This window comes from Scyliorhinus torazame, chromosome 6 (assembly GCF_047496885.1).
Source record: "Scyliorhinus torazame isolate Kashiwa2021f chromosome 6, sScyTor2.1, whole genome shotgun sequence".
NCBI lineage: Eukaryota > Metazoa > Chordata > Chondrichthyes > Carcharhiniformes > Scyliorhinidae > Scyliorhinus > Scyliorhinus torazame.
In genome coordinates, this window is record NC_092712.1 from 250149923 (window position 1) to 250679754 (window position 529832).

The window sequence follows — 529832 nt, forward strand, 5'->3', positions numbered from 1 at the left end:
ACAGAGAGAGGAGTCTTGTGTTTAATAATAAACTGTCTTTTGAACTAACATACTGGTTGTGTGGTGGTTTGATGATAAAGTGGCAACAATATTTATGAGGGTGAGTGGTGAAGTGCCATAATGGTGAGTGGGGTTATTGCTGGGGGTGTGGGGGAGGTGGGGGGGGCTGATGGGGAGGTGCGGCTGGAGGTGGGATCCCAGTAAACCTAGCAATCCCAGGAACGTGGAGGTCTTGTCAAATTTCTCTTTAGCATTTTTAAATTTCTGTTTCTGACCAGCAGCCAACCAGAGTTGATTAACTTTCATCCAATTTCTAATAGTTTCTAAAGTTGCTACTAAAGTCACAATAAATATAATTAAAACAAACTTTTACTACCAAATCCTACTACAAAAAGACTCTTCCGTATTAATTTTCATTTTTTAGAAAAGGTAAAATCAATGGGTAAAAAAAAATTAATTTACAGAAAATCAGTAAAAGGAACTGGTTCTCATTTTGAGCTTCCCTAAAAGTCAATAAACTGAGCAACACTTAAATATCTCAAAAATCTGAGTCAACCTTTGATAATCTCCATCTTAGTGTTTCGCAAGTATGGTAACTGCATCACTGTATCTTCTCCCATGTCCAAGTAGAAATGGGAAATTGATGTTTACTGCATATTAAATAGTGTAGAGCAATGTCTAAAGTAAGATCGGCCTCTTTCAAGAAATGCAGATGACACAGCCTTCACATCATGACACTACCATATCTGCTGAAAAATGCAATATGTTGGTGCTAAAAATGCAACTTGAGTTATGCTAAGAAATCAAGGAGGAATTTGCTTTTCCTTCTCCAATACAAAAAGGTATGCATGAATTTATTAGTAGAAATCGGTTAAAAAAATATTTTAATAGCGCCAAGGAATCACTGAATGCAATGGAGCTCTCTAGAATGGGGTGAATGGGGAAAAGAAAAAAATAATCTGTTCATCAATGCTTCTGCAAGTTCAGACGACCCCGACCTCTTAAAAAAAGAGCTAAAAATGTCAATGGAGAATTTTGAACTTAAGACTAAATTAAACCTAATTGGCTTTGACATGCTTTAATATTGTTGCACAACACAATACTAAAAATCAGGAAATGTTAGCACAAAGAATTTTCATACTGCCTGAATCTGACAGAATTTAAATACAAAATCAATTTAGCTTGAATATTTGATGGAAACAGATAAATCCCTGGCATTTGGAGCTCAGGATTGGGCCATCCACCAGGCCAACACTGAGGGAATGCACAAGGATGAATAGTTCAATATTGTTCTCAGAGGTGTTGTTGAATTCAATTCTTAAGCAAAGTGTTTTTTTTTTGCAGAGTCTTTTATTTCAGGATTTTGCCTAATAGAACACTGGGAAGGTCTACAGAAGGAGCATTGGAAAGGAGGGAATCTTGGAGCAGTGGTGTAACAGGCATCTGATTTACCAGTCACAGATATCCTTACAAAGATCCTTTCCTCCTACTAAGCTCATCCTCCATTTCCCCTTCCTTCTCTTGAGATACACATTAAGGCTTGGCGGCAAAGGGCTGCACTCTCATGAGAAGCAAGTTTTGTAGGATGCAGCAGGCCACTAGAATCTAGTGACATGCCTTGTTGAGTATTGAAGGTGTTATATACCAGGTGTGACTGGCTAAGGAGCAATTGCTCAGGCGTAGGTATGTCTGAAGTACAATTAGTATATTGGATAAACATAACTATATACAGAGATATATGACTAGATGTTATTCAGTCAAAGCCATGAGCCTCTCAACTCTCGGTCATGTGTCTCTTACATCATCAGATGGGTGATACTATTTGTTCAGTCCCACAACTTGACCCTTTCAATTCTAAACACCGTAATACTACATCTCTCTGCAAGTTTTTGTTTGTATATAGTTTACATTAAAATTTACATCATCCTTGAATGTTTCCCAGGTCTCTGACTTCATAGATTCAGTCTCCTAGGAGGTTTCATGACTGGTCATTTTCTTGTCAGACTTGGAAGATCGGTCATCTCTCTTTGAACTTCTTCTCTTTGACTTGGCCAGTCTTTGGTAAGAGTCGCAGTACCTGGTTCTTCATCACTTTGTGACTCAACATGTGGTTCTTCCAAATGTATGATGGATGGTTGTCTTTGAGGAATGGAGATAAGCTTTCCCCTGTTCCTTCATATAGTAGCTTCTTAAGTATGTACTAAAAAGAACATCCAATGGTTGTCATCCATTTGGGCAATTATCTGGACTTTGTTCATAGAACATAGAACGATACAGCGCAGTACAGGCCCTTCGGCCCACGATGTTGCACCGAAACAAAAGCCATATCATCCATATGCTAATCCAATAAAATTTTAAATGCCCTCAATATTGGCGAGTTCACTACTGTTGCAGGTAGGGCATTCCTACTCTTTGCGTAAAGAACCTACCTCTGACCTCTGTCCTATATCTATTACCCCTCAGTTTAAAGCTATGTCCCCTCGTGCCAGCCATTTCCATCCGCAGGAGAAGGCTCTCACTGTCCACCCTATCCAACCCCCTGATCATTTTGTATGCCTCTATTAAGTCTCCTCTTAACCTTCTTCTCTCCAACGAAAACAACCTCAAGTCCATCAGCCTTTCCTCATAAGATTTTCCCTCCATACCAGGCAACATCCTGGTAAATCTCCTCTGCACCCGCTCCAAAGCCTCCACATCCTTCCTATAATGCGGTGACCAGAACTGTACGCAATACTCCAAATGCAGCCGTACCAGAGTTTTGTACAGCTGCAACATGACCTCCTGACCCCGGAACTCAATCCCTCTACCAATAAAGGCCAACACTCCATAGGCCTTCTTCACAACCCTATCAACCTGGGTGGCAACTTTCAGGGATCTATGTACAGGGACACCTAGATCGCTCTGCTCATCCACACTTTCAAGAACTTTACCATTAGCCAAATATTCCGCATTCCTGTTATTCTTTCCAAAGTGAATCACCTCACACTTCTCTACATTAAACTCCATTTGCCACCTCTCAGCCCAGCTCTGCAGCTTATCTATATCCCTCTGTAACCTGCTACATCCTTCCACACTATCGACAACACCACCGACTTTAGTATCGTCTGCAAATTTACTCACCCACCCTTCTGCGCCTTCCTCTAGGTCATTGATAAAAATGACAAACAGCAACGGCCCCAGAACAGATCCTTGTGGTACGCCACTTGTAACTGAACTCCATTCTGAACATTTCCCATCAACCACCACCCTCTGTCTTCTTTCAGCTAGCCAATTTCTGATCCACATCTCTAAATCACCCTCAATCCCCAGCCTCCGTAATTTCTGCAATAGCCTACCGTGGGGAACCTTATCAAATGCTTTACTGAAATCCATATACACCACATCAACTGCTCTACCCTCGTCTACCTGTTCAGTCACCTTCTCAAAGAACTCAATAAGGTTTGTGAGGCAAGACCTACCCTTCACAAAGCCATGCTGACTATCCCTGATCATATTATTCCTATCTAGATGATTATAAATCTTGTCTCTTATAATCCCCTCCAAGACTTTACCCACTACAGACGTGAGGCTCACCGGTCTATAGTTGCCGGGGTTGTCTCTGCTCCCCTTTTTGAACAAAGGGACCACATTTGCTATCCTCCAGTCCTCTGGCACTATTCCTGTAGCCAATGATGACATAAAAATCAAAGCCAAAGGTCCAGCAATCTCTTCCCTGGCCTCACAGAGAATCCTAGGATAAATCCCATCAGGCCCCGGGGACTTATCTATTTTCAGCCTGTCCAGAATTGCCAACACCTCTTCCCTACGTACCTCAATGCCATCTATTCTAATAGCCTGGGTCTCAGCATTCTCCTCCACAACATTATCTTTTTCCTGAGTGAATACTGACAAAAAATATTCATTTAGTATCTCGCCTATCTCTTCAGACTCCACACACAACTTCCCATCCCTGTCCTTGACTGGTCATAGAATCATAGAATTTACAGTGCAGAAGGAGGCCATTCGGCCCATCGAGTCTGCACCGGCTCTTGGAGAAGAGCACCCTACCCAAGGTCAACACCTCCACACCCTATCCCCATAACCCAGCAACCCCACCCAACACTAAGGGCAATTTTGGACATTAAGGGCAATTTATCATGGCCAATCCACCTAACCTGCACATCTTTGGACTGTGGGAGGAAACCGGAGCACCCGGAGGAAACCCACGCACACACGGGGAGGACGTGCAGACTCCGCACAGACAGTGACCCAAGCCGGAATCGAACCTGGGACCCTGGAGCTGTGAAGCAATTGTGCTATCCACTATGCTACCGTGCTGCCCACTGGTCCTACTCTTACCCTAGTCATTCGCTTATTACTGACATACCTATAGAAAGCTTTTGGGTTTTCCTTGATCCTACCTGCCAAATACTTTTCATGTCCCCTCCTTGCTCGTCTTAGCTCTCTCTTTAGATCCTTCCTCGCTACATTGTAACTATCCATCACCCCAACTGAAACTTCACACCTCAACTTCACATAGGCCTCCTTCTTCCTCTTAACAAGAGATTCCACTTCTTTGGTAAACCACGGTTCCCTCGCTCTACGCCTTCCTCCCTGCCTGACCGGTACGTACTTATCAAGAACACGCAGTAGCTGATCCTTGAACAAGCTCCACTTATCCAGTGTGCCCAACACTTGCAGTCTACTTCTCCAACCTATCCCCCCCAAGTCATGTCTAATGGCATCATAATTGCCCTTCCCCCAGCTATTAGGATTAGGAGAGCTAAGAGAGGGCATGAACAATCTTTGGCGGGTAGGATCAAGGAAAACCCCAAGGCCTTTTACACATATGTGAGAAATATGAGAATGACTAGAGCGAGGGTAGGTCCGATCAAGGACAGTAGCGGGAGATTGTGTATTGAGTCTGAAGAGATAGGAGAGGTCTTGAATGAGTATTTTTCTTCTGTGTTTACAAATGAGAGGGGCGATATTGTTGGAGAGGACAGTGTGAAACAGATTGGTAAGCTCGAGGAAATACTTGTCAGGAAGGAAGATGTGTTGGGCATTTTGAAAAACTTGAGGATAGACAAGTCCCCCGGGCCTGACGGGATATATCCAAGGATTCTATGGGAAGCAAGAGATGAAATTGCAGAGCCGTTGGCAATGATCTTTTCGTCCTCACTGTCAACAGGGGTTGTACCAGGGGATTGGAGAGTGGCGAATGTCGTGCCCCTGTTCAAAAAAGGAACTCGGGATAACCCTGGGAATTACAGGCCAGTTAGTCTTACTTTGGTGGTAGGCAAAGTAATGGAAACGGTACTGAAGGATAGGATTTCTGAGCATCTGGAAAGACACTGCTTGATTAGGGATAGTCAGCACGGATTTGTGAGGGGTAGGTCTTGCCTTACAAATCTTATTGAATTCTTTGAGGAGGTGACCAAGCATGTGGATGAAGGTAAAGCAGTGGATGTAGTGTACATGGATTTTAGTAAGGCATTTGATAAAGTTCCCCATGGTAGGCTTATGCAGAAAGTAAGGAGGCATGGGATAGTGGGAAATTTGGCCAGTTGGATAACGAACTGGCTAACCGATAGAAGTCAGAGAGTGGTGGTGGATGGCAAATATTCAGCCTGGATCCCAGTTACCAGTGGCGTACCGCAGGGATCAGTTCTGGGTCCTCTGCTGTTTGTGATTTTCATTAATGACTTGGATGAGGGAGTTGAAGGGTGGGTCAGTAAATTTGCAGACGATACGAAGATTGGTGGAGTTGTGGATAGTAAGGAGGGCTGTTGTCGGCTGCAAAGAGACATAGATAGGATGCAGAGCTGGGCTGAGAAGTGGCAGATGGAGTTTAACCCTGAAAAGTGTGAGGTTGTCCATTTTGGAAGGACAAATATGAATGCGGAATGTAGGGTTAACGGTAGAGTTCTTGGCAATGTGGAGGAGCAGAGAGACCTTGGGGTCTATGTTCATACATCTTTGAAAGTTGCCACTCAAGTGGATAGAGCTGTGAAGAAGGCCTATGGTGTGCTCGCGTTCATTAACAGAGGGATTGAATTTAAGAGCTGTGAGGTGATGATGCAGCTGTACAAAACTTTGGTAAGGCCACATTTGGAGTACTGTGTACAGTTCTGGTCGCCTCATTTTAGGAAGGATGTGGAAGCTCTGGAAAAGGTGCAAAGAAGATTTACCAGGATGTTGCCTGGAATGGAGAGTAGGTCTTACGAGGAAAGGTTGAGGGTGCTAGGCCTTTTCTCATTAGAGCGGAGAAGGATGAGGGGCGACTTGATAGAGGTTTATAAGATGATCAGGGGAATAGATAGAGTAGACAGTCAGAAACTTTTTCCCCGGGTGGAACACACCATTACAAGAGGACATAAATTTAAGGTGAAAGGTGGAAGATATAGGAGGGATATCAGAGGTAGGTTCTTTACCCAGAGAGTAGTGGGGGCATGGAATGCACTGCCTGTGGAAGTAGTTGAGTCGGAAACATTAGGGACCTTCAAGCAGCTATTGGATAGGTACATGGATGACGGTAAAATGATATAGTGTAGATTTATTTGTTCTTAAGGGCAGCACGGTAGCATTGTGGATAGCGCAATTGCTTCACAGCTCCATGGTCCCAGGTTCGATTCCGGCTTGGGTCATTGTCTGTGCGGAGTCTGCACGTCCTCCCCGTGTCTGCGTGAGTTTCCTCCGGGTGCTCCGGTTTCCTCCCACCGTCCAAAGATGTGCGGGTTAGGTGAATTGGCCAATGATAAATTGCCCTTAATGTCCAAATTGCCCTTGGTGTTGGGTGGAGGTGTTGAGTTTGGGTATGATGCTCTTTCCAAGAGCCGGTGCAGACTCAAAGGGCCGAATGGCCTCCTTCTGCACTGTAAATTCAATGATAATCTATGATTAATCTAGGACAAAGGTTCGGCACAACATCGTGGGCCGAAGGGCCTGTTCTGTGCTGTATTTTCTATGTTCTATGTTCTATGTTCTATAACTCTTGCCCTGCGGTGTATACTTATCCCTTTCCATCATTAACGTAAACGTCACCGAATTGTGGTCACTGTCCCCAAAGTGCTCTCCTACCTACAAATCCAACACCTGGCCTGGTACATTACCCAAAACCAAATCCAACGTGGCCTCGCCTCTTGTTGGCCTGTCAACATATTGTGTCAGGAAACCCTCCTGCACACACTGTACAAAAAATGACCCATCTAATGTACTCGAACTATATCTTTTCCAGTCAATATTTGGAAAGTTAACGTCTCCCATAATAACTACCCTGTTACTTTCGCTCTTATCCAGGATCATCCTCGCCATCCTTTCCTCTACATCCCTTGAACTATTTGGAGGCCTATAGAAAACTCCCAACAGGGTGACCTCTCCTTTCCTGTTTCTAACCTCAGCCCATACTACCTCGGAAAATGAGTCCCCATCTAGCATCCTCTCCGCCACCGTAATACTGTTCTTGACTAGCAGCGCCACACCTCCCCCTCTTTTGCCTCCTTCCCTGAACTTACTAAAACAACTAAACCCCGGAACCTGCAACATCCATTCCTGTCCCTGCTCTATCCTTGTCTCCGAAATGGCCACAACATCGAAGTCCCAGGTACCAACCCATGCTGCCAGTTCCCCTACCTTATTTCGTATACTCCGATTCTTCTATGTTCGATTCTTTTCTTTCTCTCTTTGCTGTGTCATGATAAGGAGATATTCAGAACTTGGGCGCAGAAATGGGCCCAAGATATAGCAGGCAATTTAGGGGTTAAACAGATGGAGGGAAAAGACTGCAAGAAGTAGATTCAGAGTGATACACCCACAGCCTGAGTTACCTTGTCCCATTAGTGAGAATACACAGGATGCCCCGGTTCAGCCACGATGATCCGCTCAAGATCCATTATCATTTGGGAGAACCTAGTTTGAAGAGCCACCAGCCCATCACAGAGTCTGATGACCTATTTGTCCATCAATGGAGGGTTAGTTGCATATAAATGGTATAACTCTGTTCTTTTGTATAAAAGGGAGTGAGCAATCAGCCAAGTTAATGGTAATAGGTTCAAGTCTGGAAACCCGAGAGAACCTTTGTTTGAGGAGCTGGGTGGAGTTTAGAGAGAGAGGAAGAGAAAGAATGCCATTCTGAACAGTTATGGGGCAAAGACTGTGGAAATTGACCAAGAGAGGCCATGAAAGTTTCCAGCCAAGCAGGCTTTGGAAAAAGGTTCTGAACAAATATCCCTAACAGAAGAAAAGTGCTTCATTAAAAATAAGTTTTGCCTTGGCCTGTCTGTGTAAGTGGCATGAGAGTGGCATGGTCATTATGAGTGATGTATAATGGGAACTAGTGTGTTAAGGTTTAGAAACCGTATGTAATCTGTTATTACTGGTACTGAAGTAAAAGTTTAAATATTGCTTTCTTATTTTTGTTTTAATAAAGTTTGTTTATAAAATACCCAAGCTTTATTCCTAATATTATCACTCCTGAAGCGAATCAATCTTTCCACACCATATTGAAACATAGAAAAAGTTATGGCATCTGGTCCAGTCTTTAACTACTGTTGAGAGCTGACAAGGCATCTGTAACAAATTGGGGGCTCGTGGCCAGGATTTTAATGTATAATTCCTTGTTTAGCTTGGAGTCATTGAACTTAAAGACAGTGAGTGCATGTGGAATGATTGCATTCTTTCCAAGTTTGAAATATTGAATAGGGGGCAACAGGAAATAGCCTTTACAGTTGCAAAAAATGGGAGTGGAGGAAATCACTCGGGTGAATTTAAAAGGGGAATAGAAAGCAGCACTGTTGAGTTTGGCAGAGAAAATGCAATAAGCCCTGCCAAAAGACACAAAGAGAGCAGAGATAATACAAACAATAGCTCAATATTCAAACTTACCAGCAACACAGTCTACCCCATTAGAATTAGCTCAAATCCAATTAAAAATGAAAGAATTGGAAATACAGCTAAAACTGAGAGAAATACAGATGGCAAATGAAGCCAAAGAAAAAGAGAGGTGGTTCAAAGGGAAATGGAAAGGGAAAGATTAGCCAAGGAGTGAGGGAGATTGGCCATGGCAGAAGAACAGGAAAGAAAGAATTTGAACTTTGGAAACTGGCACTGCAAGGAGAGCAACAACTTAAAGTGTTGGATGCAAAAGCAGGAGCTGAGAAAGTTTTAGGTGAAGAAGAAATACCCCCTAGTCAAAGATTTAGTCGGGACATGTTTAAATATATTGAAGTCTTGCCAAGATTTGATGAGAACGATGTTGAAACATACTTTATGTCCTTTGAGAAAGTAGCTAAACAATTGAATTGGCCAAAAACCATCTGGGTGGTATTAGTTCAAACAAAATTGGTAGGTAGAACTAGTAATGTGTTTGCCTCACTATCAGAGGAGGTGCCTGACAATTATGATGTGGTGAAAACGTCATATTAAGAGCCTACAAACTAGTGCCAGAAGTCTACAGACCAAACTTTAGAAATATAAAGGGTGGCACGGTGGCACAGTGGTTAGCATTGCTGTGTATGGCACTGAGGATCCGATTTGATCCCGTCCCAGGGTCACTGTCTGTGTGGAGTTTGCACATTCTCCCCATGTCTGCGTGGGTTTCACCCCCACAACCCAAAGATGTGTGCATGGTAGGTAAATTGCCCCTTAATTGGAAAAAAAACTAATTGAGTACTTTAAATATATCTTTTTAAAGTATGAAAAAAATAAATCTGAGAAAAGAACCAGGTCAGGTCATGGAACCATAGAAAAGTTATAGTATATAAGGAGGCCATTTGGCCCATCTTGTCCATGCCAGCCCAAGGACACTCAGGTGCCCTTTCCAGTCCCAACTTCTTGCACCCGGTCCATAGCTCTGTAACTGGTTTAGCTCAGCTGGCCGGACAGCTTGTTTGTGATGCAGAGCAAGGCCTACATCGCAGGTATAATTCCCATACTAGTTGAAGTTATAAGGCGGCATGGTAGCACAGTGGTTAGCACTGTCGCTTCACAGTGACAGGGACCTAGGTTTGATTACCGACTTGGGTCATTGTCTGCGGGAATCTGCATGTTCTCCCCATGTCTGCGTGGGTTTCCTCCGGGTGCTCCGGTTTCCTTCCACAAGTCCCGAAAAAATGTGCTTGTTAGGTGAATTGGACATTCTGAATTCTCCCTCAGTGCACCCGAACAGGTGCCTTAGTGTAGTGACTAAGGGATTTTCACAGCAACTTCATTGTAGTGTTAATTTAAGCCTACTTGTGACACTAATAAAGATTATTATTATTGGAGCACTTAACGTGCAGACCCAGGTTTAGTTTTAAAGAGTTTAAGACCTCTGCCTCCACCACCAACTCAGGCAGCAAATTCGAGACTCCTACTACCCTCTGCGTAAAAATGTTATTCCTCATGTACACCTTCTAACACTTATCTTGAATCTATGATCCCTGGTTCTAGAATTCTCCACCAAGGGAAACAATTTCATCCCGTCCACTTTATCTCTTCCCCTCATAATTTTGTAGATCTCAATTAAGTCACCCGCCTGCCTTCTTTGTTCCAAGAAAAATAATGCCAACCTATCCAATCTCCCCTCATAGCCACACAGAGTGTACAAACTGTTTAGAGGTTGATGGATGAGCAGACAGCAGAACTTTTAAAGGATTTAATTTGTGAGGATAAAGTGTGTACAAGGTGTGAATAGGTAAGGAGATTAAGATCTTACAGGATACAGGAGCAAGTCAGTCTTTAACGGTGAGAGATGAGGAGATATATGGGGCGGGATTCTCTCACCCCGGGGCCGGGCCGGAAAATCGGCGGGACGGGCGCGAGTCGCGCCACACCACCCTGACGTCGGTCCGCCGATTCTCTGGAGAGCGGAGAATCGGCGCCGGGGCGGTCGGCACAGCGCCGGTCGGGGGCTGCTCTATGCGGCCCGTCCCGGCTATTCTCCACCCAGGATGGGCTGAGCGGCCACGGAAAAAAAGGCGAGCCCCGCCAGCGCCGTTCACACCTGCTCTTACCCGGCGGGAACTCGGTGTGCATGCATCGGGGACGGCTTGGTGGGGGGGGGGGGGGGGGATGGGGGTCTGACCCAAGGGGGGGCCTCCGCTGTGGCCTGTCCCGCGATCATGACCCACCGATCGGCAGGCCAACCTCTCAGGCTGGGGGCCTCTCTTGTTCCTCGCCGGCCCCTGTAGCCCTCTGCCATGTTGCGTCGGGGCAGGCACGGAGAAGGGAGCCACTGTGCATGCGCGGCAATCACGTCGGTCCCACTGCGCATGCGCAGACCTGTAGCACCGATCTGACGCCGGGGATCGCTCCAGTGCCGTGCCCTGTAGGGGTCAGAATCGCTGCTCCTGAGGCCATGTTGACGCCGTCGAGAAACGGGACGGCGTTTACGACGGCGTCAACACATAGCCTCAAGATCAGAGAATTGCGCCCATGGTTTGTCGAAAAAGGTGGTAATATGTGAAATTGGTGGTGATAGCAGTAGTGTGCCACTATGTAAGGTGACATTAGAGAGTCCAGTGAAAATTGGTGAAATTGAAGTGGGGATAACAGAAGAAATATCATTGCCAGAGTTACAATTTATCCTGGGAAATGATATAGCTGGATCACAGATGGGAGCACAGCCTGTTGTAGTTGAAAAGCCAGTGGAAAATCAAATAATAAAGGTATTGCAAGAAGTATATCAGGGAGTGTTTCTTGATTGTGTAGTATCCCGATCACAAAGCCACAGGCTGAAATAGGAGGAAGAGAACTTGAGGTGTGTCGATATGGAGGATAAGATTGAATTGTCAGGAACCATGTATGATCGGATGGGTAGTACAGCACCAGTGCAGGTAGTGGATGAAGCGGACATCTGTAGTTCAAACAAGTTGCCTTTTTACAACAAAAAGATTCGGAGACAAAGAAGTTACACCAGAAAACATATACAGAAATGGAAAAGTCCGTAACTTCTCTCAATCACTTGCCTCTCTCTCTTGATTAGATTATTTGGGGTTATCTCTCTCATTGTGCTCCCTAGGTTCTCTATCCTCTGTTGAGTTCACTCTGGGTCCTTTTGACAGCTCTGTCCATCTTTCTTTACCTCTGGAATAATAAATCCTTGTGCCTTTCGGTCAAAAACTCTTCCTGAATTGCTGCCTCTTGAAATAATTGTTTCAGTTGGATAGGAAGCTGTGAGGAAGCCACTTGATCATTTCGGTTCCTCTCAAATTTCAGTAGCCCTTGTGTAACAGTGAGGTCAGTGTCTTCCAACGTGGCAGATGGGCATTGCATGGTTTGGTTCTGTCTCTAGTTCTGGACATGTTTGTAGCATTCTTGACTGTACCTTTTGATGGATGGCTAGGTGGTGATGCAATTACAAAGGTTTCACCACTGTTGGATAAATGTGGTATTGTAACAATATATTCTATCACTTGAATTTTGTTTTCCACATTCTCAACAGAACTACAAAATGATGAAAGATCATAGCCATAATCACATACTTGTTAATCTGATTGCTTCACGACACATTCAGTGAGATCTTTTCTGTTTTATTTTTTATTTTTATTTTTTTATATAAGGCGGGAACCGGAAGTTCGACCCGGAACCGGAAGTTCGGCCCACGGACTTCTGGGAAGGTACCCCCCCCCCCCCCCCCCCCCCCACCAATAACTTCTGGTGGCGAGGAAACCCGAGACACTACACGTGTAGTGTCTCCCACCCGCCCTCCTCCTCTAACCTAATAATAAGACCCATTGGTGTGAGGTAAGTGCCATATTATATTATTTTTTAAAAATGTATTTATTAACCAGATCTTGGTTGGAAGTTAGAGGGATGGCAGGGAAGGGAGTGCAATGTTCCTCCTGCAGGATGTTTGAGGTGAGGGATGCCGCTAGTGTCCCTGCTGATTTTACCTGCAGAAAGTGCAGCCAGCTCCAGCTCCTCCAAGACCGAGTTAGGGAACTGGAGCTGGAGTTGGATGAACTTCGGATCATTCGGGAGGCAGAGGGGGTCATAGATAGCAGCTTCAGGGAATTAGTTACACCAAAGATTGGAGATAGATGGGTAACTGTAAGAGGGACTGGGAAGAAGCAGTAAGTGCAGGGACCCCCTGCGGTCGTTCACCTGAGTAACAAGTATACCGCTTTGGATACTTGTGGGGGGGGGGACTTACCAGGGGTAAGCCATGGGGTATGGGCCTCTGGCACGGAGTCTGTCCCTGTTGCTCAGAAGGGAAGGGGGGAGAGGAGCAGAGCATTAGTAATTGGGGACTCTATAGTCAGGGCCACAGATAGGAGATTTTGTGGGAGCGAGAGAGACTCACGTTTGGTATGTTGCCTCCCAGGTGCAAGGGTACGTGATGTCTCGGGTCGTGTTTTCCGGGTCCTTAAGGGGAGGGGGAGCAGCCCCAAGTCGTGGTCCACATTGGCACTAACGACATAGGTAGGAAAGGGGACAAGGATGTCAGGCAGGCTTTCAGGGAGCTAGGATGGAAGCTCAGAACGAGAACAAACAGAGTTGTTATCTCTGGGTTGTTGCCCGTGCCACGTGATAATGAGATGAGGAATAGGTAGAGAGAGCAATTAAACACGTGGCTACAGGGATGGTGCAGGCGGGAGGGATTCAGATTTCTGGATAACTGGGGCTCTTTCTGGGGAAGGTGGGACCTCTACAGACAGGATGGTCTACATCTGAACCTGAGGGGCACAAATATCCTGGGGGGGAGATTTGTTAGTACTCTTTGGGGGGGGTTTAAACTAATGCAGCAGGGGCATGGGAACCTGGATTGTAGTTTTAGGGTATGGGAGATTGAGAGTATAGAGGTCAGGAGCATATATTTGACTTCGCAGGAGGGGGCCAGTGTTCAGGTAGGTGGTTTGAAGTGTGTCTACTTCAATGCCAGGAGTATACGAAATAAGGTAGGGGAACTGGCAGCATGGGTTGGTACCTGGGACTTCGATGTTGTGGCCATTTCGGAGACATGGATAGAGCAGGGACAGGAATGGTTGTTGCAGGTTCCGGGGTTTAGGTGTTTTAGTAAGCTCAGAGAAGGAGGCAAAAGAGGGGGAGGTGTGGCGCTGCTAGTCAAGAACAGTATTACGGTGGCGGAGAGGATGCTAGATGGTGACTCTTCTTCCGAGGTAGTATGGGCTGAGGTTAGAAACAGGAAAGGAGAGGTCACCCTGTTGGGAGTTTTCTATAGGCCTCCAAATAGTTCTAGGGATGTAGAGGAAAGGATGGCGAAGATGATTCTGGATAAGAGCGAAAGTAACAGGGTAGTTATTATGGGAGACTTTAACTTTCCAAATATTGACTGGAAAAGATATAGTTCAAGTACATTAGATGGGTCGTTTTTTGTACAATGTGTGCAGGAGGGTTTCCTGACACAATATGTTGACAGGCCAACAAGAGGCGAGGCCACATTGGATTTGGTTTTGGGTAATGAACCAGGCCAGGTGTTAGATTTGGAGGTAGGTGAGCACTTTGGGGACAGTGACCACAATTCGATGACATTTACGTTAGTGATGGAAAGGGATAAGTATACCCCGCGGGGCAAGAGTTATAGCTGGGTGTAGGGCAGTTATGATGCCATTAGACATGACTTGGGAGGGGTAGGTTGGAGCAGTAAGCTGCAAGTGTTGGGCACACTGGATATGTGGAGCTTGTTCAAGGAACAGCTACTGCGTGTTCTTGGTAAGTACGTACCGGTCAGGCAGGGAGGAAGGCGTCGAGCGAGGGAACCGTGGTTTACCAAAGAAGTGGAATCTCTTGTTAAGAGGAAGAAGGAGGCCTATGTGAAGATGAGGTGTGAAGTTTCAGTTGGGGCGCTTGATAGTTACAAGGTAGCGAGGAAGGATCGAAAGAGAGAGCTAAGACGAGCAAGGAGGGGACATGAGAAGTATTTGGCAGGTAGGATCAAGGAAAACCCAAAAGTTTTCTATAGGTATGTCAGGAATAAAAGAATGACTAGGGTAAGAGTAGGGCCAGTCAAGGACAGGGATGGGAAGTTGTGTGTGGAGTCTAAAGAGATAGGCGAGATACTAAATGAATATTTTTCGTCAGTATTCACTCAGGAAAAAGAGAATGTTGTGGAGGAGAATGCTGAGACCCAGGCTATTAAAATAGATGGCATTGAGGTACGTAGGGAAGAGGTGTTGGCAATTCTGGACAGGCTGAAAATAGATAAGTCCCCGGAGCCTGATGGGATTTATCCTAGGATTCTCTGGGAAGCCAGGGAAGAGATTGCTGGGCCTTTGACTTTGATTTTTATGTCATCATTGGCTACAGGAATAGTGCCAGAGGACTGGAGGATAGCAAATGTGGTCCCTTTGTTCAAGAAGGGGAGTAGAGACAACCCCGGCAACTATAGACCGGTGAGCCTTACGTCTGTTGTGGGTAAAGTCTTGGAGGGGATTATAAGAGACAAGATTTATAATCATCTAGATAGGAATAATGTGATTAGGGATAGTCAGCATGGCTTTGTGAAGGGTAGGTCATGCCTCACAAACCATATCGAGTTCTTTGAGAAGGTGACTGAACAGGTAGACGAGGGTAGAGCAGTTGATGTGGTGTATATGGATTTCAGTAAAGCGTTTGATAAGGTTCCCCACAGTAGGCTATTGCAGTAAATACGGAGGCTTGGGATTGAGGGTGATTTAGAGATGTGGATCAGAAATTGGCTTGCTGAAAGAAGACAGAGGGTGGTGGTTGATGGGAAATGTTCAGAATGGAGTTCAGTTACGAGTGGCGTACCACAAGGATCTGTTCTGGAGCCGTTGCTGTTTGTCATTTTTATCAATGACCTAGAGGAGGGCGCAGAAGGGTGGGTGAGTAAATTTGCAGACGACACTAAAGTCGGTGGTGTTGTCGACAGTGTGGAAGGATGTTGCAGGTTACAGAGGGACATAGATAAGCTGCAGAGCTGGGCTGATTGGTGGCAAATGGAGTTTAATGTAGAGAAGTGTGGGGTGATTCACTTTGGAAGGAATAACAGGAATGTGGAATATTTGGCTAATGGTAAAATTCTTGGAAGTGTGGATGAGCAGAGGGATCTCGGTGTCCATGTACATAGATCCCTGAAAGTTGCCACCTAGGTTGATAGGGTTGTGAAGAAGGCCTATGGAGTGTTGGCCTTTATTGGTAGAGGGATTGAGTTCCGGAGTCATGAGGTCATGTTGCAGCTGTACAAAACTCTTGTACGGCCGCATTTGGAGTATCGCGTACAATTCTGGTCACCTCATTATCGGAAGGACGTGGAAGCTTTGGAACGGGTGCAGAGGAGATTTACCAGGATGTTGCCTGGTATGGAGGGAAAATCTTATGAGGAAAGGCTGATGGACTTGAGGTTGTTTTCGTTAGAGAGAAGAAGGTTAAGAGGAGACTTAATAGAGGCATACAAAATGATCAGGGGGTTAGATAGGGTGGACAGTGAGAGCCTTCTTCCACAGATGGAAATGGCTAGCACGAGGGGAAATAGCCTTAAACTGAGGGGTAATAGATATAGGACAGAGGTCAGAGGTAGGTTCTTTACGCAAAGAGTGGTGAGGCCGTGGAATGCCCTACCTGCAACAGTAGTGAACTCTCCAACATTGAGGGCATTTAAAAGTTTATTGGATAAGCATATGGGTGATAATGGCATAGTGTAGGTTAGATGGCTTTTGTTTTTTGACTTCACATGTCGGTGTAGCATCGTGGGCCGAAGGACCTGTACTGCGCTGTATCGTTCTATGTTCTATGTTCTAAATATACTCTCTCCCTACTGGACATCTTCCTGGAAAAGATCTGGATTATCAGCCTCTATGAAGAATGACAATAAAATGAGTGCTGAAGTACCAATCCAGATCTTCAATGCAGTTGGACAGTTTGAGGGGCTCAGATTTGTTGTCATCCTTGAATGTCTGCTTATTGACATCCTCTGCTGTCATCATGAAATTGAGATCTACACAGGCCTTTCAGCTGAGAAGAGATGATCTCTGATTGCGAAGGATATATAATGACTGGGATTTGCTAGTCCCACCATGAAGGATGCAGTGAGCCACCCAAAAGTCCTTTTGCAGGAGCGTTGCCTGAAATATACCCTTGAACATGTAGGTTGATCCTTTTGATTCATATAATTGGGACTGAGTTAGTTTCAGGCATTGCGTTATTAGTTATGATTCTTTGTCTGATAAGACTGTTACATTTGCTCCTGTATCCAGTTTGAAATTAATGATATGTCCAGTCAAATATCTCCATTCCAAAATGTGTACCCGGGATATTTGACCTCACCCAGAAAACATTTTTGGTCCCCTTCTTTTGAGATTCCTCAATTTCATTTCCAGCCTTGCATGTGACAACATTATCCTCTGTGTTCAGAAGTTTTAGTTCTGCACATCTTTCCAATGTTTCCGAACCTATTGCAGGGAAAGGATTCTGCAGAGCTTGCAGGGCCACAAGCAGTGGGTCCTTGTCCTGATTCGTGATTGCAGGCAGCTCAGTGAAATGTAGCCAGTGGTCAACACTGAAAGCATTACTCAGCTGGATTCTGAAAAAGGTTCTATACACCTGAAGAATAACTTCTTTTTTGTAATCCATCCCCTTTGAAGTAGAGGCCAATATTTTCTTGACACTTGTGATCACCTTTTGCACATCCACTAGCTTTAATTTTTATTAAATTCATTCTTGGGAAGTGGATGTCGCTGGGCTGGGCCAGCATTTGTTGCCCATCCCTAATTGCCCTTGAACTGAGTGGCTTGCTAGGCTAGGCCAATTAGGAGGAGGGGGGCAGTTAAGAGTCAAGTGCATCACTGTGTGGGTCTGGAGTCACATGTAGGCCAGACTGGGTAAGGATGGCAGATTTCTTTCCCTAAAGGATATTAGTGAACCGGCTGAGTTTTTACGACTGTCGGCAATGGTTTCACAGTTATCATTAGACTTTTAATTCCAGATTTTTATTGAATTCAAATTTCACCATCTGCCATGGTGGGATTCGAACCCAGGACCCCAGAGCATTACCCTGGGTTTCTGGATTACTAGTCCAGTGACAATAATACTACGTCACCACCTTCCCTAAATGATTTGTATACATGGGGACAAAATTGTTTTGCTCCTTTACAGTTCATACCTTCTCACCATTTAGCAAATACCTCAATTAATAGTTCATAAACTCAAAATAGATGTCCTGACACTTGTCCATATTAAACCCCATCTAGCATAGTTGTGTCCATTCACTTAATCTGTCTAAATCCCTTTGCAATTTCCTGCTCCCATTTGCACTACTCACTATCCGTCCTAAATTAATGGCATCAGCACATTTGGATTTACCACTCTCTATTCTTCCATCCAACTCATTGATAAATAAAACAAAAATTTGAGACGACGGAACAAATCCCTGGGGAACACCACTTTCCACTGTCAATCTGAGCACATACTCTTTATACCACTCTCTCTGACCTTTACCTTCCAGCCTATTTCCAACCCAAGACAAAAGGTTACCTCCAATTACATGCGCCATTAATGTTTTATGTGAAAACTTAACAAATGCTTTCTCCAAGTTCATATAGATTACATTGCGATGGATAACATAATATAATAAAAAGTAATCAGCATGAATTCCAAAAGGAAAAGGTCATGCTTGACCAACGTTATTGAATTCTGTAAAGAAATAACAGAAAGGAAGATAAGGCTAATGTGGGAGCCATAATATGTTTGTATTTCCAAAAAGCCTTTGATGAGATATCGCTCAGTAGGTCAGGGGATAGGTAGAAAACAGGCTACAAGACAGAAACCAGATTGAATGGTTGAACCTGACGAATGTGATATAAAATAGTTACTTTAGAGTTACTAGTTAATGTAATGTAGAAATAAGCCACTTTGATTCTTGCAGTTAGGGACAAAGGAATTTGAGACCGCATGGAAAAAGCAGGAAGAGGTGGGTCTATGAGAGTGATGCTGCATTGATAGGGGCCAGAGAAAGGGATTGGAAGTGAGCCAATCAGAATAGATCGAACAGGTCAGGAGGGACATAGGCTGACCTATGTCCGTCGAGTATGTGAAACTTGATACCATTTGAATTGATTTTGCAGAGATCCCTTTGTCTTTTAGTTCAGTCGTTTTCTGGGATGTAAGAAGCTGGATGTCTCTTACATTTCTGTAAGATGATTCAAGCTTGCAAGCTAAATAAATAACTTCTGTTTACGTGCGAATCCGTCTCAACTTTTATTGAGGCCAGACTGACAGAGAAAGAAATTTGGGAATCAACATTTGGTGCCGAAAACCGGGATTTCTCTGGGCGATCCTGATCCAACTGCGAAATCAGAATTAGACTGATTATGAACAGGAAGATGGGGAACAAAGGGCCCTCAATGTAGAACTGGAAAACGACCGCGCATTGATTGTTCCCCTCTTCTTATCGTCTGATTAGTCTGGTCACTCGCGGTTGGCACAGAAAGACCGCCTCGACGAAATCACAGGTCAGTCTGGGGATTAGCACTTTAATTGATGGGATTTCATATTGTTGTTTCGGCTTGGGTTAGGGTTTTGGGCTGATGGGACTTTAATAATGAAGGTTCAGTCTATTATCAGGGTTCAGAGGCTGATGGGACTTAAATAATGAAGGTTCAGTCTATTATCAGGGTTCAGAGGCTGATGGGACTTAAATAATGAAGGTTCAGTCTATTATCAGGGTTCAGAGGCTGATGTGACTTAATTAATGAAGGTTCAGTCCAGTATAACTGTTTTTAAATCTGAAGATGGTTCAACTCTATGTGTGAGTGTTTTAAATCTTTAGTTGATTAAGCTAAAATTGTCTCCTTGGACTGTAAAGTTCCGAGGTCTAGTTGAGATTGTGAGGAATGCTGCATATTGGTTGAAGCAGAAGTCTCTCAAAGGGTTAACAGCAGCAGGCGGAGTTGAAAACAGACAGTGCTTCTCACTCAGGCCTTGAGATAACAGCACCAGTCTGCAGTGTAATCGGATACCTTTCCTTTGAGTCAGTGAATACCAGCAAAGTTACGTTTTGAATTAATTAAAGGAAACCAGTGGGTTTCTCCACCTCTTTGATAAAAGTTATTATTTTCGAAAGCAATTGATTGAAATTGCCAGAATCTTAAATTTTACTTACTTGAAATAAGGTTTATCTCATTTTATCTGGAGATTAATAGAAACTTAAAGAAGATCATGGACACTATTTTAAAAAGTGTCAATCTGGAGATGATAATTGATTTTGCTAATACTTATGATAGTTGATTTTGCTAATACTTATGATAGTTGATTTTGCTAATACTTATGTGTATGTAACAGAAAAAAAACTTGTTAAAAGAAAAATTGTTAAGATAAAGAAATAATTAAGTTGTAAATGTTATACAAGTTTGTGTTAAGCAAATTGTAAATTTAGTTCTGAGTTGAGATCAGAGCTAAGCTTGCAAGTTGCAGTAATTCAATTTGAATTTTCAAACATTTTTAAGTTTAAAAAAAAAGAGAGCAAATAGAGAAAAGAAGGACACAGATCTTGAATGCGTTGAATAGCACATTTCAAAGGCCCATAAATCTTTCTGTTATCTTAGACCTAAAACCTAGGAAGATTGACGAGCCATAGGAATTTCTGGGGCGTTTTAATGAAATCTACCGGGGGCAGTCAGGCGATTTGCTGTATCAAAATGGTCAGAATTCCCCTCAATACTGTGCTATGTTAATGCATTGCCTACCACCTTCTGTGGTTACTGCTGTGAAATGTAATAACATGAATTGGACAGAGAACGACCCTTCCCAGATGGCAAGGGCAGTCAGATTTTACTGGAAGGAGGGTGTAGGCCAAGAAGGAGGCTCAGTTACAAAGGTTAAGACTGAGTATGTAATGAAAAAGGATGATCTGCGATCCCAACAAGCGGCAGAAATGGTAGTTTACCAGCAGGAGCTCCAATATAGTGACTTTGGGTGGGTGGATCAGCGAAGAGGAGGATGAGACAACAGTGCTATATTTCTATCACCCCCCAGTGGTGGACGTTAGACATTGAACAGTCACTGCATCACGTTACCCTGGCCTATGACAGAACTGGACGAAACAGGGAGTTGGAGGACAAATACCGGCCATTACTTGAGACCGAATGGCCAGTCAAGGTTACAGCCACAGTCACGGGAAAAGAAGGTACAGCCGATTTTGTTACAATATCACCACATTTATGGCCACAGTCAGCTTCGGTAAGCCCTCATATTACACGTCAGGTCCATGACCAGTACCATGCCAGGGATATGGGGCGAATGGTCAGCATCTTACCGCAGCTCGTCAGAATAGGTATGAGATATACCTTTGAACAATCCACGTCTGACATTTAAATACTGTACCACTATCAATCCAGCCTGTTTTCTTAGTGGTCCCCCTGTCCATGAAGACGCACCTGGCCACGACTGTTTAGCCTTGATTCAGGAAACTACCACAATAAGGGGCGATTTGAGTGACATTTCGTCAGAACAACCTGACATGATTATGTGTGGTCAAATATCCCACCGGGGTTTAGTTAATGACCTACTGCAGGCCCTCCTTCTGCCAGCGCAGATTTCCGTTATTAAATGCGCTGCCCACACGAATGGTACAACCCCAGTTGACGTTGGTAATGAACGAGCAGATCGTGCAGCGCGCACAGCCGCACAAATTCAGCAAGTGAAGTGCCTAAAATGTTAAGTCAGACTAAACGATCTACTATGAATGTGTCTGCTTCTGACAAGCCAATGCCAGACGTCATAAGGTTACAGGAGGACGCTCCTGAGAGTGATAAACAAATGTGGAAACGGTTAGGTTGTACATATGATTCTGTTTCCTCTTTATGGACCACGCCTGCACATCAGACTTGTATGTCTGATGTACTGGCTTTATGGGTCATCGAATGTGTACACTTTGCAACTCATTGTGGGGCTCGAGGGACTAGTGATTTGTTGCTGGACACTTGGTGGCACCCTAAAATGCAGGGGTTGGCCCAGAGTATCAGTAATCGGTGTTTGATTTGTCAGCAATATAACACCGGAAAAGGTATCCCTTGTGGGAAGGGGCAAACCCCGTTGCCCAGTGGTCCCTTTGAGACGCTCCAAATGGATTACATTGAGTTGGAAAGGTGTCAATGTTACAAATATGTTTTGGTCATTGTGGATGTGTTCAGCAGATGGGTCGAGGCGTATCCGACTATCTATAGTAAAGCTGCTACTGTGGTTAAAGTCTTGATGAGGGAAATCATTCCCCGGTACGGTATACCAGCTCAGTTAAGTTCTGATAATGGGCCTCATTTTATTGGACAAATTAACAAGGAGTTTTGCTCCCAGTTGGGCATACGCCAGCAGTTACACTGTGCTTACAGACCGCAGGCAGCCGGGGTGGTTGAGAGACACAATCAGACCCTCAAAACTAAATTGGCTAAATTAAGAGCAGACACGGGACTGACATGGCTTAAGTTGCTCCCCGTTGCCCTCTTCCAGCTGCGGGTTACACCTGCGGGACCAGCCCGGCTCTCTCCCGCCGAGATTCTTTATGGCAGGCCTCTTAGAACTCCTTGGAGCCTGCAGGTTCCCAGACGGGTTCAGTTTCATCAGATGACTGAAGAAATGACCACCTATGTTCTAGCCCTTACGCAAGTGCTCAAGGAACTCCATGGCCCAGTCCGTGCAGCTCACCAGCCATTGCCCCAGTACCTAGCTCACTTTCAGTCCAGCCCGGTAGTTATGTCATGGTCAAAAATTGGACTAGGAAGGGGTCGGAGCCGCGATGGGACGGGCCCTTCCAAGTTCTCCTTACCACCCCCACAGCAGTTAAAGTGGAGGGGCGAAGTGCTTGGGTCCACCTACATCACTGTAAATTGAGTCCATCTCCACTACTGTAAAAGGTCGGATACTAACCTGCCTCCCTTCTCCAGTGCTATTTTACAGGTGTGGAGCATGATGGAGTGGCTACGCATCGTCTGTCTGATATTTGGCCTCACTTCGCTTGGCGTGTTATTGGCGATGGACATGGAAAAGGGGAATATTATGTATCTGTGTAGCCCCAACCAATCTACAAGGATACATCACCTATGCAAAGGTGATGTCCTTCACTGCCCCCATATACGAGGACATGGTATCGACTCATGGAAGGTCATCAAAGTTAAGGAGAATGCGGGAGTCATGAAGCAGCTGCACCGGTCCCGGCGATGGTTATATGGACATTGCCTTGTTTTTGGAATACATGTAAATTTGATTTTGGATGTGTTAAAAGTGGTACAATAAAGGTAACATCAGGCTGTCAGAAGAGTGTAGGAAGAGACCATGAGAAAGAGAAAGGGACTAGAGAGAGGACGGGGCGTATGAGAAGGGAAGTACAGCTAGAACGTAGGTTACCGGGAGATGCACTTAAGTTAATTAAAGGCAAACTGAGGAAAACCCGGGTAGTATGAATCTCTTCTACCAGATTTACCACCGTCTGTATGGCCAGGGACGGGTTGTCTGCTACCCAAACCCCGCAGCGGTGTCTAGGTTATTTTCTGTTTCACCGCTTTGGGGCACTCCCCAAACGGTGGTTCATTGTCAGCGTTCCGAGCCATTGCCCGAGCACGTCACTCTTCCTTACGATCCGGATTCAGCACCACCGGCTATTTGCCTTCCCCTCCCTCGGGATAATTCCCATTCACAGTACGATAGGCTGCGACGGTGGAGGGCGTACATACCTAGCCACTTCACTCCCAATAGGGATTCCCGGTCGTACGAGAATTGCTTCAGCAGTGAAGGATATGGCTGTTTGCTGGTAGAGGTGGACACAAATATAACATGTCTGTTTCCCACCTGTACGGACAGGAGGTGCCATATCACCCAGGCGTCTGGCCAATGCGTTTGTTATAACACCACTTGCGTTCCATTGAACGCTGGCCTCCAGCTCCTTTGTGGCTGGGCGAATGTCTCTCATATCACTGTTGGGAATAGGGCTTTCTGCATTGCTGGGCGGCCCGAATGGGCATTTCAAAATTGGATAAACTGGGCTACTGGGAGGTCCTTATGCAACCGATATGCTGATTGTGATGCTAGTCTCCACACGGAACAAGGATACTACTTTTTATTTAATGGTACGGCGACCAGCGTTTTGTCACCCCATTTCCCCGCCGAATTGCTATAGGGACTTTAGTCCCTACCACAGTCCCCTGCCCTTCAGCGTGGAACCTGCATAATCAGTTAGCACGCCGGGCAGTCTCTGCTGAATTTTGCGAGAACTGGAAAAAACCTCAGGTTCTTGCACCCAACCGGGGCCACTCAGCCGGGTGGGGCATTCTGAGCGTATTGACACTGGGAGGTGTGGGGGGTTCCTTGGCTGTTAGTGATCGGAATTATTTTATTTGCGGCCTTACCATCTTGGGAAATGAAACCTTGGGAGCCCTCGGGGCAATAACTAAGGAGTTGTCTCAGCTACGGTTGTTTGCAATGCAGAACCGGTATGCTCTTGACTATCTTCTGGCCCGTGAGGGTGGGGTATGCGCCATAGTACAGGGCAAGTGTATCATGGGAGTTCAAGACTTGACCGCTAACATTACTAAATTTATGGATCGCATACGGGATCACTTGGACGGGATGCAGGATCCTGACTCTTGGGGTAACTGGGGATCTGGAGGATGGAAGGACTGGTTGATAAATATGGCCATGTATCTAGTGGTAGCTATCGGCTACATCTTTGTGGGCCTGGCCATCCTTAAATGTGTGATGGGTAGAATGCGGGGTGCACTAGATCAGATCACCGCCCCAATCACCGAGAAAAAAAATTTAACTGTTAAAATCCATGAGGGTGAAGCAGATGAAGGGGGGCTAAGACAGGAATTGGAAATGCAGCGACGGATCTTTTTAGATGAGGAACCGTAGCTATAGATTGGATAGTTCGGTTATCATGGAATGATAAAAGGAGGGAATGACGAATGTGATATAAAATAGTTACTTTAGAGTTACTAGTTAATGTAATGTAGAAATAAGCCACTTTGATTCTTGCAGTTAGGGACAAAGGAATTTGAGACCGCATGGAAAAAGCAGGAAGAGGTGGGTCTATGAGAGTGATGCTGCATTGATAGGGGCCAGAGAAAGGGATTGGAAGTGAGCCAATCAGAATAGATCGAACAGGTCAGGAGGGACATAGGCTGACCTATGTCCGTCGAGTATGTGAAACTTGATACCATTTGAATTGATTTTGCAGAGATCCCTTTGTCTTTTAGTTCAGTCGTTTTCTGGGATGTAAGAAGCTGGATGTCTCTTACATTTCTGTAAGATGATTCAAGCTTGCAAGCTAAATAAATAACTTCTGTTTACGTGCGAATCCGTCTCAACTTTTATTGAGGCCAGACTGACAGAGAAAGAAATTTGGGAATCAACAAACCTAAATGGTTTTCTACAAGGATTCACCTGGGACCACTGCTGTTCTGAATTTCCAAAAATGATTTTGTTCATGAATTGGCAAATCCAATTGCAAAATTTGCAAATTGGACAGTGTAATAAATGTGGAGCAGAACTGTGACAAAACATACCAATTAATAGAATCATAGAATCTATGGCACGGAAACAGGCTCTTCGGCCCAAACTGATCCATTCTGACCAAAAATACATTTGCAGAATGGCTATGTAAGTGACATATAATGTTGGTACATTTTGGTAGAAAACATAAGGTGATCCTTGAAAAATGAATGAAATATGGGTTGGAAAAGCAGAGGAATCTAAATGTTCATTTACACAAATCATTATCAGTAGTGATGTAGGTTATCAAACAAACAAACAAAGCTTCAATGGTGCCCGTGGACATTGCATGCTCCCTCTCCAGAGACACCCGGAGGTGAATGAAGCTGCAAAACAGGGCAGACAGTCTTGTTGGACGACCACCTCGGTCACTCGCTGCATGGACCTGTTTATGACAAGTTTTGCCAGGCCCAGGAGCAGGTTCTCGAAGAGGCCCTCCTCCCATCTCCTCCCCAGGTGTGCTTGGCACTCCAACTATTTTGATTGAAACAATTAAACAACATTTAAAACCTGAGCAGCCTCTTAAACAGATACTGCCCTAAACAAAAACAACGGACAAATGAAGCTTAAAACATCAAACCAAAATGTAATTAGAAGAGTCAATAAAGCACACCAGACCCTGCGGGGTCAAGTGAGGAGGGAAGGCCTCGCTGGTACCCGTGGACACTGCATGCTCCCTCTCCAGGGACACCGACCCCAAATGAAGCCACGGAAAAAGGGCAGACCAGACCAACAGAGCCGGCTATGGGCCGGCCAGGGCGGGCACAAGCAAATAAAGAAAAATAGAACAAGACCCCAAAGGAACACCTAAAACAAGGGAGGAGAGGAAGGGCAGTACCAATCGACAGGGGAGGGGTAGGAAGGGGGAGGGAGAACTATAGATATGTAAATACATGACAATCACCTTTTGTTAACTATGCATTTCAATAAAAATATTTCAAGATAACAAAAAAAGGGGGAGAGGTGGGTGGATTTATAGAATTGGGCTATTTCCAATGTTGGGTTTTTGTAAATTGTATCTGGTCTACTCAGATTTGTTTATTTTGTATTGTATAAAATGAAAAACTTTAATAAAAACATTTTCATAAAAAAGGAAAAGGGACAGTCGGGTCGGATGACCCCCTCAGTCGTCCGCTGCCTGGATCTGTTTATGGCCAGTTTGGAATGGAAGGAGAGACTCAAGAAAATTACAATCACCAGAGAAATAGTATTTAAAAGGAGTGGCCTGTGAGCTAGTTGATGCACTTGTTTTAATTTTCCAAAATTCACTAGATTCAGAAGGTTCCATTAGATTTGATTTGATTAGATTAGATTTGAGGTCTACAAGATTATTAGGGTCATGGATAGAGTGGATGGGCAGGCACTCTTTCCAGGGTGGAGGGGTCAGTCACTAGGGGGCATGGTTTAAAGTTTAGAGGAGATGTGTGAGGCAGGTTTTTTACACAGAGGTCTTGTTGCACGTGGGCATGGACTGATTCAGTGTCTGAGGAGTGTGTTCTCAGGAGAACAATTTCAAATTCTTCAGCCTCACTGCATAAATTAACTCTCTCATCCCTGGGATCATCCTGATGAATTTCTTCTGTACTCTCCCCCAGACCTAGATATCCTTCTTAAAGTGTAATTGTACTCCGGCTCATTTAGGAAGGTTTAGCAGGACTTCTTTGGTTTCCATGTGTCTCTCAGCTCTTGATCCTCTCTAAATAGATCCATTTAGATTCTAATATTATTTTATGTTGTTCCACCCAATGTGCATCACTTCACACCTATCCAGATTAATTTACATCAGCAGTCTGAGGATTGTGTTACATCCTTGGAACCACTCTCACTTTTACTTACCTTTAATCATGTCAGTGTTCTTAGAACATAGAACATAGAACAATACAGCGCAGTACAGGCCCGTCGGCCCACGATGTTGCACCGAAAAAGCCATCTAACCTACACTATACCATTATCATCCATATGTTTATCCAATAAACTTTTAAATGCCCTCAATGTTGGCGAGTTCACTACTGTAGCAGGTAGGGCATTCCACGGCCTCACTACTCTTTGCGTAAAGAACCTACCCCTGACCTCTGTCCTATATCTATTACCCCTCAGTTTAAGGCTATGTCCCCTCGTGCTAGCCATTTCCATCCGCGGGAGAAGGCTCTCACTGTCCACCCTATCTAACCCTCTGATCATTTTGTATGCCTCTATTAAGTCTCCTCTTAACCTTCTTCTCTCCAACGAAAACAACCTCAAGTCCATCAGCCTTTCCTCATAAGATTTTCCCTCCATACCAGGCAACATCCTGGTAAATCTCCTCTGCACCCGTTCCAAAGCCTCCACGTCCTTCCTATAATGCGGTGACCAGAACTGTACGCAATACTCCAAATGCGGCCGTACCAGAGTTCTGTACAGCTGCAACATGACCTCCTGACTCCGGAACTCAATCCCTCTACCAATAAAGGCCAACACTCCATAGGCCTTCTTCACCACCCTATCAACCTGGGTGGCAACTTTCAGGGATCTATGTACATGGACACCTAGATCCCTCTGCTCATCCATACTTCCAAGAACTTTTCCATTAGCCAAATATTCCACATTCCTGTTTTTCCTTCCACAGTGAATCACCTTTCTTGCACCTGGAATAGCGGAACATAACAGTGATTTCAAAAATGAAATTTGTTGAAAGGCTTCGATGACATCAAAAACCGAAAAGGAAGTGTGGAAGAATGCGCCTTTTTACAGCGTGTTTCCTAACTTCAATTATGCCAAACAATCAATTTAGTGCAGGAGTCTGTTTACACAGCAAGATCCAACAAACAACAATGTTATACATAGCCAGACAATCTGTTTTACGGCTCTTGGTTCAGGGATACATATATTGCTGAAGACATTCTCTTCTTCAAATAGTGCCGTAGAATCTGTTTCATCCTTGAGAGGTAGAAATAGAAATCGATTATCGCCTTCTTCTGAGACTAAGAAACACTAAATGCTATTGTATTCAGTAGCATGTGGGATTATTTAATGGCGGTTATACTGATTTTTTGTTGTTCGGTGTGATTGGAGCAGGATGGTATTCGTACTAAAGGAATTAGTAGCACTACAAGTTATCAACTAAAAATTGCTGTTGATTCCTTCAAAGTTGAATATTCACTGTTCCTATGTATGAGATGATGTAAATCATGAAAGGAAGATCGGTCAAATTAAACAGCAGAGTAAAAAGCACAATTAGCTAGAAAATAGTTAAATACATTCAAAAGTTTGGAAGTTAATGGGCGGATTTCGTGAACTTTCACGGCAGCAAAACTGAACCATGGAGGGGCTATCACCGGCACTACGTGGAACACAATCAATTCCAAAGAGAAACATTGCGGGATTCGCCAGGTCCCTAATTGACACTCAGGAGGCTGAGACGCTGCAGTCGCATATATACATTACACTCCCCACACACACTCATCCCAGCCAACAAGATGGCACTGGTTGCGCTGGAAAGTGTCCATCCCACTGATAGATCGACTGGGGCCAAAGGACTTGAGGGGATACCCATACAACCAGTGGTCCTAAGTTCACAGTGGGAAGTCAGCAGCGTGCGCAGCTCCATGGCTGCCTTGCAGGCCGCGGCAATGGTGCTCCATGCCAGTCCATCCCGATCCCACAGCCCATCTCCTGGCCACCCCCCGCTACTCTCCACTACTTCCCCCAACCCTGACAGAAGCCCCCCAGCCAGCAAACTACGGCGATGTTGGACACTTTCCACACCTCTCTCCCTGAGCAGCCACGGCGCCTGTTTCATGATTTTAAAAGCACAAGTGAACCTCGCCGTTGGAAATTGCCCCCAGTAAAAGTGGCGCATTGCGGACGCCCCAGAAAATACCGCGTCAGGCCTGCTAATGATATGCCAATGGCGTTTACTGTACATGCGTTCTGGAATGCATTGACACCACTGTCGAGGCGACGGAGAATTGAGATTTGCCGTGAAATAATATAATAATAATAATAGCTTATTGTCACAAGTAGGCTTCAATGAAGTTACTGTGAAAAGTCCCTAGTCGCCACATTCCGGCGCCTGTTCGGGGAGGCTGGTACGGGAATTGAACCCGCGCTGCTGGCCTTGATCTGCATCACAAGTCAGCTGTTTAGCCCCCTGTGCTAAACCAACCCTAGAACCGGAGCCCACCACGATTTCGGTGTCAAAACCGATTCTCCAACTAATCGCGTTCCTGAGTACGGCGTCGGCAATCCTGCCCAATAGCTTTTAAAATAAGGATTGAATGGCCATTTGAGAGTTAGGATATAAAAATCATTGAATAGTTTCCCCCTTTCTTCTGTTAGTGAAATTTTCCCATGGCATTGCAGCTTCCAAACCTTTGAGAAGAATGTTTCTTCGATCTCCATGCTTTAAAATAGTTCACATTTTAAATTCACTGTGAACCACTTTAAGTGCATTTTATCCTGCCCTGGGGCTTGTGTGCAGTCTTATGATATTATGTACACAAGGAGGCAAAAGAGTGATGATAAAAAAAATCCTAAAACAAATAAACAAAAGACATGCTTGTACCAAGCCCTCCAGGAGCTCCTTTAGTGTTTTCACTCTGTGTTCAGTGCAAGAAATAAGGGAGCAGTACAATAAAGGGAAGAACTTAACAACTGGGTTTCATCGAAGGCACCATTGAGTCTGTTCATGGTTAGAATGAATGTTCTGCTTGTCTGAAAATCATCAATTTATTTTGTACTTTTGTCATAAAATCAGCCATAAACTTTATAGAATTAACATTATCACCAATGTGAACTTGCATTCAACCTGGCACTACCTCTGTTATCTTCAGGTGTGATCGATAGTTTTTCAGCTGCATGGAATAATTCAATCTTTGTGTTTATTGAATCTTAACCTATATTTCTTTGTGGAAACAGGGGACTTGAAATTCTTCAAGTTCTGCTAACTTCCACTTGAATGCTGACCAAAAAACTAACAACAACACTAACTGCTTACAGTTTATATCAAGCTATCAACGCAATAATAAATCCCCATGCACTTCACAGGAAGGTGACCAAACAAAATCGGAAACCAAGTCACGGAAATGAGATATTCCTCAGGGGACAAAAAGCTCAATCAAAGATGCAGCTTTTAAGGTGAGACTTAAAACTTAAAAGATAGAGAGACGGGCTTGGGGAGGGAATGCCAGAGTCTTGTCTCTTTCCTGGTTGTTTCTGTCTGACCTGTAAATGGAAAATGACAGAAGAGGGTGTAGCTAGGGTTGGGGACTCACTGTGCCAATTATTCCCACTTTGCAGAATCAGCTTTGACCCAGAATATCACTGGAGACCAGGGCAACCAGCCAGCTGAGGTGTTTGGACACCAAAAGAAGCCTCATGGCCCCTCTGGTAAGGCCCAGACAAACCAAGAAGAATTTCTAAAACTAACTTTTGAACCTATTGTTCCTGGGACAAAGAAGGTTTAAGGCTGGGGTGGGGTGGTGGCTGAGGTTGGGAAACCCTCTACCTGCAAGGCTGGAAATCCTAGCAGTCATGGACAGGGAGGCATTGGAACCATGACCATCTGCTCCATGCAAATGACCCTGGTGGGTGTCAATAGCAGAGAGTACACCAGCATTATAGTTTGAGAAACTTTGGAATCAACATGTTAGGAGATTAAAACAGGTCACACCGATAACATCTGTCATGAATAACTATTTCTCCAAGATGGAGGCAATTTCAATTACAGTCTGGCATGCATATTTCAGTGAGAATGATCCCAAGAACCACTTGTGACCCCAGTTGTTGGAATTTAATTCCAATTGCCACTTCGGTTACAGACAGTAAGTTTAATGGGATGACTCCATAAATCACGAAAGCTGGCAACTGCATCTAGCTAAACAAACATTCCAAGTAATCGATTGCCCTTGAGCTGATATTCAAATCAGCAGCAAACAAATGGCATTGCCTGTTCATGTACGTGCAAAGTTTGATCCTAAATCCAAATCATTAATATAAATGATGAATAAATATAACCCTAGCATTGATCCTTGTGGAATATGACTTTCTACCCTCTCCAGATTTTCTCCCATTGCACCGTGAGAGGGTGGTGAAACACAGCCTTTTCCTCATTGATCACAATGCCGAGATTTCACTCTGTAACGTCCGCTCCACCCCTCATTAATCATGAGTACAGGTGTCACACCAGGTGACTGGCAGGCAGTCTCTGATTCACCCGCCCTGCCATCGGCTCACTGCTTCCTCACCTGGGCAGCATATTCAAATGGCACCTCCGCAGAGCTTTATTCAATGGCTCTGAAGTGGAGATGGTCGATAGCTTTAAGATCCTGGGGGTCACCATCACCAACAGTCTGTCCTGATCCACTCACGTTGATGCAACTGTCAAGAAAGCCCAACAACATCTCTCCTTCCTACGGAAGCTAAAAAAATTTGACATGTCAGCATCGACTCTCACAAACGTCTGCATATGTACCATACAGAGCATCCTATTCAGCTGCAGTACAGTTTGGTATGGGAACTGCTTGGTCCAAGATCGCAAGAAACTGCAGAGTATGGTGAATTCAGCCCAACGCTGAGTCTACACCTCCTGCTGCCTCAGAAAGGCAGACAGCATTGTCAGAGACAGGCTTTGCCCTCTTCCAGGCCGTTCCATCAGGCAGAAGGTACAGAAGTCTGAAGACACGCACATCCAGATATAGGAACAGCTTCTTCCCCACAGCTACCAGACTCCTCAACGACTCCCCCTTGGACTGATCTGTTTGTTCCGTACGAACACTATTCACGATGCCCTATGCTGCTCTTATTTGGCCCTTGTTTCGCACTGTAACCAATCACAGGCCCAGGTAGGTGCACCTGCCCCACAAACGGACACCAAAGCAGGCCAGGACCCTCCCTGTCTCCACCCTCCAGACGACAGCCGCCAAGGTCATCACAGGCAACAGGTCGCAGCAATCAGCAGACTAACTCCACCTCGTCTGTGGGTGTCAGGGAAGCACCATGACATAATGGCAGGTTTTGGAAAGGTAAATAGATTTAGGAGCACAAGAGTGGCATGAATGTTCACAATATGTAGATAATGTACAAATATGTAAATAGAATCACATCTCTTGTGTGATGTTCCTTCTTATGTTGAGCTATGATGCTGTCAGCCAAACGTAATACCATAGCCCCAACTCCACTAATCGCAGATGTCACTATCATGGGCTTCTTTTCTATGTAGTGTGTGGCCCTTTTCCAGATCAATCTCCATATCATGATGCCTACACCTTAATGTTAAGTGTGCTTGTGTGCCCCCTCATTCAAGGTCATGTCATGTTTATTCTTGGCAAGATTGAGGCAGAGGTTGTAATGACTTAGGTCAGTCCTTTGAGATTGGCCAATTAGAATACGAGTTCCCTGATTAGTGGCCCAATCAGGGAACTCCTTTCTATGTATAATGCAGGGAGTGTCAGATCCTCTGCGCTGCTGGTGTAGACAGCAGACTGAATGGACATGGTTGTTCAGCTGTTGGGTTTGTAAATAAAAGGAATTCTGGAGATGGGACTTCTGCCACAGTGGCGATGAGGAAAACGGAACAACCTGAAGAAACCTGCTCGTCAGCAGCTGCTGATATTGAGGGTCAGCCACTGACAGGCCAAATGCCTTTATTCGGGAAGTTGGACTCTTTCGACCCTGCAGTGGAAGACTGGGCCCAATATGCAGAGCAGGTGAAGTATTTCTTTAGAGCAAACGATATAATTCCAGATGAAAAGCAACGGGTCCTTCTGCTGACTGCGTGTGGACCAGCAGCCTTTGCCATTATGCGCAGTCTCATGTTTCCGGAGGCAGCAGTCACGAAAACTTTCCAGGAATTGTCAGACTGAAAGAGGACTAAGACCCTAAGCCACCTCTGATCCTGCGAAGGTCCCGGTTTTACTCAGCATTCCGAGACCGTTTGGTATGTGGAATAAATAATTTAGCAATACACAAATGTCTGTTAGCAGAGGCCGAGCTGGATTGCAAACAAGCATTGCAGCTGGCTTTGTCCTTAGAAAAAGCGGCAAGCGGAGCGCATGAGTTACAATGTACTCCGATGGAGGTAGACGCCCATACCAGTGAAACTGAGTAAGGGACTATCGCTGGGGGATAGACAACTGCATAGCCACCCTCAGGAACGACTCGGATACTAAGTTAACCAGGCCCACTCGCAGAAGCCCCCCCAAGCAAGGGAAAATTAGGTCCAGACAGACGGCAGCCCCTGCAGCCTTTCGCCCGGCAAAATATTGTAGTTGTTGCCAGTGATCGGAGCCAGAAAGGAGAAATAGAAGACCAAAACCATCATCTTGGAGAAGGTCACATAGGCTGGGGTACAGGAGAATGCATACCCTAGAAGCCCCACCTACCTCCGACGAGGAACAACTAAATTGTGTAACGATGGTGAAATCAAAACCCATTAAATTATCCATAAGGTTGAATGGACGTCCCACACTGATGGAAGTCAACACTGGAGCAGCCGTATCAGTGATAGGGGAAACAGTATTCAATAAAATATGCACTGGATTCCAACCCTTTTTCCTAACCAGGGCCTCGGCAAAACTGAGGACATACACAGGAGAACCACTGAGAGTGTTGGGCACAACGCATGTAACTGTAGTTTCTGGAGTGCAACTGGTTAGAATGCCATTAATGGTAGTGAAAGGTGTGGGGCCAAGCCTATTGAGACAAAACTGGCTAAAAGAGTTCCAGCTGGATTGGGTAAACATTTTCCAGCTGGAAAATGGTCACCTGAGCGAACTCCTGTGCAAATACCCAAAAGTTTTCCGAGAAGGGCTCGGAACAATAAAGGGAGCAAAGGCGACATTGCATGTAGATCCAGAGGCAGTCCCAAAATTCTACAAGCCCGGCCAGTACCCTTCGCATTAAGGCAGAAAGTCGATATGGAAATAAAATGATTAGAGCGTGAGGGAATAATAAAACCAGTCCAGTTTACAGAGTGGGCTGCTCCCGTGGTGCCTATCCTTAAGCCGGACGGCTCGGTTCGCCTTTGTGGAGATTTCAAACAAACAATTAAGCGCTACTTACAACTGGACAAATACCCAATTCCCCGGATTGAGGATTTGTATGCAAAGCTGGCAGGAGGACTCTATTCTCAAAGCTGGATATGAGCCACGCATATCTACAGCTGAAGCTGGATGAAGAGTCCCAAAAATTCTCAACGATAAACACCCTGAAGGGCCTTTTTCAGTATACAAGATTACCCTTCGGGGTATCGTCAGCTTGTGCGATATTCCAGAGGACAATGGAGGATATATTGCAAGGGCTACCACAAGTCTCCATTTACCTGGACGACGTTTTACAGGAAAAACAAAGGCAGAACACCTGCAAAACCGGAGGAAGTCCTTAGGAGGTTTTCAGCAGCAGGCGTGCGCCTAAAGAGGGAGAAATGTGTTTTCCTAGCACCTCAAGTAACTTATCTGGGGTACAAAGTTGACAAATCAGGGCTACACCCTTTGGAGGATCGGGTGAGGGTGATTAAAGATGCCCCGGCCCCCACCACGATCCAGGAGTTAAGGTCTTTTTTAGGACTGGTGACATATTATGGAAAGTTCATACATAACAGAGCTTCCATCTTGGACCCCCTACACCAATTACTAAAAAAGGGGCAAGCCTGGGAGTGGTCCACGCGCCAAGACAGGGCTTTCAAGAAGATAAAAGAACAGCTTTCCTCGGAGAACATCTTGGCACACTACGACCCCAGGAAAGAGTTGGTGCTCACGTGCGACGCGTCTCCATATGGCGTTGGTGCAGTTTTGGCACACAGAGGGCAAAACGGACAGAAACAACCTATAGCGTTTGCTTCCAGGATGCTGGCAGCAGAAGTATGCCCAAATTGAAAAGGAAGGACTGGCTGTGATCCTCACGATGAAGAAATTTCACCAGTATTTGTACGGGTGGAAATTCACTATAATTACAGACCACAAGCCATTGCTGGGGTTGTTGAAAGAAGACAAAGCAATACCACCAATAGCTTCGGCCCGGATCCAACGCTGGGCCCTACTACTGGCGGAGTACCAGTATCAACCGGAGCATCGGCCAGGAACCCGGGTGGCAAACGCTGATGCGCTAAGCAGGCTGCCATTACCGGACACCCCGCCATTAGTACCCAAATTAGAGGAAACGGTAATGATGTTACATTTCCTGGACACCCTTCCAATGGCCGCATCAAATATTCGGTTATGGACCCAAAGGGACCCAGTTTTATCAAAAATAAAACACATGGTGTTAACTGGGGAGGTGGAAAGACCGATCCAGGCGGAATTCCACCCTTACTGGAGCAGAACAGAGCAGATGTTATGTTATGACATGGTTGTTCAGCTGTTGGGATTATAAATAAAAGGAATTCTAGTGGCGGGACTTCTGCCTCCGTGGACTTATTACAGAGGTGTTCTCCTATCTCATCTGCATTCTTCAAAGGTGTTCACATGTGGAGAATGGCTGGATATTGTGCAACTCCAAGTGCTCTCAGTCTCTCAGCAGGGTTTTCATATGATTAATCCATACTATAAATCATGCTGTGAATCCATATCCAGTATGTGTGTGCTGCTGTCAGTCAACCGTGTTTTCCACTTTCAGAGCGTCTGCTAAGCTCACCAATATGTGGGGGCACCTTGCCATCTCAAGGTGAGGAAACTCAGCCCCTCTTAGCCACGTTATTGTCCTGGCACTCAAACGTCTCACCTTGAACTTCTCTCACTCTGTACCTTTGTCTATTACAGAGACAGGGCTCTCATCACAAACCAGGAATACAGCATTGTGTGTCACCTCACTGAGCGCTCACCAAGGTCACTGTTGCTAATTCCAAATGGTGATTTCTGGTGGGCAATACAAGCTTTGGGCATCCCCTGGAAATACACATCGTTACTTTAGACATTCTGGGAAGCAATGGGATAGGAATGTGCTTACGGTGACGTGTGTTCTTTATTAGCAATGCTGTGTGCCTTGAGGGCTTCATGGTGTGTGTATTTTGTACACACACACCATGGCTGGCCACGAGGGCACAATGTCTGTGTTAAAGAGGAGGCATTTCAATGTGTGGCAGACAGATATTTGACATCGTCATGGGGTCCATATCAATATTAAGCTGAGGATAAATGGTTACACAGTGGTTAGCACTGCTGTCTCATGCCGCCAAGGACCCAGGTTCGATTCCAACCTTGGGTGACTGTCTGTGTGGAGTTTGTACATTCTCTGTCTGCGTGGGTTTCCTCCGGGTGCTGCAATCTCTAGAAAACAAGCGAGGCGAACTTAAAGCCAGACTCACTTTTGAAATAGAACTGAGGGACTGCTGTGTGCTCTGTTTCACAGAGACATGGCTCACTCCAGCTTCACCGGACTGTGCCCTACAACCAGAGGGCTTCTCAATCCACCGAATGGACCATATGGTGGCCTCAGGCAAGCCAAGGGAAAGTGGGGTCTGCCTCCTAATCAACACCTCCTGGTGCCGAGATGTAGCAACACTGGCGGGTTTTTGCTCCCCAGACCTCAAATACCTGACGCTAAAATGCCGCCCCTACTACCTTCCGCGGGAGTTCAGCTCCGTTATCCTGACGGCAGTTTACATCCCACCCCATGCGAATGTGAAAATCGCACTGGATGAAATATTCACCACCACAAATAGCCTTGAAACGAAGCATCCCGAGGCCTTGTTTATTGTAGCTGGGGACTTCAATCAGGCCAAGCACAAGAGTGTACTACCAAGTGACCACCAACACGTCACCTGTTCCATCAGAGGCCCAAACATCCTGGACCACTGCTACACAAATATCAAACATGCCTACCACTCTATCACCCACCCACACTTTGGCAAATCTGACCACAAGGCTATGCTCCTGCTCCCTGCTTATAAGCAAAAACTGAAGTGGGAGAATCCGTCAAAGATGCCAAAAGAGAGTACCGGACCAAGCTCAAGTCCCAGGATAGCCAGCGGATCCCCGTCGTCTATGGCAAGGTCTGCAAGACATAGCGGGCTACAAGATGAAGGCATGTAAAATCACCGGCTCAAATGCACCCCTCCCTGATGAGCTCAACGCATTCTATGCCCGTTTTGAGCAAGAGGTCAGCGAGAGCAAGCCCTCCACCCCAAAAGCCTCGGATGAACTTGTATCTGAGATCATCATTGCAGACATCAGAGTAGCCTTCTCGAAAGTCAACCCTCGGAAAGCCACTGGCCCGGATGGGGTACCCGGACGGGCATTCAGGTCTTGCGCGGATCAGCTGGCGGGGGTATAAAAGGAAATAAGGGAATCAAAGAAAGGGCATGAAAAAATATTAGCAAATAAAGTTAAAGAAAACCCAAAGATATTTTACCAACATCTTAATGTTAAAAGGAGCAGCACGTTAGCACAGGGCAGCACGAGTGGTTAGCACTGTGGTATCACAGCGCCAGGGTCCCAGGTTCGATTCCCCGCTGGGTCACTGTGTGGAGTCTGCACATTCTCCCCGTGTCTGCATGGGTTTCCTCCGGGTGCTCCGGTTTCCTCCCACAGTCAAAGTCGTGCAGGTTAGGTCGATTGGCCATGATAAATTGCCCTCAGTGGGTGGAGGTGAGGGCTTAAGTGGGTTGGTGCAGACTCAATGGGCCGAATGGCCTCCTTTTGCACTGTATTTTCTATGTTCTACGTTCTAAAAGGTTAGTTAAGGAAAAAGTGGAACCTATCAGAGATAAAGAGGGGAACGTGTGTGTAGATGCAAAGGCTGTGGGAAGGGTTTTTAATGAATATTTTGTCTCCGTGTTTACAAAGGAAATGGATGATGCAGATATAGTAGCCCAGGAGGAAAACTGTGAGATACTGGATGGGATAATCATAAAGAAAGAGGAGGTGCTTGAAGGATTGAAATCCTTGAAAGTTGAAAAGTCGCCAGGGCCAGATGGATTGTGTTATGGGCCAGGGTTTAGAAAACTCCAACATATATCATGGAGATCACCTGACCCACGACTTTTACTAGATTGTGGTATGGGAAGCACACAGCCCACTCTACAGGTGTGGTGCAGCAGAAATCTAAAAGTATTTTTTGAAGCAAAACAATGTTTATTCTATAAACTCAGTTAACATTTTTAAATCATACAGTGAACATCTTAGCAACCATCAATTCAAATACAACCCTCAAAGAATACAACACTTTAAGAGATCCTTAAACTTTCCTTTTAACATTCATAAGACAAAAACCCTTGCTACAAAAGCACATCAGGTTTAAATTCTGTACTGAGAGTAGTTATCACTCTGAATTCACCAAATGATCTAGAGAAATTCTTTAGATGGCAGAGAGATCAAAATTACACCTTCTTTGGCTGGCTTCAGCTCCAATACCCAAACGAAAACTAAAAAACACAGGCAGACCCAAAGCGAAACTCAAAAGCAGAACCAGAGTTCAGCTCCACCCACACTCTGACATCACTTCAGACACTTGAGCAGACAAACATTTCTTAAAGTGACATTCCCATGACAATTGTTTCTGAGGCTACGGAAGAAGGTCAGGGAGGAGATAGCAGATGCTCTGAGGATGATATTCCAATCTTCACTAGACACAGGGGAGGTACTGGAGGACTGGAGAAATGTAAACATGATACCATTGGTGAAAAGGGGATCAAAGGAAATGTCAAACATTTATAGCCCAGTAGTCTTACTGTAGTCCTGGGCAAATTAGTAGAATCAATCCTGAGAGATAGGATTAACTGTCACATGGAAAGGCATGGACTAGTCAGGGTTATTCAGCATGGATTTATTAAAGGAAGGTCTTGCCTCACAAATTTGATTGAATTCTTTGAGGAAGTGACAAGAAGGATTGATGAATGTAGTATAGCGGATGTTGTGCATATGGATTTTAGCAAGGCGTTTGACAAAGTACCACAAGACAAATTGGTCAAGAAAATGAAAGCCCATGGGGTAGAGGGCAATGTGGCAAACTGGATAAAAAGTTGGCTTAGTAACAAGAAACAATGTTTGCCCTTGCAATTGGAAAGTGGTGTTCCACAGGGCTCAGTGTTGGGACCCTCAGTTTTTATGTTATGTATTGACGATTTGGACGTAAACGTGGGGAGCATGATTGTGAAATTTGCAGATGACACAAAGATTGGCCGAGTGGTGGACAGTGTAGAGGACAGCTATAATCACCAAAATGTTACAGATGGGTTGGTGGAGTGGGTGATGAAGTGGCAGATGGAATTTAACACAGAGAAGTGTGAGGCCATGCATTTAAGGAGGCCAAACAGTTGTAGGGAGTACACAATAAATGGGAATATGCTCAGAGGGGTAGCTAGAGTGAGCGATCTTGGCGTACAGGTACACAGGTCCCTAAAGGCAGCAGTTCAAGTAGACACAGTTGTTAAGAAAACATAGGTGTCGGATCGGAGAATCCCGCCCCATAAGTATTGACGCCGTGTAAAAACTGGAGTGTTTTACGACGGCGTTAACGGGCCGCTGTCAGTAGCGATTCTGGCCTGCAAAAGGGGCTAGCATGGGCACCGCGAGAAGCGGGGGGAGAGCGGCCCCAGACCGGCGTTGGATAGGCGCGACGTGTCAATGATGCTGGCCCACGTCACTTAAGGTGCGCGAGCGGCGCTCAGTCCCGAGACCCGCAAGATAGCCGCCGCCCGCCATGCCGCCCCGAAGTTCAGGGACCACGACCTGGACACGCTGCTGGACGCGGTGGAGGAGAGGAGGGCAGCCCTGTGCGCCAGACATGGACACCACCACCCACACAGCCCCGTCCGGCGTTTGTGGAGGGAGGTGGGCAATGCCATCAGCGCCACGTACCGATGAACAGTGCCGGAAGAAGATGCACGAACTTACGAGGGCAGCCAGGGTGAGTACACAGTGACGTGCTCCTGGCACCACTCCTGCATACCACCCACTCATGTGAAAGCCCCCCCCTGTCCCCCAGAGGGATGGCGCAACCCCCGAACTGACCCACATGGGCTGCACCCACCCATGCCAGGTGCTTTGGTCGGGTGCCCCGTGCTGCCATGCCATCGTTTACCCAACATCTGTGCTGCCGTCGGATCGCCTAACACATGTTTGTTTCCCCCACCCAGGATAAGACTGCCCACAACCACAGGGAGCGGTAGAGAACCGGAGAGGGTGCACCCGTACTGCACCCCCTCACCGTCCATGAGCAGAGAGCATTGGACCTCGTAGGCGGAGCCGACGACCAGGATGTTGCCGCCTGTCAGGTCGGAGGCGAACCAGCAAGTGAGACACCCCCCCCGCCTGACTCCCCATGCCCCATTCCAGTCCCACACCCCATGCCCCACTGCACCCCCCATGCCCCACTGCACCCCCCACACCCCTTGAGCCACTTCATCCCATGCCCCACTGCACCCCCCACACCCCACTGCACCCCCCACACCCCTTGACCCACTTCATCCCATGGCCCACTGCACCCCCTCATCTCATGGCCCACTGCACCCCATTCATCTCATGGCCCACTGCACCCCATTCATCTCATGGCCCACTGCACCCCCTCACCCCATGGCCCACTGCACCCCCTCACCTCATGACCCGCTGCACACCCTCACCCCATGGCCCACTGCACCCCCCTCACCCCATGGCCCACTGCGCCCCACTGCACCTCCTCCCCGCCAGCCGCCTGTCTAACGATACATGCTGTCTTGTGTCTTACCAGACCAGCCGCCGGTGATCCCGGCCCATCTGGCGTTGCCGGCCCACGCCCGGTGCCAGGCCCAGTGGCCCACAGGGATGCAGGCCATGGCAGGGAGGCCAGATGCCATGAAAGCCCGTCCACTGACCCAGAGGATGGACACCCAGGACACCGAAAGCCAGGACACGGACACCCAGGACCCAGATGCACACGACACCGAGGACACTGACACACAGAAGACTGACACACAGAGCACGCCAACCCAGGACACCGACACACAGAGGACTGACAACCAGGACATTGACTCACTGAAGACTGACACACACAGCATGGCAACCCAGAGGACTGACAGACTGACAGACAGTGACATGCAGACGGGGGTGACTCAGGGCCCATCGGGCCAGAGGTCGACACAGGAGACCCTGGACTTTGGCTCCGACAATGACCTTGACTTCTTGGCACTGCTGTCACCCACACCCTCCACCATTGCAGAGACTATCACCTCGGTTGGGCACTTTAGTGACGAGGCTTTTGGGACACTGACTGGTGTGCACCACACAGCCGTACCAGTACAGCAGGTGGAGGTAGGAGCAGCCGAGGGACCGGACGGTCGGAGGGCAGCCAGCCCCAACAACAAGCTGCCGCCCAGACGGTTCCCGGATTCCTGGACGTACCTGACCCACCCCTAGACCCGATGCAGTTAGACACCCAGGGATGAGACAACGGAATGACAGCCGGCTTCCAGTTGAAGACGCAGGTGGAGGAGTCCATCTGCGTCCAGGGGTTGGTGCCGGTCATGGCTGCCACCCAGGCCGACACCGCGCGGGTCTGCGGTGGAGGCAATGGGGGCAACAGCTTCATGTGCACGCGTCATCCGTGGCCCAGGACAGGACTGTCCCCTCACAGGAAACCATGTGCCAGAGCCAGCTGGACATTTCAGCCACGCTCTGCAGTCTGGCCGAGTCTCAGTAGGTCATCGCTGAGAGCATCGGCGGCATTGCCAAGATGATGGCCCAGTCTCAGCAGGCCATCGCTGAGGGCATAGGCGGCCTGGCCCAGAAGCTGGGTGGCGTCGCACAGGCCCAGAGGGAGGTGCCGCAGTCCCAGACAGGAATGGCGCACTCCCTGAGCTCCATCGCTGCTAACGTTCAGACCCTGGTCGATACCACAGCGGGCCTCCAGGACTGGCAGCGCCTGGTGTCCGTGGTGCCTCGGGACTTGTCTCCGCTCGCACCCCTGTCCCATTGAGAGGCCCAGGGGTCACCGGGCACCCCGAGAGAGGGGGAGGGGCTGGGGCCCGTGCCGATGACTACTGCAGGGGAGGTCCCGGAACACTGCATCACCTTGGACTACTCCCAGTTCCGTCCCTGGTGCATCTGGTGGACAGCGGGCAGCACAGGGTGGCACCAAGCCATCCAGGACGCCCGAGGAGCAGAATGGCCCATCCAAGCTGGGCCGCCCCAGGAAACGAGCGCCAACGGGGAGCCAAGTCGCAGGGCAGGAGTCTCAGCAGACCGCCTGCACTTCTGCTGCACCATCTGCAGAAGCACAGAGATGTAGTAGTAGGGCCCGTAAGGCCAGGAAGTTAGACACCTAGTAAGTTGGCACAGGTGCAGGGCACAGTTTAGTTATAGGGACTAGGGCACGTGTATGTAACCTTTCTAATTAAACTCACTGTTACACACAAGCTGCCTCTGTGCTATGTCCGATGCCTGCGGGGTCGGGTAGGGGACTGAGTGCCATTGTGGTCGAGGGGTGAATGAACTAATGAACTTGAGCTCCGGTGGGTGTATTGTGAGTCCCACGTCACCCCCCCCCCCCCCCCCCCCCCCCCCCCGGGACGTCCACGCCACCCATCCCCCAGGGATTCGACAGGGCCATGTGATGGAGTGTCCAGCCCGCATACAGGGACCACCCAGGTGGGGGGTGTAAATGTGCCCATGAATCAGACATTGTCTGACGATTTCGAGCTGACAGCTCATCGCAGAGCGGGCTGTCATCATCCTCCATGGCATAGAGCACACCCGCTTCCACAAGCTGGACAGTTCACCGTGTGAGCCCAGCCGGTTGTGCCACAGGTGGATGTGGAATGGAGGGGTGTGGTGCATGAGGTCGTGTGGGAGGTAAGGGTGGTGTGTGGTGTGGGTGGTGCGTCTCATGGGTATTGTGGGAAGTGGGGGTGCGGGGTGGTGAGGTGGTGCCATACAGTGAGGTCAGTGCCCGTGCTCAGCGAGCTACGACCACCTAGTTGGTGAAACGTGCGGCGATCAATGCCTCCCGTGCTCGCTGGCCAAGCTGGTGGCGTCATGCAGCCTCCCGTCCATATCCAGCCCCCATGTCCCATCGATTGCCCCCCCTCCCCATCCGCCTCATCTGGAGAGCTGTGCCCTTCCCCGGGCTCCCCCTTGGCCTCCTCCTTCTCCTCCTCCTCCTCCAGCACATCACCCCTCTGCTGGGCTATATTGTGCAGGACGCAGCAGACCACAACGATGCGGCCGACCCGCTCCAACGGATACTGGAGGGCCCCTCCAGAGCGGTCCAAGCACCTGAAGCTCACCTTCAGCAGCCCAAAGCACCTCTCTATCACACCCCTGGTTGCTGCATGGGCCTCATTGTAGTAGGTCTCCACATCGGTCTGTGGCCTCCGTGTAGGCATTATCAGCCATGACCTCAATGGGTAACACTTGTTGCCCAGCAACCAGCCCTTCAGCTGGGCGGGGTGTCCCTCGAACATGGCGGGGATGAACGATTTAACAAGGATAAACGCGTCATGTACACTGCCCGGGTACCAGGCGCAGACGTGCAGGATCTTCAGCTGGTGGTCGCAGACCACCTGAATGTCCATGGAGTAGGTCACCTTCCTGTTCATGAACATGTCCCTGTTCTCCGCTGGTAGCTGCATGACGACGTGAACCCCATCGATTGCCCCGTGTACTATGGGTATCCTGGCCACGGCTGCGAATCCCACTGCCCGGGCATTCTGGTGGGCGCGGTCCACAGGGAACTGAATGTAGTGGGCCGCGATGTCGTACAGGGCGTCAGTCACTGCACGGATGCACCGGTGCACCGATGCCTGGGAGATGCCGGACAGGTCCCACTCGGTGACTGGAACGACCCGTGGCATAAAAGTTCAGGGCCACCGTAACCTTGACGTCCACTGGGATAGCATGTCCTCCCCCAGTTCCACGCGGTGCCAGGTGTGCCATCAGGTGGCAGATATGGGCGACGGTCTCCCGGCTCATCCGGAGTCTCCTCCTGCATGCCCAATCCGACAGGCCCTCGAACGACACAAGGCCTCATCGGGCTCATCCAGCGCCGTGGCACCACCTCCTCCGCCTCCCCCCCCCCCCCCCCCCCCATCAACATCGGTATCCTCATCCTGTGCATCGCCCCGTCGTTGTCATCCTCCTCCTCCTGCGCCTGTCGGCCGGGCGGCCCTGCATCCTGAGCAGGTGCCACCTGGCCCTCTGCAGCCCGTCCCTCTGCTGCAGCCGCCGCCTCTCTGAGCCAACTGCGCCAACGCTGCCACAGGGCTGCATGCAGGGCAGCGACCAACATCGCTGGCTGGTGCCCAAACATTATGATCTGCAGGGGGTTGGGGGGTAGACAACATGGCGCATGGCCCCTCTCCATAACCATATGCCATGGGCTTCATGGCCGCCCTGGTTGGCCAATTGCGCACGCTTGCGCCACACACACGCATGCACACCCACCCCTGGCCGCACCCTCTGTGCCCCGACTCCTGTTGCCCGTCCCTCCTGATAGTACTGGATGGCAGTGCCCTCACTGGGTGATGCCATGGGTGCGGCCCTTGTCCTACCGCCGGTGGGTACCACCGGCTGGGTGGCCCGCACCCCGGAGTGGGGGGGGGGGGCAGGCACCCATCCGCACGGCCGGGGGCTTGCGCTCAGCCAGTGCCCAGGGTCGGTGCCCAGCAGCCTGGCCGCCGTAATGGCACCGCTTCCATGGCGGGCTGTTCCCGGCCGGCGGGGCTGTCCTCCCCATGCCCCCCCCGAACCTGGATGCCCTCCCCCCTCGTCTCCCAGCCACGGCCGTGCCTGTCCTGCCACCCGTACGTCCCCCCACTCAGACGGTAGTGAGAGTCTGGAATTCACTGCCCATGTTATTGATGGAGGCAGGACACCTAACCTCTTTTAAAAAGTACCTGGATCTGCACCTTAAGCTGTAAACTACAGGGCTAGGGGGCCAGGTACAGGAAGGTGGGATTAGAAAAGGCACCTGGGTGTTCTTGGGCTGGCATTGATAAGAAGGGCCGAATAGCGGCCTTCTGTGCTGTAACTTTACTGGATTCTATGGTACTATGAAGCAACTGAAGATGTTTGGGTCTAGGACACTACCATGGGGATCTCCTTCAGTGATGTCCTAGAGCTGAGATGATTGACCTCCGACCACCACAACCATCTCCCTTTGTGCCAAGTATGACTCCAAGCAGTGGAGAGTTTCTCCCGTGATTCCCATTAATTCCAATTTAGCTAGAGCTCCTTGATGCCATACTCAGTCAAATGCTGCCTTGATGTCAAGGGCAGTTACTCTCACCTCACCTCTGACAATCAGCTCTTTTGTCCATGTTTGAACCAAGGCTGTAATGAGGTCAGGAACTGAGTGACCCTGGCGGAACCCAAACTGAGCATCCGTGAGCAGGTTATTGCTGAGTAAGTGCCGCTTGATAGCACTGTTGATGACTCCTTCCATCACTTTCTGATGGAGCGAAGTCTGAAAGGGCGGTAATTGGCTGGGTTGTATTTTCCTGTTTCTTGTCTATAGGATGCAACTGGGAAATTTTCTACATTGCCGGGTAGATGCTAGTGTTGTAGCTGTACTGGAACAGCTTGGCTAGAGGTGCGTCAAGTTCTGGAGCACATTTCTTCAGTACTATTGCAGAAATATTGTCAGGGCCCGTAGCCTTTGCAATGACAAGTGCCTTCAGCCATTTCTTGATATCACATGGAGTGAATCGTATTGGCTGAAGATTAACATCTGTGATGCTGGGGACATCCAGAGCAGACCGAAATGGATCATTCACTCGACACATCTGACTGAAGATTGTTGCGAATGCCTCAGCCTTGTCTTTTGCACATACGTGCAACTAACCTTTAATCACTATTCCCTGCAATCTATTTGCTTTCCATCCAGCTATTTATCATTTCCCTCCGCATGTCCCAACCTTTATCATCAGCATACCTTTGAAAGGGCTTTTGAAAATCTAAGTAAATGGTATCTACTGCTTGCCTCAACTACTTGTCTGCTCCTCTCTGTAATCTCTTCAAATAATTCTGCCAGGTTCGATCATTATGACCCAACAATTCAGCTCCTAATTCCCCTTAATCGATTCACCTGATCTTCACAACTGCCCTGTTGGTTAGCGAGCTGACTGATAGTCACACTTTTTACCTTCTGCACCTGTACTTTCCTCTCATGTGTGATAATTTACTGCAAACTCCATACAAGTATTCCTCCTCCTCTTCCTCTTTCTCCTCCTCCTTTCCTGATGTGTTGGACTATCTCTAGCTCAGATTCCAGCTCAATGATTGAGTCTGAGTGTCTCAAGGCAAATGTTTCTTATAGAATTGATTGTCTGTCACATCTCACTGTCCACAAACTTCGAACTACTACCATCCTGTCCACTGCTGTATTTGAATTAGTTAATTCATTAGTTAACTATCTATAATTTATTTCTGGAACTAATTTATCCCTTCACTTCTATTTAAACTTAGATTGATGTTATATGTATTAGTAATTAGTTACTGTGATTAATTATTCCATTTATCAGTTACCGGTGGCCAGAATTTTTCATTACTCAAGCGGATGTGGGCCCGGCCTGGAAGTGCATCAAGTTGCGGGAGAAGAAATCGGGCACGTCCATCCCAACGTCATTGTGCACTCGTGGGTCCCAACATCATTATATACTCACGGGTCCCAACATTATTGCACACTCACAGGTCCTCACGTCATTGTGCACTGCATTTATACACTCAACTCTCATTAAAAATAAAGATATTAATCCTTTCTGAATTGCCATATCCTATAACTTCGTAACTAGTTGGCTACTCTAAGGTCTTTTATCCCTTAGATTCCTTTGCTGATACCAGATGGGAACTAATCTATTTCAAACTATATTTCAAGTTATTATAGGATCCCAAATCTACAAGGAAGAATGTTAACTCACTTACCACTCAATGTCCTTTAAGGGTCTGGATCTGTTGAGTCTTTTGGGTAAACCACTGTTTCAGGTTTAGATTTAAAATAAACTACTATTTCAGGTTTAGATTTAAAATAAAATGTATTTTTATTTGCTTTCACAAAAATTAACAAATTACTTTTATTACGTGCCAGGGTTTAGAGAATCCCAAAGTGTATCATGAAGTTCACCTGATCCAGAACGGTTAATAGATTTTGGTTATGGGGAGCACAAGGGCGCACTTTAGATATGTGATGCAACCGAGATCTAAAGATCTTTTAAAACAAAACAGTGTTTATTCTATGAATCCAGTTAACATTCTTAAACACACAGTAAACATCTTAGCAACTATAAACTCAAATACTTCCCCCAAAGAATACAGTACTCTATAAGTAATTCTTAATCTTTCCTAGCAACATCCATAAGACAAATACCTTCTTTAACAAAGACAGCAGGTTTAAATTCTCTACTGAGGGCAATTATCACTTTTAAATTAGCAAGTGATCTGAAGACATTCTTTTCATGCAGAGAGAGATCAAAATTACACCTTGTTTGGCTGGATGCAGCTCCAACTCTGAAAACGAAACCAAACACACACTGTAGCTGCCAGCTCAAAAACAAAAGTAAAAGCAGACAGACAGCCCAGCTCCACCCATATTCTGACATCACTGCAGCTATTTGATAAACACCCATTTCTTAAAGGTATTCTCGCATGACACTTTGTTTTTAAAGATCTCTTTCAGACTTCAAGAGCTTTCTTTAACAATTCTTCTTCTGTCTTGCTAGCTTGTGGTTGTTCTTATTCTTCGGCCTTCCAGCGTCTTCTGTTTCCCATAGGCCGGTGAGCTGACTCAAATTGAATATAAGAATAAATTTGAACCGAATGGGACTGACCTGCCACTGGCGTTTCGAGACTTTATACTTCTGAATTTGCCTCTCCAGCGAATGTCAATTACAAAGGATTGTCTCATTTTTTTATCTCGCATCTGGCTTAAGACTGCCATACATTTAAAACAATTGTAGCAATTTTTTCCAAAAACAGACATGTCCTGTTCTCAAGATTGCCATTTTTACAAAACCTAATTTGTAATGAGTCATGGGTCGCAACATTATTGTGCACTCCTCGGTCCCAATGTCATTGCTTCTTAAATTAATTGTCAGCTATATCCTGTCCATTTCAGACACTCGCAGTTTTCTCAAAACTGCTGTTTTTCTCAAACTTTTAACCTCTTCTGTGCTTGCTAGCTTCCTTTATCTATATTTTTATATGTTTCTTTTACTCTGTTTATTTTGTTCCAAATTACATTCTCCTTTCCCATTTTCATTTACAGCACTCGTGGGTCCCAACATCATTGCACACTCGTGGGTCCCAACATCATTGCACACTTGCGGGGCCCAACATCATTGCACACTGGTGGGTCCCAACATCATTGCACACTCATAGGTCCCAACATCACTACACACTCGTGGGTCCCAACATCATTGTACACTCGTGGGTCCCAACATCATTGCACACTCGTGGATCCCAACATCATTACACACTCGTGGGTCCCAACATGATTGCACACTCGCGGGTCCCAACATCATTACACACCCGCGGGTCCCAACATCATTACACACCCGCGGGTCCCAACATCATTACACACTCGTGGGTCCCAACATCATTGCACACTCGTGGGTCCCAACATCATTGCACACTCGTGGGTCCCAACATCACTACACACTCGTGGGTCCCAACATCATTACACACTCGCAGGTCCCAACATCATTACACACTCGCGGCTCCCAACATCATTACACACTCATGGGTCCCAACATCATTACACACTCGCGGGTCCCAAAATCATTGCACACTCGTGGGTCCCAACATCATTACACAGTCGTGGGTCCCAACATCATTGCACACGCGTGGGTCCCAACATCATTGCACACTCGTGGGTCCCAACATCATTGCACATTCGTGGGTCCCAACATCATTGCACACTCATGGGTCCCAACATCATTGCACACTCGTGGGTCCCAACGTCATTGCACACTCGTGGGTCCCAACATCATTGCACACCCGTGGGTCCCAATGTCATTACACACTCGTGGGTCCCAATGTCATTGCACACTCATCGGTACCATCGTCATTGTGATCTTATGAGTCCCAATGTCATTGCACACTTTGGGGGCCCAGCGCCATTGCACACTTGCGGGCCCCAACGTCATTGCACAGTCACAGGTCCCAACATCATTACACACTCGTGGGTCCCAACATCATTGCACACTATTAGGTCCCAATGTCATTGCACACTCATAGGTACCAACGTTGTAATTAAGTAATTAAACATAATTACTCAATTATAATTTAGAGGGGTATCTAAGCCAGAGATCGGAGAGTACTATATGTAGCTTTCAGATTTATATTAGAAATCTAGTGCTAGGAAACAGATAGTTAACAGTAACTTTAAAAACAATTAAAAAACATTTTTTTTTTAACTTTTAATTTTAATTTACTAATTAATTGACGCAACGTCAGTTAGAGGGGTGCAGTACTCTGACTGTGAGATGTGGCAGGTCCGGGAGGCTTCCAGCGTCCCGGATGGCTTCATCTGCAGAAAGTACACCCAACTGGAGCTCCTCACAGACCGCATGGTTCGGTTGGAGCAGCAATTGGATGCACTTAGGAGCATGCAGGTGGCGGAAAGCGTCATAGATCGCAGTTATATAAATGTGGTCACACCCAAGGTGCAGGCAGAGAAATGGGTGACCACGAGAAAGGGCAGGCAATCAGTGCAGGAATCCCCTGTGGTTGTCCCCCTCTTGAACAGGTATACCCCTTTGGATACTGTCGGGGGGATAGCCTATCAGGGGAAAACAGCAGCAGCCAGAGCAGTGGCAACACGGCTGGCTCTGATGTTCAGAAGGGAAGGTCAAAGTACAGTGAGCAATAGTAATAGAGGGCTCTATAGTCAGGGGCACAGATAGGCGCTTCTGTGGATGTGAAAGAGACTCCAGGATGGTATGTTGCCTCCCTGGTGCCAGGGTCCAGGATGTCTCCGAACGGGTAGAGGGCATCCTGAAGGGGGAGGGCAAACAGGCAGAGGTCGTTATACATATTGGTACTAACAACATAGGCAGGAAGGGGCATGAGGTCCTGCAGCAGGAGTTCAGGGAGCTAGGCAGAAAGTTAAAAGACAGGACCTCTAGGGTTATAATCTCAGGATTACTCCCTGTGCCACGTGCCAGTGAGGCTAGAAATAGGAAGATAGAGCAGCTAAGCACGTGGCTAAACAGCTGGTGTAGGAGGGAGGGTTTCCGTTATCTGGACCACTGGGAGCTCTTCCGGGGCAGGTGTGACCTATATAAGAAGGACGGGTTGCATCTAAACTGGAGAGGCATAAATACACTGGCCGCAAGGTTTGCTAGTGTCACACGGGAGGGTTTAAACTAGTATGGCAGGGGGGTGGGCACGGGAGCAATAGGTCAGAAGGTCAGAGCATTGAGGGAGAACTAGGGAATAGGGACAGTGTGGCTCTGAGGCAGAGCAGACAGGGAGAAGTTGCTGAACGCAGCGGGTCTGGTGGCCTGAAGTGCATATGTTTTAATGCAAGAAGTATTACGGGTAAGGCAGATGAACTTAGAGCTTGGATTAGTACTTCGAACTATGATGTTGTTGCCATTACAGAGACCTGGTTGAGGGAAGGGCAGGATTGGCAGCTAAACGTTCCAGGATTTAGATGTTTCAGGCGGGATAGAGGGGGATGTAAAAGGGGTGGCGGTGTTGCGCTACTGGTTAGGGAGAATATCACAGCTGTACTACGGGAGGACACCTCAGAGGGCAGTGAGGCTATATGGGTAGAGATCAGGAATAAGAAGGGTGCAGTCACAATGTTGGGGGTTTACTACAGGCCTCCCAACAGCCAGCGGGAGATAGAGGAGCAGATAGGTAGACAGATTTTGGAAAAGAGTAAAAACAACAGGGTTGTGGTGATGGGAGACTTCAACTTCCCCAATATTGACTGGGACTCATTTAGTGCCAGGGGCTTAGACGGGGCCGAGTTTGTAAGGAGCATCCAGGGGGGCTTCTCAAAACAATATGTAGACAGTCCAACTAGGGAAGGGGCGGTACTAGACCTGGTATTGGGGAATGAGCCCAGCCAGGTGGTAGAAGTTTCAGTAGGGGAGCATTTCGGGAACAGTGACCACAATTCAGTAAGTTTTAAAGTGCTGGTGGACAAGGATAAGAGTGGTCCTAGGATGAATGTGCTAAATTGGGGGAATGCTAATTATAACAATATTAGGCTGGATCTGAAGAACATAGATTGGGGGCGGATGTTTGAGGGCAAATCAACATCTGACATGTGGGAGGCTTTCAAGTGTCAGTTGAAAGGAATTCAGGACCGGCATGTTCATGTGAGGAAGAAAGATAAATACAGCAATTTTCGGGAACCTTGGATAACTATAGATATTGTAGGCCTCGTCAAAAAGAAAAAGGAGGCATTCGTCAGGGCTAAAAGGCTGGGAACAGACAAAGCCTGTGTGGAATATAAGGAAAGTAGGAAGGAACTTAAGCAAGGAGTCAGGAGGGCTAGAAGGGGTCACGAAAAGTCATTGGCAAATAGGGTTAAGGAAAATCCCAAGGCTTTTTACACGTACATAAAAAGCAAGAGGGTAGCCAGGGGAAGGGTTGGCCCACTGAAGGATAGGCAAGGGAATCTATGTGTGGAGCCAGAGGAAATGGGGGAGATACTAAATGAATACTTTGCATCAGTATTCACCAAAGAGAAGGAATTGGTTGATGTTGAGTCTGGAGAAGGGTGTGTCGATAGCCTGGGTCACATTGAGATCCAAAAAGACGAGGTGTTGGGTGTCTTAAAAAATATTAAGGTAGATAAGTCCCCAGAGCCTGATAGGATCTACCCCAGAATACTGAAGGAGGCTGGAGAGGAAATTGCTGAGGCCTTGACAGAAACCTTTGGATCCTCACTGTCTTCAGGTGATGTCCCGGAGGACTGGAGAATAGCCAATGTTGTTCCTCTGTTTAAGAAGGGTAGCAAGGATAATCCAGGGAACTACAGGCCGGTGAGCCTTACTTCAGTGGTAGGGAAATTACTGGAGAGAATTCTTCGAGACAGGATCTACTCCAATTTGGAAGAAAATGGACGTGTTAGTGAGAGGCAGCATGGTTTTGTGAAGGGGAGGTCGTGTCTCACTAACTTGATAGAGTTTTTCGAGGAAGTCACAAAGATGATTGATGCAGGTAGGGCAGTGGATGTTGTCTATATGGACTTCAGTAAGGCCTTTGACAAGGTCCCTCATGGTAGACTAGTACAAAAGGTGAAGACACACGGGATCAGGGGTGAGCTGGCAAGGTGGCTACAGAACTGGCTAGGTCATAGAAGGCAGAGAGTAGCAATGGAAGGATGCTTTTCTAATTGGGGGGCTGTGACCAGTGGTGTTCCACAGGGATCAGTGCTGGGACCTTTGCTGTTTGTAGTATATATAAATGATTTGGAGGAAAATGTAACTGGTCTGATTAGTAAGTTTTCAGATGACACAAAGGTTGGTGGAATTGCGGATAGCGATGAGGACTGTCAGAGGATACAGCAGGATTTAGATTGTTTGGAGACTTGGGCGGAGAGATGGCAGATGGAGTTTAATCTGGACAAATGTGAGGTTATGCATTTTGGAAGGTCTAATGCAGGTAGGGAATATACAGTGAATGGTAGAACCCTCAAGAGTATTGAAAGTCAAAGAGATCTAGGAGTACAGGTCCACAGGTCATTGAAAGGGGCAACACAGGTGGAGAAGGTAGTCAAGAAGGCATACGGCATGCTTGCCTTCATTGGCCGGGGCATTGAGTATGAGAATTGGCAAGTCATGTTGCAGCTGTATAGAACCTTAGTTAGGCCACACTTGGAGTATAGTATTCAGTTCTGGTTGACACACTACCAGAAGGATGTGGAGGCTTTAGAGAGGGTGCAGAAGAGATTTACCAGAATGTTGCCTGGTATGGAGGGCATTAGCTATGAGGAGCGGTTGAATAAACTCGGTTTGTTCTCACTGGAACGAAGGAGATTGAGGGTCGACCTGATTGAGGTCTACAAAATTATGAGGGGCATAGACAGAGTGGATAGTCAGAGGCTTTTCCCCGGGGTAGAGGGGTCAATTACTAGGGGGCATAGGTTTAAGGTGAGAGGGGCAAGGTTTAGAGTAGATGTACGAGGCAAGTTTTTTACACAGAGGGTAGTGGGTGCCTGGAACTCACTACCGGAGGAAGTGGTGGAAGCAGGGACGATAGTGACATTTAAGGGGAATATTGACAAATACATGAATAGGATGGGAATAGAGGGATACGGACCCAGGAAGTGTAGAAGATTGTAGTTTAGTCGGGCAGCATGGTCGGCACGGGCTTGGAGGGCCCAAGGGCCTGTTCCTCTGCTGTACATTTCTTTGTTCTTTGTTCTTTGTCATTGCACACTCGTGGGTCTCAACATCATTGCACACTCGTGGGTCCCAACATCATTGCACACTCGTGGGTCCCAACATCATTGCACACTCGTGGGTCCCAATGTCATTGCACACTCATGGTTCCCAACATCATTGCAAACTCGCGGGTCCCATCATCGTTGCACACTCACGGGTCCAACGTCATTGCACACTCGTGAGTCCCAACGTCATTGCACACTCGTGGGTCTCTACGACATTGTGCACTCGCAAGTCCCAACGTCATTGTGCACTCCCGGGTCCCAATGGCATGTGCACTTGTGGATTCCAACATCATTGCACACTCGCAGGTCCCAACGTCATTGCACACTCCTGGGTCCCAACATCATTGCACACTCGCTGGTCCCAACGTCATTGTGCACTCACGCATCCCAGTGTCTTTCCACACTCATGGGTCGCAACATTATTGTGCACTCCTGGGTCCCAATGTCATTGTGCACTTGTGGGTCCCAACATCATTGCACACTCCTGGGTCCCAATGTCATTGTGCACTCGTGGGTCCCAACATTATTGCACACTTGCGGGTCCCAACATCATTGCACACTCCTGGATCCCAATGTCATTGTGCACTCGCGGGTCCCAACATCATTGCACACTCCAGCAATATTTCAGTCGGCAGTTACACGCAAGAGTAGAAGTGCACCAACCGACAATCAGACAGGCAATTTAGCCCAGTAAGGGGCTAATCAAACCCAATTTTATGTGGTCTGTCTGCTTTTATGGATTTTGGTATTCAAATTGGCCAGGCGGACTTTAGGGTTTAGCTGTAACCTCCGTCCATGGTGGGATGAACTGTGTGGACTGAAATAAAATTTTAAAAGGCGTCTGAAGACTGAGGATTGTGCTGGAATGTGCTGTCTGCACACTCTTTGTAGGATTTCCCCATTGAGATTCACTTTGCTCGTGCTGTTGGGGAGGGTTTAAACTCATGTGGCAGGGGGATGGGAACCGATGCAGGAAGTTGGAGGGAAGTAAAATAGGGACAGAAACAAAAGGCAGTAAGGGGGAAAGTGTAAGGCAGAGAACCCATAGCCAAAAATCAAAAAGGGCGAAGTACAAGGTACAGTGACTGAGGAGAGCTCAGTGAATAGGTCCAGTAACACTGAAAGGAATAAAACGGGAAGTAAAGATATAAATGGAAAGCGGCGCAGCAGGTTATTACATGAAGAAGGGTGCTTTTCTGATTGGAGGGCTGTGACTAGTGGTGTTCCACAGGGATCGGTGATGGGACCTTTGCTGTTCGTAGTATATATAAATGATTTGGAGGAAAATGTAACTGGTCTGATTAGTAAGTTTGCAGACGACACAAAGGTTGGTGGAATTGCGGATAGCGCTGAGGACTGTCAGAGGATACAGCAGGATTTAGATCGTTTGGAGACTTGGACGGAGAGATGGCAGATGGAGTTTAATCCGGACAAATGTGAGGTAATGCATTTTGGAAGGTCTAATGCAGGTATGGAATATACAGTGAATGGTAGAACCCTCAAGAGTATTGACAGTCAGAGAGATCTAGGTGTACAGGTCCACAGGTCACTGAAAGGGGCAACGCAGGTGGAGAAGGTAGTCAAAAAGGCATACGGCATGCTTGCCTTCATTGGCCGGGCATTGAGTATAAGAATTGCTAAGTCATGTTGCAGCTGTATAGAACCTTAGTTAGGCCACACTTGGAGTATAGTGTTCAATTCTGGTCGCCACACTACCAGAAGGATGTGGAGGCTTTAGAGAGGGTGCAGAAGAGATTTACCAGGATGTTGCCTGGTATGGAGGGCATTAGCTATGAGGAGCGGTTGAATAAACTCGGTTTGTTCTCACTGGAACGACGGAGGTTGAGGGGCGACCTGATGGAGGTCTACAAAATTATGAGGGACATAGACAGAGTGGATAATCAGAGGCTTTTTCCCAGGGTAGAGGGGTCAATTACTAGGGGGCATAGTTTTAAGGCGCGAGGTGTTGTGGAAGCAGGGACGATATTGACATTGAAGGGGCAACTTGACAAATACATGAATAGGATGGGAATAGAGGGATACGGACCCAGGAAGTGTAGAAGATTTTAGTTTAGACCGGCAGCATGGTCGGCACAGGCTTGGAGGGCCGAAGGGCCTGTTCCTGTGCTGTACTTTTCTTTGTTCTTTGTTCTTTGAAGATAATGGGTTCTCCGATAAGGAAAATTAGGAGAAAAGTTTAAAGGAAAATAACTTCAGAAAGGTTACTGATCGAGGTGTTAAGTTTCAAAACGGAGGTATAAAAGCCCGAAATGGTACAGCAGTCGATTAACTAGGTTGGTCAAGGCACCCTAGAGGAGGAGTTTATAGAATGTATCCGCGATAGTTTCCCTGAACAGTATGTAATGGAACCTACGAGGGAACAAGCGGTCCTAGATCTGGTCCTGCGTAATGAGACAGGATTGATTATTGATCTCATAGTTAGGGATCTTCTCGGAAGGAGCGATCACAATATGGTAGAATTTAAAATACAGATGGAGGGTGGGAAGGTAAAATCAATCACTAGTGTTTTGTGCTTAAACAATGGAGATTACAATGAGATGAGAGAAGAGCTGGCTAAGGTTGTTGTGTTGTGTGTTCCGCTATACAAACGAACCAACACGGTTGTAGATGGTACAACTCTGTTTTATTACTCTTGATAACAACATCTGTTAACTCATGGCTGTGGTTCGTACTTTACCCGTTAACCTGTGGACCCAGCCCTAACACTATCTTAGAGAGGCACTCAGCACATGGTGTATGTCTGAGTGGCACGCTGTGAGCTCTGTGCTATGAGCTATCTCCTGCTGGAATGAGCGGGAACTGTGGTGTTCCCTGTTTTATAGTGTGTCTGCTCTCACTGGTGATTGGCTGTGATGTTGAGTGTGTGTTGATTGGTCTGTTGATCTGTCCATCAGTGTGTGTGTGATTGCACCATGATATGTTTATATGAATATCATGACAAAGGTAAACTGGGAGCAAAGACTTTATGGTGAAACAGTTGAGGAACAGTGGAGAACCTTCCAAGTGATTTTTCACAGTGCTCAGCAAACGTTTCTACCAACAAAAAGTAAGAATGGTAGAAAGAGGGAAAATCGACTGTAGATATCTAAGGAAATAAGGGAGAGTATCAAATTGAAGGAAAAAGCATATAAAGTGGCAGGGATTAGTGGGAGACTAGAGGACTGGGAAATCTTTAGGGGGCAACAGAAAGCTACTAAAAAAACTATAAAAAAGAGTAAGATAGATTATGAGAGTAAACTTGCTCAGAATATAAAAACAGATAGTAAAAGTTTCTACAAATATATAAAACAAAAAAGAGAGGCTGAGGTAAATATTGGTCCTTTAGAGGACGAGAAGGGAGATTTAATAATGGGAGATGAGGAAATGGCTGAGGAACTGAACAGGTTTTTTGGGTCGGTCTTCACAGTGGGAGACACAAATAACATGCCAGTGACTGATGGAAATGAGGCTATGACAGGTGAGGACCTTGAGACGAATGTTATCACTAAGGAGATAGTGATGGGCAAGCTAATGGGGATAAAGGTAGACAAGTCTCCTGGCCCTAATGGAATGCATCTCAGAGTGCTAAAAGAGATGGCCAAAAAGAGATGGCTAGGGAAATTGCAAATGCACTAGTGATAATTTACCAAAATTCACTAGACTCTGGGGTGGTCCCTGCGGATGGGAAATTAGCAAACGTAACACCACTGTTTAAAAAAGGAGGTAGGCAGGAAGTGGTTATTATAGGCCAGTTAGCTTAACTTCGGTAGTAGGGAAGATCCTGGAATCTATCATCAAGGAAGAAATAGCGAGTCATCTGGATGGAAATTGTCCCATTGGACAGACGCAGCATAGGTTCAAAGAACAAAGAACAAAGAACAAAGAAATGTACAGCACAGGAACAGGCCCTTCGGCCCTCCAAGCCCGTGCCGACCATACTGCCCGACTAAACTACAATCTTCTACACTTCCTGGGTCCGTATCCTTCTATTCCCATCCTATTCATATATTTGTCAAGATGCCCCTTAAATGTCCCTATCGTCCCTGCCTCCACTACCTCCTCCGGTAGTGAGTTCCAGGCACCCACTACCCTCTGCGTAAAAAACTTGCCTCGTACATCTACTCTAAACTTTGCCCCTCTCACCTTAAACCTATGCCCCCTAGTAATTGACCCCTCTACCCTGGGGAAAAGCCTCTGACTATCCACTCTGTCTATGCCCCTCATAATTTTGTATACCTCTATCAGGTCGCCCCTCAACCTCCTTCGTTCCAGTGAGAACAAACCGAGTTTATTCAATCGCTCCTCATAGCTTATGCCCTCCATACCAGGCAACATTCTGGTAAATCTCTTCTGCACCCTCTCTAAAGCCTCCACATCCTTCTGGTAGTGTGGCGACCAGAATTGAACACTATACTCCAAGTGTGGCCTAACTAAGGTTCTATACAGCTGCAACATGACTTGCCAATTCTTATACTCAATGCCCCGGCCAATGAAGGCAAGCATGCCGTATGCCTTCTTGACTACCTTCTCCACCTGTGTAGCCCCTTTCAGTGATCTGTGGACCTGTACTCCTAGATCTCTTTGACTTTCAATACTCTTGAGGGTTCTACCATTCACTGTATATTCCCTACCTGCATTAGCCCTTCCAAAATGCATTACCTCACATTTGTCCAGGTTAAACTCCATCTGCCATCTCTCCGCCCAAGTCTCCAGACAATCTAAATCCTGCTGTATCCTCAGACAGTCCTCATCGCTATCCGCAATTCCACCAACCTTTGTGTCGTCTGCAAACTTACTAATCATAAAGGACAGGATGTGCCTAACTAATTTCGTGGAATTTTTTGAGGACATTACCAGTGCGGTGGACAATGGGAAGCCAATGGATGTAGTATAACTGGATTTCCAGAAAGCTTTTGACAAGGTGCCACACAAAAGTTTGCTGCATAAGATAAAGATGCATGGCGTTAAGGGTAAAGTAGTAGCATGGATAGAGGATTGGTTAATTAATAGAAAGCAAAGAACGGGGATTAATGGGTCTTTCTCTGGTTGGCAATCAGTAGCTAGTGGTGTCCCTTTGGGATCAGTGTTGGGCCCACAACTGTTCACAATTTACATAGATGATTTGGAGTTGGGGACCAAGTGCAATATGTCCAAGTTTGCAGATAACACTAAGATGAGTGGTAAAGCAAAAAGTGCAGAGGATACTGGAAGTCTGCAGAGGGATTTGGATAGTATAAGTGAATGGACTAGGGTCTGGCAGATGGAATACAATGTTGACAGATGTGAGGTTATCCATTTTGGTAGGAATAACAGCAAAAGGGATTATTATTTAAATGATAAAATATTAAAACATGCTGCTGTGTCGAGGGACCTGGGTGTGCTAGTGCATGAGTCGCAAAAAGTTGGTTTACAGGTGCAACAGGTGATTAAGAAGGCGAATGGTGTTTTTTCCTTCATTGCTCGAGGGATGGAGTTTAAGACTAGGGAGGTTATGCTGCAACTGTATAAGGTGTTAGTGAGGCCACACCTGGAGTATTGTGTTCAGTTTTGGTCTCCTTTCCTGAGAAAGGACATATGGGGGCTGGAGGGTGTGCAGAGGAGATTCACTAGGTTAATCCCAGAGCTGAAGGGGTTGGATTACGAGGAGAGGTTGAGTAGACTGGGACTGTACTCGTTGGAAGGATGCAGGGGGATCTTATAGAAACATATAAAATTATGAAGGTAATCATATAGGATAGATGCGGGCAGGTTGTTTCCACTGGCGGGTGAAAGCAGAATAGAGGGCATAGCCTCAAAATAAGGGGAAGTAGATTTAGGACTGAGTTTAGGAGATACTTCTTCTCACAAAGGATTGTGAATCTATGGAATTCGCTGCCCAGTGAAACAGTTGAGGCTCCTTCATTAAATGTTTTCAAGATAAAGATAGATAGTTTTTTGAAGAATAAAGGAATAAAGGGTTACGGTGTTCAGGCGGGAAAGTGGAGCTGAGTCCACAAAAGATCAGCCATGAGCTCCTTGAATGGCGGAGCAGTCTTGAAGGGCTTGATGGTCTATCCCTGCTCCTTGTTCTTATGTTCTTATGTTACAGGTTTCCAGATCCCTGAGACAGCTCCTCAGCGACTGTCTCCCTGAGGGAGCATGTTGATATTGCCAGTCAGCACATTCCTTTTTCTCAGTGTCTGCCCTCTTTCCGGCCTCCCCAGGCATGCTCAGCCTTTCCCAGTGTGCCTTTCACACTGGCTGCTCACTCATTGGCCAGTCTGAATGAAATTACGTTCCGGGGCCAATCGTGACCTGCCAGGTGCACACTACCGCTGGCCAGTAAATTCATGCCTGTATCTTTAAATGCAGAACGAAGAACAGAAAATGCTGGAAAGACTCAGTGGGCCTGGCAGCCATTCATTTTTTGCCTCATTGGACACCTTAACAAGAAACATTTTCTTTTTAAATGCTGTAATATTTTACCGTCAGGTACCTATTTCCACCTAATCAACTGTTAATGTTTTCTGGCGAACTTAGTCCATACTTCGAAGCTAAATGTAACAACATTATGATCTACAATGTATTGTAAATTGGGAGCCAGTCAGCAGGACACTAGTATAATACAGCCTTGGAGGGGCAGGGCAACTTCCTAATTTCCAATCGTGCACCTGAAATATCTGTCTAAGTTGCACATAAGGCCAGGATTCTCCGACCCAGCGCCGAGTCGGAGAATCCGGGGGGGGGCGCGAGCCCTGACGCCGGCTGGCCCATTCTCCGGTGCTGATTCTCGAGCGCCCGCGTGATTCCCGCCGCGTCGGTCGGGGGCCGTTGAAAGCGCCTCCCCCGGCGATTCTCCAGGCCCCGATGGGTCGACTGGCTGACAAGTTTGGCCGAGTCCCGCTGGCGTGGGTTACTCAGGTCCCACACGGCGGGACCTGGAAGGTGAGTGTGCGGGGGCTGTCCTGGAGGAGGGGCGGGGGGGGGGGGGTGGTCCCCCTCAGAAGCCTGGCCCGCGATCGGGGCCTACTAATTGGCGGGCGGGCTAGTTCCGTGGGGGTCTACTTTACTCTGCGCCGGGCCCCTGTAGGGCTCCGCCATATTGCCCAGGGACCAGAGTGGAGAAGGGAAACCCAGCGCATGCGCGGAAATACGCTGCCTTTTCGCGCATACGCGAAATTGCGCGAGCCGTTCCGCGCTGGCTGGTGCTGCGAGAACCACTCCGGCGCCAACCTAGCCCCCTTGGAAGGGGAGCATTCCCCATTATCGGGGACCATTGAGGCCCGAGTGCTTGGCGCCGCTTTTCACGCCGGCGTGGGGACATAGCCCCATTATTAGAGAATCCCGCCAAAACAATGGTGAACACTGGTAGCCTCATTGATATTTCGAAAACAAAATCTGTTCCAATGGAGTATGAAACACACTATGATCTGTTGCCATTTGTTTCCATGTAGCAATTTCATTTTTTGTGGTCTTGATTCTCTGAGAGTGCTAATCTCTGCTTTTTAAATTTTTGCCTCTTCGGTTGGGAAATTGGACTAGATTGACGCTACAGAAAGTAGCTCGGGTATAAAATTCATGTTCTGGTGGAAAATGAGTTGGGTATTTTATTTAATGTTTTGAGTAAAACGTATGCCTCACTCTTTTTTAAACTATGAACTCTTGATTCACCTATTGCTCCAAATTTGGATCTGCCACAGAGAACCGTGCTGGAAGTCACTTCATTGAGTGATCGAGTCCTTTCCCTTTACATCTGCCAATGTGTGACAGAACCCAGGAGTGTGACAATGATTTTGATTCAGGTCAGATCTCCGTTCCTTAAGTACATTAGCTGCTTTAATCTCTCCAAAGCCAGGCTGAGTTACCACTAAGCTGTTTGCTTCAGATTATAAACTACATTATTCCAGAGAATCCTAAACAAACAACATACTCGAGATGTTGAAAGTCACCTACTACAAAATAAAGAACACACATACACTAATCCACTCGTGGCCAGGGACCATTCTTGTCATGGGAAGGTAGATTTGCTGTACTGTCATGCTGCTGCCAGTGCAGAAGTTAATTCTCCCTTATAGTCTTCCTGCTGTTTTCAAACCTTTCACAACCTTTCTGCTACATTCACTTGTTTCCGATACCTATCTTGACTTTGACAATAATTAAAGGTCATGGTAGTTTGGCCACACTAAAGATGGTTCCTGAATTACCAGACGTTTCTCACCAAATGGCCAGCATTTGGAAATCTTCAAGCAAACATTTGGAACACCTGTTGAATGCTGCTTGATTGACAATTCAGCATGGAGCAGTATGAAGCAGCTAATCATATTTAATAAGATTCAGCATAGAAAATTAGGTGCAGTACAAAAACATGCTACTGATGGCACAGTAGCACAGTGGTTAGCACTGTTGCTTATCAGCACCAGGGTCCCAAGTTCGATTCCCCGGTGGGTCACTGTCTGTGCGGAGTCTGCACGCTCTCCCCATGACTGCGTGGGTTTCCTCCAGGTGATCCGGTTTCCTCCCACAAGTCCCGAAAGATGTGCTTGTTAGATAATTTGAACATTCTGAATTCTCAGTGTACCCGAACAGGCGCCGGAATCTGACGATTAGGGGATTTTCACAGTGGCTTCATTGTAATGTTAATGTAAGCCTGCTTGTGACAATAAAAAAAAAGATTATTGTACCTGGAGGTGGCCTGCTGAAATTCCCGCCAGGAGACCTTTTTTTTAAATTCATTTACGGGACATGGGCTTTTCTGATTAGGTCAGCATTTATTGCCCATCCCTAGTTGCCCTTCAGAAAGTGATAGTTAGTTCCCATCTTGAATTGCTGCAGTCCCAGAGGTGTGGGTACACGCACTGTGCTGTTAGGGAGGGAGTTCAGGATGTTATCCCAGCGACAGTGAAGGAACGGTGATATATTTCCAAGTCAGGGTGAGTGACTTGGAGGGGAACCTCCAGGTGGTGGGGTTCCCAGGTATCTGCTGCTCTTGTCCTTCTAGATGGTAGTGGGTTTGGAACGTGCTGCCTAAGAAAACTTGGTGAGTTACTGCAGTGCATTTTGTAGATAGTACACATACCTGCCACTGTGCATCAGTGGTGGAGGGTTTGAATGTTTGTGGAGGGGGAGCAATCAAGCGGGCTGCTTTATCCTGGATGGTGTCAAACCTCTTGAGTGTTGCTGGAGCTACACTCGTCCAGGCAAGTGGAGAGTATTCCATTGCGCTCCTGACTTGTGCCTTGTAGATGATAGACAGGCTTTGGGGGGGTCAGGAGGTGAATTACTCGCCGCAGGATTCCTCGCCTTTGACCTGCCCTGGTAGCCACAGTATTAAAATGGCTAGTCCAGTTCAGTTTACGATCAATTGTAACCCCCACCCAGGATGTTGATTGTGGGGGATTCAGCGATGGTAATGTCACTAAATGTCAAGGGATGGTGGATAGATTCTCTCTTGTAGGAGATAGGCGTTGCCTGGCTCTTGTTTTTTCCAGTACCCAATTATTTTTTTTGCAATTAAGGGGCAATTTAGCGTGGCCAATCCACCTAACCTGCAATCCACCTAATATTTGGGTTGTGGGGGTGAAACCCATGCAGACACGGGGAGAATGTGTAAACTCCACGCGGACAGTGACCCGGGGCCGGGTTCGAACTTGGGTCCTCAGCGCCATAGGCAGCAGTGCTAACCACTGCGCCACCGTGCTGCCCTGCATGGCACTTGTGTGGCACGAATGTAACTTGCCACTTGTCAGCCCAAGCCTGTATATTGTCCAGGTCTTGCTGCATTTGGACATGGACTGTTTCATTATCTGTGGAGTGGCGAATGGTGCTGAACATTGTGCAGTTGTCCGGAAACATCCTCACCTCTGACCTTATGATGGAAGGGAGGTCATTAATGAAGCAGCTGAAGATGGTTGGGCCGAGGGCACTACCCTGAGGAACTCTTTCAGTGATGTCCTGGAGTTGAGATGATTGACCTCCAACCACCACAACCATCTTTGTTTGTACCAGTTATGATTCCAACCAATGGAGACTTTTCCCCCTGATTCCCATTTATTCCAGTTTAGCTAGAGCTCCTTGATGCCATACTCGGCCAAATGCTGCCTTGATGTCAAATGCAGTCACTCTCACCTCACCTCGGGCATTCAGCTCTTTTGTCCATGTTTGAACCAAGGCTGTAATGAGTCAGGGGCTGAGTGACCCTGGCGGAACCCAAACGGAGTGTCTGTGAGCAGGTTATTGCTGAGTAAGTGCCACTTGATCGCACTTTTGATGATTCCTTCCATCACTTTGCTGATGATGGAGAGTAGACTGATAGGGTGGTAATTGGCTGGGTTGAATTTGTCCTGCTTCTTGTATACAGGACACACCTGGGCAACTTTGCACATTGCCGGGTAGATGACAGTGTTGTAGTTGTACTGGAACAGCTTGGCTAGGGGTGCAGCGAGTTCTGGAGCACAAGTCTTCAGTGCTATTGCCGGAATATTATCAGGACCTATAGCCTTTGCAGTATCCAGTGCCTCCAACCATTTCTTGATATCACGTGGAGTGAATCATATTGACTGAAGACTGACATCTGTGATGCTGGGGACTTACCGAGGAGACTGAGATGGATCATCCACTTGGCACTTCTGGCTGGAGGTTTTTGCGAATGCCTCAGCTTTGTCTTTTGCACATATGTGCTGGCCTCCTCCATCATTGAGGATGGGGATATCTGTGGAGCCTCCTCCTCCTGTGAGTTATTTAATTGTGAACCACCATTCCCGGCTGGATGTGGCAGGACTACAGAGCTTTGATCTGATGTGTTTGTTGTGCAATCACTTAGCTCTGTTTATTACTTGCTGCCACTGCAAGTCCAGGTGGCTCTTGTATATGCTGCCTGTCAGAGGACAGCCCTGTCCTGGGCCTCAGCCACAGCTTGCACAGATTGCCCTGGGCCTTGGAAATCTTGATCCATGGCCGAAACCTTTACCCCCAAGGCCTCCACTGTGGACGCCACCCTTGCGGTGTTGGCCTGGGTGGCACGCATAGTTGGCACCACCTCCTGCTGCTGCTCGCAGTTGAACTCCTCCAACTGCACCTGCAGATGCTGGATGCTTGCCGACAACCCCTCATGTAGTCCCTGGGTCTACAACTGCATCTCCACAACTGATGGGACTGTCCATTCCAGAAGCCCAAATCCAGTCTGGCCGGCAACTAGTCCTTGCAGTCGGACCACCCTCCGACCGTCCGCCCCGCAGAAGTTTCTACCTCTACCTGTTGTACTGCTGCACGTGTGTGTGCACCAGATAGTGTCCCAGGGGCTTCTTCACTAAAGTGCCCAACCGAGGTGGGTGTCTCTGGGATGTTGGAGGGTGTTGGAGACAGCTGTGACGGAAAGTCAGGGTCTTCCCCAGATTGGAGCTCCAAGATTTCACAGGATGTGGGTTGAGGTCTCCCATCCGTGTCCATGACCTCGTCGTCGCTGCTCTCCACTTGTGGTTGTGGGCGGAGGTCACCAGAAGGGCCCATGCCATCACTAGCAGCTCGTGCAAGACGCAAGACAAGATGAATGATTGGGTCACGGGCTGGGGGGGTAATGAGGTGGTGGAGAGGGGGGGGGGTGAGGGGGAAGGGAGGTGGTAGTGGAACGGGGGGGGTGGGAGTAGCGTTGGGTGTGTGGTGGTGTGGTGTATGGGGAGGGGGAGTGGTGAGGGGGAAGGGGAGGTGGTAGTGGAGCAGGGGTGTGGGAGTGGTGTTGGGTGTGTGGTGTATGGGGAGGGGGGTGGTGAGGGGGAAGGGGATGTGGTAGTGGAGCAGGGGTGTTGGAGTGGTGGTGGGTGTGGGGTGGGGTGGCTGTGGGTGGAAGGGTGGTGCTGGGGGGATGGCACACATGCCATGGGGAATCGTAACTCAGCAGGGATGCATATCCTTTCCCGATGCCGACCTCTACCTTGGAGGCTGCCCTTTCTCCGGGCCCACCGACCACGGCCAATATCCTCTGTTCCGCTGCAGTGAGGACGCAAAGAGGGCAGTCCCCATCCAGTCTTCTCCCTCAGCAATTCTGAGCAGCCTTCTACTGGGCAGGAGGAGGGGGGGAAGGGGTGGGGGACAGAAAATGTTAGACAGTCCAATGATGCAGGTAACCCAGGGGATGGGCAGCTGAGGCTTCAGTGGCCAGGGCACCCAGCCATGGCGGGAAGTATGCATGCCAGCATGTGGTGCAGGGTGGGTGTTCGTCCGCCCCCAGCGTGAAACTGGGGTTGGCACTAGGGGCACAGTGCTACCGACTCACCCTGGCCGCCCTGAGGAAGTCGTGCAGCTTTTTTTAGCACTGCAGGCCGGTCCAGATGGTGTTGCCCACGGCACTCACACCCTCTGCCACCTGCGTCTGGGCACAGTGAACGGCGGCGGCTGACAGCCTCCTTCCCACCCCGGGGTATAGAGTCGCCCACCTCTCCTCCACGGCGTCCAATGGGGTCTCCAGTTCCACGCCGGTGAATCCCGGAGCCGCACGTCTTGCTGCCATCTTGTTGGCCGAGTTGGTGTGTGGCTGCAGCTTGTCAGCCTCCTGAGTGTCAATCCCGGGCCTGACAAATCCAGCATCATTTCTATTTATTGTGACATGGATGTTTTTGGAATGGAGCAGTCAGACTGTTCCCATGTATGACCATAAATTTCCCATTCTTTATTCGAACTAGAGAAACGGTTGCAGTCTCTGCGGCACAATCGAGCAGCGCATTGGGCTGTTAGAGTGGTGTTTGGGCACCCCCAGGAACGGCGGAATTTTCTATTTCCCCACTTTAATGCTACATCCCTCGCAATTTGGTTTGTATCCTTCAGTCGAATTCCAATAATTGGCGAATATTGTCACCTCTGTTGTTGACTCGTGAGTTCCCATCACACCACTTGATGGTATTCATGACAAATAAAGGATACCAACATCCACCCAGATAGAAATGTGCCATGATTGATACTGAAGCTGAAAAAAGGTCATTGAAACTATTTCTGCAGACACACTTCAAATAGAGCAACAGCATTGGATACCTGCAGACATTCACAAGGCAGATTCATTTTCAGCTGCGTTCTCAGTTTATCTACACCTGTTGACACTTGATTCAATGATGGCCTGCCTGCACATGTGTATGTGTCCAACAAAGTGGCGATTTCCATCTTCTAGCCATAGGATGTCTGTTGGGGATATTTACGATAACCGGAATGACTTGTGAAGAAGTATCACAAAAAGGGTACGTCGTGTTGAAATGTATTTACAAAATTCAGTGGAACGTGTGATTATTCCTCCCAAAAAAACAAGTTGAACCTGACAAATAATTGAGAGATATCATAAGAGCAGCGTGAGAGCACAGTGGTTAGCACAGTTGCTTCACAGTTCCAGGGTCCCAGGCTCGATTCCCGGCTTGGGTCCCTGTCTGTGCGGAGTCTGCACTTTCTCCCGGTGTCTGCGTGGGTTTACTTCGGGTGCTCCAGTTTCCTTCCGCAAGTTCTGAAAGATGTACTTGTAAGGCGAATTGGACATTATGAATTCTCCCTCTGTGTACCCGAATAGGCACCGGAATGTGGCGACTAGGGGCTTTTGACGGTAACTTCATTGCAGTGTTCATTTAAGCCTATTTGTGACAATAAAGTTTATTATTATTAAACATGGTAGGCAGGATTCCAACCGGTGAGGGACAATCCCAACTGATTGTCAGCAGTTCGGCCCCGACTGCTGGCGGTACCTTGTGTCACCTGACAGAATTAAGAATGAAAGTATTGCATGAAGTTGCAGAACAAATCAGGACATCCTTGATCATCGATAAATCATTGCAGCTGTATAGAACCTTAGTTAGGCCACACTTGGAGTATAGTGTTCAATTCTGGTCGCCATACTACCAGAAGGATGTGAAGGATTTAGAGAGGGTGCAGAAGAAATTTACTAGGATGTTGCCTGGTATGGACGGCATTAGCTGTGAGGAGAGGTTGAATAAACTCAGTTGTGAGACTTCCGGGTGCGACTATGCAGAGCTAGGTCGCATATTCGGCAGCTCCCGCTTGGAACGGACGTTTGGGCTCTTTTACAGGGCCCCCACGGCATTTGTTTGACATTTCCTGGTGTGGGAAGAAGACTGCAGCATTCCCCTGACAGTGTCCCCCAGGAGTGTTGTGTCTTTTGGCTACCAGACCCGGCAGAAACAGTGAAAGATTTGACTTGAGCTGCAGCAGTAGACAAGGGCCTGTTCCAGCATGCAGGCGGGGGAAGGGCAAGCTTAAAGCTGCAATCTGGCTTGACTCCATCAAAGGTGAATTCTAGCAGCAGAGGGAACAACTGTGAAAAGATCTACCAGGGCCATTGAAGAAGCAGGGACGAGGCTTCTGGTGGCGGCCATGGAGGAGTAGGTCGCGCATTCGGCAGCTCCCGTCTGGAGCCGACTCTCAGACCTTGGGCGAAATTCTCCTACCCGCCCCGCCACATTTCTGCCCCGACCGGCCGGCGGGAGTCTCCGTAACACCGGCCGGTCAATGGGGTTTCCCATTGTGGGGCAGCCCCACGCCGTCGGGAAACCCCCGGGCGCCGGCAAAACGGAGACTCCCGCCGGCGGAGAATGACGCCCCTTTTTCAGGAGTTTCCATAGACTTTTTGGGGCAGACTGGTGAAGCAAACACTGCCAACTTCTATGAAATGGACCAGAAGTTTAACGACCAAAGGAGCGGCACTGGAGCAACGGGAGAAGCGAGGGAAAGAAAACAAAATGGCGGCAGCCAGGGACAAAGGGGAGCTGCAGGAGGAGCAGCGCGAGGAGATGCGCAAAGAGATGTTGGCGCCTATGCTTTCGGCAATTGAAGGACTCGGGATCACGCAGAAGGCCCACGAAGCTAAGTACCAGGAGGTACAGAAAAGAGTCAGTCAGAACGAGGACGAGCTCGTGGGCCTGGCGGTGAGAGTGGAGCAGAACGAGGCGCTACACAAGAGGTGCGCGGGAAGACTCGAAGACCTGGAGAACAGGTCGAGGAGAAAGAATCTGCGAATCCTGGGTCTCCCTGAGGGAGTGGAGGGGGCTGATGCCGGGGCATACGCGAGCACAATGCTCGAGGCGATGATGGGCCGAAGGCCCCTTCGAGGCCGCTGGAGTTGGACGGGGCACATCGATGCTGGCGAAGAAGCCCCAGGCAAATGAGCCGCCAAGGGCGATGGTGGTGAGGTTCCACCGGTTCACGGACAGAGAGTGGGTCCTGAGATGGGCCAAGAAGGAGCGGAGCAGTAAGTGGGACAATGCAGATATGCGAATATACCCGGACTGGAGCACAGAGGTTGCAGAGTGGAGAGCGGGTTTCAACCGGGCCAAAGCGGCGTTGTACCGGAAAGAAGTGAAATTCGGAATGCTGCAGCCAGCGCGACTGTGGGTCACATACAAGGGCCAACACTATTCAAAACGCCTGAAGAGGCATGGACCTTTGTACAAGCCGAAAAGTTGGACTCTAACTGAGGGTTTGTGAGGGTGGGGGGGATGTTTTGGGGTTTGATGTGTGATGGTTGTTGTATATAGGGGGTCAATCACGCGCAGGAAATGTTACATGGGCTGGGGGAGAGAGACAAGGCCGCGACGGAGCGGCGCCAGAGGGGGCGGAGCGGGCTTTGGAAAGCATGGGTTTTTTTCCCCTGCGCGGGAAGAAAGGCGGGAAGGGGAACGAAGGAATGCATATGGATTGGGAGACTCCCACGCGGGGAGGTCAATGGGATGGCGGGGGAAGCCGGGGTCAGCAGGCGTCAGCTGACTTACGGGAGTGACATGGGGGGAGCAAAAAAGCTAGACAGGGGTCTAGCGAGGGGGGGGGGGGGAAGGGTTGCTGCTGCACTGGCCGAAAGGGAATGGGACACAGAAGAGGTGGTCGGGATGGGGGTCCCCCCTCTGGGGGACTGGAGGGTGAGGGAGGCGTGGACACGGGACTGGCCCAGAAAAGGAGATGGCTAGTCGGCGGTGCGTGGTGGGGGGGGGGGGGTGAGAGCCCCTCCAATCCGGCTGATAACGTGGAATGTGAGGGGCCTGAATGGGCCGGTGAAGAGGGCTCGAGTGTTCGCGCACTTAAAGGGACTGAAGGCGGACGTGGCCATGCTCCAAGAGACACACCTGAAGGTGGCGGACCAGGTCAGGCTAAGAAAGGGATGGGTAGGACAGGTATTCCACTCGGGGCTGGACGCGAAGAATAGAGGGGTGGCAATATTGGTGGGAAAGCGGGTGTCATTTGAGGCCAAGACTATTGTAGCGGACAATGGAGGGCGATATGTAATGGTGAGCGGTAGGCTGAAAGAGACGTGGGTGGTGTTGATAAACGTATACGCCCCGAACTGGGATGATGCAGGACTCATGAAGCGCATGTTGGGGCGCATTCCGGACCTGGAGATAGGAGGCCTGATAATGAAGGGGACTTCAATACAGTGTTGGATCCAGCACTGGACTGCTCCAAATCAAGGACTGGAAAGAGGCCGGCGGCGGCCAAGGTACTTAGGGGGTTTATGGATCAGATGGGGGGAGTGGACCCATGGCGGTTTGCAAGGCCGCAGGCCAGGGAATTTTCTTTCTTCTCCCATGTACACAAAGCCTACTCCCGGATAGATTTCTTTGTTCTGGGTAGGGCGCTCGTCCCGAGGGTGGAGGGGACGGAGTATTCGGCTATAGCCGTTTCAGACAATGCCCCGCATTGGGTGGAACTGGAGCTGGGAGAGGAGCGGGACCAACGCCCATTGTGGCGGCTGGATGTGGGACTGCTGGCGGACGAGGTGGTGTGTAGGAAGGTGATGGGGTGTATCGAAAGGTACTTGGAGGCCAACGACAACGGGGAGGTGCGGGTGGGGGTGGTATGGGAGGCGTTGAAGGTGGTGATCAGGGGAGAGCTAATTTCCATTAGGGCTCACAGGGAGAAGACAGAGGGTATGGAAAGGGAGAGGTTAGTGGGGGAGATTTTGAGGGTGGACAGGAGATACGCAGAGGCCCCGGAGGAAAGATTACTTGGGGAAAGACGACGGCTCCAGACGGAGTTTGACCTGTTGACCACAGGGAAGGCGGAGGCACAGTGGAGGAAAGCACAGGCGGTGACCTACGAGTATGGGGAAAAGGCTAGTTGGATGCTGGCATACCAGCTCCGTAAGAGGATGGCAGCGAGGGAAATAGGGGGAGTCAAAGATGGAAGGGGAGCCACGGTTCGGAGTGCGACGAAAATAAACGAGGTATTCAAGGCCTTTTATGAAGAGCTGTACAGATCCCAGCCCCCAGCGGGGGAAGAGGGGATGAGACGATTCCTCGATCAGCTGAGATTCCCGAGGGTGGAGGAGCAAGAGGTGGCTGGTTTGGGGGCACCAATTGGGTTGGAGGAGCTGAGCAAGGGTTTGGGGAGCATGCAGGCGGGGAAGGCCCCGGGACCGGACGGATTTCCGGTGGAGTTCTACAGGAAGTATGCAGACCTGTTGGCCCCGCTACTGGTGAGGACCTTTAATGAGGCAAGAGAGGAGGGGACCCTGCCCCCGACAATGTCGGAAGCGACAATTTCTTTGATCCTAAAGCGGGACAAGGACCCACTGCAATGTGGATCGTACAGGCCGATCTCGCTCCTCAATGTGGATGCAAAGTTGCTGGCAAAAGTGCTGGCCACGAGGATCGAGGACTGTGTTTCGGGGGTAATCCACGAGGACCAGACGGGATTTGTAAAGGGCAGGCAACTAAACACCAATGTGCGGCGGCTCTTAAACGTGATAATGATGCCGTCGGAGGAGGGAGAGGCGGAGATAGTGGCAGCTATGGACGCGGAGAAGGCCTTTGACCGAGTAAAGTGGGAGTACCTCTGGGAGGTGCTGCGTAGGTTTGGGTTCGGGGTAGGGTTTATCAATTGGGTTAAGCTCCTTTACAGAGCCCCGATGGCGAGTGTAGTGATTAACCGGCGAAGGTCGGAGTACTTTCGCCTGTACCGAGGGACGAGGCAGGGGTGCCCCCTGGCCCCCCTGTTGTTCGCATTGGCGATCGAACCATTGGCCATGTCATTGAGGGAGTCTAATAAATGGAGGGGGGTGGTCCGAGGGGGAGAAGAGCATCGGGTGTCGCTATATGCGGATGACCTGTTGCTGTACGTGGCGGATCCAATGGAGGGGATGGTGGAGGTCATGCAGACTCTAAGGGAGTTTGGGGAGTTTTCGGGCTATCAGCTCAATGTAGGGAAGAGTGAGCTCTTTGTATTACAGGCGGGGGAACCAAGAAAGAGGGATAGGGGACCTACCGCTGAGGAGGGCGGAGGGGAGCTTTCGGTATCTGGGGATCCAGATAGCCAGGAGTTGGGGGACCCTACATAAACTGAATCTGATGAGGTTGGTGGAGCAAATGGAGGAGGATTTCAAAAAATGGGACATGTTACCGCTCTCGCTGGCGGGTAGAGTGCAGTCGGTCAAAATGGTGGTCCTTCCGAGGTTTCTGTTTGTGTTTCAGTGCCTTCCCATCGTGATCACTAAGGCCTTTGTTAAGAGAGTAGGCAGGAGTATTATGGGGTTTGTGTGGGTGAATAAGACCCCGAGAGTAAGGAGAGGGTTCCTGGATCGCAGTAGGGACCGAGGAGGGTTGGCGGTGCCAAACCTGGGGAGCTACTACTGGGCAGCAAATGTGGCGATGATCCGCAAGTGGGTTATGGAGGGAGAGGGGGCGGCATGGAAGAGGATGGAGATGGCGTCCTGTAAAGGAACGAGCCTGGGGGCGTTGGTGACGGCACCGCTGCTGCTCTCGCCGACAAAGTATACCAGGAGCCCGGTGGTGGCGGCAACGCTAAGGATCTGGGGTCAGTGGAGACGGCACCGGGGTGCAATGGATGTATCGGTGTGGTCCCCGATCAGGGGTAACCACTGGTTTGTCCCGGGGAAGATGGACGGGGGGTTCCAGAGCTGGCATCGGGCGGGGATTGGAAGAATGGGGGACCTGTTCATCGACGGGACGTTTGCGAGCCTCGGGGCACTGGAGGAGAAGTTTGAGTTACCCCCGGGAAATGCCTTTAGATATATGCAGGTGAGGGCTTTTGTGAGGCGACAGGTGAGGGAATTCCCGTTGCTCCTGGCACAAGAAGTTCAAGATAGGGTGATCTCGGGTGTATGGATCGGGGAGGGCAAGGCGTCGGAAATACACCAGGAGTTGAAAGAAGAGGGGGAAGCGCTGGTAGAAGAGTTGAAGGGTAAATGGGAGGAGGAGCTGGGGGAGGAGATCGAGGAAGGTCTGTGGGCTGATGCTCTAGGTAGGGTTAATTCCTCCTCCTCGTGTGCCAGGCTCAGCCTGATACAATTTAAGGTGGTACACAGAGCGCACTTGACGGGGGCGAGGTTGAGTAGGTTCTTTGGGGTAGAGGACAGATGTGGAAGGTGCTCAGGGAGCCCGCCGAACCATGTCCATATGTCTTGGTCATGCCCGGCACTGGAGGGGTTCTGGAGAGGAGTGGCGGGAGCAATATCTCAGGTGGTGAAAGTCCGGGTCAAGCCAAGCTGAGGGGCGAGCAATATTTGGAGTAGTGGACGAACCGGGAGTGCAGGAGGCGAAAGAGGCCGGCATTCTGGCCTTTGCGTCCCTAGTAGCCCGGCGAAGGATCTTGCTAATGTGGAAGGAGGCGAAGCCCCCCAGCCTGGAGGCCTGGATAAATGATATGGCTGGGTTCATAAAGTTGGAGAGGATTAAGTTTGCCTTGAGAGGGTCTGCGCAGGGGTTCTGCAGGCGGTGGCAACCGTTCCTAGACTATCTCGCGGAGCGTTAGAGGAAGGTCGGTCAGCAGCAGCAGCAACCTTGGAGGGGGGGTGGTGGAGGGGACGTCCTGGGAGGGGGGGAGGGGGGGAAAGGGGGGACTGCCTGGGAGGGGGGATGAGCAAGAGATAACATGAAGGGTTGGGGAAGCTGGCACGTACGGGTGAGGGCCAGTGTACAAAGCTGTGTAAATATAACATTTTGCCATGTATATATCTTGCTCTGCGCGATTTCTCTCTTTTTTTTGTTACGGGGGGGGGGGGGGGGTTATTGTTTGTAAGGGAGAAAAATTGTGTTAAAAAACTTGAATAAATATATATATTTTTTTAAAAGAATAAACTCGGTTGTTCTCACTGGAACGACGAAGGTTGAGGGGCGACCTGATAGAAGTCTACAAAATTATGAGGGGCATAGACAGAGTGGATAGTCAGAGACTTTTTCCCAGGGTAGAGAGGTCAATTACTAGGGGGCATAGGTTTATGGTGCGAGGGGCAAGGTTTAGAGTAGATGTACGAGGCAAGTTTTTTACACAGAGGGTAGTGGGTGCCTGGAACTCGCTACCGGAGGAGGTGGTGGAAGCAGGGACAATAGTGACGTTTAAAGGGCATTTTGACAAATACATGAATAGGATGGGAATAGAGGGATACGGACCCCGGAAGTGTAGAAGATTTTAGTTTAGACGGGCAGCATGGTCGGCACAGGCTTGGAGGGCCGAAGGGCCTGTTCCTGTGCTGTACATAGAACATAGAACATAGAACATAGAACAATACAGCGCAGTACAGGCCCTTCGGCCCACGATGTTGCACCGAAACAAAAGCCATCCAACCTACACTATGCCATTATCATCCATATGTTTATCCAATAAACTTTTAAATGCCCTCAATGTTGGCGAGTTCACCACTGTAACAGGTAGGGCATTCCACGGCCTCACTACTCTTTGCGTAAAGAACCTACCTCTGACCTCTGTCCTATATCTATTACCCCTCAGTTTAAAGTTATGTCCCCTCGTGCCAGCCATATCCATCCGTGGGAGAAGGCTCTCACTGTCCACCCTATCCAACCCCCTGATCATTTTGTATGCCTCTATTAAGTCTCCTCTTAACCTTCTTCTCTCCAACGAAAACAACCTCAAGTCCATCAGCCTTTCCTCATAAGATTTTCCCTCCATACCAGGCAACATCCTGGTAAATCTCCTCTGCACCCGCTCCAAAGCCTCCACGTCCTTCCTATAATGCGGTGACCAGAACTGTAATACTCCAAATGCGGCCGTACCAGAGTTCTGTACAGCTGCAACATGACCTCCCGACTCCGGAACTCAATCCCTCTACCAATAAAGGCCAACACTCCATAGGCCTTCTTCACAACCCTATCAACCTGGGTGGCAACTTTCAGGGATCTATGTACATGGACACCTAGATCCCTCTGCTCATCCACACTTTCAAGAACTTTACCATTAGCCAAATATTCCGCATTCTTGTTATTCCTTCCAAAGTGAATCACCTCACACTTCTCTACATTAAACTCCATTTGCCACCTCTCGGCCCAGCTCTGCAGCTTATCTATATCCCTCTGTAATCTGCTACATCCTTCCACACTATCGACAACACCACCGACTTTAGTATCGTCTGCAAATTTACTCACCCACCCTTCTGCGCCTTCCTCTAGGTCATTGATAAAAATGACAAACAGCAACGGCCCCAGAACAGATCCTTGTGGTACTCCACTTGTAACTGAACTCCATTCTGAACATTTCCCATCAACCACCACCCTCTGTCTTCTTTCAGCTAGCCAATTTCTGATCCACATCTCTAAATCACCCTCAATCCCCAGCCTCCGTATTTTTTGCAATAGCCTACCGTGGGGAACCTTATCAAACGCTTTGCTGAAATCCATATACACCACATCAACTGCTCTACCCTCGTCTACCTGTTCAGTCACCTTCTCAAAGAACTCAATAAGGTTTGTGAGGCATGACCTACCCTTCACAAAGCCATGCTGACTATCCCTGATCATATTATTCCTATCTAGATGATTATAAATCTTGTCTCTTATAATCCCCTCCAAGACTTTACCCACTACAGACGTGAGGCTCACCGGCCTATAGTTGCCGGGGTTGTCTCTGCTCCCCTTTTTGAACAAAGGGACCACATTTGCTGTCCTCCAGTCCTCTGGCACTATTCCTGTAGCCAATGATGACATAAAAATCAAAGCCAAAGGTCCAGCAATCTCTTCCCTGGCCTCCCATAGAATCCTAGGATAAATCCCATCAGGTCCCGGGGACTTATCTATTTTCAGCCTGTCCAGAATTGCCAACACCTCTTCCCTACGTACCTCAATGCCATCTATTCTATTAGCCTGGGGCTCAGCATTCTCCTCCACAACATTATCTTTTTCCTGAGTGAATACTGACGAAAAATATTCATTTAGTATCTCGCCTATCTCTTCAGACTCCACACACAATTTCCCATCCCTGTCCTTGACTGGTCCTACTCTTTCCCTAGTCATTCGCTTATTCCTGACATACCTATAGAAAGCTTTTGGGTTTTCCTTGATCCTTCCTGCCAAATACTTCTCATGTCCCCTCCTTGCTCGTCTTAGCTCTCTCTTTAACTTTTCTTTGTTCTTCGTCTTCATTCTTCGATTAGAAACGTGAGCAGTGTACTTGGGCTTGTGGCACAACGGTAACCCGTTTGACTCCAGAAATATGAGCAGTGCCAATGGACATGTTATTTTAGCACTTCCCAGCTGTCATAGAAACTATTGCGACAAGTTGCAAATGCTTTCTGCTGGCTATACCTCTCTCTCTGCCCAAGCCACAAATCATGTTCCATATTATGTTTACAATCGAAAATAGCAATTAAAAACAAGCGTGGAATAAATACAAGACAAACAAAAAGTTCAAGGTGAGTTGTCAACAATTTGGTAAATGGCAGCAATAGATGCTGGATGAGGTGAGTGGCACGAAGCCTGAAATTCTATGGAAGGATTGGCAGGAAATGAAACAAAACTTGATAGTTGGCTACAAGACACAAAACCTGATTGGAGTGAGATCGTGAGGACCAAGCAGGCTCACCTGCTGCATTAAAGGTAAGCGAACATGGGGTGGGTCCCAAAGTTCAGCCAGTTGGCAAAAGTAAGTATCGGGAAAAAAGTTTGTAAAACACTGGGTTACAGGATATCTAAGGTCACATCTATAGGCCATATGACCATAAGACATAGGAGCAGAATTAGGCCACTCGGCCCAACGAGTCTGCTCTGCCATTCAATCATGGCTGATAAGTTTCTCATCCCCATTCTCCTGCCTTCTCGCCAAAACCCCTGATCCCCTTATTAATCAAGAACCTATCTTTCTCTGTCTTAAAGACAGCCACTGATTTGGCCTCTACAGCCTTCTCCGGCAAAGAGTTCCACAGATTCATCACCCTCTGGCTGAAGGAATTCCTCCGCATCTCTGTTTTAAACAATCATCCCTTTAGTCTGAGATTATGTCCTCTGGTTCTAGTTTTTCCTACAAGTGGAAACATCCTCAGCAAGTCCAATCTATCCAGGCCTCACAGTATCCTGTAAGTTTCAATAAGGCCCCCCCCCCTCATCCTTCTAAACTCCAACGAGTACAGACCCAGAGTCCTCAACCGTTTCTCATATGACAAGCTCTTCATTCCAGGGTTCATTCTTGCGAACCTCCTTTGGACCCTTTCCAAGGCCAGCACATCCTTCCTTAGATACAGGGCCCAAAACTGCTCACAATACTCCAAATGGGATCTGACCAGAGCCTTATACAACCTCAGAAGTACATCCCTGGTCTTGTATTCTAGCCCTCTCGACATGAATGCTAACATTGCATTTGCCTTCCTAACTGCCGACTGAACCTGCACGTTAACCTTCAGACAATCTTGAACAAGGACTCCCAGGTTAGTGTAATTGTTAGCACACTCGAAGTTATTCAGCAAGTGTTGTCCAATTGTGGAAACACAGCTCATTTTAGACATGTGTTCCTATCTTGCAAGCACCTGCTGGTTGAGTACAGGCGGCCTACCGCCAAGGGGACATGATGTTTGATACGATCTACGAGTCATTGGGACGTACAGCGTACATACCTGGCACCACACTGGCAAATTCATACACCATATTACTCATTTGTACGGGAGGAAGAGAAATGTTTAAGCTTGGCAGCAGCATCCTGTTGGTGGGCAATACTACTTGTGTTGAATTTAAACAAAATCTTGGGAGATAACTATTTCCTGATACATCATCCATGATCGTGCCCCAACCAATCGAGTACGCTTGCTAACCAATCAGCACCTTTTCCCATGAAGTGTAAGTTTGTTGTTCACTTTGATATTCTTGCGATTCTGCACAATGAGTGCAAGACAAAATGCTCCGATAGCATTTCTCTTTTTTCAGCTTGGGTTCTGTGTTGCCAAACAATTATTTATCATGAGAAAATTAAGACCAGTAAGACGTTGTGGAAAAACTGATCAGAGGAATGAGTTCTGAAAATTAAATATCAAGGCATTAAGAGAACTACTTAAAGGTAAGCGAACATGGTGTGGGTCCCAAAGTTCGGCCAGTTGACAAAAGTAAGTATCGGGAAAAAAGTTTGTAAAACACTGGGTTACAGGATATCTAAGGTCACATCTATAGGCCATATGACCATAAGACATAGGAGCAGAATTAGGCCACTGTCTTCTTAAGACAGTGTCAAGAATCCTTTACATCCTCTGAGCAGGCAAGTGGGGCCTCAGTTAAGTTTTTTCCTGAAAAGTTGAATCAAAAACAACCCAGTACGGGGCTGCAGCCTTTCATCCCCATGTCCCAGTCACTGGCTGTGAGTTTATTAAATTCAGTTTTACAGGGTGTGGGTTTCGCTGACTCGGCCAGCAGATGTTGTCCATCCCTAGTTCCCTTCAGAAGGTGGTGGTGGTGAGCTGCCTTCTTGAACCAAGAAGTGTAGGTACGCCCACTGTGCTGTTAGGGATGGATTTTGAGCCAGCAAGAGTGAAGGCACGGCGATATATTTCCAAGTCAGGGTGGTGAATGACTTGGAGGGGAACTTCTAGGTGGTGGGTTTCCCATGTATCTGCTGCTAGACGGTCCTTCTAGATGGTAGCAGCCATGGATTTGGAAGGTGCCGTCTATGGAACCTTGGTGAGTTCCTGCAGTGCATCTCATAGATGGTACACACGGCTGCTACTGTGCATTGGTGGGGGAGGGAAAGGGTGCCAATCATGTGGGTTGCTTTGTACTGGATGGTGTCGAGCTTCTTGAGTGTTGTTGGCTCTGCACTCATCCAGGCAAGTGGAGAGTATTCCATTACACTCCTGACTTGTGCCTTGCAGATGCTGGGCAAGCTTTGGAGGATCAGGAGGTTAGTTATGCGGTACAGAATTACTCGCCTCTGACCTGCTCTTGTAGCCACAGTATTTATATAGCTAGGCCAGTCAGTTTCTGGTCAATGGTAACCCCCAGGATGTTGATGGTGGGGGAGTCTGTGATGGTAATGCCACTGAGTGTCAAGGGGCAATGGTTTGATCCTCTCTTGTAAGAGATTGTGTCTGGTCTAGAGGGTGTTAGCTATGTGGAGAGACTGAATAGACTCAGACTGTTTTCATTGGAAAGACGGAGGTTGAGGGGGACTTGATAGAGGTCTATCAAGATTATGAACGGCGTGGACAGAGTGTATGGGCAATCACTCTTTCAGCAAACATCCCCACTTCTTACCTTATTTTTGTGAGGGCCACGAAGAATCCAGCACGAGTTGTAGGATAGAAAGAAATAACATTTATTTATAACAACATATATATATAACAGCAGCAGTAAATCCCTTGCTGCTCACTCCTCTCTAGCTGGTTCCAAACTGGCCAGCTCTATTTATGCAGGGAGTCTGCTAATGATTTGTCCGCCCCCCTCAGTGGGGAAGCTCATACTCCCTCAGGATTGTGGGGTTGCCATTTCTCCCCAGCCAGTGGTAAGCAGGTAGATTATAGCATCCCTCCCCCCCAAAGTCCAAGGAATGCACCGAACATCCTGGCGAAGGAGGGCGTCGGACTCGTTTTGCCGCAGGCCGGACACCATTTGCACGAGGCGCTGGATTGGGTGGCGTGTAATGCGACGGAGAACGGTGCTTCCGTAATGAACGGCATAACGGTTGTACACCCACGGCCCGTGGGCCCGAGGATTCCCCCCCTGATGCGTCCTGTGTCTCCATCTCGGAGTCGGAGTTCGCTGCCTCCGTCATCTTGGCGTCTCTATCTCCACGCGGTTCTGCAACGACCTGCGCAGACTTTGACTGCGGCACCAGAGGAAGATTGTGAGGAATAGTCTCCATTGTGTCTGGTTTCTGTGGCTCCGGGGTAGGGAATCTTTGGAAGAAATGTTCTTCTGGACCGAACGTGGTCTACATGCCTGCGCTGGAGACGACCCTGGTAAGAGATAGGGCCCGTTTGGCGAAAGATAACGCCAGGGACCCACTGGGCACCCCAGCAAAATTTCGAACGAACACTGGGCCACCGGGCGCAAACTGCCGAATCTACCGATGGCGAGAAAGGCCATGTCCGTGCCGTTCTTGAGTGCAGCGCACTTTTGCGGCAATATCCGGGAAAACCATGCTAAGGCGGGTGCGATGTCTCTGACCCATTAGGAATTCCACGGGAGCTATCCCAGTCACCGCATGTGGAGTGGTCCTGTATGAAAACAAAAAACGAGCCAGTCTCGTGTCCATAGACTCGGAAAACTGCTCTTTAGGCCCCATTTGAATGTCTGCACTGCGTACTCCACTTCCATTGGAAGCCGGGTGGTATGGAGCGGTGCGGATATGGTGTATGCTGTTCATCTTCATGAACCTCGCAAACTCCTCACTTGTGAACGGAGTGCCGTTGTCCGTGACCAGCACCTCGGGGAGACCATGCGTACTGATGCACTGTGCACTGTCAATTACGATGAGACGAGAGTAGAGGGCAATCAAAGCTTTATTAAGCAGAGATGTGTTGCCTCCTGCAGCTGCTACCAGAAATGGTAGCAGCTCGGTGTGCGCACACATTTATACTCTGCCTATTGGGCGGAACCAGCAGGCAGGGATCAACCCCATACCTGTAGTACAGGAGCCTTACCGTATTACCTCTAGTACAAGTATTATACAAAAAGTGGTGACTACCACATTCACCCGCTGTTAAAAAAGAGTCCAGCGGGGGTGGTGGAAAACTATTTACAGGTATGTGAGCATTTAAAGTTTACAGTCTGGTGGAAGTTTACAAATTTAGCTGGTTGGGTGCCTTGATCCTCCGCTGTGAGCGCCGCAGTCCCGGTGGTGATGCAGGCACCGGCTTGGTCGCCTGTGACAACGGGGGCATGTTGGCCTCATCTTCATCCCCGGGTGGAACCAGTGGGAGGACGGATCATCCTGGGGTGGGGGCTGTAGTGAGGTGCGCTGGGGGAGGGTGGGTGGCACCGGGGCAATCGGAGGGGGGATGTCGGGTGGTGTGGGGCCGTGGGTGGGGATCCAGCTGGTGCCAGGTCCCGGAGGGAGACTGTGTCCTGGCGGCCGTCGAGGTATGCTACGTAGGCGTACTGTGGGTTCGCATGCAGCAGCTCTACCCTTTCGACCAACGGGTCCGCCTTGTGGAGCCGCACGTGTTTGCGGAGGAAGACGGGTCCTGGAGCTGCCAGCCACGTTGGGAGCGAAACCCTGGAGGTGGACTTCCTGGGAAAGGCAAGGAGACGTTCATGGGGGGTTTCATTAGTTGCAGTGCAGAGTAATGATCGAATGGAGTGGAGCGTGTCGGGGAGGACTTCCTGCCAGCGGGAGACTGGGAGATTTTTAGACCCCACGACCAGCAGGACGGCCTTCCACACCGTCCCATTCTCCCTCTCCACCTGCCCGTTTCCCCGGGGGTTGTAGCTGGTCGTCCTGCTCGAGGCAATGCCCTTGCTGAGCAGGAACTGACGCAGCTCATCACTCATAAAGGAGGATCCCCGGTCGTTGTGGACGTAAGTGGGGAAACCGAACAGGGTGAAGATGCTTTTGAGTGCTTTAATGACCATGGCAGACGTCATATCGAGGCATGGGATGGCTAAGGGGAATCTGGAGTATTCATCGACCATGTTCAGGAAGTACGTGTTTCGGTCGGTGGAGGGGAGGGGCCCTTTGAAGTCCATGCTGAGGCGTTCAAAGGGGCGGGAGGCCTCCACCAGGTGCACTCGATCTGGCCGGTAGAAGTGCGGTTTGCACTCCGCGCAGACCTGGCAGTCTCTGGTGACAGCCCTGACCTCCGCAATGGAGTAGGGCAGTTTGCGGGCCTTTATGAAGTGAAAGATCCCTGGGTGTCAGAGGCCATCGTGTAGGGCCCGGAGTCGGTCCACTTGTGCACTGGCACATGTACCTCGTGATAGGGCATCGGGGGGTTCATTGAGCTTACCGGGACGATACAAAATCTCGTAATTGTAGGTGGAGAGCTCAATCCTCCACCTTAAGATTCTATCATTTTTCATCTTGCCCCGCTGTGTATTATTAATGATCTATAATTATTAGTGATCTATAATGCAGGAGCTTGCCTAGTCAATAACTGATTATCTCCTCCCTCTATTCCAGCTACAAACACAAAAAGGTGAAGGATGTCCTCCAACACGCACCTCAACCAAAGACTCCACTCCAACTCAGCTGAGGATGCAGAATAACCACCTGATGAAGATGCACCGCTGCATTCACCTGCACCCTCCACTGTACACTAACACTCGTCACTGGCTGCAATCCTGAAAAATACCCCTTTATCCCCACTCTTTGCCTTCTGCCAGTCAACCAATCCTCTATCCCATGCTAGGATCTTACCGTTAACACCATGGGCACTTAACTTATTTAACAGTCTCCTCCTTGTCAAAGGCCTTCTAGAAATCCACATAAATTACGTCCACTGGTTCTCCTTTGTCTAACTTCCTTGTTACCTCCTCAAAGAACTCTAACAGATTTGTCAGACAAGACATCCCCTTGACGAAGCCTGAGGGCAATTTTCAGCCATCTGTCGTCCTTCAGGATGCTCGCATTCGGATGCCAAGTCAAGGGCTAGAAGACTGGATTAGTGCCTTGATCTTAGGCATGGGGAATTACCATTGATTTCTCAATTGTAGTCATTGACAGATCCAAGTAAGAATGAAGAATTGCATGCTGTAGGCAACGCTGCCTTATTGATAGCCAGGATTCGTATGAGGAGGAAAAGGGCCCACCAACAATTGGCACAGCTCAGGGAAGACTATTGCCCTGAGGATCAAAAGTCAGCGGGGCCGAAGGAAGGCCCAGATGTTGCCGAGGAAGGGCCAAACCCACATAGACGTTTGGTGCGAAGAAGGGTTTACAGAAGAGGTGAATCAACACAGTGCTGCAGGTGCCTTTGCTTGACTCGGTATGTGACAGTTGACATTTACCACATTCTCCTTGAGGAACTCGTCACATGGATCTTTATTATTGTCACAAGTAAGCTTACATTAACATTGCAATGAAATTACTGTGAAAATCCACTAGCTGCCACATTCCGGCGCTTGTTCGGGTACACAGAGGGAGAATTCAGAATGTCCAATTCACCTAACAGCACGTCTTTCGGAACTTGTGGGAGGAAACCGGAGCACCCGGAGGAAACCCACGCAGACACGGGGAGAACATGCAGACTCTGCACAGGCAGTGACCCAATCGGGAATCGAACCTGGGACCCTGGTACTGTGAAGCAACAATGCTAACCACTGTGCTACCATGCTGCCCAGTAGGACATCTGTAGGGCATCCAATGCCAGTTGTTCTGAAGTAACTGTTGCACTGAGCATTTTGTCAGCATTCTTCCAGGGCCCTACCTAGGACCTTTGCGGAATCTCACAGTCAGTGAAACACGAATGAAACAGGAAAGTGACTGATGCCCTTTTCAGTAAAGTTCACTTTACATACAATTCAGCATGATGAAGCCAGCCAGGCAGTCAGGGATTCGCTGTGGTCTCAGGCACCATCAACTGAACAGATGTGGCCTTGAGACCTCCTGGCAGTAGCCGGTGAGATTCATTAATAGGAAAGGATTTCACCCTCTGAAAGTTTAACTCATTTGTGATCACAGAAAACAGATCCAACATGGTTGTGCAAGGTACCCAGGGAGCCCACACAACTCTTGCATTTGAGTTATTCCCAGGTTCTAGAGACATTTAAGGGACCTCAGTGTTGAGAGGGTTGGTCCTTCGGTGATAAGAGATACCCCCAGAAGTCATGGTTAACGACATCCATTTGTCGGCCACAGAGTGTATCTGAGGAGAGATACAATGCTACACATTCTGCCACAAGGTACTTAATAGAGCACACTATTGTCCTCTTAAAGATGTGTTTCTAATGTTTTGACAGGCCGAGCAGGACTCTCCAATATTCACAGCAATGTCATACATCATTGTTGTTAGGCTATGCAGGGCAGAGAAAAGGGGGGATGTGTTGTCAGGGGGACACATAGAAAAGCTAGACATCTCCTTGTATGAGGAGGACTAGGGGTGGTTTAGTACAGTGGGCTAAACAGCTGGCTTGTAATGCAGAACAAGACCAGCAGTGCGGGTTCAATTTCCGTACTGGCCTCCCCGAACAGGCGCCGGAATATGGCGACTAGGGGCTTTTCACAGTTACTTCATTGAAGCCTACTTGTGACAATAAGTGATTATTATTATTACTTGGAAAGGGGTGACTCTGAGCAAGGTGAGGATTCAGATGAGCCACGAGGATGCCATTGCACAGGCACGTCATGGCAGATGTGCCCGTGGTAACCTCATATCTATAAGATTTCAAGAGTAATAAGCTGTAGGCAAGTACTCATGATTGAAATTCTCTTTGGCTTCAATTCAGGAGACACAACAAAACCTTAATTCCCTGCATCCGAAAGGTCATCATTCTCACAATGATCTCATAAGCAATATAAACCTTCATCCCTAACAATGGGGTCATCCTTGGAAGGTGAAGTAGCGAAGGGAACATGTAGTCACTGTGGAATGTGATTAGCAGTCCACTAGCACACCTCATTAAACAACTACACAAAGTTCAGTCATTCCAATAATGGCATCAACAATTCGGTGGGCACGGCAGCCTCCAAGTGGCTGAAACACCATTGTACACATAGACGCACTCATACCAGTATGACAGCAGCTTAGCAAGAAGGTGCTAACAGGAAAAATATTTTCAATGGTTAGCACTTGACTGTCTCAAGATGGAGAAACCGCCAATCGTCCGCTCTCATAGATGAATAATGCAAAGGCCTTATCTTGCTACTGAGCCCCAATATGCCTTTAGACATCAGGACACAGTGACCTGTTACTCTACATCATGCACCCAAAACTCTGAGTTATGTTTGCATTGTCCTTACAGAGAGAGGCTCAGCAGGACCATTGTTTGATTATTGCCAAACACTTATGACCCTGCATTTGCTGAAAGCCAGCCAAGTCTATGTCCTGCTTTGTCTTGGCATTTGGGAGAGACGTGGCACAGTCAGTATTGATACAGCAGTCAATGGTAACGTCTTCCCTTCATTGTCCTGCTGAGCACTCGGGATATGTGCCCAGGTATTACATTTATAGTGCTACAGTCCTTGACATTGTCCATCTCACAAAAGCCAATCTTTCTTTCTACCCGAGCCAATGAGTGCACAGTCCTGCAATGAACTCCAGATTGAGTTGCATACTGTGACTTTACAGAAGGATCCTGTGAAGCACCACTCGGCAGCTGTTCAGGAGCAAAGTATGATCCTCACAGTAAGTAGAGGCGCAATCAGGAGCAGTACACAGCTCTATCCTTCTCCTCTAGCAGACATTTCAAATGTCACCGAGTGAAACCTACTTCCATAGTTCAGTGTGAACTAGTAAAAGAGTGTAAAAAGAGAGTAAAAGAGTGAGGCAAAGAGGAGGCGAGAGAAAGAGTGAGAATGAGGGAGGAGCTGGAAGATAAAAACGGTGAGAGAAAGAGTGAGTCATGCCTGGAGAGAGTGGGAACTCAGAGAGGAATAATTTTCAGTCTTAAACACAGATTTGGAAACACACTGTAAGGAGATATGAAAGCCAATGGTACTCAATGATGATTATATTTTTCCCAAAAATCACCGTCATAAAATAAACACTAATGAAAAGTACACTTGGGAGAGAAGAATCTAATGTTCATCATAACAAATATTTGTTACATCCACAACCTACAGACATTAGTGCAGCGGGATTAGGATAACCTGTAACCCAGGAGGAGAAATTCTCCTGAGGCCAGATAATGTCTGAGACACAAGGGTCACAAGGGTGACTATCTATGTGGAGCTTGAATAGTCTCTTCGTGTCTGCATGAGTTTCTTCCGGGTGCTCCGGTTTCCTTCCATTGTCCAAAGATGTGCAGGTTAGGTGGATTGGCCATGCTAAATTGCCCCTAAGTGTCCAAAGGTTAGGTGAGGTTACAGGGATGGGGCGGGGATTGGGTCTGTTTAGGGTGGTCTTTCGAATGGTTGGTGCACACCCGTGGGCCGAATGGCTTCCTTCTGCACTGTAGGGATTTTATGATTCTATACATGTGTATTGGCCCAGCAATATTGTTATGTATGAAGTGCCTTTGTTAATGTTGCAGATGTGGAGCTAAAGGTTGTGCATTTTATGCATGATTCGAGCAGGGAACTAACAATCCGCTGTCGAGTGCCCCATCAGCCCATAACTCACCCATACCAACCATCACAGCTTCCGAAGTCAGATCGGCCTTCCTGGAAGTGAACCCTCGGAAGACGACGGGCCCGGACGGGATCCCTGGTCGTGCACTCAGAGCCTGCGTGGACCAGCTAGCAGAGGTGTTCGCGGACATCTTTAACCTCTCCCTACTCCACTCCGAGGTCCCCACCTGCTTCAGGAAGACCACCATTATACCGGTGCCAAAGAAGAACCAGGCAACGTGCCTCAATGACTACCGTCCGGTGGCCCTGACGTCAGTCGGAATGAAGTGCTACGAGAGGTTGATCATAGAACATAGAACATTACAGCGCAGTACAGGCCCTTCGGCCCTCGATGTTGCGCCGACCTGTGAAACCATCTAAGGCCCATCTACACTATTCCCTTATCATCCATATGTCTATCCAATGACCATTTGAATGTCTTTAGTGTTGGCGAGTCCACTACTGTTGCAGGCAGCGCATTCCACACCCTTACTACTCTCTGAGTAAAGAACCTACCTCTGACATCTGTCCTATACCTATATCCCCTCAATTTAAAGCTATGTCCCCTCGTGCTAGACATCACCATCCGAGGAAAAAGGCTCTCACTGTCCACCCAATCCAATCCTCTGGTCATCTTGTATGCCTCAATGAAGTCACCTCTTAACCTTCTTCTCTCTAACAAAAACAGCCTCAAGTCCCTCAGTCTTTCCTCATAAGATCTTTCCTCCATACCAGGCAACATTCTAGTAAATCTCCTCTGCACCCTTTCCAATGCTTCCACATCCTTCCTATAATGCAGCGACCAGAATTGCACACAATACTCCAAATGCGGCCGCACCAGAGTTTTGTACAGCTGCAACATGACCTCATAGCTCCGAAACTCAATCCCTCCACCAATAAAAGCTAACACACCATACGCCTTCTTAACAACCCTCTCAACCTGGGTGGCAACTTTCAGGGATCTATGTTGCAAGGGATTCCGTGATCAGATTGAACTAAAGTATCTGACTTTAAAGAGACATGCCGAGGCGTAGAGAAATGGATGGATCGTGCAGAGATCTTGTTCTTGTTGTTGTTCAAAGAGACTGTCAATTGTGAAACATTTCAGTTGGAAGAAGAACGGGGGAAGAAAATGGACTATATTATTATAACTGTTTGCGTGTGCTGTTTTTTTAAATGAAAAAGTATATTTACTGTGTGCATTTCTTAAAGGATAGTGAAAATGTGAAAAATGAAACCATCTTGAAGTTGGTGGTTTATTTTTTTTTCTTGGGGGAGGTGTCATGTGGGTGTACCTTTAAGAAATGGGTGTTTATTACTACAGTGATGTCAGAGAGTGGGTGGAGCTGGGCTGTCTGTCAGCTTGTTACTTTCGTTTTAGGCTGTTTGCTGCAGGGTGTGTTTTTAGATTCGAGAGCTGGATAGCTGCAGTCACAGCCAGAAGGTGTATGAGTCTCTCTCTCTAATCGAAAGATTGTAAAATGATCCTTTGATGATTTAAAACTAATAACTGCTCTCAGTAGTGACTTTAACCTGATGTGCTTCTGTTTAAAGTACGAAGTCTTACAACACCAGGTTAAAGTCCAACAGGTTTGTTTCGATGTCACTAGCTTTCGGAGCGCTGCTCCTTCCTCAGGTGAATGAAGCGGTCTGTTCCAGAAACACATATATAGACAAATTCAAAGATGCCAAACAATGCTTGGAATGCGAGCATTAGAACATAGAAAATACAGCACAGAACAGGCCCTTCGGCCCACGATGTTGTGCCGAACCTTTGTCCTAGATTAATCATAGATTATCATTGAATTTACAGTGCAGAAGGAGGCCATTCGGGCCTTTGAGTCTGCACCAGCTCTTGGAAAGAGCACCCTACCAAAACTCAACACCTCCACCCAACACCAAGGGCAATTTGGACATTAAGGGCAATTTATCATTGGCCAATTCACCTAACCCGCACATCTTTGGACTGTGGGAGGAAACCGGAGCACCCGGAGGAAACCCACGCAGACACGGGGAGGACGTGCAGACTCCGCACAGACAATGACCCAAGCCGGAATCGAACCTGGGACCATGGATCTGTGAAGCAATTGTGCTATCCACAATGCTACCGTGCTGCCCTGAAGAACAAATAAATCTACACTATATCATTTTCCCGTAATCCATGTACCTATCCAACAGCTGCTTGAAGGTCCCTAATGTTTCCGACTCAACTACTTCCACAGGCAGTGCATTCCATGCCCCCACTACTCTCTGGGTAAAGAACCTACCTCTGATATCCCTCCTATATCTTCCACCTTTCACCTTAAATTTATGTCCCCTTGTAATGGTGTGTTCCACCTGGGGAAAAAGTCTCTGACTGTCTACTCTATCTATTCCCCTGATCATCTTATAAACCTCTATCAAGTCGCCCCTCATCCTTCTCCGCTCTAATGAGAAAAGGCCTAGCACCCTCAACCTTTCCTCGTAAGACCTACTCTCCATTCCAGGCAACATCCTGGTAAATCTTCTTTGCACCTTTTCCAGAGCTTCCACATCCTTCCTAAAATGAGGCGACCAGAACTGTACACAGTACTCCAAATGTGGCCTTACCAAAGTTTTGTACAGCTGCATCATCACCTCACGGCTCTTAAATTCAATCCCTCTGTTAATGAACGCGAGCACACCATAGGCCTTCTTCACAGCTCTATCCACTTGAGTGGCAACTTTCAAAGATGTATGAACATAGACCCCAAGGTCTCTCTGCTCCTCCACAATGCCAAGAACTCTACCGTTAACCCTGTATTCCGCATTCATATTTGTCCTTCCAAAATGGACAACCTCACACTTTTCAGGGTTAAACTCCATCTGCCACTTCTCAGCCCAGCTCTGCATCCTATCTATGTCTCTTTGCAGCCGACAACAGCCCTCCTTACTATCCACAACTCCACCAATCTTCGTATCGTCTGCAAATTTACTGACCCACCCTTCAACTCCCTCATCCAAGTCATTAATGAAAATCACAAACAGCAGAGGACCCAGAACTGATCCCTGCGGTACACCACTGCTAACGGGGATCCAGGCTGAATATTTGCCATCCACCACCACTCTCTGACTTCTATCGGTTAGCCAGTTCGTTATCCAACTGGCCAAATTTCCCACTATCCCATGCCTCCTTACTTTGTGCAGAAGCCTACCATGGGGAACTTTATCAAATGCCTTACTAAAATCCATGTACACTACATCCATTGCTTTACCTTCATCCACATGCTTGGTCACCTCCTCAAAGAATTCAATAAGATTTGTAAGGCAAGATCTACCCCTCACAAATCCGTGCTGACTATCCCGAATCAAGCAGTGTCTTTCCAGATGCTCAGAAATCCTATCCTTCAGTACCCTTTCCATTACTTTGCCTACCACCGAAGTAAGACTAACTGGCCTGTAATTCCCAGGGTTATCCCTAGTTCCTTTTTTGAACAGGGGCACGACATTCGCCACTCTCCAATCCCCTGGTACCACCCCTGTTGACAGTGAGGACGAAAAGATAATTGCCAACGGCTCTGCAATTTCATCTCTTGCTTCCCATAGAATCCTTGGATATATCCCGTCAGGCCCGGGGGACTTGTCTATCCTCAAGTTTTTCAAAATGCCCAACACATCTTCCTTCCTAACAAGTATTTCCTCGAGCTTACCAATCTGTTTCACACTGTCCTCTCCAACAATATCGCCCCTCTCATTTGTAAATACAGAGGAAAAGTACTCATTCAAGACCTCTCCTATCTCTTCAGATTCAATACACAATCTCCCGCTACTATCCTTGATCGGACCTACCCTCGCTCTAGTCATTCTCATATTTCTCACATATGTGTAAAAGGCCTTGGGGTTTTCCTTGATCCTACCCGCCAAAGATTGTTCATGCCCTCTCTTAGCTCTCCTAATCCCTTTCTTCAGTTCCCTCCTGGCTGTCTTGTATCCCTCCAATGCCCTGTCTGAACCTTGTTTCTTCAGCCTTACATAAGTCACCTTTTTTCTCTTAACAAGACATTCAACCTCTCTTGTCAACCATGGTTCCCTCACTCGACCATCTCTTCCCTGCCTGACAGGGACATACATATCAAGGACACGTAGCACCTGTTCCTTGAACAAGTTCCACATTTCACTTGTATCCTTCCCTGCCAGCCTATGTTCCCAACTTATGCACTTCAATTCTTGTCTGACAACATCGTATTTACCCTTCCCCCAATTGTAAACCTTGCCCTGTTGCACGTACCTATCCCTCTCCATTACTAAAGTGAAAGTCACAGAATTGTGGTCACTATCTCCAAAATGCTCCCCCACTAACAAATCTATCACTTGCCCTGGCTCATTACCCAGTACTAAATCCAATATTGCCCCTCCTCTGGTCGGACAATCTACATACTGTGTTAGAAAAGCTTCCTGGACACACTGCACAAACACCACCCCATCCAAACTATTTGATCTAAAGAGTTTCCACTCAATATTTGGGAAGTTAAAGTCGCCCATGACTACTACCCTATGACTTCTGCACCTTTCCAAAATCTGTTTCCCAATCTGTTCCTCCACATCTCTGCTACTATTGGGGGGCCTATAGAAAACTCCTAACAAGGTGACTGCTCCTTTCCTATTTCTGACTTCAACCCATACTACCTCAATAGGGTGATACTCCTCGAACTGCCTTTCTGCAGCTGTTATACTATCTCTAATTAATAATGCCACCCCCCCACCTCTTTTACCACCCTCCCTAATCTTATTGAAACATCTATAACCAGGGACCTCCAACAACCATTTCTGCCCCTCTTCTATCCAAGTTTCCGTGATGGCCACCACATCGTAGTCCCAAGTACCGATCCATGCCTTAAGTTCACCCACCTTATTCCTGATGCTTCTTGCGTTGAAGTATACACACTTCAACCCATCTCCGTGCCTGCAAGTACTCTCCTTTGTCAGTGTTCCCTTCCCCACTACCTCATTACATGCTTTGGCGTCCTGAATATCGGCTACCTTAGTTGCTGGACTACAAATCAGGTTCCCATTCCCCTGCCAAATTAGTTTAAACCCTCCCGAAGAGTACTAGCAAACCTCCCTCCCAGGATATTGGTGCCCCTCTGGTTCAGATGCAACCCGTCCTGCTTGTACAGGTCCCACCTTCCCCAGAATGCGCTCCAATTATCCAAATACCTGAAGCCCTCCCTCCTACACCATTCCTGCAGCCACGTGTTCAACTGCACTCTCTCCCTATTCCTAGCCTCGCTATCACGTGGCACCGGCAACAAACCAGAGATGACAACTCTGTCTGTCCTGGCTTTTAACTTCCAGTCTAACTCCCTAAACTTGTTTATTACCTCCACACCCCTTTTCCTACCTATGTCGTTGGTACCAATGTGCACCACGACTTCTGGCTGCTCACCCTCCCCCTTAAGGATCCTGAAGACACGATCCGAGACATCCCTGGCCCTGGCACCCGGGAGGCAACATACCTTCCGGGAGTCTCGCTCGCGACCACAGAATCTCCTATCTATTCCCCTAACCATTGAATCTCCTACAACTATTGCTTTTCTATTCTCCCCCCTTCCCTTCTGAGCCCCAGAGCCAGACTCTGTGCCAGAGACCTGGCCGCTAGGGCCTTCCCCCGGTAGGTCATCCCCCCCAACAGCATCCAAAACGGTATACTTGTTTTGAAGGGGAACGGCCACGAGGGATCCCTGCACTGTCTGCCTGTTTGTTTTTTTCCCCCTGACTGTAACCCAGCTATTCTTGTCCTGTACCTTGGGTGTGGTTACCTCCCTGTAACTCTTCTCAATCACCCCCTCTGCCTCCCGGATGATCCGAAGTTCATCCAGCTTCAGCTCCAGTTCCCTAACACGGTCTTTGAGGAGCTGAAGTTGGGTGCACTTCCCGCAGGTATAGTCAGTGGGGACACCGGTGGTATCCCTCACCACCCACATCCTACAGGAGGAGCATGTAACTGGCCTAGCCTCCATCCCCTCTTACCTGACAGAATATAGCTGCTGTGTGGACTAACTAGATCTCCGCCCTCCGACTCTGCTCCCAGTCAGCTACACTTCCTGTAAACTCCTGGCTCTCTTCTCACTCTTTGCGGAAATGTCGGAAACAAAATGAAAGGAGCACCAAAGTCCCTCCTCACCTAACTCCCTCGGTCACCAAACTCTCACTATCGCACTCAAATGCACCAAATTCAGCACTCCCTCGGTCACCAAACTCTCACTATCGCACTCAAATGCACCAAATTCAGCACTCCCTCGGTCACCAAACTCTCACTATCGCACTCAAATGCACCAAATTCAGCACTCCCTCGGTCACCAAACTCTCACTATCGCACTCAAATGCACCAAATTCAGCACTCCCTCGGTCACCAAACTCTCACTATCGCACTCAAATGCACCAAATTCAGCACTCAGTGCAAACAAAGTCTGCACTGTAGGGGATCACTTTTATACTATGAATCTAGCCTCTGAAAAACTGGCCTAATCCAATTAACTAATTAACAAGCTCCAGCTGCAAGTGCCTAGAAGTAGAAGCCTGTTTAAAGCTGATTGAAAATTCACCTTCTTCTAAACCAAACAGCAACTTTTAAGTTAATTAACTAAATAAAAGAAAGACTAAACTTTAGATAAAAATGAAGCCTTATACTCCCTCGGTCACCAAACTCTCACTATCGCACTCAAAAAGCACCAAATTCAGCACTCAGTGCAAAAAATCACATTAGCAGGTGATTAAATCTTTACAGATCCAGAGATGGGGTAACCCCAGGTTAAAGAGGTGTGAATTGTACCAAACCAGGACAGTTGGTAGGATTTCGCAGGCCAGATGGTGGGGGATGAATGTAATGCGACATGAATCCCAGGTCCCGGTTGAGGCCGCACTCATGTGTGCGGAACTTGGCTATAAGTTTCTGCTCGGCGATTCAGCGTTGTCGCGGGTCCTGAAGGCCGCCTTGGAGAACGCTTACCCGGAGATCAGAGGCTGAATGCCCTTGACTGCTGAAGTGTTCCCCGACTGGAAGGGAACATTCCTGCCTGGTGATGGTTGCGCGATGTCCGTTCATTCATTGTCGCAGCGTCTGCATGGTCTCGCCAATGTACCACGCTTCGGGACATCCTTTCCTGCAGCGTATGAGGTAGACAACGTTGGCCGAGTTGCACGAGTATGTACCGCGTACCTGGTGGGTGGTGTTCTCACGTGTAATAGTGGTATCCATGTCGATGATCTGGCACGTCTTGCAGAGATTGCCATGACAGGGTTGTGTGGTGTCGTGGTCACTGTTCTGAAGACTGGGTAGTTTGCTGCAAACAATGGTTCATTTGAGGTTGCGCGGTTGTTTGAAGGCAAGTAGTGGGGGTGTGGGGATGACCTTGGCAAGATGTTCATCGTCATCAATGACGTGTTGAAGGCTGTGAAGAAGATGACGTAGTTTCTCCGCTCCGGGGAAGTACTGGACGACGAAGGGTATTCTGTTGGTTGTGTCCCATGTTTGTCTTCTGAGGAGGTCGGTCCGGTTTTTCGCTGTGGCGCGTTGGAACTGTCGATCGATGAGTCGAGTGCCATATCCCGTTCGTACGAGGGCATCTTTCAACGTCTGTAGATGTCTGTTACGCTCCTCCTCGTCTGAGCAGATCCTGTGTATACGGAGCGCTTGTCCATAGGGGATGGCTTCTTTAATGTGTTTAGGGTGGAAGCTGGAGAAGTGGAGCATCATGAGGTTATCCGTAGGTTTGCGGTAAAGCGAAGTGCTGAGGTGACCGTCCCTGATGGAGACGAGTGTGTCCAAGAATGCAACTGATTTTGGAGAGTAGTCCATGGTGAGTCTGATGGTTGGATGGAACTTATTAATGTCATCGTGTAGTCGTTTCAGTGATTCTTCGCCGTGGGTCCAAAGGAAAAAAATGTCATCGATGTATCTGGTGTATAACATCGGTTGAAGGTCCTGTGCGGTGAGTAGGTCCTGTTCAAAGTTGTGCATGAAGATGTTGGCGTATTGGGGTGCGGATTTGGTCCCCATGGCTGTTCCGTGCGTCTGGATTAAGAACTTGTTGTCGAAGGTGAAGACGTTGTGATCCAGAATGAAGCGGATGAGTTGCAGAATTGCGTCTGGAGATTGGCAGTTGTCGGTGTTGAGTACTGAGGCTGTTGCAGCAATGCCGTCGTCATGGGGGATGCTGGTGTAGAGTGCCGAGACGTCTATTGTGACGAGGAATGTTTCTGGTTCAACTGGTCCATGGGTGCTGAGTTTCTGTAGGAAGTCCGTCGTGTCGCGACAGAAGCTGGGTGTACCTTGTACGATGGGTTTCAAGATGCCCTCGATGTAGCCAGAGAGGTTCTCACACAGGGTCCCATTGCCTGAAACGATAGGGCGGCCTGGTGTGTTGGCCTTATGTATTTTCGGGAGGCAGTAGAGATCTCCAATGCGGGGAGTACGTGGGATGAGAGCACGTAGGGTGCTCTGAAGATCTGGATCCAAGGTCTTGATCAGTCTGTTAAGTTGGCGGATGTGTTCCTTGGTCGGATCTGCGGGTAACTGTCTGTAGTGTTCTTGGTTGTTCAGTTGTCGGTATACTTCTTTGCAGTAGTCCGTTCTGTTCAGTACGACAGTGGCCCCCCCCTTTGTCTGCTGGTTTGATGATGATGCTGTGGTTGGTCTTGAGAGCGCGGATGGCATTGCGTTGTGCTTGGGTGACGTTCGGGGCTGTCTTGTGAATGCGACTGATGAATCTGGCATTGACGCGACTCCTGACGGCTTGAGCATACATGTCGAGTCTAAGGCAGCGGCCTTCCGGAGGGGTCCAATTCGACTCTTTCCTCTTCGGTTGCCGCACCGCAGATCTCTCGGTCTGCTGTTCCGGTTCATTGGTAGTCTGCTTGGGTTCGCTGTTGGCCTCTTGGGGTCTGTGGAAGAATTCCCGGAGCCTCATTCGCCTGATGAATTCCTCCATGTCTGCCGCGAGACTGATGGGGTCCATTTTGGTGGTGGTGCAGAAATTGAGCCCTCTGCTGAGGACTTCGATTTCATCTGGTTGAAGGGTGTAGTCTGACAAGTTGACAATAGATTTCCCTGTATTGTTTTCTACTGTGACACCGGGGGTGGCTTGGTTGCTGCCGGTGGTGATGCCAAGTTTCTCAAGCTTTCTGTTCTTGGTGTGCATATAGGTGGCATAGTATTGTTGTCTCATCTGTTTGGCGGTGTTCCGCAGCTGGTCTGCTGCATCCTGAGCGCAAGTTGAGAATATGGCCTCTATCTTGGTTTCCAGGTTGCGTCGTCTGGAAAACTTCTGTTTAAAGGTTTTTTAAGTCTTCTGGATGTTAAAAGGACAGCTTATGGATGATTTAGTGTTGTATTCTTTGGGGGTTGTATTTGAATTAATGGTTGCTAAGATATTCACTGTATGTTTTAAAAAGGTTAACTTGAGTTCATAGAATAAACATTGTTTTGTTTTAAAAAATACTTTTCCATTTATGCTGTACCACACCTGTACAGTGGGCCGTGTGCTCCCCATACCACAATCTATTAAAAGTTGTGGGTCAGGTGAACTCCATGATACACTTTGGGGTTCTCTAAACCTGGCCCATAACATACTCGATAAATAAATAGATAACCCTTAATAAATTCCCAAATAACATCCAGAAGACAAAAGAATTCCACAGGCTCACCACTCTTTGTGTGAAGAAATGTCTCCTTATCTCTGTCCAAAATGGTTTACCCTGAATCCTCAGGCTGTGACCCCTGGTTCTGGACACACCCATCATTGGTAACATCTTCCCTGCATCTACCCTGTCTAGTCGTGTTAGAATTTTATAAGTCACGGAGATCCCCCCTCATTCTTCTGAACTCCAGCGAGAACAATCCCAGCCTAGTCAATCTCTCCTCATATGACACTCCCGCCATCCCTGGAATCAGTCTAGTAAACCTTCGCTGCACTCCCTCGAGACCAAGAACATCCTTCATCAGAGAAGGAGACCAAAACAGCACACAGTACTCCAAGTGTGGCCTCACCAAGGCCCTGTACAATTGTAGCAACACATCCCTGCTTCTGTACTTCTAGACGCCGATGTTCCTCTGGTTCCGCTGGTCTTTTCTGCTAGTGGTTCCCTGGGGCTTCCACCTCACCTCGTGGGTCCGCTGGTCCGTCCGGCCGTTTCTCGTACCCCTTTCTGCCGCTTCTGCCTTTTCGCTGGCTTTTTAAGCTGCCGTTCGCCGGCATCTTCTTCGCCACTGTGTTGTTATTCGTCCCGTCTAGGTTTGGGAGAGTTTTGGTTGGCTTTTTTGGCCAGTAATCTCAGAAAATTCACTATTTTGGGTTTGTTTGGGAAGAGAGTCACCTGATGTGCATTTGCTCAGCACATCACTGCCACCGGAAGTCATAAATAATCACCTTTAATCATAAAATTATTTTTATAATTACTTAAAAGAAACAATAACAACAGCAATGTCTGCATAAAAGGAAGAGCAAAAAAAACTGTAAAAAAAACTTCTACCTACCTTTAAAACACTTGTTAAATATGTTGCCTGTTGTTTTCAATACAAATCTGCTGTTTGAATGCCTGCCCTCAATAGGTGTCCCCAACCTGGCCTCATCATGGGGGGTGGCTCCATTCTTCCTGCATCGCGCTGGAGCCTATGCAGACCTGCACACTGGGGTCTACGCAGGCCTGCGTGCTGGAGGCTGCGCAGAACTGCATGCTGGAGGCTGCAGAATAGAGAGGAAGGTTCAGTGCAATATCCTAAAACAAGTAAATGCGCATTTTTTCTCAGCTGGTTACAGGCCGATATCTTGGAGAGGGCACCAAATGAATCTTTGTGGGTAGAGCTTAGGAATCAAAAAGGGACAGCCACATTGCTAGATGTTTAATATAGACCCCCAGGGGCAGCACGTTGGTGCAGTGGGTTAGTCCTGTTGCCTCACGGCGCTGAGGTCCCAGGTTCGATCCCGGCTCTGGGTCACTGTCCGTATGGAGTTTGCACATTCTCCCCGTGTTTGTGTGGGCTTCGCCCCCATAACCCAAAAGATGTGCAGGGTAGGTGAATTGGCCACTCTAAATTGCCCCTTAATTGGAAAAAATGAATTGGGTACTCTAAATGTATTTTAAAAAATTAAAAATAAAATAATAATTATAGACCCCCAGATAGTTAACGGGAAATTGAGGAGCAAATACGTGCACAATTTGCAGAGGTGTGTAAAAATATTAATAGGATAATTATATTCGGTGATTTCAACTTTCCCAACATTAATTGGGATAGTCATGGTGTTAAGGACTTAGATGGAGTGGATTTCTTAAAATGTATACAGGTGAACTTTTTAGGTCAGTATGTAAAGGGTCCAACAGAGCAGTGCTGGATCTAATTCAGGGGAATGAAGCCGTGCAGGTGGTGGATGTGTTGGTGGGGGAGAATTTTAATGATAGCGACCACAACATGGTTCAATTTAAATTTGTTATGGCGAAGAAATAGACAAATTGCAAAAAAAGTTTTTGTATTGGAGAAGAGTGACTCTTAGTAATTAAGTCATGATCTGGCCAAAGAAAGCTAGGAACAGCTACTTGGGGGGAAATATACAGAAGTGCAGTGGGGGGCATTCAAAAAGGAAATGGGGAGGGTACAGGCCCAAGATGTCCCTTCTAGGGTGATAGGAAGGAGTAACAAGTCCAGAGAACCATGGGTGACCAGAGATATTCAGGATATGATGAGAAGGAAAAGAGATGCTTTTAGCAAGTGCATGGGGAGTAAATCAGCAGAGGCATTAGTGGAGTGCAGAGAGTGCAGGTGGATTCAAAATTGGCTTAGTTGTTGGAGACAGAGGGTGATGATAGAAGGCTGCTTTAGTGGCTCGAAGCCAGTGTCCAATGGCATACCACAGGGATCTGAGCTGGGCCCCCTTTTATTCGTCATTTATATAACCAACATAGATAACTACGTGGGGGGTAGTTTGCCGATGACACAAAGATTGGCCAGTTGTTAACAGTGTGGTTGAGCGTATTGGGTTACAGGAGGATATAGACGGGATGGTTAAATGGACAGAAAAGTGGCAGATGGAATTTAACCCCCGAACAGTGTGAGGTGTTACACTTTGGAAAGAATAATTTGACAAGGAAGTATTCAATAAATGGCCTGATACTGGGAGGTTCTGAGGAACAAATGGACCTTGCTTGGGGTGTTTTTCCATAGATCTCTGAAAGCAGAAGGCCAGGTTAATAGGGTGGTGAAAAAGGCATATGGGACACGTCTTTATCAATCAAAGCATATATTACAAAAGCAGGGAGGTCATGTTGGAGTTATATAGAACTTTGCTGAAGCCACAGCTGGAGTACTGTCTGCATTTCTGGTCACCACATTATAGGAAGAATGCGATTGTACTGGAGGGGATGCAGAGGAGATTCACCAGGATGTTGCCTGGGATGGAACATTTAAGTCATGAAGAGAGGTTGGGTAGACTTGGGTTGTTTTCGTTGGAGCAGAAAAGACTGAGGAGCGACCTGATCAAAGTGTACAAGATTATGAGGGGCATGGACAGAGTGGATAGGGAACACCTGTTCCCCTTAGTTGAAGGGTCAGTTACAAGATGAGGGGCAGATGGTTTAGGGAGTATTTGAGGAAAAACCTTTTTACCCAGAGGATGAAGACGTTCTGGAATGCACTGACTGGGAGGGTGGTAGAGGCGGGATGTCTCACATCTTTTTAAAAGTACCTGGATGAGCACTTTGCACTTCGTAACATTCAAGGCTATGGGCCAAGTGCTAGCAACTGGGATTAGGTAGGTAAGTCATGCATTGTTTACGTGATGGTGCTGACTCGATGGGCTGAAGGGCCTCTTCTGCACTGTGTGATTCTGTGACCCAATCTCTGCAGCTCTCTGCAGTAAAGAATTCTACAGATTCTCTGCCCTCTGAGAGAAGAAATTCCTTCTCATTTCTGTCTTAAATGGAGCACCCTTTACTCTGAGATTATGCTGTCTGGTCCTAGGCTCTCCCACAAGGGGAAACAACCTCTCAACATCTACCCTGTCAAGCTCCTGAGAATCCTATATGTCGCAATAAGGTCGCCTCTCAGTTGCCTAAACTTCTTAACTTCTAAGTTTAAAACTAATGGACTGTGAATCAAGCAAATCGACCTTTGCACCTAAATTCCCAAAATGCAGGATGCAGTAAGGAGAGCTCAATCTTAAAACTGACCCCATAATTCTCCTGCATTGTCAGACCTGTTCAACTAATTCTGGGAAACACCACGCACTGTTAAAAGTAATCCTATGTTAATTTAAATATTTAGCAAGTGCAGGTATTGTATTTCAAACTAAATATTCATAATCTTATGTTTATGAACTCTTAGATAATCTTCTTAGATCATTAATCTCTGCATGCTTTTAATTACTACCGACTTCTTTCTGCATTTATAATTCACAGATTTCTTTTCAGCAAAGCACTTGTTGGATTTGACAAGCCCAACCCTTTCTGCTTCACCTGTTCCTTCCACATTCCACCAAACATAGATCGTTTAAATGGATCCTGACGTGGCCTTTCAACCAATATCTCACTTCCTACTTTTGTTCCCTGATGACTAAATGCACATGATCACTTTCCATTTTGTTTCACGTCTCCTAATAAGCTACACCTGTTCTTAATAGTTTCAATAATATCACACTGCTCATCTCTTTTTTGATAAGATGGTATATCTGCAAAGACTGTTTATGACTGCTGTGGCCTCGCTTGATGGGAATGCTGGTTGTGAATCAGGCAGTGAAGTCACAGATTTGGCTTAAAGCGTGAGGTACCCTCAATAACGACGCTTAGAGTGTAAACGGTAAAGAATGCTTTATTAGACTAAGAACTATGCTAGAGCTGAGACATGTGCTGACTGCTGCACAGCCCATGAGGCAGCCCTTTATATATGGCTCACAGATGGGCGGAGCCAGAGGCGGAGTCCCCAGGGTTCCAAGCCCGGTCTTAAAGGGGACATCACCTTACATGATGATAAGGCAGTAACCGTTCATCACATTCACCCCCTGTTTAAAAAGAGTCCGGCGGGGGTGAAGTGCCATCATAGGTCCATCCTTCTCAGTGGCTGAATCGTCCTCATCGACCTCCTCAATTCGGGCGGTGGTGCGGCGGGCATGGACGTCCCGGTTGAGGGCATATCCGGGAGCACAGCGGTCGGAGCTTTGGTCCGGGTCGGGGCAGGGGTACTAGGCAGGGCTGGGGGTAGCGGTGCCGGCGCCGGTGGGGTATGTAAAGGGGGGACGCAGTAGTTGCTCACCAACAGAGGGTAGGGCCGGAAGGGGGGGTGTTGTAGGGAGCGCCGGATCCTGCAAGGGAGCTGTGCGGGAAGGGGCGCCTGGGGTGGGGGATCCAGCGGGTGCCAGATCCCGGAGGGAAACCGTATCTTGCCTGCCGTCGGGGTACTCAACGTAGGCGTAACTGGGTTTGGCGTGGAGCAGTCGGATCTTTTCGACCAGGGGGTCCGTTTTATGGCTCCTCGCGTGCCTCCGGAGAAGAACAGGTCCCGGAGCCATCAGCCAAGGTGGAAGCGAGACCCCGGAGGTAGACTTCCTGGGGAAGACAAACAATTGGCTGTGAGGGGTCTCATTCGTGGCCGTGCAGAGGAGTGACCTAATGGAGTGTAGGGCATCGGGTAGGACCTCCTGCCAGCGGGTGGTTGGGAGACTTCTCGACCGCAGGGCCAGAAGGACAGCCTTCCACACTGTCGCGTTCTCCCTCTCCACCTGCCCGTTTCCCCGTGGGTTATAACTTGTCATTCTACTCAAGGCGATGCCTTTGCTGAGCAGATACTGGCGCAGTTCATCGCTCATGAATAGTGTACCCCGGTTGCTGTGGATATCAGCGAGGAAACCGAACAGTGTGAAGTTGCTGTGCAGTGCCTTAATCACAGTGGCTGAGGTCATGTCGAGGCAGGGAATGGCGAATGGGAAACGGGAGAACTCATCGATCACGGTGAGGAAATAGGCATAACGATTGGTGGACGGGAGGGGCCCCTTGATGTCCACACTCAGTCGCTCAAAGGGACCCGAGGCCTTCACGAGCCGAACCTTGTCTGGCTGGTAGAAGTGCGGTTTGCACTCCGCACAGACTTGGCAGGCCCTGACCATGGCCTTGACCTCCTTGGTTGAGTAAGGTAGGTTGCGGGACTTGATAAAATGGACGAGCCGGGTAACCCCCGGGTGGCAGAGGTCATTGTGGATGGCTTGCAGGCGGTCCTCCTGTGCGTTGGCGCATGTGCCGCGGGACAGGGCATCTGGGGGCTCGTTGAGCTCCCCTGGACGATACTTGATATTGTACATGTAGGTGGAGAGTTCGATCCTCCACCTCAAAATTTTATCGTTTTTTATTTTGCCCCGTTGCGTGTTATCGAACATATAGGCAACTGACCGTTGGTCGGTGACGAGGGTAAACCTCCTACCAGTGAGGTATTGTCTCCAGCACCACACAGCCTCCACAATGGCTTGTGCCTCCTTTTCGACTGCAGAGTATCGAACCTCGGAGGCGGTGAGGGTTCGGGAGAAGAACGCCACTGGTCTGCCTTCCTGATTGGAGCCAGGGCAATGTCTGATGCATCGCTCTCTACCTGGAAAGGGATGGTTTCGTCCACTGCATGCATAGCGGCCTTGATGGTGTCGGCCTTGATGCGGTCGAAGGCCAATTGAGCCTCAGCCGAGAGGGGACAAATGGTGGTCTTTATGAGTGGGCGGGCTTTGTCCGCATACTTGGGGACCCACTGGGCATAATAAGAGAAAAGCCCCAAGCACCGTTTGAGAGCCTTGAGGCTGCAGGGGAGAGGGAGTTCCTTAAGGGGGCATGCGGTCGGGGTCGGGACCTAGGACCCCGTCTTCCACGACATAGCCGAGGATGGTTAGCCGGGTGGTGTGGAAAACGCATTTGTCCTCGTTATAGGTCAGGTTAAGGGCCCTGAGGAAGTGGAAGAGCCGGCCGGCTGCTTCAAAGGCAGTATAGGGGCGGTCTTTTGGTCGGATGGGGAGCTGATGGTAGGCGGATTTGAGATCGACCGTGGAAAAGACTCGGTATTGGGCGATCCGATTTACCATTTCCGCGATGCGAGGAAGGGGATGCGATGCGATCAAGCTGCATGAATCGGTTTATGGTCTGGCTATAATCCACGACCATCCGTTTCTTCTCCCCGGAACGGACTACCACCACTTGCGCTCTCCAAGGGCTGTTGCTCGCCTCGATGACCCCCTCTCCCAGTAAGCGCTGGACCTCTGACTTGGTAAAAGCCATATCTTGGGCACTGTAACGCCGGCTCCTGGTGGCGATGGGCTTACAGTCGGGAGTGAGGTTCGCGAATAGCGAGGGGGGTGCGACTTTCAGTGTCGCAAGGCAGCATACCGTGAGGGGGGGGCAAGGGTCCGCCTAACTTCAGTATCAGGCTTCGGTGGCTGCACTGGAAATCCAGTCCGAGCAGCAGGGGGGCACAGAGGTGAGGGAAGATATAAAATTTGAAACGGGTGTATTTGGCGCCCTGGATTGAGAGATCCGCAATACAGTACCCCTTGATTTGTACCGAGTGGGACCAGGATGCGAGGGCTATGGTTTGGGATGCGGGATGGGTGCGTAGGGAGCAGCGCCTTACCGTTTCAGGGTGGATAAAGCTCTCCGTGCTCCCGGAGTCGAAGAGGCATGCAGTGTCGCGCCTGTTGACCTGGACCTGCATCATAGAGGTCTGCAGGTGTTTTGACCGAATTTGGTCGAGGGTGATCACACCCACTTGCGGGTAGTCGGAGTCCTCAGCCGAGTCGGACTCGTAAAATGGCCGCCGCCGTCGGTCGCACGTGTTGGGTCAAGAAGATGGCCGCCGACAAGATGGCCGCTCCCATGATTCGCACGAGGCTGATGACGCGTCAGAAGGGGGCGTGTCAGGTCGGTGCACAGCAGCATTGCGAGGCCTGCGGGCCTAAGAGCCTGATTCTCGGGCCGGCTGTTCTTTTTTTTCTGGCCCCTGGGTCTGGCCAGGCAGACCCCCCGCAAAATGCCCTCTCTTCCCGCAGTCGCTGCAGATCGTGGAGCAGGCTGGGCAGCGTTGGCGTGGGTGCTGGCCCTGCCCGCAGAAGTAGCACGGTGTGCCCCCATGGTGAGCAGGTCGCCGCGTGGCGCAGGCCTGTAATACGGCTGAGTCTGAGGAAGTCCGGGGAGGGGGGTCGCAGAGTCCGCGGGGTACGTACCCAAGTTATGTTGGGCCACCTCCAGTGAGGAGGCGAGCGTTAGCGTGTCCTGGAGGTCTTTTGCCCCGTTTTCGAGCTGCCGCTGCCGGGTGTAGGTCGAGCGGATGCCGGACACAAAAGTGTCTCTGATGTGCAGGTTCATATGGACTTCTCCTGTCACATCCTGATGGTCACAGTCCCTGGCAAGCGCGGTGAGTTTCTCGATGAATTCGTCTAGCGATTACCCCGAGCGCTGCCGGCAGGTAGAGAGCAGATGCCGGGCGTGCACCTCGTTGATGGGTTTGACCATCCGCTTGCGGAGTAACTCGACCGCCTCTTCATAAGTCGTCGCCTTTTCGAGCGTGGCGGAGATTCTGTGACTCACCCGGGCGTGGAGTAGACGCAGCTTGCGTGGCCCCAGGATGGGAGTCTCTGCGGAGTCCAGGTAGGCCTCGAAGCACTGCAGCCAGTATTTTAAAATGTCCTTCGCCTCCGGTGTCCGTGCTTCCAGACTGAGCTTCTCTGGTTTTAGGCCTGCGTCCATCCTGAATCTAGTTTAGTCTAAGAAAATTGAGGTACCCTCAATAACAACGCTTAGAGTGTAAACGGTAAAGAATGCTTTATTAGACTAAGAACTATGCTAGAGCTGAGACATGTGCTGACTGCTGCACAGCCCATGAGGCAACCCTTTATATATGGCTCACAGATGGGCGGAGCCAGAGGCAGAGTCCCCAGGGCTCCAAGCCCAGTCTTAAAGGGGACATCACCTTACATGATGATAAGGCAGTAACCGTTCATCACAAAGTATTTCTGATTATTAGTCAATCTAGAACATCACAGATTGGGTGAGCTAACCTCCTTGCTGGGTTCTACGATAAGTTGCTCCTGTCAAGCAAGTCTGTGTCAGTAGCCTAGTCGGAAAAGTTACCCTAATAACCAGAATGCTTGTTGATTCTCACTTGATCCCTTCTCAGCTTATCCTTCTGTTTTCCTCAGTACCTCCCTTTCCCTCTAAACAATCAATTTCACATACATTGATAGTACAGTGCTGCCACCCAAAACACACTCTATATTTCTTCTGATTTTTATTTCCATTGATTTCAAGTTGAAGGATATGTAAATTGAGCTGTTGGTTTGCAATTACCCATTTTACACGGTCACAAATTCAAAATCTAACCTGATATCTCCACAGCTTCTAAGATATGACTGCCTCTTAAGGTCCTTCTATACCTAAAAACATCTGCCAATCCATATTTATTTATTTAGCTGTTCCTTAAGGCTGTAACTGGTTTTGGCTTCCATTAATACACCTGATAGATTCGAACTTGCTTGGTCGGTTTTCCAAATGGATTAACAACCTGTGCGGGATTCTCCATTGGGTGACGGCGGAATTAAGAAACACAATTGGGCGGAGAATCGGTTTTGACACTGAAATCATAGTTTTACACCAAATTGCAATTCTCCGGTGCCTCGACAGCGGCGTCAATGCGTTCCACTCTGCACATACAGTAAACGCCGTTGGCATATAAATAGCAGGCCTGACCCGGTATTCTCCGAGGCCTCCGCGAAGCAATGCCTCCACCGGAGCGAATTCCCGATGGCGGGTTTCACTTGTGCTTTTAAAAATCGTGTATCAGGCACCGTGGCTGCTGAGGGAGAGAGAGAGGGTACGGAACGTGTCCAACATTGCCTTTGAGTGCTGACAGTTCTGCCACTGGCAGGGGGTTTCTGCCAGAGCCAGGGGAGTAGCAGGGTGTGGCTAGAAGGTGGGCTGTGAGCCGGGGTGGATGGGCATGGAATACCATTGTATCAGCCGGCAGGGCAGCCATGCAGCTGTGCATGCCACTGACTTCCCACTGTGAACTTAATGCCACAGGTCATATGGGTGTCCCGCAGGGCACCCCCATAGGTGGCCTCTGGCCTCAGCCGACCCATGAACGGGTTGGGCACGTTCCAGCACATCCAGTGCCATCTTGCTGGCTGGGATGAGTGGGAGGCACGGTAGTGCAGTGGTTAGACCTGTTGCTTTATAGTGCCAGGGACCCGGGTTTGATTCCCAGCTTGGGTCACTGGCGGTGCGGAGTCAGCACGTTCTCCCCATGTCTGCGTGGGTTCCCTCAGGGTGCTCTGGTTTTCTCCCACAGTCCAAACATGTGTGGGTTCGGTGGATTGGCCATGCTAAATTGCCCCGTAGTGTCCAAAGGTTCGGTGGGGTTACTGGGTTAGGTGGATAGGGTGGAGGTATGGGCTTGAGTAAGGTGTTTGTCGTGTTGGGTGTTCTGATGTACAAACGATGCAACACGGCTGGAGATGGTGTAACTCAATTTTATTAACTACTTAACTGTAACAGCACACTGCTAACTTGGGTACGCGTATTACCAGCTAATCTGTTGTCCCTGTCCTATCACTATCTGGGTGAGGCACTCAGCACATTGTGAATGTCTGAGTGGCAGGCTCTGAGCTCGGTGCTCTGAGCTGGCAGCTGCTGGAATGAGCGGGAACTGTAGTGTCCCCTGTTTTTATAGTGCGTGTGCTCTCACTGGTGATTGGCTGCGATTGTGTGTGTGTTGGTTGGTCCAACTGCATGTCCATCAGTGTGTGTTTGATTGCACCATGATATGCTGATCTAAATATCGTGACAGTGCTCTTTCCAAGGACCGCTGTAGACTTGACGTGCCGAATAGCCTCCTCCTGCACTGTAAATTCTATGATTCTATGATGAGTGTGTGTGGGGAGTATAATGTGTATGTGTGGTTGCAGCTTGTCAGCCTCCCGAGTGTCAATCACGGACCCGACGAATCCCGCACGATTTTTCATTGGAATCGATTGTGTCCCATAGGGCGCCGGTGCTAGCCCCTTCATGGTCGCTGAATCAGTCCAGGTGCAGCATCAGTTTTGCTGTCGTGAATGTCCACGAATCCTGCCCCGGCGTCAACACTTAGTTTCAGGAACGGAGAATCCCGCCCCTTGTCTCTCCTCCTGTTAGCATGGTGGCTCAAAAAGAAAATATCAATCCCAGAACATGTGGCTGTGGTTGGCTGGGCCCTTCTTGCACCGTTCATATTTATCCTCCACCTCCGGGAACAATTTGTTCATTCAGGTTCTGGTCAGGTGAGCTCTGTGCACCACTTTGAACTGCATGAGGCTGAGCCTTACACAGGATGAGGTGGAGTTGGCCTTGCTCAGTGCTTCGCTCCAGAGTCCCCACCCTACCTCTATCCCCAGTTCGTCCCCCCATTTTCATCTGGCTTTGTCCAGTGGCAGTCTCGCTCTGTCCAGTAGCTGTCCGTAGATTTTCTAGCAGTTACCCCCTTTCTTACTGTCCGTGTTATCAGGGCCTCTCGTAATGTGGTTCCCGGCCCTGGAGTATCCGACTGTCTCCTTGCAGAGAAAGCGCTTTACCTGGAGATGTCTGAGTTCCTGTCCTTTTGGTAGTTCCATGCCCTCCGTCAGTTTGCTCAGTGTCGCTAGTCTGTCTCATATGTAAAAGCCCCTGACTTTTAGCATCCCCGTCCTGTCTCCATTTTTTTAAGTGGTGTAGAGCATGGCTGGTGGGAACTTGTGGTTTCCGCGGGTGGGGGCTATGGGGGACATCTCAGTCAGACCAAAATGTTGCCTCATCTGGTTCCATGTCGTTAGTGTAGCTCCCGCCATTGGACAGAATGTGTTTCGTCGAGGGGTGGGAGCGCTGCCGTGGCAGGAAGCTCCTCCATCCGCACCCATTGCGTGATGGATTCGCAGATCCATCCCCTCACGCTCTCTCCCGTTCTTCGAGGCAATGTCCAAGGTTGTGGGGTGAGAGTGCAGTCGTGCCTGAGATTGGCAATCTTCGGAAATCAGAACAGCCAGAGCTACACATGGGGAAGAAGACCTAGCTTTCGCTTCTCTAATCGCACAGCGGAGAATCCTGCTCGGCTAGCGATCAGAACGACCACCCACAGCTGCAGATTAGCTGGCAGACTTGATGGAATGTCTCCATTTGGAGAAGATCAAGTACACCATCTCAGGGTGGGAAGAAGGCTTCTTCAGAGCATGGGGGCAGTTCGTCGGCCTGTTCCAAGATCTGTTCGAAGCCAACAGCGAGTAGGGAAAAAGCGAGAGACGGGAGAAAATAGACAGGGACACACAACTCTAAGGGGAGGGGGGAGAGGAAGAGAGGAGGAAACTCAGGGGAAGTGTGGGGAGAGGGGATGGGTGGAAGCCCCCCCCCTCAAACCCACAATGCCAGCAACATAAAGCATAAAGGGTAGGGGGGAAAAGGGGAGAATAGGAGACAGAGCACCCTGAACGAAAGAGGGGGATGAGAAGGAAGGGCCAGCGAGAGGAGAGGGTGGAAGGGGGGGGGGAGGAAAAATGGGACACAAGAATGATTGAATGTATATAAGAACTGCACGTTCTGTAAATGGTGAATGTAACGAGTTCTGGGAAAATTGAAAATACCAATTAAAATATTCAACAAAAAAAAGAAAATAGCAGCTTACATTTATATTCATTCACTCATGTGTGCTCTGACCAAAGGGAGGTCCTTGGTTCATTGTTTTGCTTCATCTGGAGTAGCTGTTTTTTTCAGTGGAGGTTGTCAATTAGGGATAGGGTCAGGAGACAGGGCCCACATCTCCCTTGGTGGGAACACGAATTGAACCTGTGCTGGTGCCGTTATTCTGAATCACATGCTAACCAGCTGCCTTGTATTTGCATCATTCCTTTCAAATTCTTGGAACATTCCAAATTGTTTTACATCTAAATAATTATTTTTGAAGTCTGGCCACTGTGGACTTTTAGCTAAATGGGGCTGCCAATTAATGCACAACCAAATTTCATGAACAGCTGCACAATAAATGATCTGTTAAATGAATGAATCTAGAACCAGAGGCCACAGACTAGATTTACACTCCCAAGCCAAATGTGCCAAGAGAAGAGAATTTCCAGCTCTGTGAACCTCACCTTTGGAAATAGTGGCCTACTAGTGTTCTGTATTGGAGTGAATGTGTTGTTGGGGGAGTGATGGGGGTATCAAAGTAGTCGGGGGTAATAGTTAAGGCAGAAATATGGGCAATAAAGGGAAGGGACAAAGTGGCATAGTGGTTAGCACTGTTGCCTCAAAGAGGCAGGTGCTCGGGTTCGATTTGGGCCTTGGGTGACTGTGTGGAGTTTACACATTCTTCCCGTGTCTGTGTGTGTTTCCTCCAGGTGCTCCGGTTTCCTCCCATAATCCAAAGATGTGCAGGTTTGGTGGATTGGCTATATTAAATTGCCGCTGGGTGGGATTACGGGGTAGGATGGGGGATTGGTCCTGGATAGTACGATCGGGCCTAGGTAGAGTGCTCTTTCAGAGGGTCTATATAGACTTGATGGGCCAAATGGCATCCTTCTGCACGGTAAGGATTCTATGATTCTATGAATATGGGCGCGATTCAACTAAATGAGAAAAAGTCCCATTGCGAGCGCATTTAGCCTTGTGTTTCCTGGTGCTCACAGTGCCGAAAAACACGTGACTATACACCATGACTTGCATTGTATAAGGGGCCTCAGTGGGGAAGATGCAGCCAAGGCCGCACATAGCCCCATTTTGTATGGGGAGCTCCGCCATTTTTAAATGGCATCCGGATATCCGAGGCCCGCGAAGCTACCCCTGGCCCTTCCACCAGCCGGAGTGCACTATGGAAGTGTCCTCAGCCATCCCCGTCCCCCTCCACCCCCCACATAGGGAACCTAAGCCCGATCACAAACAAAAATGCCAGCCTGGCAATGCCAACCTGGAAGTCCCGTTCCAGCTGGCACTGTTGGCACCCAGTTGGCATTGACAGAGTGCCAGGCAGGCACTGCCAGGGTGCACAGGTGGCACCAGCAGTCCCAGGGCACCATCCTACCCAAAGTGCACGCCTCTGGGGGCCGACGATCCCCTGGGAGACCCCCACAAGTGCCATTCCGTTTGGTCATCATTTGTGGAGATCATTGCCAAACAGTGCTCGCCCAAGTTCTCCAAGGCGAAGTGGATATATCCCAAAGCCCCAGGTACCTCGGGAATCTGCACATGAGAGTGTGTCTAGCTATCGCAGTCTAATATCAGATTTTCCAAAAAGTGGATCTTGCAAGGCGTTGCGAGCGGATAGATCCCGGGAGCGGTGTCTCCCAGCTATTATCGGCCATGCTGCACTGCGGGGAGCTGCTTTTCAGGCGCTCCCTGAATGGATCGTGGAATCATGGGTGCGAGCCGGGGAGGATGGATGCGAGGTTTAGGACATGGGACGAGAGGGGAATTAAGAAAATGAAGGATTTGTTTCTTGGGGAAAGATTCGCGAGCTTATAATAATAATAATCTTTATTGTCACAAGTAGGTTTACATTAACACTACAATGAAGTTACTATGAAAAGCCCCTAGTCACCACACTCCGGCGACTGTTCGGGTACACAGAGGGAGAATTCAGAATGTCCAAATTACCTAACAGCACGTCTTTCGAGACGCGTGGGAAGAAACTGGAGCACCCGGAGGAAACCCACGCAGACACAGGGAGAACGTGCAGACTCCGCACAGACAGTGACCCAAGCCGGGATATCGAACCTGGAACCCTGGCACTGTGAAGCAACAGTGCTAACCACTGTGCTACCATGCTGTCCATACCATGCTTGGAGGAGCTGGGAGAGAAGTATGGGTTGGCACAGGGGGAAGGGTTTAGGTACCTGCAGGTTTGAGATTTTGCAAGAGAGGTTTTCCCGACCTTCCCGACAGTACGCAGGCCTCCTCATTGCTGGAGGCGGTGCTGTCAGCGGGGGGTGGAGAGGGGGTGGTATCGGCGATCTATGGGAGGATCCTGGACAAGGACAGGGTGTCTATTGAGGGGATTAAGGTGATGTGGGAGGTGGAGCTGGCAGGGGGGCGATGGAAGAGGGGTTGTAATGTGAGGGCGAATGCCTCAACTTCGTGCATGAGGTTTGGGCTGATACAGTTGAAGGTCGTGTATAGGGCACACCTCACAAAATCAAAGATGAGCCGACTGTTTAAGGGAGTGGAGGATGTCTGTGAGTAATATGGGAGCGGCCCAGCAAACCACATACACATGTTTTGGTCCTTCCCGAAGCTGGAAAGGTTTTGGTTGAAGGTATTTAGCACTATCTCGGGGTTTCGCATACGGATGTGGAGCCTGGTCTCCTAGAAGCCATTTTCAGGGTGTCGGACCGGCTCGAGTTGCAGGCGGGTGCGGGGACAGACATTTTAGCCTTCGCCTCACTGATCGCTTGTAGGCGGGTCCTGTTGGGGTGGAGGTCAGCTTCTCCATCCAGTACCTCGGTGTGGCGGGGGGACCTGCTGGGGTTTTTGACCCAGAGAAGGTGAAGTTGAGGCTGAGGGGTGTGAAGGAGGGGTTCTACAATTCTTGGGGTTTGTTTATTGTGCACTTTCGGGAGTTGGTTACCATTAAATGTTGAGGGGGGGAGAGGAATGGGAGCTGGGCGGGGGGGACTGCTTTCCTTTTCATTTTATGTTTTATGGTGTTGGGGGTGTTTTGTTTCTGTTGCTTTTTTGTATGGCAAATGATGAAAATATGGCAAATAAAAATATTTTTTAAAAAGGGGGTCAGAAGAGGACTTTGAGGTACAGTGGAGGCCGTTCATGGCAAAATTGGAGGAGCTGTTCATCGCAATGGGGAGGGGGGGACTAAAAGGAGAAAAATGTACACTTTGTTTTGATTGGTTGTAGAATTGATGTTATTGATTGTGTTTGGAATAAAATACCTTTAAAATTCTTAAGACTTTAAAATTCTTTAAAATATTTTAAATAAAATTTTATGAATTCCAGTCGAGGCAGGGAGAGCTTTTCAATTCAGGCCCATAAACTGAGTCCACAATTTAGGGCAGTTTTATGCTCCCTCATGTCTTCGCCTCTTCCCTCCTGTTGAGGACACAAGAGGACTTTTTTCTCAGGTGCACAGGATCACATATCAAAAATTGGAGTGTGTGGGATTGTAAACCTTGTAAAGAAAATGCATAACCTTCTGATTTTTAATGCACTGCAGTTCTCCAGTGCCGATAGACCCTCTAATCTCTGTCAGAGAAATCAGGCTACCCTGGTACTAACTGATTTAATACTTCCAAACCGCCACTGACATGATTCTCAAAGAAAAAAGAAAAGTTCAGCACAGGAACAGGATCTTCGGCCCTCCAGGCCTGCGCCGACCATGTTGCACGTTTAACCTAAAACCTTCTACACTTCCGGGATCCGTATCCCTCTATTCCCATCCTATTCATGTATTTGCCAAGACACCCCTTAAACGTCACTATCGTACCTGCTTCCACCACCTCCTCTGGCAGCGAGTTCCAGGCACCAACTACCTTCTGTGTAAAAAGCTTCCCTCGCACATCTCCTCTAACTTTGCCCCTCTCGCCTTAAAATTATGTCCCCCAATAATTGACTCTTCCACCCTGGGTAAAAGCTTCTGACTATTCACTCTGTCTATGCCCCTCATAATTTTGTAGCTTCTATCAGGTCACCTCTCAACCTCCATCGTTCCAGTGACAAAAAACGAGTTTACCCAATCTCTCCTCATGGATAATCCCTCCATACCAGGCAACATCCTGGTGAATCTCTTCTGTACCCCCTTCAAAGCCTCCATATCTTTGTGATAGTGTGGCGACCAGAATTAAACACAGTGGGTGGGATTCTCCTGCAACTGGCTGGATGGCCCGAGGCTGGCACCAAGAGCGGTGCGAACCACTACGGCGTCGGGCTGCCCGGAAGTTGCGGAATCCTCCGCACTTCCGGGGGCTAGGCAGGCGCCGGAGGGGTTGGCGTCGTGCCAACTGCCGGCAAAGGGCTGGCACGAGGCCAGCGTGTTCCTGCGCATGCGCATGGGAGTTCTTCTCCGCGTCGGCCATGGCGGAGCTCCACAGAGGCCGGCGCAGAAGGAAGGAGTGGGGCGCCCGCCCGGAGCTGATGCCCCCCCCCCCCCCCCCCGTGAATCCCGCTAGACGGCCGCCAAGCCAGGTCCCGCCGGGATGGACCATGTCCATTTCACGCCGGCGGAACTGGCTAGGAAACGACAGCTGCTCGGCCCATCATGGCCCAGAGAGTTGCCGGGGGGGGCCGCTGCCAACGACCTCCGTCCAGTGCGGCGTAAACCCTCTTCCCCACCCGCAAACCGGCGCCGGAGAATATGGCAGCCGGCTTCGGAGCGGCGGGGCAGGATTCACGCCGCCCCCCACCCCCCCCCTGGGGATTCTCCAACCCAGCGATGGGTCGGAGAATCCCACCCTATATTCCAAATGCGGCTCAACTAAGGTTCTATACAGCTGCAGCATGACTTGCCAATTTTTATACTCAATGCCCCGGCTGATGAACGCAAGTATGCCATTTGTCTCCTTGACTACCTTCTCCATCTGCATTGCCACTTTCAGTGACCTGTGGATCTGTACACCCAGGTCCCTCTGCCTATCAATACTCTTAAGGGTTCTGTCATATACTGTTTATTTTATATACTGTATAATTTCCACCTGCATTACCTCACATTTGTCTGAATTAAACTCCATCAGCCAGCTCTCCGCCGAAGTCTCCAACCGATCTTAGTGGAGTTTGCGCTGGCTGGGCAAAAGGGAGTACTAGGCAACTCCCGAACTCAGCCCTCAGAAGAGTGAAGCACAAGAAAGGCTTAGAATACACAGGGCCAAGTAGAGTCATTCCTATTTCAGAGACTTAAAAAATTTTGGTTGTGTACTGAGGCCTTTGGTCTAAGATCTTTGCTGATGATTCCCAAAGGCTCAGGTTTTCTCTACTCTTTGAAGTAAAGGTAAAGTCACGATAGTCCAAGATGACCATAGGCTGCTTTTCCCTTTGAGGGTGAGAGCTGATGGGTGATGATTTAATCTGAGGATCACCACACCTCAGGCGAGGGGCAAGGTTGAGAATACAGGCTTTCATGATACATGCTGTGCGTGTTGGATGCTTTTGTATGTACCGTCACCCCCTTATTGCCCACACTAAGAATAAATCGGTGTAGGAGGGCTGTCTAATCTAATAGTTAAACTGTCAAACTGCAAAATCTAATTATTCAAACAAGTTGTTGACCACAACAATCTGTCACTGTCGGTAGAAGGCAGACTATAGCAGGCAGGCTGTTTTTCAGCAGCTTTAGTAAAAGGGCGGGAAGGAAAGTGGTTACATCCTTGTGGGCATACCTGCCTTCAAAACCCAACACCATACCCTCCGCCCACACCCCTGCCTAATGTCCCCAATCCTTCTCCATCCAAAATCCCAGACTTGGCCACCAAATCCTCTTCATCTTCGGGACTCACAGACCCAGCAGTGCACAATACTCAAGTCAGGGTGTACTGGGACTGTTAAAGCTGCTGGCCAACCAGATTCTACTGTATATTATCCAAAATGTAGCAAAGGTACAGTAAAACACAAAATGTGCTCAATGTGAACAAATAGGTAAGAATGAAACTTGGGTTAGAGAAGTTATAACGGCAAGAAAGAAAGTTGGGAAGTACTGACGGAAGCTCATTTCAGCTGAGCTGGGAAAAGTCTGCAAATCACCTGTGTTTGATTGAGTTAACTTCAAAGGTGACCTATTAGCACAGTTAATTCTAATTGTAAGCTGAATCACAATTTATAGCTTAAACATAGCCCAGACCTGAAGAATTCTCATGTGAGTTCATTTAGAAGATCAATTAGGCAGCAGGTAATTCTTCAGAATTACAAGAGATTATCTTTCATTAGACACGTTTGGGATCTGAATGCTGTCTCCATTTCTGTTAAAAGAGCTGTCTTAGTGAATGGACATGACCTGAGGGTGTCATCAGACATATATTCTCTTTTCAGTCTGAGACAACACTTCTTTGTGAACCTAGTTGTCCATCCCACAGTTATTAGCACTAATCAAATGGTTGCTTATGTGAGAGTAAGAAATTAATTGAGTTAATCTTACATTTTTTCCTTTAAATCAGTCTAGCATTTTCAAGAGTAAGAACATGTATTCCCCACGTAAATCATATTGTATTCATTTCCTAGCCATTTTTTACGTTTAAAATTTAAAATGCATAATTCTTCTTTTCTAATTTAGTGTGGCCAATCCACCTACCCTGCACATCTTTGGGTTGTGGGGTGAGGCCCACGCAGACATGGCGAGAATGTGCAAACTCCACACGGACAATGACCCGGGACTGGGATCGAACCCAGGTCCTCGGCACCGTGAGGCAGCAGTGTTAACCATTGCACCACCTTGCTGCCCTCTTTGCCATTTTTAAGTTTTGTAAATTATTGCCACGGTTTGAATTCTATTGTTCACCATGATCATCCATCTACAATAAAACACAATGACCTATATACACATACACATGCACACATGGATGATAAGTATAGCCAAGTGCACATTTTGAGCATTTATGGATGCATGCACATACATATCATGTCTTACCTCTGAAACCATTTCTCAAACTCACTATCCAAACCTCTTAATCACTTTATCTCCCTCATTATCTTAATAAACCTTTTCAAATCAGTTGCGGTCGTACATGTTAATCCTCTCACAAAGGATGAATGCTCACTCTCTGAAGTGCCGTGGCATATTTTCTGATGTTAGAGATGTTGATAAATGTAAATTTTTGCTTTAGTCAGCATTCAGAGAAGAGGGAAAATAAGACCTGAAAGGAACAATCAACACAAATACAAAATAAGGTCACTCTGAGCAGATTTACCAGTTTATACCACCACTCACATCATTCAGCCATGGGCAAACAGGCTTGTTAAATTGGCCAGTGAAACAGAGTCACAAGAGCCAAGTTCCCTTCGACACTCAGTCACTAAATAATAGGTTTGTACTGATCTTCCCTCGAACAAACAAAGATTAGCATTGGAACTGATGACATAAATAACCAGTCATGCGTATCACTGAGATACCAAACAAATTCTTATCTCCAAACAATGCAATGAAAGGGCAGTCCACTTACATGAAAATGTTTTGGAATTGATCATAAATGTGATTGACTATACCCTGGTTATTAAATTAATTTTGGAGCCAAAGATGGCTTTTGATCAGGAGTTGGTTTGTTTTAACTAGGAAGGGATTCAGCCAGGTGTCGCAGATCTTTTTTTTTAAACTTAGCGTACCCAATTCTTTTTTCCAATTAAGGGGCAAATTAGCATGGAAGACCCTCCCTACCGCTGTCTTCGGGCACCTCTGCCACCATCCCTGACCTGTTTCCTGAGTTATTTTCGGGGCCAGGCGGCAGACGTGGATCTATGCCACCGCCTCCCACTGGCCCGGGACCACGGAAGAAGCCTGAGGAGATACTGCCTGTTGATGATCCCGGTGGCAGGATCAAGGCAGGCTCTGAGTTGGTTGGTGGGCCCGTGTCGCCCACCGCACTTAGTGTGGTGGAGGATTCGGGCCCGGAGGGCGACTGTCTGAAGGCTGTCAGCCGCCCAGTGTCGGGAGCGGAGGGTGCACATGAGGCTCTCTGCAGTGGGGTGCAGGTCTCACTCGTGCCTGACTCGCCCCTCACCCCCTCCGGGGGACTCCTGTCCCCTCACCCCCTCCGGGGCACATCATAATTGAAGGTTCTTTTGTTTTTCTGTCTCCGTAGATAGTTCAGGCAGTGCCCTATTGGGCCCCCCCTCCACCAACACCCTGACTCCCTCTCTCCCCACCACCCCCCTTCCTTTCCCTTCTGTTGGTACAGAGGCGAGGGTATCTGGCCTCTCCAGCGCAAAGTTTAGTGCTTGTACCATTTGTTTTATGTAGAGATATGTTGTGAACTGTTTTAATAATCAGAGTATCCACCCCCCCCTCCCCGTACATTGGTACTGAGGGGAGGGTACCCTGTTTCTCCAACACAAAATTAATGTTTGTACCGTTTGGCCTTGTATACATTTTTTACTGTTTTAATAAAATGATATGGCCATTTCAAGTGGCCATTTCACCTACCCTGCACATCGTTTTGGGTTATGGGGATGAGACCCATGCAGACAGGGGGAGAATGTTCAAACTCCACACAGATCGAACCCGGGTCTTTGGCGCCATGAGGCAGCAGTGCTAACCACTGCACTACCGTGCTGCCCCCAGGTGTCACAGATTTTCGATCCGTATAAATACCATTGGGGATAGGATATATATCAAGCCCACATATACCTATACTGAGACACATTAAATTCCTTATATTAAATTTAAACATCAAGGTATAGGGCCACCACCAAATCTGAAAAGAGTAACAGACCATATAATCCATCAAGTGGTCAGTGGGGGACACCGAGTTTGATTTTTGAATGCTTATAGATTTGAGGAAAGACAGGGGAGGTGAAAGGTTCCACAGTGTGAAATCACAGGAACAACTGAGGTCACAGATGAGACTGCAATCAGTCTTACGTTCAACATAGGAGAACGGAAGAGTCTGTAGCGGAGTATGAAGGATGAAGAATCCTCCTCCCACCAGCCGGCCAATGGGGTTTCCCATTGTGGGCACCCCATGCCGTCAGGAAATCCGCAGGCGTGAGTGCGCTGCCAGTGCAAGGGAGGATCCCGCCGATGGAGAATCCAGCCCCATGAGTAATATTATCAAAGTCAAAGGAAAGCATTTTCATCAGGAAAGCAGCATTTTAGATTAAATCATCACTTACTGTCAAATCTCTTAGAATTTCTTAAAGGTTTTTCTGACCAAGATTTTCTGTTGAAAGCACAATGATGAAACAACCAGAGTCACCTGAAATCTTCGACTTTCGAGTTCACATCATGAGAAATTTAAGAAATTAGGAGCGGACAAGTTTGATCTGTGGAAGCCTTATGTCAGAACCTAAAGACTTCCACATTCTATAACGTAATTTATAGAATTTCACTGTGGCCACAATGAAAATATGGTTTTCACAGTTTAACAGTAGGTCAATATCAATAATTCTAAATGAATTCAAACCAAAATTGAAGTTGAAGCCATGATCATATTGAATGTGGAGCAGGCTCAACAGATCTTATGGTCTTCTCCTGCTCCTTGGCCAGAATTTTCCGGCCATTGGGATTCTCTGTTCCCGTCGGCAACGCACTCCCTCCCAAGAGTTTTCCGTTGATTTGCTTCAATTCTAAATCCCGTTGACAAGTGACAGGAGTAGGTAATCGTGCCACCAGCCAATGGCACACTGCCGAGAAGTAGGCAGCTGAGGAAACAGAGCAACCAGCCCAATTATGTTCTTATGTTCTGGTTCCTGTCTCTTGGCTGAGTTTCTTTGAGTAGTTATGTCAAGCTTCATTTGTAGTTTGATACACTATTGTAATGATTTAGGTATTATCTTCAAACTGATATTCTGACCAGTATTCAGCATGGGTAGACCGCATGTCATTGAGAACTCTCTGTCGTACAATAATTTCGTCAAATATGGGTACATCCATGTTGTTTTCAGTTTGTCAGCTAGTTGGAAGATTATGATGGTGGTGGTAAGGTCAAACCTGCTGCACTTGGAAAGAAGGAGCTGGCAGCTGGAGTTAACTCTCCCAATGTCATTATTTCTCACTTCTTATATGCATTGCAGTCGTTGTCAATTGAAATCAGTGAAGTTGAAAAGTTTGTCATGCTGTGTTACTCTGATGATCCTGCTGAAATTGTCACTGAATGTTTCTTTGATATCCTTGTGTGTCATTGTGGGTACACCAGTGTTGTATAATGGTTTCCAGGAAGACTTGTTTGAAGTAATATGAGTCGTTTGTTGGTACTCCTGGTAAGTGAGTCAAGTTTAGATGTCAATTACCAATCCAAGAAAATGTGTAGCTTTTTCCTGCTTCCTCAAGATGAGATTCCTCTGCCAACCTTGTTTCACTTGAAGAGGTTACAATAATATTGTACCTGCTGAGCATTCTGGATAAAGGGCTGTTCTGTGCATAAGTCTTGTACTTGGAGACAGGAGAAGTAGCTGGGGTATTAAACAACTACTTTGCATCTGCCTTTACAAAGGCTGCGGTGAGAGAGGAGGTAATTGGTGCACTCATCAATTTACAATTGAGAGGGAGGAAGTGTTAGAAAGGCTATCTTTACTTCAAATAGATAAGGCACCAGGACCAGATGAGATATTTCCATGAATGCTGAAGGCAGTGAGAGTGGAAACTGTAGCCGCAGTAGTGATGATCGTTCAATCTTCCTTGGACACAGGGGTGGTTCCAGAGGACTGGGGAATTGTGAATATTACACCTTTGATCAAAAAGGGGTACAAGGATAATGTTGGCAACTACAGACCAGTCAGTTTGACTTCAGTGGTAGGGAAACTTTAAGGTAGAGTGGCCATAAGCTTTGGGCCTGTTGTACTGCAATCGTTTCACTGAACCTGCACTTTTGAGTTCACCCATATCTGTGACTTTCCTGCTTGCTTTGAGAGTTAAGTATGACTAGGTAAACTAAATTAAAAGGAACTAAGTAGTGAATTAGATTCATTTTTCATGTCATTATGAAAGGATAGTTGTAGATTTGGCAGCACAACCTTTTACTGCTTTGATTCTGTAGTTATAACTGCAATAGAATTCCAGCATACCTCTCTCACTCTTGAAGCAAACAGGGAAACCATTGCTCTGAGAACCATGGAAGATTTGCATGAATATGGGTGAACTGAAAAGTGCAGGTTCAGCAATGTGCAACCGGCCAAAAGCTTCAACGACCTTGACTGCAGTAAAACCTCATCCTATATTTATTGGGCTGTAAAGGCCTGCATTGATAAATATTTGGCAGTGAAATTAGGGCTAAAACGTTCTTTGGATGATAAATTAGACTGCAACTGCAGATAATTCCATCTCCCTCTGTGAGCATTGTTTCCATAGCATGTCAATTGATTCTTGACAGATTTATAAATGCAATAAAAAGAGAAATCTAGATATTTCATTCATTAAGTGCAGACCAGGAAACTACTCTACAATCCTGGCGCAAAGCTAAACTAATGAAGTTCAAAATTACATTAAAAAATGAAAAGTAATCGCAGTGCTTCAAATTGTACTTTTGGAATAAATACTATTTCCATTATGACAGATTAACTTTGATATTCTGGTTCCAAAGGGTACACAGACTGGCTTGAACTGGGCTGGTTTAGCTCACTGGGCTAATCGCTGGCTTTTAAAGCAGACTAAGGCAGGCCAGCAGCACGGTTCAATTCCCGTACCAGCCTCCCTGAACAGGCGCCGGAATGTGGCGACTAGGGGCTTTTCACATTAACTTCATTGAAGCCTACTCGTGACAATAAGCGATTTTCATTTCAAGTGTAGCCATCTGGCATGGCCACTTACAACTAAGTACAGAGACACTCACAAAACCTAGTGGGCAAAATGGACAAGCCAAGACTCAGGCAGGCTCAGAGCCTAAAAATGTATATTTACAACCAAGAAGTACAGATGGTATCGAAACTTCGAACAATTAGTATTTTGATGGGCTGATGGCCCATCTCCACCAGAACAAAGGACTGGTACTCAAGAGACCGGTACAGTCCCAGACATTTCGGCACCGCTCCCTGTTCAGGGGACACGTAAACAACGGGGTCAGTGACCGCTTGTGACACGCCCAGCCATCCAGATCCCCACCCACGTTTTGGTTAGGAGTCGAAAGGAGTGATCAGGGATCACCCAATTAGTGGGGTCCAAACTGAAGGACCGCCCAAAAGAGCGCGAAAACCCCCAAGTATAAGAAGAAAATTTGCCATATGTTCGTCCTCTCTTGGACCTGGTGCCCCGGTCATGGCCATCTCCAATTGCAAGCCCAAGTTCAATGCTCGCTACCAGATGGATGAGCCTTGCTGAGCAGCAGTTACTCCTACGGACTCGATAGATCCAGAATCGAACTGCGGCCACTGTCCCTCTGACGTAATCGGGGTGCCCGAAGTTAAGTACAGGTTGTCTTAGTCGATAGGTGTAGTTAACTAGTAGTGTTTATCTTGCATGACTAATTGTGTGTAAATAAAGTACCCTTGACCTTGAACTAACTAACTGGTGTTTGGTTCTTTGATCGATAGCCGGTTGAACCTTGTGGTGGTATCATTTGATATCTGGCGATTCTGAGCATTAGAATACAGATAACATAGAAAGGAGGGCAAACTCACTGATTGCCATAATTGGAACAGAGCCATAGGAAAAGACAGACTAAAGGAATAGGCACAACAGTTATTGGTGACATCTGATGGGATTCGACTGTGTCACTCCGAGAGAACCCACAAAAGTGTTTGAATTTCCGGTAGACAGAAGTAATTGTAGGGATGGCCATGAAAGCAATGGAACGCCTTATGCATCCACAAGAGCCCGAGGTCGCAGCGACCAATAGATCAGAATAGTGTCCCGTATGGCAAGAAGAGCTTAGGAGATAACTAAAGGGGAAAGGAATGGTCGGAATTTTGCGCAAATGAGAAAACAGGTCCTGGCAGCATAGGACAGACTTGGTGGGACAGCCTGACCGAGATTCACAAGAGATGTTTAAGCAAGGTTTGTAAGCCGATAGCAATCGTGACCTGTCTGGCACAATTCGAGGCACAGAGGAGGTCGTGAGGATGCTCCGTAAGCAGGTTGAGGAGAAGGAGAGAAGTAGAGAGGGAGATATTAGTGAAAGTGAGAGGTTAAATGTGCTGCTCCGGGAGCAGTTAGCGGTGAAGGACAGGGAAATGGACGATGTCAAGAGGGCACATCAATCCTGTCTCGCCCACCTTAGCAGTTTCCAGATTCAGTCTGATAAGGCCTACCAGGACACGTAACGTGCTGTAATGGTAACGTGCTGTAATGGTAATGTGCTGTAATGGTAAGCAAAGAAACAGAGAACCAGGTACAACAGTTGAGGAAACAGAACAATGATTTGAAGGCAGCCCTCCAAGCACTCCACAGTTCCACCACGGAATAGAGGCAGAGTTGGGTGGATCATGCCAAGTGCAGGCAGCAAATTGCAAAGTTGCAATCCGTGCTTTCTGTTCAAACTGGGTTTAGAGACACCTTTGGCCCACAGCTAGATCAGGAAGACGGCCCCGATTGGCAGGAACTCAGTGAAACGGCCCAATGGTACGTAAGTGAGACCGAGAATCAAAACAGAGCCCCCAGGCCCGTAAAGAAAAGCACCCGCATCACCGACTGCTCAGGCAGCACCCAACCCAATGATTGTGCCCATAGAATCAGCTCTGTAGGAGAGTACTGGTTTGATCCACAAACCATTACCACAGACAAAGCGGTTAGAGAGGTCCTGAAAAGACATAAAGCAGTGTTTGCCCAGCACAAGCACAAGTGCGGCAAAAACCCAGGAGTGGTTAACATTACAGGTCCCGATCCGAAGCCCCAGAAACAGTACGGCTTCCCCCAGCAAGCCGAGGGAGAGATAGCCAAAGTAATCCAAAGTTTATTAAATCAAGGAGTGATTCGACCCGTAGCGTCGACGAATAATGCCCCGATTTGGCCTGTAAGGAAACCTGATGGTTCATGGCGACTGACCATCAACTACAGAGAATTAAACAAAGTGACCCACCTAGCAGCCCCCACCATTGCCATGAGTCCCAAGACCATGTTGAGACAGGGACTCCAGTCAAAATATTTCACAGTATTGGATATTGGCAATGGCTTTTGGTCCATACCACTGGGCAAAGCATGCCAGTAAAAATTTGCGTTCGCTTTCCAGGGACAGCAGTACACGTGGACGTGCCTTCCACAAGGCTTCCACAACTCCCCCTCCATTTTTCACAGACAATTGGCAAACGGCTTATCTAAATTTTCCTGCTCTGAATGCCTTGTTCAGCATATGGATGACTTGTTCCCACAGACGGACACCAAGGAAGAGCACATTTTGCTTCTTTCTGAATTATTAGGACTACTTACAGCAATTGGATGCAAAATTAACCCCAAGAAAGCTCAAATCCTCCAGGAAAAAGTCACATATTTAGGTACCGTCATCACGCATGGGAAGCGTGAAATAGAACACAAACGCATAGATTCCATTGTAAACTTGCCCTTGCCCCAAAACGTCACTACAGCCCCAGAGACACCGACCAGGATATGTTCAGCCCCTTCGAGACAATTTATTTGCCCAAACCAGAACCTGACCCACCCCCCTTGCCTAGACCGCCCTACGGAACATGACACATTGGCACCGTGATAATTCCTGTCGTCTGACACGGAATGACGAAATGGACCCCACATCAGCTCACGCCGCGTTAGCACGAAAACTCCACACTCGTGTTTGGCACCCGGGAGATGGTGATGACTCCGAGTCTGACTCCCACCATGGTAACCCCTTTGAAACCCTTTTCAGAATGGAACTTTGAGGTGTCCAGATGATGAGAGTCAGGAACCGATTGAGATTTGCGGTGTCCTATACTCTGATGGAACCTGCCCGCTTTTATGTTTAGTTTGTTTTAAATGTTGTTCGTTCTCTCTTGTACGATTTTGTGTGTCGTCCTCACGGACGCTTTCTTGATACAGTCATAACTATTCTTCTGAAGCCACGTGGCAGTTAGCGAAACAAGTTTGTTGGAGCCGGCATATTTACAAATTCTTACCGCTCTTGGAAGGTCACTCAGTCAGTGGAGTAACGGCACTTATCCCCGCCCTGCCTGAGGACCCCCTATACATTTGGTCAGCCAAGCTCGGGTAGTGGAGTAACGGCACTGGTCACCGCCCTACCCGGGGATTCCACCCATTCTTGGCCTGCCGCGGATCATACGCACCACCCCTTTCGGAGAATTGTTTTCGAAACTCTCTTCCTATTATTTTTCATTCCTGTGGTTTAAAGAATGCTATTTGCCACAACTTTTCCCCTTTCTGGCGACCCTTCGGTTGCTATCCCCCACATACTATTTACATGTCAGAATCACTTGGTTGGAAAACAAGTTCGCAGAGGACGGAGAAATTGTCCACCCACTCAGCCCATCAAACACAGGCTGCGAGAGTGCTCGCACTGTGACAGAATTTTTTCAGATGTCTTGTCTCCACAAATGGTTGTTTTATAAAAAAAATGAGGGAGTCACATATGGTGACGATTCTAATGGGACATTGACATTAAGGAGAAACAGACAGACAAACGAGATATTAAACAACACAATTATAACAGATACTATGCTTGTTCCCCTCGGAAGATAAAAAGATACTCAAAGACGGAGAAAAGCCCGAATAAGATGAAGACGAACCTGATGATCTACGTCATGAACGTCGCTGGAACAATACTTTTGCGTGCGTTACCTACCGCCACATTCCTCACCACACAGGCCCTGAACATGACTACCCAACACAACACAGCCAGCCCGGACACTACACGACACATTGACCCAGCCACCGATACCCCCACATGGTGTGAGAATCTCGTTAAGTGGTATTACCTGTCCTACACAGTGGAAGCCTTACTAGTGATAGCCATATTGTACAGTGTCATCCAGACAATCAGATTGCGGAAATGGAGAAGGAGAGCCTCCTGCCCTCCAGTATACACATTTAGAGCTCCCTTCCTCGGACTTCAGCAAACCCCGCACTCTTTCTGAACCTTTCTCTTTAATAAATTCCGCGGTTGTTGTTTTTGGTAATAAAGTTATTTTTCTGTATGTGAATGTTAGTGATAAGAAGGAATGTGATTATTTGTGTTGTAAGATAAGTTCTTTGATTGTTAAATAGCAGCACGAGTGTCGTCTAGTTAGAGACAGTTAGAGGTTCCCCTTTTTTTAATGGAATGTTAAATGGCCCCTTAGGAGTTTTTAGATATGTGTTGTATTAGGGAAAATCTAGGTAAATGTTTTGACCCATAGGACAGAGTAGGATAGAACCTGTCCTTGATTGAGGATAGCCGGCATTTCAGAGAACAGGAGAAGACCCAGTATTGTGATCCTTCGCGCTTCGCATTGAGGACCAAGAGGACGTAGTGTAGCCTTCTGGGATTGCCACTTACAACTAGATACAGAGAAACTCGCAAAGCCTAGTGGGTAAAATGGACAAGTCAAGACTCAGGCAGGCTCTGAGCCTAAAAATGTATATTTGCAAGCAAGAAGTCCAGACGGTATCGAAACTCAGAACAATTAGCATTTTGATGGGCCGATTATAGCATTGGATGGCCCATCTCCACAGAACAAAGGACTGGTACTCGAGAGACCGGTACAGTCCCAGACATTTTGGCGCCACTCCCTGTTCAGGGGACACGTAAACAACGGGGTCAGTGACCGCTTGGGACACGCCCAGCCATCCAGATCCCCACCCACTTATTGGTTAGGAATCGAACAGAGTGATCAGGGGTCACCAAATTAGTGGGGTCCAAACTGAAGGACCGCCCAAAAGAGCACGAAAACCCCAAAGGTTAAGAAGAAAAGTTCACCATATGTTCGCTCTCTCTTGGACCTGGTGCCCCGGTCACGGCCATCTCCAATTGCAGCAACACCAGAAGCAAGCCCAAGTTCAACACTCGCTACCAGTTGGATGAGCCTTGCTGAGCAGCAGTTACTCCTACGGATTCGATAGATCCAGAATCGAACAGCGGCCACTGTCCCTCTGACCTAATCGGGTGCCTGAAGTTAAGTACAGGTTGTCATAGTCGATAGGTGTAGTTTAACTAGTAGTGTTTATGTTGCATAACTAATTGTGTGTAAATAAAGTACCCTTGACTTTGAACTAACTAACTGGTGTTTGGCTCTTTGATTGATAGCCGGTGGAACCTTGTGGTGGTATCATTTGATACCTGGCGATTCTGAGCATTAGAATATAGATATCAAAGAAAGGAGGGCAAACTCACTGATTGCCATAATTGGAACAGAGCCATAGGAAAAGACAGACTAAAGGAAAAGGCACAACAGAAGGCCTCACCAAAGTTTCTGCCCTGGCCAGCCCTGACTACTCTTTAAATAGGCTCCCTGCACAAGCAGAACAGATCCAAATGGTAAGGTCTTATGCTGGAGTGATTACAAAGGTCTGTTACTTTACTGGACAGGTTTTTGCAGTGGGTGTCTGGAGTTGTTACGAGGTTGGCCATGGGAAACCTGGCACCCTTCAGACCTGATCCTTTGGAAGTACTGGTGAAGGAGCGTAGTGAATGAAAGTGTTTAATTTGTTGGTCAGATGAATTTAGAAGAAAAAGAGAAAGAAGTTGATGATAAGGTAAAGTTTGTGCACTGAGGTATACATGCTGACTTATCCTTCACTTCCAAGTAATGCCCCAATACAACTGACATCCATTTGCTAACAATCCTCTGGGAAAGTAGAGATTATAATACAACTTGGTGTTTTAGAAGCACGCATGGTACATAGACAAGGGTAAATAATATTTCCTGGCACAGAACTTCCACAAGCCATCCAGGAAAAATAATACGCAAATTATTGAGGAACATCTGGCCCAGGAGCTTTTACCATTTCATATTCACAAACTAACATGTTCACCAATGTGCTATATATAGGTCAAGGCTGCACACAAACATGGGAATGAACAAGAACATGAGAACAGATATCCTGAAGCTGCTTGGCCAGGAATGAGATATGGGAAACACGGTAGCATAGTGATTAGCACTGTTGCTTTACAGCGCCAGGGACCCGGGTTTGATTCCCAGCTTGGGTCACTGTCTGTGCGGAATCTGCACTTTCACCCCGTGTCTGCGTGGGTGTCCTCCGGGTGCTCCGGTTTCCTCCCACAAGTCCTGAAAGACGCGCTGTTCGGTGAATTGGACATTCTGAATTCTCCCTCTGTGTATTCGAACAGATGCCAGAGTGTGGCGACGAGGAGTTTTTCACAGTAACTTCATTGCAGTGTTATGTAAGCCTCCTTGTGACAATAATAAAGATTTTTAAAAGAAGACATCAGTTGCACCATGTGATTAAAATACTGTGGGGGCATTGGACAGGACAAGAGTTGAAAAGATGGTGGCACCATCTTACAAATATCCTTTGTTTGCTATGATCTGCTATGGTAAAGTGATGGTTATTTTACTGACCTAGTAATCCAGAAAGCTCGACTAATGATCTGGAGAGGTGTATTCAAATAGCAGCTTGACAGCTGGAGAACTGAAATTCAATTAATTAAATAAAGCTGGTCTTAGTGATTACGACCATGAAATTCTTCTTGAGTTCGCTACCCAAAGGTAGGTCCTTGCTGCTGAACCATAGAAAAGTGACATGATTTTTTAAAATTTCAGATAGAGTGAGGAGACAGGCCCAAGATCTACCTCAGCCAGAACAAGGATTGAACCCTATGCTGTTGGCATCAAGCCACCTAGCCACCTGAGCTAACTGACCCCATCATGAAACTGCTGGATTGAAACTTTGCTGTCTTTATCTGGTCTGGTTTATAAGACCATAAGACATAGGAGCAGAATTAGGTCATTCGGCTCATCGAGTCTGCTCTGCCATTCGATCATGGCTGATATTTTTTTCATCCCCATCCTCCAGCCTTCTACCAGAACCCCTGATCCCCTTATTAATCCATCTTATCCATCTCCGTCTTTAAAAACTCAGTGACTTGACCTCCACAGCCTTCCGTGTGTGATTCCAGTGGTTGCCTCTTGGCTGCCCCCTGAAATGGCCTAACAAGCCATCCAGGTGTATCATATTATTAATATGAAGTCAAATAAGAAAAAAACAGGTTGCAACCAGACATCAACTTGACACCGGAAAAGACATAGTCACACGCTGGCTATGTCATCTTCAGTAACATCTGAGGACTTGTGTCCATGTTGGGAGAGCTGTCCCACAGACCAAGCAACAGCCTGACAGCCACACTCACAGGACCATACCTTACATCCAATGTCCAAGACTCCTCCATCAGCATCCCCGAATATGGCCTGTCCCTCTGACAGAATAGATCCACCGGAGGTTGTCGCCCAGGAGTATATTATTGGGAGAGAGTAACCCCATGAATTTGCATGCCACATGTCAAACATAAGCAAGGAAGCCTCCCGCTGATTACCAGCCACCACATTCCCTCTGTTGATGAATGAGTATCCCTTCATATTGAATATCCCTTGGAAGAGGCATTGAGGGTATCAAGGGTACTAATTGTACTCTGGATTGGGAACAAAGAACAAAGAACAAAGAACAAAGAAATGTACAGCACAGGAACAGGCCCTTCGGCCCTCCAAGCCCGTGCCGACCATACTGCCCGACTAAACTACAATCTTCTACACTTCCTGGGTCCGTATCCTTCTATTCCCGTCCTATTCATATATTTGTCAAGATGCCCCTTAAATGTCCCTATCGTCCCTGCCTCCACTACCTCCTCCGGTAGTGAGTTCCAGGCACCCACTACCCTCTGCGTAAAAAACTTGCCTCGTACATCTACTCTAAACTTTGCCCCTCTCACCTTAAACCTATGCCCCCTAGTAATTGACCCCTCTACCCTGGGGAAAAGCCTCTGACTATCCACTCTGTCTATGCCCCTCATAATTTTGTATACCTCTATCAGGTCGCCCCTCAACCTCCTTCGTTCCAGTGAGAACAAACCGAGTTTATTCAATCGCTCCTCATAGCTTATGCCCTCCATACCAGGCAACATTCTGGTAAATCTCTTCTGCACCCTCTCTAAAGCCTCCACATCCTTCTGGTAGTGTGGCGACCAGAATTGAACACTATACTCCAAGTGTGGCCTAACTAAGGTTCTATACAGCTGCAACATGACTTGCCAATTCTTATACTCAATACCCCGGCCAATGAAGGCAAGCATGCCGTATGCCTTCTTGACTACCTTCTCCACCTGTGTAGCCCCTTTCAGTGATCTGTGGACCTGTACTCCTAGATCTCTTTGACTTTCAATACTCTTGAGGGTTCTACCATTCACCGTATATTCCCTACCTGCATTAGCCCTTCCAAAATGCATTACCTCACATTTGTCCAGGTTAAACTCCATCTGCCATCTCTCCGCCCAAGTCTCCAGACAATCTAAATCCTGCTGTATCCTCAGACAGTCCTCATCGCTATCCGCAATTCCACCAACCTTTGTGTCGTCTGCAAACTTACTAATCAGACCAGTTACATTTTCCTCCAAATCATTTATATATACTACAAAGAGCAAAGGTCCCAGCACTGATCCCTGTGGAACACCACTGGTCACAGCCCTCCAATTAGAAAAGCATCCCTCCATTGCTACCCTCTGCCTTCTATGGCCTAGCCAGTTCTGTATCCACCTTGCCAGCTCACCCCTGATCCCGTGTGACTTCACCTTTTGTACTAGTCTACCATGGGGGACCTTGTCAAAGGCCTTACTGAAGTCCATATAGACAACATCTACTGCCCTACCTGCATCAATCATCTTAGTGACCTCCTCGAAAAACTCTATCAAGTTAGTGAGACACGACCTCCCCTTCACAAAACCGTGCTGCCTCTCACTAATACGTCCATTTGCTTCCAAATGGGAGTAGATCCTGTCTCGAAGAATTCTCTCCAGTAATTTCCCTACCACTGAAGTAAGGCTCACCGGCCTGTAGTTCCCGGGATTATCCCTGCCACCCTTCTTAAACAGAGGAACAACATTGGCTATTCTCCAGTCCTCCGGGACATCCCCTGAAGACAGCGAGGATCCAAAGATTTCTGTCAAGGCCTCAGCAATTTCCTCTCCAGCCTCCTTCAGTATTCTGGGGTAGATCCCATCCGGCCCTGGGGACTTATCTACCTTAATATTTTTTAAGACACCCAACACCTCGTCTTTTTGGATCACAATGTGACCCAGGCTATCTACACCCCCTTCTCCAGACTCAACATCTACCAATTTCTTCTCTTTGGTGAATACTGATGCAAAGTATTCATTTAGTACCTCGCCTTAGAACTTCAATGTTCATCAGTAAGTGTGTCAACTGAGTCCTGGAGAACGTATTTGCCAGACTGGGCCAGTGGCAGGTGATGAAGGAAGCAATATGAAGGCAAAACCTACTAGATCTCACCCTCATCAATATATATGCTGTAAATGCAGCTATCTCTGACAGTATTGGTTGGAGTGTGCACTGCACAACTCTTTTGGAAACAAAGTTCCATTTTCACAATAGGGGTGCCCTCCATCATGTTGTGTGGTGATCTTTGAGTTGGTCATTGGTCAGGGACTGGAGGGTTTATGAGTCAGGCACGTATGAGGGTGCAGGATGCAGTGATGCAGGAACTACAGCCCTTTACAAAAGTTATAGGATATTTGCTCTGTGGTTGAGAACAAGGATTGCTGGGTAGATAGGCTGGCATGGTAGCACAGTGGTTAGCATTGTTGCTTCACAGGGCCAGGGTCTCAGGTTCGATTCTCGGGTTGAGTCACTGTCTGTGCGGAATCTGCACGTTCTCCCTGTGTCTGCGTGGGTTTCCTCCGGGTGCTCTGGTTTCCTCCCACAAGTCCCGAAAGACGTGCTGTTAGATAATTTGGACATTCTGAATTCTCTCTCCGTGTACCCGAACAGGGGCCAGAATGTGGCGATTATGGGCTTTTCACAGTAACTTCATTGCATTGTAAGGCTACTTGTGACAATCAAGATTTTTTTTTTAAAGTGAAAGGGACCCTGGTTCAATTCCAGCCTTGGGTGACGTGTGGAGTTTGCACTTTCCCCCTGTGTCTGTGTGGGTTTCCTCCGGATGCTCCGGTTTCCTCCCACAGTCCAAAAAGTGCATGTTAGGTAGGGTTATGAGATCTGGATAAGGTGCTCTTTCAGATGAACAGTGGGGTTCGGTGGGCTGAATGGCCTTCTTCTGCACTGTAGGAATTCTATGGGTAACCTTACCATTGCAACGTGGCCCAGGCAGCCAATCAAGTGCTGGGGGGAGGGGATGGAAGTGAAAGGAATGCAGAAGTGATGGGACAGTGTGGGTACTGTTCTTGCACTAGTGATCAAGAATTCTGAAATCTGTGCCCAATGCCAGGATTAAAACCTGCACACATTCTCGGAGTGGGAAGCAAGATGTATCCCAGTTGTTGTGGGTCCATGTAGGAACCAGCAACCTAGGTTGAACTAAGAATAGTGTTCTTCTGAGAGAATTTGGGGAGTTAGGGTCCAGTTTAAACACAGAGCCTTAAAGGTAATAATCTCTGGACTGTTACCTGAGTTATGCGCCAGTTGGTATATGGTCAAGCCAATTAGAGAACTAAGTGCATGGCTACAAGAATAGTATGGGAAGGAGCTGCAATTCATGGGGTACTGGCAGACCAATTAGGGAAAGAGGGAACTGTTCCATTGGGATGGCCCCACTTTAACCAGGCTGGAATCAGTGTCCTGCTGAATTGTATAACTAAGGCTGTGATCGAGCTTTACATTAAAAGTGTCAAAGGACTCAGATGAAGGATGATTGAGAAATCTGAAGAGAAACCTTGAGGTATTGGGGCAATGTAACGATTTGGGTAAAGACAAGCAGAGTGGAACAGTCAGTTGAGAGTTAAACAGTAATAGTCCATCAGCGAATAAAGTCCATCCAAAGAATTGTCGTAAAAATATTACAGGCTCTTTGAATGTGTGAAACATTAAAAATAAGAACCAGAGGCACAAGTGGGATAAATGGTTTAGATCTAATTGTCATTATAGAGCCATGGTCACAAGATGACCAAGGATGGGAAAGAAACATTCCAGGATACAAACAGAATGCAAAAGGTGGAGGGGTAACCCTGGTAGTGAAGGATGTCATAAACTCAGCAGTGAGAAAGAATCTTGGCTTAGTGGATCAGGAAGTAGAATTACTGTGGGCAGAGATAAGGAATAACAGGGTCAGAAAATGTTGATGGAAGCAATTTAACGGCCCCCTGACAGTAATTATACAATAGGACACTGCATTAAGCAACAAATAAATGGAGCTTGTAAAAAGGCTAGTCCTGGGATACTTTAATCTTCATTTAAAGTGGACAAGTCAAATTGGTGAAAATAGCCTGGAAGATGAATTTGTGGCATGCTTTCAAAACGGGTTTCTAGAACTAATATATTTGGAACCAACTGGGGATGAAGTTATTTCAGAATCAGTTTTGAGACAGGTTTAATTAGTCATTTTACCATAAAGTATTATCTGGGAAAAATTGATCATGCAATTGAATCCCTTATGAAGTTTTAAAATAATTCTAAACTTACAGAAGTCAGTAAAATAGTTGTGTGGGTGTTCAGGGGTGGGGGTGGGGGAAGGGATGGGAGAGAAAGCTGGATAAGGTTGAATGGGTAAATAATCAGAAAAACAAGGCAAGAAATAAACAGTGGGAAGGTTTAAAGGAATAATTAAAAATGGTCGATAAAGATGTGTTGCGTTACAAAATAAAAACTCAGCAAGAAGGACCTGGTCAAGGCAAGTATTGAATCAAAAGAAGAAGCTTATAATGTTGCAAAGTAATTTTAGGCTTGAGGATTGGCAGTGTTTTAGTAACATGAAATGGGGGTGACCAAAAAGCTTATAAAATGGGGAAAAGTAGAATATGAATGTAAACATGGCAGCACATTGGTTAGCACTGTTGATTCACAGTATCAGGGACCCAGGTTTGATTCCCAGCTTGGGTCACTGTTTGTGCGGGGTCTGCATGTTCTCCCTGTGTCTGCGTGGGTTTCCTCCGGGTGCGACGGTTTCCTCCCACAAGTCCCGAAAAAATTACCTAATTACTGTTAGGTAATTTGGACATTCTGAATTCTCCCTCTGTGTACCCAAACAGGCGCCGGAATTCGGCGACTAGGAGATTTTCACAGTAACTTCATTGCAGTGTTAATGTAAGCCTACTTGTGACAATAAAGATTATTATTATCATTATAAACTCATCAGGAGTATTAAAAAAAATAAGAGCTTTTATAAGTATATAAAAAGAGGAGAGTAGCTAAAGTAAACATTGGTTTCTTAGGGATAGTGACAGGTGAAATGATCTTGGGGAATGAGGGAATGGCAGATTTGTTGAACAAATATTTTATGTTAGTCTTCACAAACCAAAAATAGAGAGTAACCAAAGAGTCCAAGAATAAGGAAGTCTTACTACAATTATATAGGGCAATTATAAGACCACACATTGACTGTGCGTAGGTTTGCTATACATACCTAAGGAAGGGAATACTTTTGCTGGAGACAATACAGCAAAGGTTCACCAGATTGATTCCTGAGATGAGAGCGTTGTCCCATGATGAAAGGCTGATTGAAATGAGCATATATTCTCTGGAGTTTATCTGAATAGGAGATGATTACATTGGAACATACAAGATTCTGAAGGGAAAATAGGAGAAAATAGTGCAAATATTGGAAATTTGAAATAAAGTCAGAAATCGTTGCAACATTGTCACTTTCTTGCCTACAACTTATACCCCTGGAAGTAAATCTGATTCTATGAATATTTGTTCTGTATATAGACCGAATCATTTTGGCGACAGTTCACAGCCTTGTCGTACTCATCCCTCCACTTGAAACATATCTTATTGTCCCTCTTCTAGCCTAATGCTCACTATTTGGTACCAATATGAACTCTAGATAAATCTCACATTTTCACTGTCAATTGTCATATTTAGCAATATATCTATTAACTTTTGGTGATAAACACAATTGAACCCTTTTTCAGAGTCTATGAAGCATACAAACAATAAAGAACAAAGAAAAAAAGCACAGGAACTGGCTATTCAGCCCTCCAAGCCTGTACCAGTCATGATGCCACCCTTGGCCAAAACCCTCAGCACTTCAAAGAATATTTAAATGTTTTTTTTTACTTCTAGATATTTGTTGAAGATTATCCTAAGGTTAAATATTCCCTCTCTTGTTTCTACTCCAGGTCTAAATCCAACCTGTGTTTCACCAATTTCTGCTTCAAATGTGTCTTTATTTTTTCTATTATGATTTTCAAGATCACTTTAATGAGTTGATTCATTCAGCCTTTAGTTCTAAAATGATGTTACTCCATTGCTTTAGGTTTCTGAGAAACCTTAATGAATAATGAATGTCTCAAGTCACTTGGAATGTAACCGCTGGTATTTATTTGATCACAACTTTCTGTTATCACTTCTAATTCTGTTTCTCCAAGGATGATTAGTTGTTCCGTTGTTAGTTATTCCCTATGCCTAGAGCTTTTCCTGTAGTCACCATTTCAAAGCATTCTTTACCGCTGATATCATAATGTTTGGTCATTCATTTACTTCTATATTTAGAGGACTCACTTGATTTGAGCGGCGCGATAGCACAGTGGTTAGCACTGCTGCTTCACAGCATCAGGGCCCCGGGATCAATTCACGAGTCTGCATGTTCTCCCCATCTGGGTCGGTTTCCTCCAGCTCTTCCGGTTTCCTCCCACAAGTCCCGAAAGACGTGCTTGTTAGGTGAATGGACATTCTGAATTCTTCCTTAGTGTATCCGAACAGGTGTAGTAGTGTGGCGACTTGGATATTTTCACAGTAACTTCATTGCAGTGTTAATGTAAACCTACTTGTGACACTAATAAAGATCATTATTATAAGATTATTATTTGGATCATCTTACAACTCTCATGCGCAGTATGGTGATGCAGTAGTTAGCACTGCTGCCTCACGGTGCCGAGAGACCGGGTTCGATCTCGGCCCCGGGTCACTGTCCATGTGGAGTTTGCACATTCCCCCTGTGCCTGCGTGGGTCTCATCCCCACAACCCAATGATGTGCAGGGTAGGTGGATTGACCACGCTATATTGCCTGTTAATTGGAAAAAAAAAGAATTGGGCACTTCAATTATTTTTAAAATCTTACAACTCACATATATTCTGTCCATCCATTTCCATCCCTTTCAAACAATATTTCACATCTTTGTCTTTCATGCTGTTGTAATCCCTTTGTTTCTATCTGTCAATGATTTCATCTTCTGGTGCACACTCTCATTTTGCAATTCCTTTCCAGCTCCAATACTCTATCACACATCTCATCGTACCATCTCTCTGTAGTTGTCTACGTGCAATCTTTACTTCCTTTTCAATTTCAACACACTCAGGTGTCTTTTCTATTCTTTCCTCTTTCTATCATCATTGTTGCTGTCTCATCTGTCATCCACTCCTTGTCTTGTTTTCTTTTCCAATTTGGTAATATTTCTTTTGCAGAATGTTGTACACACACCTTCATGTTTTTCTATTTGTTTCCTGTTTCTTGACTGAGAGCTGTTTGTTCTGATTACTCAATCCTGAGAAACCAAGGCTTTCTATAGATATGTCAGGAATAAAAGAATGACAAGGGTAAGAGTAAGGCCAGTCAAGGACAGTAGTGGGAAGTTGTGCGTGGAGTCCGAGGAGATAGGAGAGGTGCTAAATGAATATTTTTCGTCAGTATTCACACAGGAAAAAGACAATGTTGTCGAGGAGAATACTGAGATTCAGACTATTAGACTAGTAGGGCTTGAGGTTCATAAGGAGGAGGTGTTAGCAATTCTGGAAAGTGTGAAAATAGATAAGTCCCCTGGACCGGATGGGATTTATCCGAGGGTTTTCTGGGAAGCTAGGGAGGAGATTGCTGCGCATTTGGCCTTGATCTTTAAGTCATCTTTGTCTACAGGAATAGTGCCAGAAGACTGGAGGATAGCAAATGCTGTCCCCTTGTTCAAAAAGAGACAACCTCGGTAACTATAGACAAGTGAGCCTTACTTCTGTTGTGGGAAAAGTCTTGGAAAGGTTTATAAGAGATAGGATGTATAATCATCTGGAAAGGAATAATTTGTTTAGAGATAGTCAACACGGTTTTGTGAAGGGCAGGTCGTGCCTCACAAACCTTAAAGAGTTCTTTGAGAAGGTGACCAAACAGGTGGATGAGGGTAAAGCAATTGATGTGGTGTATATGGATTTCAGTAAAGCATTTGATAAGGTTCCCCACGGTAGGCTACTGCAGAAAATACAGAGGCATTGGAGTCAGGGTGTTTTAGCAGTTTGGATCAGAAATTGGCTAGCTGGAAGAAGACAAAGAGTGGTGGTTGATGGGAAATCTTCAGACTGGAGTCCAGTTACTAGTGGTGTACCACAAGGATCTGTTTTGGGGCCACTGCTGTTTGTCATTTTTATAAATGACCTGGAGGAGGGCGTAGAAGGATGGGTGAGTAAATTTGCAGATGACACTAAAGTCGGTGGAGTTGTGGACAGTGCGGAAGGATGTTACAAGTTACAGAGGGACATAGATAAGCTACAGCGCTGGGCTGAGAGGTGGCAAATGGAGATTAATGCAGAAAAGTGTGAGGTGATTCATTTTGGAAGGAATAACAGGAAGACAGAGTACTGGGCTAATGGTAAGATTCTTGGCAATGTGGATGAGCAGAGAGATCTCGGTGTCCATGTACATAGATCCTTGAAAGTTGCCACCCAGGTTGAGAGGGTTGTTAAGAAGGCGTACGGTGTGTTAGCTTTTATTGGTAGAGGGATTGAGTTTAGGAGCCATGAGGTCATGTTGCAGCTATACAACACTCTGGTGCAGACGCATTTGGAGTATTGTGTGCAATTCTGGACGCCGCATTATAGGAAGGGTGTGGAAGCTTTGGAAAGGGTGCAGAGGAGATTTACCAGAATGTTGCCTGGTATGGAGGGAAGATCTTATGAGGAAAGGCTGAGGGACTTGAGGCTGTTTTCGTTAGAGAGAAGAAGGTTAAGAGGAGACTTAATAGAGGCATACAAGATGATCAGAGGATTGGATAGGGTGGACAGTGAGAGCCTTTTTCCTCGGATGGTGATGTCTAGCACGAGGGGACATAGCTTTAAATTGAGGGGAGATAGATATAAGACAGATGTCAGAGGTAGGTTCTTTACTCAGAGAGTAGTAAGGGTGTGGAATGCCCTGCCTGCAACAGTAGTGGACTCGCCAACACTAAGGACATTCAAATGGTCATTGGATAGACATATGGACAATAAGGGAATAGTGTAGATGGGCTTTAGAGTGGTTTCACAGGTCGGCGCAACATCGAGGGCCGAAGGGCCTGTACTGCGCTGTAATGTTCTATGTTCTATGTTCTAAGATGCCAGGAAATCTCTCAGCAGTTAGTAGGACCCTGATGCCGCAGCAGCCTCCGATATCTTTTTTCCAGACAAGGCTCTCGAAGCTTCCAAGTTCGATGGTAATTTCTTCTTTTTCTGCTGCCTAGTCATGTATCTATTGGTTTTCCCCTTGGTGTGGGATAGTTTCTAAAAATATATATTTATTAGGGTATTTACAATTTTTATAATAATAACAATAACAGCGACATAAACATGGTACAATAAACATTCCCACCCCCATCACAATCTTCACACACCCCATAAAACAACAGTCTGGCACTGCAACCTCACCCCCCTTTGGCATTCTGCTTCTGCTGTCATTTTAATTTTCCCCAAGAAAGTCGACGAACGGCTGCCACCTCCGGGTGAACCCTAACATTGACCCTCTTAAGGCAAACTTTATTTTCTCGAGACAGAGAAACCAGCCATGTCACTAACCCAGGTCTCTACACTCGGAGGCTTCGAGTCCCTCCACATTAACAAGATCCGTCTCCAGGCTACCAGGGAGGCAAAGGCCAAGACGTCGGCCTCTTTCGCCCCCTGGACTCCCGGCTCTTCCGACACTCCAAAGATCGCCATCTCTGGACTCGGCACCACCCATGTTTTGAGTACCGTGCACATTGCCTTAGCGAAACCCTGCCAAAACTCTCTCAGCTTTGGGCATGTTCAAAACATGTGGACATGATTTGCTGGGTTTCCCACGTACCTCGCACACCTGTCCTCTACCCTGAAAAGCTTGCTCATCCGGGCCACCATCATGTGTGCCCGGTGGACTACCTTGAACTGTATCAGACTAAGCCTGGCACATGATGAGGATGTGTTAACTCTGCTTAGGGCATCCGCCCACAGACCCGCCTCTATCTCTCCCCCTAGCTCGACTTCCCCCCTTCCCTTAAGCTCCTCCACCGGAGTTTCCTCTGATTCCAAAAGTTCCTGGTAGATATCTGATACATTCCCCTCTTCCACCCAGGTACTGGAGAGCACTCTGTCCTGTATCCCCCGCGGCAGCAGTAGCAGGAAGGCCGGAGGCTGCCTTCTCGAGAAGTCTCGTACCTGCAGATACCTAAACCCAATCCCTGCTGGCAATTCAAATTTATCCTCCTAGGCTTTCAAGCTGGGGAAGCTCCCGTCTATAAACAGATCCCCCATCGTCCTAATTCCTGCCCTTTGCCATCTCCGGAACCCATCATCCAGCCTACCCGGTACAAACCGATGGTTATTATAAACCGGGGTCCAAACCGATGCTCCCTCCACTCTTTTATATCTCCTCCACTGCCCCAGATTCTAGGTGCCACCACCACCACCGGACTTGTGGAGTATCGGGCTGGCGAGAACGGAAGAGATGCCGTTATCAGTGCTCCCAAACTTATCTCTTTATATGACGCCGCCTCCCTTTGTTCCCACACCAAACTGCGCCCCCCCCGCTACCCACTTCCTGATCATGGTTATATTAGCCACCCAGTAGTAATTATAAAAGTTCAGCAGTGTCAACACCCGCCCCCCCCCCCGACTGCGCTCCAGCAACACTTTCTTCACTGGTGGGGTTTTACCCGCCCACACAAAGCCCGAACTAACCTTATTTTTTAAAAAGGCCTTTGGGATGAAGATGGGGGCACAGAAAGACAATCAGGAGTCTGGGGAGGACCGTCATTTTCACAGTCTGTACCCTTCCCGCCAGTGATCGGACCCATCTCTTAAAGTCCTCTTTCATTTGTTCTACGAGCCGGGATAGGTTTAACTTGTGCAGTGCCTCCCACTCCTGGATTCCCAGATATCGAAAGCTGCTTCCTACCATTCTAAACGGCAGCTCTCCCAGTCTCTTCTCCTGCCCTCTCTCCTGTATCCCGAACATCTCACTTTTCCCCATGTTCAATTTATACTCCGAAAAATTACCAAATTCCCCAAAGATTCGCAAAACTTTTCCCATCCCCTCCAACGGGTCTGAAATATACAAGAGCAGGTCAATTGGGCAGCACGGTAGCATTGTGGTTAGCACAATTGCTTCACAGCTCCAGGGTCCCAGGTTCGATTCCGGCTTGGGTCACTGTCTGTGCGGAGTCTGCACATCCTCCCCGTGTGTGCGTGGGTTTCCTCCGGGTGCTCCGGTTTCCTCCCACAGTCCAAAGATGTGCAGGTTAGGTGAATTGGCCATGATAAATTGCCCTTAGTGTCCAAGATTGCCCTTAGTGTTGGGTGGGGTTACTGGGTTATGGGGATAGGGTGGAGGTGTTGACCTTGGGTAGGGGGCTCTTTCCAAGAGCCGGTGCAGACTCGATGGGCTGAATGGCCTCCTTCTGCACTGTAAATTCTATGATTAATTGCGTAAAGTGCTCCAGCCCCCCTGAACCAGCCTTTCCAGTTCCTCGAGGCTCTTAACGCCATGGCCAGTGGCACTATGGCCAGAGCAAACAGTAGCGGGCAGAGGGGACACCCCTGTCTCGTCCCTTGGTGTAGTTCAAAATACCCCGACCTCAACCGGTTGGTACGCACACTTGCTACTAGTGCCTGATAGAGCAACCGCCCCCAGTCAATGAAGCCCTCACCAAACCCAAACCTTCCCAGCGCCTCCCACAGGTAATCCCAGTCCACCCGATCAAAAGCCTTCTCCGCATCCATCGCGACCACCTCATCCATCTCCTCCCCTTCTGAGGGCATCGTAATAACATTTAGGAGTCTTCGACCATTGGCCGTGAGTTGCCTGCCCTTTCCAAATCCCATCTGGTCTTCCCCTATCACCCCCGGGACACAATTCTCTATCCTTGTGGCCAGTATCTTAGCCAGCAGTTTGGCGTACACATTCAATAGAGAAATTGGCCTGTATGACCCGCTTTGCTCCGGATCTTTCTCCCGTTTCAGGATCAATGAAATTGTGGCCTGCGACATTTTTGGGGGGAGGACTTCCTTCTCTCTTGCTTCATTAAATGTCCTCACCAGCAGTGGGCTCAATATCTCTGAAAACTTCTTATAGAATTCCACCGGGTAGCCGTCCGGCCCCGGGGTCTTGCCCGACTGCATGCCCTCCAACCCCTCCATTATTTCCTCAATTTCAATTGGGGCTCCCAGTCCTTCCACCAGATCCTCATCTACCCTCAGGAACATCAACTGACCCAAAAACTGCCTCATCCCCTCCTCCACCCCAGCCAGGGGTTCCAGCTCATATAATTTGCTGTAAAAGACCTCATTCACCAGAACTGGTTCCAGGTCCGTGATCCCACCTCTACTCTTTACTCTCCCTATCTCCCTGGGCATCTCCCTATTTCTGAGCTGGTGCGCTAACATTCTGCTTTCCTTTTCCCCGTACTCATAGATCAACCCCACCCCCCTGCCTTCCTCAGCTGTTCCCCCGCCTTCCCTGTGGTCAACAGCCCAAACTCCACCTGTAACCTCTGCCACTCCCTCAGTAGCCCCACGTCCAGGACCTCCGAGTATCTCCTGTCCACCCGGAGTATCTCCTCAACTAACCTATCCCTCTCAGCCCTTTCCGCCTTTTCTCTGTGGGCCGTAGCGAGATGAATTCCCCTCTGACCACTACCTTCAAAGCTTCCCAGACCATTGCTGCAGAGACCTCCCCCAATCCATTTGTTTCCAGGTAGTTCTGGATGGACTTGTTAACCCGCCCACAGACCGCCTCGTCCGCTAGCAACCCCACATCCAGTCTTCATAACGGGCATTGTCTTCTCTCCAAACTAACCCGTAGATCCACCCAATGGGGGGCATAATCCGACACTGCAATTGCTGAGTACTCGGTATCCTCCACCCCCGGTATTAGAGCCCTGCTCAGAACAAAAACGTTGATCCAAGAGTATACCTTGTAGACATGTGAGAAAAAAGAAAACTCCTTCGCCCTCGGCCATGCAAGCCTCCATGGGTCTACTCCCCCCATCTGTTCCATAAACCCCTTCAATTCCTTTGCCGCGGCTGGCACCCTCCCTGTCCTGGATTTTGACCGGTCCAATTCCGGATCAATTACTGTGTTAAAATCTCCCCCCATGATTTTACCTAAAACCCGCCTCATAAATTCCATATAGTCCCAATTCAGAGCATATACGTTAAGGAGTACAACCTGCAACCCCTCCAGCTTCCCACTCACCATTATGTACCTGCCCCCCTGTCTGACACGTTCTCCCTGCCTGGAATGCCACCCATTTATTAATCAAAATCGCTACCCCCATGGTCTTTGAGTCCAGCCCTGAGTGGAATACTTGGCCAACTCACCCCTTTCTCAATCTAACGTTCCATGTAAACAGCATGGTCGGGGGGACCCCCCCCCCCCCCCCCCCCCCCCCCCCCCCCCGACGAGCCATCACACTTTTTAGGCCAGCCTCCAGCTCGCGTCCTCGGCATCCTCCATCCCCGACCTCCATTTCCCCCCCCCAGTAACAGTTCCTCCCCTGTCAGCAAAGCAGCTCCCCCCGCCCCCACTCCCTCCCCCCCTGGTAACAGCATGAGAAACCCAACTCCCCCATATCCAGCTAAAGCTTATCACCTGCTCGCCCCCCACTGTGCTTCCGTGAGTCAGCTCATTCAGCTGACCTGATAGCTCCCATCCATGGCACCAAACAGACTGTCTCCTCATTGTTCTCTCACCTCTCCCCCCACTTGGTCATACATATTCAAAGCATCATATTCCCCAGTAAACAGCAGAAACGACAGTGGAAAAACAACCATAGAAAAAACAACCACAACCCCCCCCTCCACCCAGCTCCCAGTAAAACAAAGTTAACTTTAGCCATTGAAACAGCCCCTTATTGCACAAAGCACTACTTATTCAAACCAGCACAAAAGTGATTGTCCACAAATTGGCACTGCAACACTCTCCCCGAGGATTAAGTGTCTTTAGTTCACATCCAGTCTTATTTCCCTGATGAAAGTCAATGCATCGTCTGGTGTTTCGAAGTAAAACTCCCGTTCCTCATATGTGACCCACAGACGCCACAAACTTCACCCCCTTCTTACAGAGGGCCGAATTAGCCCGATTAAACGCGGCTCGCCTCTTGGTCGAATCCGCGTCTAGGTCTTGATAAATGCGCAGTTCACAATTCTCCCACCTGCTGCTCCGTTCTTTCTTGGCCCACCTTGTCCAGGGATCGGTGCATACGTACCACCATCGCCCTTGGCAGCTCACTCGCTCGGGGCTTCTTCGCAAGGGCTCTGTGCGCTTTATCCACTTCCAGGGGCCGAGGGAACCCCTTAGCCCCCATCAACTTCTCCAGCATGTTCGTCACATAGGCCCTCGCATCCGATCCCTGACTGCCCTCAGGGAGGCCGATGATTCTGCCTCCTGGACCTGTTCTCCAAGACCTCCAGCTTCTCCTGAATTCTTTTCTGGCGGTCATTCATCATCTCCACCTTGGTCTCCAGCTCGGTTAGGTATTCCTCGTGCTCGGACACCTTTTTCTCCACCTTCTGGATCGCACGTCCGTGGATTTCGTGGTTCTGCACAATTTGATCAATCGAAGCCTTAATCGGATCCAACGTGTCCTTCTTAACCTTGGTGAAGCAATCTTCAAAAAACTTCACCAACAGCTCCGTCGACCACTGTGCCGTCTTCCCACGGCCCTGCTTATCTGCCATGCTTTCCTCGTTGCCATCTCTGCTCGCGTCTTTCTTGTAGAACTTTGTCTTCTTACACGGCCTCTTCTGGTCCAATTCTCCATACACTGGAGGGGGAGTTCTCCTCACTGTCTCACTCTCCACCGATTCATCCAATAAAATCCAGAAAAAGCAGGAGAAAAAGGTCCAAACGTCCGCACAGGCAGGAGCTATCAAATGTGCGACCTACTCCTCCATGGACACCACCGGAAGTCTTGATGTGGGATACTTAACCAATCAATACGAACGAACCTAGAACCATAAAATTTGCAGTGCAGAAGGAGGCCATTTGGCCCATCGAGTCTGCACTGGCCCTTGCAAAGAGCACCCTACTTAAGCCCACGCCTCCACTCTATCCTCGTAACCCAGCTAACCTTTTTGACACTTAGGGGCAATTTAGCATGGCCAGTCCATCTAACCTGCACAAAGAACAAAGAACAAAGAAATGTATAGCACAGGAACAGGCCCTTCGGCCCTCCAAGCCCGTGCCGACCATACTGCCCGACTAAACTACAATCTTCTACACTTCCTGGGTCCGTATCCTTCTATTCCCATCCTATTCATATATTTGTCAAGATGCCCCTTAGATGACCCTATCGTCCCTGCTTCCACTACCTCCTCCGGTAGCGAGTTCCAGGCACCCACTACCCTCTGCGTAAAAAACTTGCCTCGTACGTCTACTCTAAACCTTGCCCCTCTCACCTTAAACCTATGCCCCCTAGTAATTGACCCCTCTACCCTGGGGAAAAGCCTCTGACTATCCACTCTGTCTATGCCCCTCATAATTTTGTATACCTCTATCAGGTCGCCCCTCAACCTCCTTCGTTCCAGTGAGAACAAACCGAGTTTATTCAATCGCTCCTCATAGCTTATGCCCTCCATACCAGGCAACATTCTGGTAAATCTCTTCTGCACCCTCTCTAAAGCCTCCACATCCTTCTGGTAGTGTGGCGACCAGAATTGAACACTATACTCCAAGTGTGGCCTAACTAAGGTTCTATACAGCTGCAACATGACTTGCCAATTCTTATACTCAATGCCCCGGCCAATGAAGGCAAGCATGCCGTATGCCTTCTTGACTACCTTCTCCACCTGTGTTGCCCCTTTCAATGACCTGTGGACCTGTACTCCTAGATCTCTTTGACTTTCAATACTCTTGAGGGTTCTACCATTCACTGTATATACCCTACCTGCATTAGACCTTCCAAAATGCATTACCTCACATTTGTCTGGATTAAACTCCATCTGCCATCTCTCCGCCCAAGTCTCCAGACAATCTAAATCCTGCTGTATCCTCAGACAGTCCTCATCGCTATCCGCAATTCCACCAACCTTTGTGTCATCTGCAAACTTACTAATCAGACCAGTTACATTTTCCTCCAAACATTTATATATACTACAAAGAGCAAAGGTCCCAGCACTGATCCCTGTGGAACACCACTGGTCACAGCCCTCCAATTAGAAAAGCATCCCTCCATTGCTACCCTCTGCCTTCTATGGCCTAGCCAGTTCTGTATCCACCTTGCCAGTTCACCCCTGATCCCGTGTGACTTCACCTTTTGTACCAGTCTACCATGAGGGACCTTGTCAAAGGCCTTACTGAAGTCCATATAGACAACATCTACTGCCCTACCTGCATCAATCATCTTAGTGACCTCCTCGAAAAACTCTATCAAGTTAGTGAGACACGACCTCCCCTTCACAAAACCGTGCTGCCTCTCACTAATACGTCCATTTGCTTCCAAATGGGAGTAGATCCTGTCTCTAAGAATTCTCTCCAGTAATTTCCCTACCACTGAAGTAAGGCTCACCGGCCTGTAGTTCCCAGGATTATCCTTGCTACCCTTCTTAAACAGAGGAACAACATTGGCTATTCTCCAGTCCTCCGGGACATCCCCTGAAGACAGCGAGGATCCAAAGATTTCTGTCAAGGCCTCAGCAATTTCCTCTCCAGCCTCCTTCAGTATTCTGGGGTAGATCCCATCAGGCCCTGGGGACTTATCTACCTTAATATTTTTTAAGACACCCAACACCTCGTCTTTTTGGATCACAATGTGACCCAGGCTATCTACACCCCCTTCTCCAGACTCAACATCTACCAATTCCTTCTCTTTGGTGAATACTGATGCAAAGTATTCATTTAGTACCTCGCCCATTTCCTCTGGCTCCACACATAGATTCCCTTGCCTATCCTTCAGTGGGCCAACCCTTTCCCTGGCTACCCTCTTGCTTTTTATGTACGTGTAAAAAGCCTTGGGATTTTCCTTAACCCTATTTGCTAATGACTTTTCGTGACCCCTTCTAGCCCTTCTGACTCCTTGCTTAAGTTCCTTCTTACTTTCCTTATATGCCACACAGGCTTTGTCTGTTCCCAGCCTTTTAGCCCTGACAAATGCCTCCTTTTTCTTTTTGACGAGGCCTACAATATCACTCGTCATCCAAGGTTCCCGAAAATTGCCGTATTTATCTTTCTTCCTCACAGGAACATGCCGGTCCTGTATTCCTTTCAACTGACACTTGAAAGCTTCCCACATGTCAGATGTTGATTTGCCCTCAAACATCCGCCCCCAATCTATGTTCTTCAGTTCCCGCCTAATATTGTTATAATTAGCCTTCCCCCAATTTAGCACATTCATCCTCGGACCACTCTTATCCTTGTCCACCAGTACTTTAAAACTTACTGAATTGTGGTCACTGTTACCGAAATGCTCCCCTACTGAAACATCTACCACCTGGCCGGGCTCATTCCCCAATACCAGGTCCAGTACCGCCTCTTCCCTAGTTGGACTGTTTACTATTGTTTTAAGAAGCCCTCCTGGATGCTCCTTACAAACTCCGCCCCATCTAAGCCCCTGGCACTAAGTGAGTCCCAGTCAATATTGGGGAAGTTGAAGTCTCCCATCACCACAACCCTGTTGTTTTTACTCTTTTCCAAAATCTGTCTACCTATCTGCTCCTCTATCTCCCGCTGGCTGTTGGGAGGCCTGTAGTATACCCCCAACATTGTGACTGCACCCTTCTTATTCCTGATCTCTACCCATATAGCCTCACTGCCCTCTGAGGTGTCCTCTCGCAGTATAGCTGTGATATTCTCCCGAACATGTAGCGCAACTCCACCTCCCCTTTTACATCCCCCTCTATCCCGCCTGAAACATCTAAATCCTGGAACGTTTAGCTGCCAATCCTGCCCTTCCCTCAACCAGGTCTCTGTAATGGCAACAACATCATAGTTCCAAGTAGTAATCCAAGCTCTAAGTTCATCTGCCTTACCCGTAATGCTCCTTGCATTAAAACATATGCACTTCAGGCCACCAGACCCGCTGTGTTCAGCAACTTCTCCCCGTCTGCTCTGCCTCAGAGCCACACTGTCCCTATTCCCTAGTTCTCCCTCAATGCTCTCACCTTCTGACCTATTGCTCCCGTGCCCACCCCCCTGCCATACTAGTTTAAACCCTCCCGTGTGACACTAGCAAGCCTCGCGGCCAGGATATTTATGCCTCTCTGGTTTAGATGCAACCCGTCCTTCTTATACAGGTCACACCTGCCCCGGAAGAGCTCCCAGTGGTCCAGATAATGGAAACCCTCCCTCCTACACCAGCTGTTTAGCCACGTGTTTATCTGCTCTATCTTCCTATTTCTAGCCTCACTGGCACGTGGCACAGGGAGTAATCCCGAGATTACAACCCTCAAGGTCCTGTCTTTTAACTTTCTGCCTAGCTCCCTGAACTCCTGCTGCAGGACCTCATGCCCCTGCCTGCCTATGTCGTTAGTACCAATATGTACAACGACCTCTGCCTGTTTGCCCTCCCCCTTCAGGATTCCCTCTACCTGGTCCGGAGACATCCTGGACCCTGGCACCAGGGAGGCAACATACCATCCTGGAGTCTCTTTCACGTCCACAGAAGCGCCTATCTGTGCCCCTGACTATAGAGTCCCCTATTACTATTACTCTTCTGCGCTTTGACCCTCCCTTCTGAACATCAGAGCCAGCCGTGGTGCCACTGCTCTGGCTGCTGCTGTTTTCCCCTGATAGGCTATCCCCCCCGACAGTATCCAAAGGGGTATATCTGTTTGAGAGGGGGACAACCACAGGAGATTCCTGCACTGACTGCCTGCCCTTTCTGGTGGTCACCCATTTCTCTGCCTGCACCTTGGGTGTGACCACATTTACATAACTGCGATCTATGACGCTTTCCGCCACCTGCATGCTCCTAAGTGCATCCAATTGCTGCTCCAGCCGAACCATGCGGTCTGTGAGGAGCTCCAGTTGGGTGCACTTTCTGCAGATGAAACCATCCGGGACGCTGGAAGCCTCCCGGACCTGCCACATCTCACAGTCAGAGCACAGCACCCCTCTTACTGACATTGCGTCAATTAATTAAAATTAAAATTAAAATTTGTCTTTTTTTTAAATACTTTTTTTTAAATTTCAAAGTTACTGTCAACTATCTGTTTCCTAGCACTAGATTTCTAATAGAAATGCGATAGCTAACTATAATACTCTCCGATCTCTGGCTTAGATATCCTCTGAATTATAATTAAGTTATTATGTTTAATTAGTTCCCAAATACTCAAATTTTTTTTAAATTTAGGTTAGAATCCCAACCAGCCACTCTGGCCACAGCTTTTCTGTGATGTCACTTTAGTTTCCCCCCGACACACACAATTTGAAAAAAGGTATAAAAGTAAAAATAACTTACTTACCTTCTTACCTTCTGAGTGTCTTAGATGTTCTCAGGTTCTCTCGCTGACAGAGACTGCTCCTCCACCTCCGAACCTTGACCTGCACAATGCTAATAAGATAATAATATAATATGGCACTTACCTTACACCAATGGGTCTTATTATTAGGTTAGAGGAGGAGGGCGGGTGGGAGACACTACACGTGTAGTGTCGCGGGTTTCCTCTCCACCAGAATTTATTGGTTGGGGGGGGGGGGGGGGGGGGCGGACTTGCCAGAGGACCGCGGGTCGAACTTCCGGTTCCCGCCTTATATAAAAACAAATAAAACAGAAAAGAAGAACAGACACGGGACCAGGCAAGGCTTTTAAATACACTACTCACCTCCAAGAAGGCCCCTGTGCACCGCTGCCGCCGAAATCCAAAGGACTGCTCCTGTAAAGGCAAGGCTTTTTAAAGTAAGTACTCACCTCCCAGAAGGCCCCTGCGCACCGCTGCCGCCGAAATCCAAAGGGCTGCTCCTGTAAAGGTAAGGCTTTTAAATACGCTACTCACCTCCAAGAAGGCCCCTGCGCACCGCTGCCGCCGAAATCCAAAGGGCTGCTCCTGTAAAGGTAAGGCTTTTAAATACGCTACTCACCTCCAAGAAGGCCCCTGCGCACCGCTGCCGCCGAAATCCAAAGGGCTGCAGCTGTAAAGGCAAGGCTTTTTAAAGTAAGTACTCACCTCCCAGAAGGCCCCTGCGCACCGCTGCCGCCGAAATCCAAAGGGCTGCTCCTGTAAAGGTAAGGCTTTTAAATACGCTACTCACCTCCAAGAAGGCCCCTGCGCACCGCTGCCGCCGAAATCCAAAGGGCTGCTCCTGTAAAGGCAAGGCTTTTAAATACGCTACTCACCTCCAAGAAGGCCCCTGCGCACCGCTGCCGCCGAAATCCAAAGGGCTGCAGCTGTAAAGGCAAGGCTTTTTAAAGTAAGTACTCACCTCCCAGAAGGCCCCTGCGCACCGCTGCCGCCGAAATCCAAAGGGCTGCTCCTGTAAAGGTAAGGCTTTTAAATACGCTACTCACCTCCAAGAAGGCCCCTGCGCACCGCTGCCGCCGAAATCCAAAGGGCTGCTCCTGTAAAGGCAAGGCTTTTTAAAGTAAGTACTCACCTCCCAGAAGGCCCCTGCGCACCGCTGCCGCCGAAATCCAAAGGGCTGCTCCTGTAAAGGTAAGGCTTTTAAATACGCTACTCACCTCCAAGAAGGCCCCTGCGCACCGCTGCCGCCGAAATCCAAAGGGCTGCTCCTGTAAAGGTAAGGCTTTTAAATACGCTACTCACCTCCAAGAAGGCCCCTGCGCACCGCTGCCGCCGAAATCCAAAGGGCTGCAGCTGTAAAGGCAAGGCTTTTTAAAGTAAGTACTCACCTCCCAGAAGGCCCCTGCGCACCGCTGCCGCCGAAATCCAAAGGGCTGCTCCTGTAAAGGTAAGTGGTTTTAAACTCACTACTCACCTCCCAGAAGGCCCCTGCGCACCGCTGCCGCCGAAATCCAAAGGGCTGCTCCTGTAAAGGTAAGGCTTTTTAATACGCTACTCACCTCCCAGAAGGCCCCTGCGCACCGCTGCCGCCGAAATCCAAAGGGGATTTTTGGACTGTGGGAGAAAACCGGAGCACCCGGCAGAAATCCATGCAGACACGGGGGGAATGTGCAAACTCCACAGTCAGTTACCCAAGACCAGAACTGAACCCGGATCCCTGGAGCTGTGAGGCAGCAGTGCTGACCACTGTGCCACCCAAACTTCCTACAAAGATCGGATGAAAAGGCTGAAATAAAGTTCTCTGGCAGAACCACCTCATGTACCACTGCTTCCCTACATGTCGCCACCAGTAGCTTGGAAGGCACTATATAAATGCAAGTCTTGCAAGTCCAAATATCTGCAAGTGAACCAAAGACTCCACCAAATCTGGAACCCTTCGCAGGCAACTGCAATCCAATATTTTGTGATTCCCAGAGTTTGAAATAATTAAACTATTTTACACAGGTACAGGAGCTGACATTGAATATATTTCTTAGGTCTCACCATGTATTGCACAATGATAGACTGGTAGTTGATCCAAAGATTGTAGTGCAGCTGTGAGCGTATACATTCATGTCACAATATGTCTCATAACTCTTTTCAAAGTTGTGGTCAATTTAACACTCTATGCGCGATAGAAATATTTGAAGTGAGCCAGCCTTACATTATGACACTATATTCACTCATCTATACTCAAGCAAGGCCAGCTCTTATCCTGTAACCCCATATTACTCTCCATTCTTCCCATTTTAATTATGTAATTCTCACAAGTACATTGTTTTCACATGCATTGCTGTCGTACTATCTAAAGATGCACAGCAAGAATTTGCTGATGCTTTTTTGCCACACATATAAGACCCATGTTTTCCACTGTGTAGAACAAGAGCAGCAAGTACATGGGAATAGCACCACCTCCAAACTTTTTCCAAGTCACACACCATCCTGGCTAGGACATATATTGCCATTGCATCATTGTCGTGTGGTCAAAATCCTGCCTAATCATGGGGTACCTTCACCACATGATCTGCAGTGGTTCAACAGGAAGCCGGCTCAAAGGTAACTCAACGTAAGTAATAAACGATGGCTTTACTAATGACACGGATCCTTTGAATGGAGTCACGGCAGAAGTTCACGTCATCGGCTTTAGAATCATACTGATCAGGAGGCCATTACAGCTAAATCGTTGGCTTTTAAAGCAGACCAAGCCAAGCCAGCAGCACGGTTCAATTCCCGTACCAGCCTCCCCGAACAGACGCCGGAATGTGGCGACTAGGGGCTTTTCACAGTAACTTCATTGAAGCCTGCTTGTGACAATAAGCGATTTTCATTTGGCCCACATCTATTGAAGAGGTTTCAATAGGTTTAACACAGCTTTCAGTGTCAAATGTCGATCAACCTGAAGTACATTTCCAGTTTTATTTAAAGATTTTTGTATTTTCAATGTCTCTTTTTAATTACAAGATTAACAAATGCAAATATAATCGGGTTAAATTACAGATGGCTCCAGTACGTACACCAATAGATTGTGAGCATCCCCAGACCAGTTAAAGGCTCCACATATCCTCCATATGTCTGACCACTTTGATATCACTCATGAATCTAGTCTTAGAATGAACAGCCTAACAGCGAGTAACTCAAACATAAATTTTGTTGTAAAATTCTGTAAAACATATCACCAAGCGAGAATTCCACAAGTTGCTGAAACTATTTTGAAAAATTCCCAAATGAACTGGGAAGCTGGTGTCCAGTTCTTGGAATTAATTAGTGGATAGATTAGAGGCTAAGTTCCTAAGGAATGGCAAAATGCCCCATCAGGGGCAAAGCTCAGGTCAGCCACAGCATCAATTGACACAAAATCCATTCTGATTTCAGGGAGATTTAAGCAAATCCTTGTGACATGTCTTAAGGATACCATTTGGATTACAAACTATGTCATTTTGGAAGTCATGGATTAACATTGTTGACCACCTACTATTAACAGTCCAGAAAAGATATATTACGAAAAAGTGTATGGATTTCAAAAAATTTCTTCCATTGACGGCAATAATCCAGTGACATTTTACAATTTATTCTTCACCCAATAATTAGGCAATATTATTAATTGATAATGTTTGAACCCGCTTTGATTATGTGACTGGAATAGCTCCAATGGTTTGAATAATTCTGTTTCCCTACTGCTAAACATCTTCTATCTTCATCATGATTTCAAGGATTTTGAGTCTTTTTAGCAAGACTCCCTTCATTCATTTTAAGAAGTTTCCCATTACGACACACCGCTTGCTTGATGCACTAGTTTATTATTCTTTCCCCTTAATTACCTGTACAAAAAAGGTCCTAATGGCTTTCAGCATCCAACCATTAATCAACACATTTGTCTAATAATGAATGTAAAGTGGTTCATTTTTGTTTGTAAATCCACAGTGACAAGCACTCGCAGCTGAAATTATCAATGACTGGACACATTTTGAATTCATTTCAGCTGAAATACTGAATGGCCAGGTCAACATCTGAGCAGTTTGGGAAAATAAACTGCTCATTATTAAAGCAGATCTGTCTAATGGACTGATCTCACAACAGGCATTATACCCCTGGCTGAACTGCAGGAATTTGCAGAATGGACATCTCTGCTCGAAGGAAAGTCCTTTGAAGGCTAAGAAAGAGCAACAGGTCAAGCTACAAACAATGAGAGGGTGAAACCCTCCCAGTGTTTGATTTACTGACCCTTTCCCTCTGAAAATGTCTGGTACAGCTATGCCAATTCTGTTCAGATTATCTCTGCACATCCTGCAATTTTTTCAACAAATTAGAACTTCGCAATTGATTTGTACATTTATTGGGTTGCAAGAAAACCAAAACTCACAGCAGTGAGTTATCTGAATTATCATTCAACAGTCTTATTTCAAAATATACTTTAAAATGCACAAATAAAAGCACTGTTCAAATGGCCAAACATATAAAAAGAAACATTAATGTAACTTCACCTGGTCCATATACTCTACGTTTAAGCTGAAGCAATTGATCAATGCTGCTTTTGGACAGTAATTCAGTGCTGCACAAAGAGAACACACCTCGACACGTGGGCCCAAATTGGATCTGGGTCAGAGCAACTATTTTGGACCCTGATCAGACAATAAAATTCACACTTAATTTCCTCCATCCTCCTCCTCTGATGGATGATCCCGCAGAACTCAGTCAGCGCAGGAAACATCAAAAGGAGCAGTAGAGAGAATCCGCAAAGAAGCCACACTTTTTTATGTCACTGTCGTATTCCAGTAAGTAAAGAGTTTAACTGCCCCGAAGCTTCTATGAAAAGCTCCGAAGAGAAAATAAATAGGTAAGAGGATGGGTAAGGGGTTGGAGTGGGTAAGGTGAAGAGGTAGGGTGGGGAAGATAGGGGGGTAGGGTGGTTAAGGTAAGTGGATATGGGTTGGGTGGCAGCAGGGTAGGGTGGCAGGTTGGTAGGGTGATGAGTTCAGAACTGTGCTAATAGTTCAATAAAACACATTGAACTCACTTCAAAGCCTGAGCATCGTTTACTCAAAACTGCATCAAATGGCAGTTTGTGTTATTCCAAATTACATAACACAACGGGGGGGGGGGGGAAGTCTTGTGAATGGGACTTGAGGTAGTGGTTGTGATATAAAGAGTAAGATGATATGTTTCTGGCCTTCATAACCTAGGTGAGGTCATTGAACTTCTTGTAACATTGCAGCCATCTTTTGAATGCAACCTCTGGCATTGACCTCTGGTCACTCGTGCCTGGACATATGCTTGGAAATTCTTCACTCTGCCCACATCTATCCCCACAGCTGCAAATAGCACCTCCTACCTATGATAGACCATCTCCAACAGGACACCAATTTAAAAACCTGGGGTCTGTTTAGCAGCTGCTTCAAGCTTGTCTGAAATGTACATGCCAATGATCAGCAAAGTACTTTCCCTTGAAAGAGCTGAAAGTTGCCTTTAAATATTACCCTGGACTCTTAATTTTCATGGTTTCAAATGGGCAAGCTGCCAATGAACATTCTGTTGACTGCTGGCTAGTGCTCCTTTCAATTTTAATGGGGAAAGGGAACAAGTTCTCAACTTAACAATGTTAGGGCCCTTATTTCCAGTCTCCAGATATTCAGAGACTGGATGTACCCCCCACAAGTGGTTAGCACTGCAGCCTCACAGCGTGAGGGACCCAGGTTCAATTGCGGCCTTGGGTGACTGTCTGGGAAGAGTTTGCACATTCTTCCAATGTCTGTGTAGGATTCCTCCATGTGCTCCGGCTTCCTCCCAAATACCGAAGATGGATTGGCCATGCTAAATTGCCACTTAGTGTCCAAAGATTTTCAGGTTAGGTGGATTGGTCATGATCAATGTGCAGGGTTATAGGGATGATGCGCTAAGCGTCAAGAACCACAAAGACATGTGAGACTTTAACTCAGGCTTTAATATACTACATGGGAGGCTTACCCGACACAGACGACCCCAGACAGAATGGGGGCTGTCCCAGAAGAGGTTCTTATACTGACTCCCGGGGGAGTGGCTAAGGCGGAGCTCTCCGTGGCCAGGTCGGGTTACCTACCAGTGACCGAACCTCTGCAGAGTTACAGTACAATACACAGTATTACAGGGCCACGTTACGCACAACTATTATATACTATGTACAATGGTAGGGAGGTACAGTGGTGTATCACCACAAGGGATAGGGTGGGGGAATGGGTCCAGGTAGAGTGCTCTTTCAGGGATTCGGTGCAGACACAATGTGCTGAATGACCTGCTTCTGCACTGTAGGGATTCTTTGGTATGGAAGAAACTTCACAGAACCCCACAGAAGTCCCAAAAACAATGAATATGTGGCAATTGCCCAGGAAGTTTGAATTTCTGATAGACAGTTCCCCTGCTACCTGGCACCCTCAAAGAATGTCTCCAAATCTGAGTTTGCGTTGGAGACCTCATACAGAGCCCACTGACTTAACAGGAAACATTAGACAGATTAAATCTGATACCTGGGAAATACAGAACTGACCTCCTACCCACTCACAATAACCTGCATGACTCCCCCCCCCCCCAGTCCTCCCACTCCCCCTAATCTGACCTGACTAATCCCCATCACCTGACCCCCTTACATCCCCCGATCCAAACTGAACTCATCACCCTACCAACCTGCCATTTATCTTTGTGAGTGCCTAATCCCTTTTATAGTGAGATAGCACCCTTGAGTGTCCTGACTGCTCATTGGTCATGTCCTATTCTATGTGTTCATTAGCTGCATGTTTGCATATCATGACACCCCCCTCAACGGCAGAACAGGCAGAGGAAGCTCCACCATCTGGAATATCTCAACAGCTGTTCTGGAGGACAAAGTCTGCAGCAGAATGAAACTTTCAAAGATCTTAGTTACCTTGTCAATGGATCAAGGTTTTGTTCTGTCAAAACACGTGTGGAAGCTGGTGTGCAATGGTTTCTCCACATTAAAGATGTCACACACAGCTGTCTTTCATTCTACAGCCACGGGAGCAAGACTGCGATGTCAAAAAACATATCGTCATGATCTGGGACAGAGGCAGTAGTTACGAGATGGTCATCTAGCACTTGGATGAGGTTAGGGTACCTTTCAGCCACTATAGGCATGCTCTTTAAGATCACTCTGTTTACCCCTTCTTGCGGAGGGGGCAAGAAAAGTTGTCCTAAACATAGTTGGCCTCCCAATTGGAGGAGGTGGTTGAAGCAGGTGTGATAGTGACATTTAAGGGTCGTCTTGTCAAATACATGAATAGAATGGGAATAGAAGGAAAAGGATCCCAGACGTGTAGCAGGTTTTAAGTCAGACGGAAAACATGGTTGCCGCAGGCTTGGAGGGCCGAAGGGTCTGTTCTTCTCCTGTACTTTTCTTAGTTCTTTGATCATTGATATAGCACCACCATAATCTCACTGAGTGAGGCAATCTAGAAAGGGGAAGCTCAAGGGATTTCGAGGTGATTGTACTTTCTTCTGGAAAAGGAAATCAAAAGAGGAATGCATAGAACACGGACTTAGATTTTCCATCAAGAATGAACTCGTGAAACTTCTTCATGAATTCCCTCTTGGAAAAAATAAGCACCTCGTGACTCTTCATCTCAAACTGGCAAGGAGCTAATTCATCACCATGCTCAGTGCATTTACCCCAGCTCTGGACATCAACAAAGAAACCAAGGAAGATTGCTATACCAAACTTCATCAACTCACTGTGGGCTTCTAAATGAGCACAGGCTTATTCTTCTCAGACACTTTAACCCCAGAGTTGAAAGAGATTCCAATCTCTGGAATGAAACTCTTGTCAGGGAAGGAATTGGAAATGTCAACTCCAACAGCATTCTTCTCCTTCCCAAGTGCACAGAACATGAGCTTATCATCATCAATATCCTGTACACCAGAATAATAAGTACAAAATGTCATAACAACACTCATGTTGCAGGAACTGGGACTTGATCGATTACATCCTTGCCTGAGACCACAAAGATGTCCGCACAACCAGAACCATGACTGCTGGGCCGATAACTGACTTATTTATTCAATTATGTCCAAGCTTTGTTCCAAACGATGGATACAACAGCAGAGGTATCCACAAAAGATTAACATCAAAGCTCTGAAGGATCTAACCAATCCCAATAATGCCAGAGGAAAATCTTTTAAACTTTAAGGAAGAACAAAAGAGTGTTCATAATGTTTCGGATGTCCTTAAGTCCTGCAAAGAGACACTTGGATTTCCTGCCAGGAAACACCAAGATTTGTTTGATTAAAATGATAAGGATATCTACAAACTGATTGATCACAAGTGCAAGACATTCTGTGCCGGTGGAATGACCCATACTCAAAGGAAAAGAAACTGGCTTACTGACAATTATAGACCAAGGAACAAATGTGCACCTGTGACATGAAGAACATGTCGTGGGCAGGAAAGGCAAAGGAAATTGAACATCTCACTGACATGAATTCCACAAAGACCATTTCTGGCCCAAGTACTCAAGGACCAGAACTCATTGATTGCAGCAGCTGATCTTGATGGGTGCACCTTCAACAGCAATGCCAGGTGAATGTAACTCAGATTAACTGTGTTGGTTCCCTTTATTCAAGTTCCAGGATTTACCCTGATCCAGTGCAGAATCGATGGGCCGAATGGCCTCCTTCTGCACTACATGTTCTATGTTCTATGTATGAGATACACTTACTCCCTCGGACAAAGAGGACTTGTAGAGATACCTTTGATTTTTCAACTTCTTAGCATCATACATACCCAACCTTTCTGACAAAGAGAGCTGACAGAGCTGCTAAAGAAGGATGTTCTATTATGTTGCAGTGGTGGTGACTCGTTAATAGATCTTGCGGCTTGTGTGTTGTGGTAGTATGTATTAGGGGTCATGTGGGACTGGAAGCCCTAATGTCATTGGCTGACAGATCCCGGGTCCTGGTTGGCCGTTGACCTCTAGCTCCGCCCTGAAGGTGGAGTATAAGAAGCCGGAGTCCTCGCCCGCAGGCCATTCTACTATCGAGCTCCGGGGGAACAGACACGCTTAATAAAGCCTCATCGACTTCACTCTATTCGTCTCACGGAGTCTTTGTGCGCTACAATTTATTAATCGTGCCTAAAAAGGACTATGGAGCTCAGGGTCATCCCGGAATGCCTGAGGATCAGCCCCCACGCAGTGAACGCGGCAGCAGCCTTCAAGCACTGGCAGACTTGTTTCGAGGCCTACCTCAGAACGGCCACCGGCCGGGTCACAGAAGACCAAAAACTACAGGTCCTGCACTCGAGGGTGAGCACGGAGATTTTCTCCCTCATCGAAGACGCGGAGGATTTCCAGACGGCGTTCGCAGCACTGAAAAGTCTCTATGTCCGCCCAGTTAACCAAATCTACGCTCGCTACCAGCTCGCGACGAGACGGCAAGGTCCCGGAGAATCGATGGACGAATTCTACGCCGCGCTGCTGATTTTGGGATGAGCCTGCAGCTGCCCTTCGGTGAACGCAAATAAACACACGGACATGTTAATGCGCGATGCTTTTGTGGCAGGTATCAATTCCTCCCAAATCCGCCAAAGAATTCTAGAAAGAGAGTCGCTACGACTCTCAGAGGCCCGGGCCCTAGCAGCCTCCCTATACGTGGCCGCGCGTAATACCCGCGCCTACGGTCCCGACCGCGCGGCAGCCCATTGGGCTCCGTACGTACCCGTTGCGACAAACCCACCCCCCCCCCGGACACCCCACAGGCTTGCGCGGTCCAAACGCCAAGTCGCACCGGGGGCGCCCACTGCTATTTCTGCGGCCAGGCGAAACACCCCCGGCAGCGCTGCCCGACCCGCGCAGCAATCTGCAAGAGCTGCGGGAAAAAGGGCCATTTCGCGGTTGTGTGCCGGTCCCGCGAGGTCACCGCTGTCCCGGGAGAACAGGGAGCCCTGCAAGCCGTTTACGCTCCCAAACCCCCCCAGCGCCCCATGTACGACCCGCAGGCGCAGCCACTCTGGGTTCCGACCACCGCGGTCCCGGGAGAACAGGGAGCCCTGCACGCCGCTTACGCTCCCCAACCGCCCCCCCCGCGCCCCATGTATGACCCGCCGGCGCTACCACTTTGGGTCCCGACCACCGCTCTCCCCGGAGAAGAGGGAGTTCTGCGCGTCTCTAACGCCCCCCAAACCCCCCCCCCCCCCCGGGCCCCACGTCTGACCCGCCGGCGCTACCAACTTGGGTCCCGACCACCGCTGTCCCCAGAGATGAGGGAGCCCCGCGCGGTCCTAACGCTCCCCAACCCCCCCAGCGCCCCATATGCGACCCGCAGACGTCGCCATTTTGGGTCCCGGCCACCACGAGGGGAGGAAGGGCGCCGCCATCTTGGACCACCCCAGACCTGTACGACGCGTGGGGGCGGCCATTTTGTCCACCCCCGCCGCCATCTTGTGACCCCCAAGCCATGTGCGATGTATGGGGGCAGCCATTTTGTTCATCCCCGACGCCATCTTGGACGGCAACAACGGGCCCCACTCCACTACTACAACCACGTCTCGCTTCAATTACGCTCGATCAAGCTCGGTCCCGGACACTCCAGACGACGACGACAACGGTGCTAATAAACGGCCACGAGACACCATGCCTAGTCGACTCCGGGAGCACGGAGAGCTTTATCCACCCCGACACGGTAAGACGCTGTTCCTTGACTACCTATCCCAGCGCACAAAAGATTTCCCTAGCTGCAGGATCCCACTCTGTACAGATCCAAGGTTTCTGCATAGTTACCCTAACGGTGCAGGGGAGGGAGTTCAAAAACTACAAACTACACGTCCTTCCCCAACTCTGCGCCCCCACTTTACTGGGATTAGATTTCCAGTGCAATCTACAGAGCCTTACGTTCAAATTCGGCGGCCCCATACCCCCACTCACTATCTGCGGCCTCGCAACCCTCAAGGTGCAACCCCCGTCCTTGTTTGCGAACCTCACCCCGGATTGCAAACCCGTCGCCACTAGGAGCAGACGGTACAGCGCCCAGGACCGGACCTTCATTCGGTCCGAAGTCCAGCGGCTACTAAAGGAAGGCATAATCCAGGCCAGCAATAGTCCCTGGAGAGCACAGGTGGTAGTAGTGAAGACAGGGGAGAAGCAAAGGATGGTCATAGACTATAGCCAGACCATCAACAGGTACACACAACTAGACGCGTACCCTCTCCCCCGCATATCCGACATGGTCAATCGGATCGCCCAATATAAAGTCTTCTCCACCGTGGACCTCAAGTCCGCCTACCATCAGCTCCCCATCCGCCCAAGTGACCGCAAGTACACAGCCTTCGAGGCAGACGGGCGATTATACCATTTCCTAAGGGTCCCATTTGGCGTCACAAACGGGGTCTCGGTCTTCCAACGGGAGATGGACCGAATGGTTGATCAACATGGGTTGCGGGCCACGTTCCCGTATCTCGACAATGTAACCATCTGCGGCCACGACCAGCAGGACAACGACGCCAACCTCCAAAAATTCCTCCAGACCGCCAAAGCCTTGAACCTCACGTACAACGAGGACAAGTGCGTTTTTAGCACCAACCGGCTAGCCATTCTGGGCTACGTAGTGCGCAATGGGATAATAGGCCCCGACCCCGAACGTATGCGCGCTCTCGAGGAATTTCCCCTCCCGCACTGCTCAAAAGCCCTGAAAGCTGCCTGGGGTTTTTTTCATATTACGCCCAGTGGGTCCCCCAGTACGCAGACAAGGCCCACCCCCTAAAACAGACCACGACCTTCCCTCTGTCGACAGAGGCTTGCCAGGCCTTCAGCCGCATCAAAGCGGATATCGCAAAGGCCACGATGCGCGCCATCGACGAGTCCCTCCCCTTCCAGGTCGAGAGCGACGCCTCCGACGTAGCTCTAGCGGCCACCCTTAACCAAGCGGGCAGACCCGTGGCCTTTTTCTCTTGACCCCTCCACGCTTCAGAAATCCGCCACTCCTCAGTGGAAAAGGAAGCCCAAGCCATAGTGGAAGCTGTGCGACATTGGAGGCATTACCTGGCCGGCAGGAGATTCACTCTCCTCACCGACCAATGGTCGGTAGCCTTCATGTTCGATAATGCACTGCAGGGCAAAATCAAAAACGACAAGATCTTAAGGTGGAGGATCGAGCTCTCCACCTTCAACTACGAGATTTTGTACCGTCCCGGAAAGCTGAACGAGCCGTCCGATGCCCTATCCCGCGGCACATGTGCCAACGCACAAATTAACCGCCTCCAAACCCTCCACGAGGACCTCTGCCACCCGGGGGTCACTGGGTTTTTCCACTTTATCAAGTCCCGCAATCTCCCATACTCTTTAGAGGAGGTCCGTACAGTCACAAGGGACTGCCACATATGCGCGGAATGCAAACCGCATTTTTTCAGGCCGGATGGTGCGCACCTGATTAAGGCTTCCCGCCCCTTTGAACGCCTTAGTCTCGATTTCAAAGGGCCCCTCCCCTCCACCGACCGCAACACATACTTTCTTAATGTGGTGGGCGAATACTCCCGCTTCCCATTCGCCATTCCCTGCTCTGACATGACCGCGGCCACAGTCATTAAAGCCCTGAACACCATCTTCACACTGTTCGGTTGCCCCGCATACGTCCACAGCGACAGGGGGTCCTCTTTCATGAGTGACGAGCTGCGCCAGTTCCTGCTCAGCAAGGGCATAGCCTCAAGCAGGACGACCAGCTACAACCCCCGGGGGAACGGGCAAGTAGAGAGGGAGAACGGCACGGTCTGGAAGACCGTCCTACTGGCCCTACGGTCCAGGGACCTCCCAGTTTCACGGTGGCAGGAGGTCCTCCCGGACGCTCTCCACTCCATCCAGTCGCTATTATGTACGAGCACTAATCAAACGCCTCATGAGCGTCTCCTTGTCTTCCCTAGGAGGTCCTCCTCTGGAACGTCGCTGCCGACCTGGCTGGCGGCCCCAGGACCCATCTTGCTCCGAAAGCATGTGCGGGCACACAAGGCGGACCCATTGGTCGAAAGGGTTCACCTCCTCCACGCGAACCCGCAGTACGCTTACGTGGAGTACCCCGACGGCCGACAGGACACGGTCTCCCTGCGGGATCTGGCGCCCGCCGGCAACACACACACCCCCCCCCGACACCATTCACCCAACCCCCCCCCTTCCTGCCACCGCTGCACCCCGCGACCGCCCCCTTCCCAGGAGGATCGGTTCCCCTCCCCTCAGGCCCGACCAAGAATAAAGCCCAAGCTGAAACCGTAAGGCTCCCGGAGACGACAACACCGGTACAAGCACCACCACCACCACCGGGGCCGAGGCGATCGACACGGACGACCAGACCGCCCGACCGACTCGTGGTGTCGATCTAAATCAATATATGGACTTTTCACAAGAACATTTTGCTTTTCTCCCGATACCTTCTGTAAATAGTTGAAACAGGACAAAATTGTACATACTGTATTGCCATGTGAATGTTTTCCTCCCAGGACCAGCCCTGTAAACCCTTACCACCATGCGAAGCATCACCCCGCCGGGTTCATTTTTGACAAGGGGTGAATGTGGTAGTATGTATTAGCGGTCATGTGGGACTGGAAGCCCTAATGTCATTGGCTGACAGATCCCGGGTCCTGGTTGGCCGTTGACCTCTAGCTCCGCCCTGAAGGCGGAGTATAAGAAGCCGGAGTCCTCCCCCGCAGGCCATTCTACTATCGAGCTGCGGGGGAACAGACACGCTTAATAAAGCCTCATCGACTTCACTCTATTCGTCTCACGGAGTCTTTGTGCGCTACATGTGTTTAAACGTAAACACTTTTATTGATCGCCTTTAACTATTTAGAGTTCCAAGTATAGTCTTGCATGGTATTGCTCCCACCATGCTTACAGATTGTACATCTAGATTGTTCTCTGACCATGTGACTACATAAATCACACTGTGGGCGGTGCCACTCTTAACCCATTAACTCACATTAACCCATGCTCTGTACAGCACCTTTATATTATAATACATGCAGGCACATATCATCACATGCCCCTTTGTTTTTCAAGAGCTTTCCTCCCTTCTCTTTCAGATCTCAGTCTGTCACATGTGAAGGAATGATAGTAGTACTTAGTGTTTCTGGTACTTAAGTTGAGTGATAAGGTTTCTTCTCTGCTAATGGGATATTGTAATCTGAAGATAGTTTTTCATGAATTTCTATTCTTTTTAAAAAAAATATATTTCATTCAAGATTTTTGGCCAAACATAACAGTACGTAGTGTAAAAACACAACAATAAAGCAATATAAATAACAGTGGCTAGTTTTAAACAAGTAAATAAATAATATATAAACAAAAACAAAACTGAATGGCAACTGCCTTGTCCAAAATAAATACTCTCCAAAAATACAACCCAACAATCCAATGTACAATTACCTATAACAACTACCTATACATATTATACATATACAATAACATCTCTCAGAGTCCGTTCGATTCCTCACCCACCCCCCCCCCCCCCCCTCACCCCTGGGTTGCTGCTGTTGTCTACTTCTTTTCCATTCCCTCTATCTTTCTGTGAGGTAATCGACGAACGGTTGCCACCGCCTGGTGAACCCCTGAGCCGAACCCCTTAACACGAACTTAATCCATTCTAACTTTATAAACCCTGCCATGTCGTTTATCCAGGTCTCCACACCCGGGGGTTTGGCTTCCTTCCACATTAACAATATCCTGCGCCGGGCTACTAGGGACGCAAAGGCCAAAACATCAGCCTCTCTCGCCTCCTGCACTCCCGGCTCTTCTGCAACCCCAAATATAGCCAACCCCCAGCTTGGTTCGACCCGGACCCCCACCACCTTCGAAAGCACCTTTGCCACCCCCACCCAGAACCCCTGTAGTGTCGGGCATGACCAGAACATGTGGGTGTGATTCGCTGGGCCTCTCGGGCATCTCGCACACCTATCCTCTACCCCCAAAAATTTACTAAGCCGTGCTCCAGTCATATGCGCCCTGTGTAGCACCTTAAATTGTATCAGGCTTAGCCTGGCACACGAGGACGATGAGTTTACCCTACGTAGGGCATCAGCCCACAGCCCCTGCTCAATCTCCTCCCCCAGTTCTTCTTCCCATTTCCCTTTCAGCTCATCTACCATGATCTCCCCCTCGTCCCTCATTTCCCTGTATATGTCCAACACCTTACCATCCCCCACCCATGTCTCTGAGATCACTCTATCCTGCACCTCCTGTGTCGGGAGCTGCGGGAATTCCCTCACCTGTTGCCTCGCAAAAGCCCTCAATTGCATAAACCGAAATGCATTCCCTTGGGGCAACCCATATTTTTCCATCAGCGCACCCAGACTCGCAAACGTCCCATCTACAAACAGATCGCTCAGTTGTACTACCCCAGCTCTTTGCCATGCTCCAAATCCCCCATCCATTCTCCCCGGAACGAACCTATGATTGTTTCTTATCGGGGACCGCACCGAAGCTCCCGTCCTTCCCCCTATGACGTCTCCACTGCCCCCAAATTTTCAATGTAGCCACCACCACCGGGCTTGTGGTGTATTTCTTTGGTGAGAACGGCAACGGTGCCGTCACCATTGCTTGTAGGCTAGTCCCCCTGCAGGACGCCCTCTCCAATCTCTTCCACGCCGCTCCCTCCCCTTCTCCCATCCACTTACACACCATTGAAACTTTGGCGGCCCAGTAGTACTCACTTAGGCTCGGTAGTGCCAGCCCCCCCCCCCCCTGTCCCTACTACGCTGCAAGAATCCCCTCCTCACTCTCGGGGTCTTCCCAGCCCACACAAAACTCATAATACTCTTCTCGATTCTTTTGAAAAAAGCCTTCGTGATCACCACCGGGAGGCACTGAAACACAAAAAGGAATCTCGGGAGGACCACCATTTTAACCGCCTGCACCCTACCTGCCAATGACAGGGACACCATGTCCCATCTCTTAAAGTCCTCCTCCATCTGTTCCACCAACCGTGTTAAATTAAGCCTGTGTAATGTACCCCAATTTTTGGCTATCTGGATCCCCAAGTACCGGAAGTCCCTTGTTACCTTCCTCAATGGTAAATCCTCTATCTCTCTGTTCTGCTCCCCTGGATGCACCACAAACAACTCACTTTTCCCCATGTTCAGTTTATACCCTGAAAAATCCCCAAACTCCCCAAGTATCCACATTATCTCTGGCATCCCCTCCGCCGGGTCCGCCACATATAGTAACAAATCGTCCGCATACAAAGATACCCGGTGTTCTTCTCCTCCTCTAAGTACTCCCCTCCACTTCTTGGAACCCCTCAACGCTATCGCCAGGGGCTCAATCGCCAGTGCAAACAATAATGGGGACAGAGGGCATCCCTGCCTTGTCCCTCTATGGAGCCGAAAATATGCAGATCCCCGTCCATTCGTGACCACGCTCGCCATCGGGGCCCTATACAACAGCTGCACCCATCTAACATACCCCTCTCCAAAACCAAATCTCCTCAACACCTCCCACAAATAATCCCACTCCACTCTATCAAATGCTTTCTCGGCATCCATCGCCACTACTATCTTTGTTTCCCCCTCTGGTGGGGGCATCATCATTACCCCTAGCAGCCTCTGTATATTTGTATTCAGCTGTCTCCCCTTCACAAACCCAGTTTGGTCCTCATGAACCACCCCGGGACACAATCCTCTATCCTCATTGCCATTACCTTGGCCAGAATCTTAGCGTCCACATTCAGGAGGGAAATGGGCCTGTAGGACCCGCATTGCAGCGGGTCTTTTTCCTTCTTTAGGAGGAGTGATATCGTTGCCTCTGACATAGTCGGGGGCAGCTGCCCCCTTTCCCTCGCCTCATTAAAGGTTCTCATCAGTAGCGGGGCCAGCAAGTCCATATATTGCCTATAGAATTCAACTGGGAATCCATCTGGTCCCGGGGCCTTCCCCGCCTGCATGCTCCCAATCCCTTTCACCACTTCCTCCGTCTCAATCTGTGCTCCCAGTCCCACCCTCTCCTGCTCCTCCACCTTAGGAAATTCCAGCTGATCCAGAAAGCACATCATTCTCTCCTTCCCATCCGGGGGCTGAGCTTCATATAATCTTTCGTAAAATGCCTTGAACACTCCATTCACTCTCTCCGCTCCCCGCTCCATCTCTCCCTCCTCATCTCTCACCCCCCCTATCTCCCTCGCTGCTCCCCATTTTCCTCAGTTGGTGGGCCAGCAACCTGCTCGCCTTCTCCCCGTATTCGTACTGTACACCCTGTGCCTTCCTCCATTGTGCCTCTGCATTACCCGTAGTCAACAAGTCAAATTCTACATGTAGCCTTTGCCTTTCCCTGTACAGTCCCTCCTCCGGTGCCTCCGCATATTGTCTGTCCACCCTCAGAAGTTCTTTCAACAACCGCTCCCTTTCCCTACCCTCCTGCTTTCCTTTATGTGCCCTAATAGATATCAGCTCCCCTCTAACCACTGCCTTCAGTGCCTCCCAGACCACTCCCACCTGTACCTCCCCATTATCATTGAGTTCCAAGTACCTTTCAATACACCCCCTCACCCTTAAACACACCCCCTCATCTGCCAATAATCCCATGTCCATTCTCCAGGGTGGACGCTGTTGTTTTTCTTCCCCTATCTCCAGGTCCACCCAAAGTGGAGCATGATCCGAAATGGCTATAGCCGTGTACTCCGTCCCCGTCACCTTTGGGATCAGTGCCCTTCCCAAAACAAAAAAATCTATTCGTGAATAAACTTTGTGGACATAGGAGAAAAACGAAAACTCCTTACTCCTAGGTCTACTAAATCTCCAGGGATCTACTCCTCCCATCTGCTCCATAAAGTCCTTAAGCACCCTAGCTGCAGCCGGCCTCCTTCCGGTCCTGGACCTCGATCTGTCCAGCCCTGGGTCCAGCACCGTATTAAAATCTCCACCCATTACCAACTTCCCCACTTCTAGGTCCGGGATTCGTCCTAGCATACGCCTCATAAAGTTGGCATCATTCCAGTTCGGGGCATACACGTTCACTAATACCACCACCTCCCCTTGCAATTTGCCACTCACCATCACGTATCTGCCCCCACTATAGTCTTTGCCTCAAACATTACCCGCTTCCCCACTAGTATGGCCAACCCCCATGTTTTTTGCATCTAGCCCCGAATGAAACACCTGCCCCACCCATCCTTTGCGTAGTCTGACCTGGTCTATCAGCTTCAGATGCGTCTCCTGAAGCATAACCACATCTGCCTTAAGTTTCTTTAGGTGTGTGAGTACCCGTGCCCTCTTAATCGGCCCGTTCAGCCCTCTCACATTCCATGTGATCAACCGGGTTGGGGGGCTCTTTACCCCCCACCCTTGACGACTAGCCATCTCTTTTTTCAATCCAGCTCCTCACCCGGTTCCCACGTAGCCGTATCTCCCCCAAGCGGCGCCCCCCCCCGCCCCGACCCCCCCCCCCCATACCAGCTCCCCCTTCTCCCCAGCAGCAGCAACCCAGTTAACCCCCCCCCCCCGCTAGATCCCAAACTAGCGTAATTGCACCCCCCCAAAGTTGCTCCCAGAAGTCAGCAAACTCTGGCCGACCTCGGCTTCCCCCCGTGACCTCGGCTCACACTGTGCGAGGCCCCCTCCTTCCTGCTTCCCTGTTCCCGCCGTGATTACCATAGCGCGGGAACAAAGCCCGCGCTTCCCTTTTGGCCCTGCCCCCAATGGCCGGCGCCCCCAGCTCCTCATCCTCCCTCCCCCCCCTCCCCCACGACATGGGGAAGAGAGAAAAGTTACAGGGTCGCAGGATTAACAACTTGGGAAGTCATCTCTTCCCTCTTTTCCCCCCCTTCATCCCACATATTCACCCCCCCCACTTTGTCCCAAACGTTCTTTTTATGGCCCGCTCACTCCAGTTTCTCCTCGACAATAAATGTCCACGCCTCATCTGCCGTTTCGAAGTAGTGGTGTTTCCCTTGATGTGTGACCCACAGTCTTGCCGGTTGCAGCATTCCAAATTTAATCTTCCGTTTGTGCAGCACTGCCTTGGCCCGATTAAAGCTTGCCCTCCTTCTCGCCACCTCCGCACTCCAATCTTGATATACGCGGATCCCCGCGTTCTCCTACCTACTGCTCCGAGCTTTCTTTGCCCATCTGAGGACCATCTCTCTGTCCTTATATCGGAGAAATCTCACCACTATGGCTCGAGGAATTTCTCCAGCCCTCGGTCTTCGTGCCATAACTCGATAGGCTCCCTCCACCTCCAGCGGACCCGTCGGGGCCTCCGATCCCATTAACGAGTGCAGCATCATGCTCACATATGCCCCAACGTCCGCCCCTTCTACACCTTCGGGAAGACCAAGAATCCTTAAATTCTTCCTCCTCGCATTATTCTCCAGCACCTCCAGCCTTTCCACACACCTTTTGTGTTGTCCCTCGTGCATCTCCGTTTTCACCACCAGGCCTTGTATGTTTAGTTCCTTCTATAAACTTCTTCTTCAAGCTCTTATTTTCCTAATTCAAGCATTCACTGGACGTGATCTTATGTCCCAATTGCTTTCTCACAAAGTTCAGTTGGTTCTCCATTGTTTTCATTAGTTTCTCCTTTTTATTAACTTCGTTTTGCAAATTTTTGCAACTTTCTTCTTTTTTCACGTTTGCTATCAGCCATTTCATACTGTTATTTTAATGTCTTCTCTCTAGCTTTAATTCTTTTTGCTCCCCTTTATGTTCAATAATTTCTAGTTTCTTTTGGAGCCCTCCTTCAGGGGCCTGTCATTGCCCACCTTTCGGGGTCTATCATTGCCTCCAATCTGAGGTCTATCGTAGCCCTCCTTCTCGCTCTTTCATTGCCTTCTCTTTTGAGGTTTTTATTGACTCTTCTTTGAGTTCATTACTGCCTTGTTTTTTAAAAAACCTTTCTTGTCTATGGACCTTTTTAAAAAAGTTACCCTGTATTTGGGGTCTTCTCTAATTTCCCTGTCCGTAGCCGTTTGTTTCTTCTTGTGATTGTCTCTTGTCTTCTTGTGATTGTTTCTTGTCACTCTTTGAGGGAATAGCCGCTTTAAGACTGTAACCGGTTATTTCACTCAGCTGTCAGTTGAGCCTCTTTTGTTTTTCTTGCGCTTTTCGGGAGACCTGTAATCATGGTTGCTGCTTTAAAACTTTTTTCTAAAACCTTCTTATTGTTTAGACCCAATGTAGTTTTTTATGTGCCGTGATGTGGGAACTTCGGCAGGTTCGTTTCTTTTTGAAATTGCGAACTATTGGTTTCTTCATGTCTTTAACCTTCCCGCGCTCCGGGGGACCTGATGGGCGCCATTATTTTGAAAGAAACAAGGCTTCAACTCTGTAGGTTGTTTGTACTCTTTCTTTGCCCTCTGTTTCAAATTTAAAGTCTGCTTTTTGAACTTTGCAGCAATTTGTTTTTCTATTTAAGTTCTTTTTTTAAAGCCTTGCTGTTCGCTCCACTGTTTTTAAAACTCTTTAAGTTTCTTTTTTAAACTTTTCACTCTGCTGACCAATTTTCCAGGTTTTGTTCTTTTCGACCTGCCCTTTGTTTTACAGGTTTTTCATCATCCTGTTTTTCAGCTTCTTCGATGTACTGAGCCCCTTGGGACTGCCTCCTATTCTAAAACATGATGTGGAGATGCCGTTGGACTGCGGTGAGCAAGACTTCGTACTGTATTCTAAAACAGTAAGAAGTCTTATAACACCAGGTTAAAGTCCAACAGGTTTATTTCAAACACTAGCTTTCGGAGCACTGCTCCTTGCTCAGGTGAATGAAGAGGTATGTTCCAGAAACATTTATATAGACAAAGTCAAAGATGCAAGACAATGCTTTGAATGGGAGCATTTGCAGGTATTTAAGCCTTTACAGATCCAGAGATCGGGATAATCCCAGGTTAAAGAGGCGTGAATTGTCTCAAGGCAGGGTAGTTGGTAGGATTTTGCAAGCCCAGGCCGGATGGTGGGGGATGAATGTAATGCGACATGAATCCAAGGTCCCGGTTGACGCCGTCCTCATGTGTGCGGAACTTGGCTATAAGTTTCTGCTCGGCGATTTTGCATTGGTGCGCGTCCTGAAGGCCGCCTTGGAGAACGCCTTCAGGACACCCTTTCCTGCAGCGTATGAGGTAGACAACGTTGGCCGAGTCGCACCAGTATGTACTGCGGAACATACTGCGTATGTACCTGGTGGGTGGTGTTCTCACATGTAATGGTGGTACCCATGTTGATGATCTGGCATGTCTTGCAGAGATTGCCATGGCAGGGTTGTGTGGTGTTGTGGTCGCTGTTCTGAAGACTGGGTAGTTTGCTGCAAACAATGATTTGTTTGAGGTTGCGCGGTTGTTTGAAGGCAAGTAGTGGGAATGTGGGGATGACCTTGGCAAGATGTTCATCTTCATCGATGACGTATTGAAGGCTGCGGAGAAGATGTCTTCGTTGCGCAGGTCAAAGAGACACAGCCTGAATGAGTGAGACACAGAGTGAGAATTTGAAACTTGGTAATTTGGTGCAGTGAGGTAATTCGGTGCAGAGTGGGAGAAGGTGCTTTTTCCCTACTGTTTTGTTCTCTTTCTTTGGGCCTAATTTCGGGAGCCGTTCGGAGGAGGAGGAGCAGTCTCTGAGTATAAAAACCTAACGGTAACTTCCTGTTTTCCAGTTTCTTTTTCAAAGAGTCCTGCATGGTATGTTGCCTGCCCGGTGCTAGGGTGCGGGACATCTCTGACCGGCTTGAAAGGATACTGGAGAGGGAGGGGGAGGATCCAGTTGTTGTGGTCCATGTCGGTACCAACAACATAGGCAAGTCTAGGAAAGAGAACCTGTTTAGAGATTATAAAGAGCTAGGATTCAAATTAAAAAACAGGTCCTCAAGGATCATAATCTCCGGATTACTGGCCGAGCCACGTGCAAATTGGCATAGGGAGGCGAGAATAAGGGAGGTTAACACGTGGCTGAAAGAGTGGTGTGGGAAAGAGGGGTTCCTTTTCATGGGACACTGGCATCAGTTTTGGGACGGGGGGACCTATACCGTTGGGATGGTCTCCACCTGAACCGAGCTGGGACCAGTGTTCTGCTGAACAGAGTAAGTAGGTGAGAGGCAGTTAGTGAGAGGCAGCACGGTTTTGTGAAGGGGAGGTTGTGTCTCACTAACTTGATAGAGTTTTTCGAGGAGGTCACTAAGATGATTGATGCAGGTAGGGCAGTAGATGTTGTCTATATGGACTTCAGTAAGGCCTTTGACAAGGTCCCTCATGGTAGACTAGTACAAAAGGTGAAGTCACACGGGATCAGGGGTGAGCTGGCAAGGTGGATACAGAACTGGCTAGGCCATAGAAGGCAGAGAGTAGCAATGGAGGGATGCTTTTCTAATTGGAGGGCTGTGACCAGTGGTGTTCCACAGGGATCAGCGCTGGGACCTTTGCTCTTTGTAGTATATATAAATGATTTGGAGGAAAATGTAACTGGTCTGATTAGTAAGTTTGCAGACGACACAAAGGTTGGTGGAATTGCGGATAGCGATGAGGACTGTCTGAGGATACAGCATGATTTAGATTGTCTGGAGACTTGGGCGGAGAGATGGCAGATGGAGTTTAATCCGGACAAATGTGAGGTAATGCATTTTGGAAGGTCTAATGCAGGTAGGGAATATACAGTGAATGGTAGAACCCTCAAGAGTATTGAAAGTCAAAGAGATCTAGGAGTACAGGTCCACAGGTCATTGAAAGGGGCAACACAGGTGGAGAAGATAGTCAAGAAGGCATACGGCATGCTTGCCTTCATTGGCCGGGGCATTGAGTATAAGAATTGGCAAGTCATGTTGCAGCTGTATAGAACCTTAGTTAGGCCACACTTGGAGTATAGTGTTCAATTCTGGTTGCCACACTACCAGAAGGATGTGGAGGCTTTAGAGAGGGTGCAGAAGAGATTTACCAGAATGTTGCCTGGTATGGAGGGCATAAGCTATGAGGAGCGATTGAATAAACTCGGTTTGTTCTCACTGGAACGAAGGAGGTTGAGGGGAGACCTGATAGAGGTATACAAAATTATGAGGGGCATAGACAGAGTGGATAGTCAGAGGCTTTTCCCCAGGGTAGAGGGGTCAATTACTAGGGGGCATAGGTTTAAGGTGAGAGGGGCAAGGTTTAGAGTAGATGTACGAGGCAAGTTTTTTACGCAGAGGGTAGTGGGTGCCTGGAACTCGCTACCGGAGGAGGTAGTGGAAGCAGGGACGATAGGGACATTTAAGGGGCATCTTGACAAATATATGAATAGGATGGGAATAGAAGGATACGGACCCAGGAAGTGTAGAAGATTGTAGTTTAGTCGGGCAGCATGGTCGGCACGGGCTTGGAGGGCCGAAGGGCCTGTTCCTGTGCTGTACCTTTCTTTGTTCTTTGTTGTTGTAGGGTGGTCAACAGGACTTTAAACTAGAGATTGGGGGGGAAGGGAAAGTCAGGGAACCAAGAGGCGAAGTAATCTGTGGGAAGCGTAGCTGCTTAGGAATACAAAAAAGCACGAAAAGACAGAACTCAGGAGAGGTTACGATAGTCCCCATCTCACAAACTATGACACAGTGTATGGAAAGGCTCAGTAAACCAAGGTCCACCACACTAAGAAAACAAAAAGGGACGGTCAATAGAGAATTAAAGGTGCTATGTTTAAATGCACGCAGTGTACGGAACAAGGTAGATGAGCTTGTGGCCCAGATTGTGACTGGCAGGTATGATGTGGTAGGCATCACAGAGACGTGGTTGCAGGGGGTTCAGGACTGGCAGTTAAACATCCAGGGATTCACAACCTATCGAAAAGACAGAGAGGTGGGCAGAGGGGGCGGGGTTGCCTTGTTATTTAGGAATGAAATTAAATCAATAGCAATAAACGACATCGGGTCAGATGATGTGTGGGTAGGGTTGAGGAACCACAAAGGCAAAAAAACCATAATGGGAGTTATGTACAGGCCTCCTAACAGTGGTCAGGACCAGGGGCACAAAATGCATCACAAAATAGAAAGTGCATGTCAGAAAGGCAAGGTCACAGTGATCATGGGGGACTTCAATATGCAGGTGGACTGGGTAAATAATGTTGCCAGTGGACCCAAGGAAAGGGAATTCATTGAATGTTTACAGGAGGGCTTTTTGGAACAGCTTGTGATGGAGCCCACAAGGGAACAGGCCATTCTGGACTTAGTGTTATGTAATGAGCCAGACTTGATTAAAGATCTTCAAGTAAGGGAACACTTAGGAGGCAGTGATCATAATATGGTAGAATACAATCTGCAATTTGAAAGAAAGAAGGTAGAATCAGATGTAAAGGTGTTAAAGGGCATGAGGGAGGAACTGACGAAAATCGACTGGGAGCAGAGCCTAGTGGGAAAGACAGTAGAACAGCAATGGCAGGAGTTTCTGGGAGTAATTGAGGACACAGTACAGAGGTTCATCCCAAAGAAAAGAAAGGTTATCAGAGGGGGGATTAGGCAGCCATGGCTGACAAAGGAAGTTAGGGAATGCATCAAAGCAAAAGAGAAAGCCTATAATGTGGCAAAGAGTAGTGGGAAGTCAGAAGATTGGGAAGGCTACAAAAACAAACAGAGGATAACAAAGAGAGAAATAAGGAAAGAGAGGATCAAATATGAAAGTAGGCTAGCCAGTAACATCCCAACAATTCAGGAGAGTCAGGGGGCAGAGTTGAATATGGTAGCCATCACAAAGGAGAAAATGCTAGAGAAACTAAGAGGTCTAAAAATTGATAAATCTCCGGGCCCAGATGGGCTACATCATAGAGTTCTAAAGGAGATAGCTGAAGAAATAGTGGAGGTGTTAGTTATGATCTTTCAAAAGTCACTCGAGTCAGGGAAAGTCCCAGAGGATTGGAAAATCGCTGTTGTAACACCCCTGTTCAAGAAGGGAACAAGGAAAAAGATGGAAAATTATAGGCCAATTAGCCTAACCTCGGTTGTTGGCAAGATTCTAGATTCCATCGTTAAGGATGAGATTTCTAAATTCTTGGAAGTGCAGGGTCGGATTAGGACAAGTCATCATGGATTTAGTAAGGGGAGGTCGTGCCTGACAAACCTGTTAGAGTTCTTTGAAGAGATAACAAATAGGTTAGACCAAGGAGAGCCAATGGATGTTATCTATCTTGACTTCCTAAAGATAAGGTGCCTCACGGGAGACTACTGAGTAAAATAAGGGCCCATGGTATTCGAGGCAAGGTACTAACATGGATTGACGATTGGCTGTCAGGCAGAAGGCAGAGAGTTGGGATAAAAGGTTTTTTTCGGAATGGCAACTGGTGACGAGTGGTGTCCCGCAGGGTTCAGTGTTAGGGCCACAGCTGTTCTCTTTATATATTAACGATCTAGATGACGGGACTGGGGGCATTCTGGCTAAGTTTGCCGATGATACAAAGATAGATGGAGGGGCAGGTAGTATGGAGGAGGTGGGGAGGCTGCAGAAAGATTTAGACAGTTTAGGAGAGTGGTCCAAGAAATGGCTGATGAAATTCAACGTGGGCAAGTGCGAGGTCTTGCACTTTGGAAAAAAGAATAGAGGCATGGACTATTTTCTAAACGGTGACAAAAATCATAATGCCGAAGTGCAAAGGGACTTGGGAGTCCTAGTCCAGGATTCTCTAAAGGTAAACTTGCAGGTTGAGTCCGTAATTAAGAAAGCAAATGCAATGTTGTCATTTATCTCCAGAGGCTTGGAATATAAAAGCAGGGATGTACTTCTGAAGCTTTATAAAGCATTAGTTAGGCCCCATTTAGAATACTGTGAGCAATTTTGGGCCCCACACCTCAGGAAGGACATACTGGCACTGGAGCGGGTCCAGCGGAGATTCACACGGATGTTCCCAGGAATGGTAGGCCTAACATACGATGAACGTCTGAGGATCCTGGGATTATATTCATTGAAGTTTAGGAGGTTGAGGGGAGATCTAATAGAAACTTACAAGATAATGAATGGCTTAGATAGGGTGGACATAGGGAAGTTGTTTTCATTAGCAGGGGAGACTAGGACCCGGGGGCACAGCCTTAGAATAAAAGGGAGTCACTTTAGAACAGAGATGAGGAGAAATATCTTCAGCCAGAGAGTGGTGGGTCTGTGGAATTCATTGCCACAGAGGGCGGTGGAGGCCGGGACGTTGAGTGTCTTTAAGACAGAAGTTGATAAATTCTTGATTTCTCGAGGAATTAAGGGCTATGGAGAGAGCGCGGGTAAATGGAGTTGAAATCAGCCATGATTGAATGGTGGAGTGGACTCGATGGGTCGAATGGCCTTACTTCTGCTCCTATGTCTTCTGGTCTTATGGTCGTAGTTTCTCCGCTCCGGGGAGGTACAGGACGACGAAGGGTGCTCGATTGTCGGTTGTGTCCCGTGTTTTTCTTCTGAGGAGGTCGGTGCAGTTTTTTGCTGTGGCGTGTTGAAAATGAAAATGAAATGAAAATCGCTTATTGTCACAAGTAGGCTTCAAATGAAGTTACTGTGAAAAGCCCCTAGTCGCCACATTCCGGCGCCTGTTCGGGGAGGCTGGTACGGGAATCGAACCGTGCTGCTGGCTTGCCTTGGTCTGCTTTAAAAGCCAGTGAATTAGCCCAGTGTGCTAAACCAGCCCCTACAGGGGCTATCCCCTATCCCCATAACCCAGTAACCCGACTCAACGCTAAGGGCAATTTTGGACACTCAGGGCAATTTTAGCATGACCAATCCACCTAACCTGCACATCTTTGGACTGTGGAAGGAAACCGGAGCACCTGGAGGAAACCCACGCAGCTTCCCTCCAAGCTTGGGAAGCTGCCCCCCGTGAATAGGTCTCCAAATCGCTCAATCCCCGTCCGTTGCCATGCCAGGAACCACCGGTCCAACCCCCCCGGGAACAAACCTGCGATTCCCGCAAAACGGTGCCCAGACCGAGGCACCTTCCAGCCTCAGGTGCTGCCACCATTGTCCCCACATCCTCAGGGCTGCCACCACCATCGGACTTGTGGAGTACCTGGCCGCCGAGAATGGCAGAGGCGCCATCAATAATGTCCCTAAAGTACTGCCCTTACAAGAGGCTGCCTCCATCCACTCCCAGTTCGACCCTTCCCCCACTACCCACTTCCTAACCATGGCAAAATAATAATCCTTATTATTGTTACAATTGGGCTTACATTAACACTGCAATGAAGTTGCTCTGAAAATCCCCTAGTCGCCACATTCCGGCGCCTGTTCGGGTACGCAGAGGGAGAAATCAGAATGTCCAATCCACCTAACAAGCATGTCTTTCGGGACTTGTGGGAGGAAAACGGAGCACCTGGAGGAAACCCACGCAGATACGGGGAGAACGTGCACACTCCACACAGACAGTGACCCAAGTGGGAATTGAACCTGGGACCCTGGCGCTGTGAAGCAACAGTGCTAACCACTGTACTACCATGCCACCCATTTGCTGCCCAGTAGTAGTTAATCAAATTTGGCCAGGCCAGCCCCGTCCCCCCATCCCAACTCCAGTAGCACCTTCTTCACCCGTGGGGCTTGCCCTGCCCACACAAACCCCGAGATCAACGCATTAATCTTCCTAAAGAAGCCCTTTTGAATAAACATAAGGTTCTGGAACACGAATAGAAACCTCGTGAGTACCGTGATCGTCACGGACTGCACCCACCCCACCAACGACAACGGGAACACGTCCCTGCTGTTAAAATCCCTCTTCATCTGCTCCAGATTCAATTTATGTAGCTGCTCCCATACCTGGATGCCCAGATACCTGAAACTCTCTCCCCCTACCTTAAACGGCAGCTCGCCCAACCTCCTCTCCTGCCCCGTCGCCTGGATCGGAAAGACCTCACTCTTCCCCATGTTTAACGTATACCTGGAGAACTGGCCGAATTCCATCAAAATGTCCATGGTACCTCCAATACTTTCCAATGGGTCCGATATGTAGAGCAGCAGGTAGTCCGCATATAGTGAGCCCCTATGCTCCACCGCACACTGCCCCCCCCCCCCCCCCCCCCACCCCGCACTATCCCTTTCCAATCTGTCATGTGAGAGTACCTTTAAGAAATGGGTGTTTACTACTGCAGTGATGTCAGAGTGTGGGTGGAGCGGGGCTGTCTGTCGGCTTTTTACTTTCGTTTTAGGCTGTTTGCTGCAGGGTGTGTTTTAGTTTCATTTTCAGAGCTGGATAGCTGCAGTCACAGCCAGGTGTATGAGTCTCTCTCTGTAATCTAAAGACTGTAAATTGATCCTTTGGCGATTTAAAACTAAGAACTGTTCTCAGTAGTGACTTTAACCTGATGTGCTTCTGTTTAAAGGTTTTTTTAAAAAGTCTTATGGATGTTAAAAGGACAGCTTAAGGATTACTTAGTGTTGTATTCTTTGGGGGTTGTATTTGAATTAATGGTTGCTAAGATGTTCACTATGTTTTAAAAAGGTTAACTTGAGTTCATAGAATAAACATTGTTTTTGCTTTAAAAAATACTTTTCCATTTCTGCTGTACCACACCTGTAGAGTGGGCCGTGTGCTCCCCATACCACAATCTATTAAAAGTTGTGGGTCAGGTGAACTCCATGATACACTTTGGGGTTCTCTAAACCCTGGCCCATAATACATTGGGGGCTCGAGGGGGATAAACGTCTATCTGTTGGACTGGCTTAGTGAACTTAAAGACAGTGAGGGGTGAGCATATTGTGGTTGCTTTTCAGGTGCGGTATTCTAGTTCAAGTAGGGAATGTGTTGTGGACAATGGCTCTTTCAGAGGCTCTGAAGTTTTTGGGGGTGGAGACGGTCACATGCAGTACCTTACAGACAGAGACTAAAAGCAGACTGTTAGATTTGGCAAAAAACATTGCAGTTAACATTACCTGACAAAATGTGAAAAGACAAGGTAATTATGGCGTTGGCAAAGAATTTAATGTTGCCTGAGATACAGTTTGACTCATTGGAAATGGCAAAAATTCAGTTACAAATTAAACAAATGGAACATGAGAAAGAATTAAAGCAGCTTGAATACGAAAGAGAGGAAAAAGAAAGAGAGCGGAAAAAGAAAGAGAAAGTGATAGAGAGGAAAAAGAAAAGGAGAGAGAAGAAAGGAGAAAAGAAAGAATAGCCCTAGCAGAACAAAAAGAAAGAGAAAGGGAGATACAGATCAGGGAAAAGGATAAAGAGAGAGAGTTTGAACTTCAGAAAATAGCCATGAAACATGACAGTCAGTTAAAATTGGCAGACGTAAAGGGAAACGTACAGTTGGATGATAGTAATGAGGAGAGTGAGAAAGAGGGTCAAAGGCTTGGTGGGAATCTATTTTAATATGTCCAAGCATTGCCAAAGTTTAATGAGAAGGAGGTAGAAGCCTTTTTCATTTCATTTGAGAAGGAAGCTAAACAATTGAAATGGCCACAGGACATGTGAGTATTATTGATTCAAACAAAGCTAGTGAAGTGTTTGCATCACTACCGGAGGAGGTATCTGGGACGTATGATGAGGTGAAAAAATCCATCTTAAGGTGCATATGAACTGGTGCCTGAAGCCTACAGACAAAGGTTTAGAAATTTAAGGAAATAATTTGGTCAAACATACATGGAGTTTGAAAGGCTAAAACAGAGTAATTTTGGTAGGTGGATAAGGGCGTTGAAAATAGACCAAACGTATGAAGCTCTCAGAGAAATTATACTTTTGGAGGAGTTTAAAATTAAAAATTCAATTCCTGATGTAGTGAGAACTCATGTGGAAGAGCAGAGGGTTAGAACTGCGAGGTTAGCAGTAGAAATGGCAGATGATTATGAATCAGTTCATAAATCAAAGCTTTGTTGCCGACATCAGTTTCAGCCTGTGAGGGATAGAAACTGGAGACATGAAAAATACTCAAGTGGTAAAGGTAGGGCCGTGTGCATCCCATACCACAATCTATTAAAAGTTGTGGGTCAGGTGAACTCCATGATACACTTTGGGGTTCTCTAAACCCTGGCTCAGAACAAACCCTTTGATGCTCTAAGCACCATTGCCAGTGGCTCTATCGCCAAAGCAAAGAGCAACGGGGAGAATGGGCACCTGTCTCGTCCCACGGAGCAGCCTCAAATATCCCAAACTCACCCGGTTTGTCCTTACACTCGCTGCCGGCGCCCGATTCAACAACCGGACCTAATCCACAAACCCCTGCCCGAATCCAAACCGCCCCAGTACCTCCCACAAATATTCCCATTCTACCCGGTCACAGGCCTTCTCCGCGTCCACAGCGACCACCTCCACATTCCGTCCCTCCGAGGGTATCATTATAAAGTTCAACAGGTGCCTACCTTAGCCGACAGATGCCTCCCCTTTACAAACCCTGTCTGGTCTTCCCTGTGGTGTTTTTTGTGATTCTTGTTATCAGGATGGATATTATAATGTTCACAAAGACCACAGAAGCTAAGTTCCTTATCAAAGCTAATATTTATTTATACTGCATAAGTAAGCTCGACCACGTGCAGCACGGCGGCACAGTGGTTAGCACCGCTGCCTCACGGTGCCGAGTACCAGGTTCGATCCTGGCTCTGGGTCACTGTCCGTGTGGAGTTTGCACTTTCTCCCCGTGTTTGCGTGGGTTTCGCCCCCACAACCCAAAGATGTGCAGGGTAGATGGATTGGCCACGCTAAATTGCCCCTTAATTGGAAAAAATGAACTGTGTACTCTAAATTTAAAAAACAAAATTAAGCTCGACCACTTACTCATATAGTAAACAATACTCTCGTAATCTACAATCTACACTCAACTAACAGTAGTCTCCACATTCTAATCTGTAACTATACTGTCCTATCTATGACTGCTCCCTCCAGCTCGCTCCAGTCTTCTCCCAGAAGCTCTGTGAGTCTGCTTTATATAGTTCTGCATCTAGCTCCATCTAATTATGATAAGACATTAACCCTTTGTATTCTGAACATTTCCCATAAAATCACATTCCCTCAATTGCATGAGGCCAGCATAAGCAAAATACAGAAAAGTAGCTGTGCTTATATTTTAGAATCATTCACCTGAGGAAGGAGCAGTGCTCTGAAAGCTAATGTTTGAAACAAACCTGTTGGACTTTAACCTGGTGTTGTAAGGCTTCTTATGGTGCTCACCCCAGTCCAACGCCGGCATCTCCACATCATGGCTACCATCGACACCGCAAACTGCCGGCTCAAAGTGGAGAGGATCTCCAAGAGGATCGCGCATATAGACACTGACATTAAGTTTCTACAAAGATGCAAGAGAGCAGACAAGATCCCGTAAGGGCTACAGATCACAAACCTACTCAAGTCGACCTACACCACAGACTACGCTGAGAGACTCTGCTGTTGCACCTCTCTCACACTCCTCAACCACCTCGTACGCCAGCTCTACAGCAGACGCCGCAACCTGGAAACCAAGATAGAGGCCATATTCTCAACTTGCACTCAGGACACAACAGACCAGCTGCGGAACACCGCCAAACAGATGAGACAACGATACTACGTCACCTATATGCACACCAAGAACAGAAAGCTTGAGAAACTTGGCATCACCACCAGCAGCAACCAAGCCTCCCCGGTAGAAAACAATACAGGGAAATCTATTGTCAACTTGTCAGACTACACCCTTCAACCAGAAGAAATCGAAGTCCTCAGCAGAGGGCTCAATTTCTGCACCACCACCAAAATGGACCCCATCGGTCTCGCTGCAGACAGAGAGGAATTCACCAGGCAAATGAGGTACCGGGAGTTCTTTCACTGACCGCAAGAGGCCAACAGTGAACCCAATGAGTCAGCCAATGAACCGGAACAGCAGACCGAGAGATCTGCGGTGCGGCAACCGAAGAGGAAAGAGTCGAATTGGACCCCTCCGGAAGGCCGTTGCCCTAGACTCGACATATATGCTCAAGCCGTCAGGAGTCGCGCTCAAGCCGTCAGGAGTCGCGTCAATGCCAGATTCATCAGTCGCATTCACAAGACAGCCCCGAACGTCACCCAAGCACAACGCAATGCCATCTGTGCTCTCAAGACCAACCGCAAGATCGTCATCAAACCAGCAAAGGAGGGGCACCGTCATACTGAACAGAACAGACTACTGCAAAGAAGTGTACCGACAACTCAACAACCAAGAACAATACAGTTACCCGCAGATCCGACCAAGGAATACACCCGCCAACTCAACAGACTGATCAAGATCTTGGTTCCAGACCTTCAGAGCATCCTACGTGCTCTCATCCCACGTACTCCTTGCGTTGGAGATCTCTACTGCCTCCCGCAAATACACAAGGCCAACACACCAGGCCGTCCTATCGTATCAGGCAATGGGACCCTGTGTGAGAACCTCTCTGGCTCCATCGAGGGCATCTTGAAACCCATTGTACGAGGAACGCCCAGGTTCTGACGCGACACAACGGACCTCCTACAGAAACTCAGCACCCATGGACCAGTTGAACCAGGAACATTCCTCGTCGCAATGGACGTCTCGGCACTCTACACCAGCATCCCCCATGACGACAGCATTGCTGCAACAGCCTCAGTACTCAACACCGACAACTGCCAATCTCCAGACGCAATTCTACAACTCATCCGTTTCATTCTGGAACACAACGTCTTCACCTTCGATAACAAGTTCTTCATCCAGATGCACGGAACAGCCATGGGGACCAAATTCGCACCTCAATATGCCAACATCTTCATGCACCAGTTTGAACAAGACCTCCTCACCGCACAGGATCTTCAACCGACGTTATACAACAGGTACATCAATGACATTTTTTTCCTTTGGACCCACGGCGAAGAATCACTGAAATGACATCAAAAAGTTCCATCCCACAATCAGACTCACCATGGACTACTCTCCAGAATCGGTTGCATCCTTGGACACACTCATCTCCATCAAGGATGGTCACCTCAGCAGTTTGCTTGCCCAGAAGTCCATGGATAACCTCACGATGCTCCACTTCTCCAGCTTCCACCCGAAACACATTAAAGAAGCCATCCCCTTTGGACAAGCCCTCCGTGTACGCAGGATCTGCTCAGACGAGGAGGAGCGTAACAGACATCTACAGACGCTGAAAGATGCCCTCGTACGAACTGGATATGGCGCTCGACTCATCGATCGACAGTTCCGACAGATTCGATGTACCGAATGGCCTCCTTCTGCACTGTAAATTCTATGATTCTATGACTGGTAGAGAAGTACGTCCAGGTGCAAAACTGTGAGGAAACAGGTGCCGTCCTTTCCTGACCTGCCGTCCCGGGGTTGCAGGACAAAGTGGTGTCGAAAACGGGGGTTGGTCAGGGCAGGATGTCGGAGATTTACAGAGAATTAATGGACTGGGAGGATGTCCCGATAGGACGAGTTAAGCGAAAGTGGGAGGAAGAGCTGGGGAGGATGGGGGGGGTGGGGAGGTGGCGAGGGGGGGTGGGGAGGGGGGGTGGGGTGGGGGGGTGGGGGGGTGGGGGGGGGGTGGGGTGGGGTGGTGGGGTGGTGGGGTGGGGGGGGTGGGGAGGTGGGGAGGGTGGGGGGGTGGCGAGGGGGGGAGGGGAGGGTGGGGGGGTGGGGAGGGGACGTGGGGGGGTGGGGGAAGGGTGGGGTGGGGTGGGGTGGAGGCTGGATCCGGGAAAGTTTGGTAGGAGGAGGCAGTGAGGGAGATCGGAAAGGTGAAGGATGGGGGGCTGCGGGTGGTAGTACACGGTCGCGGATCCGGTGGGGGTGAATAACGTGTTTGGGGACTTTTATAAGCGGCTGTACGAGTCGGAACCCCCAGCTGGGGTGGAGGCAATGAGGTGTTCTTTGAGTACCCTAGGGCCGAGGAGGTCCTGGTGGAGGGTTTGGGAGCCCCCTTTGGGCTGATGGGGGTGTTGGAGGGTATGGGGGAGCTGCAGGCGGGCAGGTCCTGGGCCCAGACGAGTTCCCAGTGGAATTTAACACGTTTTCAGGGGACTTTGGGCCCCTGCTGGTAAGGGCGATCAATGAGGCGAGGGAGCAGGAAATGGCCCCCCCCGGCATTATCGCAGGCCTCGATCTCCTCAATTTTAAAGAGGGATAAGAATCTGGAGCAGTGTGGGACACCTACAGGCCAATTTTGCTGTTAAATGTGGATGCCAAGATCTTGGCCTGAAGGATTGAGGACTGTGTGCCGGGGGCGATAGGGGAGAACCAGACCGGGTTTGTGAACTGATGGCATTTGTCGACCAACATCAGGCAGCTGTTGAATGTTATAATGATCCCTCTGGTGGGACGAAATGTGGAGGTGGTGGTCGTCATGGATGCGGAGAAGGCCTGCCACCGGGTGGAACATGACTATCTGTGGGAGGTTTGTGTTTGGGCATGGATTTGTGGATTGGGTCCGGTTGTTGTACTGGGCACCGGTCGCGAGTGTACGAACGAACCGGGTGAGTTCAGAATATTACAGGCTGCACCGGGGAACAAGGCAGGGATGTCCACTCTTCCCACCCCCCCCCCCCCTGCTCTTTACCTTGGCCATAGAGCCATTGGCAATGGCGCTGAGGGTGTCAAGGGACTGGCGGGGGATAGTTGGGGTGGGGGGGGGGGGGGGGTAGGGGTTGTTGGTGGAGCATAGGGTCTCGCTGTAGGCGGCCGATCTGCTGCTGTACATTTCAAACCCGTTGGAGGGTATTGGGGATCCTGGGTATATTGGAGGAGTTTGGTCAGTTTTCGGGATAAACTGAATATGGGGAACAAAGAACAAAGAACAAAGAAATGTACAGCACAGGAACAGGCCCTTCGGCCCTCCAAGCCCGTGCCGACCATGCTGCCCGACTAAACTACAATCTTCTACACTTCCTGGGTCCGTATCCTTCTATTCCCATCCTATTCATATATTTGTCAAGATGCCCCTTAAATGTCCCTATCGTCCCTGCTTCCACTACCTCCTCCGGTAGTGAGTTCCAGGCACCCACTACCCTCTGCGTAAAAAACTTGCCTCGTACATCTACTCTAAACCTTGCCCCTCTCACCTTAAACCTATGCCCCCTAGTAATTGACCCCTCTACCCTGGGGAAAAGCCTCTGACTATCCACTCTGTCTATGCCCCTCATAATTTTGTATACCTCTATCAGGTCTCCCCTCAACCTCCTTCGTTCCAGTGAGAACAAACCGAGTTTATTCAATCGCTCCTCATAGCTTATGCCCTCCATACCAGGCAACATTCTGGTAAATCTCTTCTGCACCCTCTCTAAAGCCTCCACATCCTTCTGGTAGTGTGGCGACCAGAATTGAACACTATACTCCAAGTGTGGCCTAACTAAGGTTCTATACAGCTGCAACATGACTTGCCAATTCTTATACTCAATGCCCCGGCCAATGAAGGCAAGCATGCCGTATGCCTTCTTGACTACCTTCTCCACCTGTGTTGCCCCTTTCAATGACCTGTGGACCTGTACTCCTAGATCTCTTTGACTTTCAATACTCTTGAGGGTTCTACCATTCACTGTATATTCCCTACCTGCATTAGCCCTTCCAAAATGCATTACCTCACATTTGTCCGGATTAAACTCCATCTGCCATCTCTCCGCCCAAGTCTCCAGACAATCTAAATCCTGCTGTATCCTCAGACAGTCCTCATCGCTATCCGCAATTCCACCAACCTTTGTGTCGTCTGCAAACTTACTAATCAGACCAGTTACATTTTCCTCCAAATCATTTATATATACTACAAAGAGCAAAGGCCCCAGCACTGATCCCTGTGGAACACCACTGGTCACAGCCCTCCAATTAGAAAAGCATCCCTCCATTGCTACCCTCTGCCTTCTATGGCCTAGCCAGTTCTGTATCCACCTTGCCAGTTCACCCCTGATCCCGTGTGACTTCACCTTTTGTACTAGTCTACCATGAGGGACCTTGTCAAAGGCCTTACTGAAGTCCATATAGACAACATCTACTGCCCTACCTGCATCAATCATCTTAGTGACCTCCTCGAAAAACTCTATCAAGTTAGTGAGACACGACCTCCCCTTCACAAAACCGTGCTGCCTCTCACTAATACGTCCATTTGCTTCCAAATGGGAGTAGATCCTGTCTCGAAGAATTCTCTCCAGTAATTTCCCTACCACTGAAGTAAGGCTCACCGGCCTGTAGTTCCCGGGATTATCCTTGCTACCCTTCTTAAACAGAGGAACAACATTGGCTATTCTCCAGTCCTCCGGGACATCCCCTGAAGACAGCGAGGATCCAAAGAGCGAGGTTTTTCTGATTCAAGCAAGGGGGCTGGGGGAGTTGCCATTTAGAGTAGTGGGGGCGAGCTTTCAGTTTGGGTATTCAGGTGGCGTGGGGGTGGGAACAGCTGCACAAGTTGAATCGCACGCGGTTGGTTTAACAGTTGAAAGGGGTTGGGGAGCGGGAGGTGGGGTGTTAGATATTTAGCTGGTTTGATTATTTGCAGCCCTGTTGGCTTGTTTCATTTTATGGTTGTGCTTGATGTGTAAATATATATAAATGCCTCGATAAAATATGTTTTAAAAAAAAAACTTTTAAGTGCCAACGGCATACACAGAGGGAAGCTTTTTAATGGTAAAACCTGACCTCAGACAATGCGGTATCTACAGGGGCGATAAAAGTGCCTCCTGGTCAACCAGGGAGCTTCTACATCATAGCCAAAACTGTCCTGCCGAATCCCATTCACATAGAACTTATTGAAAGCACAAAAGTGGCACTGATGTTTTTTGAATTCAAGTTTCACTTAGAAATAATTCACATTATTTTCTGTCTGCATCGTTATTTGTTGAAAGCACTGGCATTGTCATGGTTGCCACCTATTGATGGAGAGTTGGGAACATTTCCTTTATTGTGTAAGAAACATATTGTGCTTTTTTGTTCACTTTTTATTGAATGTTCATGTTAGTGTCCAGCATCGGGACATGACTGAACTTGCAGGCTCATCTCCATTGTAAAGGATATTGTCTGAGATCACTTTCATTGGGGTTAATCAAAATGTTGTAGGTGAACACAAAGCCCTGTAAGGATTCTGTCAGCGAACATCCAGAGTTGGATCCACAGGTAGACAGCACTGCTTTTGTTACATTGACTGACTATCCCCACCACACTCCGGGCATCAGGTCCTTCCATGCCCTCAAACCCACCCTTCGTCTTCCCTTGGATCCCTCTTATGCCTACATGCCCTCAACCCCATCATCACTGATTCACCCTTGCCAGTCCTGAGCCTTTATACAAGTTGCTATTTTTCTGTACCCCTCCCTTGTGCCTTGGAGTTCAACAAGGAAAACCATGGACCTCTGACACAAATTTCACAAAACCGACAGGTACACACCTTTACAAATTTCAAGTGGGTGCGACAAATTCTTGTGCTTTAGGATAAAACTTTAAAAAATAATGAGTATCCATGACATGTAATGTATTACAAGTATGAACCCACCATAGGCCATGCGAGGCCCAACATGTCACAAACTTTATCTCTGCATCTCAACCCGCTGTTGGAAAATCAAAATTTTGCATCCCATTTAATTCAGTCACCGCACACAAACTCACCGTTCTTGTGGGCTCCATAAAGTCCTCCCACTGTAAGCTTTTTGGTCACATGGGTCTACACTACAAATTGATATTTTCTTAGCAGTTTTGTACTTATAAAAACAGATGAAACAAGGTCAATTTGTACCTCCTTTGTCAAGGTTCTATTTTAGCAGTAACACCATCAACTGGGCAGCACGGTAGCATTGTGGTTAGCACAATAGCTTCACAGCTCCAGGGTCCCAGGTTCGATTCCCGGCTTGGGTCACTGTCTGTGCGGAGTCTGCACATTCTCCCCGTGTGTGCGTGGGTTTCCTCCGGTTTCCTCCCACAGTCCAAAGATGTGCAGGTTAGGTGGATTGGCCTTGCTAAATTGCCCTTAGTGTCCAAAATTACCCTTAGTGCTGGGTGGGGTTACTGGGTTATGGGGATAGGGCGAAGGTGTTGGCTTGGGTAGGGTGCTCTTTTCAAGAGCTGGTGCAGACTCGATGGGCCGAATGGCCTCCTTCTGCACTGTAAATTCTATGATTCCCCTCCAAGCTATAATAATCATCTTTATTAGTGTCACAAGTAGGCTTACATTAACACTGCAATGAAGTTACTGTGAAAATCCCCTAGTCGCCACACTACGGCGCCTGTTTGGGTACACGGAGGGAGAATTCAGAATGTCCAATTCACCTAACAAGCACGTCTTTCAGGATTTGTGGGAGGAAACCGGAGCTTTCGGAGGAAACCCACGCAGACAAGGGAAGAACGTGCAGACTCCGCAGACAGTGACCCAAGCCGGGTCCCTGCTGCGGTGAAACAACAGTACTAACCACTGTGCTACTGTGCCGCGCACTATCCTGGCTTGGAAATATATCGCTATTCCTTCACTGTCACAAGATCCTATTATTCAATTCCAACAGCACTGTGAGTGTACCTACACCACAGGATCTGCAACGGTTCAAGAAGACAGCTTACCACCACATTCTCATGGGCACTTAATGGTGACCTGGCCAAAGACGCCCACATCTCATGAATAAATTAATAATTTAGAAAAAGTATTATTTTATGCACAATGGAAAGTGCATCCTCAATGACTTTTATTTTTATAGAAAAGCTATTTTAGGGGGCTATTTAGGGGGCCGTTTAGCACAGTGGGCTAAAAAGCTACCTTGCAATGCAGAATAATGCTAGCAGCGGGGGTTCAATTCCCGTATCGGCCTCCCCGAACGGGCGCTGGAATGTGGCGACTAGGGGCTTTTCACAGTAACTTCATTGAAGCCTACTTGTGACAATAAGCAATTATTTCTATGTGGGCAGCACGGTAGCCTTGTGGATAGCACAAATGCTTCACAGCTCCAGGGTCCCAGGTTCAATTCCGGCTTGGGTCACTGTCTGTGCGGAGTCTGCACATCCTCCCCGTGTGTGCGTGGGTTTCCTCCGGGTGCTCCGGTTTCCTCCCACAGTCCAAAGATGTGCGGGTTAGGTGGATTGGCCATGCTAAATTGCCCATAGTGTCCAAAATTGCCCTTAGTGTAAGGTGGGGTTACTGGGTTATGGGGATAGGGTGGAGGTGTGGACCTTGGGTAGGGTGCTCTTTCCAAGAGCCGGTGCAGACTCGATGGGCCGAATGGCCTCCTTCTGCACTGTTGATTCTATGATTCTATTAGTTATAATTATTTCAATGCCATTGTGCCACAACTGCAATAGAGAAGTGTTGGTTTGTTAGATATGACACTTAAGACTATGAAACTTAAGACAATTTTGCAACATTAATTCAATTTCATTGATATCAAATTCATTTTTGAATTCCTTGGACTTCATAATAATTGAATACAGGAACTTGATCATTCAAGTGGAATTTGATAAAGTGCTGTACCACAGACTTGAGCAAAATTAGCTCGTGGAATAAAACATGGATATCAGTAACATGGATATCAAATTACCTGAAGAGAGAAGAAACAATGATTAGTAACTAAGAGTTGTTTTTCAGACTGGAGGAAGGTTTACAGTGGTATTCCAGAGATCAATGTTAGGAGCCCTGTTCTTGACATATATTACTAACCAGATTTTAATATACAAGGTCTCAAAATCTGTGAATGACATGAAATTTGAAAGTATTGTGAACTATGAGGAAGATAGCGTTCAATAGGTCAAAGGCACATTTGGTGGAATGGCAGACAAGAGACAGAAGAAATTTATTGCGGAGATGTGGTAAGTGATTCATTTTGGTAGAAAGAAAATGGAGAGGCAATAGAAAATAAAGAGTAGAATTCTAAAGAGGATGAAGGAGCACAGGGCCTTCAGATATATGTGCAGAAAACAATGTGGCATGGTAGGTTGAGAGAACAGTTAAAAAAGTATACATGATCCTAGACTTAATAAATAGGAGCATGGAGTACAAAAGCAAATAAATGATAATAAACCTGTATAAAACTGGTTTGTTCTCAATTGAAGTATTGCATCTGATTCTGAGTACCATGCTTTAGGAAGGATGTGAAAGCATTGAAACATGGATGGAGGGCAGAGGGACACAGAGTAGGGGACATGTACGTGGACGATAGACTGGCGACCTGGGGCGGAGGGGGCGGGGGAGAGAACTCTCAAAGAGGCTCCAATTCCCGAAAGGGAATAAGTCAGGTACCTGCAGTTTCATGACCTTCTCCGTAAGTAGACAAAAACGTTCCTCCAGAGACCCGGACACACATTTCTGGACACAATGGTAGGGTTGGACTAGTTAGGTGACCACACGTGTGGCGACATCTATGGACAGCTCCTGGAAAAGGTCAGGACCCCACTGTACGTGACCAGACGGAAATGGGGAGAGGAGATGGGCATCAAGATCGGGGGGAGGATCCTGGATCGAGGCACTGCACAGGATCAACTCCTCCTGCGATGGGCTAAGCCTGATGCAGCTCAAGACGTTGCCCGTACCTAGACAAACATGAGCGGGTTCTTCCCGGAGGTGGAGGATAAGTGCAAGTGGTGTCACGAGGTTCCAGCCAACGACACTCGCATGATCTAGTACTGCTCCAGACTCCGCGTGTTCTGAAAGGCCATGTCCAAGGTGGTGGTGGGCAAGATGGAGCTGTGCCCTTCTGTGGCGGTCTTTGGGATGTCAGAGCATTCAGAGCTCTGGACAGGAAAGGGCGGAGGCAATGGACTTTGCCTCACTGATCACCAGAGAGAGACGTCTGCAAGGTTGGAAGTCGGCAGCGCCACCTCAGAATGGCTCTCTGATCTGGCCAAGTTCCTGAGATTGGAGAAAATGAAATTTGGAATCAGGGGGTCCGAGGAGAGATCCCACGACACGTGAAAAAAGTTCACGAGCCCCTTCACTGACCTGCAGCTAACTAGGGTGGGGTTTGGGGGAGCGGAAAGGAAGGGGAGGGAGCAGAGTATGCTGCTTGGATGAAAGGGAGCTTGCAAACAGCAGAGAAGGAACAGGGAGGGGACACAAGCTCCTCCCACATGGGCCAAAGCGTGAAGGCGGTCTGGCCTGATCTCCCTCGAGAACTCGAGGGGGGATGGGGCACACAGGACTCCACCAACAACCCCTCCAAATCCAGCAAAATAAAGACAATCTGCAGAAATGCTCGTTGATTTGTGGGTGAAGCTGGGTGTAACTCTTGCAATAAGAAACCTTCAAAAAATGGTATAATACACACAAACGGCAAGTAAATAATGTAGGATAGAACTGGGACCTCGGTCACAGACATGTGACAGCTTGGAACTCATATGTCATCGCTACTATTGTATTGATGTTCCTGTATTTTTTCTCTCAAATTTGTTTTCTCAAATTCAACTTACATGAGTTAAAAAAAAGTACAACAGCTACATTTCTGTAAATACAGTGGCATCTGCACAGGTTAATGATTTTTAAATCAATCTACGTAGAAATGACAACAGAGAAATGGGCTATTTATGTCATTTATACTCGATCTTGAGCCTCCTCCCATTCTTCTTCATCTAATTCTATCAGTAAAACAGTATTCCTAGCTCCATAACTTGCTTGTCTAGCCTCTTAAAGACATCTATACTGTTTGCCTCAACGATCAGTAAGTTTGCAGATGACACGAAGATTGGTGGTGGTAAATAGAAAGGAGGAAAGCCTTAGATTACTGGATACAATAGACGGGCTGGTCAGATGGGCAGAACAGTGGCAAATGGAATTTAACACTGCAAAGTGTGAGGTGATGCATTTTGATAGGATTAACAAGGCAAGGGAATATTCAATGAATGGTAGGACGCTAGGAAGTACAGAGGGACCGTGGGGTGAATGCCCACAGATGCCTGAAAGCAGCAGGACAGGTAGATAAGGCATATGGGATAATTGTTTGCATTAACCAAGGCATAGAATATAAGAGCAGGGAGGTTACGATGGAATTGTATAAAACTCTTGTTAGGCCACAGCTAGAGTGCTGTGTGGAGTCCTGATCACCACACTATAGGAAGGATATGGTTGCACTAGAGAGGATGCAGAGGAGATTCACCAGGGTGTTGCCTGGGCTGGAGCATTTCAGCTATCAAGAGAGTTTAGATAGGCTGGGATTGTTCTCCTTGGAGCAGAAAGGCCGAGGGGGGACCTGGTCGAGGTGTACAAAATTATGAGGGGCACAGGTAGGGTAGATAGGAAGGAATCTTACCCCTTGAGGCATAGATTTAAGGTAAGGGGCAGGAGATTCTGAGGGGATTTGAGGAAAACTTTTTCACCCAGAGGGTGGTAGGGATCTGGAACTCACTGCCTGAAAGGATGGTAAAGGTGGGAACCTTCAAAACATTTAAGAAGCATTCAGATAAGCACTTGAAATGCTATAGCACACAAGGCTACAGACCAAGTACTGGAAAATGGGATTAGAATAGATAAGTACGAGGCTTCCGGGTGCGACGATGACCAGCTAAGTCGCACGTTTCGTCGTGGTCCACATTGGCACTAACGACACAGGTAGGAAAGGGGACAAGGATGTCAGGCAGGCTTTCAGGGAGCTAGGATGGAAGCTCAAAACTAGAACAAACAGAGTTGTTATCTCTGGGTTGTTGTCCGTGCCACGTGATAGTGAGACGAGGAATATGGAGAGAGAGCAATTAAACACGTGGCTACAGGGATGGTGCAGGCGGGAGGGATTCAGATTTCTGGATAACTGGGGATCTTTCTGGGGAAGGTGGGACCTCTACAGAAAGGATGGTCTACATCTGAACCTGAGGGGCACAAATATCCTGGGGGGGAGATTTGTTAGTGCTCATTGGGGGGGTTTAAACTAATGCAGCAGGGGCATGGGAACCTGGATTGTAGTTTTAGGGTACGGGTGAATGAGAGTATAGAGGTCAGGAGCACAGATTCGACGTCGCAGGAGGGGGCCAGTGTTCAGGTAGGTGGTTTGAAGTGTGTCTACTTCAATGCCAGGAGTATACAAAATAAGGTAGGGGAACTGGCAGCATGGGTTGGTACCTGGGACTTCGATGTTGTGGCCATTTCGGAGACATGGATAGAGCAGGGACAGGAATGGATGTTGCAGGTTCCGGGGTTTAGGTGTTTTAGTAAGCTCAGAGAAGGAGGCAAAAGAGGGGGAGGTGTGGCGCTGCTAGTCAAGAGCAGTATTACGGTGGCGGAGAGGATGCTAGATGGGGACTCATCTTCAGAGGTAGTATGGGCTGAGGTTAGAAACATGAAAGGAGAGGTCACACTGTTGGGAGTCTTCTATAGGCCTCCAAATAGTTCTAGGGATGTAGAGGAAAGGATGGCGAGGATGATCCTGGATAAGAGCGAAAGTGACAGGGTAGTTATTATGGGAGACTTTAACTTTCCAAATATTGACTGGAAAAGATATAGTTCGAGTACATTAGATGGGTCGTTTTTTGTACAGTGTGTGCAGGAGGGTTTCCTGACACAATATGTTGACAGGCCAACAAGAGGCGAGGCCACGTTGGATTTGGTTTTGGGTAATGAACCAGGCCAGTTGTTGGATTTGGAGGTAGGAGAGCACTTTGGGGACAGTGACCACAATTCGGTGACGTTTACGTTAATGATGGAAAGGGATAAGTATACACCGCAGGGCAAGTTATAGCTGGGGGAAGGGCAATTATGATGCCATTAGACGTGTGTGATGAACGGTTACTGCCTTATCATCATGTAAGGTGATGTCCCCTTTAAGACCAGGCTTGGAACCCTGGGGACTCCGCCTCTGGCTCTGCCCATCTGGGAGCCATACATAAAGGCCTGCCTCATGGTCTGTATAGCAGTCAGCTCTCGTCCAAATCTGTAGCATAGTTATTAGCCTAATAAAGCCTTCTTTACAGTTTAATCTCTAAGCATCATTATTGAGGGTACCTCAACGTGACTTGGTGGGGATAAGGTGGAGAAGTAGGCTGCAAGTGTTGGGCACACTGGATAAGTGGAGCTTGTTCAAGGATCAGCTACTGCGTGTTCTTGATAAGTATGTACCGGTCAGGCAGGGAGGAAGGCGTCGAGCGAGGGAACCGTGGTTTACCAAAGAAGTGGAATCTCTTGTTAAGAGGAAGAAGGAGGCCTATGTGAAGATGAGGTGTGAAGTTTCAGTTGGGGCGATGGATAGTTACAAGGTAGCGAGGAAGGATCTAAAGAGAGAGCTAAGACGAGCAAGGAGGGGACATGAGAAGTATTTGGCAGGTAGGATCAAGGAAAACCCAAAAGCTTTCTATAGGTATGTCAGGAATAAGCGAATGACTAGGGAAAGAGTAGGACCAGGCAAGGACAGGGATGGGAAGTTGTGTGTGGAGTCTGAAGAGATAGGCGAGATACTAAATGAATATTTTTCGTCAGTATTCACTCAGGAAAAAGATAATGTTGTGGAGGAGAATGCTGAGCCCCAGGCTAATAGAATAGATGGCATTGAGGTACGTAGGGAAGAGGTGTTGGCAATTCTGGACAGGCTGAAAATTGATAAGTCCCTGGGACCTGACGGGATTTATCCTAGGATTCTCTGGGAGGCCAGGGAAGAGATTGCTGGGCCTTTGGCTTTGATTTTTATGTCATCATTGGCTACAGGAATAGTGCCAGAGGACTGGAGGTTAGCAAATGTGGTCCCTTTGTTCAAAAAGGGGAGTAGAGACAACCCTGGCAACTATAGACCGGTGAGCCTCACGTCTGTTGTGGGTAAAGTCTTGGAGGGGATTATAAGAGACAAGATTTATAATCATCTAGATAGGAATAATATGATCAGGGATAGTCAGCATGGCTTTGTGAAGGGTAGGTCATGCCTCACAAACCTTATCGAGTTCTTTGAGAAGGTGACTGAACAGGTAGACGAGGGTAGAGCAGTTGATGTGGTGTATATGGATTTCAGCAAAGCGTTTGATAAGGTTCCCCACGGTAGGCTATTGCAGAAAATACGGAGGCTGGGGATTGAGGGTGATTTAGAGATGTGGATCAGAAATTGGCTAGCTGAAAGAAGACAGAGGGTGGTGGTTGATGGGAAATGTTCAGAATGGAGTTCAGTTACAAGTGGAGTACCACAAGGATCTGTTCTGGGGCCGTTGCTGTTTGTCATTTTTATCAATGACCTAGAGGAAGGCGCAGAAGGGTTGGTGAGTAAATTTGCAGACGATACTAAAGTCGGTGGTGCTGTCGATAGTGTGGAAGGATGTAGCAGGTTACAGAGGGACATAGATAAGCTGCAGAGCTGGGCTGAGAGGTGGCAAATGGAGTTTAATGTAGAGAGGTGTGAGGTGATTCACTTTGGAAGGAATAACAGGAATGCGGAATATTTGGCTAATGGAAAAGTTCTTGAAAGTGTGGATGAGCAGAGGGATCTAGGTGTCCATATACATAGATCCCTGAAAGTTGCCACCCAGGTTGATAGGGTTGTGAAGAAGGCCTATGGAGTGTTGGCTTTTATTGGTAGAGGGATTGAGTTCCGGAGTCAGGAGGTCATGTTGCAGCTGTACAGAACTCTGGTACGGCCGCATTTGGAGTATTGCGTACAGTCCTGGTCACCGCATTATAGGAAGGACGTGGAGGCTTTGGAGCGGATGCAGAGGAGATTTACCAGGATGTTGCCTGGTATGGAGGGAAAATCTTATGAGGAAAGGCTGATGGGCTTGAGGTTGTTTTCGTTGGAGAGAAGAAGGTTAAGAGGAGACTTAATAGAGGCATACAAAATGATCAGGGGGTTGGATAGGGTGGACAGTGAGAGCCTTCTCCCGTGGATGGAAATGGCTGGCACGAGGGGACATAGCTTTAAACTGAGGGGTAATAGATATAGGACAGAGGTCAGAGGTAGGTTCTTTACGCAAAGAGTAGTGAGGCCGTGGAATGCCCTACCTGCTACAGTAGTGAACTCGCCAACATTGAGGGCATTTAAAAGTTTATTGGATAAACATATGGATGATAATGGTATAGTGTAGGTTAGATGGCTTTTGTTTCGGTGCAACATTGTGGGCTGAAGGGCCTGTACTGCGCTGTATTCTATGTTTTATGTTTCGGCACCTCCCGTTTTAACGGACATTTGGGCTCTTATCGGGAGCCCCAGCGGCAATTTTCGAAGGCTAAACCCACTGTGAGGTGACATAGAAGGGAGTCCCCCCGGATGTGAATGGACAGAAGAGATAATAGTGGCCAGATTGCGGAGGATCCTCTAGAGCAGCGGCAAAGAAGGGAAGTGAGAGGCAAGATGGCGGCGGAGGGAGGCCAGTTGGTATGGGGCCTGGAACAGCAGGAGTTCCTCCGGCGATGTGTGGAGGAGCTCAAGAAGGAGGTGCTGGCGCCGATGCTGCAGGCGATTGAGGGGTTAAAGGAGGCGCAGAAGACACAAGAGATGGAGCTCCGTGGAGTGAAGGCAAAAGCTGCCGAAAATGAGGACGAGATACAGGGCTTGGTGGTGAAGACGGAGACGCAGGAGGCACTGCATAAGAGGTGTATGGAGAGACTGGAAGCCTAGGAAAATAGCTCGAGGAGGAAGAACTTAAGAATCTTGGGTCTTCCAGAAGGGACAGAGGGAGCGGACGTTGGGGCGTATGTGAGCACGATGCTCCATACCTTAATGGGAACTCGGGCCCCCTGGAAGTGGAGGGAGCGTATCGAGTCCTCGTGAGAAGACCAAAGGCAGGAGAAATACCTCGAGCAATAGTGGTGAGGTTCCACCGCTACGAGGACAGGGAGATGGTCCTGAGATGGGCGAAAAAGACACGGAGCAGCAGGTGGGAGAACGCGGTGATCCGCATGTATCAGGATTGGAGTGCGGAGGTGGCGAGAAGGAGGGAGAGTTTCAATCGGGCCAAGGCGGTGCTCCACAAGAGGAAAGTGTAGTTCGGAATGTTGCAGCCGGCAAAAATGTCACGATAGTGACATTTAAGGGGCATCTTGACAAATACATGAATAGGATGGGAATAGAGGGATACGGACCCAGGAAGTGTAGAAGATTGTAGTTTAGTCAGGCAGCATGGTCGGCACGGGCTTGGAGGGCCGAAGGGCCTGTTCCTGTGCTGTACATTTCTTTGTTTTTTGGCAAGACTGTGGGTTACACACCAAGGTAAACACCACTACTTTGAGACGGCAGAAGAGGCATGGACATTTATTGAAGAGGAGAAGTTGGACTAGATTGGAGAAAGTGTGTTTGAAATGAAGTAGTGAGGTGGTGGCAAGGGACTGTGAATCAGATGGGGGAAAATTTTCTTTCCCCTCGAAGGAGGGGACACGAAGAAATGTGGGGAAGGGGAGGGGGAAGGAGAGAGGGAGCTGCGCCATCAGGGGCTTTGTTCCCGCGCTATGGAAATTGTAGCAGGAAAAGGGGGCGCAGGAAGGAGGGGGCCTCACATAATGGGAGGCTAAGGATAAACGGGGGAAGCCGAGGTCAGCCAGAGTTTGCTTACTTCCGGAAGCAATATGGGGGGAGCGACTAAGCTAGAGAGGGATCTAGCGGGGTGGGGGGGGGGGGGGGGGGGTTAACTGGGTTGCTGCTGCTAAGGGGAAGGGGGAGGCTGCTGCTAAGGGGAAGGGGGAGCTGTTACGGGATGGGATGGTCGGGACGGGAGGGCGCCGGCGAGGGGATGAGCGGTTGCGTGGGAACCGGGTGAGGAGCTGGTCTAAAAAAGGGGACGGCTAGTCGACAAGGGGGGGGGGGTGTAAAGAGCCCCCCAACCCGGTTGATCACGTGGAACGTGAGAGGGTTGAATGGGCCGATTAAGAGGGCAAGGGTACTTGCGCACCTAAAGAAGCTAAAGGCAGACGTGGTCATGCTTCAGGAGACGCACCTGAAACTGGCGGATCAGGTCAGATTAAGAAAAGGATGGGTGGGACAGGTATTCCACTTGGGCTTGGATGCGAAAAATAGAGGGGTGGCAATACTGGTGGGGAAACGGGTATTGTTTGAGGCGAAGACCACAGTGGTGGACAGTGGGGGTAGATACGTGATGGTGAGTGGCAGATTGCAAGGTGAGGCGGTGGTGCTGGTGGATGTATATGCCCCGAACTGGGATGACGCGAACTTTATGAAGCGTATGTTGGGGCGCATCCCGGACCTGGAGATGGGAAAGTTGGTAATGGGTGGGGGGGGGGGACTTCAACCCTGGACCCAGGGCTGGAACGGTCCAGATCTAGGACCGTGAGGAGGCCGGCAGCGGCCAAGGTGCTTAAGGGCTTTATGGAGCAGATGGGAGGAGTGAATCCCTGGAGATTTACTAGCCCAAAGAGTAAAGAGTTTTCCTTCTTCTCCCATGTCCACAAAGTGTACTCCCGGATAGACTTCTTTGTCCTGGGAAGGGTGCTGATCCCGAACGTGGCAGGAACGGAGTATTCGGTTATAGCCATTTCAGATTATGCCCCACATTGGGTAGATCTGGAAGTAAGAGAGGAAATGGAACAGCGCCCACTCTGGAGATTAGATATGGGACTGTTGGCGGACGAGGGGGTATGTGTAAGGGTGAGGGGATGTATTGAAAGGTACCTAGAGATTAATGATGACGGAGAGGTCCAGGTGGGAGTGGTCTGGGAGGCGCTGAAGGCGGTGGTTAGAGGGGAGCTGATCTCCATAAGGGCCCATAAGGGGAAACAAGAGGGTAAAGAAAGGGAGAGATTGTTGAGGGAGATTTTGAGGGTGGATAGGCAATATGCGGAGGCTCCAGATGAAGGGCTATACAGGGAAAGACGGAGATTGCACACGGACTTTGACTTGTTGACCACGGGTAAGGCGGAGGCACAATGGAGGAAGGCACAGGGAGTGCAGTATGAATATGGAGAGAAGGCGAGCCGGCTGCTGGCCCAACAACTTAGGAAGAGGGGGGCGGCGAGAGAGATCGGAGGGGTTAGAGACGAGGAGGGAAAGATGGAACGGGGAGCAGAGAGGGTGAACGGGGTGTTTAAGGTATTTTACGAGAGGCTATACAAGGCTCAACCCCTAGAAGGGAAAGAGGGAATGATGCGTTTCCTAGACCAGCTGGAGTTCCCGAAGGTTGAGGAACAGGAGATGACAGGACTGGGAGCGCAGATTGAGGTGGTAAAAGGAATTGGGAACTGCAGGCAGGGAAGGCCCCGGGACCGGATGGGTTCCCGGTGGAGTTCTATAGGAAATACGTGGACCTGCTGGCCCCACTTCTGACGAGAACCTTTAATGAGGCTAGGGAAAGGGGGACACTAACCCCGACGATGTCGGAGGCGACGATATCGCTGATCCTGAAAAGAGACAAAGACCTGCTGCAGTGCGGGTCATACAGGCCTATTTCCCTCTTGAACGTAGATGCCAAGCTTTTGGCCAAGGTGATGGCGACGAGGATAGAGGACTGTGTCCCTGGGGCGGTGTATGATGATCAAACGGGGTTTGTTAAAGGGAGGCAATTGAATGCTAATATACGGAGGCTGCTGAGGGTGATGATGATGCCCCCACCGGAGGGGGGTGATGATGATGCCCCCACCGGAGGGGGAGGCAGAGATAGTGGTGGCAATGGATGCAGAGAAAGCATTTGATAGAGTGGAGTGGGACTACCTGTGGGAAGTACTGAGGAGATTTGGATTTGAAGAGGGATTCATTAGATGGGTTCAGCTCCTGTACAGGGCCCCGGTGGCAAGTGTGATTACAAATAGGCAACGATCTGACCACTTCCGACTATATAGGGGTACAAGACAGGGATGTCCCCTGTCCCCGTTACTGTTTGCGTTGGCAATTGAGCCACTGGCCATAGCGCTGAGGGGCTCTAGGAAGTGGAGGGGGGTACTTAGAGGAGGAGAAGAGCATCGGGTGTCATTATACGCGGATGATTTGTTGTTGTATGTCGCGGACCCAGTGGAGGGGATGCCTGAGATAATGCAGACACTCAGGGAGTTTGGAGAATTTTCAGGATATAAATTGAATGTGGGGAAGAGTGAACTGTTTGTGATGCACCCCGGGGAACAGGGCAGGGGAATAGACGATTTACCGTTGAGGAGGGTAACAAGGGATTTCCGGTATTTAGGGATCCAGGTGGCCAGGAACTGGGGAACCTTGCATAAGCTTAACTTGGCACGACTGGTAGAGCAGATGGAAGAGGACTTTAGGAGGTGGGACATGGCGCCCCTGTCATTGGCGGGCAGGGTGCAGGCGGTTAAAATGGTGGTCCTTCCGAGGTTTCTTTTTTGTGTTCTAGTGCCTCCCTGTACTGATTACAAAGGCCTTTTTTAAGAAGGTGGACAAGAGTATTATGAGCTTTGTGTGGGCTGGAAAGACCCCAAGAGTAAAGAGGGGGTTCCTGCAGTGCAGTAGGGACAGAGGGGGACTGGCACTGCCGAGTCTAAGTGATTATTATTGGGCCGCCAACGTGTCAATGATATGTAAGTGGATGAGGGAAGGGGAAGGAGCGGCGTGGAAAAGACTGGAGATGGCGTCCTGTAGGGGAACTAGCCTAAAAGCTCTGGCGAAGGCGCCGTTACCGTTCTCCCCGAAAAAATACACCACAAACCCAGTGGTGGTGGCAACTCTGAAAATTTGGGGGCAGTGGAGACGACAGAAGGGAGTGACGGGTGCCTCAGTGTGGTCCCCGATAAGGAACAACCATAGGTTCGTCCGGGGAAGGATAGATGGGGGATTTAAATCTTGGCAGCGAGCAGAAATTGTGAAATTGAAGGACTTGTTCTGAGACGGGACGTTCGCGAGTCTGGGAGCACTGACAGAAAAATATGGGTTGCCACCTGGGAATGCATTTTGCTATATGCAAGTGAGGGCATTTGTGAGGCAACAGGTGAGGGAATTTCCGCAGCTCCCGGCGCAAGAGATCCAGGACAGAGTGATTTCGGGGGCATGGGTGGGTGATGGTAGGGTGTCAGATATATATAGGGAAATGAGAGACGAGGGGGAGACGATGGTAGAGGAGCTGAAGGGAAAATGGGAGGAGGGGCTGTGGGCAGATGCCCTAAGTAGGGTAAACTCTTCGTCCTCGTGTGCCAGGCTCAGCCTGATACAATTCAAGGTTCTACACAGGGCGCATATGACTGGAGCAAGGCTGAGTAGATTTTTTGGAGTGAGGATAGGTGCGGGAGATGTGCGGGAAGCCCGGTGAACCACACCCACATGTTTTGGTCATGTCCGGTATTACATGGGTTCTGGGTGGGTGTGGCAAAAGTGATTTCAAAGGTGGCGGGGGTCCGGGTCGAACCAGGCTGGGGGTTGGCTATATTTGGGGTTGCAGATGAGCCGGGAGTGCAGGAGGCGAGCGAGGCCGATGTTTTGGCCTTTGCGTCCCTAGTAGCCGGCGAAGGATTCTACTTATGTGGAAAGAAGCTAAACCCCCGGGCATGGAGGCCTGGATAAACGACATGGCAGGGTTCATAAAATTGGAACGGATAAAGTACGCACTAAGAGGTTCGGCTCAAGGGCTCACCAGGCGGTGGCAACCGTTCCTCGACTATCTCGCAGAGCGATAAGGGAAAATAGGAAAGGTAGCAGCAGCAACCCAGGGGGGAGGGCTCATTTGGATCCTCAGGGGTTTTGTGTGTGTGTTTATATATTAGTTATTTATATTAGACGTTACGAAGTTACTATTTTAGTTACTATTTCTGTTGTTTCTTATTTTGTTGTTCGCAGTTGCCGTTAGTTAGCATATTATTTATTTAAAAAACGATCAATGTATATATTACTACAAAGTTGTAAAATGGGAAATTTTTGTTTGATCGAAAAACTTTAATAAAATTTATTTTTAAAAAAAGAATAGATAAGTACTTGTTGGCCAGCGCTGAGCTGATGGGATGAAGGGCCTCTTTTTGGGCTGTAAAACTCCTATGACTATAACATACTCCCCAGGAGCAAGTTTCACGTTCTCACTACTCCCTGGGTAAAGAGGCTTCTTCTGAATTCCATGATTTGATTTCTTGGTGACTTTTTTTATACTGATGGCCTTTAGTTTTTCTCTTTGCCAAAAATAGAAATGCTGTGTCTACAGTATTAAATACTTTCATAATTTTAAAGAACTTGAATAAGTGATCCCCTCAGCTTTCTCTTTTCAGGAGAAAAGGGACAGAGTCTGTTAACCTGAAATTCATACTTCGTTTTTGCCCCTTCAAGTTTAGCATAACTTCTATAGTTTTCAATTCTATCCTTCTAGAAATAAATCTCAGTGCTTGGCTTATAATTTTTTTAATGAACTGAATAGACTGTATCGCTACTTCTAATGATTTGGCTACTGTGTTCCAAGATCCTTTTGCTCATGTAGCCCATAATCTGCCTCTTGTTCTGAACAAAATATTTATCTGCTAAAATTAATTTGCCAATTTTGTTCTCCTAACTTATTAATATTTTGAGGGAGGTTGAATGGCTCAGTGGAGAGCTTTTTCGCCTCTGAACTGGAAGGCCCTGGGTTCAAGCCCTATTCCAGGGCACATTGGCTATGGAAAAACTCAGCCACAGTTGGAGTTGCTGCTCATTAGGAGCAAATGCCTCAACCGGCTCTGCAGAGAATGCAGAGGGAAGCTGGAGAATTGACAGAGGGAAATACCCCACCCTTCCCTATAAGTCTCGTCTTCCCTTTCTTTTGCTGAATAGCTTCACAATGAAACACTGGATTTCCTGAAATTTCAGTGAAGAATGTGCAATATCTGTAAACAAATATTTTATGTGACCTTGTTTATTCAGGAGATAGTTTGTCTGAATGTAAACCTACTCCTGGAAGAAAAAAACGATCATGGATCAAAAAATGGATACAATAAATATGAACTGGTATACAATTTATGCCTGTACATAAAAGACTGCCCCATAGCCATAGAAATTTACAATATCAGTGCAACATGTAGTTATTTCCCATACTATGACACTACACATTGTAAATTTTAAAAAAATTCGTAAGCACAAGCAACTACTTTTTTATTTCATCTGTACAGTTCCTAAGCAAGAAATTTGAAAGGCACAATTGTTTATACAACATGTACAAAAGTGGCTGGAGCGGACAAGGAACAATAAGACATATTTTATCTAAGTTGGTCTTAGTTTACAATTGCACAAACATAATATCTACATCAAAAAAGTGTGCTTTCAGGGGAAGAGAGCTTGTTTGGTAAGAAATCATGAAGTTCATTTTTTTTTAAAAAAAGGTCAAGCGATAGCTGCACAAAAAGCTCCTGCAAAATGTTTTATGTTGCTATCACTAGCCTGTCTTCATCATCACTGCTAACGTCGCTGTAATGCACAGTAGCTGCAGGCTTCCCTCTGTATTTTTTGGGAGAAATAGTCTGAACAGTAGATTTATTCACTGCCTCGGAATTTGTCTTTAAGTGCCCCAAGTGAGAGTTTATCACAGCCCTAGCAGTTGTTTCGTTATTGCATGCCTCTAGATAGCTGGATTTAGTGGAACATGCCTCCACTCTGTCAGTTTTATTTGGCTGTCCATGTTTCCAGTCCATAGCATCTGACAAGTCCTTCAGGCCACATGCCTGAATTTGAGGAGAAACCTGAGAGAATAGTGTGCAGGCCACTTGATCAACATCAACTCCAACAGGAAGGCTAACTGGTGTCTGTTCGGTCCTAGTTGCACAAGGTTTGCTTGTACTGTGCATTTTGATATTTATTTGACCTTCAGCCCCTGTGCAGATGGATGGTACAAGAGTAGGCATTTTGACTTTCATGATTTGCACTCCTGGAACATGGGTTTGTGGGCATGGTGTACTTTGAGTTTCTGGGTTTGAGGTCAACACTTGAATTCCAACAGCGTTAACTGAAAGATTTGAAGGGCACATTTTAGGGCCTATATTTGAACTTGTCAAACCCAAAAGATTTAATGACTCCACACCTAAAGCATTAACAGTCTGAAAATTCGAGCTGCTTGTACTCTGCAACCCAGATAGGTTTACTTGCCCCAAAGGAATACAAGGCAAAAGCTTGTTTGCCTCTGAAATACCCAAATGCTTCATGTTGCCAGCCATTTCCACAGTATCTTCGTTAAGAAGGTTAGCTGTCTGGCGAATAACATCAACATCTGGGAGGGTAAGTTGCATTGGTCTTGCCTGGATTGGTACAAGAGTGGAGTGTGCAGTTAAATCTGCAGGAACTAACTGGATACCACCCACAGGGACCATGCTGTATGGCGTCTTGGCCTGCTGTTGAGAGTGAAGAGGCAAGTGGCTGAAGAGATATAAAGGAGGCTCCATTCCCAACAATCCTTGATGTTCTACCTGCTGCCTTTGTTGCTGGCTGTCCAACTTGCATGGGCTAGACACAGGAGAAGCGGATACAACTATTCCTGCTTTATTCACGTGTAGAGGTAGGCTGATGGACAAAGGGATCTGCTGGTTAAATATTTAAAAAAACTTCAGTTAAAACTTTTAGAAAAATTGACACAAATAGTCACAGAAACCAAAGAGTAATTCTTATTCTTTTCCAGGAGTTTGTGGATGATACTGGAGCCAATCATCACTCAATCTTACATTATTTGCAGAGTGAAATATTACAAACATAGACCTCTGAATTCAAACACACCACAATTTTAGTAAATGTTTCTTTATATGTGCTCAAGTGAAACTTCTATGAATGCCTTCCACGCATAACTGATACACAATTAACAAATCCTAAACCACAATTTTGCAATAATCGCTGAATTTTGAATTTATTTTCAGAGGAATCAATGGTCACTCAAGTTTGAAAAGGTATTCCAAGAAAGGACAGCAGAAAGTCCAGGCACTAGTGAACAGATAAAATTTGAAAAGGTCTTATGCTATTTCATATGAAAGGTTTGCAAAGGGATAAAATGCATAGATGACCAAGAAAGTTCCAAATATTGAACTCAATTTGCCATGTTGGAATAGGTCGCTGTTAATACTCCTTGCTCTATAAAAAGGGGAGGGAGTAAAGAGAGTGTGACAGGTTTATGATGCCCAATTCCAGTTCAGCAACCAAACTGAAAAGTGTATACATGTGGATTTCACATGAAAATAGGGGGGAAGTTTCCAAAGAGATAAATTTGGAGGATGGGAGGGTGGTTAGGGAAATGGCAGCGTGCTGGTTCTCCAATGCATTCCTATCTCCTCCCACATGGTAGTGAGGTAGCAATACCGATACAGGAGGACGTTACAGTGCTGGAGAGAGAGGATGTCCTAGAGGGGACAAGGACAGAATCTACTTAGAGCCAAGAAACAATAGAGATATTACACTACTGGTGTATTCGGTAGGCCACTATCCAATAGGAAAGATATTGGAGAACAAATTTGCAAGGAAATCAAATAAAGGTGCAAGAACAATAAGTAGTTTATAATGGGAGACGTCAATTATCCTAAATAGATTGAAATAGTAATAGTGTAGAGAGGAGAATGCATTTCTGAGTGCATTCAGTATAAGTTTCTAGATCAGTATATTTCTGGAGCACTGAAGAAGGTTGGATATGGTTCTAAGGAATGATAAGAGTCAAATGAATCAAGTGTCAGGAGGAGAACCTTATCATAAGGTTTGGGTTGGAAAAGGGTAAGGAACAATCTGGAGTAAAAATAATTAACTGGGGGAGGGTCAACTGAGTTGAGAATGGATCTGGTCCAGGTAAATTGGAATCAAAGGCTGACCAGCAAAGCTGTAATAGATCAATGAACTAACTTGGGAGAGATTTTGGGCACAATTGCGGTACATTCCCAGAAGGGGGAAAGATAGGACAAACAAATCCAGAACTCCCTGGATGATAAGAGTGATGGAGAGTATTATAAAGCAGGGAAAGGTGTGTAGGTGTTAGGCGGAGAATACAGGCTGAATAAAAAAATTTTAGAGGGGTTGTAAAAAAAATAAGAGAAGTAAAAGATAGTATATGAAACAAGATTGGCAACTAACCTGGAAGAGAGCCCATAAGTCTTTGATAGGCATATAAATAGTAGAAGGGTGGTAAAAGAAAGAAACAAAAAATATTGGACAATCTCAGCAGGTCTGACAGTATCTGTGGAGAGAGAAGGGAGCTAACGTTTCAAGTCTGGGTGACAGTCTGTCAAAGCTGGAAGGAAGAATTGGACTGATTAGGAACCACAAAGGCAGTGACATGTAGAGACAAAGGAAATGTGTGAGATACTAAATCAGTACTTTTCATCTGTCTTTACCCAGGAAGATGCTGCCCAAGTCATAATGATACGGGATGCAGTTGAGATATTGGATGGGCTAAAAATTGGTAGTGAGGAGGAATTGGATAGGCTGAATGTGCTCATGTTTGATAAAGTCACCAGGGTTGATTGAGGTACATCTAAGTGTACTGAGACATGTTATGGTCACTATTCTCCTGATCTGCGACTAAGTATTCCCGCCAGCAGGAAAACCAGGGCGATTCCCGCTGGCGCTAGGAGCGACCCCGACATGCCACTTAGAAACTTTTTTGTTGCCTTAAATGGGTTTTCAGTGCCATTCAATGGCACATCAGGGTCTGTGTTCGAACTGAGGGGGACAGGACCTAATCTCGCCATTTGTAAAGGGCGCCCTGATCTCAAAAAGCTGAAGAACCCCCCCCCCCCGATCACCAGCAAGGTCCCCCCTCACAGGGCCTTCCCCTTCATTCCTTCCAGTTCCCTTCTTCATTCCCCCTCCCCCCTTCATTCAACCCACTTCATTCCCCCCAGTCTCCCCCTTCAGCCCCCCATTTCCTCCATCATCAACCCTCCAGTTCTTTCCTCCCCTGCCCTTATGCGCCTAGAAACGAAAAATCCCAATTTAAAGGAGGTGGTAAGAGTGCAGGTTAGCAATGTGGCGGATAGTTAACAGAAAATAAAAGTGAGGGATTGAACAGGTGAATGTCTTTATGCACCAAGGAATTATAGAAGAGTAGGGAAATCTAACATGAAAACAAATGTAAAAGCTTTGTATCTAAATGCAAGAAGCTTTCATAACAAACTTAATGAGCTATTGGCACAAATAGAAACAAAAGGTTACGACTTGGTGGCAATTACTGAAACGTGGTTACAGAAAGACCATGTCAGGGAATTGAATATCCAAGGGTACACAGTATCTTCGAAAGATAGTCTGAAAGGAAAAGGAGGTGGTGTGGCCCTGCTGGTGAGGAAAGGGATCAGTGCCGTAATGAGAAATTACATTAAGTACTGGATGTCGAATCAGTCTGGGTAGAAAGAAGAAATAACAAAGGGAAGAAATCCTTGATAGGAATAATCTATAGGTCCCCAAACAGTAGTTCTACAATGGGGCACAGTACAAACCAGGGAATATTGGGGGCTTGCAAGAAAGGTACGGCAATAATAATGGGTGATTTTAATATGCACATAGACTGTACGAATCAAATTGGCAGAGGCAGAGTTCATATAATGCATGCAAGATTGTTACCTGGAACGGTATGTTGGGGAACTAACCAGGGAGGAGACTACTCTCGATTTGGTATTCTGTAATGGAGGGATTAATTAATTAATGACCTCATAGCTAAGGATCTACTAGGGACTAGTGACCATAGTATGGTAGAATTCAAGATCCAGTTTGGGGGCAAGAAAGTGGAGTCCCACACTAGTGTTCTGGAATTAAATAAAGGAAATTACATAGGCTTGAGGGGTGGCACTGTAGTACAATGATTAGCACCATTACTTCACAGCTCCAAGGTCCGAGGTTCGATTCCCAACTTGGGTCGCTGTGCGGAGTCTGCACGTTCTCCCCGTGTCTGCGTGGGTTTCCCCCGGGTGCTCTGGTTTCCTCCCACAGTCTAAAGAAGTGCAGGATAGGTGGACTGGCCATGCTAAATTGCCCTTAGTGTCCAAAAAGGTTGGGGGGGGGTTCCTGGGTTACGGGGATAAGGTGGAGGTGTGGGCTTAGTAGGGTGCTCTTTCGAAGGGCCGGTGCAGACTCGATGGGCTGAGCTGCCTCCTTCTGCGCTGTAAATTCTATGATTTGGCCCATATAGACTGGGCAGGAAGGCTAAAAGATAGGACAGCTGATGAGCAGTGGCAGTTGTTTAAGAAGATACTTAATTCCTCCCAACTAAAATATATCCCAGTGAGGAATAAAGATGGGAAAAGGGGTAAAAAACATCCATAGCTCAACAAGGAGGTCAAGGACATCAAAGACAAAAATTAAGGTATATCATATTGCAAAGGCCAGTGGCAGGCTGGAAGATTAGGAAACTTTCAAACATTAAAAAAAGGGAAAAATAAAACGAGCCAAGGCAAATTACGGGAAAAAACTAGGACAGAATATCAAAAAGGATAGCAAAAGCTTCTACAGATACATAAAAGGGAAGAGAGTCGCTAAGGTGATTGTTAGTTCCTTGGAAGATGAAACCAGTGAGTTAATAGTGGGGAACACAAATGCCAAAGATGCAAAATCAATACTTTGCCTCATTTTTCACTGTGGAGGACAAGAGTACCATTCTTATAGGAACGGGCAATTCAGAGGTAATAGAAAGGGTGGAACTTGGAAGAATCAGCATCAATAGGAAAATGGTACTCAACAAAATCTTGGGAAGTCCCCAGGGCCTGATGGCCTACATCTTAGGGTGTTAAAGGAAGTGGCAGCAGAGATAGTGGATCCATCGGTTATGATATTCCAAAATTCCATGGACATGGGAAAGATATCAGTGGATTGGAAAAATGGTAACGTAACACCCTTATTCAGAAACTGAGGGAGGCAGAATGTGGGAAATTACATAGTTTAACATCTGTTGTTGGAAAATTGTTAGAATCAATCATCAAGGACGTGATATTAGGACATTTGCAAAACCAAAGCGCGATCCATCAGAGTCAGCGTGGTTTTATGAAGGGCAAATTATGTTTGAGTAATTTGCTTTAGTTCTTTGAAGATGTAACAAGCAAAGTGGATAATGGAGATCCTGTACATTTAAGAACATAGAACATAGACCATACAGTGCAGAAGGAGACTATTCGGCCCATCAAGTCTGTACCGACCCACATTAAGCCCTCACTTCCACCCTACCCCCGAAACCCAATAACCCCATCTAACCTTTTTGGATACTAAGCGCAATTTAGCATAGCCAATCCACCTAATTGCACGTCTTTGGACTGTGGGAGGAAACCGGAGCACCCGGAGGAAACCCACGCAGACACTGGGAGAACGTGCAGACTCTGCACAGACAGTGACCCAGCAGGGAATCAAACCCGGGACCCTGTGCTGTGAAGCCACAGTGCTATCCACTTGTGCTACTAAAGTATATCTCGACTTCCGGAAGGCGTTTGATAAGGTGCTGCACAGAATATTAATTCACAAGGGATTAGCGGTAACCTATTAGCTTGGATAGAAGACTGACCGAGTGTCGGGATAAATGGGTCTTTTTCTGGATGGCAAGATGTAACTAGTGGGGTGCCACAGGGTGCTGGTCCTTGGGGCCCCGGCTATTTACATTCTATATTAATGACTTGGATACAGAGATAGAAAGGTCTACAGCCAAATATGCAGTTGACATAAAAATACGTGGGACAGTAAGTTGCAATGAGGGAATAAGAACCTTACAAATGGATATAGAGAGGTTAGGAGAGTGGGCCAAAATGTGGCAGATGGAGTTTTAACGTGGATAAGTGTGAAGTGCATTTTACATAAGAACTAGGAGCAGGCGTAGGCCATCTGGCCCCTCGAGCCTGCTCCACCATTCAATGAGATCATGGCTGATCTTTTGTGGACTCAGCTCCACTTTCCGGCCCGAACACCATAACCCTTAATCCCTTTATTCTTCAAAAAACTATCTATCTTTATCTTAAAAACATTAATGAAGGAGCCTCTACTGCTTCACTGGGCAAGGATTTCCATAGATTCACAACCCTTTGGGTGAAGAAGTTCCTCCTAAACTCAGTCCTAAATCTACTTCCCCTTATTGTGAGGCTATGCCCCCTAGTTCTGCTTTCACCCGCCAGTGGAAACAACCTGCCCGCATCTATCCTATCTATTCCCTTCATAATCTTATATGTTTCTATAAGATCCCCCCTCATCCTTCTAAATTCCAACGAGTACAGTCCCAGTCTACTCAGCCTCTCCTCGTAATCCAACCCCTTCAGCTCTGGGATTAACCTAGTGAATCTCCTCTGCACACCCTCCAGTGCCAGTACGTCCTTTCTCAAGTAAGGAGACCAAAACTGAACACAATACTCCAGGTGTGGCCTCACTAACACCTTACACAATTGCAGCATAACCTCCCTAGTCTTAAACTCCATCCCTCTAGCAATGAAGGACAAAATTCCATTTGCCTTCTTAATCACCTGTTGCACCTGAAAACCAACTTTCTGCGACTCATGCACTAGCACACCCAGGTCTCTCTGCACAGCAGCAGGTTTTAATATTTTATCATTTAAATAATAATCCCTTTTGCTGTTTATCCTACCAAAATGGATAACCTCACATTTGTCAACATTGTATTCCATCTGCCAGACCCTAGCTCATTCACTTAGCCGATCCAAATCCCTCTGCAGACTTCCAGTATCCTCTGCACTTTTTGCTTTACCACTTATCTTAAGTGTCGTCTGCAAACTTGGACACATTGCCCTTGGTCCCCAACTCCAAATCATCTATGTAAATTGTGAACAGTTGTGGGCCCAACACTGATCCCTGAGGGACACCACTAGCTACTGATTGCCAACCAGAGAAACACCCATTAATCCCCACTATTTGCTTTCTACTACTTAACCAATCCTGTATCCATGCTACTACTTTCCCCTTAATGCCATGCATCTTTATCTTATGCAACAACCTTTTGTGTGGCACCTTGTCAAAGGCTTTCTGGAAATCCAGATATACCACATCCATTGGCTCCCCGTTATCTACCGCACTGTTAATGTCCTCAAAAAATTCCACTAAATTAGTTAGGCACGACCTGCCCTTTATGAACCCATGCTGCGTCTGTCCAATGGGACAATTTCCATCCAGATGCCTCGCTATTTCTTCCTTGATGATAGATTCCAGCATCTTCCCTACTACCGAAGTTAAGCTCACTGGCCTATAATTACCCACTTTCTGCCTACCTCCTTTTTTAAACAGTGGTGTCACATTTGCTAATTTCCAATCCGCCGGGACCACCCCAGAGTCTAGTGAATTTTGGTAAATTATCACTAGTGCATTTGCAATTTCCCTAGCCATCTCTTTTAGCACTCTGGGATGCATTCCATCAGGGCCAGGAGACTTGTCTACCTTTAGCCCCATTAGCTTGCCCATCACTACCTCCTTGGTGATATCAATCCTCTCAAGGTCCTCACCTGTCATAGCCTCATTTCCATCAGTCACTGGCATGTTATTTGTGTCTTCCACTGTGAAGACCGACCCAAAAAACCTGTTCAGTTCCTCAGCCATTTCCTCAACTCCCATTATTAAATCTCCCTTCTCATCCTCTAAAGGATCAATATTTACCTTAGCCACTCTTTTTTGTTTTATGTATTTGTAGAAACTTTTACTATCTGTTTTTATATTCTGAGCAAGTTTACTCTCATAATCTATCTTACTCTTCTTTATAGCTTTTTTAGTAGCTTTCTGTTGCCCCCTAAAGATTTCCCAGTCCTCTAGTCTCCCACTGATCTTTGCTACTTTTTATGTTTTTTCCTTCAATTTGATACTCTCCCTTATTTCCTTAGATATCCACGGTCGATTTTCCCTCTTTTTACCGTCCTTCCTTTTTGTTGGTATAAACCTTTGCTGGGCACTGTGAAAAATCACTTGGAAGGTTCTCCACTGTTCCTCAACTGTTTCACCATAAAGTCTTTGCTCCCAGTCTACCTTAGCTAGTTCTTCTCTCATCCCATTGTAATCTCCTTTGTTTAAGCACAAAACACTAGTGCTTGATTTTACCTTCTCACCCTCCATCTGTATTTTAAATTCCACCATATTGTGATCGCTCCTTCCGAGAGGATCCCTAACTATGAGATCCTGAATCAATCCTGTCTCATTACACAGGACCAGATCTAGGACCGCTTGTTCCCTCGTAGGTTCCATTACATACTGTTCGAGGAAACTATCGCGGATACATTCTATAAACTCCTCCTCAAGGCTGCCTTGACCGACCTGGTTAAACCAATCAACATGTAGATTAAAATCCCCCATGATAACTGCTGTACCATTTCTACATGCATCTGTTATTTCTTTGTTTATTGCCTGCCCCACCATAATGTTACTATTTGGTGGCCTATAGATTACTCCTATCAGTGACTTTTTCGCCTTACTATTCCTGATTTCCACCCAAATGGATTCAACCTTATCCTCCATAGCACCAATGTCATCCCTTACTGTTGCCCGGATGTCATCCTTAAATAACAGAGCTACACCACCTCCCTTCCCATCCACTCTGTCCTTCCGAAAAGTTTGATACCCTCGGATATTTAACTCCCAGACGTGACCATCCTTTAACCATGTTTCAGTAATGGCCACTAAATCATAGTCATTCACGATGATTTGCGCCATCAACTCATTTACCTTATTCCGAATACTACGAGCATTCAGGTAAAGTACACTTATGTTGGCTTTTTTTACCTATGTTCTTAATCTTAACACCTCGATCAGTAACCTCTCCTAAGTTATATTTCCTCTTAACCTTTCTCCTAATTTTCCTTGCCGTCGAACCCATATCTTCCTGTAACAACCTGCCGCGTCGCTTACCATTCATGTTTTCACTTCCAGTTTTATTTCTTTTAATATTCCTGGTCCTATTCACTGAGCTCCCCTCAGTCACTGTACCTTGTACTGTCGCCCTTTTTGATTTTTGACTATGGCTTCTCTGCCTTACACTTTCCCCCTTACTGCCTTTTATTTCTGTCCCTGTTTTACTACCTTCCAACTTCCTGCATCGGTTCCCATCCCCCTGCCACATTAGTTTAAACTCTCCCCAACAGCTCTAGCAAACACCCCCCTAGGACATCGGTTCCAGTCCTGCCCAGGTGCAGACCGTCCGGTTTGTACTGGTCCCACCTCCCCCAGAATCGGTTCCAATGTCCCAGGAATTTGAATCCCTCCCTCTCGCACCATCTCTCGAGCCACGTATTCATCCTCTCTATCCTGACATTCCTACTCTGACTAACTCGTGGCACTGGTAGCAATCCTGAGATTACTACCTTTGAGGTCCTACTTTTTAGTTTAACTCCTAGCTCCCTAAATTCAGCTTGTAGGACTTTGACCCGTTTTTTACCTATATCGTTGGTGCCTATGTGCACCACGACAGCTGGCTGTTCACCCTCCCCCACCCCCCAGAATGTCCTGCAGCCGCTCCGAGACATCCTTGACCCTTGCACCAGGGAGGCAACATACCATCCTGGAGTCTCAATTGCGTCCGCAGAACCGCCTGTCTATTCCCCTTACAATTGAGTCCCCTATCACTATAGCCCTGCCATTCTTCTTCCTGCCCAGCTGCGCAGCAGAGCCAGCCACGGTGCCATGAACCTGGCTGCTGCTGCCTTCCCCTGGTGAGCCATCTCCCTCAACAGTATCCAAAGCGGTATATCTGTTTTGCAGGGAGATGACCGCAGAGGACACCTGCACCGCCTTCCTACTCTTGCTCTGTCTTTTGGTCACCCATTTACTATCTCCCTCAGTACCTTTCACCTGTGGTGTGACCAACTCGCTAAACGTGCTATCCACGACGTCCTCAGCATCGCGGATGCTCCAAAGTGAGTCCATTTTGCTTGAAAAATTGAGGCAACTTATTATCTGAATGGGGAGAGACTCGGGGTGCTCCGATGCAGAGGATACTGGGTGTGCTCATGCATGAGTCACAGAAAACGAGCATGCAGGTGCAGCAGATGTCATGTGAGAGTACCTTTAAGAAATGGGTGTTTGTAAATGCAGTGATGTCAGAGAGTGGGTGGAGCTGGGCTGTCTGTCAGCTTTTTGCTTTCGTTTTTGAGCAGGCTGCAGAGTGTGTTTTAGTTTCATTTTCAGTGTTGGAGCTGAAGCATGACCAAGCAGGTGTACTGCTGTTCTCTCTGCCATCAAAAGACTATCTCTTGATCATTTGGTGAATTCAGAATTATAAATGTTCTCAGTAGTGAATGTAAACCTAACGTGCTTCTGTTGGAAGGTGTTTCTTCTGTCTTCTGGATGTTGTTTGGGAAGTTATTAAGGATTACTTAGTGTTGTATTCTTTGGGGGTTGTATTTGAATTGATGATTGCTAAGATGTTCACTGTATGTTTTAAAAAGGTTAACTTGAGTTCATAGAATAAACATTGTTTTGTTTCAAAAAATACTTTTCTATTTCTGCTGTACCACACCTGTAGAGTGGGCCGTGTGCTCCCCATACCACAATCTATTAAAGGTTGTGGGTCTGGTGAACTCCATGATACACTTCGGGGTTCTCTAAACCCTGTCCCATAATAAATTGGAGGCTCGTCTGGGATAAAAGTCTCTCTATTGGATTGGCTGAGTAAACTTAAAGACAGTGAGGGGTGAGCATATTGTGGTTGCTTATCAGGTGTGGTATTCTAGTTTAAGTGGGCAGTGTGTTGTGGACAATGGCTCTTTCAGAGGCTCTGAAGTTTTTGGGGGTGGAGACAGTCACACGAAGTACCTTACGGACAGATTGTTAAATTTGGCTAAAACATTGCAGTTAACATTTCCTGACAAAATGCGAAAAGATTAGGTAATTATGGTGGTGGCTAAGCATTTAAAGTTGCCTGACTCCAGTTTGACTCATTGGAAATGGCAAAAATTCAGTTGCAAATAAAACAGATGGAACATGAGAAAGAATTAAAGCAGCTTGAATACGAAAGAGAGAGAGCGGAAAAAGAAAGAAAGAAATAGAGAGGAAAAAGAAAGAGAGGAAGAGGAAAAAGGAGAGAGAAGAAAGGAGAAAAGAAAGAACAGCCCTAGCAGAACAAAAAGAAAGAAAGGGAGATACAGATTGGGGAAAAAGATAAAGAGAGAGAGTTTGAACTTCAGAAAATGGCCATGAAACATGACAGCCAGTTAAAATTGGCAGACGTAAAGGGAATCGTACAGTTGGATGATAGTGATGAGGTTAGTGAGAAAGAGCGTCATAGTCGAAGGCTTGGTGGGGATCTATTTAAATATGTCCAAAGATTGCCAAGGTTTGACAAGAAGGAGGTGGAAGCCTTTTTTATTTCATTTGAGAAGGTGGCTAAACAAATGAAATGGCCACAGAGCATGTGTGTATTACTGATTCAATTAAAGCTGGTAGGTATGGCTAGTGAAATGTTTGCATCACTACCGGAGGAGGTATCTGAGACGCATGAGGTGAAAAAACCCATGCATATGAACTAGTGCCTGAAGCCTACAGACAAACGTTTAGAAATTTAAGGAAAGAATTTGGTCAAACATACATGAAGTTTGAAAGGGTCAAACAGAGTAATTTTGATAGGTGGATAAGGGCGTTGAAAATAGACCAAACGTATGAAGCTCTCAGAGAAATTATACTTTTGGAGGAGTTTAAAAATTCAATTCCTGATGTAGTGAGAACTCATGTGGAAGAACAGGGGGTTAAAACTGCGAGATTAGCAGCAGAAATGGCAGATGATTATGAATTAGTTCATAAATCAAAGCTTGGTTTCCGACATCAATTTCAGCCTGTGAGGGATAGAAACTGGGGACATGAGAAATACTCAAGTGGTAAAGGTGATCTGATGGGAGGTAATAAGGACAGTGTACCTCAGATTAAAAAAGAAATCCAGGAGGGTGGAAAAGAAATGAAAAGTTTAAAATGTTTTCACTGTAATAAACTAGGCCATGTAAAGTCACAGTCTTGGTGGTTGAAGAAAAGCATTGGGAAGGCTGATGTGGTAAAACAGGATAAGACAGTGGTGTTTGTTAAAGTGGTAAAGGAAAGCCCAAGTGAAGCGAAGGAGGTGCAAAAGATTGTACAGCCTGATCAAGAGGTGATTGATAAGAAGGTGCCAGATCGCTTTAAAGAATTTACTTGTGTGGGTAAAGTTTACTCATGTGTATCAGGAGGGGCAGGTAAAGAAGTCACAATTTTAAGAGATATGGGAGCTAGTCAATCTTTAATGGTAAGAGATGAGGAATTATGTAGTTTGGGAAGAATGTTGCCAGAAAAGGGGGTAATATGTGGAATTCAGGGTGAGAGGAGTAGTGTTCCATTATATAAAGGTAAGGTTGGAAAGTCCAGTGAAGAGTGGTGAAGTGGTAGTAGGAGTAATAGTGAAACTATCTTGTCCAGGAATACAGTTTATCTTGGGTAATGATATAGCTGGATCGCAGGTGGGAGTGATGCCTACTGTGGTTGATAAGCCAGTGGAAAATCAGACAACTGAAGGCTGAAGGACGAATATCCTGGGATTTTTCCGGATTGTGTAGTGACAAGGTCGCAAAGTCACAGGTTAAGACAAGAGGAGAAATCAGAGTGAAGATGAAGTTGAAACGCAATTATCAGAAACGATTTTTGATCAGATAGCTGAAAAAGAACAGGTGGAGGATGAGGCGGATATTTTTAGTTCAGGAAAATTGGCGGAGTTACAACAGAAAGATGTAGAAGTAAAACGGATGTATCGGAAAGCATACACGGAAGAGGAATCTGAGAGTATACCAGGGTGTTATTACCGTAAAAGTGGTGTCTTGATGAGAAAATGGAGACCTTTACATATGCAGGCGGATGAAAAGTGGGCAGAGGTTCATCAAGTAGTATTGCCGGTAGGTTATAGAAAGGTGGTGTTGTGAGTTGCACATGAGGTACGAGTGGGAGGTCATTTGGGAATAAGGAAAACTCAAGCTAAAATCCAGAAACATTTTTATTGGCCTGGACTACATAAAGATGTTGTTAAATTTTGTCAATCATGTCACACATGTCAAGTGACAGGGAAACCTCAAGCAGTGATAAAAACAGCGCCCTTAATACCCATTCCAGCATTTGAGGAACCTTTTACAAGGGTCCTAATTGATTGCGTAAGACCGCTTCCTAAAACAAAAAGTGGGAATCAATATCTTTTGACTATAATGTCTACTAGGTTTCCAAAGGCCATTCCAGTACGTAATATTACAGCTAAAAAGATTGTGGAGGAGTTACTTAAATGCTTTACTAGATCTGGACTACCCACAGAAATACAATCGGATCAAGGATCAAATTTTACCTCAAGGTTATTCAAAGAAGTTATGGATAGCTAAGGAATAAAACAACTTAAATCAACTGCATACCATCTAGAATCGTAGGGATCGTTAGAAAGGTGGAATCAGACATTAAAGACAATGTTAAGGGCTTATTGTCAAGATTATCCAGAGGATTGGGATAAAGGAATTCCATTCGTACTGTTTGCAATTTGGGATGCACCGAATGAGTCAACCAAATTTAGTCCATTTGAACTCATTTTTGGTTATGAGGTAAGAGGACCACTTCAATTGATTAAGGAAAAATTGGAGTGTGTCATGTGAGCGTACCTTTAAGAAATGGATGTTTAAGCAATGTACCTTTAAGAAAACAGTGATGTCAGAGAGTGGGCGGAGCTGAGCTCAGTTCAGCCATTTTGAAGTTCCAGTTTGAAAAAGAGCTTGGGTGTGTCTGTGTTTTATGTGAGCTGGATCTGCTGTGATCTCTGCCATGAAAGACTATCTCTGGATCATTTGGGTGATTTAAACTCATAATAGTAAAGCCTTTAACCTGATGCGTTCCTGTTTAAAGGTGTTAAGTCTCATGGATGTTGAAAGGGATAACTGAAGGATTATTTAGTGTTGTAATATTTTCGGGGTTATCTTTGAAGTAAGGGGTGTTAAGGGATCCAATGTTTATTTAAAAGGTTCAGTTGAGTTCATAGAATAAAAATTGTTTTGTGTTAAAAACCACGTGTCCATAATTGTAATATCACAACTGGAAAACAAGCCGCGTGCTTCAAAAGCAACAATCCATTAAAGGGGGAGGTTGGTTGAACTCCATGATACATTTTGGGGTTCTGAAAACGCCTCGCCCATAACAAGTGTGAGAAATCGGAAATTACATTATTGGATTACGTGTCAAATTTCAGGGAACGATTAAATAGAGGTGAATTGGCCAGGCACCATTTAAAAGTTGCACAAAACGTGATGAAACAGACAGCACAAAAGAAATCCAAAGTTCGTAGTTTTGCCATTGGAGATAAAGTTTTAGTGTTGTTACCAGTGATAGGTGAGCCTTTAAAAGCAAAGTTTTGTGAACCTTATCAGATTGAAAGGAAATTAAGTGAGGTGAATTATGTGGTTATAAACACCAGACAGAAGGAAAACACACAGAGTGTGTCATGTGAATATGCTTAAAAGGTACTTTGAAAGGGAAGGAGAGAAAAAGGAGGAGGTTTTAATGATTCTAACTCAGTGACGAACCAAATTCAGATGTCTGGTCAATTTGACATTACTCAAATTAAATTGGAAAACAAGGATGTTCTTACAATTTGGAATAAATTATTGAGTTACCTTCCAAAGGATAAACAAACTGACCTGAAAGAGTTATTGATATCACATGGGCAAGTTTGTAGAGATAAATTGGGAAGAACTAAAATGGCTATACATGATGTAGATGTGGGAAATGCTGTTCCAATCAAACAACATCCATACAGACTTAACCCTTTAAAATTGGCACAGGTTAACAAAGAGATTGAGTGTATGCTTAAAAATGGCATAATTGAAGTGGGTTGCAGCCAATGGAGCTCACCCATTGTGATGGTACCATAACCAGACGGTAACCAACGGTTGTGTGTTGACTATAGAAAGGTTAATGCAGTTACAAGAACGAACTCTTATCCTATCCCACGTTTGGAGGATTGCATTGGGAAAGTGGGACAATCAGCTTTTATTTCCAAACTGGATTTACTTAAAGGTTACTGGCAGGTACCTTTATCCGAAAGGGCGCAGGAGATTTCCGCTTTTGTGACTCCAGATGGTATATACCAATTCAAAGTTATGCCATTTGGCATGAAAAACGCCCCAGCCACATTTCAGCGGTTAACTAACAAAGTTGTTTCAGGATTACCCAATTGTGCGGTGTACATCGACGATCTGGTAATTTTCAGCCAGACATGGACAGAACATTTAAAACATCTGATGGAGTTATTCGATCAACTTCAGGAGGCGGGTTTGGTGATAAACCTAGCCAAAACTGAATTTGGAAAGGCCCAAGTCACTTTCCTTGGCCATACAATCGGACAGGGTTGAAAGGCCATACGGGATGTGAAACCAACCGTTGAGGAGTTTCCGATACCCTCAAGACGAAGGGAAATAATGTGATTTATTGGCATGAGTGGATTTGATCGATCATTTGTGCAAATGTTTTGTAGCGTGATTGCTCCACTGTAGGACTTGCTGAAGAAACGTCGAAAATTTCAGTGGACAGCAGACTTTCACCAGGCAGTTGACTGCCTGAAAACTGTGATAACCAATGCTCCTGTGTTGGAGAATTGCAAGGCACTCTGTGATCAGATTGAACTAAAGTATCTGACTTTAAAGAGAAATGCCCAGGTGTAGAGAAATGGACGGATCGTGCAGAGACCTTCTTGTTCAAAGAGACTGTCAAATCAGGAAGGATTTCAGTTGGAGGAAGAACAACAAAAATGGACTATATAATTGTCCCTGCTTGCGTGTGTTGTTTTTCTTTTAAACAAAAAAGTATATTTACTGTGTGCATTTCTTAAAGGATAGTGAAAAGGTGAAAAATGAAACCATCTTGAAGTTGGTGGTTTATTTTCTTTTCTTGAGAGGAGGTGTCATAAGAACTAGGAACAGGAGTAGGCCATCTGGCCCCTCGAGCCTGCTTCGCCATTTAATGAGATCATGGCTGATCTTTGTGGACTCAGCTCCATTCTCCGGCCCGTACACCATATCCCCGAATCCCTTTATTCTTTAGAAAGGCATCTATCTTTTTCTTAAAAATGTTTAAAGAAGGAGCCTCAACTGCTTGTTGTGAGGGTTGTGAGGTGAGAGGGGAGAGATTCAGAAGGGCCCAGAGGGGCAAGTTCTTCACTCAGAGGGTAGTGAGTGTCTGGAATGTGCTGCCAGAGGTAGTAGTAGAGGCGGGTACAATTGTGTCTTTTAAAAAGCATTTAGATAGTTACATAGGTAAGATGGGTATAGAGGGTTATGGGCCAAGTGCGGGCAACTGGGACTAGCTTAATGGTAAAAACTGGGCGGCATGGACTGGTTGGGCCGAAGGGCTTGTTTCCATGCTGTAAACTTCTCTGATTCTATGCTTCACTGGGCAAGGAATTCCAGAGATTCACAACCCTTTGGGTGAAGAAGTTCCTCCTACACTCCGTCCTAAATCTACCTCCCCTTATTTTGAGGCTATGCCCCCTAGTTCTGCTTTCCCCGACCAGTGGAAACAACCTGCCTGCATCTATCCTATCTATTCCCTTCATAATTTTATATGTCTCAATAAGATCCTCCCGCATCCTTCTAAACTTCAATGAGTACAGTCCCAGTCTACTCAACCTCTCATCATAATCTAATCCCCTCAACTCTGGGATCAACCTAGTGAATCTCCTCTGCACTCCCTCCAGTGCCAATATGTCCTTTCTCAGGAAAGGAGACCAAAACTGAACACAATACTCCAGATGCGGCCTCACCAACACCCTATACAATTGCAGCATAACCTCACTAGTCTTGAACTCCATCCCTCTAGCAATGAAAGACAAAACTCGATTAGTCTTCTTAATCACCTGTTGCACCTGCACACCAACTTTTTGCGACTCGTGCACCAGCACACCCAGGTCCCTCTGCACAGCAGCATGTTTTAACATCTTACCGTTTAAATAATAATCCATTCTGCTGTTATTCCTCCCAAAATGGATAGCCTCACACTTGGCAACATTGAATTCCATCTGCCAGACCCTAGCCCATTCACCTAACCTATCCAAATCCTTCTGCAGACTTCCGGTATCGTCTGCACTTTTTGCTTTACCACTCATCTTAGTGTCGTCTGCAAACTTTGACACATTGCACTTGGTCCCCAACTCCAAATCGTCTATGTAAATTGTGAACAACTGCGGGCCCAACACTGATCCTTGAGTGACCCCACTAGTTACAGGTTGCCAACCAGAGAAACACCCATTTATCCCCACTCTCTGCTTTCTGTTAGTTAACCAATCCTCTACCCATGCTACCACTTTACCCTCAATGCCATGCATCTTTAGTTTATGCAGCAACCTTTTGTGTGGCACCTTGTCAAAAGCTTTCTGGAAATCCAGATATACCACATCCATTGGCTCCCCGTTATCTACTGCACTGGTAACGTCCTCAAAGAATTCTACCAAATTAGTCAGACACGACCTACCCTTTTGTGAATCCATGCTGCGTCTGCCCAATGGGGCAATTTCCCTCCAGGTACCCCGCTATTTCCTCCTTAATGATAGATTCCAGCACTTTCCCTACAACCAAAGTTAAGTTTACCGGCCTATAATTACCCGCTTTCTACCGACCTCCTTTTTTAAACAGTGGTGTCACGTTTGCTACTTTCCAATCCTCTGGGACCACCCCAGAGTCTAGTGAATTTTGATAAATTATCACTAGTGCGTCTAAAATTTCCCTAGCCATCTCTTTTAACACTCTGGGATGCATCCCATCAGGGCCAGGAGACTTGTCTACCTTTAGCCCCATTAGCTTGCCCAATACTGCCTCCTTAGTGATTACAATCATCTCAAGGTCCTCACCTATCATATCCTTATTTCCATCAGTCACTGGCATGTTATTTGTGTCCTCCACTGTGAAGACTGACCCAAAAAACCTGTTCAGCTCCTCAGCCATTTCCCCGTCTCCTATTATTAAATCTCCCTTCTCATCTTCCAAAGGACCAATATTTACCTTAGCCACTCTTTTTTGTCTTATATATTTGGAGAAGCTTTTACTATCTGCTTTTATGTTCTGAGCCAGTTTATTTTCATAGTCTACCTTACTCTTCTTTATGGCTTTTTTAGTAGCTTTCTGTTGTCCCCTAAAGACTTCCCAGTCCCCTAGTCTCCACTAATTTTTGCCACTTTGTATGTTTTTTCCTTCAATTTGATACTCTCCCTCACCTCCTTAGATATCCACGGTCGATTTCTCCCCTTTCTACCGTCTTTCTTTTTTGTCGGTATGAACCTTTTCTCAACACTGTGAAAGATCGCTCGGAAGGTTCTCCACTGTTCCTCAACTGCTTCACCATGAAGTCTTTGCTCCCAGTCTACCTTAGCTAGTTCTTCTCTCATCCCATTGTAATCGCCTTTGTTTAAGCACAAAACACGAGTGTTTGATTTTACCTTGTCATCCTCCAACTCTATTTTAAATTCCACCATATTGTGGTCGCTCCTTCCAAGAGGATCCCGAACTATGAGATCATTAATCAATCCTGCCTCATTACACAGGACCAGATCTAGGACCGCTTGTTCCCTTGTAGGTTCCATTACATACTGTTCCAGGAAATTATCCCGGGCACATTCTATAAACTCCTCCTCAAGGCTGCATTTACCAACCTGGCTAAACCAATCGATATGCAGATTAAAATCTCCCATGATAACCGCTGTACCATTTCTACATGCATCCGTTATTTCTTTGCTTATTGCCTGCCCTACCATCCTGTTACTATTTTGTGGCGTATAGACTACTCCCATCAGTGACCTTTTCGCCTTACTATTCCTGATTTCCACCCAAATTGATTCAACCTTGTCCTCCATAGCACCAATATCATCCCTTCCTATTGCCCGGATGCCATCCTTAAACAACAAAGCTATACCACCGCCCTTACCGTCCATTCTATCCTTTCGTATAGTCTGATACCCTTGGATATTTAACTCCCAGTCGTGACCATCTTTTAACCAATCTTTTAGTCATGTTAGAGTACCTTGAAGAAATGGGTGTTTATAAATGGGTGTGTATATAAATATCTGTAGTGAGAGTACCTTTAAGAAATAGGTGTTTATTACTGCAGTGATGTTAGGGTGGGTGGAGCTGGGCTGTCTGTCAGCTTTTTACTTTTGTTTTAGGCTGTTTGCTGCAGTGTGTGTTTAGTTTCATTTTCAGTGTTGGAGCTGAAGCCAGACCAAGCAGGTGTACTGCTGTTCTCTCTGCCATGAAAAGACTATCTCTTGATCATTTGGTGAATTCAGAATTATAAATGTTCTCAGTAGTGTATGTAAACCTAATGTGCTTCTGTTGAAAAGTGTTTCTTCTGTCTTCTGGATGATGTTTGGGAAGTTATTAAGGATTACTTAGTGTTGTATTCTTTGGGGGTTGTATTTAAATTAATGGTCGCTAAGATGTTCACTGTATGTTTTAAATGCTTCACTTGAGTTCATAGAATAAACATCGTTTTGTTTTTAAAAATACTTTTCCATTTCTGCTGTACCACACCTGTAGAGTGGGCCGTGTGCTCCCCATACCACAATCTATTAAAAGTTGTGGGTCAGGTGAACACCATGATACACTTTGGGGTTCTCTAAACCCTGGTCCATAACACAGATAATAAGCAAATGGAATGTTGCATTTACAGAAAAAGGAATTGAATATAAAAAGGTAAGGAAGTGTTTGTACAAGGCATTGGTAAGACCCCACCTGGAGTATTGTGCACAGTTCTGGTCCCCTTATTTGAGGAAAGATGTAGTAGCATTGGAGGCAGTTCAGAGGAGGTTCACTAGATTGATTCCAGAGACGAAGGGGTTTATCATATGAGGAAAGATTGAACAGTTTAGGTCTATAATCTCGAGAGTTTAGAAGAATGAGGGGAGATCTAATTGAGGTATACAAGATGCTAAAAGGTCTAGATAAAGTAGACGTGGAGCTGATGCTTCCTCTTGTGGGACATTCTAAAATGAGAGGTCATAATATTAGAATGAGAGGTAGCAAATTTAAAACAGATTTGAGGAAAAACTACTTCTCCAAAGGGTCGTGAATCTGGAATTCGCTACCCAGAATGCGGTGGATGCAGGGACAGTGAGTAAATTTGAGGAGTTACACAGATTTTAATTGGTAATAGTTTGAAAGGTTAGGGAGACCATACAGGACGGTGGAGTTGAGGCCAGGATGGGATCAGCCATGATCACATTGAAGGCGATTAGGCTCGCGAGGTCACGTTGTCTAGGGAGGAGATGCTCTGGCTGATTTTGCAATCCAGCTCTTGGTCTGTAGCATTGTAGGTGGCAGATGAGGAACATATGAGCCATGATAGAATGGCAGAGCAGACTCGATGGGCCGAATGGCCTAATTCTGCTCCTATATCTTATGAAGTTATATTATGTTTGGATTATAGCTTAACAAGCACTTTGCTTCACAGCTCCAGGGTCCCATGTTCGATTCCGGCTTGGGTCACTGTCTGTGTGGAGTCTGCACATCCTCCCCGTGTGTGCGTGGGTTTCCTCCGGGTGCTCCGGTTTCCTCCCACAGTCCAAAGATATGCAGATTAGGTGGATTGGCCATGATAAATTGCCCTTAGTGTCCAAAATTGCCCTTGGTGTTGGGTGGGGTTGCTGGGTTGTGGGGCTGGGGTGGGGGTGTTGACCTTGGGTGGGGTGCTCTTTCCAAGAGCCGGTGCAGACTCGATGGGCCGAATGGCCTCCTTCTGCACTGTAAATTCTATGATATTTCCGTCAGAAATATTAACCATATCAATCCACAATGATTGACACGACAATGTCCATCTTGCAACAGATTCTTCCACTTCTACAATATGTTCTATGTTCCCTGTTTGTATAAATGCAGCACTGTTGCACCAGTCTTTCAGGTCCTGGAATATAGATTGTGAAGAGCAAAGACCCTGGATCCATCAGAGTCATTTGTCAGAGCAATTATAGTAGAGCAGGAAAATGAGAACAAGTGGCCGTGTTTACACTTTATACACAGACACAAAATGTTTGAGGTATTGTCTAGTGTTTGGCATCTAGTTGATTCCTAAAATTAGACTACATTCATTTCTGTATTCCCTTGAGGCTTTACCTCATAATTCATTTAGGAGCACAGATTCAGTTCACTTGAATACTATGAAAATTATGTGCCAAGGGAAGGGATTTAATGTCCTGACATTCTTTAGATATTAATCTAAATGCTCAAGTAACAATGGTCAAGTAATAATTAAAACAGAAACTGCCCTTGTCTATCTGCCCAAACACATGCACTGTGATATTACAGGATGTACAAGGTTTTATAATTCAAAGCAAAATTAATAAAAGCATAGATATGTTTAATACATCTCTTTACTTCCAATTATTAATCCAAAACAAAAGACTGAAATCCCTCCTTCCAAGCACACTGCTGAACGGTAATGATTTTGTGTCAGGCAATTATTCACCATGTTAGTTTTGATTTCCCTGAAGGAGGGAATATTAAGATCCTGACTTCATGTGGAAAAACTAGATTGTAAGCTATACGAAAAGCAGTGGCAGAGTGTACAGCTTCAGAATAGCTGGTGGCCAATGCCATTGTAATATCAGTACAAATCTTCAGATCTGTACTGACATCAAGGGGTAAACTTTAAGTGGAAAGCTATGGGCAATGTGGCAGGAATTTTCTGATATATTAATATCAGAGGGGGTTTTATAGACCAGGCGCTGAGAATCACAGATTGTTCATGGTGGTCAGGGAATCTGAAACATGGGGGCAGTCTCAGGATAAGGGACCAATTATTTAGAACTGAAAGGAGGAGAAATTATTTCACTCGAAAGAGTTTTGAATCTTTGGAATTCTTTACCTCAGAGGGTTGTGGGTGCTTCATCATTGGAATACATTTAAGACTGGGTTAGGCAGATTTTTGGTATCGCAAGAAAGAGATAGGAGGAGCGGGCAGGAAAATGGGGTTGAAATCCAGGAACATCTATGATTGCATTGAATGACAGAGCAAACTTGATGGGACATATGATCTAATACTACTCCTGTTCCTTGTGTGGAAATTTAAGGTCCTCCTTCTGGTGGGATCTTCCAGTCCCGAAGTAAATGGATTTTGAACAGCTCACTGCATTATCCAGCCCTGCTTGCACCACGATGGGGCTAAAAATCCAGCCATCGTGTTCTTCAGGCAGAAACTCAATCTTTAGCCCCCAAAAATGTACAGCCTCAGTTGTCTTAGTGCTTTTAAATTAAGAAGCTGTCCTCTTAAAGCTTAGGAGTGAAGTTGATTGGATAAAGATAAATCAGCGCTTCCATTATCTCAGATTCTATTTCAACTTTACAGAAAGTATCATACATAAAATTGATATCTGGTTTTCAATACAATTCTACAAAAAATTAGAAATGTGCTTACAAAATAATTGTTCCAGCTATAAAATCTATGTTTATGCCCCTTATTTTGTCACCCAAACCTTTGGTCAAAATACAAGATAAAACATTATATGATAAAACACATGTACCTTTGAGTGATCTATGGTTTTCTTTCCAAGATTTTCTTGCATATTTTGATTACCAGATGCCACCTGAAAACCGGAAGACTTTTGGCCAGCCTGAGTTAATATACCTCTAGCTTCAGGAGACAAGCCTTTCTCTTCTTCAATCGCATGGCGATGGACTGGTGAGAATTTAGATTTGACTTCATCATCACCGGCATTCTGTGTAAACCAAACAGCAGGCAGTACCTCAAGACTGTTGGTCGGTAAAATAGAATCCTTTGCTGTCCTCATCACATTGGCAGCCAGAGAGGCAGAGGCAGCAGTCAGTATACCAAGCTGGTCGTTTCTCTGTAGGTTATGTTGAGGGCTTGCTGTTACTGAAGGAGTAGCTGATAATCCTGTTTCTCCTTGACTGTCTTCATCATCATCCTCAATTTCATAGTCTTCCTCATCCTGACCATCGGAGTCTTCAGCATCAGAGTACAGGCACTCACGTCCACCTTTCGATTTGTCACCTGTTAAACAAATAAAACTGTCAACTAGTGAGATAAATAACAAATAATCCTGAAATTAGTTTTGGTGCATTAAGTGAAAAACCATTTATTGTAAATTAATTGTGAACTGTTTCAGAGATGAAACAACAAATCCCTCAGATGACCAGGAATGCCAAATTCACTGAATTCGCCACTTCATGATTTCTTCCATCAAACACTTCAAAAAGATAAGGAACAATATGGTTTTGCATGGTGATTTTGTTACCTATAACGTGACACTGCACACTTCTGTAGAAACATACACTCATTGGAGCAAGTTTTATAAAAACCTTTTTACAATCTATCTTCTGTAAGAATATAATTTTACAATCCATCTTCTGTAAGAATATAATTTCTAATCATGTTGATTGATACAATAAATATATTCCAATAAACTATATTTTTAAAAAAACATATGCTATTCAAAAAATGAATTAGATATTGGAACATGAGCATTGCTAGCATTGAGTTGCCATCCCCAATTGGTCCTGAGGCAGTGTCATAGAGTTTTACTGCGTAGAAAGAGGCACTTTTGCCCACCCCGTCCGTGCCAACCATCAAGCACCTAACTATTTTAAGCCCATTTTCTAGCACTTGGTCCATAGTCTTGTATGCAATGGCATTTCAAGTGCTCATCTAAATACTTCTCAAAAGTTGAGGGATCCCGCTTCTACCACCCTTTAGGCAGAGAGTTCCCGATTTCAACTGCCATCTGGGTGAAAATGTTTTTCCTCACATCTCCTGCCCATTACCTTAAATCTATGCCCAGTGGTCATTGACCACTCCAATAAGGGGAAAAGTACTTTCCTAACCACCCTATCTATGTCCCTCATAATTTTATACACCTCAATCAGGTCCCCCCACAGCATTTTCTATTCCCGGGAAAACAACACAGGCCTATCCAGTGTTGAGCCAGCTTCACAAATCACTGAAGTTCACGTTAAGTGCTCTTATATAGGGAGTTCCAGTTCTGATCTAATATCGCTAAGAAATGACAATATAATTATGAGTCAGGACGTATAACCTGGAGGTGAATTCCCTTGCACCTGTTGGCCTTGTCCTTCTCAGTCAGTGTGTTTCAAACCTTTTTGCCCGGGAACCATTTTTGCCAACCGTCCATCCTTCGGGACCTATACTGGCTGACCTTTGCGACCCATCATTTTCACTTGCCTTTAATGTGACAGATGTGCCTGCTTGGTACTCATGTAGTCACTTGCTTTGTTATTCAATGCTGCATTTCTGATAATGACTTCTGCCGATGATTTAAGATCATACTGCATCCGTGAAAACAAAATAAAGAGGGTTGTCCTCGAACCCGCCACGATTTAGTCTTCAAATATATGGCGGTGGAAGCAGAAACAATAGTGACGTTTAAGGGGCATCTTGACAAATACATGAATAGGATGGGAATAGAGGGATACAGACCCCGGAAATTTAGAAGATTTTAGTTTAGACGGGCAGCATGGTCGGCGCAGGCTTGGAGAGCCAAAGGGCCTGTTCCTGTGCTGTACTTTTCTTTGTTCTTTGCTTTGACGTTTTGAGGGTTTTAAACTTTCATTTGCCAGTACTTCCCTGCATACAACACACATGACCATTGAATCCTGATTTGCAGTGGAACAATTAATAACCCATATCTCAAGTAATTATCTTCATGCTGCTTTGTTCCCATTTTCAGCATCCTCTTCATGGGTTGTTCACTAGAGGCTCAGGAGTTCTCACCAGCACTGCTGGCAGCTGCAAAATGGAGGAATTTCTCTCGCGCCCAGAATACGTGACATCAGCGCACGGGGTGCGTGACCTGCTTCTCTACCGCTGCTCTTGGTGGGAAGACTCAGTCGTTCTCTGAAAGAAAATCGACCCTGGACAGCACACTGACGTCAGGAGGCTGTCCACCCTGCTGGGCTCCGGCCTGCGTACTGCTTGATCCGGCACGCATACGCGGGATGGCAGTCAATCTCAAAAGTCCGTCACTGCCGGCATTTTAAAGGCCGGTCGTGGCAGGAGGGTGTTCCTCCCGCGATCAGGAATGCTGCGAGCGAGCTCCACTACCCTCCCGAAACCCACCCACGGGTCACGACTCTGAGTTTGAAAACCCCTGTCTAGGTGGTCAAGATCATGGGTTTGGGAGATAGCTTCAAAGAAACCGTGGTAATTTGTTACAGTGCACCTTGTAGACGGTACACAAAGCAGTCACACTCCCTGACTATTTTATGTAATATTATTTGATCCCACTTTTATAACAATATTTAACCGTATAGTAAAACATTTAGGATAGAAACCCATGTACTGATGATACCAATGTAGCTGTAGGATTGGTCACTAGGTGGTGCTGTGGAATGAACATTTGAAGTGAGTCTGTGCTAAAATTAGTTTGCTCTGGTTTTTGCAGGGGTCACTGTTCGCAACCTCCCGTCATCGATTCGAAATGAGTGGAGAAGCATGCAAAATTTGTACCCACCTCATTTCAATGATTGCAGCATGGTAGAGTGGCTCAAATGTTGAACTCGTACATGTAATGCTGCGAGCAACCTCTGCTCATGACACAAATGATGTGCTCCAGGTAGTCTTCCCCTTTTAATGGCACAGTCCCTGTAAAAGGGAAGATGCAACAATGCGCTGCAGGATTGGAGCATTGAGGGGCAAGGAGATGTCAAAACATAACTGCTTGGTAAGGACTATCTGCTTCAGTGACACTGCCCTGGATGTGCTGGTCAGATAGGTGGAGCCCAGGAAGAGGCCATGTTTCTGCCGGAGGGTAAGAAACCTTCATGATTGAGCCTCAAAGGGTGGTAGAAGGTGGCAAGGGTGATTTCATCTGACCAGGACATGTCAGCAAATGCCAAAAGAAGTTTATTGACCTCACATGGGTGATCAAAGTGAGTGAATGCACGTATACATAACATCTCACACCCACCTGTGTCACTAACCTGGGCCACTATTCAATGCAACAAATCTCTTACCCAGCAGTACACCGACACTCAGGACTCATCCCTAACATCCTTGTATTACACTTCACCCAAGCACACTTTTGGATCACAATACACAGCTTTGCAAACCTACAGCTATTCAACTATGGCAGGTGCCACGTGGCACACAGACATTTTGCCCTTCTAATGAAGGAGGTGCTGCATCCAACAGGTGAAAAACCCGTAGGACCAGCTGAGAGAAGCCTGTCTGCAATCCCTCAGCATCTTTGAGGAGATGATTAATAGAATCGTTAGGATGAACCTCACAGAGCCAGTGGCACCTGCTACTCCCAAGAGCAGCATGACAGGCGAGAGCAGCAGCCCAGGCAGTGACAAAAGTTCAGATTATTTTTTGTATTATTGACATATTGCTGGATGGATAAAGCTGTTGAGTAATGGAATTTGCCATTGACCGTCAATGATGATGGACAAGAATCTTGATGATGGGGATTATGAGATGGACCCACTGTCAGAGAATGGTGGGTCAATGCTGAGGTAGGGAAATTAATTTCAACTGAAGTGAAACTTCACAATACAGCCCCTCTGTCCAGTTGCATGTGGTCTCCTCCTTGCTGCCATCTCTTCCTCCCAGAGTGGCCTCTAGATCCCAGGATGCAATGGTTGGGCGCGCATAATTGCAAAGTTTTGGAGGACACAGCATACCATCACATAGAAACTCTCCCGGGCATTGATTCCCCACAGTGATCTAAGCAGTGAAACCTTTGCTTAGGAAGACCAATGTTTGCTCCAGGGTGTTGTGAGTGGCTCCATGGCTTTCATTGACACCACCTGACCGCGTATGGTGGGATGGTGGAAAGGGGTCATCACCCATGTGTGGGAGGGGGTATTCCTTGTAATGAAGCCGCGATCCTGTAGTTAATCTTGGAGGCCTCAAGATGGTTGGCAATGTGGACTATCACAGGATAAAAGTGTTGCGATGCTATCAGGATAGTGGCCATTTAATTTCTTGCAGTGGTTGCACATCAACTGCATGTTTAAACTCTTGCAGTTGGGCTATCACTCCTGTTGACGTGGAGGGGTCCACAGATGCATGTGTGCACAGTTGACAGTGCCTAGCACCATTGGGAAGCTGACTGTCCGAGTGAATCCACGTGCTCTTTCAACTTGGTGTTCTCTCCTCAGGAAGAAGAGGATGATGTCCCCTCCTCCTGTCAACACCATGATGCTTCTATGCATGGGGAACTGAAAAACGTTGTGGATGTTGCCACTCCCGCCAGGCAATATTCTGTGGCACAGAGTGCAAGAAGAAGGGTGATCTTCACAGCCATTCAGATAGCTACCTTTGCTCTGGTTTGACACCCCAGGCAGGTGTGAAGGAGGTGACACAACTCCATGACTAGCTCCTTTGTGAACTGTAGCTTCCTCAGGCAAGGTGGCACAGTGGTTAGCACTGCTGCTTCACAGTGCCAGGGACCCGGGATCAACTCCGTCCTTGGGTCACTGATTGTGTGGAATTTGCACATTCTCCCTGTCTTTTAAAAAATATATATATTTTATTCAGGTTTTCCAACACAATTTTTCCCCCTTACAAATCAACAAAAACGGTAACATGGTAACTGATAGATAACATTGTTTAAATAAAATAGTGAACTAACAAAATAACACGAAAATAGTGCTCTCCCCCCCCAGCCCCTTCACCCCATCTAGAACAAAAACAATTTACCCCCCCCCCCTCCCCCCCAGGCTGCTGCTGGCTATCTATTTTCCCCCTAACGTTCCGCTAGATAGTCGAGGTACGGTTGCCACCGCCTGGTGAACCCCTGAGCCGATCCTTTCAGCGCAAACTTCATCCACTCCAGTTTTATGAACCCTGCCATATCGTTTATCCAGGCCTCCACGCCAGGGGGGTTTCGCTTTCTTCCACGAGTAAAATCCTTCGCCGGCTACTAGGGACGCAAAGGCCACAATATCGACCTTTCGCCTCCTGCACGCCCGGCTCATCCGCTACCCCAAATATAGCTAACCCCCAGCTTGGCTTGACCCGGACCTTCACTCCCGCCACTCCCCTCCAATACCCCTCCAGTGCCGGACACGACCAAAACATGTGTGGGTGGTTCGCCGGGCTTCCCCCGCACCTGTCCTCCACTCCGAAGAACCTGCTCCCGTTATGTGTGCTCTATGTAACACCTTAAATTGGATCAGGCTAAGCCTGGCACACGAGGAAGAGGAATTTACCCTACTTAGGGCATCAGCCCACAAACCCTCCTCAATCTCCTCCCCGAGCTCTTCTTCCCATTTTCCTTTCAGCTCTTCTACCAGCTACTCCCCCTCTTCTCTCATCTCCCGGTATATTTTGGACACTTTGCCCTCCCCGGCCCACACCCTCGAAAGCACTCTATCCTGGATCCCCTGTGTTGGGAGCAGCGGAAATTCCCTCACTTGCTGTCTCGTAAACGCCCTCACCTGCATATACCTAAAGATGTTCCCCGGAGGCAGCTCGTACTTTTCCTCTAGCGCTCCCAAGCTCGCAAACGTCCCATCTATAAATAAGTCTTCCACTCTCCTAATTCCTGCCCGGTGCCAGCTCTGGAACCCTCCACCAACCTCCCTGGGGCAAACCTATGGTTGTTCCTGATCGGGGACCACACCGAGGCTCCCAACACACCCCTCTGTCGCCTCCATTGCCCCCAGATACTTAGTGTTGCCGCCACCACTGGGTTTGTGGTAAACCTTTTCGGGGAGAGCGGTAGTGGCGCCGTCACCAGCGCTTTTAAGCTCATTCCTTTACAGGACGCCATCTCCAGCCTTTTCCACGCTGCCCCCTCTCCCTCTATCATCCACTTACGGACCATCGCCACATTGGCGGCCCAGTAATAGTCGCCCAAATTCAGCAACGCCTGTCCCCCTCCGTCCCTGCTACGTTGCAGGAACCCCGTCATTACCCTCGGGGCCTTCCCTGCCCACACGAAGCTCATGATGCTTCTATCTATTTTCTTGAAAAAGGCCTTAGTGATCAATATCGGGAGACATTGAAACACAAATAAGAACCTCGGGAGGACCATCATCTTAATCGCCTGCACTCTGCCCGCCAGTGATAGCGGCTGCATATCCCACCTTTTGAAATCCTCTTCCATTTGCTCCATCAGCCGAGTCAGATTGAGTCTGTGTAGGGTTCCCCAGCTCCTGGCTATCTGAATCCCCAGGTATCGGAAGTTTCTTTCCACTCTCCTTAGCGGTAGGCCATCTATCCCTCTACTCTGGTCCCCAGGGTGTATTACGAAAAGCTCACTCTTTCCCATGTTAAGCCTATATCCCGAGAAATCTCCAAACTCCCTCAATATCTGCATAACCTCTGTCATCCCCCCCACTGGATCCGCCACATACAGCAGTAAGTCATCTGCGTAGAGTGACACTCGGTGTTCCTCTCCCCCTCTAATCACCCCTCTCCATTTCCTGGAGTCTCTCAGCGCTATGGCCAGTGGTTCAATTGCCAGCGCGAACAGTAATGGGGACAGAGGGCACCCCTATGTAGTCGAAAATACTCCGATCTTTGTCGATTTGTGACTACACTTGCCATTGGGGCCCCGTAGAGGAGTTTAACCCAGCTGACAAACCCCTCCCCGAACCCAAACCTCCTCAGCACCTCCCATAAATACTCCCACTCTACCCTATCGAATGACTTCTCTGCATCCATTGCCGCCACCATCTCTGCCTCCCCTTCTGCTGGGGGCATCATTATCACCCCCAATAGCCGTCGCACGTTGACATTCAATTGTCTCCTCTTTACGAACCCTGTCTGATCTTCGTGCACCACCTCCGGGACACAATCCTCTATCCTCATTGTCAGCACTTTTGCCAACAACTTGGCGTCCACATTCAGGAGCGAGATAGGCCTATAAGACCCGCATTGCAGCGGGTCTTTATCTCGCTTCAGGATTAGTGATATCGTCGCCTCCGACATTGTCGGGGGTAGGGTCCCCCCTTCTCTGGCCTCATTAAAGGTTCTTACCAGCAGTCTGCCACTCACCATCACATATCTGCCCCCACTGTCCGCTACAATGTTCCTAGCCTCGAACGACACCCGTTTCCCCACCAATATGGCCACCCCTCTATTCTTTGCCTCCAGCCCTGAAGGGAACACCTGTCCCACCCATCCTTTCCTTAACCTAACCTGGTCCGCCACCTTCAGATGCGTCTCTTGAAGCATGGCCACGTCTGCCTTCAGTCCTTTTAAGTGCGCGAACACTCGGGCCCTCTTAATCGGCCCATTTAGGCCTCTCACGTTCCACGTGATCACCCGGACTGGGGGGCTGCCCACCCCCCCTCCCCTGTCGACTAGCCATCACCCTCTCTGGGCCAGTCCCACGTCCCGGTTCCGCGCACCCACCCGTCCCCCAGGCGGCGCATTACCGCCTCGACCACCTTTTCTCTTACCAGCTCCCTTTCGATCTCAGCAGCAGCAACCCAGTTGTGTCCCCCCCTCCCCCCCCGCTAGATCCCCATCTAGCATGGTTACTCCCCCCTTATTGCTTCCGAAAGTCAGCTGACTTCCACTGACCCCGGCTTCTCCCGCTCTCTCCATGACCCCCCCCCCCGTGTGAGGAACACCCATCCTCCTTGTGCCTATCTTCCCGTCATCATCTCTCTGGCGCGGGAAAAAGAAAAAGAAACCCCGCGCTTTCTAGAACCATCCCGCCCCCCATGGCACAGCTCCCCCTACCGCCCCGTTCCCATTCCCCATCCCCCGCCTGTGTCTCTATTCCCCCCCCCCACCGGCGCCCACATTTCTCAGTGTGTCCCCCTCCCCAATTTATACCTCTATACATCAGCATTGTCGTTTCCCCTCCAACATCAGTCCCTCAGTTCTGGTCCAGTTTCTCTTTTTGAATGAAGGCCCATGCTTCTTCCGATGTTTCAAAATAGTAATGTCTATCCTGGTGCGTGACACATAATCGCGCCGGCTGCAACATCCCGAACTTCACTTTCTTCTTATGCAGCACCTCCTTGGCTCGATTGAAACTCGCCCTCCTTCTCGCCACCTCCGCACTCCAATCCTGATACACTCGTATCACCGCATTCTCCCATCTGCTACTTCGTACCTTCTTGTCCCACCTCAGAACAACCTCTCTGTCATTGAAGCGGAGAAATCACACGATCATCGCCCTAGGTGGTTCTCCAATCTTTGGTCTCCTCGCAGGGACCCGGTGGGCCCCTTCCACTTCCAAGGGGCCCGAGGGGGCCTCAGCTCCCATTAGCAAGCATAGCATCGTGCTCGCATAAGCCCCGCCGTCAGCTCCTTCCACTCCCTCGGGGAGACCCAGGATCCGGAGGTTCTTTCTCCTTGATCTATTTTCCAGGACTTCAATTCTTTCGATGCACTTCTTATGGAGCACCTCGTGCGTCTGCATTTTGACCGCTAGGCCCAGGATCTCGTCCTCGTTGTCAGTTACCTTCTGCTCCACCACACGGAGCTCTATCTCCTGGGCCTTTTGTGTCTCTTTAAGCCCCTCGATTGTCTGTAGCATCGGGGCCAGCACCTCCTTTTTTAGCAGCTCCACACACCGTCTTAAAAATTCGTCTTGGTCCGGTCCCCATGTCGCCTGGGCTCCCTCCGACGCCAACTTGCTCCTTTCTTTCCTCTGCCGCTGCCCTCGAGGATACTCCGAGATCTGGCCGCCGCCGCCGATCTTTTTCTTTCCCACTGGGGGGGGGGGGGACACACACACACACTCCCTGTTGCTTTACCCCACACCGGGTTACGTCGAAAACAAAATTCCTCTTGGGGCTATTAAAAGAGCCCGAAGGTCCGTCTAAGCTGGAGCCGCCGAAACGTGCGGCTTAGCTGGTCATCGCCGCAACCGGAAGTCCACATTCTCAGTCTACGTGGGTTTCCTTCGAGTGTTCCGGTTTCCTCCCCCATCCAAAGATGTGCAGGTTAGGTGGATTGACCATGCTAAATTGCCAGAGTGTCCAGTAAGATGTGTAGGTGAGATTAAGGGGTTAATGGGATAGGGCGGGGGAGTGAGTTTGGATGAAGTACTCTTTCAAAGAGAGTTGGTGGGCCGAATGGCTTCCTTCTCCACTGTAGGGAATCTATGATTCTACCGCTCCTGGCTCATTGTTATGTGGGAGCGATGCTTCTTGTCATTTTGTGTATAGGGCCTTGTATAAAGAGTCCTCCTTTGCCTCACTCTTTGAAGAGCTTCCCTCCGTCTCCTCTGCATTTCCTGATCATGTTCCAGAGCAAGTGGCAGTGCAACGACTGACCCTATATCTATGAAAGGCAATGTTTTTGCCTCCCTTCCTGTGGGCAGCAAAAACCTCAAAATTACTCCAGCAATTCAGCATTGTTCTGCCATAAACTTTGCCTCAGCATAATGAGTCAAAAGCATCTCAGCTGCAATGTGTTGTGTAGCCGCTGAAATAGCTCCAGAACAAACCCCATCTTGTTTCACAACGCTTGCTGTTTAAGGGTTAAATAATGAAGCAGCTGCCTGCACACGTATTGACCAAATTTGGTATTAGTTGAATCAACCCATTTGGGTCAATGAGATCATGATATCGCTCTTTCAGTGTCTTCGGGTGCATATAGGGGAGGCACTTTCTGGACTACACTTCACTAAATGCTGTAGAGGCAGCAGTCGGCAACACCTCACATGCATGAAAGCTCAGGTAGGTCTTCGAGCAGTGTTACACAACTGGATTTCACGCCTTTCCTCCCTACATAGTCATCAACAGTCAACAACTTGACTGGAAAACACAATGGCAATTTATGTGTAGAAGTACTGTGGAAAACATGACATGGTAGATCATAATAACAAGAGGATATTGGCTCAGTGTGTGCCCAACACAGAAGAGAGCTGAGTTTATACAAGATAAAATTATTCAAAATAAGAGATTGCACTAACTGGGCTGACAGTTTTGCAAGTCCATTCCTCACATCTATTGGGTTATCGATATTTAAATAATTGCAATTGTTTAAGATAATGTTGTAGTTAACTGCAACACCCCTGCAGCAAAAACGAGAACCTAGTCAGTCACTCTTATATCTGCAAAAATTTTAAATAGATCACAAATTAATTCCAGCAGATTAGGCATCTTTCAGATAGGTCTAAAAATACTGACACAGTAATATTAACTACTAAATGTTATTACATCCACCAAATAACTTTTTTTTTAATAACCTCTTTGTTAAATGTTATTCCAGGAAGTAGAAGTATAAATTGCTGCAGACACGGAGACTGCTTAAATTACAATGAGTTATTATTTTAAATCCGTCAGACAATTAATCTAGACAGACAAGGACTTCACAAGTGGTATTTTCCTTTCCTATGTGTCATCTCCACACAAATAATTGTGTTTTAAAAAATCTGCAGTATAAATTACAGCAATTGGCCTATTATATCTGTGTCTATACAAGCTTTTTAACTGGAGTGATCTTCCTTTTCAAATACTTTCAATTTCACATGTTCTTCTAGTTTCTGCCTCAGCAGCCATGTTTGGTGGGGTGGGGGATACTTTGTTCTAATAACCTTTTCTGACAAGAGAAAATCTAGATGTTCACGTTTTTTCTTTGACGTGTTAACCGTATCAATCTGTCAGTCAGTGGAAAACATCTTCACCATTTACCTTCTTCAAATCCTTTCAAAATTTTGAAAACCTCCACTAGGTTTCTCATTAAAAGCATCTCAGTTTGAGAGAACATCCCAATTTTTTCAAGCTCTACTTCATAACAGTAAATCATAATTTCACATGAAAGGTTAACACGGACAATATTTCAGATCTTCCCTCCAATGTGCTGCTTCTTTGCCCCACAGTATTCCCCCTCTAGAATTCTGTGACTTGGCCCCAAGAAGGTGCTGGGGGTTTGCAACCCCACGGGTGGCATAATGGCAGAGTGATTAGCACTACTGCCTCACAGCGCCAGGGACCCGGGTTTGATCCAGGCCTCGTCTATGTGGAGTTTTCACTTTTTTCCTCTGGGTTTCCTCTGGGTCCTTCCACAGTCCAAAGATGTGCAGGTTAGGTGGACTGTCCAAGGATGGTTAGGTTGGACTTCCGGTGATGCGGGTGTGGTGAGCTGATGCACAAAAGGTGACTCTCCTCCCAAGACCCTGAAATTAGTCTCCTTTGCTCAAAATAGCCTGCTGAAACGGAAAAAAGTATCCCTCACCCTACCTAACAACAGTACAAAAGACAATGCTGAGCAACGTAGCTCCAGAGGCCACAAAGAAACAGTAAGAGGCAGAAACCAGGAAAAACAAGCGGTCGAGACAGCGGACGCATGAGGCGACGAAGTCCCGGCCACACCAGAACGAGAGGGACCAACAAACCGCACATGGAGCTCTCCTTCACCGGAGGGTGGATGGAGGCAGTTCCTCCCTGGAGAACTAAGGGAGCTCAAGGAAGAAATCAAGACCGACATTAACCCGGCGGTCAGGGAGACCCTGGCCACCATGCAGGTGGCCCTGGACAAGGCAGAGAGACAAGTGGAGGCCCAGGGAAACACCATCAAGGAATTAGAAAAAGCCTCAACAGATCAGAGGGGCCAGATCACTGCCCTAGAGACGGAGATAGCGAGGTTGGTGGTGATGCAGGGAAAATAGAGGATCAAGAGAACCATACAAAGTGGCAAAGATAAGTGGAAAACTAGAGGATTGGGAAATATTTAAAGGTCAACAGAAAGCCACGAAACGCAAGATCGATTTTGAGAGTAAACTAGCTCAGACTATAAAAAGAAAGCAAACTTTTCTACAAATATATAAAATGAAAAAGAGTGGCTGAGGTAATCATTGGTCCTTTAGAGGATGAGAAGGGATATTTAATAATGGGAAATGAGGAAATGGCTGAGGCATTGAACAGGTATTTTGTGTCGGTCTTCACAATGGAAGACACAAATAACATGCCAATAATTGTTGGCAAGGAGGCTATCATTATCTCTAAGGAGGTAGTGTTGCACAAGCTAATGGGGCTAAAAGTAAACGAGTCTCCTGGCCCTGACGGAATGCATCCCAGGAACTAAAAGAGGTGGTAGGGGAGATAGCAAATGTGCTCGTGGTAATTTACCAAAATTCGCTGGACTCTGGGGCAGTTCCGGCAGATTGGAAAACAGCAAATGTGATGCCACTGTTTAAAAAAAGTAGACAGTCAAAAAGCGGGTAACTATAGGCCGGCTAGTTTAACTTCTGTTGTGGGGAAAATGCTTGAATGTATCATTAAGGAAGAAATAGTGAGACATTTGGATAGAAATTGTCCCATTGGGCAGACGTAGGATGGGTTCATGAAACGCAGGTCATGTTTGACTAATTTAATGGAATTCTTTGAGGACATTACAAGCGCGGTGGACAACAAGGAACTGGTGGGTGTGGTGTATCTGGATTTCCAGAAGGCATTCAACGCGATGCCAGACAAAAGGCTGCTGCATAAGATAAAGGCGCATGGCATTACGGGTAATGTATTAGCATGGATAGAGGATTGTTTAACTGACAGAAAACAAAGAATGGGGATAATTGGGTGTTTTTCTGGTTGGCGATCAGTGGCTAGTGGTATGCCTCGGGTCAGTATTGGATCCGCAATTGTTTACAATTTACATAGATGATCTGGAGTTGGGGACCAAGTGCAATGTGTAAAAGTTCGCAGATGGCACTAAGATGAGTGGTAGAGCCAAGTGTGCAGAGGACACTGAAAGTCTCAAAGGGATATAGATAATTTAAGTGAGTGGGCAAGGGTCTGGCAGATGGAATTCAATGTTGATAAATGTGAGGTCATCCATTATGGTAGGAATAACAGCAAAAGTGACTATTATTTTAAAAATTGCAACATGCTGCTGTGCAGAGGGACCTGGGTGTCCTTGCGCATGAATCACAAAAAGTTGGTTTGCAGGTGCAGCAAGTAATTAAGGTGGCAAATGTGTTGAGAGGATTAGCTTATTTTTTAAAAAATTATTTTTATTAAGGTATTTGAAAATTTTTAGAAAAATAACTGACAATGACATCAACATGGTATAATGAACATTTCCTCCCCCATCTCAATCTTCACACACCCCAAACATACAACAACAATCCGGCCCCCCCACCTTGGAATACTGCATCTGCTGACATTTCAATTTTCTCTGAGAAAGTCGACGAACGGCTGCCACCTCCAGGTGAACCCGACCATTGACCCTCTTAAGGCGTAGAGGATTAGCTTATGAAGAGAGACTGAGTAGACTGGGCCTATATTCATTGGAATTTAGAAGAATAAGGGAGGATCTTCTAGAAACATATAAAATTATGAAGGGAATAGATAGGATAGAAGCAGGGAGGTTGTTTCCACTGGCGGGTGAAACTAGAACGAGAGGGCCTAGCCTCAAAATAAGGGGGAGCAGATTAAGGATTGAGTTGAGGAGGAACTTCTTCACCCAAAGGGTCGTGAATCTGTGGCATTCCCTGCCCAGTGAGGTAGTTGAGGCTACCTCGTTAAATGTTTTTAAGGCAAAGGTAGATAGATTTTGAACAGTAAAGGAATAAAAGATTACGTTGAGCGGGTAAGTGGAGCTGAGTCCACAAAAAGATCAATCATGATCTTATTGAATGGCGGAGCAGGCTCGAGGGGCCAGATGGTCTACTCCTGCTCCCAGTTCTTATGTATCTTATGCCAAATGTAGGAAGGGGCGAAGGCAGTCGAGCGCAGGAAAGGGTAATCAGGATGTAAAGAGAGGAAAGCTTATAGTGAGCAAAGGGTAGGCGTATAACCGACCCCAGGAGGGGGGCCATCACACTCGTGGGAATGCTAGCGCCAGGAGGAACGAGCAAGGGGTGGGCCATGGTGCATCTCCTGCAGAGTAGGGTGTGCCTGGCAATGTTTGGGGGGGGGGGGGGAGTACACACCGCCAGCATGAGCATAGCTAGGGGATTAAACGGGGAGAGGGAGGAGAACAATAATAGGATGCAGGGGGAGAAGTCTATGGGAGAGGGGGAAGGGCTCTTGGCTGGCTGCAACAGGCCACATGTGACGACATGGACCAAAATGGCACCGCAAGCAGCCACTTTGGAGGGAGCCAAATAAAAGGCAAATCCAGGAGTGCAGGGGCACACCCACATGGGAACACATAGTTGGCGGCATAGAACATAGAACATTACAGCGCAGTACAGGCCCTTCGGCCCTCGTTGCGCCGACCTGGGAAACCACTCTAATGCCCATCTACACTATTCCCTTATCGTCCACATGTCTATCCAATGACCATTTGAATGCCCTTAGTGTTGGCGAGTCCACTACTGTTGCAGGCAGGGCATTCCGCACCCTTACTACTCTCGGAGTAAAGAACCTACCTCTGACATCTGTCTTATATCTATCTCCCCTCAATTTAAAGCTATGTCCCCTCATGCTGGACATCACCATCCGAGGAAAAAGGCTCTCACTGTCCACCCTATCCAATCCTCTGATCATCTTGTATGCCTCTATTAAGTCACCTCTTAACCTTCTTCTCTTTAACGAAAACAGCCTCAAGTCCCTCAGCCTTTCCTCATAAGATCTTCCCTCCATACCAGGCAACATTCTGGTAAATCTCCTCTGCACCCTTTCCAATGCTTCCACATCCTTCCTATAATGCGGCGACCAGAATTGCACGCAATACTCCAAATGCGGCCGCACCAGAGTTTTGTACAGCTGCAATATGATCTCATGGCTCCGAAACTCAATCCCTCTACCAATAAAAGCTAACCGTACGCCGTCTTAACAACCCTCTCAACCTGGGTGGCAACTTTCAGGGATCTATGTACATGGACACCGAGATCTCTCTGCTCATCCACACTGCCAAGAATCTTACCATTTGCCCAGTAGTCTGTCTTCCTGTTATTCCTTCCAAAATGAATCACCTCTCACTTTTCTGCATTAAACTCCATTTGCCACCTCTCAGCCCAGCGCTGCAGCTTATCTATGTCCCTCTGTAACTTGTAACATCCTTCCGCACTGTCCACAACTCCACCCATTTTAGTGTCATCTGCAAATTTACTCACCCATCCTTCTACGCCCTCCTCCAGGTCATTTATAAAAATGACAAACAGCAGTGGCCCCAAAACAGATCCTTGTGGTACACCACTAGTAACTGGACTCGTCTGAACATTTCCCATCAACCACCACCCTTTGTCTTCTTCCAGCTAGCCAATTTCTGATCCAAACTGCTAAATCACACTGAATCCCATGCCTCCGTATTTTCTGCAGTAGCCAACCGTGGGGAACCTTATCAAACGCTTTACTGAAATCCATATACACCACATCAACTGCTTTACCCTCATCCACCTGTTTAGTCACCTTCTCAAAGAACTCAATAAGGTTTGTGAGGCAATACCTACCCGTCACAAAACCGTGTTGACTATCATGTTGGGTGGCTCCTGGACAAAGGGAAACCCCGGAGCACGGGGGCCCGGCTTCCTAACAAAGGGAAACCCCGGAATGCAGGGGCACATTTACAAGATAAGTACGGTGGATCCCACAGGTGGTGGGGGGGGGGGGGGGGGGGGGGGGAAAGAGAGAGAGAGACAGAAACACCCCATCAGAATAGTCACCTGGAATGTCAGGGAACTTTACGGCCCAGTGAAAAGACCTGAAAAGTATGAAAGCTGAAATAATCTTCCTCCGAGACACACACCTGAGGGAGAAGGACCGACTGAGGGTAAGAAAGGTCTGGGTGGGACAGACGTACCATTCATGCTACGGTTCGAGAGTTGGGGGTAGCAATACTACTTAATAAGAGGATGGTGTTAACAGCAACGATGATGAACATGGCAAAAGAACAAAGCTCATTTATGGAGCAGATTGGGGCAGTGGACCCATGGAGGCCCACACACCCAGGGGAGGAGTTTTACTTCTTCTGCCAAGTACACCAGGTATACTCACGCATCTACTTCCTTGCAGTGGGGAAACAGTGCTTCCACGGATAGCAAGAAGGGATTACTCCGCGATCGGAATCTCTTACCACGCTCACACTACATGGATCTGTGGTTGGAGAAGGGCCATAGCATCCCCCATGGAGGTTGGACACGGCCCTCCTTGCCGATAAGGAATTTTGCGAGAAAATATCACAGGCCACAGACGGGTACATCACCAACTATTATGGGGAGGTCTCACCCTTCATGTTCTGGGAGGCGCTGAAGGCCATGATTAGGGGGTGAGATAATCGCTTATAAAGCATGCAGAGACAGGCAGGAGTCGGCGGCTAGGTAACAACTGGTCAATTCCATATTGGAAAGGGACTGGCAATACTCCCGAGGCCCCGACTGTGGAGCTTCAGGCGGAGAGGGAAAAGCTACAAATGGACTTTGACTTGCTCTCCATTAGGAAAGGAGTACACCAGCTCCACCAGACACAGGGGACCTTTAATGAACACGGAGACAAAGCCACTCGCCCGCTGGCTCACCAGCTGAAATAGCAGGCAGCCACGAGAGAAATAGCTCAGTTCATGGACAACAATGGCAGACTAGTAACCAAGCCTAAAAAAGTCAATGAGGCATTCAAGTCCTTCTACCGGGGACTGTACACCTCCCCGACAGGGACTCGAGGATGAAGCAGTTTCTCGATGGACTACACATTCCAGCCGTGGGGGTAGGATAGACAACGGGGGCTGGAAGCGCTACTAGAACTGGGGGAAGTCATGGAGAGCATCAACTTCATGCAGGTGGGGAAGGCCCTGGGATTGACGGATTCCCGGCAGACGTCTACAAAATATTTTCACCAGCACTGACTCCGCACTCGTGAGAGATGTTCACCGACTCGCTAGCAATGGGCACGTTTCCACCAACACCTCAATCTCGCTGAGGGAACTGAAGAAAGGGATTAGGAGAGCTAAGAGAGGGCATGAACAATCTTTGGCGGGTAGGATCAAGGAAAACCCCAAGGCCTTTTACACATATGTGAGAAATATGAGAATGACTAGAGCGAGGGTAGGTCCGATCAAGGACAGTAGCGGGAGAGTGTGTATTGAGTCTGAAGAGATAGGAGAGGTCTTGAACGAGTACTTTTCTTCTGTATTTACAAATGAGAGGGGTGATATTGTTGGAGAGGACAGTGTGAAACAGATTGGTAAGCTCGAGGAAATACTTGTTAGGAAGGAAGATGTGTTGGGCATTTTGAAAAACTTGAGGATAGACAGGTCCCCCGGGCCTGACGGGATATATCCAAGGATTCTATGGGAAGCAAGAGATGGAATTGCAGAGCCGTTGGCAATGATCTTTTCGTCCTCACTGTCAACAGGGGTGGTACCAGGGGATTGGAGAGTGGCGAATGTCGTGCCCCTGTTCAAAAAAGGGACTAGGGATAACCCTGGGAATTACAGGCCAGTTAGTCTTACTTCGGTGGTAGGCAAAGTAATGGAAAGGGTACTTAAGGATAGGATTTCTGAGCATCTGGAAAGACACTGCTTGATTAGGGATAGTCAGCACGGATTTGTGAGGGGTAGGTCTTGCCTTACAAGTCTTATTGAATTCTTTGAGGAGGTGACCAAGCATGTGGATGAAGGTAAAGCAGTGGATGTAGTATACATGGATTTTAGTAAGGCATTTGATAAGGTTCCCCATGGTAGGCTTATGCAGAAAGTAAGGAGGCATGGGATAGTGGGAAATTTGGCCAGTTGGATAACGAACTGGCTAACCGATAGAAGTCAGAGAGTGGTGGTGGATGGCAAATATTCAGCCTGGATCCCAGTTACCAGTGGCGTACTGCAGGGATCAGTTCTGGGTCCTCTGCTGTTTGTGATTTTCATTAATGACTTGGATGAGGGAGTTGAAGGGTGGGTCAGTAAATTTGCAGATGATACGAAGATTGGTGGAGTTGTGGATAGTGAGGAGGGCTGTTGTCGGCTGCAGAGCTGGGCTGAGAAGTGGCAGATGGAGTTTAACCCTGAAAAGTGTGAGGTTGTCCATTTTGGAAGGACAAATATGAATGCGGAATACAGGGTTAACGGTAGAGTTCTTGGCAATGTGGAGGAGCAGAGAGATCTTGGGGTCTATGTTCATACATCTTTGAAAGTTGCCACTCAAGTGGATAGAGCTGTGAAGAAGGCCTATGGTGTGCTCGCGTTCATTAACAGAGGGATTGAATTTAAGAGCCGTGAGGTGATGATGCAGCTGTACAAAACTTTGGTAAGGCCACATTTGGAGTACAGTGTACAGTTCTGGTCGCCTCATTTTAGGAAGGATGTGGAAGCTTTGGAAAAGGTGCAAAGAAGATTTACCAGGATGTTGCCTGGAATGGAGAGTAGGTCTTACGAGGAAAGGTTGAGGGTGCTAGGCCTTTTCTCATTAGAATGGAGAAGGATGAGGGGCGACTTGATAGAGGTTTATAAGATGATCAGGGGAATAGATAGAGTAGACAGTCAGAGACTTTTTCCCCGGGTGGAATAAACCATTACAAGGGGACATAAATTTAAGGTGAAAGGTGGAAGATATAGGAGGGATATCAGAGGTAGGTTCTTTACCCAGAGAGTAGTGGGGGCATGGAATGCACTGCCTGGGGAAGTAGGTGAGTCGGCAACATTAGGGACCTTCAAGCAGCTATTGGATAGGTACATAGATTACGGTAAAATAATATAGTGTAGATTTATTTGTTCTTAAGGGCAGCATGGTAGCATTGTGGATAGCACAATTGCTTCACAGCTCCAGGGTCCCAGGTTCGATTCCGGCTTGGGTCACTGTCTGTGCGGAGTCTGCACGTCCTCCCCGTGTCTGCGTGGGTTTCCTCCGGGTGCTCCGGTTTCCTCCCACAGTCCAAAGATGTGCAGGTTAGGTGAATTGGTCAATGATAAATTGCCCTTAATGTCCAAAATTGCCCTTGGTGTTGGGTGGAGGTGTTGAGTTTGGGTAGGGTGCTCTTTCCAGGAGCCGGTGCAGACTCAAAGGGCCGAATGGCCTCCTTCTGCACTGTAAATTCAATGATAATCTATGATTAATCTAGGACAAAGGTTCGGCACAACATCGTGGGCTGAAGGGCCTGTTCTGTGCTGTATTTTCTATGTTCTATGTTCTCCCTAATCACCTGAACAATGCTGCTCGGCTGGCGATCAGTAGCACCACCCAAAGCTGCAGAATGGCTGTTCGACCTGTCGGAATTCCTACAACTGCAGAAAATCAAATTCGGATCCGGGGGTTGGAAGAGGACTTCCACAAGATGTGGAGACCATTCACCAATTTGTTCCTGTTTGTAGACAATAGAGTTGTTTGGAGGAGGAGGGGGGGGTGAATGAGAGAAGCAGACAAGCCATGATTAGTAAAAGGAAGAGAAGTAGGGGGTTAAAAAAAAAAAGCACAAGACGACCGCAGGATGCAAGGGACACAGAGGCAAGGAGATAAACCCAAGGGCAAAAAGAGGACTAGAGGGCAGAGCAACAAACAATCAATCATGAGCCAGGGCAAACAGCAAGCAATGCACCAGAGACTGACCGGCCAAATAAAATACACAGCCAGAGAGACGAAGCAGCCAATTGTAAATATGTGCAACAGATCTAGTCTGTTAGCACTCGGGTGTACTTTTTTAACTTCATTTCTCTTTCTCAGTAATACTACTGTTAAATTTCCTTGTTTTCCTATAACATGCATCTCCTTTGGCTCTTTTTCTGTATAAACTATAACTGCATCCTGATTGCTTCCTATAAAACACTACTAGTGGATAAGACACCCGTAACTTAATGTTCGAGCTAGAAATATGTAAATAGAAAACAAATTGTCAATTGTAAAATGTGAAAATCCAATAAAACATTATAAAAAATGGATGGTTAGGTTAAGGGGATTAGGCGGCGGAAGTGAACCTTGGTAGAATGCTCGAGGGAGGTCGGTGCAGACTCGATGGGTCAAAAGCAGAGCTGTCAACCTTTCCCGACGGAAATCAGTATTCCAGATACCAAAAATCAGTATTTTGGCAGTAAAATCTGGATTTTCATTTCAAAGGAAAAATGCCCACCAATCTGAAGTATAGCTTTAAACACAAATGGAAAATGCAACTCCAATGTACATGTACATCATCATGAGTGGGTGTTTTCAAATTAAGATTCAAACATTCAGTAAATCTAAGAATAAAAAATGTGAATGAAATATTTGCCGTTTTATATGAAGTTCAAAATAGGCCTGAACGCTTGATTAACTTAACTGAATTCTTACAAGAAACTATATAGACAGAAGGAATCCAGTGCATTTCTTTCTTTCAAAAAATATTTTCATGAAGGAAAATATTGTTCAAATTAGGGTTTATGATAGTAAAGGTAGAAGAGCACAAAGAAAAGAATGGCCACAAGTAGAAAGCAGAAGGCATGGTAAAATAGATGCATGATGATTCTGGTTTACTTTTTCAGCATTTTTGTTTCATGCTCACAGCAAAAAGCACAGTTTCCACAAGTAAAACAAAGATTTATGAATTGAATCCTGCTGAAACGTAATAATGTGCAATGTATTATCATCAGTATAGAAAGAGGGAAGTAGAGTTAAAATTTCAGATCAATGACCTTTCAACAATTCTGAAATGTTAACTCTGCATCTCTCCCCATTAATGCTGCCTGAGCCGAGAATTTCCAGCACTTTCTTTTCTTTAAATACATAGCAGTGCTCTACAAAGATTAATGATAGTGCTAGCGTTGAGTCTACTTACTGTAGTCCACCCTCCCTTAACGTGATTTTATTATCCCAATAAAATTCAAGGCACCTCTATATCTCCGAGACCACGCGATGGTCAGTGACCGTCGCGCGGTCTCGCACATGAGGCATTGAGGTGCATACTTGTCCTGCCCCCCTCTCCTCTCTGTCCTGCACACTAACAGCGCATGCGTGTCAGGCACGCATGCGCTGTTAGCGTGCAGAGCGGAGAGAGGGGGCGGGACCCTGGCACCAAGGAAACTAAATAATGCGTTTCAAAAGGCTGCTTTCAAATCAGCTGTCTCCTTTTCCGTATTGCAATGACAGAAAGCGTAGAACCGTAGTCGAACAGATTTTCCGTACAAAATATGGAAAGTCCGTGCTAGTTGGCAGCTCTGCAAACGGCCTCCTTCTGCACTGTAGGGATTCCAGCATTCACCCCCAATTCCTAAATTGGCAAGCTATCAGCAATCATTTAGCATTGGCAGATTGTCAACTTTATTGTAGTGTTCTTTGACACTGTTACAATTTCTATCAAGACCAATAACATTTAAAAAGAAATTCAAACTTCCGCTCAATAGCTGGAAGAACAACATGGCAGGATTCCACATTTTAAAACTTTTACTGTGACAAATTACTAAAAGCACTTTTGACAGAACACTATTCTCTATTTGCAGGCTTCCAATGGCTTCCCATATTCCATGATTCACCTGGTAATAACTTCAAGTGGCGGTCTCTAGGTGTTTTCTTCAGTTCTCCAGAGTTCCTCAAATCCACCACCAGCAGTAAAGGCTGTTCCGAAGATCTTTCTTCCCCCAGCTATGTCAGGATGAATCTCCCAGAATCTTTTGGAGGCTGCAGAATTCGTCTCTTTGATTTGAGACCGTCTTCCTCCCGCATCTGGCTGTGGTAATTTGCAAAGTCAAGCATACCTTTCTCTCTGCTGACCAGACAGAATCTCTGCCATATGTGTGTAACATTCATTGATTTGTAGGGAAGCTTGTAACCCTATTTTAAAAATGGCTTCCTCTGCCCTCTTCTCCATGGCAACGTGAAACACATTAACCTTGCACCAAAGTAGTAAATCTTGACCCCCCCAACTCCCTTTCATTTTAAAAGTAAATGGACTGCTTACAGTACAACCGTTCACAACAGGTGCCGAAAACACCTTTCTGGGACTTTGGGAGTCTCAAAGTCTACTCATTACAAACTCAGACTGTCTCCAAGCACAAATATCTTGCATGTTCTTCTCAGTAATATAACGTTTTGCTTCCATCTCTAACAATAAATCACCCCAACTTACTTACATGACACATTTCATATACTCTAAATTTAAAGCTACATTCCCACAATATAAACTTATAATTGTAATAATGAGTTTTAAAACATAAAATATACAGTGCAGAAGGAGGCCATTTGGCCCATCGAGCCTGCACCGACCCACTTAAGCCATCACCCACCCTATCCCAGTAACCCACTAACCCCATCTAACCTTTTTTGGTCACTAAGGGCAATTTATCATGGCCAATCCACCTAACCTGCACATCTTTGGACTGTGGGAGGAAACCGGAGCACCCGGAGGAAACCCACGCAGACACGGGGAGAACGTGCAGACTCCGCACAGACAGTGACCCAGCAGGGAATCGAACCTGGGACCCTGGCACTGTGAAGCCACAGTGCTAATCACTTGTGCTACCATGGTGCCCATATTGATCTCCAAAGGTCCACTATGGTCTCTGATAATACAGAATGAATAGAAACTCTTTCCCCAGTGAATAGTCTTAGCAAGCACTGGTTATGAAGATGTTCTGTCGTTTCGATAGCCTCTCTTCACATTTTCATATTGAACCATCTTTTTACTTTTCATTTATCTAGTAGGTGCTTGCAACACATATGACGTTCTTATGCAATCTGAGCCATATTTCACATGACATTGTGAAGCTAGGTGATTGATCGTCGTGATCTATGATCAGGTCCTAATTCTTGACCCTGTTGGTTCTTCATATCCTTTACCATTTTTTGTTAGGCAAGAGTTCCACGGTTTGAGAGTTTTCCGTGGGAGCTTCTGGACACAGTCATGTCCAAATTCGTCCTTGATGAAGCTCATCAATTGTTCCATTTGCAGCTTTACGGTTGAGGACGACCCTTCCAATTTTTGCAATTGATACCATGATCTCCTCAAACTCCTTAGGCATGGCTCTCACTATCTTCTGTCAAGTTTGGTAACCTGCAGACATGCCCATCTGGGGGAGAACATAATCCCTTTCCACTCTCCACACAACCTTTCTGCTGAAATTCCCCAAAGTTTAGGTAAAAAAGACCTAAACCAATGTCTTCAAGCAGTAGCCACCCTGTGTGCGACCATTCACTCCATGGCCACCACTGGAAGTCCTCACCAACATAATTTATATCACATACCAAAATTGGTTCCAATTTGTGGTAAAAGCATTCTTTATCTCCTGGTGTGAAAATAACTTCCACAACTTACCCCCACTCACCCACCACACACACCTCCTTGTTTCCTTTTTCTACCAGCGAGTTTTAAATTCAATCTGCCATCTTGTTGCCAATTTACCAACCAATGAAAGCAACCTTCCCCCATTTACTTTCACATGGTGCTATTTCGTTGCTACACTGATGATTGTAAAGGATAGAATAATTCACATTTATATTAAATAAAAAACTGTGTTTGCTGCCAATACAGTGCACGTGCAGTGCCTCTTCAGTCGATGATGCTATTACCATCAACGGAGATCATTACTCACAAAATCTCAGCGTGATATTCATCTCGAGAAAAACCTGGCCACACATCTGGCCCATTTATCCTGTTAAATAGACAGACAGACATAAATAGTCTGTGATCCCTTTATCAGTTTCCTACCAGATATTTTTCCTTTTTTAAAAAATAAATTTAGGGTACCCAATTCATTTTTTCCCAATTAAGGAGCAATTTAGTGTGGCCAATCCACCTAGCCTGCACATTTTTGGGTTGTGGGGGCAAAATCCACGCAAACACAGGGAGAATGTACAAACTCCACACAGTGACCCAGAGCCGGGATCGAACCTGGGACCTCGGCGCTGTGAGGCAGCAGGGCCAATCCTCTGCACTACTGTGCTGCCCAAGAGGCCCCTACTTAAGCCCATGCCTCCACCCTATTCCCGTGACCCAACAACACCATCTAACCTTTTTGGACACTAAGGGGCAATTTATCACTGTCAATCCACCTAACCTGCACATCTTTGGACTGTAGGAGGAAACCGGAGCACTCAGGAAACTCACGCAGACAAAGGGAGAAAGTGCAAACTCCACACAGACAGCCACCCCAGGTCGGAATTGAACCCGGGTCTCTGGAGCTGTGAGGCAGCAGTGCTAACCACTGTTCCACCATACCACCCACAAGCATTTCGACTCTTACACCCTCAAAAATGCTTACAGCAGGGCGGCACAGTGGTTAGCACTGCTGCTTCACGGCATCAAGGATCCGGGTTTGATCTCGGCCCACTGTCCGTGTGGAATTTGCACATTCTCCGTGTCTGCGCGGGTCTCACCCCCACAACCCAAAAATGTGCAGGGTAGATGGATTGGTTACGCTAAATTGACCCTTAATTCGAAATTTTAAAAATAAATAAATAAATAAAAAGTGCTTATAGCACTTAAACGTTTTCATAGAATCCCTACAGTGCAGAAGGAGGCCATTCGACCCAATGAATCTGCATCGACCATTTGAAAGACCACCTTCACAGACCAATCCCTGCCCTATCCCTGTAACCCAACTTAACCTTTGGACACTTGGTGGCAGGGGGCAATTTAGCATGGTCAATCCACCTAACATGCACATCTTTGGACTGTGGGTGGAAACTGGGGCACCCAGAGGAAACCCACACAGGCACGGGGAGAATGTGCAAACTCCACATTTGGTTCGGCACAACATCGTGGGCTGAAGGGCCTGTTCTGTGCTGTATTTTCTATGTTCTATGTTCCACACAGACAGTCACCAGAGGCCGGAATCGAACCCGGGTCCTTGGTGCTGTGAGGCAGCAGTGCTAACCACTGCCACCGTGCCACCCACTTTAATGAATTAAAGTCTATTCTATTCCTATGATAGTTCCCTTACAATGTATAATAAATTCCCTGCCCAGTGATTCTAATTTGCAAACATCTCTTACCACCGAAATGTGGGGTTATATTTTCCAAATGTGTTTTAACTAGGCTTACATAATTGGTTCCCTGTGCATGCACGAAGCAGTACTCCTACGCAGACATGTCAGTGGTCATCTTTGCAGGCAACTTGCACTGCTGGGAAACACAGCGCAAATAAAAAACGCACATTGAATCCAGTTAACTTGTTATAAACTTGATGTAGCCAGATATAACTGTATATAGTTATGATCCTGCAAATCCTTTAAGTATAATTAATTTTAATTTAATGATTTTCCTTGTCTGAAGAATAGAAATCGGAAATGCAGTATTATGTAGACTGGAAAAATAATGCCCATTTATATTTACTGTGTAGGAATTGTTCATTTACTAATTTTCTTTTAATCCTTTGTCCTCATCTATTTGTATTTTCCTCCTCTTCCCCTCGAGCACTACAGCAGCTGCCTGAAATCTACTGACAGGATAAACTCACACTGGGACTCTCTTTGATCCTGTGTGTTGACTGAAACTGTAGATGGACTTGGTTTCTGGGTGACAAATTTTAAGGCCATGCCTGTGTACATCAAATTCAGTTCATGTTTGTATCTGCAGATGGCATTCACTTTCTCTACAAATGTGAATTTTTAAAGAAGAACAGTACAGTTTGAGAACATGTCTAAAAACAAGAACATGTCTAGAAACAATCGGTTGTGTAAAGATTTTATGAAATAGCAAATTCAATTTGTTTTATGGATTTGCTTCTCTTTTCCTTCTCCACAAGATCAATTACAGGTCCAGGGTTATGGATGTTCATTCTATGATTGCTACCTCACTGATATGGCTATTCATTATCTGTCAGCCTGGACAGTAATGCCAGCCAATTTGATCTTAATATATGCATCAGAGCAAAGCAAATCCAATTTTCCATCACATAAATTCACTTTGAGTTGCGTTCAATGGATAGTGATCAGCACATGCTCTTGCCCATTTTCTACTTCTGAACCAATGTTACTTGTAGCATCTCTAATCTTAGCTAAAATCAATTAAATCTGCACCTAGGCAGGGTTTAAATCTAAGATTAGGCAATACCAAATTTAATGCACCGGAGTTGGAGAAGACTGGAGGAAATTTACCCATTATAATTCTTTGTTGGTGCATGCATCAATTAAATTACCTTGCTTAATATCTACAAATTTCTACAGTTGTTTAGAAAGTTTCTATCATCACACATAGTTCTTCTGTGACAGTCTGTTATTTTACTCTTTAGAAAAACAGTTATCAAAATGGCAATCACTTTCTATTCTTTATATGAGTTGAAAACTCAATGTATTGCTCGGTGGTTGAGGCTGCCCGCCATTGGCCGTTGGCGGGATATTTTGCTCCCGCCGCTGTCAACCGCTTTTCCAAATTTATGCACCCCTGCCACCAGGAAACCTGAGCCAGGCGTTCGGCGCTGGCGGGACCAGAAGGACCTGCCGGTGGGAACGGCCAGAAAATTCCAGCCAACGATTTTAAGTGCTTCTAGCAGGTAGTCCTCGCCAGTTATCACTCACTCATTTAAAAAACTGATTACAAAATAAATGTTAGATCATCTCGTTAGTGTGAGTTACACTCTGGCAGCTCAAACTCTGAAAACTGACTTTATGGTGCAGTGGTTTTCAAATCTTTTTTGGTTAAGGAATTCTAATACATTGAGAGTCTGTGCAACTCTTCTTCCACCCCCCCCCAAAAAAAAAGTAAAATATTATTAAAGCAATGCAAAATTAAACCATACTGTTAAATATTGCATAGTTACAATATACTAATATAATACAGTGCTAACAGATCACAACTATATTATTTTAGTATTTTTCACATTTCAAAAACAATTTGGTATTTGGTACAATTTTCAAACAACCTGAATATGTGGAGAACCCTTTTGCATATGCTCTCAGAACCCTGGTTGAAGTACAGTGCTATAGTGTCATACTCATCTGGATCAGAGGCCGGGTCGTATGTTTTTAGCTATGCTTCATGAAACAATTACCATCATGTGTAAACAGGGTACATAAAGTATGGCAAAAGGTATGCAAAAAAACAATAAACATTAGTATGGGTCATGACTCTACAATAGTTAACACACTATAAATTGTGCCTCATATGATGAGGTGTATCTACTTTGTTTTAGAAAGGCCAATGGTGAAAACAGAGGATTTTACTAAATCCAGATAATCTTCATTGTCAACAAAGAATGGTATTCTTCTCAATCCTTTACAATCAGTCAAATATCCTTTGCAGATAAAATTTTATGTTATATTCTTTCTCTGACCCCTTTCTTTTCTTATTTTCAAGGCATTGCAGCCCTTTGCCCTTAACACATCACCTTTGTCATTGGACAAACAAAAGAAGTTTCCCAAGGCTTTTTGGTAGGCACTGCTTGTTTAACCTTTTTTCTTCTCTTTGACACAAGATGGTTCAATCTCTGGGTATGGCCACAGGTCACTGCTAATTGTTGGCCCCCTGGCCTCTGAAAGACCTAATGAGAACAGGTGTGTGCAGGCGTACTTACGATCTACTTCGGATAATTTAACTTCAAAGAGTTGGTTGACTTCATTTCAAAGTTAAATGATTAATCCCAGATTTAGAGTAATTGCAATAAGTACCTGCATTACTTCAAATTGTATTCTGCCACAATGACCTCAGTGGTAAGCTAACTGGTTTTTAGGCTGCATATATGGTTTATTGATATTTAAGAAATTGCTCCAAATATCAGAGTTAAAATAGAACTATAGAAGTATTTTTCACTTGTTAAGATAAAGAAAGCCATGGACTAATAGGTCTCCTTTACTATTAAGTTGCGTCAAAGTGATTAACAACCAGTGCATTACTTTTGAAATGCAGTCAGTGTCTTAAAACAGTCAAATACAACAGTAATTTCTGCATAGCCATTTTTGGATTTGATAAAGAATCATCCAGACTCGAAACAGACAAGGGCCTTGATTTAACATTTCATGTGAAAGAGCAAAAACATTTGTTAAATTCCCCACTCAATTACTACAAAATTCCAATGAAAGATTCAGATTGAAGCTCAATCTCAAATAAAATAATAAAGATAATGGAAGTACTTATACTCCAGAATATCTCTTCATGAGAGCAAGGATCACCTCCTATTTAATTTTATAACATTCCAAATGAAGAAAAATCTTGCATTTATATAATGCCTTTCACAACCTCAGTATGTTCCAAAGTATATAACAGTCAATGAAACAGCTTTGAAATGTAGCCACTTTGTAAAATAGGAATGCAGTAGCTAATCTGTTGACAGCAAGACACCACAAACAGGAATGAGGTAATGAGAAGATAATTTGATTTGGTTCAGGGATAAATATTGGCCAGGATACCTGCTCTTGTTCAAAATAATGTCACAGGATCTTTTACAGCGATTTGAGAAAGCAGATGTGGTTGTAGTCTAATGTCTCCAACAGTACAATACTCTTATCAGTTCTTGCCTTCATTTTGAGATTAAGGATGGGATTTTTCTGGCCCTTCCCGCCGGCAGGACAGACGAATCACGCAAAATGCCACAGACGTTGGCGGGACCGTAAAACCTCACTGGTGGCCAATGGTGAGCCATCTCTACCGCTGGGAAACACACGATGGGGCCAGAAAATCCTATTCGGTTTTTGAAATGAGATTGAACTCACAACCTTCGAGTCGTGGCTAATTTCAAAACACTATGTAATTCAGTAACTCCACACTGTGTTAAAGGTTAAAAACCAAGTTGAATTTTACAAAGACACTATTGACCAAACCATAATGTGAATGCCTGATTACTTTTTTAAAAATCTGCTCCAGATAATCATCTATTGTACCACACGAATTGGATGTTCTTACAGTTCTAAAATTATCATTTGATCCATTCTGACAGCATTCATGTTACTTATCAAAGGTCCGTTCAAAAAACTATACTGATTAGGATTCCCATGAGATGATTTACTGTCACCTTTTACTGGATTATGTTTCAAACCAGAAAATATCAACAAGAATTTCTATTGGATTCTCCACCAAAATATCCCAAAGATTAATTAAGACACAATTCTAAACTGAAGCGCAATCCAAGATTGCAATATAAAACCCTGCCAATAAAATATTTGTCTCTCCTGAAAGAAAAATGAAAATGCGAAGAATAATTTATGTTCAAAGGTTTTAGCCTCGTAATAGTGTGACTCATCGAGTTTATCAAAAGAGGAATGAAAAACCATGAGCATCAAAAGGCACACTTTGCGTGGAGACTTGAATTATGAATGGATGTTTTTAAAAAAAGCTTCATACAAGCTACAAATTATAGAAAGAGCTTAAGTTGTCATTTATTTCTTCGAAAGCAGGTGGTCACATTCAGCCCCATCTGAAGTTGTTGAATTCGACGTTGAGACGGAAAGCGTGCCTAATCGGAAGATGAGATGCTGTTCCTTCCAGTCTCAACATCAAATTCAACAACTTCAGATGCTTAGCTCTATCCCACCCCAACCCCTTTGTTTATTTTCCATTTCATTTTAACTGTCTTTTACCTTTTATTTATTTCTCGTCTTTCTTTATATATATTCTTCCCCACACTCTTTCCCCCTATCTTATCCCCCCTTTCCTTACCTTTTCTCCCCTTTGCTTCCCCCTCCCCTTTATCTCCTTTCACCTCTCCCACCTCCTCCCACATCTACATCTGTCACAGTTTACTCTCTTATTTTAGTTCCTCTCCGTTTGGCCATTCACACCTTTTATTCTCTCAGGCACTCACCTGATGAAGGAGCTGCGCTACAAAAGCTGGTGATTCCAAACAAACCTGTTGGATTTTAACCTGGTGCTGTAAGACTTCTTACTGTTACCTTACAGTAGAATTAGGTGGATATATAATGGGGAACAAAAAAATGGCTGACCCACTAAATACATTCTTTCTTCTTGTTCTTTCTTCACAAAGGGGGACACAAATTTCGTGCCAGAATAGTTGGGGATCACAGCGTTAGTGAGAGGGAGGAACTGAAAGGAATCAGTATTAGTAGGGAAATGGTGTTGGGGAAATTGATGGACTGAAAGCCTATAAAACTCCAAGGCCTGATAATCTATATCCCAGAGTACTGAAAGGAAGTGGCCCTAGAAATAGTGGATACATTGATGGTCATCTTCCAAGATTCTCTAAACTCTGCAACAGTTCCTACAGATTGGAGGGTAGCTCATGTACCTCCACTATTTATGATGTGGAGATACCGGTGTTGGACTGGGGTGGGCACCGTAAGAAGTCTTACAACACCAGGTTAAAGTCCAACAGGTTTGTTTCTAATCACTAGCTTTCAGAGCACAGCTCCTTCCTCAGGTGAATTTGGGCTTCTTACTGATTTAAAAAGGGAGGCAGAGAGAAAATGGAATTATAGACCAGTCAGCCTGACATCAGTAGTGGGGAAAATTCTATCCATTAGAGAAGATTTAACAGCAGAGTATTTGGAAAACAGTGGCAGAACCGGACAGAGTCAGCATGGATTTACGAAAGGGAAATCATGCTCGACAAATCTACTGCAGTTCTTCGAGAATGTAACCAGTCGAGTTGATGAGGGTCATGGATGTAATTCACTTCGACTTTCAGAAGGTTTTTGACAAAGTCCCACATAAGAGTTTCGTGTGCAAAAGTAAAGCGCATGGAATTGGGGTAGTGTATTGAGATGGATAGAAAACTGGTTGGCAGACAGGAAACAAAGAGTAGGAATAAATGGTCTTTTTCCAAATGGCAGGCAGTGACAAGTGGGGTACTGTGGGGATCAGTGCTGGGACCCCAGTTATTGGGGAGGCAGTGGCGTAGTGGTATTGTCACTGGACTAATAATCCAGAGACCTAGAGTACTCTGGGGACCCAGGTTCAAATCCCACCAATGCAGATGGTGAAATCTGAATTCAATTTTAAAAATTGGAATTAAAAGTCTAGAGATGACCATGAAACCATTGTCGGAAAAACCCATGTGGTTCACGAACGTCATTCGAGAAGGAAATCTGCCACCCTTATCTGGTCTGGCGTATGTGTGACTCCAGACCCACAGCAATGTGGTTGACTTCTAACTGTCCCTCAAGGGCAATTAAGGATGGGCAATAAATGCTGGCACAGCCTGCAATGTCCATGTCCCATGAACGAATAAAAAAAAATTCACAATAGATATTGATGATTTAAAATACGGGAACAAATGTAAGATCTCCAAATTTGCAGATTATGCAAAGCTGGGCGCGAGGGGAGCTGTGAGGAGGATGCAGAGATGCTTTAGTGTGATTTGGACGAGTTCAGCCAGTGGACAAATGCATGGCAGATGCAGTATAATGTAGATAAATGTGCAGTTATCCACTTTGGTAATAAAACACGAAGGCAAATTATCTGAATTGCAGTAGATTGAGAGCGGGGAATATGGAACAAGACCCAAGTACTCTTGTATACCAGTCGCTGAAAGTGAGCATGCAGGTGCAGCAGGCGGTCAAGAAGGCAAATTATGTTGGCTTTCATAGTGAGAGGATTTGAGTACAGGAGCAGGGATGTCTTGCTACAATTATACAGGACCTTGGTGAAACCACACCTGGAATATTGGGCACGATTCATAGAATCACTACAGTGATTCAGCCCATTGAGTTTGCACCGACCCTCCATGCCCCCACCCTATCCCCATGACCCAACCTAACCTTTTGGGCACTAGGGGCAATTTGTCATGGCCAATAAATCTAACCTGCACATCTTTGGACTGTGGGAAGAATCTGGAGCACAGGTACAACGTGCAAATTCCACACAGCTGTCAAATGTTAATGTTCACTTATGGGCGCGTTTAACGAGTTGTTTCTTGGCGGCTGCAACGCCGAGAAACATCCCGCTATTCAATGGCTCTTTGCCGTTTTATTCCAAGTTTCCCCTCGCCGAGGCCACACTTTAGTTGAATGGCTGATCGCAGATTGGGACGTCATTCTGACCGATAGTCCGGATCTCCTACCCCCCCCACTCTTGTCGAGGCCCCTGGGAACTGCCCCTCACCCCCTTCTAATTGGCAAAGTTCCCCCGGGCCTGACCCCTGGCAGTGCCAACCTGGCCCCCCAGCACCCTGACGCTGCCAGCCTGGCAGTGCCCAGGGGAGTGCCAACCTGCCCTTTCCCCGACCACCCAGGGATCTTCTATGGCCTGCAAGAACCTCAGTTGCTGTAACACCTGGTCTATGTTTGTGTGGACCATAGGCGAGGTCTCACAGGTGCGGCCGTTGAGTCCCGGGCGCTGGCTGAATCCTGCGTCCAAGTATGAACCATTAGGCACATTTGAACATGCAGTTCTAGATTTCGTCCAGGTTGTGGCAAGCAGAGCGACTCAGGCTCCTGGCTGTTCACACCTTCTGCTCACTGTGTCCAGTAAATGCTCAGACAGCGTCTGGTCATGTGGGAACCCACCCAGTCCACCCCCGCAGAAACCCTCATATCCCTGCAGTATCATCAACGGGATTGGCCTTGCTCAGTTGCTGGCCCCTGAGGTGTTGGCACTCCTCAGAAGGGCAGGCCCACTGCAAAGGAAGGAGATTAGCAGAGCTCACCCCAACCAAAGGACAGCTGCACGCTAGCCTTTGGAACCCTCCCTGGTACACTGCCCCTCTCAGACTAGAGTCCTCAGGAGTGACACTATCAGCTAGCCCACCCTGAGAATCATGAGCTGTCTCCCGGTGCGGAAACCTGACCAGCTCTCTGTCACACTGAATGGGTAATATCAGGTTCCACATCACACCGCAGCTAAGTTCCCAGCAAATGCACACCTCCTCATCCCCAGATGTGGGACCAGCCCACACAAGCCTCTTCGCATGGAGGTGACTGGGAGCACATGTTGACCATCCCCACCGCACACTTGCGGCTCCCCTGGGTGGCACGGTGGCAAGCACTGCTGCATCACAGCACTAGAGACCCTTGAGTGACCATCTGTGTGGAGTTTGCAAATTCTCATAGTGTCTGCATGGGTTTACTCCGGGTGTTCCGGTTTCCCTCCACAGTCCAAAGATGTGCAGGTTAGGTCAATTGGCCATGCTAAAATTGCCCCTTAGTGTCCAGGGGTGTGCAGGTTAGGTGGGGTTACAGGGATAGGACATGGCAGTAGGCCTAAGTGAGATGCTCTTTCAGGGGGGTCAGTGCAGACTTGATGGGCCGAATGGCCTCCTTCTGCATTGTAAGGATTCTATGCCTTCTATGACCTGGCACCGTGGGTGTATGGAGGGGGACACCCGCTCCTGATGGACACCAAGGTGATGGTTGCCCTGAACTTTCATGCCTCTGGCTCATTCCAGGACTTGAGCGGAGACCTGTGTGGGATTTCGCAAACGTTGCATACAGGTGCATCAGAGCTGTGCCGGATTCCTATGCACCCAGGCATCGGATTACATTACCTTCAATCTGGACCAGTCCCACCAGAATGCCCGGCCTCAGGAGGTTATTCATCTTTTTCCCGCACTGTGTGCCGGTCCTCCAGGTGATGCTGACAGCACTGACTGCCTTGCCACCTCCTCCCTGGTGCTGTTCAGGAGGATGGGTATAAGTATGCGGCCCACCCTGGGGAAGAAGTTGTCTCTCCTCTCCTCAATGGCGAGCAGTTGGGTCTTCTCCGAGCCATCTTCTTGACTGGAAAGAGAGTGTGTGGTGAGTGGAGTGCTTATAAGCAGCTCCAGTTTGTCAGGCTCCTAAACGTAAATTCCGGCCCTAGCGAATCCAATGCCAGCGGAGCTGGGAATTGCTTCCGATTCATGTTGACAGAGTGCTGGCCCATTTGGATCTCCTGAATTTCAGATCAAACAGCGCCTCCCAGTGGGAACATGAATTGCACTTGATTGAGTTCTGACGGGAACACAAGTCTCCCAAATGGAAAATCCAGTTCCAGTATGTTTTCAAGCAGGAATTAGATACAGCTCTTGGAGCTAAAGGGATCAAAGAATATGTGGGGAAATCGGGCTCAGGTTACGGAGCTGAATAATCAGCCATGATCTTAATGAATGGTGGAGCGGCTTTTGAATAGCCTTCTCCAGGTCTTATTTTCTATAATATAGAAGTATAAAACGATTAAAGAACAGAAGCGGCCATTTTACTTGTCGTGTCAACTGTCTGCACGTGCCACCCGCCTTTGCCCCTGTAATTTATTTTCTCTTCAGATAATTATACAACTCTGTTTTGAAGGTCTTGACTAAATCTACCTCCCCCACATTGTCAGGCAGTGCATTCTTGATCCCAACCACTTGCTGCGTAAAACCTTTTTTCCTTAGGTCACCATTGCTTCTTTTGCCAGTCATCTTAAATTGGTGTCTTCTTCTTGAAAATGAAATGAAAATCGCTTATTGTCACAAGTAGGCTTCAAATGAAGTTATTGTGAAAAGCCCCTAGTCGCCACATTCCGCCACCTGTTCGGAGAGGCTGGTACGGGAATTGAACCCGCACTGCTGGCCTGCCTTGGTTTCCTTTAAAAGCCAGCTCTGTGCTAAACCAGCCTCTGCCAATGGAAATAATTTCTCTCTCTGCTCAGTCTAGATCCTTGTGATTTTGAATGTCTAGCAAATCACCTCTTAACCTTTTCTCCTTCCAAAGAGAACAGCCCCAGCTTCTCTAATCTATTCAAATAACTGAAAAACATGAGTGAGAAAGGGGAAATTCTTGCCAGATTAACTGATTTTGCCGATGGCTTGTTCTAGTGTGGTGGGGGAGGGGCCCTTAATGCAGCCTACGGCAGAGCAATGAACGTGACACTACAAATTCAGGATGTTCATGTCAGCTTGTGCTAAATCTTAAGTTGCAATTAAATTCGGAAGGGCAATCATTGTGAACTTTGTTAGCCAAAGAATCCCTTTAAATCCCAGTTTATGAAGTTTGACAAATTGCATAATACAACTGTACTGAATTACAAAGATTTCTGTAATCTTACAGCATCAATATCCCTGTTCCATTTTGTTTTTAAATTTATTTGGTCAAAAAATATTGAAGGTATTGCAAATGTATCATGAAAAAAATTCTCATATGTGAACACTGAATTCAAAAGGTGAAATGAAGAATATTAGCGTTATAATCGCAATCAAACATTTGTACAACGGCCCATGAGAAAATGCAATGTTTAATTTACCTGTCAATGTTTCACACTGCAAAAGTAAATTAATTCTGAGCTTTTCGAACACCTGCAATCTTGAGGTAGTGATTCGTTAATGGCAATAATTAAGGCCTATAAACGGGACTATTTAGTGGTGGTTTAAAAATAAATTTAAAATGTGCATGGGAATAGCAGAATTCTCCTTGTCTACTAGGTGAAAGCATTGACCATCACAGTTGTACTCCCTTTAGATTATAACATTTATTACAAAAAGTTGATAATGCTATAAAACAATGACAATGGCAGTAAGGGTTCAACTCTATTTGCACACACAGACCTTAGGCTATCAATCACAAATTCTACATCAATGGCAAAGAACATGCACAAAATACAAATTCTTGTAGCTGTACTAGTGTGTCACATTACACTCAGCACCTGCCTCTCCTGATGTTCACATATCCCAAGGACCAATATTCAGATTCCTTGCATTGAAGTCTAATACTGTGCAAAAGTTGCATTCCAGTAATCAAAGAGAAACTATAAAGAATGTTTTTAACAACAATTGGGAAATGAAAAAAAGTTGTTTATGCTTCACTAATTTGAAATTCCAAAATAGGAGTTCCAGGCACTGAACTTGTAATAATTCAACATATCTTTATGCTAAACCAATAATTAACTCTTTACCAGCACTTAAAAGAAAGGTTAACCAACTGCAGAAGAGGGTTTTTGTTCTGGTGAAGACCAATGGGAAAATTTGAATTAGGCCAGTAATGGGGTGCAGGGATCGTAATGTGTGATTAGCTTGTGCTTATTCATAGCAATGCAGGCACCACATTATGCTGTCTGCTAATTTAAATGACTGTCATTTGTAGCTCAGTACTAAGTACATGATGAGTGGCTGTATGCCATAGCAGGAGACCCATGCATGTGCAAGGCTAGCTCCACTTAAAGGCACCCTCCACTTTTTGGCTAAGATCAAGGGTCAGTTCAAGCTCAGGATGAGGTGCAATGCCTTTTCTTGTCAACTTGGATTTTGTATGTCTCTCTTGCGAAGACCAGGAGTTGACTTTAAATTGAATTTGAATTGGTTTTTGGAGCAAGCAATGAGATGGGTTAAGGGTTTGTCCTGTCCACTGTGTGCATTGGCTTTGTAACTTTAAGGATGGAATAAAAATAATTAAAGGGTTGGCGGGGGGGGGGGGTGCATTTTGGCTGCAGCAGCTGCCTGAAGGGACAGACGGTGGAGTAAAAATGATTTAACAGGAAAGACAATGTGGCCCCAAATCCTTCTTTGTAGAATTGGATCCTTGGTGTAGGAGTTGGATAGGAGGGGTGGTCCTCTTCCCTCAGGAGGCAAACAGGTTCTCCGGCCAGATACTGTGAGCAGGTAGTGTTTTGGTTGTGGATGGTTGAACATATTTAAGGCTGGAACACCCTTCCTAACAGCACTACAGGTAAACCTACACCACATGGACTGAGTGGTTCCAGAAAGTAGCTCACCATCACCTTACCATGGGTGATTAGGGATGAACAAAAAATGCTAGCTTTGCCAATGATGCTCACATTCCATGCAATAATTTTTTTAAAATGAAGATTGCGCAAGATGATCAATTCAGATGTGGCGAAAGAAATGTAGAATTGCAGCCCAACCTTCATTAGAAACCTATAAATATAGCTCATAGACAAAATCACAGGGGAGGCTATGGCGTAGTAGTATTGCCGTTGGACTAGTAATCCAGAAAGCCAGGGTAATGCTCTGGGTACACAGGTTCGAATCCATCATGGCAGAAGGTAAAATTTAAATTCAATAAAAATCTGGAATCAAAAGTTTAATGATGACTATGAAACCATTGCAAAAATTAGTCTGGTTCACTATTGTCCTCTAGGGAAGGAAATCTGTCATCCTTACCTGGTCTGGTGGCTGGCTGCATTAAATGCAGCAAGCGACACCAACATCCCATGAACTTTGTTTCCTTGAAGAATCATTTCAGGTATTAATCATTTGTCATGTACATAACTGCTTATTGGCATCACTTCTTAACTTGGTAAACAGTTTACGATGTTTTCTTCAAAACAAGGATGAACTGATTTGCTGAGACAGATTTACCTTATGAATCAGTTCTCAGGTTTCCATTCCCTCCCTTCCCTACACAATTGATAAAACATTTAAGCAGGTAACCATGCTTTTTTTTGGGTGGGGTGTAGTGGCAGCAAGGGGTGTTGTTTCTTGGGTTCAATGTCATCAGATCATCCACCGTGTGGGCAGGATGGTGGTACAGTGGTTAGCACTGCTGCCTCAGCGACAGGGACCCAGGTTCAATTTCGACCTTGGGTAACTATCAGTGTGGAGTTTACACATTCTCCCTCTATCTGCGTGAGTTTCCTCTGGGCGCTCCGGTTTCCTCCCACAGACCAAAAAATATGCAGGTTTGATAGGGTTACGGGGATAGGGCGGGGGACTGGACCTAGGAAGGGTGCTCTTTCAGAGGGTCGGTGCCGACTTGATGGGCTGAACGGTCTCCTTCTGCACCGTATAGATTCTATGATAAGCAGATTTTGCCTCCCCTGTAATCTGTAGTGTATCCTAACCTCCCCAAATATCTGGAGAGGTGATAAGAACCCAGAGGTTGCAACAGAGGATTATTTTTCTGTCTACCAGCTACTGGATATAGGACCTTTGGTTTAACTTAGCAGATGTGATTTCCAACAATGAAATGCACAAGTTAATGATCAACATAGACAAATCTATTTTTGTCACACTTTAAAAACAGCAGCTTGCAGATCAGTATTGGAGTGTTATTTCCAGTAGAGTGAAGTTTACATAGCAGATTTATTTTGTGTGCACGTGTGTGCAAACGAAAAAGAAAAATTATGTTTTTGATACAATCAAGGCAGGCTTTCTGTTAAGTGATAATAGCCGTCCTAACTTTTTGTTGCCAGTTATTGGCTGTTATAGTAAACTATATTTCTCACTATGTTTTTTTATTATTACTTTTTCTGAGTTACAAAGCCAGGGCTCAGAGTGTGGACAGGGGCGAACCCCTAATCCAGCTCCTTGCCTGCTCCAAATACCAATTCAAATTGAATCCAATTCATTGTCCCCACAAAAAAGACATACCAGATCTGAGCCAAAAGGCAGAGCAGATACTACACTTGATCTTAGCCAAAGGTCTCACTAATAGGCTCTATTATATATTGTACTGCGCCACGGGCCGCATGGTCTACTCTGCTCCTTTTCCTTATGTTCTTATGCGACACACTAATAGAAAGTAGAAACATAATTATATTGCAACTGAAAAACATATGGGAAAGATTTACCGAGATGTGAACGCATTTGATTCAAACGTACCCAAGAATGAAAAATATTGGAAAATTGAGTGAGTCAGAGCATTTGCCTGTAATAGAACCCATCCAATTTTCTCCATTAAATGAATGATCTTATGGTCTTATGTGATGGGTTCCTTTACATTTGTATATTCTGATTTGTCTGTTCGTCCAAGATCAAATGGATGCGGAAACAGAGTAACATTTTCAATAGCTGAAAATATAGAATGAGAGCAGATCAACAAATTATTTGATTAAAAATAGTTCAAGTCTATTTCCGAAGCTAGATTCTACAAAAAAAAACTTGACATGTGCAGCACCTGTTTTAGGGCATTACATCTGCATGTACAAGTGTGGGGAACTGGGGGCGGGAAGTTCAGGAAATCGCAAGATATTTGCTTCTGAGTCAATAAATGAAAAAGCAACCAACCAGAACTTACTCTTATGTTAGTAACAGCCAAGTTTACCACATCACTTATGGTGTTACACACAGAAATCAAGCTAGATTAGTGAGCGCATAATTGGATCAAATTGGGGGGGGGGGGGGGGGGGGGGGGGGGGGGGGGGGGGAGTAAAGTAGAAGAAAGAAAGGGATGGGGAGACTGGAAGACGACCAGGGAAGCTGCAAGTAGCACATGCGTATAGACATTGTTGTTTTTTTTAACCCATCCATTGTATTAGCATCCAACTTCCAGGTTCTTGAACCAAATAGCACGAGTAGGCATGATGATGATTTACAAAAGTCTACTTCAGTTGAAAATAAAAGCTGAAGGATTGTCCAAGTGTTTTGAACAGAGGAGGAAACTGCACCAATGGATTCTCAATGCTTCAAGGCAGCACCTCACTTCACTGATACCTCCCTAAAGCTGATGCTGCGATCCGCAAGGACCCGCTGGGAGGTTATCTTCTCTGCAAACTACAGGAAGATGCCTACTTTTGAGAACAAAGAAACCTGACAGGAGATTGCACAGGCGATTAGCAGCAGGAGCGGGGGTGGCAGAAGAGGTTTAATTATCTAATCCGGTTGGAACAGTGAGTGGAATGGTGCATTCAAGTACATCCTGATGTATGTGCAACACCAAATCCCTATCCCTGCTGCTCTCTGCCTCCCCAAGCCTATTTTATAATTACTCCTTATACCATCTTGTCTTGTAGGTGCATCTGTCTATGCACTTCTTCAAATCCACACCAAACCATTCATCACTGCCTCTCACCCTCATCTTAATACAACAAAACTCCTATCCCTCAAGTGACATTCAACAGATGTTGCCCATCCACTCAATGCATTCCATTACTCACTCATAAGTCTCTTCTCTCTTCTGCTGGAAGAGAGAGCACAGAACTCCAGAGAGAGGCAGAGAGCTGTATGTGGCCCCCCAAATAAGGGGGGCCACATACAGATATTGTATGTGCACATGCCCTTATTGATAGCTGCAGAGGAGCCGGCATCGGAGATAAGGGGAATCTCAACATGTTGCCAATCAGAGATGGGGGCTTTCCAGATACATGGCGACAGAATTAAATTTTTAGTCACTTAACATACAATACTGCCAGTTAAAAATGATAATATTCAAAATATCAACATCAAACCTTCATAAGCTGACACCTCTAAACATATCCTTCATTTTCACAGGCCAGTCAAGTGTCTGTCTGCAGGTGATGCAGGAGGTCACAGAGGCCACTCATTCTGAGAATGCACTTGTCACAAGACTTGTGCAGACAACCCACCAGCTTAGATGCACCCACCTCAGATTGCAAAGGAGATTGAATCACATGCAGTCAAATATGTTGTAGTTAAAAGTGGAAGTTGACGGGCTGTAGTTGGCTTTTAACACACCCACTCTTTTTTTAAAATCAGGTTAAAATTCCATCCGTCTATCAAGTGAGTGGGATAAGCAGCAGCAGTCAGAGTTCAATATGAGGAAACGAGGAGCTGGGGCTCTCGGTGGGGGCGAGGACCACCGGGACGTGTGGGTCAGAGTAGTCACAGGGTCATGGGTTTTATTACTCTGCAAAGTTTCATGTCATCAGCAAACTTTATAATGCTGCTCCAAAACGAGAGTCTAAGTTGCTTATAAAAATTGAAAAGGGTAAGGGACCCAAAACTGGCCAAGGGAACATTACTGCAAAAACAGCTGTAAATCTGAAAAATATCTACCACCACCCACCTTTGGCAGACGAACGATGGAAACTCTGGATATACCACATAAAGGAAGTTTCTGTTATTATGGCAAATCAAGAGCCTGCAACAAAATTTCAGCAATATTCTCTGCTTCCAGTGATCACTTGATAATTATACCACACAGTTGGCTGTGTCATCTCTACCTACGAACATACATTCATTTTTCGGAGGAAGTATCATCGATATAGCCAGCAGTGCTATACAATTGAAGGTTAAGTGGATAAGAGTACATTTGGCTCTCTGCAAAACGCAGCCCAAGATAATTTAACATCCGGGAAGAGTTGGCTGACTTTGTCAATTGAGTAGTTAGAGAGGTGTCAGGATTGCAAGCCCCAGCAGGGTGGGGCCCATTAGTTCTTGAGGAAGGTTCGAGGACATCTCCTGCTCCTTGTGGCCCAGAAGGAAACAAACTAAGTGACTTTTCTGAATCACTTCTGGTCCCAGATTTGCCTGCCCTGACCAGGAAGCCATTATGGCTTCCCTGAGCAGGCCGTAAGTTAAGATTGCAATTGGATCCTAATCAGAGATGGATTTGCACATTTATGGAAGGGCTCCAATCTTCTGGCAGGTGCCGCACTCACCTGCTCAAAAGAGCAGAATAAAATTGAAAAGACGGGAAGTGGATTTGGAGTGTGTTTAAGTCACTGAAGTAATTTTAATTGCTCTTGTGCCTGGATTCCATTGGGCAGGCAACATTAAAATTGGCCCTTGTACAGTGTGTCCATACCTGACTCATCGGTGTCTTGATCCTCAAATAGAGCAGTTGCCACTCCCATTTCCATGCACTTCTTGCTATGAGCTTTGGACTTCACGTGCTTGGTCAGGTTTCCTTTGAAAAGAAGTAAAATACCAGCTAGAGCAGCTTTTATGGGGGAGTGATAGAATCCATGTTTAACCTCATTTGGAGCAATTCATGTCAGATACTTGGCTATACATCCCGGCAAATTTTCAAAATTGAGCTCCTTCTCTTCAATATTCATTTTATCAATGATTCAACAGCTAACTCCAGTATGAAACCAATATTAAAAAGCTTTGTATAAACGCTACAGAAATCAGAAAGGAACATCCTTCTAAGTAAATCATTACTTCTGCTTTTGTAGCAAAACCAAGGTCAGGGGTCACATCCAAAGTGCAGGATACAAAGGTTAAAAGACAAAGGCAAGTCGGGAAAGTGGTTAGGTGCCACCAAGCTTTGGTTTTATAAGTTTGAAGGTGTGGAAGGAAGAAAAGACCGAGGGAGGTAAGGAATGCCATAGATTTCAGATCCTACTTGAAAATTAGTTAAGAGCAGAAAACTGCAAAAAAACCTTGATTTCTACAAGTGGAATTTGCCAGGCTACCTCTCATCCCGTTTGGAACACAGCTCCACATTGCTGTGTATCTTTTTGGTGCTACATTTTCTTTATAAAACCACACGTGCAAGAGGAAACATTATGTTCAAGAGGGTAGAAAGCAAACAATGCATCAGATCAAGGCTCTGCAATCCTGCCACATCCAAATGTGAATGGTGGTGGCTATTAAACAACTCACTGAGGTGGCTCCGCAAACATCCCCATCCTCAATGATGGAGGAACCCAGCACATATGTGCAAAAGGTAAGGCTGAGGAATTCACAACAATCTTCAGCCAGAAATGCCAAGTGGATGATCCATCTCGGTCTCCTCCGGAGGTTCCCAGCATCACAGATGTGAGTCTTCAGACAATACGATTCACTCCAAGTGATATCAAGAAATGGCTGAAGGCACTGGATACTGCAAAGACAATGGACGATATTCTGGCAATAGTACTGTAGACTTGTGCTCCAGAACTTTGTCACACCCCTAGCCAAGCTGTTCCAGAACAGCTACAACACTGGCATCTCCCCGGCAATGTGGAAAATTGCCCAGGCGTGTCCTGTACACAAGAAACAGGACAAATGCAACCCGCCAATTACCACCCCATCAGTCTAGTCTCCATCATGAGCAAAGTGATGGAAGGAATCATCAGCAGTGCTATCAAGTGGCACTTACTCATAAATAACCTGCTCACGGATACTCAGTTTGGGTTCCGCCAGGGTCACTCAGCTCCTGAACTCATTACAGCCTTGGTTCAAACATGGACAAAGAGCCGATGCCAGAAGAGACGAGAGTGACTGCCCTTGACATCAAGGCAGCATTTGACAGAGTATGGCATCAAGGAGCCCTAGCTAAATTGGAGTTAATGGGAATCAAGGGGTAAATTCTCCACTGGTTGGAGTCAAACCTGGCACCAAGGAAAATGGTTGAACGTCAATCATCTCAGCTCCAGGACATCACTACAGGAGTTCCTCAGGATAGTGTCCGAGGCCCAGTCATCTTCAGCTGCTGTGTAAAGTATCTCCCTTCCATCATAAGGTCAGAAGAGGGGATGTTTGCGGACGACTGCACAATTGTACAGCACAATTTGCGACTCCTCAGATAATGAAGCAGTCCATGTCCAAATGCAGCAAAAACCTAGACAATACCCTGGCTTGGGCTGACAAGTGGCAAGCTACATTTGTGCCACAAATGACCATCTCCGATAAGAGAAGATCTAACCATCGCTGCTGGACATGCAATGGCATTACCATCGCTGAATCCCCCACAATCAACATCCTGGGGGTTACCATTTATGAGAAACTGAACTGGACTAGCCATATTAATACTGTGGCTACCAAGGCATGTCAAAGGCTAAGAATTCTAGGGCGAGTATCTTACCTCCTGATCCCCCCAAAGCCGGTCCACCATATACAAGGCACAAGTCAGGAGTGTAATTGAATACTCTCCACTTGCCTGGACGAGTGCAGCTCCAACAACACTCAAGAAGCTCGACACCATCTATGACAAAGAAGTCCGCTTGATTGCTCCTCCTTCCACAAACATTCAAACCCTCCGCCACTGACGAATAATGGCAGCTCTGTGTACCATCTACAAGATGCACTGCAGTAACTCATCAAGGTTCCTTAAGACAGCACCTTCCAAACCAACGACCACTACCATCTGGAAGGACAAGAGCAGCAGATACCCGGGAACCCCACCACCTGGCCATCTTACCAGTCGGACTTGGAAATATATCGGCGTTCCTTCATTGTCGCTGGGGCAAAATCGTGGAACTCCCTCCCTAACAGCACAGGGGGTATACTTACACCTCAAGGATGGCAGCAGTTCAAGAAGGCAACTCACCACCACCTAGAAAGGCAACTAGTGATGGGCAATAAATGCTGGCCTAACCAGCGACGCCCACATTCCGTAAATTAATTTTTAAAAAATTACAGCAGTCAGTGCTGATAATTCATGTCTTGAGTTCAATTGTCCCAATCGCTGGCCTGCTGAAAAGTGCCGTCTGTGGATGCCAGAATTGATGCTCTTAGAAAATGAACCATCCTTAGCCCAGTGGCACCATTCTCATCCAAGCAGAAAGCTGCAAGTTCAAATTCAATCCAGGACTTTGGTGCTCATTCTTTAGTGAAATATTGAGCACATGTGCTGCATTATCAAAGCTGTAGTCCTTTCAGATGAGACATGAAACTGAAGCCCTGCCTATCCTACCAATGAGCTATTAAACACCCCATGACACTATTTGGAAAAGAACAGCAGGAAAAGGTGTGGGAGTTTTCTTTTGCTCCACTGGATGTAAACCAGGTGGCAGTGACTCAAAGGTGGCAGGTATAAAGCTTACAACTCCATTCCCATTCCCTATCAGGAAAACACTACCTTGAAAGAGGCCTACTGCTGAACAGCTGAATCACACATCTGTTTCAAGTGGCAGACTCTTTTAATGTGCAAACTGGGATCTCACAATGTACATTGGACCAACTGCCATTTTGGGGGATTTGGGAGCAGCATGGAGTGCACACTCCGCCCATTTTTAACTGATGGCACAACTATAGTGAACCAAAAGCTTCGAATTATATTAACTGCTGATGTATAGGGGTCCACTCAAGAGGCGGATTTACAGTTCACCTTCATTTTTGATCTCACCTCGCACCCCTCCTGATCACACCTACCCTTGCCCCACAGAACACAAAGCCAGAAGCCACAAAAAAAACACAAATTGATCACTTTTAACTTGTAGAAACACTCTCTCTCCCTGCAAGTCTGCTACCCTGGCCAATCCCCCCTCACACTCTCCTCCCCCACACCCTCATGCCATGCTATACCCTGCACCGCCCCCCCCCCCCCCCCCCCCCCATACACCCACCATCATCACACAGTCATCACACCCTCCAAGTCTCACAATTTCACTCACCTTGCTTGCCTGGGATCTTGAAGGCAACTTCCTGCCTCACTCATCATCTCCTCGTGGCTAAGGCTCGATTCGGGGCGTCGGTCCACGTGCCTCACTGTTGCTGACCTGCCCTGGGTCGAGTCACAAACCTGCTCGTCGGCTGATCTCACCTCGTGGTGGCTTTCGGAGCTTTGCTGTTGCTGGCCTGTCCTGGCTAAGTCGCAAACCTGCTCCCCTTGGTGGCTGACCTCACCTCGTGGTGGCTTTTGTCGCCTCACTGTTGCCAGCTTGCCATCAGCCCTGGGTCATGTATCCTGCTTGCCGCCGCGCTTGCTGCTCCCCTCGACGGCTGCCCCGTGGTGACTTTCAGCAAATTGCGGTTGCTGGCCTGCCCTGGTCGAGCCGCAAGCCTGCTCGCCTCACCTCGTGGTGGTTTTCGTCACCTCACAGTTGTTAGCTTGCCGTCAGCCCTGGGTCGAGTAACCTGCTCGCCGTGCCTGCTGCTCCCCTCGGCGGCTGACCTCACCTAGTGGTGACTTTCGGCGCCTCGCTGCCGCTGGTGTGCCCTGGCCCGAGTCACAAACCTGCTCTCCTTTTGCAAAAATGGTAAAACCTCAACAGTCTCTGCCTCTCCCTCCTCACCTCTCTTCGTTCCTCAAGTTAACCTTGCGCAAGTGTTTTCCCGCTCTTTCAGGCTCACCAATCAGTCTGATTTTGCTCTGCATTTCTTGCTGATAGAATGAGCCTATCAGCAAATGCAGAGTAATCCGGTTCTGATTGGATGCCCAGTGCACCGGCTGCCGTGGGGCCCCCGCATTGGTCGGGTCCCTGTGCCTAGGCAGTGTGTGTTTCACTGTAAATCCCCTCTGGCTCCATTCATATCTATAATGTACCTCCAATGTTACACGATGTGGGTAATTCTTAACTCTCACTGAGTTGTAAAAAATCTTTTCCTGTAGGTGTTCCGTACCCTCCTCAAGACAACAAGTAAGAAGTCTTACAACACCAGGTTAAAGTCCAACAGGTTTGTTTCAATGTCACTAGCTTTCGGAGCGCTGCTCCTTCCTCAAGTACAGCGCTCCGAAAGCTAGTGATATTGAAACAAACCTGTTGGACTTTAACCTGGTGTTGTAAGACTTCTTACTGTGCTCATCCCAGTCCAACGCCGGCATCTCCACATCAAAGATAACAAGTGATATCCAATAAATGCAGCCTTGCTAACATCACCCACCAATTTATCCAGCTGATAGGATCTAGGATCTAGATTACACAGGAGCCAAGTCACAAATCCTTAAATGTTTTGTGTTTTTTTAAAGTAAGAAAGTTTATGGTTGAGAAATGAGAAAGAAATAAAGAGAAGTAAAGGTCAGAACATTTACCTGTATTGGGCATTTTGCATTCTCCACCTTTGGGGCTGTGACTTAATGATGTAAAGTGAAGGGATCATACAAGTTTCCACAATCTGCGTAATAGGCATTGCACAAAGCATGCAAATAGAACCGCTCTATACCAGTAAACTTGGGTGTATTTAGCTTGTGCCACTGTATGCATCATCATCAACTTACCTTTTGTTTTAAAGGAGAAGTTGCAATAGGTGCAGTGATAAGGTCGAAGGTCAGTATGGGTGCGAATGTGTTTTCTTAACATACTCGGCTTCTTGCAACGTATTCCACATTCCTCACAAATGTACTTGCCCCTCCCTCGGCCCCGAACATAGACATATTCTTCATTTGATTTGTATCTTTAAAAGAAAAAAAAAGTTGTGTTATAATTTATTACTTTAGTCTTTCTGGTTCCCAAAACACAGAATTGTATAAAAGTACAAGTGAAGACTGTAATCAAATCAACACACTGCACTCAGACTAAAACTCAGCTGCACATTTTCACAAGACATTGAGGGTGATTTTACTCACCACCTCCTCCCACAGCAGGAACATTTAAGTACAATCCACTGCAAATATACCCACTTTCAGTTTAACTACACCATACAAGCATTAGGGGGTCCGAGTATCTTGCTCTGAGCAAGCAAATCAGTAATACAACATTTTAATGAGGTTCCGTCCCGCAAATTGTGAAAGTAATTCGAACTTAACAGCAATGTCTCCCTTCTGGTGGTGGGCTCAGCCATTGGATGCGATTCTGCAATAGGGTACACTTGCCAAACAATCCTGAGTAAGCTAATACCTACACTAATAAGTAATTTAACACAATTGGTCTAGCTCATAACATGGCTCATTTACACTTGTTAGAAGTGACATATATTCAGACACAAGGACCGTTCCCTGCAAACAAAAGAAATATGTCCTGTCTCTTTTTAAAATTACCCGGGAGCTTGTGGAGCCTATAAATGCTCCGTTGCCTTTGCCGTGACATCGCTTCGACCAATCGGGGGGCGGTGGGGGATGGGGGAGTAGTGATGTAGTGGTATTGTCACTGGACTAGTAATCCAGAGACCCACCAGAATAATGCTCTGGGGCCCTGGGTTCCAATACCACCAGGGCAGATGGTGGAATCTGAATTCAATACAATTCTGGAATTAGAATTCTAATGATGACCATGAAGCCATTGTCGATTGTTGTAAAAAACCATCTGGTTCACTAATGTCCTTTAGGGAAGGAAATCAGTCAACCTTACTTGGTCTGGCCGATATGTGACTCCGGACCTAATTGCCCTCAGGGATGGCCAATAAATGCTGACCCAGCCAGCGATGTCCACATCCCATGAACTGAATAAAGGGAAAAAATCCTTGCAAACCAATCAGCAGCACAAATCGTTTGAAATGTGGCATTCTTGAATTTGTCCAAGAGTGCAAGACAAACAGCTTTAGCAATGTACTTCTCTTTTAAGCAACACTCCGAACTTTATCAATCCTCCTCAATGCAATTATTGCATTTAATTGTCCCCTATTCTTTCTGATCCTGAATTTCACTTCTAACATTTATTTCACAATTACATGTCTGGTGAAACACAAGAACACCATCTCACCACACTTCCAGCAAAGATATGGCAGGAGGGTACGATAAGACCATAAGACATAGGAGAAGAATTAGGCCACTCGGCCCATCGTGTCTGCCATGCCATTCAATCATGGCTGATAGTTTTCTCATCCCCATTCTCCTGCCCATAACCCCTGGTCCCCATATTGATCAAAAACCTATCTATCTCGGTCTTAAAGACAGTCAGTGATTTGGCCTCCACAGCCTTCTGCGGCAAAAAGTTCCACAGATTCAACACCCTCTGGCTGAAGAAATTCCTCCTCATCTCGGTTTTAAACAACAAAAAAATTAGAACCACACAAGGAAGTATATTAAGACTAAGAGAATAACTAAGGAAAGAACAGGGCCCAGAGATGTACATGGTAATTTGTGCACTGGTGCTGAAGATGTCTGCAGGGTTCCCAACAAGAGCTTTGTCTCTGCCTTCACGAAGGAGAGGGATGATAGACATTTTAGTTTAAGAGGAGGAGTGTTTTACTAATTTAATCACATTTTTTTGAGGAAGTAACAAGGAGAATTGATGAGAGTAGTGCAGTAGGTGTTGTCTACATGGATTTCAGTAAGGCTTTTAACAAGGTCCCACATGGACCTCAGAAAAGTAAGAGGCCATGGGATATAGGGAAACATGACGAGTTGGATCCAAAATTGTCTCAGCGACAGGACACAAAAGAGTAATGATTGATGGATATTTTCAGGAATTGAAAACGGTTTCCAGTGGCGTTCCACAGGGCTCAGTGTTAGGTTCCTAGCTATTTGTTGGACTTAAATGTGGGAGGCACAATTGGGAAGTTTACAGATGACACATAAATTGGCCATGTAGTTGATAGTGAAGAGGATAGCTATTGTATCCAAAATGAAAACGATAGCTGTTTTCAGAATAGTATCAATGGTTTGGTTGAGTGAATGGAAAAGTGGCAGATGGAATTCAATCCAGAGAAATGTGGCGAGGGCAAACAAATCTGTAGAAGACAAATTAAATGGGAGGATATTGGGAGGGGTAGAGTAAGGGAAACATCTTGGAGTCTATGTCCACAGGTCCCTGAAAGAGTCAGGAGCGGTGGATAAGGTAGTAAAGAAAGCATATAGAATACTTTCCTTTATTGGGTGTGGTATTGAATACAAAAGAGGAATGTCACACCTGGAATTTTGTGCACAGTTCTGGTCACTGTCACAGGTAGGACATAATCACTCTGGAGAGAGTACAAAAATGTTGCCAGGGCTTGAAAATTGCAACTATGAGGAAAGATTGGAGAGGCTGGGGTTGCTTTCCTTGGAACTGAGGAGGCCGAGGAGTCACCTGATTGAGATGTACAAGATTATGAAGGGCTTAGGTAGAGTAGACAAGAATGCCCTGTTTCTCCCAGCAGAGAGGTCAATTACCCTTATGCATTCAGTGCATATCCACTTTAGAAGACATTTAAAAATGTTAGTGTTCAAAATATAATTTTGCAATTATCATACAAATGTCATTCCAAATTCTACACAATGTGCTGATTTAGGCAATCAAATATAGCTTGTTGATGCAGTTACTTCATAGCATGCTTTTGCATTTGCTTTCTTGTGTACAGCATAGCTGTGACTGACTAAGGATAAACTGGTCTACAATGTCTTATTAATTTTCCCAATACACCCCCCCAAAGTACACCCCACAAATCATGAGACCTTCTGTTGGTAAAGTGGATCTGTATTCTCTCTTTCAGCTTGTTTTGTTACAATGAGGTTCTTAATGCAAGTCCTCCGGGAGCAGCTGAGCAGTGGCTTGAATAGCTCCAGCAACCAATCACAGGTCCTGCTCAAAGATCAATATTAAGAGAGAAATGGGCAGTAGGGCAGTATAGAAAGAGTAATGGAACTAAACCGATGAGTTCAACACAATTTAAGTTTTGTCACACTAATTCTGAATTACCACTTTAGTTACTGTTGTATATTTTACTTCGGTGATCACTCGCTAACGAGTGTGATTGCCCACCTAAGAAACTCCGTGTAACTGGTCATGGATTCTGTGCGTCCTTGCATGGCTGAGGAGCCCGATCCGAGAGCCACAACTTCGACCACACATTTGGCAGGTGTTTCTAGGAGGTGCGATCGGGCTTGGACTCTAGATCGCTGGTTTTCCTTTCTCAGGCTCCTTTTCCAGGCCATCGGGTGTCCTTGAAGAATTGTGCCACTTTAATCAGGAGGTTCTGGTCTCCTAGTACAAGCATTGTCAAACTCGGGGACGCGACCAGTGGGTGGGTCCCAGGCGGGTGGCAGTGCCGTCCGTCGCGGTGCTCCGATTGCGCAAATCTGCGCGCAACAGCCACAGCAGCCGGCTGTTAAAAACGCCGGCTGCAAGCAGCCTTCAAAAAGGCCACGACATGTAAAAATCTGCGGCCGCACTGTGCATGCGCGCCGATGATCGGTCACAGCTTTTTGTTTTACACGTTCGGGGGGGGGGGGGGGGTTTATTCATTTATTTTATTCATTTTATTTTATTATTTTTACAAGTTCAGGGGGGGTTTATTTGATAAATTTTTACCAGAAAAAAAATGCAGAACTTTGGACAGATGGAGACTCCATACTTTCCGACACTGGAAGGCTTCACCTTCATCCAACAGGTTCTATTGGAGAAGCGTGTATGAGGGCCAAAGGGACCCAAAACCATTTCCTCCATTTTAGTCAGCAGCAAACAAGGTGAGAGAAAATGGTGGGTCACTCAGGTCGGCCGGCGCGGGTCGTGAAGGTCGGCCAGATTGGGCCCCGAAGGTTGGCCGGTTGGTAAAAATGAGTCCCTGGAAAAAAAGTTTGAAGAACACTGTCCTAGTAGGTCTCTTCTGAGCAAGGTCTGCCAGGCGTTGACATGACTGCATAAAGTTTTAGTTTCATAGAATAGAATGCCTCTAGTGCAGGAGGCCATTCGGCTCATCTAGTCCGCACCGACCCTTGAAATGAGCACTCCACCTATACCCACTTCACCCCTATTCCCGTAACCCCATAACCTAAGCTGCCCATCCCTGGACACTAAGGGACAATTTATCATGACCAATCCACCTAACCTGCACATCTTTGGACTGTGGGAGGAAACCGGAGAACCCGGAGGAAACGCATTCATACCCAGGTAGAGCATACAAACTCCACACAGTGACCCAAGCCGGAATTGATCCCGGGTTCCTGGTGCTATTAGGCAGCAGTGCTAACCACTGTGCCACCGCTTCACCCACAGAGGATAACTGTGTTATATTATTAATGGTGTCTTATCTTCGGGGAATAGGGGCAGTCAGCATCACAGTGAAACAGTCTGGGAACAGTATCCTGCAGTCAGTTTTTGTTGAAAATAACAAAATCACAGGAAAACCAGTGGAGTTGGGGAGATAAAAGAGAGCAGGAAAGAGCTAGACTGAGGCTCGAGGATAAAGAGTCCGAGGCTGAGAGTGGAGTTGGGAGAATAAAATAGTGCAAGACTGAGAGCAGAGCCATAGGATAAAAGAGCGCGAGAAAAAGTGAGAACAGAGTGCTAGCTTGGAGTTTGAAGCTCCTGAAGTGACATCAGGATTTGAAAGTGACAGCGGGCAAGTGCAAGCAGCTAATTGGGTGAGTGGAATGCAGCCAGGTAAGTATTTACTACTTTTATCACTTATAGTTTGTAAGGTTTTTATTCTGTGGTCTAGGGGCTATATTCTGTACTAATGAGGTAAGACGGGTACTAGAGTATTTGATCTTATTTGATTTTAAGTATCTTCTAACAGGTTTAATTTAAAGGGGTAAGTTATGGCAGGAGAACTCAAAACCATGATATGATGTGCTCCTCCTGCTCTGTGGGAAACCAGGAACATTTCCAGTGTCTGGGGTCAGCATGTGTGCAGGAAGTGTCTCCAGCTACAGCTCCTGGAAGCCCAGGTTTCGGAGCTGGAGTCACTGTGGAGCATCCACAAGGTGGAGAGTATCGTGGATAGCACATATAGAGGTGGTAGAGGTGGTCACACTGCAGGCCAAGACTCCACAGGAAGAAGGAAATGGGTGACCGCCAGGCAGAACAAGAGGACTAGGCAGGCAGTGCAGGAATCTCCAATGGCAATTTCCTTGCAAACAGACATACCGTTTTGGATGCTGTTGGAGGAATAACCTCTCAGGGGAATGGAGCAACAGTCAAATTTGTTGCACCAAGGTTGGCTCTGCTGCACAGGAGAGGAGCAAAGAGTGTCAGAATTCAATAGTTATAGAGAATTCAATTGTAAGGGGAATAGATAGGCGTTTCTGAAGTTGAAAACAAGACTCTATGATTGTTGCCTCCCTGGTGCGAGGGTCAAGGCTGTCTCAAGAGAACAGAACGTTCTGAAAGGGGAGGGTGAACAGCCAATGGTGGTAGTAAACATTGGCACAGACAACATTGGTAAAGAAACGAATAAGGTCCTAAAAGCAGAATTTAGGGAGCTAGGAAATAAGTTGAAAAGTAGAACCTCCAAGTTAGTGATCTCAGGATTACTACCAGTGGCACGTGCTCGTCAGAGCAGAAATAGCAGGATATATCAGATGGACACGTGGCTGAAGAGATGGTATGAAAGGAGAGTGTTTCAGATTCCTGGCATATTGGGACTGGTTCTGGGGGAGGTGGGACCAGTACACACTGGACAGGTTACACCTGGGCAAGACTGGGACTGATGTCCTAGTGGAAGGGTTTAAACTAAAATGGTAGGGGGGTGGAAACCTATGCAAGGAGTCACAGGAGGTGGAAACACAGACAAGAAAAAAAGACAAAGTGGAATAAGAAATGATAGGCAGAGAAATCAAGGGCCAGAATCAAACAGGGCCATGTGATAAATAATGGGACTGGGACAAGGAATGTTAAAAATACAAGCCTCAAGACTGTGTGCCTTAATGTGTGGAGCATTCGCAATAAAGTGGATGAATTAATCATGCAAATAGATGTAAACAGGTGTGATATAGTCAGGATTTCAGAGACATGGGTGCAGGGCGACCCCAGGGTTGGGAATTGAACAGCCACTGGTATTCAGTACTTAGGAAGGACAAACAAATAGGAAAAGGCAGTGGAGTTGCATTGCTGGTTAAAGAGGAAATTAACTCATTAGTAAGGAAGGATATTAGCTCCGACGATGTGGAACCTGTATCGGTAGAGTTGAGTAACACCAATTGGCAAAAAACGTTAGTGGGGGTTGTATATAGACCCCCAACTTCTAGTGGTGATGATGGGAATGGCATTAAATAGGAAGTTAGAGACACGTGATAAAGGAACATCTATAATTATGGGTGACCATTAATCTGCTACAGGTTGGGCAAATCAAATTAATAACAATACCATAGAAGATACCTGGAGTGCACACGAGGATGGTTTTCTGGACCAATACTTTGAGGTATCAACCAGAGAGCAGACCATCCTAGACTAGGCATTGTGTAATGAGAAAGGAATAATTGACAATGAGGATAAAAAAACCTTACAAATGGATATAGAAAGGTTAGGAGAGTGGGTCAAAATGTGGCAGATGGAGTTTAATGTGGATAAGTGTGAGGTCATTTATTTTGGTTGGAAAAATGGGAAGGCAAATTATCTAAATTGGGAGAGACTTTGGGGTGCTCCGGTACAGAGGGATCTGGAGGTCCTCATTCATGAGTCACAGAAAATTAGCATGGAGGTGCAACAGATAATAAAGAAAGTGAATGGAATGTTGGAATTTATAGCAAAAGGAATAGAGTTGTAGGGAAAATGCTGGAATCTATCATTAAGGAGGAAATAGCGGGGCACCTGGAGGGAAATAGTCTCATTGGGCAGACGCAGCATGGGTTCACAAAGGGTAGGTCGTGTCGGACTAATTTGGTAGAATTTTTTGAGGACGTTACCAGTGCAGTAGATAACGGGGAGCCAATGGATGTGGTATATCTGGGTTTCCAGAAAGCTTTTGACAAGGTGCCACACAAAAGGTTGCTGCATAAACTAAAGATGCATGGCATGGAGGGTAAAGTGGTAGCATAGGTAGAGGATTGGTTAACTAACAGAAAGCAGAGAGTGGGGATAAACGGGTGTTTCTCTGGTTGGCAACCTGTAACGAGTGGGGTCTCTCAAGGATCAGTGTTGGGCCCGCAGTTGTTCACAATTTACATAGACGATTTGGAGTTGGGGACCAAGTGCAATGTGTCAAAGTTTGCAGACGACACTAAGATAAGTGGTAAAGCAAAAAGTGCAGAGGATACCGGAAGTCTGCAGAAGGATTTGGATAGGTTAGGTGAATGGGCTAGGGTCTGGCAGATGGAATTCAATGTTGCCAAGTGTGAGGCTATCCATTTTGGGAGGAATAACAGCAGAATGGATTATTATTTAAACGGTAAGATGTTAAAACATGCTGCTGTGCAGAGGGACCTGGGTGTGCTGGGGCACGAGTCGCAAAACGTTGGTGTGCAGGTGCAACAGGTGATTAAGAAGGCTAATCGAGTTTTGTCTTTCATTGCTAGAGGGATGGAGTTCAAGACTAGTGAGGTTATGCTGCAATTGTATAGGGTGTTGGTGAGGCCGCATCTGGAGTATTGTGTTCAGTTTTGGTCTCCTTACCTGAGAAAGGACATATTGGCACTGGAGAGAGTGCAGAGGAGATTCACTAGGTTGATCCCAGAGTTGAGGGGATTAGATTATGACGAGAGGTTGAGTAGACTGGGACTGTACTCATTGGAGTTTAGAAGGCTGCGGGGGGATCTTATTGAGACATATAAAATTATGACGGGAATAGATAGGATAGATGCGGGCAGGTTGTTTCCACTGGTCGGGGAAAGCAGAACTAGGGGGCATAGCCTCAAAATAAGGGGAGGTAGATTTAGGACAGAGTGTAGGAGGAACTTCTTCACTCAAAGGGTTGTGAATCTCTGGACTTCCTTGCCCAGTGAAGCAGTTGAGGCTCCTTCTTTAACGTTTTTAAGAAAAAGATAGATACCTTTCTAAAGAATAAAGGGATTCGGGGATGTGGTATACGGGCCGGAGAGTGGAGCTGAGTCCACAAAGATCAGCCATGATCTCATTAAATGGCGGAGCAGTCTCGAGGGGCCAGATGGCCGACTCCTGTTCCTAGTTCTTATGTTCTTATGAGTATTCAGGTAAGGAACTGTTGTTGCAACTATACAAGGCATTGGTGAGGCCACATCTGGAGTATTGTGCACAGTTTTGATCCCCTTACTTGAGGAAAGTGAGGAATTGAACAAACGAACGTGATTATAAAATAGTTAGTTCAAATATTAGTTACAGTAATGTGGATGTGATCAGTCTAATAGTAGTAAGTTCACAGACAAAGGATTTCAGAAAGCATGGCAAGGATGGGGAAAGGATGCTGGGTAACAAGAGTCCTAGGGTTATGGAATGCGAAGTGAGCCAAGCAGGATGTATGGCCAGGTCAGGAGGGGTATAGGATGGCCTATGGGAATCTTGTATGTGAAACTTGATGCCATTTGAATGTATTTGCAGAGATCTCTTGGTCTCCGACCTCACTCGGTTCCTAGGGTTTCAGAAGACAGCTTGTATGTTCTGAGGCTCATTGTGAAGCGAGTCAGACTTGCAAGTTGGTTATAAATAAATAATACTATACCTACAAATCCATCTCGAGTTTTATTGAGGCCAGACTGACGGGTAAAGCATTCAATATTGTCATTTGGTGCCGAAACCTGGGATTTCTCCAGACGGTCGCCGGCCAGCTGCGAAATCAGAATTAGACCGATGTTGGACAAGGAAAGTGGAAACGGGCCCACAATGTGTGTAGCTGGAAAATGACACACATTGATTTTCCCCTCTTCTCATGGTCTGATTGGTCTGGTCACTCACGGTTGGTACGGAAAGATCGTCTCGACGAAATCAAAGGTCAGTCTGGGGATTAGAAAATTAAACTGATGGGATATCATAATATTGATAGTTCAGTTTTGGGTTAATTTTGGAACTGATGGGACATCAGAAAGATGGTTTAGTTCCACGAGTGTTTTTGATGAACTGATGGGACATCGGAAGGATGGTTCAGTTCCACAAGTGTTTTTGAAACGATTGTTGATTAAGCTAAAATTGTATCCTTGGACTGTAGTGACTAGAAACGCAGTTTTGAGGACTAGTTAGAGATTATGGGGAATTGCTTGGATGAATTTCAAAACAAAGACACATCCACAGAACTAGTTAAAGTATGTTAGTTAAAGTAGAAGTCTCTCAAAGGGTTAACAGCAGCCAAAGTTAAAGACTACAGACAGTGCTTCTCACAAGGGCATTGAGATAACAGGCAACCTGTGGTGTAATCGGACACCTTTCTTTCGAGTCAGTGAAATCCAGCAAAGTTACGTTTTGAATTAATTAAAGGAAACCAGTGGATTTCTCCACCTCTTTGATACAAGTTAATTATTTTACAAGCAATTGATTGAAATTGCCAGAATCTTAAGTTTGAATTACTTTAAATAATGTTTATTTCATTTTATTTGTGAATTAATAGAAACTTAAAGAAGCTCACTGACACCATTTTAAAAAGTGTAAATCTGGAGATGACAGTTGACTTTGCTCAATCACCGCAGCTAACTGCTCCCTCATTGATAGCAGCCAACATTTTTGTGAATGTAAGAAAAACTTGTTAAAAAAAAATTGTTAAGATAAAGAATTTGTTATAACCTGCCTGCTTACCATTGGCTGGGGACTGATGACAATCCCACAATCCTGTGGGAGTATGAGCTTCCCCAATGAGGGGGGGGCGGAGAAACCATTAGTAAACTCCAAGTATAAATAAAGCTGGCCAGTTTGGAACCAGCAGGAAGGAGTGTGCAGCAAGGGAAGTTGCTGCTGCTGTTATATATATATGTTATTGTAAATAAATGTTATTACTTTGTATCCTTAAAACTCATGCTGAATTCTTCGTGGCCCTCACAAAACTGGCGACGAGGGTTAAAGTGAATAGCTGTCGACACTGCTGAAGCCAGCTCCCTGGATTTTTGTTGGATACAGGTTGGATGTTGTTTTCTATTATACCATGCCTCTGTACGGACGTTTGGATGTTTTTGATGCTGCGCTGGAAAGCTGGAACCAGTACGCACAACGGATGACTTACTATTTCCGGGCAAACAATATCACCGAAAACGAGCGCCAGGTGGTCATATTGCTCACCGCCTGTGGCCCGCATACGTTTGGGGTGATTAGTGGCCTTACGTACCCAGCTGTGCCGGACACCAAAACGTTTGATGAACTTGTGAATATAGTGGGGCAACATTTTAACCCAACCCCGTCCACGATAGTCCAGCGTTACAGGTTTAATACCGCTGAGAGGACCCCTGGAGAATCCCATGCTGATTTTCTATCCAGGCTACGCAGGATTGCTGAGTACTGTGACTATGGTGAGACCTTGTCAGAAATGTTACGCGACTGTTTAGTTTGCGGTATTAACAATGCGGCCACCCACAGAAAGTTGTTAGCTGAGCCAACATTGACTTTTCAACAGGCCATTCAAATAGTATTGTCCCGAGAGAGCGCAGAACGAGGAGAGCAGGAGCTACAGGGAATGGAAGTGCATGCCTTGGGTGCAACCCCTTCTGTCCGAAAACATCCCCCCGCACTCCTGCGGTACCTTGGGCGAGGCGACGTCCGGACCGGCGCCAGTGGCCGTCGGACATTCCTCCCCGAAGGGAGCCTTCTCCAGAACCAATGGATGAGGAGCCATGTCCGTGTCAGACTTGTAGGCGCCGACCCCGTCGCGGATGCCGGTCCTGGGGACGCCAGAGGCGCCGCCGTTGCGACCGAAACTGGGACCAGCCCAGGGGCCGTACCTTCCATGTGGATGAACCTGCGACGACTATTCCGGAGGACGTGGAGACGGAGGACGACTGCCTGCAGCTGCATTGTGTGGCAGCTCCCCGTGTGGCCCCCATTAAGGTGACAGTACGGGTCAATGGTCACCCGCTTGAGATGGAGTTGGACACTGGCGCAGCGGTCTCCGTGATCGCCCAGAGGACATTCGACCGCATCAAGCAGGGTATACAGACCCCTACATTAATCGACTCACAGGCCAAGTTGGCCACCTACACTGGGGAACCATTGGACATTGCAGGAACTACAATGACCCCTGTTGTTTATGGACGCCAGGAGGGGCGTTTCCCACTTATTGTGGTGCGCGGCCATGGGCCCAGCCTGTTGGGTCAGGACTGGTTGCGCCATTTGCGGTTGCATTGGCAGCACATCCTCCAAACAGTTTCTGAAGGGTAGACTGAGGTGCTAGGACGATACCCAGATGTATTCCAGCCTGGTTTGGGGAAAATAAAAGGGGCCGTAGCCCGTATCCAAGTCGAACCAGGAGCCACGCCGCGCTATTTCCGGGCGCGCCCGGTGCCTTACGCCTTGCTCGAGAAAGTAGAAGGGGAGCTCACTCGTTTGGAGAGTTTGGGTATTATCAGGCCCGTCTGTTTTGCTGACTGGGCAGCACCAATTGTACCTGTAATGAAGCCAGGTGCCACAGTCCGCTTGTGTGGCGACTATAAACTTACAGCGAATACGGCTTCCCGCCTCGACCGATATCCAATGCCTCGCATAGAGGATCTCTACGCGAAGCTTGCAGGCGGACTCTCCTTCACAAAATTAGATATGAGTCACACCTACCTACAGTTGGAGCTGGACCTTGCCTCCCGACCATATGTAACGATTAATACACACCGGGACATGTATACACGGTTGCCCTTTGGAGTATCCTCTGCCTGCGCTATTTTTCAACGTGTTATGGAGGCCATTTTGAGAGGTTTACCACGTGTTGCTGTCTACTTAGATGACGTTTTGATTACAGGGACGTCGGAGCAGGAACATTTGGAAAACCTGGAGGCTGTCCTTAGACGCTTTTCGGAGGCTGGAGTCCGTTTACGTCGCACAAAGTGCGTATTTCAGGCAAAGGAAGTAGTCTACCTAGGTTATCGTGTGGACCGCGAAGGTTTGCACCCCGTCGCAGAGAAGGTGCGTGCGATTCAACAGGCCCCCGCCCCGACTGACACTTCGCATCTTCGTTCTTTTCTCGGTCTCGTAAACTATTACGGGAAGTTCCTCCCCAATCTGGCAACTACGCTGGCCCCGTTGCACGTTCTGCTAAAGAAAAATCACAGCTGGGTTTGGGGTCAGCCGCAAGAAACCGCTTTCCGGCGGGTAAAGCAACAATTGTCGTCGTCTGGGTTACTAACCCACTATGATCCTGGAAAGCCTTTGCTCGTCACATGTGATGCATCCCCGTATGGTATTGGGGCCGTCCTGTCCACAAGATGGAGAAAGGGGCCGAGCGACCGATAGCTTTCGCCTCCCGCATATTGACTGCAGCGGAGAAAAAGTACGCGCAGATCGAGAAGGAGGGCCTGGCAGTGGTTTTTGCGGTGAAACGCTTCCACCAGTACGTGTATGGCCGCCATTTCACTATCGTGACTGATCATAAGCCTCTGCTGGGACTTTTCAGAGAGGATAAGCCAATACCGCCCATTGCTTCCGCACGGATCCAGCACTGGGCTTTGTTGCTTGCTGCATACGAGTATTCTCTGGAGCACAAACCAGGAACGCAGATAGCAAATGCCGACGCACTGAGCCGATTGCCTTTATCGACCGGCCCCATGTCGACCCCCACGACCGGTGAGGTGGTTGCAACCCTAAATTTTATGGACACCTTGCCTCTCACGGCATCACAGATCCGTGAGTGGACCCAGACGGAGCCAGTCCTGTCAAAGGTTCGACACATAGTCCTGTATGGTGGGCAGCATAGACAGCTCCCAGGCGAGTTGCGGGCATTTTCCTCCAAGCTGTCGGAATTGAGCGTGGAAGACAGCATCCTCTTGTGGGGGACGCGTGTGATTGTCCCGGAAAAAGGCCAGGAGCTGATACGAAGAGACTTGCACAACCTGGGCATCAACGTGTGACCAAAATGAAAATGTTGGCCCGGAGTTATGTCTGGTGGCCAGGCCTCGACACCGACATTGAGAAGGCGGCCCAAAACTGCTCCATTTGCTAGGAGCATCAGAAGCTTCCGCCGGCCGCGCCCCTACATAACTGGGAATGGCCAGGGCAGCCTCGGGCACGCTTGCATGCAGATTTCGCAGGCCCTTTTCAAGGATCCATTTTCCTTCCATTAATCGACGCCCAGTCTAAATGGCTAGAGGTGCATAAGATGCAGGGGACAACGTCCTGCGCAACAATTGAAAAGATGAGTTTGTCTTTTAGTACGCATGGCCTCCCCGAGGTGCTGGTCACGGATAACGGCACACGGATAGCGAAAACAGCACGGGAGCAGAGAGAGCCGGGACAGCGAAAACAGCGCCGGAGGAGAGAGCCGGGAGATTTAAAAAGCGCGGGAGGAGAGAGCCGGGACAGCGAAAACAACGTGGGAGCAGAGAGAGCCGGGACAGCGAAAACAGCGCCGGAGGAGAGAGCCGGGAGATTTTAAAAGCGCGGGAGGAGAGAGCCGGGACAGTGAAAACAGCGCGGGAGCAGAGAGAGCCGGGACAGCGAAAACAGCGCCGGAGGAGAGAGCCGGGAGATTTAAAAAGCGCGGGAGGAGAGAGCCGGGACAGCGAAAACAGCGTGGGAGCAGAGAGAGCCGGGACAGCGAAAACAGCGCCGGAGGAGAGAGCCGGGACAGCGAAAACAGCGCAGGAGGAGAGAGCCGGGATATTTAAAAAGCGCGGGAGGAGAGAGCCGGGACAGTGCTGGGAGAGGTGAGTGCACAAAAGGTGTGGCAGGAGTGCCTTCAGTCACGGAGTGCTGATTGGAACAGAGTGCATCTGAGTTTAGGTGAGTGACTGAGTGCTGATTGGAACAGAGTGCATCTGAGTTTAGGTGAGTGACTGAGTTCGGGTGAGTGGCGAGAGAGGGCTGTGTTTTTGTTGGTGTTCGGGTTTATCCTTGAGGTTCTATAAAGAAAATAAAAAATAAAAAAATTTAAATAAATTAATTAGTTGAATATGGCTGGACAAGTGATGTGCTATTGCTGTATGATGATGGAACTGGTGGATCCCATTGAGACCGTCAGTGACCACATCTGCTGCAAGTGTTGGCTGCTCGAGGAACTTCGGCTCAGAATTGATGAGCTGGAGACCGAGCTGCACACACTGCGGCACATCAGGGAGGGGGAAAATTACCTGGACGCTTTGTTTCAGGAGGCAGTCACACCCGGTAGAATAAGTTCTGTTAATTCGGACAGTGGTCAGGGACAGAGTGGTGTGACTGCAAGGGAGGCAGGTAGGGGGATCCTGAGTTTAGGAGTTGAGGAGCCTCAGCCCTTGACCTTGTCCAACAGGTATGAGGTACTTGCTCCCTATGTGGATGAGCAAGAGGGCTGTAGGGAGGATGCGTTGACTGACCACTGCACCGTGGTACAGGAAGCCATTCAAGAGGGGGGAGCAAAAAGAGAAGTGGTAGTTGTAGGGGATTCTATAATTAGGGGGATTGATGGCATCCTTTGTAAGCCAGATCGAGAGTCCCGCATGGTATGTTGCCTGCCCGGTGCCAGAGTAAGGGACATCTCTGATCGGCTTGAAAGGATTTTGAAGAGGGAGGGGGAGGATCCAGTTGTTGTGGTCCACGTTGGGACTAACAACATAGGTAAGACTAGGAAAGAGGACCTGTTGGGGATTATCAAACACGAGGGACTAAGTTAAAGAGCAGGTCCTCCAGGGTTATAATCTCTGGATTACTACCCGAGCCACGTGCCAATTGGCATAGGGTTGAGAAAATTAGAGAAGTTAACACGTGGCTAAAGGAGTGGTGCGGGAAAGAGAGATTCCATTTCATGGGGCATTGGCATCAGTACTGGGGCAGGAGGGACCTGTACCGTTGGGACGGTCTTCACCTGAACCATTCTGGGACCAGTGTTCTAGCGAATAGGATAAATAGGTTGGTCACAAGGACTTTAAACTAGCAAGTTGGGGGGGGAAGGGAAGTGTAAAGCTATGGACAGTATAATGGTTAATGGAGATCAAGGCAGCAGGTTGCGTGACAGGTTATTATGTAGAGATATGGGTACAAAGACAAGGAAAATTAGGAGAAAGGGTAAGAGGAAAAATAAATTGCGAAACGTTACTGATCAAGGTGTTAGGATTCATAACAAAGACATAAAAAACAGCATAAGTGTACTTTACCTGAATGCTCGTAGTATACGAAATAAGGTAAATGAGTTGATGGCACAAATCATCGTGAATGACTATGATTTAGTGGCCATTACTGAAACCTGGTTAAAAGAAGGTCACGACTGGGAGTTAAATATCCAAGGGTATCAGACTATACGAAAGGATAGAATGGATGGTAAGGGCGGTGGTGTAGCTTTGTTGTTTAAGGGGGCATCCGGGCAATAGTAAGGGATGATATTGGTGCTATGGAGGACAAGGTTGAATCAATTTGGGTGGAAATCAGGAATAGTAAGGCGAAAAGGTCACTGATGGGAGTAGTCTATAGGCCACCAAATAGTAACAGGATGGTAGGGCAGGCAATAAGCAAAGAAATAACGGATGCATGTAGAAATGGTACAGCAGTTATCATGGGAGATTTTAATCTGCATATCGATTGGTTTAACCAGGTTGGTAAAGGCAGCCTTGAGGAGGAGTTTATAGAATGTGCCCGGGATAATTTCGTGGAACAGTATGTAATGGAGCCTACAAGGGAACATGCGGTCCTAGATCTGGTCCTGTGTAATGAGGCAGGATTGATTAATGATCTCCTAGTTCGGGATCCTCTTGGAAGGAGCGACCACAATATGGTGGAATTTAAAATACAGTTGGAGAATGACAAGGTAAAATCAAACACTAGTGTTTTGTGCTTAAACAAAGGTGATTACAATGGGATGAGAGAAGAACTAGCTAAGGTAGACTGGGAGCAAAGACTTCATGGTGAAGCAGTTGAGGAACAGTGGAGAACCTTCCGAGCAATCTTTCACAGTGTTCAGAAAAGGTTCATACCGACAAAAAAGACGGTAGAAAGGGGAAAAATCGACCGTGGATATCTAAGGAGGTGAGGGAGAGTATCAAATTGAAGGAAAAAACATACAAAGTGGTAAAAATTAGTGGGAGACTAGAGGACTGGGAAGTCTTTAGGGGACAACAGAAAGCTACTAAAAAAGCCATAAAGAAGAGTAAGGTAGACTATGAAAATAAACTGGCTCAAAAAATAAAAGCAGATAGTAAAAGCTTCTCCAAATATATAAGACAAAAAAGAGTGGCTAAGGTAAATATTGGTCCTTTGGAAGATGAGAAGGGAGATTTAATAATAGGAGACGGGGAAATGGCTGAGGAGCTGAACAGGTTTTTTGGGTCAGTCTTCACAGTGGAGGACACAAATAACATGCCAGTGACTGATGGAAATAAAGATATGATAGGTGAGGACCTTGAGATGATTGTAATCACTAAGGAGGCAGTATTGGGCAAGCAAATGGGGCTAAAGGTAGACAAGTCTCCTGGCCCTGATGGGATGCATCCCAGAGTGTTAAAAGAGATGGTTAGGGAAATTGTAAACGCACTAGTGATAATTTATCAAAATTCACTAGACTCTGGGGTGGTCCCAGAGGATTGAAAAGTAGCAAACGTGACGCCACTGTTTAAAAAAAGGAGGTCGGCAGAAAGCGGGTAATTATAGGCCGGTAAGCTTAACTTCGGTTGTCGGGAAAATGCTGGAATCTATCATTAAGGAGGAAATAGCGGGGCACCTGGAGGGAAATTGTCCCATTGGTCAGACGCAGCATGGGTTCACAAAGGGTAGGTCGTGTCTGACTAATTTGGTAGAATTTTTTGAGGACGTTGCCAGTGCAGTAGATAACGGGGAGTCAATGGATGTGGTATATCTGGATTTCCAGAAAGCTTTTGACAAGGTGCCACACAAAAGGTTGCTGCATAAACTAAAGATGCATGGCATTGAGGGTAAAGTGGTAGCATGGGTAGAGGATTGGTTAACTAACAGAAAGCAGAGAGTGGGGATAAATGTGTGTTTCCCTGGTTGGCAACCTGTAACTAGTGGGGTCCCTCAAGGATCAGTGTTGGGCCCGCAGTTGTTCACAATTTACATAGACGATTTGGAGTTGGGGACCAAGTGCAATGTGTCAAAGTTTGCAGACGACACTAAGATGAGTGGTAAAGCAAAAAGTGCAGAGGATACCGGAAGTCTGCAGAAGGATTTGGATAGGTTAGGTGAATGGGCTAGGGTCTGGCAGATGGAATTCAATGTTGCCAAGTGCGAGGCTATCCATTTTGGGAGGAATAACAGCAGAATGGATTATTATTTAAACGGTAAGATGTTAAAACATGCTGCTGTGCAGAGGGACCTGGGTGTGCTGGAGCACGAGTCGCAAAAAGTTGGTGTGCAGGTGCAACAGGTGATTAAGAAGGCTAATCGAGTTTTGTCTTTCATTGCTAGAAGGATGGAGTTCAAGACTAGTGAGGTTATGCTGCAATTGTACAGGGTGTTAGTGAGGCCGCATCTGGAGTATTGTGTTCAGTTTTGGTCTCCTTATCTGAGAAAGGACATATTGGCACTGGAGGGAGTGCAGAGGAGATTCACTAGGTTGATCCCAGAGTTGAGGGGCTTAGATTATGACGAGAGGTTGAGTAGACTGGGACTGTACTCATTGGAGTTTAGAAGGATGCGGGGGGTTCTTATTGAGACATATAAAATTATGAAGGGAATAGATAGGATAGATGCGGGCAGGTTGTTTCCACTGGTCGGGGAAAGCAGAACTAGGGAGCATAGCCTCAAAATAAGGGGAGGTAGATTTAGGACGGAGTGTAGGAGGAACTTCTTCACTCAAAGGGTTGTGAATCTCTGGAATTCCTTGCTCAGTGAAGCAGTTGAGGCTCCTTCTTTAAACGTTTTTAAGAAAAAGATAGATGCCTTTCTAAAGAATAAAGGGATTCGGGGATATGGTGTACGGGCCGGAGAGTGGAGCTGAGTCCACAAAGATCAGCCATGATCTCATTAAATGGCGGAGCAGTCTCGAGGGGCCAGATGGCCTACTCCTGTTCCTAATTCTCATGTTCTTATGTTCCATTCACGAGTGAGGAGTTTGCGAGGTTCATGAAGATGAACGGCATACGCCATATCCGCACTGCCCGTTACCACCCGGCTTCAAATGGGTTGGCAGAGCGCGCAGTGCAGACATTCAAAAGAGGCCTAAAGAAGCAGTCTTCCGGATCAATGGACACAAGACTGGCTCGCTTTTTGTTTACGTATAGGACCACCCCCCATGCGGTGACTGGGGTAGCTCCCGCAGAACTCCTAATGGGCCGGACACTTTGCACCCGCTTTAGTATGGTTTTCCCGGACATTGGCGCAAAAGTACGCCGCACACAAGAACGGCAGGGACAGGGATTTTCTCGGCATCGGCCGATTCGGCAGTTTGCGCCCGGTGACCCAGTGTTCGTTCAGAATTTTGTTGGCGGTGCCCAGTGGGTTCCAGGCGTAATCTTTCGCCAAACGGGCCCCATATCTTACCAGGTGCAAGCCCAGGGTTGTCTCCAGCGCAAACATGTAGACCACGTTCGGTCCAGAAGACTATCCCCTCCAAAGATTCCCCGCCCCCGGAGCTCATTTCTACAGCCACAGAGACAAGGGAAGGTAGTCCTCACAATGTTCCACTGGTGCCTCACTCAAAGCCTGTGCAGGTCGTTACAGAACCGAATGGAGATAGAGACGCTGACATGACGGAGGCAGCAGACTCTGACTCCGAGATGGAGACACAGGACGCATCAGAGGGGGAATCCTCGGGTCCGCGGATGTACAACCGTTACGCCGTTCATCACGGAAGCGCCGGTCTCCGTCTCGTTACACGCCGCCCGATCCAGCGTGCAAATGGTGTCCGGCCTGTGGCAAAACGAGTCCGACGCCCTCCTTCGCCAGGGTCTTCGGTGGATTCCTTGGACTTTGGGGTGGGGGGGGGATGTTATAACCTGCCTGCTTACCATTGGCTGGGGATTAATGACAATCCCACAATCCTGTGGGAGTATGAGCTTCCCCAATGAGGGGGTGGAGAAACCATTAGTAAAATCCAAGTATAAATAAAGCTGGCCAGTTTGGAACCAGCAGGAAGGAGTGTGCAGCAAGGGAACATAGAACGATACAGCGCAGTACAGGCCCTTCGGCCCACGATGTTGCACCAAAACAAAAGCCATCTAACCTACACTATGCCATTATCATCCATATAGTTGCTGCTGCTGTTATATATATATATGTGTTATTGTAAATAAATGTTATTACTTTGTATCCTTAAAACTCGTGCTGGATTCTTCGTGGCCCTCACAAAAGAATTAATTAAGTTGTAAAAGTTAGACAAGTTTGTGTTAAGCAAATCTTAAATTCAGTTCTGAGTTGAGATCAGAACTAAGCTTACAGTTTGCTGTAATTCAATTTGAATTTTCAAACATTTTAAGTTTTAAAAGAAAACTGTTAAAACCTTTAAAAATAACTTTGCCAAGTAGCAAAAATTGCCTTTGGTTATAAATAGGCGAATAAATAATTAAAAAAAAAAAAGAGCCAATGTATGAAAGCTAAAGAGTTAATTGGATTATGGAGACAATATTGTCACGAGGAGAGGGATAAGATCATGTTATCAAGTTGGCAAGAAAATGCCCTTAAACTGGGGATTCCAATTAGTGAAGTGGGGAACCAGAAAACTCTGGAGATCTTGAAAAAGGAGTGTGCATTCAAAAAACGCGCAAGTACAGAGAGGGTGGACTCGAGTAAAAAAAAAGAAGGGCTACGTAGTTCAATGGCTGGCCTTGCACTGACAGAGGCAGTTGATGACCTAGAGAATTGAACCATGTCGAGTAGAGTCCCGACTGCACTAATTCCAGAACCACCAGGGTATCATAATTCATATCCAGTCACTGCTCTCCAGATTCAAATCATGCCAGCCTCTGCAGTCCCTTCGGTTAATAGTTTGGGTCCTATTTCAGCACCTTCACCGTCTGTTAGAGAAGGAGAGCTCTGTTCAACAAGCCCAGTTAGCTCTAGGACCCGATCTCGGACAATGAGAGAGGGGCCTGATCCTATCCAGAAACAATTACGCATACCACCTAGATCCCTTAAGACCGATATAGTAGGACAGAAAAGTATGAGAACAAAGAAAGAGGATGGGAATGGTTCTGAGGAGTTTGAGCTCCCCCTAGTGGAAGGGAAGGACGTCAAAATCTTTGAAGAGCCAGAGGAATCCGCGAAAGCACCCCCTAGTGAGACTCTGAGACAGTTGCCGATTAGGAAAATATTCAACCCTGATGTTGCAACAGCAGCAGCCCAGCCCAAGATAGACGTGTATTTCCCATGGAGACCCAGTGAGATGATGGCTATTCTGGCTGCAATCCCAGACAGGAAGAAATCTCCTGCTGCTTTCATCGACTATCGGAGAACTACAATCTCAGTTTATCAAGTTGATTATAGGGACCTCTGGGCCCTAGTCCAGCAGGTTTTAACCCCAGCAGAGCACCGCAGTTACCTCAAGCACTTGAATTATGCTAGCCATGCCGCAGTTCAGCAAGCCCATGCCTTGGACGATGGTAGACGGGCACAAATACTGAATGCATTGAATGCCACATTTCAAAAGCCCATAAACATCTCTGCTATCTTAGACCTCAAACCTAAAAGACTGAGGAGCCAGAGGAATTTCTGGAACGTTTTAATGAAATCTACCGTGGGCAGTCAGGCGACTTGCTGTACCAAAATGGTCAGAATTCTCCTCAATATTGTGCTATGTTAATCCATTGCCTACCACCTTCCGTGGCCACTGCCGTGAAATGTAATAACATGAATTGGACAGAGAACGACCCTTCCCAGATGGCCCGTGCTGTTAGATTTTATTGGAAGGAGGGTGTAGGCCAGCCAGGAAGGAGGCTCAGTTACAAAGATTAAGACTGAGTATGTAATGAAAAAGGATGATCTGAGACCCCAACCAGCGGCAGATATAGAGGGAACAATACATGTTTTAATTGTGGCCGTACAGATCACTGGCATCAGGAATGGCCCTTTAAAAGACGGGCAGCAGGAGAATACCCGACCCAAAGGAGGGGGTACCCACCAAGGGGAGGACAGACGAGGTACACCGACTTCTCCCAGGCAAACCCTTTCCCAACACAAGATTGACTAGCGAATTTAGTCATAAGGACTCTCCAATCGGACAGGGAACCTATTATTTCTCTGCAGATAGGAGATCAACACTGACCATTTGTAATCGACACTGGAGCAGCCATGTCTTCGGTGCAATCAGAACTTCGACTACCACTATCCGACCACACTCAGCATTTGTCAGGGTTCCAAGGACAGGTGTGTGAGTATCCTATTTCTGAACCTGTGACAGTCACTTATGAGAATAAGTCTACCGATCATCAGTTTGTGGTGACTACTGGATTAAACTGTAACTTGTTGGCCCGAGATTTACTGTGTATCTTCCAGCTACAGTTAGAGTGCGGAGACGAAGGGGTAACGGTTCAATCATGGAGGATGAGACAACAGTGCTATATTTCTATTACACCCCAGTGGTGGACGTTAGACATTGAACATTCACTGCACCACGTTACCCTGGCCTATGACAGAACAGGGAGTTGGGGGACAAATATCGGCCTTTAATTGGGACCGAATGGCCAGTCAAGATTACAGCCACAGTCACGGGAAAAGAAGGTACCGCCGATTTTATTACAATACCACCACATTTATGGCCAAAGTCAGCTCCTGTAGGCCCTCATATTACACGTCAGGTCCACGACCAGTACCATGCCAAGGATCTGGGGCCTATGGTAAGGAGGGCAGTGGGTCATTCAGATCCAACAGAGTACGCACTTCAAGTGGGCAGCACGGTAGCATTGTGGATAGCACAATTGCTTCACAGCTCCAGGGTCCCAGGTTCGATTCCGGCTTGGGTCACTGTCTGTGCGGAGTCTGCACATCCTCCCTGTGTGTGCGTGAGTTTCCTCCGGGTGCTCCGGTTTCCTCCCACAGACCAAAGATGTGCAGGTTAGGTGGATTGGCCATGCTAAATTGCCAGTGTCCAAAATTGCCCTTCGTGTTGGGTGGGGTTACTGGGTTACGGGGATAGGGTGGGTGTTGACCTTGGGTAGGGTGCTCTTTCCAAGAGCAGACTCGATGGGCCAAATGGCCTCCTTCTGCACTGTAAATTCTATGATAATCTATGAAGTCATGCCAGACGGCACTTCCATAAAATATTTTGAGGTCCCTGAAACGATTAACCCTCGACTTCAGCGAACCCACAGCTCTGGAAGAATAGGGGATTCCTTACCTCGGCCGGCACGGAAATATCCCACTGGGGTTTAGTTAATGACCGACTGCAGGCCCTCCTTATGCCCGCGCAGATTTCCATCATTAAATGCACTGCCCCTAAGACCCCAGTTGACGTTGGTAATGAACGAGCAGACTGTGCAGCGCGGACAGCCGTGCAAATTCAGCAAGTGATGGTGCCTAAAATGTTAAGTCAGACTAAACGTTCTGCAATAAATAGGTCTGCCTCTGACAAGCCAATGCCAACCATCCAAGACGTCATAAGGTTACAGGAGGACACTCCTGAGAGTGAGAAACAAATGTGGAAACGGTTAGGTTGTACATATGATTCTGTTTCTTCTTTATGGACCACGCCAGCACATCTGACTTGTATGTCTGAGGTACTGGCTTTATGGGTCACTGAATGTGTACACTTTGCAACTCATTGTGGGGCTCGGGGGACTAGTGATTTGTTGCTGGACACTTGGTGGCACCCTAAAATGCAGGGGCTGGCCCAGAGTATCAGTAATCGGTGTTTGATTTGTCAGCAATATAACACCGGCAAAGGTATCCCTTGTGATATGGGGGAAACCCCGTTGCCCAGTGGTCCCTTTGAGACGCTCCAAATGGATTACATTGAGTTGGAAAGGTGTCAATGTTATAAATATGTTTTGGTCATTGTGGATGGGTCCAGCAGATGGGTTGAGGCATATCCGACTACCGATAATAAAGCTGCTACTGTGGTTAAAGTTCTAATGCAGGAAATCATTCCCCGGTACAGTATACCAGCTCAGTTGAGTTCTGATAATGGGCCTCATTTTCTTGGACAGATTAACCTGCCTCCCTTCCCCAGCGCTGTTTTACAGGTGTGGAGCATGATGGGGTGGCTACGCACCGCCTGTGTAATCTTCGGCCTCGCCTCGCTTGGAGTGACATCGGCGGCGGAAATGGAAAAAGGAAATATCATCTACATCTGTAACCCCAACCAAACTACAAGGACATTTCACTTATGCAGAGATGACGTCCCCATATACGAGGACATGGTATTGACTCGTGGAAGGTCATCAGGTTAACGGACAATGAAGCAATTGCACCTGTCCCGGCGATGGGAAGGGAACATTACATGGACATTGCCTTGTTTTTGGAGTACATGTAAATTTGATTTTGGATGTGTTAAGATTGGTGCCATAAAGGTAAAGTCAGACCGTGAAGAGAGGGTAGGAAGAGGTTGTGAGAGAGAGAGGGGGAATAGAAAGAGGACAGAGCTAGTGACAAGGGGAGTACAACTAGAACGTAGGTTATCAGGAGATATACTTAATTCATTTAGGACTGAGGGAAACCTGGGTAAAATGCAGGGTGCACTGGAACAGATAGACACCCCTAGAATCTTGGCTGTTAGGATCCACGAGGGTGCAGCGGATGACGGGGTGCTGCAACAGGAATTGGAAATGCAGCGACGAATCTTCTTAGATGAGGGGCCATAGCTACGGGTTGGACAGATAGGTTATCATGAAATGATAAAATGAGGGAATGAGGAATTGAACAAACGAATGTGGCATAAAATAGTTAGTTCAAATATTAGTTACAGTAATGCGGATATGATCAGTCTAATAGTAGTAAGTTCACAGACAAAAGATTTCAGAAAGCATGGCAAGGATGGAGAAAAGGATGCTGGGTAACAAGAGTCCTAGGGTTAAGGAATACGAAGTGAACCATTCAGGATGTATGGCCAGGTCAGGAGGGGTATAGGATGGCCTATGGGAATCTTGTATGTGAAACTTGATGCCATTTGAATGTATTTGCAGAGATCTCTTTGTCTCCGACCTCACTCGGTTCCTAGGGTTCCAGAAGACAGCTTGTGTGTTCTGAGGCTCATTGTGAAGCGAGTCAGACTTGCAAGTTGGTTAGAAATAAATAATACTATACCTACAAATCCATCTTGAGTTTTATTGAGTCCACACTGACGGGGCTGTTCAGAGGAGGTTCACTAGGTCGATTCCAGAGATGAGGGGTTTGTCGTATAAAGAGAGATTGAACAGTTTAGGCTTATACTCGCTAGAGTTTTGAAGAATAAGGGGGTATCAAATTGAGGTATACAAGATAATAAACGGTATAGATAAAGTAGACATCGAACAGATGCGTCCTCTTGTGGTGCTTTCTAGAATGAGAGATCATAGCCTGAGGATAAGAGGTAGCACATTTAAACCAGAGTTGAGGAGAAACTACTTTTCCCAAAAGGGTTGTGAATCTGTGGAATTCGTTACCTCAGAGTGGGGTGGATGCTGGGACAGTGAGTAAATTTAAGGAGGGGTTAGACAGATTCTTAACTGGTAATGGATTGAAGGGTATGGAGAACGGCAGGACGGTAGAGTTTTAAAAAAAAGTTTTTTTTAAATTTAGAGTACCCAATTCATTTCTTTTCCAATTAAGGGGCAATTTAGTGTTGCCAATCCACCTACACTGCACATCTTTGGGTTGTGGGGGTGAAACCCACGCAAACACGGGGAGAATGTGCAAACTCCACACAGACAGTGACCCAGAGCCGGGATCGAACCTGGGACCTCGGCGCCATGAGGCAGCAGGGCTAACCCACTGCGCCACCGTGCTGCCCTAGGACGGTAGAGTCAAGACCAGGAAGGGATCAGCCATGATCGAATGGTGGAGCAGATTTGATGGGCCAAATGGCCTAATTCGATTCCTATATCTTATGAACTTATGACAATTTAGTGGAGTGCTACCCCTTGGGGATAAGCGACCATAATTTGATAGAGTTCTTCATCAAGATGAGACTAGGTTCCTGAATCTAAACAAAGGGAACTATGATGGTGTGAGAAGCCAGTTGGCTATGATGCATTGGGAACATTACTTAAAGGGATGATGGTCGATTGTCAATGGTAAACATTCAGAGAGTGCATGGGTGAACTGCAACATTCCTGTCTGGCTCAGAAATAAAAAGGGGAAAGGTGGCCAAACCATGGCTTATAAGGAAAATTAGAGATAGTATCAGATTCAGGAAGAGGAATACAAATTGGCCAGAAAAAAATGGCAGACCAGAGGATTGGGAGCAGTTTAGAATTCAGCAAAGGAGGACAAAGGGATTGATAAGAGTGCGAGAGCAAGATTGCGGAGAACACAAAAATTGACCGTAAAAGCTTCTATAGATATGCAAAGCGAAAACAATTGGTGAAGACAAAAGTACATTTAGAAACAGGGGAATTTATAATGGAAAACAAGTCACTGACCAACTAAATACATGCTTTGGTTCTGTCTCCACAAAGGAGGACACAAATAATGTACCAGAATTGTTGGGGGAACACGATTTAGTGAGAGTATTAGTAGGGAAATACTATTGGGGAACTTGGGATTGAAGGCCAATAAATCCCCAGGGCTGATAATCTACATCCCAGAGTACTTAAGGAAGTAGATGCATTGATGGTCATCTTCCAAGATTCTATAGACTGCAACAGTTCCTACAGATCGGAGGGTAGCTAATGTAACCACACTATTTAAAAAGGGAGGCAGAGAGAAACCAGGGAATTATAGACCAGTCAGCCTGACGCCAGTAGGGAGGAAAATTCTAGAGAGCATTATAAAAGATTTAATAGCAGAGCACTTGGAAAACATTGGCAGGATCAGACAGAGTGAGCATGGATTTATGACAGGGAAATCATGCTTGACAAATCTGCTGGAATTCTTCGAGGATGTAACTAGTAGAGCTGGCGAGGGGGAGTCAGTGGATGGGGCACTTTCAGAAAGTTTTGGACGAAAGTCCAACATGAGAGATTCGCATGTCGAATGAAAGTGCATGGGATTGGGTATAGTGTATTGAGATGGATCGAAAATTGGTTGGCAGAGAGGGAACAAAGTGTAGGAATAAACAGGTATTTTTCCAAGTGGTAGGCAGTGACTAGTGGGGTACCACAAGGATCAGTGCTAGGACCCCAGCTATTCACAACATATATAAATATATATATAATCTAATATATAAATAAATGATTTTGATGAGGAGACTAAATGTAATATCTCCAAATTTGCAGATAACACAAAGTGGAATGGGAGGGTGAGCAAAGAGAAGGATGTAGAGATGCTTCAGTGTGATTTGGACAAACTGAGTGAGTGGCCAAATGTATGGCAGTTGCAATATATTGTGGACAAATGTATGGTTATCCATTTTGGTAGCAAATACAGGAAAACAGATGATCTGAATGGCTATAGATTGAGAGAGGGGAATGTGCATTGTTCTTGTATACCAGTCACTGAAAGTAAGCCAGCAGGTGCAGCAGGAGGCAAAGAAGGCAAATGATACTTTGGCCTTCATAGCAAGCAGATTAGAGTACAGGAGCATGGATGTCTTGCTGCAGTTATACAAGACCTTCGCGAGACCACACCTGGAATATTTTGTGCAGCTTTGGCCTCCTCATCTTGCTGTAGAGGGAGTGCAGTGAAAGTTTAGCAGATTGATTCCTGGAATGGTGGGACTAACGTATCAGGAGAGATTAAGTCGCTTAGGATAATATACGCTGGAGTTCAGAAGAATTAGGGGCTGATTCATCAAAACCTATAAACGTCTAACAGGACTAGACAGAGCAAATGCAGGAAGGATATTCCCATTGGTAGGAAAGTCCAGAGCCAAGGGTCACAGTCTAAGGATATGGGGTAAACCATTTGGGACTGAGATGAGGGGAAATGTCTTCATCCAGAGAATGGTGAACCTGTGAAATTTGCTACCACAAAAAACACGAGGTCAAACACTGTTTTCAAGAAAGTGTTAGATTTGGCTCTTGGGGCTAAAGGGATCAAAACATATGGGTGGAAAGTGCGAACAGATTACTGAGTTTGATGACCGTGATAATCATAATGAATGGCGGAGCAGGCTTGAAGGGCTGAATGGCCTACTCCTGCTCCTACTTTTTGCGATTCTATGTTTCTAAAGGGATATATGCAGTTATTCGTATGCTATCTTGGGGGCCGGTTAGCTAGATGGATAGCATGAAGTTCAGAATAACACTAACAAGAAGAGTTCAGGCAGAGGTAAACATAGGTCAGGCCAGGAGGCAGGTTCCCTGAGAGTGGAAGGCGATGGCAAACTACCACTGACAAAATAGTCAAGAAAACAGCTCCAGACCAAGCATCAACTGACAACGAGCCAAGGACCTGACTTCGGGCAGCACACATATGAATGAAATAAATGAATGATTCTACTCTACTCTGTTGGAAGCAAAACTTAACATACCCATGAAACTTTGGCCTTATTTAAGATTTTAGTTCTATCGATTTGCTCTGTTGGGGGGGGGGGGGCGGGTAGAGGGGGTGGGTTGCTGGTATTTATTACCAATATTAGTACTTTTGTCCTGAACTGCTTGAAACATTAGTGACTTCCAAGCTTCCGGTCTTACTTTCAATGTTTGTTGCCTTTCCCTTCCAAACTCAGTCACTCTCCTTACTCCATGTGATTAAATGTCACGCAATCAAATGTTCCATGATTAAACCTTCAGGAATACATAGAGTTGGCAACTCCATTTCTGTTCTAAAACACAACACCCATAAATCCCATGTAGCATAAATACAACACATTGTGCAACCAGGTTATACAAGCAACAAGTTTATATAAACCACACCCAGTCAGAACATCAGTGCACAATGACATTAATTACTGCAATTAAACACCAGTTAAGGCATAATTTAAATATACTTGACTCGTGCTGACAGATATTGTTCTGTTTACACTGGGTTGGAATCCAATCTCAAACGATACAAGGGCAAATGTTTCCATTTTTCTCACCAATCATTCTCATGCTCCCTGTAAATGGACTAATATTTCAGTGGCACAGTTTTCTGCTGTGGGTTCAGCTTCTGGTGGTTCAGGGCCGTTTCATCAAGGAGCCCAATAAATTGAGGATCGGTGCTCTGACCAGAGTAATGTGTTACTCTCTGGAAATGTCACAATCAATAAGATCGAAACAAACACAATTTACAGGAATGACGTTATCACTCTGCTGTTGTAATATTTTTTAAATTAAAAATAAACTTGCCCCCCATCGAAGATCCTGATTCGCCTTGGTTCAATTGCAGCATGCTCTTTATCGGGATCACTAGCTTCTTGATTTGCATTCTTATCCTTACTGTTGTGATCACTGATTGCAGGTATTTGACTGCTCAGTACCTGTCCAAAACAAACAATTAACTTATTTAGCAACAATTACAAGAGAAACACATTTTACAAAGTGGAACAATAATATTGCGGAACTTGATATTGAATGACGACCAAAATATGATTGAATTTTACAAACGTACGTATTAGGAGCAGGAGTCGGCCACTCGAGCCTGCTTCACCATTCAATTAGATCATGGCTGATCTGATTGCAATCTCAACTCCACATTCCCACTTACTCCCAATAACCTTTCACCCCCTTGTTTTATCAAGAGTCGGTTTACATCTGCCTTCAAAACATTCAAAGACTCTCCTTCTACTGAGGAAGGGAGTTCCAAAGGCTTGCTACCCTCAGAGAAAATAATTTCCTCATCTCGGTCTTAAATGGGTGACCTCTTAGTGATCCCTTGTTCTCGATTTTCCCACAAGAGGAAACATCCTCTCCACATCCACCCTATCAAGGCCTCTCAGGATCTTAAGTACGAATTTGATATAGGTTTGAGGGGAAAAAACAAGAACAAAGAACAAAGAAATGTACAGCACAGGAACAGGCCCTTCGGCCCTCCAAGCCCGTGCCAACCATGCTGCCCGACTAAACTACAATCTTCTACACTTCCTGGGTCCGTATCCCTCTATTCCCATCCTATTCATGTATTTGTCAAGATGCCCCTTAAATGTCACTATCGTCCCTGCTTCCACCACCTCCTCCGGTAGCGAGTTCCAGGCACCCACTACCCTCTGCGTAAAAAACTTGCCTCGTACATCTACTCTAAACCTTGCCCCTCTCACCTTAAACCTATGCCCCCTAGTAATTGACCCTTCTACCCTGGGGAAAAGCTTCTGGCTATCCACTCTGTCTATGCCCCTCATAATTTTGTATACCTCTATCAGGTCTCCCCTCAACCTCCTTCGTTCCAGTGAGAACAAACCGAGTTTATTCAACCGCTCCTCATAGCTAATGCCCTCCATACCAGGCAACATTCTGGTAAATCTCTTCTGCACCCTCTCTAAAGCCTCCACATCCTTCTGGTAGTGTGGCGACCAGAATTGAACACTATACTCCAAGTGTGGCCTAACTAAGGTTCTATACAGCTGCAACATGACTTGCCAATTCTTATACTCAATGCCCCGGCCAATGAAGGCAAGCATGCCGTATGCCTTCTTGACTACCTTCTCCACCTGTGTTGCCCCTTTCAATGACCTGTGGACCTGTACTCCTAGATCTCTTTGACTTTCAATACTCTTGAGGGTTCTACCATTCACTGTATATTCCCTACCTACATTAGACCTTCCAAAATGCATTACCTCACATTTGTCCGGATTAAACTCCATCTGCCATCTCTCCGCCCAAGTCTCCAAACAATCTAAATCCTGCTGTATCCTCCGACAGTCCTCATCGCTATCCGCAATTCCACCAACCTTTGTGTCGTCTGCAAACTTACTAATCAGACCAGTTACATTTTCCTCCAAATCATTTATATATACTACAAAGAGCAAAGGTCCCAGCACTGATCCCTGTGGAACACCACTGGTCACAGCCCTCCAATGAGAAAAGCATCCTTCCATTGCTACTCTCTGCCTTCTATGGCCTAGCCAGTTCTGTATCCACCTTGCCAGCTCACCCCTGATCCCGTGTGACTTCACCTTTTGTACTAGTCTACCATGAGGGACCTTGTCAAAGGCCTTACTGAAGTCCATATAGACAACATCCACTGCCCTACCTGCATCAATCATCTTAGTGACCTCCTCGAAAAACTCTATCAAGTTAGTGAGACACGACCTCCCCTTAGAGTTAGAAACAAAGTTAATTACGGCAAACTTTGAGGTATGAAAAACAATTAATCACAATGAACTGTTAATGAGCTGTTAATGCACAAACTATGGGAGGAACTGAGGGAAGTATTCAAATATTTGATACAATATACAACAGTACATACAACAGTACATACCCTGGAGATGAAAAAGCTGCACTTATCCTTGAATAATAAGGCAAGTACAGTATTAAGCTAAATCAAAAGCGTGAGACAAACGTAAGGAAAAGTGCTATAACAAGTTACAAAAGGAAAAATAAGAGGTGCAAAGTGAGTATGTAAGTGATATTTTTTGTTACTATATTGAGGAAGTGGTATGGAAAAATATGGTCTCCTTAAAAACAGATGGCAGAAGAAAGTATACTGGACAGGAAGCAAATGGCAGACTTGTTAAACTATCACTTTGTTTCAATTTTCATAGTAGCTGAAGAGGGGAAAAATATTTGAAATCAAAATGCAAACTGCTTCATCACATGTAGCTTCTTTCAGGCTCGGGTAATGCCAGGAGGTGTTGAGGAGACATTTCCGGGTTGTGTTGTCAAATGGTACAAGGGGTAAGTCAAGGGGAGGAATTTAAGATTTTTTTTTAAATGGCAAGAGAGAAAATAATGGGACTAAAAGTAGACAAATATCCAGGCCATTATGGTTTCTACCTTATTAAAAAACCGAGATGTCAGTGGGTTCGCTCAGTTGGTTGGATGATTAATTGATTTGATTTATTGACACCGAAGTACAGTGAAAAGTATTTTTCTGCAGCCAAGGGAATGTACACAGTACGTACATAGTAGACAAAAAAAATAATCGACAGAGTACACTGATAAAATGGTGTATAAACGAACAGTGATTGGTTACAGTACGGAACAAGGGGCCAAATAAGCACATACATGAGCAAGAGCAGCATAGGGTGTCGTGAATAGTGTTCTTGCAGGGAACAGATCAGTCCGAGGGAGAGTCGGTGAGGAGTCTGGTAGCTGTGGGGAAGAAGCTGTTCCTATGTCTGGATATGCGGGGCTTCAGACTTCTGTATCTTCTGCTTGATAGAAGGGTCTGGAAGAAGGTAAAGCCTGGGTGGGAGGGGTCTCTGATAATGCTGTCTGCCTTCCTGAAGCAGTGGGAGGTGTAGACAGAATCAATACAGGGTGACAAGCTTGCGTGATGCGTTGGGCTGGTTCACCACTCTCTGCAGTTTCTTGCGATCTTGGGCCGAGCAGTTGCCAGACCAAGCTGTGATGCAGCTGTATAGGATGCTTTCTATCGCAAATCTGCAGAAGTTTGAGAAAGTCGATGCAGACATGCTGAATTTCTTTAGCTTCTGTAGGAAGTAGAGACATTGTTGGGCTTTCTTTTTTTATATAATGTTTTTTATTGGCTTTTTGAACAAAGTATATTGACATTTATGTACATAGAATAAAATTTTTTTAAAAATATATATATATATATATATATATATATATAGAAGAGAAGAAAAAAATCCCCCCAAAACTGGTAGGATATTGTGCACTAGCTCAACAACAGCAGCTCTGTACAGTTAGCAATATTATTTTTAATACATAAGTAGGCACCTGTTTGTGTGGCGGGGAGAGAGAGACTGGGGAAGTATATGTACATTTGAATGCCGGAGAAACAATTACATTAGTTATGTCCAATACAGAGGGCAACACGAGAATGGATCTGGTGTTGGTGCTGTTGTTGTTGGGTTTTCTTGACTGTTGCATCAACGTGAGTGGACCAGGACAGACCGTTGGTGATGGTGACCCCCAGGAACCTAAAGCTATCGACCATCTCCACTTCGGGGCCATTGATGCAGATGGGGGTGTACATCGTGCTACACTTCTTGAAGTCGATGATCAGTTCCTTGGTCTTTCCGGCATTTCGAGAGAGATTGTTTCCGGTACACCATGCAACCAAGTAATCTATCTCCTTTCTGTAGTCTGATTTGTCATTGTTTGAGATACGACCCACCACAGCCGTATCATCCGCAAATTTACAGATTGAGTTGGAGTTAAATCTTGCCACACAGTCGTGTGTGTGTAGGGAGTACATTAGAGGACTGAGCACACATCCTTGCAGGGCCCCGATGTTGAGGACTATTGTGGAGGAGATGCTGGTGCCTATCCTGACAGATTGCGGTCTGTTGGTGAGGAAGTCAAGGATCCAGCTGCACAGGGAGGGGTCATGTCCAAAATTGTAGAGTTTGGTTCAAAGTCGTGTCAGGATAATGGTGTTGAAGGCGGAGCTGTAGTCTATGAACAGCAGTCTCAGCAGTCTATGAACAGCAGACAGTGTCCTTGGTGTCAAGGTGTTTGAGTGTTGATTGTAGAGCCAGGAAGATATCATCTGCTGTGGACCGGTTGTGGCGATAGGCGAACTGCAATAGATCGAGACCGTCTGGGAGGCTGGCGTTGATCCGTCTCATGACTAGCCGCTCGAAGCATTTCATGATAACAGATGTCAGGGCCACCGGTCGGTAGTTGTTGAGGCATGCTATCTTGTTCTTCTTGGGTACTGGTATTATGGTGGTCTTCTTGAAGGAGGTGGGGATCTTGGAGCGGAGTGAGATGTTGAAGATGTCTGCAAATACACTCGCTAGCTCGTATGCGCAGGCTCTGAGTGCTCGCCCAGGGACTCCGTCGGGGCCTGTCGCTTTCCGCGGATTCATTTTCAAGAAGGTAGCTCTTATCGCGGAGGCTGTAATAGTGGGTATGGGTGTGTCCAGGACTGTTGGGGCGGGTGGCACTGATACATTGGCTGACTGTTCAAAGCGGGCATAAAACTTGTTCAGTTCATCGGGGAGGGATGCTCGAGCCTCAGATATTCTGCCTGGCCTTGCTTTGTAGCCTGGGATCTCGTGTAAGCCCTGCCATAGATGTTGTGGGTTTGTGACGTTGGCCTGGGACTCTAGTTTGATGCGGTATTGTCTTTTGGCGTCCCTGATGGCTTTCTGTACGTCAGACCTAGATTTCGTGTTTAGGTCAGGATCCTCAGACTTGAACGCCTTCGTCCGGAACTTCAGCAGGAAGTGAACTCTTTGGTTGAGCCAGGGTTTCCGATTGGGGAACACCAGTATTGTCTTCTTTGGTACACAGTCCTCAACACACTTACTGATGAAGTCTGTGACGGTGGTTGTGTACTCGTGGACAGTTAGTTCGTGATGCAGAGCTTCGCCAACAGCACAGGTTCAATTCCCTTATCGGCTGTGTTTATTCATGAAGGCCCTGCCTTCTCAACCTTGTCCTTTGCCTGAGGTGTGGTGACCCTCAGGTTAAAATCACTACCAGTCATCTCTCAAAGGGGAGAGCTGCCTATGGTCCTCTGGGACTGCTGCAACATTTACATCTACATATAAAAAAGTGTGAAATTGCAGATACTTTAGTCATAATTTTCCAAAGTTCTTTAGATTTCTGTGTTTTAAGGAAAATTGTCACTGCATTGTTTAACACAGGAGAAAGGGACAAATCAGAGAACTACAGACCTGTTGGGTTAACAACAGCTGTGGGAAGTTATTGCAATCTATTAGGGGTGTAGTGACTGAGCATTTAAACAAGTATAAGATAAGATTATCAACATAGATTTGTGAAGTCATTTGCACTTAGCTCATACTTGACTCATCTGGTTAAATTTTTGAGGAGGTCGCTAATAAATTGCACAGAGTAAATAGACTTCTGTAAATTATTTGATAAAGTTCTACACCAAAGATGATGAACAAAAGTTTGAGCTCCATAATTGAGGTAACCTTGTGACATGGGTATGTAATTGGTTGGGTGACAGAGTAAATGGCAATTCTATTGGCACAGCAGCCACTCATATTTTCATTAACAATTACAAAATGATGGAATTTAGGAGATTCCATGAAGCAAAAAAATGGCTGTGCCCTTATTATGCAGCCTAAAGAAGTCAAGAAGTGGGAGACTTTTGTTTCACATGGTGTCATATATTCTATATTGTTATAACTTCCTTTTGTAAAATAGCTCTCTACATACAGGGTATCTTCAATTAAATATCTCAACTGAAAAATGAATTTATACTATGTGCTCAAGTAAGCACTCCTTATGCATCTAATTTTCCATTTAATTTCACACACATTTCTCCTAGGTCACATCAGAAGCCAGATGACAGTGACTTTCGATGAGAGGTTTCGTCAACTATTGACTCCTTTCATTACCACCCGAGTACCAAACACACACACAACCACATCTTATTGCTCCCTTGCACTTATGCCTCGATCACTCTCTCCAAATGTTGTTCTTCCCCCCGCTCCAAACGAGGAATTATGAACACACACACAGACCGTTCTGCTTTCTCTCCTTATAGGAGAGCACATAACTTGGTGAGAGGGAGAGACTTGGGTGGGAAAGATGGTAGGTGACCTATCCATTATAAGAACCTTACTGGCCATTGGCAACACATGCCTACCTGCTCCACTGGAAAAGTGATCATCTTCCAGGAGGTTGCACATGTCAGCAGCAACCTGCCATGAAAACATGAGACACGGGTGCTCAGACATGTTGCGAGAGCTGATGCTCTGCGTGTAGTTCCTCTGTTGTGTGTCTAGCCTCTTTCCAGCTAGACATCGCTGAGGAGAATGCAGTTGGTGCTGATGTTGCTTCTCCATTTTTCCTTCATTGGAGGTGGAAGTTGGAGCTGCGGAAGCTGCTCCCATGTCATGCTGTAGGCCGGCAGCTGGGAAACGCAGCTAGTGAGTGAAGTGCGAGACAGGTGAAAAGCCTTGCAGGAAATTGGCAATCACCTGTCAAGCAGTGATAGAACTCTCAGGAAAGAAGTGGTTCAAACAGCAGTCGCTCACCTAACTATGGTTAGAGCTCTTAGTTTCACTGATCAAAGTCTTTCCAGCTGGCCACTTTCACTGAAGAAGCTCTTTCCACTGTGCATTCATCTTGGTGACATTGACAAATTGTTGATAGATCGGGAAATATCCACACTGGATGGTAAATCCAGAATTGAGGATTAAAACAGAACTTAATTTGTTAAAACAGTACTTAATTTGCTTAAGTACCTTAATTACCTACCCAACAACTGCATGGGTAGCCTTCGATCCTGCCCCTGTCAAACCAGAAGCATCTGAGAGCCCAACCCCATGTAACTTGGGGTTTAACTTCCCACATGCACACACATCCACCTCCCTTTGCCTGGGAAGGTTCCCCCCAATATTCCTGCAAATCAGTTTTGAACCTCCCCTTCCACCCCCCCACCAAGCGTGAACCATGTACTCTGGCACTACTGTTCTGGACAAGTTTAAATACTTCATTATAGTCCAATTATATAGTTCCTTTAAATTCATAAAAACATCCACCATTTCTTCCAATGAGAACATGCCCAATTTACATAATTTCTCATCATAATCCATTACCTCCAGCTCCCAATCAAGCTGGTTGCTGTCTTCTTTCAATAACTGCAATATCCTTTGTGTACCTTGGCAACCAGAACAATATGAGCGGCACGGTGGCACAGTGGTTAGCATTGTTTCTTCACAGCGCCAGGGTCCCAGGTTCGATTCCCGGCTTGGGACACTGTCTGTGCGGAGTCTGCATGTTCTCCCTGAGTCATAGATTATCATAGAATTTACAGTGCAGAAGGAGGCCATTCGGCCCATCGAGTCTGCACCGGCTCATGGAAAGAGCACCCTACCCAAGGTCAACACCTCCACCCTATCCCCAGAACCCAGTAACCCCACCCAACACTAAGGGCAATTTTGGACACTAAGGGCAATTTAGCATGGCCAATCCACCTAACCTGCACATCTTTGGACTGTGGGAGGAAACCGGAGCACCCGGAGGAAACCCACGCACACACGGGGAGGATGTGCAGACTCCGCACAGGCAGTGACCCAAGCCGGAATCGAACCTAGGACCCTGGAGCTGTGAAGCAATTGTGCTATCCACAATGAACAAAGAACAAAGAAATGTACAGCACAGGAACAGGCCCTTCGGCCCTCCAAGCCCGTGCCGACCATGCTGCCCGACTAAACTACAATCTTCTATACTCTTCTACACTTAATGCTACTGTGCTGCCCACCGTCTGCGTGGGTTTCCTCCTAGACGTGCTGCTAGGTAATTTGGACATTTTGAATTCTCCCTCAGTGTACCCGAACAGGAACCGGAAAGTGGCGACCAGGGTTTTTTCCACAGTAACTTCATTGCAGTGTTAATGTGACAATGTACTTGTGACAATAAAGATTATTTAAAAAAACATATTATATGTGCAGTCCCAACAATAATTTGTAAAGTCATTTGTAAAGATTCCTCACAACTCTGGTCTTTAAATAGATCTCAACATCTGAATTGTTTAACTCAATCCCTCTCGAGTGTTTTTCTAATAGTTCAACTTATTGTTAAATGGAATCCCTAGATCTCTTCCATTTTCCATGAATATTATTTCTGGTCAGCAATTAATAACCTCTTGTTGGATTTAATGTTCCCATGTGAAGGACTTTGCTTTTCATTACATTTAATTTAATCTGTGATCTATCAGACCAATTCTCAAATATATCCTAAACCACCATAACTTTTATTTTAATAGTTGCTTGGTACGACAGAACTGGAGTATTGCTGAAAATGAGACACGTTCTTGAAGCTTTTCATATTGCACTCATTTGGGCAGATTCGCAAAATACTAAATCTCAAAGAGAACAATAACTTATACCGCACGAGGTTGCTGATTGATCGGCAAATGGACTCTGATTGGTACATGCGTTGTTATGGAGAATGCACCAGAGAATGATTAACTAAGGTCTAAGATGGCAGAGGCAGGTTTCATAGAATCATAGAATTTACAGTGCAGAAGGAAGCCATCCAGCCCATGGAGTCTGCACTGGCCTTTGGAAAGAGCACCCTACCCAAGCTCACACCTCAACCCTATCCCACACCTCCACCCTATCCCCGGAACCCCAGCTTACCTTTTTGGACACTAAGGGCAATTTAGCATAGCCAATCCACCTAACCTGCACATCTTTGGACTGTGGGAAGAAACCGGAGCACCCGGAGGAAACCCACGCAAACGCAGGGAGAACGTGCAGACTTCGCACCGACAGTGGCCCAACCAGGAATTGAACCTGGGACCCTGGAGCTGCGAAGCAACTGTGCTGACCATTGTGCTACCGTGCTGCCCTCGGGTGGAGCCACACCCATCACGGTGGATAAGCTGGTGGAGGTAATGGCTGTCAAATTTGGTAAACATTTCGGCAAGTATTTCGAGAGGAATGGCAGGCAAATGATGCAGCTCCTCAGGAGGTTGATGGATGAGGCCCTGGTAGTGATAAAGGAGGTGGTGGAAAAGAAGTGCTGCAGCATTGTGAGGTATCAAAGGGGGTGGAGGAAATGCTGTTGCAGTGCAGCGATCGTTAGATGCTGAGTTGCGGAGGGAGGAGGAATGAAATAAGGGCCTGAGATTGAAGGTCGTTGACCTGGAAAATAGGTTGAGGCGGCAGAACCATGGGATTGGGAGGGCTGCCTGAGGGAGTGGAGGGTCTGAAGCTGATTAAATATTTTGAATCGATGTTTAGGAAGTTGATGAGGAAGGAGGATCAGAGTTTCCCCCCATTGAGCTTGATCGGGCCAAACAGTAGCTTCAGGCGAAGCCACGGGAGAATGAACCACCATGAGTGGTGATAGCGTATTTCCACAGGTATCGGTCGAAGGAGCGGGTTCTAAAGTGAGCCAAGGAGAATTGAGAGATGTGATGGGAAGACAGCAGTATCTGCATTCATCAAGACATTGCAGTTGAATTGGCAAGGAGACATACGGCCTTTAACAGTGTGAAGGCGACGCTCTACAAGAGTGGTGCGTGGTTTGGTGTGGTGTTATAGACCAGGCTAAAGATCATTTTTTTGAGACGGCAGAAGAGCAGGCATTTATCAAAGCTGAAGACTTGGACTAGATTGAAGGGGCTTGCATGTAACTTGGTTGATGGTTGGGCCGTGTCTGTATAGAGATGTTGCAGTAGCAACTGTGTATGTACTTTTATTTCCCTTGTTCTTGTTCCAGCTACCCCTCTCTTTGTTTTTTTTTGTACAAAGTTGGTGATAATTGAAATAGTGGCAGGTTTGCTTGGAGGGTTAATTCCCTGTTTTTTGTTGTATTAAGGGATGAGAGTTGGAGGGAGTGTTTGGATGGGGGCGGGGGGGAGGGATGCTGTGCTATTTTGGATGGTGGAAGGCTGGGGGGGGGGGGGGGGGGGGGGGGGGGGGAGTTTTGATTTCGATTAGGGTCTGGCTTGTTTTGGATAGTTTATTTGGGTATGGTGGGCTCTGGCAGGGGGGGGGGGGGGGGGCGGCCTTTCTCACCGAGTGAGATTGGCTAATGAACAGGAGCGAGGTGGGGGAGGGGCCTGTGGGACCTGTTTGGACAGGTTTTGTTGAGCCGAGGTGGTGTGAATGGTGGGGGGATGGGGATGGAGGAGGGGGATATTGGTTTGAGAGGAAGTTTCTGAGATTGTTGGGAAGGCTGACTGGCAGTGGAACGTCCCATTTGTGCAGCGGGGCAGGTGATCATCTTAGGTGGGCTCTGGTTGCAGGAGTATGGTGGATGGAGGGAGTGAGCGTTCACCTCGTGGTGGAAATGGCTGACTTGAAGGGGAGAGGAGGGGGAGACACCCCCGATTTGATTGGTTACGTGGAAGGTGCAAGGTTTGGGGGGGGGGGGGGGGGGGCGGTGGCAGTGAAACGTGCAAGAGCTTTCTCTCATTTGAAAAGTTTGAGGGCCAGTGTGGTGCTTTTGTAGGAGACCCACCTGCAGGTAAAGGACCATGTCAGGCTCCGTATGAGTTGGGTTAGCCAGGTGTTCCACTCGGGCCTTGATAGCAGGGCCTGGAGGATGACAATACTAGAGTTCGGTTCCAGATGGAGAAGGTGGTAGTGAACCAGGGCGGCAGATACGTCATAGTTACGGGGACATTGGTTAAGCCGGTTTAGCTCAGTGGGTTAGATAGTTGGTTTGTAATGCAGAACAAGGCCAGCAGTGCGGGTTCAATTCCCATACCGGCTTACCCGAACAGGTGCCGGAATGTGGCGACGAGGGGCTTTTCACAGTAATGTCATACTTGTGACAATAAAAGATCATTTATTTATTTATTTAAGTTGGTGGTTTTAGTGATCATGTATGCCCAAATTGGGATGAAGGAGAGAGTTCTTGAAGAGAATGCTGGTTGCGATACCGGATATAGACACGCACCAGCTGATTTGGGGGCGGGGGGGGGGGGGGGGGGCGGAAGAGAGATTTGAATTGCGTTTTGAGCCCCAAGTTGAATCAGTCTAAGCCGAAGTCGCTAGCCCCTTTGGGGTAGCGAATGTACTGGCAGTGTTCATGAAGGAGATGGCTGGAGCAGATCCATGGCAGTTTGTACACCCTGAGAAGGCAGTGCGGTTGTTACAACACTCGAGGAGGATAGTGTACGAGTATGGGGAGAAGGCCAGTAGGCTTTTGGCTGGTCAGCTGAGAAGGCTAGTGGCCTCCCGGGAGATTGTACGGTTTTGGGACTTGTAGGTCATTATCGGCGCCAGGTAAAAGTTAATGGGGTGTTTGAGGTGTTCTGCAAGACTCTTTATAGGTTGGAGCTGCTCGAGGAGGAGTCGAATATGTTGAAGATTTGAGGGTTTGGAGTGACCCAAGGTGGAGGAGGATCATCAGAAAAGGATGGAGGGGCCTCTGGGGAGGGGAGATGGTGAGAATAACAATTAGACCATAAGACCACAAGACATAGGTGCAGAATTAGGCCACTCGGCCCATCGAGTTTGCTCCGCCATTCAATCATGGCTGATATTTTCTCATCCCCATTGTCCTGCCTTCTCCCCATAACCCCTGATCCCCTTATTAATCAAGAACCTATCTATCTCTGTCTTAAAGACATTCAGTGATTTGGCCTTCACAGCCTTCTGCAGCAAAGAGTTCAAGAGATTCACCAACTTCTGGCTGAAGAAATTCCTCCTCATCTCTGTTTTCAAGGATCGTCCCTTTAGTCTGAGATGGTGTCCTCTGGTTCTAGTTTTTCCTGCAAGTGGAAACATCCTCTCCACGTCCACTCTATCCAGGCCTCCCAGTACCCTGCAAGTTTCAATAAGATCCCCCCTCATCCTTCTAAACTTCAACGAGTACAGACCCAGAGTCCTTAACCGTTCCTCATACGACAAGCTGTTCATTCCAGGGATCATTCTTGTGAACCTCCTCTGGACCCTTTCCTAGGCCAGCACATCCATCCTTAGATACGGGACCCAGAACTGCTCACAATACTTCAAATGGGGTCTGACCAGGACCTTGTACACTCTCAGAAGTACATCCCTGGTCTTGTATTCTAGCTCTCTTGACAGGAATGCTAACATTGCATTTGCCTTCTTAACTGCCGACTGAACCTGCACATTAACCTTAAGAGAATTGTGAACAAGGACTCCCAAGTCCCTTTGTGCTTCTGATTTCCTAAGCATTTCCTCATTTGGAAAATAGTGTTTGCCTAAATTCCTCCTTCCAAAGTGCATAACCTCACACTTTTCCACATTGTATTTCATTTGCCATTTCATTGCCCACTCTCCTAGCTTGTCCAAATCCTTCTGCAGCCCCTTTGCTTCCTCAATACTACCTGACCCTCTACAGATCTTTGTATCATCTGCAAGTTTAGCGACAGTGCCTTCAGTTCCTTCTTCCAGATCATTAATGTATATTGTATATTGTGAAAAGTTGTGGTCCCAGTACAGACCCCTGAGGCACACCACTAGTCACCGGCTTCCATCCTGAAAAAGACCCCGTTATCCCCACTGTCTGCCTTCTGCCAGTCAGCCAATCCATTATCCATGCCAGGATCTTACCTTAACACCATTGGCTTTTAACTTATTTAAGTTTCCTATGCAGCACCTTGTCAAAGGCGTTCTGGAAATCTAAATAAATCACGTCCACTGGTTCTCCTTTGTCTAACTTCCTTCTTACCTCCTCAAAGAAGTCTAACAGATTTGTCAGACACGACCTTCCTTTGACAAAGCCGTGCTGACTCAGTCCTATTTTACCATGCACTTCCAATTACTCGCGATCTCATCTTTAATAATGGACTCTAAAATCATACCAATGACCGAAGTCAGGTTAACCGGCCTATAAGCTCCCGTCTTCTGCCTCACTCCCTTCTTAAACATTGGTGTTACATTAGCCACTTTCCAGTCAACTTTTCCTGCCTTCAGTGATTCCTGAAAAATCATCACCAATGCCTCCACAATTTCCTCAGCTATCTCTTTTAGGAATTTGGGATGTAGTCCATCCGGTCCAGGTGACTTATCTACCTTCAGACCTTTCAGTTTCCCCAGAACCTTCGCCTTAGTAATGGTCACTGCACTCACCTCTGCCCCCTGGTTCTCCTGGAGCTCTGGCATCCCACTGGTGTCTTCCACCGTGAAGACTGATGCAAAGTACAAAGAACAAAGAAATGTACAGCACAGGAACAGGCCCTTCGGCCCTCCAAGCCCGTGCCAACCATGCTCCCCGACTAAACTACAATCTTCTACACTTCCTGGGTCCGTATCCCTCTATTCCCATCCTATTCATGTATTTGTCAAGATGCCCCTTAAATGTCACTATTGTCCCTGCTTCCACCACCTCCTCCGGTAGCGAGTTCCAGGCACCCACTACCCTCTGCGTAAAAAACTTGCCTCGTACATCTACTCTAAACCTTGCCCCTCTCACCTTAAACCTATGCCCCCTAGTAATTGACCCCTCTACCCTGGGGAAAAGCCTCTGACTATCCACTCTGTCTATGCCCCTCATAATTTTGTATACCTCTATCAGGTCTCCCCTCAACCTCCTTCGTTCCAGTGAGAACAAACCGAGTTTATTCAACCGCTCCTCATAGCTAATGCCCTCCATACCAGGCAACATTCTGGTAAATCTCTTCTGCACCCTCTCTAAAGCCTCCACATCCTTCTGGTAGTGTGGCGACCAGAATTGAACACTATACTCCAAGTGTGGCCTAACTAAGGTTCTATACATTTATAGAAGTACCTATAAAGTACCTATTCAGTTTATCTGCCATTTCTTTGTTTACTATTATTACTTCTCCAGCCACATTTTCCAGTGGTCCAATGTCAATTTTTTCCTCTCTTACCTTTTATATATTGAAAAAAACTCTTCCCATCTTCCTTTATATTATTAGCTAGCTTGCACTCATACTTCATCTTCTCCCCCCTTATTGCTTTTTTAGTTGTCCTCTGCTCGCTTTTAAAGGCTTCCCAATCCTCTGGCTTCCCACTAATCCTCGCCACTTTGGGCGAATACAGATGGCTAAAGCGCCAGGGCCGGATGGGTTTCCGATGGAGTTTATAAAAAAGTTGCTGACTGATTGGTTTCGCTGCTGGTGGAGATGATTGAGGACTTGGTGGCTCGGGGTCTTTTCTGGAGACGATGTTGCAAGAGCCCATCTCACTTCTGCTAAAGGATAAGGACCCGGTGGAATGTGAGCCATACTGTCCGATTTTGTTATTAAATGTAGATGCTAAGGTTTTGGTTACGGTATTGGTGCCGAAGTTGGACGGGTGTCTTCCGCAGGTTACTGGGGTGAACCAGACTGGGTTTGAGACGGGTAGGTGTTTGTCGTTCAATGTGAAGCGACCTTTGAATGTGGTATGCCCCCGGCGACGGGAGGGAACAGGAACTCATTGTGGCATTGGATACTGAGAAGGCCTTTGATAGGGGATATTTGCTCACAGTGCTGGACCGGTTTGGGATAGGGCCTAAATTTGTGTTGTTGGTTTGGTTATTATAGAAGGCACCTAAGGCTAGTGTTCGCACAAGGTGAGCTTGGGATATTTACAGTTATACAGGGAAACGAGGCAAGGGTGCCCTATGTTCCCCCTCTTGTTTGCGTTGGCAATTGAGCTGTTGGCCCATTGCTTTGTGGCCAAATCAGTGTTTCCTGGGGTTTTCACAATGTCCTTGTTTTTGTACACCATACCTCTACTTATAAAGTCCAGGATCCCTTGCGGCTTTCAAACATTTTCTCAGCCTGCCCTGTCATCTTCAGCGATATGTGCATGTACCCCCCCCCCCCCCCCGAGTGTCTTGCACTCTGTTTAAAATTGTACCATTTCCTTATTCTTCCTCTCCAAAATATATATTTTCACACTTTTTGATTAAATTTTACCTGCCATGTGTCCACCCATTCCACCAGACTGTCTATGCCATTTTGAAGTTGACCACGATCTTCCTCTAAGTTCAAGACTTGCAAGTTTTGAGTTATCTACAAATTCTGTAATTGTGTCCTCTACATCCAAGTCTAGAACATAGAACATAGAAAATACAGCACAGAACAGGCCCTTCGGCCCACGATGTTGTGCCGAACCTTTGTCCTAGATTAATCATAGATTATCATTGAATTTACAGTGCAGAAGGAGGCCATTCGGCCCTTTGAGTCTGCACCGGCTCTTGGAAAGAGCACCCTACCCAAACTCAACACCTCCACCCAACACCAAGGGCAATTTTGGACACTAAGGGCAATTTAACATGGCCAATCCACCTAACCTGCACATCTTTGGACTGTGGGAGGAAACCGGAGCACCCGGAGGAAACCCACGCAGACACGGGGAGGACGTGCAGACTCCGCACAGACAGTGACCCAAGCCGGAATCGAACCTGGGACCCTGGAGCTGTGAAGCAATTGTGCTATCTACAATGCTACCGTGCTGCCCTTAAGAACAAATATATCTACACTATATTATTTTACCGTAATCCATGTACCTATCCAATAGCTGCTTGAAGGTCCCTAATGTTTCCGACTCAACTACTTCCACAGGCAGTGCATTCCATGCCCCCACTACTCTCTGGGTAAAGAACCTACCTCTGATATCCCTCCTATATCTTCCACCTTTCACCTTAAATTTATGTCCCCTTGTGATGGTTTGTTCCACCCGGGGAAAAAGTCTCTGACTGTCTACTCTATCTATTCCCCTGATCATAGAACATAGAAAATACAGCACGGAACAGGCCCTTCGGCCCACGATGTTGTCCCGAACCTTTGTCCTAGATTAATCATAGATTATCATTGAATCTACAGTGCAGAAGGAGGCCATTCGGCCCCCTGAGTCTGCACCAGCTCTTGGAAAGAGCACCCTACCCAAACTCAACACCTCTACCCAACACCAAGGGCAATTTGGACATTAAGGGCAATTTATCATTGGCCAATTCACCTAACCCGCACATCTTTGGACTGTGGGAGGAAACCGGAGCACCCAGAGGAAACCCACGCAGACACGGGGAGGACGTGCAGACTCCGCACAGACAATGACCCAAGCCGGAATCGAACCTGGGACCATGGATCTGTGAAGCAATTGTGCTATCCACAATGCTACCGTGCTGCCCTTAAGAACAAATAAATCTACACTATATCATTTTCCCGTAATCCATGTACCTATCCAACAGCTGCTTGAAGGTCACTAATGTTTCCGACTCAACTACTTCCACAGGCAGTGCATTCCATGCCCCCACTACTCTCTGGGTAAAGAACCTACCTCTGATATCCCTCCTATATCTTCCACCTTTCACCTTAAATTTATGTCCCCTTGTAATGGTGTGTTCCACCTGGGGAAAAAGTCTCTGACTGTCTACTCTATCTATTCCCCTGATCATCTTATAAACCTCTATCAAGTCGCCCCTCATCCTTCTCCGCTCTAATGAGAAAAGGCCTAGCACCCTCAACCTTTCCTCGTAAGACCTACTCTCCATTCCAGGCAACATCCTGGTAAATCTTCTTTGCACCTTTTCCAGAGCTTCCACATCCTTCCTAAAATGAGGCGACCAGAACTGTACACAGTACTCCAAATGTGGCCTTACCAAAGTTTTGTACAGCTGCATCATCACCTCACGGCTCTTAAATTCAATCCCTCTGTTAATGAACGCGAGCACACCATAGGCCTTCTTCACAGCTCTATCCACTTGAGTGGCAACTTTCAAAGATGTATGAACATAGACCCCAAGGTCTCTCTGCTCCTCCACAATGCCAAGAACTCTACCGTTAACCCTGTATTCCGCATTCATATTTGTCCTTCCAAAATGGACAACCTCACACTTTTCAGGGTTAAACTCCATCTGCCACTTCTCAGCCCAGCTCTGCATCCTATCTATGTCTCTTTGCAGCCGACAACAGCCCTCCTTACTATCCACAACTCCACCAATCTTTGTATCATCTGCAAATTTACTGACCCACCCTTCAACTCCCTCATCCAAGTCATTAATGAAAATCACAAACAGCAGAGGACCCAGAACTGATCCCTGCGGTACACCACTGGTAACTGGGATCCAGGCTGAATATTTGCCATCCACCACCACTCTCTGACTTCTATCGGTTAGCCAGTTCGTTATCCAACTGGCCAAATTTCCCACTATCCCATGCCTCCTTACTTTGTGCAGAAGCCTACCATGGGGAACTTTATCAAATGCCTTACTAAAATCCATGTACACTACATCCACTGCTTTACCTTCATCCACATGCTTGGTCACCTCCTCAAAGAATTCAATAAGATTTGTAAGGCAAGACCTACCCCTCACAAATCCGTGCTGACTATCCCTAATCAAGCAGTGTCTTTCCAGATGCTCAGAAATCCTATCCTTCAGTACCCTTTCCATTACTTTGCCTACCACCGAAGTAAGACTAACTGGCCTGTAATTCCCAGGGTTATCCCTAGTTCCTTTTTTGAACAGGGGCACGACATTCGCCACTCTCCAATCCCCTGGTACCACCCCTGTTGACAGTGAGGACGAAAAGATAATTGCCAACGGCTCTGCAATTTCATCTCTTGCTTCCCATAGAATCCTTGGATATATCCCGTCAGGCCCGGGGGACTTGTCTATCCTCAAGTTTTTCAAAATGCCCAACACATCTTCCTTCCTAACAAGTATTTCCTCGAGCTTACCAATCTGTTTCACACTGTCCTCTCCAACAATATCGCCCCTCTCATTTGTAAATACAGAAGAAAAGTACTCATTCAAGACCTCGCCTATCTCTTCAGACTCAATACACAATCTCCCGCTACTGTCCTTGATCGGACCTACCCTCGCTCTAGTCATTCTCATATTTCTCACATATGTGTAAAAGGCCTTGGGGTTTTCCTTGATCCTACCCGCCAAAGATTGTTCATGCCCTCTCTTAGCTCTCCTAATCCCTTTCTTCAGTTCCCTCCTGGCTATCTTGTATCCCTCCAATGCCCTGTCTGAACCAGTTCATCTTATAAACCTCAATCAAGTCGCCCCTCATCCTTCTCCGTTCTAATGAGAAAAGGCCTAGCACCCTCAACCTTTCCTCGTAAGACCTACTCTCCATTCCAGGCAACATCCTGGTAAATCTCCTTTGCACCTTTTCCAAAGCTTCCACATCCTTCCTTAAATGAGGCGACCAGAACTGTACACAGTACTCCAAATGTGGCCTTACCAAAGTTTTGTACAGCTGCATCATCACCTCACGGCTCTTAAATTCAATCCCTCTGTTAATGAACGCGAGCACACCATAGGCCTTCTTCACAGCTCTATCCACTTGAGTGGCAACTTTCAAAGATGTATGAACACAGACCCCAAGATCTCTCTGCTCCGCCACATTGCCAAGAACTCTACCGTTAACCCTGTATTCCGCATTCATATTTGTCCTTCCAAAATGGACAACCTCACACTTTTCCATATCTATCTTAACATTAAGTCTAGGTTAAGATAGATATAGAAAAGTACCAATCCCAGTACCATCCCCTGGGGAACCCCACCATATTCCATCCCAAGCTCTGTTTAGCACTACTCTGTTTCCTATCACTCTGCCATTCTTCACTCCATGTTGTCGATGGCCTTTTTATTCTATCAGCTTCAACTTTTATGACAAGTCATTAGAGGCCCAGTCACCTGGCTCCACCCCCATAGCGAAGGAGGACTGGAAGGTTATGGCCAGTACCTCTTCAATTTCCACTCTTAATGCCTTCAGCATCTTCAGGCACATCCCATTGGCTCCTGGTGACGTATTAGCTTTTTAAGTACAGCCAACTTTTCTAATAAACTTTTCATCATTTTTTAGCCCTTCACTGTCTTAACTATGTCCTCTTTCACAATGACTTTGGCAGTGTCTTCTTCCTTACCAAGGAGAGATGCAAAGTAATCATTCAGTACCTCTAACTTAAATTTGTAGATCCACCTTTAGGTCTCTAATTGGCCTCACCCCTCCTCTTTCTAACCTTTTTACTACTTGCATGCCAAAATAGAACTTCTGGATTTGCCTTTATGTTAGCTATCAGCCACTCTTCATCCTTCTTTTTCCACATTCCTTTTGATCTTTGAATTAACAGTTCTAGATCTGATGCTTGTCCTTTCACCCACATGGGAATGTACTTTGATCGACTCAAATCATGTCCTCTGTAAAGACAATACATTGTTCCATTACAGTTTTGCTGCCAATCTTTGATTCCAATTTACCTGGGATAGATCTGTTCTCACCCTATTGAAATTGGCCTTTCGCGAATTTTGTATCTGTACTCTAGAATGCTTCTTGTCTTCTTACATTATTAATAATAGAATAATAGAATCCCAACAGGTGGAGACCATTCGGCCAGTTGAGTCTGCAGCAAGAGCGCCCTATCTCGGCCCACTCCCCTGCCCTAACCCCGTTACACCACCTTACCTGCACATTCCTGGACACTAAGGGGCAGGTTTTTAGCATGGCCAATCCACCTAGCTGGCACATCTTTGGACTGTGGGAGGAAACCGGAGCACCCGGAGGAAACCATGCAAACACGGGAAGAACGTGCCAACTTCACACAGTCACCCAAGGCCAGAATCAAACTCAGACCCCTGGTGTGGGGAGACAGCAATGCAAATTACCGTGCCACTATTAACTTAGCAAGAAGTCTTACAACACCAGGTTAAAGTCCAACAGGTTTTTTTCGAATCAATAGCTTTCGGAGCGCAGCTACTTCCTCAGGTGAATCCTCACCTGAGGCAGGAGCTGCGCTCCGAAAGCTAGTGATTCAAAATAAACCTGTTGGACTTTAACCTAGTATTGTAAGACTTCTTACTGTGCCCACCCCAGTCCAACACCAGCATCTCCACATCATGGCTTTTAACTTAAACCAGGGCCAGGATTTTTAGGAAGGTGGGGTTTCCTGTCAAGGTCATAAAAGGCACAATATTAATGCAGAGTTTTAAAATAATAAGGGATAAACGATAAATATACAAAAAGCCACTCATTTATACTTCTTATAGAATAATTAACAATTCCAGTAAAATTCTATTTTTGAAGCACCGGTAAAAATTCAAGAATATATTTTGGAAACAAAAAAAATCAAATTTGGTTTCAATCACTAAATTTGTATCCTAATGTCAATCCCTGCACGGTTTGAGCACTTCTTTGGTTATTAAACAATAAATTATTTGACTATGAACTGTGCCATGAGCAATAAATTGGTAAAAGATTTCCTATTTGTTGTGCTTGGTTGTTATTGTAATACTTAGTTGAAATGCATAAAATGCAATAACATTTGCTTCTGACCCTTTAAAGCCTCCATCAAATTATCTTTGAATTGGTGGCATTAATACCTAGGTGGGCCCAAGTGTGGCCTTTTAAAAAAAATCATAGTTTTGTTAGCAAAACCACAGTATCTTCAATGGTCTATTAAAATAATTAGTAATACCTTGGCTTTAGCAGCTTTCCACTTGCTTGAAGGTACCAGTGTGACAGAATGAAGCAGGGTGGTTTTGGCTTCGGTATACATCATCTTTTTGTACTTTTGCATTGAATTGTGAAGACCAAGTACAGCTTTTGTTGGTAGGCCGAGTGGATTGGGATTGTTAGGGCTGACAGACCACGTAGCATATGCAGAGACTTTCTTGTCCATTTGTTGTACGTGTAAAGGCTTGCGCTTTGTTAGGTAACACCAACTAAAATTTGTTGAAGTTTTCAAAGTTGGGAGTGATGCACGTTGTACATCTCGTGTACTTGTAGCCGGAAAGTAAGCCCCTGCTTGTATTTGGCCTTGGTTGCTTGCTGGTTGCATTTTGCCATTATTCAATAGTGATTTATTATCCTGTGTATTAGTCAGTGACTTCGATAGAGTGGTATGTGCTTGAGGAGAACTTGAGCATAAAGTTATAGATGAATTTTGAATAATGTTACTGGAAGTGGATTGAGAATATTTTGAACTTTCAGACTCGAAAACATCTCTTGCAACAACCGGATGTTGACTGTGGCAAGATACTGGCAACTCATGAAGGGTTTTTTTTGGTGAGCTGTTGAGTTCCAAGGTTTGGGGACTGTTTTTCAATGTACCAGGTTGCTCAGCAGGTAATAAACCTTCAATTTCATCTGTTGTGCAAAACTGTCTCATTAACGTGGGCTTTTTAAGTTTATTATTTTCAACAGATTTTGTGCTGTGTAACTGCACTGGTGTTACGTTAGTAGCACTTGCAGACCCAGTTTCATCTTTAACTCGTTTTTGGTGTTTTTCCATTGCAATATCTAAACTGTTTGCAGGAGACAGCATTCGTTTACTAGTTCCTGTAGTTTCTTGTGCAAGTAAACCATCTGATTGCATTTTCAAACCACTCAGCACAAGTGAACCTCTGCTTTCATCATGGGAATTACAATATTCAGAAATAGTAGACATCTTCATTTTAGAGTTTATTCTACTTTGTTGGACTTCCAGGTAATCCTTTGATCCTGAAGGCATTTCCTCATCAGTGGTTGAATTTACTGAATCATCAAGTTTACAAATCATTAGCGCTGACTGGCTTGTTTGGTCTTGTGTGACTAGAATTTGTGGTAATGTTGTAAGGGAAGAGGTGCTATAAACAGGTTTTTTACTTTGGATTCCAACTGGCATGACCAGAGAAGCTAGAGCGGGTGATTTGTCGGAATGGACATGTTGGAACGGAGGGAGCAAGTACAAACTTGAGATGATCTCCAATGACTGAGATGAAATATTTGAAGTTGCTACACCTGATCCGAGAGTAACAGGAATAGATATAGGAATAACTGGCAATTGAGATGCATCAGGAAGCAAACATGGCTGACAAGATGGTTTTTGAACAAGTTGAAGCTGATATTTAGGAGCAAATATGTTACCTTGACTTCCAGAAGGAAGAGATATAACTGGATAAAGTTTCTGTTGAACTATATGTGTCGTTGTTATTTTTGTTGATGGTGTTTTTAGGTTTCCTTGTGTAACTGGATAGGACATGAGTTTCTGACTAGATGGTACCTGGACTAAAGGTGGTTTAACATGAATTTGATTGTTCACATTTGCATTTTGTATTGGAGACTGTGGGTCACGCTGCACTGCATGTTGAATCTGTGCCATGCAAGACAACTGATGCGGTGAAGTTAAAAACGATACAGGAGATGATCTATGGGATAACGATGTTTTGAGTTGTGGCAGGGCAGCTACCTGCAGAGTCAGATTTTGTGGAAATAAATTGGAAGGCAAGACTGGAGGTTGAGAAATATCTGGGCTAATACTCAAAGACATCTGGCGTAAAAGAGGACCTCTTCTTCTTTCAATGAGTGAGACAGAGCCAGATGCCATGGTTGAAATCATTTCCATAGAAACTTCAGGCAATGTAGATCTTGCTGTGGATATGATACTACAATCAAATGATTTGCTACGAATTCCAGCAATAGCCTCCACAGACGGTGACACCCGACCATTGTGTTCAGATGCAGCATGGCTCATTTCTCTGGAATGTAGATTGAGACCACCAAGTGTATTTGAGCAATTAACCAGTGTCAGCTCAGATGATTTACAGATTGCTTCCACCTTAGAAGGACTCTCAGTCCTTGAAACATCCTCCTTATCAAAAGAAGCTGAGAAACTGGAATAAGATAAATTGCTGTCCCGACTAAATGTCCTCGACATTGTTGAATCAAAGCTGGACTCACCAGATGAATGTTCCATCTCGGCTAAGCGAATTCTTTTCTTTTTTGGTGGGAGCTTCTCTGTTGGTAGCTTTGAAAGTGTCTCACTGCGTTGAGGCCAATGAAATGTTTCTGTCACTTTTTCATGCTCATTTCCTGGAGTGTCCTGTTCCGGGTCTGGTTCTTCTGTAACCAAAATCTCAGGAACCTGGATGTTATGCTGACGCACCAGCCTTAACTGCTGTAAAGGAGTGCAATCAACAAGTGATGATCTCGAAGTTTCAAATGTTGGTGCTTTCAGTGCCCCAGAAGTTTTAGATTGCTGTTGGCAACCTGTGGATTGGCAACAAGTGTCTTCTTTACCACTCACAAATACAGAAAGTTGCACTGTTTCATTGTGAGTTTTGTTTTCTTGCACAGGAGAAATTCTGTCAACAGACTCAGATTGCTCAAATGAACTGGGCCTACTCAAAGAATTTGTGTGTTGAATTACAGACACTCCACTGCTGGTCCTACTCAACTCTCCTTTGTCTTGCAATGGATAATTAAAAGGCTTTGTTTGAATTTCATTACCAAAAGACACTGGTGGCCCCAGGGAATGGTCCAGGCTGCCAGCCCGTAAGTGCTGTCCTTGTAAACACTTTATACTGGTACCTGCCTGTTTGGTACCACCACTAGCATTGCTCCTGTAGGGCATACCAGATTTAGGAGCACTTATTTTCTGATCTGATAAGGATTGCTTATTCACTGATTTTTCTCCAGTATCTTCACTAGTTAATGCTTCATCATCATCACCAATACTTTTAATTTTCCTCCTTTTCCTCATCTTAGGTGGTTGCTGGAGTACACCTGTTGTTCCTATCACTCTGTAATGTAGCAACTGTGGTGGCATGCTGCGCGATACTGCTTCGTGTTCTGAATCTTTTGTGATTGCTGGTTTAAGTTTTGGCCCATGGAGCTCTGAACAGTAGAATTTCTTGTGATTTTCAAAGTTCTCCAGCTTTCTATATCTGTTTCTGCATGTTTCACATTCATACATTGACCCCCGTCCTGGTGATTTTTTTATTTTTTCCTGCATGCGCAACCCATGCTCAAATGACTTACTTCTTGGCATCAAAACCCCAGCTATGTTACTGCTATAACAACTCTCATCCATAGAGCGGGTGGAAGTAAAGCTCTGCCCTTCATTAGCAGATTGATCCTCTACTGCAGTTTGCCTAACAAGAGTTCGGGGATGAGCAAGTTGTAACGGTGTAAGTGGACCAGGAACAAAGACATCGTCACTAAATGAACCACTAATTTTATCATCAAATGAATGGCTCTCTCGGAGTGGATGTGCTGCAGACACTGTATTTGGAGGTATAGCAGAGTATGCTGGAGTAGCCGGCATTGAATTACTCCGAGTAATTGGTAAACAATCAAGGGAAGGAAAAGGAGGGGGTACTGATAAAAGAAACACTTGCTTTGACTTGTCAGTAGGTGTAAAGGGGGACTTGGGTATATCCGAACTGGAGCTTGTTCTCCTTCCAGAATGTAGTGGCCTTAGATCAAACTGGAACGAATCTTTGAATGTATATGGTTTTGGCGAGTCTATGCTCCCTCTCCTCGAAAGAGAAGTTCTTCTAGGTTTTACACTATCCAGCTGTTTATCATCCACTACTGCTTCATTATCTGATATTAACTTGGAAATACGTTCTTCAAGTGTTTTCGTTGCTATCTGAGTACGAACAGCAGCTGTTAATTTTGATGGCTTTTCTATTGAGCTTACCTCTAAAACAGTGGCCATAACATGGTTGCTATGAGGTGGGCAAGGTAAACTGCACTTGGTGGGATCGACTTCAGTAGTGGACACTGATTTAATGTAAGGGCTTAATGGACTCATCTGCTGATCTGCACTCTCTGAACGAGAAAAATACCCAGAGTCAGTGCTCCCTAAACTTCGTGGGCTCAAATGATACTTTCCTTGCTGCTGACAAAAATCAGTTGCCTGCTGCCTTTGAAGCTGTGCATGTGCAGTGATCGACTGAAGCTTTTCTTCCTCTGGTGGATTCATTTCTACTTGCTGCTTGTGCTCAGTATTTAGTTTTTTCAGTGAAGACATCCAAGCAGACGTCAACTCCATTTTGGTAGCCTGTGAATTTGTTTGCCGCTCTACAATGTCTAGTTCTGGAACTGTGCCCGTCAGCTTTGGGCTATCAGCCCTTAAGGGGGAAATATTCACAGGGTAGACCATTACTTTGGGTAAAGCAGCTGTAACTTTTGGTTCAGAGGATTTATGCAGCTTAGCATGTTCATAAGTGTCATGACAAAGAGTTTTATTTCCTAGTTTGTCAGGAGACTTGAGACTCCTAGGAAACGTTGGTGTTTCTGAATAGGACACATTGACAGTTATTTGAGTAGCTTCCAGTTCAAAGTGCTTTTGATCAATAGATTTTTCTTCAGATGTGGATTCAGCCCCACTTTCACCACTTTCCTCTACATCTGAATGATTACTAAGTGCTCGGTCAGATTCCTGTGACACAGAGGTACTGCTGCTCTCTGATCTCAAAACAAGACCCAGTTTGATAGCATGCGCATGGGACTTTTTGTGCTTATATAAATTACTTTTAGTCTTAAATGAAAACCCACATGTAACACAAGGGTAGGGTCGTTCACCAGTATGTGATCGAATGTGTTTTTGCAGAACGCTAGGTTTTGCACAAGCTCGATTACAATATTCGCAAATATACTTCCCTTGCTTTTTAGGTTTCTGGTCCTTAAGTAGAATATCAGACATTTGGTCTGTCGCAGAGTTGACAACTGATGTCACATGCAGTTGTTGATAACCAGGTCCAACTTGAACACAATTAGACGGATTAGCAGCCATTGACTGATTTGGATGGACTACAAGCTGGCTTTGATGCAGCCCATGTGACATGGCGGGGTTAGGAGAATGACCTAAAGAAGTCATGGTTAAGTTGTACGTTGGCTGAAAATTGGGTTTGTCTTTGTTCTGTTGGTGTGTTGGTGATCCGTTAAACCTCTGAGATAAGGCACGGTGTTTATTTTGTTGTGCAGTTTGCGAAACAAGTCGAGTTGGCTGGTAGTGTAAGTGAGATGTAGCCTGATCCTCTGATTGCTCTCTCTTCCCTGATTTGGGCACAATCTGATTAACATTTGAATAGTACTGTGGGGCTGTAGTAAATTCAGATTTACATACCGAAGTTTGAATTAGGGTCTGTTCAGTAACTGTTGATATTCCACTGGATTCTTGTCCCTGGATTCCAACAGTGCTGTCTAATTTTCTTGACTCTGGCTCAGTTACAGGAAATTTTACCTTTGAAAGAGTTTTCAGCTCAGGTTCCATAGCTTTCAATAAAACATCAAAAGCAGTATTTGTATAAGGAGAACTCCCATTTGGACTGCAACGATTACCCTCGGCTTTAATAATCCAATGTTCACGTAGTAAAGAAAGATGTTGAATCTGATGCTGCGGATGCTTGTAGGATAGTGAAGGAGATTTTTCTGACACTAGTAATTTTAATGTTGCATCAGTTTCTAGTTGTTGGGTTCCCCAATTTGGGTTTCTGTTAGATGGCTCAACTGAGTGCGGAGTTGTCACAAGCGTTCTTTGTGTTGACCTAACAGTTCTAGCTTCCGCTGCCTCATGCACAAGGTTTAGGTCTTGTGAACATTCTTGCTCTATTTCTCTTTCTCTCTCAAGCTCTCCATTTTGTATATGCAGGTGTTCATTTTCTAACAGTACAGAAGTAGTTGGAACATCATCAACAGAAAAGGTTGCCTCCACATTTTGTTGGTCATTACAAAACTTTAATGGAGTTTTCACTGGTGATTTGGAAATTTTCTTTGTCACGTTTTCAGTCACAACTTTCTTCCGCTTTACACCTTTAACTGCATTTGGTTTTCCTTTTCGTCGAGTGTCATGGGATTCTACTAAAAGAAAATTAAGAAATTAATATGTTTTGTTTTTACAGCATTTGAACAACATTTTAAAAGTTACAGGTACATACAGTCAATCATATTGCATGATAAATTATGTACAAAATAAATTCCTTTCAAGACACTGGGAAGACATTGGTTTGTAAAGTGGCACTTCACAGATTTGCATCAGTTCCCAGGACAGGCAGTGTCGTTGAGGTACTACTACACAGCCTGCACAGCTTCCCACAATGATATTGATGAAGAACACCAAGCTGTCCAGATAGCGAACATGGTGCTGCCTGGGAATTAACATAAATCTGTATCAGACCACTCCATCCCCATTATATTTACAACTTTCTCTCCCATTATCTTTGAGTGCTTCAAAATAAAACTTCACTCACTAATTCAATGTGTCAAAATGATAAGAAATTATTATTCGGAAATTTCACCCTTCACCTGCTGGGAGTGCATATCAGGACGTTACGTGTGCACATCAAATAATCTTTCTTTTAATGTTAATATATGACAATCATGGAAGCATGCCTGTGATTTTCTAATTCATAGTCCTGGTGGATAGGTTTTCGTAAAAATCACTCTTGTACATAGAGTTAAAAGTTTAAATAATGAAGATTGTGCTTCGCAGAATCTAAAATTAAAATGATTAAATTATCATAAGTTTAAAAAGCAAAAACTATAAATGTTGAAAACAACTTATAATTAAAATGCTAGAGGTGCAGTAGGTCAGCCAGAATCTTTTAAAGGGAAATGGATTGTTTACGATATTTAGGTGCATAACATCTCATCAGTGCTTCAGAATTTAATTCTTTGTTGTAACTAAAAATGTATTTTCAAAATCTAGACTTTAAACCAAAGTTGTGTTGATATTTAGGTTCTTTTGGAGAATGAAGAATATTAGCGACAACTCTATGTCTCAATCAAAAATGTAGACATTTATTTCTTTGTGGGTAACGCATGTCAGGAATGTGGGAAGTTAATGAGATTAACATTGAAGGTGAAATGAAACTAAAATAACAGACAAGTAACAAGACTAGCAGACATATAGAGGTATAAAGAGATGTGATTGGTCAAGAAACAAGTCTAGCAGGAGTCTAGAGACATTGAGGTGCGAATGGCCATATCAGAAATATTGTTTATCAGAGATCAGTGGGGCTATACAAAAAACTTCTAAAGGCAAAGAATTTGAGAGAGGTATACAACCAAATCCAAAGAGGGTAACATGAAAGACCCAAAATAGTACAACTGCTAGCATCTTCATTTGGGAGAGAAGTTCTCCATCCAACAGTCAGACAAGCCAGTCCCATCTGTGATCCAAGCCACGAAACGCCTTTTCCATCTAACATTTAGAGTCACAACAGATTGCAGATATTTGCTTCGAAAAGATGCAGTTTCGTGCCTTTGCTGAACCAGGAAGAAACATTTTCCCAGCTTTGGTCGCCTAAGCGGTATTGTGTAGTAACTATTAATTGGGTTTAACCAACAGTTACCAACATTGGATGCTGCTTGGGAAAAGGGGTGTCTCAAAGAACGTGGATATATTTTGGGGGAAAAGAGGTAACCAGAGAAAAGGCTGTGTTTAGTTATTCATAGTTAAGTGTAATAGTATTGTTATGACACCCTGGGCACGGTCAATGTCAGCCACACAGGCCCCGGAGGTCCAACATAAACAAATTAACCAATAACTGGTAATTTTTTAGATTTGGCACTCGACCGCTCCAATGACTTACAGGTGCCAGATTTGTAAGTAACGCACAAAAAAAGCTTTATTTATGACAAGAAAAGAGATGAATATGTAATGGTGATAAAAGAACAACGCTCTGCTAATCTAATTATTCCCCCCTTCACCCGCACCCACGCACTGGGGAAGCGAAGGATCAAATAATGGGGATTAAAATGGGAATGAGAGGTCAGTATCTTCGCTGCTGACATTATAGTCTCTGTAGACGGCTATCTTCTCAGGGCACAGAGTGGTGAAACCACTAGCTGGTTTCGATCTTCTGTCTGTAACCTTCAGGCCAGATTCTCAGACTGTGGGATCTCTGCTAGGGTGACCTTTAGCTTGTGTTGACCGGAAGCTTAGCACAGAAGATGTACTTCAGGGCTGTGCAGTTGCTTATCTGTTGTCAGCTTCAGCAGGCTGACCAACAGCTTGTCTCATTTAAACAGAGTATCAGAGCAGCAGCTTTCATGAGGCCTTAGAGTGATCTGGCAACCTTACAGGGAGAGGAATCCAGAAAATTCCCCTCAGTTCTGTCTGCAGGATTTAAATACTCACTAACTGGATAGAGAAGAAACTCTGGTACTCTGTTTATCTAGAGTGAGCCCCAGCATAGATATCAGAGGTACACCCTTTCTGGGAGAGATATTTAACAGAATTCTGCTCAACTCCTGAGCTCAGATCAACTGAAACTCACAGAGAGAAACACACAGCAAGGAGTCTTCCAGAACAATCCGGACCAATCGCATTGAGAATCTGCCGTGTCTCAGGTTTCAATGGAGCTAATTAGATGCTGGCCAATTCCATCAAAATGTCATCACTGGACCAGGCCAAATAACCCACTGTTTATAGTGGGGGGGTTCCTGGACCAGTCCAAATAGCACCTCATACTGGGTTTTGTTCGTCTTTAAAAATAAAGGCCTAGATACTATAGAAGCCAGCAGAACAGAGAATAAAGGAATTACACAAGGAAAGCAAGGTTTAAACATGAGAATTCTTACAGTGTATGTAAGTCTTTCGAAAGACGTGCTTGGTAGGTGAATTGGACATTTTGAATTCTCCTTCAATGTACCCGAATAGGCGTCGGAGATGGCGATGAGGGGATTTTACAGTAACTTTATTGCACTGTTAGTGTAAGCTGACTCGTGACACTAATAAAGATTATTATTGTCATGTGTTTTTTTCTTTTACTTTAATAAATATTCTGTATTAATTGTTTCTACAACAACTGGACTGGTTCCTTACGGGGTTGCAAATTGCTCCTCACATTATTCCAAACAAAAATACACCACTAAGGAACCAATGTTTCAAGTCATCCTTGGGTGTTTTGAGAAACCAACAGGTAGCCTCAGCATGGGAATCCCATGGGACCGAATGGAATACAATTTTGAGACCTAGCCCTAATATTACTCTCCCTGACTTCATTTTTTAAAAAAAATATGTTTTATTGAAATTTTTTTCCCAAACAACAATTTTTCCCCTCTTACAAAGCAAACGCAACAATAACAATACAGAAATTTTTAACAATACACAAGTAACAAAACCCCTTTATCTTTGACCTAAACTAAACTAACCCCTCCCCCCTTCCCCCTCGGGTTGCTGCTGCTGGTCTTCTGTCTTCCCTCTAACGTTCCCCTAGGTAGTCGAGAAATGGCTGCCACCGCCTGGTGAACCCTTGAGCCGATCCTCTCAGGGCAAACTTTATCTGCTCCAGTTTAATGAACCCCGCCATATCATTTACCCAGGCCTCCAGTCCGGGGGGTTTCGCCTCCTTCCACATGAGTAGGATCCTGCGCCGGGCTACTAGGGACGCAAAGGCCACAACGTCGGCCTCTTTCGCCTCCTGCACTCCCGGCTCTTCCGCAACTCCAAATAGAGCTAACCCCCAGCCTGGTTTGACCCGGGCCTTCACCACCCGCGAAATCACTCCCGTCACTCCCTTCCAATACCCTTCCAGTGCCGGGCACGCCCAAAACATATGTGCGTGGTTTGCTGGGCTCCCGCCACACCTCCCACATTTGTCCTCCACTCCAAAGAACCTGCTCAATCTTGCTCCCGTTATGTGTGCTCTATGTAGCACCTTAAATTGAATCAGGCTAAGCCTGGCGCATGAGGAAGAGGAATTTACCCTGCTTAGGGCATCAGCCCACATACCTTCCTCGATCTCCTCCCCTAGTTCTTCTTCCCACTTTCCTTTTAGTTCGCCCACCGACTCCTCCCCCTCTTCCCTCATCTCTTGGTAAATCTCTGACACCTTGCCCTCTCCGACCCACACCCCTGAAAGCACCCTGTCCTGTATCCCCTGTGTCGGGAGCAACGGAAATTCCCTCACCTGTTGTCTAGTAAACGCCCTCACCTGCATATATCTCAAGAAATTTCCCCGGGGCAACTTATACTTTTCCTCCAATGCTCCCAAGCTCGCAAAAGTCCCATCTATAAATAAGTCTCCCACCCTCCTAATTCCCAACTGGTACCAGCTCTGAAATCCTCCATCCATTCTTCCTGGGGCGAACCTATGGTTGTTCCTGATTGGGGACCCCACCAGGGCTCCTCGCACCCCTCTCTGTCGCCTCCACTGTCCCCAGATATTCAATGTTGCCGCCACCACCGGGTTTGTGGTAAACTTTTTAGGTGAGATCGGTAGCGGCGCCGTCACCAGCGCCTCTAAACTCGTCCCTTTAGAGGACTTTCTCTCCAGTCTTTTCCACGCCGCTCCCTCACCCTCCATCATCCATTTACGTATCATTGCCACATTGGCGGCCCAATAGTAATCGCCCAAGTTCGGTAGTGCCAATCCTCCTCTGTCCCTACTATGCTGAAGGAACCCCCTCCTTACTCTCGGAACTTTCCCTGCCCACACGAAGCTCGTGATGCTCCTGTCTATTTTATTAAAAAAGGTCTTGGTGATTAGTATAGGGAGACATTGAAATACAAATAAGAACCTCGGGAGGACCATCATCTTAATTGCTTGCACCCTGCCCGCCAGCAATAGAGGCTGCATGTCCCACCTCTTGAAGTCCTCCTCCATTTGTTCTACCAACCGTGTCAGATTAAGTCTGTGCAAGGTTCCCCAGCTCCTAGCGATCTGAATCTCCAGGTATCGGAAGTTTCTTTCCACTTTCCTTAGAGGCAAGCCTTTTATCTCTCTACTCTGGTCCCCTGGATGTATCACAAATAATTCACTCTTCCCCATGTTTAGCCTATACCCCTAGAAATCCCCGAACCCCCTCAAAATTCGCATAACCTCTATCATCCCCCCCGCTGGGTCCGACACGTATAACAATAGGTCATCCGCGTATAACGAGACTCGGTGTTCTTCTCCCCCTCTAATCACCCCTCTCCATTTCCTGGAGTCTCTCAACGCCATGGCCAGAGGTTCAATTGCCAACGCGAACAACAATGGAGACAGCATGGGCATCCCTGTCTTGTTCCCCTATATAGTCGGAAATACTCCGATCTATGTCGACCTGTAACTACGCTTGCCGTTGGAGCCCCATAAAGAAGTCTAACCCAGCTAATAAACCCGTTCCCAAACCCAAACCTCCTTAACACTTCCAATAAATACTCCCACTCCACCCTATCAAATGCCTTCTCTGCGTCCATTGCCGCCACCTCCCTGACTTCATAATTGGAATTTGTGTAGATGTAGTTAGTTGATCAAACTAAAGGTCAACGTTAATTAAGGGAATAATAACATAGTGGTCATGTTATTGGGCTAGTAATCCAAAGGACAGTGCCAATGTTTTTGGATGCTGTTCACTTCTGTTCTACACCCACCCCAAAAATGAAAATTTAACCCTAGATGCTGCTGGCAGTTCCAAAGGAATAATGAAAAATGCTGAGGGTTTTCCACTGCAAAATCCAGGCAATTACATATTAAAGGATGATAATAGAGCAAAATATACCGTCATTACCAGAAAAGTGCAAGTGAGGTATTTTCCTGCTTCTGAACACCATTTGACTTTTAATATTGAAGACCCATGGGAGGGTTCAGAACTGGGCAAATTTACTTGCCAGAGTCACTCTGTTCCAGTCCGGTGTCATTCTTTTGACTAACACTTTTAAATGGGCTGAGGGTTTTCCCTGCCCTGGGTTCCAGGCCTCCAGCTCTCCTGATACAAGATGGAAAACAACAATCCAACCCAAAACTCCCATGAGAATCTCCTCTCTCCTCTTTCAGACATCGAATAGCAGTCACAGTGCTGGCTGCTGTGAGGAGTTTAAAATCGACCCCACAATTTGGTTGGATCATCTCCTTTCCTTCCTGGGTTCAGAACCGGGAAGCAATCCTAACTTCTGTTTCCTGTCTTGGCAGTCTGCATGTGTGCAGTTAAATGTAGAAATTTAAGTTGTTGTCAGTGAATCTACATTTATGCATAGGTGCACAAGCGAAATCCCAGCAGACTACAATCAAGTAGCAATCTTTGAATTTATGATAATTTTCACTTTTAAAAAAAAGTACCATCTTGAATGAGGTGCAAGTGGGTTTTTAATGATATACTAAGTTCTTAAATATCACTAAACAACTGGTCCTGAAAAGCTAATTTCATATCTGAAGAATCAAAAATCTCTCCATTATGATAAAAAGATCCCACATTTTTAAATTTATGTAATTTTTGCTTCTACCTAAATCCTTTAGAGTGTATGTCTCAATCATTTACTTTGAGGTCTGTAAAACTTAATTAAAAAGAATTCAGTCCAGTCTGTTAGAATACTTCAATGTGATTGGTTGCTTACCCTGCTTGATGATACCACTGTTGTTGGATCTCTGGAGATTCCCTTGGCTTGGTGTCAAATTTAAACCGACTTCAGGAATGGAAAAGTCCACACCACAGAGACCATTAGATCCTTCAGGTAAGCAGCCTGTACTATAGAATTAGAATTTACAGTGCAGAAGGAGGCCATTTGGCCCATCGAGTCTGCACCGGCTCTTGGAAAGAGAACCCTACCCAAGGTCAACACCTCCACCAGTCTCCCTAACATTTTAGCAGGTGCTGCAGGTCTCCCCTGAAGCAAAATAAGCAATTGAAGAGATTATATTGATGTATTTTCTCAACAGTTGGAATTTATAATTAAACCATTTAAGATTCCAAAGATGCAAAACCAACAAAAGGTTCAAGTGATTTATTTTTACGATGAGGATGTCATGAAAGAGAAGAGACTGTGTGGTTTACAATGAATGTGGTCCAATAGCATGTGGTTCAAAACCAGTGATTCTCAAAGTCTCGTCTTCCAGGTGGTCCATGGGCTGATCCAAAATGCAAGTCCGGACATGCAGAGTCATGGCTGTGGCCAGATGAGAGATTGGGCTGGAGCCCTGAAACCAACCACTTGTGTGACACAGCTAGACTGGCTAATTTGTGTAGCATTAAGCGAATGCGAGCAACAAAAATGCAGTTCTATACGCGAGATTTATATTCCCTTTAATTTTGTTTGATTAATATAGATGTACGGTTAAGTATTGGTTTATCTTGAGATTATTGTATTGATTTACAACACAAAGTAGAATGTTTCAAAATGTAGTCTCTTGCCATATCATGAAACCGTCTGTACTTTTGTTTCTGGCATGAATTAATAATGAATTATGATACTCAATTTAAAAATTGCACACATTTATTACATTTTTAGTAGCAAAGAAAAAGCTCATTAGTTCTTATTAATTCTCATTTATTTTTGCAATGGCAACTAAAGTGGCTGAGGTCAGATCGGTAGGTGGCCTGTAGGGTCTTTTGCCCCATCAAAGTGATGCGCGGATGTAAAAGTTTGAGAACCACTGTGCAGGAAAATGAAAAGTTCCACTGCTACCAACAGATGGAGCAGTTCTGCATCAATCCAATATTATGGCTTAAGGAGGCAGGTTAGTCTAATAATTACGGATGAACTTCCAACCAGAGCAACACTTGAGTCTGTTTACTGCAGAGTCTGTGATCTGCACTGCATGGCATTTTCCAGAAGAGATAGAATGAGGACGCCCCCACTCGCGGATATGTTGGTAACTAGATTCATCACGTAAAAAAACACCTACACCCACAGTTTCTGTCAAATATTGCATTTTAGAGTGCCAATTATTGTGGCTTAATGCAAGTTCCTTTCTGCAATTTAAAGCACCACGTCATTCCGCTCAATGTTTATATTTCAAAAGTAACAGCTCTGATAAATATACTGATGCACCACACCTATCCATCCTTCAAGCCAGCAACAAAAGAGAAATTATCCGTTCTTCAGAAATCATTTTCTTAAGTCCACAAATGGCTTTACATGGACCTATCCATTCTGTTGACAGTACCTCACTGTGAAAAATGAACCAGTTGATCATTATAAAACTGAAAAACATTGTTGTTCTTATTCCTGCATATATTGCCAGAAAGAGGCAGATATTTGTGTTATTGTTGGGAAATAATGAAATAAATGGGTTATATTTATCATAAACATCAAGAGACACAAGGACTACCAACTGCACGAAACGTTTACCTCTGATGGCTAGCCTCACCCATTGGGAGTGCATTTTTGAAAACTGCAGAGAAGAGTCATAGGCAGTGTGCTCATGTTTCTGGGTGTGTATATGTTCATGTTAACGTGCTGTACACATTAGTCAAATTGTTGCCATGCAATAAGTATTAAGGACCTACCGTCTTTTATAAAGCAACTAAGTTAGAGCCACGTGCAGAAAAACAATCTTAATAATGGTTAATGCATTAAACAAAGTAAGACCTGACAGTTTATCACAGCTTTTATTTTAGGTGACATTTCTGATCTCCCCTTCCTTCCAGAAACGTAGGGGTGAGGAGGAGTAAGCTGTTCAGCCCCTTGTTCCTTTTATCATAGAATTTACAGTGCAGAAGGAGGCCATTCAGCCCGTCGAGTCTGCACTGGCTCTTGGAAAGAGCACCCTACCCAAGGTCAACACCTCCACCCTATCCCCATAACCCAGTAACCCCACCCAACACTAAGGGCAATTTTGGACACTAAGGGCAATTTATCATGGCCAATCCACCTAACCTCCACATCTTTGGGCTGTGGGAGGAAACCGGAGCACCCGGAGGAAACCCACGCACACACGGGGAGGATGTGCAGACTCCGCACAGACAGTGACCCAAGCCGGAATCGAACCTGGGACTCTGGAGCTGTGAAGCAATTGTGCTATCCACAATGCTACCGTGCTGCCCCCTACTCCATTATTCAACCAGATCATGGCTGATCGTTTATCTCAATACCATTTGTCAACAAAGAACAAAGAAATGTACAGCACAGGAACAGGCCCTTCGGCCCTCCAAGCCCGTGCCAACCATACTGCCCGACTAAACTACAATCTTCTACACTTCCTGGGTCCGTATCCTTCTATTCCCATCCTCTTCATATATTTGTCAAGATGCCCCTTAAATGTCCCTATCGTCCCTGCTTCCACTACCTCCTCCGGTAGTGAGTTCCAGGCACCCACTACCCTCTGCGTAAAAAACTTGCCTCGTACATCTACTCTAAACTTTGCCCCTCTCACCTTAAACCTATGCCCCCTAGTAATTGACCCCTCTACCCTGGGGAAAAGCCTCTGACTATCCACTCTGTCTATGCCCCTCATAATTTTGTATACCTCTATCAGGTCGCCCCTCAACCTCCTTCGTTCCAGTGAGAACAAACCGAGTTTATTCAATCGCTCCTCATAGCTTATGCCCTCCATACCAGGCAACATTCTGGTAAATCTCTTCTGCACCCTCTCTAAAGCCTCCACATCCTTCTGGTAGTGTGGCGACCAGAATTGAACACTATACTCCAAGTGTGGCCTAACTAAGGTTCTATACAGCTGCAACATGACTTGCCAATTCTTATACTCAATGCCCCGGCCAATGAAGGCAAGCATGCCGTATGCCTTCTTGACTACCTTCTCCACCTGTGTTGCCCCTTTCAATGACCTGTGGACCTGTACTCCTAGATCTCTTTGACTTTCAATACTCTTGAGGGTTCTACCATTCACTGTATATTCCCTACCTGCATTAGCCCTTCCAAAATGCATTACCTCACATTTGTCCGGATTAAACTCCATCTGCCATCTCTCCGCCCAAGTCTCCAGACAGTCTAAATCCTGCTGTATCCTCAGACAGTCCTCATCGCTATCCGCAATTCCACCAACCTTTGTGTCGTCTGCAAACTTACTAATCAGACCAGTTACATTTTCCTCCAAATCATTTATATATACTACAAAGAGCAAAGGCCCCAGCACTGATCCCTGTGGAACACCACAGGTCACAGCCCTCCAATTAGAAAAGCATCCCTCCATTGCTACCCTCTGCCTTCTATGGCCTAGCCAGTTCTGTATCCACCTTGCCAGTTCACCCCTGATCCCGTGTGACTTCACCTTTTGTACTAGTCTACCATGAGGGACCTTGTCAAAGGCCTTACTGAAGTCCATATAGACAACATCTACTGCCCTACCTGCATCAATCATCTTAGTGACCTCCTCGAAAAACTCTATCAAGTTAGTGAGACACGACCTCCCCTTCACAAAACCGTGCTGCCTCTCACTAATACGTCCATTTGCTTCCAAATGGGAGTAGATCCTGTCTCGAAGAATTCTCTCCAGTAATTTCCCTACCACTGAAGTAAGGCTCACCGGCCTGTAGTTCCCGGGATTATCCTTGCTACCCTTCTTAAACAGAGGAACAACATTGGCTATTCTCCAGTCCTCCGGGACATCCCCTGAAGACAGCGAGGATCCAAAGATTTCTGTCAAGGCCTCAGCAATTTCCTCTCCAGCCTCCTTCAGTATTCTGGGGTAGATCCCATCCGGCCCTGGGGACTTATCTACCTTAATATTTTTTAAGACACCCAACACCTCGTCTTTTTGGATCACAATGTGACCCAGGCTATCTACACACCCTTCTCCAGACTCAACATCTACCAATTCCTTCTCTTTGGTGAATACTGATGCAAAGTATTCATTTAGTACCTCGCCCATTTCCTCTGGCTCCACACATAGATTCCCTTGCCTATCCTTCAGTGGGCCAACCCTTTCCCTGGCTACCCTCTTGCTTTTTATGTACGTGTAAAAAGCCTTGGGATTTTCCTTAACCCTATTTGCCAATGACTTTTCATGACCCCTTCTAGCCCTCCTGACTCCTTGCTTAAGTTCCTTCCTACTTTCCTTATATGCCACACAGGCTTCGTCTGTTCCCAGCCTTTTAGCCCTGACAAATGCCTCCTTTTTCTTTTTGCCGAGGCCTACAATATCACTCGTCATCCAAGGTTCCCGTAAATTGCCGTATTTATCTTTCTTCCTCACAGGAACATGCCTGTCCTGTATTCCTTTCAACTGACACTTGAAAGCCTCCCACATGTCAGATGTTGATTTGCCCTCAAACATCCGCCCCCAATCTATGTTCTTCAGTTCCCGCCTAATATTGTTATAATTAGCCTTCCCCCAATTTAGCACATTCATCCTCGGACCACTCTTATCCTTGTCCACCAGTACTTTAAAACTTACTGAATTGTGGTCACTGTTACCGAAATGCTCCCCTACTGAAACATCTACCACCTGGCCGGGCTCATTCCCCAATACCAGGTCCAGTACCGCCCCTTCCCTAGTTGGACTGTTTACATATTGTTTTAAGAAGCCCTCCTGGATACTCCTTACAAACTCCGTCCCGTCTAAGCCCCTGGCACTAAGTGAGTCCCAGTCAATATTGGGGAAGTTGAAGTCTCCCATCACCACAACCCTGTTGTTTTTACTCTTTTCCAAAATCTGTCTACCTATCTGCTCCTCTATCTCCCGCTGGCTGTTGGGAGGCCTGTAGTATACCCCCAACATTGTGACTGCACCCTTCTTATTCCTGATCTCTACCCATATAGCCTCACTGCCCTCTGAGGTGTCCTCTCGCAGTATAGCTGTGATATTCTCCCGAACAAGTAGCGCAACTCCGCCTCCCCTTTTACATCCCCCTCTATCCCGCCTGAAACATCTAAATCCTGGAACGTTTAGCTGCCAATCCTGCCCTTCCCTCAACCAGGTCTCTGTAATGGCAACAACATCATAGTTCCAAGTAGTAATCCAAGCTCTAAGTTCATCTGCCTTACCCGTAATGCTCCTTGCATTAAAACATATGCACTTCAGGCCACCAGACCCGCTGTGTTCAGCAACTTCTCCCCGTCTGCTCTGCCTCAGAGCCACACTGTCCCTATTCCCTAGTCATAATATACACCAGTATATCATGGTGCAGACACAATTTGATGGACACACAGTTGGACCAATCAACACACACAACACCGCAGCCAATCACCAGTTAGAGCACACGCACTATAAAGACAGGGAGCATCAGAGTTCCCACTCATTCGAGCTGCAGCTAGCTAGCAGGACAGAGCTCACAGTCTGCAGCACAGACATTCACCATGTGCTGAGTGCATCGACTGGCTAGGACAAGGCAAAGGTCTTTAGTTAAAGCTAGTATTGTGTTAACCCACAGTGAAAGTATGTTAAATAGTTAATGATTCAATAAAATAGTGTTGCACTATTTCAAGTGTGGTGACCTGTATGTGTTCCACGGATCCAGAGCGCCCAACACAACACCATTTTCTTCCACTATCCTCATATCCCTTGATATCTTTACTAATTAGAAATCTGTCCACTTTGGTCTTAAACATATTTAATGACTGAGCCTCCACAGCCTTCTGGTTCTTATATTTCAGATATATTTAAAATCAATCTTACAAAGTGTTTTTTATTTATAATAAAAATTACTTTCGTCATAATGATTATTTATTTCTACTAAGTGATCAATATCCATAATAACGGATACTGGGATCTGTTCATTGCCATATTGCATTTTAAGGCCGGATTTGTTTTTGTGTAAACAACCTTCTTCCTGCATTGAATTTTATGAATGCAATACAGGTAGGCTACCCGGACAATGCAGAGTTTGAAACTATGATTTTACCAAAATAACACAAGGCAAATACTCAGCAGGTCCTTTTCAAAGGTGCACATTTTAAATGCCATTAAGAAAATATTGTCACTTTGATGTTTTTTTAAAAAACTTTGAATCACGATAACCAGAGGAATCTGTTCACATAACCACATTAAAAATGTGCATCTTAAAAATACTGCACAATTTATTTTGAAGGAAATGTTCTGAAATACAATATAGCAAAGATAAATTGTTTCCTTCTCCCCATCAGCAGGTACACCAGCATGTGATAAATATATTACATTTATTTAACATAATTTACTATTGGTTTCATTAAGACTATACCTTCTTACTGTCCCTGATCCACAGCACATCTAGATATCAGTTTCTCCAAGTATTTGATTTGGTTTGGCATAAACCTCAGTCTTTCCAGGTGTACTCAAGCCCACACCCACACATTACAACACCCACCTTCTCTCCCTTTTCAATAAAGCTTTTGGCTAGTCCCGATGTCAATGACTGTCTAACAACATACTGTGAAATTTGTGATACTATTGCCCAGAAGAAAAACTACATTTTTATTTGCTGAGTACATTCACCTGTAACATTTTTCAATGGTTGCCCCGTTTATTGTTTTCATAAATGCAGCAGGTTTTACCCAAGGAGAGAAGTTTCTGAAAGGAATGTTAGTGTCAGTAATGTACTGCCTCTACTACAGCAGCAATCATGGAATATGATCTCCAACACAGATGAAGCTGACAGCCAGAAATGCGATGTGAACAACGCTGCAGGCTCTCTCCCAGAGTACTGCTGATATCCCCTCAAACTTTGTTGTAGAAAGTATTCAATTTTTATCTCTATTTTGATTACAAAGTACAGCTCTCGGGTCCAACTCATTTTCTTTAATGCTTTAGGCTGCAGGTAATAATCAGTGCATATTTGAAAGTTTAATACAAGCTGGAGGTCCCTAAATTGCAAAGCCTTGTCCATGATATTTTCTAAACAGAAGAGATTCAAAAACAGTTACATCGTTAATTATTTAATTGACATAGGAAGGATCATTGCTATTTGGAGGGTAAAATGAGCATAACATTCCTGAATTTGAGGAATAACAAATGCTTGGCATTTTAATATGAAAATACAGAATGTGGTTAGGTAGCAGAGCTAAAATAGGAGCAATTATAGCCCTCTAAAACATCATGTGCAACTTAAAGCAGTATTTGGTAAATGATTATGAATTGTGATTGGATTGGATTTGTTTAGTCACGTGTACCGAGTTACAGTGAAAAGTATTTTTCTGCGAGCAGCTCAACAGATCACTAAGTACATGGGAAGAAAAGGAAATAAAAGAAAATACATAGTAGGGCAACACAAGGTGCACACTGTAACTACATAAGCACCGGCATCGGAAGAAGCATACAGGATGTAGTGTCAATGAGGTGTAGCACCGTCAATATGACGCGAGGCAGGTTGAGGTAATGTCAATTGAAGGCTTTATTAAGCAGAACTTTATCCCCAGCAGCGTGGTTACAGAATGCAGCTGTTGAGGAAAATGGAGGGAAAAGTTGGGTTCTTATACCGGCATTTCTGGGTGGAGTCCAGTAGGTGGCAGATCCTATCAGGACCTGGCATCCCTCCACCTGTCGACACGTGGTGTACCGTATTACCCCGAATACATACCACCACATGAGGTCAGTCCATAAGAGGGTCATTCAGGAGTCTGGTAACAGCGGGGAAGAAGCTGTTTTTGAGTCTGTTCGTGCGTGTTCTCAGACTTCTGTACCTCCTGCCCGATGAAAGAAGTTGGAAGAGTGAGTAAGCCAGGTGGGAGGGGTCTTTGATTATGCTGCCCGCTTTCCCCAGGCAGCAGGAGGTGTAGATGGAGTCAACGGATGGGAGGCAGGTTCGTATGATGGACTGGGCGTGTTCACGACTCTGAAGTTTCTTGCGGTCCTGGGCCGAGCAGTTGCCAAACAGGCTGTGATGCAGCCAGATAGGATGCTTTCAATGGTGCATCTGTAAAAGTTGGTACGGGTTAATGTGGACATGCCGAATTTCCTTAGTTTCCTGAGGAGGTATAGGCGCTGTTGTGCTTTCTTGGTAGTAGCATCGACGTGGGTGGACCAGGACAGATGTTTGGAGATGTGCACCCCGAGGAATTTAAAATTGCTAACCATCTCCACCTCAGCCCCGTTGATGCTGACAGGGGTGTGTACAGTACTTTGCTTCCTGAAGTCAGCTCTTTAGCACCACTCCACTAGGTTCTCTATCTCCCTCCTGTATTCTGACTCGTCGGTATTCGAGATCCGACCCACTATGGTCGTATCGTCAGCAAGCTTGTAGATGGAGTTGGAACCAAATTTTGCCACGCAGTCGTGTGAGTACAGGGAGTAGAGTAGGGGGCGTAGAGTACGCAGCCTTGCGGGGCCCCGGTATTGAGGACTATTGTGGAGGAGGTGTGTTGTTTATTCTTACTGATTGGGGTCTGATCAGAAAATAGAGGATCCAGTTGCAGAGTGGGGAGCCAAATCCTAGGTTTTGGAGCTTTGATATGAGCTTGGCTGGGATTATGGTGGAAGGTGGAGCTGTAGTCAATAAATAAGAGTCTGATGTTGGAGTACTTGTTGTCGAGATGCTCTAGGGATGAGTGTAGAGGGAAATGACATCTGCTGTAGACCGGTTGCTACGGTATGCAAATTGCAGTGGATCAAGGTGTTCTGGGAGTATGGAGGTGATGCGCTTCATGATCAACCTCTCGGAGCACTTCATTACGACTGAAATCAGGGCCACCGGATGGTAGTCATTGAGACACGTTGCCTGGTTCTTCTTTGGCACCGGTATAATGGTGGTCTTTCTTGAAGCAGGTGGGGGCCTCGGAGTGGAGTAGGGACGGGTTAAAGATGTCCGCAAATACCTCTGCCAGCTGGTCCGCGCAGGCTCTGAGTGCACGACCAGGGATCCCGTCCGGGCTCGTCGCCTTCCGAGGGTTCACTTTCAGGAAGGCCGATCTGACTTCGGAAGCTGTGATAGTGAGTATGGGTGAGTTATGGGCTGCTGGGGCACTCGACAGCGGATTGTTGGTTACAGCATAGACTGCGCTGAGTTCATCAGGGAGGGGTGCGCTGCTGCCAGAGATACTGCTCGGCTTCGCTTTGTAGCCATTATGTTGTTTAGTCTTTGCCACAATCGCCGAGAGTCTGTGACTCTAGCTTGGTTTGATATTCTCTCTTGGCATCTCGGATGGCTTTGCGGAGGTCGTACCTGGATTTCTTGTATAGGTCAGGGTCGTCTGACTTGAACGCCTCAGATCTGTCCTTCAGTAGGGAGTCAATCTCGTGATTGAGCCATGGTTTCCGGTTGGGGAACGTACTTACTGCTTTCTTTGGCACGCAGTCGTCCACACATTTGCTGATGAAGTCTGTGACGGTGGTGGCATACTCATTTAAGTTGGTCGCTGAGTTCTTAAATATGGACCAGTCCACTGTCCCTAAGCAGTCACGTAAGAGCTCTTCTGTTTCCTCGGACCAGCACTGCACGACTTTCTTAGCTGGATTCTACCGCTTGAGTTTCTGCTTGTATGCCGGGAGAAGGAGCACAGTCTTATGGTCTGATTTCCCAAATTGTGGTCGGGGGATGGAACGGTAGGCGCCCTTGATTTTTGAGTAGCAGTGGTCAAGAGTGTTGTCGTCCCTGGTGGGACAGGAGATGTGCGAGTGGAATTTTGGCAGTACACTCTTGAGGTTGGCCTTGTAGACGTCTCCGGCCACGATGAACAAGGCCTCCGGATGTTCTGTTTTTTTTAGTAGTTGTTTATAACTGTGTACAGTTCGTATACGTGATTTGCATGTGAAGTCCTCACAGCCCTGCTATTGCACAACCGTAATGTTCTGTCTGAAAATATACCGCTGTCTAAACATTTGTTCAAGAGAACATTCTTCCTTTTTGAATCAGCACATGATGTTTAGGTAATTTTACAAGCAATAAATACTGAATGGGGTTTCATCAATCTATATTTCTATGTATGCTGAAGAATATATTTATTTGAAACAAAAATACAATATTTGTTAGCTGTTTCTAGATGTCAATTGTGGTTTAATGCTAGCACTTATGTCAGTATCTTGATCGTACAATTAGCCTGATACTGCACTACTGCACTGTTAAAACCTTCTCAAATGCCACTTCTAACCAAATTTTCAATTACCCCACGACCTACTCCCTTGATGGCTTAGGGTCAGTTTTCTTATTTGTAAGGCGCCTTGGGAGTTTTCATATCGAAGGCACAATATAAATGCAAATTATTTTTATTGTTACACTTCATTTTATCAGTATAAATTCTTGTATGACAGCTATAAAGTAAAAATGGCGCACTGAAAAATCTTACTAGACGAACGGTGCAACAGAATTGGTGTGTGCAGGTGGCATTTATGAGCTACTTTACAAACGTACAGTACTGAGGGGCACGGGTGTGCATAGAGGAGACCAGGGTTGAGGGGGTTGTCAGGCCACGGGCTTCTTGGAAGGGAAGCTTGGAACAGTGCGGTGGGTGGGTGGGCAGTTATCACACACTGACTGTTCTACTCAATTCCTTTAGCGGGGGGGGGGGGGGGGGGGGGGGGGCTGCTTCAAGAGGCAGGATATTGATAAGGGTAAGGCTAATGGAAAGAGATGTTAGTGATCATTTCCCAAGACCATTCAGCTGCACTTAATTGACATGCCTGGAGTCTAAGTACTCACACAAATTTTTTTTTTTGTAATTTAGAGTAGCCAATTATTTTTCTTTTCCAATTAAGGGGCAATTTAGCATGGCCAATCGACCTGACCAGCACATCTTTGGGTTGTGGGGGTGAAACCCACGCAGACATGGGGAGAATGTGCAAACTCCACGGACAGTGACCCGGGGCCGGGGTTCGAACCCAGGTCCTCAGCGCCGCAGTCCCAGTGCTAACCACAGCACCACATGCCGCCCTGTACTCTCACAATTATGCCCACTCAAGCACCACATGTATAATAATAATAATCATTTATTGTCACAAGTCGGCTTCAAATAAGTTACTGTGAAAAGCCCCTAGTCGCCACCTGTTCGGGGAGGCCAGTACGGGAATTGAACCCGCACTGCTGGTCTTGTTCTGCATTACAAGCCAACTGTTTAGCCCACTGTGCTAAACCAGCCCCTTTGAGAGTGCCACTGACATCTGCTCATTAGTCAACTCTTTGTGCACTGACTGCCGTGGTGCACTTCACCATTGGCTGACTAGGAAATCAAATGCGTTCCCTCAAGTCCGTTGGCAATAGCATACTGCACAAGGAGAGCGCTCCCAATCACTACCTGCGTGCCGTGGTGCCGATTAACCAGTGCCCCTATGGGCCAGGTTGAGTGAAAAGGTTTTCTCGGATACTACAGTGAGAAGAACGTATAAAATATGGAGCCTGGTAAACTTGCGGTCATTCTTCTCACTCATAGACAAAGGAAAAGATGATGTCAACAGAAGTGGCTGGCTCACCAAAGGCAGCAACAGACCCAAGGAGGAGGAGTGGCAGGCTCTGTCCTCCACACAGAGTGAATCTCAAAGGGCCATCACTCAGAGGTATCTTACTAGACCAAAGGTGCACAAACATACGCCAAACATACCTGCAGATGTTTGAGAACCTGAAGACTACGCCCAGGGAACTAGTTGGTCATATCTGCCATCTTCTGCAGGATTCGGCATCATGGGGACTTGGAGGTCATCCACTGCCAGTGTTGCTGAAAGTTACAGCAGCACTGAATATTGTTGTATGAGGAATGGTTGAGGACTCTGGGTCTGTACTCCTTGGGAGTTTAGAAAGATGAGGGGGGGATCTTATTGAAACTTACAGGATACTGTGAGGCCTGGATAGAGTGGACGTGGAGAGGATGTTTCCACTAGTAGGAAAAACTAGAACCAGAGTGCACAATCTCAAACTAAATGGACAATCCTTTAAAACAGAGATGAGCGGAATTTCTTCAGCCAGAGTGTGGTGAATCTGTGGAACTCTTTGCCGCAGAAGGCTTTGGAGGCCAAATCACGGAGTGTCTTTAAGACAGATTCTTAATGACTTGCAGGTTGCGGCGATGCGGAGCTAAGCCGCGTGATTCGGCAGCTCCCGCAAAAACGGACTTTTGGGCCCGCTAACGGAGCCCCAACGGCACTTTTTTAAAAACCAACCCGTGGGGAAGGAAGGAGAAAGGTCCCCAACTAACCTGCATGGATCGGACCCGCAGCGAAACGGCGAAAAAAGCGGCCCTGGAGCAGCGGGAGAAGAAAGAAGAAAAAAGAAAAATGGCGGCGCCCAGTGCTGCTTAGAGGAGCTGCGTAAGGAGATGATGGCGCCTATACTGGCAATGATTGAAAGACTTGGAGCAACCCAGAAAGTCCAAGAGGTGAAGATCCAGGAAAAAGTGAGTGAAAACGACGACAAGCTCGTGGGCCTGGCGGAGAGAGTGGAGCGGCACGAGGCGCTGCACAAGACGTGGGCAGGAAGACTCAAAGACCTGGAGAACAGATCAAGGAGAAACAACTTGAGGATCCTGGGTCTCCCAGAAGGAGTGGAGGGGGTCGATGCCGCGGCATACGCGGGCACAATGATCGGGGCGCTGATGGGTGCGGAGGCCGCCCCAGGATTGCTGGAGCTGGATGGGGCGCACCGAGTGCTAGCGAGGAAGCCCAAGGCAAAAGAGCCGCCAAGGGCGATGGTGGTGAGATTTCACCGGTTTACGGACAGAGAGAGGGTCCTGAAATGGGCCAAGAAGGAACGGAGCAGCAAGTGGGACAATGCGGAGATCAGAATATACCCGGACTGGAGCGCGGAGGTCGCTAAACGGAGTGCGGGTTTCAACCGGGCCAAAGCGGTGCTGCATTGGAAAGGAGTGAAATTTGGAATGTTGCAGCCAGCGCGACTGTGGGTTACACATAATGGCCAACACCACTACTTCGAAACGCCCGAAGAGGCGTGGACCTTTATACTAGCTGAAAAATTGGACTCTAATTGAGGGTTGGTGTGGGAGGGGGGTGTTTGAGGGTTGAAGTATGATGGGGGGAGTGGACCCATGGAGGTTTGCAAGGCCGCAGGCCAGGGAATTTTCTTTTTTCTCCCACGTGCATAAGGCTTACTCCCGGATAGATTTCTTTGTTCTGGGCAGGGTGCTCATCCCGAGAGTGGAGGGGACGGAGTATTCGGCCATAGCCGTTTCGGACCATGCCCCGCACTGGGTGGAACTGGAGCTGGGAGAGGAGAAGGACCAACGCCCGCTGTGGCGGCTGGATGTGGGACTGCTGGCCGATGAGGTGGTGTGTGGGAAGGTGAGGTGGTGTATTGAAAGGTACTTGGAGGCCAACGACAACGGGGAGGTGCGAGTGGGGGTGGTATGGGAGGCGTTGAAGGCGGTGATCAGGGGAGAGCTGATCTCCATCAGGGCTCATAGGGAGAAGACAGAGGGAATGGAAAGGGAGAGGTTAGTGGGGGAGATCTTGCGAGTGGACAGGAGATACGCAGAGGCCCCGGAGGAAAAATTACTTGGGGAAAGGCGACGGCTCCAGACGGAGTTTGACCTGCTGACCATGGGCAAGGCGGAGGCACAGTGGAGGAAGGCACAAGGGGTGACTTACGAGTACGGGGAAATGGCTAGTCGGATGCTGGCGCACCAGCTCCGTAAGAGGGCGGCAACGAGGGAAATAGGGGGAATCAAAGATGGAAGGGGAGCCACGGTTCGAAGTGCAACAAAAATAAATAAGGTATTCAAGGACTTCTATGAAGAGCTACACAGATCCCAGCCCCCGGGTGGGGGGGGGGGGGGGGGGGGGGGGGGGGGGGGGGGGAAGAGAGAGAGCCGATTCCTGGGCCAGCTGGGGTTCCCAAGGGTGGAGGAGCAGGAGGCGTTTGGTTTGGGGGCACCAATTGGGTTGGAGGAGTTGAGTCAGGGTTTGGGGAGCATGCAGGCGGGGAAGGCCCCGGGGTCGGACGGTTTCCCGGTGGAGTTCTATAGAAAATATGTGGACGTGCTGGCCCCGCTACTAGTGAGGACCTTCAACGAGGCAAGAGAGGAGGGAACCCTGCCCCAGACAATGTCGGAGGCGACAATCTCCTTGATTCTAAAGCGAGACAAGGATCCACTGCAATGTGGATCGTACAGGCCGATTTCGCTCCTCAATGTGGACGCTAAGCTATTGGCGAAGGCACTGGCCACTAGGATTGAGGACTGTCCCGGGGGTGATTCACGAGGACCAAACGGGATTCGTAAAGGGCAGGCAGTTAAATACGAATGTGCGGCGTCTCTTAAACGTGATAATGATGACACCCGAGGAGGGAGAGGCGGAGATAGTGGCAGCTATGGACGCGGAAAAAACCTTTGACCGAGTAGAGTGGGAGTACCTCTGGGAGGTATTGCGCAGGTTTGGGTTCGGGGGAGGGTTTATTAGATGGGTTAAGCTCCTTTACAGCGCCCCGGTGGCGAGTGTAGTGACGAACCGGCGGAGGTCGGACTACTTTCGGCTGTACCGAGGGACGAGGCAGGGGTGCCCCCTGTCCCCCCTGTTGTTTGCATTGGCGATCGAACCCGTGGCCATATCACTTAGGGAGTCTAAGAAATGGAGGGGGATAGTCCGCGGGGGAGAGGAGCATCGGGTATCGCTATATGCGGATGACCTGCTGCTATACGTGGCGGACCCAATGGAGGGGATGGTGGAGGTCATGCAGACTCTGAAGGAGTTTGGAGAGTTCTCGGGCTACAAGCTTAATGTAGAGAAAAGTGAGCTTTTTGTATTACAGGCAGGGGACCAAGAAAAAGGGATAGGGGACCTACCGCTGAGGAGAGCAGAGAGGAGTTTTCGGTATCTGGGGGTCCAGATAGCCAGAAGTTGGGGGGCCCTACATAAACTGAATTTGACGAGGGTGGTGGAGTAAATGGAGGAGGATTTTAAAAGTTGGGACATGCTCCCGCTCTCGTTGGTGGGTAGGGTGCAGTCGGTCAAAATGGTGGTCCTTCCGAGGTTTTTGTTTGTGTTTCAGTGCCTCCCCATCGTGATCACCAAGGGCTTTTTCAAGAGAGTAGGTAGGAGTATTATGGGGTATGTGTGGGCAAATAAGACCCCTAGGGTTAGGAGGGGGTTCTTGGAACGCAACAGGAACCGAGGAGGGTTGGCTTTGCCAAACCTAGGGAGCTACTACTGGGCAGCATACGTGGCGATGTTCCGCAAGTTAGTCATGGAGGGAGAGGGGGCGACATGGAAGAGGATGGAGATGGCGTCCTGTAAAGGAACGAGCCTGGGGGCGTTGGTAACGGCACCGCTGCCGCTCTCGCCGACAAAATACACCACAAGCCCGGTGGTGGCGGCAACACTAAGGATCTGGGGCCAGTGGAGAAGGCACAGGGGTGCAATGGGAGCATCGGTGTGGTCCACGATCAGGGGTATCCACCGGTTTGTCCCGGGGAAGATGGACGGGGGGTTCCAAGGCTGGCATCGGGCGGGGATAAGAAGAATGGGGGACCTGTTCATTGACGGGATATTTGCGAGCCTAGGGACACTGGAGGAGAAATTTGAGTTACCCCCGGGAAATGCATTTAGATATATGCAGATGAGGGCTTTTGTGAGGCGACAGGTGAGGGACTTTCCGTTGCTCCCGGCACAAGAAGTTCAAGATAGGGTGATCTCGGGGGTATGGGTCGGGGAGGGCAAGGTGTCGGAAATATACCAAGAGATGAAAGAAGAGGGGGAAGCGCTAGTAGAAGAATTGAAAGGTAAATGGGAGGAGGAGCTGGGGGAGGAGATTGAGGAAGGGTTATGGGCTGATGCCCTGGGGAGGGTTAATACCTCCTTCTCGTGTGCCAGGCTCAGTCTGATACAATTTAAGGTGGTTCACAGAGCGCATTTGACGAGGGCGAATCTGAGTAGGTTCTTTGGGGTAGAGGATAGATGTGAAAGATGTTCAGGGAGCCCGGCGAACCATGTCCATATGTTTTGGTCATGCCCGACATTGGAGGGGTTCTGGAGAGGTGTGGCAGGATAATATCCCAGGTGGTGAAAGTCCGGGTCAAGCCAAGCTGGGGACTAGCAATATTTGGAGTAGTGGATGAGCCGGGAATGCAGGAGGCAAAAGAGGCCGGAATTCTGGCCTTTGCGTCCCTAGTAGCCCGGCGAAGAGTCTTGCTATTGTGGAAGGAGGCGAAGCCCCCTAGCCTGGAGGCCTGGATTAACGACATGGCATAAAATTGGAGAGAATTAAGTTTGCTCTGAGAGGGTCTGCACAGGGGTTTTACAGGCGATGGCAACCGTTCCTAGAATATCTCGCAGAGCGTTAGAAGAAGGTCGGTCAGCAGCAGCAGCAACCCTGGGGGGGGTGGGGAAGAGAGAGAGAGAGAAGGGGGGAGTGAGAGATTGTTTGAGGGGATGGACGAGCGGGAGATGGCATGGAGGGTGGGGGGAAACAGTACGTGCGGCCAAGAGCCAGTGTATAAAGCTATGTAAATATACCATCTTGCCATGTATATATCTTGCTCAGGGAGATTTTGCGTTATTTTGTTACGGGGGGGGGGGGGTTACTGTTTGTAAGGGGAAAAAATTGTGTTGTTAAAAAACCTTAACAAAAAATATTTTAAAAAAAACACAGATTCTTAATTAATAAGAGGATCGGGATTATGGGGAAAAGGCAGGAGACTGCGGATGAGAAAAATATCAGTCATGATTGAATGGCAGAGCAGACTCAATGGGCCGAGTGGCCTAATCTTGCTCCTATGTATTATGGTCTAATTTTTAGGTCAGTTGCTCTTTTCAGGACCCCACAGGTAACCGCTTTGGGATTTTGCAATCCAGGTGATGGATGCAATTTACACGAGAATACACAACTTCGTCCATTTCGACAGTGATTGGTTAAGCCAGGATGTAAGAACGATGGGCTTTGTGCAAATCTCTCGTTTTCCGAAGGTTCAGGGTGACATCGACTGCTCTCAAGTGGCACTCGGAGCTCTGTAGAATCATGCTGTGAACCACAAGAGATTCCACGCGTTGAATGTTCAGCTGGTCTGCGACACCAAATGCATCATCCAGGCGTTGCTCTATTCACAGGGAGTGTGCACGACTCCTACATTCTAAGCTGCTCTCAGATCCCCGACATGTTTCGGTCCACAGCAGCTGCAGGGATGAGGGCTACCCACTGAGAAAGTGGTTGATAACACCCGTGAGGAGGCCACAGCTGAGACCAGGTGTGATGATTCTCATGCTGCAACTCACATATTGGGATGAAGATGAGGTTGCAGTGCCTGGTCGGGCACTGCGATACAATCCAAAAAGGGTGTTGCATGTTGTGGTCGCTTGTAGCACCAGGTTGTGAGGTGCACAGCAACAGACAGAGCAACGGACAGAGTTATAGGGATTGGGTGACTTAAGTAGGGTGCTCTTTCCAAGAGCTGGCGCAGACTCGATGGGCCAAATGGCTTCCTTCTGCACTGTTAAATTCTATGGTTCTATAACTGCCTGAGGAGAAGATAGTGGAGCGGCATGTTTCTTCTGATGAGGACATTGAAGGGGATGAGACTGAAGAGGTCCTCAAGAGAGGATGCCAGTGGTGGGGCAATGTTGAGATCCAGGCGTGCTTACTGTCACCATATTCCTGGAAGGTTATGAGGACATCCAGTGAGGACCTCCCATTAACTTCACATGGCTTCTGTGAGCATTGATGGTAGCGCACACCCTCTGACAACTCCTGTCATGGGGATGCAGCGGTTGCCTATAGTCCCTATTTTGCAGGAAGATGACAACTTGCAGTGGGGACAGTGCGTAGATCCTTAAAGAGCTTCTGTGAATGTGACTCCTGACTGGCTGATTGCAGTTTGCTTACTCTTAATGACTTGGGTCATACAATGACGATGCAACAGGGAAAGTTTCACCTCCCCTGATCCTGTCTCACCCTTCATGATCTGCACCTGAGGTTCAGTGTCATTGGAGGCTGAGGTATATGGGATAGGGGAGGCCAGCCGCAGCCCAAAAGCTGTATCAAGCTCATATTGACAATGACTGGAATGAGTGACGCTAGCCCTTTACACTGTGGGAGACAGGTATGGTTTATTTGTTCAGTCACTGTGAAAGGGCACCACCAATGGGCTGGAAACCTTGCACAAAACACTCTGAGCACCCTGCTTTTTTCTGGTACAAGAATCCAGTTTTCAGATTGGGCTATAGGAACACAGCGCATCAGAACAAGGAGTTATAAAAAGGGTGCAATTAGTGATCGTTTATTTACAGAGGTAAACGCTATGTATAAGCGCTTAACATCCATGCTGTGCAACTGGAGCGTACTCTTTTAAAAAATATATACTTTTATGAAAAATGTTTTCAGTTAACATTTAAACAAAATAGTTAACATTTAAACAACATAAAACAGATGCTTCAGGTTACAATATAAAAATAACCCAATCAACTGATAGAACACATGCAACCCCCCAACAATAAACTAAAAACCTCTTAACAACTGACGGTGACTTTGTAACTGAATGGCTGCCATTTCTGGTAGAACCCTGAGGGAGGCCTGTGAAGCTGGAGCTGAAACAGTCAAAGGAAGTGTGGATTCCGATGGGCGGAACACTTCCGGAATCACCTGCGTGGTTGGCTCCAAGGTGTGCACCAGCTGATTCTCCTCCCTATGGGTGCCCGAGGGCCCCCGGCTTCTACTTTGGGATGAGGGGTGTAGCCAGTTAAAATGGCTAACTCCCGATTTAGAATGGCTAACCCCGATTTAAAATGGCGAACGGAAAAGACTGATGGGAAAATCAGCCAACAGAACTAAAACAAGCAGCTACAGGTAAACTGTGTATTCACCTCTAGGAAGGCCAGACAAGATCGATACCTGTAGCCATCAGCACAACAAAACACCAGCCATCTGAATACTAATGAGCAATTCCCAGGAACAATGTGCAACAATTTAGACACACAAAGCCAACACAGACTCTTCGACGCCAACAGGAGCCTACACAAAGGGAGGTGGACGATCACCCCAACACCGCCCATCGATCAAGTAATCGCTCCAGCATTGGAGAATATCGAACCAAGTGATTGGGACAAAGTCCAATCACTTGGAACCAGGTACAGGGTCCGCCCCGAAAGGCGGGAAGCCCCTGGGGACTATAAGAATAGAGTCCAAGTTCAAATCGCCCCTTCTGCCACCCTTCCGCACCCTTCTGCTAGCCTTCTGCACTCTTCAACAGCCGCTCAAATCGTAAGTCCTACTTCAACGCTCGCTACGAGATAGGCGTTCCTAGCTATCAATCTGTACCAGCTTCGAATCCCGCAGGCTCAGAACCCGAACGAAAGGCCATTTGTTTCCCTGACCTGGTGGGCCATTTCCAAGTTAAGTATTGGCCTGTTAGTTGTAGGAAGTGCGTTGATTTAACTCTTACTAGCCGTGTGTTGGATTATTGATCATTACTCGGACTTGAACCACGTGGCGGTATCAGAAAGATACCTGCCGACTCAAGAGCAAAGGTGATAGAACAGAGCAATTAATCTAAGGCTAAAGTTAGCAACAGGGGCAACTGGTGTGAGCTCAAGAAGCCCACCATCCTCTAGCATTGGCACTCATGGATACCAGCAAGTGCCTACACCATGGAGTGCATGCCTTGATGCAGTCCCGGAAAATGGCCTTTGACCAAGCTCTCACCAGCAGCCGTCACCCTCGCTGTGTTGACCTTGTTCCAATGGAGTGTCAGCACAATCACCTCAGACGCAAGGAGGACGGACTCCTCCATGCAGCTTTCAAAACTCGAGTAGTGTACCAAACATCATTTCCTGATTTTCCAGAATTTGCCTTTGGAGCTCCAGCAAATGAGGTATGACCAAGTATAAAGGCTTTGACTGGGACTCAGCAGATTCCTGGCCTCCAGCAATCCTCCAGAATGCCGCCATTGTGAGATGGCCCTGCCTCCTCCTGCTTAGGGTCTGGAAGCATGATGCGTTCATCAGATTGTGACCCCCGAGGCTGCTCTAAAACGAGGTTCCACAGAAGTGCGGAATGTGGCGACTCGGGGCTTTTCACATACTAAGTGTGCCTCTCTGCACTGGTGAAGGGTGTGGGCGAGCGCTGTGACGGGTCTTCAGTGTTGTGGTCTGTGAATTCCTCTTCTGCAGTGTTCTCAGGGCTGGAGTCAAAGACCGTGCTGGTGGACTCCCTGTGCTGCTTCCCAGATGTGCCTATGCCAGAGAGGTCATGAGTGCATCAGGGACATTTCGAATCCAGAGACATGACTCACAGCATTTTTGTCTGATGGATGATGCACTGCTGGATCCTCACTTGGTTTATGCCGCCGGCTTCACCATCAGCACAAGAGCGGTCAACATCCTCTCTGGCATCCCTCAAAATTGGTGAGGACCTTCATCTCTGGCATCCCTCTGTCTGTTTGGGATGTCTCACTCTTGTTGTGAACCAACTTTTCATGCACAAGGACAGATGGAGAGACTGTAAGCCCAGGATGTATGCCAGTGCAGACTACAAGGATGCCTGGCAGGTGTGGATGGTGAGTGGGACCAATAAGGTGATGAGGACACAACCCACAGGTGAAATGAAGATGTGCAAGGGAGAGCAAGCGGTGGTGTCCTTTGAGCTGGCAGTGAGTAAGATTCCATTTGTGATGGGTGTTTGAGTGCGAGTTGAGAATGATGAGAAATGGAACTTAACCTGACAGAACAGAGATCATTCATCCTCTTTTTTCACCGAATGGCTGTCCTCTTCCGCAGGGCATTAGCATTTACCACCACTGCATCCGCCTCTTATGCTGGGTTGTTGACTGTCCAAAAGCCTTGGGGGGGGGGGGGGGGGGGGGGGGGGGTGGCTGGTGTGCACTGGGGTGGCCTCTAAATGTAGTACCCCAATGACTGCAGCACTGAGGTGGTGATGGGGTGGATGTTTCAGAGGCCACCCCACCAGCAATACACCGTGGAACCAGTAGATGAAAAGATTTGGCACCGAGTGCCACACTATATGGATGGAAAAGCCACCATTGCTTTCGGTGGGCTTAGCGCGGCTTTTCCTGCCCATCATCGAGTATGAATGAGGCCACATTTAGAGCACGGTGTACAATATAGGTCCCTTTATTTAAGGAAAGATATATTACAACAAAGAACAAAGAAAATTACAGCACAGGAACATTCTGCCCTCCTAGCCTGCACGGAGCATGCTACCCATCTGAACTAAAAACTTCTACCCTTCCGGGGATGATATCCCTCTATTCCCATCCTATTCATGTATTTGTCAAGGCGCCCCTTAAAAATTACTATCGTATCTGCTTCCACCACCTCCTCCAGCAGCTGGCTCCAGGCTCCCACTACTCTGTGTAAAAGATCTTACCTCGTACATCTCCTTTAAACTTTACCCTCGCACCTTAAACTTATGCCCCCTAGTAATTGACTCTTCCACCCTGGGAAAAAGCTTCTGACTATCCACTCTGTCCATGCCTCTCAAACTTGTAAACTTCTATCAGGTCGTCCCTCAACCTTCGTCATTCCAGTGAGAACAAACCAAGTTTCTCCAACCTCTCCTCATAGATAATGCCCTCCATACCAGGCAACATCTTTTCTGTACCATCTGCAAAGCCTCCACTCCTTCTGGTCGTGTGGCGACCAGAATTGAACACTGTATTCCAAGTGCGGCCTAACCAAGGTTCTATAAAGCTGCAACGTGACTTGTCAGTTTTTAAACTCAATGCCTCGGCCGATAAAGGCAAGCATGCTGTATGCCTTCTTGACTACCTTCTCCACCATATTATCATTGGAGGCAGTACAGAGGAAGTTTACTAGGATGATCCTGGGTATGGAAGGGCTGCTATACGAAGAAAGATTGGACAGGTTGGGTCTGTACTCCGTGGATTTCAAAAGAATGAGAGGTGATATAATTTGATTATTAGGGGGTTAGACAGGGTACATGTCGAGAGGATGTTTCCACTCATAGGATCAGAGAGCACAGTCGCATAATAAGAGGGTGATCATTTAAGATGGATTCGAGAAAGAATTTCTTCTCTCAAGGAGTGCTGAATCTTTGGAATTCTTTACCCCAGGAAGCTGTGGAGGCCAAATCTGTGAACATTTACAAGGCTGAGATCGATAGCTTTTTAATCAGTAAGGGAATTAAGGGTTATGGAGTTAAGACATGTGTGATGAACGGTTACTGCCTTATCATCATGTAAGGTGATGTCCCCTTTAAGACCAGGCTTGGAACCCTGGGGACTCCGCCTCTGGCTCCGCCCATCTGGGCTGCCTCATGGTCTGTATAGCAGTCAGCTCTCGTCCAAATCTGTAGCATAGTTATTAGCCTAATAAAACCTTCTTTACAGTTTAATCTCTAAGCATCATTATTGAGGGTACCTCAATTTATTAGGCTAAATTAGATTCAGGATGGACGCAGGCCTAAAACCAGAGAAGCTCAACCTGGAAGCACGAACGCCGGAGGCAAAGGACATTTTTAAATACTGGCTGCGGTGCTTCGAGGCCTACCTGGACTCCGCAGAGACTCCCATCCTGGGGCCACGCAAGCTGCGTCTACTCCACGCCCGAGTGAGTCACAGAATCTCCGCCACGCTCGAAAAGGCGACGACTTATGAGGAAGCGATTGAGTTGCTCCGCAAGCGGTTTGTCAAACCCGTCAATAAGGTGCACGCCCGGCATCTGCTCTCTACCTGCCGGCAGCGCTCGGGGGAATCGCTCGACGAGTTTGTTGAGAAACTCACCGCGCTGGCCAGGGACTGTGACAATCAGGATGTGACAGGGGAAGTCCATATGAACCTGCACATCAGAGATTCTTTCGTGTCCGGCATCCGCTCGACCTACATCCGGCAGCGGCTGCTCGAAAACGGGGCAAAAGACCTCCAGGAGACGCTAACGCTCGCCTCCTCGCTGGAGGTGGCCCGACACAACTTGGGTACGTACCCCGCGGACTCTGCCAGACCCCCCCGGACATCCTCAGACTCGCCCCTATTACAGGCCTGCGCCACGCGGCGACCCGCTCACCATGGGGGCACACCTTGCTACTTCTGCGGGCAGGGCCAGCACCCACGTCCACGCTGCCCAGCCCGCTCCGCTATCTGCAGCGACTGCGGGAAGAAAGGGCACTTTGCGAGGGTCTGCCTGACCAGACCCAGGGGCCAGAAAAACAAAGAACAGCCGGCCCGAAAATCGGGCTCCCAGGCCCGCAGGCCTCGCAATGCTGCTGCGCACCGACCCGACACGTCCTCTTCTGACGCGTCATCAGCCTCGTGCGAATCATGGGAGCGGCCATCTTCTCGACCCGACACGTGCGACCAACGGCAGCGGCCATTTTACGACTCCGACTACCCGCGACTGGGTGGGATCACACTCGATCAAACTCGGCCAAAACACCTGCAGGACTCCATGATGCAGGTCCAGGTCAACGGGCACGACACTGCATGCCTCTTCGACTCCGGGAGCACGGAGAGCTTTATCCATCCTGAAACGGTAAGGCGCTGCTCCCTACTCACCCATCCCACCTCCCAAACCATAGCCCTCGCATCTGGGTCCCACTCGGTACAAATCACGGGGTACTGTATTGCGGATCTCTCGATCCAGGGTGCCAAATACACCCGTTTCAAATTTTATATCCTCCCTCACCTCTGTGCCCCCCTGCTGCTCGGACTGGATTTCCAGTGCAGCCACTGAAGCCTGACACTGAAGTTCGGCGGACCCTTGCCCCCCCTTACGGTGTGCTGCCTTGCGACACTGAAAGTCGCACCCCCCTCGCTATTCGCTAACCTCACTCCTGACTGTAAGCCCGTCGCCACCAGGAGCCTGCACTACAGTGCCCAAGATATGGCTTTTATCAAGTCAGAGGTCCAGCGTTTACTGGGAGAGGGGGTCATCGAGGCTAGCAACAGCCCTTGGAGAGCGCAAGTGGTGGTAGTCCGGTCCGGGGAGAAGAAACGGATGGTCGTGGATTATAGCCAGACCATAAACCGATTCACGCAGCTTGATGCGTACCCCCTTCCTCGCATCGCGGAAATGGTAAATCGGATCGCCCAATACCGAGTCTTTTCCACGGTCGACCTCAAATCTGCCTACCACCAGCTCCCCATCCGACCAAAAGACCGCCTCTATACTGCCTTCGAAGCAGCCGGCCGGCTCTTCCACTTCCTCAGGGTCCCTTTTGGTGTCACAAATGGGGTCTCCGTCTTTCAAAGGGCGATGGAACAAATGGTGGACCAGTACGGTTTGCGGGCTACATACCCGTACTTGGACAATGTCACCATCTGCGGCCATGATCAGCAGGACCATGACGCTAACCTCAAAAAGTTCCTCCAGACCGCCCGAGCCCTTAACCTGACCTATAACGAGGGCAAATGCGCTTTCCACACCACCTGGCTGGCCATCCTCGGCTATGTCGTGGAAGACGGGGTCCTAGGTCCCGACCCCGACCGCATGCGCCCCCTTAAGGAACTCCCTCTCCCCCGCAGCCTCAAGGCCCTCAAACGGTGCTTGGGGCTTTTCTCCTATTACGCCCAGTGGGTCCCCAAGTATGCGGACAAAGCCCGCCCACTCCTAAAGACCACCACTTTTCCCCTCTCGGCTGAGGCCCAATTGGCCTTCAACCACATCAAGGCCGCCATGCACGCGGTGGACGAAACCATCCCTTTCCAGGTAGAGAGCGATGCATCAGACATCGCCCTGGCTGCTACCCTCAATCAAGGAGGCAGACCAGTAGCGTTCTTCTCCCGAACCCTCACCGCCTCCGAGATTCGACACTCTGCAGTCGAAAAGGAGGCACAAGCCATTGTGGAGGCTGTGCGGCGCTGGAGACACTACCTCGCCGGTAGGAGGTTTACCCTCGTCACCAACCAACGGTCGGTCGCCTATATGTTCGATAACACGCAACGGGGCAAAATAAAGAACTATAAAATTTTGAGGTGGAGGATCGAACTCTCCACCTACTCGTACGATATCAAGTATCATCCAGGGGAGCTCAACGAGCCCCCAGATGCCCTGTCCCGCGGCACATGCGCCAACGCGCAGGAGGACCGCCTGCAAGCCATCCACAATGACCTCTGCCACCCGGGGGTTACCCGGCTCGTCCATTTCATCAAGTCCCGCAACCTACCTTACTCAACCAAGGAGGTCAAGGCCATGGTCAGGGCCTGCCAGGTCTGTGCGGAGTGCAAACCGCATTTCTATCGGCCAGACAAGGTTCGGCTCGTGAAGGCCTCGGGCCCCTTTGAGCGACTGAGCGTGGACTTCAAGGGGCCCCTCCCGTCCACCAACAGTTATGCCTATTTCCTCACCGTGATCGATGAGTTCTCCCGTTTCCCATTCGCCATTCCCTGCACCGACATGACCTCAGCCACGGTGATTAGGGGCACTGCACAGCATCTTCACCCTGTTCGGTTTCCCTGCTTATATCCACAGCGACCGGGGTACATCGTTCATGAGCGATGAACTGCGTCAGTATCTGCTCAGCAAAGGCATCGCCTCGAGCAGAACAACCAGCTATAACCCACGGGGAAACGGGCAGGTGGAGAGGGAGAACGCAACCGTGTGGAAGGCTGTCCTTCTGGCCCTGCTGTCGAGAAATCTCCCAACCACCCGCTGGCAGGAGGTCCTACCCGATGCCCTACACTCCATTAGGTCACTCCTCTGCACGGCCACAAATGAGACCCCTCATGAGCGATTGTTTCGCTTCCCCAGGAAGTCTACCTCCGGGGTCTCGCTTCCACCTTGGCTGACGGCTCCGGGACCTGTTTTTCTCCGGAGGCACGCGAGGAGCCATAAAACGGACCCCCTAGTTGAAAAGGTCAGACTGCTCCACGCCAACCCCAGTTACGCCTACGTGGAGTACTCCGACGGCAGGCAAGATACGGTTTCCCTCCGGGATCTGGCGCCCGCTGGATCCTCCACCACAGACGCCCCTTCCCGCGCCACTCCCCTGCAGGACCCGTCGCCCCCTACAACACACCCCCTTCCGGCCCTACCACCCGTTAGTGAGCTCCTACCGTGCGCCCCCCCTTTACACACCCCGCCGGCGCCGGCTCCGCTACCCCCGGCCCTGCCTAGTTCCTCTGCCCCAGCTCCACTATCCCCGGCCCTGCCTAGTTCCTCTGCCCCGACCCGGATCAAAGCTCCGACCGCTGTGCTCCCGGATGTGCCCTCAACTGGGACGTCCGTGCCCGCCGCACCACCGCCCGAACTGAGGAGATCGAGGAGGACGATCCGGCCGCCGAGACGGATGGACCTATGATGGCACTTCACCCCCGCCGGACTCCTTTTTAAACAGGGGGTGAATGTGATGAACGGTTACTGCCTTATCATCATGTAAGGTGATGTCCCCTTTAAGACCAGGCTTGGAACCCTGGGGACTCCGCCTCTGGCTCCGCCCATCTGGGAGCCATACATAAAGGCCTGCCTCATGGTCTGTATAGCAGTCAGCTCTCGTCCAAATCTGTAGCATAGTTATTAGCCTAATAAAGCCTTCTTTACAGTTTAATCTCTAAGCATCATTATTGAGGGTACCTCAACATGAAAGTTATCTTATTAAATGGCGAAGTGGGCTTGAAACAATGAATGGCCTACTCCTGATACTATTTCTTCTGGTCTTTGCTAATTTCCAGGAAAATCAAGCCTGGTCTCATGCAGTTTGAGGTAACATATTAGTATGGATGAAAGAATTGGTAACAGGAAGCAAGGCATCAGGAGAAGTGAAGCATTTTCACGTTGGCAGGCTGCGACTGGTGGAATGCCAGAAGGATAGTTCTGGAAATTCAGTTATTTACTGATTAATATGATTTTGCTGAAGAAAATATCTTAAGCTTGTTGACAATAAAAAGCTATGTGGGAATGTAAGCTGTCAGGGGGACAGTATAAGTCTACAAGGAGAAAGATTAAGTGAGTAGGTAACAAGTTGGCAGATAGGATATAATGTGGGAAAGTGAGGTTATTCACATTGGCAGCAAGAATGGAAAAGTATTGCTTAAAAGGTTTTGAACTTCTAAATGCGGATATTCAGGGACTTGGACATATTCGCACAAAGTTAGCATGCACTGAGCGGCACGGTAGCACAGTGGTTAGCACTGCTGCCTCACAGTACCAGAGACCCAGGTTCGATTCCAGCCTTGAGTGACAGTGTGTGGAGTTTGCACATTCCCCCAGTGTCTGCTTGCGTTTTCTCCTGGAGTTCCGATTCCTCCCACAGTCCAATGCACAGGAGGATGGAGATAGGGGGAGTGAGCCTAGGGTAGAGTGCTCTTTCGGAGGACTGTTGCAGGCTTGATGGGCCGAACAGCCTCCTTCTGCACTAGAGATTCTATGGACATGGACTCGAGTCAAATTACCTCTTTCATTGGCGCAATGACCCTCTGGCATGAATTATACCTGGTTTTGGTAGGCGGGAGGAGTATGTAAAATAATGGAGTCGCATTAGAGGATCCCAAATGTAGTCCTGTTGCTGGGGAAGTTTTCAAGCGCTGGGCACAAGGTGAGCTCGGTATAGATTGACTTAATTGCATAATTAAGTCCCCTATAGAGGGGGCCGGGTGGTCCCTGCACCACACAGGGAGAAATCCCACTTCATGCCACGCCACAGCCAGGGGCCCATTGGACTCCATGGCCTAAAGAGTCGTAGGCAGGAAAGGCAGCATCCACGGCTGCTACGATGCCTCCCCCCGCCTCAAGAGGGTTTTCCCAATAGGCAGGGCTTCCACCCTTGGTCATCCAGAATTTTAAATAATACCCTTCTGAGGTTTTCTACATGTCTCTACAGTGACCTTTTCTGGTGGGGCTGTGGAGGCTTTTTGCACTCTTACAATACAAAGGTTGATAAGGGAAAGAAAGGGTGCTCAGGGGAAGACCATGGTAAGAATACAAGTTATGGTTTTACACAAATCCAGAAGAAAAAGTCGAACTGAACATTTCTTCAGAGGGGGGTTTGCATGTTGTAGGGTGAGTTGTCTTTCCAGAAAGGAGACTTCCACTAGGTGAGAATTCTATGGATTACCTTCTGTGGATAGCTTGGGCGAGGTCATGTGACATACCAACCACATCTCCTTGATGTTGGAGAAATTATGTATTTTCAAGGGCTAGAATCTGGAGTTGTTTAATAGGAAGCAGGTTTCATTTTGTTCATGGTGATGCCAGTTTCAGGTTGACTAAACTGGGCCATTTAACCTTTACGCCATTAGCACCAGATTGGAGATGAGAAGTTGCAAATAACTGCCTCTGTTCATAGCTAGCTGGGACAGGGTCAGGGATGTCACTCAACAGCTACAGGGCATACTGAAGTGGGAGGGCATACAGACAGATATCGTGGTACACATAGGTACTGAGAATATAGGCATAAATGGATGAGGTCCTGCAAGCAGAATTTAGGGAGCTAGGAAGTAAGTTAAAATACACGACTCAGAAGGTAGTAATATCTAGATTACTTCTGGTGCTACAGGCTAGTCAGTATATAAATAGGAGGTTAGACCAGATGATGCGTGGCTGGGGAAATGGTGCAGGGAAGGAGGGCCTTAGATTTCTGGGGCATTGGGACCATTCTGGGGACGTTGGGACCTGGACAGGGCAGACAGGAGGTTTGCTAATGCTGTTGTAAAGGGTTTAAACTAATTCCCTGAGAGAAAAACATTCAGCCGGCAGAGATGCATAGCCAAAATTAGAAGAGACAGCAAGTGAGTCAGAAAGGCATAGCATTTCTAGACCAGTTAAGTCACAAGGGAGTTGGCAAGATTGGATAGTATTTATTTTAATGCAAGAGTCTGGCGAACAAGGCAGATGATTTTTTCTATGAAAATTCTAGGAGTTGAGGGCACAAATTAAAACATGGGGGTATGATGTAAGTGCTATCACTGACACATGGTTGAGAGAGGGGCCAGGTTGACAGCTCAACACTCCTGGATATAGGATCTTCAGGTGAGACAGGGAAGGAGGTAAAAGAGGAGGGGGTGTAGCAATTTTGATTAGGGAATCAATTACACCAGTAAGGAGGGACGACATCTCAGAACTCTTCAAATGAAGCTGTTATGGGTTCAACATAAAATCCAAAAATGAGCAATCACATTGCTGAGTGTTCTATAGCGCTCCCCCCCAAACAGTCCAAAAGAAGTAGAAATGAATGAAATGAAAATCGCTTATTGGCACAAGTAGGCTTCAAATGAAGTTACTGTGCAAAGCCCCTAGTCGCCACATTCCGGCGCCTGTTCGGGGAGGCTGGTACGAGAATTGAACCGTGCTGCTGGCCTGCCTTGGTCTGCTTTCAAAGCCAGCGATTTAGCCCTGTGCTGAACCAGATATGTAGGCAAACATCAGAAAGGTATAAAAGTGATAGGGTAGTAAAAGTGGGGGATTTCAACTTGCCCAACATTAACTGAGGTAGTCATAGTGTGAAAGGTTTAGATGGAGCAAGTTCATAAAATGCATTCAGGAACACTTTTTTTAAGCCAGTACATAGGAGGTCCTACAAGAGAGGGGGTAGCCCTGGACTTAATTTTAGGTAACAAAGCCATGTTGTCCCAAAGACAAAGGGATGGTCTACATCTGAACCAGAGGGGCACAAATATCCTGGGGGGGGGAGATTTGCTAGTGCTCTTTGGGGGGGGGGGGGGGGGGGGGTTTAAACTAATGCAGCAGGGGCATGGGGACCTGGATTGTAGTTTTAGGGTACGAGAGAATGAGAGTATAGAGGTCAGGAGCACAGATTTGACTTCGCAGGAGGGGGCCAGGGTTCAGGTAGGTGGTTTGAAGTGTGTCTACTTCAATGCCAGGAGTATACGAAATAAGGTAGGGGAACTGGCAGCATGGGTTGGTACCTGGGACTTCGATGTTGTGGCCATTTCGGAGACATGGATAGAGCAGGGACAGGAATGGTTGTTGCAGGTTCCGGGGTTTAGGTGTTTTAGTAAGCTCAGAGAAGGAGGCAAAAGAGGGGGAGGTGTGGCGTTGCTAGTCAAAAACAGTATTACGGTGGCGGAGAGGATGCTAGATGGGGACTCTTCTTCCGAGGTAGCATGGGCTGAGGTTAGAAACAGGAAAGGAGAGGTCACCCTGTTGGGAGTTTTCTATAGGCCTCCAAATAGTTCTAGGGATGTAGAGGAAAGGATGGCGAAGATGATTCTGGATAAGAGCGAAAGTAACAGGGTAGTTATTATGGGAGACTTTAACTTTCCAAATGTTGACTGGAAAAGATATAGTTCGAGTACATTAGATGGGTCGTTTTTTGTACAATGTGTGCAGGAGGGTTTCCTGACACAATATGTTGACAGGCCAACAAGAGGAGAGGCCACATTGGATTTGGTTTTGGGTAATGAACCAGGCCAGGTGTTAGATTTGGAAGTAGGTGAGCACTTTGGGGACAGTGACCACAATTCGGTGACGTTTACGTTAGTGATGGAAAGGGATAAGTATACCTCGCAGGGCAAGAGTTATAGCTGGGGGAAGGGCAATTATGATGCCATTAGACATGACTTGGGGAGGATCGGTTGGAGAAGTAGGCTGCAAGTGTTGGGCACACTGGATATGTGGCGCTTGTTTAAGGAGCAGCTACTGCGTGTTCTTGATAAGTACGTACCGGTCAGGCAGGGAGGAAGGCGTCGAGCGAGGGAACCGTGGTTTACCAAAGAAGTGGAATCTCTTGTTAAGAGGAAGGAGGAGGCCTATGTGAAGATGAGGAGTGAAGTTTCAGTTGGGGCGCTTGATAGTTACAAGGTAGCGAGGAAGGATCTAAAGAGAGAGCTAAGACGAGCAAGGAGGGGACATGAGAAGTATTTGGCAGGTAGGATCAAGGAAAACCCAAAAGCTTTCTATAGGTATGTCAGGAATAAAAGAATGACTAGGGTAAGAGTAGGGCCAGTCAAGGATAGGGATGGGAAGTTGTGTGTGGAGTCTGAAGAGATAGGCGAGATACTAAATGAATATTTTTCGTCAGTATTCACTCAGGAAAAAGATAATGTTGTGGAGGAGAATGCTGAGACCCAGGCTATTAGAATAGATGGCATTGAGGTACGTAGAGAAGAGGTGTTGGTAATTCTGGACAGGCTGAAAATAGATAAGTCCCCGGGGCCTGATGGGATTTATCCTAGGATTCTCTGGGAAGCCAGGGAAGAGATTGCTGGGCCTTTGGCTTTGATTTTTATGTCATCATTGGCTACAAGAATAGTGCCAGAGGACTGGAGGATAGCAAATGTGGTCCCTTTGTTCAAGAAGGGGAGTAGAGACAACCCCGGCAACTATAGACCGGTGAGCCTCACGTCTGTTGTGGATAAAGTCTTGGAGGGGATTATAAGAGACAAGATTTATAATCATCTAGATAGGAATAATATGATTAGGGATAGTCAGCATGGCTTTGTGAAGGGTAGGTCATGCCTCACAAACCTTATCGAGTTCTTTGAGAAGGTGACTGAACAGGTAGACGAGGGTAGAGCAGTTGATGTGGTGTATATGGATTTCAGTAAAGCGTTTGATAAGGTTCCCCACGGTAGGCTATTGCAGAAAATACGGAGGCTGGGGATTGAGGGTGATTTAGAGATGTGGATCAGAAATTGGCTAGCTGAAAGAAGACAGAGGGTGGTGGTTGATGGGAAATGTTCAGAATGGAGTTCAGTTACAAGTGGAGTACCACAAGGATCTGTTCTGGGGCCGTTGCTGTTTGTCATTTTTATCAATGACCTAGAGGAGGGCGCAGAAGGGTGGGTGAGTAAATTTGCAGACGACACTAAAGTCGGTGGTGTTGTCGACAGTGCGGAAGGATGTAGCAGGTTACAGAGGGACATATATAAGCTGCAGAGCTGGGCTGAGAGGTGGCAAATGGAATTTAATGTAGAGAAGTGTGAGGTGATTCACTTTGGAAGGAATAACAGGAATGCGGAATATTTGGCTAATGGTAAAGTTCTTGGAAGTGTGGATGAGCAGAGGGATCTAGGTGTCCATGTACATAGATCCCTGAAAGTTGCCACCCAGGTTGATAGGGTTGTGAAGAAGGCCTATGGAGTGTTGGCCTTTATTGGTAGAAGGATTGAGTTCCGGAGTCATGAGGTCATGTTGCAGCTGTACAAAACTCTGGTACGGCCGCATTTGGAGTATTGCGTAAAGTTCTGGTCACCGCATTATAGGAAGGACGTGGAAGCTTTGGAGCGGGTGCAGAGGAGATTTACCAGGATGTTGCCTGGTATGGAGGGAAAATCTTATGAGGAAAGGCTGATGGACTTGAGGTTGTTTTCATTAGAGAGAAGAAGGTTAAGAGGAGACTTAATAGAGGCATATAAAATGATCAGGGGGTTAGATAGGGTGGACAGTGGGAGCCTTCTCCCGCAGATGGAAATGGTTAGCACGAGGGGACATAGCCTTAAACTGAGGGGTAATAGATATAGGACAGAGGTCAGAGGTAGGTTCTTTACGCAAAGAGTGGTGATGCCGTGGAATGCCCTACCTGCAACAGTAGTGAACTCGCCAACATTGAGGGCATTTAAAAGTTTATTGGATAAGCATATGGGTGATAATGGCATAGTGTAGGTTAGATGGCTTTTGTTTCGGTGCAACATCGTGGGCCGAAGGGCCTGTACTGCGCTGTATCGTTCTATGTTCTATGTTCTAAAGCCAGGCAAATGGTTGAAGTATGAAGTATTAGTGGGAGATTTTGCAGACAGCGATCATAACTCCATTAGATTCAAGACTGTGATGGAGAAGGACAAGGATGGGCCTGAAATCAAAGTTCTAGGAGGAAGGCCGAATTGAATAAGATTAGACATGATTTGGCAAGAGTGGACTGGGAACTGACACTTTTAGGTAAATCTGTGACTGAACAATCGAACTCATTCAAGAAGGAAAGAGAAAGAATACAGGACCAACATGTTCCAATCAAGAAAAAGGGTGGGACTAACAAATTCAGTGAACCCTGGATATCAAGGGATATACAGCATCGGATGAGGAGAAAAGGGGAGGCTTATGGTAGCTATCGAGGGCTTAAAACAGCAAAAGCCCGAGAGGCGTATCGAATGTGGAAGAGGGAACTTAAAAATGAAATTAGGAGAGCAAAAAGGGGACATGAAAGAATACTGGCAGGTAAAATAAAATAAAATCCCAAGTTGTTTTACAAGTACATTACGGGTAAAAGAATAACTAGGGAAAGAGAAGGGCCCATTAAGGATCACAATGATAATGTGTGTGTGGAGCTAGAGGATGTAGGTGCGATGCTGGTGTTGTGTTGGTGTTCACTAGTGATTGGAGTCTAACCTCAGTGGCAGGGAAACTATTGGAAGCAATTCTGAGACACAAAATTAATTTGCATTTGGAGACGGAAAGGGGAGGTTACGTCTGACCAACTTGACTGAATTTTTGATGAGATGGGACCAGGTGTTTAGATGAGGGCATTGTATTTGACGTAATCTACTTGGACAGACAGAGCTTTTGATAAGGTCCCACATGGGAGACTGAGACAAAGTTAAAAGCCCAAGGGATCCAATGAAAGTTGACAAATTGGATCCAGAATTGGCTGAGTGACAGGAGGTGCAGGGTGATTCTTGGGGGTGTTTTTCTGACTGGTCAGTGTTCAGTGGGGTCCACAGGAATCAGTCTTGGGGCCATTGCTGTTTGCGGTTTATATAAAATGATTTCGACATGAATGTAGGAGGGTTGATCAGGAAGTTTGATATGATACGAAAATTGGTGGGGTGGTAAATAGTGAGGTTTAGATTACAGGAGGGCTGGTCAGAGGCAAAGAGAATTCAAACTGGATAAGTGTGAGGTGATGCACTTGGGCAGGGCAAACAAGGCAAGGGAATAAATGATAAATGGCAGGACGCTGGGAAGCTGTGAGGATCAGTGGGATCTTGGTGTGTATGTACACCTGTCCCTTAAGGTAGCAGGGCAGGTAGATAGTGGTTAAGAAGGCATATGGGATACTTTATTAGCCGAGGCATTGAGTTTAAGAGCAGAGAGGCTATGCTGGAACTGTATAGAACATTGGTTAGGCCACAGATAAAGTATTGCATGCAATTCTGGAATCCACATTATAGGTAGGGTGTGATAGCACTGGAAAGGGTGTATAGAGGACATTTACCAGGATGTTGCCTGGGCTGGAGAGTTTTAGCTATGAAGAGAAACTGGATAGACTGGGGCTGTTTTCCTCTGAGCAGATGAGACTGAGGAGGAACATGATTGAGATGTGTAAAATGAGGGGCATAGATAGACCGGAAGAAACTTTTCCCCTTGGTGGAGAGATCAATGACCAGGGAGAATAGATTTAAGGGAAAGAGCATGAATTTTAGTGAGGATGTAACAAAAAACATTCAGAGGGAGGTGGGAGGCTAGAAGGGTGCTGGAGGCAGAGACCCTCATAACATTTAAGAAGTATAAAGATGTACACTTGCGATGCCAAGGCATTCAATGCTATGGGCCAAGTGCTGGAAAATGGAATCAGAATACTTAGGTGGTGCAGACGTGATTGGCGAAGGGGATTTTCTGTGTGTGGACCTCGATGACTATCCGGGACAAAGCAGCCTGCTTGATTGCCACCCCTTCCACAAACTCCCTCCACCACCGACACACAGCGGCAGCACTGTGAACCATCGATAAGATGCATTACAGGAACTCACCAAGGCTCCTTAGACAGCACCCTCCAAATCCACAAACTCTATCAACTAGAAGGACAAGGGCAGCAGATGCATGAGAAGACCACCATTTGGAAGTTCTCCTCCAAATTACTCACCATCCTGACTTGGGAAAATATCGCTGTTTTTTTTCACTTTTGCTGGGTCAAAGTCCTGGAATGCCCCCCATAACAGCATTGTGGATGTATCACCACTACCACCACCTCAAAGGCAATTAGGGATAGGCAATACATTCTGGCCTAGCTAGCGACACCCGCATCCATGAATGCTTTAAAAAAAATTCCCTCTTGATTTAATTACTTTATAGCTTTTAATTTGTCCTTTACTGGTAATGCCACATGGACATTTTCTAATGATGACTCTTTTGCTTTTCATTTGTTTTAGAGTTATTAATACTACCATTTTCACTCGAGTCCTCACCCACCTTTTACTTGTTTAAAGTCCTCGGGGAACCCTCTTTACCCTTTCTGCTTGATGCCTAGTTTCAGTCCAGTTCAGGTAGTCTGTCCCAGTTCCTTCCTGCCCAGTAATAGTCCAAAAGCATCCTTCAAGCTCATACCAACCCCTCAGCAACTTGTTCATCTCCTTAATTCACTTATACCTGCATCAATTTGCATGTAGCTCAGGTAATAATTCAAAGATTATAATTACTTGAAACCTGCTTTTCTAATTTAGCCCCTGGCTCATGGCACTCTGGAAGTCTCATGGCCCAGTAAGTAGTCACCCTGCCTCTAAGCTAGAAACTCTGGGTTTGAGACCAATCTGAAGACTTGATGGACAAGGAAGATACGTTCATAACATGACCAAACAGGTTAATTATCAAACTAAAAATCCTTCCAACACATGGCAATGACAGGAAGAGTGGGAGAGCCTACTGGTCAGCCATATGATAGACTAAAAGATGAAGCTTCACCATCACTATCTATAGCTCCACAATACAACATGTTAAAGTGCATGCTGCCACAATAATTCTCACAATAACCCTAAGTGATCTGTAACAACTGGTACTCATCAAACAGAACCACATGCCTATCTTTTCCTAAGCTGTTGATACCAACATGGACACAGTGACTGGATTGTTTCCCTTCCTCCTGTATATTCTTTCAGGACAATTTGCGATATCCTTCACCCTGGCACCAGGTTGGCAACAGAGCAAGTGGGGCTCTCAATTCTGTTTACAAAAGATGCTATCCATCCCCCTAATTATAAGATAATTTTAGCATTTGGGACAGTTTTGCACTCAATTACTTCCCTTCAGCTGTTAGAAAATTTGGTGAAACATTGGCATCTGAATTTACATTATTGCATAAATGAGCTAGTAATTTGTGGCAAGGAAGGCATACCCAACATGTGAATTGCCACAAATTGCTGGACAATGTGTGTTGTTTCCTTAAACCTCCCCATGAGTTTGGTTAAATTGTTGCACTTGCAGACGAACTGTCCACTAAACATATTACACAAAGTCTCTTAATTAATAGTGTTCGCTAATATTAATGTCATTACTAAAGTTCTTCTGACAGTTCTATTTATGCTTTCCGCAAGGAACCTATTTCCAGTCCGACTGTTCGCAACAAGCATAGTACTAACTGTACCATCCCACCTGTGCTTGTAAAACCCAAAACACAATGTCCAATATCAGATGCGATTCCGTGGTGGACACATTTGTTGAATAGTCTTGCGTGTACTGAGAATTACCCTGGCAATCAATTAAATTTCATTAGTCAGGTTTGCAGCATGGCACACTTACACGTGCTAGAAGCTACAAATATTAACACAAGAGTCTTGTTCTTTGCACACAGAAAGAACTTGTATACATATTGCATCTGTTTCAACTGAACAAAATACGTGACAGATATTCTCTGGTACATTCTCGAGGCAATGCCTTGACCAGAGACAACCTGCCAGTTTAAACTTAAACAAAGCTTGAAAGCTAACGGTCAGTTATAAGTTAACATGTGCATTCTTCAGGAAATCAGAGTCTACTTCCTGACCATTCAGCAATCTCTTCTCACGGAGACTGTAAACTAAATTTGGCTTATTCAATCTACTGAAGACTAAGAAGATTTGATTATAGCTCTACAGCCCCTCCTTGAAACCAATATGCTGTGAACACATGTTCATCTGAAGAGCAAAGGATGCTGCACTCGAAGAGTTAAACCAGCACAGCTAATTAACATTAAATTTCTATTAGATACAAGGTTATTGGAGCAATGGATGCTGATGAATTAAGGGAACTGACCGAAGACTTGTATGGAATATCACTTATGAGCCAAGATGACCTCAAAATTAAGGATGATAAATCACACCAATTATCTTTTCTCCTTCCCCTGACTGAAGATCATAAAAATGCTTTTCCTTTCATTTCCTTTAACTGAAAAGAATTTTAAAAATTAAGTGTTCAATTTTTAGACAGTAGAGATGACCAATTAAAAGAAATCACACCAAGTTCTCATTAAATGCGGCACGGTAGCACAGTGGTTTGCACTGTTGCTTCACAGTGCCAGGGACCCGGGGTCGATTCACTGTCCGTGCAGAGTCTGCACGTTCTCCCCGTGTCTGCGAGGGTTTCCTCCGGGTGCTCCGGTTCCCTCCCACAAATCCCGAAAGATGTGCTTGTTAGGTGAATTGGACATTCTGAATTCTCCCTCAGTATACCTGAACAGGCCCCGGAGTGTGGCGACTAGGGATTTTCACAGTAGCTTCACTGCAGTGTTAATGTAAGCCTACTTGTGACACTAATAAAGATTATTATTATTGTTAAAAAGTGCACAGTACATTTTTAATTTCAAACCAACCTTTTTTTGTGTCTTCAAGAAGTTGAAAATTGTTTTGTGCAGCTTCTGGAACTTGCAGTTCTTTTTGTGCTTCTTGAATTTTGTCTGAAAATAAAACCAATGAACATTAATAAATATTTCCAATAAATTATACGAAGTTCTGCAACCACTTGATAAAGCGCAGGACAAATACCAACATGGATAAAATTCCATACTGACAGTGGTTTTTCTCAAGCTGTATTTCTTAAATTCTTGACTTAAAATGTTGGTTGGCAGGGGAGAGGGAGGGACGGGGAGTGAGTGCAGAGTGGGGGAACAATGAATTGTGTTTTGACAATTGATTCAGAAGGCATCTCTTTATTCTGTAAGTCCACTATATCTGTGTCAAGATACTAATCTAGTCTATTTCCCTTCTTTGTCACAATTCTATGCATTTGTTCTGGTCGTCATGTATTAATTCGGTGAATTTTGCTGCCACATTGGAAAGTTACTATAATAAAGTTATTATTAGTTCTCTTTCAAATTAACATCAGTCATAGACTGGGCGAGTTATCCCATTTTTATTTACACATGCTGCATTAAATTCTATCTGTCCATTTATTTCATCCACTTTATTTTTTGAATCAACTGTTTCTCCTAGTTTGACCAATTTCCATTCAGTCCTCCTTGCCCTTCAACAAATTTGTTCTTCATTCCCAGAAATTAGTCTGCAATCATACAGCTTTGAATTTAATAATTAGCTTTTGTGTGTTCAATTTTGCGAAGTGATTTTTGAAAGTTGAGGTTCTCTATGTCATAGGGCTTTCCATGGTGCACTCTTTTCAAAAACTTAAGAATGTTGACCATGGAAAATTTTCCTCTTCTGGATCTGCATTAACTGCTGTTTTACTAGACGACCATTGCCATTAAAATGAAATGTACTCTCAATAGAATCAGTTTACACATTTTAAGACAGATTAATGGGTTTTCAACAGCAGCCAAAAATCACTCTTCTAAATTCCTCTGGTTATTTGAGCAGTGGGCACAGACATGAATAGCAAGTGTCAGCTGTACACAGCAGCAGAGGAGAAATTGTTCTAATTTATACCCAGTTGCCTCTGAATCCATTCTGATAACAACGGATGTCAAGCTTTGAATGTTGCAAATAATATTTAAAAATCAAACAAAACAATCAAGATGCATTTCAGTTGTCAATAATTCCAAAACCTCAGCATACAAAAACTGCAATATGCTGGTTATGGATATGAAACTTGTTCAGTTCCTTAACTCACAAAGCTTCTGGAAGAAGGTATCTTAAAACAATAAGATTACCAAACTGAATAATAAGAACAAGGAACAGGAGTAGGCCATCTGGCCCCTCGAGCCTGCTCCGCCATTTAATGAGATCATGGCTGATCTTTGTGGACTCAGCTCCACTCTCCGAATCCCTTTATTCTTTAGAAAGGCATCTATCTTTTCCTTAAAAACGTTTAAAGAAGGAGCCTCAACTGCTTCACTGGGCAAGGAATTCCAGAGATTCACAACCCTTTGGGTGAAGAAGTTCCTCCTACACTCCGTCCTAAATCTACCTCCCCTTATTTTGAGGCTATGCCCCCTAGTTCTGCTTTCACCCACCAGTGGAAACAACCTGCCCGCATCTATCCTATCTATTCCCTTCATAATTTTATATGTCTCAATAAGATCCCCCCCGCATCCTTCTAAACTCCAATGAGTACAGTCCCAGTCTACTCAACCTCTCATCATAATCTAATCCCCTCAACTCTGGGATCAACCTAATGAATCTCCTCTGCACTCCCTCCAGTGCCAATATGTCCTTTCTCAGGTAAGGAGACCAAAACTGAACACAATACTCCAGATGCGGCCTCACCAACACCCTATACAATTGCAGCATAACCTCGCTAGTCTTGAACTCCATCCCTCTAGCAATGAAAGACAAAACTCGATTAACCTTCTTAATCACCTGTTGCACCTGCACACCAACGTTTTGCGACTCGTGCACCAGCACACCCAGGTCCCTCTGCACAGCAGCATGTTTTAACATCTTACCGTTTAAATAATAATCCATTCTGCTGTTATTCCTCCCAAAATGGATAGCCTCACACTTGGCAACATTGAATTCCATCTGCCAGACCCTAGCCCATTCACCTAACCTATCCAAATCCTTCTGCAGACTTCCGGTATCCACTGCACCTTTTGCTTTAACACTCATCTTAGTGTCGTCTGCAAACTTTGACACATTGCACTTGGTCCCCAACTCCAAATCATCTATGTAAATTGTGAACAACTGCGGGCCCAACACTGATCCTTGAGGGACCCCACTAGTTACAGGTTGCCAACCAGAGAAACACCCATTTATCCCCACTCTCTGCTTTCTGTTAGTTAACCAATCCTCTACCCATGCTACCACTTTAGCCTCAATGCCATGCATCTTTAGTTTATGCAGCAACCTTTTGTGTGGCACCTTGTCAAAAGCTTTCTGGAAATCCAGATATACCACATCCATTGGCTCCCAGTTATCTACTGCACTGGTAACGTCCTCAAAAAATTCTACCAAATTAGTCAGACAAGACCTACCCTTTGTGAACCCATGCTGCGTCTGCCCAATGGGACCATTTCCCTCCAGGTGCCCCGCTATTTCCTCCTCAATGATAGATTCCAGCATTTTCCCTACAACCGAAGTTAAGCTTACCGGCCTATAATTACCCGCTTTCTGCCGACCTCCTTTTTTAAACAGTGGTGTCACGTTTGCTACTTTCCAATCCTCTGGGAGCACCCCAGAGTCTAGTAAATGTTGATAAATTATCACTTGTGCGTTTACAATTTCCCTAGCCATCTCTTTTAACACTCTGGGATGCATCCCATCAGGGCCAGGAGACTTGTCTACCTTTAGCCCCATTAGCTTGCCCAATACTGCCTCCTTAGTGATTACAATCATCTCAAGGTCCTCACCTATCATATCTTTATTTCCATCAGTCACTGGCATGTTATTTGTGTCCTCCACTGTGAAGACTGACCCAAAAAACCTGTTCAGCTCCTCAGCCATTTCCCCGTCTCCTATTATTAAATCTCCCTTCTCATCTTCCACTCTTTTTTGTCTTATATATTTGTAGAAGCTTTTACTATCTGCTTTTATGTTCTGAGACGGTTTACTTTCATAGTCTACCTTACTCTTCTTTATGGCTTTTTTAGTAGCTTTCTGTTGTCCCCTAAAGACTTCCCAGTCCCCTAGTCTCCACTAATTTTTGCCACTTTGTATGTTTTTTCCTTCAATTTGATACTCTCCCTCACCTTAGATATCCACGGTTGATTTTTCCCCTTTCTACCATCTTTCTTTTTTGTTGGTATGATGTTCAACACATCTTCGAGACTGTTAGCAAAGAATAATTTCAAGAGATGGCTCAACCTGGCTCTGGTAACTGCCGTCTTTACCGGAAATAAAACTGGTGCTCTGCGAACTCCCAGAGGCCATCAGGTCCCCGGGACCAAAGTTCCGGTTGCCCCTCATCCCCACCTACTAATTTACTCTATCCACATCCATTAATATTTTGTATGTCCTAAATCTCTTGTGTAGTTTTCAATGGTCACCAGGAGATGGATGCTGATTCCGGCGGTCGTCCGGCCAACCCGACAGGGTTGGAAACCCTAATACACGACAGCCAGTTTGGACACAGCAAGGTTCCACAAACAGCAATTAGCTAAATAACCATATGACCTGTGTTTTACTGATGTTGGTTATGGAAGGAATACTGGCTGGGAAACCTGCTCTTCACTATTTGATCTCCTTGAATTGGCAGTTGGGAACACGATTTAAAAGAGTTCCAGTAGTACAAGATTTCCTCAATGTATCGATGTGTTAATCTAGATCAAAATTCCCCAAACTTGACAGCCGCAGAACCCTTTTGACCTCTCAACATTACTGACTGAACCCCTGAGAAATACATTCTTATTATGCAGAAGCATTAAACCACAAGAAAACGGATTGTTTTGCGCAATAGTTACAAACATACAAATTTATAAAAGGATTTTCTATTTTATATGTATACATTTATTATAATTAAAACGTTCTCTTATTGGACAAAGTTCTTAAGTGTTTGGGAGGAATGATGCTGGTTCTTTTGCTCACAAATTTGTTTAATATTAGATTAATATTGGACACACTCCTACTTCCCCTCCCAACTCATGGCTGCCCAACTCACACACTCCATAGCTGCCCCCTTCCCTTCCCATCTTTCCCACTCCCTTCCCATGTCCACTGCCTACCTTGTTCCTTCGTCCGCTCTCTTCCTGCTCTCACCCAAACTTGGATCTTTCAGGACTTACTTTCTCGCTTGTCCAATCAAATCTGGCTTCTCACTGTATTTGCTGCTCAACAGCTTATTAGTGACCGAACCAGCAGCCAATGCAGAGGGAAACCATCCTCTGATTGGACAAGCAGCGTCATCGCAGTTTTCAAATTCTATACATCAGCCTGGCCTACCATGGAACACCTGGATATATCTAACAGAATCCCAGGGTTCTACAGAACCCAGTTTGGGAAATCCAGACCGAGAATATGCGCTCAAATTTGTGAATGGTGTTGGAAATCTTGACCTTTTGACCAAAGGCACGATTAAACTGAGCACCAGAGTGCAGGCTGACACTCCATGTTAATGAACACTTGTCACCTGTAAAAAGGTAAAAATGTTAAGCAGCATTTGTTTTGTCCTTTGGTTGCCTATTCACAGGTAACAGAGGAAAACAAAGAGAAGATACTATTAGTACTAATGTTTAAATTGATGCAAGTAGTATCGCACAATACCCATTTTTTAGGATGCAATGTTTAAAAGGTGACTGCATTTATGTTACAATGCACAATGAAGCACTGATATGGACTGCATGTAACTGGTGTAGCAGTTCCCACTGATCTTTGTTCAGTGTTTTGGATGTTTAGAATATGGAGACCAATATGTCAATCAATTGAGCTAGAACGGTTATGAGATAATATTCACACCTGGCTAAAGAGCCCTTCTCTAGCCAGCAGAGGGCAACACTTAACCCCTCTGCTCAGAGATCAGTGGCTGCAGTATTGGTCTGCTGAGTCACTCGAGGACAAGTCATGAAGTCCGCCATCTTTATTTCGAAGAACCAATGGCGATTACGACAACAGATACTTACATACATACATAGAAGATAGGAGCAGGAGGAGGCCTTTTGGCCCTTCGAGCCTGCTCAGCCATTCATCACGATCATGGCTGATCATCCAACTCAACAGCCTAAACCTGCTTTCTCCCCAGAGCCTTTGGTCCCATTCTCCCCAAGTGCTATATCCAGCCGCCTCTTGAATACATTCACAGTTTTAGCATCAACTACTTCCTGTGGTAATGAATTCCACAGGCTCACCACTCTTTCTGTGAAGAAATGTCTCCTTATCTCTGTCCAAAATGGTTTACCCTGAATCCTCAGGCTGTGACCCCTGGTTCTTTTACACACACATCATTGGTAACATCTTCCCTGCATCTACCCTGTCTAGTCCTGTCAGAATTTTATAAGTCTCAATGAGATCCCCCCTCATTCTTCTGAACTCCAGCGAGAACAATCCCAACCTAGTCAATCTCTCCTCATATGACAGTCCCGCCATCCCTGGAATCAGTCTGGTAAACCTTCGCTGCACTCCCTCAAGAGCAAGAACATCCTTCCTCAGAGAACGAGATATCACATCAATATCACAATAATTTATTAAAGCTGCAAAGTCTAATTTGAAGGCACGATTTCTTTTTAAAAAAGGGGTCCTCTAAAAAAAATACAAGTGATAAAAGTCATTAATCATTATCTGCAGATCCACTACATATGTGACATCAGCACCAAACATAGAAAAAAGCAATTTAGGAAAGCAAAATGGCTCTTTAAAATATTCAGGGGAAACAACGGCCATGATTTTTTACCTAGTTAAACTCCCATATCTAGTCACCTGCTGGAATGCACAAACCAAACAACATACTGTATTTCAGAGAATATGAAAACCTGACCAGAAAACATGGTAGATTCCTCCCATCCAGCCAACACAATGTGACACTCTGATGTACAATAGGCTTATAATACAAGATGCAGCTCTTTGAATTTTTCTGCAGTAGTCAACTGAGCTGGAGTATCAGGTTACAATGATCAATCTAATACACACTCTGAAATACAGAAGTAGAGTAAAGCAACAATAGAGTCTCACATTAGAGTCTCACAGCGCCTGGGACCCAGGTTCGATTCCGGCCTTTGATAATAATATTATTACTAATCTTTATTAATGTCACAAGTAGGCTTACATTAACACTGCAATGAAGCTACTGTGAAAATCCCCCAGTTGCCACATCTGGTGCCTGTTCAGGTACACTGGGGGAGAATTCAGAATGTCCAATTCACCTTACAGCCAGCAAGTCTTTCGGGATTTGTGGGAGGAAACTGGAGCACCCAGAGGAAACCCACGCAGACACGGGGAGAATGTGCAGACTCCGCACATACAGTGACCCAAACCTGGAATCGAACCCGGGTCCCTGGTGCTGCAAAGCAACAGTGCTAACCACTGTGCTACCATACCGTGCTGATGACAGTCTGTGTGGAGTTTGCAGATTCTCCCTGTGTCTGTGTGGGTTTTCTCCAGGTGCTCCAGTTTCCTCCCACAGTCCAAAGTTGTGTAGGTTAGGAGGACTTACCATGCTCAATTGTCCTCCTTTGGTATCCAAAGGTTAGGTGGATTACGTGGTTATGGAGAAAGGTGGGGGGGGCTTGCCTAGATGGGGTGCTCTTTCGGAGGGTTTGTACAGACCTCATGGCACAAATGTGCATAGAACATAGAACATAGAACATAGAAAATACAGCACAGAACAGGCCCTTCGGCCCACGATGTTGTGCCGAACCTTTGTCCTAGATTAATCATAGATTATCATTGAATTTACAGTGCAGAAGGAGGCCATTCGGCCCCCCGAGTCTGCACCAGCTCTTGGAAAGAGCACCCTACCCAAACTCAACACCTCCACCCAACACCAAGGGCAATTTGGACATTAAGGGCAATTTATCATTGGCCAATTCACCTAACCCGCACATCTTTGGACTGTGGGAGGAAACCGGAGCACCCGGAGGAAACCCACGCAGACACGGGGAGGACGTGCAGACTCCGCACAGACAATGACCCAAGCTGGAATCGAACCTGGGACCATGGATCTGTGAAGCAATTGTGCTATCCACAATGCTACCGTGCTGCCCTTAAGAACAAATAAATCTACACTATATCATTTTCCCGTAATCCATGTACCTATCCAACAGCTGCTTGAAGGTCCCTAATGTTTCCGACTCAACTACTTCCACAGGCAGTGCATTCCATGCCCCCACTACTCTCTGGGTAAAGAACCTACCTCTGATATCCCTCCTATATCTTCCACCTTTCACCTTAAATTTATGTCCCCTTGTAATGGTGTGTTCCACCTGGGGAAAAAGTCTCTGACTGTCTACTCTATCTATTCCCCTGATCATCTTATAAACCTCTATCAAGTCGCCCCTCATCCTTCTCCGCTCTAATGAGAAAAGGCCTAGCACCCTCAACCTTTCCTCGTAAGACCTTCTCTCCATTCCAGGCAACATCCTGGTAAATCTTCCTTGCACCTTTTCCAGAGCTTCCACATCCTTCCTAAAATGAGGCGACCAGAACTGTACACAGTACTCCAAATGTGGCCTTACCAAAGTTTTGTACAGCTGCATCATTACCTCATGGCTCTTAAATTCAATCCCTCTGTTAATGAACGCGAGCACACCACAGGCCTTCTTCACAGCTCTATCCACTTGAGTGGCAACTTTCAAAGATGTATGAACATAGACCCCAAGGTCTCTCTGCTCCTCCACAATGCCAAGAACTCTACCGTTAACCCTGTATTCCGCATTCATATTTGTCCTTCCAAAAGGGACAACCTCACACTTTTCAGGGTTAAACTCCATCTGCCACTTCTCAGCCCAGCTCTGCATCCTATCTATGTCTCTTTGCAGCCGACAACAGCCCTCCTTACTATCCACAACTCCACCAATCTTCGTATCGTCTGCAAATTTACTGACCCACCCTTCAACTCCCTCATCCAAGTCATTAATGAAAATCACAAACAGCAGAGGACCCAGAACTGATCCCTGCGGTACACCACTGCTAACGGGGATCCAGGCTGAATATTTGCCATCCACCACCACTCTCTGACTTCTATCGGTTAGCCAGTTCGTTATCCAACTGGCCAAATTTCCCACTATCCCATGCCTCCTTACTTTGTGCAGAAGCCTACCATGGGGAACTTTATCAAATGCCTTACTAAAATCCATGTACACTACATCCACTGCTTTACCTTCATCCACATGCTTGGTCACCTCCTCAAAGAATTCAATAAGATTTGTAAGGCAAGACCTACCCCTCACAAATCCGTGCTGACTATCCCTAATCAAGCAGTGTCTTTCCAGATGCTCAGAAATCCTATCCTTCAGTACCCTTTCCATTACTTTGCCTACCACCGAAGTAAGACTAACTGGCCTGTAATTCCCAGGGTTATCCCTAGTTCCTTTTTTGAACAGGGGCACGACATTCGCCACTCTCCAATCCCCTGGTACCACCCCTGTTGACAGTGAGGACGAAAAGATAATTGCCAACGGCTCTGCAATTTCATCTCTTGCTTCCCATAGAATCCTTGGATATATCCCGTCAGGCCCGGGGGACTTGTCTATCCTCAAGTTTTTCAAAATGCCCAACACATCTTCCTTCCTAACAAGTATTTCCTCGAGCTTACCAATCTGTTTCACACTGTCCTCTCCAACAATATCGCCCCTCTCATTTGTAAATACAGAAGAAAAGTACTCATTCAAGACCTCTCCTATCTCTTCAGACTCAATACACAATCTCCCGCTACTGTCCTTGATCGGACTTACCCTCGCTCTAGTCATTCTCATATTTCTCACATATGTGTAAAAGGCCTTGGGGTTTTCCTTGATCCTACCCGCCAAAGATTGTTCATGCCCTCTCTTAGCTCTCCTAATCCCTTTCTTCAGTTCCCTCCTGGCTATCTTGTATCCCTCCAATGCCCTGTCTGAACCTTGTTTCCTCAGCCTTACATAAGTCACCTTTTTCCTCTTAACAAGACATTCAACCTCTCTTGTCAACCATGGTTCCCTCACTCGACCATCTCTTCCCTGCCTGACAGGGACATACATATCAAGGACACGTAGCACCTGTTCCTTGAACAAGTTCCACATTTCACTTGTGTCCTTCCCTGCCAGCCTATGTTCCCAACTTATGCACTTCAATTCTTGTCTGACAACATCGTATTTACCCTTCCCCCAATTGTAAACCTTGCCCTGTTGCACGTACCTAACCCTCTCCATTACTAAAGTGAAAGTCACAGAATTGTGGTCACTATCTCCAAAATGCTCCCCCACTAACAAATCTATCACTTGCCCTGGCTCATTACCCAGTACTAAATCCAATATTGCCCCTCCTCTGGTTGGACAATCTACATACTGTGTTAGAAAAGCTTCCTGGACACACTGCACAAACACCACCCCATCCAAACTATTTGATCTAAAGAGTTTCCACTCAATATTTGGGAAGTTAAAGTCGCCCATGACTACTACCCTATGACTTCTGCACCTTTCCAAAATCTGTTTCCCAATCTGTTCCTCCACATCTCTGTTACTATTGGGGGGCCTATAGAAAACTCCTAACAAGGTGACTGCTCCTTTCCTATTTCTGACTTCAACCCATACTACCTCAATAGGGTGATACTCCTCAAACTGCCTTTCTGCAGCTGTTATACTATCTCTAATTAATAATGCCACCCCCCCACCTCTTTTACCACCCTCCCTAATCTTATTGAAACATCTATAACCAGGGACCTCCTACAACCATTTCTGCCCATCTTCTATCCAAGTTTCCGTGATGGCCACCACATCGTAGTCCCAAGTACCGATCCATGCCTTTAGTTCACCCACCTTATTCCTGATGCTTCTTGCGTTGAAGTATACACACTTCAACCCATCTCCGTGCCTGCAAATACTCTCCTTTGTCAGTGTTCCCTTCCCCACTGCCTCATTACAAGCTTTGGCGTCCTGAATATCGGCTACCTTAGTTGCTGGACTACAAATCCGGTTCCCATTCCCCTGCCAAATTAGTTTAAACCCTCCCGAAGAGTACTAGCAAACCTCCCTCCCAGGATATTGGTGCCCCTCTGGTTCAGATGCAACCCGTCCTGCTTGTACAGGTCCCATCTTCCCCAGAATGCGCTCCAATTATCCAAATACCTGAAGCCCTCCCTCCTACACCATTCCTGCAGCCACGTGTTCAACTGCACTCTCTCCCTATTCCTAGCCTCGCTATCACGTGGCACCGGCAACAAACCAGAGATGACAACTCTGTCTGTCCTGGCTTTCAACTTCCAGCCTAACTCCCTAAACTTGTTTATTACCTCCACACCCCTTTTACTACCCATGTCGTTGGTACCAATGTGCACCACGACTTCTGGCTGCTCACCCTCCCCCTTAAGGATCCTGAAGACACGATCCGAGACATCCCTGGCCCTGGCACCCGGGAGGCAACATACCTTCCGGGAGTCTCGCTCGCGACCACAGAATCTCCTATCTATTCCCCTAACCATTGAATCTCCTGCAACTATTGCTTTTCTATTCTCCCCCCTTCCCTTCTGAGCCCCAGAGCCAGACTCAGTGCCAGAGACCTGGCCGCTAGGGCCTTCCCCCGGTAGGTCATCTCCCCCAACAGCATCCAAAACGGTATACTTGTTTTGAAGGGGAACGGCCACGAGGGATCCCTGCACTGTCTGCCCGTTTGTTTTTTTTCCCCCTGACTGTAACCCAGCTATTCTTGTCCTGTACCTTGGGTGTGGTTACCTCCCCGTAACTCTTCTCAATCACCCCCTCTGCCTCCCGGATGATCCGAAGTTCATCCAGCTTCAGCTCCAGTTCCCTAACACGGTCTTTGAGGAGCTGAAGTTGGGTGCACTTCCCGCAGGTATAGTCAGTGGGGACACCGGTGGTATCCCTCACCACCCATATCCTACAGGAGGAGCATGTAACTTGCCTAGCCTCCATCCCCTCTTACCTTACAGAATATAGCTGCTGTGTGGACTAACTAGATCTCCGCCTTCCAACTCTGCTCCCAGTCAGCTACACTTCCTGTAAACTCCTGGCTCTCTTCGCACTCTTTGTGGAAATGTCGGAAACAAAATGAAAGGAGCACCTTACTCCCTCCTCACCTAACTCCCTCGGTCACCAAACTCTCACTATCGCACTCAAAAAGCACCAAATTCAGCACTCCCTCGGTCACCAAACTCTCACTATCGCACTCAAAAAGCACCAAATTCAGCACACATTATGTGCTTGGTGGCAGCCATCGGAAGCAGAACACCCACACTCCCCAACCCCAGGCGCAATGCTAGTCAGAGTCTGAAAGTGGAGGCTGCATGAGTACTGCAGCACAGTGGTGTCGTCCTGGTCAAAGTAGGGAAAGAATGGGCAGTGACCAATCCTACAGCCCCACCATTGTGGCATTCATTGCAACAAGACCAGCACAGTGCTGTGACAAGGCGGCCATGTATGTTGCACTCATTTCGATGTCATGAGGTCCATTGTGTGCACACCACTCCCTTTCAAATGGGTTTCAGGTTGGCATAGTTTCCCTCTGGCGTGACGCAAGATTGGAAGGCATCATGCGATTCCGGCAAGCAGCTCTTTTAATGAGCAGTCATGAAATGGTAATGAATGATATTGGGCAGCAGGATAACTGACCCCTCAATAACAGAGTCGCAAACATTTGTACACCAGCGGGTTTCCGACTTTTCGCCTGCCGCTCAATTCTCTGTTCCTGCCCGCCACAAAACCTGTGGCAAGCCATGTGGGAAAATTCCACTCTTGGGAAACTGAAAAGATATGTTGAAGTCAAACAGGAAAAGTACTATTAACAAGACTTGTTCTTTAGGGAAACAATCGGGTGCCCTCTCTGTATTCTGAATGCAAAGCACAGATTTTCCAGTACATCCTGTTATTGAGGAACTGAAGCAATCAACAAAATCCATAAAAAATTCCCTGAGGATATGGTGTTTTAATAATTAATTAAATTCAGCTTGACGGTGGCCAATTATTTTTCCAAATAGAAAATAAGATAATTACACCAATTCTCGACAGCTTACAACTTTTCTTTTCCAAAAGGTTGACAGTGATGTTCAAAGAGCTGCTACAATAAGGAAGGCTACCCTTCATTAACAACTGAATTCAGTAGAATAAGTATGCACTTAAAAAAGACTAGTATCATAGAATTTACGTGCAGAAGGAGACCATTCGGCCCATCCAATCTGCACTGGCCCCTGGAAAGAGCACCCCACTTAAGCTCACGCCTCCACCCAATCCCCGTAGCCCAGTAACCCCACCTCACCTTTTTAGGCACTAAGGGCAATTTACCATGGCTAATCCACCTAACCTGCACATCTTTGGTCTGTGGGAGAAAACCGGAGCACCCAGGGGAAACCCACACAGACAGGGAGAACGTGTAGCTTCCGCAGAGGCAGTGACCTGTGAATCGAACGTGGGTCCCTGGAGCTGTGAAGCAACTGTGCTACCCTAGCTTTTTAAATAAAGACTGTTTGCTATTCAAGGTCTCTTACTGAAGAAACAGAACAAAAAATTGATTTTGTATATTCTTTGGCGGTTAGAAGAATGAGATTGAAACATACAAGATTCTGATGGGGCTTGCTGAGGATAGATACTGACATTATTTCCCCAGGCTGGCAAATCTAGAACATGTACACAGTCTCAATTTGAGTAAATGACTGTTTACAACTGAGATGAGGAAAAATCACTTCACTCAAAGTGGTGAACATTTGGAATTCACTTTCAAGGGGAGTGTGGGTGCTCCATCATTGAATACATTAATGCGTGAGATAGACAGACGGAATCAAGGGAAACAAGAAACGGGTGAGAAAGTGGAGTTGAAGCCGAAGATCCTAAATAAATGCAGAGCAGCGAGATGTGCCGTATAGACTACTCCTGCTCCTATTTATTACATTTTATTCTTTGTGACATAAACATCCTAATACCAGCATCTATGGGAAGAACGTTCTGGATTTAATAAATTAATTTAGTATACAATTATGCTACTTCAGGTTGTATTTATATTTTAGAATTAGCAAATTTAGTGTAATTGAAAACTAAACGTGAGTTTACTTGGCAAACTAATTGAATTAGATGTATAAGGCAAAATGCTGCAGAGTAGAAATCTGAAATTGAAAGGGTAAAAGTTAACTCTTACATGTTAACAAATTTGTCACACCTGGAAAAAGTTAGAGATGTTAAAGGTTTCAAGCAAGTACAGCCAGAAGGAAAGATGGAAGAGGGAAGAACAAAAGGGTGGGTCAGTTTGCAAAAGCAATGGTGGTGTAAGACAGAAGGAGATGGCAATGGATATATGGTCTCAGTTTATTATGAGCTTTCAGTCTATACATTGTATTAAAAATTGAACAAATGGCTGCAAAGATGGTCACCCAAGGATCACTAATAGATCTTTTATAGATTGAAATCACACCACTGTCTCAAGAAGGAACAAAATAAATCTTCCTGACTGATGGTGCACCAATGGCTTTCCTGAAACTATTTCAAATATGTAATTTCAGACTGAATGGGTCAGCAAACACAAAGATACCAGCTGTTGCAAATTCCCAGGATGCCAAACAACAATACAGGATGTGAAATCAAAACACAATTTTTTTGAAAAAGGGCTTTGAACTTGTGTAAATCACACGATGAGAACATATTTCATTGGGTACTTTAAAAATTTAGCAAGAAGCTGCTTGGAGACAGAATTCCACCCAAAGTCATCAGACTTGCTGCAAGGGCTATCTTCATCAAGATATGTTCTGAGACTCTGGTCCTGAATCTAAATAAGATCATAAGATACAGGAGCAGAGGCCTTAAGGTGGCGGCCATGGACTGAATGGTCGCATACAGGGTGGCTCTTGCTTGAAGATGTTGGTTTTGGCCCCTTTTACCTGGTCTTGGGGGAATTCCAGTGGAAAGGTTCAGCTGATAGTGGAGGTGGAGAAGGTGGTGTCTGACCAGAGCGATCGGATTGTGTCGTTGAAGTCAGATATGGCGATCCTGGGGGACGTGTAAGATGCTGTGAGCAAAGGTGGAGAACCAGGAAAATAGCTTTAGGTGGCAAAATCTGCAGGTTGTGGGCCTTCGGAGGAAGTTCGAGGGAATGAGTGCAACAGGCTTGCGAGGATGCTGGCCAGGTTGGTGGAAAAGAAGGTGTTGGACAAGGTCCAGGAGGTAGAACAGGCCCCATAGGTGCTGGAGGCAGAGGTCAAGAGCGGGAAGCCGCCATGGGCGGTGAAGGTCCAGGTTAAAGAAAATATTCTGAGGTGGACCAGGGAGCGCAGCAGGACTGAGTGGGAAAGAAGCCGAATCCGGATCTACAGGACATTGGAGTGGAGCTGGCCAAGAGGCGGGTGGTTTGTGATTCTGTACCCTGCCAGACTTTGGGTAACTTTTCAACTTCCAGAAGAGATCTTTGAAAGTTTGTTAACTGTTTCTGTTTGCTGACTGAAGTTGAAAGGAAGGTGGTCGCACCCCACCCCCAAAGCCATTTTTATGTTTTTTGTATCTTTTGCATTTTTTGCATTGTTGTTACATTTGGTATTTTTGCACTGAGGTTTAATTGCTGCTAGTTTTTAAGGGGGGAGGGGGTGCTCTTCGGTGTTGGGAGTATAGTGTTTAGTTTTAATGCTCTTTGTTGAGAATCTCTGCGCAGTGCAGGGTATGAGGGTTGATGTGGGTTGGAGTGGTGCAGTTCGAGAATGCTCTGTAGGGTGGGCCATGTTGGCATGATGTTTCACGTGGTGGGTTGGGTGCAGGGCATGGTGATGAGGTTTGGGAGTGGGGGGGGGGGGGGGGAAGTGCAGGTCGGGTGGGAGCCACCACACTAGCAAGTATAGGCCTGGGGGGTGGGGGGGGGGGGGAAGAGAGAGAGAGAGAGGGAGAGAGAGAGAGAGAGAGAGGAGGCTGATATGGGTCGGGTTCTGGATGGGCAGGACTTCCCGGAGCTGGAGGAGGGGAAGAGGCAGGTGCTGGAGGAGCCGTTAGGGCTAAAGGAGTGTATTGGCATGAATCAGTCAGGTAAGGTGCCAGGGCAGAATGGCTTCCCGGCGGAGTTTTATAAGCAGTTCACAACGGAGTTCTCCACCCCCCCCCCCCCCCCACTTTTTGGCTTGTTTGATGAAAAAGGGAGAGTCACTAGCTACATTGGTGCAGGTGTCGCTTTTGCTGATCCCGAAAAAGGAATCCACTGGAGTGCAGGTCCTATAGGCCCATCTCGCTGCTAAACACGGAAGTCGGGGATCAAAGTGTTTAGTGAGAGGAAGGAACTAAAATAAATCAATATTAGGAGGGAAATGGTTTTGGGGAATTTGATGGAATTGAAAGCCAATAAATCCCCAGGGCCTGATAATCTACATCCCAGAAGATTTAAGGAAGTGACCCTGGAAATAGTAAATGAATTGGTGGTCATCTTCCAAGATTCTATAGACACTGCAACAGTTCGTACAGATTGGAAGGTAGCTAATATAACCACTCGGGGAGGTAGAGAGGAAACAGAATTATAGACCAGTCAGCCGGACGTTGGTAATGGGGAAAACGCTAAGAGTCCATTATAAAAGATTTAATAGCAGAGCACCTGTAAAACAGTAGCAAGACCAAGCAGCAACAGCATGGATTTACGAAAGGGACATCATGGTTGACAAATCTACTGGAGTTGATGAGGGGGAGCCAGAAGATGTGGTGTATTTGGACTTTCAGAAGGCTTTCAACTGTCATAGTGAGTGAGCACAGTTCTACTGAACATAGAACATTACAGCGCAGTATAGGCCCTTCGGCCCTCAATGTTGCACCGACCTGTGAAACCACTCTAAAGCCCATCTACACTATTCCCTTATCGTCCATATGTCTATTCAATGACCATTTGAATGCCCTTAGTGTTGGCGAGTCCACTACTGTTGCAGGCAGGGCATTCCACGCCCTTACTACTCTGAGTAAAGAACCCACCTCTGACATCTGTCTTATATCTATCGCCCCTCAATTTAAAGCTATGTCCCCTCGTGCTAGACATCACCATCCGAGGAAACAGGCTCTCACTGTCCACCCTATCCAGTCCTCTGATCATCTTGTATCCCTCAATTAAGTCACCTCTTAACCTTCTTCTCTCTAACGAAAACAGCCTCAAGTCCCTCAGCCTTTCCTCATAAGATCGTCCCTCCATACCAGGCAACATTCTGGTAAATCTTCTCTGCACCCTTTCCAATGCTTCCACATCCTTCCTATAATGTGGCGACCAGAATTGCACTCAATACTCCAAATGTGGCCGCACAAGAGTTTTGTACAGCTGCAACATGACCTCATGGCTCCAAAACTCAATCCATCTACCAATAAAAGCTAACACACCGTACGCCTTCTTAACAACCCTCTCAAACTGGGTGGCAACTTTCAGGGATCTATGTACATGGACACCGAGATCTCTCTGCTCATCCACACTGCCAAGAATCTTACCATTAGCCCAGTACTCTGTCTTCCTGTTATTCCTTCCAAAATGAATCACCTCACACTTTTCTGCATTAAACTCCATTTGCCACCTCTCAGCCCAGCGCTGCAGCTTATTTATGTCCCTCTGTAACTTGCAACATCCTTCCGCACTGTCCACAACTCCACCCACTTTAGCGGCATCTGCAAATTTACTCACCCATCCTTCTACGCCCTCCTCCAGGTCATTTATAAAAATGGCAAACAGCAATGGCCCCAAAACAGATCCTTGTGGTACACCACTAGTAACTGGACTCCAGTCTGAACATCAACCACCACCCTTTGTTTTCTTCCAGATAGCCAATTTCTGATCCAAATTGCTAAATCACCCTGAATCCCATGCCTCCGTATTTTCTGCAGTAGCCTACCGTGGGGAACCGTATCAAACGCTTTACTGAAATCCATATACACCACATCAGCTGCTTTACCCTCATCCACCTGTTTGGCCACCTTCTCAAAGAACTCAATAAGGTTTGTGAGGCATGACCTACCCTTCACAAAACCGTGTTGACTATCTCTAATCAAATTATTCCTTTCCAGATGATTATACATCCTGTCTCTTATAAACCTTTCCAAGATTTTGCCCACAACAGACGTAAGGCTCACTGGTCTATAGTTACCGGGGTTGTCTCTACTCCCCTTCGTGAACAAGGGGGCAACATTTGCTATCATCCAGTCTTCTGGAGAGGGATGATGTGGTCAACTCTGCCAAAGACTAAAGGAGTCAAAGAGGATAATGTAATAGAAGGATAGAATATACAACTTTGAATGAGATAGCTTCAGTCTTCTGGCAGGGACAGAAATCTGATTACAGAGTGTCAAACATGGGTGGGATTCTCCAGCCACTTCCGCCAGGCAACCGGCGAATCCGACCCGAGGTCAATGGACTTCTCCATTGTCCGCCTCTCATCCGTGGCATTCTTGCGGTGGGCACGGCGATAGAATCCAGCCATGGAATTGCAAGAAACATGGGCCAATTTAAACTAAAATCATCATCTATACATCAATCCCGGTTACTGTTAATACATGTCTGGTTACTCAAGACAAGTCGTATTTTCCTTTCCAATGTAGTGAATGCAATATACTGGAATGCGGTCTAGAGTAAGCAGATAATCCCATCCCATTTTGGACTATAAGCACATTTTAAATGAGGTTTATTTATTCACAATGGTCATTACATAGCAAAAAGGTCACAGAAATTCTCAGAACCAATGACAGAGATCTAGTAAATTAAGCAATAAATTTTACTTTCAAAAAATTGGTCCATTGTTTTACAATTCTCTCATTTTGCTCATGAGTGATAGTTATTTAAATAACCAGTGTACACAAAACAATAAATGCATATTACAGACCTGCAATAAAACAAAGCATATAATAAAAAAAAGTTTTTAAAAGGCTGAAAGACTAAAAATGAATACACAATAAGTGCATTGGCAGCTTTAAAAAAAGGTCTGCGGGCGGGTTAATTTTTTTAAGATGTAGACTAATTCTTATGAAAGGTTTACACCAGAGGCATTAACCTGTCTCTCTCTTTTCAAATGATGATAACTTTCCGAGTTATTTTCAGCTCGTCCCTTCTCTCTCTTTTAAACCAAATGCAAATACTTTTCTTCCAACGTGGAGAAAACAGCTGATAGAATAACTTAACATCAGCAATGGAAATTATGGCATGAATATAACCCCATTAAAAATGGATAGCCTCAAATCTTTCAATCCAGACATGCCCAAAATGGTCTGAAACTCCCCCCCCCCACTTCCACTCTTGACATTCCAACACTTAATCCTTAGTTTGCGAGCCAGAGATCCTTTTTAAATGTACTCACTAACATTTAGCTTCCTGAAAATGCAACAACTTATTTTACAAGTAGCATCAGGTGTATTGTATAGGTAAAAGGAGCAGTTTATATATTTGATGCATATCATTTTGATTATCTTAATTCCAAAAAATATCTGTAACTAGTCAGTCAACTGCTCCCAATTACTCTTGGGAAAGTTCAAAGAAGCACCCAATAAACAATGCTTATTATACATCTTTAAGGGGACAAGTACGGTGCGCAACTCTGCTAATGGATTGCGCATCTCCTGCTTAAGGGAAAATTGCAATGTTAGGTATTTAATGTTTTGTTTTGTTTTCCAGCAGAGCAGGCAGAGAGAGGAGCGATTTTTGGAGGGGAGAGCTGGAAGGTAAGCTGAGGTTTTGATTTTGAACTTACTTTTTCGGAGCTTTTTTTTTCTCAGAGCAGCAGGAAACCGGAGGTCGGCCATGGGGAGACCTGGGAAGGTTTGTATTACCCAATAATTCTGAACGGTGAGGAAACCCGAGACACCCCACGTGTAGTGTCTCCCACCCTCCCTCCTCCTAACAAAAAAAGACTCAGTGCTGTGAGTAGGTAATCGATACTTTTTTTTTTCTTTTTTACTGGGAGACTAAGTAGAGGTGATGGCAGCTAGGGCAGTGGAATGTTCCTCCTGCAGAATGTTCGAGGTAAGGGAGACCACCGGTGTCCTTGCTGACTTCACCTGCGGGAAGTGCAGCCATCCTCAGTTCCTCCAGCTCCAGTTCCCTAACACAGTCTGTGAGGAGCTGGAGGAACTGAGGATCATTCGGTGATAGATAGAAGCTACAGAAACATATTACACCTGAGAACAGAGGTACCTGGGTAACAGTTAGAGGTGGGAAGAGGAGGAATCAGTCCGTGCAGGGATCGTTGGTCGTTCCTCTCAACAATAAGTATGCCGCTTTGGATACTGTTTGGGGGGGGGGGGGGGGAGAAGAGAGGACCTGTACAAGCAGCACGGGTTGCATCTGAACCAGAGGAGCACCAATATCCTGGTAGGGAGGTATTCTAGTACTCTTCGGGAGGGTTTAAACTAATTTGGTAAGGGAATGGGCACCGGATTTGTAGTCCAGCAACGAAGGTAGCCGATGTTCAGGATGTCAAAGCGTGGAGTGAGGCAGTGGGGAAGGTAACACTGACAAAGGAGAGTACTTGCAGGCACGGAACTGGGTTGAAGTGTGTATACTTAAACGCAAAAAGCATCAGGAACAAGGTGGGTGAACTTAAGGCATGGATTGGTACTTGGGACTACGATGTGGTGGCCATCACGGAAACTTGGATAGAAGAGGGGCAGAAATGGTTTTTGGAGGTTCCAGGTTATAGATGTTTCAATAAGATTAAGGAGGGTGGTATAAGAGGGGGGGTGGCATTGTTAATTAGAGATAGTATAACAGCTGCAGAAAGGCAGTTCGAGGAGGATCTGCCTACTGAGGTAGTATGGGTTGAAGTCAGAAATAGGAAAGGAGCAGTCACCTTGTTGGGAGTTTTCTATAGGCCCCCCAATAGCAACAGAGATTGGGAAAGGTGCAGAAGTCACAGGGTAGTAGTCATGGGTGACTTCCAACTTCCCAAATATTGAGTGGAAACTCTTTAGATCAAATAGTTTGGATGGGGTGGTGTTTGTGCAGTGTGTCCAGGAAACTTTTCTAACACAGTATGTAGATTGTCCGAGCAGAGGGGAGGCCATATTGGTTTTCGCAGGGCAAGTGATAGATTTGTTAGTGGGAGAGCATTTTGGAGATAGTGACCACAATTCTGTGGCTTTCACTTTAGTAATGGAGAGCGATAGGTGCGTGCAACAGGGCAAGGTTTAGAATTGGGGGACGGGTAAATACGGTGCTGTCAGACAAGAACTGAAGTGCATAAGTTGGGAACATGGGCTGTCAGGGAAGGACACAATTTAAATGTGGAACTTGTTCAAGGAACAGATACTACGTGTCCTTGATATGTATGTCCCTGTAAGGCACGGAAGAGATGGTCGAGTGAGGGAACCATGGTTGACAAGAGAGATTGAATGTCTTGTTAAGAGGAAGAAGGAGACTTACGTAAGGCTGAGGAAACAAGGTTCAGACAGGGCGCTGAAGGGATACAAGATAGCCAGGAGGGAACTGAAGAAAAGGATTAGGAGAGCTATGAGAGGGCATGAAAAATCTTTGGCGGGTAGGATCAAGGAAAACCCCAAGTCCTTTTACACATATGTGAGAAATATGAGAATGTCTAGAGTGAGGGTAGGTCCGATCAAGGACAGTAGCGGGAGATTGTGTATGGAGTCTGAAGAGATAGGAGAGGTCTTGAACGAGTACTTTTCTTCAGTATTTACGAATGAGAGGGGCCATATTGTTGGAGAGGGCAGTGTGAAACAGACTGGTAAGCTCGAGGAGATACTTGTTAGGAAGGAAGATGTTTCGGTGCAACATCGTGGGCCGAAGGGCCTGTACTGCGCTGTATCGTTCTATCGTTCTATGTGTTGGGCATTTTGAAAAACTTGAGGATAGACAAGTCCTCCGGGCCTGACGGGATATATCAAAGGATTCTATGGGAAGCAAGAGATGAAATTGCAGAGCCGTTGGCAATGATCTTTTGGTCCTCACTATCAACAGGGGTGGTACCAGGGGATTGGAGAGTGGCGAATGTCATGCCCCTGTTCAAAAAGGCAATGGGGATAACCCTGGGAATTACAGGCCAGTTAGTCTTACTTCGGTGGTAGGCAAAGTAATGGTGCGGACAGATAGGATGTCTGAACATCTGGAAAGACACTGCTTGATTAGGGATAGTCAGCACGGATTTGTGAGGGGTAGGTCTTGCCTCACAAGTCTTTCTGAATTCTTTGAGGTGGTGGTCAAGCACGTGGATGAAGGTAAAGCAGTGGATGTAGTGTACAATGATTTTAGTAAGGCATTTGATAAAGTTCCCCATTGTAGGCTTATGCAGAAAGTAAGGAGGCATGGGATAGTGGGAAGTTTGGCCAGTTGGATAACGAACTGGCTAACCGATAGAAGTCAGAGAGTGGTGGCGGATGGCAAATATTCAACCTGGCGCCGAGTTACCAGTGCCGTACCGCAGGGATCAGTTCTGGATCATCTGCTGTTTGTGATTTTCATTAATGACTTGGATGAGGAAGTTGAAGGGTGGATCAGTAAATTTGCAGACGATACGAAGATTGGTGCAGTTGTGGATAGTGAGGAGGGGTGTTGTCGGCTGCAAAAAGACATAGATAGGATGCAGCGCTGGACTGAGAAGTGGCAGATGGAGTTTAACCCTGAAAAGTGTAAGGTTGCCCATTTTGGAAGGACAAATATGAATGTGGAATACAGGGTTAACGGTAGGGTTCTTGGCAATGTGGAGGAGCAGAGAGATTTTGGGGTCTATGTTCATAGATCTTTGAAAGTTGCCACTCAAGTGGATAGAGCTGTGAAGAAGGCCTATGGTGTGCTAGAGTTCATGAGCAGATTTAAGAGCCGTGAGGTGATGATGCAGCTGTACAAAACCTTGATACGGCCACATTTGAAGTACTTTGTGCAGTTCTGGTCGCCTCATTTTAGGAAAGATGTGGAAGCTTTGGAAAAGGTGGTGCAAAGGAGATTTACCAGGATGTTGCCTGGAATGGAGAGTAGGTCTCATGAGGAAAGATTGAGGGTGCGAGGCCTTTTCTCATTAGAACGGAGAAGGATGAGGGAAGACTTGATAGAGGATTATAAGATGATCAGGGGAATAGATAGAGTAGACAGTCAGAGACTTTTTCCCTGGGTAGAACAAACCATGAGAAGGGAACATAAATTTAAGGTGAATGGTGGAAGATATAGGGGGGATGTCAGAGGTAGGTTCTTTACCCAGAGAGTAATGGGGGCATGGAATGCACTGCCTGTGGAAGTAGTTGAGTCGGAAACATTAGGGGACCTTCAAGCAGCTATTGGATAGGTACATGGATTACGGTAGAATGATGGGGTGTCGATTAATTTGTTCTGAATCTAGGACAAAAGTTCGGCACAACATGATGCGCTGTATTTTCCATGTTCTATGTTTTGTATTTTTATTTTAACTAAAATCAAACAGCAATCACACATAAGGATGCTTCAAGGCTATATCGTTTGGACTTTATAATATCTAAATTAAGCAGTCAACATGGCTTCATGAAAGGGATACCGTGTCTGACTAATTTATTAGAATTTTGCGAGGAAGGCTCAACCAGAGAGGTTTGAGCTGAACGAGGAGATGTTTTGTATTTGGACTCCAAGAAAGTGTTCGACAGGGTACCTTACAATAGATTAAGTGGGCAGAACGGTAGCATAGTGATTAGCACAGTTGCTTCACAGCTCCAGGGTCCCAGGTTTGATTCCTGGCTGGTTCGATTCCCGGCTGGGTCACTTGTCTGTGCGGAGTCTGCACGTTCTCCCCGTGTCTGCGTGGGTTACCTCCGGTCGCTCCAGTTTCCTCCCACAGTCCAAAGATGTGCAGGTTAGGTGGATTGGCCATGCTAAATTGCCCTGAGTGTCCAAAAAGGTGAAGTGGAGGTTATTGGGATAGGGGCGAGATATGTGGGCTTGAGTAGGGTGCTCTTTGTAATGGCCAGTGCAGACTCGATGGGCCGAATGGCCTCCTTCTGCACTGTAAATTCTATGATTCTATGATAAGTGGGAGGGTGAGCTGGGAGGAGGATGCAGAGATGCTTCAGTGGGATTTGGACAGGCTGAGGTGCAGTGTAATGTGGATAAATGTGTGGTTATCCACAACGGTAGCAAAAATAGGGCGGCAAATTTTTATTTGAATGGGTGTAAATTCAGAGAGATGGATACTCAGCGAAACCTTGGGTGTCCTCGTGCATCAGCCACTGATGGTGCGCAGGTCCAGCAGGCAGTAAAGGCGGTTGTCATGGGAATGGCACTTTAAGAAATGTTTGTCTGCTCAAGTGGCTGCACCCACACTCTGACATTTTTATTGGCCTGGACTACACAAAGATGTCGTTAAATTTTGTTGATCATGTCAAGTGATAGGGAAACCTCAACAGTGATAAAACCAGTGCCCTTAATACCCATTCCAGCATTTGAGGCACCTTTTACAAGGGTCTTAATTGATTGCGTAGGACCGCTTCCTAAAACGAAAAGTGGGAATCAATGTCTTTTGACGATAATGGATGTGTCTACTAGGTTTCCAGAGGCCATTGCAGTACGCAATATTAATGCTAAAAAGATTGTGGAGGAGTTACTTAAATTCTTTACAAAATATGCATTACCCACAAAAATACAATCAGATCAAGGATCAAATTTTACCTCAAAGTTATTCAAAGAAGTTATGGATAGCTTAGGAATAAAACTATTTAAATCAACTGCGTACCATCCAGAATCGCAGGGAGCATTAGAAAGGTGGCATCAGACATTAAAGACAATGTTGAGGGCTGATTGCCCAAGGCAGGCAAGCAGCACGGTTCAATCCCCGTACCAGCCTCCCCGAACAGGCGCCGGAATGTGGCAACTAGGGGCTTTTCACAAGTAACTTCATTTGAAGCGTACTTGTGACAATAAGCGATTTTCATTTTCATTTAATTTCATTATTGTCAAAATTATCCAGAGGATTGGGATAAAGGAATTCCATTCGTACTATTTGCAATTAGGGATGCACCTAATGAGTCAACCAAATTCAGTTCTTTTGAACTAATTTTTGGTCATGAGGTAAGAGCCAACTTAAATTGATTAAGAAAAATTGGTGAGTGAGAAATCAGAAATTACATTATTGGATTACGTGTCAAATTTTAGGGAACGATTAAATAGAGCAGGGGAAATGGCTAGACAACATTTAAAAGTTGCACATGTGATGAAACGAGTAGCGGACAAGAAATCCAAAGTTCGTAGTTTTGCCTGTGGAGATAAAGTTTAAGCATTGTTACCAGTGGTAGGTGAATCTTTAAAAGCAAGGTTTTGTGGACCTTATCAGATTGAAAGGAAATTAAGTGAGGTGAATTATGTGGTAAGAACGCCTGATAGAAGGAAAACTCGCCAAGTGTGTCATGTATTTTGAAAGGGAAGGAGAGAAAAAGGAGGAGGTTTTAATGATTCTAACTCGAAGTGACGAACCAAATCCAGATGACTGTGAATTTGACATACCTCAAATTAAATTGGAAAACGAAAATGTTCTTAAAAATTGGGATAAATTGTTGAGTTACCTTCCAGAGGAAAAACGGACTGACCTGAAAGAGTTATTGATATCACATGGGCAAATTTGTGGAGATAAGTTGGGAAGCAATAAAATGGCTATACATGATGTAGATGTGGGAAATGCTGTTCTAATTAAACAACATCCATACAGACTTAACCCTTTAAAATTGGCACAGCTTAACAAAGAGATTGAAAGAATGCAGAAAAATGGCATAATTGAAGTGCGTTGTAGCCAATGGAGCTCACCCATAGTGATGGTACCAAAACCGGACGGTACCCAATGGTTGTGTGTGGACGATAGAGAGGTTAATGCAGTTACAAGAACGGACTCTTATCCTATCCCACGTTTGGAGGATTGCATTGAGAAAGTGGGACAATGTCTTCCGGGTTGCGGCGATGCGGAGCTAAGCCGCGCGATTCGGCAGCTCCCGCGAAAACGGACTTTTGGGCCCGCTAACGGAGCCCCAACGGCACTTTAAAAAAAAAAAAACCCGTGGGGAAGGAAGGAGAAAGGTCCCCTACAAACCTACATGGATCGGACCGGCAGCGAAACGGTGAAAAAAGCGGCCCTGGAGCAGCGGGAGAAGAAAGAAGAAGAAAAAAGCAAAATGGCAGCGCCCACGGACAGAGGGGAGATGAAAGAGTTCATCAAGTGCTGCTTCGAGGAGCTGCGTAAGGAGATGGTGGCGCCTATACTGGCAATGATTGAAAGACTTGGAGCAACCCAGAAAGCCCAAGAGGTGAAGATCCAGGAGATCCAGGAAAAAGTGAGTGAGAACGACGACGAGCTCATGGGCCTGGCGGAGAGAGTGGTGCGTCACGAGACGCTGCACAAGACGTGGGCGGGAAGAGTCGAAGACCTGGAGAACAGATCAAGGAGGAACAACTTGAGGATCCTGGGTCTCCCAGAAGGAGTGGAGGGGGCCGATGCCGCGTCATATGCGGGCACAATGATCGGGACGCTGATGGGTGCGGAGGCCCCCCCAGGATTGCTGGAGCTGGATGGGGCGCACCGAGTGCTAGCGAGGAAGCCCAAGGCAAAAGAGCCGCCAAGGGCGATGGTGGTGAGATTTCACCGGTTTACGGACAGAGAGAGGGTCCTGAAATGGGCCAAGAAGGAACGGAGCAGCAAGTGGGACATTGCGGAGATCAGAATATACCCGGACTGGAGCGCGGAGGTCGCTAAGCGGAGAGCGGGTTTCAACCGGGCCAAAGTGGTGCTGCATCGGAAAGAGTGAAATTTGGAATGTTGCAGCCAGCGCGACTGTGGGTTACACATAATGGCCAACACCACTACTTCGAAACACCCGAAGAGGCGTGGACCTTTATGCTAGCTGAAAAATTGGACTCTAATTGAGGGTTTGTGTGGGAGGGGGGTGTTTGAGGGTTGAAGTATGATGGTTGTTGTACATAGGGGGTCAACCATGCACAGGAAATGATATATGGGCTGGGGGAGAGGGACAAGGCCACGACAGAAGCTGCGCCATGGGGGGCGGGGCAGGCTTTGGGAAGCGCGGGGTTGTCATTCCCGCGCGCGCAAGAAAGGCGGGAAGGGGATCAAAAGAATGTACATTGATTGGGTGATTCCCACACGTGGGGGGTCAAAGGGATGGCGGGGGAAGCCGGGGTCAGCAGGTGTCAGCTGACTTACGGGAGGGATATGGGGGGAGCAAAAAAGCTAGACGGGGATCTAGCGGGGGGGGGGGGGGGGGGGGGGGGGGGGGAGGGTTGCTGCTGCACTGGCCGAAAGAGAACGGGACACAGAAGAGGTGGCTGGGACGGGGGTCGCCTGGCTGCGGGACTGGAGAGTGAGGGAGACGCGGACAAGGGACTGGCCCAGAAAAGGAGATGGCTAGTCAGCAGAGGGGGGGGGGGGGGGGGGGGGGGGGGGGGGGGGGGGGGGGGAGTCCCTCCGATCCGGCTGAAAACGTGGAACGTGAGGGGCCTGAATGGGCCGGTGAAGCAGGCTCGAGTGTTCGCGTACTTGAAGGGACTGAAGGCAGACATGGCAATGCTCCAAGAGACACACCTGAAGGTGGCGGACCAGGTCAGGTTAAGAAAGGGAGGGGTAGGACAGGTATTTCACTCGGGATTGGACGCAGAAAATAGAGGGGCGGCAATTCTGGTGGGAAACCATGTGTCATTTGAGGCCAAGACTATCATAGCGGATAATGGAGGGAGATATGTGATGGTGAGTGGTAGGTTGCAAGGGACGTGGGTGGTGTTGGTAAATGTATACGCCCCGAACTGGGATGATGCGGGATTTATGAAGCGCATGTTGGGGCGCATTCCGGACCTGGAGTTAGGAGGACTGATAATGGGAGAGGACTTCAATACGGTGCCGGACCCAGCACTGGACCGCTCCAGATCAAGGACGGGAAGGAGGCCGGCGGCGGCCAAGGTACTTAGGGGGTTTATGGATCAGATGGGGGGAGTGGACCCATGGAGGTTTGCAAGACCGCAGGCCAGGGAATTTTCTTTTTTCTCCCACGTGCATAAGGCTTACTCCCGGATAGATTTCTTTGTTCTGGGCAGGGCGCTCATCCCGAGAGTGGAGGGGACGGAGTATTCGGCCATAGCCGTTTTGGACCAGGCCCCGCACTGGGTGGAACTGGAGCTGGGAGAGGAGAAGGACCAACGCCCGCTGTGGCGGCTGGATGTGGGACTGCTGGCCGATGAGGTGGTGTGTGGGAAGGTGAGGGGGTGCATTGAAAGGTGCTTGGAGGCCAACGACAACGGGGAGGTGCGAGTGGGGGTGGTATGGGAGGCGTTGAAGGTGGTGATCAGGGGAGAGCTGATCTCCATCAGGGCTCATAGGGAGAAGACAGAGGGAATGGAAAGGGAGAGGTTAGTGGGGGAGATCTTGCGAGTGGACAGGAGATACGCAGATGCCCCGGAGGAAAAATTACTTGGAAAGGCGACGGCTCCAGACGGAGTTTGACCTGCTGACCACGGGCAAGGCGGAGGCACAGTGGAGCAAAGCGCAAGGGGCGACTTACGAGTACGGGGAAAAGGCTAGTCGGATGCTGGCGCACCAGCTCCGTAAGAGGGCGGCAGCGAGGGAAATAGGGGGAATCAAAGATGGAAGGGGTTCGAAGTGCAACGAAAATAAATAAGGTATTCAAGGACTTCCATGAAGAGCTGTACAGATCCCAGTCCCCAGGGGGGGTAAGGGGGGATGAGGCGATTCCTGGACCAGCTGGGGTTCCCGAGGGTGGAGGAGCAGGAGGTGGTTGGATTGGGGGCACCAATTGGGTTGGAGGAGTTGAGTCAGGGTTTGGGGAGCATGCAGGCGGGGAAGGCCCCGGGGCCGGACGGGTTCCCGGTGGGGTTCTATAGAAAATATGTGGACCTGCTGGCCCCGCTACTAGTGAGGACCTTCAACGAGGCAAGAGAGGAGGGAACCCTGCCCCAGACAATGTCGGAGGCGACAATCTCCTTGATTCTAAAGCGAGACAAGGATCCACTGCAATGTGGATCGTACAGGCCGATTTCGCTCCTCAATGTGGATGCTAAGCTATTGGCGAAGGTACTGGCCACTAGGATTGAGGACTGTGTCCCGGGGGTGATTCACGGGGACCAAACGGGATTCGTAAAGGGCAGGCAGTTAAATACCAATGTGCGGCGGCTCTTAAACGTGATAATGATGACATCGGAGGAGGGAGAGTCGGAGATAGTGGCAGCTATGGACGTGGAAAAAGCTTTTGACCGAGTAGAGTGGGAGTACCTCTGGGAGGTATTGCGCAGGTTTGGGTTCGGGGGAGGGTTTATTAGATGGGTTAAGCTCCTTTACAGCGCCCCGGTGTAATGACAAACCGGCGGAGGTCGGAGTACTTTCAGCTGTACCGAGGGACGAGGCAGGGGTGCCCCCTGTCCCCCCTGTTGTTTGCATTGGCGATCGAACCCTTGGCCATATCACTTGGGGAGTCTCAGAAATGGAGGGGGATAGTCCGCGGGGGAGAGGAGCATCGGGTATCGCTATCTGCGGATGACCTGCTGCTATACGTGGCGGACCCAATGGAGGGGATGGTGGAAGTTATGCAGACTCTGAAGGAGTTTGGAGAGTTCTTGGGCTACAAGCTTAATGTAGAGAAGAGGGAGCTTTTTGTATTACAGGCAGGGGACCAGGAAAGAGGGATAGGGGACCTACCGCTGAGGAGGGCGGAGGAGTTTTCGGTATCTGGGGATCCAGATAGCCAGAAGTTGGGGGGCCCTACATAAACGGAATTTGACTAGGGTGGTGGAGCAAATGGAGGAGGATTTTAAAAGATGGGACATGCTCCCGCTCTCATTGGCGGGTAGGGTGCAGTCGGTCAAAATGGTGGTCCTTCCGAGGTTTTTGTTCGTGTTTCAGTGCCTCCCCATCGTGATCACCAAGGGCTTTTTCAAGAGAGTAGGTAGGAGTATTATGGGGTATGTGTGGGCAAATAAGACCCCGAGGGTTAGGAGGGGGTTCTTGGAACGCAACAGGGACAGAGGAGGGTTGGCTTTGCCAAACCTAGGGAGCTACTACTGGGCAGCAAACGTGGCGATGATCCGTAAGTGGGTTATGGAGGGAGAGGGGGCGGCATGGAAGAGGATGGAGATGGCGTCCTGTAAAGGAACGAGCCTGGGGGCGTTGGTAACGGCACCGCTGCCGCTCTCGCCGACAAAATACACCACAAGCCCGGTGGTGGCGGCAACACTAAGGATCTGGGCCAGTGGAGAAGGCACAGGGGTGCAATGGGAGCATCGGTGTGGTCCCCGATCAGGGCTAACCACCAGTTTGTCCCGGGGAAGATGGACGGGGGGGTTCCAAGGCTGGCATCGGGCGGTGATATGAAGAATGGGGGACCTGTTCATTGACGGGACATTTGCGAGCCTAGGGGCACTGGAAGAGAAATTTGAGTTACCCCCGGTAAATGCATTTAGATATATGCAGGTGAGGGCTTTTGTGAGGCGACAGGTGAGGGAATTTCCGTTGCTCCCGGCACAAGAAGTTCAAGATAGGGTGATCTCGGGGGTATGGGTCGGGGAGGGCAAGGTGTCGGAATTATACCAAGAGATGAAAGAAGAGGGGGAAGCGCTAGTAGAAGAATTGAAAGGTAAATGGGAGGAGGAGCTGGGGGAGGAGATTGAGGAAGGGCTATGGGCTGATGCCCTGGGTAGGGTTAATACCTTCTCCTCGTGTGCCAGGCTCAGTCTGATACAATTTAACGTGGTTCACAGAGCGCATTTGATGAGGGCGAGGCTGAGTAGGTTCTTTGGGGTAGAGGATAGATGGGAAAGATGTTCAGGGAGCCCGGCGAACCATGTCCATATGTTTTGGTCATGCCCGGCATTGGAGGGGTTCTGGAGAGGAGTGGCGGGAGCAATATCTCAGGTGGTGAAAGTCCGGGTCAAGCCAAGCTGGGGACTAGCAATATTTGGAGTAGTGGATGAGCCGGGAGTGCAGGAGGCGAAAGAGGCCGGAATTCTGGCCTTTGCATCCCTAGTAGCCCGGCGAAGGGTCTTGCTATTGTGGAAGGAGGCGAAGCCCCCTAGCCTGGAGGCCTGGATTAACGACATGGCGGGGTTCATAAAATTGGAGAGAATTAAGTTTGCTTTGAGAGGGTCTGCACAGGGGTTTTACAGGCGGTGGCAACCGTTCCTAGAATATCTCGCGGAGCGTTAGAAGTAGGTCGGTCAGCAGCAGCAGCAACCCTTGGGGGGGGGGGGGGGGGGGGGGGGAACGAGAGATTGTTTGAGGGGATGGACGAGCGGGAGATGGCATGGGGTGGGGGGAAACAGTACGTGCGGCCAAGAGCCAGTGTATAAAGCTATGTAAATATACCATCTTGCCATGTATATATCTTGCTCAGGGAGATTTTGCGTTATTTTGTTACGGGGGGGGGTTACTGTCTGTAAGGGGAAAAATTGTGTTGTTAAAAAACCTTAATAAAAAATATTTTTTTTATAAAAGAGAAAGTGGGACAATCAGCTTGTATTTCCAAATTGGATTTGCTCAAAGGTTACTGGCAGGTACCTTTATCCGACAGGGCGAAGGAGGTTTCAGCTTTTGTCACTCCAGATGGTATATACCAATTCAAAGTTATGCCATTTGGCATGAAAAACGCCCCAGCCATATTTCAGCGGTTAACTAACAAAGTCATTTCAGGATTACCCAATTGTGCGGTATACATCGACGATCTGGTAATTTTTAGCCAGACACGGACAGAACATTTCAACCATTTGATGGAGTTATTCGATTGACTTCAGGAGGCTGGTTTGGTGATAGACCTAGCCAAAAGTGAATTTGGAAAAGCCCAAGTCATTTTCCTTGGCCATACAATGGGACAGGATCATGTGGGATGTGAAAACAACAGTTAATTGAGGAGTTTCCAATACGAAGGGAAATATTGCGATTTCTTGGCATGAGTGGATGTGATCGATCATTTGTGCAAAATGTTTGTAGCGTGGTTGCTCCACTGATGGACTTGCTGAAGAAACGTCGAAAATTCCGGTGGACAGCGGAGTTTCAACAGGCATTTGCCTGCCTGAAAGCTGTGATAACCAATGCTCCTGTGTTGGGAGAATTACAAGGGACTCTGTGATCAGATTGAACTAAAGTATCTGACTTTAAAGATAAATGCAGAGGCGGCGAGAAATGGATGGATCGTGCAGAGACCTTCTTGTTCAAAGAGACTGACAATCGAGAAGGATTCCAGTTGGAGGAAGAACTAAAATGGACTGTGTTACTATGCCTGTTTGCGTGTGTTGTTTTATTTTGAAACGAAAAAGTATATTTACTGTCTGCATTTTTTAAAGGAAAGTGAAAAAGTGAAAAATGAAACCATCTTGAAGTTGACGGTTTATTTTATTTTCTTGGGGAGGTGCCATGGGAATGTCATTTTAAGAAATGTTTGTCTGCTCAAGTGGCTGCAGTGATGTCAGAGTGTGGGTGAATCTGAGCTCTGGCTCTGCTTTTTAGTTTTGCTTTGAGGAAAACCTTGGGCGTGTCTGTTTTTTGGTTTCGTTTTAGTGTTGGAGCTGAAGCCAGCCAAACAAGGTGTAATTTCGATCTCTCTGCCATCTAAAGACTATCTCTAGATCATTTGGTGAATTCAGAGTGATAACTGCTTTCAGTAGAGAATTTAAACCAGATGTGCTTCTGTTGAAAGGTTTTTTAGTCTTATGGATGTTAAAAGGAAAGTTCAAAGCTTACTTAAGAGTGTTATATTCTTTGGGGGGGCGTATTTGAATTGATGGTTGCGAAGAAGTTCACTGTATGTTTTAAAAAGGTTAACTGAGTTCATAGAATAAACATTCATTTGCTTTAAAAATTACTTTTAGAGTTGTGCTGCACCACACCTGTAGAGTGGGCCGTGTGCTCCCCATACCACAATCTAGTAAAAGTCGTGGGTCAGGTGAACTCCATGATACACTTTGGGGTTCTCTAAACCCTGGCCCATAACAGCGACAAATGGTGTGTTGGCCTTCATAGCAAGAGGATTTGAGTATAGGAATAGGGATGTTTTACTGCAATTGTATAGGGCATTGGGGAGGCCGTACCTGGAGTATTGTGCACAGTTTTGTTGTCCTTAATTGTGGAAGAATGTTCTTGCTATGGAGGGAGTGCAGCAAAGGTTTAGAAGGCCGATTCCTGGGATGGCAGGACTGTCATATGAGGAGAGACTAAATTGGTTAGGATTATATTCATTTGAGTTCAGAAGAAAGAGAGGGGATCTCATAGAAACTTAAAAAATTCAAACAGGATTAGACAGGGTGGATTCAGGAAAAATGTTCCCGATGGTGGGGGAGCTAGGGGTCATAGATTGTGGATAAAAGGTAAACCTTTTAGGACTGAGATGAGAAGGAATTTCTTCATCCAGAGTGTGGTGTATCTGCAGAATTCACTACCACAGAAAGTAGTTGAGGCTGAACGAGTGTGTAATTTCAAGAAGGAATTAGATATAGCTTTTGGGGCTAAAGGGACCAAGGGATATGGGGGTGGGGGTGGGGGTGGGTGAGAAGGCAGGATCAGGATATTGGACTTGGTGATCAGCCATGTTCATAATGAATGGTGGAGCAGGCTCGAAGGGCCAAATTACCTCCTCCTTCTTCTATTTTTCTACGTATGTTTCTACGTATAAAAGCTATGGTGTTGAGGTTGTATATTCGCATGGAGCGAGAATTGGCTAATGGAGAAACAGGGAGTGTGACCTGTAACCAATGTTTTCAATGTCCAAGTATAGCCGGTATTCAGTGATGCTGGAGTCCAAAAGTCTCAACCACTGGTTATACACCAGGCCACTGTACTAATTGTAAAAACCAATCTGATTCATTAATGTCCTTCAAGGAAGGATATCTGCTGTCCTACGCAGGCCTGCATGTGACTGCAGACACACAGCAATATGGCAGACTCTTAACTACCCTCTCGGATGGCCGAGCAAGCCACTCAGTTCAACGGCAATTAAAGATGTGCAACAAATGCTAGTCCTGCCAGTGATATCCACATCCCACGAAAGAATTAAAAGGGTTCTGCTCAAATCTTTCTCGTTCAAGGTTTAGTTTCTCACCAACTTTATTAAGATTGATGGAGGAATGGGAAGCAGTTCAGAGAAGGTTCCTAAGGCAATTCTTGGGATGAAGACATTGTCTTATGAGGAAAGGTGGGGCCTTTACTCAATGCCATTCAGAATGCCAGCGGCATGGTCGCACAGTGGTTAGCACCGTTGCTTCACAGCACCAGAGTCCTGGGTTCGATTCCCACTTGGGTCACTGTCTGTGCAGAATCTGCACGTTCTCCCCGTGTCAGCATGGGTTTCCTCCGATTGCTCCAGTTCCCTCCCACACGTCCTGAAAGACATGCTGTTAGGTGAATTGGACATTCTAAATTCTCCCTCGGTGTACCCAAACAGGCGCTGGAGTGTGGCGACTAGGGGATTTTCACAGTAACTTAATTGCAGTGTTAATGTAAGCCTACTTGTGACAATAATAAAGATTACTAAGAATGAGAGGTGACCTTATTAAAACATAAGGTTCTGAGGGGGCATGGCAGTGTAGATGAGAGGGTGTTCATCCTTGTGGGGGTACGTTGAGCGGGGGTGCACTCATTAAAAATAAGGATTCTCCCATTTAAGATGGAGATGAGTTGGAATTTCTTCTCTCAGAGCCGCTGTAGTCTCTGGAATTCTCTGTCACAGAGAGCAATTGGGTCATTGAACGTATATTCATTGCGGAGTTAGATAGATTTGTAATCTATTCATGGGTGGAGAGTTATGACGGGCAAGCAGCAAAGTGGAGTTAAAACCACAATCAGATCAGCCATGATCTTATTGACTTGACGGTGCAGACTTGATGAGCCCAACAACCTATTCCTACTTCTCATGATTTTATTGATGCAGACATTTGTAAATCAGTTTTTGTCCAACAATCTGCAACTATTGCCCCAAAAGAAAGGAATTCAAGAGTGATTAAACATAGAAAATGGTGTTGAACGTCACAGGCAAGCTAAGTTAATATTAGCAGTGCAATTACCAATTATTTATGCCTTTCTTGGTACTTTAAATACATGGACACTTTTTGGCAGGAAAAAGGTTAACATATTTCACCTTGCCCAAGTTGGTCCAGAATTTGCTGGAACAAAGCATGGACTTCTTTTCTCCACCATTCAGTATGAGAATTGTTTGTCACATAATTTGCTGACAACAGTACGGCAAATTGAATAACGCATTTCCTTGACCAAGGATTAAAAAATAAACAGAGAGCCAAGAAGGACGGTGAATTCAACAGTAACCAAAGAAAGAATTATAGAATGGTTGGCCTCCTTCTGCACTGTATGTTCTATGTCCATCACCAAGAGTGGCTTGGTAGTACCATCACAGACCAAGCTGGCTGGGTCCTAAAGTACATAGCTACTGGACTGGGACTGCAGCAGGTGGCGAGGGAACCAACAAGAGGGAAAAATATGCTTGACCTCATCCACACCAACCTGCCTGCTTCAGATGCATCTGTCCATGAAAGTATTGGTAGAATTGATCACTGCACAGTCCTTGTGGAGACAAAGTCTTGTCTTCACATTGAGGATACCTTGCATCGTGTTATCTGGCACTACCACCGTGCTAAATGGGATAAATTTCGAACAGATCTAGCAATTCAAGACTGCACATCCATGGGCGTTGTGGGCCATAGCAGCAGCATAATTGTCCTCAACCTTAATCTACACCCTCATGGCCCAGAATATCCTGCAGTCTACCATTACCACCAAGCCAGGGGATCAACTCTGGTTCAATAATGCAGGAGAGCATGCCAGGAGCAGCACCAGGCATACTGAAAATTGAGGTGTCAACCTGGTGAAGCTACAACACAGGACTACTTGTGTGCCAAACAGCAAACAGACAAATAATGGACATTCCTAAGCGATTCCACAACAAATGCATCAGATCTATCCTCTGCAGTCCTGCCACATCTAGCCATGAATGGTAGTAGACAATTAATCACACTGGAGGAGGAGGCTCCACAAATATTCCCATCCTCAATGATGGAGGAGCCCAAGATATCTGTGCAAAAGAAAAGGCTGAAGAATTCACAACAATCTTCAGTCAGAACTGATGATCCATCTTGTCCTCCTCCAGGGGTTCCCAGCATCGCGGATGTCAGTCTTCAACCAATACGATTCACTCCATGTGATATCAAGAAATGGCTGAAGACACCGCATACTGCAAAGGGTATGGGCCCTGACAATATTCCGGCAATAGTACTGAAGACTTGCGATCCAGATCTTGCCGCACCCTAGTCAAGCTGTTCCAGTACAGCTACAACACTTGCACACTTGCATCTATCTGGCAATATGAAAATTGCCCAAGTGTGTCCTGTACACAAGAGACAGGACAAAACCAACCCGCCAATTACCGCCATATCAGGTTACTCTCCATCATCAGCAAAGTGATAGAAGGAGTCATCAACAGTACTATCAAGAGGCACTTACTCAGCAATAACCTGCTCAAGGACACGCAGTGTGGGTTCTGCCACGGTCACTCAGCTCCTGACCTCATTACAGCCTTGGCTCAAACATGGACAAAAGAGATAAATGCTAGAGATAAGGTGAGAGTGGCTGCCCTTGCCATCAAGGCAGCATTTGACTGAGTATGGCATCAAGGAACCCTGGCTAAACTGGGAATCAGGGGGGAAACGGTCTGCCAATTGGAGTCATACCTGGCACAAATGAAGATGTTGTGGAGATTGGAGGTCCATCATCTCAGCTCAAGGACATCACTGCAAGAGTTCCTTCACGTAATATCCTAGGCCCAACCATCTTCAGCTGCTTCATCAATGACCTCCCTTCCATCATAAGTTCAGAAGTGGGATTTTATCGCAGATGACTGAAGAATGTTCGGCACCATTCACGACTCCTCAGATAATGAAGCAGTCTATGTCCAAATGCAGCAAGACCTGGACAATATCCAGGCTTTGGCTGACAAGTGGCAAATTATATGCACAGCACATAAGTGCCAAGCAATGACCATCTCCTGCAAGAGAGCATCTAACCATTGCCCCTTGACATTCAATGGTTTTATCATCGCTGAATCCCCCACAATCAGTATCCTAGGGGTTACCTTGAGCAGAAATTGAATTGGACTAGCCATATTAAAACTGAGGCTACCAGAGCAGGTCAAAGACGAGGAACCTTTCGTGAGTAATTCACTTTCTGGAGGTTCCACTCCAAGTCACTCACCACCCCAATTGGCAATCTATCACCGTTCCTTCACGGTCGCTGGGTCAAAATGCTGGAAATCCCTCCCTAACAGCATGTGGGTGCACTTACACTTCAGGGAACTACAGTGGTTCAAGTTGCCATGCTGAAGAGCAATAACTGCTGGGCTAACCAGCAACACCCACATCCCGTAAATGAAGTAGAAAAAAACAGATGAAAAATTTCAAATTCAAAGAATTACATTCAAGACAGTATTTTTGAATCTTAATTTTCATTTACCACTTCGTGAAGGAAGTCGACAAAGTTCCAGTATAAAGGAGACCACCACGGTAGCACAGTGGTTATCACTGTGGCTTCACAGCGCCAGGGTCCCAGGTTCAAATCCCGGCTGGGTCACTGACTATGGGTCACGTTCTCCGTGTCTGCGTAGGTTTCCTCCGGGTGCTCCGGTTTCCTCCCATTAGTCCCGAAAGACGTGCGGTTAGGTAATTTGGACATTCTGAATTCTCCCTTTGTGTACCCGAACAGGTGCCAGAATGTGGGACTTTTCACAGTAACTTCATTGCAATGTAAGCCTACTTGTGACAATAAAGATTATCCTCTCAGTTTTGCAAAAGGAGCTCACAGGAGTAGTTTTAAATTCATTTTTGAGGGAAAAAAAGGTAATTACATAGCAGCTTCAATGTTAAACCATTGTGAATTTCAATGACTTTCAGCCTCAATATGAATTACAAATGAATATTTCCATTCATTTGATATTCATAGTATTAGGTGGGAATGTAGCTCACAGTACATTCTGGTATTTTTTAAATGCTGACAGGTCAAACACACTGTATTGAAATCAATGTGCTGGTTTCATGGAGGATACTCAATAGAGCATTGTAGCACTTCCTCTGGGACCACGAGAGGACACGGGGTAGAAATTGGTTACAATCTGCTTTCAGATCCTGTGTGGGTCATCCTCAATATGTGATTGAAGTGGAAGGCTCAAAGCCGGCCCAACTAGCCTTCACAAGTAGCTCATCCATTTTAGGGGGTGACTTTAATTTTCATTCATGGGATACGGGATTCATTGTCTGGGCCAGCATTTACTGCCCATCCCCAAGTGCCCCAAGGTGGTGGTGATCTCCATTCTTGAATTGCTAGAATCCACATGGTGAAAGTACATCCAACAGTGTTGCTAACAAGGAATGGCGATGTATTTCCAAGTCAGGATGGTGTGTGACTTGGAGGGGAACTTGTAGGTGGCAGTGTTTCCATGAGTTTGCTGCCCTTGTTCTTCTAGAATATAGAGATCATTGGTTTTGAAGGTCCGGTCACAGAAGCCTTGGGAAATTGGTGCAGTGCTTCTTGCCTAATGTACACACTGCTGCGAAGAGCACCCGTGATAGAATGAGTGAATGTTTAGGATGGTAAATGGGCCACTTGCCTTGGTCACTAGGTTAATTCCAGGACGGATGGTGGAGAAGCAACTCGGTGCTAGTAGGGGAACACCATTACTCTGGAATGAAGAGGAGAACTCTGCTCCTTCCGGCTCATCATCAATTGTTTAAATTATCTGCTTCACTTATTGAAATTCGATCGGGACATGACAAGCAGACTGGGGTTTCAAATCAAAATCTTTCTGATCTGTGCATCTCAGCATCATATCATGTAATATTTTTTTGCCCATTCAGCTCTTTTCTATTATTTCAGATTTTTCCTTCCTTTATTGGAGCAATTGGCCAAAGTCCTATTTCTAATTCATCACCTTTATCCCAGCCTTTACATAAAACTATTTAAAAAAGTAAACTGAGCAAAGAGTATCGAGAGGAGAAACTATGAATTAAAGGTCCAGGAAGGGCAGAAATGTGCTCAATTCCTCTTCTGGAATAGAAATCTGTTAATATTCTATCAAAATAGAAATCCATTCTTTAGCTCGACATCCCCAACGTTTTCTTCCCTCCAGGAATGCATTCAAAAACTAAAAAGGTTTTGTTTCTGGGACTGCCATGTTGATGCTAAAAGATTGCCCCAAATCTTAATTGCAGACCTGACGTATGACCAGAGGTGCACATCAGAGAATCTATAGAATCTACAGTGCAGAAGGAGACCATTCAGTCCATCGAGTCTGCACCGGCCCTTGGAAAGAGCACCCTACTTAAGCCCCACACCTCCACGCTGTCCCCTTTATCCACGTAACCCAGTAATCCTACCTATCCTTTTTGGACGCGAAGGGCAATTTAAAATGGCCAATCCACCTAACCTGCACATCTTTGGACTGTGGGAGGAAACCGGAGCATCTGGAGGAAACCCATGCAGACACGGGGAGAACGTGCAGACTCCGCACAGACAGTGACCCAAGCCGGGAATCGAACCTGGGATCCTGGAGCGGTGAAGCAACTGTGCTAACCACTGTGCTACCATGCTTCGCATCGGGACCATGCTGTTGCCTGATGCGCTGACCTACGTGAGAATTGCCCGGAAGTTCCAACTTCCAATGTGCAATTCCCCTGTTCCTTGGAACCCTCCATTAAAGTCTCTAATTCTGAGTTAGGGGAAGATGGTGGCACAGTGGTCTTTAAACTTGACTAGTAATACAGAGACACAGGTCAAAGCTCTGGGCAGCAGGGTTTGAATCCCACCATGGTGGACGGTGAATTTGAATTCAAGTTAAAATAAAAATCAAGAATGAAAAGCCCAATGATGACCATGAAGCCATTGTCGATTGAAGTAAATAAAAACATTTGGTTCACTAACGTCCTTTAGGGAAGAAAATCTGCCAGACTTACCTGTTCTGCCCTACATGTGACTCCAGACCAACAGCAACATGGTTGACTTACTCAGTTCAAGGACAATTAGGGATGGGCAACAAACACTGGCTCAGCCAATGATGCCCACATTCCATGAATAAATGTTTTAAAAATGTTACCCAGTAAATGTTAGAAAACAAAAAGCTAGTGTAATTCCCAAACAATTCCAAAACTGACCCACCAACTAAATTCCTGCCCCCGACTAACCTCCTGACCCTGCTAACTATTCCCACCCCCCCCCCAGTCGCCCCCACTATCACCCCACCCAGCCACCCTACCCATTCACTCATTCATCTACTCACCCATTCACTAACATTCACACTGGATGTTTAAACTTACTATATGGCAGATAGTACCGGACAAATGGCCATGACTAGTCTTCTTCCCTCCACCCCACCTCCCCCAATTTTGCTGCACTTCAAAAGGCATTTTAATGGACTTGCCCTCTGCATTTCTGCTAATGGTGAGTTTGGAAGATCCGGCAAGAAATGCGAGCAGCGTCATGTCGGGAAAAGTTTGAGCGGAACGGCAATGCTCCTCAGAAGATCGGAGTCATTGTTTGGTATTACTGCCTTCGTGCTGCAAATCAGTAGCAAAATAAATGAATGGCAATTGAGTGAGCGCCTGCTAGGCCGAAAATTTAAGCTACAATGTCTGGAGTCAGCAGTCTGACTCTTAATCTTACTGTAAATGTATAATTCCACTAAAAAAGCTGGAATTCAGTATTCCAGCATGTATAATTAGTTATTAAATCAAATGAAAATAGTAATTCCCTGCAAAGGAGTTCTGGATGAATAAAGCAACATTTAAACATGGCATTGTGACAGTTCAGTTGTGGGACAAACTCTGCTCACATGTCAATCTAGTTTAAAGATAGCACATCCAAATCATGCCATATTGGTATGGAAGAAAATCTACAGCAAAAAGCAATTTTACAGGAAAACTAGAGACTCTTTAGACAATTTGATCAAGGATATATACAGGTAAACACATTTGTTTGTGTGTGTGGAGAATAGTGAAAAAACTAAATTACACAAAAATGTTCTTTGCATTACCTTAACTTGTGTCCTCAATGTTATTTGGCATTTTATTTCAACATTATTTTAACTAATTTTGACTTTTTCATAATTTCTTCTAATTCTTTTCAATATAATCTATTGGAAATGTGGAAATGTGGGGGTGGTGAAGACAAGGTGACTTGAAAGAGGAACTCCATTAATAATGTCTGATTTATTTCTGTAATTCAAAAACTCTCAGTAACCATTCAGAATGCACAAAACTCTGGTCAGGAACTAGCCGTGCAAAACTGCATATATCATAATTTCCTGTTGTTAAGCAGGTTTTTGAAATACACAAATTCTCAAATATCTTGGGATTGTTGAAATGTTCAAATTCCTGGAATAGTTTATTTTGAAGCTTTCAGTTACAATGCCACCACCAGATTGGGAAGTCTTTGCTGCAGCAAGTGTAACATCTTGTCATGCACAAGAAGAACATTGTGATTTTCAGTTTACAAATTAATGGCTGACAATAAATGACTTAATTATATTAATGATTACACTGCAATCTGGGGATGAGTTCTAGTGATAAAGGAAAATTAAATGTCTAATATATGTTTAAATGCCAACATTTGAAATATATCTGAAATTTACAACATTTCTACATTCTATAGCAATTAATTTAGTTGAACTAAGGGGTTTTCCATAATCTATGGATATGACATAAGCACAGTATATTTTCTGGTTTGTATATATATTGCATGAACAAACACCAACGCTCTCCCTGCAATCTGCTCAAAACTATTTTTATTAATTATTTTTGAATTCTAGTGTGACATGCGACACTGGACAACGTTTTTTAAAGTTTAGAATTAGACAGAACATCATGGTAGGACTGAGAAGCATAAATACAATGCAGGGGCGGAGAGAGGCAGCACAAAGCATCGTGAAACAACCACAGACTGAAAAAGTGACATCACAACTAAGATGGGGGAAGCTCAGTCCCAGGGAACCAAGATTATGATTGAGGACAAGTATTGTGTTAAACAACTGTTACGTCAGTTCTAGCCCCCTTGACTCCGAAGTCGCAACACAATTGAATTAACCAATAATTCTTCGAAAAATACCCAAAATCTTTGACCCTTGGCAGCCCAGTAATTATCGTAACCAGGTTTGTAAATTTAAACACAATTATGGTTTATAACAAGAACTATAATGAAGTATGTAGCAAAGACAATTGGTTAACTATTATCTAATTCCCAATCCCCCACTTTAGCTTGCCCACCACCCTACACACACACACACGTGCGTGCACACACACACGTGCGTGCACACACACACACGTGCGTGCACACACACACACGTGCGTGCATGCACACACACACACACACACACACGTGTACACGCACGAACACACGTGCACACACACGCACAAGCACGCACACACACACAACACACACAAAGGGGAAGAGGGAGCGAGAAAGGGAGAGCAGGTCCTTTCCCCTCTGTCCAGGATTCAAAACTGAACTTCCCCTAGCTCTCTGAAAATTATCCCACTCAGGCAGGACCTAATCACCACCTGTTACCAGGCAGAACATAACCTTTTAGCCAATTCATTGGCCACCAGCCAATCAATCGAACAGTGTCCCACCCCATCTCTTGGGTGCCACAAAATCGGAGTTCTCCTGTTGAACACTAGCACCAAATACTATGTTGTAACTTCTTGAACTCCTCATATTCTCTGCTGCTTAACTTAAAGATACATGTCCATTAAACATCCATGGATCAAAAATGATACGGCAAAAAATGAAGGAGAAATAAGGGAATCAACAGGAAGGTCCCTAACACAACTAAGATAAGGAACCAGAATAATTAAACCGGATTTATTATGGGTGAGATTTTAAGTTGCTTTTTTATTTTAAGCTTCATTTCTGAAAAGTTTAATTAGGACCTAATAAATTGAGGCATGACAAGACATCTCAATCCTGTCAAATGCACATTCTGTGCCATGTGGAAACACTAAGATGCTTTTTACATCCCAGACAAACAGATCAACCAGAGGGGCACACATTTTCTGTCTATAAATTCTTCCAGAAGGTGGGAGACAACCAAATCCAGAGCTTCCTGGCTGGCCAAACAGATATAGTAAGAGGAAACAGAAAACGGAAGCATATGAGAGATGGCAGGTTAACGATAAAAGACCAGATTGAAAATAGAGTGTTCAGAGGGAAAGTGACAAGGGAAATAAAAAGGGCAAGGAAGGACTATCTTAGTATGAGCCCTTCACTTCAAAAGCAGGAGCTGAAATCATCACATAATACACACACTTTTCCCAACCGACTGACCTTCGGGCCGAAGTCACTTTAATGCGAATGGGGAGCCCTGCTTGGACCTCATAATCTAATTTGAATCAGTTTGAATGGAGGAGAGGGCAATGCGCATACCAGGTGCAGACGTCAGCCAGTTCCTTTATGCCATCTTCATCATGATGAAAACGGAAAATCTAACCTCATACATGAGGTCATCATGAAGGGTAATAGCAACAAAATGCTAGTTTTTCTTAACACTGGATACATCCTGCGAGATGCTGCTCTAGAATGCGGACAGCCTCATGGGCTTCATGCGTGTTTATAATGTGGTGTGATAAAATGGACAACGGTCTGTATTTTAGGCCCGATAAATTCAGACACTTTAAATTAAGAATTGGACATTTTAAATCACTTCTCTTTCAAAATCTGAAACTTTCTCTCATATGCCAGTATTTCCCTGCATATAACACACATGGAATTTGCATCCTTATTTGCATTGTCATAAATGACAAAACAATACCTCAAGAAATCATCTTTATACTGCTTTGTTCCTGAGTTAAGTTTCTTCTTTGTAGGATGCTAATCAAAGGCCCTGGAGCCCTGTACGGAGCTAGTATTAGCACTGCTCTGAACTGTCCTGGATTCTCCACAGCAGATTCTGTTGAGACACAAAAACGGAAAATACTGGACAATTTCAGCAGGTCTGACAGCATTTGTGGAGTGAGAAGGGAGCTAAAGTTGCGAGTCTGGATGACTCTTTGTCAAAGCTAGAGAGAACTAGAAATGGGGTCAGATTTAGACTGTAATAGAAGGGGATGTGGAGCAGTGGGGTTGGAGAGAGGGTGAGTGATAGGTGGAGATTGACAAAGTTGTGGAGGACAGAAAGACAAAAGGAATGTAAATGGGGGTGATTAAGGCAAAGTGCAGACCTGGTGAAGTTAGCTCGCAAGAAGCCAGATATCTGAAGTAATCCTACGGTTGGTTATACGTTATTACAGCCTGTGTAACAGTGGTGGTCTATTGGCATTGTTGGGTTCCTGAGAGATTGTGCGAAAGCTTGAATGCACATGAAAATCTAGGACAGAGGAATGGTGAAAAGATTTTTCTCCATCAACCATCCACCCATTCCATTTGGAACAATCACAATGGTTTATTGCAGCACACGTCCAAATGATTGAAGTACAGATATTAGACCCCTTGATATAACGGCAAGGTGGATGTGTTATTTATTTGAAGGTACCTCTTGATCCCATGGGATCTGAACATGCAGCATATGCTGCATTTTTTACATGGGACGCCGAAACACCTATTACTGATCCAGAATTTCACTCCATCCTCATCCATCCAGCCATTGCCATGGACATGCACAAAATCTCTTGCAGGGAATTTGGTGTTATATTTGAAAATTACCATAGGTTTTAATTTCATTCCATTCACCATGCAGCTAGTACCATTGTGAATATTGTCTTTTCATGCCTTGTGGTTTTCATGAGAACTGTTTACCAAATCTTTCCAATTTCAGCAGGTCTGACAGCATTTGTGGAGTGAGTAGGGAGCTAAAGTTGCGAGTCTGGATGACTCTTTGTCAAAGCTAGAGAGAACTGGAAATGGGGTCAGATTTATACTGTTTTAGAGGGAGGGGATGTGGAGCAACTTTTCCAAAGTAGATGCTAAAACTTTTGAATATATTCAAGAGGCGGCTGGAATATGGGGACTTGGGGAGAATGGGACCAAAGGCTCTGGGGAGAAAGCAGGATTAGGCTATTGAGTTGGATGATCAGCCATGATCGTGATGAATGGCGGAGCAGGCTCAAAGGGCCAAAAGGCATGCTCCTGCTCCTATCTTCTATGTATTTATGTATCTATGTATTCCGCAGTCCGGTTGATGGGCATATTGAAATTCATGGCATTTCATCCAGACTGCAGATGTAACATAATTGGCACTCATGTATTTGCTGATATCTGAAGATGAATCACTGGAAGCTGGTAGTTTTGGTATCAAGCTCTTTTGGTTGTCTCTGAGCAATCTTAGCCTTCTGCTGCAACTACTGCTCCATTTCATAAAGTGGTTATACCAGGCTATGATGCAGCCAGATAAGATGCTTTCAATGGTGCATCTGTAAAAGTTGGTAAGGGTTAATGTGGATATGCCAAATTTCCTTAGTTTCCTGAGGAAGTATAGGCGTTGTGCTTTCTTGGTGGTAGCGTCGGCGTGGGTGGACCAGGACAGATTTTTGGAGATGTGCACCCCTAGGAATTTGAAACTGCTAACCATCTCCACTTCGGCCCCATAGATGCTGACAGGGGTGTGTACAGTACTTTGCTTCTTGAAGTCAATGACCAGCTCTTTAGTTTTGCTGGCATTGAGGGAGAGATTGTTGTCACTGCACCACTCCACTAGGTTCTCTATCTCCCTCATGTATTCTGACTTGTCGTTATTCGAGATCCAGCCCACTATGGTCTTATCGTCAGCAAACTTGTAGATGGATTTGGAACCAAATTTTGCCACGCAGTCGTGTGTGTATAGGGAGTAAAGTAGGGTGCTAAGTACGCAGCCTTGCGGGCCCCTGTATTGAGGACTATTGTGGAGGAGGTGTTGTTGTTTATTCTTACTGATTGTGGTCTGTGGGTCAGAAAGTCGAGGATCCAGTTGCAGAGTGAGGAGCCAAGTCCTAGGTTTTGGAGCTTTGATACGAGCTTGGCTGGGATTATGGTATTGAAGGCGGAGCTGTAGTCAATAAATAGGAGTCTGATGTAGGAGTCCTTGTTGTCGAGATGCTCTAGAGAGGAGTGTAGGGCCAGGGAAATGGCGTCCGCTGTGGACCGGTTGCTGCGGTATGCGAATTGCAGTGTATTGCAGGATAATTGAAGTTCACTACAAGCAAGTATACTAGCAGGTATAGCATGCTGTGATTAAAAAAGGGGATTGACTTAAATCCAGAGTATATGCAAATACATGATTTTTGGGGCCAATTTTTTTCATTTACGGGATGTGAGCATCACTGGTTAGTCCAGCATTTATTACCCATCCCTACTTGCACTTCAGAAGGCAGTGGGGAGTTGCCTTCTTGAACCGCTGCAGTACTTGGTGTGGTCCGTCCGGTTTCATTCCTATTTTGTGTTTTTGTAGCGGTTGAACAACCGAGTGGCTTGCTAGGCATTTCAGAGGGCATTTAAAAGTTAACCACATTGCTGTGAGTCTGGAGTCACATGTAGGCCAGACCAGGTAAGAGTGGCAGATTTCCTTACCTAAAAGGACATTAGTGAACCAGATGGGTTTTTACAACAATTGACAATGGTTTCATGATCATTAGATTTTTAATTGCAGATATTTTATTGAGTTTAAATTCCATCACTTGCCATGGTGAGATTCGAACCCAGGTCCCCAGGTCATTATCCTGGGTTTTTGGATTACTATCCAGCAACAATACCACTATGTCACCGCCTCCCCAAAAATAGGGTTGTTGTACATGCCGTGATCTACAGTCGACATACCCTGTATTCACGAATCATATAATACAGTAAAAGTACAATTACTGGCGCTGGGTCTGTCCCACCAGTCAACAGGACATACTCACGGAGGTAGCAGCGCAATTATAGACAGTTTGGGAGGAAGCTGCCTTGGGCATTCTGAACCAGATTCCATAAAGACTCAGGGCATCAGGTCAAACATGGGCAAGAAGACCTCCTGCTGATTACCAGCTGTCACCCTCCTTTAGCTGATGAATCGGTACTCCTCCATGTTGAACACTGTGTGGAAGAAGCACTGAGGGTTTCAGGGGGACAGATTGGACAGGGGACTTCATCAAGGGTAGCTCAGTAACACACAACTAAGTGAGCAGGCCAAGTCCTGAAGGACATATCTGCCAGACTGAACCTGCAGCAGGTGGTTTGGGAAACAAGAGGTTAAAAACCTACTTGGACCTTACCCTGACCAATCTACCTGTGGTAGATGCATCTGTCCATGACAGTATTAGGAGTGACTGCACAGTCCTTGTAGGGACGAAGTATCAGAATATCTTCCATCGTGTTGGGTGGCATTACTACCACGCTAAATGGGATATATTCAGAACAGATGCAGCAACTCAAAACTGATCGCCAATGAGACGTTGTGGGTAGCAGAATTGCATCTGATCAAAATCTATAAGCTTGTTGCCAGGCATATTCTTCACTCTATCATTACCATCAAGCCAATTGGAGGAAGAGGTTTCACAAATATTGTCATCCTCAATGATGAGGGAGGTCAGCACATCAGTGCAAAAGGCAAGGCTGAAATATTTACAACCACCTTCAACCAGAAGTGAATAGTGCATCCTGACTTCCTCCGGAGTTCTCCAGCATCACAAATAACAGTCTTCAGTCAACTCGATTCATTCCAAGTGAAATCAAGAATCAGCTGAAGGCACTGGGCGCTACAAGGACGATGGACCTCAGCAAGGTTTTGCAGCAGCACAGAACAATCGTGTTCCAGAATTAGTTGAGCCATTAGCCAATACAGCTGATTCCAATACAGCTACAATACTGCGGCTACAAGAGAACAGGAATGTTGGAGGCACATGAAAGGATCAGTGGAACGGGGGGAGGCTTCTTGCCCAAAGTGGGCACGGAGACGAAGGCGACGAAAGAAGATTTCAACATCATGTCGAGCCCGGAACTCATTGAGGTGGGGCGTAAGGGTACAAAGCTGAGTCCTTTGCTGAGAGCAGCACGCTCAGCCTCAGAGGGGAAGGTCGGAGGGTATGGTGAACACGCGGCAAGGGCTGGAGCTGGGAGAAATGGGGTACGAGGGATTGGGACTGGTGGAGGGCCTAGGATGGGCAGTGGTGTTAAGAATTGTCACTTCTTCACGTGCTGAAAATACCATAAAGGAGGAGATAAAAACGGAGATAAACACCATGAGGGAGGCACTCAGGACGGAGCTCCACACAATGATGAAGGAGATGCTGGCGGAGATAACGGACAAAATGCAGCGAACCATCGATGGCCTGGAAAGGAAGGTGGAGGCGCAGGAGAAAACGATTCAGGAGTTGGAGAGGGCCGCCTCAGACCAGAGCGACAGGATGGTAACTCAGGAAACCGAGGTGAAAAGGCTGGTAACGACCCAGGGGAGCCTAAGAGGGAAAGTGGAGGACCAGGAAAATAGGTCCAGACGGCAGAATGTTAAAATATTGGGTCTGTCAGAGGGGATGGAGGGCAGAGACCCAATAAGCTACATCACCCAAATGCTGGGCAAGCTAGGGGGAAGGGAGAAATTTCCAAACCCCCCAGAAATCGACAGGGCGCACAGGTCGCTCCGACACAGGCCCAAAGGCGGGGAGCAGCCCAGAGTGATTATCATGAAGCTGCACAGGTTCCAAGACAGGGAAAAAAATCCTAAAGTGGGCCCGACAGGCGAAATTGAGCATGTGGGAAGGGAAAATCATAAGGGTGTACCAGGACATTGGGGCGGACCTGGCCAAAAGGGCTGAATTCAACTGGGCCAAATCAGCACTCTACAAAAGTAATGTGAAATTTGGGATGTTATTCCCGGCCAAACTCTGGGTAACATGAGGGGAAGGAGCTGTTTTTTAATACCCCAGCGGTAGCGGAGGAGTTTGTTAGAGCGAACAAACTGGGGGAGGAACAGCCACAACGGCCATCATGAAAGCGACGGGGATGGAAAAGAAAGGATGAATCGGAACAAAGAGCAGCGGGTAGACCGCAAACAGAGGCAATAAGATCACGAACTGTACACACGTGTTTGGTACACTGTGCAGGATGGTGCTGACTCGTTCCCAGGCTCGTTCCATCTCTCAATGCAATGGTGGGGGAGCGAAGCAAGGTGAATGAGGGCAAGAAAGGCGGGCAGGAGGGCAAGACAAGTGCTAGCAAAAGGAAAGTAAAACAGGACCAGAGCAGGGCAAGTACAGGGAGGGGGGCCACCTTGCTAGCGAGGAGGGCTAACACTGGAGGGCAGGAAGAAAGGAGGGTCGCGGCGCGCTTCTCAGGGGAGAGGGAGTGCCTGGCACAAAGTGGGGGGGGGGGAGAACAGGGCAGAAGGGGGGGGGGGGGGGAAACAGAGGGACAGGGACGATGGGGGGGAATAAAGAGGAGTCAGGGGGAGAGCGCAGAACAGAACAGAATTAAAGAGAAGGGTGAGGTAGATAAGCAGCACGAATACAGGCCTCGGCGGGCATGGAGCAGGGCGAGGAACCAAGATGGCGCCACAAACAGCCACCCGGGAGGGCTGCAGGGCAGAGGGAGACCCTGGCGTGCTGGGGCGCAGCCACGTGGCATACACTCAGCTGGCGGCCATGTTGGTTGCCCCCTGGACAAAAGGAAACCCTGGGGCCTGACCTTATGGTGAGAGCGGCGAGCGCGGCCATTTGGGACGGCCCCCGAACGAAGGGAAACCCCGGAGGGCTGGGGCGCAACCACCAGGTAAATATGGTGATCCCGCAGGACCGGGGGGTCGAACACCCCCCACCAGGATTGTTACCTGCAACGTAAGGGGACTCAACGGCCCGGTGAAAAGATCCAGATTCTTCACCCACTTAAGAAGCCTAAAAGCAGCCATAATCTACCTACAAGAGACGCACCTGAGGGAGAAGGACCGACTGCTGGTAAGAAAAGGCTGGGTGGGATAGACGTATCACTCATGCTACGGGACGAGGGCTAGGGCGGTGGCAACATTAATTAACAAGAGGATGAGGTTTACGGAAACCAAGACAGTTATGGACCCAGGGGGACGGTACATCATGGTCAGCGGTGTCCTGAAAGGGGCACCAGTCGTACTGGTAAATGTGTACGCTCCCAACTGGGTTGACACAAAATTCATAAAGAAGACCAGGGCAGAAATCCCCGACCTTGACACACACCGACTGACCATGGGGGGGCGACTTCAACTGTGTATAGGACCCACTGACCGACCGATCAAACCCCAGAGGAGGGAAAAAGACTGGCATGGCTAGGGAACTAGGAGGATTTATGGAGCAGATGGAGGCGGTGGACCCATGGAGGTTCCTGCATCTGGGAGAGAAGGAATTTTCGTACTTCTCAAAAGTACACAAGGTACATACCCATATCGACTTCTTTGCAATGGGGAAATCGGTGCTTCCAGGGATCACGGGAACGCAGTGCTCCGCGATCGTTATCTCTGACCACGCTCCACACTATATGGATGTGAGGTTGGAGACAGGCCGGGCCCAATGCCCCACGTGGAGGCTGGACACGGACCCCCTGGCCGACAAGGCCTTCTGTCAGAAAACATCGCGGGCCACAGGCGACTACGTTAGTAACAACCAAAACGGGGGGTCTCACCCTCCACGTTCTGGGAGGCACTGAAGGCCGTGATTAGAGGAGATATCATAGCCTACAAGGCAAGTAGAGATAGGGAAGAGAGGGTGGCCACTGGACTCCATCCTGGAATACGACAGAAAATACTCCGAGGCCCCGATTGTAGAGCTGCTGGTGGAGAGGAAAAAGCTGCAAACTAGGAAAGCAGTGTATCAACTCCGACAGACACGGGGGACCTTCTACGAACACGGAGACAAGGCTGGCTGCCTATTGGCTCACCAGCTGAGAAAGCAGGCAGCCACAAGGGAAATAGCGCAGGTAGAGGATAGCAGAGGCAGACTGGTAACAGAACCAAAGGAGGTCAATCGGGCATTTGAGACCTTCTACCGGGGACTGTACACCTCTGAGCCCCCCAACGGGGAAGCGAGGATGAAACTGTTCCTAGACAGACTGGAACTACCAGTTGTGGGGGAAGACAGACGGGGGAGCTGGAAGCACCAATAGATCTGGGAGAAATCATGGAGAGCATCAGCTCCATGCAGGCGGGGAAGGCACCGGGACCCGATGGGTTCCCGGCGGACTTCTACAAAAGATTTGCACCAGTCCTGGCCTCACATTTAAGGGACATGTTCGCGGACTCACTGGCAAGGGGCACCCTGCCCCTCACGCTAGCGCAGGCCACAATTTCACTGATACCCAAAAAAGATAAAGACCTGACGGAATGTGGATCATACAGACCCATTTCACTGCTGAACGTGGATGCGAAAATACTCGCAAAGGTCCTGGCCAAAAGGCTGGAGGGCAGTGTACCAGAGGTGGTCGCAGAGGACCAAATCAGCTTTGTCAAGGGTAGGCAGCGAACACCAGGCAGCTGCTGAACATAATAATGTCCCCCTCCGGGGAGAGAACACCAGAGGTGATTGTCTCCCTGGACGCAGAAAAGGCCTTCGACAGAGTCGAATGGAAATACCTCCTCGAGATACTGGAACGGTTTGGGCTAGGAGCGGGATTCACCGTCTGGGTGAGGCTCCTGTACAACGCTCCCAAATCGAGCGTCCTAACTAACATCACCAGCTCAGAATACTTCCAGCTGCAGAGAGGAACAAGATAGGGCTGCCCCCTGTCCCCACTCTTGTTCGCGCTAGTGATCGAACCCCTGGCGATAGCCCTGCGGGATGCGAAAAGCTGGAAGGGAAGCCGGAGACAGAGAGCACAGAGTCTCACTGTGCAGATGACCTGCTCCTATATGTCTCGAAGCCACAGGAGGGACTGACGGCAATACTACAAATACTGAAAGAGTTTGGAACCTTCTTGGGCTACAAACTTAACCTGGGCAAAAGCGAGGCATTCCCAGTGAACCCAAACGGGGAGGGTGAAAGCTGGAGGGGCTCCCGTTCAAAACAGCCCAGAACAGATTCCGTTACCTGGGGATCCAGATAGCCAGAGACTGGATACAGATCCACAAGTGGAACCTGACCAGCCTGGTGGAGGAAGTAAGAAGAGACCTTCAAAGGTGGGGCTCACTCCCGCTCTCCCTGGTGGGGACAGTGCAGACGATCAAGATGAACGTACTGCCAAAGTTCCTCTTCCTGTTTAGATCCATCCCGATCTTCATCCCCAAGGCCTTTTTCCAAAACGTAGACAGTCTAATCATGGTGTTTGTGTGGGGGGTGTAAGAACCTGAGAATTCCCAAACAGACACTGCAAAGAAGGAAAATCAAAGGGGGTTTGGCCTTACCAAACCTACAATACTATCACTGGGCAGCAACGGCAGAAAGAGTGAGAGGATGGGTACAAGAACCCGACACAGATTGGGTACAAATGGAGGAGGCATCCTGTAAAAGAAGGACCCTCCGGGCCCTGGCCACAGCAGCACTCCCATCCTCCTCAACAAGATACACAACGAGCCCAGTGGTAGCGGCCACGCTGAGAATGTGGAACCAGCTGAGACAATGCTTCGGGATAGCCAATATGTCCCCCATGGCTCCCATATGCGGCAATCACAGATTCCCCCCAACCATGCTGGATACCACCTTCAAAAGATGGAGGCGGGACGGGAGCACATTGATGGTCGGGGACTTCTACGTAGGGCACAGACTGGCGACACTAGGCGAACTGACGAGGAAGTGGAGGCTAGCAAAAGGACAGGAAATGAGACACCTCCAAATAAAACACTTCCTCCGCAAAGAGACGGTAGGTTACCCCGGGGCCCAAGAAACCACACTACTAGAGGACCGGATAGGCACAAGCAACGAGAAGCGGGGGAGGGGGGGCTGTGTGGGAAAATATACGGACAGCTACTGGTCAGAGCCCGGACTCCACTGGACGAGACCAGACAAAAATGGGAGGACAAACTGGGGACAGAGGTAGGATGGGGACATTGGAGTGAAGCACTGAGCATGGTGAACTCCACCTCCTCCAGCGCAAGGCTAAGCCTAATGCAGCTCAAAGTGGTGCATAGAGCGCACCTGACCAGAACCCGAATGAGCAGGATTTTCCCGGAGATGCAGGACAAATGTGAGCGGTGCCAGAGGGGCCTGGCCAACCACACCCACATGTTTTGGGCTTGCCCCAAGCTTGCTGGGTTCTGGGCAGCCTTCCCCGAGGCAATCTACAGGGTTGTGGGGGTGAGGGTGAAGTCATGCCCAATAGTGGCAATCTTTGGGATATCGGAGCAGCCAGAGTTACACATGGGGAAGGGGGCCAACGCCCCCGCTTTCCTAATCGCATGCCAGAGAATCCTGCTCGGCTAGCGATCGGCAGCACCACCCACAGCTGCAGACTGGCTCGCTGACCTTTCGGAATTTCTCCACCTGGAGAAGATTAAGTACGCCACCTGAGGGTCGGTGGAGGAACTATAGACCGATCCAAAGGGCAACAAAATGCACATAGGGTCAGTTAAACGAAGGATAAACTAAGCCTCTCTGTATAATAAAGGAAATTAGCGCGGGCGAGAAAAATGTGATGTGTATATTTCCAACTGCTTATAAATATGGGAAATGCCAATAAAAAGATTTATTTTTTTAAAAAGTTGAAATCGAGAACAAGGCAGGAGAAAGATGATTTCTTGAGGTACGGCTTTATTAATTGTGCCAATGCAAATCAGGATGCATAACCCATACGTGTTATGTGCAGAAAAGTACTGGCAAATGAAATTTGAAACCCTCAAAACTTCAAAGATTAAGCATGGCGAGTTCGAGGACAAACATATTGATTTTTTTTTCAAAAAATACAGCGAAGACTTAAATCATCAGCTGAAGTCCTTAGCAGAATAGTAACATTGAATGACAAAGTGAGATCGTCAGGACTAAGCAGGCTCGCCTGTCACATTAAAGGTAAGCAAAAATGAAGCGTCACGCAGAAGGCTGTGAAGGCCAAATCACTGAGTGTCTTTACAACAGAAATAGATAGGTTCTAGATTAATAGGGGGATCAGAGGTTATGAGGAGAAGGCAGAAGAATGAGGATAAAAAACATAGCGCCATGATTGAATGGCAGAGGAGACTCAATGAGCCGAATGGCCTAATTCTGCTCTTATGCTCTTAGGATGGCCGGGGAGGCACGAAAGTCAGCCGGCATGGATACCGAAGGTCAGTCGGTTGGTAAAAGTGGGTCCCGGGAAAAAAAAAAGTTGAAAAACACTGACTTAAATCAAATGTTTTTTTTTTTAAATACTAATTCAGATAGGAAGGACAAAGAAAAAAAACATTATATGCACTGCATGACAAACATACTGAGCATATGCTTCTTCATTCCCTATTTGAAATTCTCCTCCAGATGAATATAGATGAAGGGCGAGCACTGCGTGGGAGAAAATGCTGCAAGCTGTCTCATACCTCCTCCTTAATAAGTTTCAAAATTAACACTAAACCTGCAGGGAATTTGCTGTCAATGATATGCCGAAGTGCATCATGAGATTTAAGGGAATATGGAATCATAAACACCAAAAGGAGTCTTTCCTTTACTGTTAGGATTTAGGAAAAAGAAAACATAACCTTCTAGAATATAGTATTTATCGCAAAAACAGAAACCTTTCAGAACTGACCTGAAAATCAACATCAGGATGCAGAAAGCGACACAATAGTTATATTACTGACATTGAGATAGAAAAAAAGCCCCCCAAACACCACTCATATTTTTTTTTAAAGCCCATTAATTCCTTTACAGTAGCACTACATTTTGTACAATGCGTCAGATGGGATTCATCCCACATCCAAATGCCATGAATTCAGCAAAGCTTTTCAATAGTAGGTATGGGAAGATGTAAAATCTGCATCTTCTGACAATCTCATGTTTTGTATGGACAACCACTTGAATCACATCAGTACTTATTCACTTAAATAGGGACCGGAAAATCCATAGTAACTGCACAATTTACTGAAGCACAACAATAGTTTGATGGAGGTGGGAGTATTCGTTCAGTCAAGACACTGTGCAACAAGTTTCTTACAGACGCTTGGGGCAGGAGATAGGAAGGGACGCATAAAACAATATGTAACCAAAGTGTTCCACTCCTCATAACTGTCCAAAATTCTTCACTCGGAGGATAGAACCTGCCAGTTTTGAATAACTCAGACTCATTCCCCCCCCCCCCCCCACCAAGAAAATTGTTCATTCGGACAGTATACTGGAAAGGGTCTGGCATCGGTGGACATATCTTCAGTAGCCAAGTAAGGGACTTTTAAAGTAAGTACTTTTAAAAATGTGACATTTAATGAGTTAAAAATGTATGATGCAAGTATTGACTAACTGAAGGGATGAAATCATCTATTTTACTGCATAAAAGATGGAGATTAGTAACATGGAAGCCCAAGAATGCAAACACTCAGGCTTTAAGGGTAACCATGTCCCAGCGAGTTCATGGTTACATGATTAATTATGAATTTACAGCATTAGTCACTTTAATTCATTTTTTAAAAATCAGTAATTTGTCTTGTATTTCACAAAATAATCAACAGGCTGAATTTGAATACTGTCCTATTATTTATGCCAACAGGCATCCCCACTCAGATCTTAAGCCAGTGACATCCAATTTATTTCACTGTACAGAGTGCCACTGAACAAACAATAATTAAATTATACACAAAACATTTAAAATAAGTGTTCTTGGGGCAGGAGCCCAAATTGTTGAGGGGGAGATGGTGGGTTGCTTTCATAGTATTTTACCACCGAGTGGCTAACTGGACAGCTTAAGAGTCTATCCTGAGGGAAGAAATTCCTCCTCACTTGTGTGTTAAATGGGCAACCCCTTACTCTTGCTCTCTAGACCTCGACCCTCCTACAAGGGGAAACAGCCTCTCACCCCCTGAGAATCCTGTGTGGCTCAATAAGGTCACCTGTCATTTTTCTAAATTCCAATCAGTGTAGACCCAACCCCCCGTAAGGAAATCTCGTCATACACAGGTTCCACCTAGTGAACCTTCTCTGGACTGCCTTCAATGTCAGTATATCTTTCCTGAGATAAGGGGACCAAACTGTTCACAGTATATCAGGTGTAGTCTAAGTAGTGCCTTGTACAGTTTTAGCAAGATTTCCCTATTTTTACACCACATTCCCTTTGAAATAAAGGCCAACATTCCATTTGCCTTCCCTATTACCTGCTGAATTTGCATGCTAGCTTTTTGAGATTTATGCACGATGATCCCAAATCCCTCTATGCTGCAATTTTCTCTTGGCCTCATCGAAACGTTAGCTCCCTTTTCACTCCACAGATGCTGTCAGACCTGCTGAGATTGTCCAGCATTTTCTGGATACTTTTCTTTATTGGTCAACGCAGGAATAAGAGTAGGGGGGTTACACTAGAACTGTATAAAATACTAGATAGATAGCAGCTAGAGTACTGTCTATAGTTCTGGTCACCCTTCAACAGGAGGGACATGATCACATTACACAACATGCAGAAGAGTGTCATGTTCGGAAGACATGCAAGATATAATAAATTGCTTAAGCCAAACCTTGCTTTCTGCTTATTTATAAATGGCTTTGTTGGACCAAAAACATGGCTGCTGCAGATGACATGATTTGCAAGTTGGCTACAGTTCTGGAAACTTCCAACAATAATTACAGGACAAAGCCCAACCCTCATCCTTATGGAATCTCACAACTACCGTTGTGTGGACCCAATATAATAATGAAACAACGGAGCAGCAGATGCCGGTCTCCCTAGCCTGGACTGGCATCAAAAAGCCATTGAAACTCATACCAGCAGTGGCGCTATTAGCCTGAAGTGAACAATGGATTTTGACCAGAGACATAGAAGTTGATTGCTAACCTGAATGGATTCATCAATGGGGAACACCACATGACCTAAGCTATTCTAACATTTGAAAAGTTTTTATGTTGCAGTCATAGACTCCCAGGGCAGTCTGTTATTAAAATCCAGCTGGTCAACAGCAAAGCACGACTCCAGGCTGGCAGCTAGCCTGCCTCATGTCTAAATCCTGGTTCTCTGGAAGATTTTTGCACTGTCTGTACAGCAGACCAGGTATCAGTTTACTAACATCATGCTGTAACATCAGCAACTTTGAAGGAATTCTGCAACTCCTGCTTTCAGCTGGCTGAACCAGAACTTTAACTCATACTTCAAGGAACCCTCACTAGATTCAACATTAATGTGACTTTATATCTATATCCTTGATTATAGTATAGGTCCTATCATTAGGTAGTTGGTTGATGGCCATGCTAAAAACGTTTTTACTCAAAGGTTTACTTTGATCGAGTCTGCACTGAGTGCTGCTGCAGACTGCATTACGTGCTGTTTTGAGTGCATCAAGAGTCAAGCTGGGAATTTGGTGAGTCATCGTGTAATTTGGTGAAGAGGGGAACAAGAAATTAAGGAAAAATAAATGTAATCATCACAATAAAGATGGCAGGATCGGTGATGTGTCACAGCTGCAGTATGGGAGCTCCTGGATACCACTGCGATCCATGGCACTTCAGCTCAGAATTGCTGAACTGGAATCTGAGTGCAGACATCGTGATGCATCAGGGAGGGGCAAAGTTGCCTAGACAATTAGTTCCTAAAGGCAGTCACGCCCCTTAGGCTTGTGTCATCTGATTTGGTCAGCGGTCAGAGACAGGAAAGTGTGACTGAGAGGCAGGCTGATCAAGAGGTAGGAGTAGAAAAGCCTCAGCCCTTGCAGCTGACCAACAAGTTTGAGGTTCTTGCAGTTTGTGTGCACAAGAATAAGGACTGCAGTGTGGACCATAACACCATGGTACACGGAGCAGCCAGTCAAATGAGGGAAGTTAAAAAGGAAGGCAGTGGGAATACAGGACAGAACTTAGAATCCCTACAGTGCAGCCCATCGAGTCTGCACCAACCCTCTGAAAGAGCACCCCACCTAGGCTCGCCCCCCCCCCACAACTCACCAGACCTGCATATTGGACACTAAGAGGCAATTTAGCATGGCCAATCCACTTAACCTGCACATCTTTGGACTGTGGGAAGAAACCACAGCACCCGAAGGAAGATAACTTCAAAAGATAATAATCTCTGGATTATTATCTGATCCAAATGCTAATTAAAAAATGATGAATGAAATTAGAGAAATTCATGCGTGGTTCAGACTAGTGTGGAGAAGTGGGTTCTGGTTTGTGGGGCACTGGCACCAGTTCTGGGGAAAGTGGGGCTATACTGCTGGGTCGGGCTCCACCTGAACCTTGCTGGTACCGGTGTTCTAGCAAGTCATATAACTAGTGAGGTAGAGGGCATTAAACTAAATAAAGGGAGATGGATTATCTAAGGGAAGATTGAGTAAATTAAAGGGAAATGACAAGGCAATAGATCTAGAAGAGCAATGATAATCAGAGTATGGCAAGAAAGAAGTGATTGCAAATTTAAGAGTGTGCCAGCAGATGGGCCAGAGTTTACAAAAACAGAAAAGGGTTGATTAAGGGCTATCTGAATGCTCACAGCATTCACAATAAAACAGATTTAAAAATCCAAATGCACAAACTGATAGGCATTACAGAGGTGTGCCGACAAGAGAACTAAAGCTGGGACCTGAAAATCCAAGGATATGAGACATTCCAGTTGGGACAGGAAGCTGGAACAAGGTGGTGGGGTGGCTCTGTTAATTAAAGAGGGTTTTAGTACAGTGGTAAGAGATTACCTTTGTTCTAAAGATCAAGACATTGAATTTGTTTGGGTGGAACTAAGAAACAGCAACGGTCAGAAAATATTGGTGGGGGTTATTTGTAATCAATAAACAGGAGTGATGATGTAAATCACAGTATAAATCAGGAAATCAGAGGTGCGTGTAACAAGGGTAAAAACGATGTAGTTCAATCCGAGATTAGGATCTTAAATCTAAACAAATAAAAAGGAGGGTGAGAGGCAAACTTCCTATGGTTGATTTGGAAACTACATTAAAAAGGTATAATGGTAGACTGGCAATGGCTAACATTTAAAGAACTAATACATAATTTACAACAAAAATATATTGACATTAATTAAAATAGCACTGGGGAAATCAATGGGATTTAAAAGTAGATAAGATTCCCTGGACCTGATGATCTACATCCCAATGTTGAAAGAGGTGGCTTGTAGAGATTGTGAATGCATTGGTGGTCATCTTTCCAAATTCAAATTCTATTTGGAATGGTTCCTGTAGATTGCCAAGTGGCAGTTGTAAGCCAAATTGAGGAAGGGAGAGAAAACAGCGAACTTGAGGTCTGTTAGCCTGGCATCATTAGTAGGGAAAATGCTAGAATCTATAAAGGATATGGTGAGTGAACATACGAATTAGAAGCAGAAGGCCACTCAGCCCTCGAGCCTACTCTGCCAATTAACAAGATAGTGGCCGATCCGATTGTAACCACAACCTCACATTCCCACCTATCCCCTATAATCTTTATTCACTTGTTTATCTATCTCTGCCTTAAAAACCATCAAAGACTCTGCTTTCACCACATTTTGAGGAAGAGAGTTTCAAAGACTCATGATCAGAGAAATGATTTCTCCTCATCTGTCTTAAATTGATGGCTATTACTTTGAAACAGTGATCCTTAGTTCTAGATTATTCCACTAGAGGAAACATTCCCTTCACATCCACTTTGTCAAAACCCTTCAGTATCTTAGATGTTTCAATAAAGTTAACTTTTACTTTTCTGAACTTCAGCGGATACAACCCTTTCTAGCCTTTCCTCACAAGCCAACCAGACTATTTCAGCTACTAGTCTTGTAAACCTTCTCTGAACTGTTTCCAATACATTTACATCCTTTCTTAAGAAAGGAAACCAATGCTGAACATGGTACTCCAGATGTGGTCTCACCAATTCCCTATGTAACTAAAATTTTGAGACCCTAGAACTGAATCCTGTGGCACACCACTCGTTACATCTTGCAAAGACCATTTATGCCTACTGTTTCCTATTAGCTGGCCAATTTTCTATCCATGTAAGTATGTTATCCCCAACACAATGTGCTTTTATTTATTCTGCAATAACCTTTGATGTGGCATCTTCTCAAATGTCTTCTGTAAATCCAAGTTCAGTACATTCATTGGTTCCCGTTTATCCACAGCATATGCTACTTCTTCAAAGAATCATAGAATCATAAAATTTACAGTGCAGGAGGCCATTCGAGTCTGCACCGGCCCCTGGAAAGAGTACCCCACCTAAGCCCACACTTCCACCCTATCCCCATAACCCAGTATCCCCACCCAACCTTTTTGGACACCAAGGGCAATTTAGCATGGCCATTCCACCTAACCTGCACATCTTTGGACTGTGGGAGGAAACGTGGAACACCCGGAAGAAACCCATGCAGACACGGGGAGAAAGTGAAAACTCCGCACAGACAGTGACCCAAACCGGGAAGCAACTGTGCTAACCACGGTCCTACCGTGCCCCCCTAACTTCAACAAATTGGTTGAACATGATTTCCCTTTCACATAAACATATCGACTCTGCCCAATGATCTTGAATTTTGCCAAGTGCCTTGCTATATCTTTAATAATAGCTTCTAACATTTTCCCTATGACAGATGATGTTCAGCTGCAGGTGGCCTGCAGTTCCCTCCTTTCTGTCTCACTCCCTTTCTGAATAAAGGAGTTACATTCATTAATTTCCAGTTCTATGGAACCTTCCCCAAATCTAGGAAATTCTGAAAAAGCGCATCAACTGTCTCCCTAGCTACCAATTTTAAGACCCTAAGATGCGGTCTATCAGGACGTGCAGACTTGATGCCCATCATTCCAACAACTTGCTCAGTATAACTTCCCTGGTGATTGTAATTTTCTTAAGAGCTCTTCCCTCCCTTCCATTTCCTGATTCAAAGGACACTTAGAAAATAATGGCAGGATTGGACTGAGTCACCATGGATTTAAAAAAGGGGAATTATGTTTAACAAACCTATTGGGAGGCTTTGAGGAAGTAACTAGCAGAATAGTTAAGGGGAAACCAGTGGATAGGGTGCATTTCAGATTTTAAGAAAGCTTTTGATAAGGTCCCATACAAGAGGTTGGTGAATTAAATCAGAGCACTCGGAATTGGGGGAATGTACTGGTTATGAATTGAGAACTGGTTATCGTACAGAAAACAGACAATAGGAATAAATGGGTCATTTTCAGGTTGGCAGGCTGCGAGCAGTGGGGTACCGCAAGGATCAGTGCTTGGCCCCAAGCTATTCACAATCTCTATCAGTGATTCGGATGCGAGGATTAAAAGATAATATTTCCAACTTTGCAACTGACAAAGCCTGGAGGTTATGTGAGTTGCGACAAGGAAACAAGGATCCCTCAATGGAATTTGGGGAGGCAAAGTGAGTGAGCAAAGATTTGGGCGATGGAGTAGAATGTGGAAAAATGCAATGTTATCAACTTTGGTACAAAGAACAGAATATTTCCTAAATGGGGAGAGGCTGGGAAGTATTGAACTTCAAAGGGTATCCTTATTCACAAGTTACTGAAGGAAGATACTGAAAGCAATTAAGACGGCAAATGGTGTATTCGACTTTACAGCAAGAGCATTTGAGTAGAGGAGTAAAGATGCCTTACTGCAATTATATGACGACTCATTGAGACCGCCCCTGGAGTAATGTGTGCCGCTTTGAAATGAATGAAATGAAAATCACTTATTGTCACAAGTAGGCTTCAAATGAAGTTACTGTGAAAAGCCCCCAGTCGCCATATTCCGGCGCCTGTTCGGGGAGGCTGGTATGGGAATTGAACCGTGCTGCTGGCCTGCCTTGGTCTTCTTTACCGGATAGCGATCGCTGGATTCAAACTTGACAGTTGCCGGTGGCTGGTCTTGCGAAGGTCTCGAGCAGGCGAAGAGGAGAGAGAGAGAGAGAGAGAGAGAGAGAGAGAGATCTGAACTTGGACCCTCACTTTTATAGGGCCCAGGGGCTTCCCGCCTCCCGGGGCGGCCCTTGACCCTGAGTCCCAAGTGATTGGATCTGTCCCCAATCTCTGGGGTCGATGTGTCCAATGGTGGGGCGATTCCTCGATCGGGGGGTGGTCGCTCACCTGTCTTTGTTTCGGCCACTGCAGGCGCCGACAGGTCTAGCCCGGTATTCAATTGCTAATATGTTGCAATTGTTCCCGGGGATAGCCGATTTAACTGTGGATGTCTGAATAGATGGGCTGCAAACAGTCCTGAATGCAACTGCAAATACCTGGGTTGATGGGCTGTTGATAGCCCTGAGTATTGATCTGGGCTAACTTCCCAGAGCCGAATATGCAATACTGTCTGCAGCTGCCTGCTTGTGTCTTCTTAGCTGTTTTTCCCAGCAGTCTTTTGGATTAGCCATTTTAAACTGGGTTTTGGCCAGATCAATCGGAATGCAGCCATTTTACGTGGCTACATTCCCGCCTTGTGATCCTAACGCGAATCGTGAAGGATCACATAAATTTTGTCCTCTTCGTTCCCTGACCGGGGGGGGGGGCAGCGATTTAGCCCTGTGCTAAACAGGTCGCCTTATCCAAGGAAAGATATACTTGCCAAATAGAAAGTGCAATGAAGGTTCACTAAATTAATTCCTGACATGGAGGTAAAAAGATGAAAGAGACTGGGTCTTCGTTGTCAGGAGTTTAGAAGAATGAGAGGTGATCTCATTTAAACATACAAAATTCTTACAGGTCTTTAAAGGGTAGATGCAGGAAGGATGTTTCCCCTGGCTGAGGTATCGTGAAGCAGCCTCAGAATAAGGGACAGGTCATTCAGGACTATGATGAGGAATTTCTTCACTCACAGGGTGGTGAATCTTCAGAATTCTCTGCCCAGAGGGATGTGGAGGTTTCGTTGTTGAGTATTTTCAAAATCAACAGGTTTATACCTATTTAAAAACATCAAGGTGTACAAGATTAGCGCAGGAAAATGCAGTTGAAGTAGAAGACCAGCCATGATTTCACTGTATGGTGGGTCAGGCTCGAAGGGCTGAATGGCCTGCTCATGCTCCTATTTCTTACTTTTTTTCCCAAAGCTATTCATAATTGCAAAATACTTTTATTTCCTTCTTGTGTGCAAATGTAGTTGTGACGGCCATCCCCCAGGTTTGAATAAACAATACGAGTGACTTAACCTGAACAAAAGTATGCGAATCACTTTAAAATTGACTTCAGAGTTTTGGGGGAAACACACGACAGGCTATTTCAAAATTAAAACACTGCTGCTCATGGATAGATGGGGAGAAAAATAAAAGAAACATAGAAAATAGGAGTAGGCCTTTCAGCCCTTGGCACCTGATTCGTCATCATCATGACTGATAATCTAACCCAATTGCCTGTTCTGCCTTCCTCCATATCCTTTGATCATTTTTGCCCAAGTGCTATATCTAACTGCTTATTGAAAACAAACAATGTTTTGACCTCAAGTACTTTCTGTGGTCGAGAATGCCACAGGCTCACTCTCTGGGTGAAGAAATTTCTCCTCATCTCTGTCATAAAAGGTTTACCCTGTATCCTCAGATTGTGACTCCTGGCTCTGGACTCCTCCACCATCGGGAACATCCTTCCTGCATCTATCCTGTCTAGCCTGTCAGAATTTTATGGGTTTCTACAAGATCCCCCTATATTCTTCTGAACTCCAGCGAACATAATCTGAACAGACTCAATCTCTCTCCATACGTCAGTCCTGCCATCCCACGAATCAACCTGGTGAACCTTCCTCCACTCCCTACCTTCATAGCAAGAACATCCTCCCTCAGATAGGGAGACCAAAACTGCACAAAATATTCCGGTTGTGGCCTCACCATTTGCTTTCTTTACCACTTGCTGCACCGGTATGTTGGAAGAGCTAAAACGCACATCACATTTAAAACATACTTGAAGTACCATTACCTAAAGGCCACAGACCATGAGCTAAAGCGTGGGATTTGACTGCATTGTTCTTCTTTGGCTATCACAGACACAATTAACCGAATGGCATCCTTCTTTACTATAAATCACTGTGTTTCAATGTCTTTTAAGTTACGTAGATGTGCAACGCTGCTGCGCACCAAACAGGGTTTAACACAATTTATGAAATTTGAAAGGGAAAACAAAGAATGAAAAGATACCATCAACTGGCCATTAACACCTGTCCTGCTAAATTAACAGAGTCAAATACAAATCATGAAATTTTCCAAAGATGGGTTAAAATTCATATGATTGCATCTACATCTTCCTTAGTCTATGTTGTATAATTTTAATGACTAGAAAGCAGAAAAGGTCCCTCGCTGCATAATCAATCATACAACCCAACAGCACACGGGCCGCTATTGGAACAACGAACAAGTTAATCCGTAAACACTTCTGTGAGCACAAATAAACGTTGGAGGGAGACAGGATGGGAGTCAATTTACATTCAAGTGAATCTGGGCGCTCACAAATTCAATAGGCACCAACTGATTTCAAACAAAATCAAACAACAGCTCAGCTTAATGCTTTGTTCAGCTAAAGCTAATTTCTATTAAAATGCAGAAAATTAAAGTCACCCAACCTTCCCCAAACAGCTCTCAAATAGTAATCATGGTCTATTATAGTCTAGCCAGACTGTTACACAAATTAGAATCTGGTGAGAAACAGTAGGTGGTACCTTAGTGACAACAAATGTTTTCTATAACTTTGATGAAGTGACAAACATTATCTAAATGCAGAATTGTGTTTAGGTTCTAATGCAGGAATTATTGACAAAACATAAGTGGGTTTATTAAAGTTACAACAGGATTACTTTTAAAATATATTTTCTTTCCCAGGAATGGGTGTCGCTGGCTTGACCAGCACTTTTGTCTATCCTTAACTGCACGAGGTGGTGTGAGCCACCTTCTCGAACCACCTACAACAAACCTGTTGGACTTTAACCTGGTGTTGTAAGACTTCGTACCATGTAGGTACATCCACGGTGCAGTTAAGGAGGGAGTTCTAGTATTTTAACCCAACGACAGTAAAGCAACAACAATATACATGTCGCTTGGAGGGGAACTTTCAAGTGCTGGGATTCCCACGCACTTACTACCCTTGCCCTTCCAAATGGTAGTGGCCTTGGGTTTGGAAGGTGTTGTCAAAGGGGCATTGGTGAATTGCTGTAATGCATATTGTGAATGGTACACACTGTTGCTATTGTGCATCGGTAATGGAGGGAGTGAACGTTGAAGGTAATGGATGGGGTGCCAATCAAATTGGTTGCTTCGTCCTGGATGGTCTAGAGCTTGTGTTGATGGATCTGCACTCATCCAGGCAAATGGAGAATATTCCATCACAATCCTGACTTGTGTCTTGTAGATAGTGGACAGGCTTTGAAAAGTCAGGAGGCAAGTTATTCTATGCAGAATTCCCAGCCTCTGACCGGTTTTGTTGCTACAGTATATGTATGGTTGGTTCAGTTAAGTTTCTGGTCAACAGTAACCCCCAGAATGTTGATAGTGGGGGATTCAGCAATGGAAATAGCCATTGAATACCATGAGGAGAAGGCTGGATTCCCTCTTGTTGAGTTACTAAAATTACAATAACCGTTTAAATAACTATGAGATGTGAACAGTTGAAAAACTAAATTGTGATAGTGTGAACATAAGGAACAAACAGAGACACACATCGCAATACAAGTGAAATTACAGGCTGTGAACGAAATGTTATTTGGTCACTTCAAATGTGAGGTGGTACAGAATTTCCCATACAATACCAACAACAGTCCTTGTGCATTATTTGAGAGCCTTATGTTTTAAATAAATCATTAACAATTTCTGGAGCTCACTGTGCCAACTCACGCCAGCTTATAAAAACATGGTACGAAGTCTTACAACACCAGGTTAAAGTCCAACAGGTTTGTTTCGATGTCACTAGCTTTCGGAGCGCTGCTCCTTCCTCAGGTGAAGGAAGTCCACCTTCACCTGAGGAAGGAGCAGCGTTCCAAAAGCTAGTGACATCGAAACAAACCTGTTGGACTTTAACCTGGTGTTGTAAGACTTCGTACTGTGCTCACCCCAGTCCAACGCCGGCATCTCCACATTATAAAAACATGGGCAAAAACATCTTGGAAGCAGAACAATCATCCTGATTTGGCTATTAAGAATATAAAAAGGTCAATAATGAATAAAAGCCATCATCTCGTGAAAACACATCCCTCTAATATATTTAATTCTTGACTGAAGTCAATATAACTCTCACGGCGCCAGATGAGGTGGTTAATAATTCTGACCAACATGCCTTTCAACCACAGTCTTGTTGAAGAGGAATTCAGACAAGATGGGCAGAAAATGTTACCAGAATGCCTGATAAGTGCTTGCAAAAAAACTCTTCTATAGCTAAATAATTCAAGGAAAATGTTCACCTGGAGGCCAGGAAAAGCACTTCAAGGAGGTCTCAGTGTAAAGTTCAAATGTCACCCTCGAGACAATGGAGTATGGCGCACAGGATCATTCTACATGGCACAGCCTCATCAGCAAAGGCTTATGAACAGAACAGTGCCACACTGGCCACAGGAACCGTGAGCCTCCAAAGAGCCACCAACAATATAGGTGTGCCCAACATGCAACAGATCTTTTTCATCTCAAATTGGACTGATTGGTCATCTTCGAACACTGCATCTGAAACAACTCATTCATCCATTAAGCAGGAACACTACTGAACAAATCAAGTAGCTAAAATATGATAGCTAAAATTAGGTATTTTTGATAGCTATATTGGCTATCATACAAGTACAGTCCTAGAACATAGAACAGTACAGCACAGAACAGGCCCTTCGGCCCTCGATGTTGTGCCGATCTTTGTCCGAAACCAAGATCAAGCTATCCCACTCCCTCTCATTCTGGTGTGCTCCATGCGCCTATCCAATAACCGCTTGAAAGTTCCTAAAGTGTCCGACTCCACAATCACAGCAGGCACTCCCTAACCACTCTCTGAGTAAAGAACCTACCTAGGACATCCCTCCTATATCTCCCACCCTGAACCTTATAGTTATGCCCCCTTGTAACAGCTACATCCACCCAAGGAAATAGTCTCTGAACGTCCACTCCATCTATCCCCCTCATCATCTTATAAACCTCTATTAAGTCACCTCTCATCCTCCTTCGCTCCAAAGAGAAAAGCCCTAGCTCCCTCAACCTTTCCTCATAAGACCTACCCTCCAAACCAGGCAGCATCCTGGTAAATATCCTCTGCACCCTTTCCAATGCTTCCACATCCTACCTACAGTGAGGTGACCAGAACTGCACACAATATTCCAAATGTGGTCTCACCAGGGTCATGTACAGTTGCAGCATAACCCCACGGCTCTTAAACTCAAGCCTCCTGTTAATAAACGCGAACACACTAGGCCTTCTTCACGGCTCTATCCACTTGAGTGGCAACCTTCAGAGATCGGTGACTGAGGGAGTATAAGGCTTCATTTTTATCGAAAGTTTAGTCTTTCTTTTATTTAGTTAATTAACTTAAAAGTTGCCGTTTGGTTTAGAAGAAGGTGAATTTTCAATTAGCTTTAAACAGGCTTCTACTTGTAGGCACTTGCAGCTGGAGCTTGTTAATTAGTTAATTGGATTAGGCCAGTTTTTCAGAGGCTAGATTCACAGTATAAAAGTGATCCCCTACAGTGCAGACTTTGTTTGCACTGAGTGCTGAATTTGGTGCTTTTTGAGTGCTATAGTAAGAGTTTGGTGACCGAGGGAGTGAGGGGAGGAAGGTGCTCCTTTCATTTTCTTTCCTACATTTCCGCAAAGAGTGCGAAGAGAGCCAGGAGTTTACAGAAAGTGTAGCTGACTGGGAGCAGAGTCGGAGGGCGGAGATCTAGTTAGTCCACAGGGCAGCTATATTCTGTCAGGTAAGAGGGGATGGAGGCTAGGCCAGTTGCATGCTCCTCCTGTAGGATGTGGGTGGTGAGGGGTACCACCGGTGTCCCCGCTGACTATACCTGTGGGGAGTGCACCCAACTTCAGCTCCTCAAAGACCGTGTTAGGGAACTGGAGCTGAAGGTGGATGAACTTCGGATCATCCGGGAGGCAGAAGGGGTGATTGAGAAGAGTTACGGGGAGGTAACCACACCCAAGGTACAGGACAAGAATAGCTGGGTTACAGTCAGGGGGAAAAAACAAACAGGCAGACAGTGCAGGGATCCCTCGTGGCCATTCCCCTTCAAAACAAGTATACCGTTTTGGATGCTGTTGGGGGGGGGGGGGGTGGGGGGGGGGGGGGGGGGGGGGGGATGACCTACCGGGGGCAGGCCCTAGCGGCCAGGTCTCTGGCACTGAGTCTGGCTCTGGGGCTCAGAAGGGAAGGGGGGAGAATAGAAAAGCAATAGTTGTAGGAGATTCAATGGTTAGGGGAATAGATAGGAGATCCTGTGGTCGCGAGCGAGGCTCCCGGAAGGTCTGTTGCCTCCCGGGTGCCAGGGTCAGGGATGTCCCGGATCGTGTCTTCAGGGTCCTTAAGGGGGAGAGGGAGCAGCCAGAAGTCATGGTGCACATTGGTACCAACGACATAGGTAGGAAAAGGGGTGTGGAGGTAATAAACAAGTTTAGGGAGTTAGGCTGGAAGTTAAAAGCCAGGACAGACAGAGTTGTCATCTCTGGTTTGTTGCCGGTGCCACGTGATAGCGAGGCTAGGAATAGGGAGAGAGTGCAGTTGAACACGTGGCTGCAGGAATGGTGTAGGAGGGAGGGCTTCAGGTATTTGGATAATTGGAGCACATTCTGGGGAAGGTGGGACCTGTACAAGCAGGACGGGTTGCATCTGAACCAGAGGGGCACCAATATCCTGGGAGGGAGGTTTTCTAGTACTCTTCTGGAGTGTTTAAACTAATTTGGCAGGGGAATGGGAACTGGATTTGTAGTCCAGCAACTAAGGTAGCCGATATTCAGGACGCCAAAGCGTGTAATGAGGCAGTGGGGAAGGGAACACTGACAAAGGAGAGTACTTGCAGGCATGGAGATGGGTTGAAGTGTGTATACTTCAACGCAAAAAGCATCAGGAATAAGGTGGGTGAACGTAAGGCATGGATCGGTACTTGGGACTACGATGTGGTGGCCATCACGGAAACTTGGATAGAAGAGGGGCAGAAATGGTTGTTGGAGGTCCCTGGTTATAGATGTTTCAATAAGACTAGGGAGGGTGGTAAAAGAGGTGGGGGCGTGGCATTGTTAATTTGAGATAGTATAACAGCTGCAGAAAGGCAATTCGAGGAGTATCACCCTAATGAGGTAGTATGGGTTGAAGTCAGAAATAGGAAAGGAGCAGTCACCTTGTTAGGAGTTTTCTATAGGCCCCCCAATAGTAGCAGAGATGTGGAGGAACAGATTAGGAAACAGATTTTGGAAAGGTGCAGAAGTCACAGGGTAGTAGTCATGGGTGACTTTAACTTCCCAAACATTGAGTGGAAACTCTTTAGATCAAATAGTTTGGATGGGGTGGTGTTTGTGCAGTGTGTCCAGGAAGCTTTTCTAACAGTATGTAGATTGTCCGACCAGAGGAGGGGCAATATTGGATTTAGTACTTGGTAATGAACCAGGGCAAGTGATAGATTTGTTAGTGGGAGAGCATTTTGGAGATAGTGACCACAATTCTGTGACTTTCACTTTAGTAATGGAGAGGGATAGGTGCGTGCAACAGGGCAAGGTTTAGAATTGGGGGAAGGGTAAATACGATGTTGTCAGACAAGAATTGAAGTGCATAAGTTGGGAACATCGGCTGTCAGGGAAGGACACAAGTGAAATGTGGAACTTGTTCAAGGAACAGGTACTACGTGTCCTTGATATGTATGTCCCTGTCAGGCAGGGAAGAGATGGTCGAGTGAGGGAACCATGGTTGACAAGAGAGGTTGAATGTCTTGTTAAGAGGAAAAAGGAGACTTATGTAAGGCTGAGGAAACAAGGTTCAGACAGGGCATTGGAGGGATACAAGATAGCCAGGAGGGAACTGAAGAAAGGGATTAGGAGAGCTAAGAGAGGGCATGAACAATCTTTGGCGGGTAGGATCAAGGAAAACCCCAAGGCCTTTTACACATATGTGAGAAATATGAGAATGACTAGAGCGAGGGTAGGTCCGATCAAGGACAGTAGCGGGAGATTGTGTATTGAGTCTGAAGAGATAGGAGAGGTCTTGAACGAGTACTTTTCTTCTGTATTTACAAATGAGAGGGGCGATATTGTTGGAGAGGACAGTGTGAAACAGACTGGTAAGCTCGAGGAAATACTTGTTAGGAAGGAAGATGTGTTGGGCATTTTGAAAAACTTGAGGATAGACAAGTCCCCCGGGTCTGACGGGATATATCCAAGGATTCTATGGGAAGCAAGAGATGAAATTGCAGAGCCGTTGGCAATGATCTTTTCGTCCTCACTGTCAACAGGGGTGGTACCAGGGGATTGGAGAGTGGCGAATGTCGTGCCTCTGTTCAAAAAAGGGACCCTGGGAATTACAGGCCAGTTAGTCTTACTTCGGTGGTAGGCAAAGTAATGGAAAGGGTACTGAAGAATAGGATTTCTGAGCATCTGGAAAGACACTGCTTGATTAGGGATAGTCAGCACGGATTTGTGAGGGGTAGGTCTTGCCTTACAAATCTTATTGAATTCTTTGAGGAGGTGACCAAGCATGTGGTTGAAGGTAAAGCAGTGGATGTAGTGTACATGGATTTTAGTAAGGCATTTGATAAGGTTCCCCATGGTAGGCTTCTGCAGAAAGTAAGGAGGCATGGGATAGTGGGAAATTTGGCCAGTTGGATAACGAACTGGCTAACCGATAGAAGTCAGAGAGTGGTGGTGGATGGCAAATATTCAGCCTGGATCCCAGTTACCAGTGGCGTACCGCAGGGATCAGTTCTGGGTCCTCTGCTGTTTGTGATTTCATTAATGACTTGGATGAGGGAGTTGAAGGGTGGGTCAGTAAATTTGCAGACGATACGAAGATTGGTGGAGGTTGTGGATAGTAAGGAGGGCTGTTGTCGGCTGCAAAGAGACATAGATAGGATGCAGAGCTGGGCTGAGAAGTGGCAGATGGAGTTTAACCCTGAAAAGTGTGAGGTTGTCCATTTTGGAAGGACAAATATGAATGCGGAATACAGGGTTAATGGTAGAGTTCTTGGCAATGTGGAGGAGCAGAGAGATCTTGGGGTCTATGTTCATACATCTTTGAAAGTTGCCACTCAAGTGGATAGAGCTGTGAAGAAGGCCTATGGTGTGCTCGCGTTCATTAACAGAGGGATTGAATTTAAGAGCCGTGAGGTGATGATGCAGCTGTACAAAACTTTGGTAAGGCCACATTTGGAGTACTGTGTACAGTTCTGGTCACCTCATTTTAGGAAGGATGTGGAAGCTTTGGAAAAGGTGCAAAGAAGATTTATCAGGATGTTACCTGGAATGGAGAGTAGGTCTTACGAGGAAAGGTTGAGGGTGCTAGGCTTTTCTCATTAGAACGGAGAAGGACGAGGGGCGACTTGATAGAGGTTTATAAGATGATCAGGGGAATAGATAGAGTAAACAGTCAGAGACTTTTTCCCCGGGTGGAACAAACCATTTCAAGGGGACATAAATTTAAGGTGGAAGATATAGGGAGGGATATCAGAGGTAGGTTCTTTACCCAGAGAGTAGTGGGGGGCATGGAATGCACTGCCTGTGAAAGTAGTTGAATCGGAAACATTAGGGACCTTCAAGCAACTATTGGATAGGTACATGGATTACGGTAAAATGATATAGTGTAGGTTTATTTGTTTTTAAGGGCAGCACGGTAGCATTGTGGATAGCACAATTGCTTCACAGCTCCAGAGTCCCAGGTTCGATTCCGGCTTGGGTCACTGTCTGTGCGGAGTCTGCACGTCCTCCCCGTGTCTGCATGGGTTTCCTCCGGGTGCTCCGGTTTCCTCCACAGTCCAAAGATGTGCAGGGTAGGTGGATTGGCCATGATAAATTGCCCTTAATGTCCAAAATTGCCCTTGGTGTTGGGTGGAGGTGTTTGAGTTTGGGTGGGGTGCTCTTTCCAAGAGCCGGTGCAGACTCAGGGGGCCGAATGGCCTCCTTCTGCACTGTAAATTCAATGATAATCTATGATTAATCTAGGACAGAGGTTCGGCACAACATCGTGGGCCGAAGGGCCTGTTCTGTGCTGCATTTTCTATGTTCTATGTTCTATCTGTGGACATGAACCCCAAGATCTCTCTGTTCCTTCACATTCCTCAGAACCCTGTAATCCGCATTCAAATTTGTCCTACCAAAATGAATCACCTGGCACTTATCAGGGTTAAACTCCATCTACCATTTTTCGGCCCAGCTCTGCATCCTATCAATGTCGCTTTGCAGCCTACAACAGCCCTCCACCTCATCCACTACTCCACCAATCTTAGTGTCATCAGCAAATTTACTGACCCACCCTTCAGCCCCCTCCTCCAAGTCATTGATAAAAATCACAAATAGCAGAGGACCCAGCACTGATCCCTGTGGTACACCGCTGGTAACTGGTCTCCAGTCTGAAAATTTTCCATCTACCACCACCCTTTGTCTTCTGTGTGATAGCCAGTTACTTATCCAATTGGCCAAATTTACCCTCTATCCCACACCTCCTTACTTTCTTCATGGGCCGACCATGGGGAACCTTATCAAACGCCTTACTAAAATCCATGTATACGACAGCAACTGCTCTACCTTCATCTACACACTTAGTTACCTCCTCAAAGATTTGTGAGGCAAGGCTTATGCTTCACGAATCCGTGTTGACTATCCCGTATTAAGCTGCATCTTTCCAAATGATCATAAATCCTGCCCTTCAGGACCTTTTCCATTAACTTACCGACACACCGAAGTAAGGCTCACCGGCCTATAATTGCCCAGGGTCATTCCTATTCCCTTTCTTGAACAGAGGAACAACATTCGCCACTCTGCAGTCCTCTGGCACTATCCCCGTGGACAGTGAGGACCCAAATATCAAAGGCTCTGCAATCTCATTCCTCGCCTCCCAAAGAATCCAAGGATATATCCCATCTGGCCCAGGGGACTTGTCGACCCTAAAGTTTTTCATAATTGCTCATACATCCTTCCTCAGAACATCTACCTCCCCCAGCCTACCCGCAGCCTCAAAAACTCTCATCGTCAAAACCATGGCCCCTCTCCTTGGTGAACACTGAAAAGTATTCATTCAACGCCTCTCCTATCTCTTCTGACTCCATGCACAAGTTCCCACTACTGTCCTTGACCGTCCCTAACCTCACCCTGGTCATTCTTTTATTTCTCACAAGAGTGAAAAGCCTTGGGGTTTTCCATGATCCGACCCGCCAAGGACTTCTCATGCTCTTCCTAAGCCCTTTTTTTTAAGCTCATTCCTTTCTACCTTGTAACCCTCAAGCGACCCAACTGAACGTTGTTTTTCTCATCCTTACATACGCTTCCTTTTTCCTCTTAACAAGACATTCAACCTCTTTTGTGAACCATGGTTTCCTCACACGGCCATTTCCTCCCTGCCTGACAGGGACATACCTATCAAGGACACGCAGTATTTGTTCCTTGAACAAGCTCCACTTTCATTTGTGCCTTTCCCTACAGTTTCAGTTCCCATCTTATGCTCCCTAATTCTTGCCTAATCGCATCATAATTATGCCTCCCCCAATTATAAACCTTACCCTGCCGTATGGCCCTTTCCCTCTCCATTGTAATAGTGAAAGACACCGAATTGTGGTCACTATCTCCAAAGTGCTCTCCCACAAACAAATCTAACACTTGGCCCAGTTCATTACCCAGTACCAAATCCAATGTGGCCCCACCTCTTGTCGGCCTATCCACATATTGTGTCAGGAAACCCCCCCTGCACACACTGTACAAAATCTGCCCTGTTCGACCTATAGAGGTTCCAATCAATACTTGGAAAGTTAAAGTCACCCATGACAACTACTCTGAGACCTCCACACCTATCCATAATCTGCTTTGCAATATCTTCCTCTACATCTCTATTACTATTTGGGGGACTATAGAAAATTCCTAACAACATGACCGCTTCTTTCCTATTTCTAACTTCAGCCCATATTACCTCAGTAGGCAGATCCCCTTCGAACTGCCTTTCTGCAGCCGTTAAACTATCCTTGATTAACAATGCTACTCCTCCACCTCTTTTACCACCTTCCCTACTCTTACTGAAACATCTATATCCCGCAACTTCCAACAACCATTCCTGTCCCTGTTCTAACCATGTCTCCGTAATGGCCACAACATCGTAGTCTCAAGTACCAATCCACGCTCCAAGTTCACCGACCTTATTCTGGATGCTCCTTGCATTGAAGTTCGACACACTTCAACCCACCTTCCTGTCTGCCGGTACACTCCTGCGACCTTGATACCCTCCTCAGTACCTCACTACTCCCAACACTGGCTTCTGGACAACAGCTCGTTTTCCCATTAGTTTAAACCCCCCCGAAGAGCCATAGCAAATTTCCCTCCCAGGATATTGGTGCCCCTGATTCAGGTGCAAACCGTCCTGTCTGTACAGGTCCCACCTTCCCCAGAATGTGCTCCAATTATCCACGTAACTAAAACCCTCCCTCCTACACCATCCCTGCAGCCACGTGTTTATCTGCACTCTCTCTCTGTTCCTCATCTCGCCAGCACGTGGCACCGGCAACAAACCAGAGATGACAACATGGTTTGTCCTGGCTCTCAGCTTCCACCCTAGCTCCCTAAATTCCTGTTTTAAATCCCCGTCCCTTCGCTTCCCGATGTCATTGGTACCAATGTATACCACAACTTGTGATTGTTCCCCCTTCCCCTTAAGGATTCTGAAAACACGGTCCGTGACGTCACGGACACTGGCACCCGGGAGGCAACATACCATCCAGGAATCTCTTTCGTTGCCACAGAACCATCTATCTGTCCCTCTAACTATCGAGTCCTCAATAACTATTGCTCTCCTGCTCTCCCCCATTCCCTTCTGAGCCAGATCTTCAGTGCTGGAGATCCGGTCACCATGACTTACCCCTGGTAAGTCCCCCCTCCCCCCCCCCCCACCCCCCACCCCCACCCCCACCCCCACCCCCCCCACCAGTACCCAAAGCGGTATACTTGTTACTGAGGGGAACGACCACAGAGGATCCCTGCACTGACTGCTTCCTCCCAGCCCCTCTCACACCGTCACCCATCTATCTTCATTCTTCGGAGTAACTACATCCCTGAAGCTACTATCTATGACCACCTCTGCCTCCCGAATGATCTGAAGTTCATCCAGCTCCAGTTCCCTAACGCGGTTTCTGAGGAGCTGGAGAGCGGTGCACTTCCCACAGGCGAAATCAGCAACGGACACTGGCGGCATCCCTCACTTCAAACATTCTGCAGGAGGAACATTGCACTGCCTTCCCTGCCTAGATAACTTGCGGATAAAAGAAAAGAAAGAAAGAGCTTACCTGATATTCACGCACCCCCTTAGGTTAGAGGTTTAGACAAGTGTAGTGTCTCAGGTTTAGCAACCGCCCAACTTAAATACAGTAAAATAAAACACTTAAGAACCTACCTGATTCCCAAGCTGTACTCAGACTCCTTCTCTCTCTCCTGCTCCCGGAAATGAAGGCTGCTGGAATATGGGGGTAAGTTTAAGAACCTACCTGATTCCAAGCTGTACTCCGGCTCCCTCTCTCTCTCCCGCTCCCGGAAATGAAGGCCGCTGGAACCTAGATTCCAAGGTCATCAAATTCCTTCTTGCCTTAAACCCGATCATTCACAAAACAGAATTTATCAGTCATTTGGATTTGAGATCAACCTCTATCTCAGGTGACCATCCTGCCAAAGGTAACCAGTAACTGCCTACATGAAGAAGGCAGGTCAAGCAGTTTCTCAAAATACTAAACAATGTAATTGAAAAACACAGGACATTTCAACCTATTCACAACATCCATCTTTTTTAAATGATGTAATAGAACCATTCAAAAGTTACAGCACAGAAGGTGGTCATTCGGCCAATCTTGTCCATGATTGGCCTCTACCACCAACACGGGCAACGAATTCCAGACTCCACTACCTTCTACATGAAAAAGTTTTTCCTCATGTCCCCTCTATACCTTCTGCCATTTATCTTGAATCTATGTCCCCATGTTCTAGAATTCTCCACCAAGGGCAACAATTTTACCTGTCCACTCTATCTCTTCCCCTCATTTTGTACACCTTAATTAAATCACCCCTCAGTAATACTCTATTTTTAAACTGACTCAATGTTTAAGAACAATTTTCTGCCATTCTTTTGAAACACAATTACAACCATAGATCATGTTAGAAGTTAATAATTTAGCTTCTTCCATAGCCATTTCACTTGTGAATTCTTTCCGATGGATGCTGCCTATTATGCCTCATAAAAAAGCAAAATCAAGCAAAACATCTGTCTTTTTTTGCCAATTTACCCCCCACCAAAAATGAGGAAAGGTAAAACAGTTTGTGAAAAGCTGAAAGACAGGCAGAAAAGGGAACAGGATCTGCTGGGTAAGGATGTCCAGAGTAAATGATGAAACAGTTTACGCTAATTAAAGTCAAAACACACAGTATAGGAAGTACCATCATGATCACAGAAATTACAATTTCTGATACTTTTTATCTCCGAACTAAAACTAAATGGTGGTTAAAAGACTGCAGCACAGAAAGTGAACACACTTCTAGTATCTATTTTTCTTTGCACCACATTACTTGCCCAAAAGGTCAAAAGCGATGGAGAACTGAAACATGAATACTCCAGATGTGTATGCTCTGTGCTTAGCTCCCATAATACATTACAACTCCGTGCAGTCAATCCTTATTTTACATAAAGTCATCAGACTTGGATCATGCTCTCAGCCTGCAGTGCTAGAAGGGTTTGCTGCTTGTTGTAACATGCCTGTCAAATCTGAAATGGCTTTAATGATTAGTATAGGTTTGCCAAATGCATAAATAGATGACACATTGATTTTTCAGAATGTATTAGGTCTGCAAGCAAATAAAAGGTTAAATGGTTTTACAAAAATAATAACTAAGTTTAAATATGTAGCTACTTCTGTCTGTGAAATACGAAGTTACATTTTATTTGTAGCGCATCGTATGAAAATAAATCCTTACAGTTTACTCTCGCACTACACATGAATTATTCTGCATAGATTTTTTTTCTGGACACCAGTTCACTGTCAACCAGGTTTATTTCAAGCTACTGTTAAAAAAAAGTTTTCAGGATGTGGGCAACACCCATGAGTCCATCTTATTTGCCAACTCTGGCTGCGCTAAGACAGTGTGAGGTGATCTCGGAGTAGCAACTATCAATCACATAATGTGGACTATAGGAGAGGGAATATAAAGGTGCAAGTTCCAGTCCATCCAGGATTTTATAGTATACCAATTGGGTTTTTTTTAATGACAATTCAGCAACATTTGGTCTTTATTTCTACTCGTGGGGTGGTACGGTGGCACAGTGATTAGCACTGTTGCCTCAGCGCCAGGGACCCGGGTTCAATTCTGGCCTTGGGTCACTGGCCCTGTGCAGTTTGCATTTACGTCCTGTATCTGCATGGGTTTCCTCCGGTTAGGGTGATTGGCTGTGCTAAATTGCCCCTTAGTGTGCAAAAAGATGTGTAGGTTAGATTAAAGGGTGAATGGGATAGGACAAAGGGGGGGGGGGGGGGGGGGGGGAGGGAGTGAGTTTGGGTGAAGTACTCTTTCAGAGGGTTGGCAGACTCGATGGACCGAATGGCCTCCTTCTGCATTGTAGGGATTCTGTTATGATTCTTTCTATTCTTTCTGCTGTCAAACCCCAAATGGCCAGATTAATTTTGACTGACAAGGGAGTCAGGCAGGAAAGTGGAGTTAAGGACACCTGATCTTAATGAATGGCAAAGGAAGTCTAAGGGACCGAATGGCCTACACGTGCTTCTATTTCTTGCGTATCAATTTGCTAAATGCAGTTGCATCACTTTCCATAGTGGGATTGACTCTAAACTTCTTAGTCCAGTACATAGCTACTACCCTACTGGATTTAAAGTGGTCTGCTGGACACAAGGTCAACCAGAGCTAAATTCTGAGTTTTGTCACAATTGTGCCAGCCAATGCGTTCAAGGTGGGGTGGGACTTACAACAGTCCTGTTATTAAGCAAACAGATTCCACTCACTACACCAAAGAAGGACTTTGACCTAAACAACAACAGTTGATTAACTCTCCAACAAAATGTAGTGAGTGGTGTATAGTTGCATGATACAAATAATTCCAGTCATATTTAACATAAAACCAGGTGTGATTGACAGAGCATTACCCAATCAGCTCCATTCTGAGCGCTCAATACTTTACTTAAAACTCCGTAACCTTTGCAACAGGAGTAACTAATAATCTCCATCCTACTCAGACACTCCTCTCCTAATGTCAATGAATGAAAAATATTTTTGTGAACACTTCAACAAATTATATTGCTACTTCCAGTGCAAGAACAACATGGAAAGCTGCTACATCACAATGGTGCAGTGCTGGACAAAGAGCCAGATGTCAAAAACATTTGAATTTAACTGACAGAATTGAATAGATTAACTTATTGAATAAAAACTCATTCATCCTGTGCCTTAATATAAGTTGTTGAACCCTTCCTTCAATTTCATCTTTTTTTATATGCAACATTTGAGTTCCCATGTCATGACGAGTAGAAAACTTGATTTGAGTATATTGTTAATGTTGCAGATCACAGCTAGTGCTTCAGTTGAGAATTGACCCAAAGAAATAAGGGAAAAGCAAGATTCCTGCTCTTGATCCCCATCCAGCGCTTTTGTTGAAAAAGACAAAACCAGGCTCAGCAATCATGACTCACCCCGAGTAATGATAGAAGCTCAAGCAAAATTACAATCACTGCTAGAAATCTTTTACTATGTGCTGATAAAGAAACCAGATCGAGTCTAACACCTTTAAATTTATGACCAACAACAGTGAAGTCTAATCAGAAAACCCGGTTGGATCAAGTCCTCCAAAGGTGGAATTCTTGGTTCTCGGATGAGAAGTACATTAAAATGTCAAAAATGCTGTAACCCAATTTTAGCCAAATGAAATCAGACATATCTTGTGATGGTCTGTAGGTTTATAGAACAGTTTTAGAGCATGGGATAATATCTAGAAATGCAATTCATTGCATTATTTGTGATCTTCATGCTGAACCTATATGCCACCTATATGCATACCAAGAACAGAAAGCTTGAGAAACTTGGCATCACCACCGGCAGCAACCAAGTCACCCCCGGTGTCACAGTAGAAAACAATACAGGGAAATCTATTGTCAACTTGTCAGACTACACCCTTCAACCAGACGAAATCGAAGTCCTCAGCAGAGGGCTCAATTTCTGCACCACCACCAAAATGGACCCCATCAGTCTCGCGGCAGACACTGAGGAATTCATCAGGCGAATGAGGCTCCGGGTAAGCGTTCTCCAAGGCGGCCTTCAGGACCCGCGACAACGCAGAATCGCCGAGCATAAACTGATAGCCAAGTTCCGCACACGAGTGCGGCCTCAACCGGCACCTGGGATTCATGTCACATTACATTCATCCCCCACCATCTGGCCTGCAAAATCCTACCAACTGTCCTGGCTTGATACAATTCACACCTCTTTAACCTGGGGTTACCCCATCTCTGGATCTGTAAAGATTTAATCACCTGCTAATGCTCGCATTCCTAGCATTGTTTGGCATCTTTGAATTTGTCTATATATGTGTTTCTGGAACAGACCTCTTCATTCACCTGAGGAAGGAGCAGCGCTCCGAAAGCTAGTGACATCGAAACAAACCTGTTGGACTTTAACCTGGTGTTGTAAGACTTTGTACTGTGCTCACCCCAGTCCAACGCCGGCATCTCCACTTCATGCTGCAAAACATACTTCTCCAGGGGCTGGTTTAGCACAGTGGGCGAAAGAGCTGGCTTGTAATGCAGAATAATGCCAGCAGCGCGGGTTCGATTCCCATACTGGCCTTCCCGAACAGGCGCCGCAATGTGGCGACTAGGGACTTTTCACAGTAACTTTATTTGAAGCCTACTTGTGACAATAAGCGATTATTATTATTATTCCAATTTCTGCAAATATTCTTGCAAAACAAGGACCAGCTCATCTCAAATCATTGATGCAATTATGATGCAAGGCCAAGTAACTCCCTTGCTCACATTGTCCCACATCATTTTGATTGAGGAACTGATCTTAAAAGGCATTCTTGCTTTGCGATGTCATCAGGGCAATTCCTGTTCAACATAAAAAAGCTGATGTCACTGGGAGTTTTCCTACAAGCAAACATGTATTTGTCACAAATTTAAACTTTAGAGTACTGTTGCTAGCTTCAATTTCATAGAGTTTCTCCAGTCTTACAATGCACAGATTTTTATTGAAATACATTTTTCAACAAAATTTCTTTCAGCAGGAGACAATGTTTTCCTCATGAAATACCCACCCCCGCAAGCAGTGTCCTAATGCCTCCCAGCAGTGCCCATTTAACAGTACAATTAAGAAAAGTTGATGCTCACTTTCAAAGATACATCAAAATAAAAACAATCTTTCAATTGATCAGTTCTCTTCTGATGAAATGCAGATTGTTTCCCTGTGAATAAAATCGAATATTGGATGATTTTTTAAATCTTTAAAACTAAAGTTAATGTGTGAATGATGTGGAGATGCCGGTGCTGGACTGGGGTGAGCACAGTACAAAGTCTTACAACACCAGGTTAAAGTCCAACAGGTTTGTTTCGATGTCACTAGCTTTCGGAGCGCTGCTCCTTCCTCAGGTGAATAAAGAGGTATGTTCCAGAAACATATATAGACAGATTCAAAGATGCCAGACAATGGCATTCCAAGCATTGTTTGGCATCTTTGAATTTGTCTATATATGTTTCTGGAACATACCTCTTCATTCACCTGAGGAAGGAGCAGCACTCCGAAAGCTAGTGACATCGAAACAAACCTGTTGGACTTTAACCTGGTGTTGTAAGACTTCGTTAATGTGTGAAGATTTCACACTTGATCATTTAGAGATCATTTACAGTGGATTGCCTTTTTACGAATGCAATCGGATTCACATCGCACATTTGCTTCACGCTCAAGGGGAAACTGCTGTCATGTAGGTAACCAGTGACTGCCCCCTCGGCCTGAACATAATACTGAAAAGACCGATGCCTAAGTTGCCAAGTTTTTTTTTAATTTAGAGAACCCAATTATTGATTTATTTATATTTTCCAATTAAGGGGCAATTTAGTGTGGCCAATCCACCTAATCTGCATAACTTTGGGTTGTAGGGTGAAACCCACAGACACGGGGAGAATGTGCAAACTCCACACAGATAGTGACCCAGGGCCGGGATTCGAACCTGGGCCCTCAGTGCCGTAGGCAGCAATGCTAACCATTGTGCCAAGTGTCGCCCCTAAGTTGCCAAGTTAACAGATGGGTACACAATGCTGCATTAAAATTAATAATGTCTCATTTGTCTCTGACCAGCCAATTTCAGTCTCAGAGTTTCACATGGAGAATCAATTAACCCCAACTCCATGACTGCCAGCCAAATCACTTGTATGACAATATTGTATCCACAATTCTCATAGAATTAACAGTGCAGAAGAAGGCCATTCGGCCCATCGAGTCTGCACCAGCTCTTGGAAAGAGCACCCTACACAAGGTCCACACCTCCACCCTATCCCCATAACCCAGTAACCCCACCCAACACTAGGGCAATTTTGGACACTAAGGGCAATTTAGCATGGCCAATCCACCTAACTTGCACATCTTTGGACTGTGGGAGGAAACCGGAGCACCCGGAGGAAACCCACGCACACACGGGGAGAATGTGCAGACTCCACACAGACAGTGACCCAAGCCGGAATCGAACCTGGGACCCTGGAGCTGTGAAGCAATTGTGCTAAAAATGCTACCATGCTACTCTTAATTGTTCTTTGCAAATTTCTGCTGTTAATTCCGACTACATTTGCTGAAGTGCAGGGGTAAAGGCGGGAGTTAGAAATACTGAACCAGTTCTCAACAGAAACAAGATGCTTCACTAATACGGTACTGAACTCCTCATCAAAAAGCCTAGGTTCTAAGTAAGCTACTAGTTTATTATTGGCTAACCCTCATTAGGGTGCATTGTATTCCAGGAGTCCAGAGATGGCTGATGCGACAGATTCGAGATTGGTTGATTTTTTTTAGTAAGTGTGACATTTGCTGTCACGTTGGACGTCTGGTCATGTCTTATGAGTTCGGGTCATGGCATGCTCTTTTCACCGCTCTTGCTTTTCCTCTTCATTTTATTGTCATTGAGTCTCCATTCACAGAAGGATGTCGATTTGATCCAAAGTTATGTCCATGTTGCATTTCTTCATGTTGGCTTTCAACACGTCGTTGAAGTGCTTCTTCTGGCACGTATTACCTGACTGAGCTTGGTGACAATGACCTGCTTTGGGAGCCTGGTATCGAACATCAGAATTATATGACCAACCCAAAGAAGCGACCGTCTATTGAATAGACAGTAAACTAAATAATCTAAGACATCGCCAATCAAAACCGAAGACATTGAATTCCAATACGCTGATGATGCTGCAGTAGGCGCTGGGATGGAAACGGATCGCCAGAGAATCGTCAACGTATTTACTGAGGCAAACAAGATGGGGCATTCAGAAGGAAACTCCAAATGCACACATCCCTGCCTCATTGATTAGGATTCTTTTTTTTTTTGAAAGAAATTTTATTCCAAACATGCACAACATCAACAAAATACACAGTCCATCAAAGCACAGTTAACAGTCTGTACAGTTTTCCCCTTTTAATCCCCCCCACCTCCCCATGCCTTATCTGACCTCCAAGTCAACAGGATCCTTCTCTCGGCAAACAGAGAGGCAAAGGCCACTACATCAGGCCCCCCTCGCCTCCAGCAGCTCCGCTCCTCCTAAACCCGAAAGATCGCCATCATAGGGCCTGATCTAAACTCCCACTGTACTATAACATCCCAAACACCGCATCCCAAAAGCTCTCCAGCTTCTCGCAACCCCAAAACTGTGAGCATAATTCGCAGGCCCCACCCACCAGTCAGCCCCCGGGAGAACCCACTCATCCTCACCTGAATAGTGTGCCCTGTGCACCACCTCGAACTGCATCACCCTTATCCTCACGCAGGAGGAGGATGAGTTCACTTGCCGCATCGCCTAACACCAGAGTCTCCATCTTATTTCCATCCCACTTACCCTTTATTCACCTGTGCCTTGCCCAGCACCCCCAACTACCCGTTTATATCCCCAATCCTACCCTCCCCCAAAATAGTCAGGAAGCAACAGTTGCTCCAACAACATGTAGTTCAGGAACTGGGGGAACGTCTGCCACTCCTTTCGCATGCACCTAGACACACTGCCCCTCGGCAGCTCAAATCTTTCCCGCAGCTCGTCCAACCCCACAAACCTTCCTTCCAAGAACATGTCCCTAACCCACTCAAGCCCCACCTCTCTCCACCTCCCATACATCTCTCTCTCTCTCTAACACCCCCCCCCCCCCCCCCCCGAGCCTAAACCTTTGGGTCCCACACAGTGGTGTTAGCACAGACGTTTTATCCAACTTAAAATGCCTCAACTGGTTCCATATCCTGATAGTTGACCGCACCACTGGACTCCCTTCATGTTTCCTCGGGGGCCCCTGCCCTTCTCCTCTCCTCTCTCTCCCCCCCCACCCCCCCCCCCCCCCCCACCCTCCTCCCCCCTCCAAACTAATGCCTCACCTTCTGCCCAGTAATAATACACCAGGTTCGGGACCACCGACCCTCCTTTCTGTCTCTTCACCCTTGGTACCTTACCCACCCATATAAACGGCAAGATCAGTGCCTCCACCCTCCAGAAGGCAGCCTCAAGGAGAAAAATCGGGAGGGTCTGAAAGACAAATAAGAACCGTGGCAGCACATTCATCTTTACCCCTGCACCCTCCCTGCCAACATCAAGTGCAAAGCATCCCACCCCTTGAGATCCCCTTAACGTCCTTCACTAACACTGTCAAATTCCACTTGTGCATCTTGGCCCATTCATGCATCACCTGAATGCCCCAAATACGTAAACCACTCCCTTGCCGCGTTAAACAGTAGTACCCCCAAATTGGCCCCTGACCTGATTGATGAGGATTCATGATGAGTGCCTGGAAAATGTGGTACACTTCCAGTACCTTTCACAGAAGGCTGACAGTAGGCTGACATTGACAAAGAAATCCAGCGTCACCTGAAAACTGCTGGTCCAGCCTTTGGTCACCTGACGAAGCTTCAAGGACACCCTCAAAGCCACCTTCAAAAAATGAAACATTCCCTGGGCCAAAACTGTCCAAAGTGAAGGAAAAGCATCTGGCAACAAGCTGAACACAGTTTCATCGCCGAGAGCAAGCTGAAGCCAAGTGCCAACAGCAAAAAGAGCACGTGGCAACCCACTCCTCTAATCAACGTCTACCCCACAGTGACAAGAGTCTGTAGATCGCATATTGGATTCACCAGTCACCTGAGAACTCCCTTTTAGTGTAGATGCAAGTCATCCTCGACTCCGAGGGACTGCCTAAGAGGAAATGAAGAAATACTGAATAGCTATTCAATGTGCATGTTTTGCTGTAATTGTTGAAGCAGAACATAGGGGTCCACAAGGTACTGGATTGCTGCAGTACCTGCTTTTTATCCCTAGAGGACACTATAGCACAGCAACTTGCCAGTCATTTTCTATAGGGCCATCAGCAACAATTTACATTGGTCTTGATGAAAAGGCAATATACCCACAGCAATGATCAGTTACATTGGTCCTCGAGTAAAGGTACGCAGAGAACATTTCTTGAGCAAGTAAAATGACTTGTACTGTACCAAGGAGGGATGTCCTATGAACATAGTTGATTGCCTTCATTGGCCGGGGCATTGAGTATAAGAATTGGCAAGTCATGTTGCAGCTGTATAGAACCTTAGTTAGGCCACACTTGGAGTATAGTGTTCAATTCTGGTCGCCACACTACCAGAAGGATGTGGAGGCTTTAGAGAGGGTGCAGAAGAGATTTACCAGAATGTTGCCTGGTATGGAGGGCATTAGCTATGAGGAGCGGTTGAATAAACTCGGTTTGTTCTCACTGGAACGAAGGAGGTTGAGGGGAGACCTGATAGAGGTATACAAAATTATGAGGGGCATAGACAGAGTGGATAGTCAGAGGCTTTTCCCCAGGGTAGAGGGGTCAATTACTAGGGGGCATAGGTTTAAGGTGAGAGGGGCAAGGTTTAGAGTAGATGTACGAGGCAAGTTTTTTACGCAGAGGGTAGTGGGTGCCTGGAACTCGCTACCGGAGGTGGTGGTGGAAGCAGGGACGATAGTGACATTTAAGGGGCATCTTGACAAATACATGAATAGGATGGGAATAGAGGGATACGGACCCAGGAAGTGTAGAAGATTGTAATTTAGTCGGGCAGCATGGTCGGCACGGGCTTGGAGGGCCGAAGGGCCTGTTCCTGTGCTGTACATTTCTTTGTTCTTTGTTCTTTGTACCAAGTATTCACCAGGGACGAGCTGCAATTTACAATATTAGGCTCAGGAATTGAATTTAATATACATCTGCTGTTTATCTCAGCTTCAAAAGCAAGACATCTGGCAAACAGTATCCAATTATAAATGAGATGAAATTTACACAGCATTGGTTTGTATGATTGGAGTTTTTTCCATCCAAATTGTGAACTAAAATTAAAAGTTTCTCACAATATTGGTATGAATACTTACAAAGTTGAAATCCAAAATTCTGCACCAGTGGAGAATTATTTTAAAACCGTTAAAATTATAGTCACGCAATTTGAAGTAAATGGCAGAAATTACTATCACACTTTACAAGAGCCATCTATCTAATTGTGCTCAATCAAATGGAAATTTAAAGAAGTAATCATTGGACACACCCTCCGTGACAGATTTCTTGGAAGTCACAAGTCTTCATTTCATGGATGACACCATCTATCCTGAGAGCAGCAAGTATAGACTGGATAAAATAGGACTGAGTCAGCATGGCTTCATCAAAGGGAGGTCATGTCTAACAAATCTGTTAGAGTTCTTTGAGGAAGTAACAAGGAAGTTAGACAAGGGAGAACCAGTGGACGTGATTTATTTAGATTTCCAGAGGCCTTTGACAAGGTGCCACACAGGAGACTGTTAAATAAGTTAAGAGCCTCATGGTGTTAAGGTAAGATCCTGGCACGGATAGAGAATAGGCTGACTGGCAGAAGGTAGAGAGTGGGATAAAGTGGTCTTTTTCAGGATGGCAGCCGGTGACTAGAGATGTGTCTCAGGGATCTGTGCTGGGGCCATAACGTTTCACAATATACATTAGTGATCTGGAAAAAGGAACTGAAGACACTATTGCTAAGTTTGCAGATCTGTAGGGGGATAGCTAGTATGGAGGAAGCAGGGGAGCTGCAGAAGGACTTGGACAGACTAGGAGAGAGAGCAAAGAAATGGCAGATAAATTACAATGTGGAAAAGTGTGAGGTCATTAACTTTGGGAGGAGGAATGGAGGCATAGACTATTTTCTAATTAGGGAAATGCTTCGGAAATCAGAAGCACAGAGGGACTTGGGAGTCCTTGTTCAAGATTCTCTTACGGTTAACGTGCAGGTTCAGCCGGCAGTTAGGAAGGCAAATGCAATGTTAACATTCATGTCAAGAGGGCTAGAATACAAGACCAGGGATGTACTTCTGAGGCTGTATAAGGCTCTGGTCAGACCCCATTTGGAGTATTGTGGGCAGTTTTGAGCCCCGTATCTAAGGAAGGATGTGCTGGCCTTGGAAAGGGTCCAAAGGAGGTTCACAAGAATGATCCCTGGAATGAAGAGCTTGTCTTACGAGGAACAGTTGAGGAATCTGGGTCGAAGAACGAGGGGGGATCTTATTGAAACTTACAGGGTGCTGCGAGGCCTAGATAGAGTGGACGTGGGGAGGATGTTTCCACTAGCAGGAAAACCTAGAACCAAAGGACACTTCAAAGGGACGATTCTTCAAACAGAGATGAGGAGGAATTTCTTCAGCCAGTGGGTGGTGAATCTGGGGAACTCTTTGCCGCAGAAAGCGGTGGAGGCCAAATCACTGAGTGTCTTTAAGACAGACATAGATGGGTCCTTGATTAATAAGGGGATCAGGAGTTATAGGGAGAAGGCAGGAGAATGGGGATGGGAACAACATCAGCCATGATTGAACGGCAGAGCAGACTCGATGAGCCGAGTGGCCTAACTCTGCTCCTATATCTTATGGTCTTATGGATATAGGATTCTGGTGTCTCTGGTGTTCTGGACAAATTTATCCCTCAATCAGGACCAAAAATAGAAGATCTGTGGTAATTAACACATTCCTATTTTGTGGGGCCTTGATGTATGTACTTCCTACATTGCAAAAGTGATTACATTTCAAAAGTACTTCATTGACTGTAAATATTTCAAAACATCCTGAGTTCAAGAAAGGCTCTATATAAATGAAAGTCTTTCTTTATAACAACCGATTAAACAGTAAAAGGAAAGACTCTTTCTTTTGAAGATTAAAGCAACATGGACTAATGAATACTGTGCCCTCTCAAAATGGCTTCCAGAAAGACAGGTGACTTCTGTTTGTGGTTTCTGGAAGACTGAGACAACAGCAGGAATTTTCCAGGCGTTGCGATTCATTATTCCTGCCGTCCGCGTATCCCCACGTGCGATGTGGGGTGGCTCCAACGGGAAATCGCATTGTCAAGTGACAGGAGTATAGGATTCCGCCGCCAGAAGACGTAGTACCGCCGAGAAACTTGCAGCCTGGGAACCAGAGAATCTAAAATGTTTGGCAAGTCACTTAAAAATGAAAATGGATTGATCAGTTGCAAATTGACCACCCTCAACACCTCAATTAAGGACAATGGCTGCCAGAGCTGTTGGGACCATGAGGATGGCATATTAAATAAAGTGAATTAATTATAAGTGGTACGATTTATGGCATATCAAACACCCCTATCCCCCCATTGTGTATCAATCACCTCGGCTCCAGCCCATTATGTGGATAATGAGAAGCACCAAAACTTTCCATCATGTTATTGACACTAACTGGAAGGACCTTATTACTCCACAAGGCAACCCAGCAAGTCAGTCTGTGAGCAACAGGACAGAGGGATCATCAGCAAGAAAGGAACCCTTCCTAAAACAAAAGTCATCTCTATCAGTGAAAAGAGGGACTAATATGTTTTCATCTGCAAGATTATAGTTTTTTCGCTACAGAGGCTCAGTCACAATTTCATATGAAAAAAACAAAAACGTCCAACTTCCAATCTCTTCAAGAGGTAAGAGAGAGGACCTACAATGCGCCTGCAAAGCTGCTTCATCTTGAAGAACTGGCTAAGAATACATAACTCATTTTTTGTTGTTCCGTTAGTGATAATTACATGATTGAACTCTCAAACTCATCTTCACTTGTGTGCCTGTATGTCTACGGGTGTTTCGTCGAGTTTATATTTTGGGTGCTGTGCAAACAAACATTTAACTTTTCTTCTACTTACCAGAAAGCCAATTTTGTGTCTATTCTTTAAAGTCACAACACTACAAAAGTTTTAAAATACTCCTCAAAGTATCTATCATGTTGCCGTTTCCTCACTGAAAGGAGAGGGAAAAGAGAAAGTTATCCCACCATCTCCCCCCACCTGTAACAATTTTTTTTTTTTTTTAAATCAGACACTTGCTACTGTTTGCCAAGCTTCTCTGGTTTTGAAGCTATTCCCACCATCAAAATGTCCCACATTTTGTTATTTCAGTTTATACAGGTTTTCGTATTTTTTATGTATAGTCACACGCTGAAATGTGCAAAGTTAATCAATTTCACCACTGGAAATTACACAAGCAGCTCAATCATCAGTTTTGTAAACAATTACTTTGAGAATCAGTTGACCATCTGTGAAATTGCTCATATATTTAAGTATATTTTGCTCCTGTTTTTCTCATTTTCTTTGAACTTCTGCCCTCCTTCACTCATTCTGACATTTTTACCATTCTTTCTGCATAATGTTTCTATGTCTTCCAACCTTCCTGGTTCTTCGCTGCTTTAATCAACCAAGAGTTTAATTCCAGACTCTAGTGCAAGACCTTCAAATAATCAGTACATAGCATTTATGCCAATAAGAGGCAAGTCCAATACGGTTTGCTGTTTGACACAATGAACAAACTCTCAGTGCGTGCAGAATTGGAGCACAAGGATGGTTAAATAGTAGCACCACTCAATTATCGGATTACAATTCTTTGGGAGTTGTTCTGCACAACTCACAACCATGAATCAATCCGGCCACAAATGCAAAAACTTTTAAACGGTGTGAAAGAGATGGATAATGGGCATTTAAAATGAGCCACACACATTCTCAAGGATTTAATCTGGCTTTCAATTAACATACTCAGGAAAAAGGGCCAAATTTTGCAATGTACAATATATATATATTTTTTAAAGATTTTCATTGAGGCGCAATAGCTACTAGCTATTCTGTCGTCTCTCAATGAGATTGCAAATTTAATGTTAGATTACAGCCAGTAATGTGCAAGTGACCTCAAGGATTGGGTTGGCACTGTACAAATTAATTTGATGGTGCAGTGGAGTCCTCACAGCACGTAGAGGACATTTATAATCTCGCCAGTATGGAATGGAAGTGTCCACCCCAAGTCTATATCTTGCCATATTGAGCAGTTCAAGTATTTGCCTTAATAAATTGCAACAACTGTTCTATAGCTTTTTTTTAATATAGTGTCTGAACATTCAGTTTTATGGAAATTCAGTTTTATGCATGCATTGTCTGGAAAATCACAACACTTCAATTGTTTCCAGTCTGAGAAAATTTCTATTTGCACTGTATACAAATATCTCAACATCTTGTGTTTTTCTCCCCTTGAAAAATATGTCACGTTGAAAACTATTAATCAGACCACATTTAACCTTAGTAAGTTAAGTTAATTAAATGGTTATCGGAAAGTAAGAAGAAATGTGTTAAAAATCAAGAGTAAACTGGTTTATCTGAGTGTCTTCCGAAATTGTCAGCCAACTGAGAAAAGGCAAAACTGAATGATTTTGGGGAGATGTGACAAAGCCAATCAAGAAATATATTTCCACTGATCAGCATGTATGGTGACGTAACCTTGTCACCACAAACACAGTGGGAGAGGATTAGGAGAAATATTTTATACAAAAGGCTGTAATAATATGAAACGCCCCAACCAGAAACCCAAGTGGAATCAGAATCCATAGTCAAAGCTTTTTAAAAAGAAAAGTGGAGAAGGACATTGGGGAAAGGAAGGGTAAAATTGGTCGCTATTCAAGAGTTGACACAGGTATGATGAACCCAAGTGATTTCTTCCTGTATTGCAACTACAAAAATAATATTTAAATGAAAGATCACAAATCTGCTGTTACACTAATCTGCTCACTATCCCTTCCCCAAAAGGAAAGCCTCTTCAAAAATGACATTCCTGGAAAAATTGGCTGACTCACAAACGTATGCAATTTATGCAGTAAGCATCCATCATTGTTCATACTTCAGGAGCACTGGATTCCCCAATGACATTGTTGCCCTTCAGAATCACTAGCATTTCTCAAAGCAGATTTTTCAGTCACTTTCACAGCTTTATGCAAATCAGAAAATGAGAATCTCAGGAAATGAGAATCCAAGACTTGGATAGAGATAAATTTGTATTTCTTTCTTAAAAAGAGAACCAAAATTATAAAACAATTTAACAATTATAACTACCTTGTTTAAAATATTGGTGCCTCACCTAAAATGTCTAGTTCATACAGTTGAAGTTTGCTTAAGTTAGAGTAAATGCAAGATCACCCCAGAAAGAATAGAACACACTGAAATTCAGCAGAACAAAGTGAAGTACAGAAGCAAAACAGAGTTGCTGTTCACTGGTTATTTCCAACACCAAGATCTTTTAAACTGATGGGTAAGGGGATGTCCACAACAGGTTCGGTTATGGGGATAGGGCAGGGTGGGTGTGGGAATAGACTTGGGTAGAGTGCTCTTTCGGAGGGTCGGTGCAGACTCAATGGACCAAATGCCGTTCTTCTGCACTGTAGGGATTCTATGATTGATCTTCACCTCCAACAAGTGCAGCCACATGGCAGAATTTATTAAACTTCTTCCTCATAAGAGACAGGGAGGAAGAGAGGACCATAGCCATCTATATCACAAACTTCCTGCTGCCACATTGGGTCTCCATCTTTCCATCAGCTATTTGCTGCTCTGTGTCCCACGAGCATTACAAATGCGAGGCTTTAAAAGATTACGTTTTAAACTGCCTCTTTAATTTAAAGCAAAGTGGAAGAATTAAGGGAGCCATATGACCGGTTCTGAATTCTGAAGTGTCTTGGATAATAATAATAATAAGTTATTAAAGGTTAAAGTGAGGCCCAGATTGTCTGACTGAGAAAATATTCATACCTGTAAACAATGACTCGAGTAGCTGTGCTGACGATGGATAGACTGTTTGGCTCTAGTCGCAGGGAGATGTTAGGAATAGGTTATAAATGGTGATACTTTAAATTGTCTGCGTAATCCCAAGATGGAGTGAAACTGAGGGTCTAGAGAATAGTTTATTAGCATTTCTACCTGGACACTAGGTCCATGTGCTTCACATTGTCATGGATATGGGTTCTCATGGGGAGAGAGAGATCTCCAATTCAGCCCTCACCATGAAAGTCAGTTTGGGGAGGGGTTATCCAGCTGGCAAAGGGAAAAAGGAAATGAGAATCTGCCAGAGGGAAAATGCTGGAATCTACTATTAAGATTATAGCAGGGTACTGAGAAAATCTTAATACAAATCAGGCACATTCAACATGATTTTGCAAATTGGATATGGGTTTAATTATGTTTAACTAATTTATTAGAGCTCATTGAGGAAGTAAAAAGCAAGGTGAATAAGGGGAATCTGTAGATTTGGTGCACCTGGATTTCCAAAAGAAAAGGATTTCCAAAAGTACACATCAAAGTTTACTACACAAGCCAATAGCTCATGGTGTCATGGGTAACACAGTAGCATGGATAAATAATTGGGTAACCAGTATGAAACAGAGAGCAGGGATCATTTTCGGGTAGGCAAGCTGGATCTGATACAGCACCACAGGGATCAGTGCTGGAGCCTCAACTATTTACCATCTAGACCAATGACTTAGAAGAACGGACCAAATGTATTATAGCTAAATTTGCTGATGTCAAAAATAGGTAGGAGAGTAGGTTTTGAAGATGACATAAGAAGTCTGCAAAGGGATATTGATAAGTTGAGTGCGCAAAAATTTGGTAGATGGGAGTATAATAGAAGAAAGTATGAACTTGTCCACTTCGGCAGGAACAATAAAAAAAAGCAGTATGCTATTTAAATAGTGAGATTGCAGAAATCTATGATACAGAGGGATCTGGGTGTAATAGTACATGAATCATAAAAAAGTCAGTATACAGTTGATTAGGAAGACCAATGAATATGTTGGTATTTTATTGCAAGAAGAGTAGAGTAGAAAAGTAGAAAGGTTTTGCTACAATTATAGAGGGTGTTGGTGAGTCCATGTCTGGAGTATTGTGTACATTTTTAGTCTCCTTATTTAAGATAATATATTGTTGCATTAGAAACAGTTCAAACGAAGTTCGCTCAACTAATTCCTGGGACGAAGGGATTATCTTCTAGAAACATAGAAAATAGAATGAGGAGGTCATTCAGCTCTTCCCTGCCTGCTCCACCATTCATTATGATCATGGCTGATCATCAAGTTCAATACCCTGATCCCGCCTTCCCCCATATCACTTAAGTCCTTTAGCCCCAAGAGCTATATCTAATTCCTTCTTGAAATTACACAATGTTTTGGCCTCAACTACTATCTGTGAACTCCACAGATTTACCACACTCTGGGTGAAGACATTTCTCCTCACCCGAGTCCTTATCCTCAAACTATGACCTCCTAGTTCTGGACTCCCCCACCATCGGGAACATTCTCTCTGAATCTACCTGCCTAATCCTGTTAGATTTTGTAAATTTCTATGAGATCCCCTTTTACTCTTCTAAACTCCAATGAATATAATCCTAACCAATTTAGTTTCTCCTCATATGACAGTCCCATCATGCCAGAAATCAGCTTAGTAAACCTTCGCTGTACTCCCTCCATACCAAGAACATTCTTCCTCAGATTAGGACACCAAAACTGCACACAATACTCCAGCTGTGGCCTCACCAATGCCCGATACAATTGTAGTAAAACATCTCTTATTCCGATACTCAAATCCTCTCGCTCTGAAGGCCAACATACCATTTGCCTTCTTTACTGCCTGCTGTACCTGCATGCTTACTTTCAGCGGCTGATGCACGAGGCCACCAAGGTCTTGAGAGTATCCACCTCTCTCAATTTACATCCATTCAAATAATAATCTGCCTTCTTATTTTTGCTACCAAAGTGGATAACCTCACATTTATCCACATTATACTGCATCTGTCATGCATATATCCACTCACTCAGCCTGTCCAAACCCTGCTGAAGCATCTCTGCATCCTCCTCACAGCTCACTCTACCACCCAACTTTGTATCATCTGCAAATTTGGAGATAATACATTTACTTCCCTTGTCCAAATCATTACCATATAATGTGAACAGTTGGGGATGCGAGCACAGATCCCTGCGGGACCTCATTAGTCACTGCCTGCCCATCAGAAAAAGACCCATTTATTCCAACGTTTTGCTTCCTGCTAACCAGCTTTCGATCCATCTCAAGAAACTACCCGTAATCCCATGCGCTTTACATATTAATCTGCTATGTGAGACCTTGTCGAAAGCATTCTGAAAGTCTAAACAAACCACGTCCACCGGTTCTCCCTCATTAACTCTACTAGTTACATCTTCAAAGAACTCTAGTGGTTTGTTAAGCATGATTTTAGTTTCATAAATCCATGCTGACTTTGTCTGATTGCACCACTGCTTTCCAAATGCGGTGCTACAAAATCCTTGATAATTAACTCCAGATGGAGGAGTAGCATTGTTAATCAAGGATAGTTTAACGGCTGCAGAAAGGCAGTTCGAGGGGGATCTGCCTACTGAGGTAATATGGGCTGAAGTTAGAAATAGGAAAGGAGCGGTCACGTTGTTAGGAGTTTTCTGTAGGCCCCCAAATAGTAATAGAGATGTGGAGGAAGATATTGCAAAGCAGATTATGGATAGGTGTGGAGGTCTCAGGGTAGTTGTCATGGGTGACCTTAACTTTCCAAGTATTGATTGGAACCTCTATAGGTCGAACAGTTCGGATGGGGCAGATTTTGTACAGTGTGTGCAGGGGGGTTTCCTGACACAATATGTGGATAGGCCGACAAGAGGTGGGGCCACATTGGATTTGGTACTGGGTAATGAACCGGCCCAAGTGTTAGATTTGTTTGTGGGAGAGCACTTTGGAGATAGTGACCACAATTCGGTGTCTTTCACTATTACAATGGAGGGGAAAAGGACCATACGGCAGGGTAAGGTTTATAATTGGGGGAGGCGTAATTATGATGCGATTAGGCAAGAATTAGGGAGCATAAGATGGGAACAGAAACTGTCAGGGAAAGGCACAAATGAAAAGTAGAGCTTGTTCAAGGAACAAATACCTTATAGATTTCATAGAATTTACAGTGCAGAAGGAGGCCATTCGGCCCATCGAGTCTGCACCGGCTCTTGGAAAGAGCACCCTACCCAAGGTCAACACCGCCACCCTATCCCCATAACCCAGCAACCCCACCCAACACTAAGGGCAATTTTGGACACTAAGGGCAATTTATCACAGCCAATCCACCTAACCCGCACATCTTTGGACTGTGGGAGGAAACCGGAGGAAACCCACGCACACACGGGGAGGATGTGCAGACTCCGCACAGACAGTGACCCAAGCCAGAATCGAACCTGGGACCCTGGAGCTGTGAAGCAATTGTGCTATCCACAAGGCATACCTACCTTGATAGGTCTGTCCCTGTCAGGCAGGGAGGAAATGGCCGTGTGAGGAAACCATGGTTCACAAAAGAGGTTGAATGTCTTGTCAAGAGGAAAAAGGAAGCGTATGTAAGGATGAGAAAACAACGTTCAGTTGGGTCGCTCGAGGGTTACAAGGTAGCAAGGAATGAGCTAAAAAAAAAAAAAAAAAAAAGGGCCTAGGCGAGCTAGGAGGGGGCACGAGAAGTCCTTGGCGGGTCGGATCAAGGAAAACCCCAAGGCTTTTAACTCTTGTGAGAAATAAAAGAATGACCAGGGTAAGGTTAGGGCCGGTCAAGGACAGTAGTGGGAACTTGTGCATGGAGTCAGAGGAGATAGGAGAGGCGTTGAATGAATACTTTTCTTCAGTGCTCACTGAGGAGAGGGGCTATGTTTTTGAGGATGAGTGTGTGAGATACAGGCGGGTAGGCTGGAGGAGGTAGATGTTCTGAGGGAAGATGTATTAGCAATTTTGAAAAACCTGAGGGTCGACAAGTCCCCTGGGCCAGATGGGATATATCCTAGGATTCTTTGGGACGCAAGGGATGAGATTGCAGAGCTTTTGGCTTTGATCTTTGGGTCCTCACTGTCCACGGGGATAGTGCCAGAGGACTGGAGAGTGGTGAATGCTGTTCCTCTGTTCAGGAAAGGGAATAGGAATGACCCTGGTAAGTATAGGCCGGCTAGCCTTACTTCGGTGGTCGGTAAGTTAATGGAAAGGGTCCTGAGGGATAGGACTAATGACCATTTGGAAAGATGCAGCTATCCGGGATAGTCAACACGGATTCGTGAAGGTCAAGTCGTTCCTCACAAATTTGATTGAATTCATTGAGGAGGTAACTAAGTTAGGGTTAGCGTAGATGAAGGTAGAGCAGTTGATGTCGTATACATGCATGTCAGTAAGGCGTTTGATAAGGTTCCCCATGGTAGGCTCATGAAGAAAGTAAGGAGGCGTGGGATAGAGGGAAATTTGGCCAATTGGATAAGTAATTGGCTATCACATAGAAGACAGAGGGTGGCGGTGGATGGAAAATTTTCAGACTGGAGACCAGTTACCAGCGGTGTACCACAGGGATCAGTGCTGGGTCCTCTGCTATTTGTGATTTTTATAAATGACTTGGAGGACATAAGAACTAAGAACAGGAGTAGGCCATCTGGGCCCTCGAGCCTGCTCCGCCATTCAATGAGATCATGGCTGATCTTTGTGGACTCAGCTCCACTCTCCGGCCCTTACACCATATCCCCGAATCCTTTTATTCTTTAGAAAGGTATCTATCTTTTTCTTAAAAACATTTAAAGAAGGAGCCTCAACTACTTCACTGGGCAAGGAATTCCAGAGATTCACAACCCTTTGGGTGAAGAAGTTCCTCCTAAACTCGGTCCTAAATCTACTTCCCCTTATTTTGAGGCTATGCCCCCTAGTTCTGCTTTCCCCGACCAGTGGAAACAACCTGCCCGCATCTATCCTATCTATTCCCTTCATAATTTTATATGTTTCAATAAGATCCCCCCGCTGGAGGGGGCTGAAGGGTGGGTCAGTAAATTTGCTGATGGCACCAAGATTGGTGGAGTAGTAGATGAGGTGGAGGGCTGTTGTAGGCTGCAAAGAGACATTGATAGGATGCAGAGCTGGTCCAAAAAATGGCAGATGGAGTTTAACCCTGATAAGTGCGAGGCGATTCATTTTGGTAGGACAAATTTGAATGCAGATTACAGGGTCAACGGCATGGTTCTGAGGAATGTGGAGGAACAGAGAGATCTTGGGTTCATGTCCACAGATCTCTGAAGGTTGCCACTCAAGTGGATAGAGCCGTGAAGAAGGCCTATCGTGTGTTCGCGTTTATTAACAGGGGGCTTGAGTTTAAGAGCCCTGGGGTTATGCTGCAACTATACAGGACCCTGGTGAGACCACATTTGGAATATTGTGTGCAGTTCTGGTCACCTCATTATAGGAAGGATGTGGAAGCATTGGAAAGGGTGCAAAGGAGATTTACCAGGATGCTGCCTGGATTGGAGGGTAGGTCTTATGAGGGAACTAGGGCTTTTCTCATTGGAGCGAAGGAGGATGAGAGGTGACTTAATAGAGGTTTATAAGATGATGAGGGGGATAGATAGAGTGGACGTTCAGAGACTATTTCCTCGGGTGGATGGAGCTGTTACAAGGGGGCATAACTATAAAGTTCGGGGTGGGAGATATAGGAGGGATGTCCGAGGTAGGTTCTTTACTCAGAGAGTGGTTAGAGTGTAGAAAGGACTGCCTGCTGTGATAGTGGAGTCGGACACTTTAGGAACTTTCAAGCGGTTATTGGATAGGCACATGGAGCACACCAGAATGACGGAGTGGGATAGCTTGCTGTTGGTTTCGGACAAAGCTTGGCACAACATCGAGGGCCGAAGGGCCTGTTCTGTGCTGTACTGTTCTATGTTCTATGTTTTAACTTCCCTATTACCGACGTTAGGCTCATTTGTCTGTAGTTCCCTGCTTTCTCTCTACCTCCGTTTTTGAATAGCCGGGTTACATTCGCTACCCTCCAATCGTAGGAACCATTCCAGAGTCCAAAGGTCCAAAAGATTTTGGAAAATGACCATCAATGGATCTACTATTTCTCGGGTCACTTCCTTAAGTACTCGGAGATTAAGGTCATCAGGCCCTGGAGATTTGGCAGACTTCAATCCCATTAATTTCCACAAAACCATTTCTTTACTCATACTTATTTCCTTCAGTTCCTCACTAAAACTTCTGCTTCTCAGAACTTCCAGTACATTATTCATGTCTTCCTTTAGTTCCTCAGCAATTTCTTTGTTCCCGATTATGAATTCCCCCATTTCTGACTGTAAGGGGCCTACATTAGTTTTTATTAATCGTTTTCTCTTTACATACCTATAGAAACTTTTACTGTCAGTGTTTATGCTCCCCGCTACTTTACTTTCAAATTGCATTTTTCTTTCCTTAATCAATCCCTTGGTCTGCCTTTGCTGAATTTTAAACTGTTCCTAATCCTCAGAGATATTGCTTTTTCTTGCTCATTTGTGTATCTCTTCTTTGATTCTAATACTAGCTCTAATTTCCTGTGAGCCATGGTTTGGCCAAAGTTGTCTTTCGACTCTTGCGCCAAACAGGAATAAACAACTTTCGGAGTTCACCTCTTCGTTCCTTGGTTGCCTGCCATTGCCTGTCCACTGTACTTCCTTTCAGTAGCGTTTCCCACTCCGTCATAGCCAGCTCATGCCTCATACCATCATAGTTACCTTTATTGAGATTCAGAATCTTGGTCTCAGAATCAACGACCTCACCATTCACCTTGATAGCACAGGGCTAAATCGCTGGCTTTGAAAGCAGACCAAGGCAGGCCAGCAGCACGGTTCAATTCCCGTACCAGCCTCCCCAAACAGGCGCCGGAATGTGGCGACTAGGGGCTTTTCACAGTAACTTCATTTGAAGCCTACTCGTGACAATAAGTAATTTTCATTTTCATTTCATAAAGAATTCTACAATATTATGGTCACCATAAGACCATAAGACGTAGGAGCAGAATTAGGCCACACGGCCCATCAAGTCTGCTCCTCCATTCAATCATGGCTGCTACTTTTCTCTAATGGCCTCCTTCTGCACTGTAAATTCTGAGTAATTCTCCTGGCCTTCTCCCCATAACCCCCGATCCACTTATTGATCAAAAACCTATCTATCTCTGTTTTAAAGACACTCAGTGATTTGGCCTCCACAGCCTTCTGCGGCAAGAGTTCCACAGATTCACCACCCTCTGGCTGAAGAAATTCCTCCTCATCGCTCTTTTGAAGGATCGTCCCTTTAGTCTGAGATTGTGTCTTCGGCTTCTAGTTTTTCCAACAAGTGGAAACATTCTCTCCACGTCCACTCTATCCAGGCCACGCAGTATCCTGTAAGTTTCAGTAAGCTCACAATACTCCAAATGCCAAATTGGGGTCTGACCAGAGCCTTATGTAGCCTCAGAAGTACATCCCTGGTCTTGTGTTCTAGCCCTCTCAACATGAATGCTAACAATGTATTTGCCTTCCTAACTGCCGACTGAACCTGCACGTTAACCTTAAGAGAATCGTGAACAAGGACTCCCAAATCCCTTTGTGCTTTTGATTTCCTAAGCATCTTCCCATTTAGAAAATAATCTATGCCTCCATTTCTCCTTCCAAAGTGCATATCCTCAAACTTTTCCACATTGTATTACATCTGCCACTTCTTTGCCCACTCTCCTAGCCTGTCCAAGTCCTTCTGAAGCCCCTGCTTCCTCCATACTAGCTATCCTTTTCAGATCTTGGGATCACCTGCAAACTTAGCAACTGTGCCTTCAGTTCCTTCTTCCAGATCATTAATATATATTGTATATTGTGAAAAGTTGTGGTCCCAGCACCTACCCGAGGTACACCACTAGTCACCGGCTGCCATCCTGAAAAAGACCCCTTTATCCCCACTCTCTGCCTTCTGCCAGTAAGCCAATCCTCTATCCATGCCTGGATATTACCCTGAACACCATGGTTTCTTAACTTACTTAACAGTCTCCTATGCGGCACCTTGCCAAAGGCCTTCTGGAAATCTAAATAAATCACGTCCACTGGTTCTTCTTTGTCTAACTTCCTTGTTACTTCCTCAAAGAACTCTAACAGATTTGTCAGACATGACCTCCCCTTGACGAAGCCGTGCTGACTCAGTCGTATTTTATCATGCACTTCCAAGTACTCCGTGATCTCATCTCTAATAATGGACTCTAAAGTCATACCTATAATTTCCCGTCTTCTACCTCCCTCACTTCTTAAACAGTGGTGTTACATCAGCCACTTTCCATTCCTCTGGGACCCTTCCTGCCTCCAGTTATTCCTGAATGAATCACCCCCAAGGATGGGTTCTCTCACAACTAGTTTGCCAACTAATCCTTGGTCATTGCACAACACCTAGTCCAAGATGGCCTGTTCCCTGGTTGATTCCTCAACATACTGGTCTTGTAGCCATCTGGGATGGCCACTTACAAAGTAAACATGGATACTTGCAAAGACTCAAGGGAAATATGGCCAATACAGGATTCAGGCAAACTCAGAGCCTGAATGTATATTTGTTAACAGAGAACCAGACAGTATCGAAACCCCTAGCCGATTTGCATTCTAATGACACATTTCCCCAGGACAAAGGACTGGTACTCGGGTATCAGATACAATTCCAGACACATCAGTGCCACTCCCTTCACCCAGGAAGCCCAAACAGCCAAGGTCAATGACCGCTCAGGACACGCCCAGCCATCAAGGCACCCGCCCCTTTATTGGTTCAAATCGAAGGCAGTGATCGAAGCCTGCCGAATTATTGGGTCAAAGCTAAGGACCGCCCAAAAGAGCAGAAAACCCCCAAAGGATAAGGAGAGACACTGCCATGTGTTCGTTCTCTTTTGGCTCTGGCACACCGGCACTCTTCGGCCCAGCCTATACTTGAAGCCAACTGCAGCACCACGACCAGGAGGAAGTTCAAGATCAACGATCACTACCAGACGAATTAGCCCAGCAGAACCGAAGTTACTTCTCCAGATCCAGCCACTCCAGATCCGAATAAAGACCTTGTTCCTCTGCCAAAGCCGGGTGCCTGAAAGTTAAGTACAGGTTGTTGTAGTGTTAGGTGTAGTTTAGCCTGTAGTGTTTTTATGTTGCAAGTTTAAGTTAATCTTGTGTGTAAATAAACTATTACTGAACTTGAACTAACTGACTGGTTGTTGGGTCTTTGATCAATATCCGGTTGAACCTTGTGGTGGTATCATCTGATACCTGGCGACTCTGAAAAGCAATATCACTCAGTATTAAAAAGGGCAACATTATTGGCATCTCCGGTGCAGAATTGGCAAACAGTTATTAGTGACGCTAGTGGGATAGTATTCCACTCATCAAAATTGGCAACAGCCTAGAAAACCATCCCATATATACTCCGCATACATTTATGAGAAAAGGTTAGACTGGTTGGGCCTGTATCCATTGGAGTTTGGAAGAATGAGAGATAATTTTATTGAAACACAAGATCCTGAGGGAATTTGGCAGGGTGGAAGCTGAGAATGTTTCTCCTTATGGGAGAGACTAGAACTAGGGGGCACAGTTTAAGAATAATAAGTCTTCCATTTAAGACAGAGGGGAAAGAACATTTTTTCCTCCAAGAGTCATTAGTGTGTGGAATTCCATTCCTCAGGACACTGGCGGCCGAGCCATTTTTAAAGCAAATTTGATGGATTCTTCCTTGACAAGGGAGTCAAAGGGGGATAGACAGGAACTCTGGCCACAATAAATCAGCTCTGATCTTATCAGAACGCGGAGCAGGCTCGAGGGGACAAATAGACTACTGTCCCCTAATTTTTATATTTGTATGAATATGTTCTCGACTAGTTCCTGGAGAATGAAGAATCAAGTATAACCACAGCAGAGATTTTCGGTCAGTGTAAATGTTAAATCGGGACTTTTCTCTGTCGTTTAGCATACAAGTTGACGACTGAAGTAAGGTTTAATTTTTGTTAGAGAAAATAAAAACTTGAAAGCTGGAGTAATAATTGCAGTCACGCACTGGAAGTTCAAATTTCTTTTCAAAAGGCATCGTCTCCACAAGGATCGAAACACATCAAAATTAGGTTTCTGCTTCAATGAGTTTGGCAGCCTTCCCTGACTGACTTCAGACTAGTTAGATTAGTTAAAATGGTGGAGGGGTATACTCCCAAATATTCCAATGAAGTCTGACTATAGCTCTGCCTATCTGCAGGACATGCACAGTATCTCAAAACCTGAAACATCGGCAACAGGTCAGTGTCAGATTTTGGATCTTGCCAGTTTTGGGGTCGGGGCTTCTGAAGGGCTCAGGGTCTCTTGGAGCATAGGAAAAGATAGGTATATGAAGCAAATACCTAATCATGCACCACCACGCGAATACAGTGCTTACCCAACAATCCAAAGTTATTTACCGCATTTATTAATAATTAAAATTCACGCATTGCAGCTTAAAAATTGCCCATTTTCAGAGAGTCTGAATTGAGACACTGTACCTGTAAGCACCTTTTGACTCCACAGGAGCAGCACTTATTCCCCTTTTTGCATCTATCCAACACTCCATTTATCCATTGACTGTGGCTTTACAGGATATGAATACATTCAAAATACAAACTCTTCCAGAAACATGGCACATATTTTCACATTTAAATGTAAGTGCAGAAATAATTTAGTGTTCCTGGTCATGCATCCTGAATTTGTGTTGATAGAAGAAATTTCACAAAAACTTTATTTAAAAATATTTTAAGAAATGACTTTGAAGCAATACTGCAAAGCCTGCCCAATTGCATTTATTCAAAGTCATAATGTGAAACTCATTCCCCTATAGGGCATGAAAGATCAATGATTGAGAAAATTGCAACACTAGTCTGTGTAAGCATCTGGAAACTCAGACTGTACATTTCTGTAAAAACTGGCAGGATTTATGTTAAAACTGTGGCACTCCTAGTTCGGGAGGATGCTATCAAAAATAATTTTTAAAAGTATAACTAGTTCCAAAATGTCCCTTCTCTGCTCACACCACCCCCCGCCTCCTGTCTTTAATAGAAACTAGCAATTCTAAAGAGAAGCCTTTAAAAGAGAATCTCCAAAACTAGCCATCTTTGTATACTTTATGCCTTCATCTGAAGCTTGTTATTTTAGTGGAGACAGTGACCCATTTAAAACAAATGGGGGATTGTTACCTCTGCTAAAATCACAAAGGAACGGAATTTCAGGCAAATGTTTTAACTGCTTTGACACTCATCTCCCAGACATTCATTTTTTCAAGCCCTGGTTTCCTACTTAGAAATTCAATGTCCTATGCTCTACAAAGATTGTGCAATTTTTAATTTATTGTAACTCCAACTCTATTCTATGATTTTAAAAAGGTCATGATCATGCAATTGATACCTCCAATATGGACGATTGCCTTAGTTTTTGAAATATACAACCATCATCTGTTATATAATGCCACAAGAATCCCAATTACACCTTTCTGTGAACCAGTTTCATTACAAGAACATCTGCAAGTATTTCTACTGTGCAAAAGACCTGCCTCTGCAGTTCTCAACTGCTCGGGTTCTTATAAAAACCATGGAAGTATTTTGTCTATCCTTTACATTGCTAGAGATCATGTGTAATACAGGTCAGGAATGAATAGAACGCAGGCAGCAAGAGCACTAAAAACAATGGGTTTAGTGACATTCATTTGAAAACAAATTGTTCATCGTGGTGATCGACTGCATCTTCCCGATGAGGTAAATAACACATCAAGATTGCACTGTTTTTCTTCATGTCCTGCAGAACATGTATTAAGTACTGGAAATCCCTTCTAAATGTTGGTGGAATTGTTTATTATACACATTTATTATACACATTATCTGATCCTCATGGGTTTTGGGAGTTGGGTACAAGTGAGATTTTCGGAAATAACATACGTAAAGATATGCAATTCACAATTATACTCACAGAAGTTGTAGACATCATTCTGATTTATAATGGTCATTAAAAAAAATGACTAAACGGAAAAATAATGACTGAAAATGCCAAATTTGTATAGTGGCAGGCAACAAACAAATATCTTTGGAATTTCACTTATACATATCAAGGTTATTTGTGAAACACAAGGCAAACTTCTGGAACAACTTAGGGTTAAGATGATGGGGTTTTTCTCATCTTGCACAACATCTTGGGAGAAATGCAGTAATAAAAATATTTATGCTTACCTCATTCAAACCCTAGGTGCTATGAAGACTTCTGCTAGTACTGCAATAGCAGTATTAGCGATCTGCATCCCTGATGTTCAATTAAAATGCTTTTAATATTTACCTGTGCTCACAGCCATTGAGAAGACAAACTATTATAATGTTAAAAGGATTTGTGTCCATCTGAATCAACTCAGTAATGGTCCATCAGTTGTTGCAGAATACCCAACAGGTATACACAAATGCTGAGAAATAGATGTATACAAAAACACAGGACAGGGAGATAGAAACACTGACATACAAATTGAGAAAAACAGGGCTAGAAACATTCAAATGCAGGCGCGCGCGCACACACACACATACACACACAGACACACACACACACACACACAAAGGAAGGCACAGAAATAGACAGATGCACAGAAAAACAGGCACAGGCAAACACCCACTCGCACACAGCAAAACAGACGGACACAGAGACAGAGGATTAATCTGACAACACACAAAAACAGTCAGATGCAGAAAGAGACAAGAGACACACACAAAACAGGGAAGTACAAAAAAATATACACACCGATGCTTCTAATTGGCATGCAAATCGCTCACGTCAAACAATATGTGGACACAGCTGTAAACAGAAAACCCAATACATTTATGTCCTCAAACGTATTTGATCGGACTGTTCAAAATTAGAGACAAAATAGCTGTGGCCCAGCTATCAGCATCACCTGTGAATATCAGTGATACTGTGAAGACCAAACATCCAAATGTTTTTCACTAACGTAAACCGACTCTCAGAAAATAGGCAGATTAGCTCCAAGATAAATTCCACACAACTCTAAAGCATGCTTATTTCAGCTAGAATATGTTTTCTTCAATCTTTCTATTGGCCACATTACCAGGCAGCTGTCAGGTGAACCCCTCGCCTCTATGCCACTTCACACCTGAATTACCCTGCCATATCAGATTATATTCATTCTGTGATTCTCAGGCAGAATCTCTCAAAGGTTTAGGGATCCTAGGAATCCACCCCCAACACTTTTCCATGGCAACACAGCTACAGTAAATACGCAGAACATAGCCCATCAGCAGCAGGTTACAAATGTCAGTAGTCAAACAGATTCCTCGTTCTCCCTTGCTGTAAAGACATTTCCAAACTGCAGAAACCCACCCCGATGACATTGTCAACCTCATTTCTAAATCAATCACCCATGGATTTGCCGTAATCAAGGTCGCCCTCCAAAATGCTCATTTAGAAATAGAAAAAAATTAAATATTGTAAAATTTAATTGTGTTGTCAAATACTGGAATGGGATATATTTTTTATTTATTGTAACTCCAACTCTACTGTATGATTCTAAAAAGATCAAGCCAAAGAGAAATCACACCTTCTGTATGCAAAAGTCTGTGTTTACTCTTGGCTGACTGGGCAATCAGGGAAATACTTTATTTTGAAATAGTTAACTGGAGTTTCCTGACCTACAAAAGGCATGCGTGCACCGATAGTGTGCTGCTGCCGTAGGAGGGGAAAAACCACCTATTTCCTCGTCCACAACATTGTCCCTATTGCTGGAACTTCATTCCTTGTTACCTCCAGATGTGGCTATCCAAAGATCTGTTGCCTGTGCCTTACCTTACAACATGACCCGTGTTTGCTTACCTACACTGGCTCCTGGTCAAGCAACAGCTTAATTTTAAATATTTTTATCCTATTTTCAAGATCCCTCCGTATCTCTGTAATCTCCTCCAACCGTACAATCTTTAGAGATATTAGTTTCAGTACTCCAATTCACGCCATCACTGTTAATCATACCTTCAGTTGCCGCAGACATAGAAAATAGGTGCAACAGGAGACCATTTGGCCCTTTGGGCCTGCTCCGCCATTCATTATGATCATCCAACTCAATAGCCTAATCCCGCCTCCCCCCCCCCCAATATCCTTTGATCCCCTTCACCCCAAGTTGAGCTGGTTTAGCTAAGTGGGCTGGATAGCTGGTTTGTAATGCAGAGCGAGGCCAGCAGTGTGGGTTCAATTCCCGTACCAGCTCATTACGTGAACAGGCCCTGGAATGTGGCGACTAGGGGCTTTTCACATGGCAGTGTTAATGTAAGCCTACTTGTGACAATAAAAAATGACGATTATTATTACTATTATTAAGTGCTATATTTAATTGATTTTTGAAAACATACAATGTTTCGACCTCAACTACTTCCTGTGGTAACAAATTTCACAGGTTCATCACTCTCTAGATTAAGAAATTTCTCCTCATCTCTATCCTAAATAGTCTACCCCGTATCCTCAGATTGTGACCCCTGGTTCAGAACTCCCCCACCATTGAGAACATCCTTCTTACATCTACCTGTGTAGTCCTGTTAGCATTTTATATGTTTCTATAAGATCCCCCCCTCATTCTTCTGAACTCCAGCAAATACAATCCTAACCGACTCAATCTCTCCTCATAAATTGGTCCCACCATCCTAGGAATCAGTCTGGTAAACCTTCGCCAGACTACCTCGATGGCCAAAACGGCACACAATATTCCTCAACAAAGCCCTGTATAATTGCAACAAAGCATCCCTGCTCCTCTACTCAAATCCTCTCGCTCTGAAGGTCAGCATACCATTTGCCTTCTTTACCACCTGCTGTATCTGTCTGCTTACATTCAGTGACTGGTTCACAAGGACGCTCCGGTCCCCTCTCCTAATTTATGTCCATTCAGATAATAGTCTGCTTTCCTTTTTTTGTTACCAAAGTGAATAACATCGCATTTATCCAAATTATACTGCATCTGCCATTCATTTGCCCACTCACTCAACGTGTCCAAATCACACTGAAGGATCTCTGCATCCTCCTCACAGCTCACCCTCCCACACAACTTTGTGTTATCTGCAAATTTGGAGATATTATATTTGGTTCCTTCATCTAAATCATCAATTTATATATTGTGAATAGCTGGGGTCCGAGCACCAATCTCTGCGGTACCCTATTAGTCACTGCCGGTCACTTGGTAAACGACCTGTTAATTCCTATTGTTTCCTGTCTGCCAACCAATTTTCTATCCATCTAAATACACCATCCCAATCCCATGCACTTGAATTTTACATGCTAATGTTTTATGCGGAATTTTGTCCAAAGACTTCAGAAAGTCCAAATAAACTACATCACTGGCTCTTCTCATCAACTCGATTACATAGAATCATAGAATTTACAGTGCAGAAGGAGGCCATTCGGCCCATCGAGTCTGCACCGGCTCTTGGAAAGAGCACCCTACCCAAGGTCAACACCGCCACCCTATCCCCATAACCCAGTAACCCCACCCAACACTAAGGGCAATTTTGGACACGAAGGGCAATTTATCATGGCCAATCCACCTAACCTGCACATCTTTGGACTGTGGGAGGAAGCCGGAGCACCCGGAGGAAACCCACGCACACACGGGGAGGATGTGCAGACTCCGCACAGACAGTGACCCAAGCTGGAATCGAACCTGGGACCCTGGAGCTGTGAAGCAATTGTGCTATCCACAAGGCTACCGTGCTGCCTCTTAGGGCATCCTCGAAGAATTACTGTAAATTTGTCACACAATTTCCCCTTCATAAATCCATGCTGACTCTTACCGATCCTACTGTCTTCTAAGCGTTCTGCTATAAAATCTTTGATAATGGCATCTAGAATTTTCCCCACTACCAGCTTACTGGTCTATAATTCCCTGTTATCTCTCCACCTCCTTTTTTAAATAGTGGACTTCTGACTGAGTCTATAGAATGCTGGAAGATGAATACCAATGCATCCAATATTTCTAGAGCCACTTCCTTAAGTACTCTGGGATGGAGATTCTCAGGCCCTACGGATTTATTGGCCTTCGATCCCATTAATTTCTCCAACACCATTTCTCTACTAATACTGATCTCTTTCAGTTCCTCCCTCTCACTTAACTCTGCGTTCCCCAACATTTCTGGTATCTTATTTGTGTTGTTTGTGAAGACAGAACCAAAGTATGCATTTAGTTGCTCAGCCATTTCGTTGCTCTCTCTCCCCCCCCGCCCCCATCATAAATTCCCCCATTTCTGACTGCAAGGGGCCTACATTTGTCTTCACAATCTTTTTCTCTTCACGTGCCTGTACAAATTTTTACAGTCAGTTTTTGTGTGTGCCCTGCAACCTTATTCTTGTACTTTATTTTCCCCTTCTTATATCATTCCCTTGGTCCTTTTTTGCTGAATTCTAAACTGCTCCCAATCCTCAGACCTGTTGTTTTTCCTGGCCAATTTATATGATTCTTCCTTGGATCAAATACTATCTCTAATTTTCCTTGCAAGCCATGGATTGGCTACCTTTCCAGTTTTACTGTGGTGCCAGACAGGAATAAACCATTGTTGCAGCTCCCCCACGCACTCCTTGAATGTTTGCAATTGCTTATCCACAGTCATTCTTTTAAGTAACGCTTCCCAAATGATCATGGCCAATTCATGCCTCATATCATCGTAGTTTCCTTTATTCATTAAGATTCAGGACCCGTGTCTCAGAATCAACTACTTAACTCTCCAACTTGATGGAAAATTCTATTATATTATGGTCGCTCATCCACAAGGGGTCTCGCACATCTAGATTGCCAATGATTCTGTTCCAAGACAAATGTTCTGAAATCCTTCCCTCTGCATCATTACTCTTCTTTCCTCCTTAAAGTCTTTCTCGTTGACCAAACGTTTAGTCATCTCGCCTATCAGCTCCATATGTGGATCAATCTCAGTTTTTTTAATATAATCTTCCGGTGACTTGCCTTGGATGCTATCTTATGTTGTGGGCACTATATGAATATAATTGTTGTCAAATAGGTTGTTTTTGTACACAAGCTAAGATCATCTCTTTTTAACAAGAGCATTGAGAATCCCTTCTTTAGGCTGAAGCTGGCTGCAAGGACTCAGGGTATGAGGAAAGGGAGGTGCTAGCATAGGTGTCTCAGTAGAAAATCAATTGTAGAAAGGCACAATGCCCATTTTTCACAGGAATCAAGAGTAAATAGCAAAGTTGTGCACAACAAGCACCTTTCCAATAGACCTCAAGATTGACAGCAGATAGACACAATACAAAACATTTTCAGAGGCTGTGGGTATTTGCTGGAGCCCCATTTTCACAACATTCAAGTGAAGATATAAAAGCTCATAAAAACCAGTTGGTGCCGATCAAGAAATGAACAAAATACCCACATTTTCCAGGATTTTAAAGGAAGTATTGCAGATGCACCAACAATAATCTTCCTATTGGAAAAGTTCCTTTAAATGTGAAAGTTATGCACACTATTTATGAAAGGTGACGACAGGCAGTCACACAGTGCACTTGTTTCAGCTCAACAAAATAAGCAGCCATTCAATGATTGACCAATCAGGGTCAAGCTGCTTGATTTAAATTTGAAACCATGCTTAGCAGTTATCTGTCAGTCAACATCAACTGGTGCATTCTCCATGGCAACCAGAGTCCACCAATCATCATTCTCTTCTCATACAGTATAAATTGTTGCTTTCCGCTTATACTGGCATTCTTGTAAAGTGTCCTGATAAGTGCAAGATGAAAAGCTTTGACATCTCTTTTTTTCAGCAATACGAAAGATATTTTACCTTTTAATTTGGGAATAAAAGAGCAGTTAGATTAACGTATAATGTTGGGAAATTGCTGCAGTCTATAATCAAAGAGTGTGAAACTGGACACTTTGGATGTTTATAGCTGATCAGAGACAGGCAAAATGGTTTGTAATGGGTAGATCCGGCCTGATCAGTCTAATCAAATTTTTTGAGGAGGTGACTAAAGTAGTGGGTGGGGGAATGTCTATGGATGTCATTTATATGGATTTCTAGATGGCATTTAATAAAATCCCTCATAAGAGAGAGCCTTAACTAAATTTGAAGCTCATGGAATTGAAGGCAGATCGTTGACCCAGTTACAAAATTTATTAAGTGGCAGGGGACAGTGAAAGGGATAAGAAGAACGTGACTAATGGTGTCCTCCATTCTGCATTTACGTTGGGCCTCAACAATTCACCATATTTATTGACAACTTGATGATGAGATAGTAAGCAACATAGTCAAATTTGCTGGTGACAGAAAAATAGGCAGTATTGTAAGCAAGCAGTGATTAGAAAACAATATTGATAAAATATTGTGGCAAAACTATAACAAATGTGAGGTCACCCACTTTGGATTTAGTGGAACAGGCTACTTTCTAAATGGTGAAAAGCTAGTAGTGGAAGTACAAAGTGACCAGAAAAGGTTGACATACATACATCATTAAAATGTCATAACAGGTACAAAGTGTCTTTAGGTGTAATAATGCTCATAGGAGCATTACAAAGCAAGTCTGGCATCGAGCCACATAAGCCAATATAAGAGCAGAAGGTCAAAAGCATGGTCAATGGGTGGGTTTTGTGAAGAATCTTAAAAGAGGAAAGAGGTAAAACTTCAGTCAGGTTTAGGGAGGGAATAACAGAACTTGGGGCCTAGGCAACCGAGTACATGGCCACCAACAGTGGAGCAGGAGGTCAGAATTAGAGGAGTGCAGATGTCTCAGAATTGTTGGGCTGGAGGAGTTTTCGTGATAAGAAGAGGCGAGGGTATGGAAGGTTTTGAAAAGGAGATGGAGATTTTAAAATTGCGGTGCTGATTTACTTGGAGGGAGCCAATGTAGGTCAGTGAACACGCGGGTGGAATGGTAAATCACACAAGTGAGCCTAAGGATCATGCAGCCAGGTTTTGGATTACCTCAAGTTTATGGATAGTAGAATGGGAGGGACCAGCCATCAGAGTGTTGAAATAATCAAGTCAAGAGGTGACAAAGGCATGAATGAGGGTTTCAAAGCAGATGAGCTGAAGCAGAGGCAGAGTTGGGCAATGTGACAGAGGAGGAAGTAGGCGTTCTTGCTGAAATGAAATGAAATGAAAATCGCTTATTGTCACAAGTAGGCTTCAAACGAAGTTACTGTGAAAAGCCCCTAGTCGCCACATTCCGGCGCCTGTTCGGGGAGGCTGTTACGGGAATCGAACAGTGCTGCTGGCCCTCCTCGGTCTGCTTTCAAAGCCAGCGATTTAGCCCTGTGCTAAACAGCCCCTGTTGATGGCATGGATGTGTGGTCAAAAGCTTGTTGTCAGGGTCAAATATGACAGCAAGTTTACAAACAGTTTGGTTCAACCTCAGACAATTGCCAGGGAGAGGGCTGGATTAGTAACCAGAGAATGAAGTTTATAGTCAAGGCCAAAGACAATTTTCCCAATATTTAACTGGAGAAAATTTCTGTTCATTCAGAACAGAAATGGATGCTGACAAGCAGCCTGATAAATTAGCAACAGTTGAGGAGTCAAGAGAGGCAATGGTGCCAGAGAGCTTGGTGCCATCAGCGTACACCTGAAAACTGAGGCTGTGTTTTCAGGTAACATTGCTGAGGGACAATACGTAGATGAAAAATAGGACAGTGTCACCAACAGATCCTTGGTGTGGTCAACCATGTCAAAGGCAGTAGACAGATCAAAGAGGAGGGGGGAATGATTTACCTTTGCCATAGTCACATTAGATATAATTTCTGATTTATGGAAAATGGTTGAAAAATCTAGTGGAAAGCTGGCCTTTATTTCTAGAGTATTAGGATACAAGGGGGAGAAGTCAGGCTTCAGCTCTGCAAAAGGCTGATTAGATTGTATCTAGTGTACGGAGTGCAGAAGTAGGCACCACACCAGAGGAAGGATGTATTGGCCTGGGAGGGAATTCAGTGGAGGTATACCAAATAATACTTGGACTCCGAAAATTAAATTACAACTCCGAGAATTAAATTACAAGCACAAATAGGGGTCGTGTTCCCTGGAATTTAGAAGAATTAATAGGTGATTTGATCAAATGTTTCAAGATATTAAGAAAAATTAACAGATAAAGAAAATAGAAATAAATGATGTCCCTGGTTCGGGAGCCTAGGACCGGGAGGGACAGTCTAAAAATTAGTGCCAGGCCTTTCAGGAGTGAAATTAGAAAATACTTCCACATAAAAAGGATGGGAGAGGTCAGAAACTCTTCTGCAAATTACAATTGATGCCAGATCACTTGTTGATTTTAAAATCTGAAATAGAGAGATTTTTGCTATCCAAAGATATTAAAGGGTATAAGACGAAGGTGGGTATATGTAGTTCGGTCACAGATCAGTCTTGTTCTTATTGTATGGCAGATAGGCTTTATGAAAATCCAAATACACCACAATCACTGGTTCTCCCTCATCTATTTTACCAGTTACATCCTTAAAAACTTTGTCAAATCAAACACGGTTTCTCTTTCACTTCGTCTAATCTCGTTGATGTTATTTTTAAGGGTCCTGTTATCACGGGCGGGATTATCCGTCCCGCGCACCCCTTTTCTGGTGCAGTGCACCCCCGCCGGCTGCAATTTTCTGTCTCAGCAGCTGGCCAATGGGGTTTCCTATTGTGGGCAGACCCACTCTGTCGCGAAATCCACAGGCGTGAGTGCGTTGCCGGCAAAGAGGAGGATCCCACCGATGGATCCTCCACATATTTCATTATAGACTCTAACATGTTTCCTACTGACATTGTATCTGTGGAGGGAGGCACAACAGAGCTAAAGTTTCAAGTCCAATATGAGATCTGAAGAAATCATATTAGACTCTATTTTTTTTAAATTTAGAGCACGCAATTTATTTTTTCCTCAATTAAGGTGCAATTTGAAATGGACAATTCACCTACAATTTTTGGTTGTGGGGCGAGACCCACGCAGACTTGGGGAGAATGCGCAAACTCCACACTGACAGCGACCCGGGACCAGGATCGAATCGGAGTCCTAGCCGCCATGAGACAGCAGCGCTAACCACTGCCTCACCGTGCAGCCCCAGAGACTCTGAACGTTAATTCTGTTTCTCTCTCCACAGATTCTGCCAGACCTGCTGAGCATTTTGTTTTTAACGTCATTGCTAATATTCAGTTTCATCTCACTCACACACACTGAGCCCTGCTACAAGCCTCCCACACCTACAACTCACAACTTGCACACATTGTCAGCTATTTAACCATGAGTCACATCACCCAAAAACAGAATAGCACACTTACCGACAGACTTTCCTTTCCCTTGTAGGACAAGTTAGCACCAAACCAGAGGCAGCAGCACCAGGCCAGCAGGGAACAGGAATGGCTCCTTGCCTTTACTATTATGGAAGAGGTGGTACTTGTTAACATTGAAGTGGCCAAGACTGACTACAGCCAATGGCAGAACTGGACTTCTGAAGCTGAATTATACTCCAACCTCCTCTTGCGTCCAACTTCCCCCACATCCCACAATCTCTTCTGATTTATAAGCTGCAGATGGTCTAAACATGTACCTCTTACTTTCTCTCCCATCCCCTCATTGCAATTCTACCCTTGTACCTTTAACATTTCTGATACACAAGAATAGCGGCCAGGCAAAGCAATGGTGAAAAGAGAGGTGGGAGAGTAGGAAGACTGTCATAAAGAAGAAACACCATTACTTACTCACACAGCTGCAGTCACCAGCTCGGACATGTTGCATACCCAAGAGGTTATCTTAAAAGGTGATATTTGCACATGGTGTCAAGCAGCGCGGCTGTGGCAAGGGCAGGCAGTAGGGTAACACAGGTGTCAGCCAACTGCAAAGTGAGGCGGGGCATTTAATTTCTATGGAAGAGTCACATGAAAACATTGATGGGGCAGCCTGCAGATGTTGGCTGAGAGATATGTACAATAATATGCTTGGACAGCACGGTAGCATTGTGGATAGCACAATTGCTTCACAGCTCCAGGGTCCCAAGTTCGATTCCGGCTTGGGTCACTGTCTGTGCGGAGTCTGCACATCCTCCCCGTGAGTGTGTGGGTTTCCTCCGGGTGCTCCGTTTTCCTCCCACAGTCCAAAGATGTGCAGGTTAGGTGAATTGGCCATGATAAATTGCCCTTAGTGTCCAAAATTGCCCTTAGTGTTGGGTGGGGTTACTGGGTTATGGGAATAGGGTGGAGGTGTTGACCTTGGGCCGGGTGCTCTTTCCAAGAGCCGGTGCAGTCTCGATGGGCCGAATGGCCTCCTTCTGCACTGCAAATTCTATGTTATTTCTATGGTATATTATAGATTTGTTGGTATCATCGGCAATTAATATCAAAGAACATGACTGAGTCCAGCACTAAGAAAAGGGCTTTACACAGAGCTTGCAGGTTATCCTCTGCAACATGAAAGAGGTGGCCAACTCTATGAGAGCATTTGTGGACCCATCCAAAATGCAGCATCTGATGGCTGATGTCTCGGCTTTCACTGCAACACAGGCAGAAACTATCCAACGTCAAGGCACTGCAGTGGAAGTTCAGACTGAAGTTGTGCAAGCCCAACTTGTTGGCATGCCAGTCCAGTCTGCTCTGACGGAAGCTTAAATTGTTGCCACAAAGGTTCAGATTGCTGCCAGAGTTGTGGATGCCAGTATTTAAAGGGTCTTGCAGTGTATCACAGCAATCTGCCCTGGAACACACGACTACAGTAGCTGCAGCAGAATCTATGGGAGTAGCAGTGACATATTGGAGCAGGTATCGCTTTCAAGATGACAATTTCCTTCCTCCCACTGTAACAAACCACGCTGGTGTTAAATGCGAGGGTATCCCAAAACCCAGAAGGGTAACTTGGAACACCAGTTCCTAGTGGTGTATGTGTTTATTTTGATGCAATGTGAGGAACGGTGTATAACCCAGTGAGGAACAGTTCAGCTGTTGTGTGATAATCAATAAAGAATATTTGACTTAAAGGGTAGACAAAATGTACACGACACAAAGGACTGTAATACACAATGCCAATTAAGTATACTGGGGACTATACACAAATACATTTTACATGAAACCACCCATTGGTCTCCAACTACCTATATTTACCGGAACTCTAGCACACCCCTTTTCCCAAACATACAATTTTAAGTAACTTTATGAGCTAAATACAGCAAATAATTATCACAATCAGGTTATGGTGGCCAATCTGGGAAATGGGCTTCAGGTTCAACAAAGGCAGAAAATGGCCGCTTCTTTCAGGAGGTTATAACTGCAACCTGAGGCAGTTCTGAGATCAGCAGCCTCTCTCCCTCTTTCCTTAGTTAGGGTTCTACAGTTATACAGTTTCCTTCCCTTTGATGTTATTCACCCTGTGGAATTGGCTTATGGCAGGTACCGATCTATTTCCTTATCTCTCCACTTTGAAGTTACCACCTCGATAGTCCCATTGTTTTCCCTAATCACATATGTAATACGTTCCACTGATGGGCAAATTTGCATCTCATCATTTCTCTAGACATCCGCCTCTAATCAACTCCGTTTTACTTTTTAATCTTAAATTTTCCCCAATTCTTAACACCACCACTGTTGCCCGTCAGCCAGCCAACCCAAACTGCTGTCGCCCATGCTGAGGTAGTGCAATCTGAAGCCAAGCTGCATAAATCTTTCTGCAAGGCTATTTTCAGTTTTCCCCACTGAAAATCAGCAGCTTTTCACTATCCATATGACAACCACTGGGATATCACTGTGCAGGAGCATCAGGGCAAGGAAGCATTCTACAATCTTTATGGCATAAAGAAAACTATTCGGCCCATCAACTCTATGCCGGCTCTCTGTAGAGTAACCTATTCAGTTCCATTCACCGTGTGGTCCACCCCTGTAGCCAAGTTTATTTCCCACAAATATCCCTTCCACCATTCACATAGGCAACAACTCTCAGTTTTGGCCAATTGCTACATGAGAAAGTACTTCCCCACACACCTCTGCATCGCTTGTCTAAAACCTTAAATCTGTGATATTAGTCCTTGCACCATCAGCTAGTTTTTCTTTGTTGACCTTATCCAAACGTGTTGTTATCTTATACACCTCTATCATATCTCCTATAAATTGCTTTGCTACAAAGAGAACAACCCCTGCTTCGACAACCTAACCTTTTAGCCAAAATCTCCCATCCCGGAAACCATTCTGGTAAATCTCTTCTACTACCTCAAGGACCTTCACATCCTTCCTAAAATGCAGTGACCAGAATTGGACACCATGCTCTAGTGCTGGCCTACCTAGAGCTTTATACAGGGTCAGCATAGCCTCCCTGCTTTTGGACTTAATGCCTCTATTTGTGAAGCCCAAGGCCCCAAAATGCTTTGCTAACTGCTCTCTCAATACGTCCTTTGATCCTCAAAGATACAGGCACAAACTCCCAGGTACCTCTGTCCCTGTAAACTCTTTGAAATTGCACCCTTGAGTCTATAATGATGCTTCCTGTCCCTTGTCCGAATGCAACACCTCACAATTCTCTGCATTAAATTCCATCTGCCGCTTTTTTGCTGATTCAGCAAGACTGGTTCTGCAAGACAGGGGCTGGTTTAGCACAGTGTGCTAAAGAGCTGGCTTGTAATGCAGAGCAAAGCCAGCATCGCGGGTTCAATTCCCAAACCGGCCTCCCCGAACAGGCGCCGGAATGTGGCGACTAGGGGCTTTTCACAGTAACTTCATTGAAGCCTACGTGTGACAAGAAGCGATTATTATTATTAGACTGTTTGTTCTGTTGCAGTCAATTGCCATAATTCTCACTGTTTGCCACTCCTCCAAGTTTGGAATCATCGACAAATTTTACTCTGTATTCCAATATCCAATATTTATGTACATTTTTAAAAAATTTAAACTGGCACTGACCTTCCTATTCCACGTGCCTCAATTGTATTAACTAAAGAAAGACTGCACAGAGATTTGAATTCAGGAATTTTTGCAGGAGTTTGCTAATTAAGCGACCGAGCCAAGAGCACACAGAAAATAAATACCAAGCATTTGCACAAGCATGGACAATTGACTTTTAATGTAATTTGGAATGGTTTGATTCATACATTTAATTCAGAAAGTCTTTTCGTAGTGGATTTTATTCAACGTTCTGCTAACAAGATGTTGTGATAGTTAATACCAGAGAGAGCAATTTTGGCCTATGAAAATAGAAGTTACATTCACTGCTATCAGTCAGACAAGGCAACACAAACAGCCTAGCCAGAAAGTGTTGGCTGCATCCTCCCTTCCCCCTCCTTGCTGTTATATAGTAAGAATTGTGCCCCCATAATGGTGAAGTTATGTAACCATGACAAATCTTGAAACTCTTTCTGCTGAGTACTGTAGGGCTCCGCTAGAGCAACCCAGGCAGCAACAGCATTGATTAAGCATTCTAAATGTCTGCTCTTCCACATTTTCTGTGGCAGTTATCTTTCATTATATCCATGCTGCTCATGTGTGTATGGACTCAATGAGCCATGGGGTCAGCAAATAGTCCTCTCACTCAATAGTCACCCTCTGGTTTGTCATGGTGACCCAAATGCAAATGGCACCACAAACTACTACAGACCGAAGTCATCATGGATGCTGCCAGGATACTTGACACTGATTTGCATGAGACATTGATCACACCAACTGCATGTTGAGGGAGTGGAATCCCTTATATCTGAGCATTCTGCATTGGAACAGTTAGTTTCATCAGCGGGTAGTTGGACCTTAAAAGCCCCAAGTTCATTCTCCAGCCTACGTCAAGTTAGGATGGCAATGATACAAGTAGCCCAAGTGGAAAGCTATAGATGGACATTCGATGTGGACAGAGTCGGCCTTTACCGGAGATTCTGTTCTTCACCTGTTCCACCTTTTATTATTATTATTGAGCTGTGACTGCTTGATGCTGATAGTAACATTCCATCTTTTTCCTGTTGTAACTTCAGTGTAACTTCCACCAAACGTAGAAAATATTTGGGCCTGTGGTCAAAATGGAAAGTTGTCCACTTCCCATTATTAATTTCCCTTACTCAATTAGTACAACAAAGTCACAGCTATGGAGCAATGAAGTTACTTCTGTAAAATGGGTCAATGGTGTAATTTGGAAGTCAGTCTATTGCAGAGTTAAGGTAGGCTGCCTCAGGAATGAGCAAACTCTTTTGGAAGAAAAACATCGACAGGAAAAGGACTGAATTAGTAACTAAAAATGCCAACTAACCTACAATGAAGAATGAGCCCGGAACAGCACAGAATGACAGGCCAAAAACAACTGGCAGGCATTGCAAACAAAATGGAGGCTTTTCATGATCCCATACCATAATAATGTAATAATCTTTATTATTGTCACAAGTAGGCTTACATTAACACTGCAATCAAGTTATTGTGAAAATCCCCCAGTTGCCACACTCGAGCGCCTGTTCGGGTACACAGAGGGAGAATTCAGAATGTCCAATTCACCTAACAGCACGTTTTTCGGGACTTTGAGAGGAAACCGGAGCACCCGGAGGAAACCCACGCAAACACTGGGAGAACGTGCAGACTCCGCACAGACAGTGACCCAAGCCGGGAATCGAACCTGGGACCCTGGCGCTGTGAAGCAACAATGCTAACCACTGTGCTACCAGATATCATGGATTAACTGTTAGATAAATTACTGCTGCAGCTTTTGTTTATGTTCTATAGCTATGGGGAGAGAGGCAAAGAAAAACGGAAGAGCGAGGGGTGCGGGGGGAGAGGGGGAAATAACAGAGCGAAAGACTGAGGGTAGACAGAGAGATTTTCAACAGTAGACAGATGAATAATCAGTTTCTCCTAGTTACTGTAAGCAACACCACTCAAAATCAACTAGTGGCAGAGTTATCATTTTGTGTAGCATGCACTTCCGGTGTCATACTTATCCTGTCACACTTTGTTGATGGCATCCCTAACAGACAGGCAGAATCTGCTTGTAAAATCATGTATCTGCATTTTATTTCAATAAATTGGAATAGGTTCTTTGCTCTAGTATTAAGCACACTGGATTTCTACCATCTTACTATCAACCTGCACAAGGTAACGTTATTTGGCAGATTATCCACTAACTTCACTGAACAGAATATTATTTTCCAGACAGCTAAAGGAGCATCACTGCTACCTCGGTAGCAGCAAGTCACTGTCAAAATTAAACACTATATAATAAAGTCACATTTCAACTACTCTGCAAAATTCAACCTGTTTTTTTGAAAGTTTCCATAGCCACCGTTGGAAGTCAATGTAACAAGCAAAGTTATTTTAAAAAACACATGCAAGCAATCTCCATTAGACTTTCCAAAATCCATTTCTCTGTTCTAAATAACATAGGGTAAATAGGACATTAAACAATGTTTATACTTACAACAACGCACGGAGTTTAATTGTGACCACATAATAGTCCTCATCCAAAAACTGAAAGCAAAATGGATTTTTTTTTTTTTTTTTTAAAGTGAACTGAATTAAGGTTTGCCAGTAGTTGCCAGTAAGCACATAAGAATTCAACAGACTAATACGCTTCCTACTACACCCAGCAGTTTCACAGCAAGAACAGCTGTCACTGAAGTTGCAGATCTCACATTGGCTGCCACAAACAACATTACGCAATACACGCTGGAAAGTACCTAAATGTAATCCTGTGACTAGTTTTGAAACCAGGGAGACCACTTCCCGCTTATGCTAGAGGATTTAGCCAACTGCGTTGCTTAGAAGGGTGCAGCCTGAGAGAACTAGCCCAACCTACATCAAGATTTCTGCCAAAACACAGAACAGAATCAGCCTTTCTGTGGAATATTTAAATTAAGAGTACATTTTAAAACTTATGTTTTACAACACTACATACACTTTCCGTTTCTGGATATAAAAAGCTTCTGTACAAAACTGCCAGGGGATATGCATTTTAAAAATTGTTAGAAGAATAATTAACATGATATAAACAAAACACAAGCACCCAACTCCAGACCTATGACTAGGAAGCTACGAGTCTGCACTGTACCTGTAGTTAGTTAATCACATCTAGGTTTCAATGGGGCACTGCGCCCCCTGGTCTCAATAATTCTATACTAGAATGGAAAGACGCACATATGTTCCTTTACTATTCATGATATAGTTAATTATTTTACTTGAAATGCGCCATGTTGAGATTAAGTGAGGCTAACAATCAGATTCTGTTGTAATGGTATCCAAGGCCACATCACCTGTCAACTGTCATCATACAGGTTCACGCGTGAACATTTACTGTAAGAACTAACAGATGCTAAGCATCTGTTAAGTCGCGCAGAGGGGAAGAGAAAAAGGGAAGAAGACATCAAACTATGAGCCATGATTTCAGGATCACATCCAACTCCAATATTTTCGAAGTTGTGCATCTAGTATGCACGATGAATGTCACACTTACGGCAGCACTATCAGTTTGTTGATTTATAGTTAGAAAATGGTTCAGGCGCTGGAATGTTGGGACTAGGGGCTTTTCACAGTAACTTCATTGCAGTGTTAATGTAAGCCTACTTGTGACAATAAAAATTATTATTTATGCTGATGCGCCATGAGCATTAATTAAATTAAATAGAAATTAAATTTATATTGTTTTAACCTTTCTGAATTAAATTTTGATTAACCTGTGGCAGTGATTTTTTTAAATTCTTTTGAAATTTTCCAATTAAGGGGCAATTTAGTGTGGCAAATCCACTTACCCTACACATTGTTGGGTTGTGGAGATGAGACCCACGCAGACACGGGGAGAATGTGCAAACTCCACACAGACAGTGACCCGGGGCCAGGATCGAACCCCAGGGCATCTGCACTGAGGCAGCAGTGCTAACCACTGCACCACCGTTCCAGTGACTTTAACAAAGAGCAGACATTTTTCCTTTGGGAAATTGAAGATACATCGATTTTCATGAGTTTCAGAACCATTGACATTATATTTATATGTAGACTATATAGAACATAGAACATACAGTGCAGAAGGAGGCCATTTGGCCCATTGAGTCTGCATCGACCCACTTAAGCCCTCACTTCCACCCTATCCCCATAACCCAATAACCCCTCCTAACCTTTTTGGACACTAAGGGCAATTTATCACGGCCAATCCACCTAACCTACACATCTTTAGACTGTGGGAGGAAACCGGAGCACCCGGAGGAAACCCACAGAGACCCAGCAGGGAATAAATATATATATATTACATAGAATATAATATACAGAATAGATCTGTAGCTTTGTTTGCAGCTTGGTGCATGAGAACATTGTCATCTCCAATTCACACACCATCTCAATTAGGAAATATTCCCCATTACCTTTCATTGTTCCTGCTGGATCCAAGTCATGGAATTCTATGTGATTACAATGCACCACCACCTTTGAGGACAATTAGGAATGGGGCAATTAATGCTGACCTTGCTACCTTGATAACTGGAGACACTAAATAAAATCTTTGATGTTCATTATTGTCCTGTTCCAGAAATTCAGAAAACAAGTGAATTTGCTGTATTAAAGCTGGTTTACTGAAGCAACATATCATGTGATTAAAAGCAAACAAAATATTTGTCAGTTTTATTCTTCACCCACTCCCACAGTGACCGCTCTGTCCTCATTCTACTATTCTTTCCCAATGAAGCTCAAGGCAAGCCCAAAGAGCAGCATCTCATCTTTCGATAAAGCTTTTCGAATCTAACACCAAGTTCAACAATTCCGCATCATAACCTATGCTCCCAACTTTTTGGATACTAGTTAAATGATGATTCTGTTTTTCCCATTTACAGCTCGTCTAAATCCATTTTTGTTCCTTGCTTGTCCCATTACTATGCCTTTTTGCCTTGCACCATCATCTGTTTTACAATTTCACTTCTCCTGCCCTAACCTTACCACAGACTTCCCTTCCATTCTTTTCCAATTTCTTGCTTGCTTAAAACTCTTACATCTTTCTGACCTAAAGCGTTAACTGCTTCTCTCTCCACAGATGAGTAACTATCATTTTCAGTTTTTAATGAAAGTGGGAGGGGTTATCTCACTTGGTTGGGCACCCAAGAGATCCTAGTGACTACCAACAGGTACATGTGACAGCATGTGAGCAAAGTATGCACCCATTCTCTGGAGAGCATATGGGACGATAGTTGAAGTGTTTTTACCCCAAAACACCCATCCTCAAACTGGTATGGGTCAGTGACAACATAATATTGCGCATCTCTTTACAATAAAGATGGGCCCAGATATTCCAGTCTCTGGGATGGTTGCAACCCAGAGGTACCCCAAAGATGTGGTGGGGGAGACCACCTTGGAAGTAACAACGTTTGGACTCGGTGGGAATTATCCAAGAAGTTTCAATTTCCCATGAGCAATTTCCCCTGCATCCAGAACCCTCTGAAATGAGTCTCCTAACGCTGAATTAGTCAGAGACTTTGGATAGGTAAGCTATCCATTTACCTGGATCGCTACCCAGGAAATATTAAACTGAAAGAACAAAATGCAACTCCTGGATAATGATACAACCGACCCTGCCACTCCCCATTAACATCCCCCCCCCCCCCCCAAATCTATGGACCATACAGTAGCACAGTGGTTAGCACTGTTGTTTCACAGCGCCAGGGTCCCAGGTGCGAATTCCCGGCTTTGGTCACTGTCTATGTGGAGTCTGCACGTTCTCCCAGTGTCTGCGTGGGTTTCCTCCGGGTGCTCCGGTTTCCTCCCACAAGTCCTGAAAGACGTGCTGTTAGGTAATTTGGACATTCTGAATTCTCCCTCAGTGTACCCGAACAGGCGCCGAGTGTGGCGACTAGGGGATTTTCACAGTAACTTCATTACAGTGTTAATGTAAGCCTACTTGTGACAATAATAAATATTAATATAACCACTCTCATTCACTAACACAGTAAAAAGCTATTTAAATATCCAAAAGCTTCAATTGTGTTAATAAATAAAGTCTTAATAAAGAACTGCACCTCATGCTAAAAAGGGATTGGCTTGGCTTCCCCCGACGATCCTGCCCAATGAAGGAGAAGTCCAAGAGCAGGTTTGCTCCACATTTCTGAAGAGGTTCAGTTCAGATATCCGGCAGAGCTCCTGCCCAGTGTAAAAAATAATAGCAGAATGGCAGTGACTGCCACTCCTTGGAAGATTCGGTCCGTGGTCTCCGCTTCTGGATTGACGGGTTTCCTTCTGCCCAAACTGCTTCATTATAGTTACTAGACAGTTAAACCTCAGTTGGTGTTAGTTGCTGCCAAAAGGCTTCTCTAACCTTCAAAATATCGTGTTTCATTTCTCAATTTGCAATTACCACCTGATGTTGAAAATAACCAAAATGATTACAACATCATCAATGGTAACTCACTAGTATGCAGCCAGGCAAGAGAAACTCAACATTCAAATTGATCATAGCTTTCTGTTTTGCACAAAGTATAGCATTTGCATAAATTAACCTTTGTGATCTGTTGTGGTTACAGTTGCCAAAACGATCTTCTGTATTGTATGGAGAGTATACATTGTCTGAATACTGCCCTAATGTATTAGCTCAAGGCAGGTTTCTACCAGTAAACTACAGGGTGTTGCTGTAGGGTAACCTCAATACGTTTTCCATCTTGTAAATCATGAGGATAACTTGTTTGGAAATAATTATAGAGATGCCCAAGACAATGACGGGTGATTCCTCAGAGTGTTAAAGACCAGTGTTTCAGTACAATGGCCATTTCAAAATCTAAACTAGTAATTATGGACTAGGCTCATCTGCTCATCCGGGCCACCGTCATGTGGTCAGTGAACAACCTTAAACTGGATCAGGCTTCAGGGCGATGCATAATTAGAGACTGTGCAGTAGGTTTTATAATTTTAGAAAGTATTCATGTAAGGGCAATATAAAGTGATCACTAGTCGGACATGGAGTATCATCTTTGCTAAGGTTTTGTTGTATGCAAATAAATTATAAAGTAAGACAGGTTGAAAGGACAGGATACCACACCTAGTTAGATACAGAAAATTATGGGAGAAATATCGGAAGGATCAGTGGTCTCAGAGTTGACAAAGTTGCAGACAAAAATGGCACGGGCAAATTGGTCAGAATAATAGCGATGTTTTCCAGTGAGTTAAAAAGTTCAACATTCTCTGTTGAACAGCTGGATAGAAAAAAAATGGATGGCACAGGAGGCCGCCATTTGGTTCATCCTGTCTGTGCCAGCGGAAAAACCAGATCCCGCTTTCCAGCTCTTAGTAAGTGACCTTGTAAGTCTGCTCTTTAAGGGCACATTTGTTTGAATGTGGTCTGGATTTCTGTGTATACCATGCTTTCAGGTAGTGAGTTCCAGGTCTCACCACCCGCTTGAGCAAAAAATATTCTTAACTCACTTTTAAAGCTTCTGCCAATTATTTTAAATCGATGTTCCCTTGTTATTGACCACTTTGCTAAGGGAAACGGCCCCTTCCAATCCAGTACAATAAAAGCAAAATAGTGCGGACGCTGGAGATTTGAAACAAAAACAAATAATGCTGGTAAAACCCAGCAGGTCTGGGAGCATCTGTTTTTTTTTTAAATAAATGTTTTATTGAGGTATTTTCTTTGGCAGTTTAACAACAACAAAATCCACAATATAAATAACAAGAAAAGAAAAAGGTATATACATAGTGCAAATTCCGCCACACTGTCCCACAGGTCAGAAGAACATAAGAACTCAGGGCAGCACGGTAGCATTGTGGCTAGCACAATTGCTTCACAGCTCCAGGGTCCCAGGTTCGATTCCAGCTTGGGTCACTGTCTGTGCGGAGTCTGCACATCCTCCCAGTGTTTGCATGGGTTTCCTCCGGGTGCTCCGGTTTCCTCCCACAGTCCAAAGATGTGCAGGTTAGGTGGATTGGCCATGATAAATTGCCCTTAATGTCCAAAATTGCCCTTAGTGTTGGGTGGGGTTACTGGGTTATGGAGATAGGGTGGAGGTGTTGACCTTGGGTAGGGTGCTCTTTCCAAGAGCCGGTGCAGACTCGATGGGCCGAATGGCCTCCTTCTACACTGTAATTTCTATGATAACTAGGAGCAGGAGTAGGCCATCTGGCCCCTCGAGCCTGCTCCGCCATTCAATTAAATTTTGGCTGATCTTTTGTGGACTCAGCTCCACTTTCCGGTCCGAACACCATAACCCTTAATCCCTTTATTCTTCAAAAAACTATCTTTATCTTAAAAACATTTAATGAAGGGGCCTCAACTGCTTCACTGGGCAATGACTTCCATAGATTCACAACCCTTTGGGTGAAGAAGTTCCTCCTAAACTCAGTCCTAAATCTACTTCCCCTTATTTTGAGGCTATGCCCCCTAGTTCTGCTTTCACCCACCAGTGGAAACAACCTGCCCGCATCTATCCTATCTATTCCCTTCATAATTTTATATGTTTCTATAAGATCCCCCCTCATCCTTCTAAATTCCAATGAGTACAGTCCCAGTCTACTCAACCTCTCCTCGTAATCCAACCCCTACAGCTCTGGGATTAACCTCGTGAATCTCATCTGCACACCCTCCAGCGCCAGTACGTCCTTTCTCAGGTAAGGAGACCAAACCTGAACACAATACTCCAAGTGCGGCCTCACTAACACCTTATACACTTGCAGCATAACCTCCATAGTCTCCTGCCATTTCTTACCCCCCTACACTACACTAACCTAACTCACCCCCCTACGCTACACTAACCTAACCCCCACCCCACCCCCCCCCCCCCCCCTTCTGCTGACATTTAATTTTCTGCGAGGAAGTCGACGAATGGTTGCCACCTCCAGGTGAACCCTAACAGAGACCCTCTCATGGCGAACTTAATTTTTTCCAGACAGAGGAAGCCTGCCATGTCTGAAAACCAGGTCTCTGATTTGGGGGGCTTTGAATCTTTCCATGCCAGCAATATGCACCTCTGGGCTACCAGGGAAGCAAAGGCCAGAACATCTGCCTCTTTCTCCTGGATTCCCAGATCCTGCGATACATCAAAAATCGCCACCTCCGGACTCATTACCACCCTCGTATTTAATACCGTGGAAATGGTGTTGGCAAACCCCTGCCAAAATCCCCTCAGTTTTGGACATGCCCAAAACATGTGGACATGGTTCGCTGCCCACCACCCTCCCCCCCCCCCCCACCGCACACTTCACACATCTGTCCTCCACCCCAAAGAATCTGCTCATCCGGGCCACCGTCATGTGGGCCCGGTGAACAACCTTAAACTGGATCAGGCTGAGCCTGGCACATGTTGCGGTGGCATTGACCCTTCCTAGCCCGTCCGCCCACAGACCCTCCTCTATCTCTCCCCCCAGCTCCTCCTCCCACTTAAGCTTCAGCTCCTCGGTCTGCGTCTCCTCCGACCCCATAAGCTCTTTATATATATCCAAGACCCTCCCCTCTCCTATCCATCCTCGAGAAACCACCCTATCCTGAATCCCCCTTAACGGCAGGAGTGGGAAGGTTTGGCACCTGCCTCCGCAAAAAGTCCCGCACCTGTAAATACCGGAGATCATTCCCTCCAGCCAACGCAAACTTCTCCTCCAACTCGGGAAGCTTCCTTCTATGAACAAGTCCCCCATCCTCTCTAATCCCGCTCTGCGCCAAATACGGAACCCTCCATCCACCAGGGGCAAACCTATGCATATCGCAGATTGGGGACCACACCGAAGCCCCCTCTGCCCCCACATGTCTCCTCCACTGCTCTCAGATTCGCAGGGTCGCAGCCACCACCAGACTGGTGTAGTAACGCGCCGGCGGGAACGGCAGGGGTGCAGTCACCAGTGCCCCTAAACTTGTGCCCTTACACGAGGCCGCCTCCATGCGCACCCACGCAAGCTCCTCCACCCCACCAGCCACCGCCTCACCATGGCTATGTTGGCCGCCCAGTAGTAATTACTGAAATTCTGCAGCGCCAGCCCGCCATCTCCCCGGTTCCGTTCCAGCAGTGCCCTCTTCACCCGCGGGGGCTTGGCCTCCCCACACAAAGCCCACAATAATCTTATTAATCCGCTTGAAAAAGCCACACGGGATGAAAATGGGGAAGCACTGGGAAACGAAGAGAGGGAGGGCCATCATTTTTAACGACTGCACCCTACCCGCCAGAGACAGCGGGAGTGCCTCCCATCTCTGGAAATCCTCCTTCATCTGGTCCACCAACCGGGCCAGGTTCAATTTGTGTAGCCTATCCCAATCCCTCGTCACCTGAATACCCAAGTACCTAAAACTATCCTCCACCACTCTGAACGGTAGTTTCCCCAATCGCCTCTCCTGACCCCTCGCCTGCACCACAAACAGCTCGCTCTTCCCCAGATTGAGCTTGTAACCCGAAAACCGGCCGAATTCCCCTAGGATTCCCATAATTCCCCCCATCCTCTCCACTGGGTCAGAGACATACAGCAGCAATTAACCGCATACAACACGACTCTTGTGTTCTACACCCGCCCCCCCCTCCCCTGGACCAGCACCTTCCAGCCCCTTGAGGCCCTCCGAGCAATCGCCAGCGGCTCTATCGCCAGCGCAAACAGCAGTGGGGAGAGGGGACATCCCTGTCTCGTCCCCCGGTGTAGTTCTGAAATATTCCGAAGTCGTCCTATTTGTCCGTACACTAGCTACCGGCGCCCGGTACAGCAGCCTAACCCAGTCAACAAAGCCCCTCCCAAACCCGAACCGCTCCAGCACCTCCCATAAGTAATCCCACTCGACCCGGTCGAATGCTTTTTCCGCATCCATCGCAACCACCACTTCAACTTCCCTACCTCCCGGGGGCATCATAATCACATGGAGCAGCCTTCTAACGTTGGCCCCCAGCTGCCTGCCCTTAACAAATCCTGTCTGGTCTTCTCCTATGATGTCCGGTACACAATCCTAGAGGCCAGAATCTTGGCCAGGAGCTTGGCATCCACGTTTAACAAGGATATCGGCCTATAAGAACCACACAACTGAGGGTCCTTGTCGCTTTTCAAAATGAGCGAAATCATGGCCTGTAACATTGTCTGGGGTAGAACTCCTCTTTCCTTGGCCTCATTAAAGACTTTCAACAACACTGGCCCCAATATCCCGGAGAACTTTTTATACAACTCGACTGGGACGCCGTCCGGTCCCAGGGCCTCCCGACTGCATGGCCTTGAAGCCATCCATTATCTCCTCCAGCCCGACCGGGGCCCCCAGCCCTTCTATCAGCTCCCCGTCCACCTTCGGGAAAGTCAGCACATCCAAAATGTGCCTCATCCCCTCCGGCCCCTCCAGGGGATTCCGAACTATACAGCCTGCTATAAATGTCCCGAAAGGTCTGGCTCACCCCCTCCGAGTTCCCAACTAAGTTCCCTTCAACCACTTTCCCTATTTCCCTAGCTGCCTCCCTTTTTCTGAGTTGCTGTGCAAGCATCCTACTGGCCTTTTCCCCGTGCTCGTACACCGCTCCCTTCACCTTCATGAGCTGCTCCACTGCCCTACCTGAAGTTAACAAACTGAATTCCGCCTGCAGCCTCTGGCACTCCCTCAATAGCCCCACCTCTGGAGCCTACGCATAACTCTTATCCACTCGTAGGATCTCTCTTACCAGGCGGTACGTTTCTGCCCTATCCGTCCTGTCCCTGTGAGCCCGGATCAAGATCAGCTCCCCTCTCACCACCGCCTTCAGCGCTTCCCAGACCACTGCTGCTGAGACCTCCCCAGTGTCATTTACCTGCAGATAGTTCAGCATGCACTTCCTCAATCTCTCGCAGACCGCTTCGTCCGCCAACAACGCCACATCCATATTCTAGTGCGGGCGCTGCTTGCCATCCATACTGACCTGCAGGTCCACCCAGTGCGGAGCATGGTCCGAGATCGTAATTGCCGAATAGCCCGTGTGCACCACCCCCTGCACGCAACAAAGAAATCTATCCGGGAATAGACCTTGTGAACGTGTGAGAAGAAAGACAATTCCCTGGCTCTCGGCTGCCTAATTCTCCACGGATCCACCCCTCCCAAATGCTCCATGAACCCTTTCAGCTCCTTTGCCATTGCTGGCACCGTACCCGTTCTCAAGCATGACCGGTCCAGGCCTGGATCAATAACCATGTTCAAATCCTCAGCCATAATCAGCCTGTGAGAATCCAGTTCCGGAATCTTCCCCAGCACCCGCTTTATAAAATCCCCATCGTCCCAATTTGGCGCACATACGTTGACCAACACTACCTTCATCACCTGTAGCCTACCACTAACCATGATAAATATCCCTCCTACATCCGAGACTATCCTCCCCGCCTCAAACACCACCCGCTTATTGATCAAAATTGCAGCACCCCTTGTCTTAAGAGTCCAGCCCCGAGTGGAAAACCTGCCCAACCCAGCCTTTCCTCAACCTGACCTGATCCACAACCTTAAGAAGTGTCTCCCACATCCGCCTTCAAACTACCAAGGTGTGCAAACACACGAGCCCTCTTCACCAGCCCTTTGAGCCCCGGACGTTCCAAGTGACCAGCCTAGTTGGGGGGAAAAGTGCCCCCCCCTCCCCGCCGGTCAGCCATCACCCTTCTTGGGCCCGCCTCAAGCCCGCGCGCTGCACCTCCTCCGGACTGCCACGGAGCGGCCCCCACCCCCGACCCCCTCAGTGACCTTCCATCGAAGTCCCTCCCACGTCAACAGAACCCATCCCCCCTTCCCCCCCCCCAGTAACACTACTTTAAATCCCAACCCAGCTAATAAACTAATCTTATACACACACCCCCATTGTGCTTCCATGAGCTAGCTCACTCTAGCTAGCTTGGTGACCCCCCCCGCCTCTGGCGCCAAGAAGTCTCCCACCCATTGTTCCCTCACTCCCCATCCCCCACTCCTGCAAACAAGTTTCCTCATCCAGCCGTCCCCAACAAACACCCAGCAGCAAGCTAAAACAAAGATCAAAGGCACCACCCACCGAAACCCAGATAGGCACGTCTCCATCTCACCAAAGTGCCCAAGAGTATAATTACCCAAACGACAACACAAGAACAACAATTATCAACATCTACCCCACAAACAGAAAAGAGCCAGAAACAAAACGAAAAATCGATCCCCCCCCCCCGCACTCCCCTTAGAGCTCCAAAAAAAGACTTCCACAAAGCAAAACGAAAAAAACATAGCCAATTTTAACAACTGTAAGAGAGGAAAAACCACCCCCCCCCCCGCCCCCAGCCGCAGCCACACTGACAATCTGAGGGGGGAGATGAAAAAACAAGTAAACAAAAAAAAAAAAACCCAGAAAAAGAACAAAGAAAAAGGGCCCAATATAGGCCAACATACTGTCACTGAGTCCAAAAGTTCTCAACCGCCCACCACTCCTTTTCTTTTTGCGGTCGGGGGAATGCCCCTTCGCCAAACAGCTTTTCGAACATACCCGCCACATATGCTCCTGCATCTGCTTCCTGAGCTCCCTCAGGAAGCCCGACGATTCTTAGATTCTGTCGGCGGGGCCGGTTCTCAAGGTCTTCCACCTTGTCCAAGAGCCTTTTCTGCTGCTCATGAAGCATCCCCACCTCCAGCTTCACCGGTGTTTGGTGCTCCTCTTGCTCCAGCAGCGCCTTCTCCACCTTCTGAATCGCCCGGTCCTGGGCATCCAGTCTGCTTTCCAGGCGATCAATTGACTCCTTGATCGGGTCCAGTCATTCCCGCTTCTGTCTGACTAAACCATCCTGGATGGCCTGCATCACTGGGTCCGCTAAACTCTGCGCTGCCACCCCAGGGGTCCGCCCCTCGGCCATACGGACTCCCGTTCCAGCTTCCACACCACTCACTACTGGCTTCTTGTTCCTGCCCTTTCACACGCATCTAATCCTTTCTTCCATAAACCAATGCGAGGAAACCATGCCCAGCTGCCTCAGCCAATAAATCTTCCGATTAAAGTCAAAGAAAAGTCTGGGGGAAAGGTCCAAAAGCCCAACCGGAGCGGGAGCCACGAAATGTGCGACCTACTCCTCCATAGTCGCCACCGGAAGTCCCCTGGGAGCATGTTAACTCTGCTTCTTTTTCCACAAATGCTCCCAGACCTGCTGAGCCCTTCCTATTCCATCTATCTTGGTTCCACAACATAATTTTATACACCTCAGCCTCTTCTGTTCCAAAGTAAATAATCACACCTATTCAGTCCTTCCTCATAGCCAAAATTCTCCACTCCTGGAATCTATGTAAATCTCCCCTGTACCCAATGTGATCACATCCTTTCTGTAATGCTCTGACCAGAAATGTAATATTCTCGAGATGACATAAATAGTATTCTGTATAGTTCTAGCATAACCTCTCCTCTATTATATTCTAAGCTTAGGGTAAGTACCCAATGTGCTTTTTTGACTGCCGCAGCTATCTGTTCAGCCACCTTCAGGGATCTGTGCACATGCACCCCAACCCTTAGTTTCTGTAAACTTCTCAATATCCTACTTGGGGAGTCCCTCGGAGTTTAGGATAACGTGCTTCCATGCTACGATTGAGTTCTCAGGCGACCTACAGTCTCTGTTACAGGTTGGGCAGACAGTAGGTGGCAGAGTGGGCAGGTGGGTGGAGTACCCTCGCGCTCCTTTCACCGGACTTCAGCTTCCTCTCGGCGATGAAACTAGAGATGTTCAGCTCCTTACAGAACGCTTTTCCTCTACTTTGGACGGTCTTGAGCGTCAGTGGGGATGTTGTACTTTTTCAAGGATGTTTTGAGGGTGTCCTTGAAGCTTGCCCTCTGGCCTCCTGGGGCTCTTTTGCCATGTCGAAGCTCTGACTAGAGTGTTAGTTTTCAGAGCGTCACGTAAGGCATGCAGATGTGGTCAATGCTTCGATGCTGGGGATGTTGGCTTGAGCAAGAATGCTGTTTCTGGTGCATCTATCCTGCCAATGGACTTGCAGGATCTTGTGGAGGCAGCGTTAGTGATACTTCTCCAGGGTTTTGAGGTGCCTGCTGTACATAATCCATATCTCAGTCACATAAGACGGTTGGTATTACTACTGCTCTGTAGACCATGAGCTTGGACATACATTCAATAATCCCTTTCCTTGTTTGCCTTCCCCAAATGCATTTCCTCAATTCTAGAGATTGAATTCCATTTGCAACTTTTCTTCTCACCTGACCATTGTATTAATACTTTCTTGCAGTCTACACGTTTCTTTTTTTAAAAAATTCATCTAGGAGGATGCTGGATAAGCCAGCATTTATTGCCCTTCCCTATTTGCTAGTGAGATGCTAGTGGTGGTGAGCTGCCTTCTTGAACAGCTGCAGTCCTTATGGTATAGGTACACCACAGTGCTGTTAGGGAGGCAGTTCCAGGATTTTGACCCATCTACAGGGAAGGAACGCCGATGTATTTCCAAGTCAGGATGGTGAGTGACTTCCAGGTGGTGGTGTCCTGTATCTGTTACCACTTGCCCTTCTAGATGACAGCAGTCATGGATTTTGAAGGTGCTGTCTAAGGAACATTTGTGAGTTCCTGCAGTGAATCTTGTAGATGTTACACACTGCTGCAACTGTTCATCAATGGAGGAGGAAGTATATTGGCATGGATAGAGGATCAGCTAATAGAAGACAGAAAATTGAATAAGAGGGGTACTTTCAGGATGGCAATTTGTAACTAGTGCAGTGCTACAGGCTACAACTATTTACAATATATATATTAATGGCTTAGACAAAGGAAGTGAGTGTTTGTGGATGACACAAAAATAGGTGGGAAGGAGAGGATGACACAAAGGGCGGGATTCTCCGGCCGCGCCTGCCCGGAGACTGGAAATTCCCGCCCGATGTCAATGGACCTTTGCATGGTCCGCATTCTGCCCGTAGCGATCTTGCAGCAGGCAGTGTAGAAGAATCCAGCCCAAAGTGTCTCCAGAGGGATACAGACAGGTTAAATGAGTGGGCAAAAACTTGGTAGATGGAATATAATGCAGGAAATGTGAAGTTATGCACTTTGGTATGAATAATAAAGGAGTTGATTATTATCTAAATGCAAAAAGGTTGGGGGTCCTCATACATAATAATATGTTAGCCTGGCCTTTATTTCAAGGGGAGTGGTGTATAAAAAAGGGAATACTTGCTAAAACTGTACAAGGCATTAGTTAAATCACATCTGAAATACGGAATAGTTTTGGTCCCCATATTGAAGGAGAGATGTACTGGCGTTGGAGGCAGCACACAGAAGGTTCAATAGGTTGATCCCAGGTACGATAGGTTTGGCATCTATTCATTGGAGTTCAGAAGAATGAAACATATAGGATTCTCAGGAGACTTGATAGAGTAGATGCTGAGAGTAGTTTCCCCTTGTGAGAGAGTCTCGGACCAGAGGGCATAATCTCAAGAGTAAGCAGCCGCCCATTTTAGACAGAGGTGAGGAGTTTCTTCTATCAGAGGGTACTGGATCTGTGGAATTCTTTATCGCAGAGTGCTGCAGAAAGGGTCATTATGTTCAAGGCCGAGATAGACAGACTTTTATTCAGGAAGCGAATCAAACGTTATGGGGATCATAGAGTCATAGATGTTTACAGCACGGAAACAGGCCCTTCAGCCCAGCTTGTCCATGCCGCCCAGTTTCTATCACTATGCTAGTCCCACTTGCCTGCATTTGGCCCATATCCCTCTATACCCACCCTGCCCATGTTACTGTCTAACTGTTTTTTTAAACTAAAAAATTGTACCCACCTCTACCACTGCCTCTGGCAGCCCGTTCCAGATGCTCACCACCCTCTGTGTGAAGGAATTTCCCCTCTGGTCTCTTCTGTATCTCTCACCTCTCATCTTAAACCTATGCCCTCTAGTTCTAGACTCCTCTATCTTTGGGAAAAGATGTTAACTATCTACCTTATCTATGCTCCTCATTATTTTATAGGCCTCTATAAGTTCATCCCTAAGCCTCCAGCGCTCCAGGGAAAAAAGTCCCAGCCTATCCAGCCTCTCCTTATAACTCAGACCATCAAGTCCTGGTAGCAACCTCATAAATCTCTTCTGCACTCTTTCTAGTTTAACAATATCCTTCCTACAATAGGGTGACCAGAACTGAACAAAGTATTCCGTATTCCATGTGTGGTCTTACCAATGTCTTGTACAACTTCAACAATACATGCCAACTCCTGTATTCAATATTCTGGCCAATAAAACTTAGCATGCTGAATGCCTTCTTCACCGTCCTGTCCACCTGTGACTCCACCTTCAAGGAGCTATGAACCTGTACCCTTAGATCTCTTTGTTCTGTAACTCTCCCCAACTCCCTACCATTAACTGAGTAGGTCCTGCCCTGATTTGATCTACCGAAATGTATCACCTCACATTTATCCAAATTAAACTCCATCTGCCATTCATCGGCCAACTGGCCCAATTGGTCAAGAACCTTCTTCACTATCTTGGTGTCATCTGCAAACTTACTAACCATGCCTCTTACATTCTCATCCAAATCATTAATATATATCACAAATAACAGTGGACCCAGCACCGATCCCTGAAGCACACGGCTGGTCACAGGCTTCGGTTGCCAAGCCAATTTTGTATCCAATTGGCTACCTCACCCTGGATTCCATGAGATTTAACCTTTTGCAACAACCTACCATGCGGTACCTTGTCAAAGGCCTTGATAAAGTCCATGTAGGCAATGTCGACTGCACTGCCCTCATCGCCGTTCTTGGCTACCCCTTCAAAAAATCAAATTCGTGAGACATTACTTTCCCCTTACAAAGCCATGCTGACTTTCCCTAATTAGCCCTTGCCTGTCTAAAAGCCTGTAGATCCTGTCCCTCAGAATACCTTCTAACAATTTACCCACTATAGAAGAAAGACTAACCGGTCTGTAGTTTCCAGGCTTATCCCTACATCCCTTCTTAAACAAGGGCACAACATTTGCTATCCTCTTCAGGTACCTCTCCTGTGGCCGTCGATGATTGAAATATCTCAGCTAGGGGGCTGGCAATTTCCTCCCTAGCCTCCCACAACGTTTTGGGATACATTTAATCAGGTCATGGGGATTTATCCACCTTGATGCGCTTTAATACCTCCAGCACCTCCTTCTCTGTAATATGTACACTCCTCAAGACATCACGTTTTATTATCCCAATTTCCCCAACAGTAAATACTGACGAGAAATATTCATTTAGGACCTCTCCCATCCCTTGTGGATCTGCACATAGATGACCTTGTTTATCCTTAAGAGGTCCTACCCTCTCCCTACTCACCCTTTTACGCCTCTTAGTGGAGTTGAGGATTATAAGACTCGATGGGCCAAATGGCTTGCTTATGGAAAGATTTCACCCGTTTCCATTTGACCCCAGTTTTGCTAGGACTCCTTGATACCAAGGGCAATCACTCTCACCTCTCCCCTGGAATTTAGCTCTTATACCCATATTTGAAACAAGGCTGCAATGAGGTCAGAAGCTGAGTGACCCTGATGAAACCCAAACTGAGCGTCAGTGAGCAAGTTATTGCTCAGAAAGTGCCGATATATAGCACTGTTCATGACCCCTTCCGTCACTTGACTAATGACCGAGAGCAGACTGATGGGGGGGTAATTGACTGGGTTGGATTTGTCCTGCTTTGTGTGTACAGAACATACCTGGGCAATTTTCCCCATTGCCGGTTGATGCCAGTGCAGTAGCTGTACTGGAACAGCTTGGCTAGGGGCACATCACATTCTGGAGTACAAGTCTTCAGTAATATTATTGAAATATTGGCCGGGGCCAATACCCTTTGTATTGCTTTCAACCATTCCTTGCTATCACATGGAATGAATGGAATTGGCTGAAGACTGGATCTGTGATGCTGGGTACCTCTCGAGAAGGCCGAGATGGATCATCCACTCAGCACTTCTGGCTGAAGATTATTGCCAATGCATCGTCTTTTGCGCTGATGTGCTGGGCTCCTCCATCATTGAGGATAGGGATATTTAAGAAGATTCCTCCTCCAGTGAATTGTTTAATTTTCCACCATCATTCACAACTGGATGGGGCAGTACTTCAGAGTTTAGATGTGATCCGTTGGCTGTGGAATCACTTAGCTCTGTCCATCACCTGCCGCTTATATTGTTTGGCATGCAAGGGGTCTGGCGCTGTAGTTTCACCATTTTGGTCTTGTCCTAGCTTGCCGTCCTGCACTCTTTATTGAACCAGTGTTGATCCCCTGGCTTGCCGGTAATGGTGGAGTGGAGGATATGCCGGGCTATGAAGTTAGAGATTGTGGTGGAGTACAATTCTGCTGCTGCTGTTGGCCTATAGCGCCTTATGGATACCCAGTGTTGAATTTCTCGATCCATTTTAAATCTATCCCATTTAGCATCTGCAAACTCCTTAACCTTGCTCACAGTCTAACCTATTAATATATGATGTGGAGATGCCGGCGTTGGACTGGGGTGAGCACAGTACGAAGTCTTACAACACCAGGTTAAAGTCCAACAGGTTTGTTTCGATGTCACTAGCTTTCGGAGCGCTGCTCCTTCCTCAGGTGAATGACGAGGTACGTTCCAGAAACATATATAGATAGACAAATTCAAAGATGCCAGACAATGCTTGGAATGCAACCATTAGCAGGTGATTAAATCTTTACAGATCCAGAGATGGGGTAACCCCAGGCTAAAGAGGTGTGAATTGTGTCAAGCCAGGACAGTTGGTAGGATTTCGCAGGCCAGATGGTGGGGGATGAATGTAGTGCGACATGAATCCCAGGTCCCGGTTGAGGCCGCACTCATGTGTGCGGAACTTGGCTATAAGTTTCTGCTCGGCGATTCTGCGTTGTCGCGCGCCCTGAAGGCCGCCTTGGAGAACGCTTACCCGGAGATCAGAGGCTGAATGCCCTTGACTGCTGAAGTGTTCCCCGACTGGAAGGGAACATTCCTGCCTGGTGATTGTCGCGCGATGTCCGTTCATTCGGTGTCGCAGCGTCTGCATGGTCTCGCCAATGTACCACGCTTCGGGACATCCTTTCCTGCAGCGGATGAGGTAGACAACGCTGGCCGAGTCGCACGAGTATGTACCGCGTACCTGGTGGGTGGTGTTCTCACGTGTAATGGTGGTATCCATGTCAATGATCTGGCACGTCTTGCAGAGATTGTCATGGCAGGGTTGTGTGGTGTCGTGGTCACTGTTCTGAAGACCGGGTAGTTTGCTGCAAACAATGGTTTGTTTGAGGTTGCGCGGTTGTTTGAAGGCAAGTAGGGGGGGGGGGGGGGGGGGGGAGAATGACCTTGGCAATTAATATATAACACAGAAGCAAGGGACCTTGTATGGAGCCCTGCAGAACCCTACCATTAAAAGTTTACCGGTCACAGAAAAACCCATCCACACTTTGCTTCCTGCCACTGATCCAATTTTGTATCCAACTTGCCATTTTTCCTTGAATTCCAGGGGCTTTCATTTTTCCGACCAGTCTGTGACGTGGGCCCTGTAGTATGAGTGCCGCTGGACAGGAAGAATATTCCATTTGGCCATTTTATTCATGAATTTTCAGACATTATAAATTAAGTAGGCTTCAAGTGTATATATAAGTAGGCTTACATTAACACTGCAATGAAGTTACTGTGAAAAGCCCCTAGTCGCCACATTCGGGCACCTGTTCGGGTACACAGAGGGAGAATTCAGAATGTCCAATTCACCTAACAGCATGTCTTTCGGGACTTGTGGGAGGAAAGCGGAGCATAAATTAAATCTGGTCCGACTAGACCAAATGAAGGACGATTTTCGGAGATGGGACGTGCTTCCATTGTCACTGGCTGGGAGGGTGCAAATGGTGAAGATGATGGTCCTCCCGAGATTCCGGTTTGTATTTCAGTGTCTCCCCATCTTTATTCCGCGGTCCTTTTTTAAATGGGTCAACAAAGTGATCACTGGCTTCGTTTGGATGGGCAAGACCCCATGAGTAAGGAAGGTAATGCTTGAGTGGAGTCGTGGAGAGGAAGGGCTGTCGCTGCCAAATTTTAACGAAGCCAGTAATCACTTTGTTGACCCGTTTAAAAATTTGATTTATGCAGCCGATCCCATTCCCGCGCCACTTGAATGCCTAGGTACCTAAAGCTTCCCCCTACTAATCTAAACAGCAGCTCCCCCAATCGCCTCTCTTGTCCCCTCACCTGGACCGCAAACATCTCACTTTTCTCCATATTTAGCTTATACCCCGAAAACCGGCCAAATTCCCCAAGAATCCTCATGATTTCTTCCATCCACTCTATTGGGTCCGATATATACAGAAGCAGGTCGTCTGCATAGAGCGAGACTCTGTGCTCCACCCCCCCCCCCCCCCCCCCCCCCCCCCCCCACCAGACCAGCCCCTTGAGGCTCTCAGAGCAATTGCCAACGGCTCTATAGCTAGCGCGAACAACAGTGGGGAGAGGGGGCATCCCAGTCTCGTCCCCCGGTGCGGTCTAAAATAGCCCGATGTTGTCCTATTCGTCCGCACGCTTGCCACAGGAGCCTGATACAACAACCTGACCCAGTCAATAAAGCCCCACCCAAATCCAAACCGTCCCAGTCCCTCCCACAGATAATCCCATTCTACCCGATCGAAAGCCTTTTCTGCATCCATTGCGATCACTACCTCCACCTCCCTACCTTCCGGGGGCATCATGATCACGTTTAACAACCTTCTTACATTGGCCACCAACTGCCCACCCTTAAAAAACCCCGTTGAGTCCTCCCCAATAACATCCGGAACACAATCCTCAATCCTGGAGGACAAAATTTTGGCCAGCAATTTGGCATCCACATTCAACAGGGATATTGGCTTGTAGGACCCACACAGCTCCAGGTTCTTGTCCCGCTTCAGAATCAGCGAAATCGTGGCTTGTGACATCGTCGGGGGCAGCACCCCTCTTTCCCTTGCCTCATTAAACATCCTCATCAACACCAGCCCCAATATCCCAGAGAACTTTTTATAAAACTCCACTGGGTACCCGTCTGGCCCTGGGGCCTTACCCGCCTGCATGGCCTTCAGACCCTCCACTATCTCTTCCAACCCGATCGGGGCCCTCAGCCCTTGTACCAGCTCCCCGTCCACCTTTGGGAAATTCAGCCCCTCCAAGATGTGATCGTCCCCTCCAGCCCCGTAGGGGGTTCCGACCTGTACAGCCTACTGTAGAAATCCCTAAACGCCTTATTCACCCCTGCTGAATCTCCAACCAGGTTCCCATCTCCGTCATTTACTTTCCATCTCTCCGTGGCTGCGTCCCTCTTCCCAAGCTGCTGTGCAAGCATTCTGCTGGCCTTCTCTCCATGCTCATAGATCGCCCCCTCGCCTTTCTCAGCTGCTCCACCACCCTCCCTGTGGTTAACAAGCCAAACACCGCCTGTAGCCTCCGCCGTTCCCTTAAAAGCCCTGCCTCTGGGTTCTCCACATACTACAGATCGATAGGAGGTATCTCCTTTACCAGTCGATCCGTCTCTGCCCTGTCCATCTTCTCCCTATGGGCCCGTATCGAGAATAGCTCCCCCCTGTCCACCGTCTTCAGTGCTTCCCAGACCACCGCTGCTGAAATTTCCCCCGTGTCGTTGACCTGCAGGTAGTTCTGAATACATTTCCTCAGCCGCTCGCACACCCCTTCGTCAGCCAAAAGTCCCACATCTAACCTCCAGTGCGGGCGCTGGTTACGGTCTTTACTGACGTGCAGGTCAACCCAGTGCGGCGCATGGTCTGAGATTGTGATCGCCGAGTACCCCGTGTCCACCACCCCTGCCAGGAAGGCCCTGCTCAAAATAAAGAAATCAATCCGGGAGTACACTTTATGCACTTGAGGAGAAGGAGAACTCCTTCACCCTCGGCTGCCCAAATCTTCATGAATCCAACCCCCCCCCCCATCTGATCCATGAACCCTTTTAGTTGCTTTGCCATTGCTGACACCCTGCCCGTTTTCGAGCTTGACCGGTCCAAGCCAGGATCAATAACTGTGTTGAAGTCCCCTCCCATGACCAACCTGTGCGTGTCCAGGTCCAGTATCTTCCCCAGCATCCTCTTTATAAACTCCACATCATCCCAATTTGGCGCATACACATTTACTAATACCACCTGCACCCCCTCCAATTTCCCATTAACCATAATGTACCAACCTCCCACATCTGAAACTATTCTACCCGCTTCAAACATCACATGCGATCAGGATCACGACCCCTCTAGTCTTTGAGTCTAGTCCCGAGAGAAAGACGTGACTGACCCAGTCTTTCCTCAATCTAATCTGGTCAGTTACTCTAAGGGGCCCCTCCTGCAACGTTACCACGTCCGCCCTCAGTCCCCCAAGATGCGCGAACACATGTGCCCTCTTGACCGAACCATTTAACCCTCGAACATTCCAGGTGATCAGCCTAGTTGGGGGGCTCATTTTCCCCCCACCACCCCCGTTGCCGATCAGCCATCTCCTTTTTTGGGCCCACCTCCAGCCCATGCTCCACGCCTCCAGCCCATGCTCCACACCTCCACCGGTCCGCCCCCAACCTCCTCTCTGTCCCTTAGCCCAAGTCCCTCCCTCGTTAGCAGAACATTTACCCCCCTCGCCCCCCTAGTAACAACACTCTGTAACCCAACCACTTTAATAAACCGAACATATGCACCCCCCCCCCCCCCCCCACTGCGTTTCCGTGAGCTAACCCACCCAGCTAGCTTGGTGGCCCCCATCCCTGGCGCCGGATAGTCTCCCACCTATTATTCCCTCCCCACCCTCCCCCCGCTCATACAAACATACTCCATCAGACAATCCCCACACAATTGCCTGACAGAAAAACACCAAGATCTAAACAAGCACACTTCCATCCCCCAACAGTGCAAATTAAAACCTTAACTCACTCAGCTCTACTGCTGGTCTCAAATCAATGCAAAAGGCATTACAAACAGCTTCCACAAAATGAAAAACAGGGGGAGGGGGGGGGGAAAAAGAGAGAGGAGGATCTCCCATTCGCGGCTTCCTCGCGAGCGCTCCATGAACCCTGTCCACCAAGGGTCGGGAGAATGTCCCCTCCCCCAGCAGCTTCTCAAACATACCCGCTATGTATGCCCCAGCGTCCGCTCCTTCGGACCCCTCCGGGAGCCCAACAATTCTCAAGTTCTGCCAACGGGACCTATTCTCTAGGTCCTCCACCTTCTCCAGGAGCCCTTTCTGCTGGTCTCTCAGCACCCCACCTCCAACTCCACCGCAGTTTGATGTTCCTCCTGCTCAGCCAGCGCCTTCTCTACTTTCTGGATCACCCGATCTTGGGCATCCAATCTAAGCTCCAGCCGCTCAATTGACTCTTTTATCGGGTCCAAGCAGTCCCGTTTCTGCTTAGCAAAGCCTTCCTGAATAACTTGCATCAGCTGCTCCGTTGACCGCTGGGTCGACAAACCAGAGGTCCGGTCCTCCGCCATGCTGTCTCCTGCTGCAGCTTCAGCCCAAGCCTTCTCTGTCTTTATGTTTCTGCCTTTATGAGCACTTCTAGTCCTTCTCTCCATGCACCGATGTGGGAATTCAGTACACAATTGCCTCTGTCATCAGTTTTACAATTCAAGTCCAGTAGAAAATCGGGGAAAAAGGTCCAAAAGTCAAACCAGAGCGGGAGCCACCAAATGTGCGACTTACTCCTTCATAGCCACCACTGGAAGTTGCCGTATGCCTTCTTGACTACCTTCTCCAACTTTGTTGCCACTTTCAGTGCTCTGTGAACCGGTACGCCCAATTACCTTTGACTGTCAATACTCAAAGATTCTGCCATTTACTATAAAATTCCCGCCTGTAGTAGACCTTCCAAAATGCATTACCTCATAATTGTCTGGATTAAACTCCATATGCCTTTTCTCCGCCCAAGTGTCCAACCAATCTATATCCTGCTGTGTCCTCGGACAGTCCTCATCACGATCCGCAATTCCAACAACCTTTGTGTCGTTCACAAACTTACTAATCAGACCAGTTACATTTTCCTCCAAATCATTTATATTTACATTAAAAACAGCAAAGGTCCCATCACCGATTCCTGCGGAACACCACTAGTCACAGCCTTCCATTCAGAAAAGCATCCTTCCACCGCTACCCTCTGCCTTCTATTACCGAACCAGTTCCATGTTCATCTTGTCAACTCACCTCTGATCTCGTGTGACTATACATTTTGTACCAGTCTGCCACGAGGAACCTTGTCAAAGGCTTTACTGAAGTCCATGAAGACAAATTCATCAATCATCTTCGTCACTTCCTCAAAAAACTCAATCAAGTTAGTGGATACGACCTCCCCGTCACAAAACCACGATGCCTTTCGCCAATAAGACCATTTGTTTCCAAATAGGAACAAATCCTGTCCCTAAGAACTTTTTCAATAATTTCCCTACCACTGACGCAAGACTCACCGGCCTATAATTTCCTGAATTATCTAAGGAAGGATGTGCTGGCCTTGGAGAGGGTCCAGAAGAGGTTCACAAGAATGATCCCTGGAATGAAGGACTTGTCATATGAGGAGCGCTTAAGGACTCTGGGTCTGTACTCACCGGAGTTTAGAAGGATGAGGGGGGGGGTTTTATTGAAACATACAGAATACTGAGAGGTCTAAATAGAGTGAATGTGGAGAGGATGTTTCCACTAGTTGGAGAAGCTAGAACCCAAGTGGAAAGCCTCAGACTGGAGGGACGATCCTTTAAAACAGAATTTTGTCAGCCAGAGGGTGGTGAATCTGTGGAACTCATTGCCGCAGAAGGCGGTGGAGGCCAAGTCACTGAGTGTCTTTGAGACAGAGAGAGATAGGTTCTTGATTAATAAGGATTTCAGGGGTTATGGGGAGAAGGCAGGAGAATGAGGATGAGAAACATATCAGCCATGACTGAATGGCAGAGCAGATTCGATGGGTCGAATGACTTGGTTCTGCTCCCACATCTTGCGGTCTTATCATAGAATTTACAGTGCAGAAGGAGGCCATTCAGCCTATCGAGTCTGCACTGGCCCTTGGAAAGAACACCCTACCTAAGCCCACACCTCCACCCTATCCCCGTAACCCAGTAGTCCCACCCAACCTTTTTGAACACTAAGGACAATTTAGCATTGCCAATCCACGTAACCTGAACATCTTTGGACTGTGGGAGGAAACCGGAGCACCCGGAGGAAACCCACGCACACACTGGGAGAAAGAGCAAACTCCGCACAGGCAGTGACCCAAGCCGGGAATCGAACCTGGGACCCTGGAGCTGTGAAGCAACTGTGCTAACCACTGTACTACCATGCCCCCCTGAGAACGTGCAGACTCCGCTCAGGCAGTAACCCAAGCCGGGAATCGAAACTGGGACCCTGGAGCTGTGAAGCAACAGTACTAACCATTGTGCTACCGTGCCGAGCTAGTCTAAGTCCTTCTCTTTGGTGAATACTGATGCAAAGTACTCATTTAGTACCTCATCCATTTCCTCTGGTTCAATGCATAGATTCCCACCTCTGTCCTTGAGTGGGCCAACCCTTTCCCTGGCTATCCCCTGCCCTGTTGCTCTTTATGTACGGATAGAATGCCTCAAAGTGTCAACAAAAACTTGGGATTTAGTTTATGAGTGAGCGCACAGCACTCATACTTGTCCTCCGCCCACTCCACGATGACATGCAAGCAGTGATCCTCACCTACAGAACCACCATAGAGCTCATTTCAGTGAAAACTGGAGTGAAACAAGGCTGTGTCATCAGACAAACACTCTTCTCCAGATTCCTCACTGCAATATTGCACCTCACCACCAGCAAATTACCCACAGGAATAGAGATATTTTACCACACGGGAAACTGTCAACGTAAGCCACCTTCAATCCAAAACCAAAATCACTCCAACATCAGTTATTACACCTCAGGATGCAGATGACACATGGATGTGGATGTACAGCATAGTGTGAGACTTATACATATTAAAATTCACCTATTACATCAGGTTTTATGTAATTTGATTACAAGACTGACCAAGAAACTGCATCCTTATTACATGAGTTTACAAGAGAAACAGGCCATTCATCCAATAGGTCTCTATACCAGTGCTCTTGTTCCACATGAACCTCTCACTTTACCTCATCTCACTCTGTCAACATGTCTTTCTCTTATTTTCTCCCTCACGTACTTTTGTAGCTTCTCCTTTAATGCATCTAGTCTATTTGTCTCAACTATTCTATGTATGGCAGAGTTCCTCACACTGGCCAGTTGAATTACACTTGAAATTTCCTCAAATTCTTCCAATGTCCACAGTCACCACTGGAATATTCACAAGTCTGTCCAGAGTCTCTCTTATTGCTAAACACACCTCCTCTAGGTACCTAAATGCTAGTAATACCAACTCCATCTGATATCTAACTCCATCTTTCCATCACTAGCATTGGTTCCAGAATTGTTGTTATACTACCCAACTCCTTATGTAATACAGCTCAATGGCCACAAAATGGAAGACTTCCTATTTAGTTCTTGCTGGCACCTTAATTCACTTATTTCTCAAGCTTATAATGAGGGTAAATAAAACTTTCATGTGCTTGAAGCAAAAATACTTCAAAAATACTAACCCTAAATATGGCTTTACCTACCATTGAAATTAAGATGGTGGCAACTGCAACTTTATAGCTTTCTGCAACAGTCAGAAGCCAGTCAGAAGAATTGCCAAGGTCAGTTAAAAATAGAAGAGCCTTCATGCGTACAGTTCATTATCAGATCCTCAAGGTATTCCAAAGTACTTCATATCCAGTAATTTTCTTTTGGTAGTGCAGAAACAATTGCTACACAGGCATGGTATACAATTACATAGAGTCATAGAATTTACAGTGCAGAAGGAGGCCATTCTGCCCATCGAGTCTGCACCGGCCCTTACGAAGAGCACCCTACTGATGCCCACGTATCTCCGCTATCCCCGTAACCCAGTAACCCCCACTTAACATGTTTTGGACACGAAGGGCAATTTAGCATGGCCAATCCACCTAACCCACACATCTTTGGTCTGTGGGAGGAAACCAGAGCACCCGGAGGAAATCCACGCAGACAAGGGGAGAACATGCAGACTGCGCCCAGACAGTGACCCAGCCAGTAATCGAAACTGGGACCCTGGAGCTGTGAAGCAGCTGTGCTAACCGCTATACCACCGTGCTGCCCTTATATAGTCCCCCAACTACTCCCACAATCCCCCATAACCACCCAGCGCCCCCTTAGCAACTGCCCATGCCTCAACCACCACCCAATCATCCTCCAGAAACCCCAGCCCCCTTAAAAACCACCCAGTCACCCCTTAGCAACAGCCCAGTCAGGATTTTAGACAAGGGCAGGTGCCCAACCCGGAAGCACATCAAATTACGCGAGGTGTTAGGCGTCCTGATATCATCGTGCTGGCACCATTTTTCAGCCAGCTGGCACACGAGTCCCAGGCACTCCCGCTGACAATCAAAAAGCCAATTCAAATTAGTTAATTAAGCAGAAATTGACTGGAATTTTACATTGCTCATCTGTCTTTACAGTTTAAGTTATAATCTCGATCCAGGGCAGGATGAAAGTCAGGTTAATAGAATTAACAAATGCGTCTGGGGACTGAAGTCGGTGTATGTCTGTGCTACCCAGAAACTCGTGACACAATTTTTCTACTGATATTTACTTATTCTACAGGTCACCAGCTCCTTCAGACAAGTCCACAGCGGCTGACCCCCTGAGGGTGGCAGTGCCAGCCTGCAGGCCCCCTTTTCTAGACACCCACCCTCTTCCCGCCCTCCCCAGCACCACTCAGCCTGTGTATTTCATGCTAATTGACCATCCAGCATAATATCACATTAGCAACACAATCCCGGGTAGGAGTGGGTTTCACATCCACTCTCACCCACGCCAACTTCAGGCTTGCCCTGAATTTAAAACACAGGAACTGATAATCATGAAGAACAAATCAGACGAACGCTCAGTTAAGAGTATTGCAACAAATATTGACCAAGCCACCTTAGATACACTACAGACATAGTATTGTGGAATCTTTTAAATATATTTAAACAGGCAGACAAGTTAAAGAGAATATCTACAACAATGCAGCATTCCCTCAGCACTAAATGGAAGTATCAGCCGACAGTATGGAAAAAAGATTTTTGAAAACAGTAATGAGAAATAGAAAATAAAAAATGATGTTAATGATTCATTTATAAGTGTATTGTTTGTCCAGAATAGTTTAGTTTCAAAGAAACAATGCAATAATAATAGAACTACTGTCCAAGTCCAGTAACAGTTCCCAAACTGACAACAGGCTAAAATGGAGTAAAGATACCTAGAAAAGACAGGCTCACCCTGTCTGAGTAATCCCGGGGATTGGCACTTGACTTAGTCAACAAGTTCACTGCCAATGCAAACCCAAAACCATGAACAAATAAAAAAAAAACCTTTGCATCAATGCTGGAGCCATAAAATAGAAAAACAAAAAGAAAACAGGCTAAAAATAGTTCCACTTCGGTGATTCCAGCACAAACTGCACCCATTTTGAAAAGTGGCTTGCTCCCAAACCTCCACTTCCCCCAACCTTCCACCGTCAGCCCCACCCCACCGCCCAACACACCCAATATCCCCAACCCTGAACTGCCCCCAACATTCCAGGTTTCAGCTCAAACGCATTTTCTTATCGCCAAATGCAAAATGTACCACGAAGCAGAACAAACAGGCAGCATTTTAAAATTTATTTTAAAAATGTTTTTTTTTTAAATCTTTGCTGGCAACTTAAAAGTGGCAACTTAGTAAAGTTTGAAAAATACAGCTGAAAATAAATTACAAAAAAATACTATGTTAAAATCAGTGCCAATCCATTACTTTTGAGTAATCAAATTTTAAATTACAAAAATGACTTCTTAACATATACACAAAACTGTTTTCTAGTTAGATTGGGGCACAGTAGTCAATTTCATAGTTTGTTTTAAATTGCATTCTAAAGTTTTCAAAGCATACCTATTAATGTACCTAACATATCTAATATTGCACCCAAAAATTCTGGCTTAATTTTTGGAGCAGCCTTGAAGGTCTGCAAAAGAGTATAATCAGCCAAAAATCCCAAATTGAGCAGTTGGCCAGTTGTGTGGCTGGGACGGGACTTGAATTCCAGCACAATGTTGTTGGAGATTAAAACACCACGGAAACTCAGATTGCAATCAATGCAATTTGTGCTAAGGTTGTGTGTGGTTAGGTTGATAATAATAATCTTTATTAGTGTCACAAGTAGGCTTACCGTGCCACCCTTGGTATCCGGGAAACGCGCAGAAAAGTATTCAAGGTATATTCTCTTGAAGGACAAACATAGGACAAATAAATCCAGAGTGCCCTGGGTGACAAGAGAGATAGAGGTGAAGGCGAAAAGGAAGAGGTGCAGAGATGACAGATGGCAGGTAGAAAACACAATAGAGAATTAGGCTGAACATAGAAGGGCCATAGAAGTGAAAACTCTAATAAGAAAAGCAAGGTGAGACCATGAAGAGACTTGTAGCTAACATAAAAGGGAATCCCAAGACTTTCCATCAGCATCAAAATGGTAAAAGAGTAGGGCTGATTAGAGATAAAAAGGGGACTTGCACAGAGGGCAAGAGAAATAACCGAGGTATTAAACTGATACTGCATCTGACTTTACAAAGGAAGAATATGCTATACAGGCCGAGGTGAGAGAAAGGGTAACTGGTATACTTGAAGAATTTACAACTGAGAAGGAGATGGTGTTAGAAAGACTTTATTTACTTAAATAGATAAAGCACCAGGACTAGATGCGCTGCATCCAAGGATACAGTAGTGGAGCTCCCCAGGAGTCAGTGTTGAGACCGTTGCTTTCTTGATATATATTAATTATCTTGACTCTGGTATTCAGGGCATGATTTCAAAATTTCAAGGTGTTACAAAAATTGAAAGTGTTGTCATCGCCGATGAGGATAGGCTTGAACTTCAAAAGGACAGACATTTTGGTGGATTGGACAGAGAAGTGGCAGATGAAGTTCAATGCAGAGATGCGTGAGGTGATTCATTTTGGAAGAATATGGAGACAAGCATAAAACAAAGGGAGAAATTCTCTGGAGGGACCTCAGTGTATATGTACGCAAGCCATTGAAGATGGCAGGGCATGTTAAGAGAGCAGTAAAGTATCCTATGTTTTAGTAACAGAGGCATTGAAGTAAGGAGGTCATATTTAACTTGTATAAGACACTAGTTAGGCCTCATCTGTAGTACTGCGTCCAGTTCTGTGCACTATACAGAGGAAGGATTTGAAGACATTGGAGAAAATACAGGGGAGATTCGCGAGAATGATTCCAGAAATAACGAGGTATAGCTCCTGAGGATAGATTGAGTGGTGAGACTGTTTTCCATGCTGAAAAGGAAGCTGAATGGAGGCTTTTGAAAAAATTACATAAAATGTATTTTGCATGTACAATATACAAGTGACAGTTCAAGAGTTCTTAAAACTTTGCATATCAAGGCAACATCAAAATGCAAATAAAATCATTTTTAAACAATCAAAATGTTGCAGATGCATGCCTGTCACATTAGTGATGCAATGTGACAATAAGGAAGAGAACCCAAAAATAAACCATTTAAAACGTTCACAAATGTCTATTAAAATAACTGCAGTCAATACTTGAGTTTCAGTCATTAAAATGAGGAATTTACTTCGGATTATTAGGTTGAGCAATTTACCAGGGAGCAAGTTTTACAAAGAACAAAAAAAAGTACAGCACAGGAACAGGTCCTTCGGCCCTCCAAGCCTGTGCCGACCATGCTGCCCGTCTAAACTAAAATCTCCTACACTTCCGGGGTCCGTATCCCTCTATTCCCATCCTATTCATGTATTTGTCAAGATGCCCCTTAAATGTCACTATTGTCCCTGCTTCCGCCATCTCCTCCGGCAGCGAGTTCCAGGCACCCACTACCCTTTGTAAAAAAAAAAAAACTTGCCTCGCACATCTCCTCTAAACCTTGCAACCTATGCCTATGCCCCCTAGTAATTGGCCCCTCTACCCTGGGAAAAAGCCTCTGACTATCCACTCTGTGTGTGCCCCTCATAATTTTGTAGACCTCTATCGGGTCACCCCTCAACCTCCTTCGATCCAGTGAGAACAAACAAAGTTTATTCAAATTTATTTAGTCAGAGTTCTATTCTTCTTACTGGTTTATTTTTAAAAACGTAAAATATATTGATATTATATTTAACACACAAGGCTTAAGCCTTGAAGTTTCATTTAAGCTGAGTAACCTTGTGTGGTGATCACAAGCTCAACTTTCTTCCTCATCCCCTCAATACTGGAAAAATGACTGTAGCAAACCAAAATTAACTAGGTCTCTGAGCTATAAAGGTTATACTTTTCATTTTACAAAACAATGGCGGTTCTTGTTGGGAGTGAATTACAAAACCATGTAAAGTCATTTCAGAAGAAATCCTAAATGTCATATAATTTGAAACATTTCGAAATTCCAAACATTTCAACTGTACCTTGGTATTTTAGATCAAGCTTTCAGAACACCTCACCTTACTTTAACTCATTGCATCAGGCTGAAGTATAGCCAAACTCCTTTGGGAAACATAAAATGTCTCGACCCCTGCAGGGTACAAAACAAACTTCATCCACAATTTATCAGGAGACTCCCCAGAAGTGAGTAATGGAACATTCCTAACATTCTCCATCCTTCAGTTTTAAACCAAGCCACATGCCCCACATCAAAGCCATACTTAAAACTTTTTTCAAAAGAGATCCCCTGTTAATATTTAATAAACATGGTTACCATAAATGGCTTTTTGAAGCACCCGCAAATGAGATAACTTAACTTAAGTTTGCCTTGATAAGACATTTATAAAAAAATTGTTTTCTTGTACGACCACTATAAAGGGATACAGTATTTGGAAACCATAAAAGGTTATGGTAGAGGCTATTCAGTCCATCATGTCTACTCCAGCTAAAAGGAAGAGTAAAAAAACGAAACTAGATGCTCATTTTAATCTGCTATTCATGCACCTGGTCCATAGCCTTGCAGGTTACAGCACTTCAGATCCAGCAGGTATCTTTTAAATTAGTTGAGCATTTCAACCTCGAGCACTACGTTAAGCAGTGAATTCCAGGGGCTCACCAACCTCTGGGTGAAAAGGTTTTTCCTCAAGTCCACTTTAATTCTTGAACCAATCACCTGAAATCTGTGACCCCTGGTAATTGGCCCCTCAGATAGCAGAAATAAGTATTTGCGGTCTACCCTGTCTAGGCCCTTCAAAGTTCTGTAGACCTCAATTAGATCACGCCTTAGCTTCCTCTGTTCTAAGGAAAACAACCTTAGCCTATACAAACTCTCCTCATAGCTGCAATTTTCAAGCCCAGGCAACATTCATGTAAATTTCCTCTGCACTCTCTCCAGAGCAATTACACCCTTCCTGTAACTGACCAGAACTAAGAGTCCAGCTGTGGCCTAACCAACATTTTATACAGTTCCATTATTACATCCCTGTTTTTGTATTCAATCTCACCCAATAAAGGAAAGCATTCCATATGCTTCCTTGACAACCTTGTCCGCCTTTCCTGCCACCTTCAAGAACCTGTGGACATGCAGCCCAAGGTCTTTCACTTCCTCAACCACTCTCAATATCTTTTCATTTACAGCTTTGTTTGCCCATCTCAAATACATTACCTCACACTTTTCCGGATTGAAATCCATTTGCCACTTCCCTGCCCACTTAACCAAACCATTAATATAATTCTGGAGTCGACAACTATCCTCTTCAATATCAACTACACAGCCAATTTTTGTGAATTATTTGTCAAAGCCCTTGTTTGGGAAAGGAAATAAAACGAGCCTGCCCAAAACTGGAGGGGTATTGGAGGGAGGTCTTTAGGGTAATCTCAAAGGTGGTGCATGTGAGACTCGAATCAGGTCCCCTAGAAGCCATATTCGGGGTATCAAATTGCCCGGGGTTGGAATCGGGTTCGGAGGCAAATGTCTTAAGCCTTCGCCCCGCTGATTGCCCGAAGGCTTCTCCGCCCTGTGCCTCGGCATGGCGGGGGGACCTGCAGGAGTTCTTAATGCTTGAGAAAGTAAAGTTGAGGGGGAGGATGGAAGGGTTCACAACTGATGGGCCTTGTTCATCATGCATTTTCATGAATTGGATGACTTTGAACATTGGTGCTTTGTATTCAAAATGTTGGGAGCTGTTTGAGGGTGGGTAGGATGAGGGTACTGTTGGCTCGGTGATTGCCATTGTATTTGTTGTTATTGCTAATTATTTGTTGTTGTAAATATGTGAAAATGTGAAAAAGGAGAATAAAAATATTTTTTTTTTTTTAAAAAGGAAATAAAACTATAATATTTAAGGTGCAATAGACACAATGACTGTCTTAGTGCAATTTATGTCATTATACGGTGCACTTATTAATAATGAAACAGGTTCTCTGAATCACAGAACTTGGTCACATATTCACAAGACCAAATATTGAAGACAGGTTCAGTACACAGAACTGCATCGACATGTTGCACAACTGCCACACCAACAATGTACACTAATAAAGCACCTCCAAGTGTGGTAAATTAAGGCGCTTCACAGGAGCACTAACAAAGAAAATGTAACACCAAGTCACATGAGGAGATGGTAAAGCAAGTGATCATAGGTTTGTTCAAGGAGGGAGGTTTTAAAGCTAATCTTAAAGGAGGAATGGACGGTTGAGAAGAAAAAGTCTAACAGGTGAAATCTCAGAGCTAAAGGCAGGCATTGCTCGCCGATAATGGAGAGATTAAAATTGAGGATGTTGGAGAGGCCAAAGATGGGAGGGCACAGATATTTCAAAGAGTTGCAGCGGAGATTTGTTTTTTAAATCCATTCATGGGAATGTGAGCATCGCTGGCTAGGCCAGCAATTATTGCCCATCCCTAATTGCCCTCGATATAGGGGTGAGCCAACCTTCTTGAACCACTGCAGTGCATGTGGTGTAGGCACACCCACAGTGCTGTTAGGGAGGGAGTTGCAGGATATTGTCCAAGTGACTGGGAAGGAATGGTGATATATTTCCAAGTCAGGATGTTGAGTAATTTGGAGTGGAACATCCAGGTGGTGATGTTTCCAGATATCAGCTGCCCTTGACTTTCTCGATGGTAGAGGTTATGGGTTTGGAGGTTGCTGAAGGAGCATTGGACCAATTCCTGCAGTGCATCCTTTAATGCTGCCATCGTTCGGCAGCGATGGAGGGATTTAATTTTTTGTTGAAGGGGTACCAATTAGAAGGGCTGCTTTGTCCTGGATTGTGTTAAGCTTCTTCAGTGTTGTTGGAGCTTGCACTTATCCAGGCAAGTGGAGAGTATTCCATCAAAATCCTGGTTTATGCCTTGTAGATGGCTTTTGGGAGTCAGGAGTTACTCGCTGCAGGATTAATAGCCTCTAACCTACTCTTGTAGCCACAATATTCATATGGCTAGTCCAATTCAGTTTCTAGTCAACGGTAGCCCCCAGGATTTTGACAGTGGGGGATTCTGCAATGGCAATGCTATTGAATCTCGACGGTTTGATCCCCTCTTATTCGAGATTGTCATTGCCTGGCACGAATGTTACTTGCCACTTGTCAGAAAGAGAGATGAAAAGCCCATTGGGGGGATTTGAAAATGAGAGAATTTGAAAATTGAGTAATTGCTTAACTGGGAATCAAAGGTCAATGAGCACGGGGTGATGGATGACAAGTACTTGGTGCGAGTTAAGACACACAGCAGATCTTTGGACAAGTTTGCGAAGTATAGAGCATGGAAGGCCAGTTAGGATGGAGTTGGAATAGTTAAGTCTAGAAATAACAAATTCATGGATGAGGTTCTCAACAGCAGATAAGTTCAGGCGGTTGCTGAATTGGGTCAGGATACTCAGGTGGAAATAGATGGTCTTAGTGATGGCGTGAATTTGCGGTTGGAAGCTCAATGCAGGCTCAATTTTTTTTAAAATTTGTTCACAAATGTGGGTGTCATTGGCTAGGAAAGCATTTAGTGCCATTCTTAATTTCTTTTGAGCTACCTTCTTGAACCCCTGCAATCAATGTGGTGTAAATGCACCCACAGTGCTGTTCGGAAGGGAGAATCAAGATTTTGACCCAGCAATAGTGAACCAACAACATTCGGCTCCAAGTCAGCATGGTATGTGGCTTGCAAGTGTAAGTGTTCCCATGCACCTGCTGCCATTGTCCTTTTAGGTTATGATGGGCACAGGTTTGAAAGGGGCTGTCGAAGGAGGTTTGGTGAGCTGTTGCAGTGCATCTTGTAGTCGGTACACACACTGTTGTCACTTTGCATCAGTGGTGGAAGGACTGAATGTTGAAGGTGGTCGATAGAGTGCCAATCAAATAGGGTGATTTGTCCTTGATTGCGTCGAGCTTCTTGTGTTGTTGATGCTGCACTCATCCAAGCAAGTGGACAGTGCCGACTTGTGCCTCCTGAAAGGTGGACAGGCTTTGAGGAGTCAGGAGACAAGGTGCACACCATGAATGGGTGATCCAGTTCAGCTTCAGGTCAATATTGAGTGGGGTTTCAGCAATGGAAATGCCATTGAATGTTGAGGCCACTTCTTAGCCCAAGCCTGAAGGCGGTCCAGATGTTGTTGCACATGGGCACAGACTGCTGCAGTAAGGGAGGAGTCGTAAATAACATTCAAGATTGCCCAAACATTAACGAACATCCGATCTTATGATGGAGCGAAGGTCATTAAAGCAGCTGAAGATGGCTTGGCCCATGATACTATCCTGAGGAACTACAGCAGTGATGTCCTGGAACTGAGATGACCGACCTCCAACAACCACAGCCATCTTCCTTTGTGCTAGGTATGACTCCAACCAATGGACAGTTTCCCCCCGATTCCCATCAACTCCATTTTTGCTACGACTCCTTGATGCCACGCAGTCAAATGTTGCCTTGATGTCACACCTACCTCACCCCTGGAATTCAACACTTTTGTCCATGCTTGGACCAAGGCTGTAATGAGATCAATAGCAGAGTGGCCCTAGCAGAACCCAAACTGAGCATCAGAGGACAAGTTATTGCTGACAAAGAGACATTTGGAAGCACTGTCTACCTTCCAACACTTTGCTGAAGGCAGAGAGTGGACGGATGGGACATTAATTTGCTGGGTTGGATTTGTCCTGTTTCCTGTGCACCGGCTATACCTTGGGCAATTTTCCACATTGCAGGGCAGATGCCAGTGTTGTAGCTGTACTGGAAAAGCTTGGCTAGGACTGTGGCAAGCTCTGGAGCACAAGTCTTCACAGTACTGTTGCTGGAATATTGTCAGGGCACATAGTCTTGCAGTATCCAATGCCTTCAGCGGTTTCTTGATATGTGGAGTGAATCGGCTGACATCTGTGATGCTGGGCAACTCCAGAGGAGGCAGAGATGGATAATTCAATCGGCACCTGCCTGAATATGGTCGAAATTGATTCAGCTTGGTCTTTTGCATGGACGTGCTTGTCATCATCAAGGAATGGGATATTTGTGGAGCCTCCATCTCTTGCAGTTAGTTGTTTCACTGTCCATCACCATGTGGCAGAACTGCAGAGCTTAGATCTGATCTACTCGTTGTGGGATTGCTCAGCTCTATCGCATGCTACCGACACTGTTTGGCATACAATCAGTCCTGTATTGTAGTTTCACCGGATTAACACTTCATTTTTAGGTGTGTCTGGTGCAGACCTGTCATGCCCTCCCACATCTGCTGTGCAATGAGGTTACAGATTGTGATTGAACACAATTCTGCTGCTGGTCCAATGTCTCCATTGATGCCCAGTTTTTAGTTGCCATTTATCATGATGCTAGTGAAGGGTATCCTCAATGTGAAGATGTTACATCATCTCCAGAAGGATTTTGCAGTGGGCATTCCTACAAATGCTGTCATGGGCAGATGCACCTGTGATAGGGATATGTGAGGACAAGGTCAAGTATGCTTTTCTTTCTTATTGGCTGCCTCACCACCTGTCGCAGACCCAGTCAGGCAACTATACTCTTAAGACCATGGCTAGCTTGGTCAGTGGTGGTGCTACCAAGCCACCTTTGGTGATGGGCAATGAAGTCTCCCACCCAGAGTACTTTCTGTGCCCTTGACACCTTCAGTGCTTCTTCAAACTGATGTTGAACATGGGTGAGCACTGATTCATCAGCTGAGGGAGGGTGGTACTTGGTAATCGGTAGAGGTTTCCTTGACAATGTATGACCGAATGCTACGGGACATCACGGGTCCAGAGTTGATGTTCAGGACTCCCGGGGACCTCCCAACCAAATATTACCACTGTGCTGCCACCTCGGGTGGGTCAGTGGGACAGCAAAGACCAAGGAATGGCGATGGTGGAGTCAGGGACATTGTTTGTCATCTATGATTCTGTGAGTATAACTACGTCAGACAGTTGCTGGACTCATCCGTGGGACTAAGCCCCAGAAGACTTTGAAGGGTCAACAGGGCTGCATGTTCCAGTGCCATTTCGGGTACCTCGACTGATGCCAGTCAGTCCGTCCAGTTAAATTTTTTTGCTCGGTCATTTCAGAGAGCATTGTTGTTGGTGGAGGCACATGTAGGCCAGACCAGGTAAGGACAGCAGATTTCCCTCACTAAAAAATCTTAGGGATCCAGGTGGGTATCATGTTGCAGTACATTCTGAACTTCAGACTAACTTTTATATTTGAAAATCAACCACAAATAGGATCAACTGCCATCGTGGATTGAAGCAGATACATTAACGGCGTTCAAAATGCATCTCAACAAATACATGGATAGGATGGGTGTAGAGCGATACGGCACAAGGAAGTGCTGAGGGTTTTGGCCAAGGATGGTATCATGACCAGAATAGGTTTGGAGGGCCGAAGGGCCTGTTGTTGTGCTGTATTGTTCTTTGAACCACTTCCCCGTCTCCAGAGACAATAAGAGCTGTCTAAAATTATCTTGGCTCAAAGCTGTTTCCTGACACTAATTCAAAACGGTAATTTCAAATTGAATTGGTCATTTAAGCACAAAGACACTAGCTGAGTCAAAGTTGCAAGGTGTGAAAGCCAATATTCAGGAGGTGTAATTGACCTAATCACCAACCTTATTTGGAAAAGGGCTTAGAGACAAAATGTCACATAGGGAGGAAGCCATTTTGTTGTCTACTTTTAAAATAAAACAAGAAGCTGTTCTGCAGAAAGCAGTTTAAAATAAACAGCATTTAATGAGACATCAATTTTAATGGAAGCAAAACATTTGAACAATCCCCATTCAAAATGTGCTAGATGCCACATCACGGCGCTTCATTAGGCCACTTTGGTATCAGGTCAGATTGGATCCCACAAATTCAGGCACTATTTTCAGTAAAACTGCAGTATCAACATGACGGTGACATCTCCAACGCCAAGTACATTTTTAAACGGCAATGGCCCAATCTTATTTTCAATTATAAGTGAGGATACAGTAAGTCATCTCAAAATGATGATCAACACATTGCAGTTCCCTCAAGATATCAAAATGAAATAATTTGTTATGCTTATGCACACATCGTCTTATGGCTAACCTGTGATTCTTACTGAAACAATTGCCTTCATTAAATTCCCATCTTACAAATAGAGATGTAATCCAACATACCATTAAAGATCATTGTTAATCAAATAGCACTGCACAACATCAGAACCTCAGTTTGAGGATTTCTTTTCTATTCCTTCAATTATAGTTTTAAGAAAAGCTGAAGGTCTTCCAGTGAAGTTCCTCACACTATCCTTCACACCTTCTTTGAGAAGGTGACTGAACATTCTTTGAGAAGGTGACTGAACAGGTAGACGAGGGTAGAGCAGTTGATGTGGTGTATATGGATTTCAGTAAAGCGTTTGATAAGGTTCCCCACGGTAGGCTATTGCAGAAAATACGGAGGCTGGGGATTGAGGGTGATTTAGAGATGTGGATCAGAAATTGGCTAGCTGAAAGACGACAGAGGGTGGTGGTTGATGGGAAATGTTCAGAATGGAGTTCAGTTACAAGTGGCGTACCACAAGGATCTGTTCTGGGGCCGTTGCTGTTTGTCATTTTTATCAATGACCTAGAGGAGGACGCAGAAGGGTGGGTGAGTAAATTTGCAGATGACACTAAAGTCGGTGGTGTTGTCGACAGTGCGGAAGGATGTAGCAGGTTACAGTGGGACATAGATAAGCTGCAGAGCTGGGCTGAGAGGTGGCAAATGGAGTTTAATGTAGAGAAGTGTGAGATGATTCACTTTGGAAGGAATAACAGGAATGCAGAATATTTGGCTAATGGTAAAGTTCTTGGAAGTGTGGATGAGCAGAGGGATCTAGGTGTCCATGTACATAGATCCCTGAAAGTTGCCACCCAGGTTGATAGGATTGTGAAGAAGGCCTATGGAGTGTTGGCCTTTATTTGTAGAGGGATTAAGTTCCGGAGTCATGAGGTCAGGTTGCAGCTGTACAAAACTCTGGTACGGCCGCATTTGGAGTATTGCGTACAGTTCTGGTCACCGCATTATAGGAAGGGCGTGGAAGCTTTGGAGCGGGTGCAGAGGAGATTTACCAGGATGTTGCCTGGTATGGAAGGAAAATCTTATGAGGAAAGGCTGATGGACTTGAGGTTGTTTTCGTTAGAGAGAAGAAGGTTAAGAGGAGACTTAATAGAGGCATACAAAATGATCAGGGGGTTAGATAGGGTGGACAGTGAGAGCCTTCTCCCGCGGATGGAAATGGCTAGCACGAGGGGACATAGCCTTAAACTGAGGGGTAATAGATATAGGACAGAGGTCAGAGGTAGGTTCTTTACGCAAAGAGTGGTGAGGCCGTGGAATGCCCTACCTGCAACAGTAGTGAACTCGCCAACATTGAGGGCATTTAAAAGTTTATTGGATAAGCATATGGATGATAATGGCATAGTGTAGGTTAGATGGCTTTTGTTTTTTGACTTCCCATGTCGGTGCAACATCGTGGGCCTAAGGGCCTGTACTGCGCTGTATCGTTCTATGTTCTATGTCCTATCCGCAACCAAGCAATGCTCATGTCTGGCTTTTTAAATTTCCAACTGGTATGGCAACTGGTCAGTCCAAGATTGCAAGAAACTGCAGAGTGAGGTGAACTCAGCCCAACGTATCACTCAAGCTTGCCACCCACACAGTGATTCTGTAAAAAAAAAAAAACGCTGCCTCAGGAAGGCAGACAGCATTATCAGAGACCCCTCCAACCCAGGCATTGCCTTCTTCCAGACCCTTCCATCAGGCAGAAGGTACAGAAGTCTGAAGACCCGCACATCCAGACATAGGAATAGCTTCTTCCCCACAGCTACAAGACTCCTGAACAACTCCTCCTCGGACTGATCTGTTCCCTGTAAGAACACTATTCACGACGCCCTATGCTGCTCTTGCTCGTGTATTTGCTTTGTTTGGCACCTTGTACTGCACTGTAACCAATCACTGTTTGTTGATGTATCCATTTGTCAATGTTCTCTGTTGATTATTCTTTTGTCTACTATGTACGTACTGTGTACGTTCCCTCGACCGCAGAAAAATACTTTTCACTGTACTTCGGTACATGTGTCAATAAATCAAATCAAGTCAAATCAATGCCATGGTCTGCAACAAAATATCCGGACTTCTTTTGTTGTAATAATAATAATAATAGCTTATTGTCACAAGTAGGCTTCAATGAAGTTACTGTGAAAAGCCCCTAGTTGCCACATTCCGGCGCCTGTTCGGGAAGGCCGGTACGGGAATTGAACCCGCGCTGCTGGCCTTGTTCTGCATTACAAGCCAGCTGTTTAGCCCACTGTGCTAAACGAGCCCCCTAATTATAGCTGAAGGACTAAAAATTCAATATTCAAGCCACCATGAACAAGTTGAACATTCAGTGATGTCAAAGTATGTTGAAAATAAGAAACTAGAGCAATAATTACACATTTACGATTTCAGAAATTCTTGGCAATTCTCACCTCTCAGAGGTTTAGGATTCACCTGTTTCCGACGTGGCATGTTCTAGCTAGCCTCACCAAAATGAAAAGCGGAAGAGAGATGGCGGAACGACCGCCAGGCACTGACCAAACACCATCAAAACTGAAAGATAAAAACAATTAAGAAAAGAATTACATAAAATGAACATTCACACCACCTCCCAATATTTAAAAAGAAAATATAAACCGCAAGCTGCTATTTATTCAGAGGCACAAAGTGTAAAACTGCTATTCTTTTTTTTTTAAAAAAAGAGATCACTCTCTAAAATAATTAAGAGAATGCAGCTTGGACTAACATACAACTTAGAAGACTGCTAAAATTCGGTACTGTGTTAGATGTTTTGGCATCTCAGAGCCTTTCCACATACTATAGTACATAATAAATGCACATAAAAAGTTATGTTTTCCTTCTTCCTCCCACTCCATACCCATTCATAAATATCCAATACTGCCAGTTCTTTTATTGTACATCTCATCTGATGACCGAAAAACAAACTTTTCTACAAAATAAAGGCATGTCGCGGAATAGAATATAATGTGCTTATGGTGTTTGCAATGCTCCAAACCATTTTCCAGATTTGTTGTATCATGCTATCAAGGACAAAGTTTCTTCAGAGACTATAGATAACTATGGCTACATTTCAAAAGCACTTGTATGCAATGTCCCAGACACTACCATCACCATTGCTGGGTGTGTCCTCTCCAAACAGCAGGACAGACCCAGGAGAGGTAGCGAAACAGGGGTATACACTCATGAGAGAGTTGCCCTGAGTCCTGAACATTGACTCTGGACCCGATGAAGCCTCATGGCACCAGGTCAAACATGGGCAAGTGATTACCGCGTACTGTCTCTCCTCAGCTGATGACCACTCCTCCATGTTGAACACTACTTGGAGGCAAGAACGCAGAATATATTTTCGGTCGGGGATTTTAATGTCCATCACCAAGAGTGGCTCGGCAGTACCACCACAAGCCAAGCTGGCCGGGTCCTAAAGGACATAGTTGCTAGACTGAAATAGGTGGTAAGGGAACCAACAAAAGGGAAAAACATACTTGATCTCATCCTCACCAATCTGCCTACCACAGATGCATCCATCCATGTTAGTATCGGTAGGAGTAACCACCTTGTGGAGACAAAGTCCCGTCTTCACATTGAGAATACCCTCCTTTGTGTTGTGTGGCACTACCAACGTGTTAAATGGGATAGACTTTGAACAGATCTAGCAACTCAAAACTGGGCGTCTATCAGGTTCTGTGGACCATCAGCAGCAGCAGAATCATACTCAACCATATTCTGTAACCTCATGGACCAGTTTATCCCCACTCCACCATTACCAAGCCAGAAGCTCAACACTAGTTCAATGAAGAGTGCAGGAGGGAATGCCAGGAGCAACTCCAGGCATATCTAAAAATGCGTTGTCAAGTAGGTGAAGCTGGGCACCATGGTGGTGCAGTGGTTAGCACTGCTGTCTCACTGCGCCGAGGTCCCAGGTTCGAACCCGGCTCTGGGTCACAATCCGTGTGGAGTTTGCACACATTCTCCCCGTGTTTGCGTGGGTTTTACCCCCACAATCCAAAGATGTGCAGTGTAGGTGGATTGGCCACACTAAATTGCCCCTTAATTGGAAAAAATGAATTGGGCACTCTAAATTTAGAAAAAAATGTAGGTGAAGCTACAAAATAGAACTATTTGCATGCCATACATCATAAGCAGCAAGTAATGGAATAAGCTAAACAGTCCCACAACCAACAGATCAGGTCTAATCAGAGATGGCAGTCCTGCCATATCCAGTTGTGAATGGTGGTGGACAATTGAACAACTCAGTGGAGGACGAAGCTCCACAAATATCCCCACAAATATCCCCATCAGGAGGAACCCAGACATCAGTGCAAAAGATAAGGCTGAAGCATTCACAATAATCTTCAGCCAGAAGTGCCAAGTGGATAATCCATCTTGGCCACCTCCGGAAATCCTCAGCATCACAGGTCATCAGCCAATTCGATTAACTCCATGTAATATAAAGAAACAGCTGAAGGTACTGAATACTGCAAAGGCTATGGACTCTGACAATATTCCAGCAATACGACTGAAGACTGCTGCTCCAGAATTTCCTGTGCCCGTAGCCAAGCTGCTCCAGTACAACTACAAAACTGGCATCTACTCGGCAATGTGGAAAATTGCCCGGCTATGTCATGCACACAAGAAATAGGAGCAATCTAACCTGGCCAATTACAACCCTGTCAGTCTACTCTCCATCATCAGCAAAGAGATGGGATGGAGTCAACAAAAATGCCATCAAGCAGCACGTACCCAGTAATAATCTGCTCACAGATGCTCAATTTGGGTTCTGCCAGGCTCACTCAGCTCCTGACCTCATTACAGCCTTGGTTCAAACATGGACAAAGGAGCTGAATCCAGGAGTGAGGTGAGAGTGACTGCCCTTGACATCATGGCAGCACATGATTGACTGCACATGATTGACAATGGCAACAAGGAGCTCCAGAAAATCTGGAGTCAATGAGAACCAGGAAAAACCATCCACTGGTCGGAGTCATACCGAGCACAAAGGAAGATGGCTGTGGTTATTGGAGGTCCATCATCTCAGCTCAAGGACATCACTGCAGTAGTTCCTCAGGATAGTGTCCTAGGCCCAACCAGCTGCTTCCTCAATTACTTTCCTTCCATCATAAGGGCAGAAGTGGGGGTGTTCGCGGATGACTGCACAATGTTCAGTATCAGTCACGATTCCTCAGATATGGAAGCAATTCATGTTGAAATGCAACAAGACCTGAACAATATCTAGACTTGGGCTGACAAGTGGCCCATGCACCAAACAAGTGCCAGGCAATGACCACATCCAACAAGAAAGAATCCAACCATCACCCCATGACATTCACTGGCATTACCATTGCTGAATCCCCCACTATCAACATCCTGGGGGTTACCATTGACCAGTAACTGAACTAGACTAGCCATATTAATACCGTGGTTACCAAAGCAAGTCAAAGGCTAGGAATCCTAGACCAAGTAACTCATCTCCTGATTCCACAAAGCCTGTCCACCATCTACAAGGCACAAGTCAGGAGTGTAATGGAAGACTCTCCACTTGCCTGGATAAGCACAGCTCCAACAACACTCAAAAAGCTTGGCACCACCCAGGAGAAAGCAGCCTGCTTGATTGCTACAACTTCGAGAAACATCCAACCCCTCCAGCACCGACGAACAGTGGTAGCCATGTGCACCACCTACAAGATGCACTGCAGGAACTCAACAAGATTCAAACAAACAAAGAACAAAGAACAAAGAAATGTACAGCACAGGAACAGGCCCTTCGGCCCTCCAAGCCCGTGCCGACCATTCCTTAGGCAGCACCTTCCAAACTCACACCCATTACCATCCAGAAGCACAAGAACAGCAGATACCTGGAACACCACCATCTGAAGGTTCCCCTGCAAGTCACTCACCATTCTGACTTGGAAATATATCGTTACTTCCTCCCTAACAGCACTAAGGGTGTATCTATACCTCAGGGAATGCAGCAGTTCAAGAAGACAGCTTACCATCACCTTCTCAAGGCATGGGACAATAAATGCTGGTCTAGCCAGCAACACCCACATTCCATAAATGAATTTTTAAAAAGCATTTGGGAAATGAAAACACATTTTTTTTCACTAAAAACCAATAGGCAGTTTATTGAAAGCAGACGGATGTCTAAACAGAGAAATCAAGGACAAAATTGGAAGAGTCTGTCTCTACCAGAGAGAATAGTGCTCTCAGCAAAAAACTCAAAAGTCACACCAATAAGACAAACTTGTCTTCCAAATTTCAAATTCGACTATCATAGAGTTTACAGTGCAGAAGGGGGCCATTCAGCCCATCAAGTCTGCACCAGCTCTTGGAAAGAGCACCCTACCCAAGCCCACACCTCCACCCTATCCCCATAACCCAACCCAACACTAAGGGCAATTTTGGACACTAAGGGTACTTTATCATGGCCAATCTACCTAACCTGCACATCTTTGGACAGTGAGAGGAAACCGGAGCACCCGGAGGAAACCCACGCACCACTATAGCTCGAGTATAGAGGAGGGTCAACATTAACCACAAGATTAAGTAACTTTAGTTGGAACATCTTTTGCCGAGAGATGTAAAAGCAAACTCCCATGGATCACTGATGAATGAGTTCATTATAAAAATGAAATGTACTCAACAGGGCACACACAGACAAAATGCCTACCGCATATTCGCATATCATTTTTCATCAATCCGTCCCCAATCTCACAAGTTCAAATATCTGCCCCGAACAAAGATGTAAAAATTTTTCT

General features: G+C 46.2%; 1 protein-coding gene across 1 annotated transcript; it reads right to left on the reverse strand.

Annotated features, from left to right (window-relative positions):
- Positions 1-198791: 198791 nt before the first annotated feature.
- Positions 198792-486189, reverse strand: hivep1 (HIVEP zinc finger 1). Its single transcript, XM_072509568.1, has 8 exons — positions 486114-486189; positions 368264-368347; positions 318111-324262; positions 297544-297674; positions 268894-269069; positions 263833-263934; positions 222346-222836; positions 198792-200461 (listed from the first exon to the last, which is right to left on the reverse strand). The coding sequence occupies exons 1-8, from the start codon at positions 486154-486156 to the stop codon at positions 199310-199312; spliced, it is 8331 nt and encodes a 2776-aa protein (XP_072365669.1). The 5' UTR covers positions 486157-486189; the 3' UTR covers positions 198792-199309.
- Between the last annotated feature and the right edge of the window lie 43643 nt (positions 486190-529832).

What these genes read in the sequence shown, in the direction of transcription:
- hivep1 (XM_072509568.1), bottom strand. Translation starts at nt 486,156, where the DNA reads ATGAGGACTATTATGTGGTCACAATTAAACTCCGTGCGTTGTT. An exon ending in ATTAAACTCCGTGCGTTGTT is followed by an intron (nt 368,348 to 486,113) that starts GTAAGTATAAAC and finishes TTTTATTTTCAG; the next exon opens with ACAAAATTCAAGAAGCACAA. An exon ending in TCTTGAAGACACAAAAAAAG is followed by an intron (nt 324,263 to 368,263) that starts GTTGGTTTGAAA and finishes ATTTTCTTTTAG; the next exon opens with TAGAATCCCATGACACTCGA.